At 44.2% G+C, this 576,716-nt stretch overlaps 3 protein-coding genes and 1 non-coding gene across 9 annotated transcripts; 2 read left to right on the top strand and 2 right to left on the bottom strand.

The window, feature by feature from the left end:
• Positions 1–36,817: 36,817 nt before the first annotated feature.
• Positions 36,818–65,708, bottom strand: LOC144504129 (neurexophilin-2-like). The gene is made up of 2 exons (XM_078229304.1): positions 65,556–65,708; positions 36,818–37,567 (listed from the first exon to the last, which is right to left on the bottom strand). Exons 1-2 carry the CDS (start codon positions 65,706–65,708, stop codon positions 36,818–36,820), a joined length of 903 nt encoding a protein of 300 aa, XP_078085430.1.
• Positions 65,709–190,110: 124,402 nt separating this feature from the next.
• Positions 190,111–304,559, top strand: LOC144503551 (general transcription factor II-I repeat domain-containing protein 2-like). 6 transcript variants are annotated; one of them, XR_013499506.1, is made up of 5 exons: positions 190,111–194,340; positions 233,108–233,160; positions 237,496–237,616; positions 256,933–257,022; positions 303,519–304,559. XR_013499506.1 is itself a non-coding variant. In XM_078228020.1 (2 exons), the coding sequence occupies exon 2, from the start codon at positions 202,581–202,583 to the stop codon at positions 203,592–203,594; it is 1,014 nt and encodes a 337-aa protein (XP_078084146.1). In that variant the 5' UTR covers positions 194,812–195,292; positions 198,380–202,580; the 3' UTR covers positions 203,595–203,616. The 6 variants fall into 6 exon arrangements, 1 of the variants encoding a protein (XP_078084146.1); XR_013499507.1 differs by lacking the exon at positions 237,496–237,616; XR_013499508.1 differs by lacking the exons at positions 233,108–233,160; positions 237,496–237,616 and having other exon boundaries at positions 256,930–257,022.
• On the bottom strand, positions 275,234–545,079 carry LOC144503550 (von Willebrand factor D and EGF domain-containing protein). The gene is made up of 31 exons (XM_078228019.1): positions 544,980–545,079; positions 486,101–486,285; positions 482,226–482,460; positions 472,411–472,476; positions 466,059–466,291; positions 456,656–456,745; positions 453,475–453,619; positions 443,954–444,171; positions 439,318–439,391; positions 414,432–414,705; positions 406,743–406,957; positions 403,189–404,123; positions 374,723–374,859; positions 367,727–367,888; positions 364,863–364,967; positions 361,053–361,167; positions 360,163–360,413; positions 354,840–355,059; positions 332,192–332,329; positions 311,482–311,646; positions 302,271–302,819; positions 300,729–300,824; positions 300,483–300,578; positions 292,116–292,211; positions 289,661–289,756; positions 289,348–289,443; positions 286,326–286,421; positions 283,324–283,419; positions 282,260–282,355; positions 279,169–279,266; positions 275,234–275,440 (listed from the first exon to the last, which is right to left on the bottom strand). The coding sequence occupies exons 1-31, from the start codon at positions 545,077–545,079 to the stop codon at positions 275,420–275,422; spliced, it is 5,499 nt and encodes a 1,832-aa protein (XP_078084145.1). The 3' UTR covers positions 275,234–275,419.
• LOC144504202 (U2 spliceosomal RNA) lies at positions 541,861–542,059 on the top strand. Its single transcript, XR_013499604.1, has one exon. It is a non-coding gene; the product is annotated as a U2 spliceosomal RNA (small nuclear RNA).
• Positions 545,080–576,716: the final 31,637 nt, after the last annotated feature.

Here is a 576,716-nt window from a genome sequence, read left to right as displayed (position 1 = left end):
CACTTTTCCACATTGTATTCCATCTGCCACTTCTTTACCCACTCTCCTAACCTGTCCAAGTCCTTCTGCAGCCCCCCTGCTTCCTCAACACTACCTGTCCCTCTACATATCTTTGTATCATATGCAAACTTAGCAACAGTGCCTTAAGTTCCTTCTTCCAAATTGTTAATGTATATTGTGAAAAGTTGTGGTCCCAGACCAACCCCTGAGCATACCACTAGTCACCAGCTGCCATCCTGAAAAAGACCCTTTATCCCTACTCTCTGCCTTCTGCCAGTCAGCTAATCCTCTACCCATGCCAGGATCTTACCCTTAACACTATGGGCTCTTAACTTATTTAACAGTCTCCTCTGCAACACTTTGGGCCCGATTTTACCATTTGGAGTCCAAGGGCCGGATCCAGGCGTAATGCAGATCTGAGCCCGGAATCCTCTTTGCAGCGTGCCCATACGCTTTTTGCCGGCTCCAGTCCGATCCGTGCAGTGGGCGGGCTTAGCGCTGCTGGAATGATCGGAGCTCTGAACTGCGCATGCGCAGTTCGAAAAAAAATCTGAAGCAGCGCGCCCGGGCGCGAAAGAAAAAAAACAGCAGAGAGAGCAGAGAGGGGGGAGGATGTGGGGGGAGGATGGACTTGGGAGAATCTCGCAAACTGAAAATAATGTAGCATCTTTTTTGTGCTGCCTAATTATCTACGGGAAAGGTAATTAAACTACAGCGTCCTAGTGAGCAATTAGTGACCTGTATAACACATTTGTGATCTGTAACTGGATTGTTGATGTCCCTGTCGCCATGAGCCAGGTGCTCAAATGTTCAGAGTCCTGTGGTGAACTTGGAAGAATTGTCCCCGTGGTGGAACTTGGTTGGAAATAAGATTCAAGGAGATTACTAAATCTGGGAAAGAAGTTTGTATTGGCAACTCTTCTCTCACATTCCATGGCAGATGTGCCCCTATTTATGAATGTGATTTACATGGGAAACACTGGGTGCAGCTAATCTGCCTTTGGAGCAGCCTTGGATCCTTTCTTTCATCTTGTTTTCATCTGAACATTGTACAGAATTAGAGGAATTCCCTTTGGAAGATAATGTCAAAATTATAATCGCAGGAACTAAAAACCTGACAGTCAAAAATATGGGAAAATATTTCAAAATATGGATGGGGGGATATATATTTTGAAATATTTTCCCAAATTTTTGACTGTCAGGTTTTTAGTTCCTGCGATTATAATTTTGACATTATCTTCCAAAGGGAATTCCTCTAATTCTGTACAATGTTCAGATGAAAACAAGATGAAAGAAAGGATCCAAGGCTGCTCCAGAGGCAGATTAGCTGCACCCAATGTTGCCCATGCAAATCACATTCATAAGTAGGGGCACATCTGCCATGGAATGTGAGAGAAGAGTTGCCAATACAAACTTCTTTTCACTATGGTTGATTTCCCAGATTTAGTAATCTCCTTGAATCTTATTTCCAACCAAGTTCCACCACGGGGACAATTCTTCCAAATTCACCACATGACTCTGAACATTTGAGCACCTGGCTCATGGCTACAGGGACATCAACAATCCAGTTACAGATCACAAATGTATTATACAGGTCACTAATTGCTCACTAGGACACTGTAGTTAAATTTACTTTCCCATAGATAATTAGGCAGCACAAAGAAGATGCTACATTATTTTCAGTTTGCAAGATTCTCCCAAGTCCATCCTCCCCCCCATCCTCCCCCCCCCGCCAACTAGAGATCCATCTGAGCCTGCCCCTCTCCTCCGGTGGACGCCAACAGAAGGCCAGGAAGGTGCTGCAGGCTCTCGAAGGACTGCAGGTCAAAAGGATGGTGGAGGGAGACCAGCGATCGAGGTATGTTGGGGGTGTGCTTTGCTGAGGGGGCCCTGCCTCCCAGGGGAGTCTGATCCCGGTGGGGGAGGCTGTCTGCCAGGGGGGGGGGCCTGCCTCCCAGGGGGGTCTGATCCAGAGGGGGGGGGGTCTGCCGGTGTGGTTAGTTGGGGGGGGGGGGTCGTCTGCGAAGGATGGTCAAGGAGGATGGGCTTCGGAGGTTCCCCTGCAGAATAGAAATCCGCTTCGGATTTTTATTCTGCAGGTCGCTTACAGCGCGGATCCGGAACAGACTAGAAGACGGTAAAATGGGATTTGGCGGTAGAGTTGGGCGCGCGGTTCATTAAGTCGATTTAAATGCATGCTAATGCATTTAAATCGTTGGGCCGCCCGATTCAGGTGCGGACCGGACCCGCGCCCGAATCGGGTGTTGGTAAAGCCGCGATCTGCTCGGATTCGGGTGCAGATCGCGTTAAAGGCCCGACGCCCGACTTTACCGCGATTACGCGCCCGAAATGGTAAAATCGGGCCCTTTGTCAAAAGCCTTCTGGAAATCTAAATAAATCACGTCCACTGTTTCTCCTTTATCTAACTTCCTTGTTACCTCCTGAGAGAACTCTAACAGATTTGTCAGACATGACCTCCCTTTGATGAAGCCGTGCTGACTCAGTCGTATTTTATCATGCGCTTCCAAGTACTCTGCAATCTCGTCTTTAATAATGGATTCTAAAATCTTGCCAATGACCGAAGTCAGGCTAACTGGCCTTTTATTTCCTGTCTGCTGCCTCCTTCCTTAAACACCGGTGTTACATTCCAGTCCTCTGGGACCCTCCCTGCCTCCAGTGATTCCTGAAAGATCACCACCAATGCCTCCACAACTTCCTCTGCTATCTCTTTTAGAACCCTGGGGTGTAGTCCATCCGATTCAGGTGATTTATCCACCTTCAGACCTTTCAGTTTCTCCAGAACCTTCTCCTTAGTGATGGCCACTACACTCACCTGTGCCCCCTGATTCTCTTAGAGCTCTGGTATCCCACTGGTGTCTTCCACTGTGAAGACTGACGCAAAGTAACTCTTCAGTTCCTCTGCCATTTCCTTGTTTCCTATTATTACTTCTCCAACCTCATTTTCCAGTGGTCCAATGTCTATTTTTGCCTCTTTCTTACCTTTTATATATTGAAAAAAACTCTTCCTATCTTCTTTTATATTACTAGCTAGCTTACACTCATATTTCATCTTCTCCCCCCTTATTGCTTTTTTAGTCGTCCTCTGCTCGCTTTTAAAGCTTCCTAATCTTCTGGCTTCCCACTAATCCTCGCCACTATGTTTTTCTTTTGCTTTTATGCTGTCCTTGACTTCCGTCGTCAGCCATGGATGCCTCGTCCTCCCCTGAGCATGTTTCCTCCTCCTTGGGATGAATTTCTGTTGTGTCTCCCGAATAACTCTCAAAAGCTCCTGCCATTGCTGTTTCACTGTCTTCCCTGCGAGGCTCCCTTTCCAATCAACTCTGGCCAGCCCCTCCCCCCTTTAATCTTTGTAGTTATCTTTATTTAATTGTAATACCGTTACATCTGATTCCAGCTTCTCCCTCTCAAACTGCAGGGTAAATTCTATCATATTGTGGTCACGGCTCCCTAAGGGTTCCTTCACCTTAAATTCACAAATCAAGTCTGCCACATCACCAAATCCAGAATTGCCTGTTCCCTAGCCAGCTCTGTCACAAGCTGCTCCAAAAAACCATCTCTCAGACATTCCACAAATTCACAGTCAATAAACATGAAATCACAGGCAATTTGTCTCTTTGTCAGAGGAATTTGAGTCAGAGTGCACAAATGTTCTCTACTATATAACTGCTAGATGCCTTCATTTGGAGAATGTTCTGAAAAGAATGTGAGAACTGAAGGCAAAGATTGATTTGTTTTCGCAAATGAAATGTAAAGATGAGGGACGAAATGTTACCACCGTTCACGGTGGCGAGATTTTCCCAACCCCCTGCAGTGAACAGAGATTCAGCTGGGCACCAAATTCTCCAACCTTGCTGCGGGAGTGTGGTGTGAACGACAGTTAAGATCCTCCCATGGATTTTCCTCAGTTGAATGATGTGAACTGGCTGGCTGGTTTCATGCTTGCCATTGATGTCCTGAAACACATAAATGAACTAAATTCTAAACTACAAGGAAAGGAACTTTTGCTCACGACATGAACTCGAGGCTTTCATGACAAATTTGCTCTTTTTCTCCTGTCAAATTGAAGGCATGAAGTTCACAGGCTTTACGTTGCAACAGATTGCAACATCTGATCGAAACCTGGAAAGATATGTGTCACTGCTGCTTGCTTCGCATGCTGAATTTTCCCAACACTTTGAGGATTTTAGGGTGATGGAAGATGACATGATCTCCTCCCCTTTCACATGCAATGTAGACAACGCTCCAAGTGACCTCCAACTTGAGCTTATTGACTTGCCGTCTGACTTACGGTTTGTGGAGTGCTTCAAGTCAGCACCATTTCCGATGTTTTACACATTTCTCAGTGAACAGCACTTCCCGAAGATCAGAGTCCATACCCAAAATATGCTTGTACTGTTTGGGTCAACTTATGTAGAAACATAGAAACATGGAAGATAGGAGTAGGAGGAGGCCATTTGGCCCTTCGAGCCTGCTCCGCCATTCATAGAAATGAAACCCTACAGTACAGAAAGAGGCCATTCGGCCCATCAAGTCTGCACCGACCACAATTCCACCCAGGCCCTACCCCCTTATCCCTACATATTTACCTGCTAATCCCTCTAACCTACACATCTCAGGACACTAAGGGTAATTTTAGCATGGCCAATCAACCTAACCCGCACATCTTTGGACTGTGGGAGGAAACCGGAGCACCCGGAGGAAACCCACGCAGACACAAGGAGAATATGCAAACTCCACACAGACAGTGACCCAAGTCGGGAATCGAACCCAGGTCCCTGGAGCTGTGAAGCAGCAGTGCTAACCACTGTGCCACCGTGCCACCCAAAATGGCATCATGGCTGATTATCCAACTCAATAGCCTAATCCTGCTTTTTCCCCATAACCTTTGATCCCATTCGCCCCAAGTGCTATATCCAGCCGCCTCTTGAGTACATCCAATGTTTTGGCATCAACTACTTCCTGTGGTAATGAATTCCACAGGCTCACCACTCTTTGTGTGAAGAAATGTCTCCTCACCTCCACCCTAAATGGTCTACCCTGAATCTCACATGTGCGAACAGAGATTTTCTATTATGGAATTCAATAAAATCAAGGAACAGATTCACCATCAGTGATGACCACATTGTAGCAGTTCTCCTCAGTGCCACAACAGAGAAGACATCTAACTTCACCTCCCTTGTTGATGCTCACGCGAGACTTTCCTCTTCACATTGAGTAGAGAAATATTTTTTTAGATGGTGAGATAATTTTAAAGGTTAAGCTTTATTTATTGTTGTCACAAGTGGGCTTACATTAACGCTGCAATGAAGTTACTGTAAAAATCCCCTAGTCGCCACACTGTGGCGCCTGTTCAGGTACACTGAGAGAGAATTTAGCATAGTCAATGCACCTAACCAGCATGTCTTTCGGACTGTGGGAGGAAACCAGAGCACATGGAGGAAACCCACGCAGACTTGGGGAGAACATGCAGACTACACAGACAGTGGCCCGAGCTGGGAATCGAACCCAGGTCCCTGGTGCTGTGAGGCAGCAGTGCTAACCACTGTGCCATCCCAATATGGGCCCGCAACCACATACCAAAATTTTTATGTGGATCCCCGTGAAAAGTATTGCCCACCCCTGCTTTGAATACAAAACATGAATTGCAACAACAAAGCGTGCACTGTATTGAGGGTTTTGTGCCCTTCTGAAATTATATTGCCCTCATTTATAATTAACATCAAAAAACGGGACTGAGGAAATAATTGGTATTATTCTGATTATGCTAAATGTTACTACAATTAACAGGTACCATTGACCTTACTACGAGACCAATCACAGCACTGAATTTTGGATACATGAAAATCCAGCATTTACTCAATAAAAAATGATGGTTTTAGCGTATCATTTCAAAGACATTTCAGTCAATTATTATCCGAGCCTCTACATGCAAATCCTGGATCCGTTAACAGAAAAGAAACAATTTTGCATGTAAACTTATCCACTTACATAAATATCAAGTGATTTCATTAACCTGTCAAAGTCAAGTTGGGAATACAATTTTCACTGTAACCAATGCTGATCATGATATTCCTGACCTCAATTCCAAAGCTGGGTTTGTTAAAAATCCATGGTATAAAATATCCATGACACAAAATGATTACTGGATTCTCAATTATTAAATCGTCATGGCTGGTGGGTCAATTCATTGTGTTCAGCTTTTAAATGTGTTGCATTGCCTCTCTGAAATTACACAATAGCACCTAGAGTTTCCACTCAATTACATTGGTTTCTTTGGGGCAATTCCCTCAATGTTGGCATAACTGATGCGAAAGATTGCGGAATTTTAAAATGCTTCTTTTTTGGTGATAAACCTCTTTTCAGCTATGTTAAGCAAACTTTACCACTCTTTAATATATTATGGAATTAAAATTTAACTTTTAAAAAGTCAAATGATTTAAAATGGTACCTGACTGCGCTGGTTCAATATACAAATGAGTTTGAGTAGAAACTTGGTGGGGAGAAAAGCAGTTTTCAAACCAGTGTTTACACCAGAATCTCCAATTGCATCCAAAATATGGTAGCACAGTGGTTAGCACTGCTGTCTCACAGCGCCAGGAACCTGGGTTTGATTCCCGGCTTGGGTCACTGTCAGCGTGAGTCTCCATGTTTTCCCTGTGTCTGCGTGGGTTTCCTCCGGGTGCTCTGGTTTCCTCCATAGTCCACAGACATGTTGGTTAGGTGCATTGACCATGCTAAATTCCCCCTCAGTGTACCCAAACAGGTGCCAAAGTGTGGTGATTAGGGGATTTTCACAGTAACTTCATTGCAGTGTTAATGTATGCCCACTTGTAGCACTTATAAATAATCTTAAAGAATGCACTTTTCACTTTGGAAATGAAGGATTCCACTGTACTAAAAATTTAAAAATGAAAAGCCCATTACTTGCTTACCAGGGACGATGACACTCCTCTCTTATCTGCTCCTTGCTCTCATTATTGTAAAAAATACTGACCTCCTTCCCCCAAGATTAAGAGGATTTTATTTCTCCTCTCACTCTCAGAGTTAGCTACACCAACACTATACTAACTCATACTGTTTCTTTTAAGTTCCACCATCATTCTGTACAAGCTACTTTATTTCATTTTACTAACATATTGGAGATTATGTTTGCCATACATGCTTAAATTGTAGAAAAAAAACTCAGCAAAAAGAAAAATAATTGACAAAGCCACTATTACAAACATCTATCGAACAATGGTTGCTTAGCAGTGATTTACAAGACAGGGATTCAAGTGACTGATTTTGGTGATGTCATGATTTGCGAGAGTAATTACTTTTCATTTTATAGACATCAGCAGAACAACAACATTGATTTGCAATATTATACTTGTTACCTCCTCTTTTTTAAAAAAAAACATCTTTTTAAAAAATGTTCTTCTTTGCTCATGCATTCTTAAAGGTTTGATTCGTAACTAGGGTCAGGATGCATGCTTTATGTGTGGGATTTGATGACATTTGCCGGCAGGCTATCTTACAGCAAGAAGGAACCACGATTGAATACAGAGTGATCTAACATTCACATATTAGGACTCCCAGTAGAGGGGGCCTTGTTAGCAAACAGGATCAACTAACACCATACAAACTGGAGATCAAACTGGTTCTTATAAAACTGCCAGGTACTGGAAAACAAAGTAAGAAGTCTCACAACACCAGCTTAAAGTCCAACAGGTTTATATGGTAGCATGAGCTTTTGGAGTGCTTCTCCTTCATCAGGTGAGTGAAGAGTTGGGTTCGCAAACTGATGCGCTATCAATAAGGCGAAAGACTACCGATGTGCCAATACAAGTGTAGGCTTTTATTCACAACAGAATCAGGAGCAGATCCCAACAAATAACCGACCTGGACTGAACAAGGGGGAGGAGACAGCCACCTTTATACTAGGTGCCGAGGGAAGGAACCAAACTGGAAGGGGATGTGTCCAGGTATGACAAGCACACACAACGGTGGTCCATATAGGACAAAGGCACAACTGAGGTCCACCACACAAACAGAGCATATATAGACACAAACTCAATTACAAGATAATGGTTAGAATGTGATCTTAACAGGTAATCAAGTCTTTACAGGTACAGAAAATGCGAGTGGAGAGAGGGTTAAGTACAGATTAAAGAGGTGTGAATTGTCTCAAGCCAGGACGGTTAGTGAGATTTTGCAAGCCCAGGTTACAGATATTATGACGTGAACCCAAGATCCCGGTTGAGGCCGTCCTCATGTGTGCGGAACTGGGCTGTTAACCTGTTAAGACTCGCATTCCAACCATTATCTTGTAATTGAGTATGTGTCTATATATGCTCTGTTTGTGGACCCAACTCTTCACTCACCTGATGAAGGAACAATGCTCTGAAAGCTCATGCTGCCAAGTAAACCTGTTGGACTTTAACCTGGTGTTGTGAGACTTCTTACTGTGCCCACCCCAGCCCAACGCTGGCATCTCCACATCCTGGAAAACAAAGTTGAACTATCAAGAGAATATCTCTATTATTAATTTATTATTTATGTTTATAATGTACGTAACATTGTCTTCACTGATATGTATCACTAAACCAACATGTCTAAAATGATCTGCTTATAATTATATTGCTGCATGTGTTAATTGTGCGTGAATTGGCAGCTTTGTTTCCTACATTACAACAGTGAATATACTTCCAAAGGTACTTAATTGTCTATAGAGCATTTGAGATGTCCCGAAAGACACTATGGGCAGGATTTACCTTGGGGGCTTGAACATCACTGTCATGCATTACAGAGGGTCAGAAGCCCACATGATGTGGGAAACAGTCACTGTACGGTACCTGATAAAAAAAGCACAGTTTGTACCAGTATTCTTATTTCTCAGTTTTTACTGGTGTTCCAGTTTAAGGTATACAAGACCAATTCAGACCAGTTCCAGTTTTACTGGTGTTCCATTTTAAAGTATGCAAGACCAGTTTGGGCCAGAATTCTTATTTCCCACCTTTTAATTGTTTTGTTGCTTCTGGGTAGAGATTTTTGGCCCCACTCCGGAGACATGCCATTCAAAAGCCCATTGACTTCGATGGGACAGGAAAATTCTGCGGGGTGTAAAATTCTTCCCTATGTGGTTCCACCTCTTCCCCACACCTCCCCCCTCCCCCATTATTGGCCAAAGGCTGAATTAGCATCCAATTAAAAATAGGGCTGGCTTTTGAAATTGAAGGGCAAAGCAGAGAGGTATTCCATTTTGAGAGGAATGGCAGGCATTAATGGGAGGTAAGTTAGGGAGATAACGCATTAAAGTAGAGACACTCTCTGAGCTTTTAAAATTTATTCGAAAAGAATGTATTTTGCAGCCAGGCCACTGCTATGAGGGAACTTCTCTACAGGGTGGCTTCTGACTACTGCAGCACCCAGGCAGCCAGGCAGGGAAGGCCTCTAGATTTGCCTGAAGTAGTAGCCCCTGTTGGTCTGCTGCTGGAAGGTCGCCTGTAGGTAGTTAAAATTATCCTCATACTTAGAAGGATCTGGAGACCAACTGGACAGTTCCAGTCGACTTCTTTTAATTGCCCTTAATCGGCCCTTCAGGAGTTGTTTCAGCGACTTGTGTGTGTGGACTTTGTCTTGAAAATAATGGCCCAGACCTTTCAGTCGCCTGATCTTCGGAGACCAGACATATGACTGGAGATGTGCGTAGGGTGGCATGGTGGTACCGTGGCTAACACTGCTGCCTCACAGAGTCAGGGACCCGGGTTCGATTCCAGGTTTGGGGTCACTGTCTGTGTGGAGTCTACACATTCTCCCTGTGTCTGCGTGGGTTTCCTCCGGGTGCTCCGGTTTTCTCCCACAGTCTGAAAGATGTGGTTAGGTGCATTAGCCATACTAAATTCTCCTTCAGTGTACCCAAACAGGTGCCAGAGTGTGGCGAGTAGGGGGTTTTCACAGTAACTTCATTGCAGTGTTAATGTAAGCCTACTTGTGATATTAATAAATAAACTGAAACTTATAGAAGTCCTGCGCACTCACCTCATTGGGAATTGCCCGAGAAGTTTGAACTTCCGATGGCTAGGATATATATCTTTGTGGCCCATTGGCATTGGCTGAAAGTTCTATAACTGTTAGACAAAATTGATGTATGTAATAGATGCTAGTCAAGGTTCAATATTATTTGGAGTGTTAGCAAAGTTCATATACGTTGTATTCCTTTAACTGTAACTTAACTAACTTGAACAATATGAGTAGGGAACTTCAACTAACTAATGAGCTACCACTATTTACCTCAAACCATGAGATAGGCTTTGGATGCCTATTAGATAAAAATGGAGTTCACCAATCTGGTGAAACTTATCGGATTGACTTTCTGATATTGCTTAATTTAAACTTTCAATCAACTCACTTGGTTGTCTCTGATCTGAGTCCCAGCCAGATTCATTTTTCATTTTATGTTTATTTTCTTCTGAGCCTGATGGTGCATTCTGCTATCCAAAAGCTAGGAGAACATGCAAAGATGTGTGTCAATTCTGTGATGATTACAGTTTACAAAGCTTTCTGTTCAGCCCTGTGAGCAATGCCACATTAATAATTATGGTGCATACAAGGTCGCATTCTGATTCATATGGAGTGTATTAAGGGAATGGTGTTCTTATTTATAATTTGTTCATCGGAATAATAAGAATTGCAAAGTTAAATGTCAGATGTCATAGGTTTGTTAAACATCCGACAATTAAACCGCAGACTTAGACATAGCTTTGCAAGTTTTAGCCAGGGAATTCAAGCATTTTACAGTGATGAATTTTAATAAGTAGATGATACCTTGATCAAACCCACATTTTCTATTTTTTCCTTATCCCCTCAACATGACAATTTGGAGGTTTACCTCGTAAAATTCCATAATTTTAATGAGTTTGCCTGTTCGTCAATGTCTTAACAAGTTATTTTTTATCATAAACTACTGTAACTCCTCAACTTTCTCAAGAAAGTGCTTATCTTCAAGCGTTTTCCTTGAGTGAGTAAAGGAATCTTCTCCACAGAGATCTCTTCTCGAGGGCAAAGTAGAGGGCAGTAGAAAGTGGGGTTGACTGAAGCAGAGTTGAATGATGGGGTGAATGTCACAGAATGGTTGCAGATGAGCTACAGTGGATGTGTGAGGATGGTGCAAGACGGATCAGTGTGACATGCCATGACAGCAGATCCCCTGGTAGGAGTAGCTACAAACAGCACAGTATTGCCAAAGCTGACCATTGCTTTAAGATCAGATTTAATTCAAAGGTTCATTTGTTCCTATACCTAAATTGAGTTGTACTTACTCAACAGGCAAAAACTAACGGTTACTATTATCATAGTACAAAGAGAAATCAGTAGAAAATGTAACACTGTCAGAATTCAAGGAACTCGGATTAACTATTTCCTACCAACAAATGCTTGCTTACGGGATTGACCCATACCAGATATGTGTCTGATGAAGCCTGATGAATTTAAAAGTGTTTTCAGAACCTTCAATAAAGCAATATAAATGAACTGCTCAACAGAGTTGAAATTTTAGATTGAGCAAAAATGTGAGTAGGTTCATAACCAAATAAATTAAATTACTAACTGTAACTTAACTAACTTAAATTACTAGTTTTGCTCGCTTGTTTAGTCGCATCAACTTTTTTGTTCTCATTAATCCCCAAGGCAAAGCATTATCTATTCTCACTGAGATAGGACCAGAGTTTTAAAGAATAATATGAGTAGGGAATTTCAACTAACTAATGAGCTACCACTATTTACATCAAACCATGATAGGCTTTGGCATAAAGTGAAAACAGAAGAAGTCAATTTGGGGGAGATTTCACAGCAAGCGTTTTCTTGTGGGAAATGACTGGAATCTGTTAGCTTCCTGCCTGACTGTGACAGTACGAGTTCATATCATGGATATTTCCTAGGCGGAAAGTGGCAACGTCCAGAAAATCGAGTGGTCCCGTTCTTGGCCTCTGCCAGGATTCAGGTAAGCCAGATGAAGAGGCTTGGGGAGAAGTGGGGGGGGGGGGTATGTGGTGAAGGGGACTCACAGGTGAGGCTGGGGTAGATGGCCTGGGCTGGGGTGAAAGAGGATTAAACCATCCTTGTGGGGCACTTATACTCGTCCAAGTGAAAGTTTCAAGAAAAATGTCACACTTCAGCTTTCTGTGTTAGTCATGTTGTAAAGAAAACTCCTGTACCTTTTTCTTTCTACAATGGTGCCACGAGTTCTTTTACATCTACCTGAATAGGCAATTAGATCTTACTTTGATGTCTCATCCAGAAGACAGCATCTCTGACACTTGTGTAATTGCTGAACTGTCAGGGATGTAGGGTGCCGACTACTCAGCACTTCCTGAAGTGTCATCCTGGATTAGATACAGATTCTTTTACAGCGGGGAATGAAGTTTGACCTTTATTCTTCTCACCAAAGATTATGTTAGAATTATAGACTTCAATGTCACTGCCAATTGCAGAGATTTGTGTTGAGTCTGTCTTCTTAAAAGAGGGAATAGAACATCCATTACTCCACTATGTTATGTTGCATTGCAAATTGGGTTGGGAAAGATATAGAATGTTACAGACACCTGATCCTGTGGGAATTGGTGCTGCATCTCCTGATCAGAAGATTATCTCCATGCTCACATTTCAGAATTCAGAAACTCAGACTTGGGTGAGTTGCAGTTTGTTGTTCAAATTGTGGGCAGCATAGAGAAGCTTCAGAGACAGTTGTCACTTGCTGTTTCTGATCCAAACTTTTGCTTTGCAAACTCCAGCATTTGGACCAACATCTCATATAAAACACTGTGAGGATTTCCCAATATAGCACATGACACATGCCTCGTAGCTCATGACACATGCCCCATAGCACATGACACATGCCCTTTGGCACGTGACACATGCCCCATAGCACATGACACAGGCTTATAAATGCTAGTTATTTCCTTTTTACATTTTAGTTTTGTCACATTGTCATTTCAAATATTTCAACACTAATTTCACAGCTGGGAAGTCTTGTGGTGCAATGGGTAATGTACTGCCTCTGAGTCAAAAGCTCCAGGTTTGAGTTCCACCCCAGGATTTGATAGTTACGGAAAGTGTGTTCATAACACAGCCGTCAACAGGTTGAATACCAACATACAAAATCCTTCCAACATGCCAATGGCCAGTGATTAGAATAGGAGAGATTCCTGGTCAGCCATGTTTAAGGCAGAGCAGTAACCCTCAAGCTTTAAGCCTCTGGCAACAGACTAGTGACCTGTTCCGGATAAACGTCGCTTTGGAAACAGATAAAAGTCTGCCTCGTGCATACTAGGTGCAGGACGAGAAACAAAAAAACTTCCCACAGCTAAACCTCATTCCCATTTTCATCTGCTTAAAAGACTCCTTAAGTCTTTGTAATTTTTTTTTCTATCGAATAGAAAATAGAACATGTTTGGTGTAATTCAAGATTACATTTATGTGTAAAAGTTGAAATGGTATTACTCTGGGTCTTGCAGTTTGATATCATCTGAATTCTTCAGCCTGTCATTCAGTAACTCCTGAATTTATAGCAATGTAAATGCCTGAAGTCCCTGGGTTACCAACTTGCTTACTTGATTGCCATTTTGTATTTGAATCCATTCCTAATGCCCTTCTAACGTTCTAAACGTAACTGGCTTTCAAGCGCTGATTACCGTACTGATTCATTATAAAGGTAGTAATTACATTATCCTTTTTGTTAACAGAATGTTGATTGTGATTGTTGATTTTTAGAAATATATAGATATCTTCATGGGTAATTTCTAAAACAAAATAAATACATTTTAAAATGGCTGAAGCCGTGTCTCACTATGACCCTAACAAAAAGAACTAACAAGGTTGTGTTGCAGGAAGTTGCACAACATCATCTCTGAAGAGACCCAATGATGCCCTGTAGGCTGCAAAGGGGCCCCTTGCCATGTGGGCAAATCACCAGATAAATTCTGGCAGCCCTCCCTCGCATTCTGGAGAGGAAAACCCTCCTATTTGGATATGTTGTTGTCTGAGAAAAACCCTTCTCCTATGGCGGTAGCCATCTATGTGCCAACTTCCCCCACACTCACCAAACCTCTCCCACTCCTAGCTGGGGCCCTCACACCCCATTTACCTGGCTGGGAGGGAGCCATATTTTCATTGCATCCTCTTCCAGATGCACTCCCATTAATGGCCACAGTAAAATGATGGCTGCCCCATCAGCATCCAATTCATTGGCTGCTGCCACCAAGTTGCCACAAAAACAAAATTCAGGCCATGGTTTCAGATCACCCCTTATACCGTATGCTCTACATCAGACTAATGTGAGGGAGTATTTCACCCTAACACACAACCTGCAGAACACATAAGGCATTGGATTAATTGGACCTGAGTGTCCTTGTATACCAGTCAATGAAAGTAAGCATGCAAGTGCAGCAGGCAGTGAAAAAGGCAAATTGTATGTGGGTTTTCATAGCAAGAGGATTTGAGTGCAGGAACAGGGATGTCTTGCTGCAATTATACAGAACCCTTGTGAGATGACACCTGGAATATTGTGTGCAGTTTTGGTCTCCTTATCTGAGGAAGGATGTTCTTGCTGTGGCGGGAGTGCAGCGAAGATTTACCAGACTGAGTTCTGGGATGGCGGGACTGACTTATGAGGAGAGATTGAATCAGTTAGGATTATATTCACTGGAGTTTACAAGAATGACGGAGGGAATTCATAGAAACCTATAAAATTCTAACAAGGCTAGACAGGGCAAATGCAGGAATGATGTTGCCAAATGGGAGTCCAGAATGAGGGGTCATAGTCTGAGGATACAAGGTAGACCATTTAGAACTGAGATGAGGAGAACTTTCTTCACCCAGAGAGCGATGAGCCTGTGGAATTCTCCACCACAGAAAGCGGTTGAGGCCAAAATAATGTACGTTTTCAATAAGATATAGCTCTTGGGCTGAAAAGATCAAAGAGTATGGGGAAAAGCTGGAACAGGTTACTGAATTGAATGGTCAACTATGATCATAATGAATGGCAGAGCAGATTTGAAGGGCTGAATGGCCTACTTCTGCTCTGATTTTCTATGTTTCTGTCTGCAAAAGTTTAAGCTCTCTTTACCAACAACTTCTACAATAAAGAAAGGAAGGCAATGAGTCTGATTTTAATTAACTGTTAACAAATGATTGTGTAAAATTAGAATTTGATGACAAGCATGCCTCTGTGCAGTAGGTGGAAATTATATTTAATTAAAATGGTTTGCTGTTAAATGGACTCATCTGTATTAAATTAACAGAAACTTGTAAGCAGGAATTACTAATTGATTTTTTTCTTACCTATGCAAAGGCGTGACGAGAATAATGTCTGAGGCAAACACATTCAAGGTTTCTAGTGTAAAGTTCTCTGTTGATACAGGTAATCCACAGTATGCTGAAACAGCCAATTCGCTGAACACAATGCAGCCAGGGATCACTTTAGTTTATGTTTTTTTGCTAATCTGTTCCAATTACTCCAGCTGGACAAGTAAGGCATGCTGCCTATACAAAAAATTGAGAGAAATGAGGCAGATATATGGATTGGAGTTGAACAAACAAGTTGGCATCGGATGAAATCCAAACAATTGCATTGCTAAAAACCTCGAAGCTACATTTTTATTGGTAAGACTTATCCGTAAAATTAAGCACAAATCAATTGTTTCCATATCATTGACCATTCTTAAAATTACACTGCCTTCCCCCCAAATTATTTCCTGAATATTTTGATGATAAATAATTGATGTTAACTGAAGGACAATAATTACTGAAATGAACGTCATACAATGTTGATCAACTTATTGCAAGTTGCATTGTAAGATCTCCTCTTCCTGTCCTGAAGGTGACAGCTCATGTTGAGATCCAGAAGCGCTGGCAATCCTTGGGTATCTTGGGAAAAACTGTGTGAATCCAGGCAGTGACTGCCAGGGGCTATGTTACCATGCGGGACATCGTAGCCAAGCACAATGCTGTCCATAAGCAAGCCTTTTGTAACAAGGTTCACTGAACAGCAACCCTCTTCCTAGCTCAGAATACTGTGGACAATTATAGTAGTCCCACTGCTGCCTTGCCTTAGCTGCTAACTTTGCCCAAAGTAGGAATTGTCTCTATGGCCCAACAAACGCACAAAGCAATACTTTTACCAGTTGAGCTATGGGGAAAGCGTTAATTTCTGGTGATGTAACAAAATTACTGCTCTACTGGTGCAGGGTCAACAGTTAACAACAGAACTGAAAGCTTGTACCAAGCAGTTTTATGCAATATTAGAATATAGCAGATGGTGTTCACTGATATAGTGATTCAGTATATTACTTTTCAGTGTATTAACTTTGATTTGATTTGATTTGATTTATTATTGTCACATGTATTAATATACAGTGAAAAGTATACAGGCAAAGCATACCGTTCATTGAGAAGGAAAGGTCGCAGCTGTTCCTGCAGGTGAATGTAGAAGATCCCATGGCAGTATTTTGAGGAACAGAAGGTCAGAAATGGGGATGTATGATGATGATTACAGAATGTAGTGTAACAGTCATAGCAAGGGTGTAGAGAAGGATCAACTTAATGCAAGGTAAGTCCATTCAAAAGTCTGACTTCAGCAGGGAAGAAACTGTTTTTGAGTCAGTTGGTATGTGACCTCAGAATTTTGTATCTTTTTCCCGACGGAAGTGGGTGGAAGAGAGAATGTCCTGGGTGCGTGGGGTCCTTAATTATGCTGGCTGCTTTTCCGAGGCAGCAGGAAGTGTAGGCAGAGTCAATGGGTGGGAGGCTGGTTTGCGTGATGGATTTGGCTACATTCACACCTTTTTGTAGTTTCTTGCGGTCTTGGGCAGAGCAGGAGCCATACCAAGCTGTGATACAACCAGAAAGAATGCTTTCTATGGTGCATCTGTAAAAGTTGGTAAGAGTTGTGGCTGACATGCCAAATTTCCTTAGTCTTCTGAGAAAGTAGAGGCGTTGGTGGGATTTCTTAACTATAGTGTCGGCATGGGGGGGGGGGGGGGGGAACCAGGACAGGTTGTTAGTGATCTGGACACCTAAAAACTTGAAGCTCTTGACCATTTCTACTTCGTCCCCATTGATGTAGACAGGGGCATGTTCTCCTTTATATTTCTGATGATAGGTAGAATGAAATGAAATACTTGACTTTCAGAACTGCTCCAAATAAAAATAATAATAACTAGATGTTATGCAATTTGCTGCAGTCAAATTAGCACAAGATGGAAAGAAAATAATTTTTGTCACTTGACTTGCAATAAGCAACGTATTAGCTTTATAAACAAATCTACTTATCTTTTAATGTTTACCAGATCTCTCAGGCATTCTTGTATGTTCAGAATTGACCTCTTGCATTAAAATTCTGTGAACATATTTTGCTGAAGCCTAGTTTTTCAATATGACCAATCTTTGCTCCAAAATATTTAATTCAGTTTCTCAGAACTATTCAAAGTTTGTAACTGGTGCTTATTGATGTTTCTGATCTCAGTCATGGGCTTGGGGACTTGATTATTGCAGCAAGATATGGTTAATGTCATACTATCATAAATGCATCCAAATCTATCTAGATAGTAAAAATCCCTTAACCCTTAGACTGCTGCCAGGTCAGGGGAAATGATTGCATCCTTATGCTGGATCACTGATTACATTTACAGCTAAATTAAACATGAGCATTCCAGTAATAAACTCACTGATATATCAGGAAGGAGAGGACAGGCTTGGGGGAAGAGGTGCAGGGTCTTTGTCCTTGTCCAGGGAAACACTTCTGAAGGTCAGTGGGAATTATTTAAGAATTTATTGTTAAGGTGTTCACACAATAAACAGAACTCACAAAGATACAATTGACCCAACCTTTGCGGTCCACGATGTTAACAATTGTCCACAGACCTTTTGTCAGCTCTTCAGTAGCACGGTGGTACAGTGGTTAGCACTGCTGCCTCACAGCGCCAAGCACCAGGGTTCAATTCCAGCCTCGGGTGACTGTGTGGAGTTTGCACGTTCTCCCTGTGTCTGCATGGGTTTCCTCCGGATGCTCCAGTTTCCTCCCACAGTCCAAAGATGTGCGGGTTAGGTGGATTGGCCATGCTAAGTTGCCCCTTAGTATCCTGAGATGCGTAGGTTAGGGGGATTAGTGAGGTAAATATGTGAAACAGATCTGGGTGGGATGCTCTGGCAGAGAATTGGTGCAGGCTTGATAGGCCAAATGGCCTTCTTCTGCACTGTCGGGATTCTATAATTAAGCGAAGACTTGTCGTCATCAGGCAGCTGTGCATAACTCTCTAAAGGGCACCTGTGACATTTGTGAGCAGGACAAGCAACAATATAGTTCTTCTCTGGCCATGTGATTTCTTAGTTAAAATGGTGTCACAGTACTGAAGTATTTGCAACGTTTTAGTGGAAGGTAGGCCCCACCTGTCTCGGGCAGGAGGACCTCCTTTTATATATTTTTTATTCAGTTGTGGGACATGGGCACTGCTGACTGGCCAGCATTTATTGCCCATCCCTAGTTGCCCTTGAGAAGGTGGTGGTGAGCTGCCGTCTTGAACTGCTGCCATCACGTGCTGTGAGTTGACCCACAATGCCGTTAGGGAGGGAATTCCAGGATTTTGACTTTGCCACTGTGAAGGAGCGGTGAAGGATGGCTTACATTAACATTGCAATGAAGTTACTGTGAAAATTCCCCAGTCGCCACACTCCGGCACCTGTTTGGCTACACTGAGGGAGAATTTAGCATGGCCAATACACCTAACCAGCATGTCCTTTAACTGTGGGAGGAAACTGGAGCACCCATGCACATTTAAACATACAATGGTTGTCAGATTTATAACTAGTCTTCAACCTTGCACCAAAAGTAGATTCATGTGGCAAGGAGATAGAAAACTTCCCAATTAAACTCCCCTTGCATTGTGAAGTAACAATAAGAGGCTGAACAAAAACTATTCCAATTAAACTTCAGCGGCTTATGTAAAGCAATCTGTATAAACGTCACAATGCTTGGAAAGTTATACACATACAATTGTAAATTATTTTATTTTATATAAGACCATAAGACATAGGAGCGGAAGTAAGGCCATTCGGCCCATCGAGTCCACTCCACCATTCAATCATGGTTGATTTCAACTCCATTTACCCGCTCTCTCCCCATAGATATATACACATTTGCAAATCTAATAGCATTTCAACCGTTGCCCCTCACTCCCCCCCCACCCCCACCCCCCCCCAACCCCCCCCCCCCCCCCCCCCCCCCCCCCCACCCCCACCCCCACCACCCACCACCCCCCACCCCCCACCCCCACCCCCTCCCTTTACCCTCTCTGGACATTCCTTACCTGCCCAATGCTTTCTTTAAGCCAGTGTTCTCATTAATGGGTTGTAATCGGTCTGGAGGGGAGAGGAAGTGTTTTTTCCAGTGCAAAGCATGGCTAAATTCCCTGATGCCTTCAGTGTGAGAGCCTAAATCACAGCAGCAATTACCAGAGACAGGCCAGAGCCACATTTAATTACTGTCAGGATGGGGAGTGAAGTGAGCCTATTGTGGATCTTGACTGATGAGCCTGGTCAGCACTTTATCATTGTTACACCCCGAGGCTTCATTAATGGATGAACGATGACAAACCGAGAGTCGGAATTCAGAGATTATACCACCAGCAATTCTCTTCTCAATCCTACACAGGTTATAGCCACAAACATTTTCATATATACGCCTCATCTACTTCCTTCAGTTTTGTGCAGTTCATGAGTCCTATTTTAAAATTGAGGATGGTAAGTGTGTATGTAAATTTTCCTATAATAAACATTTTCGATTGCTCAGGTCATTTTTTTTTCATCTTTCTGGATTTTTCATCACTGCTGTGCTTTTTACCTGAAGAATTGCCCTGAGTAATGAAGGATTTTTAACCAAGCACATCACTGTTAAATGATCATGGATGGCCAACAGCTCCATACTGAGGGCTCAAGGTCAATAGAAGGACATGCATCCTTCATCCAGGAAAGTCACAGAGCAGCATGGTTGATAACAGAACTCTAATATGGTCAGTCTTAAAGGAAATGATAACAGTATAGAAAGGTTCCATGCCACAGACAGAAACCATAAGTGAATTATGGGCCTAGATTTCACAGCCAGCGGTGAAATTATGGTACCGCATGCTGATCTTGAGGAAACCAGCTCACAAAGATCTAGTAATCTCTATGGCTTGGAGGGGATCTTTTGATTTGATTCACATGTATTAATATACAGTGAAAAGTATTGTTTCTTGTGCGCTATACAGAAAAAGCATACTGTTCATAGAGAAGGAAAGGAGAGAGTGCAGAATGTAGTGTTACAGTCATAGCTAGGGTGTACAGTGATGCGCGATATAACTCACGAGGCTAGAGATGCTCGAGGAAATAAAGGCTTTTATTGACTACTACAATAGAGCTACCATATATAATACACGATCCCAGACTGAAGGGTCCCAGACAGAGCAGTGACCTTTATACCTCTCCCAGGAGGCGGAGCCCGACTGGGATGTACCATAATAACTATATTACAGGTAGAACAGCCCAACCCTAACCCCAACAGTAACATGTAGAACAACCCAACCCTAACTCCAACAGCAACATATATACAGACTCATAGTACTGGCCAGACCCTGGTGGGAACCAACGATGGTTCACCACATACAGAAAGATCAACTTAGTGCGAGGTAGGTCTATTTAAAAGTCTGATGGCAGCAGGGAAGAAGCTGTTCTTAGTTGGTTGGTATTTGACCTCAGATTTTTGCATCATTTTCCTGACGGGAGAATGTCTGGAGTGCATGGGGTTCTTAATTATGCTGGCTGCTTTGCCAAGGCAGCAGGAAATGTAGACAGAGTCAATGGATGGGAGGCTGGTTTGCGTGATGGATTGGGCTACATTCACGACCTTTTGTAGTTCCTTGCGGTCTTGGGCAGAGCAGGAGCCATACCAAGCTGTGATACAACCAGAAAGAATGATTTCTATGGTGCATCTGTAAAAGTTGGTGAGAGTCATAGCTGACATGCCAAATTTCCTCTGTCTCCTGAGAAAGTAGAGGCATTGGTGATCTCTGGTGCCAGGCAACAGTGATGTCAGCCAGCAGGCTAAATAGCAAATCATTTTGAAGAATTGCGACAGCAAGCCAACAAGTAAAATTTTTATAAAAGCAAATTACTGCAGATGCTGGAATCTGAAACCAAAAGAGAAAATGCTGGAAAATCTCAGCAGGTCTGGCAGCATCTGTAAGGAGAGAAAAGAGCTGACATTTCGAGTCCAGAGACCCTTTGTCAAAGCTAAAGGCATAGGAAGTGGGAGATATTTATACTGCAGGGTGAGGGAATGAAAGATGAGTCATAGCCACAGGAACCAGGGTAAAGGGCTGCTAATGGCAGTCCATAGAGAGAATAAAAGGTGTGAATGGCCAAACGGCAGAGAAGCTAAAATCAGAGGGTAGCTGTGACAGATGAAGTTGTTGGGGGAAGGGAATGGGTAGGAGAGAGGTAAAATTAGAAAAAGGGGAAAGGGAAAGCTACGGGGGAAGAAAAGCTCAGGAAAGGGGGGATCAAGTAGGGGAAAGGAGTGGGTGGGAAGAAAAATGAAGAAAAACAATAAAGATATAAAAGGTAGAGAACAGTAAAAATGAAATAAAATGAAAACAAAGGGGTCGGGGTGGGGTGGAGCTAATCATCTGAAGTTGTTGAATTTGATGTTGAGACCGGAAGGCTGCAAAGTGCCTAGCTGGAAGATGAGATGCTGTTCCTCCAGTTTGCGTTGAGCTTCACTGGAACATTGCAGCAGGCCAAGGACAGACATGTGAGCATGGGAGCAGGATTGTGTGTTAAAATGGCAAACAACGGGAAGGTCAGGGCCCTGATTGCGCACAGACTGAGAGTGTTCAGCAAAGCGATCACCCAGTCTACGTTTGGTCTCCCCGATATAGAGGAGGCCACATTGGGAGCAGCGAATGCAATGCACCAAATTGAAAGAGGTGCAAGTGAAACACTGCTTAACCTGGAATGAATGTTTTGGACCTTGGATGGCAAACATGGAAGAGGTAAAGGGGCAGGTGGTACAACATCTGCGATTGCATGGGAAGGTGCCATGAGTGACGGGAGGGGTGTTGGGTATTGTGGAGGAGTGGACTAGGTGATCCCGGAGGGAACGGTCTCTGCGGAATGCTGACAGAGGGAGTGAAGGGAAGATGTGTTTGGTGGTGGCATCACGCTGGAGTTGATGAAAATAGTGGAAGATTATTCTTTGCATGCAAAGCCTGATGGGCTGAAGTAAAATTTTAAAATAATTTTGCGGAGAGTGGAATAGAAATTAGGATTTATACATGGGATTAAGATAATTACTGAAACATGAGCCTTAAAATGCATTATTTTTAAATGTGCATGTTGTTTTATAATTATGGCAAAATCTGATATTCTGCAAATATAATATTAAAATTTCAAGGTCAGAGAGGTTGTGCAAGAGTAATTATGTAATTATTCCAGCATTATGAACTTAGTTACACTCAACTTTTTAAAGAGTTTTCACGGCAATACTGGAAGTGTAATACTGGAAGGCAAATGGGATGTTGGCCAATATCGCAAAGGGGATAGAATATAAAAGCAGAGATGTCTTGCTGCATCTGTACAGGGCATTGGTGAGGCCGCAGCTGGAATACTGTGTGCAGTATTGGTCCCCTTATTTGCGGAAGGATATATTGGCCTTGGAGGGAGTGCAGAGAAGGTTCACCAGGTTGATACCAGAGATGAGGGGTGTTGATTATGAGGAGAGACTGAGCAGATTGGGTTTGTATTCGTTGGAATTTAGAAGGCTGAGGGGGGATCTTATAGAGACCTATAAGATAATGAAGGGGCTGGATAGGGTAGAGATGGAGAGATTCTTTCCACTTAGAAAGGAAACTAGAACTAGAGGGCACAGCCTCAAAATAAAGGGGGGTCGGTTTAGGACAGAGTTGAGGAGGAACTTCTTCTCTCAGAGGGTGGTGAATCTCTGGAATTCTCTGCCCACTGAAGTGGTGGAGGCTACCTCGTTGAATATGTTTAAATCACGGATAGATGGATTCCTGATCGGTAAGGGAATTAGGGGTTATCGGGATCAGGCGGTTAATTGGAACTGATCCACTTCAGATCAGCCATGATCTTATTGAATGGCGGGGCAGGCTCGAGGGGCTAGATGGCCTACTCCTACTCCTATTTCTTATGTTCTAAGTGTAAAAGTGAAAGTTCACAACTGAATGATTTCAGAAGATTTCTGTCTGTGGGAACATTAACAGAGCACCCTGTGGAGGAACAGCAATTCTTTGTGCATTTCCACTTTTAAATTCAGAGTTGTAATGATGGTGAACACTGACAGTTTTGTTGTCATTACAACTACAAAATGCGGGTCTTAATCTTCAAATTAGTCTTTCTCTTACAATGCAGGTGGCCAAATCCTGTGGCTTATTTTTAAATGGATTGTTTTCCTCAGAATTCCTATGGTGGACTGACATCTCTAATAGTATAGCACTGGATTCTTCAAAGAAGTGAGCTTGATGAGTCAACTTTGACTGAGTTTCCCATTTCTCCGTTATTAGCTATGATTGATTAGCATCGACGGGCCTGCTTATTAGAATCTCTGAATGCACACTGGACAGAAGAGTGTGAATGATTGAGGAGGAGTTGTTTCTATCTCAGAGCAGAATATCTCTGTCCTGCAAGTGAATCAGGAGCATGTTTTCAGACAGCCTTTTAGGTCATGCTTCACTAATGACTAGCCCTAAGGATGCAGCAGCTATTTGTTGATCATGGCTACTGTGCTTGACATTCAAGATCCTTCATCATGTATTACAGACTACCTACATATTGACTAAGTGTAAGTCTTTGAGGTTGACATAAGCCATTGGATTGATTGCAGATACCTTTCTCCCAATGTATGAGTAAGTAATACCCAATGTTACTGGGAAAGAAATAATGATATTGAAATATCACTACCATTCAAACTGCTGCTCAGAGCTTGTATGGAAATGATCAAGCCTGTGCTGCCTCTGGAACAGGAAATATTTATTTCTGAAAGCATGTTTATGTCAAATTGTGGCTTCTGCTACTAAATTTAAACTAGGCAGTTGGGACAAACCAGGCGAAGAGTTGATTGGTGCGTTTAAAATTATCACAGGTTTGGAGAGCAAGAGTGGATGTGGAGAGAATATTCTCTCTTTTGGGGAGGAGTATAACAAAAGTTAAAGTTTATTTACTATTGTCACAAATCGGCTTATATTATTAACACTGCACTGACGTTACTGTGAAAATCCCCTGGTCGCCACACTCCAACGCCTGTTCAGGTACACTGAGGGAGAATTTATCATGGCCAATGCACCTAACCAGCAGGTCTTTTGGACTGTCGGAGGAAACTGGAGTACCCGGAGAAACCTACACAGACACGGGGAGAACGTGCAGACTCCGCACAGACAGTGACCGGGAATCGAACCCGGGTCCCTGATGCTCTGAGGCAGCAGTGCTAACCACTGTGCCACCATGCTGCCCACGAAAAGGCCATCAATATAAGATAGTCACCAAGAAATAAAGAGGGGATTCCAAAGAAACTGCTTTAGCTAAAGTGTGGTGAGAACGTGGAACCCGCAACCACCAGCAGTGGTTGAAGTAAATCGTACAGATACATTTAAAGGGTAGCTGGTCAAGCAGATGAGGGAGGAGGGAACGTAGGGTTACAATGATAGATTTAGATGAGGAAAAATGGGAGGAGGCTTGAGTGGAGGCTAAACAACAGTATGGACGTGTTCCCAGGTGTTGCCAGGTTATGGGAAATATTGACACGTTGATAACACTTGGATACTCACCCACCTACTTTCAAATACTGAAAGCAGGGTTATAGAATTCAACGTGTATGTAATTACTCCACAACAGGTAGATTTTTTTCAGTTAATGGAACTACATTTGCCTTGTTATTTAGGTAAACTAAACAAAGACTATTATTATGCAATTTCATTTTGGCAGAAGATTGACGCCATTGATTTGATTTCTAGAATGATGTCTGTGGGAGCGGGTGGAATACATCTGGAGAACCTGGAGGAAATCCACTCTGACGGTCACCCGAGGCCAGAATCAAACCCAGGTCCCTGGTACTGTGAGGCAGCAGGGCTGACCACTGTGCCACCGTGTTGCCCTGGCAGGTGTTATAAGCTGCATTGCTGTTTACCGAATTCTGCATCAAAGGACAGATTGTGCTCAATGTAGACATGAGGTAGCAGAATTTACTAATCTCTTGAAGTGGGCTGTTATTTAGCATGTTCACGTTTAACACAGATCCAAAGCCCTGTCGCATGGTGGTGTTTTTTTTATGTCTGTAGTCAAGAAGAACGACTTACATACACGGGAGAGACACGGATTAGAAATATGAATTCAAGAAGGAACAATGATATCTAACATCGAGGATTTTGGGTCCAACTCTTATTGCTACCGAAAAAGTCCACTGCAATTGTTCATTTTTGCAGCACTGCCTGGAAAACATTATCAGTGATTGCAAATATCTTGTCAGCCTTTTGCAAGCCTTTTTCTTGATGCTTGGTCTTCTTGAGAGCACCATGTCAAATGAAATGGAATGTTTAAAGGCAATTAATTTTTTTCTAAATAGATCAAAGGAGCAGAAAATGAAGTGTGGAATTATGTTTTGAGGCTGAATGGATACATATAATAAAATGCAATCTGGTGGTAGTAAATGCAGAGTGAACAGTGCATGTGGTGGTAAATGACTTTCTGTATGTGCAGTGGGAGCTTTATCCACCCTTCAATGTTTTAATAAAAATCTTTTTTTTTCTTTAATGGGTCATTTGACATCATATTTTCATAGAGCACAACACATTAAACTGGCCATGTGTTAATAGAAACATAAATAAATCGATATTGAGGTTGATACGATGATGTTTTTTTCATCTCTGTTGGACTGTGAATGTGCGTTTCCATTATGCCTGGTCAGTGTTGGAATGTTGAAGTCCCGTTCGTTTTGCCTGGGTTTAAGATTGTGAATAAAAATCAAAATATTGCAAATGCTGGAAATGTGAAGCAAGAAGAGAAAACAACGTAATCTTTCATCAGGTCGGGCAACCTCTGTAGAGAGAACAGACAAAATATTGTGGGTAAGGATCATTTGATCTAATGGGGTGGTTCAGGTGTGTTGGGTGGGAAGAGGGGGTGATGGGGGGGTGGTGGTGACATGTGTTAGTCTGCATGCTGTATTATAAGGAAATAGAAATGAGCACGGAGTTACTCAGCTTTTAGTGGCATGGGGCGTCTGTGGGGCTCATGACATGGGCCAAGGGGAAGGGTGTGATGAGACAGAAGGAGGCCGGACTAAGGGGCTGGCAGTATAGATCCCGAAAGAGAGGGTAGTCTGGTGAGCAGCCTGGAGTGGGGTGAGGAAAGGGTGCGGGGCAAGCATTTAGAAATCATGGACTGGCTACCCAGGAGGCTTCTGTTTAAAGGCATGACAACAATGAGACCTTGGGATGATATAGCCTGAGTGAGAACGGTGTCTTTTAGTCTCGCCTATCTCCGATTCCAAGAGTAATTGTGCCCTCTAACAATTCATGATGGTCAATTAGTTTGACGAGCATGAGTCTCAGGAATAAGCCTTAACAATGTCAGCTGCCCACATCCTCAAAGTCAAGGGTATGGGGGAAGGATTATCAGTTGGGTGCAGGGGATCGAGAGGAAATGTGGGAGCATAATTGTCAGACCCCAGCACCTGCCATAGTGGATCCTTTAGCCCTCAACGTTTCCATAGGCATCCAGTTGACCCTGCACATGAGAAACGGCCTGTCAGAACTCTCATGATGTCAATTTTAAGAGAGGGGTCAACCAGATGGGAGGCTACAGGTGACATGAAGGGGCGAGGCTTGACCAGGGCCAGTCACACAATGAGCTTGGAATGACTCCAGACATGTGAATGAACTCAGGTGGCTGCTACCAGGCTGGGGAAGACAAAGGGTCTTGGGAGGAGGGCCTGAAGGTGATCATTGGGACACTAAGCTGACTGTCTCTCTCTCCCTCTTTCTCTATCTCCCATCCCTCGCAGATTACAGAGATATCTCAGGATAGAGCTGGCAATTTTGCTTATAACCACGCTGAAGGAGTACTGGCTCCTGCAGCTACGAGAGGTTTGTACCCAGGGAGAACACAGCACCACAAGCCAGATGGCCACAGGGCAGGCTGAACAGGGGGCTTGAAGGTGGAGAAGGAGACCGAGAGTTTACAGGACCCAGGTGTCCACAACTTGACCCACAGAAGACTTTGCCTCGTCAGGGAGACAATGTAGCAACTATGCGACATTCTTTCCAACTTGGTGCAATGTGGAGGAGGAGGGCACTCACTCACTGTGGCCCTGAAGATCACAGCAGCCCTCAACGTCTATGCCATGGGATCATTCCAGGGCTCAATGGGTGACCTGTTGGCATCTCACAGTCATCCGCCCACAAATGAATCCATGAGGTGACAGGTGCCCTCTATGCTAGAGCATCGGATTATATTAATTTTGACCTGGACCAGGCCCATCAGGATGAGACGGCTGTGGGATTCATCTCCATTGCTTGTCTGCCACAGGTGCAGGGGGCCATCAATGGCACTCATGTGGCTCCAAGTGCCCTGTGACATCAGGGAGTCCCCTATATTAATAGGAAGAAGTTCCACTTCCTTAATGTACAATTGATGTGCCACCACCAGATGAGGTTCATGCACATGTGTGCACATTTTCCAGGGAACGTGCATAATAGCTTCAGCCTTGGGGAGTCTAAAATCCTTGGGCTATCCGAGGGTCACCGCAGGCTGCAAGGATGGCTCATTGGGTACAAGGGATACCCGCGGAGCTCTTGGTTGAATACGTCAGCACAGGGGCCTGGGACTGAAGCAGCGGCCCATTACAATGATCGTCACAGTGCCACCCAGTCTGTATCTGAGCGGTGCTTTGGGCTGCTTAAGAGGTGCTTGTGCTGCCTTGACAGGTCTGGTGGGGCCCTGCAGTATAGTTGCCAGAGGGTCCCCCGCATCGTGGTGGTCTGCTGTGCCCCACATAACTTAGCGTCACAATGGGGTGACATCCTCAATGATGAAGGTCAGGAGGGACTGGATGTCTGCTCTGATGGGGAGGAAGTTAAGGAGGGAGTGAAGGGAGTTGAGCTGGAGGATGGAGGCCGGACGGGGGTGACTCTTGGGCAGAAGGACCACCAATGCCCCCATTGCTTCCCGTTTTGCACTCTAGGAACATCATGTTGTCCAACAGCTCTACAACGCCCAGCTCCCCCAAGATCTTTGTGACCCCCTCTGTGACCAAGCGAGGAGATCCGCGTAAAAAACATTCCCTCAGGGTGCTGAGCCTGGGCCTGCTTAGCTTGTCAATGCTGAGAGTGATGACGACTTGCAATAAGAAAAGCTCTGATGCTCTTCATCTTTTGCTTACATCAGACTCCTTTCAGTCTGCTGCCAGCACACTGACTCCCCCTTCATGTGTGAGTAAAGGTCGGGCCTATATCAATTTGTCTCATAGCACGACAGGGGGATTAGGGGCAAGGGTCTAGAATTCACTGAATAATGCCAGAATCCTTCCAATGGCAGGTTAATGGTGGGTCAGTCTATCTGCTGGCTGGTGGTGTGAACACCATTTGCATTCGTTTACATCTCATGAATGGTCATTGAGACAGCTGCCCACCGGCATCCCATCACGTCTTTCAACGACAGTCATCAGTTCCCAGATACTCTGAAGTGAGTGCCACAGAGGCTTTCCGCCGTAGAGATGCACTGCTCCTAATGTGCTGTTCACCACACTGCCGGGGCAGACCAGTTCCTGCCCTCCACCTCCACGCCAAGCTGGACTTCATGGATAGTACTGGACACACCCTCCTGTGTCACCACGTCAGATCAGTACAATGCCAGGGGTTGGGGAGTACAGAGGTTTTCTTCCCCTTGGTGCCCCACACATCAGTGTCTATCTGGACAGCACTGTGCTGCAGGACTCATGCAGCCACCTCAACAAAGGTCCGAAGTTTGACCAGGAATGTAGCGTGAGATGGGATTGGGGGTGGTGGCCTGACTAAGACAAGGTTGGGCAATGTGGAAGTAGGGCTATGAAAAGAGTTTTTTAAAAAAATTCATTCTTGGGGCATGGACGTCACTGGCTGACTTATTGCCCATCCCTAGTTGCCCTTGGAGGGCAGTTGAGAGTCAACCACATTGTTATGACTCTGGAGTCACATGTAGGCCAGACTGGGTAAGGACGGCAGATTTCCTTCCCTAAAGGAGATTAGTGAACGAGATGGCTTTTTCCGACAATCGACAATGGTTCCATGATCCTCATCGTGGCTTCCGATCAGTCAGCACGTAAATATTTTAACAGTAATCTGAGTCTCATTGTGTTTGCTGGCAGAAAATGTCTTCCCAGGTGCTACAGTCCTATTCTGAACTACTTCTCAAATTCCTCTCATTTTCCTGAACTCTGACCTTTGGGAATTGAACTGGGTTATAAGAAAGGGTTAACAATGTAAATTGTAATTACACCTTTTGCTCCAGATTAAAACCTCAAATTCAATTAAAAAGCTTCCAATGGTATACGTCTATTTTTAATTATTACGTCTTTATTTTTCAGAGCTTTTTTTTATCTTCCTTCAGGGTGGATAATTTAAATTTCACGCTCATTAATGCAACGAATTTCATGCTGGATGACAATACATCTTCTGTTTTGCAGCTAGCATTCGTGATAATAAAATTCGAGGGCTAGCTTTTTTTTTGTTCTAATATTCCTCAGAACCGTCTTCTGATCCCTTTGCCCTTTATTCTCCTAAGCCTGGGTCTTTTCCACTTGAGGTTTGAAATGAAATGTCAATAGAACAGGTAGCTCGAGCCCCGTGGTGCGATGTTAACTCAGCAGACTTGATAATCCCGAAGCTGCAGATTTGACTTCCAGGAATGCCTGCCACTTAAATGATCCCATGTCAGAGCTGATACATTTCTTCAGTCTTATTACCAGTGTGCTTTAATTTGAGGATAACGAAACATTACCAGATCACGTGTATGAAACAGCGAATTGCTCATTGCCAGAAACTATTTGGTAGCCAGTGTCACATTTGATGATTTTTGGCCATTTTTCCACAGAAAGGCATTGGAGTGGAGGAGGGAGAGGGAGAAAACATCTTTAAAGGTGTTTTAAAGCACAGCACATTATTGAATGTTTAAATAAAAACTCTTGATGAAGCTCCTCATCAACTCTTGTGAGACTCCCCCCCCCCCCTCCCCTTTCCACCTCTCAACTGAGCAAAGGCAGATGTGTTTTAAAAGTGTTTTAACCCCTTGAATGCTGGACTCTCAAGAACAGACAAAAGACACACATTCTTGTAAGATTTTTAAAAAGGAGACATGTTTATTTCTTAACACCAGAATGTATTCAGACACACACTAGCACACACACATACAACAGAACATACAACCACACACATGCACACATGTGCACACGCACACACACTCACTCGCTCTTACTTTTCTCAAGATGCATTCTTGAAATGTTGCAGGCCTGTGATTTTCTGTTGGTTCACTGAAGAAAAGGGAGTTGGAAATTTCTGATATCAGATTTTCAGTAGTTTACTGCTTGCAGTATCAGATTTCTGGCTTCACTCCAGTCGAGGTGCAGTCGAATCCCTATAGCGAGAATCTGTTCTGTTCTTCAAATGGTTAGTTAAGGACTAGCCTTAATTCTCTGGCTGCTGATAGATCTCAGGCAGGGTTCTTTCATTGTTGGTCGAGATTTGTCCCCTCACTCTCCCTGTCTATCTTTGGCTTCACTCAAAGTGTGTCATTATAAATGGTTTTTTTAATCAAAACCTGGTTTCTATCATGGGACCATAGTCTCTGTTTCTCCATTGCCCACACAAATGGGATCAAACAACATGGCCATTGATACACAGTAGTCTTGAGTTTTATCCATTTGCATCTCCTTGCGATAGAATGGATTTATTCTTATTCCCATTCTCTTGAATTCCACTTCAAAGCTAAGATGTCTGCAAGCCCATTGTGAACTAGTTTCTGCACTTACTTGGACAATTGCAGCCATTAATTCATAGGAAAGACCAGTTGCATTTTAATGTCTTCTCAATGAAATATCCCGAAAGATCATTTGCATTGCAATGTCCTGTTGAGACAAATAGGCTAGCTTCCAGCCTTATATAGTTTCATCTGTATTGGCAGAAAAGGAAGAGGATCACCTGACCTCTCAAATCTATTTTGTTTTAAAGCAGGGTGCCCATTCTCCATTTTCTTTTCCAAGTAGTGTTTATTTTTCCATAAATCCATGAGTATAACTGCATGAATATGACACTACAAATAATAATCAATTAATTAGCCATCAGAAAACACCTTGACCGGTATCCTCTGGCCAATTACACTGGCAGGATCTTCTGGTTCCGCCAATGACGAACCCCTGGCTCGTGTTCCCTACCTGCAGGGCGTGCAAACCCCATTGACAGCAGCAGGACTCGAAGATCCCGCTGCCGGCCAGTGACGGGCCACCTCCGCCACTGCGAAACACGTCGTGGGGGTACGGAGAATTCGGCTCCTCCTACCTAGTGTGTTGGAAAATGTTTGGCTTCTTTCTGGCTCTGCACATAAACAAAATGAAAAGGGGGCAAATTTAAACCGAGCCTACTTGTCGTGAAACTGATGGGATTGGGTATACTGCTGATCCATCCCAATTTTATCTTCCATTGAAATTATTATTGTGGAGGTTCCTAGGATTAAAGATTATCCCAGCACTCAAAAAGAATAATGTGGATGTAAAATCTAGCATCAGGCGAAAGATAAACAAGGAATTCTAGGGAAGACCCTTTCCCAATCTATTCCAAAAGACTGGTGCCAAACAGCTTTGGTATTTCAAAGGATATTCTGCATGTTTTAATTGGGAGAGAATTAGCCATCAAATGGAAATAACCATCAAAAGCAAAGTGGGCGGGATTTTATGGCCTCGCTCGGTCAAGACCAAAAATTCCTGCCCGAGGCCAACAGAGATTTCCGTTGTCGGACCCTCGCCTATGCCAATTTTGTGGCGGGCAATGTGGTAGAGTTCCAGCCAGTGTTCGTAAATGTTAGTTTGTAGCAGATAGATTTTGTAGTGAACAACACCCACAGTGTTGTTGTATATATGCTAAAGTAATGAAGGCGCAAAATGTGTTTACATGATGAGGACCATTTTGTTTTATGTGGAGATCACTGATATCGATTAAATGAATATGGTTATCAAAAGTATGGCCCAGCCGAGTGTTGATAGACCATGTTTGGCTATATGGAACTTGCAGAACCCTTTAAAATGTTTGTGGGTTTTTTCTGGTTTATATAGGGGTTACACATCTGCCCCACAGAGCCTGTCGACATCAATGTTCTATCAAGCATTGAGAATGGTGACAATCATGGGAATTTGTGGGAAAATAAACAGCTAAAATTATTACTGAAATTCACTGGCATATCGTAATAAGGACAATCTGCATTTATGACACACATCTAAAAGTCCCAAGACATTTCATGGAGGCGTAATTAAACAAAAACTGAAATAGAAACAAAGAATAGCAGGATGTGTGACTAAAACCTGGTCACAGAAGTACCTTTTAAGGAAAGCTATAGAGGAGGAGAAAGAGGTGGATGGGCAAAAGAGTTCATGAAGGAAATTCTAGAGATTAGGGCATGCATAGGTGAGCGATTTTGAAGAGTGAGGCAGCCCCTTTGTAATTTCGAACCTCTGTAAAACACAAATGGATGGCTCAGAGCTTGCCAGTATTATATTTTGGCACTCTGGTTATGAGCAGCCCTAGGCCAATAATGCGATTCTCATAGCTGCTAATGGCCATAATGCCCTCCAAATGGTGAAATTGCCAGAGAAATGTACATGCATCTTGTTCTTTCATGATTAACGATGATAGTCAATATTTCTAACATCACAATGAGAATATGTATTCAAGAGGGACATCTTTATGAAACCCTATAATTTGGCCATGTAGCAATCAAAGAACAAAGAAAATTACAGCACAGGATCAGGCCCTTCAGCCCTCCAAGCCTGCACCGACCATGCTGCCCGACTGAACTAAAACCCCCTCCCCTTCCGGGGACCATATCCCTCTATTCCCATCCTATTCATGTATTTGTCAAGACACCCCTTAAAAGTCACTACTGTATCCACTTCCACTACCTCCCCCAGCAACGAGTTCCAGGCACCCACTACTCTCTGTGTAAAAAATCTGCCTCGTACATCTCCTTTAAACTAGGCAGATTTTTTACCAAAAATCTAATTGAAATCAAATGATTTTGAAGATGTTTTATAACACATTTTCAATGCAGTATGGGACTACTAATTGCAGCATTCTTAAAAACTAAAAGCATTTAAATTATTTCATTTTGTCCCAAAGTTGCATATTAAAGGTGCGTCCTATGTCTTTATTTTTCAGCAGTCATGCATTCCTTAAATAATAAATAATACTGTAATATTTTCCAAAATCTTTCCAAAATCAATTAGGAACATTGGAACACAGGAGAAAGAGTTGGCAATTCAGCCCCTCGGGCTTGCTTTGCTATTCAGCTACATCATGGATGAACTTCTACCTCAACACCATTTTCCCTCACTATCTTCATATCCCTTGATATCTTTAATATTTCTACATTTATTAATCTCTGTATTGGACATACTAAATGACTAAGCCTCCATAGCCCTCTAGGGTAGAGAATTCCAAAGATTCACAACCCTCTGAGTGAAGACGGCAGCACGGTGGCACATTGGTTAACACTGCTGCCTCACAATGCCAGAGACCCGGGTTCGATTCCCATCTTGGGTCACTGTCTGTGTGGAGTTTGCATGTTCTACCCATGTCTGCGTGGGTTTCCTCCGGGTGCTCTGGATTCCTCCCACAGTCTGAAAGACTAGCTGGTTAGGTGCATTGACTCGAACAGGCGCCGGAGTGTGGCGACTAGGGGAGTTTCACAGCAACTTCATTGCAGTGTTAATGTAAGCCTTACTTGTGACTAATAAATAAAGAAATTCTTTGTCATTTCAGTTCAAAATGGTCTACCCCTTATTTTAGACTGGGTCCTGTGGGACAAAGACAAGGGAAACATCCTTCTTGCAACTGTGCTGTTGAACCGTGTGAGAATTTGTACGTTTCAATGGGATCAGCTCCCATTCTTCTAAACTCTGGAGCATATAGACACAGTCTCCTCAATTTCTTCCCATAGGACAATCCTACCATCCCAGGTGAGCAACTGGTCATGTTCTGCAGGACCATGCTGTATGTAATCACAGTAACACTGTATCAGCAGATTTTAAATGCGAGAGGTTAATTTTTTGGGAAATATGTATAATTCTAAATATTAAAGACAATGGGTGGGATTACACAGCCTCGCTTGTCCCGAAACCGTGAAATCCCAACCGAGGCCAACGGACCTTTCCATGATCCGCCCCTCGCCCGCTCTGTTTCCCGTGGCGGGTGGGACGGTAAAATTCTAGCCAATAAAGTCATTTTTGCCTCCTAGCAATGCCAATTCACATCATAATTCCTAACTCTCTCGTGGCTTGCTGCAGATTATTTTTTCTTCCTTGCCATAATCCCTGCTTCCACATTCCCACTTCTTTTCTCTTTAATTGTGTTCAGTCTCCCATAAAAGTTTTCACATCGGTTTTCCCTGCAGACCGAGGAAAGGAAGTACACAAGTTCAGCAGAGTGAGGAATGGAGGCCAATATACACAGCGGATAAAGTTGAGAAAAGCCTGTTTTCTTCAGAAAGTCCCTAAAGCATAAACCGGGTGTGTGCTTTAGATTTGATGTCATCCAAAAATGTCAAGACTTGGCTATAGCTTTCTTTTATTATGTTGTTTTTTTGTAATGGTGACTGGATGATGTTGGGCCCACAGTGTCATGAGTAAAATGCTCAAGTTTATGTCTTTCCCTATAACGTAGTGTGAGTGATATTCAAGATCACAGCCTAAATGGTGACACATACCTGAAAATATTTTCCTCATCCACATTCCAGCGAAAGAGCTTTGTCGACTGGGAATGCATTTCACAAACTCAGGCACAAGCTACTTGTAATAAATCCTCCGGATTAGTGTGGCTCTTACATTCAGGCACTGAAGAGAAATCCTGGGCCACAGCCTCTGGCGATGAACGAATTGTGACCGAGGGTTGATGGCACAAAACACTAGTTGGAGATGAAAATAAGATCTAAAGCATTTCGCATCTTCCATCCAAAGGAGTTGTGTGTGTGTGGTGGAGAGGGGCGGGGGGAGCGGGGTGGTGGGGGGGGGGGGGGTTGGGGTGGCATTGTGTGTCTGCACAATACTTACCCAGAAGCTGGAAATGGTCTTCATTTTTCTGTTTCTGGGTTATTATTGATGTAGTCTAGTTGGAACCACGTGAAGCTTGGGACTTAAATCGCATTTTCGGATGGTTTTCAGTTCAGGGTAATCGTAACCCATGGGGAAGTTTGGAACCCGCGGGCCATGCAAACCTTATCCGGGAACTTTCAGTGCGGAAGGTGGGTGGGTGGGTCTCCAGCACATCTTTAAGGTACCCCCTCCACCCCGCAGATATGACGCCCTGAAGCTTGAAGTTATGATCCAATATCTAAGGAATTAAGGGGAGATTAATCAAAGTAGAGTTCCTCAGGTATGAAACTATGGGGGGAGTTTTCCCCTGTAACTGTTGTGGTATAATTACCCCCCAATGTTCCCAGAGTCTGAACCATACGACCAATGGGAGAATGAAGTGGATAACCGGACAATATTTAACTTGGGGATCCTGGAGCAGTTGAAGTGTTTACATTCCTGGATTGTCATTAGGTGTCTCATATAGACAAGAGGGTGAATTTTCCCATCCTGCCTGCCACGGGAATCGTAGCAGGTAAGGGGGGGCGGGCCATGGAAAGGCCCATTGACCTCAGGTGGGATTTTCCAGTTTTGGGGCGAGTGTGGCCGGAAACTCCTGCCCTTATGTTTAAAGTTTATAAAAATATGTTTGCCTTGACTTCGTCCATTGTTGCTGTTGTGGACCCCATTTCATTTTAAAATGCTCATTAAATACTAAGACATGTTGAAGTGAAACTATGTGACATTTTATTGAAGGATTGCACAACAAATGGAGAACAGAGTATTTACTAAAATTGCTTTCCTTGTGTCCTCTAATTTATTCCCAATTTTGATATTTCATTGACACAGACAGCCTTTTATAAAGAAACAATTTTACAGGACTACATTTACAAAACACACTATATTGTACATTAAAATATGTTCAGTCATTTTTTTTTACAATACTATATTATGTTTTGGCTAGTTGATGAAACTACCTTGCACTTCCCTTTATTTCCCCCAGAGGGGGGAGGCGGGGGGAACTATAAAGACTGCATTCTTCAATTAATGTGCAAATTTGACATTTAGAAAATTGTTCATTCTTGTATTGGGAGCTGCGGTTGAAATATAAATATGCAGTTTAGCCTTAGGCTGAAGTTTCAAAGACAAAGTTTATTATTTTTATAACTGCATATTATTTTAATTTTGTTCTTGCTATGAGGACTGTATATAACAATCTCTTCATTTTTACAAATGCTCATCATGCATTTACACCATCAGATGCTCCCTTTGGGGTAACAGCTGTACCAAACCAGATGTGCCTGTCTTAAATAGTTACTATCATTATTATTCCATGACATTGACTATGTATAAATAAGTTACATACAGAATGGCAGTCTTCACATAACATAAGCCATGGGTATCCTGTTAACCAGATGAATAATAAGGGGTTTCACTATGATAGTTGTAATCGGGACAAACTTTCTGCACAAGTTTATAATCTACACTGTAGAAAGCTATATATATGCATATAACCTTGAATGGTTTGGAACATAACCAGGAAACATGACTTTGGGTCTGCTCCTGATAGCATATCTTTGAAGGATCATAATTACATAGTGCAGTCTTCTTTGCTCTGTCGGTTTTCTCGTACTCGATTCGACAGTTGAATGTTTTGGACTCCTTGGTCTCCAGCGTCGACTGCTGGGAGAAGTCAAACTCCACAACCTTGGATGGTGGAACCAGACTGACGGACACATTCCCAAGACCAGTTGAGTTGTGTCTGAAATAGACGCTGAAAGTTCCATTCCCATGGTCAACTATCTTCCCAGTAATAAGAAGATTCAACTTGACAGTTTTGATGTTGGAATGGAAGTCACCCCAGCCAAACATTTTCTTGAATTTTCCCGTTTTGACAATAGGTCTGCGTTTGGTCCGTGAGTGAGATTCCTGAATGTCTGTTAGGTTGTTTAGCCATGCCCATAAGTCATCTGAAGCTTTTATGCGTGAAAAATCAGTGGTGTCCTGTTTCGACTTTGGAATCTCCTTCACAAACAGCCGCAATGGATTTACCCTTTGTGCACCAGCCAAATTATCCGCAAATGTTTGTCCTGCTGCCTTGTCCCTTAATTCCAGTAGTTCCAATGTTCTTCCTAGATGATTCTCATGGGAGGCGATCTGTAATTAAAAAACAAAGCATCAATGCAAAGAGCAAATCACAAATTAACTCTCCCAATCTGACCTTCAGGTGCTGTTTTTGTATTTTGTAGTCAATACATCAGCTCTTGACAAGTATCACCTGATTATTGTGGGTTCCTGTAACATTTGGAAGAAACTGACATCCTATTAATGCAATGGGAGAAACTGTGTGGGTGAGGGATGTCGCACAGGTCTCCTACAAACTGCTGTGTATTCTTTTTAATAGCCTGTCCTGTAAGAAAAAAATGAACGATTTAATTTTGTGTGAGAGCTGGGAATTGATGATTCACCAATTCATTACGTAAATGTGATATTTTCAAAGCCCACAAAAGAGATAACTAATTTGATTGAAAATAAAAATGATTCCAGAGAACAAGCAATGGTTATTTAATGGACGCTGCAATTCTGAAAAGCTAACAACTTTCTTTCCTGGTTTTGGTGTCATAAGAGGCATGCATAATTGTTTTCACAATGACACCCGGGAAAATAGAAATTGTCTCCATATACGAACGAGATAATCACTTTTCTTTCTTTTACAAACATTCACTTCATAAATATAGTGCCCCATGAATAGTGTTGTCCTAAGATGTGTGTACAAAGCCATTGATTGAAGCTTTATGATTGATAATAAAGCAGCCGTGAGTGGGTGTAGGTGGGTATCGCATCACTCATGAATAAAACAAAACTAATTCACCACCCACGTGGTGTTCGCAGGTTAAGGACATTTCCACAACCAAAATAGAGGATGAGAACAAATAAATCATCTGGGTATGGAATATTTCAGCGTTGCAATGCTGTCATAACCATCAGGATTGTATCCATATACCACCAGCACTTACCCTGCTGCAGCTCGTCCTTGGAGCTCCTCATCTGGATGGGCCAGATGAGCATATTTTTGGTGTTGGCCTGCCACTGTAAACTCTGCTGTCCTCTTGTCCCTCAAAGAGAGCTGCCCAGGCTATTCCCAACTCAGCCTACAAAGTCCAATTTTCCTTTAATAAAATAAGGCCTGGGCTGCTTACCTGGCCTGAACACAACTGATGCATCTATATGCCCTTGTGCAGGGCCTGACACCTTAACGTGACAGTTGGTTTCTGCTATTATGCCAGGTCCCCTTCCAGCTAAGGTATCAGCAACTCACAGCTAAAAGAATGTCAGGCTCTGGCTAGTAGTTGTAAGAGATGGTCAGATGTTCCACTCATAGTCATAGAGGTTTACAGCATGGAAACAGGCCCTTCAGCCCAACTTGTCCATGCCACCCTTTTTGTGAAACCCCTAAGCTAGTCCCAATTGCCCGCATTTGGCCCATATTCCTCTATACACATCTTATCCACAGTGCCAGATTTAGGCATAAGCTAAACAAGTTACAGCTTAGGGCCTCACAAAATTTCAGAAGGTTTACAATGAAGAGAACATTTAAGAGCGGATACCAGAAAAGAAAAAGAAAGCACCAGCTTGAAGAGCAACTCAAAAAATTACCAAAATCTATGAGAGAGATCAAGCCAGCCAAATGATAAATATGTAATCAGTAAATGCATTCATTTGAAAATAATTTGTATTTTTCACTTTAAATACCTTGCTATTAAATATTTAAAAGGCATAATTATGTTTTCAATTTTTTTGTGGCGACCCAAGGTCCTGTTTCTTTGTGAGACCTTTTGGTGTAACTTTTTAACAAGGGGCCTCCAAGCTTTATATAGCTTCGGGCCTCACCAAGTCTAAATCCGGCACTGCTTATCCATGCAACTGTCTAAATGCTTTTTAAAAGACAAAACCTCTGGCAGCTTGTTCCAGACACTCACCACCCTCTGTGTGAAAAAAATTGTCCCTCTGGACCCTTTTGTATCTCTCCCCTCTCACCTTAAACCTGTGCCCTATTGTTTTAGACTCCCCTACCTTTGGGAAAAGATATTGACTATCGAGCTGATCCATGCCCCTCATTATTTTATAGACCTCTATAACATTACCCCTCAGTCTTCTACGCTCCAGAGAAAAAGGCTCTATAAAAGACAAAGAGAAAATTCCCAGAAATGAAGGAGACTCAGCCGATTCTTGCATCCACCATTTCTAGGAAATTGTGGCAATCTCCCATTGGACTTAAGGCAGGAGACTATTGGAAACTCTACCCTGCAGAATTTGAGCCTTGGCAATGCTACATCAAATGATTAATGAAGTAAATTTTTAAAAAAAGAAAGGGCGGAATGGACAAGTTGGGCCGAAGGGCCTGTTTCCATGCTATAAACCTCTATGACTCTATGACCTCTATGACTCTAAATTGGTACCCACAAATAGTAAGTAAAAGAACAAAGCTATCAGCTAAATGGCTGGATGCAAGTAAATGTTTCCAACTGTAAAACACTGGAGGAAAGATCCTGTAAAAAAGGGATTCTATACAGTGCTGGGAAAAACTACACAACTGAGAAATGAATAAATGAACTATAATGTTCAGCTTTCAATTTTCAGTACAAACAGCATGGCACTGGCCCTTGGGCAGAGGGGCGGTGGGGGGAGGCATGTGGGGAGATAAATCAGGCCAAAAGGGTGAACCATGTTGGGAAGACTCCCCAAAGCTGCCCGGCCGCTGAGGAACAGCTAGGCATGGTGTAGGCTGAGGTGCCTGCTCCACAAAGGTGGGCAACCGATTTGCAAATGAAGCACCCTGCACGTCCTAAAAATGTACAGGTTAGGTGGATTGGCCATGTTAAATTGTCCCTTATTGCCAAGTGTGCAGGTTAGATGGGTTGGCTATGATTAATGTGTGGGCTTATGGGGTTAGCTCTTTCAGAGGATCGGTGCAGACTCGATGGGCCAAATGGCCTCTTCTGCACTGTAGGGATTCTATGATTCTATAAAGTGCGGTAACAATACATTCTTTATAAAATGTATTCAAGGGGCCATTAAGTGAGGTTGTTTGAATTTTGTCAATGGGAGAGTTTGGGTTGGTTGAGGGGGGAGGTGTGGTTGAGGGGGGAGGGGAGGGGCAATGCTGCTGACTTCCTGAAGGCAGCCTCCATGTGCCAGCCTGAGGAGCCCTCGGAGTCAGATGCTCTATGGGCCACAGAAGGGGATACTGGCACATCCTTTAAAAGTATCTGGATGGGCACTTTGCACATCATAACAGTCAGGGCTATGGGCCTAGCAATGGCAGATGGGATTAGGTGGGAGTTCAGGTGTTTCTAATGTGACAGTGTGGGCTCGACGGGCTGAAGGGCCTCTTCTGCGCTGTATGATACTATGGCAGGAAAGCTAGTGACTGCAGTCCCAGAACCCCCCTGGAGGACTGTTCTCCTCCAGTCCTTGGGGCCATCGCTAACCTTACAGTTAACTTACCTCTCTGGATCTTGAGGTCTTCTACCTGGCTCAGCAGCACCCATCTCTGCTGGTGGTGCTGCTGAGGTTTTTCAGAGTTGCCGGCCCTCTAGCTGAGTTCAGAGCATCAGGAATCAGCTGCCAAATGAACGCATGGTGGCCTGGAAATAGCCAGTCAGGAGGGTGCCTCTTGGAAAAATTACCGAGCAAATCTCACTGCCAGTAAATGAGGGCTTGGTTCCCCGTCTGATCCTGACATCGGGGTCCTGACACCAGTGGGAAAATTCAGCCTGTATTTATGAGGGTAAAATATCAGGAGGCAATTATCGCTAGATAATCGCTAGAATATTAATCCAGAAACTCAGCTAATGTTCTGGGGACCCGGGTTCCAATCCCCCCACGGAAGGATGTGAAATTTGAATTCAATAAAAAATATCTGGAATTAAGAATCTAATGATGACCATGAAACCGTTGTCAATTGTTTGGAAAGCCCTCCTGGTTCACTAACGTCCTTTAGGGAGGGAAATCTGCCGTACTTACCTGGTCTGGCCTACATTTGATTTGATTTGATTTATTATTGTCACATGTATTAATATGCAGTGAAAAGTATTGTTTCTTGCGTGCTATACGGAAAAGGCATACCATACATAGAAAAGGAAAGGAGAAGATGCAGAATGTAATGTTACAGTCATAGCTCGGGTGTAGAGAAAGATAAGAGATTGTAATAGTGCATTATTAGAGATTTTAAAAGAGTTAAAATGCAGTTTTAGAAGCATAGAACGAGAGTAAAAGATAGAATTATAGGATATTCTGGGCACAACTTGCAGGAAGTCACCACGCTCTGGCGCCATCTTGAATCTAATCAAACCATGTGACTCCAGAGCCACAGCAATGTGGTTGACTCTGAAATGGCCTCGCAAGCCACTCAGTTCAAGGGCAACTAGAGATGGGCAATCCGTGCTGGCCAGCCAGCAACGCTCACGCCCACAAATGAATTTTAAAAAGCACTAAGATAAAAGCAAAATACTGCAGATGCTGGAATCTGAAACAGAAACAGAAAATGCTGGAAAATCTCAGCAGGTCTGACAGCATCTGTGGGGAGAGAATATGTGGGGAGAGAGCTCTGACGAACGGTCATCTAGACTTGAAACATTGTCTCTATTCTCTCCCCACAGATGCTATCAGACTTGCTGAGATTTTCCAGCATTTTCTGTGTTTGTTGTGGAAAGCAAAGCACTCTCTGGGAGGGAAGAGTGGAGGAGGAACAAATCCTAATTTCCTCGTCTATCTTCTAGGTAGGGAATCTAAATTTGCGGCAGTTCGCCCAATCATACACGAAGCAATATCAGATAATTGAAAAGCCAATGGTGCAGAAGAAATTAGAGGAAAGGTTCAAGCAACCCATTTGGTGCAAAAGATTTCACAGTGCAGTTGAGTAAGGCTTACACAAGCTGATGCAAAGCAGCATAGGATTGGTTGTTAAAAATCCAGAGCAAATAGCTTTCCAATAAGTTTCAGTGATCCAAGGTTATTGCAGCAAAGACTTTCCTCCTCTTTGTACACAAGCAAATAAATATAGCCTCATCAAAAGAAAGAGGAAATCAAGGAGGAACAAAGAGAAACTTCGAAGGCGATGGTGTACATAAAAACAAAACCAGGTGACGTGAATAAATATAAGCAACAAAGATTAATGTCTTCAAGTGAACATCACGGTGCGTTGTACTGAGAGGCTGCAACTCTCCCAGAATAATATACAGCATACGGAATAAGACTGTGAAGCCATTAAGCGCCACAGATTGCTTTTATAAAATGTCAAAGGCAATCATTAAAATGTCGGGAGCGGGCTGAGTGTTATTCAGTTACACTGCAGCAGTGTGTCTATAGTGCTGAAGCAGTGCAGAATAGGGATAAGTGGCAAAAGAGGGTGTCTTCCTTTCGATGGTCTGACTTTGAATTCAGCTCACGCTGATGGGATGAAAGTCTCTCTCTCTCTGCTGATTGTAACCGCTCCATGTGAAATGGGTTTCAGCAATCTTTAATCAGTTCCTAGTAGGAATGAGCTTACAACACAAAAGTACTCAGAATTTTGCATCATGCCACAGTCTCAGCTTGACTCAGTTGGTCGCACGTTCACCTCTGAGTCACCTCTGGGTTCAGACCCTGCGCTACAGTTTGACCACGGTGCCCAGGCTGACATTACAATGCAACCGCAATGCTGGAAATGTCCATTTTCAGATGAGATGTTGAACTGTGGTCCCAGGTGGTTGTAAACTATCTCAGGGCACTGTAACCCCGATTGAATACATGTTGTGATTTTTCCATTTCATTTATATCCTTCTTATAATGGAATGTTAAAAATTGTATGCAAGGTCTTCCATAGGTTCAGCATTGCTTTGCAATCTTATGCTTCTAAGAAAACCAAAGCTCCTGTTTACATTTTTAATGTTTGCATCTGCTTGTATTGCCATCTTAGTGACCTGTGTATCTACACATTAATATCTCTCTACTCTGCCATTCTGTTTAAAATCTCGCCATTTAAGGTTTACTTGCTTTCCCTATTTTACTTCTAAAATTACTGCACCTTTCTCCATCCTGAACAGCATCTGGCACACACCTGTCCAGCGAGCTTATTTATGTCCTCTGGTTGCCTCCTTAGATTTTTCTGAGGTTTTTGATGGTACTCGGTGCAATCTGCTATTCCTCCCAATTTTGTGTTATCAGCAAATTTTAATATCCTCACTTGGTCCTGGTTGCCAGATAATTTATGTACATAACTAGTAGTGCGTCAGGACCGATCCCTGTGGAATACCATGCATCATTATTTTTTTACTGGCAGCCATGGCTTTCTGACCTCCAACCTTTTCTCTACGCATTTGGCCAAGGTCTTCTTAACTGCTTGTACCATTATCTTTGCAATCGGATCCCCAGCATGGTCACATATCAAATGTTTGATTCTCCCTCACTACTGCCCGCCCAAATCTATGCAAGTCACATCCATTGAATTTCTATCCTCTGCTGCTTTTTACAAAATATTCTACAAAATTAGTCAAGTATGATCTTCCCTTCAGAAGTCCAAGCCGCCTGGCCTCGATTAACTCCTGTCATCTAAAGCTGTATTATTATAAACTATAACAGCTGCAATAAGGCTAACTGTCACATTATTTCCTGGCATAATCCCTGTATCTTTTTTTCGCAAAGAAAGGTGTCAAATTTATAACTATCCTTCAATCCTCTGGAACCATTTTCCTTTCCACAGAATTTTGAGAGACTGTTATTGGAACATTTATTTTTCCTCCTCTAGCTACTCTCAGGGACTTAGGGTGTAAACTACATCAGAGTCTGCTGGTTTATCTATGAGGTTTGAGTAACTTTTCAGCACCTTCTGGTCCCACTGAAATTCACTGAGCCAGAAACGTTGCAGTCAACACTAAGTATGCTTGAGAGTCTGCACACTGAATGGTCACTACAAAACTGTGAGAGGCCCGCGTAAGTTGGGCGGCATGGCGGCACGGTGGTTAGCCCTACTGCCTCATAGCAACAATTCCAGCTTTGGGGGACCATCTGTGAGGAGTTTGCATGTTCTCCACATGTCTGCATGGGTTTCTTCCGGGTACTCCGGTATTCTTTTTAAAAATTCATTCGTGGGACATGGGTATCGCTGGCTGGCCAGCATTTAGTGCCCATCCCGAGGGCAGTTGCTATGGCTCTGGAGTCTTATATAGGCCAGACCAGGTAAGGACAGCAGGTTTCCTCCCCTAAAGGACATTAGTGAACCAGATGGGTTTTCCCGACAATTGACAATGGTTTCGTGGTCATCAGTAGATCGTTAATTCCAGATATATTTTTTATTGACTTGAAATTCCACCCTCCGCCATGGCGGGATTCGAACTCAGGTTCCCAGAACATTAGCTGAGTTTTCTGGATTAATAGTCTAGCGATATTACCACTAGGCCATTGCCTCCCACAGTCACCCACAGTTCACCTATAGTCCAAAGATGTGCAGGTTAGGTTGATTGGCTAAGCTAAATTGCCCCTCAGCATCCAAAGATGTGCAGGTTAGGGGGATTAATGGGGTAAATATGTGGGGTTATGGGGATAGGGCCTGGGAAGGATGTTCTGTCATTGGTGCAGACTCGATGGGCCAAATGGCTTCGTTCTGCACTGTAGTGTTTCTATGATTCCATAAAGTTCAAGTTCGCTTGCACTACTTAACAACAGCTTGCAGCTTTTAAGGGGTAGGTGGCATTTCGGCTGGTGTAGGTGCTGCAAGTCATTGTACACTGAGTTTGACCTGGGAAAGATGCAAAACTGGCAGAGAGTGGGCTTGAAGATTCTCTGACACTGGTCGGGGAGGTGCAGAGGAGAGGTGTAATCCAACTGCACAGGGTCAGGAGGCCCTCCATACAAACTCTCAGAAGGCAGTTGGATAAAATAGCTGTGGCGGTTAATTTCAGAAGTCTGTCTTTGAGTTCTGGGATGAGGTACCACAAGAAATTTAATTACCCCGTGCAAGTGGTCAAGGTCAGTGAATTCATCTCCGGATGCCAGATCCTATCAACTGCACCACCCTCAGCCTCACACACTGCTCAGTGCATCATGCCCACATTGCTCACCTAACAACAGTGTATTAATCAAATCAATAGCTTCCCCAAACCTCAGGCACTTAACAATGCTACAAGCCTCAAAGCCACATCCCACAGCTTGTCCAATTGGCCAGCTATTCAACCACATCACAAAAACATATTGTCCCACCCTTATTGTGGAGTATTTCCCTGCAGGACATGATGGAGCATCACCTGAAGCAGCGGGAGCGAACCAAATGTGGACTGCCAGGGTTGCATGTGCTTACGCCCTGGAGGAACCAACTCATGTCATAACTGAAGTGGCTATTACTGAGGTTGTTGACAGTGATGGGGGCTGAGAGCATCAAGGGTGATATTATGCTCCTAGCTTATCCTATCTTTCACACCAGACTTGCCCCTTATCACACACTCTTTTGATTAACAAGCTGCATATGGTGTAAGCGTGCTCCTCTTGCTTTCCCACACCGCCCATACCACAACCTGTGCCCTTGTGCTTGTCCCCTCTCAGATATCCAAGGACTGCCTCCTGGCCAGTGGGTAGTGGAAAGGCAGAATGGCAGTGGTGATGAAGAAATGCCACCACTTGATCTCACAGTTGAATCCACCAGCTTAAATATCGATATTGTGGGCGGGATCTTGAGCCTGCACTCTTCGTCTGTGAGATCGTCAGAGGAGGCTTAAGATTCAGCAAAAGCCAGAAATGGCAAATCTCACTGGAGAGATTGTGATCTCCAATTTTCCTTGCCCCTCGCTAACAACATAATCAGGTTCATGAACATGCATGTTGCCACCTCAACTCGGACTTCCTGAATGGACTGTAACACACCACCATGAATAAATGTGAGCAGCCCTCAAGTTTCCACCTGAACGGACAAATGGTGCATTGACTTAAAAGCCCAGATTTTTGCTCCCGGGTTTGGGTACACAGAGACACGGGAATTTCTGGCTCAACCAGGGAGCAGCCTAGAATGGGAGTTGGGATGGGCAACCCCGGAAGTAGAGAGGGGTGGGATTTGGGCCTGGTGCAGATTGGGTAACTCAAGCACAGATAAAAAATGGGCATTCAGAAAGGTCCATTTGCTAGGTTGCTGTCATTGAGCTGTAAAAGGTTTTGGGATGTTCGCAGGTTTTGAAAGGTGAAAACATAAATATGAGTTTTTCTTTTCTCCTCTCAATTCTGAAGTGTCAGCATGTAGATAATTTCTGGAGTGGGACCTGAACCCACAAAGCTGCTGATTTAGATGTGAGAGTCCTAGCAGCTAATTATTTGTGATGCTTCATAAAACATTATCATCATTATTAAAATATTATCAAGCGAAAAAATAAAATTGCTTATAAATGTAGAATAGTTTGGATGAAAGACAAAAGAAATGAGATAATTGTGTCTTTTCACTAATGATAAGTGCCCTCCACTCCACTACACTAATGGAAAGTCAGCAAGATTTTTAGGATGACTTAGAATATCATTGGTTTAAATCAACGTGTTTGTCCTCTTAAACAGGAAGAAGGATTATTATCTGAATGGTGGTGGTTTAGGAAAATGGGAAGTGCAACATGACCTGGGTGTCATCGCTGAAGGATGGCATGCAGGTACTCCTGGATGTCACTCCTGGAGGAGGCAGTGAGGAAAGCTAATGGCATGCTGGCCTTCCTAGCAAGAGGATTTGAGTATAGGAGTAGGGATAGCTTGCTGCACTTATACAGGGCCTTGGTGAGGCCACACCTTGAGTATTGTGTGCAGTTTTGGTCTCCAAGTCTGAGGAAGGACACTCACGCTATTGAGGGAGTCCAGCAAAAGTTCTCCAGACTGGTTCCCAGAATGGCAGGACTGACATATGAAGAGAGGCTGGATCGACTGGGCTTGTACTCACTGTAATTTAGAAGAATGAGAGGGGATCGCATAGGGACAAATAAAATCCTGATGCGACTGGACAGGCTAGATATGGGAAGAATATTCCCGACTTTGAGGAAATCCAGAACTAGGGGTCACAATCTAAGAATAAGGGGATAAGCCATTCAGGATTGAGATGAGGAAGAACTTCTTCACTCAGAGAGTTGTGAATCTGTGGAATTCTCTATGACAGAAAACTGTCGGGGCCAGTTCGTTAGATATGTTCAAGTGGGAGCTGGATGTGGCCCTTGCAGTTAAAGGGATGCAGGGGTATGGAGAGAAAGTGGGAGTGAGATACTGAAAGTGCATGATCATCCATGATCATATTGAATGGTGGTGCAGATTTGAAGGGCCGAGTGGCCTGCTCCTGCACCTATTTTCTATGTTTCTATTCAGCAGAAAAGATTCTAGAATGTTTATTATACCTCAACAGATTAAATGGAAATTCTACACACAATTCAAGGCTATCAATCACTTTGGTGCTTTGGCAGTTGCCTTGGCTAAAGCTCACACAATTTAGTGGGATAGTGCCACAATATATTTGTCAAAACTGAAGCAAATTTAAATCTTGTCAAGTATTATCTATTGCAGCAACAGACATGGTTGTTAGATGGACTAATAATACTTCCATTGACTTTGTTGTTTCGGGTTATTCAGCAGTTTCTCCTTTGCAGCACAACCCATTTAATTAAAATCAGAGAACAACACTGTCAGTAAAAAAAGGGAATATTGGGACTTGCATTTCTTACTGTCTTTACCAGATAAAGATCTTCTCCAGTTAATCACACTCAATAATTCATCAAGATTAGTTGAGCTTGAACTTTGTTGGCAATTAGATGCTGGTTCTTTCCTATGGCTCATAGATTGAAGGATTTTATCATAGATATCGAAGTTGTGCAGAATATAGCCTGGGTAAGATGCTCTTCCGAGAGTCGGTGCAAATTCGATGGGCTGAATGGCTTCCTTCTACAGTGTAGGGATTCTAAGGGTTTGTAAGGGGAGACGATGACCAAATGGTATTATTGCTAGGCTATTAATCCAGCAACTCAGCTAATGTTCTGGGGACCCGGGTTCGAATCCAGCCATGGCGGATGGTAGAATTTGAATTCAATATAAAAAACATTTAGAGAACATTTAGAACACTTAATCATATTTCATGAATAGGGTTTATTCACTGTCCAGATAAGATGAATACATGCCCAGACATGGAGCCATGTGTTAATCTGGTTTGGCAGTGACCTATAAGGAATCTCATGGGAACATTCATCTGAACTTTGGGCTAGCATCTGAGGTTACTAGGCAACAAGGGAAGTGGGGTCAGCCAAGACAGGAGTTAGCTTCCGGATTCTATGGACTAATAAAATGCTATTATGCCAGAGGGTAAGATGCGATTGGCTAAGGAATATGACAGGTATTATTGTTGATTTATGTATATTAAAGATGGTTGATTTAAAGCTAATGAAAGGTGGGAGTAATTAATAAGAAAAATAAAAAATTGATCTGTTTTGAATTGTATATGTCAGATTTCATTGGAGAGGTCGAGTTGCTCTATCTCAGGGCTGCTCTGACCCTTTGATGATTTCTCCTAACAGCTGCTGGTTAAATAATGCCTTTAAACTGAGACACTGGCTTGTGAGTCTTGTATTGTCTGAAGTTTCGGCAGCACCGGCCACATCGGAAACCCCACCAACAGGGTGGAATTTTCCCATCCTGCCCACCATGGGAATTGCAGTGGACGGGACAGAACCATGCAAAGGTCCGTTGACCTCAGGCGGGATTTTCCGGTCCTGGGACAAGCTCAGCCGGAAAGTCCTGTCCTATGGTTCTATGGGTCAACTTATGTAGTTAATCTTTACAGTGTATATTTTCAATGTTAAATGGAATGCTCCATTGCACCTATTCCTTCTTCAAATCAATTTGTACAAAACACACATTTTTACTTAGACTAATGTTGTTTGTACTGCTTTGCATTATAACCATGAAGTGGGTGAAATGAATAATGGGGTTGAATTTTTGCTTGTTAATGTTGGCACAAAGTGGGTGGAATCGACTAAACATGTAAACATGTTTTTCACAATCTTTTACATGTTTCAAGATTCAATTCACCAGGATCATAACATAACACTGGGTTGTGCTCCCAGTAAAAATTATGAAAGTCCCATCCGCTGCATTTGTTAGGGAAGGGTCTTCAACTTGAGGTCATACCCTTTGCAGCATAGGCAGCAGTAGACAAGGTTTAAAATATTTCATTCACAAAGAAACTGATTAGTGTACACTTGTAACTGGTTCAGTATGTTTTGGCATGTGGGGTGGCATGGTGGCACAGTGGTTAGCACTGCTGCCTCACAGCGCCAAGGACCCGGGTTCGATTCCTGGCTTGGGTCACTGTCTGTATGGAGTTTGCATGCTCTCCCCGTGTCTGCGTGGGTTTCCTCCGGTGCTCCGGTTTCCTCCTACAATCTGAAAGACGTGATGGTTTGGTGCATTGACCCGAACGGGTGCTGGTATGGTGGTGACTCGGGGAATTTCACAGGAACTTCGCTGCAGTGTTAACGTAAGCCTTACTTGCGACGAATGAATAAACTTTTTTTGAAATCTTTTTCCGTGATTTGAAATCAGGTTGTGCACAAGCAGGGAGTTGGATGCATTGGTTAAAAATGTTTATTTTTGTGAATAAATCCATTTTCAGTTGTGTCAGTAAAACTCCTTGTGGTCACCATTGTTAAATACATCAAGGAATACTTTGCAATGGGAAGAGAATAATGAACAATTGCTTTCTATTGCACTGCCTGACTGTACTGTTTCATGATAGATTGTACAATTGTGATCATGCAAATATATTTTAGTGGAATCTTGAAATCCTAAGCAGCACAATTTTGAGCCCATCCTGGGCACAAATTTCCAACAGCATCCTGATGCACCATTGATTACGCAAAGACTCGTTGTTGCGAAATAACAGGCTTTTATTTACGAAAGAATTGGAGCACACCCGAACCGATAGCTAATCCGGACTGAGGCTAAAAGGGGCGGAGAGCAGTCGCCTTTATACCCAGAGAAGGGCGGAGTCCCGGATTGAGGCAGCAGGGGCGTGCCCAGGCATATCACACAAACAGACAATACTACAGTGGTTCACCACACATCCAAAACGGAATCTCTACCCCATGTGTGCATACAGCATCATCTGGTGATTGACTCGATAGCGTAACTTTGCATGAATATTGCATGAGTCATAAAATAATGTCAGGCTAATCTCAAAGTCAGCACTTAATCTTTGAATAACAATCAGTTTAATTTGATTTTTGGTCTATCATGAAAGAGTACAAGTCATAGATTTTATCATAATTTTGGGACGTGATCTGGACAACTAATACCTAAACGCATTTAGCATTTATAATAAACTTTATATATTGATAGTTATGGAATTTAATGTTTTTGAAATAAATCTCTTCACCTTGTATTCACGTGATATTCTTTTTAAATTGTATTTATTAGTGTCACAAGTAGGCTTACATTAACACTACGATGAAGTTAGTGTGAAAATCCCCTCGTCGCCAGACTCCGGTGCCTGTTTGGGTACACTGAGGGAGAATTTAGCATGGCCAATGCACCTAACCTGCACGTCTTTCAGACTGTGGGAGGGAACCAGAGCACCCGGAGGAAACCCACACAGACAACGTGCAAACTCCATACAGTGACCAAAGCCGGGAATCGAACCCAGGTCCCTAGGGCTGTGAGGCAGCAGTGCTAACTACTGTGCCACCGTGCCGCCCCTATTGAAAGCTTCTTAAATGGTTAGTAAAAATTTCTGAAACAAAGGAAAGGAGACCAGAAAAGGTGTAACAAAGATGAACAAATATTAAGCCCACTACACACAATGGGCTGCAAGATTAGCAGAAAGATACATTGAGTATCATAGAATCATAGAAACCCTACAGTGCAGAAGGAGGCCATTCGGCCCATCGAGTCTGCACCGACCACAATCCCACCCAGGCCCTATCCCCACATATTTTACCCGCTAATCCCTCTAACCTACGCATCCCAGGACTCTAAGGGGCAATTTTTTAACCTGGCCAATCAACCTAACCCGCACATCTTTGGACTGTGGGAGGAAACCGGAGCACCCGGAGGAAACCCACGCCGACACGAGGAGAATGTGCAAACTCCACACAGACAGTGACCCGAGCCGGGAATCGAACCCGGGACCCTGGAGCTGTGAAGCAGCAGTGCTAACCACTGTGCTACCGTGCCGCCGCTTTAGTACTTCTAAAGGAATAAGGGCGGCACGGTAGCACAGTGGTTAGCACTGCTGCTTCACAGCTCCAGGAACCTGGGTTCGATTCCTGGCTTGGGTCACTGTCTGTGTGGAGTTTGCACATTCTCCTCATGTCTGTGTGGGTTTCCTCCGGGTGCTCCGGTTTCTTCCCACAGTCCAAAGATGTGCAGGTTAGGTTGATTGGCCATGCCAAAAAATTGTCCCTTAGTGTCCTGGGAAGCGTAGATTAGAGGGATTAGTGGGTAAATATGTAGGGATATGGGGGTAGGGCCTAGGTGGAATTGTGGTCGGTGCAGACTCGATGGGCCGAATGGCCTCTTTCTGTACTGTAGGGTTTCTATGATTTCTATGAATTTACAAGGTTTATTTGAATCTCAAGTATACGTGGAGAACACACACAGTGTGTCACCTGATGCTAAGATCAACGACAAATAGATTGAACAAATTTTTCGTGCTCAAGATGTTCCTTCCCATTCAATTTGAAGTATGTCTGGAATATGTCACTTGCATCCATTTCTTTGAAATCCACATAAATGTTATTAAGATTAATGCACATTGCACAAATGTGATGCACTGTGCTCACTGTCACACATTCTTTGTAATGGCTAAAGAAGCAAAAAGAAAATAATAAACAATGAACAGGGCTGAATGTTTCTTAACAATTTTCTTTCTGAGTATTTCCAGTCATCAACACAGTTCATAGGGCAGCACAACTCCTATACTCCCTCTAATGGCAAAAATAGAAAATTGCTGTAAGTCACTAATCTGATTTAACTCCAACCACTTGTTTCTCTCTGAGTTTAAGCAGTATTGAATGTATTAGCAAATGACAACCTTGAATGCAAAGGTGTGGCATTGCTTTAAATCAACGGCAGTCACTCAAACAATGACGAGACAGAGTACAGGAATGAGATAGAGAATCTGGTGAACTGGTGCGGCAACAATAATCTTCCCTCAATGTCAACAAAACGAAGGAAATTGTCATCAACTTCAGGAAACGTAAAGGAGAACATGCCCCTGTCCACATCAATGGGGATGAAGCAGAAAGGGTCGAGAGCTTCAGGTTTTTAGGTGTCCAGATCACCAACAACCCTGTCCTGGTCCCCCCATGCTGACAATATAGTTAAGAAAGCCCACCAACGCCTCTACTTTCTCAGAAGACTAAGGAAATTTGGCATGTCAGCTACAACTCCCTCCAACTTTTACAGATGCACCATAGAAAACATTCTTTCTGGTTGTTGACAGCTTGGTATGGCTCCTGCTCTGCTCAAGACCGCAAGGAACTGCAAAAGGTCGTGAATGTAGCCCAATCCATCACGCAAACCAGCCTCCCATCCATTGACTCTGTCTACACTTCCCACTGCCATGGCAAAGCAGCCAGCATAATTAAGAGCTTCACGCACCCTGGACATTCTCTCTTCCACCTTCTTCCGTCAGAAAAAAGATACAAAAGTCTGAGGTCAACAACTTCTTCCCTGCTGCTGTCAGACATTTGAATGGACTTACCTTGCATTAAGTTGATCTTTCTCTGCACCCTAGCTATGACTGTAACACTACATTCTGCACTCTCATTTCCTTCTCTATGAACGGTGGGCTTTGTCTGAATAGCATGCAAGAAAGTGAGGTGCCTTTGTTTAAAAAGGGCTGCAGGGAAAAGCCTGGGAACTACAGGCCAGTGAGCCTCACATCTGTGGTGGCTAAGTTGTTGGAAGGTATTTTGAGAGATAGGATCTACTGGCATTTAGAGACGCAAGGGCTGATTAGGGACAGTCAGCATGGCTTTGTGAGTGGAAAATCATGTCTCACAAATTTGATTGAGTTTTTTGAAGGGGTAACTAAGAAGGTAGATGAGGGCAGTGCAGTTGATGTTGTCTACATGGATTTTAGCAACGCCTTTGACAAGGTACTGCATGGTACCACAAAAGGGGGCCCAGGCTGGCACTGCCCAGGAGGCAACCCCCCCATTACCCTAACGTCCTAGGGGGGTCTCAATGGCTTCCCTTCCCTCCAACGGGGTCGGGCCACCAGTTCCCTGTTCGTGGAGAGCAGTAATAGACCCGCCTGGAGAGATGCTAGTGGGCACAGTCACGGGCCTGCTAATCAGATGCTATTCCTCATTGAAATACTGAAATCAGCTCCATGCTGATTTCCAACGCGGAGCTGTTGACTCCAAAAATCAGAGACGTGAGGCAGCCGTGGCGCCCTGCGGCCAGCCCGCGAAATGACCTCCGCTGATGTCTCCTGGCTCATTGCGCTGCTCGAGCAGCACGGCGGGCTGGGAGAATCGCCCCCATTGTCTGCATAAAAACGTCAAAAAATGTGATGGTGTAAATCTTTCTCGAATTTAAATATCATGAATTATACAATCGCTTTAAATTTGAGACGAAGGATCCAGGCTTTGATTTGCTGGGTATCAGTAAATAAAAGTTGGCTCAGAGCAGGAAACAAAGAATAATCTAATGGCCAGTGGGTGTTTTTGTGATTGGAAGGCTGTTTCTAGTGATGTTCTGCAGGGCTCACTTTTTGTGGTATATAGCAGTGATTTCAATTTGAATATATGGGGCATCATTTGGAAGTTTGCAGACGAAATATGATGAGTAAGAAGTCTCACAACTTCTTACTGTGCCTACCCCAGTCCAACGCCGGCATCTCCACATCATAAATATGATGAAGAAGAAAGCTGTACACCACAGGAAGATACCGCTGAGAGCGACTTGTGGGTAAAACAGTCGCGGACAGAGTTCAGTCTGGAGAAGTGTGGGGTGAAGAAGTTAAGAAGGTAAAACAATATTCAAGGATAATGAGAAATGTGGAGAAACATAGGGGTCTTAGGGGTGTATTTCCACAGATTTCCTGAAGGTAGCTTGACAGGTAGTTAAGATGGTGGACAAGGTACACAGGATACTTGTCTTCAATAGCTGAGGCATAGAATAAGGAAATGCTGCAACTATGGAAAACACGAGTTAAGCCACAGCTTGAAGGAGCTTAGCAGCTAATTCAGGTCATGGAATGATGGACAGGAAACAAATGTCAGAACTACTGGGTGAAAGGGCAGGTGGACAGAGATGTTCGGCCAGAATCTTGCTCTCGGGATGGTCTCAGCTCTGCCAAAAGCAGAAGCAGAATAATTGAGTAATGGACAAAAACCAAGTTCCAGGAACGAAAGAACAGTTAGTTCTAGAACCCAAGGAATGAAGAGAGCTTCAGGAGGTTTGAAGTTAAAGGAACAAAGAGGAAGTGGAACTGGAACAGGATACTGTTTCTTGAAGTTAAAGCCAGAACTGAAAAGTGAAGACCTGGTGAAGTTGGCTAATGAGAATCTCAAGATAGTTGAAGTAATCCTACAGGTTAGTGATATCTTTCTTCAGCCTGTGAAGCAATAGATGAAGCAATTGTTAAGCAGTTGGTGGCTGGAGAGAGGTTTTGTGCATGGAAGCTTGACTGCAGGTGGCAATTCAAGACAAAGGAATGCTGAAAGGACAGTTGGAAATCCTGGAGTTGGATCCTTGCTGAAAACAGCTGAGAGAAAGCATTGTTTGTAAGGAGATTCTAAGGTGTGCCTTTTCAGAGTGGTGTTTGTAAACACTCATGGGGCAGCTGGAGTCCAGTGGGATCAGTTGGCTCACAGTGTAATAATCATCTGGGAGGAGTTGAAGAGAAATTCACAAAAGTTCAATTGGGTGGCATCTACCACTTGTTTTCAGAGTGGGGTGTTGTCTGACCATAGGTAGCCTGTTGAGTTATAGGGACTGTGCATTTACTGAGAACATTATAACATAAGATATACCTTGTAACCTGTGTTATCCTTAAACTCTGAGTGCATTTGTAGAGATAAGTGAGAGTGAGTGAATATTGTATTGTAGTCAAATTTTCACACTTTTTTTGCTGTTAAAAGCTAATTGGCAGTCCAATGACTCCATTCCCCCATGCTTTCCAAAATAAAAGTTAAAGCTGTGGTCTTTTGAGCTAGAGTTCCATTCTCGGAAATTTCCATCCAGTGGTAACATCAACTAGAATCGTAACATGTGCAAATCTCAATTGTTTGTTTTGCCAGTGCAAATACAAGTTGTTGCTTGTCCTTTTTGAACACTGTCTGCAAAATTGGACAGGGCCTGAATATAGGTGCAGGGTTCACAATATAGGATTATGCTGTGGTCTTGCTCCAATGCAGGTAGCATGCAAACTTTGTGCTGCCTTCCAAGTTAAATGGAAGGCGTGGTGGCACAATGGTTAACACTGCTGCCTCATAATGCGAGGGATCCGAGTTCTATTCCGGGCTTGGGTCACTGTCTGGAGTTTGTACATTCTCCCAATGTCTGTGTGAGTTTCCTCCGGGTGCTCCAGTTTCCTCCGACAGTCCAAAGATATGCAGGTTAGGTTGATTGGACATGCTAAATTGCCCCTTAGCATCAGGGGGACTAGCAGGGTAAATATGTGGGGGCACGGGGATAGGGCTTGGTTGAGATTGTTGTCAGCGCAGACTTGATGGCCAAATGGCCTCCTTCTGCACTGTAGGGATTCTATGATTCTATAAAACGATGACAGTGTGCCAGACAGCACTAAGCATGCTGTTGACTGGCTGCATGCATGACCAGAAGGTGAAAAATTATCATACCTGCATGGATAAAAGGCCACCTGTGCTGCATAAAGCCAGCCTGTGCCTCTTAAAGGCATCCATCTTAAAGGTCATTCATCTGCAGGGAGCTAGGAGGACCCCCAGTCAAACTTTGTAAAGGTAGTGGGACCAGATAGCCTGGGTGTTCAATGCTAGGAGTCCTGCCCCAAAGACATGGATGCAGTAGCCAAAAAAAATCACTGTCCTCGTTTGAGTGGTCAGATCAAACGCCAAATCCCACTAATGGCACCACCAGCCTTATATATAGCTCAATGACCACACCCCCATCATTCACCCACCAACAAGCAGGTCTCACACTTCACATTCATTGCTTCATTTCACCCTCACACACTTAGAACTGCTGCGCAAATCACATGTACATTGCACAGCTTGTACACACTGCCAACTATTCAACATGACAGGCCCACCTCTCCCTTGCAGAATAAGATGGCATATAACGGGCCGGAATCTAACCGGGACAGGTATGGCTGCATGTTTTTACTCTAATAGAGGAAACGGTGGTCACCTTCAGTGGTGCGTCCATGACTGAGGCAGTGGCCAGCAGCAGGACTGAATCCAACAAGAATGATGATATTCTCATACCTAATCCCACATCCCACTTCTCCCTCATCCCATCATTTCTTCTGATTTCCAAGCTGTGGAAGGTCTAAGCATGCACCTTTTGCTTTCCCTCTTCCGTTCACTATAACTCTATTCATGTGCCCTTCCCCCTTCACCCAGCAGCTGCAACCTGGCGAGGTAGTGGTGGAAGAGCAGGAAGGAAGCTATGAAGAGGAAGAATACCATCACTTTCTTTCACACTCGCAGTCACTAGCTTAGATAATGATACAATGGGCGGCGGGATTTTCCCGTCCCACCCGCCATGGGAATCGTAGCAGGCGGGATATGGACCATGCAAAGATCTGTTGGCCTTGAGCAGCATTTTCTGGTCTTGAGTGGAATGCAGCTGGAAATTCCCATCCTTTGGGCCCGATGTTACCAAAGATTTGCACCCGTTTTCGGGAACATTGGGTGCAGTTAACGTTGGGAGCAGCTAATCTGCCTTTGGAGCAGCCTTGGATCCTTTCTTTCATCTTGTTTACATCTGAACATTGCACAGAATTAGAGGAATTTCCTTTGGAAGATAATGTCAAAATTATAATCGCAGGAACTAAAAACCTGACAGTCAAGAATTTGGGAAAATATTTCAAAATATGGATGGGGGGATATATATTTTGAAATATTTTCCCAAATTTTTGACTGTCAGGTTTTTAGTTCCTGCGATTATAATTTTGACATTATCTTCCAAAGGGAATTCCTCTAATTCTGTGCAATGTTCAGGTGAAAACAAGATGAAAGAAAGGATCCAAGGCTGCTCCAGAGGCAGAGTAGCTGCACCCAACGTTGCCCATGCAAATCACATTCATAAGTAGGGGCACATCTGCCATGGAATGAGAGAGAAGAGTTGCCAATACAAACTTCTTTTCACTATGGTTGATTTCCCAGATTTAGTAATCTCCTTGAATCTTATTTCCAACCAAGTTCCACCACGGGGACAATTCTTCCAAGTTCACCACATGACTCTGAACATTTGAGCACCTGGCTCATGGCTACAGGGACATCAACAACCCAGTTACAGATCACAAATGTATTATACAGGTCACTAATTGCTCACTAGGACACTGTAGTTTAATTACCTTTCCCATAGATAATTAGGCAGCACAAAGAAGACGCTACATTATTTTCAGTTTGCAAGATTCTCCCAAGTCCATCCTCCTCCTCATCCTCCCCCCCCCCCCCCCTCTCTGCTCTCTCTGCTGTTTTTTCCTTTCACGCCTGGGCACGCTGCTTCAGATTTTTTTTCGAACTGCGCTTGCGCAGTTCAGAGCTCCGATCGCTTTGGTAGCGCTAAGCCCCGCCCACTGCGCAGATCGGACTGGAGCCGGCAAAAAGCGTATGGGCGCGCTGTAAAGACGATTCCGGCCTCGGATCTGCATTACGCCCGGATCCGGCCCTTAGACTCCAAATGGTAAAATCGGGTGTGTGCATTAGAGGATAGTTTAGATTTGGGATCTGCACGGGTGAGACACTGGGCACCTGTGGCCTGGAGCTAGGGAAAGGGGCAAGGGTACCATATGTACCAGCTCACTGGCGGATGAGGTCGCTCAAATGTTCTGCCGCACTGGATTCAGATGAGGACTTTTACTGGGATGGCCTACAGAAGAAGGCTGATGGATATACACAATGAAATATTGAATGCACTGACAGGTCTGGCAATAGACCTTTGGTCAATGTCAAGGAGACTGGCATTAATTTTGCAAAGGGTTTTGTACAGAGATTGGAGTCCACCCTCTCACCTTGTAGGTGGTGGCTGATGTGGGATTATAGGTTGACTGTTATGGCAATGAGATAGTGATGTGTATGATTATGCAACAGTAATATCAGCAGTCACGTGCTAGAGATTGAGAAGCAAAGATGGAATAGCCTGCACAGGAGAGAGATGTACTTACCTAGAAGCTTAGAATGTATCATCATGTAAATAAAGGAGTTTTTGAAGAAACATTTTGGAGAAACAGATCCAAGTCACTCATAAGTTGCGGGAAATTTACTCAAACCAGAACAGGCCATAGGTTACTTGAAGAGAGATCCAAATAGAATTCAAACTGGAAAGCAACTGACAAACCAGCTAACTCCATTATCACATTTTTGGACCAATCCGTAATGCCGCATCAGATAGCCAAACTCTTAACTTCCATTGTGGCACAAGGAGAAATGACTGAATGTCTAGGTGCTATAGTGGAAGCTCAGACTGAAGTCATGCATGTCAACTTGCCTACAAAAGCTTAGACTGCTTTCATGGAGGCTTGGATAGTTGCCATCATGTGCTGTTCAGACTAGTGTTCAACAAGACTTACAGGGTCTCACAGCAGTCCAGAAATTGTCCTCCAATTAGTTAACAGGGTTGCTGAGGAACCACCCTATGGGAGGTTAGCAGTGGTTCAATGGAACATATTGGGTGGGATTTTCCGGCCGTGCTCGCCCCAAAACTGGAAAATCCTGCTTGAGGTCAATGGACCTTTGCAGCTACTATTCCCATGACGGACAGGACAGGAAAATCCCCCCCATTGTCCTTCCTCAGGATGACAGGATTTGTACAGTATTTACAGTAAATGTAACCCCACTATTCCATAAAGGAGGAGGAGGGAGAATGGCGATCTACTGACCTGTTGGTTTGATGTCCATCATAGGGAAAGTGGTAGAATCTATTATTAAAGGATGCGATAACTGGACATCGGAAAACCAAATAAAATTGTTCAAAGTCAATATGGAGTTATGAAAGGAAAATCATGTTTGCCAAACTTGTAGGAGTTTTTCGACGATGTTAGTTGTAGCATAGACCAGGAAGAAGGAGCAAATGTGGTGTATTTGGATTGTCTGTAGGCTTTTGATAAGGTCCTACGTAGGAGTTTGGTAAATAAAATTAGAATGCACAGGATTGGGGGTAACTATGCTAACATGGATTGAGAATTGGTTAACAGACAGAAAGCATAGTAATAAATGTATCATTGTTAGAATACTTAAGTCACTTGTGGTTAAGGATAAGAGTAGTCCTCGGGTGAAAGTATTAAACTGCAGGAAGGCTAATTATGACAGTATTAACCAGGAACTGGGGAATATAGATTGGGGGTGGCTGTTTGAGGGCAAATCCATACCTGTCATGTGGGAATCTTTTAAAGGTTAGTTGATTGGAGTTCAGGACTAGGATGTTCTTGTGAAAATGAAGGATAAGGATGGCAAGATTCGGAAACCTTAGATGACAAGAGAAATTGTGAGCTTCGTCAAAAAGAAAAAGAAGGCAGATATAAGGTTTAGGAAATGAAGACAGACAAGCCCTCGAAGAATATAAAGAAAGCATGTTAGAACTTAAACAAGGAGTTAGGACCGCTAAAAGGGGCCATGAAATTCATCAATGATCCTCAGACAGCACCTTCCAAACCCACAACCACTTCCATCTAGGAGATGAGCAGCAGATAAATGGGAACACCACCAACTGCAAGTTCCCCCGCAAGTCACTGGCCTGACTTGGAAATATATCACCGTTCCTTCACAATTGCTGGGTTAAAATCCTGGAATTCCCTCCCTAACTACATTGTGGGTCAACCCACAGCACATGGACTGCAGCAATTCAAGAAGTCAGCTCACCACCACCTTTTCAAGGGCAGCTAGGGATGGGCAATAAATGCTGGCCAGCCGGCAATGCCCATGTCCCACAAATGATTTTAAAAAAACTGCCACAGAGTGAAGGCATTGGCCTGCATGTCCGCTGAATATGTCCAGCTGGGTGTTGAGGGAGTAGAGTTACTTCTGGTTGTGATGCTTGTGAAGAGTTGATATGTGGCACCTGCAAAGTGATGTGCATGCAGTCAATGGCACGAGAAAGCCCGCTAGCCTTTCAATGTTGCACATTCATTCCACCCACTTCTCTCCAGCAAGGAAGAATGAAATGTATTCAGATTTCTTGAAGTACGAGTCAAAGTGCAACAATGGACAGTGAACCGGAAGATGCTGCAAACATCCGTAGCTCCAGCCTGGAAGAAACAAGATGCATCAAAGTCCATGCCCAATGTCCCCTTCACAGGCACTGGCAAACCTCTGCTTGTGCTCTTCTGAGGATGTAGCTGTAGCTGCAAGTAGGTGGCAGATTCCAGTGAGGTCGTCCCGAGTGAAGCAGAGACATTTCACACAAAGGGCTCTTTTTTCCGGCCACATTTGGTGACAGGCTGGGAAGTAGGAAGTCTGGAAAACTGGCAGGGGGAGGTGTTGGTAGGAGAACCCAGCATTTTCCTGCTGCCATGGCCTGTTGCCAGCAGTGGGAAAATTTGTGGCTCAGTTACCAAAGACGGATAATTGAGCCAATTATGTAGCCAATCAAGAGCCACTTCCTACCTCTGCTGGCATTTTGCCATGCCGGGGGGACCCACTGGCTGATGAGCAGACCATGGGGACCACCCAGTAGGTTCTGGGTGGGAGCAGGTTCTGGGTGGGGAGCTCTCCATATTGAGCACTTCACAGCTCATGGAGATGCTCCACCAGAGAGCAACAGCCGCCACCGTGGTAACAGAGCAGCCAATGCTCCACTACACCTTTACTTGGGGTGGCGGCACTTGGAGGGGTGGTGGGGGGGAGGGTGATGTGTGGGGGGTGGCTATCATCCTTAGTTGGATGTCAATGCCAATAACAGCCTCTTAATTGACTGCCGCTTGGCAAAATGCTGCCCCGGTCTTTCTGCCGGTTGAAGTGCAGTTGGTTCCTACTTTTGGCCCCGGTGATGGATCTTGACCATCATTCATAAAATGCAGTGCACAGTTTCTCACTGAGATTGAGTGGTAGATTTGCTCCATGAATACTCTGGGTGGGATTTTCTGGCTGCGCTCGCCTCAAAGCTGGAAAATCCCGCCCGAGGTCAACGGATCTTTGCATGGTCCGTGTCCCGCTGTGACTCCTGAGGGGGCGGGGGGGGGGGGGGGGGGGGGGGGGGGCGGTGGAGGGGGAACAGGAAAATCCTGCCCCCTGGGTGGATATGTCTTCCTGTTGTGAGCTCTCTTTACCCCTCTTTCTCCTCTCTCTTCACTAGCTTGACTTGTTCTGTGTTGCCTGGATTTATTCACCTCATGCTGTAGTGCGAGGAGCTGCTACCGACTGAACTCAAACTTGGGAGGAAACTATGTAGAAACTTTAAGATTCGCACAAAGCTCTTCATTCTTGCCACGTCACTCCCTGGAGACTTCCGCAACTCTAGAAACCAGCAAACACTTCTATAATTGCAACAAGAAACCAATTCACAACTAACTTGAGCATGGTTGATGATGACTTTAAACAGTGTTGTTGGGGGAGGATCCTTCCTGCTGGTAAGGAGATGATTAACTATGCAAGATTTGGGGAGCAGATCACTGGACTCCAAAATGCCAGTGCTGGTGCCATACACACTGATGAACATGACAATCTGCCTACTGGGTCTGCTTCGGTGGACACTTCCTGCATACATGCTAAACCCTTCACCAAAATGGCATCTGGCCTGGCTTGCATCTGATGTATGTGTGATTCATGGAGGCCATTTTGGAGACAAAAAGGCTGCCATAGTGCAGAAGAGCTAGGAGATTAAGAAGCCGCATTATGCCTCCTGTGGATCTCAGATGCAGTCCAATATCAGAAATTGTGTAGTTTATATTGGTGACTCGCCACATAAACACAGTGGCTACAAGAGCAGGTCAGAGGCTGAAAATACCGCGGCAAGTAACTCACCTCCTGACTCCCCAAAGCCTATCCACCATCATACAAGGCACAAGTCAGGAGTGTGATGGAATACTCCTCACTTGCCTGGATGAATGCAGCTCAAGAAGCTTGACACCATCCTGGCACCACATCCACTCTCTCCACCACCAGCGTTCTTTAGCAGCAGTGTGTACTATCTCCAAGATGCACTGCAGCAATTCACCAAAGACCCTTATACAACACCTTCCAAACCACAACCACTTCCATCCAGAAGAACAGGGGCAACAGATAAATGGGAACATCACCACCTGCAAATTCCCCTCCAAGCCACTCACCATCCTGACTTGGAAATTAATCGCCGTTCCTTCGCTGTTGCTGGGTCAAAATCCTGGAATTCCCTCCCTAATGGCATTGTGTGTCAACCCACAACAAGTGGACTGCAGTGTTTCAAGAAAGCGGTTCGAGGACAACTAGGGATGGGCAATAAATCCTGGCCAGCCAGTGACGCCCATGTCCACGACTGAATTTAAAAAAATTGCACATTCTGTGACCAGCGTTTGAGGAGAAAAATTGATCTAGAGGCCCTTTAGACAACATTTGCTTTATACTGAAGTTAAATTTTAGCATGTGTTTCAAATGCATCAAACCCTTCACCCCCTCTGACCCACAACCAGAGGTACAAACAAAAGGCAGACAGCAACTATGACAGGACTCGGGCTCATATTTCCTTCCACAGTGCCCATGGAATAGACACACAGGGAACGTTAAGCAGAGGGAAATTGGTCCCATCATAAATATCTTGTGTTAATTGGATGCTGAGACTGCAGGCTAATCCATTTAATCAAAGCACAGAAGCTATTTACTATGCCTGTCTATATGCAAATTTCTATGTCTTGTGTGCACCTGATTGCCTCAAATTTAATATTCATAAAACATCAACAAATTGCAATTGAAAATCAGGAAGTGACCAGTCAGCAATAGCAAGGGGGAAATAAGATCACTAATCGGGAAGCAAAAAAAATTACAAATAGAAAAATTGAGCATTCTGTACCAGCTCTTAATATAACATGTTAACAATCCAAGAAAAAAACGCTTTACATATTTGCATGAAACACATCCTGGGTTCTCCACTAAGTTAAGGCTTTTGACCTGAAAATAAGGTTAGGGTTAGGGTTAGGGTCAGAAGCTACAGAAGGATATAGATAGGCTGGAAATTTGGGCAAAGAAATGGCAGATGGAGTTCAATCCTGATAAATGCGAAGTGATGCATTTTGGTAGAAATAATGTAGGGAGGAGCTATATGATAAATGGCAGAACCATAAAGGGTGTAGATACGCAGAGGGACCTGGGTGTGCAAGTCCACAGATCCTTGAAAGTGACGTCACAGGTGGAGAAGGTGGTGAAGAAGGCATATGGCATGCTTGCCTTTATAGGACGGGGCATAGAGTATAAAAGTTGGGGTCTGATGTTGCAGATGTATAGAACGTTGGTTTGGCCGCATCTGGAATACTGCGTCCAGTTCTGGTCGCCACACTACCAGAAGGACGTGGAGGCTTTGGAGAGAGTACAGAGGAGGTTTACCAGGATGTTACCTGGTATGGAGGGGCTTAGTTATGAGGAGAGATTGGGTAAACTGGGGTTGTTCTCCCTGGAAAGACGGAGGATGAGGGGAGACTTAATAGAGGTATATAAAATTATGAAAGGCATAGATAGGGTGAACGGTGGGAAGCTTTTCCCCAGGTCGGTGGTGACGTTCACGAGGGGTCATAGGTTCAAGGTGAAGGGGGGGAGGTTTAACACAGATATCAGACGGACATATTTTACGCAGAGGGTGGTGGGGGCCTGGAATGCGCTTCCAGGCAAGGTGGTGGAGGCGGACACACTGGGAACATTTAAGACTTATCTAGACAGCCATATGAACAGAGTGGGAATGGAGGGATACAAAAGAATGGTCTAGTTTGGACCAGGGAGTGGCGCGGGCTTGGAGGGCCGAAGGGCCTGTTCCTGTGCTGTATTGTTCTTTGTTCTTTGTTTGTAGCTTAATAAAATCATAAATGATTGCAAAGGGTGGCACAGTGGTTAGCACTGCTGCCTCACAGCGCCAGTGATCCGGGTTCAATTCCATCCTTGGGTCACTGTCTGTGTGGAGTTTGCACGTTTTCCCTGTGTCTGCACGGGCTTCTTCCGGGTGCTCCGGTTTCTTCCTACAGTCCAAAGATGTACGGGTTAGGCTGATTGGCCATGCTAAATTGTCTCTCAGTGTCAGGGGGATTAGCAGGGTAAACATGTGGGGTTACGCAGATAGGGCTTGGGTGGGATTGTTGTCGGCGCAGGCTCGATGGGCCAAATGGCCTCTTTCTGCACTGTAGGGATTCTAGGATCCTATAAAATGTTTGTAGCACTCTAGGCAGTACTGCTTTTAGAACTTCAAGTGGCAAACAACATTGTTATATTGGTGAACTCTTTGTGGAGCCCTCGAGTTTGTGAAGATCCCCAACACTATAGGCCAAGAGGATTCAAGGAGCAAACCAGAAGCAGCTTGAGTGCACCGGTCCATATAAATTTGTAGAACTTCTAATGATTTGGCTTGCCATCCGCAGAGCATGTCAGGAGTTTCTATGCACCATCTGTCGTGTGTAAAATTTGATATTTGACATCAGCCCACTCATCAATTTTCTCTGAAGTAGTTTTGAAAGCAAAGCAGTGTACGCTATAAGCTATCTTATGTCCCATAAGCATGGTTGACAAGTACAATAAGAGAATCAAACAATACAGCTGAAGGGAAAACTGATGGATGAGGAAAAGAGACTGAATAGGTTCGTATAAAATAGTGGCAAAATACTGCAGGTGCGAGAAATCTGAAACAGGAACAGGAAGTGCTGGAAAAACGCAGCAGGGCTGGCAGTATCTGTGGAGAGAGCAGCAGAGTTAACGCTTAGAGGCCAATATGATTCTTCTTCGGAAATGAGAAATAGAAATGGAAGAATAAATCAATTTTGTTCCTAATTTCACCCCTCCTTTACCGTCCCAAGGTCCGTGTCCGACATTTCCCTTCTCTTCCTTAGCTTCTCTGTTGCCATTTCTGGTGATAGACTGTTTATTCGTTGCATGCCCAGCGACACACACAGCAACCTCAACTCCACCTCTTCCTTGCTCTGCTTTTGTAAGAACTCCATTTCATCCTCCCGGTTTCTCTCTGTCACATCTGTTCTGATGATGCTCTCATTCACAGCGCTGCTTCCGACATGTCTTCCTTTTTCCTCTGCTGAGGATTTCTCCCTACTGTGGTTGACACTGCCCTCATCCGTGCCTAACCCATTTTCTGCACTCCTGCCCCATCCCTTTCCCCTTCCTCTTGGAACCACACTAGTGTTCCCCTTGCCCTCACTTCCCACTTCACCAACCTCTGTACTCTAAGGATTATCCTTCACTCTGTCCATCAGCTCCTGTATGATGTCACCATTAAACGCATCTTCCCTTCCCCTCCCAGGTCAGCATTCTGAAAGGGCTATTACCTCCACGACAGCCTGGTCCACGTCTCAATCACCCCCAACACCCCATTCACTTCCCATGCAATCTCCGGAAGTATAATAGCTGCCTCTTTACCTCCTCCCTCCTCACCCCAAGCATTCCTTCCTTCAGGTGAAGCGATGATTTACTTAGACTTCTTTCAAATCAGTCTGCTGTATTTACTCCACACAATGAGGTCCCCTCTACATTGGAGAGACAAAATACAGACTGGGTGCCCACTTTGTGGAAACACCTTGGCTCAGTCCACAAGTATGACTCTGCCACTACAGGTGCTTACCATTTCAACTCACAATCTTGCTCTCATGCTCACATTTCTGTCCTTGGCCTGCTGCAAGGTTACTGTAAAGCCCAACACAAACTGGCAGCAGAACATTATTCCATCTTCCATTAGGCACTTGACAAATTTCTGGATTCAACGGTGAGTTCAACAACTTCGGACCATGAACTCTGTCCTCCATTTTGATTTTTCTCCCTGAAGTGCCAGTCTATCTTCTTCTCAGGTTATTGCTCTCAGCCAATGCTGAGCTTTAATGTGCTATCAACACCTACTCTGGACCAATGCTTTGTCTTTAGTACTATCATTAACACTTCCTCTGCCTTGTGTTACATAACATCTTTGTCATTTAATCTCATCCCACCGGCTAACCTCAACTGATCTCTTCTGATCTCTTCTGCTCCACCAGCCCCTTCTCCCCTATTCAATGGCATAAAACCCATCACATTCCTGACTCTCTTCAGTCCTTAAGAAGAGCCATATTGGATTCCAAATATTGGGCAAAATCTTCTGGCTCTTCACACCGGCGGGATCTTCTGGCCCCACCGACGGCGCACCCCCGCCACGGGTTTCCTGGCATCTTGGGGTGGAATCAATGGCAAATCCCATTGATAGCGGCGGGACCAGAAGATCCCACCACCAGCCAAAGGCGTGCTGTCTCTCGCTCCTGGAAAACACGCCACCGGGAGGCCAGAGAATCTTGCCCATTAACTCTGCTTCTCTCTCCACAGATGCTGCCAGACTTGCCGAGGTTTTCCCAGCACTTAATGTTTTGACGTTGTGACCACTAGCAATAGCAAACTGCAGAGGTACTACACTATTATTCAAACTTTGAAGCAGGTTCTGCACAAAAGTTCTCAACTGACATTTATTTGAGCTACACTGATTACTGTTGCAGAGATGGATGATCAAGAAAGGCGGAAGCAAATGAGCTTTGTGCTTCAAATTTTATGTATTTTTAATGTATTTTTTGACCTTCATTATAAAAAGCCACATCCTGATCAGCTGGTCGGTTAACAGCTTCTATGCAAAGTATTTATACAAAATTGTGAATGAATAAATAAATATGTGGTAAGCATTTTTAAAATTACACTTCAGTAATAAAATTAATATGCGGTTTCTTTAAAGACAGGCAAAAACCATAGAATCCCTACAGCGCGGAAGGAGGCCATTCAGCCCATCAAGTCTGCACTGACTCTCCGAAAGAGCATCTTACCCAGGTCCACCCCCCACCCTATCCCCGTAACCCCCTGCATTTAACATTGCTAATTCACCTTACCTACAGTGGGAGGAAACTGGAGCATACGGAGGAAACCCACGCAGACATGGGGAAAACATGCAAATTCCACACAGTCACCTGAGGCCGGAATTGGACACAGGGTCCCTGGTGCTGTAAGGTAGCAGTGCTAACCACTGTGCCACCTTCTGAGTGAAGATGTTCCACAAAGTGGTCACTCAGTCTGCGTTTCGTCCCCATGATGGTGAGGAGCAGCATTGGGAGCAGCGAATTCAGTAGACCAAATTGAAGGTTAAATGCTGCTTCACCTGAAAGGAATGTTTGGGGCCTTGGACTGTGAGGAGGGAGGAGGTAAAGGCATAGATGTCGCATCTTCTGTGATTGAACGGGAAGGTGCCGTGGGAAGGGGATGAGGAGTTGGGAGCAATAGAAGAGTGGAAGAGGATCTTGTACTCATGATTTCTTTGTAAAATATCTCCTGAGCTCCCACATACCCCTGAGCTCCTATCTTGTTCCACCTGCTCCACCCCCTGTTAAGCAGTATAAAATTAATCACATTTCTCCCTTTTTTTCAGCTCTGAAGAAGAATCATACAGATTCAAAATGTTAATGTTTCTCTCTCCACAGGTGCTGCTAGACCTGCTGAGATTTTCCAGCACTTTCTGTTTTTATGTCAGATTTCCAGCATCCTCTGTATTTTGCTTTTATCACACGTGTGAAGTGCCTGTTTTACGTGCTCCAATTAACAATGGGCCTATTTTTAAACACCCGTAAGGAATGAATTTTCATGAGTTTCATTTCCGATTACAGGGGCTGTGATGTGTTTAGACAAGGAAGTAGAAATTTCTTTCTTTGGGAAAGATAATGGACAAACCCATTAACCTACTGTTCGACCTTGCTCCATTCCTATCACTGATACCTCCGTGTCTCCTCACATACCTCAAAGTTTTCCTCCTGCCTGTTGGGCTTCTATCCTGTCTCCTCATTTTCGGATGTGGCTGTCAGTCACCTCCCTGCTTAATGTGTGCTCAAAATCCTCCTGTTCAGCGTTACTCCACATTCTGTATTTGTTGCATTTATGGGACGAATTAAAAGCATGAAACATCACTGGGAGGGAGGCAAATCTAACCGAGTTTGATTCCCACTGAGACTGATATATTCTCACTGAATGCAATGGAATAATTTCTAAAGCATAAAGCAAGGTTAAGGTGGCCAAAGCAGGTAATGTGTTTTATCCTTGAGATTGGAGGAATGCAGAAGCACATTTTGCAAAAGAGTGGAGAAAGAGAGATGTGCAAGCGTATTAAGTGGAAGGAAGTAAGGATTCAGATTTGATTTAGTATTGTCACGTGTATTGGGATACAGTGAAAAGTGTTGTTTCCTGCACGCTATACAGACAAAGCATATCGTTCATAGATTACATAGGAGAGAAGGAAAGGAGAGGGTGCAGAATGTAGTGTTACAGTCATAGCTAGGCTGTAGAGAAAGATCAACTTAAAAGTCTGATGGCAGCAGGGAAGAAACAGTTCTTGAGTTGGTTGCTATGTGATCTCAGACTTTTATATCTTTTCCCAGCGGAAGAAGGTGGAAGAGAGTATGTCCTAAGTGCGTGCAGTCCTTGATTATGCTGTCTGCTTTTCCGAGACAGCAGGAGGTCTAGACAGAGTCAACGGATGGGAGGCTGGTTTGAGTGATGGACTGGGCTAAGTTTACAACCCTTGGTAGTTTCTTGTGGTCTTGGTCAGAGCAGGAGACATCCCAAGCTGTGATACATCTGGAAAGGATCCTTTCTGTGGTGCATCTGTAAAAATTGGTGAGAGTCGTAGTGGACATGCCAAATTTCCTTAGCCTCTTGAGAAAGTAGAGGTGTTGGTGGGCTTTCCTAATTATAGCATCAGCATGGAGGGACCAGGACAGGTTGTTGGTGCCAAGTCATGAGAGTTGATAGGAAGCCAGAGCACTATACAGCAGAGATGGTACTTGAAACCAAACCAGTAGTGGAGTTGAGATAGACTGGAAGCAGAGATTTGGTGAAATGGTTGAGTCAGACTCAGGGGACTCACCCGCTGCATTGTGAATTAGAAGAACTCCCATTGGGTATGCCCAGTGGACACAAAAATAACAATTTTTCATAGGTTCATAGCTCCTTGAAAGTGGAGTCACAGATGGACAGAGTGGTGAAGAAAGCATTCAACATGCTTGGTTTCATTGGTCAGAACATTGAACACAGGAGTTGGAATGTCTTGTTGAAGTTGTACAAGACATTGGTAAGGCCACACTTGGAATACTGTGTACAGTTCTGGTCATCCTATTATAGAAAGGCTATTATTAAACTAGAAAGAGTGCAGAAAAGATTTACTAGGATGCTGCCGGGACTTGATGGTTTGAGTTATGAGAGGCTGGATAGACTGGGACTTTTTTCTCTGGAGTGTAGGAGGCTGAGGGGTGATCTTATCGAGGTCTATAAAATAATGAGGGGCATAGATCAGCTAGATAATCAATATCTTTTCCCAAAGGCAGGGGAGTCTAAAACTAGAGGGCATAGGTTTAAGGTGAGAGAGGAGCGATACAAAAGTGTCCAGAGGGGAAATTTTTTCACACAGAGGGTGGTGAGTGTCTGGAACAAGCTGCCAGGGGTAGCTTTCGTCTTTTAAAAAGCATTTAGAAAGTTATATGGGTAAGATGGCTAAAGAGGGATATAGGCCAAATGCAGGCAATTGGGATTAGCTTAGGGGTTTTTAAAAAAGGGCAGCACGGCCAAGTTGGGCCAAAGGGCCTGTTTCCATGCTGTAAACCTCTATGACTCTATGACTCTAATTTCACACGCATCCCTTAATACCAAATCCTAGTTATATTTAACGTTGCATAACTCAATGTATGTAACATGATTAACCAAGGTTTGTGCCCAGTAATCAGTAAATAATGCAGCAGCATGAGAACATAAGAAATAGGAGCAGGAGACCATACTGACCAGCGAACCTTTGCTACCATTCAACATGATCATAGCTGATCTTGGGCTTTGACTCCATTTTCCCATCCACTCTCTTTTATTCCGTGAGAGATCAATCTGTGTATCCCAGCCGTAAATATATTCAATGATGTTTAAGGTTTATTTATTAGTGTTACAAATAGGCTTACATTAACACTGCAATAAAGTTACGGTGAAAATCCCCTGGTTGCCACACTCTGGCGCCTGTTGGGGTACACTGAGGGAGAATTTAGCATGGCCAATGCACTTAAGCAGCACGTCTTTTGGACTGAAGGAGCAATAATAGTCTCACAACACCATGTTAAAGTCCAACAGGTTTATTTGGTAGCACGAGCTTTCGGAGCATTGCCCCTTCATCAGGTGAGTGAAGAGTTCGGTTCAAGGGCATATATGGACACAAACTCAATTACAAGATAATGGTTGGAATGCGAGTCTTAACAGGTAATCAAGTCTTTACAGATGCAGACAATGTGAGTGGAGAGAGGGTTAAGCACAGGTTAAAGAGATGTGTATTGTCTCCAGCCAGGACAGTTAGTGAGATTTTGCAAGCCCAGGCAAGTCGTAGGGGTTACAGATAGTGTGACATGAACCCAAGATCTTGGTTGAGGCCGTCCCCATGTGTGCGGAACTTGGCTATCAGTTTCTGCTCAGCGATTCTGCGTTGTCGTGTGTCATGAAGGCGGCCTTGGAGAACACTTACCCGGTTATATGCCGCCCCAGTGGATGTAGCATCCACAACATTCTATGTAAAGAATTCCAATAATTCACCACTCTTTGAATGAAGACATTTCTCCTCATCTCAGCCTTAAATGATTTGCCCCTCTTTCTGCGATTGTAATCCCACAATTGGTAGAAACAATCTCTCAGTGTCCAGCAATATCTTGTTTTTATAAATAAAGCTCTTGGGGCTAAAGGAATCAAGACGTATGGGGGCGGGGGGAGGTGGGGGGGGGGGGGGGGGGGAGGGAGGCAAGGTGGGATCAGAATTTGATGATCAGCCATGATCAAAATGAATGGTGGAGCAGGCTTGAAGGGTCAAATGGCCTACTCCTGCCTTTATTTTCTATGTTTCCATTTTACCCTATTCAGCCCCTTTGGGGGTTTTTGGTTTCAACGAGATTTCCTCTCATTCTTCTAAACTCCAATGAATACAAGCCCAATTTGCTGAGTTTCTCTTCATGGGAAACTCCCTCATCCATTAGTGAACTTTCGCTGTACTGCCTTCAATGCAAATATATCCTTTCTTTAAAGTGGAGGTTAAAACTACACACTGTTCCAGATGTGGTCTCACCAAGAGCCTGTCCAACCACAGCTAAACTTTTTTATCCTTGCACTCCAGTCCCCTTGCAATAAAAGCCAACCTGCCATTTGCCTTCCTGATTGCTTGCTGCAGCTGCATGCTAACTTTCTGCATTCCTTGTATAAGCATTACCCAAGTCTCTTTGAAAATTAACATTTACAAGTTTTGCACTTTTAAAAAATATTCTGTTTTCTTTATTCTTCAGATCAAAGTGAATAAGTTTACACTTCCCTACATTATACTCCACCTGCCATCTCAATATCCGCTCGCTTAATCTGCCCATATCTCTTTGCAGCCTCTCTGGCTGGAATTCCCCAGCATTCACACATCGTGCCAATGTAGTTTTCTGCTCGCCTTCTTGGTGTTACATTTGCCAATCTAGTAAGGGACTACCTGAATCTAAGGAATTTTGGAAAATCATGGCTAATGTATCCACAAGCTCCGCAGCTATCTCTTTTCGGTCCCATAGGTGGAGGCCATGACATCCCAAGGATTTGTCTTATTTTAATCCTCTACGTATTGCAAGTACTTTATCTCTGCTGATATTGATTTCCTGAATTTTCTCACTCTCTTCAGCCTAGGTTATCGTCTATTTCCGATACAGACCATTCAGTCTAGAAATGTTTATAAGCCAGCCTATTGTGAAAAAACTGAATGAGTATATTCACCCATTTAACAAATTGTTGAGCACCTTGTTTACAGAGAAAGCGAATGTTTCTCAAATAAAGGCAACTACATTTTTTTATAAAGCAACAGTGATAACACTTCGAAAGCACTTAACTGTAAAGTGCTCAAGGGACATCCTGCAGTTGTGAATACCGACTAGGTAACCCTAAGTCTTGTTTCACACCCTCCCTCATTTTACATCTGGGGGCACTCCTTTTCTTGGTCTGTGAGAACTGCACTTTATTATTTCTTTGATAAGCTTAAACAATTATTGATTACCATCAGTAGAAATTCTGTTTCTCTCTCTCCACAGATGCTGCCTTGCCTGCTGAGTGTTTCCAGCATTTTCTGTTTTTATTTAAGATATCCAGAGCTCCATTTTCAATCGATGGTGTGTGTGAGGTTAAGTGCAGGCAATGTTTAAAAATAGCTCTCTTGGAAGGCATGTCAGCCTCCTGGTGTCCCCGTGATGTACTGAATTTTTTTAAGGGAGTGCAGTGTAGAGAGAGCTGGCAACCCGCATGCCTCCAATAAAGGTGTTAATGGGCTGGAGGGGAACAGAATCAAATTTTCAGAAGTAACAATGGGAAAAGCAAATTTTATGGGCATGGTGGCACAATGGTTAGCACTGCTGTCTCACAGCACCTGGGACCAGGTTCAACTCCAGCCTCAGGTGACTGTCTGTATGGAGTTTGCACATTCTCCCCGTGTCTGCGTGGCTTTCCTCCGGGTGCTCCAGTTTCCTCCCACAGTCCAAAGATGTGCCGGTTTCGGGGAGTTCGGAAGTGAGCCACAGTATTTGTATGGCTTGTCAGTTCAGTTTCTAGTCAATGGTCACCCCCAGGATGTTGGTAGTAGCGGATTCAGTGATGGTAAGCCATTAAATACCAGTGGGCAATGGTTAGATTCTCTCTTGTTGGAGACTGTCATTGTCTGGCACTTGTGTGACGTAGAACGTACAGGGTAAATGGTAGGACTCTGAAGAGTGCAGTTGAACAGAGGGATCTGGGAATACAGGTACAGAATTCCCTAAAAGTGATGTCACAGGTGGATAGGGTCGTAAAGAGTGCCTTTGGTACATTGGCCTTTATAAATCGGAGTACAGTTTTGGTCACCTAGTTACAGGAAGGATGTAAATAAGGTTGAAAGAGTGCAGAGAAGGTTCACAAGGATGTTGCCGGGACTTGAGAAGCTGAGTTACAGAGAGAGATTGAATAGGTTGGGACTTTATTCCCTGGAGCGTAGAAGATTGAGGGGAGATTTGATAGAGGTGTATAAGATTTTGATGGGTATAGTTAGAGTGAATGCAAACAGGCTTTTTCTGCTGAGGCTAGGGGAGAAAAAAGCCAGAGGGCATGGGTTAAGGGTGAAAGGAGAAAAGTTTAAAGGGAATATTAGGGGGGGCTTCTTCACGCAGAGAGTGGTGGGAGTGTGGAATGAGCTGCTGGATAAAGTGGTAAATGCGGGGTCACTTTTAACATTTAAGAAAAACTTGGATGGGTTCATGGATGAGAGGGGTGTGGAGGGATATGGTCTAAATGCAGGTCAGTGGTTCGGCACAGACAAGAAGGGCCAAAAGGCCTGTTTCTGAGCTGTAATTTTCTATGGTTTCTATGAATGTTACTTACCAACAGGTTCTAAGTCCTTTAGATGTGGGTAAGCAGGATATAGAATCATAGAAACCCTATAGTACAGAAAGAGGCCATTTGGCCCATCGAGTCTGCACCGACCACAATCCCACCCAGGCCCTACCCCCATATCCCTATATATTTACCTACTAATCCCTCTAACCTACACATCTCAGGACACTAAGGGCAATTTTTAGCATGACCAATCAACCTAAGCCGCACATCTTTGGACTGTGGGAGGAAACCGGAGCACCCGGAGGAAACCCACACAGACACGAGGAGAATGTGCAAACTCTACACAGACAGTGACCCAAGCCGGGAATCGAACCCAGGTCCCTGGAGCTGTGAAGCAGCAGTGCTAACCACTGTGCTATCGTGCCGCCCTTTGTTTCCTTTGTAGACAGAATGCTCACTTCATATCAGGTAAATAAAAACCTGCCTGTGATTGCTCAATAGTTTGGTTTGGAAACTTGTAAGCATGAAATGAATTTCTGCTCATGTCCAAGACCAAATGCATAAACAAATTAATGAAAGATTAGTGCTTTAATTTCCACCACAAATATGCAGTGCTATCAGTAAAGGAGTTATTTAATTCCAGTGTATCATAAATTAATTGGCACATTGGGATTATTTCACAATAAATTAATCTTCAACATAATAAGTGCAAATAAATGCTTTCCTGCTTGTGGAAATATAAATGAATGGTACATTTGGGAGACACAGTGGCACAGTGGCTAGCACTGCTGCCTTTCAGCGCCAGGGACCCGTGCTTGATTCCGGCCTTGGGTCATTGCCTGTGCGGAGTCTACATATTCTCCCTGTGTCTGCGTGGGTTTCCTCCAGGTGCTCCGATTTCCTCCTACAGTCCAAAGATGTGGGGGTTAGATTGATTTGCCAATGCTAAATTGCCCCTTCATGTCAGGGGGATTATTAGGGTAAATATGTAGGGTTACGGGGATAGGGCTTGGGTGGGGTTGTTGTCGGTGCAGGCTCGATGGGCCAAATGGCCTCTTTCGGAACTGTATAGATTCTATGAACTAAATAAAAATGGTAGCGAAGAATGGACATTGCTACTTTATACCAAAAATGCCTGTCAAAAATCACTTTTTCATCCTCAAATTATTGTAGCCTAAGAAATATTATTAAGTATCCTGACATAGCTAGCTGTAGTTCCCAATAGAGAATTGTTGTCAGTTTTCCATTAATTATCCTTTGTATTATAGGTCTATATTAATTGTGCTGCAGTAGAAGCTGGTTTACTGCACAAAACATAATTTCTTATGTCAACTTATTCGCATGCCAAGGATGATGTATTCCAGATAAGATATGCTGAGGAATGCAAGATGAATTACACCTTACAATGGGAGTTATATATTTATGTGTCATCATAGCAAGTATTGATTAACACATAACAGCAATCTCTGTAAGGTGATTTTATACATTACTTTATGTTTATGGGTAAAAACTATCAAATACAGTAGAAAATGTGTTACAAAATATATAAACTGTAATTGAGTTTCTAATGATTTCTCCTATCCATCAGCTTGTCTCTCAGCTGGTCTTTTTTAACTTTCTGCATAAACTGCTAAACAGTAGAACTGTGATTTTAAGCTTGTTAATGTTGGTCCATTCATTTTCCATTCTTGACCTTTAATTTTTATGAACTTTGGGACATTTTGACAATCCGTAGTTTACCTTCATTGGCTGTGGGTGAAGTTTCTACCATGATAGTGAACCACACTAGTGATGGAAGCAATCTATCAAAGTGTAATGAGTCTTCGCAGCAGAAGTTCCTTCACCAAAATCCCTTTATTTGCAAACTTGAACAGCAGTACACAGAGTGTTAGTAGTTAGCAGTCTATCTCCAAGAGTGCCAGAGGAACTGACACTCCCAGTTAAGTGCAAGGTGAAGACTCCCTGATTGGCCCATCGATTGCATCCTTAGAGTTCATACTCCAATAGGCCAACCTCAATGGCCTGATTGAAGTCAATACACAAGGCCACAAATTAATGTAGTAAATTGCTACAGCAATTTTTTTTTTAACCTAACTCAGGACGGATTTTAAGTCTCCCATTTACAAATTCTTTCCTAACTGTCAACACTTAAATGATATCTTACCTGCTCTTGCAAGCTTGTATTAAATAATCATTACGGTGGAAGCCTATTTTAACTGTAGTTTTAAGGCATACTGAATTGATGGAGTTATCATTTTCTAGAATAAGCTTTAATCTGAGGTTTCAGCTGCCTGTAGAAGTATAGAGAATTATTCTGGTGCCTTGACCAACATTCATCCCTTTGCAAGCACCACTGGAATTATTAACTTGTTATTCAACATCACAGAATCACAGAATTGTTACAGTACAGAAGGAGGCCATTCAGCCCATCATGTCTGCACCAGCTATCACTATTGGTGTGACAATACTGTTCATAAATTGGCTGCTCTGTTTGCTATGAAAACTGTTTAAAAGTAATTTAATTGGTGTAATATACTTTAGGACATTTCAAGGACGTTAAATATGCTAGATAGCTGCAACTTCCTCTTTAATTTTGTTTATTTATTAGTGTCACAAGTAGGCTTACATTAACACTGCAATGAAGTTACTGTGAAAATCCCCTAGTCGCCACACTCCGGCGCTTGTTGGGTACACTGAGGGAGAATTTAGCATGGTCAATGCACCTAACCAGCATGTCTTTCAGACTGGAAAGAAACCGGAGCACCCAGAGGAAACCCACACAGACACGGGAAGAACGTGCAGACTCCACACAGACAGTGACCCAAGCCGGGAATTGAACCTGGGTCTCATGCACTGCGATGCAGCTGTGCTAACCACTGTGCCACCGTGCAACCTGTATTACCTTTTGAGGATTGGTTTGGTAACTTGCACCGAAGACTGGCTGGAATTCTCCAGCCATCCATGCCTCGTAGCCACTGCCAACGAGAATGGAGAACTTGGCGCTCAGCCAAATCACCACTCACTGCAGTAGGACCAGAGAATTCCAGCTGTGGGCAAGGTTGGAAAATCGAACCCATTATTTCATTGGTGGCTTCACCAATGCATTGTAGATACTCAATATTACTTTCTGGTACTTGAATGCTCCACCTATTTGATATCTAATCATTGTGGTCCTAATGTGCGGTCCAAATGCTTTCAAGACATTTTCAGTGGCGGATCAATTGTTATGTCAAATTTTTCTAACCAAAATCATAGCTTCTTTCTCAATTGTTTAAAATATAATTTTAGCTATGAAGTGATTGGGCTTTTCTGATTACCATTTGTACATAAGCTTAATATCAACTGTCAATATCTTGATAATAAGTAAATAATTTTAACCCAATCCAATGTTACCAATCTCCCTCCAATCTTACCAATCCTTATCCAACAATAGTAAAGGGAGAAAGACTTGCATTTATACAAAACCTTTCCATGACCTTAAGGTGTTCCAAATGGCTTTACAATCAAACAAGTACTTTTGAAGTATAGTCATTTTTGTACTTCGGAAATCCATAATCAATTTGTTTCAGCAAGTCTCCACAAACAGTAATTAAATAAATGATCGACCTATTTGGTGTTGGTTGAGGACTAAATTTTGACCAGGACAATACATCCACTGGAGAGGACAGAGTATTTAATCATATTATTTAGTAATTAGCTTGGTAAGTTGTGTGAATAGGGCAACCAATAAGTAATGTTCAACATTGTAACATGTATGTATATATCTATATATGCATAAATGTGTGTGTATATATATGTATGTGTGTGTGTCTTTAAACCAGAGTTTCTTTTTTGGCATCTTGTATCCCCAAGGAGTAATGGTACTTACTCTAGTACCATCTGCAAGATGGTTTTAGGGGGAATGGGATGAGAGTCAAGTAGGCTTAATGGCAAGTTTCTCCATGTAGAACCAGACAGGCTTTGATTTGATTTGATTGACTTGATTTATTATTGTCACATGTATTAACACACAGTGAAAAAAATATTGTTTCTTACAGACAAAACATATCATTCATAGAGAAGGAAACGAGAGAGTGCAGAATGTAGTGTTACAGTCATAGCTAGGGTGCAGAGAAAGATCAACTTAATGCAAGGTAAGTCCATTCAAAAGTCTGATGGCAGCAGGGAGGAAGCTGTTCTTGAGTCAGTTGGTAGGCGACCTCAGACTTTTGTATCTTTTTCCCAAAGGAAGAAGGTGGAAGAGAGAATATCCGGGGTGCGGGGGGTCCTTAATTATGCTGGCTGTTTTGCCGAGGCATTGGGAAGTGTAGACAGAGTCAATGGATGGGAGACTGGTTCACGTGATGGATTGGGCTACATTCACGACCTTTTGTAGTTCCTTGCGGTCTTGGGCAGAGCAGGAGCCATACCAAGCTGAAGGACAACCTTTTTTTGTACCTGTCCTTTTTCATGTTCGTAAATCTTGAATTCTTTGGAGATATTTTTCAGTTCAGATTTTTTTTTAGCACAGCTTATCTGGAGGAGGTTCAGAGAAGTAGATAAGTCAATTCTTTTGTTTTGCTGTAACAAAAGTATCTATAAACACTGGAGATCCAGAGCTCCAACCAAGTTATGAAGCATTGAGGGAGATTTTCATTTGCCTTCACACTGAAAATGGAGCAAATGAAAAAGCTTTTGAGAAACCATCTGCGCATTGGCTGCTTGACTATGGAAATGGGGGTTCAAACCTCTGACGAGTGCCATTGGATGGGGGCATATAAACTGTACACCTCGCATTCCGAATGAAGATTTCTCCCATTGCCTTTATATTTTGCTCTTTTTCCAGTGCTGGTGGTGGATCAGTTTATTGTTTCAAGAGTATTTTATTTATGTCAATTTGAATGGATTTTGTCACAGAATTTTGGAAATTCCAAGTGATTTCTCTCCCATGTCGAAATGTTAAAAGTACCCTGTCTGGCACTAATACATGTGTGACATTGTCACAATCTAGACAAGAGGAAAAGACAACCTTGACGTGATGTGTAACATCTGTAACAGTGCTAAAACCAGCTTGCACTGCATACCCACTAATGTGTTGCTTGACAAAAGCTGTATTTTCTGTCATCCTACTATTTACAGGTTTGCTCTTGGGATTCGAAGAATCTATAGCTATATTAGAATCCACCACAAAAGACCAGCATAAGCTGACATAGCATTTTCAGTGTTGATGAATTGTTTGCGTTTAATTCCCAGTCAAGCCAAACACATCTGTATGAAAAAAAGCACACTAATTCTATCCTCTGACAAATGATTTGTTCTTAACCACAAAACCTGCAGGAATTTATTTCAGTTCGAGTTGAATGAATGGACTGGCGAGGGGCGGCACGGTGGCACAGTGGTTAGCACTGCTGCCTCACAACGCCCGGGACCCGGGTTCGATTCCCAGCTTGGGTCACTGTCTGTGCGGAGTCTGCATGTTCTCCCTGTGTCTGCGTGGGTTTCCTCCCACAGTCCAAAAAACATGCTGGTTAGGTGCATTGGTCATGCTAAATTCTCCCTCAGTGTACCCGAACATGTGCTGGAGTGTTGCCACTAGGGGATTTTCACAGTAACTTCATTGCAGTGTTAATGTAAGCCTACATGTGACACTAATAAATGAACTTTAAACTTAGTGCTTTTGGAACCCAAATTGCAAAAATAACCCAAATCAAATGTGCCATCAAAGCTGGCAGCAACATATATGCAATCACAAATGACATTTTCAAGGGATTGACATGTGTCTGTCACACTTCAGCTATCACATTTCAAGGCAGGAAAACAAGTAGTTTCCTGCTGATCTTATTAATCTCACCCAGAAGTACCAAAGATTTACAAGCGCCTGCTGATATACAGAACATTAATCCTGGTCTCTGGAAGGCATCCTTTTAGATGACTTTCCTTCAGATCCCAGTGAGGATCTGAGCAATGGCTTTAAAGGGACAGGCTACGTTCCACCACAGATACATCTCATAGCAAAGCATGATAACTAGACTACCTGTGAACAATGATATGAAATAAGCTAGTATATCATCAAAGATATCTCATGCAAAGGCAATGCAGTGAGGACACTACATAGTAGCTAAGCAAAACCATTAGATCCAAGGAACTAGAAGGCAACCATCATGGCAAAAACACCAAATCAAACAATAGCCAAACAAATTAAGTCAAATCATATTTTTTCAGGCACTTTCTAGGTGAGAAAATGTAATTCAAATTTTAGTTATCATTGTTGCTTTTAACTTATTTATATGTATTGTAGAAGGCACACCAATGTAGAAAACAAATTGTAATCATTCAAATGTCATCTTCTTGTAACTTGATGAGTTTATAAATCATTCATTAGGCCTTGGTATTGTCTAATTCAGCAGACTTAACACAGCTAGTAAAGTGTGCTGGCCAAAGAGCAAGAAGGACTATATATTATATTGTATATATATATATATATATATACATTAACCTGGTTACTGTATAAAATTGTTATTTTTGTTTTAAAAATGGACAAAGCTTTTTTCTGACTAGCCATGACACAAAGCTGTGTAATTTATAATGTACGGGGCAGCACAGTGCCACAGTGGTTAGCACTGCTGCCTCACAGTGCTAGGGACCTGGGTTGGGTCATTGTCCGTGTGGAGTTTGCACATTCTCCCCATGTCTGCGTGATTTTCCTCCGGGTGCTCCGGCTTCTCCCACAGTCCAAAGATGTGCTGGTTAGGTGGATTGGCCATGCTAAATTGCCCCTTAGTGTCAGGGGGACTAGCTAGGGCAAATACATGGGGCTATGGGGATAGGGCCTGGGTGGGATTGTAGTCGGCGCTGACCCGATGGGCTGAATAGCCTCCTTCTGCACTGTATGATTCTATGTACAGAAAACCAGCAGGAACCTCACTACCTTTCAAAAAGGTGCTAATGACTTTTGAACAATCAAACTCCAGACAAGTACACCGACTCCTCCTCTATCAAACACTTCAAGCTTCCAGACCTGGGAAAATACATCCTTTGTACAACACTGCAGCTGGGATTTTTCACTCGCATTGTTGTCGGGCGATGAGAGTGGAAAATATCACAAGAAGGCTAAAGTCATGATTCACATTGACGTATAAGCAGTAAGCAATCATCCCCTCCCCCCCTTCTCCCATCAGTGGCAGGTTGCGTTTCCCACTGTTCAATGTTGTTTTGTGCATTCCTGCCTGGCCTTCAAAACCCAGTCCCTCACCTCCCACCTTGACTCCCTCCCTAGGGAACAGCTCTCAAGGGAGGGTCATCCTTTGACTGAGGGATAGAGGTTCGACCCTCAGCTTGTTTGAGTCACCTGGAGCTTGTTATCGCTATGGGACGGCCTTCTTTTAAAGTTAGTCACCTTGGAATCAACTTTCCTTCTGGGGAAGATGAATATACCCCCTCTTCTCCCACCCCACATTCCGTAAAATCCAGCCTGAAATGTACAGGGTGAATTTACACTGATTAGCATGGGCGGCACAGTAGCACAGTGGTTCGCACTGCTGCTTCACAGCGCCAGCGTCCCGGGTTCGATTCCTGGCTTGGGTCACTGTCTGTGTGTAGTTTGCATGTTCTCCCCGTGTCTGTGTGGTTTTCCTCCCACATTCTGAAAGACATGCTGGTTAGGTGCATTGACCCAAACAGGCGCCGGAGTGTGGCGACTAAGGGAATTTCACAGTAACTTCATTGCAGTGTTAATGTAAGCCTTACTTGTGACTAATAAATAAACTTTATCTTTAGCATGAAGTTCAGCGTAATTTAAAAAAACTGTTCATTCTTCTAGTTCACAAGCTTTTTCCATAATTAATCCACAAAGATTATATTATCAGATGAGAATGGATCCCAAACTAAACGTGTTCCCTAACTTGTTCTAATCGGGGATAGCGTTCATAAATTATGCCATTTTTCATTTTTTGGTCAAATATTATGTGACTGCAGACAAATTGTTCTCACGTTGAAACATTATTGTGCATTAAATTTTGGGCCTCGAGTGATTCCTGTAAAGAATTAACCTCCTGAGAACATCATTGCTAACAGCAGCTAACTGGGATCCTATCGGCAAGCTTGAAACCAAGCTGCTGAATAATAGATTCCTCTAAATGATTACTGCTGTGCTTCAGTTTGCAGTTATCACCATCTTGCATCTCTGGATGAATGCTACCGTCAGGACTGTATACATGTGAATGAAGATCATGGGAAAGAAGCACACATCTATCCTGCTGCTCAATTCTGCAAACATTCAAACGCAGTGCAGAAAAGACTTAGAAAACAATGAACCAGCAAGTATCCATTTATCAAGCACACCAGTGGTTTAGTTTAGCATTAAATGAAAATGGATTGTTAAAGCCTGGACAAGCACACACTTTTTGAATTCATTATTGCCAGTATAGTTATGTGTGCTGTTTCTCAATAAATGATTTCCTCTTAGTTCCAGCTTTTACCCTTGATTACCTTGACTGTGCACCGTATTCTGATACAAGGCAATGGGATTTTTCATGGCTTAATCAGGTGGTGGACTTACACAGGAAGGGTTTCATAATGATCCTCAATATCATAGAAATCATAGAAATCATAGAAACCCTACAGTGCAGAAGGAGGCCATTCGGCCCATCGAGTCTGCACCGACCACAATCCCACCCCACATATTTACCCGCTAATCCCTCTAACCTACGCGTCCCAGGACTCTAAGGGGCAATTTTTAACCTGGCCAATCAACCTAACCCGCACATCTTTGGACTGTGGGAGGAAACCGGAGCACCCGGAGGAAACCCACGCAGACACGAGAAGAATGTGCAAACTCCACACACTCCACTCCAATAAATGAAAACATGAGATCCACGGACGTTTCGAAGAATTTGTCCATGTTTTCTCGCACCATAAGAGTATCTTGATTCCCCTTCCAGCTTTTAACAGGTAAACATCAGACATTTCAAAATGGTAATTAAATTAGCTAATAGAAACTTAAATTATGCTTTGATTGCAGTAATAACCATCATAATAAGTGAACCATGTATTACAAGATTGATTCTTACAGATTGGTGGACCAATAATACAGCAGACTGGTGCATTAATCTCTTGCTCCACACAGTGGCAAGGGTTCAGATTTCATGTTCCAGCGACATGGTTCCTATTCTCAGCAAGGCCTTCAGGGTGAAGCAGCAGGCAAAGATGAAGCGAAAAGGAGCGAATTAGCTACCTTGCACAGATCTTAGTAGCAAATGCAAAAGCGGATTTGGCAGAAACACTTTTAGCAGTTTAGGCTGGTTATCCTCTTAGTGGGAATGTGGATTCACCCTAAGAAGGCATAAGGTGCAAAGAGGGTGACTAGGATTGATAAAAACGTAATTGCAGTATCTACTGGGGATGCTAGCAAAGTGGAAACTAGGTTAGTGATCTCGATGTCTTGACTAAAGCTCCCAAAACATGAATTCAATCTCATCATGGCAGCTGGGGAATTGGAATTTAATTAATTTATATATTTGAATAAAATTCTCGTCTCATTAGTATTGATCATGAAACTATTGGATTGCCATGAAAAACCCACTTAGTTCAATAATATCCTTCAGGGGAAGACATATGCTACTCAATGACTCCAGAGCCGCAACGATGTGGTTGATGCTTAACTGCCCTCAGAAGTGGCTAAGAATAAAATTGAGTGGACCACCCAGCATTGATCATTCTATATCCAGTGCCTTCAGCTGCTTTTCAATATCACATGGACAAAGTGAATGATGTGAGTATTGCTGAGAAGGACAACATTTGTTATCCATCTTGAATTTCCCTTGAACAGGTGGGTGGTTAGTCACCAACTGAATGGTTTACTTGGCCATTTCAGTTAAGAGTGAACCACAGTGCTGTGAATCAAGGATCACATGTAGACCAGATATTTCCTCCCATTAAGGGCATTATTGATCCAGGTGGGTTTTTATTACAGTTTAGTCGTCTCATGAGCAAATTAACGAGACAAGCATCTTATTCCAGATTTGGTAGCTAATTAAATTTATCTTGCTGCTGTAGTGGGATTTAAACTTATGTTGTTGGAGCATTAGCCCAGTAACATTACCACTATGCTACTGCACCTCCACCCCAACCTTGGCCAGTAGTGGTGCTAGTGAGCCACTCCACATGATGGGAATTGAAGCCCCACCCCACTTAGAGTACATTCTGTGCCCTTGCCACCCTCGGTGCTTCTTTCAGGTGCTGCTCAACAGGGAAGGGGGCTACTGAGTAAAGAATGAAAAGCTGAAGGAGGGAAAGAGCATATTGACAGTATTCAAGGAGGTTTGATTTGGTTTATTATTGTCACATGTATTAACATACAGTGAAAAGTATTGTTTCTTGCGCACTATACAGAAAAAACCTACCGTTCATAGAGAAGGAAATGAGAGTGCAGAATGTAGTGTTACAGTCATAGCTAAGGTGTAGAAAAAGATCAACTTAGTGCAAGGTAAGTCCATTCAAAAGTCTGATGACATCAGGGAAGAAGCTGTTCTTGAGTCGGTTGGTACGTGACCTCAGACTTTTGTATCTTTTTCCTGATGGAAAAAGGTGGAAGAGAGAATGTCGGGGGTACATGGGGTCCTTAATTATGCTGGCTGCTTTGCCGAGGAAGTGGTAAGTGTAGACAGAGTTAATGGATGGGAGGCTGGTTTGCGTGATGGATTGGGCTACATTCATGACCTTTTGTAGTTCCTTGCGGTCTTGGGCAGAGCAGGAGGCATACCAAGCTGTGATACAACCAGAAAGAATGCTTTCTATGGTGCATCTGTAAAAGTTGGTGAGAGTCGTAGCTGACATGCCAAATTTCCTTAGTCTCCTGAGAAAGTAGAGGCATTGGTGGGCTTTCTTAACTATCGTGTCGGCATGGGAGGACCAGGACAGGTTATTGGTGATCTGGACACCTAAAAACCTGAAGCTCTCGACTCTTTCTACTTCATCCCCGTTGATGTAGACAGGAGCATGTTCTCCTTCCTGAAGTCGATGACAATCTCCTTTGTTTTGTTGACATTGAGGGAGAGATTATTGTTGTCGCACCAGTTCACCAGATTCTCTATCTCATTCCTGTACTCTGCCTCATCATTGTTTGAGATCCGACCCATTACGGTGGTGTCATCAGCAAACTTGAAAATTGAATTGGAGGGGAATTTGGCCACACAGTCATAGGTGTATAAGGAGTATATTAGGGGGCTGAGAACACAGCCTTATGGGGCACCCGTATTGAGGATGATCGTGGAGGAGATGTTGTTTCCTATCCCTACTAATTGTGGTCTGTGAGTTAGGAAGCTCAGGATCCAGTCGTAGAGGGAGGTGCCGAGGCCCAGGCCACAGTGTTTGGAGATGAGTTTCATGGGAATAATAGTGTTGAAGGCTGAGCTATAGTCAATAAATAGGAGTCTGACATAGGTGCCCTTGTTATCAAGGTGTTCCAGGGTTGAGTCAGGGCCAGGGAAATGGCGTCTGCTGTGGATCTGTTGTGGCGGTAGGCAAACTGTAGTGGATCGAGGTAGTCCGGGAGCTGGAATTGATTCGTGCCATGACTGGCCTTTTAAAGCACTTCATAATGATGGATGTCAGAGCCACCGGCCAATAGTCATTAAGGCACGCTGCTTGGTAGAGATGTAGTACAGGAATCTGCTCAGTATTTAGTCTTTGTCTGAATAGTTGACTGCTGCTTCAGAGCTAGCAGCACCCTTAGCTATTACAGCTACAAAACTGGCATTTACCTGACAATGTGGAAAATTGCCCAGGTATATCCTGTCCACCAAAAGCAGGACAGACCCAATCCAGCCAATTACCCACCCCATCAGTCTACACTCAATCATCAGCAAAATGATGGAGGTTATCATTGACGCTGGTATCAAGCAGCACTTACTCAGCAACAACCTGCTCACTGATGCCCAGTTTGGGTTCTGCTTGAGCCAGTCAGCTCCAGGCCTCATGACGGCCTCAGTCGAAAATTGGTCAAACAGCTGAATTCGAGAGGTGAAGTGAGAGAGACTGCGCTTGATGTCCAGGCAGCATTCGACTGAGTGCAGCACCGAGCAGCGCATCAAAATTGAATATGATGTGCATCGGAGGGCAAGCTCTCCACCAGTTGGAGTCACAGTTATCACAATAGAAAGGTGGCTGTGGTTGTTGGAGGCCAATAAAAAACAAATAAAAAATAAAAATGCGGCATTTTTTTTAGATAAAATGATTCACAAAATATGTGGACAACTCCAGTCACAGTTTCCGATATATTTTTTTGACTCAGAGTGAAGCTAATGGTCAACAACTGATAAGAAGTGACAATCTGATCAACCAGAAGTGGCAAGTGTTTGGATTAAATGTGTGAATCACAGGACCGTTACTGCACAGAAAGAGGTCATTCAGTCCATTGTGTCTGCACCGGTTCTTCGAATGTGTATTTTACCTTCTCCCGTAACCCAACAAGATTTTAAAAAATCATCTAATTCTCTCTTGATTTCCTCGACTGAATCTGCCTCCATGACACATCTAGACAGTGAATTCCCGACCCTAACCTGTGTGGAAAAAGTTTTGCTCATATTGCTGTGCACCCTGCATCAGGGTCGGTATGGGGAGAGAGGGGGAATGATCAGGGGGCAGGCTATGTGGGGGGAAGGGGGGAGTCAGGCGGCCAATCACGTGGGCGGGGTTGGGTGGCCGATCGGCGGGGGGGGGGGGGGCGGTGGGGGGGGTCGGGTGGCCGGTCGTTGGGGGGGGGGAGGGAGGGGGTATCAGTACAAATGGGTGGGTGGAGTGTTGCGATAGCCCGTGGGCCTCTGTGGTTGCTGGGTGGGTTGCTATGTTTGTGAGGCTGGGTGGAGGCCATTGAGGTAAGCTGAGAGCAGCAGAGGCTGAGTGACAGGTCTCTGCTGCGAGAGATCTGCACATGCACAATGACGCCCTCTGCTGCTCTCTGTCAACGTTCCGGCGATTTAAGCCCCACCCTCTCTCCCCGAGGCGGGAAACTGTTCTTGCTGTTTTTTCATGCACTGAGTGGATAAGATAGCAGATTTGAACTCACCCAAAAAACAGATCTGAAACTCTCCTGTTTTCCCGCCCGTCCTGGACTTAGAATGTTTTGGTAAGGTCGGCCCCGACGTGTTTCTCGATTCTCTCTCCAGATCTTACAACACTGTCACAAAAAAACCAGCTAGGTGTGTTCCACTCCATTATGTGGGGGGGGGGGGGCCTCAACACGTTGACAAAGCCCGGCTGCACTGAAATCGGAATGCCATGTTTAAAGGGCGCCCCAATCAAAGCAAAAAGTAACCTCGCACCCCCCACCTCCCACCTTCCCGCACCAATGCCACCACTGGGCTCTCTGGGGCTCTCCCCACCCTCCCGTGATCAGAAGTGGCATTTACCGCGCCCCCCCCCGCCCCCGCCGCTCCCCCACATCCCCCTGATTGGAGCCGGCATTTCTCCTCCCCCACTGCACCCCCTCCCCAACAATCAACTTTATGCCCCCAGGGGGATCCCCACAAAAAGTTCATGTGAACCTGTTGTAAACCACACTGTAAATGAGGCTCACGTTCACCAGGAGGGAACGGCGGAAACCGGAAACGATCTCGCCGGCAAGATCCACGAGTCTCCGCCACCGGTGCTGTGGACAGCGAACACGGGTGCAAGGTCCCGCCCTATTTATTTCTGAAGTTCTACTTTGCGTACCTCACATTCTACAATGCTTCCATGTTTTGTATTGTTTCACATTGTGAAATTGTTCACTGTACACCAAGGCGCACATTAGTGTATATCAGGAAAAACAAGGGTCCCAATACTAATCCCTGGGAACTCCACTACAAACCTTCCTCCAGCCAGAGAGACGTCCATTAACCATTATTCTGTTTCCTGTCACTCGGCCAATTTTGTATCCATGTTGCTACGGTCCCTTTTATTCCATGAGCTATAACTTTTCTCTGAATATTAGTCCTATCTTGAACATAAAAGCCACTCAACTTGGAGGTCACATGATGACAGCAGTAAGATGGAAACAAGGTTTTTTATATAATTTAATTGCAGCAGCCTGGTTCAGCAGCAATCCTGCTTTTGTGGTTGTGATTTTAAACTCTACTCCGACGTTAAGCAGACAGGCCGCAATTTTACCAGCTTGCCCAACAGGCGGAGTGAGCCGGTAAAACCACGTGAGAAAAATTAGGTTCACCCCCGATTTCTCACCTCTCGTGACCTTACCGGCATCAGATATCCGGCGAGGTCAGCCTCTCGCCCATTTCCGACGAGAGGCTGAATAATTTATGTAGATATATTTAAAGCAGAATTTCCATGGATTTAATGAGCCAGGACGATTGCATCCCGGCTCACTTGCCTTTGTGGCCTTGCCAGGAGAGGTTCTTACCATCAAAGAAAACACCTGGTCCCCACAAACAGGGACCAGTCGTGATGGCCTCACCGATAGCACTAGAGACAATTGAGACCCCCTCAGGGAGATTGAGGGCAAGGGTAGGGTTGCCCTTGGGCAGTGCCAGCCTGGCAATGCCAGCCTGGTAGCCTGGCACTGCCCATTGGGCACCTTGGCATTGCCAACTGGGGGGGGGGAAGTTGGCTGTGATTGGGTAACAGCAATCTAAAGGCACTCAGCTGACTCTTTGCACAAGCAGTGCTGGACACCATGCATCCAATGCAAGGTCTTTAATTACTTGTGCATGAGGAGAACTCTCCAAGGCCAAATCGGATTGAGTGGAGCAGTTCTGAGGTTACAGAGAAACAGCTCAGCGGTTTCAGTCAATTACAGCAAATCAGGAACAAGAGATTTTTCACATCTTTCATTGACATACATATTTGCCAAATTAAATCCTGGCCTTTTGCCCTTCCTCTTTCGATATAAAATTGACTCCTGCTAATCCTTCATTTGCATAGCATATCCTCATATCTTGCCTTTGGTATTTGTTATGGAAAAAAATCTGGTCTTGTTCATCCTCTGGTGAAGGCCGAAAAAGGAAAATGTTATGGGTACCTGTAAGAAATAGCAGAGACTGACTCCTTTTGAAGATCAGCAAGCTGATAAACATTTTCCACTACTGTACAGAGAAAGCATGAATTTTTTGATTTGAACACTTCTGCACAATTTAACTTGCAAACTATGAAACTTCAATCTGAACTTTTTAACTTCCACATGATCAGTCTGGGTGCTGGGCGGGGGGGCTATATTTTCAGGTGCTGTGGGGCTCATGATTGGCCGCTGGTCCCTGTGAATGCGGGTGGTGAGGTGCTGTGTTGAGGTCAGCTGCAGTAGAGGCCTGACAGGTCACTCTCTCTCTCTCTGTCAGGCCTCTGCTGTTGCAACTGTGCATGTACAGCCACAGCAATTTGCAGATGCGCAATAGCTCCCTCTGCTGCCTGATCAGGCTGGCTGCCGAATTAAACCCCGCCCACTGCCTCCAGTAACTAGAAACAGTCTAACCCATTTTTTCAAGCACTATGTGCATAAGATTGGGAGTAAAACTCACCCAAAAAACAGATCTGCAACTCTCCCATTTTTACACCAGCTGGACACTTAGAATTTTTCTCATAAAATTCCGCCCATTATGTCTATTCCATAAATTTTGATTCCCACATCACAGCTTACTGGGGTATTTTGAAACTCAGTACTAAGTTTAAGGCTAGAATTCTCTGACCATTCACGCCAGCGGGATTCTCTGGTCCCATCAACAGCGTACCCCCATCCCCGGGTTTCCCATGGCATGGAGTGACGTCAATGGAAATTCTTCTGCATCCAGGTCTTACTAGGAAGACTCGGTGAATATCTGGCCCACACTCTCAGCTTTTATTTACTCTTGGGATATAAGTGTCACTGGTAAGGCCAGCATTTATTATCCAACCCTAACTGCTCTTGAGCAGGTGATATTGAGCTGTCTTCTTGAACCGTTGCAATTTATGTGTGATAAGGACATCCACAGTTCTGTTCAGGAGGGAGCTCCAGGATTTTAACCCAATGATAGTGAAAGAATAGCAACACAGCTCCAAGTCAGATTAGTGTGAGTCTTGCGGGGAAGCTTGAAGGTGTTGGTGCTCCAATGCATCTGTTGCCCTTGTTCTTCTAGATGTTAGAGGTTGCACAATGGGAAGTTGCTGTTGAAACAACCTTGCCGAGTAGCTTAGTGCATCTTGTATATCGTACACGTTGCTGTCACTGTGTGCAGGAGGAAATGAATGCTAAGATGGTGGAATGCCAATTAAGTGAGTTAGTTTGTCCTGGCACTGCACCTATTTAAGCAAATAAGTATTCCATAACATTCCAGACTTGTGCATTGAAGATGGTGGACAGGCTTTGGGGAGTCAGGAGATAAGTTATTTGCTGCAGAATTCCCATCCTCTTGACTTGCACGTGTAACCATGGTATTTGTATGGCTGGTTCAGTTCAGCTTCTAGTCAATGGCGTCCCAAGGATGCTGATGGTAGGTGGTTTGGCAATGGCAATGCTGTTTAATGTCAAGGGCTGATGGTCAGTTTATATTTTGTAGGATATGGTCATTGCTCAGCACATAACTGGCGTGAATGGTTTTGCCATTTATCAGCTTGAGCCTGAATGTTGTTCAGGTCTTGCTGCATGCAAGTGTGAATTGCTTCAGTATCTGAAGGGTTGTGTATGGTACTTTAACTTTAACATTGTGCAATCACCAGTGAACATTCCTATTTCTGACCTTATATTATAGAGAAGATCATCGACAAGGCAGCTGAAGATGGTTAGGCCTCGAACATTACCTGAGGAGTGCCTGTGGTGATGTCCTGAGGCTGAGATGATTGGTCCCAGCAACCACAACCATCTTCCTTTGTGTAAATGGAGAAGTTTCCCTCTGATTCCCATTGACTCCAATTTTGCTCGGTCCCTTGAGGCCACATTTGGCCAATTGCTGCCTTGATGCTATAATCAGGACTGGAGCCGAGTGGCCCTGGCAGAACCCAGACTGAGCACTGACAAGAGGTTGTTGCTGAGTAAGTATTGCTTGATAGCATTTTTAATGACACCTTCCATCTCCTTACTGATGGTTAAGTGTAGAATGATTGAGTGGTAATATGCTGTATGGAATTTGCTCTGCTTTTCATGAACAGGACATAGCAGGACAATTTTCCACATTTCCACATTGTTGATTAGGTGACAGTGTTGTAGCTGTACAGCAGCTTGGCTAAGTGCATGGCTTCTGGAGCACATTTCAGATCTACAGCGTGGGTTAACCTTCCAATGGACATCTGTATTATTGGATGCATCAAACTTTAGAGGAGATGTTAAACTATAAAATACAGTGATTGGATCTGGTGTATAGAGAGGGCAGTACCTTGCAGCCTCAGTTTTAAATGCAGACCGGGATCATTTCTGGCTCCTTACACTGGTAATTTCTGAGGTCTTTCCACTTTCGCCATCTTCACAGAGGAGGCTAATCAACAGCCTCTTTGGGAGCTCAGTCCAATTAAAAATGATGGGTGGGAAATGCAGACAGGAGGGAATGCAGTGCATGCGAGCCTTTGGGTGCCTGACAGCCCCTTCAGAAGAGGAGGGCAAAGCCAATGTAATGGGGAGACTGCAAGATCACCTCAATACTGATTTATTAGAAAATATTTTGCCTCCTTTAATTCAATTGCAAAGTAAGTGCACATAAAACATTATTTTATTGCTATAATCAATTGAGGTCAGTTTGAAATACAAACCTGGATTTTCATGTTGTTGAGATGAATTCGGAGGCCTTTAAAAATCGCCAATTTTGGGATTCCCATCCCCATTCCCATTTCCCACCCCATTCCAATTTCCAGCAATTTTTGCTGCTGTGGGATAAAGGTGCAAGTAGTGACCCCACACTCCGCACTCCCGCCAATGCCAGTTCCATTGCGGTGTTGGGCATTTCAAACCGTCTCACAACTTTGATTGAGTTGGGCCCATTTCATTGCTCGATGTCATTCGTACAAACCTGGGAAGTACCGTAGGAAACCTTAGTCCTGAGTTAGGAACTGTACAACACAGCCATTCAACATTTGATTAAATAAACATTGCTCCTGTTATCTTCTCATAAACCTATCAATCAATCACAGACAGTAAAAGTTTAATTGAGGAGATCCTCCACCCACTTCGCACCCTTTTATCTTGCATAAATAAACACACGGGCATTGAAAACCATCTTCAAAGAAAGGTCAGGTTATTAAAAACGAATAAAAATGTCAATGGAGCCAAGCTAGCACTACCCTGCAGGCAGTGTAATCTGGAAACTGTACCCAAAAAAACAGTTTGAAAAGGCAGTCAGGCATCATTTTTTTCATTCAGGTGGCCCGATTATGAATGCTTGGCTGAGATCCAAGAATGGGTAATAGACTTTGCCCTATAGGCAACATTGACACAGATTAGCAGATGATAAAAGCTTTTTTTGGCATTGATATTGTGAATGGTGTGTTTGCCACTTTAATGAGGTAGTAAGGTGAGCAGTTTCTTGTTCCCAAAGGAGATTTCCAAGGCATGTTTGCTTCAGGTTTCAGCAGCATTTTAAAGACTCGTTGATTTTGGGCATCGAGGATACTGGAAGACGAGGCATGAATGATGCATGGCAGAGGGTAGAAAGGGGCAGGGCAAGTGGTATGGAAGAGGTGGGAACTGGTCGGGTTGCGGGGTGAGTCTGTCTCCAGCCCATGCCTACCTCCCCAACAAAAAAATAGGACAGACAAGATGGGATTAGGGCATGAGGAAAACTCCCGATCTTGATACCTGTCAGCTTGATGGAAATCTGTCTCATCACGTTTTCTTTCAGTGAGATAAATGTAAGAAAATGATAAGGAACATGTGGGTATTAGAAAATATATTGCTAAGCAGAAGAGACAATGATTACAGTTCTTTTGTAGAAGTTCACCTTTAATTATAAAGACTCATCATTGAAAATTTCTGCACAATTCCAAATTTGAGTTGCATTAAGTGAAGTTTTGGACTTTGCTGACAGGATTTAACCACTAAAAAAACCCCCAATGAAACCATAAAATAGAAAATTGATAAAGACATATGAATCCAAATTAACGGATGGCTCTTAGACAAGCAGAAATTAAGAATTACACATAATAAATAGAAGGATGAATGAGTTTATTGAGGGGAGGTTGTTCCTACTGAATTTATTAGACGTTTTCAGGATGTGGATAAGTGGTGAATAAAGGCACTCTGATTTTTATTGTATATTAGAAGGTGTTAGACAAAGGGCTTCAGAAAAAGACTTGTTAGAAGTATTTGAAAGCTGAAGGAATCATGAGTCAAGAGGTAAATTGGATTAAAAATGGGTTTGACAATCCAAAGTATAGAATTGTCATGAATAGCAGCAATTCAAATTGAGTAATGATGACCACTGAAATCCTACTGTGATCAAGTTATGGCAATCAGAATATCCAGATGCATAGAATATAAATCAAAGCATAATACTGAAGCTCTTCATAGCATTTATGACACCACTTGGACTATCGCATCTAGTTCTGATAACCACATCTATAAAGAAAACTGCAAGAACCATTGGAAAGAAGACAGCGACTGACAATCTAATTACAGGAGAGCATAGATTGATTACACACTGCGCTGTGACTGAGGTTCTAATTAGAAATAAATGACTTAAGGAAGGATATGATTTATATGTTTAACATTGCGAGGAAATGTAATGAAGCAAAAGCTTGATACCTCATTGTGTGAAGCTTGGGCAAATAGCAAGCCAATGGGCTAAACAAATTTCTTCTCCCTTTGAGTTGCTCGAATAGAATTAAGTCCTAAATGGAACAGCACAGACAAACTCTGTGATTTTGTTTCCCAGGAAAGTAATGCACAAGTTCCGGGTTTGAGAGAAAGTGGAAAGAATTGATGTCATTGTAAATTATTGTAATTAACATTGGGAACACGTATTCCACACATTGGGAGGGATTTTCCAGCCACGCTCACCTCAAAACCTGCCCGAGGTCAATGAACCATGTCATGGTCTGCCACCCCCCTCCCCCCCCGCCCTCCCCCCGCCCGCTACGATTCCCGTGGCAGGCAGGTTGGGAAAATTCCCCCCTCTATGCTTCAGTGAGAATAATCTGTGTCATATGGACATACGGGCTGGAATTCCTCAGCCGTTAATGCAAGTGGGATTCTCTGGTCCTGCTGCAGTGAACTGAGATTTCGCTGTGTGCCAAATTCTCCCCCCTCACTTGCAACAGTGGCGGGATGTGAACGGCTGGAAAATTCCAGTGATGAAATAGGAGCAGAAGGAGGCCACTGAAGCCTGTTCTACCAGTCAATAAGATCATGGCTGACCTGATTGTGACCTTAACTCTACACTCACCCCCTCACTTATCAAGAATCGATCTGCTGCTGGCTTAAAAATATTCAGGTTCTACTTCTACCACCTTTTGAGGAAGAGAGTTCCAAAGACTCGTGACCCTCCGAAGGAAAATAATTTTCCTCATCTCTGTCTTAAATTGGCGACCCCTAATTCTAGGTTCTCTCACCACAGGAAACATTCTCTCCTCATCCACCCTTGTTAAGACTCTTATGGCTATTATATGTTTCACCTTTGTGGTTTTTCTGCTTTTTTTTCTGTTCAAAGATGTGGTGAAATTGCAGCTCAAAATTTGTATTTCCTGAACTGCTCAGGGCCAACACTGTAATCTGTATCATACAGTTTGCTATAGGTTCTCTTGGAATTACTGATTTCTTTCATTTCCGTCATCCAAATAAGTCCTATGGGCGAGCAAATAAATATCAATTTCCATCATCCTAGTGTCCAAACGTCATTGCAAGAATATTCCAATAGATTATCCTCTGATTAAAAAGAGCTAAATCTGATACTTATCTAGCTTTCAGAAAAGAAACTCAGCTGACCAACTTATTCTGGCAATCCACTGGCTAAGACATGCCCTGTCTGGCAGAGTGGGTTTGCAGCCAAGCTACATTAACCTGAGTCCCAGCAGTGCACATTCATAGCAATAGACCTTCAGTTAGACTTAATTATACTGATGTGCTTTATCATGATCAATGTGGTCCATTTGGAATAAGGGGTAATGTAGCAACATAGCAAACACTATTTTTAAAGATGTATTCTTTCTTGGGATGTGGGCGTCACTGGCAAGGCCAGCATTTGATGTCCATTCCTTTTTGCCCCTGAACTGAGTGGCTTGCTAGACCATTTCATAGGCCAGTTAAGAGCCAACCACATTGCTGGGGTCTGGGGGGCATGTTGGCCAGACCAGGGCTGGAACTCTCATCCTCGCATGCCCTACCACTGCTGCCAGCGAGAATGGTGAATCTCCATTCACTGCAGCCAAATCTCCATTCACTGCAGCGGGACCGGAGAATCCTAGCAGCGGGTGAGGTTGGAGAATCAGGCCCCAGGGCTCCATCTAACTTATTGCATTTCTCAGGTCTATTGCTCATTAAAGCATCTGAGTGAAAGGGATTTTGTTTCTTTTAAATTTATATCTGTGTATTTTTAATCCGAGTAAGAAAAGCATGCTTAATCATCCACCATTCATGCCAAAAACCTTGAGATGTGATTTATATTCCACATGTGGTACTGACCACAAGTCTGTTACTGTGATATATGAATTAGTGCTATGAGTACAAAACAGATCAAACCCCATTCTGTTTATACCATATGTAAAAAGTCAGTTATATGAAAGAAAATATAATTTAATTATTACATGAATTTTCATTTATATTACTGTCAGCCTGAGATAGCATAAGTGCTAATTAATCTATTTTGTAATGCGTGGTTGCAGATAAATGTTCCAAATTTTCACTTATTTTCTTTTGAACTGAAATATTTTGATCTAAAATAAAACAAATATTCTGAGGAAAACACGTTTCAGTAAATGCGTGATGTGTTAGTTTTTGAAATCACATTTTGGAAATATGTGAAATATGAAACATTATCACACGGGGATGACATTTCCGTAGATGTCGGGATGCGATCTCCTGAAGGAAGTTTGATTTTAACCCAAAAGCAGAACACTAATTCATGCTCCTCATTGTCACACACTGCATCTGCTTTTATTTTGAACCCTAACTACCTGTGCCTTACTTCACCCGTGCCCACTCTGTGCCTCTAAAACTTCTTCATCTTGCAAGCCCACCCACTGCATCTCAGTGTGCTCCCAGGGCACACATCAGAAGGGGAGGCAGCTTGCTGCCTTTCATGCCCTTTGCTTAAGATGCCCTTGGTGGGCATTCTCTGGAGAGCCTGCACCTGGAGGGACCTGGCAACCTTTGGGTAGCCCTGGGTCCACGATGTAATGGAGGAGCAGGAGGACTGAGCTCCAGAAACCTCAATAGTATCTGGTGCTGCCCGTCTTGGGGGCCCACCATTGTCTGCACCATGGTGTTGAAGCCCTCAGCTGTAGTCCTCTGTGCCTGCACCATGGTCACAAAGCTCTCAGCCATGATCCTCAGAGATTGAACCATGTCTTGGAGTTCACCAGTCATAGCTCTGACATCTTGCCCCAGGTTTTCCAATGCGGTCAACACCCTTGTAGTGGCCTGGGTGCCAAGCAATGCAGGCAGCATATCCTGCGGCTGAAGGCCATGGGACTCTTCCAATCAGTCTTGCAGTTGCAGCAATGTCATTGACAACCCCCTTGGTATTCCCAACTCTACCTCTGCATCTTTAGCAGCTGAGGGAGGAGTGTGTCCTGAGGCACGGCACCTGGCTTGGGCACAGCTGAGTCCGGGGTTCCAACAAACCTCTGACCGCCAGATCCCTGGAATAATCCTCCCTCCACCTGATGTGCATCAGAAGCAGTGTGGTGCACGCCAGAAAGTGACCCAGACGTCTTTCTGCAAAATTCACCCACTGAGGGGATAGTCTCTGCGATGGTGGATGGTGTTGGTGATAGATGTAATACATTTTCGGTGTCCTCTTCAGAGATCCCCTCTGAGGTGCTGTCGAGGGTTGAAGGAGGAGCCTCTGTTGGTGGCTGGCTTGGGTTCATTGGTTGATGTTCCTGCGAGGCAAGGAACATGGTTTTAGTAAATGGCAAGGTCAAGGATTTGAGCATTTAAAGACTCACTGGAGACCGGTCATCTGGATGAAGATGCAATGGCTCATCACTTCTTTGTCGTAGGCCAACCTCACTGTTGATGGAGGCCTGCTTCTCGTCATCTCCTATGAGCTCCATTGCCCTTCCTTTAAATGAGGTCAGAATCCTCGAGTCGGGTATACCATCACCAGTTTCCCCACCTGTCGTGTGCTATCTTCTCCTGCAGGTACACAAAAGGCGATATTGTGTACCTGGTGGGTCAGAGGTCAAGGACAACTGGCATGTGTGAGCACTGTGCCTAAGGAGTTCTGGTGAGGAGCGCCAGGGGGGTTCGAAGAATGATGCTGGGAGGTCGGATACTGGGAAGCTGAGAGGTGGCAGCATGTGGGTTCAAGATGACATTCCAAGGGTGTCAGAAGGGTTAAATGCCAAGGGGAGACTTACCCTTGCAGATCATAGGAGGTCATTAATCTTTTTACGACATTGAACCCCTGTCCTCCTGTTGGCGTTGACCATTGCTGCCACTGCCCTCAAGGCGGGATTGGCCACATTGCTGGGGGGGGGGTCTCCTGCCAACCCATGGTTGCCCATCTCTTCACCACTGCATCCAAAAGTTTTTTTAGGGCCCCCCTCCAAAATTCTTGGAGCTGGCATTTGAGTAGCTATCCTTCTGGCTTGAATGAGAGTGATTGCTCTGGAGCTGCGTGTATGCAGTGTCTCCTTGTTTGAAGTGCTCAGTTGACCTATACGGCATGGAAATCAGATGCTTTGCATTTCAGACGTGCTGTTTTACATGTGACAAAAAAAAAATTTTCAAAGCGCCTAAAGATCATGTTCTGGATCGCTGGCAGGATTCACGTGGGTTTTCTCACTGAAAATGACACTTTTTTAAGGAAAATTCCACTCTATCTGTTTGATGTTTCACCTTTCACCATCTCTTTGTTAAACAGTTTTGTTTTTTTCTTGAGTAAATTTACAGTTCTATGTTAAATTGCACCATTACACAATGAGAAACAAGGTCAAAAGTGCACATGCAGCAAATGGTTTATGTTTTGGTGACCATTTTCTTAACCTAAGCATATATTTCGGAAAATAATTAAAATATTACTGTTCAACTTTAAGTTTGGGCATTAAATTTCAAATCAACTTACTGTTACAACTAAAACTATTTTCTAAAAATTTCTAAGCTTTCTTAGGTTTTCTATGCTTTAACTAATCTTATATAATTTGAAAATATTTTTTAATCCAAGCATGTAACAGGCATTCCTGTTTTTAACTCATTGGCAGTTTCGCATTGGTCTCTTCAGTGGAGTTCATGTGGACTTAACTTGATATAAGCCAAGCTGAAATCTTCCATCCTCATTCGTGGCTGGGATTCTCCGGTGCCGCTGAGAATGAATGGAGTTTTGGCTGGAATGCCAAATTCTTTGTTCTCGCTCACAACGGGATCCTGCCATGGACACGACCGGAGAACCCTCCCCCATAAGTCAGATAAAAGAAAGAATATTGAAAAATTAGGGTTAATATTCAGCTGCAGGAATTTATTCCTGTTGCTGTATGAATTTCCTGTTTTTTAAAATGAAAGGCTTTTTGAGCTGCATATTTATTCGATTACTGACTAGAGCGTTCCTGCAGCTTGTTCCTTTCAATTAATGGAACGTTTCTGTGCCACAGATAATATAACAAGAATCATTGCCCGTTGCTCCAACATTGTAGAGCAAATGATTCCTTGAATTAATAATTCAACATGCCTTGCTTCATTAGGCTGCGATTTGCATCTTCAAGCTTTGCACAATTTTCAACTCTGAAGTTCCAAATTAACAGAATCAAATGTGTTTACCGTGTATTTTTTTAAAAATCAGCTTAAAGCAATCATGAGAGAAATTTACTTTGACTTCCAGATGTACAATTGTAAACTACTGACAAATCTTGTCCATTGATGGTTGCTAAGCCTTCACTGACTACCATTGTCGGCTTGCAATATGGGTGGAAGGATTTTATTTTTATTCCTGTGGCCATGTTCCTGTGCACAAAATATGATCCAGCGAAACAGGTGACTGTCAACATTGTTCAGATATTTGCTAATATCATTTGCAGCCCTTTCTAACTGCATTAGTGGAATACCTGACAATAACTGAGATATTTATTGTCCACAACGCATTGTAATTGGAAGATGCATGGCAGTCTTGTGGCTTGTGTCACCATCATGAATTCTCCGTGACAGAGTGTATTAGTACACTGGAGTCAAAAGTGCATGTTACATATCCGTTATTTATTTATAATATGTATATTAAACTATTGAAAATTAGTTATTTGGCAGGGCCTGATGCATGTATATTAAAACAATTTAAAACCTGACAAAATACAAAATATTAATTGTGTCAAAACATTGTAAGCATTGTAAGCCAACTTCAAATGTGTTGAATTCATGGATGAAGTAGTTGGCTGCCATGTTATTTTTGGCAGCCTGAACTTGAAAGTAGGTATGTTTGGTTCTTCAATACACTGCAGACCACTGATTGGCATCTCTTATTATTATGTTCTGTCTACTGTCATTTTTTTTCCCCAAGTCCCAATTCTTCTAGTAATAGATCCTCATTCATTTTTGATCTGACATGTCAACTTTTTATTGTCAATTCTGACTTACTGTCACTTGTTATAAGAGTGAAGCTTCAGGCACGCAGACACAACTCGTCATTTTCTATCATTTCAAATAAAAGGGCACTCAAATGGGAGCTTCCCTTTCCCCGATCCATTAATTCTGGTTATTACTTTGAGTTTATTGATGGATTTTAGATTTGCGGAGATAGGAAGAAAAAACAGTTCAAAATGAAACACAGCAGCGAATGGATTACACAATTAAAATCATGCAATCAACTCTTCATTAAATACTTACATTTTCTTTGCTGGTTGACAAATGTTATAAAGTATACTGAAAATGCTATATATAACTTGCATGTTTTATGCCTTACAAATACTAGTATCACATATATATTTTTATTTTTTTCTAAACCACATTATACACAATAGTTGAAATAGATGTGTCCACATTTAACGTATAATCTGATTTTTTAAATCAGTGAATATCTGCACATCCTTTCCTCTAGTTTTCAGGTATATTGGGCAAAATAGTTCACGCCTCTCTCAATATGGGTAATACAATTGAAGTCCTTAAACAACAAGCATTTACTGCAAAATAGTTGATCTTGAATGTAACTCTATGACAAATGAACTCAAATTATCTGGAGCTTTGCAGCAATGGGCAGATATCATGAAATCAGCCTTCCCACTATTAGCCCCCAAGTTTCAGTGCACCCAATTTCCCAGCCAGCAATTATCAGGATGTAAATGAAGTCATATTACCAATAGGCACAAGCCTTATTTCCATTCGATGTTTACTTAATTAACATTCTCTACTGGTAATCCCACCTGAAGCAGAGGGGCTGGGTACTGTGTGCTGCTAGCCTATTTCAGATAGCTCCATCAGGAATCCTGAGCCTGGCCTCCTCTGGTTCTTGATCAATAAGGGGATCAAGGGTTACGGGGAGAAGCCAAGAGATTGGGGATGAGAATCATATCAGCCATGATTGAATGGCGGAGCAGACTCGATGGGCCAAATGGCCTAATTCTGCTCCTCTACCTTATGGTCTTACGATCCCCAATCAGGCATCTCTATGAACAAAATAAAAATTTAAGAAGAGAATTTTCACATGTTCTGATCGTTGTTGCTGTATCTAACCCTATTTCTATTGAACTCTGCTACTTTTTTTTGCTGTAAGTAACCACCCTCTTTATGTTGTGATAGATCAAATTGAGATGGCACAGTGCACTGTCACAGAACTGAAGGTATTGTGACTGCTGTCTTAGACACCCTGCACCATGGGGAGGATTGATATCTTTGCAATGCTGTGTATTCACTCCGCCTGTTTCTCTCTTAGCAACAGAGAATGGGATGCATTCAGTTCTCTTGGAATACAAGCCTCGGTGACCTCCCTTTATGCATCAGTGGCAACAAACTGGGAAATGTTGCAAATCCTGCTCGCTCCAGCCCGGAAGGAATCCAACACATCAGAGTTCATGGCCACAGTCAATTTCACAGCCACTGGCAATATTGTCCTCACCCTGCTCAACAGCTGTGGCTGTTGCAGGTGATGATTTAAGTCAAAATGCAGACATCTGATAGTGTTCTTTGCTGATGTTGTGGCAGGAGAATTGTTCCCTGAAACCCTTGGGTGGATATGGCCGTCTCCTCTTGCGTATTATGGCAGCTTGTCCTCCTCTGTGCTGCCTCTGCTCATTCGTCCAGTCATGCTGTAGGCTCAGGTGGATGGAAACCATGGCACTCATGTCTGGGAGCAGATGTTTTGTACGGAACCCCTGAAGTCAGGACAAAGGCCTTCAATACCTGTCCATTCCATTCTCCATAGACTTTGCCGACTTTAAATAATGGTACACACCCCCAAACACTTTTATGAAACTTAGCAGCAGCCACTGAAAATCTATTAGCAGCAAAACTGAAAGCAGTAAATGTTCTCTTTAAGTAGCATTGACAGATGGGTGCTACCTTCTGCTGAATGCATGTTCAGCTGTGCAAGGTTAACAAAGGATGTAAGCTGGAGCGCTAAACTCCAAAATGGCAGAGCTAGCGTCAGCCAATTGGTTAGACAATCTGCCCATGCTCACATGTCACCTTAAAATGGCGTGTGGCACAGACTGCACCAGAAACGTACGTGCATAGCGTGGGTGCCATTTTGGAACAAGAATGAAAAACGGGCGCTACACAACTGAATCCTGAAGCAAATATAATCAGGAGGGAAAGAAAATATAAAGTAGAAGGCAGCGCAGTGAACATTGTTTGAAGAGGGAATACATGCTGTAGTGAGCCATAGTCAAATTTAAAGAAAACTAATGATCTCAGTACCTTTGTGGTGTGAATTTCAAACCTTCAAATTGTGGAAAGGAAATTGAAAAGGTAAACTGCAGTCAGATTAGAGACATAAACAGGAATAATAAAATTATTATCCTGGGTGATTTTGATTACCCATTGATTGGGACAGACAGTGAGTAAATGAAGCATAGGAAATTGAATAACTAAAATGTCTATGTTAATAGGCCTTCAGAGGCAAAGGCATTTCTAGATGTGGTACTGAGTAGTGAAATATATCAGATAGATGTGCCAAATGTGAAAGCAATTAGTGAGCAAAGTGAGGGATTATATATCCCCCCGTATGATGTTTTAAGATGCATCTAGAAAACAAAAGGAAAAACTCTAGCCACCATTGACCTATTGATCAGTGCCCTGGAGAGGAGTCAGGCACATGCGAGAGATGTCTGGCTCTATTCTCTCTCCACAGATGCTGTCAGACCTGCTGAGATTTTCCAGCGTTTTCCGTTTTTGTTTCAGATTGCAGCATCTGCTGTAATTTGCTTTCATATGAGAGAGGTAAGGCCATAAGACATAGGAGCAGAATTAGGCCATTTGGCCCACCATGTCTGCTGTGCCATTCAATCATGGCTGATATGATTCTCATCCACATTCTCCTGCCTTCTCCCCGTAACTCTTGATCCTTTTATTGATCAAGAACCTATCTATCTCTGTCTTAAAGACACTCAATGACCTGGCCTCCACAGCTCTCTGTGACAATGAGTTCCACGGATTCACCACCCTCTAGCTGAAGAAATTCCTGCTCATCTCAGTTTTAAAGGAGCGTCCCTTCACTCTGAGGTTGTGCACTCCAGTTCTAGTCTCTCCCACTAGTGGAAACTTCCTCTCCATGTCCACTCTATCTAGGTCTCTCAGTTTCTGTAAGTTTCAATTAGATCCCCCCATCCTTGTAAATTCCAATGAGTATGGACCCAGACTCCTCAATTGCTCCTCATATGACATATGTCTGTTTGTTGCTTCATTTCATTGATACTTAGCATGGTTAAGCAGTTAACCATGAGTGTCAAGAGCAACAAGATGACTGGGTCATTATGCAGCTGTCCTTCCATATAGAGTTGAAAGACTATGTCCATAAAAAATCTTTGGAAAGTTTGGCAGCAATGTTATTGCCTGGAGCCAGGTATGTGAACATTTGATCAGTTAACTGCATATCCAGGGAAACTACATCCGATTGGGGATGGCGCCTCACCAATGCCAATCTTATGAGTTGTGTTGCTTATGAAGCTGCTTCCTGGAAGGAATATCCGGTATCTGTGATGTGCCCAGTGGGCTAGAATAGATATTTTCTAATGGCCTACTGGTGTTATTCTCCTCTGGGGTATTAAATTGAATTAAGGTGACTCCAAGATGAGATGGGAACTGAGACTGTAGCCAACTCAGTGCCCCAGATTTTCAATGCAGGTTTGAAAATGCGACACTTGGCTGAATTCCGCATCCCAACCCCACATCCCAGGTGCGTCATTCTACCTTTAAAATTAAATGGTTTAATTGGCCAGGAGGTGAGCTCGGCACCCAGTTGGTGGTGTCCATACTGCAATACTAGGGCACTGTACAAGCCAGATTATGGAGCAAAGCTTTAAAAATTCCAATGGTGAATTTACAGGCCCCATAATGAGTTCCTCAATAAGCTCCATGGGCCATTTGTTGGCAGCCACCATGTTACTCGTTCCCTCCTCCAAGCTAGCCCTTTGAAAATACAAAACTGTCCCAAGGCATTGGGATTCCAAGATGACGGGCCACCTCTTTGCACCCGACAATCTTGCTGGTTGTTCGAATACGGCCATGAGATGCTTTAAGTTCACTTGAGAGGACAGATCAGGCCTCAGATTAATGTCCCTCTTGTGCAATCGTGCAATGATTGCAATGGTCTCTCTGCGCTGCACTGGAATGTTAGCCTACCATCTTAGCCATGCAGACACTGGAACATGCAATGTTTAGGTAATGAGGGCAGGTTACTTTTATTCATTCACGATGTGTGGACTTCGTTGGCCATCTCAGCATTCATTGCCCATCCCTGAGAAAGTGGTGGTGAGTTGCCTTCTTAAATCATGATGTGGAGATGCTGGCGTTGGACTGGGGTAAGCACAGTAAGAAGTCTCACAACACCAGGTTAAAGTCCAACAGGTTTATTTGGCAGCACAAGCTTTCGGAGTGTCACTCCTTCTTCAGGTGAGTGAGGAGTTGTGTTCACAAACAGGGCATATATAGACACAAACTCAATTTACAAGATAGTGGTTGGAATGCGAGTCTTTACACGTAATCAAGTCTTAAAGGTGCAGACAATGTGAGTGGAGAGAGGGTTAAGCACAGGTTAATTGTCTCCGGCCAGGACAGTTAGTGAGATTTTACAAGCCTAGGCAAGTCATGAGGGTGACAGATAGTGTGACATGAACCCAAGATCCCGGCCCCTGGAGCTCAACCGGGATCTTGGGTTCATGTCACACTATCTGTGACCCCCACCACTTGCCTGCTCGACTTTGAAAGCTCGTGCTACCAAATAAACCTGTTGGACTTTAACCTGGTGTTGTGAGACTTCTTACCATGTCAGGATAGTAAATGGCTTGAAGTGGGACCTCCAGATGGTGGTGTTCCCATATATCTTCAGCTCTTGTCCTTCCAGATGGACATTATGTGTTTGGAAGGTGCTGCCTAAGGATCCTTGGCGAGTTCCTGCCATGCATCTTGTCGATGGTACACACTGTTGCCACTGTGCGTCAATGGTGGATGGAGTGAATGTTTCTGGATGGGATGCCAATTTAATTTTCCACATTTCCGGGCAGATGCCAATGTTGTAGCTGTATTAGAACAGCTTGGCTGGGGACGCAGCAAGTTCTGGAGCACAAGTGTTCAGTACTCTTGCCAGAATATTGTGTGTGAGTGTGTGTGTGTGCGTGTCTTTTCAGTGGTTCAATTTAAAGATTCTTGAACATAGTAATAGGTTTCTGCACGTATCAAACAATCTAGCATGATTCATTTTGTTTGGTGATTTTAAGTCTTTCCTGCAAATATCCTCTCTTGCTGGCGTGGTGAAATGAATACCTTACAATATTGCAGTTTTATCGTGCAGGTGAGAGGAACCTCACATCATATAACTAATAGTACAATGCATGATTATATAAACAGATGTACTTTTCTGTTTGCTGTTGTTACTGAGGTCTCTTTGCTTGAAGAATCAAAGCTATTTGTTAATGACTGTGTAACGCCTGCATAGTTTTATGGCAACCTATGCTAACAACTGTTTCGAATGTGATAAATCATAACTGTATGGAAGTGTAAACAACTATCGAATGTACTTTCACAACTGGTAGGGTTAGCGTTTGATTATTACTGCTAGCTATGTTTACGGAATTTATTAAACCATCATGACTCTATAATTTATGGTTCACAAGCTTGCTTATAAATAAACTGAAAATGGGAATTAATATCAGCCTGTTGGCTTGCGACCACATTTTTATTCACGTTTTAAAAACGTTCATTTAGAGTCAGTTAAAATAACCAGTCGGAAATGGGAGACTGGTTCACCTGCCAGCCATGCAATTTTCCTGGGGTCTGACTGATGAAGTTCACACATTATTTTTCACCTCTGGAAACTGGATTCAGACCCATCCCATTCTGACCGAGTAAAAGTCTCTTTTGTTTATTTGACTGAGTGAGAAGGTTTTGGGCAGCGCTAACTCCGTTGCTAATGAACACGTACCCACCACACAAAACAAGCCATCATTTGACAAGCTTAATCAGAGATCACATCGGGGGGAAGGGGGGTGGTGGGGGGTTGTGGTGGAAAATGAGTAAGTCTGGGTAAGATTGAGGGCTTTTGAGTGCACAGGAATTCTCTTTATATTTTTTGTTTTTGGGACCTGGGAGTGCCTTCCCGACCACAGCCTTTCACCTGAAGCATTGATATGGGAGTATGATCAAATTTTCTGACCCATCAACAGCAGTCAAAAGTTGTAGGTGATATTGTGAAGAGCTTGCTACTTTCCCTCATCCCATCAACTAGTTGCAACAAGCGACGCATGCGGCACAGGGGGGGGGTTAGCACTGCTATCTCACAGCGACAGAGACCCGGGTGCCTGTGTGGTGTTTGCACATTCTCCCTGCGTCTGCATGGGTTTCCTCCAGGTGCTCCGGTTTCCTCCCACAGTCCAAAGATGTGCAGGTTAGGTTGATTGGCCATGCTAAATTGCCCCTTACAGTCAGGGGAATGAACAGGGTAAACAGGTGGAATTACAGGGATAGGGCCTCAGTGGGATTTGATGAAGGATTTGATGCTGAAGGTTTGATGGGCCGAATGGCCTCCTTCTGCACATAGGGGATTCTATCATTCTATGATCTTTATAATTCAGGACCATTCAACTAGCAGCATGAAGCACAGCAATGACAATTTATATCATCAGGCACCTCGATAAAGAAAGTCTGAATTATCATATCTTCTAGAAGTATTGATGCTCAATGCAAGAGGAAAACATCTGAATTATTATGCTTCTGTGCTTTTTAAAAGGGGCAACACGGTGGCACAGTGGTTAACATTGCTGCCTCACAGCGCCAGGGACCCAGGTTTGATTCACGGCTTGGGTCACTGTCTGTGCAGAGTCTGCACGTTCTCACCGTGTCTGCGTGGGTTTCCTCCGGGTGCTCCGGTTTCCCCCCACAGTCCGAAAGTTGTGCTGGTTAGGTGCATTGGCCGTGTTAAATTCTCCCTCAGTGTACCCGGACAGGCGCCAGAGTGTGACAACTAGGGGATTTTCACAGTAACTTCATTGCAGTGTTAATGTAAGCCCACTTGTGACATGAATAAAATTCCTATTGATAAGAATATTATTTGGCAGATATTCTTGTAAGTTTCACATAAATTTCCTCACAGTATTCACGAGGATTGTTTTTCAGATTTTTGTTCACCGGGTTTTCTTGCATGCATTAATAATAATTAGATAACTTAAACATTGTAACATTTTGGGAAAGGGCTAAGAAACATAAAAAAGCTTTCTTTGTCTTCATTTCCTAAAATATTTGTTGAAATAAAATCTACCTCCAGCTCCTTTCAATTATGAAGATACAGGGTGGGATTTTACGGCCTTGCTCATTCTGAAATTGTAAAATCCTGTCTGAAGTTAACCCCGAGGTAACTTCATTGCAGTGTGAACATAAGCCTACTTGTGATGAATAAATAAACTTTAACTTTATTGTCTGCCTCTCGCCCGCTCCGATTCCCATGGCAGGCGGGATGGTAGAACTCCAGCGACAATGCATTTGTTGATTTATAAAAATACTTATCAGAATTTGCAGATCTAGTCTGACTGCAGCCTTGTGTCCTTAGTGATATCCATATGCTTGAGAGGCAGATATGAGGATAACACCATGTGGACTAAATTGGATAGTCACTGAAAATAGGCATAGTGATCGTGATTAATTTGTGCCTGTTCAAAGTAATGAAGGCAACATGCCAACTGCAGCCTGCCTGTTCATTTGAATGATTGCTGGGTGCCACCAGCGCTAACTGTGCTGTTTATTGGCATCATGCGTCAGCAGGGCATCCAAAATCATAACTTGCTAGAAGCAGCTAAAGCTAGCCTGTACTGTTTAAAACTAGCCCAGAATTCATGAACCAGGGGTGCTTGCTGGCAGTCATGACCTGGGGAACAATGCAGAATGGCACAACATGTGACAAAGAAAGATCCAAAGCTTTTCTGAATCTGTTCCCAGAGTTGGGGGAGGGGAGGGGGGGGGAGGGGGGGGGGGGGGGGGAGATGGGGGTGGTGGATGGTGGGTGGTGGGGAGAGAGAGAGAGACAGAGAGAGATATCCTTCACTTACAGGGATTGGTCCAGGAGACCCTGCAGCTACACTCAACAGGAAGTGGGAGCGAGGTGGTCAATGCCAGAAATTAAGTCCTCAGGACCTGACTGCGGTTTCCTAAAGAAGGACAACGATCTCATACAATTAGTCAACATCAGGGAACACATCTTGAAATGTCATTTCCTACCAACTGCACTGCTGGCCTAAGGCACTGCTCAAAGCACTGCACACCCATCACTCACCTACAACAATCTCTGTCAATCAGGATTCAGACGTTACTATCATATGCTTTCTTTTATCCTCACATACTTATCATACCACATATCATGGCTCACATATACTATTCACCCTTTCAACACATTATCCTCAATGATTATATGACACTCACTGATACATTTTGCTCTCTCTTGCATGGTAAAGTGATGCATAACTGGAGGCAGCAGGTTTAAACCAGAGAGGGGCAGGAAAAGTAAAAGTCTATTTATTAGTCACAATTAGGTTTACATTAATTCTGCAATGAAGTTACTGTGAAAATCCCCTTCCCCCATCCTTTCCAACACAGAAGTGGTGCCTGGCTCAAACTGCCGCCACATGGCTGTGGATCATAGAACATAGAACATAGAACAGTACAGCACAGAACAGGCCCTTCGGCCCACGATGTTGTGCCGAGCTTTATCTGAATCACAGTGAACAAAGCAGGAGTTCAGGATGTCACAGCAGTCCAGCAATCGGTCCTCCAACAGGTTACTAGGATTACCGAGACACCATCACAACAAGTAGCAGTGGCTCTATGGAGCACAAAGCTGCAGTCTTCCCTCAGAATGAAAACATCTGACCTCCCACCACTGTGTCATTCTGCCACGCTTGCTGTTGCCTGTCAGCCAGTCAGCCCAGGCCACTGCTGATTCTGCCAAAATGGGACATGTCTGCTTCAGCTGGTCCTCCAAGGCCACTTGCAGTCTCCTCCATTGAAAGTCAACACCCTTCCTCTCGCCATGCTGCAGCCACAATGCAGCACTTCATCAGAGCACTGGTGTTATGTATGTAGCTACAGTATATGTCCCTTTTAGAGAGTGAGTGAGTCAGGTGAACCTGGGTACAGGCTCCACCCAGGGTGGAGCTTGGTGCGGGGGGTCAGTCTTGGACTGACTGCGCTATCGTTAAGATGTTCAAAAAACCATTCCTTATTTGAATTCCCCGACATACCTTGTGGTCTTTTTATAGTCCATAATTAGACCCAAACATAATAACTGGGAAAGGTAAAAACACAGGGTAAGAGAGGCACTGTGGGAATGTATAATGGTGACTAACTGAATTCAATGTGGAATGATTTTGTAAATTTGCTATGGAATGTTCATTTTGTGGAAATTATTATTTTAGCATGTTGTGATGGTGTCAGATATGGGACTGTGGATGAATGGGGAATTGAGTTTGGGTTACTGGTATCGCACTCTGATGTGTTCTACAAGGACAGCCTGGGCAGAAAGGAGTGGCCTTTTCCTTCCCTCCTCCACCTTATGTTTATGCTCCTTAAATGCTCGCCGTATAGCTAGTGGCAAGGGCTAAGTCTAATGATGGTGAGGTTATGTAGTATGTCACTGCAGATCTTCACACCCACTCTGCTGAGTATTGAAAGACACTTCCAGAGCTGTGGATGTGTTATTTTGGCATGCCAATGGTCTGTTCTATCACAGTTCATTTGGCAAAATAGTTTTCATTGTGTGCATGCTGCACATGTATGCGCGTTTGCACACTGGAGTCAACAGTCTTTGGTTCGTGGATAGTCCTTGTCATCCTGTTGCCATTCTTTCTGCTTTGTTATGGTGGCTCTAACACAATTGGTACATGGTCCAGCATTGAATGAAAGCAACATGGCTGTTGGCAGGAGCACTGACCTGCATGGTTCACTTCCTATGGTCAAACAGGAGCGGGGTGTTGAGGGGTTTGAATTCCTTTCATTCCCAGTCTCGGGCAGAGTTCTCATTCAGCATTTGCAAATCAATGTTCATGTGGTCACTGATGCACCCTGCACCATGAGAAGCCTGCAATCCAGGGCAAGCCACATACTTGTACCTCCTGCTTTCCACTGACAGGACAGAATGAAAGGTAGTACGCGCTCTGGAACTGCAGAGACTCAGTGACTAATGCAATAGTGGATGGGCAAACTGGGCGATATTGCAAATATCTCCAGTTCAAACCTTAAAGGAGCCAGATGTAAGACAGTGCATTGCCGTGAGGCACTGCATAGCAACCGTTAAAGTGTTCTGTTTTCAGATTACAGTTGTGGCTGCAGTAAGTGGCGTGGTTCAGTTAGGATGTCCTTATTGAAGCAGAGAGGTATCTCACCTTTTCCTTGCTGAGGGTCTGGTGGAAACAAACAAAATTTAGTGTATTTATCATGACAAGAATATTATTTTTGGAACAATGGAGCTTATCTGTATGTTGAAGTTATGTTAACTCCCCTCACATAAAATAACATACTGATTGAGTGCTTTGAAGAATGAAAGGACTAGGATTGGAGTAAAGACTATTGGCATGGATGCAGCTTCTTAATTTTGGAGTATGGAAGAGGTGTAAAAAGGTCAAGGGTTTAGTCAAGCAGTATGCTGGCCGAAGGAAATGAATACCAGAATGAAAGGGGGGAACAAGTAGTTATCTAGATTCAGAGGAGTAATGAGTAAGCTGTGACATATGGCTGAGGAAGATTGTACAAGCAATCTGGAGTGAGACCATGATAAGATATGAAAACCAGAATGATGATGCTAAATTTGAAATGCCTGGGGAGTGAGTGGAGCTTGGCAAGGACGGAGCTGATGAGTGTGTGACGCTTTGTGTAGCAAGGAGATGTGTCTTTCATTCCTGGATAATCTAAAGTTTGTACAAAGAGTTGGGGTGACAGCAGGTGATACTGCAGAGGTAAAAAAAACATAGCACTCCAAGCCCTAACCCAAACATGGACTAACAACTGGCTTCAGTCTCTTCACTGATGTGGTGTGATCTGCTGGATTTTTCTGGCTTCTTCCTTTTTCAGATTTCCAGCAGTTTGCTTTCTGGAAAATCGCGGTTTTGTCGACTGTGCAGATGTGAAGTTGGAAGAACAGAATCGAACCACATTTCGAGGTTGCATATCATGTGATTTCAGCCTGAGTGGGTAGTTGGGGCAGTTGATGCGGTCAGTGCCAGTGCTGAGCTGAAGGAAATGTTGAACTTATCCTGAAATTGATATGATAAAAAGAGTCGAATACAAGAACAAATGTCTTAAAATCGATAATGGTGATGGAAAGGTCATGTTTGATTGGACTGAGTGCCAAACTAGTCAGTTAACAATAGTATTGTTTATATGGAAACAACTTGATATTAATATTCTTAATACCATGTATAGAATTGATACTAAAATGAAAAGTACCACAGATTCTATAGCCACCGTGAGTTACTTTTGGCAACTGTCAGATGGACTATTCAAATTATTAATAATCTAATGATGCAAATATAGGTGTTACAAATGTTCCTGTTAAATATAAGTGATTGCTTCTAATTGTCAACCATTCAATGATTTTATTACTGCTGGGAATTATATATTGACAGAAAATTATTAACAATTGCTTTCCAAATACAGAAATCCCTCTGCAACATACTTGGCTGGGGTATTTGCAATATAATTGCAGCATTCGCTCACTATTCCTTTAATAAAGTTTTGGACATCATCCACCCACAATTAATTTCATTTGATTGCATTTACCTTTTCTCTGGGCCGATCACACTTTAATAAATCAAACAAGCTTTCGATAATTTCTGACAAAAAAAGTAAAATCAGCCAATTACAACAAGCCAGATGCTGCTAACCAAGGCAGCATTAACTTCAGGGCAAAAATTATTCATGTTCAGGATAACCAAATGTTTCCAACAAAACAAAAATCAAATCGGTATAAATTTTAGGTCAAGGTAACTTGATACATTATAAAGGGAACTTATTTTCATAAATTGGATTAGCCCAACAAATTAAACCTGCCTGTGAAATGAAGAACTGGGGACCTTATTTTTATTAGATTATTTTTTTTTGTTACCTAGGATTGTATAGGATACAACGGGGAGGCGATTGCCGAGTGGTGTTATCGCTAAACTATTAATCCAGAAACTCAGCTAATGTTTCTGGGGACCTGGGTTCGAATCCCGCCACGGCAGCAGGTGGAATTTGAATTCAATAAAAAATAATCTGGAATTAAGAATCCACTGACGACCATGAAACCATTGTCGATTGTTAGAAAAACCCAGCTGGTTCACTGATGTCCTTTAGGGAAGGAAATCTCCTGTTCTTACCTGCTCTGGCCTACATGTGACTCCAGAGCCACAACAATGTGGTTGACTTTCAAATGCCTTTTGAAATGGCTTAGCAAACCACTCAGTTCAAGGGCAACTAGGAATGGACAATAAATGCTGGCCAGTCAGTGATGCCCATGTCCCACGAATGAATAAAAAAAATGACAAAGAAACAGGGCATTCAACCAATCAGACCTGCCTAGTGTTTATGCTCCGCTTGAGCCTCCTCCCATCTTTTCTCATCTAAATCTACCATCATAACTATCTTCTCCCTCAAATGTCTGTTTAGCTTTCCCATCTCTGTGCCACTTGTTTCAACCACTCCTTGTGGTAGTGAGTTCCACATTCTCGTCACTTTTTAGGCAAAGAAATTCCTTCTGAATTCCCTCTGGATCCTTGGTGACTATCTTATAGAGATGGCCTCTAGGTATGGCAAGTGGAAAAGTTCTTTATGCATTCACTCTTTCAAAACCTTCCATAATTTTAAAGACCTATTATGTCATCTCTCAGCTTTCTTTTTTCCACCCTGTAATCTATTGGTGTTTCTTTTAAGTAACCAAAGAGACTAAATCCACCAATTGAGGGGTAAATTAAAAGATAGCTCCTTAAAGGGACACTGCATCAACTTAAGCAGAATCGCAAAGGAAATGTAAAAAACATCAAAACAAATGTATTGTGTGTGTGCATGTGTTAAAAAACACTGCATATTTTATTATTTTTCTCAGAGCAGTTTAAGTAGAACAAAGCTAATCTCTTTCTTTGTTAGACTCAAGAAAACCTGTCCGATTGGGTTCTTTGATGATCATAGTGCACAAACAGTCAAGCACTCACTGAATTGGTGCGTATATCCTTTTCAAACAAAAAAACCCCATTGTGGTTAAATGAGAGGAGGGCACAGAGGGGAGCCATTTGACCCCCACTCAATTGGTTTCAACACACTGGAAAATTAAGTAGCAGCCCTCGCAATGGCAATTTTCAGAGAATAATGATGCCAGCCTTTGCCAGTTTTACCATCACTCAGAAAAGCTAGGTAACGCCATTTAAAAAAACACAAACTTAATACAATTTTATTCAAAATAAAATAATTTTTCTATGATTCATTTCACAGCAGTTACATTAAACTCATGGCATAGTCATAGAATGTCTATGACCATGACTAAACCTACTGATCCAAGATGCCATGATTTTGCTGTAGGCATAGCCCCATAATAGCTGCACCCTAAATGTTCCTGACAGAGATCACAGATAGAATACAGCAGTCACAAACAATTGCTGAAGGATTTATGTGAAATTCACTCCCTGTTCCTGTGTCGATAGTCAATTCTTCTGTGGTTTACAGATGAATTCAGTAATTTACACAATCCCGATTTCTGAATGTGATGGCACAGCTGGGGCCTATTTTCACTGCATGTAACTACAGTACTGTGCATGATGATGAGTGATTTAGCATAGGAATAACTTGGCTATTCTCACTCCTGTACATAGCATTATGTTAGGCTTATTGGACAGGTTTATATGAAGCAACTGAGCATTAACCCAACTTTGCATCTATTTGATAAGCGTAAGGGAGGGCAGCTGCAGAAATTGCTTTAGTTCGGCAAGTTGATGCCAAATCAGACAGAGTAGGCCTGTTTGAAGTAGATGTTATTTGCTCGTGGAACAAAGATGAGACCTTGTGACTCAATGGCAGCGTCCCTACCTCTGGACCAGTAGCTTTGGGTTCAGGTCCAACGCCAGGACTTGCTGGTCATGGAAGGAGCGTTTATAATGTGGTTTAACAGGTTGACAATCAGCTCTGACATCCTTCCACCTAGTTCCCAAAGGGGGAAAAAGTGTGTGCATGATACACTCAAAATAAAATGGAACTAAGGCTCCTCTTTCTCATAGGGGAGGCATTGGAACAGTGGTATTGTCGCTGGACTAGTAATCCAGAGACCCAGGGTAATGCTCTGGGGACCTGGGTTGAAATCCCACCACAGCAGATGGTGAAATCTGAATTCGATAAGAAAATCTGGAATTAAAAGTCTAATAATGACCATGAAACCATTGTCGATCGTCAGAAAAACCCATCTGGTTCATTAACGCCATTATGGAAGGAAATCTGCCATCCTTACCTAGTCTGGCCTACATGTGACTACAGAACCACAGAAATGTGGTTGACTCTCAACTGCCCTCCAAGGACAACTAGGGATGGGCAATAAATGCTGGCCAGCCAGCGACACCCATGTCCCATGAATGAATTTTTAAAAATGTGGAGGTAATTGTGAATTTGAGTGATAACAAATCAGCAACCCATTTTGCATCCCCGTATTTGAATAAAAGGAAGATTTGCATTCACCTAGTGCATTTCATGACCACTAGACATCAGCTTTATAGGCAAGGAATGACTTTTTGAGATGTTGCTTTTGAAGTGTTCCACTTCAAGCAAAGAGACGCCAATTGAGATAGAAAACATTGTAAAATTGGTACAATTTACAAAGGCCCACTTTAATTTCCCAGAGTCTCAGTTGAAGCTTCTGATTTGGAAAAGGAAATCTTTCACAACCTTCAGACAGCGCTAGGTCCAAAGCCAAGTCTTGTGTTAATGCACTGCACCACCTCAACTACATCAATGGGCCCGATTTTACCATTTTGATTCTAAGTACTGAATCTGGGCGTGATTCAGATCCGACTTGTAAACCTGTTCTCAGGCGTGCCCATACGCACTCAGCCTGAAAAAAGAGTCGTGAATCTGGATCGGGCTGTGGGTGGGGCTTATCGTGCCCGAAACGATCGGAGCCTTCAACTGCACATGTGCAGTAAAACAACATTTCAAAAACGCTCCTCTGGCTCATCGCTCCCGGGCAGCAAAAAGCAGCCCAGGAGCCCCACCCCCACAACATAACTGTCCCCCTTATCCACCACCTCCCCCGCTACCCAGGCCGATCGCGACCCCCTGGCCCACTTCCCCCTCCCCAGTGATCGCCCACAGAGTGGCAGCGGACCCCCCGCCCCTGCCCCCCCGCACCAGAGAACCATCTGGCCCGTCTCCTCCACCCCCCCCACCAGAGAACCATCTGGCCTCCCCCCCGCACCCCCTCCCCCCCCCCCCCCCCCCCCCCCGCCACCACCAGAGAACAATCTGGCCTCCCTCCTCCTCTCCCCCCCACCCCACCAGAGAATGATCTGACCCACTCCCTCCCCCCCCTCCCACCCCCACCACCGATCCGAGTTAGAGAGCCACTGGAAGCTCTGAACCCACCTCTTCAGAAGCTGGAGCACCCAAAACAGACCTTTGCCGAGCATCTGTTTCGCGCCGAATCTGGTTGAGCGAACGCGATGGTAAAGGGGGAAATGCAGGTAAGTTTGGGCATCCAGCTCATTAAGTCAATTTAAATGCATGCTATCGTGCTATTCGTCTCACACCCGACTTAACCAAGTTTTTGTGCCTGAAAACGGGCACAACGCAATGGTAAAATTGGGTCCAATGTGTCTTTTGGAAAGGGAAGAAACAAAAATGGATTTTTGTTGTTTTTGAATATTCTTGTTTCAGGGCTTCATTGGAGAAATGACAGAGCTTGCCCATGTAAAACAGAAACAATGGGGGGAGTTTTCCCGTCCCGCCCACCAAGGGAATTGTAGAAGGCGGGGGGGGGGGGGGGGGGGGGGGGGGGGGGAAACATGCAAATATCCGTTGACCTCGGGTGGGATTTTCCTGGTTTTGGGGGTGAGTGCGGCTGGAAAATCCCACCCAATGGGTCAAATGGCCTCCTTCTATGTTGTACTATTCTATGATTCTATGAATGGAAGGAGCAAACACACCATTGTAGGGTCACTGATCAGCCTGGATTAAGGAATGTGACAATTAATGAATCCCTGCTGAGGATAATCTCGTCTCTCACATGAGCATTGTCTTTCCAACCAGTCATCACGATTATTCCAGCAGTCGGAATATTTAAAAGCGCAGTGGAAATAGGAATAAGCAAAAGGATTTTTGGAAGTTAATCAGACTTCCATCTGATCCTTAAAGTTCCCTCCCTTCAAATATTCCCGTACAAATGTGTTTTGTGCTGCTGGAAAGAGAAGGGAGAAAGCGCATGCAGTAACATGGTGAATTTGTTGATTATCCTTGCCTGTCTGAGCATTTCCTTTAGTTTATTTTAGTTCATCAGATGCCGCTTTTCTCGTTTTGAAAACTAACCATTCAAATTCAAAAGAAAATGGTCAATCAGGTGCAAGATGATTCAAATCATGAAGTGGGGATGCATTTGAAAATTGTGTGTTAAGATTATCCTGCAAGCTCATTACCAGGGCAACCAAGACAATCAACATTGTGACATTTGTTCAGGGTAGTTTTGGGAGATGGATTTTCAGGTACAAATTCACCTTAGACAGAGTCCATGGATAATGACGCTTTGCTTGCTTGCTGCACACCCAGTCTGACATTTGAAACCAGTGCAACTGAAAATCAGGTAAGATATGTAACAGGAGGTCTATACATAATCATCCATCTTGTACCACCATCAATTATTAAATTCTGCCCCATTGTCTTTGCCTATCTGTTAATCACTACATTTTAAAGAGGCAGACAATATAACAAGTTTGAGTTTATTTTTAATGTCACAAGTAGACTTACATTAACACCACAATGAAGTTACTGTGAAAAATCCCTGGTCGCCACACTCTGGTGCCTGTTCGGGTACATTGCGGGTGAATTTAGCATGGCCAATGCACCTAACCAGCGCATCTTTCAGACTTGTGGGAGCATCCGGAGGAAACCCGCACAGAGACACGGAGAATGTGCAGACTCTGCACAATAAGTGACCCAAGCCAGGAATCGAACCTGGGTCCCCGGCGCTGTGGAGCAGCAATGCTAACCACTGTTCCACAGTGAGCCCGATTTTAACTTCCTCAAAATCCATTCACATACAGAGTTAAATAGCAGGCCTGGGATTTTTCCTCAGCTTGTCCTACCGAGTCATTAAACTGTTTCTACTTCATACAAAAGTATTGCAGCCCACAGAATAAGCAGAATGAGACATTATTGATTACAGAGTCATGAAGGAGTCATTGACGTTTTAAACAATCTCTGATTTATATAAATTAGTTATAGTGAACACATTTTATGGATTGTTGGAATGGCCAATGCCAAAAATATGAATGGGACGATACTCTGTCCAATCACATTGATGAATACCTGGCACAAGGCAAATCAACGGATGGTATAAGTGATTAACTGTGGCCAAAATACTGCATGAAACCAAAGTGGGTTCAAATGTCCCTGGATTGGCTATTCTCCTCACCCCCTGTTGAAGTGCAAGTTGTCCGTGTAGTGCTGATTCTGGCTGCAAAAACAACAAGCTCTCATGAATCTACCCCCTAGATACAAAACAAATTTGATTGTTTTCACTGAGAGAGAGGCGGACTTTTCATTTATAAAATACAAGAATAAAATGTTAACTTGAGGGGTTTTGTTTTGTTTGAAAAGCTGTTACTTTATTCATGCCCCCCCACCGCCCCTCCCCCCCCCCTTCCCTCTATAGACCATAAGACATAGGAACAGAATTAGGCCACTCGGCGCATCGAGTCTGCTCCACCATTCAATCATGGCTGATATTTTTGTCATCTCCATTCTCCGGCCTTTTCCTCATAACCCCTGATCCCCTTATTAATCAAGAACCTATCTGTCTCTGTCTTAAAGACACTCAATGACCTGACCTCCACAGCCTTCTGCGGCAAAGAGTTCCACAGGTTCACCACTCTCTGGCTGAAGAAATTCCTCCTCATCTCTGTTTTAAAGGATCGTCCCTTTAGCCTGAGGTTGTGCCCTCTGGTTCTAGTTTTTCCTACTAGTGGAAACATCCTCTCCACGTCCACTCTATCCAGGCCTCTAAAATAACTTGAGCAGAGACTCTCTGACCTGGGCTGACGCCAACTCCATGGTCAAAGAAACTACTTGCAGATATAAAAAATTCCTATCTGGGCTCAAAGAGAGAATAATGTAAGTTGAGAGAGCAGATTATTGAAATGATTCACACTGATGCTGGTGGACAAATATTCGATTCATATGTCCAACAAAGCCACATGGTGCAGAAGCTTATGGAGAAATTCTGCTATGAGTAGGAGTAATTCTGAAATGTCAACAATAAGGTGAGGGAGGAGGGACTGAAGGTAATTAAACTCAAAGCAATAGAAGAATACAAATCTATTAAATGGCCACACACACATCTCAGAAATGCAAGCTGCAGTAAAAGTGAATCCGTGAGCTGGAGAGAGGCAATGAAAATGTCCAGGTTAAAATCAGCTACAAAGTAGGTCCGACATGCTATCTAATGTGTGAGATGGGAAAGTAGGTGTATAAGTAGGTGCAGGAGATGGAGGGTAATGATGCTGAAAGCAGAGGATTAGCAACAACAATTTAAAAGCACATAATGCAATTAAATGCAGAAAAAACACCTCGAGGAGCTTCACTGAGGCACAATCAGCCAAAAGTGGATGCCAAGCCAAAGAGGAGGGGTTATTGGGGATGGACAGAAGCTTGATGGGTATTAAGGATGACCCTTAAGGGAGAAGAGGGAGATGGAACGGTTTAGGAAGGGAGCGTGGGGGTTGAACAGCCGAAGGCACAGCTATTAACAATGGGATGAAGAGGGGGGTGCACGTGGAGAACAAAGAGTTTTGTTGGAGGCTGTTTGGCTGGCGGAGGTTAATGGATAGGGAGGGGAAAGGGCACGAAGTGATTAGGGCATGATGCTGAACACTTTGAATTGGAGATATTGGAGAACCGAGTAGGCCATCAAGTGCAGAGTTTGGTGCAGGAAAGGACATGAACAGCAGAACTTTGCATGAGCTGATGTTTACAGATGGTGAAGGATTTGAGGCTGGCTCAGAAAACACTGGCGTAATCAAGTCTCAAGTTGACAAAGGTATAGAAGAGAATCATTGCGACGCAGAGGAAATGGGGTTCAACACTCATCCTGAGAAACTGAAAAAGAAATTGCAACACAGAGATCCACATTCCTGATACATACAGAATGAGACTTGGCAGAGAGCCCAGAAATCCATGATTCTTGTTGAAACAGCCGTGCCCCAGAGGAAACATTGCTTGATTGATAGTTCAGGCTCTCTGATCCCTGTGGTCAACTTCGCAATGTGTATTTACACAAGTTTAAGTGGTTTCAAGGGTTTGTGGTTTCTGTTGTTGACACTTTAAGGGGGCTGGGTTATTGACACTTTTATTGTCTTGGAGTAAAATTACTTTTTTTAACACTGTGGAAAGTAATGAATTAATTACTTTTTTGAAGCTTTTTTTTAACACATCCTACTGACACTATCGGATTCATTGGTTCTGTGCAGTGTATAGCTAGTAACTGGTCAGGGTGCGTCATAGTGCATAGGGGGTATGATGGCCATGGTGAGGCGGGGGGGGAGGGAATTGAGGGGGGATGGAATGCTATAACTTAGCATAAGGAGTATGTGAAGGGGGGGGGGGGGAGGAAATCAGCCTGACATGGAAAAAAGAGGGGCCATGGGCTAGGGGTGATGGTGACTGGAATGCCATAATTTGTCATAAGGAGTATGAGGGGCATGGGGGCCAGGTGGAAGAGTATAGCTTGGCATTGGGAGCATGAGGGGGCCTATGGAGGGTAAAGAATCAGGCAGCCTGCCTATCCTTAAGCCTACTGAGATCCTTAAGTTGCTAATTAGAGGCCATTTAAGGACCTAATTCAGCCTCCAGCACTAAAATGCATGCAGCTGGGAAGGCAAAAGGAAGGTGACTAGCTCGGCATATTTCACAGTATGGCCTAAAGCTTGCACGAAAAGGGTGTGCCTCCTTCCAAGCTGAAATCTCTTCCTTTGTGCCTCCCCTCCAGCCTCAGGATCCAGACCCCACAACTCTCTTCCTCCCTCACTGGGTCTCCAATCCCTGTGGGACCAAAATGCATGGCTTTACCTACAGTGTGGAGACATGTTCAGTGCTTCTTGGAGTTCCTATAAGTCCCAACAGTGACCACTACAGACTGCAGACCTGCCGGCTTATCAGATTGGCTGGCACCTCTTCAGGGTGGGACTTCCTGTCCCTGAGGGGCCGAAGTCGCACTCTCAGATTATTAAAGCTGCCCCAAGCATATTATCACTGCAGTGCAGCCAGATTTAAAATGGACAGCATGCCAACTGCCATTTTGACTGGGGTGGGTGTGTGTGTGAGGAATATGTTCCCCAATAGAATTCACTCTGTTGCGTTAATTGAACCCCACATGAAATAACGCAACTGCTCATTGTGCCAACTACAGAGGAACTATCTTCAGAATATTGTGACCACTCCATTTATTTTATCTCCTCATAAATAATTTTACAAATGATCAAAAACTGGAAAGGAATGAAAAGCATTGAGACAGTTACATGGGTAAGATTGGTCTAGAGGGATATGGGCCAAGCGCGGACAACTGGGACTGGCTTAATGGTGAAAACTGGGTGGCATGGACAAGTTGGGCCAAAGGGCCTGTTTCCATGCTGTAAGACTATGGGTGGAATTTTACCAGCACGTCCGCCCAAGGTTCGTACGATCCCGCCTGAGGCAACGGAGAATGCCATTCTCCGAGCCTGGCCCACCCCTGGAATCAGGGCGGGCGTGCCGGTAAAACTCTGGCCTATGACTCTAAGTGGCAACAGTAATTCAGATCAATCAGTGAAAAGAAATGTTTGAACTGGTATGGTGCCTTTCATAATCTTGAGGCGTCTCAAAGCACTTTCCAATCAAGTACTTTTGGAGCATTATAATGTAATGGTAAAGAGTGGGTGAACGACTAGGGAAGAGAGGAGCGGGGGAAGAGCAGAGGGAGAATAGGAAAGAAGAGAAGGTTGGAGGACGTGATCATGGTCATGTTGGAACTTGGAAATATGTTGGGAATAAACATATGCAGCAGTCAATGTGAAACAGGTAAAGGAATAGGTTGCTGCTGTAAGCTTTGCTTTACTAGAAACTGCTTAAGATTTTGTCTCGCTGGAAACAAATCGATGACAACAAGCTCAGAAAGGGGTCATGGTCAGATGAGGCTTCTGCAAGAGTGAGAGAGAACTGCGTCAATACTTAAAACAAATAACCCTACTACAAAACTGTGTTGGGCTTCTTATTTAACCTTGGTTAATTAGGATATGTGCTGAAATACGTCATGTGGAAGTAGAATTGAAGTTGCTTTAGTGAATAACATCATGGTTCAATAATCTGACACAAAATCTAAACAGCTGAACAGAATGTCCATTATTAACGGCTTGTTAAAGGCCTCATGACTAGTCCTAGATAGAAATGGCTGAAAGTGGAACCGATGCAAATAATGAAACTTCTGCAAGTTAGCCTTGAAGGCTGAAGGTGGAATGATCCTGGGGAGGATCCTACTGAGCAGGGAAAAATATCTTGGGAGGAGATAAGGAAAGATTGAGAATAGGACAGAAGGTATGTGTGAAGGCTCACCAAGTGAATGGCAGGTGGATAACATTAAAGGTGGGCTTTCACCCCATGGTTTAGGCAAAGAACTCAACATTGTTTTGGATATTTGAAATAAAGTAAATCTCTATGGGCAAAAGGACCTTGGGTGGTATCTTGAGCCCACGTTCATTGTCCGCGAGGTTGCCATTCGGGGTTCAAGATTTGGAAGTCGCAGTCCTCGCCATCGAGAACGAAATTTTGGATATTCTCCGCTCCTCGCTGCTGACATCATCAGATTTACATGGATTGCTAATTATTTTATTATTAACACTCTCCAGTTATTGACTCCCCGCCATATCGTCAAACCGTGCTGACATGAAGTCACATCAGCACGGTTTTCAGATGTGGACCTGTCGTGGAGTCTTTCCGGGGGCATAAAGATAAGTGTAGCGCCGGGAGGAAGGGGACATGGTCAGGCAGTGGCCTAGCACTGCCCCTTGGCACAGGTTGGCACTGCCATGCCAGCATAATTAAGGACCCCACGCACCCCGGATATTCTCTCTTCCATCTTCTTCCTTCGGGAAAAAGGTACAGAAGTCTGAGGTCATGTACCAGCCGACTCAAGAACAGCTTCTTCCCTGCTGCTGTCAGACTTTTGAATGGACTTACCTTGCATTAAGTTGATCTTTCTCTACACCCTAGCTATGACTGTAACACTGCATCCTGCACTCTCTCGTTTCCTCCTCTATGAACGGTATGCTTTGTCTGTATAGCGCGCAAGAAACAATGCTTTTCACTGTATGGTAATACATGTGACAATAATAAATCAAATCAAAATGCCATCCAGGTATTGCCGACCTGTGCCAGGGGTTGGCCCCCATGGAAACTTCATGGGAGGGGGTGAGGACAGATTCATTCCGATTTGGTTGTGGGCTGAGGAGCAGGGGCTGCCAGTGATGGGGGTGCTTGATGGGTGTGCTGGCTATGACTGTGTGGAGCGGGGGGGGGGGGGGGGGGGGAGGGGGCGAAAGAGAGGGGCTGATGTTTGGGGCGGGGGTAGAGAAGTGCCGATTCTGATGAGAGGTGGGGATGGGAGCCCCTGAGACCTCTGTAGTAAGCTGTGGGGGAGTGAAGGGGTTTACTCATCCCTTAAAGAAAGAAACCCCAATCTCTCTGCAGATGGGTTTTGTCGTTGTGCTGGAGCCAGGAACCCCCCCCCCCCCACCCCTCCCCCTCCCCGCACCATATGACAGTGTGAAACGTGCCCCTTTGATTTCTTTTGGCAGATCTGGAGAGAAACACGCCTGTTTTTTCACTGGAAAGAACACTCTGCCATTTTTTGGTAGGATTTCCCTCTTTGTCAATAATTCATCCTGGTCCATCCCTGAAAAAAAGGGTATAGAGAATAAGAGACTTTGGGAGACTTCAACGCGGTTTATGCTGGGGAGAAACTCCTAAGGATAGCTCCATGCTAACATTATTGGGTGGTGTGGAGATGTGAAATACTGAGAAGAAAAGAAAAAGAAGAAAGAAAGAGCTAACCTTACAAATCAGCTGCGAACACCCCTTTCCCCCCCAACCATCTCGCGATCTGGACTGGTACTCACTATCACAGTTTTTGCTGTATAGTAATATTCTACATCCCACCACATTGGTTATAATCGATCAGGTAATGATAACATCAACATAGTGGAAACATTAAAACATCAAGAGTAGGAAAGCAGATTGCGGAAAAAGGATGGGAGGTGGAGGAAGACGTGACAGGGGAATAGGGAAGGGGAAAGCAAGGAGGGTTGGTTAGGGAGAGAGGAGAGGCTGGGTAGAGGAAGACGGGGTGGGAGGAGGGGAAGAGTGTGTAATGGAGGGTGTGATGGTGATAAAGGAGAATGGAGAGAGAGACAGGAGAACGAGGGTGCGGAAATTGGAAGTGCGGGGGACAAGGGTAGGGGAGAGGAAGATGAATAGAGGGAATGGGAAGAGGGGAGGGAGAAGAAGAGAACAGATACTCCGCAGATGTTGGAAAACGTCAAGGAAGTTGGTAGCTTTAAGGTTAATAAGAATTTAATCCGATAAAAATTAATGAGGGGAAAATATATGCAAACTTGTTCTGATCAGAGTGGCCTTATTAATGGTATAACCTGTATATGTCTTTCCACATTAACAAAGCACTTTAGGTTATATTAGAAAAAAATGCTCTAATTAGTGGTGAACAGGGTGCTATTTACTTAATTGCAATGCCTGCCAATCAAGCTTTGTTTCAGGCTCTTTTAAGAAATAACATCTGGATGAAATTTTGCCTGGTATTAATAATAGTGAAATCCTCTTCCTAACAATTAAGAAAGGGAATGAACAGTCTGCCTCAAGACGCCTGATCTGTTTTATCCTTGTTAATAATATTTAATGAAATGGCAAATATCAGCAGTTCAATGTCGGCCAGTTACAAAGGAGGCTGCTTTAGTCTGTGTGAATATTAAGAGGCATTTTTGATTGGGTTTAAAATTCTGATTGTGCAGCCTAAATTTTAAGCATGAAAATTGTGTTTGTAATTTTTGCCACAGGGCCTCACTGCAAACCAATTTACACAGTACCTAAAGTGGGCTGTGAAGGATGAACAGATTATGTGATGTATTTTACAACATCATGGTGCCGCAAGTCAGTCACGTCCGCACGTGCCTGCTCACTTGGATGCAAAGACCGTGTGAAATTGGTGCAGGCAGCTCACTGTACCGAAACAGGTGTGCAGACAACCCTACCTTACGGCCGTGTACCTATTTGAGACGGTATCAAGCACTTCTGATGGCACTTAAAGGCTGTCTCTAGCTCTTAAAGTGGAGATACACTTTGGCTGTGGGCAGCAGGTAACTTTTCCAAAGTAGGAAAATAGCCAAGGAACTATTGATTGGTCTCCCAGGTCCAACTGATGCCACCATGGAGATCTTCTCCCTGGTGGTGGGCAGGGTGGGGGGAGATCCCCTTCACCCCTTTACCCCACCAGGAGGCTGTAAGTCGACCCCAAGCAACATCCGCATCGCCGATTAGAAATGGTGATACGAGAGGTCAAAGCAGGGAGTTCTCCTCACTGTACATGGCTACAATGCCATAAAAAGTTTGATCATCTCAGCAGAGTTGTCAAGGTAAGAATTCTACTGCCCGCCTCAAATACCCTCTCATTACAGCGGCACCGCTTCAGCCTCACAACACTCCTCCACCCAGCCTTCCCTCACCCTCCTTGAATCATTGGTTGTACCACGCTTCACTAAATGTTCTTCTTTACATATTCTCCTCTCAGCAACCTTGAAACCCTCACTTCCCCACGTCACACCTCGCATACAATCTATGTGCTACTAGACTTGTACCGATATATTCTCAAAACAGTTCAGAAAGCAAACATCAACACTCTCCTTTCTTGCAAAAAAAAGGATGGAAGTAGTATGAGGTGGCCGATGCTGACTGGAGAAGCCAGAGGCCTCCAACAAACCCTTTTAAATAAAATTGTTCTTGCGATGTAAGTGTCACTGGCAAGGTCAGCAATTATTCCCCATCCCTATTTGCACTCAAGAAGGTGATGGTGAGCTGCCTGCTTCAACTGTTGCAGCCCATCTAGTGTCGGCACAGCAATGAGGTCAGGATGATGAGTGACTTTGAGGGGAACATGCAGATGGTAGTGTTCCCATGTGTCCATTGACCTTGTCCTCCTAGGTGGTAGATGTTGCAGATTTGGATCATGCTCTGGAGGAGAATTGGCATGCTGCTGCATTCTATCTTGTAGTTGGTACACACACTGCTACCACTACACTGGTGGTGGAGAGGTGAGTGTTGAAGATGATGGATAGGGTGCCAATCAAGCAGGTTGCTTTGTCTTGGATTCTGTGAAGCTTTGTGAGTGTTGTTGGAGCTGCACCCATCCAGGTAAGTGGAGAACAAGCCAACACACTCTTGATTTGCACCTTGTAGACAATGGACAGACTTTGGGAAGTTAGTGGGAGTTGGGGGCGGCGGGGGGGGGGGGGGGGGTCATACGAGATATTAGAGTTCGGGGACAAGTCCTAGTCATGGAAAGTGGCTGCACTGGAGAATACATTGGGTATCGTTTCTTCATATCTTGTCCCCTTTTTAAATTACATATTAGGTAGACTGAAGCCATTGGGTAGGATTTTCTGACCCTTCCTGCTGATGGGATATTCTGATCCCACTGAAGGTGACCCACCTGCAGTGGTTCCCAGGCAGTGGTGTGGGCAAGCCGTGCAAATTATCGTAGACATCAGTGGGACCGGAATATCCCGCCGACAGCCAATGGAGAGCCACCTCCGCCATTGGAAAATGCGCCCATTTGTTCCCTACTAAAACTCCATTACCGAGCCACCAACCAGGCCTACCCCTGACAACTCTGAGGTTGGACCAAACTATTTGCAACCTTGGTGCCATACTTGACCCAGAGCTGAGGTTCTGACCACACATCCACACCATCTCCAAGACCACCTATTTCCATCACCACCTTAACATTGCTCAGCTGCATCCCTGCCTTAGCTTACCTGCTGCTGAAACCCTTATCCATGCCTTTGTTACCTCTAGACACGATGAACGGGATCTTACAGCCTCGGTCGGGTGAGGTTGTAAAATCCTGCCTAAGGCCAACGGAGATTTCCGTTCTGGGAACCTTGCCTGCCCAGATTCCGGGGCGGGCGAGGTGGTAAGTTTTGGCTGACTATTCCACTTCTGTGTGGTTTCCCATATTCTACCCTCTGTAAACTGGAGGTCATCTAAAGCTCTGTGTCCTTATTCGCACCAAATACTTTTCACCCAGTGCTCCTGTGCTTGTTGACCTGCACTCGTCTCAGTTACGCAACATCTCAATTTCAAAATTTACATCCCTTTTTGGCAGCCAATCCACTCTCCCTTCACACTAAAAGCTAACTTCTGTCCCTCACTTTGAGCCCAGGTCCTAAAATTGTCAAGGTATTTGTACGAGTGGAGGTAGATGATGGGAGCCTTCCTTAAGTGTTACTTGATTTGACTCTATCGAGCACCAGTTTAGAGACTGGAAGTTGGGAGAGAAATTATGGGCCCTGGTGCTTTTCTTCATTTAGGCCCTTTGACCCTCCCTCCCTCTAACCTTTTCTTGAACTTTTCCCCTCACATCCCTTGTGTGCCCAGAATTGGGAACCATTGTCACAGTGGGATGAACTGTTTTATACAGGTTTAGGAAGACTGCTTGAATTTGGTACTATGTGCCTCTATTTAAAAAGCCCATTAAAAAAAACTGAGATTTCGGTATGATACACTTTACAACCATGGCAAATTGGTCATTCATGTTATGCAACCAACTCCACTTCTTTGAACCTGGTCCTCTGCACTGTCCAGACAGCAACATCGAAAGACTTGAACCTCACAATCACCGCAAACATCAACAATTGAGAATATTTGGAACTAACAATTACACATTCTATTGGCACAAGACTCTTAGCCTCACTTAAGTTTAAAAAAGGCAAATTCTTTCAGTAAGTCAGCATCAACCAGTTCACCTGCAAGAATGTGCTATTTCCATCCACATATCGGCTTTGTTAACCAAAAGATTACACTTTGCATTGAGTGATAAATATTTTCTCATTTTAAATTGGAACTATCCACACTCACAAATGCATGGCTCAAATTACAGGAGCTCAAATTACTGCAGATGCTGGAATTCTGAAATATAAACAGAAAATGCTGGACATACTCAGCAGATCAGGCAGCCTCTGTGGGGAGAGAAACAGAGTCAATGCAGCAGACCCATGTTCTGCGCTAGTTCTGATGAAGGATCACTAACATCGGTTTCTCCCTCCATAGATGCCATCAGATGTGTTGAGAATTTACAGAAATTTCTGTTTCTACTGCAGCAAAAATAACTCCTAATGCCAGCCCTCCAAAAAAAAAATCAAACTTCTTGTGAACCTCTCATTCCCCTTCAGCAAGAAACCCAGCGGCAGCAGCCTGAGATCTGCCTTGACGTAATATTAAACATGAATTTCAAAAAAGAAAATAAGGTATGAAAACATAAATAACTTGCTGACAGGAAAACAATGGCCGGAACTCTTCGGTCTTGCACTCCCCGCTGCTTGCAAGAATGGGGAATTTGGCGATCAGCCAAATCTCTGTTCACTGCAGCAGGACTGGAGAATCCCAGCTGCAGGTGAGATCAGAGAATTCGGGCCAATGTCAAAGCAATAAATTGATAATTTTTAAAAAATTGTAAATAATAAAATGATCATTAAAATGTGCCTAGCAGCCGAGACAATTAATAAAAGCAATTTTAGTTTATTGTCGGGGAGGGATGGAGACAGAGGTGAGAAACTAGGCACTTTATCTTATCTTGTGCTCCAGCAGCATCCTACCAGGCCTGAAGTGAAGAAAGTGCCAATGAAACAGAACAGTCCTCACAGAAGTCTTAGCAGGAAGTAAGAAAGGAGGGACTCGGGGTTCTGTCCATCCTCATGGGCCAATGATTGCAGTTGTTCAGAAGAGTATTGATGGAGGCTTCCAGTGAGTTTCACTACTCCTGGACTCTGTTCTTGTGGAGAGCAGGAACAAGGCTGAGGTGCAGTCCCATGAGATAGGCAGCTCCATGGGAGAAGCATTTGCTGTTCTATCTCAAGATGAGGAGGTGCGTGTGTGGCTGCTACCCCGTCCATCAGTGCGCTTATCCATGCCACCCAGCCAGCTGATCCAGACTGTCCTGGCCCAGACCACCATGTTGCAGTTTGCAGCTAAATTCTCAAAGCTCAGAGCTGTCAAGATCTCCCATCAGGGTCACATGTATTGTTCTCAATGGAAGCTCAGCAGCTTTCAATCCTTCATGCTGTAGTTGTAGCTACTGAGGAAATGGGTTATATGAATTCTTTGTTTGGAAATCAAGTGCAGAAGACTGACCTGGGGGTAGGGAGAGAAAGACAGGGGGCCCATAACTTCCAGTGAGTGCCAATTGAGTCAGATTGCCACTCCATTTGCAGTTACTTACCTTGAAATCCTGCTACTCCTATCTTGATGTGGAGATGCCGGCGTTGGACTGGGGTAAACACAGTAAGAAGTTTAACAACACCAGGTTAAAGTCCAACAGGTTTATTTGGTAGCAAAAGCCACTCAAGCTTTCGGAGCTCACCTGAAGAAGGGGCTTGCAGCTCCGAAAGCTTGTGTGGCTTTTGCTACCAAATAAACCTGTTGGACTTTAACCTGGTGTTGTTAAACTTCTTACTCCTATCTTGCCCAACCTTTTGACAGTCCGGGTGAGATCTGTGACCTGCAGTGGGCTCCCAGGGTCTACAGTTGAGGGCAGGACATTTGCAGGTAAATAAGCTATGCCCCCTTTTAATGGCATTAGCCTCGTGGGGGTTCAGGAGGTGGGGGAGTCCTGTGGGGATTTGGGTTGGGTCAGCGATATATTTACTCAGAAGCTGGAAGTGGAAGCGTTCTCCAGTGCAACTTCTTTGGGGTAACTTCTAGTTACATTGTCCTGGAACTTGGACATTACAGCCTGGGGATTCATAATCATAGAATCATAGAATCATAGAATCCCTACAGTGCAGAAGGAGGCCATTCGGCCCATCGAGTCTGCACCGACCACAATCCCACCCAGGCCCTACCCCCACATATTTTACCCGCTAATCCCTCTAACCTACGCATCTCAGGACTCTAAGGGGCAATTTTTAACCTGGCCAATCAACCTAACCTGCACATCTTTGGACTGTGGGAGGAAACCGGAGCACCCGGAGGAAACCCACGCAGACACGAGGAGAATGTGCAAACTCCACACAGACAGTGACCCGAGCCGGGAATCGAACCCGGAACCCTGGAGCTGTGAAGCTGCAGTGCTAACCACTGTGCTACCGTGCCGCCCATGACTTTTAATCATTTAAGTCTGGTGAGTTATTGAAGGAAAGGCCTCAATTTGAACTCCAAATAACTAGGTTTTCTGATGACAACCTGTTTAGCAATAGGACAACATTTCTCCTTAGCATTGTTAGCTAGAGTGGAGGTAAGGGGCAAAATCAATCAGGGATTCTTGCTTCTGATTATTATCTGCTGATGCTAGGTAGAAATTGTGGGAATCACATGAAGGCAGAATTGAATTAGGTTGTGAATAGGCTGCCCCAATTGTTTAATAACCCATAACTCATTATTTAGCATCACAAAAATAGCAATAGCCAATTTTTGTATTTCCAACTTCCCATTCCAAGTATTCTCAGACCACAAAGAATGTCCCTTTCCAATATTCCCAGTCACAGCCTAACCTTACCCCAGCCACCCCTCTGCTTCTCCCACACCCACCACCTTCACCACTCCCACATCTACCACCTTCACCACGTGTAACAACAATGCTTTACAAGAATACATGGATATAATTACATAATTTGAGCCCAAAAGTACTGCTGACATTCCAATAAGATGAAATGAAAATGCCATTTCACTGATGAATCACTGGTTCTGACAATATATTGTGGGATCCAAAGCATAATCTGTGAGTTATGTATGTGCAGATACATAAATACAAAATAATTTCAGATTAATAGACTGATTTTACTCAGCACTGCTCACTCTCTGTGACAGCCTTGGCACTCCGCGCAGTTGCCAGCTGTTTGCGCACCTCATGACCACAACATCAGTGTCATTTACATAAATCACAATTATTGAGGGAGAATCCGTGATTGATTGCTGAAAAATTCTTTCTCCAACATGGATTTGTAAATGCATGGCACACAATTGTTAATCCTTCAATATGAATATCATTCTGCATTGACACGCTGCCTAGCTTGACAGTGCTGGAAATCTGTGCTTTGTCTCAAAGCTGGCACCAAAATGAAGCAGAATAGGATCAAGCTGGTGCATAAAATTAAATGAATAGTGGTGCATTATAGTCTATAATAATGGATGGTTATATTAAGCTGAATTTTGTCAATTTATGATTTTTTGTCATTAAGGTCTGTCAACTGACATGAATGCGTTTATGGTTTACTCTTAAACATCTGCCCTTCTTGCTAGAGGAAGTAGAGAATGGAAACAGAAAATAACACCCCAATAAATGGATATCTAAACTAACTAATTAGTAGTCTCTGGAATCATAACCATGACAACAGCGGAAAAAGTTAGCTTTTTGCTATTTCACATCTCCTTTGATGTCACTAGGTGTCACATTACCTTAAACTGTGGAGAACTTATCATCGCTTTTATGTCTATTTAATAGTCTATTTGAGCACATTAATTATTGAATTTGTTTCTGTATAAGCAGAACTAATTACAAGCCTTGCATTCGTGCAATATTACACTGGGCTGGTTGCTTTCAGCAGGATCATTCCTATACATATCTTCCGGTGGTGATCTTGTCTCAAGACCTTGTAATGCTGTCTTGGACTGATGGCTGCTGCTTAAATAAGAAAAGAAAGCGCTGGCTTTGTGCTTTGGAGTAGGGGCAGACGTCTGTTTGAATCCCCCTACAGGGAAGAAAGAAATTTAGGAAGTGTGAATGCAGTGTGAGTGGCTACTGGTGCTTTCTGGTGGATGGGCATGAATAATGTTGACAGCAACTGTTTTGATGATGCCACCCTATGTCGGATTGATGAAGCATAGTAGAATGTCCTAATGAAAGTGGGGGGGGGGGGGGGGGGGGGGATGATTTGTCCAAATATCCCTGCAATGAGAAAAAGGATTACTGTCTTATATTAGATCTTCACTATTCGCTGTGATGATGTCAGTATAAATATTGGAAACCGAGCCTGAATACAAGACACAAAATATTGTGAAAATAATGAAAGTATGGTTCTGACATTTACTCCTCTTTTAACTATTGCTCAAGTACTTTCCTTGTTTATCTCCAATCATAAGCACAGGATTCTGATGCAGCTTATTTCTGAAAGGTTTCCAGGCTACATTCACAAGCCCTGTGTTTTCCTAGAATGATAATGAGACAAAATATACAGCAGGTGTACACGGAACAGAATCAAATATTGGATGACTCTCACAGATCCTCAATGAAAAATTGTGGCATGAGCTGGAACCATCTTGCTGCCAAGAATGAAAAGAGCACAATAAATGAAATTTAAAGCAGGAATTTTACAATTCCAGCAATTAGTAAAGGTAGTGTTACATTTAGCGCATAGATAATGTACTTCCACCAATAACAGTAAGCAGACAAATGATAACAGCAAGTTACAAACAGAGCACCCATCCCCCCTAAAAAAAACATATTGGCAGTTTTAGTTTCAGCTAATATTTATTTCATGGCTGCAGTAATTATATGTCATGGTGGTTTATTAAACTGAGAGGGAGGTTGTGAGTTAGGCCGTTATGTACTACAATGGTGTGATAGAAGACATCTATTCATACGTTCCTTAACAAAATTACATTTTTAAACACATACCATGAAATCAGCACTGAAGTCTGTGTAACATTAATTAAATATATTAATGAGAGGCTCCTAAATTATTGTTGGGGAGGGTGCAGCAAGATTATCAAGGGCGCTCAAAGAATCATGGGTTTGTCCCTCAAATTCAGAGAGGAGACAAAACATCATTCACCAATGTGCTCATGCTATGCCAATGCCCTTAGCTTACCTGCACCATACAACTGAAATGGGAAGTTGAAGATATTGACCCAGGGGAAGGAACAAGTAGAGGAGACAAAGGAAGAATAAGAAACATTACAGTCTATTGTTCTTTTGGATGGGTTAGGAGGGAGGCATGCATGGATTATGAATCTCTGAAGGAGCCTACAGCTAAAAAAAGGAACCCATAATATAGATAAATAAAAAGTGTGAAATGAAACCTGGCAAGATGCACTGAAACTTTGGGATTGAACAACAACAATTCACAACCTGAAGGATTGGGACTCCATGGTTTTAATAGTTGATATTCCAGATAAGAGAATTGGATAGACTGTCATTGATAATGATCACGTCATTGAATTTGCTGACATTAATTACTAGACATGTCTTTTTGTGGTAATTTTAATGGACAATTAATTTACAAATGTAGCAGTTTTATGAAAACCTTGGAGAATGTGAGGTGCCTTTTTTCTGAAGGAGAAATTAGTGGCAGTTTGCACAGGGTTGGAGGTCCAGATTTGAATTCGGGTGTTGCCACGTATCCATCTCCGAATTATAGAATTAAGTCTATTGAGCCGTTCATTGTCTGCTGGAAAACATCAGTGCTTCGATAATGCCTGCAGTTATTAATGTAATAATTGGACACCAATTTCAGTGGATTAAGAGATAACCCAGAAATTGAGAAACACCACAAATTTCTGCTTCACTAGAAACATTTCATCTTTAACCTTCTTGTGGTTTTCATACATCTGCCCCTTAAAATGGCTGCAGAGAGCTAAGTTGAACTATTTATAGTGTAAACATTTTTGAACAACAGAATAATTATTAATGACAGCCAATCAAGCATCCTTGACCAGAAAGTGAACTATTAAGAGCATGGAGGCTCACTTCTTCAGTTTCAAACTGTGAAATGGTGTTGGGGATTTTAAAAATGTCAAATGCAAAATTTCTATTTTGATTTACTTTTCCTTTGTCTCTAACTGCTAATCCAATTTTCTTTCTTTCCCTTTATCTCTCTTCCTGTACCTGATTTAATATTCAATTCATCCACTCTAATTCATCCTCCTTTTACCGAGCTTCCTCTGTTTAATTCTCATTCCTTAAGTCTTATTGTTTAAGGAGATATATTGTTTGTCACATCATCCGCCAAGGTTCCCATGTTACCCTTGTTCCACCATTGTCCAACAACTTAAAAGCACAGCAAGGTTGTAAGCTAAAGGGTACAAGTTAAAGCCAAATAACCGACGAAGCCATGAGGTGCCCAGTTCCTGAGAATTTCAGTACATTGTTATCCTGTAAGCATTTCAATTTGTGATTACTGATTGGTGATAACTTAATGAAGAAGTGGTTATAGTTGCTGTGCAAATTATCAATGAGCCAAGTTGCAAATCTACTTTTGTCAATGCAGTCTATTGTTGTGACTCTGAATTATTGATTATAATTAATGATGTCTAGGTTGATTTCTAAATGAAATGTTATAAACACAAAACCAAGTTTCAGCTTTCAACATCTTACTTATTAGTGTCACAAGTAGGCTTAAATTAACACTGCAATGAAGTTATTGTGAAAATCCTCTAGTTGCCACCTGTTCGTGTACACTGAGGAATAATTTAACATGGCCAATGCAACTAACTAGCACTTCTTTCGGACCGTGGGAGGAAACCGGAGCACCCGAAGGAAACCCACGCAGACACAGAGAGAACGTGCAGATTCCACACAGGCAGTGACCCCAAGCCAGGAATTGAACCCGGGTCCCTGGCACTGTGAGGCAGCAGTGCTAACCACTGTGCTACTGTGCCGTCTGCAGTATATAGGATAGTGGATTTCCTTAATGTGGCTGTGTGGCTGCTTGCTGTTTATACCCTGTTGATATCATTGTAAAGATCAGAAAACTGTTCTGAGTGAGATTAGTGATCATAAAGAGCGAGGCTGATCAGAAACTAATTTAAACATTTGGATCAGTATTCGGTTAGACATATCAAAATAGATTGCATGTTTAAAGCAAAATGATTGTGAATCATTGCAGATAAGAGAGACTCAATGGGTAAGCCTTGATCTTTAGCGATAAGAAAATGTGCTGCTTTTTATGTCTCTTTCTGCAGCTTGTCATCTCAAAAGATATTGTTGCAGCCATCTTTGGATGGCCTGATATTGATATTTTGGGTATTGGCAAAATATTCATGAGTACCTCTCACCTCTCATGTATCGTGTTGTTTACTAATACAATTTGCATCCTCAAGGACCTCCGTATTAGCCAATTGATTGTGCAATTAACTATAAATTAGCCCAAATCTTCTGGTATCTGGGTTGTCTTAGATAGGATGTAAGTTGGGAGATGCACAATTCCACACAAAAGTCCTGATGCACACACATGCATGGAAATTGCCCAGTAAATTGAAACTTCTAATGGGCTGATTTCCACTGCTCTGGACCTCCTGTGAAAGCCTTTGACACTGAGCACAGTATTAGGGACTTGGGTCAGATTCCTTGGAATTACCTGCACCCAGGAAGTGTTACGTTGGTTAATAACTTATCTAATCCAGTGATAAACCAGCATATTTCATCTGAGCACCGAGACCAACACCCACCTCCGCCCGTCAGCAATCTGAGCAGGCTTGATTACCTTGCCCTACAACTGCTCATCTGCCCCTGCCCCCAACGCCACAATGACCTCCCCTCACCACCCGATTACCACCTCCCCTCCAGCCATCTGACCACCCACCCATCCATTCACTAATTCACTAAAAACATAGCTGAATATGGCAGCTCCTGCTGCAAAATGGGGACATGTCCTCTCCTTGTCCATCTTTTCTTGCAACTGACAGCCTTCCCTGTGGAAGTCTGTGCTGAACCATTGACGTTTCAGGCAGGTTGGGAGGTCTCGGTGGAATATTGCAAAAGGGTCGGATCACAGAAATCATCAATGGGTGCAGCATCAATACTGAATGGAAGACCTGGGCCACATTTTAATGTTATTTAATGATAAAAAACTTTTGAAATTATACTTTATGGGGGAGGATAGTGCATGGTTGCTGCTTTAGCCTAAGTCACTGATGTCTATGCATTATTTATCAAAATTACTCGCTTAATTGTACATTATAGGGTTAGATGAAGAGGGGTGGGAAGAGACTCTTCGGAACAGAAACAGTGGTGAAGGCTACTTAGGAGAAATGGCCTGTTTCTGTGCTAGACATTCTATTCAATTATAATTCTTGTGCTTGTTAATAAGTGGAATGTAATCAAATTACTATTCTGTTTGTTAAAATCTGAAACAAGAACTTCCTCAATTATTTTCAAATCCAGTGTTGATCACTGGTGAATTAGGTGTTCTTAATGTATGGAAGCATTAAAATTGACCTTTGTACCCAGGATTAGAAAAGACACAGAAAGAAAATGTATTCAGTGTTCCAGCGCTTGATTATCAGTAACTGCTTTGAATGGAAAGTGGGCATTTGTGGATATCAGTGATATGATTAATCTCGGCTATCGTGTGACTGGGGGTCTAAAGGCCTGGTGACATTTACACTCTGAGTTTGCACATTAACAATTGTCACTTGCTATGGGAGCCTGCCAGTGACTACGGAACTGTACCTAGCATGGGGTAGCATGCTTAGAATTGTGGGCAAACTGTGAGCAAAAGGGGAGATTTCCAACTCAAACATGCAGAGAGTCAAAAAGAATTGAGAAGTGTATTAAGGAAAGGTCATTATTACTTTGAAGCTGGAAAAAAGCCAGTAAATCTACACACCATGGCAGTGACATCTTGTGCTAAATGAGGCAAGGATGTTGTTGGGACAGTTTTTAATCGTAATTACATCATCATATCATGCACGGACAAACACATTTGAAATTCAGAAAAAATTGTAATCATTCTTTTGTGGCTCCTTTCAATGTAGAGATAAAAATTGCGTTTTGGTGAAAATTACTTCTCAAAGATATTTACGATCAGGTACGTGTAGGTTTCAGCCAGAAAGCATTAGTTCTATGTAGCCATTGACAAGAGGAATCCAGACTACTGCAGTCATTCCACCATAGACTAGTTGAGAGTTTAGCCACAAAGTCAAATTCATGGAGGGTTTAATGCTTGTCTAAACTACAATGAATTGTCAATTTATCGGTGCTGTTGCAGGAATCAGTCGTAAATCGTGTTTTTTTTTGTCATTTCCAGGTCAGTCATAGTCCCTTATGGTTTAATGATTCAAAATCCAGTTCCTTCAACCTTGATTCTTGAATGCAACAAAAAAAAATGTTTTTGGCACATCTTTGTTCAGGCAATTAGTGTCTGCAATTTTGAAGCCAACATATTGCAAAGGCTATTGTTTTTATTATATATAGGTGGATATATATGTACACAGGCTACTGTAATGCCAATCTTCTACACTTGTAAATGCCAATGATCTTATACATATATCTAATATAGATATATTAAACATTGTAGGAAAGCACAACCTGTGTTAGGACAGTAAATACCAAAGTAAACTCGACTGAAGAACAAAGAAATTGCAGAGACGCCCAATAAGAAATCTCTATTTTACCAGAAGACTTCATCTGTAATTATTGTCACATTGAAGGTGTAGCTATTAAAGTTTGATTTTAATAGAGAATTGACCTGATTTAAAATGAATTCTAATCATTTTGAATTTTAAAAGTTTACGAATTAAATCAGTGTTTAAAGAGGGGGCTCACTAGACTACATAACATTAGACGAAAAATGTTATAGAAATTAAAGTCATAGTACGGTACTGAAGGAGGCCATTCAGCCCTTTCAGTCTGCGGTCAAGGGTCACTAAACCAAATAGTACCCTGCCTATGGAATATACAATTTAGCAAAAAAATATAAATGTAGCATATCGTCTACCCTCAGTTTTGTGACTTAAGGAAAAAGAGTAATCAGAACGCTTGAATATTTTAAATGTTTGGTGGATTAGCTGAGAAACAGGATACAGTATGATAATAGTCCTAGCGTGGAGAGACAACTTTACAAACATGAAGATACATCGCTTCTATTCACGAAAGATTTATTTCAACATAAAACAGGCAATTCTTAAAATATTTTATGTAGTATAAATCAATTGAAAATCCTATTCTAGAAAGAAATATATCTTATATGCATGTCTAACAACGCAGCTGTTTAAATCCATTTACAATAAATTGGCATTGCAATATTTTGCCTTCACCTACAGAAGATCATAAAAAGCAGCCACACTACATATTAAACAATAAAACTCACCAAGGCACAAATCAACATGGATAAGCAGGCTGGCTAAATTCAGTCACAGCTGCCATCACTTTGCGTCCACAATTATATGAGATCAAAGAAGATAATTTGCGTTGTGATTTTATTCTGAAAACTCTTCATTCCTGATATAATTCCTTTGCTTATTAATGGTTAAATTATTTATGATGAAAGACAGCAGCGATCATACAAATGCCCTAAATATTTTTCAGGAAGGTTTACTCAAATGACACACTTTCCGAACAACTGTAAAATAACTACAGGATATTTTCACAAATTGGAAAAAAGATTCTGCAGCATCTTTCTCAACACCTGATGAAAATGGAGTGAAATTGTTTACAGCACTCTGGAAATGGTTGCTAACATTTTTGCCAGTGTTAAGTGATTACTGCTGACAATATTTTGAATAGCCCAATTACAAAAACATTTTGTGATCATTTGAAATGTTTTAAGAGATAGCCTCATTTAATTCATGATGTGTTCAATGCATTGAACTATATATATATATAAACATGCTGTTGGAAGCAAAAGGTAAGTGATAGTTTCAAAATAAGGCTGCTTCACAAATGGTCATTGCTCCTGAATGAAATGATTATAGACTTAGCTCAAAGGCAGTCTTAAAGGAAGATTCTGATTGGTTGATAACTATAACAAAAATGCTCGATTTCACTCAGCTTTACTGTCTCTCATTGTTCTGCATCAGAGCTGCTGTGAAGTCAACAAATAGCCAGCAATGCAAATTGCATGCAAATTTCCATAAGACGTAAAATGCCACACATCCATAATGAACTATTTCAGAGACGTGCAATTATCTAGATTTTGGTGCACCAGGGTCCATTTTCACTGTTGGCTTTTCTCATCTGAAAACAGTCCCCAGGGTGTTACAACCTATGAATATCAAGCCACCTTTTTCACTTCATTGTTGTTGGAATTATTATCGAAGTACTATTGCAGATACATTTCAGAATCTAGTCCTTGAAACACATTTTCCACGATACCCAAGACCAGAGGCAAAATGTTACAAATTTGCCATTGGAATATATTGAAATCAATGCAGCATTCCACAATCTTCCATGCGAATGAATGCCTTGTTACAGTGTTTGTTCAGGACTGTTGGTCACATCTTTAATTTACTCTGCTGGACAAATCAGTGCATTAATATTTTAATCACTGCACCTTATTGTGGGCCTGTAATTTTTCAAAATGCAAGGAAATTGAAACAAACATTTTTGTGTTATATTTCATTCTAAAACCATTTCTCACAAATGACCCTAAAATTCAGCAGTTGAGCCCTCAGATCTGCAATTATTCACCAAACAGTTTGGATGTGGCCTCTCGTTTGACGTTCAACATTAACCTAAAATATGTTAAACTGTATTTATTTTATTGATCAATTGCTATTATTTTGCACTGTAACATTCTAATACTCACGCATATTGAGCACTGCGTGTAATTACTGAGCAGCCCATTTACGAGGTGTTTAGATTAATTGGTTCTGTTTTTCAAACATTAATCTTGCAAAAATAGTCATTACCTCATGTCAAATTTTAAGATTAAAAGATGATTGGCTGAAGGATCTCCATGTCCAATAAATCCACAACCCTATGTCGCATAATCTAAATATAATGCTAAAAAGAGTCATATCCGCATTTGAGCACAGGTTGGAGAATATTAAGAGATGGCTCAGAATAGCTTGAGGTTGGCAAACACAGCCTGAAATGTACACCCAAGGCACAATGTGGATCAAAAATTGAGGGTTAATTATTCAAGCAAATTTACAAAGATAGAGTTTATCAATATTTTTTCTTCTTATTCTTTGCCGTTATTATTGGAGAGAGATAGTTTGCTTCCCCTGATAACTCAATGAACTGTGTGATGTAAAAACCATACAGATCACAAAGGCCTTCGAATCACTCCCTGCTTTGTGCTGAGTTGGCTAACCAGAGCTGGGATGGTACTAATAAGCAAAATTGCCCCATTCCTCCTTATAATGAGAGAGTGGGGACAAAACAAGGAAAAACTGAAAGTAAAATAGTATGTGATCCTGATCACCATCTAAGCACCCAGTGCCCAGAAATCCATCTTTAGTGTATAGCATTGGGTTCAGCCATCATGTTTCTTATGTTCAAATTGCTCACCCACACCTAATTTGCTCAGATCAAATCGCCACTTTGATCAGGTACCGGAGGTTACTACTTTCTATACAACCACACCCCCCACTATGGGCTGCAGAAAGGGAGACATCACAGTAAATAAAAACTTTGTAAAAAGGGGAATGTACCAGGAACCTATTAGTTATGGAGAAAATATGGCCACCATCACCACATCTAATTGTGTTGTTCAATGAATGGTCACCATGTAGTCTCGATGTATCTGGAGGCTTCCCAAAGAGGAAACTATTTCAGGAACATGAAGTGACTGAATAGATGACACTGCCTACCTCAGCTTGACTCGGACTCCGTGGTGTTATACAGCAACTCCATAATTGCATTTGTTATTTGTAATTGCATAGCATAAGCTATGTATTTTTAAGGTATGAAGCTAAAGTTCAAACCATCCTGTCTCAGTCAGATTCTCCAATAAGGAATGCCCAAAGCATCGTTTCTTAGACCTAGCCAAACTTCCTCTCCAGTGTAAAGGATCTTATTAGGCAGACACGTAGTGCTTGTTCTTCTGGAAGAAGAAGCTTTTCCGATCCCAGTGCAGTAAGTTTACCTTGTGGCAGACACTGCATCGTTCGCATGGTGAACTCTGGTGATTGCGGGGTGGACATTTCAACTTGTTGTTGTTAATGAATCCTGGAATAGCGAGAGGATTGTGCGTTCTGGATATGAGCATATTCACCGCTGACTGTCTCCTTCTCTGGAGAACGGGGGTGACATGTCACGGCGACTGTCTCTTTTAATGGCTTGAGTCGGAAGGGAGAATTTCTATTGCACTTTGGGGCTTGGATAAATGATGCAAACAAAAAAGATAAACGATTAAGCAGAGAAGACAACCCTGCATCCAGCAACGCCCATTAGGAAAGGTTGGATAAAACAGAGAACTTCAAAGTGTTAAGCTGCATTCATGATGCACACTTCCCAAGAATTCCCATCTCTGGGAAGAGGACTGGCTGGAAAGAGCTCTGCTACCTTGGGGCTGATGAGTTATGCTGGAACTTTTGCACTTGTGCCACTCAAAGGCGTTCTTGTATCAAGACAATCAGTAGCAGTATACCTGCCGTTTTAGGTCGCCTCTCTACAGTGTCTGGCCTTGGAATTGAAGTGATGGATGTCTGCATTCTGGGACGAGGTAGCTTCAATCCGCAGGCAATTTATTTCTCATATGGACATTATCCAAAAAAAGGCAATATTTGAAATCAGCCCTCCCCCCCCCCCCAACCTTCCCCAGTCTATAATGCCACCGTATCTGTAAAAGTCTCCTCGCAATTTAAAGCAATTTGATTTGAAACTTTAGTGTGGTAAAGGGATGGAACAAAAGGCTGGCTTATTGAATGGAAGGGGCAGAGAGTGGAGCATTGAATCTCTTATCTCGCGGCTGCAGCTTTGTAATTCATTGCGATGATAAAGCACCCAAGCAGAAAACATTACAACACTGACACAATCCAAAAACGGATTAGATTCTGACATAAGCTCACTCAAAAACTAATCAATCAACTCCTTGCTGTAACATCAGAACCAGTGCTTAAGTGGAGTGCTTAATCTCCGCGAGTTGTATTACCAGAGACTGTGCGCCCCTTTGGAACAGAAATAAAACACGCTCTTTGCCGATTGAATACTCCGGGAGCCTCCGGAGGTTGGGCTGAGACAGTCAAGAGGAAGTTCGGGGGGGGTGGGGGGAGAAAAATGTCCAATTAATCATCCCCTTTAGGCAAATGGGAATGAATGCCCACAATATTGCGAGACCATCTCAACAGCCAAACTTTCAGTCGACCCTCATGCAAGTCACCGCAGTGGGTTGTGAGTTAAGACAATGTGTTTAAAATACTTCCCGTTTATAAGCCAAGTATTAGGCACAGTTGATGCCCTTGCCCTTCACTGCAATCTTTGAGCTCACCTCTTCTGACATGAACTGGAAAGGATGTATCCAAATGAAGCCCAGCTAGGTCCCAGCCAGTGCGGCAGAGACTTTACTGAAATATCTACACCAACGCCCCTGAACAACACTTTAAAGTATTGATCAGTGTTGTCCCCAGCCCTTGGTTTGGTCAGTTCCACCCCCTCTCCCCCCCTCCACCCCCAACACACACACATATATATTTATATAAATAAAGTTCTCAATTAAAGCAAAGGAGTAAGTAGCACTCACCGTCTGAAGAAGGCATTGCAGCAGAATGAGAAAGAGCGGATGAACTGGGTACCTCATCCTGGCTTGCTGTCAGTGAAATGATGCCTGTGGCTCGGCTCTCGCATATATCCAGTGTTGGGGATGGACTGGGGCAGAGGGGAGGGCGAGCACTGTGCCGGGGGTCCTGTACAACGAAGCGGCCAAGGAGAGAGAACGGAGGGGGGGAAGGGGGGGGGGGGAGGTATTTAAGAGAAAAGAAATAATCAGATAGGCAATTCCTCGATTTCTCTGATGCTACGGCTCGAATTCAAACCTCGAGTCATTAATGGTAACGGGAAATTGTTTAAGATGCGGGTTTAAATCGCGTGTCTTACCGTCACTCCCAATCTGTCAAATGCTCTTTCTCTTTAAGTGTGATTGAAGATTTGAAAATGCCACTGGGGGGTGGGGGGTGGGGGTTCAATCTGTCTTCACCTCTCTCTCCAAGATGGAACAAGTTAGTTAACACATTCTAGGCATCCCACACAGTTTGTTGATTTTTTTTTGCACTAGAGAGTTTGGTATTGTTTTTTTTTCCTTTGAATTTTGTTTGGCTATTCCCTGGCCCCGGACTCAGGTACTGCCGGTGAGTTTGATCATCCGCCCTGACTCCCTGTAGCCCCAGAGATGTTGCTGATTCCCCAGTTGTGCTTCAGTGGGTTTGACACACGCCACGTGGTCAGCTGAAATCGCTCTCTCTTTCTCTGTCACACACACACAATGAAATTGCCTCTCCACCACTGCACCAGTCAAAATCTCAAACTCTCTATTTCCACCGGCACCTTGGCTGGACTCTGATAATTTATCACCCCTGCAACTATCTACCAAAGACTCTGTACCCTCTATTATATGTACACTATAGATATGTATGTATGTGAGTCAAATCCCAGCTCGGTGGAGCGCTGCACCCCAAGGCTTGCAGTAAATCCTCAATCTCTCCCCTTTAAACACAAAATCCCTCCCCAGGCTGCTCTGGTGAAACTCTCAATAGGTGACAGAGAGAGGGGGATTACTATTGATAAAATCACCCAAGTTAACACCCTTTAACCCCGAGTGGACTGACGGCTTCTCGGATATTTCCCACATTCTAGGGGAAGATAAGACGAGGCAACTCCACACAAAATACTCAAGTATGTCTTGATGTGACTGACGATGGATTCCTGATATTTGAACTGAGGAGGGAAGCAGGCTACACAACACCCCAACCTCCGCTCCCGAGGTTTACCACTTCACCTGAGCACACTTGTTTGTTTATATTTGCTAAAACCTAACAGCTCCTGTCTGCCTCTGGGTCCTATCGATACACAATGGGCGGTGGGCGGGTGCAGATTAACATTGTGCAGTTAAAAATACACCCTCACTCAAAAAGAGATCAATTCATTAGATGAATGTTTTTTTCTCTCTCTCTGTTTGCAGACACCCGGGACCGAGAAACCGATTGGACAAACTTGAATATTTATCCTTTTCAACCGGGAGACCACTTTGTATCTGTTATAAAGTTTATACAACAGTTCGGAAAATGAATGTGCGAGTCGCCCATACAGGATTGATTCCAAAATTCTGAGTGGGACAGTGTGAGCAGCAGTCTGGAGAGGATCTGATACGCTGCTGGAACCTCCTGGAACTCTCCCCGGGGTCAGGACTACACTCAACTGCACACACAACCGGGAAGAACTTTCTGCAGTATTAACAGAACATGCTGGGGCGGGGGGGGGGGGGGGGGACGACTCAGCAGGTCTGGCAGCATCTGTAAGGAGAGAAAGCAGAACTAACGAAAGAGCCACACGGACTGTGAACTCTGTTTCTCTCTCTCCCCCACAGATCCTGCTGAGATTTTCCAAGCGCCCTCTGTTTTTGTTCCTGGTTCCGGCACCCGCAGTATTTTGCTTTCATTTCAGAACTTTTTCGCAGTTTGCATTTTGCACCCTTTAGATTGGCTTATCAAAGATATCCGTTCACTGTGATCAGCTGCCTCAGTTGGTTTAAAACGGCGGAACGCCCCCTCGAAATAAAAAAAGACACAAAAATATAATCGACTGCATTTTAGGGAAAAGGATTTGGGAATGTTTAATCTGAATTGTGTAAGGATAGCAAGCGTCCTTAATCTAAAGGCACTCCATTAGCGCATTCTAGCGGTCAGTGTGTGAGGTACACTGTACTGAGTTTGATGACATGCCCTGTTCAATTCAGGATTTTTTATTACATGCTGTTTTCTGTTGATTCTGCACTATCTTTTGTTTTATGCTTCTCATGCCTCGATAAATAAATCACATCCAGCAGGGGAACTGTCGGACTTAACTTAATTCCAGTAAATCCAATAAGGAGGAGCAGATAGCGCAGTTATCAGTAGTTATCCAAGGGGAGAGGAGCAAACGCCATGTCCCACAGCCATGTCCACTTAGCATCCTGGACAGAATGGGATTAATTAAATAAATGATCGGTGTGACTTCTATTTTATCCCAATGTGCTGAAGATCATTATACCAAGCAGGATGCTTTCATAATGCCCAGTAAGTAGATCATGCGAACTGTCTCTTTCCTATGTGAACTTCAATGGTCATCATCTTGAAAACCTCCTTCAGAAAGATGGAGGATCGCAATCATGGCAGCTTGGGCATGAATAGATTGTGTTCCAACAGTGATATGGAACTGACGTGAGATTTACTTCCTTGACTCCATCTAAAAATAATGTACTTTTGCAAAATCACAATTCTGTGACTTTCTGCTGCATATGATGGCATTTTCATGTGACCTTTGTTTTCCTGCAGCTCCTGCAACATCTGTAGCATTCACTTTTTGTATATATCAATAAGAAAGCATTGATATCCCTTCTATACCCATGATTGAAGAGGAATTGGCACACGCTGACTGCAGTTGTGGTTGCAGCACAGTGGCACAGCGGTTAGCACTGCTACCATACAGCGTCAGAGGACCTGGGTTTGATTCCCAGGCTTGGGTCATTGTCTGTGTGGAGTCTGCATGTTCTCCCCATGTCTGCATGGGTTTCCTCCGAATGCTCTGGTTTCCTACCACAGTCTGAAAGATGTGCTGGTTAGATGCATTGGCCATGCAAAATTCTCCCTCAGAGTACCAGAATAGGTGCCAGTGTGTGGCAACTAGGAGATTTTCACAGTAACTTCATTGCAGTGTTAATGTAAGTGTATGTGAGACACTAATAAATAAACTTTTAAACTTTTTGTTTAGAGAAATTCTTTTCTGCATTGTTGCACCTTGTGTACTGTGTCGAGCCATTGTCGCATGGTCACTGAAGTTACTGCTTTGTGAGTAATGACTTCAGGCCAATGCCACTTTTACTTACCGCATGCATGGTCTCAGGAGTGTGCATCTGAACTTGAGTGGATTTTGATAGCTGCAGGAGAGCCAGAAACAGTAGGGAATAGTTAAGATGTTAGTCTGCAACTTTGTGCAGAACATTGACTGCTGGGCAAGTCAGTATGGCTTTGAATATCTCAGTGCTAACTCCTAAAGAGATGAAGGGAGATTTGAGAATGAATTGGAAATTCTTCTGGTCTCAATGGCAGAACTATGAAATTGCCACCACATTGTTAAACAAGGAACCTGAACTAATAGTAGTAGTAACTCTGTTATCAATGCTGGGGAAAGAGTGCTGCAAGCTATATTTCACCCCAAACTGCACTGAGAAGCAGAAAAAAAGTTTAGGTTTTTATTTATTGTCACTGCAATGAAGCTACTGTGAAAATCCACTCATTGCCACACTCCAGTGCCTGTTCGGGTACACTGAGGGAGAATTTAGCATGGCCAATGCACCTAACCAGCATGTCTTTCAGATTGTGGGAGGAAACCGGAGCACCCGGAGGAAACCCATGCAGACAATGGGAGAACGTGCAAACTCCACACAGACAGTGACTCGAGCAGGAGTTGAACCCAGGTCCCTAGCGCTGTGAGGCAGCAGTGCTGACCACTGTGCCACCGTGCCGTCAGTCTTGTTAAAATTTTGAAGCATTGAAGACCTACTTTGATCTCCTTACTAATATTATTTATGAATGCTATGTATTCAACACCAGAGCTCAGGAAGAGGGGGTGAATATTGAACTGTATGGGACTGCACTGAGACATCTAGCTGAATCCTATGGGTTTGAGCACCTGAAGGATGATCTGATCCAAGATATTTGGAATGAGAGATCCAGCCGGCAGAGCAGGCCTGCTGAGAGAAGAGAAACCTACTCTGAAGAAAGTTGATGTGCAGAAGCTCTCAAAGTGGTCAATCGTCAGCTGAAGATTATTGATGGGAGAACTGGTGAGGCTTTGTACTATGCAGAGAAGCAGCTCAGGCCTTCCAAACACAAGCCAATAGAGAAAAGGGAGAACTATTTACAGAAAGGCCAGCAGGAAGGTGAAAGCCAGAGTACTGGATGTGTGTATTGTGGAGGACATCATACAAAAGAAAAGGAAGTGTGTCCATTGTGGGGAAAGCAGTGTTCAGACAAGAAGGAGCTAGAACACTTTGCATACAAGTGTTTTTCTGGAACGAAGAAAATAAATCCTGTGAAGATGGCTGCTGGAGAAATATCGGCCGATAATTCTGAAAAATCACTCTACATCCTAGAACAGCTTGGCATCATCAAGTCCAAGTAAAAATAATTTGTGACTATTAGAATGATGACTGCAAAAGGACAGCAGTGGTGCTACATGCAACATCTTGAGCCTTGCAGACCTATATGAATTTGTTCAAGGTGGTGACCTGAAAATGAAGCTGTCAAATGAGGCTATATGATGGAGCAATACTCACCCCAAGATGGAAGACTAAGCTGAGAGGCAATGCAATGGGAATAAAGAAGATCTACAGTTCCAGAAAGTGGACGCTAAAAAAAAAAATCCCTGCATCTCAGCTGAAATAAGTCAGAAGTTTGGACTCGTAGACCTCCATGTACCAGGAGAGATTTGCAGTGAATCCAACTCAGCATCCTACAAGGGAAAATTCGAGATGCCCTCAAGCCTAGCCCAAAGGATAGAGGAAGATAAAGGAATTTGGGGAGATAGGAGTAGTCAAGAAAGTGACAACTCCTACAGACTGTATTAGCAACAGAGTAGCAGTGAAATAACCTGGAAAGCTAAGATTGTGCATTGATCCAAAGGACATCAACAAAGATTTGAAGACATTTTACTACCCCATTGCCAACCAGTGAAGAAATCTTGCCACAACTGCCAAGGCAAAGAACTTTGCCACTGTAGATGAAAAAGATGGATGATGGCAAGTGAAGTTGGATGATAGTTTTCCGACGATGTCTTGAGTGATATTTAGGAGGCACAGATGGATCCACATGTCATTTGGTATTTCTACTGCTCCAGAAGACTATTAATGCAAACAGCATGAGATAGTCAATGATATTCCAGGGGCGGGAGTGAGTAGATGATCTGCTAGTTGAGATACAATGGATGCACCATCACAAACCATGATCAGAATCTAGCAAGACTACTAGAGAGAGATCATCTGAAACTGAACAAGAGAAAACTGCAACTGAAGATGTGCTGATAGCAAAAGAACTTTGCCCTTATACTGATAAGGTGCGAGCTGTATCCAAGATGTTTCACCAACATATATGAAGACAGTGCGATGATTTGTTGGACCTGTGAACTACCTAACAAAGTTCTTGCACGGTTTGTCATCTGAGTGTGAACTTCTGCACAAACTCACTGAAAAGAATGATCAGTGGTTTTGGGACACGGAACAAGAAGCAGCTTTCATTTGCATCAAACAGTTAGTGATGACAGCACGGTGCTGAGATACTGTGGTGTCAACAACAAATCTGCAGTGTGATGCCAGTGAAACAGGACTTGGAGAAACCCTCATGCAGTGAGGACAACCGTTTGCATCCAAAGTGTTAGCACAACTGGATGGTGTAATATCCAGATTGGTGGCATTCCTGACATTGCGATAAGTGACAATGCCTCTCAGTTCATGAGTGAAGAACTTAGGCACTTCATTAATGATTGGGAAATTCAGAACTACACATTACCCTCCATACAAACGTCAGAAAAATTATGGATTTTGAACATCACTATCAAGTCTCATCTCAACCTTCTATAAGAAGAATAACCTCAGCTTCTCCAATCTATCCACATAACTAAAGTATTCCCTGGAACAATGTTTGTCAATCTATTCTGCACCCTCTTGAATGCCTTCACATGCCTGAAGTATGGTGCCCAGAACTGGATACAATTCTCCAGCTGAGGTTAAACATTGTTTTATAAAGGTTTGTCATAGCTTCCTTGCTTTTGTAGTCTATGCCCCTATTTATAAAACATAGGATCCCCATGTCTTTTCTCAATCTGCCCTGTGACCTTCAATGATTTGTGCACTTATACCCCGAGGTCTTTCTGTTCTTGCTTCCCCTTTAGAATGGCACCCTTTATTTTATTATTGCCTCTCGTTCTTCCTACCAAAATATATCACGTCTCTGAATGAAATTTCATTGACCTCATGTCTGCCCTTTCCACCAGCCTATCTAAGTCTTCTTGAAGTCTATCTCTATCCTCTTCACAACTCACAATACTTTCAAGTTTTGTGTCATCTGCAAATTCTGAAACAGTGTCCTGTACACTAAAGTCTAGGTCATAAACATGCGTTAAAAAGCATTGGTATTATTATACCGACCCCTCGGGAACCCTACTCTATATCTTATTTGAGTCTGAAAGTAGTTTTGTGCAACTGCTTTCTGTTTTCTCTCATTCAGCTGATTTCATATCCATGTGTTAATGCAACTGAATGATGTAATGTCACATTGAATCATTACATCATTATATCATCACATTATCCTTATCAACCCTCTCTGTTCTCTCATCAAAAAACATTAATCAAGTCAGATAATCACAATTTGCCTTTAAAAAATCTGTGCTGGCTTTCTTTAATAAACTCACACTTGTCCAAGTGACTGCTGATTTTTGTCCCAGATTCATAGAATCCATAGAATCCTACAGTGTAGAAGGAGACCATTCGGCCCATCGAGTCTACACCAACCACAATCCTATCCAGGCCCTATCCCCATGCATTTACCCTAGCTAGTCCCCCTGACTCAGGGGCAATTTAGCATGGCCATTCCACCTAATCCACACATCTTTGGACTGTGGGAGGAAACTGGAGCACCCAGGGGAAACCCACACAGACAAGGGGAGAATGTGCAACCCACACAGACAGTCACCCAAGCCGGTAATCAAACCCAGGCCCCTGGCGCTGTGAGGCAGCCACCGTGCAGCCCTAAATTGTTAACTTGTTAAAAACTTTTCCACCATCCAAATTAAACTGAGTGTTCTGAAATTACTGAATTTATACTTATGCCCTTGTTCCAAAATAGACATGGGTGCACAATGTTAAGTGATGCCAAGTCACCTATATCAAAAAGTAACACAAGATTTTAAGCCGGTAGAGGTTGAACCACCCAAGTCCAAGATTGTAGCTTATGGTATTTCAAGTCTGCCCAATAGAGGTCACCGACATATCCTGGCCTAATGTAGTGACTGTAGATTTAAGCTAGACAGTAACTTTTGCTAGCAAGACTACCTCTGTTGGTAGAAATATCTACATGGACAAGTGACATTAAATACACTGAAAATGATGAAGTGAACAAAACATCCTATTATACAAAACAGTATACAAAATCAACAAAAACAAGCACTAATTTAATACTTTTGAATTTAATACTAATGTTTAATCCTAAAACACCTTTGTGTATTTAATGACATGCAAGGACAATTTAAGGAAGTGAACTGAATTAGGTTCATCAAGGCAGTGTTTCAGATCCAACATTACCTGCATTGAGTTTCAGTGGCTTTAACAGAACAAAACTCTGGCTGGCCTGCTCTTGTAACATTGGTAACTTAAGGGATCAGTTTGATCTTAGTTGTGCCTAAGATGAATGGCATACTATGAATATGCTGAGATCCCAAAGACTTAAGGCTATCATGTGGGAGTATTAGCTTTTATCAACTATTCAAGATGAAGCAGTTACCTAATCTTGCTGCAGTTGATGACCCAACTTAGAAACAACTGCGTGTTATCATTTGGCATAGCTGGCTGCTCTGGGAAGAAGCAAGAGATACCTGATAGTCTTTCCCCATTATTTGACTTATTGAGATAATCTAACAGTCCAAGAGAAATTGAGATTCAAGGGACAACAACTCATGGTACCAATATATCTAGGAAAAGGAATTAATATCAGTAGCTCATTCAATGTACATCAGCATAAAAGGTTGTACCTTAGAGCCCACTACAGCATCAATACATTGCAGAGTGTGCCATATGTTTGACTCATTGCAGGTTTCTAAGCAAAGAACCATTAGTACAGTAAGAAACCGTAGCTAAGTCTGGTTGAAGACTGGAACTCATCTTTGTGAAGTACTATACTTTTGGATAATTATTATAGTAATTTTAATTAAGTTTCTAACCTCACTTCAGTTACCACAGACAGTTTTCTGATTGAACACCAAGATTTGAAACACCAGACATCCTCGTAACAGAGAGATGTCCACAATGCATATCTTTGGAACGTGCAGTGTTTGTCAAAACTTGGGATTTAAACATGCCCTTACTATCCGCAGCCTAATGGCAAAACAGGGAACCTGAGGAGATCATCAAATGGCTCTTCACAAAATGCGCAGAGTCACTTCAGTTTGTAGCTCTCTTAGATTGGTGCAACACATGAAGTGAGAGTGCAGGCAAGACATTCAATTATGGGACATAAGTGAAAGATATTATTTCCTGAAATTCCTAAAACCTCAATACATAACTGGGGAAGACACATGTGCATTCACTGGCATGAAGAAACAGCAGCAATATTACTACAATGGATATGTCAAATCGCTTCAAGCAGTACACCCTTGTGATACAGTGCTGGTGAAACTCACTATTCTGAATACTTGGATTGCTGGTATTTGCAGAAACGTAGTGGGTTTGAGAAGTTACATTGTGCAATCACACTGTATGAATGGCTGTCAATTGATTTATGTTGATAAGCTGCCTCTAAGCAATACTCTTGAGGTTGAGGACCTTTCTGAAATGCAGGTGCCTCTTTAGGTGGGCACGGTGACACAGTGGTTAGCATTGCTGCCTCACAGCGCCAGGGATCTGGGTTCCATTCCAGCCTCGGGTGACTGTGTGAAGTTTGCATGTTCTCCCCGTGCCTGTGTGGGTTTCTCCGATTTCCTCCCACAGTCCAAAGATGTGCGCGCTAGGTTGATTGGCCATGCTAAATTGCCCCTTAGTGTCAGGGGGACTAGCAGAGTAAATACATGTGTTATTGGTATAGTGTCTGGTGGGATTGTTGTCAGGGTCGGCTCGATGGGCCGAATGGCCTCCTTCTGCACTGCAGGGATTCTATGATACCTCTTACCTGGCCACGGTCTCCAAAATGATGCCAGAATCTCCTGGTAGTTAAGCACCAATTAGTGATCATTGTTCTGGAAGACAGCACCAGCCTGCATCTGAACTGAAGAACTCTTTAGAGCCTGTTTGTATTTGTATGTTTGTTTCAGCTGAATTTCAGAGTTCCATTATGCATGTTTTAGTTTTAAGCCCCTTTTTTCTTTGAAGGGAAAGATGTGACACAGTTGACGCACATTGTGTGGCATCTACATGTTCATCATGATGATGCGTATGTGATTCCATTTATGTTTATGCTGGTCGGAGTTGGAACTCCTGTAACACCTATGGGTTCATTGTTACTTTATATACTTTAATGTTCATCTACTATTTATAGAGGTAGTAACAAGAGTTTACCAACTGCTGAAATAAAATTATTGCATTAGCTCCTTTTAGCGGCTGAACTCCCACTTAAAATAATTCATATCTTTTTTGTCGTTAACTTACAGAGTTGAAATTTCAGTGCCGTAAATCTCTGTTGTTACTTTTAGAAGTTGCAGGTATGTAAGTAGATCTGATAAGGGTTATATCAAATAAAAAGCTATGTGTAATAGCAAGTTTACCTCATGCATTCGCTGTCTACAGGCATTACATAATTTAGTTAAGTGACCTGTTTTAATGTAACTGTCATGTACATTATTATCACTGGGATATGCCTCAGGTTCCTTGTGTAACAAAATCTGTTTTTAACATTGTTTAATATTTTGCACTGGCATCCAGTTAAGAGGATGTCTTTCTCACCAATTTCTCCTGCTGCCCATCAGCCCTCAGGCTCTGTTTGGAGGCACTCCTCTCAAATAAAAACAGAAAGTGCTGGAAAAGAACTCAGGTGGCACGGTGGCACAGTGGTTAGCACTGCTGCTTCACAGCTCCAGGGTCCCGGGTTCGATTCCCGGCTCGGGTCACTGTCTGTGTGGAGTTTGCACATTCTCCTCATGTCTGCGTGGATTTCCTCTGAGTGCTCCGGTTTCCTCCCACAGTCCAAAGATGTGTGGGTTAGGTGGATTGGCCAGGTTAAAAAAAATTGCCCCTTAGAGGCCTGGGATGCGTAGGTTAGAGGGATTAACGGGTAAAATATGTGGGGGTAGGGCCTGGGTGGGATTGTGGTCGGTGCAGACTCGATGGGCCGAATGCCCTCCTTCTGCACTGTAGGGTTTCTATGATTTCTATGAGGTCTGACAGCATCTATGGAGAGAGAAGCAGTTAATATTTCAAGTCCAATATGACTCTTCTTCAGAGCTTTGTTACTCATCTCAAATCCTGCTTCAACTCACTTCCTCAGCCATAACAAATCTCTTTCCTCCTTGCCTCCCTCAATTGGAATTTGTTACGCACATTCATGGCTCCTTCTTTGAACTGGTAGCAAATGCTTTTGAGGCCTCTGGCATCTCTATTTTTCATTGGGATCTTTCTGATCACTTATCTGCTTTTTACTGCAAAGTAGTTCCTTTCTTGCTCCCACCCCATCAGTTTCACTTACCACCTCTGGCCTCCATGGGAGCGATCTTTTGAAAACAATTCTAGGTCCAGGACGAGCGTGAAAATGGGAGAGTTTCTAATCTGTTTTTTGGGCGAGTTCAAATCTGCGATCTTATCCACTTGTGAGTCCCTCCCCACCACTGACCGGCTAGCCCCAGTAGGACCCTCCCCCTCTGGCCTCTCTCCCTTCACACTGCCCATGCCAGATGGGCAGTGCCAGGCTGTCTGGTGGGCAGTGCCAGTGTGACAGACTGGCAATGCCAGGCTGGAACTGCCCAAGGGGCAGCCCCTACCCTCAACCTCCCCGAGGTCCTCAATGCCCTCAGCCTCTACCGGCGAGGCGATCACGACTGGTTCCCTTTGTTGCAGTCGCAATCTTCTGCATCTTTGGTCTTCCAGCCAAGATGAAATTGATGCCTCAAGTGATCTTCTCAATGTCTGTGCTTTTATCTTTGATGCCCATATACCAACTGGATCTCAAATAAGGTCCCAGTTTAAATACACCTCCTGGTACAAAAGGAAGCTCTGAGCTTCAAATTCATGAAGGAATCAGATAAATATCTCAATGCCTTACAGGCAATTGTTGCCCTGGAACTGCCTGGCTTACTGAGCCTTTTAAAGTCATATTGTAGGCAACACTGGGTGAGGCTGGCAGATTTCAATAATAGTTTGATGGTCACAATGGTGACTGTCAATTCCAGATTTATTCTTTGGATTAAAATTGCACCAGTTGTCATGGTGGGATTTGAACCTGTGTTGCCAGAGCACTAGCCTGACTCTCTGGATTACTAGTCCAGTGACATTACCACCACAACATCATCTGGATTTTGCTGATACGGATTAACTAAAAAAATGCCAGTTTAATGCCAGCTCCATAAAACCTGTGTGCTTTCAACCTCAACTCCATCTATCTCCCTGATTGCCAGCTCTGGTTAATCATAGTTAATGATAGTTAATCTGGTTAATGATGATACGTAGAAAACCTTTCTCGGGCAGTGAGTGATCAGGATCTGGAATGCACTGATGAGTGCACCACCATTCCTCCTTTTGCCGAATCACCAGAAATTGTTGTCCTCTGATGGTAATGCTGTGATTGTACCACTTGAACTGTTACAAGGGTTTGGACTCAAAAAGAATGCTAGTAAAAGTTTTGGGATTGCAAAATCCTCAAACTAATTTTATAGCTGACATAGCTGATAGCTGGTGAATCATATAATACCTATCAGTGAAAAACCGTAAAAATGATTTTTTTCAATGATGTCTTCACTTTATAAATACCCACAGAAGCTGAATCCTCCCAATCCAGCTCATGTTTTACCTTTTAAACTAGAGGACAAATGGCCTCTTCCATCCAGCTCCTTGATTTTAAACAATCAGATCGAGTTGTCTGGAAGCTGAATTTTCCACGAAGTCCCCAACCTTGCCCGACAATCTCCTTTTCTTAACCCACAGAAAGACTGGCACTTCACCTCCAGCTCTCTGCTTTAACTCAACCCTAGTCCCTCTTCGCACCTGGAATGCTGATCGCACACCCAGGTAATTTCTGACATGCTGGCTAACATCCGGCTGTACAGCAAAGAATGAAAGAAAGATACACCTTTCTTATACTCCTCTGTATATGTGTTTAAAACTTGTGGTGGTCAGGGATTGGTTACTCCTTGCACAGTCAACTCTGTGAGTGGACAAAAGTGATGTCATCCTTCATGGACAGAGTGGCTGGAAACTGTTTCAAGATGTCCTCTTTATATAAGAACATATGAATTAAGAGCAGGAGGAGGCTACATGAGCCTGCTACACCATTCAATAAGATCATGATTGTGGCCTCAATTCCATTGTCTTGCCTATCCCCTATACCCTTTGATGTGCTTGTTAGTCAAGAATGTATCTACTCCTGCCTTTAAAATACACAATGACCTTGTCTCCACTAGTCTTTGGAGAAAGAAGTTTCACAGACTTGAGATCTTCTGAGAAAAAAAAATGAACGTGCAAATCAGGAGTAACAGTAGTCCATTCGGCCCCTCGAACCAGTCAATAAGAGCATGGTTGATGTGCTTGTAGATCTTCAAACCCACATTCCTGCCTACCTCTGATATCCTTTCACCCTTTTGTTAATAAAGAATCTATATAGCTCTGCTTTAAAAATATTCAAAGGGGAGGAGATGTCCTAGTGGTATTATCACTATTAATCCAGAAATTCAGCTAATGTTCTGGGGACCTGGGTTTGAATCCCACCGAGGCAGATGGTGGAATTTGAATTCAATAAAAAAAATCTGGAATTGAGAATCTACTGATGACCATGAAACCATTGTCGATTGTCAGAAAAACCCATCTAGTTCACTAATGTCCTTTAGGGAAGGAAATCTGCTGTCCTTACCTGGTCTGGCCTACATGTGACTCCAGAGCCACAGCAATGTGGTTGATTCTCAACTGCCATTGGGCAACTAAGAATGGGCAACAAATGCTGGCCAGCGGAGACACACATATCCCACGAAATAATTTTTAAAAGTTCAAAGATTCTGCTTCCGCTGTCTTTTGAGGAAGAGAGTTCCAGAGACTCATGACTCTCTGAGAGAAAACATTTCTCCTCATACCTGTCTTAAATGAACAACCTCATTTTTAAAAATGGTGACCCCTAGTTCTAGATTCAGCAACAAGAGGAAACATCCGCTCCACATCCAGCATGTCAATAACCGTCAGGATTTTAAAGGTATTGATCAAGTTGCCTCCTATTCTTCTAAACTCTGGTGGATACAAACCTAACCTCTCCAGCCTTTCCTCATAAGACAACCACTCATTCCTAGTATTAGCCCAATAAGCTTTCTCTAAACTGCTTCGAACACATTTACCTATTTCCTGAAATAAGGTGACCAATATTGAACACAATACTCATGATATGGTGTCACCAATGCTCTGTACAACTAAAGCATAACCTCCTTACTTTTGTAATTAACTCCCCTCACGATAAACAATAACTTTTCTAATTACTTGTTGTGGCTGTATACCAGCCTTTTGTGATTCATGCACTGGGACACGCAGATCCCTCTGCACCTTACGACTCTTCAATCTCTCACCATTTAGATAATGTGCTATTTTTTTATTCTTCTACCAAAATGATTTCACATTTTCCCACGTTATACTCCATTTGCCAAATTTTTGCCCACTCATGACCTCTTGTAGCCTCTTTATTTCCTCTTCACAATTTACCTGTCTTTGTATCATCAGCAAATTTAGCAACCAGACTGTTAGGGTACCAGATCAGAAACTCCAAGGTGTATTATGAAGTCAGACTAGATCCCAACTATTTTCTATTTTGGCATTGGTGTAAGGATAAGCTGTTTCACTCCCGCCACAATTCTACTGACACACTGGGAAGCTTTTATCAAAACCAAGTTTATTTAACAACAGAGATTAATTATAACAAATGAATTAGCTTAACCTTCAACAATTGAATAATGCTTAAACGTGACAAAATACAATTCTTAACTGTTAATCTATCACTATGAGTTCCAATCAAGCAATATTTCTCTTTAAAATTAAAGTAAAGTAAAGTAAAGTTTATTACTCACAAGTAAGGCTTACATTAACACTGCAATGTGAAATTCTCCTAATCGCCACACTCTAGCGACTGTTCGGGTCAATGCACCTAACCAGCATGTCTTTCAGACTGTGGGAGGAAAGCGAAGCACCCGGAGGAAACCCACACAGACACGGGGAGAGCATGCAAACTCCACTCAGACAGTGACCCAAGCCAGTAGCAAAACACCGGTATACTGTAGCTGGTGAACATACGAAAGAGGAGGACTTTGGCGGCAAGGGAATAGATAGATTTATTGAACAGGAGTCTAAAATATGATCACACAAGGAGCGACAAGGAAATCCTATTAAATATGTTGAAGTATCTGTACAGCAGTGCACACATTATCCATGATTTTTTAAAAATGTAGCTGGAGGCAATCATACGTGAGGAGGAACCAGACATAGAAAGGGTTCCTGAGACTTGGCTACAAAAAATTAGTATTGTGAATTATACATTATAGGCTGTCACATATTTAGGAAACATGGAGAAGGAAGCAGGGGTTGTGGACTAACTGCACTTATTTGGTGTAATATAATGACAGTAGACAAAAGGGACACAGCAATCAGCAAGAAAAAAATAGAATCCGTATTGTTAGAGGTAAAAGAGAAAGTATCAATAGGTGTAGTCTGCAGACCACCAAATAGTTGAAGGCAGGTGGAGGAAGATGTATGCAGACAAATTAGGGAATTGAGTAAAGCAGAGTAATAATCATGGGGGATTTCAACTACTTGATATTAATTGGACATAAGAGATGGGTAAAGAGGTAAGGGAGTGGAGTAACCACAATGTATCTCGGAGTCCTTTCTAACTTAATATATAAAAGACCCAACAAGCTGAGATTGCTTATTGGATCTCGGAATGGGGAATGAATGAGAGCAGATAAGGGAAAGTATAAGTAGAGGAACATCGTGGCAACAGTGATCGTAATACAAAAATGATGGATGGGATTCTTTGGCCTCCCCACAATATGTTTCTCATGGCAGGAAGCAATACACTGTTGGCCAGTGGCAGGATCCTCTGGTGCCGCTGCTATCAATGGGATTTCCCATTGATTCTCCACCACACAGCCAGTGGGATCAGAAGATTGTGAACAACTGGAAAGTTCCGGCCGATGATGCATGCTGTAAATCAGGTAAATAGTTTGGAGAAAAAAATGGATTTTGGAAGGCTGGAAATAGAACTTGGGAAAATAAATGGCAAACAACAATGTAGAACAACATTGGGAACATTGACAGAATGTTCAACAGAGTGCAGGAAATGTATATTCTGCTAAAATGAAAAAAAAACCCAACTAAATATTAGTGAGACTCCATGGATGAAAGATGACAGAAGGGAAAAACTAAGCATTATGAAAGAGTACTTTAAACACATGAACAGCTAAGGAGTACATTAGATTAGGAGAAAAGGTTGTCGTGGAAAATAAAAGCTCATGTTATGACATGGATAGAAGATTGGCTGGCTAACAGGATGCAGAGAGTAGGTATAAATGGATCCTTTTCAGGTTGGCAAGATGTAACGAGTGGTGTGCCACAGGGATCAGTGCTGGGGCCTCTACATTTTACAATTTATATAAATGATTTGGATGAAGGGATGGAAGGTATGGTTGCTAAATTTGCTGATGACACAAAAAAAGGTAGGAACGCAAGTTATGAAGAGGACAGAAGATATGTAGAGGCAAAGTGAATGGATAAAGATCTGGCAAATTGACTGTAATGTGGGAAGATGTGAAATTGTTCGTTTATTTTTAAAAGCATATTATCTAAACAGTGAGATTGCAGAGTTCTGGGGTGCAGAGGGATCTGGGTGTCCTGGTGCATGCTCACAAAAGATTGGTATGCAGGTACAGCAAGTAATTAGGAGAGCTAATAGAATATTATCATGTTTTGTGAGGGTAACTGAATACCAAAGTAGGGAGGTAATGCTTCAGTTATACAGGGCATGAGTGAGACCACATCTGTAGTATTGGATACAGTATTGGTCACCTTATTTAAAGAAGGACTTAAATAAGTTGGAAGCAATTCACGGAGGATTTAGCAGACTAATACCTGGAATGGGTGAGTTGTCTTATGAGACAGGATTGGACAGGCTAGGCTTGCATCCGCTGGAGTTGAGAAGAGTAAGAGATGACTTGTTTGAAATATATAAGATCCTGAGCAGTCTTCATAAGGTGAATACGGAGACGATGTTCTTCCTAATGGGAGAATCTAGAACTAGGGGGTCACTGTTTAAAAATAAGGGGTGGCCCATTTAGATGAGGAGAACTTATTTTCTCAGAGGGTTGTGAGTCTTGAGAACTTCCTTTCTCAAAAGGCGGTTGAAGCAGATGCTTTGAATATTTTTAAAGCAGAGGCAGGTGGAATCTTAATAAGCAAGCAGGTGAAAGGTTATTAGGGGTTGGAATAAGAATTTGATCTTATGGAATGGTGAAGCAGTTTCAAGCAACTGAGTGATCCACTCCTTCTAATTCGTATGTTCATATAAACTGCTTGGGTTTCCACTTTAGTTTCAGCATGAAACAGCTAGTTTCATGCATTGCTCTTTTACCAGCAATAGTCAAGATCTGTGCTACCAAGCAACGAAATACTAAATCACTGTTTTGCTTAGATATTTACCAGAGAGATATTGCCAGAGGACTGGTGGATAGCTAATGCCATTCTGATATTTTGGAAGGAGGAACAGGGAACTATAGACCAGTCAGCTTAGGTTCACTGAAAGGAAAAATAATGGAAAGCTGATTAAAAGAGAGAACAGAACCTCGAGAAATTGCAAAAACAACATAAGGAATCGTCAGCCATTGGCTCCCAGCCAGAAACCAGAGTGGGAGCAAAGGGTATATTATTCAGCAGATGGGAAGTGTTGTTCCACAAGCATCAGTGCTGGTTGGGACCATTGCTGTTAGCAATTTATGTTAACAATTTGGACTTGAGAATCAAAAGTACAATTTCTGTATTTGCAGATGGCACTAAATTGGGGAGGAACATTCTGTCCGCCTCTCCTTATTATTCAGCCTTTGGATACTAATGACATCAAGGGACATGGGGATAGTGCAGAAAAATTACATAAGAGCTGGCTGATCAGCCATGATCTGTTTGAGCGGCAGAGCAGGTTCGATGAGCCGAATGGCCTTCTCCTGCTCCTCTTTGATATGTTCAAATGTTCCTCATCCATGAGGATGTTAGTTTTGTTGGCTATCCCAGCATCTAATTGTCCATCCATAATTGCACCATGAAAGGAGCTGGTGAGCTGTCTTGTTGAACCGCTGCAGTCCATGAAATGTAGGTATACCCAGAGTGCTATTAAGGAGGCAATTCCAGGATTTTGACCCAGCAACTGCGAAGGAACAGCAATATATTTCCAAGTCAGGATGGTATGTGACTTGAGGGGGAACGTGCAGGTGATGGTGTCCCATACATCTGCTGCCCTTGTCCTTCTAACCTCTGGGGTGGCGGCGGCGGGGGGGTGGGGGGGGGGGGGGAGAGAATAAAATTCTGCTCCTCATTTCAAATCTATCTTGGGATAAAAGTTTTCCTTTTGCTGAATTTTAGAGGTGATATCTCTATTGTTGGATTGGAATTTCAGCATTGTGTGTTCCAGGTCAAGAAGTGATGGTATACTAATTTATCTTTGTGACTGCTGCTGTGTAAATTGCAGCTAGCTTAGTAATGTATCTGTATATTAATGCAGAGTTGGAGAAGCTTCCTTTGCTACTTTTCAAGTTTGATTTGATGACAGATTAGTGGTGGAACAAGGTACTGGTAGAACGAGTCTTGAAGGCTGTTTTAAAGATCATATGGGATTTTTGGTTTTCTAAAAAAAGAACAAAAGCAAGGACAGAATGGTCAACCTTTATAAAACAGTTATTATGCCCTAGCTGGAGTATTGTGCGTTGAGTTCTGGACATTACACATTGCGAAGAATATTAAGGCCTTAAGGAAGGTTCAAAAAAGATGTACTAGAATGGTACCAGGGTTGAGGAACTTCAGCGACATGGAGAATTTGGGACTGTTCTCCCCAGAGCAGAGAGGATTGAGGGGATATTTGATAGAGGCGTTCTCAATTATGATGGGTTGATAACCCGAAGACATCGGGCCCGATTTTACCAAACGCGAAATCGCGGTAAAGTTGGGCGTCGGGCCTATACCGCGATCTGCACCTGATTCCGAGCAGATCGCGGCTTTACTGACACCCGATTCGGACGCAGGTCCGGCCCGCACCCAAATCGGGTGTGCATGCATTTGCATGCATTTAAATCGACTTAATGAATCGCGCGCCCAACCCTACCGCCAAATCCCACTTCACCCTCTTCTGGCCCATTCCGTATCCGCGCTGTAAGCGACCTGCAAAATAAAAGTCTGAAGTCGTCGCTGCAGCTTCCGAAGAGCGGGGTCAGAGCCTCCAATGGCTCTCTGACCCAGGTCATCCTCTGGTTGGGGGAGGGGGGTGGGAGGGGGAGGAGGGGGTGGGAGGAGGGGGGGAGGTGGGACCCAGATCATCCTCTGTTTGGGGGGGGGGTGGTGGGAGGAGGGGGTGGGAGGAGTGGGGGGAGGTGGGACCCAGATCATCCTCTGGTTGGGGGGGGGGGTTCCGCTGCCAGTCTGCGGCCGATCGGTGGGGAGGGAGGGGGCAGGGGGGTCTGCCGCTACTCTGCGAGCGATCCCTCCTCCCCACCGGAGGAACGAATCCCTCCTGCCGGAGTGGAAGTGCGGCCATGCCATCCCACAAAACCTTCAGGATGAAGCGATTCCTCGCTAAGAAGATGAAGCAGAACCAGCCGATTCTACAGTGGATCCGCATGAAAACTGGCTACAAGATCAGTACAAGTCCAAGAGGAAACACTGGAGAAGGACAAAGCTGGGTCTGTAAAGGGATACACCATCACTGGTACACTACCAGCCACAGCCATCTCTCCCGCTCTCTTGCCCCTGCAGGGAAGAGTAATCTGTGGCTGGTAGTGTACCAGTGATGGCGCCCCCCCCCCTCCTCCCACCCCCCCCCCCCCCCCCCCCCCCCCGTCACCCCCCAGAGGATGATCGTCAGAGAGCCGCTCTCTCCGCTTCCTGCTTTTTTTTCCTTTCGCGCCTGGGCGCGCTCTGTCAGATTTTTTTCAAACTGCGCATGCGCAGTTCAGAGCTCCGATCGGTCTGCCAGTGCTAAGCCCCGCCCACAGCGCGGATCGGGCCGGAGCCGGCAAAACGTGTATTGGCGCGCTGGAAAGAGGATTCCAGGCTCAGATCTATTTGACGCCCAGATTCGGCACTTAGGCTCAAAATGGTAAAATCAGGCCCATCGATTTAGGCAAAAGAACTGGAGGTGACATAGGAAAAAAAATGCAAGATGGAATTTGATAAATACTGGAAAGAGAAAAACTTGCACAACCACATGGAAAAAACAGGAATGTGGGACTAATCGAATAGCCCTTCCAAAAAGCAGGCATAATCACAATGGGCCAAATAGGCATTCTCTGCTTCATTGATTCTATGACTAATCCTGTACCTGTCTGGATCTATATAACAGATGGGCAGAATAATTAGACGGTCCTTTGTTATATTCATTTATTCACCAAGGCACAAAAATGTCAAACTTGTCCCACTATCTCCAACACAATGGATATTAATTTGCTCACCTTCTGCCCAGTTCTTAATAGCCAGGAGTGTGAAAGACATGCCTATCCATTGTTTCGGCACCCAATCGGCCCAATTTCACTCAGCGTGGTTGGAGTGATGGCCGGTATGGAAGCTTGAAGAAAGCATGTTGTTAAATTAGGATTGCTCTTGCAAAATTGTAAAGAGAATGATTTGTTGTGGGTCATGTGTCACGTACTTTACTTCATCTCTGCACCATCCTGTATAAACTTCAGAGTGCCGGGAGGATGATATTGGGTAGAAGACACTGAAAAAGTGTTTAATTCTCTTCTCTGACATCTTTCACTTGGAGCGCCAAATGTTTACAAAATATTCTTTGAAAGAAAAATATGCCAATGCCAGCATTCAATCATCCCATTAATGGTGACTTCAAATTAATGCAAGTACATTACATCTGCAGTGCTGCATGCTAGATATTAATCTTTGGTTGCTGTCAGTGTGGATACGTGCCCAGCCAAGGCAAAATTGGAGAATGAAGTTAACTTGGAATGTGTTGCAAAGTCCTAGTGAAATATACCAGTTCTGATGAAAGATTAAAACTCCATGATGAAGCACAGTGACTTAGAAAATAGAAATTCAAACCTTGCATTTATATAGTGCCTTTCAGTCCAAAGAACTTCACAACCAATTAAGTATTTTGAAGTGTAGCCATTGAACCCCCACAGTGCTGATGGAGGCCATTCAGCCCATTGAATCTATGCCAATTCCCTGACAGGGTATCTTACCCAGGCCCACCAACCTGCCCTATTCCATGGCTAAAACATCTAATCTACGCATTTTGGGAAAGTCGCTGTTGTAATGTAGGAAATATGGCAGTCAACTTGCACACAGGTTCCCACAAACAGTGGTGTGAAAATGACCAGATAATAATTTTTTTATGGTCTTAATTGAGGGTCAGATATTGCCCCGAACACCAAACATAACACTCCAGCTCTGCTTTGAAAGTGCCAGAGGACTTTGTACATCTACTCGAGGGACCATTCTGGACCTCAGTTTAATGCCTCCACCCTCAGTATTGCACTTGGGTGTCAGGTTCATGTTTTGCGCTCAAGCCCTGAAGTGGGACTTCCCACTCACGATAAGTGTGCTATCAACTGATTCACAGCTGACATTGCAGACCTAATTCATTCTTATTCCACCCGTAACGTACAGCCCAATTAGCTTTTGGTATACATTTGCAAGATTTTGCTTTCCAATTTGGAGAAGACTTCTCTTTCCAAGTCTTTGAATGAGATGTCAAAATGAGGCCCTGTCTTCTCTCTCAGGTGGATGTAAAAGATCCATTACTTCCATTTTGATTTTGTCCCCATTCAGTTTTGGATAGACCCAAAATCTCTGTGAATTGCCTTGCATCGATAATATATCAAGTTTTAGTTCTTCTATCTCCATGGACATTGTGGCAGGATTTTACGGCTCATCCCAAAACTGTAAAATTCCGCCCAATGTGCCCGCTCTGATTCCCCTGGCAAGCAGAGCAGTAAAATTCTGCGCCCATGTCTTCCTGGGCATCTTCATCGTCTTTGGTTATTCTACAGACCTTTTATGTAGACCTGGGTGCTTTCTTGTGTTTATCCATCTTCAAGGTTTGAGTATTCTGTCTGGTCCACCACACCTTGGTTATGTGACCTTTCTTCCCACAATTAGGGCATTTGTTTTCTCGACGCCAACACTCTTGTGGAGAATGCCCCACCTGGGCAAACCTATGGCATGGTTGCGTGTTGAGAGATCTTCTTTTCTCAGTATTCATCTTATGATATTTAGCTGCCAGCTCTGATTTGGGAAACTTCTTCAGCAGCCAATTCCATGGACACTGCAATCTCAGTAGCAAGTTTTAGAGTTAAAGGGCTTTTGGTGAGCAATCATCTTTGAATTGCTTCATTTCAACATCCACAAACAAGTCTTCCTCGCAGAGTATAAAATTTATTTTTAGTCACAAGTAGGCTTACATTAACATTGCAATGAAGTTACTGTGAAAATCCCCTAATCACCACACCTGTTCGGGTACACTGAGGGAGAATTTAGCATGGTCAATGAACCTAACCAGCACATCTTTCGGACTGTGGGAGGAAACCTACGCAGGCACGGGGAGAAAGTGCAAACTCCACACAGACTGTGACCCAAGTCAGGAACCTAACCCGGGTCCCTGGCGCTGTGAGGCAGCAGTGCTAACCAGTGTGCCACTGTACCACCCTTTGTCTTTGAATGTCTTTGGCCATCTTTGAGGGTCAAGTCAAACTCACAACTCTTTGCCAATTTCCCTCGTATGGCTACAAATTGTGGAATACTTTCACCCTCTTCTTGGCTTCATTGATAAAATCTGAATCACTCTGCTATGATTAACTGTTTGAGCAAGAAGTGGTCTTCAAGAGTCTTAGTCAATTCCTCATACGTTTTCGTACCAGGTTTGACAGGATGGACAAGACATTGTAATAGACTGAAGGTTTTCCGTCCTGTTACACTCAGGAAAGTTGCTACTTTAATTTCATCTGGTATCCTGTTTGCAAGAAGATAATATCCAAACCTCTCTTCACAGGTATCCATGATTCCGCATTCTCACTGAATGGTTCCATGGCACCTCTGTGACTTCCTCGCCATCGCAGCTACCAGTTCTTAAATTGCAGTCCTTCTTTAACTTTTCCTCCCTTCTCTTTGATTTTCTCTTCCAATTTAATTTGTATTATTTCTTTGTTGTTGCTTTAAAGTAAAATCTCTTGATTGGGCTGTAGCTTGAAGAAAATGTTTTTTTCCTCCCTTTGTTTTGCAAACATCAATCTGTTTTGAAGCCAGGAGGTTTCAGCTTTAATTTTGCTTAAGCTGGGTTACTATTGCGTTATTCGGTTTCTTTTTTGAGCAGTTGCTTTCCAAATGCAGGTCACTGTTTCCCTCTCTCACTGGGTTCGAGGGCCCGAGGCTACAGCCTACTATGTGTGAAGGTGATCAGCTGGAAAAGGCTCCTCCAGCTTCAGGAAGTAAACTTGTTTTTTCACAGCCTGCTCCCTTATTTTCTTACTCCGCTCAATTTGTAGGAGATTTTGAGCTCACCAATTGTTTTAATCAACCAGTATTACTGTCGATGTGCTGGTTGAAATTTATTTTTCTTTTCCCACCTCTGACTTTCCGAGCACTCCCGGGATCACCGTCACAAAACACTAAGGAACAGTCCAGGGCGCTTTTTAAGTTTATTTATCAGTGTCGCAAGTAGGCTCACATTAACGCTTCAATGGATTTACTGTGGAAGTCCCCCAGTTGCCACACTCCGGCGCCTGTTCGGGTACACTGAGGAGGAATTTAGCTTTAGCATGTCCAATGCACCTAACCAGCACGTCTTTCAGAAGGAAACCGGTGCACCCGGAGGAAACCCACACAGACACGGGGAGAACGTGCAGACTCCGCACAGACAGTGACCCAAGCCGGGAATCGAATCCGGGTCCCCGACGCTGTGAGGCAGCAGTGCTAACCACTGTGCCACCGTGCCGCCCCCAATTATCAATTTTAAAGTTAATATAGACCCTTAGCAAAGTTTAAAAACCTGTATCCAATGGTTAGGCTTATCGCACTTCAATCGATAATAGAGTGGTCGCCTGAAAATCAATCCTTGACTCGAGGTCCAGGTCTGAATTGTTTCTTCTGACTATTTGTTTGGGAAAACCATCTTCGTCACCAATTTTGTCTTCTACTGTTGCATTCTAAATTGCTCAGCTCACTTTAACAGCAAAGATAAAATAATGAAAAGGTTGTCACACGGCGGGTTACTTGGCCAGTTTGTGGAGCTTTATTAGTTAGGTGTTGCTTGGAGTCCAGGATGATAGAGAAGCAAAATCTCCCAAATGATAATGTCACCATGCAATCATGTGACATACAACACAGAGATGCCTTTGTTTCCAATACATAACACCATACAAACCTTACCTTCTCAGTCTGGCAGCTGCAAGAGAAATGTCGTGAACAAAGGAGACCGATAGTTATCCATCATCGATCTCACCAAGGTGTTCAATCACGTGAGCAGAGCCAGGCTATTTAAGCTGCTGGAGAAAATTGAGAGGCCGCTGAAGCTGCTTAATGTTGTCTCCTCTTGTCATGACCGCACGATCGATAAAGTCAGCGATAGTGGGGCAACATCGGAACCCTTTGAGATCCGCAATGGGGTCAAACAAAGTTGCGGTCTGGCACCGACACTTTGGCATTTTGGCATATCCTTTTCTTTGTTGCTGTCCACAGATTATCCACATCTATTGCATACCAGACCTGAGAGAAAGCTGCTCAGCCTTACTGGTCTGAGATCCAACACAAAGGTAGACCAAGTCCTCATTGGAGAGTTGCTCCACATTGATGATGCTGCACTAGCATTTCATACTGAGGGACACTTCCATGAGCAAAATGGATGGAGTCTCTCATGCCCGTAATGAATTTGATTTGAACATCAGCATCAGGAAGACAAATGTCATTGTCCAGGATGTTCCCAAACCCCCATCTACCAGCTTTGACAATGCGAGGCAGTAGGTATTGATAAATTCACATATCTAAATGCCACAATCACCAGCAATCTGTCACTTGGCACTGAAATCAAAAAAGCTGCAGCTGTTTTGTCCAGGCTGTGTCAGAGGGTGCGGAACCTGACTGAGAACACCAAACTGTTTTTAAAATTTATTTGTGTGACATGGGCGTGCTGGCTGGCCAACATTTATTGCCCATCCCGAGTTGCCCAAGAGCAAATAAGAGTCAACCACATTGTTGTGGCTCTGGAGTCACATGTAGGCCAGACCCAGGTAAGGATGGGAGATTTCTTTCCCTACATGACATTTGTGAACCAGATGGCTTTTTCTGACAGTCGACATTGGTTTCATGGTCATCAGTAGATTCTTAATTCCAGATTGTTTTTTTATTGAGTTCAAATTCCACCATCTGCTGTAGTGGGATTCGTACTTGGGTCCCCAGAATATTAGCTACGTTTCTGGATTAATAGTCTAGCAATAATACCACTAGGCCACTACCTCCCCTGTGAGGCTATCAAGTCTGAATCTTCAGCACATTCTTCTACAGTGGTGAGACCTGGGCAACGTATGCTAGTAGGAGAAAAGGCTGAACAGTTTTTACCTTCACTGTCTCAGACGTATCTTTGGTATCACTTAACAGGCTAAGTTCATCAACACAGAGGTTTTGGAACATGCTAATTCCATCAGCATACATTTATTGCTAAACCAAAGTTGTCTATGCTGGCTTAACATGTTCATTGGATGAATGACGCCCCCTACCCAAAGACCTTTATATCGTAAATTGGACACTCACCAGACCCAATGCCACGTGAGATTGGCGAATCCTTAGAATTTGTCGTATCACATCAAAATGAGAGTTCTACCAAATACATTCAGGTGCTTTTGAAAAGAAAGATAATTTAGACCTTATCACAGAAAGTTAATACAAGGCACGCTACACCTTGTAAGGAAATTCAGTATTGGCAGTATCCATGGAGACGGATGAAAGATTGGTCAGAGTACATTATAGATACACTTCCTTTCAGATAACAAGTAATTCATGCCACATCAACATGGCACTGAAATTGAGTAACAGTATGACTAGAATATTCTATTATATATCTATTACTCTTAGGAGAAACTGGTAGGTAAAAAAAGCTTCTTAATGGGGAATTGTGGAAGCATTTTTAAAATAAAGCGCTTTTCTTTTCTACTTTTGGGTTCCCAGATACTTTAAAGCATCTTCCACCTATTAAATATACTCTGTTATCATTGGGTCAGCAGTGCGATTTTGAAATATTTCTCAGTAAAGAAAACTTCTGTCTTTGTTTTCAATGAAAAAAGGCTGCAGAAAACCCTGGTCTAGAAAATGGATTGTGAAATGCCTATTTAACATGCTTCAGCAAGCACCTTGATCTTCAGTACGACAGATGGCATGTTTGTGCTCATTCCACAGTAAAAAGGTTCGACTGACAAAAGCTCCTCCATAGGTGCACGGGCGCATATCTGAAACAGCCATTGGGCCTATTATATATGTAAACAGGAAACCCAATGGCCAGAATTTTACCATCCCGCCCACCACAGGAATCAGAGCGGGCAAGGGGTGGAACATGGGAAGGTCCGTTGACCTCAGGCGGGATTTTATGGTTCCGGGACGAGCGAGGCCATAAAATCCCGCCCATAGTCTATTTGATGCATCATGTGCAAAATTGGATTGGCACAACTGCTGCTTTTTTCACGGAATCTGGGTATCACTGGCAAGGCCAACATTTATTGTCCATCCTTTATTGCCCTTGAGAAGGTGGTGGAGCGCCACCTTTCTGAACTGCTGCAGTCTGTGTGAAGTCAGTACACCCAAAGTGCTGGTCGGGAGGAAGCTCCAAGTTTTTGACCCAGTGACAATGAAGGAAAAGCAGTGTAGCTCCAAGTCCAGATGGTGTGTGACACGGAGGGGAACTTTTAGCTGGTGGTGTTCATATACATCTGCTGCCTTGTCCTGCTCAATGATACATTACAAGGTGCTGTTGAAGGATCCTTGGTGAGTTGCTGCAGTGCATCTTGTCGATAGTACATACTGCTGCCACTGTGTATTGGCAGCGGAGAGAGTGAATGTAGAAGGTAGTGAGTGAGTGCCAATCAAGGGGATTGCTTTGTCCTAGATGGTGTCAAGCTTCTTGAGTATTGTTGGAGCTGCACTCATCCAGGCAAATGGAAAGTATTCTAGTACACTCCTGACTTATGCCTTGTAGATGGTTAAAAGTCTTTGGGGTGGTGGGGGAGGGGGGTGGGGGAGGGGGGTGGTGAGGTGGTGTATATCTCACCATAGAATGCCTGACCTGATTTTCTTTGCTGCAGTATTTATATGGCTGCTCCAGTTCAATTTCTGGTCAATGGTAACTGCCAAGATGTTGATAGTAAGGGATTTGAGAAAGTAAGGCCATTGAATGTCAAGGGGCGATGATTAGATTCAAATTTGTTGGAGATGGTCATTGCCTGCCTTGTGTGGCATGATTGTAACTTCCCACTTCTCCGCCCAAGTCTGAATGTTGTCCATCTCTTGCTGCAAATGAACACAGACTGCTTTAGTATCTAATGAATTGCGAATGGTATTGAACTGCATGCAATAATCAATGAACATCCCCATTCTGACTTTAATATGAAAGGAATGTGACTGATGAAGCAGCTGAAGATGGTTGGGCCTAAGACACTGCCCTAAGCAACTCATGCAGTGATGTCATGGGACTAAGATAGCCTCCAAAAAACCACAACCATCTTCCTTCGTGCTAGGTATTACTCGAACCAGTGGAGAGTTGTCCCCCGATTCCCACTGACTTCAGTTTTGTTTGGGCTCCCTAATGTTACACTTGTTCAAATGCTGCCTTGATGGCAAGGGCAGTCACTTACCTTTTCAGTCCTACAGTCAGACTATCCATGTCTGAACCAAATCTGTAATGAGGCCAGGGATTGAGTGGCCCTGGCCAAACCCAAATTGAACTTCAGTGAGCAGGTTATTGCTGAGCCAATGTCACTTGATAAGCATTGTTTATTAAACCTTCCATCCCATTGCTGTTTTGCCCTGGATGGTGTCTGGCTTCTTAAGAGTTTTTTGAGCTGCACTCATCCAAGCCAGTGGAGAGTATTCCATTGTGTGCTGTGCATGTCTCTGGTCAGTTTCCTCAGTTGTTTTCCAGCCAAACCCATTCTCCTCAAGGATAGATTAAAACGTATTTACTTATGTCATCATGGAACCAGGAGAAGCAGAAATGCTGCTTTCAAATCACAACTAGATCCATGGAATGTGGCTTCACCCACCTCACAATTGCTTCCCCACCCCACTTCCACAACTCTCCTTTCAACTCAGCAAGAGTCTGAACTGATCAATGTTGGTTCTTCCTGAGGATATCCTAATGTGCCCATGACTGACATCTCAATGGGCATGGGTGCCATTGGCTGGCCAGCATTTATTGCCCATCCCTAGTTGGCCCGAGGGAAGTTGAGAGTCAACCACATTGCTGTGGCTCTGGAGTCACATGTAGGCCAGACCGCGTAAGGACGGCAGATTAAAGGACATTAGTGAACCAGATGGGTTTTTCCGACAATTGACAATGGTTTCATGATCATCAGCAGATTAAAGGACATTAGCGAACCAGATGGGTTTTTCCGACAATTGACAATTGTTTCATGGTCATCAGTAGATTCTGAATTCCAGATTTTATTTTTTGACTGAATCCAAATTCCACCATCTGCCACAGCAGGATTCGAACCTGAATCCCATGAACATTAGCTGAGTTAAACAAGTTAGGCCTTTGGACTGGTTTCCCTTGATCCTACCCCTTTATGCAGATGTGTTGTGTACTGCACTTGGATTGAACCCCCCATTCAACCATGATTTGATTTTGACAAATTTATGAATAAAGTATGTCATCAGAGGTAGTGTGCCAACAAATTAAAAGTACAGAAATCTGGTGAGAGGTAGACAAAATCTGAATACCTGCAGGTTGCTGGAAACCTTAATGTTTCAGCGCTGAGTATGAAACCCCAAAAGCTAGGAAATTAATCTTCACTTTGGTTGGCACCCACAAGAGACAGTTTTTTTAAGTGGAGGTGATCTTTTACTTGTCGTGCCGTCAGATGTGCAGGAACCAAGCTAATATGACTAATAACAATCATGCAAAGTAAATTGAAAATTGCAGGCCATTTGAAGAAGACCAATTAATTTGCCTCTCCAGAATTTTCCAAAATACTGGAGATGTCAGTCAGAATTCAATCGGAATAGCTATTGTCTAATCTAGAATATATTGATGATAACTGTAATAAGTCTCTGAGGCAGAAGTCCCTTCACCAAAATCTCTTTATTTACAAGTCTGACAACAGCATACAGAGTGCTCTCGGTTAGCAGTCTACACTAGGAGTCCCAGAGGAACTGACACACCTGGTTAAGTGCAAAGCAAGAGGCTCCCTGACTGGCACATCATTCTGGCCTTTAATCAGGGAGTTCATATTCTAACAGGCCATTCTCAATTGCCTGATTAATGTCATTACAATAAGCTTGTAGAACAGCTGGGATTACTGTTTCAGTGTTGGAATCAAGAGATCTGTGGACAATGCAGAGGGAGCTTTACTCTTCATCCATATGCTACACCTGAGTTAGCAGTGTTTGACTCTGATGATGAATCACTAAATTATGAAAAGATTCCATCATCCTTTGTTAATGTGCCTTATTCTAACATGAGAACATAACTTTTTTAAAAAGAGCTGATAGCTTCAAAGAAAGCTTAAGAGGTATGCTGATCATAATGTTTCTAAACTGGTGGAGAGGTAAATCGATTGAATTACTCAACCTGGCTTTGTTGAAGTTAGACTTCAGGACAATATTAACACGAAGTTTTTGAGTGTATGATGAACTCATTATTGTGCTTGTTTTAATGCTGGTGTAATGCCAGGTACATCGGCTGTACATGTCCACAACTGGCAGATCATGTCAAACAGCACAGTCCCTTCAACTGTTCGCAAAAGGCAGAATACTGACAACACTCAACTAATCTGTGCTTGCAAAACTTGGAACACAGTATCTAAAATTAGATGTGATTTCGCGATTGGGCAGCATTTGCTGAATAATCCCAAGTGAGCTAAGAATTACACAAATTAACTAAATTAACTAACTTAAAATGATCAATTCCATTCACAATGTAGTTCACAATGTAGGTTTGCTAGAAGCTATGTACATTCATATTCAGGGACCTGTTCTCTGCAGGCAAAAGAAACATGTACAGACATTGCACCTTTTTTGAATAAACAAAAGCATGGGTTACAACAGCTCCTTGGTACATTCGCCATGGCAACAGTCTTGACCAATCAGAATTGACTTGCCAATGGATCAGCACTCTTTTTTCTCATGCAGTATAAATTATCTTTGAAATTTGACACTGGAGTCCTGATGAGTACAGGTTGAAAAGCTTCTACAGCATGTCTCCTTTTTCAGCAATACTTAAGCTCTGTATTCCCTTATAAAATTAAACTGACGCAAAATGATAATCTAAGTTCTACCGATTTATGATATTGTGATTTAAAAAAGAAAAAATACAAAAAAACTAGTGTGACAGCTTTTTATTAATTGCTTATTATTTTTTACCATTCATTATGTTTTAGAGGTCATAGTTTTAGGATAAGGGGTAGCAAATTTAAAACAGAGCTGAGGAGGAATTACTTCTCCCAAAGGGTTGTGAATCTCTGGAATTCGCTACCCCAAAGTGCGGTGGATGCTGGGACTGTGAGTAAATTTAAGGAGGAGTTCGACACATTTTTAATTGGTAATGGGTTGAAGCGTTATGGGGAGAAGGCAAAAAAATGGGAATGGTGGAGCAGACGAGATGGGCTGAATGGCCTAATTCTGATTCTATATCTTATGCTTTACACATGCAAGAACATGGAAAGAGACAAAAAATCCCATCTTGCCTCAGAAAATATCATTTTGAAATGTATACAAAGAACAAAGAACAAAGAACAGTACAGCATAGGAACAGGCCCTTTGGCCCTCCAAACCTGTGCTGATCATGTTTACCTATCTAAACCAACCGCTTATATCCCTCTATTCCCTGTTTGTTCATATGCCTATCAAGATGTCTTAAATGTGGCGAATGTATCTGCCTCATCCGCCTCCCTGCATTCCAGGCCCCCACCACCCTCTGTGTAAAAAACATCCCCCGTATATCTCCACTGAAACTTTCCCCCCTTATCTTGAACTTTTGCCCCTTGTAATTGTCATTTCTGCCCTGGGAAAAAGCTTCCAACTGTTCACCCTATCTACACCTCTCATAATTTTATAAACTTCTATCAGGTCGCCCCCTCAGCCTCCGTTTTTCCAGGGAGAACAATCCCAGTTTATTCAATCTCTCCTCATAGTTAATACCCTCCATACCAGGCAACATTCTGGTAAACCTTTTCTGCACTGTCTCCAAAACCTCCACGTCCTTCTGGTAGTGTGGTGACTAGAATTGGACATAGTTTTCAAAATGTGGCCGAACCAACGTTTTATACAACGATAACGTAATTTGCCAATATTTATACTCGATACCCTGTCCGATGAAGGCAAACATGCCATATGCTTTCTTCACCACCTTTTCCACCTGTGCTGCCACTTTTAAGGATCTGTGGACCTGTACTCCCAGATCCCTCTGTGTGTCTATGCTCCTGATTGTTCTGCCATTTATTTTATAGCTCCCACCTGAATTGGATCTACCAAAATGTATCACCTCGCATTTGTCCGGATTAAATTCCACCTGCTATTTTTCCACCCAATTTTCCGGCCTATCTATATCCTGCTGTATTCTCTGATAATCTTCATCACTATCCGCAACTCCAGCAATCTGTATTCTGTTTTTTCTGACAATCATAGAAATCATAGAAACCCTACAGTACAGAAAGAGGCCATTTGGTCCATCGAGTCTGCACCGACCACAATCCCACCCAGGCCCTACCCCCATATCCCTACATATTTACCCACTAATCCCTCTAACCTACACATCTCAGGACACTAAGGGCAATTTTAGCATGGCCAATCAACCTAACCCGCACATCTTTGGACTGTGGGAGGAAACCGGAGCACCTGGAGGAAACCCATGCAGACACGAGGAGAATGTGCAAACTCCACACAGACAGTGACCCAAGCCGGGAATCGAACCCAGGTCCCTGGAGCTGTGAAGCAGCAGTGCTAACCACTGTGCTACCGTGTCGCCCATCACGCTTCAACACGATCTGTAACTCCGCCAATCTTTGGGCCCGATTTTACCAACAATTTGCACCCGTTTTCGGGTGCGAAATCGTGGTAAAGTCGGGTGTGAGGCCTTTATCGCGATCTGCACCCGCATCCGCGCAGATTGCCACTTTACCGAAACCCGGGAATGGCGGCGATCCGCTTTGCGCCCAAAATTGAATTAATGAACTGCCCACCCAACTTTATCAGCATTTCCCCCTTTACCGCCACATTTGCCGATCCGAAACCACGCCGTTATGGACCTGCTGAATAAAAGTCTGAGTCAGGTGCTCCAGCCTCTGAAGGGCGCGTTCAGTGTTTCTAACGGCTCTCTGTCTCAGATCAGTGGTGGGCGGGGGGGGGGGGGGGGGGGAGAGGGTGGTGGGTCAGAACATTCTCTGGTTGGAGGGGGGAGAAGGAGAGGTCAGATCGTTGTCTGGTGGTGGAGGGGAGGGCCGATGGTTGTCTGGTGGTGGGGGGGAGGGCCAATCGTTGTCTATTGGTGGGGGGAGGGCTGATCATTGTCTGGTGGTGGGGGGGAGGGCTGATCGTTGTCTGGTGATGGGGGGGAGGGCCGATCATTGTCTGGTGGTGGGAGGGAGGAGGCGGGTCAGATGTTCCTCTGGAGGGGAGGGGGAGTGAGGCCAGACCATTCTCTTTGGGGGGGGGGGGAGTGAGGCAAGTTTGTTGTCGGTGCGGGGGGGGGGGGGTGGTGGGGGGAGTGAGGCCAGATCGTCATCTGGGGGGGAGGGAGGCGGGTAAGATGTATCTCGGGGAGGGGGCAGATGGATCTCTGACGGGGGGGCAGGGATGACGATCGGTCTGGGTAGTGGGGGGGGGGTGGATAAGGGACACAGTGATGTGTGTGTGTCCCTTATCCACCACCCCCACTACCCAGACCAATCACCACCCCTGCCCCCCTCCCCCCCACCGATCACCCGCACAGTGGCAGCGGACCCCCCTGCCCCTGCCCCCCCACCAGAGATTCATCTGCCCCCCCCCACCAGAGATCCATCTGCCCCCACCACCAGAGATCCATCTGCCCCCCCTCCCCTCTACCAGAGATCAATCTGCCCCCGCCCCCTCTCCCCCCCTCCAAGATACACCCCTCGCTCCTGCTTTTCGCTCCCGGGCTGCTTTCTCCGTTTTTTGCGGCTCGGGAGCGATCTGACACGGGCGTGCCTTTTCCAATTTTTTTCCAACTGCGCATGCGCAGTTCAGAGCTCCAATCGTTTCGGCTGCGCTAAGCCTCGCCCACAGTGCAAATGTGCCTGGAGATGGCTGAGAGCGTATGGGGGCGCCTTAAAGCGGATTTCTAAGTCGGACCTGTACTACGCCCAGATTCGGCACTTAGAATGAAAATGGTAAAATCGGGCCCTTCGTGTCATCTGCAAATTTGTTAATAGTTTATAGCTATAGTTTAATTCTATTTAGTTTAATTCCTGGAGTAGTAGCAATTCCTATAAGGTTCTTCCAAGATTTAATCACCATGTACCTTGAAACCATTAATAAAACTGTAAAAAGAAATTCTCACTGTGACACAATACCTTGGAGAACTGATATGTGGTTCAAAACTTTGACTGTGTTGCTGTATCACCAATGCTCTTGCGAGAAGTTGGCCAGAGCAGGCTGGTCATATCCCCAGAGGAAATTGCAGCAAAAGCCACTATCAGCCTTTCTCACAAGCTGCCTTACAACCAGCTTTGTCATAATATCTCAGTGAGACTACCTGCCCAGTCCCCTGATCTGCGGTGAATGGGTTTCCTTGGACACAAAAATTGAGATAATTCATGCAATTCGAGTGGGGATAAAGGAAAACCAGCATAGCCGAACTACAATTTCAATTTAACCACTTCTGACTGCATTTTATATTAATAGTCCCTTCATATTGTGGCATGCTCGGTATTTGTATCATAATGAGAAGGTACGAGATCAAGATGCAGAACTTGGCTTTTTTCTTTTTTATTGAAAGCTTATCTTCTGCCTTGACAATCCTTTTTGTTTATGATGTCACAGCCAGTCTGCAAGTAAGATCCTGGATTGCAGATTCCGTACCCAGAATTGCCCTTTACGGTTTAAAACCAACTAACTAGTGCCCTCAAGTGGATGGAAAGTGCAGAAGCCAATGGATGAATTGTTTTTGCTAGTTTGGATCTCTTGCGGATATAGTTGAGCTTCTTGCTCTTTTTCATGACAGTGCAGTTATTGACATCTACGATTTTCCCAGAAAATAACTAAATGCCCAACGGGCGGGAAAACAGGAGTTTTTCTCACCCATTTTTTGGGTGAGCTTAGTTTAATGAATTGTTGGCACTCTGTGCAGCACAGAAGCCATCAGGGGATTTATGCCGGTAAGAGGGGGGTGGGGGCCGAATCCCGCCAGAGAGGCCGGCATTGAACTGCTGAGGGGGCCAGTGTGCATGCGCCGATCTCCCACTATACTGGGAGATCGGTTGATATGCACCTCACACCACCACCCCCAGCCCGATTGCCAGCCTCCCAATGCAGGCCAACCCTCCCACATGGCCAGCACTGACGCCTCCCGGACGCTGGTCGCGATTTCTGTTTTTTCGTCACCCGCTGACATTTTCCAGCCCACTGTGCTGCTCGAGCAGCACAGCCACACCTGGAAAATCATGCCTGGGATTTTATATTATTTTTGGATGCAACATTACAGTCTTGTCTGCCTTTCGAGGTGAAGGTAAACAATCCCATGGCCACTATTCAAAGATTCAGAAGGTTTCCTGGTATCCTGATCAACATTTTTCCTTCAGCCACTACCACCAAACAAAGTGATGTCCCATTAACATCTGCCCCATGCCTGATCCACTTTGAAGCAGGCTACCCACTTTCCCTCAATTAATACTTTGATTTGATTTGATTTGATTTATTATTGTCACATGTATTAACATGCAGTGAAAAGTATTGTTTCTTGTGCGCTATGCAGTCAAAGCATACTGTTCATAGAGAAGGAAACAACTGTTTGGTGTTACAGTCATAGCTAGGATGTAGAGAAAGATCAACTTAATGCAAGGTAAGTCCATTCAAAAGTCTGACAGCAGCAGGGAAGAAGCTGTTCTTGAGTCGGTTGGTATGTGACCTCAGACTTTTGTATCTTTTCCCTGAAGGAAGAAGGTGGAAGAGAGAATGTCCGGGGTGTGTGGGGTCCTTAATTAAGCTGGCTGCTTTGCTGAGGCAGCGGGAAGTGTTGACAGAATCAATGGATGGGAGGCTGGTTTGTGTGTTGGATTGGGCTACATTCATGACCTTTTGTAGTTCCTTGCGGTCTTGGGCAGAGCAAGAGCCATACCAAACTGTGATACAACCAGAAAGAATGCTTTCTATGGCCATCTGCAAAAGTTCGTGAGAGTCGTAGCTGGCATGCCAAATTTCCTTAGTCTTCTGAAAAAGTAGGCTAGGAAGAATCAAAGTTAGACCTTTTACAAGGGAAAACATAATTGAATGAAAACAACATAGAAGTGAGCATTAGTCCTTGAATGAGCATTATTCCTTGAAGGCAATAGTGATTTTACACAATCAGAATAGTTTTTAAACAGGGACAATTTATTAATTTTAATTTAAAGACTACATTACTCATTAGTGATCGCTTTCTAATGTTTGAGAATTAAAGAGCAAATTCTCTGCAACTGGTTTAATCATGAAGCATTTTGAAAATGCATCAATTTATTCAATGTGTAGGTTCCAGTTGCAACAGTGCTGAGAATTATTTGCATTAAAAAATGTGATATATCATAGAGCTTTTGAAAACCTACCACCATCTCTACACTCATTCATGATTGAATGCACTTCTTAGAATGACTCTGGCTGAATCTTACAGTCCCCCACTGGCAGGGGAGGGAATGTGAAATTAAAGGAATGGAATTCCCTCCTGGTTCTTGTTTGCCCCAACAACATAGCGACTTTACACTGGGTGGGCAAGGCCTCAGCTGGAAAGCCCACCCTTTCCTCCATTGAGTTCTCTCCATATCTGCATGGGTTTCCTCCGGGTGCTCCGGTTTCCTCCCACAGTCCAAAGATGTGCGGGTTAGGTTGATTGGCTATGCAAAATTAATGCTAGTGTCAGGGGAATTAACAGGCTAAATACGTGGGGCAACGGGGATATGGCCTGGGTGGGATTGTGGTCAGTGCAGACTCGATGGGCCAAATGGCCTCCTTCTGCACTGTAGGGATTCTATGATTCTATGATTCTATTCTATGAGTGACCAATTAATGGACACTTAAGGGCCATTTCCTGCCCAGTCTCAATTCTTAGGCTGGCGGGAACATTGATCCTTCTTGGGGGAAGGCTGGGAAGAATCAAAGTTAGATCTTTAGTGGGAAGGGAGTGAATGCGGGCGCCTCAACCAGACGCTTCCTTCTGACTTGGGGTTCCCTCCTCCTAAGGCCCGGTGAACTCCAGATGTCCCTTCCCCCCTGACCTCTTCCCCAAGATCCCGAAAGCCCCCGTCACAACTCCCCAGGCCTTTCATACACTCCCCGCCCTGGGACCCCTTACACTTAATGTGTCCTCCAGCTCTGGCACTTGGGCTCAGGCAGGTTGGTGCAGTTCCTCTTCTGTCCACTGCAGCACTCTCGCTGCAAGGACTGGAGAGTTGCTGGCCAATTCGAATGGCTCATCGGTGCATAAATTAATCATGGGGCAGTTGGAGAAGATGAGGATCCTCGATTAACAAAGGGGTGAAAGGTTGACGAGGGTAGGCAGGAATGTGATCAGCCATGATCTTATTGAATGACGGAGCAGATGCGAGGGGCCGAGTGGCCTACTTCTGCTCTTAATTTGCATGTTCATATGTGTTACACGCCGACTCTTTGAATGGCAGGAGACGAATCCCCACCAAATTCAGGCCTCTGGTTTGATTCTCCACTTATGGTTGTCCTTGATTGTCCTTGAGGATGGCACGGTGGCCCAGTGGTTAGCAGTGCTGCCTCACAGTGCCAGGGACCCAGGTTCAATTCTGGCCTTGGGCAACTGTATGGAGTTTGCACGTTCTCCCCATGTCTGCATGGGTTTCCTCTGGGTGCTTCAGTTTCCTCCCACAGACCAATGATGTGCAGGTTAGGTGGATTGGCCATGCTAAATTGCCTCTTAGTGTCCCAAGATGTGTAGGTTAGATGGATTATCCATGATAAATGTGTGGGGTTACAGAGTTAGGGGGGGGGAAAGGGCTTGGGTAAGATTCTATGTCAGAGAGTCGGTGCAGATTCGATGGGCCAAATGGCCTCATTTTGCACTGTAGGAATTCTATGATTCTATGATTGCTATTCCGTAATCCTGCTGGAAGTGAGCGTGCGTGGTTATCAAAAAAATTTGGCTTTATCTGTGCTGCCTTTACAGCCAGCCAGGCAAAGTTTCAGAGGGGTGTTGAACTGGATGCTCACATAGGTCACTGCATAAGGGCAGAAAATTGGCACGAAGTTTGCAAAAGGAAAAATACAGTAACTGCTCCAATTGTTGGGCAATGGAAAAAAAGAATCTTTGCTCCACAATGGCACCGTGAGCAGAGAGAATAGTTTAGATGTAGACGCATTCACGTATTCAGTGGTCAGTTGAGCCTCCAATTAGGCGTCATTATACAGATAAAAAGTGTTCAAAATTGTTGGACTGTCAAAAATTGGACATTCTGCTGCAAGATGCTGCCAATGCATTTAGTTAATTTATCATTCCATTGTGCTTTTAAAGCATCCAAGAACTGCACATCATTTTTACATCAATGATTTCTCCCATGTGAATCTCAAACTGGATGGGGAAGCCTGAACAAAATCCTAATTTAGAATGCTTGATCTAACAGTGATTCATGTTGCCATCCATGGTCAGGAGTATTATAAAACTGAAACCTGAAGAAATCTCCCTCGATAGCGACAGCCTAGAGACAGCTCAAATTGGAAGCAGTTATCACTTGATGTAGGTTTCACTCAGTTTCTATTGATTCAGCCAAAACTAACAAAACTGCCCTTTCCGGGGATGTTTATGCTGGAATGTCAATCAAGAATGGGAGTGAAGCTCTGCTCTTCGATTTGAGAGCAATATCTTCGCAATTGATGCGCATTTTCAACAACAGTCAACATTTTCAGGTGACATTTTTGCCTTTGTATTAAAATGATCAGCGTCTCCGTATTCAGCCCAGCGAAGAAAACTGAGGAAAGATCAGCCCTTGAGTCAACATGACATAGAAACATAGAAAACTACAGCACAAAACAGGCCCTTCGGCCCCACAAGTTGTACCGAACATATCCCTACCATTTAGGCCTACTTATAACCCTCCATCCTATTAAGTCCCATGTACTCATCCAGGAGTCTCTTAAAAGACCCGATTGAGTTTGCCTCCACCACCACTGACGGCAGCCGATTCCACTCGCCCACCACCCTCTGTGTGAAAAACTTCCCCCTAACATTTCCCCTGTACCTACACCCCAGCACCTTAAACCTGTGTCCTCTCATAGCAGCCATTTCCACCCTGGGAAAAAGCCTCTGAGAGTCCACCCGATCTATGCCTCTCAACATCTTATATACCTCTATTAGATCTCCTCTCATCCTACGTCGCTCCAAGGAGAAAAGACCGAGCTCCCTCAGCCTATCCTCATAAGGCATGCCATTCAATCCAGGCAACATCCTTGTAAATCGCCTCTGCACCCTTTCAATCTTTTCCACATCCTTCCTGTAATGAGGCAACCAGAACTGAGCACAGTACTCCAAGTGAGGTCTGACGAGGGTCTTATATAGCTGCATCATTATCCCCGGACTCCTAAAGTCAATCCCTCGATTGATAAAGGCCAGCACACCATACACCTTCTTAACCACCTCCTCCACTTGCGGGGCCGATTTTAGAGTCCTATGGACCCGGAACCCAAGGTCCTTCTGATCCTCTACAGTACTAAGAGTCTTTCCCTTTCCCTTTGACCTGCCAAAATGGATCACTACGCATTTATCTGTGTTGAAGTCCAAGTGCCACTTCTCCGCCCAGTCTTGCATCCTATCTATGTCCCTCTGTAACTTCTGACATCCCTCCAGACTATCCACAATCCCACCAACCTTCGTGTCGTCGGCAAACTTACCAACCCATCCCTCCACTTCCTCATCCAGGTCATTTATGAAAATGATAAACAGCAAGGGTCCCAGAACAGATCCCTGGGGCACACCACTGGTGACTGACCTCCATTTAGAAAAAGACCCATCTATACCCACTCTCTGCCTCCTTTGGGCAAGCCAGTTCTGGATCCACAGGGCAGCAGCCCCTTGGATCCCATGCCCTCTCACTTTTTCTAGAAGCCTTGCATGGGGGATCTTATCGAATGCCTTGCTAAAATCCATATAAACCACATCTACCACTTTCCCTTCGTCAGTGTGTTTAGTCACATTTTCGAACAACTCCACCATCTGGTGTACTGTGCTGTGTGTGGAAAAACCTTGGGCCGCGATTCTCCCATCAGCGGGCCAGGGGACTCTCGAGGCCGATCCGCGGGGTTCACGCGAATATTCGCACCCTGCTTGCATCTCCCAGCGCTGGATTTCCGGTGGTGTCTGCTCCGTGCCGGAAATCAGTGGGGAGGCACAAAAACCACTCACATGGTCATTTTAATATAATTTAAATATGACTAGCAGGACCAGGACTGAAGTCTCCGGGCCCGCTAGCATCACCCACCACGCCAGTGTATTTCACTCCAGCTGGGTTTACAATATAGAGTCATAGAGGTTGACAGCATGGAAACAGGCCCTTCGGCCCAACTTGTCCATGCTGCCCTTTTTTTCAACCCCTAAGCTAGTCCCAATTGCCTGCATTTGGCCCATATCCCTCTATACCCATTGTACTCATGTAACTATCTAAACGCTTTTTAAAAGACAAAATTGTACCCGCCTCTACCACTACCTCTGGCAGCTTGTTCCAGGCACCCACCACCCTCTGCGTGAAAAAATTGCCCCTCGAGACCCTTTTGTATCTCTCTCCTCTCACCTTAAACTTATGCCTTCTAGTTTTAGATTCCCCGACCTTTGGGAAAATATATTGACTATCTAGCTGATCTATGCCCCTCATTATTTTATAGACCTCTATAAGATCATCCCTCAGCTTCTACGCTCCTGAGAAAAAAGTCCCAGTCCCAGTTATAGGGAGAGGCAGGAAAGTCCTGCCTCTCCTTATAACTCAATCCATCAAGTCCCGGGAGCATCCTAGTAAATCTTTTCTGCACTCTTTCTAGTTTAATAATATCCTTTCTATAATAGGGTGACCAGAACTGTACACAGTATTCCAAGTGTGGCCTTACCAATGTCTTGTACAACTTCAACAAGACGTCCCAACTTCTGTATTCAATGTTCTGACCAATGAAACCAAGCATGCTGAATGCCTTCTTCACCACTCTGCCCACCTGTGACTCCACTTTCAAGGAGCTATGAACCTGTACTGCTAGATCTCTTTGTTCTATAACTTTCCCCAACGCCCAACCATTAACTGAGTAAGTCCTGCCCTGGTTCAATGTACCAAATGCATCACCTCACATTTATCTAAATTAAACTCCATCTGCCATTCGTCAGCCCACTGGCCCAATTGATCAAGATCCCATTGCAATCCGAGATAACTTTCTTCACAGTCCACTATGCCACCAATCTTGGTGTCATCTGCAAACTTTTACTAACCATGCCTCCTATATTCTCATCCAAATCATTAATATAAATGACAAATAACAGTGGACCCAGCACCGATCCCTGGTCACAGGTCTCCAGTTTGAAAGACAACCCTCTACAACCACCCTCTGGCTTCTGTCATCAAGCCAATTTTGTATCCATTTAGCTGCCCCACCCTGGATCCCGTGAGATGTAACCTTATGCAACAACCTACCATGCGGTACCTTGTCAAAGGTCTTGCTAAAGTCCATGTAGACAACATCAACTGCACTGCCCTCATCTACCTTCTTGGTTACCCCTTCAAAACACTCAATCAAATTTTTGAGACATGATTTTCCACTCACAAAGCCATGCTGACTGTCCCTAATCAGTCCTTGCGTCTCTAAATGCCTGTACATCCTGTCTCTCAAATTACCTTGCAACACCTTACCCACCCCAGATTTGAAGCTCACTGGCCTGTAGTTCCCAGGCTTTCCCTGCAGCCCTTTTTAAACAAAGGCACAACATTTGCCACCCTCCAGTCTTCAGGCACCTCACCTGTGATTATTGATGATTCAAATATCTCTGCTAGGGGACCGGCAATTTCCTCCCTAGCCTCCCACAATGTCCTGGGATATACTTAATCAGGTCCTGGGGATCTATCTACCTTGATGCGCTTTAAGACTTCCAGAAACTCCTTCTCTGTAATATGTACACTCCTCAAGACATCACTTTCCCCAAGTTCCCTAACATCTATGCTTTTCTCAACAGTAAATACTGATGAGAAATATTCATTTAGGATCTCACCCATCTCTTGTATAGATGACATAGATGACCTTGTTGATCCTTAAAAGGCCCTACTCTCTCCCTAGTTACTCTTTTGGCTTTTATGTATTTGTATTTGTAGAAGCTCTTTGTCTTATCTGCCAAAACAATCTCATGTCCCCTTTTTGCCCTCCTAATTTCTCTCTTAACTCTACTCCTACACCCCCTATACTCTTCAAGGGATTCACTTGATCCCAGCTGCAGTAGCTCCCCACTTTCGCAGCCCGACCCCGCTGAAGTGAAAGGGAGGGCAATCAGGGCCGCTCTGGGGGTCGGGCAGTGGGGGGGGTGGTGGGGAGCTCTGGGCATTGGCACCCTGGCAATGCCAGCCTGTGCCCCCTGGCACTGCCCAAGGGGCAAATTGTCAATGCCCAGGGGACAGTTTGGCACTGCCCATTGGGCATGGGGCAGTACCAAAGGGGCAGGGCTTATGGGGGCCAGGGCCTAGTGGATGGGGCCTGATGGGGCAGGTCTTAGGGGGTGATCTTGGGGATGGAGTTCCCATTGCCACCCTGCATAGTGATCAGTGGGGTGATCAGGGTGGCCAACCATCGGGGTGGGTTGGTGGGGTCAGCCTGCTGAGGGTGGGGGGGTCGGCACTGTGGGGTGAAGGGGGTCGGGATGGGGGGGGGGGGTTTACTGTCATGGGGGGGGGGGGGGTGATCAGAGGGGGGGGGGGGTGAAGATCGTAGTGGGCCGGGAGGTGGGGTTGGGGCTGGGACCAGCAATCGGGCCATGGGGCGGGCGGAAAGCCAGTATTGCGGGGGTCGCGGGGCTGGGCATCAATCAAGCTGGCCAGCAATCAGGAGGCCATCAGTGCGGGGCTATTGCGCATGCGCTGAGCTCAGCACTGACAATTCAGCGCATGCGCAGTAGCCCGCTCCGGGCGCTGATTTCAGCCTCTTCAGGAAGATAGGCTCTGCCCCCTGAATTTTAATAATATTCACGCTGTGGCTTCTGCAGTGCACAGAGTGTGGGAGATTCTTCTCTGACCACCCACTGAAAAAAACAACGTGAATTCATCCAGTTTTCACACAAATTCAACACTTAGAATTTTTGGGGGATTTGTGCGAAAATTGAAACTTGACAGAGTGGAAGTGGAAAGGATGTTTCTTCTTTTGGGAGAATTTAGAACTGGGGCCACTGTTTAAAAATAAGGGGCCACCCATTTGAGACAGATGAGGGGAAAAGAAAATATTACAGAGGGCTTTGAGACTTTGACATTCTCTTCCCCAAAAGGTGGTTAAGGCAGTGACTTTAAGTATCTTTAAGATTTTAAGATAGATTATTGATGAGGAAAAGGGTGTAAAGTGGATAGGCGGGAATGTGAAATTGATTAGATCAGCCATGGTCTTATTGAATGACGAAATAGGCTCAAAGAGCCAAGTGGCCTCCTCCTGCCCCTAATACATATGTTCATACATGCACTCATTTGGAATAACAAAGCCTCTATTAATTGGAGTTAAATCATAGGCTGTCATCACTGACATTGATGTGCAAACTATCATCGTCATTCACAATAAACCCTCTTTACTTGTCCAGAATAGAATAAATTTATAGAAAATCAGATATTTCGATAAATATGTGCAGGTTAGTTCATGTAAGTTTCAAAGTACTTAGAGTTGCATTTAATTAAACTCATAATATGACTATGTGTCATAGAAAACAATGTAAATCAAATAAGTGTAGTGCATGTGGCCTTGGAAATTGTGCAATGAGATATTCTAGGGCTTGAACACAGAAATCTAGGCTGATAGTCCAGCGCAGTACTGGGGGAGTGCAGTACTCACAGGTGGACATAAAAGATCCCATGGCACTATTTCGAAGTAAGAAGTCTAACAACACCAGGTTAAAGTCCAACAGGTTTATTTGGTAGCAAATGCCACTAGCTTTCGGAGCGCTGCTCCTTCGTCAGGTGGAGTGGGAGATGTGCCTATTTCGAAGAGCAGGGGAGCAGTCCCTAACCCGCTGGCCAATATTTATCCCTCCATCAATATCAGAAAAATACAGTACTTGGGCATTAGCACATCATTGTTTGTGGAAGCTTGCTGAGTCTAAATTGTCTGCCAGATTTCCTACATCACAACATAGTGTAATCTAAAAAAGTGCCTCACAGATAGAATTCTCTGGCCGTTCATACCCTACCGTCGCTGCCAGAGAGGATGGAGAATTTGGTGCTCAGCCAAATCTCCGTTCACTGCAGCGGGATGGGAGAATCCTGCTGGTGTGAACGGCTGGAGAATCCTGCCCTATGACTGTAAAGTGTTCAGGAACATCCTGAGGTCAAGAAAGGGGCTACTTAATGCAGACTTTTCTTCTTTATCAATTTGAAATGCATTAAAAGTTTGGTCTAATTTTAGCGGCATTTGTGTATTGCTGCACATTTTTCTCTTGTCAATTTTCATGTATACATACAGTGTTTAAGAGTGACAGAGCAATGCAAAGTTAAAATACTTTGACCCACCATTATGTGATTGAGTAAATTGCTGATTAATTAATCCCGTGACATTAATGATGCCATGGGCTTGATCTTAAAAACTAAACTGCCTATGTCCTGTTTCAAAGTACAGCATGTTACTTGACACTGTGGCACAGTGGTTAGCACTGCTGCCTCACAGCGCCAGGGACCTGAGTTCAATTCCAGCCTCGGGTCAGTGTCTGTGTGGAGTTTGCATATTCTCCCCGTGTCTGCGTGGGTTTCCTCCGGGTGCTCCGGTTTCCTCCCACAGTCCAAAGATGTGTGGGTTATGTTGATTGGCCATGCTAAATTGACCCTAGTGTCAGGGGATTAGCAGAGTAAATATTTTTTTTTAGAACAATACAGCACAGGAACAGGCCCTTCGGCCCTCCAAGCCCGCGCCGCTCCCCGGTCCAGGATTGAATCCTGAATCCAGGATCCCCGCCCAATTTTCCAGCCTATCTACATACTAATATCCTATCCACCGAGCTGTCCCTCACAGCTACGATGCTTTGTTCATCACAACCTATTAACTCACCCCTACCCCCCCATTCCAGACCATGTGATCTCCAGGGAGAGCCATGTGATCTCCAGGGAGAGTCATGTGATCTCCAGGGAGAGATGTTATGGGAATAGGGCCTGAGTGGGATTGTGGTCGGTGCAGACTTGATGGGCCGAATGGTCTCCTTGTGCACTGCAGGGATTCTATGATTCTATCAAGCCCACCAAACTTGTCAAGAATTGCACACATCATTTAGTGCTTTGAATGTATTGGTCTTAAATAAATAAAATCACATTTTTAGTATTTTAATTATTGATCATGCTGTTAAGCACCTCGTATATTTCATTTTGGGAGAATCCAAGCTGAGCTGCATTTGATATGAAGTTAGACTTGGGCAGTTCCATTCGAATGAGAAAGAAATGTGTTCTGTTCATTCCTGTCAGATTCACAGCAGTGTGATATGTCAAAATTACTCCCTTCAACTTTAAGATCCTCCACTGTATAATTGATGCACAACATTAGCAATTCATCGCAATCCAATCTCCCTTAAAACGTTTTTATTTTTGAACATTTTAAAAGAATGTTTATCCAAGTTTACCTATCCATCTTAGAAATTCTATTTAATCAGCTCTCGTGTCAGGTGAACCTATCAACAATGTGACCTGGATTTTAACCTGGCGATGAGTTCCATTAAGGCTGGACGTTTTTAAGTTTGGGAAACCCGGAAAGGTGGATTTCCCAAAACTCCCTTGCAGAATTTAACAGCGTGCATTTAAGTTCAGTTCCTGTCCATAGGCAGCCTGACAGGCAGGCCGGTGGGCTACCAGGTTGAAGACTATGAAAGCAGGTAAGTGTCTCGGGGCATAAACAGAAATGCTGGAAAATCTCAGCAGGTCTGACAGCACCTATGGGGAGAGAATAGACCCCAAGTCTAGATGACCCTTTGTCTGTGTATTGGGAGAGACTTGTGGGGGGAGGGGGGAGGAGGGGACAGAGATGGTGCTCAAATCAAGGGTGGTCCAGATTCGATTGTGGGAGGGTTTAGATTACAGGAGGGTTCCAGATCTCGGTGGAAGGGCGTGAGAGGGGAGAATCAATGGTGATCTGGGAGTCCTGATTGAGATCCAACAATGTTCAGTGTTGCAGTAGGAGAGCAGTTGGTAGTCAGAGTAGGTTGCCTCGTGATGGGGAAACAGACAGATGGTTGGGCAGCAGTGGAACGTTGTCCAGTTTCCGTTGGTTGGGATGGTGAAGTGTTGGATGTTGGGGGGTCAGATACAGTCAGATCATTGGGTGGGGGTTAGTTTCTGTTGTGATTTACATGTACCTTTAAGAGTTGCATTATAAACTGCTGTCCATCACTGTCCACCACATGAGAGGATGTGATGTAGAATCTTGTGTACTCTATAGGCAGAACAGAGGAGCAACCCTACAGATCAGATGTGTTCACGTAGCCTCCCAGTTACCATTGTATGTATGTTGTATTATCAAATAAAGAACCCACATTATTGTTTTACCAATCCTTGTATGATTGATATGTTTGTGATAAATAGAAGATGCAACATGTTCAGAGCTTCCAATAAATTGGTTCAGGGTTAGAGAAAGCACTCCTTACCCCTCCTAGTCTGCAAGTAGTGCAGTAGAGAGATTTGCCTCATGGATTCAACCTACTTGATTCTTTAAAGTTGCCAAGTATTCAGGGGAAATAAACCCATTGTGATTAAAAATAGAATGGCGATTAAAACGGAGCCTTGTGGCCTCATTTTAATATTTATATAACCAACCACCTTTCCCAAGCAGGTTGGTCACCCAATCTTCATCCTGCCTCTGCTAAAACTGGACGTGGGTGAGTTTGAGGCAGGTTTGGTTCCTTTTTCAGATTTCTTGAATTACTTCAACACATCTGTTTTTGCAAGTAAAAGTTCAGTTCCCTGTATCGACATTAAGCAAACTGTGAATTTGTGATTAAATTTGGCACCTCAATCATAGAATTCCTACAATGCAGAAGGAAGCCATTCAGCCCATTGAGTCTACACCAACTCTCTGACAGAGTGTCTTACCCAGGCCTTCTCCCCCCACCGTATCCCTGCAACCTCACACATTTACCATGGCTAGTCCATCTATCTTAGAAATCTTGGGACACCAAGAAGCAATTTTAGCATGGCCAATCCACCTGACCTGCACATCTTTGGAGTGTGGGAGGAAACCGGAGCACCTGGAGGAAACCCACGCAGACATGGGGAGAATGCACAGACTCCACACAGTCACCCGAGGCCGGGATTGAACCTGGATCCTTGCCGCTGTGAAGCAGCAGTGCTAACCACTGTGCCACCATGCCGCCATCAGATGATAAGTCACAATGCATATACTATAATAGTTATGCCTAACAATGTCAGCTGATCAGAATGTAATGTGATCCAGGCTTTTAAGGTAACTTGACAGCATGCATCTCTAAAGAGATCCTCATTCACTCTGACTATTGCATCTTAGAATAATGGACTGCTGGATATGGAGAATTGCCATGTAACATTGTAATAATATAAAATTCCACCCCTGTTTGTTTTTCTTAGCATTACCAGTGAAAGCTTTGAATATATTTAAGTGAGCAAAGCCATTAGCTTTGGGCTAATACATCTGAGTTTACCAACACTAACCTCTAACCAAGTGGTTGAAAAGCAGGAGATGCATGTGGCCCTCATTTTAATGCAATATTCCTTTAAAATATTTTTATCTGCAATCTTTTTAAAAGGATTTTTATCCGTGCTTGATTTTATTAATCTCTAAGGGTCTATTTAGTTAGTTTTTCTGTGAGTTGTACTTATTTACACGATGTGTGGCTTCTAAACAAGAATCTGACATTAGTCAATATTCATCCCCCTAACAAGAAACTACTCGTGATGACTTATAAAATCCTATGTAATAAATGTGGTGTGCAAATTATGAAGTGCATCGTGAACATTTTAATCTGTTGATGGTAGGGCGATGGCAGAACTGTTGTTCCTGTCAATCAACAGGTTTAAAATACACTCGATCAAGCATTTCCCTGTTATTAAGATGCATTAAATAATCAAGCACATTTGTGAACCAATGTTACGGCTCTACAAGTAAAGCAATAATTAAAACTGTTTAATACTGTAGACTGCGTCTGCAGACAAACAACCTGTCACTCTACAAAATGCACCCTAAATTATATCTTGGCTGATTTCAGGAAGATAGCAATCACTGGCATGAATACTAAGAGTTTTTCTTTGAGGTATGTACTTTGGGGTTCTGTGAGAGAGAGCAAAAACAGAATGTTCAGTAAAAATGTCATAATTAGGACAACCATTGTATGGAAGGCGGCACAGTGGCACAGTGGTTAGCACTGCTGCCTCACAGCTCCAGGGACCCAGGTTCAATTCTGGTCTTGAGTGACTGTCTGCGTGCTGTTTGTACATTCTCCCCGTGTCTTTGTGTGTTTCCTCTGGGTGATCGTGGAAACGCAGGAAACCGTCCTCCACAGTCCAAAGGATGTGCAGGTTAGGTGAATTGGCCATGTTAAATTGCCCCTTTGTGTTCCGGTTGCATAGGATAGATGGATTAGCCATGGGAAATATGTGGTGTTATGGGGATAGATCGGGGAGAAGGCCTGGGGAAGATACTCTGTCAGAGGGTCAGTGCAGACCCGATGGGCCAAATGGCCTCTTCTGCACTGTAGGGATTGTATGATTCTATGAGGTAATCTTGTTAAACACATTAATAATTATTACTTCATTGGCATAATATAAACTGTGGCATATTATAGACTAGGGCTTAATCAGGGAGCGTTGATTTAAAGTAGTTAGCAGAGGTTTGGTGAGAACTCATTACCTGAATGGATAGTAAAGGCAAAAATCCTCATCACATTTAAAAAACACTTGGATATGCACTTGAAGTTCTATGACCAATAGGGCAACACAATAAAAGCTGGATTAGGCTGGATATCTCTTGTTGATTTGACCCTCCTTCCATCCTGTAAAGTTTATGGGTGGGATTTTCTGGCCTCTCTCATCCCGAAACCATAAAATCCCACCCAAGGTCAACGGACCTTTCCACATTCTGCTCCTCGCCCGCTCTGTTTCCTGTGGCGGGCGAGGTGATAAAATTCTGGCCTCTCTGTTTCTATGTAACAGATGAAGATAATTAAAATGTAAGTCAGTCTGAATAAAAGTATTTTATTTGCATAATTGTTAAATAAGTAACATTTAAGAAAATAACCTTATCTTTAGAGGAAGACTGCATGCTAATTTTTTTTCATACAAATGCACATATAAATTTTACCAGACGTTTTAAAACACATTTACCTGAGATATATAATATTCCCAATATAAAACCATGTGACAAATAAATCATGGTGACTTGTGCATAAAAGTAAAACTTGTTCCATCTATACATAATAAAGTTAGAACTTGTTTTAATCTGTACATCCAATCTGGGCTAATTTTATCCAGGTCATGATACTGGATCGAATCATTATGGGGCTAAAAGCAAAATATGTGGGAAATCTGAAATGGAAGCAGGAAATGCTGGAAATATTCAGCAGGTCAAACAGCATCTGTGAAGAAAGAAACAGTTGATTTTTCATATTGGTTACCTTTCGTCAGAGCTGGAAAACGCTAGCTTAGTAATAGGTTTTAAGCAAGGGAAAGACGCCGGAGTAAAGGGCAAAGGGCGAGGTCTGTGACAGGGTGGAAGGTGGGAGAGATTAAATGACAAAAGGTTTGATGGTGCAAGTCCAAAGAAATGGTAGTGGGATGGGTAAAGAAATAAATGGTGTAAATGGGCATAACAGAATCAGGACCAATGGCTACCCCCAAAAGATAAGGGCAGAGCTTATGAACTGCAACTAACAGTGCTGAGACCAAAAAAAGACAATAAAGTCCTTAACCAAATGATGCGGTGAGGTTATTTATACCTTATGTTAAGCATCATTGTGACAGCATATCAGGCTGAAGACAGAGTGGTCAGAGCAGGAATAGAGTATTAAATGACAGGTGAGCAGAGGCTAGGGGGGTCACACTTAAAAACTGAATGGAGGTGTTGTGAAATCTGTGCTTGGTTTTCCCAGTATAGAGGAGATTACGTTGTGAACAGTGAGTACAATACATCGAAAGAAGTACAAGTGAGTCACTGGAAGAAATATTTGGGACCTTGGACGTTGGGAACGGAAGAGGCAAAGAGGCTTCTATGCTTGCCTAAAAATGTACCATACGAAATGGAGGGTGAGTGGGTGGTGGCTGTTGCAGGTGACTGAAGAATGTACCAGGTGTCACAAAGGGAACGGTTCCTGCAGGAGGCAGAAGGTGGATGGGAGCGAAAGATGTGTTTGGTGGTGACATCATGCTGGAGGTGGAGGAAATGATGGAGGATGATCCGTTAAATGCAGACTCTGACAGGATGAAAGTAGTGGAACAGGTGACCCTGTTTCCGAGTCTCTGTGAGGGAAAGGAAGGGGTAAGAGTAGATGGGTGGCACAGTGGCACAATGGTTGGCATTGCTGCCTCACAGCGCCAGGGACCCAGGTTCAATTCCCGGCTTGGGTCACTGTCTGTGTGGAGTTTGCACGTTCTCCCCGTGTCTGCGTGGGTTTCCTCCCACATTCTGAAAGACGTGCTGGTTAGGTGCATTGACCTGAACAGGCGCTGGAGTGTGGCGACGAGGGGAATTTCACAGTAACTTCATTGCAGTGTTAATGTAAGCCTTACTTGTGACTAATAAATTAACTTTTGAACAGACAAATTCACTGGCCCAAGAGGCGATCCATCGATTGAAGAGATATGAAAACTTCTCTAAAACAAGGTAGCATCACCAGATGTTGGAGAAACTGAGAGGTTGAGATACAGTCCATATGGAAAGGAGAGTGGATGTTGGACTATCCCGACAAATGGAGAGAGGTAAATTGAGGAAGGGAAAAGAACAATGCAAGAGTCAGAAGTAACCATGTGGAGAAGAGGAAAGGGTGAAAACTGGAAGCAAATTGGATAAACTTTTCCCAGTTCGGTTTGAGAGCAGGAAATGGCACCAAACACTGGGCTGGAAGAAATGACGGGGGAGATAACCTATGTTAGGCTGGAACAAAAAATGTTCCACGTATCCCATGAGAAAGGAAATATGGCTAAGGCCCATATGAATTCTCTAATGTGACGAGTTCAGTCAAGTGTTGGAGAATGGGGAGTAGCTGGGCCTCTGTTAAGGAAGAAATGGAGAACTTTCAGTTCATCCTGTGAAAAGGAGACAGTTAGGACCAGGAAGGTGAAAACTGATAAAATGACATCGTGGATCAGAAGTGTCACAAGCCAAAAGGGAACAAATAATCGAGTCCAGACAGGAAGATACCAGTTCCACGAATGAAATGATAGGATGGGTTTATCAGTGCAGTCCGATTTGTGTGAAGGAGGTAGAGGTTGGCCAGGTTGGGGAATATAAGGTTGCAGGATGTAGAGGGAAGATGTCCAGAGGTGATAAGGTCAGTGACAGCTATGGAAATAATGATGGTGTTCAGTGGTGACGCCAGGGTCCAGAGGAGGCAGGGGGAAGTATCAGGGAGTTGCCATTCACCTTCTGCAAGGTAGAGGTTGGTTCACCAAACAGAAATAGTGCTACCCTTTTCAACAGGTTCAGTGATGATAATGGGGTTGGACCTGAGAGGAAGAAGTGCTTCAAGCTCAGAGCAAAGCAAGTTAGAGTGAGTGAGTGATGCCCTGTGCTGCTCCATGCATAGACAGTTCATTGTAGAAGGTTAATTCATCTTTTCTTATTTGTGTGTTGCTCTCAGCAACAAACAGCACGACACTGAAGGGAGGTGAGCTGATGCATCTTGTACTCCCATCACTCACTTTAGTGTTGAAGAACATTTTGATAAATTGGTTGATTCCAAAATGTATGTCGAACCAAGTTGCCAACAGGACAGCTGGAATGCTGTACCACAAAACAGTTAACTTGAAAAATGATTCCTATCTTCAAGGGATGAAAGTCTGATTGCAAAACTACAGATCATGGTTCTTCGAAGAAGCGCGTTACAAAATTAATTACATTTCAGGTGGAATGCTACTATGTACAATCCCTGTTCTTCCATCATTCTCACCAACATGGTGGATACAGCAGTCAGCTGTTGGAATCAGCTGGGGTTTTGTTTTTTGCACCATTCTGTATTGCTGTCCAAGTGAGCAGTTGAACACTTTGAGTGCAGTGTAGAAAATAGGCAAACCTAGCTTTGCCTCCCCTTCCCCCTCCCCCTATCAGTCCCCAACCAATTTAATAGCAGCATTTAATCAAAATAAAACCATCAAGTAGTTACATTGCAATTTACAATACACACAGTTGGAAGAAAGCTGTTATTTTAATCATTAATTTCCTGAAGTACCTTTTTTATAAATCATTCGCGGGACATGGGCGTCTCTGGCTGGCCAGCATTTATTGCCCACCCCTAGTAGCCCGAGGGCAGTTAAGAGCCAACCATATTGTCGTAGCTCTGGAGTCACATGTAGGCTAGACTGGGTAAGGACGGTAGATTTCCTTCCCTAAAGGACATTAGTGAACCAGATGGGTTTTTCTGACAATCGACACTTGTTTCATGGTCATCGGTAGATTCTTAATTCCAGATCTTTTTAAAATTGAATTTCACCATCTGCCGTGGTGGGATTGGAACCTGGGTCCCCAGAACATTAGCTAAATTTCAGGATTAATAGTCTAGCGATAATACCACTGGGCCATTGAAACCCCACCTCAAACCAGTTTATTCCAACGTAGTACACAATATTTCAGTGTCATTTTATGTCGGAAAGGAAACTACAGTCGCCTTTAAGAGGTATAAATTTAGGAACACTGTTACAATTTAGGCTAGTAGCAAACAATCTTCCTTTAAAATACATTCAGATTTATTTTAATCTCTAATCTAGTGAGGTCAGCAACACGTTTGTTGTGGACAGATATTTCCCCTGTTATTTTAGCACTGAAGGACATGGCCTGGTATTGGCTGCTGGGACCTGGTGCTGATGTGTTGTGAAGACCACGCTGACAGGAGATACTATATGTGTTTGCTCAAGTTACATCATGTGACATTGGTCTGAGCGCCACAACTGTGCCTTAGGTTGAAGATGCTGAGGTTTAACATTTCTGTCCCTAAAAATAACTGCAATGCCAGGTGCAGCTTTGCTCACAGTGTTAGGTTTCATTGACAGAACACCCTGATTTGAAAATTCACATTGTAAACAGAAAGTGTAAATAGACATCCTCTTATGGACAAATCTAGAACAGTAAAGTTCTATATTTCAATAAATAATGCATCCTGTAAACATATCAGTGCAGCAAATTGCCTTTGCGCTTATTCACAGTCAGTGCAGTAGGAGTTGTGCATCTCATCCAGTCGGATGTCCTCGTAAACGTCAAACAGTAAGGTGCTTTTCCCCTTCTCTAAGCTGAAAATATATATGTATGGAACAATTATGCAAAGCAAGTTCCACTAAATACATTCTTAAACTTAATTTCTTTAAGAAATTTCTGCTAGCAGAAAATTCCGTCAATTCTTCAACTTTGGTGAAAACCTCGATTTGTTTTAAAGATTGCAAATAGCAAAAAAGTGTGGCAATAACTTCAATTTTCTAAACATCTTTGCAGTGCTAATATTACTTGAAAGTGACTCCAAAGACAAAGCTCAAAGTTTCAAAATAAGCTAATAACATGTTCAGAAATCTCACCGTTTTCCTCTGATTACTAAGACAGAAGGTGCATATAGGTCTGGGTGCTGCGGTATTTACATCGCTATTGCTGCCTTGCATGACAGCTCGATATTTTAGACAGGGCTGCCCGTCCAGACAGTCCTCTCCCAGGAGAAGGACATTTGCCAGATGGGAAATGTAACTGGAGGCCAAGCGCAGAGTCTCTATCTTCGATAGTTTGCGGTCTGCTGGTTCGGTGGGAATGAGAGTCCTCAGAGCTGTGAACGCCGTGTTTACGCTGTGGGTTCTGTCCCGTTCTCTTGCATTTGCTGCTTGCCGTTGTTTGTTAATACCGGTTGAATGGATCTTCCTCTTCTTTTGCCCAGTGCTGTCATTCTGACTGCTCTCACTCCCGCTTTCAACTTCCTCGATATCAGAAGCGACAGGCTTTGCTTGGCAGGACTGGATATTGGCTGTAGACTTCATTCTGCCTCTACGATGGGAAGGAGCTGGACGTTGTGCACCACAGGGTAGAAAGAGCTAACATTTCTAATGCTAGAAGTACCCAGTATTTCCAAAGAGAAAAGCTGACAAACATCAATGTTCACTTTATCCCCTGGCAGTTCAGCTGGCCATTTTCTGAATGATTGCTACAAATAGGCAGACTCATGTGGCTTCTGTATAAGGTAAGACGGGTGGAGCTATTAATCTTTAGAACATGACGTGCCTACAATTAAAGCTGTAGCAATGTTTTAATTTAATTTCGAGTTTACACAAATATTTATTTCACAAATAGTGTTATTCTGATATGTCACAAAGTACAAATACTTAAACTGCGAAGACGACATTGTTTTCGAAATACTGAACCTTCTATTTACTCTCCATTCTTGTCATTTCTCCACTATCCGGTGGCACAGTGATCAGCATTACTTCCTCACGGTGCCAGGGACCTGGGTTCGATTCCCGGCTTGGGTCACTGTCTGTCTGTGCGGAGTCTGCATGTTCTCCCCATATCTGCATGAGTTTCCTCCGGGTGCTCCGGTTTCCTCCCACAGTCTGAAAGACGTGCTGGTTAGGTGCGTTGGCCATGCTAAATTCTCCCTCAGTGTGCCCAAACAGGTGCAGGAGTGTGGCCACTCGGGGATTTTCACAGTAACTTCATTGCAGTGTTAATGTAAGCCTACTTGTGACACTAATAAATAAACTTAAACTTCATTTTCATTAACATATACCATGGGTGGAATTTTACGGCCTAGCTTGTCCTGAAATGGTAAAATCCTGTCCAAGGTCAATAGAGATTCCCATTGTCTTACCCTCACCCTCTCCAATTCCTGTGGCAGGCGGAGCAGTAAAGTTTCAGCTCGTGTAATGTAGTACCATGAGAAAAGATTGTCTTCGTGTGTTCCAAGCAGAAAAATGCTAAGGCCCAGAACTTCCATTGCCCGGGGGTGGTGGGGTTCATGCCCAGGAGATACCCCATAAGAAGTGCTGGGGCATGCCCCTTCCCCCATCATCTGGAAATCCCCACCACAAGGACTGCTTGGGAATTACCTGGGAAGTTCATTCTTCCGATAGGCAACTACTCTGCACTGGGAATCATCTCATACTCTGGTCTAAACCAGAGACTTCTGATGGATCTCTGAACAGAATATTTATTTATTCATCACAAGTAGGCTTACATTTACACTGCAGTGAAGTTACTGTGAAAATCCCCTAGTTGCCACACTCCAGTGCCTATTCGGGTACACTGAGGGAGAATTTAGCATGGCCAATCCACCTAACCAGCACGTCTTTCAGCCTGTGGGAGGAAACCGGAGCACCCGGTGGAAACCCACGCAGACAGGGGGAGAACATGCAAACTCCACACAGACAGTGACCCAAACTGGGAATTGAACCCAGGTCCCTGGAGCTGTGAGGTAGCAGTGCTAACTACTGTGCTACCGAGTTACCTGGGAACGGTTAGAAGGATTAAACCACTTCTACCCCTGGGTAACTATGGTAGTGACCTGCTCCCAGAGCCCCTGACTACCCCTTCAACCTCCTTCCCCGACTATGTCCTCGCGCTTCCCACCCACACCCCCCCTTCCCCTGCCCCCCCCCCCCCCCCCCCCCCCCCCACCCACTCGCCTAACCTCGCAACTCTCTGACACCTGCTCCTACTGGAGGATCTCTCAACTAACCAATCGGCTGCTCTTCTGACTTCTTGACTATCCACCACCTTCCCAATGACCTACCCCCAACTGCCCTTCACTCATTGGCAACCCTCCCAACCCTCTGATTAACCCTCCACCCCCATGGTACGCTCTTAAATCCCCAAAAACCCGCTCACCCACACAACTCCCCTCACACCTCCCAACTACCCTCCTGACTCCCTGACATCCCCCTGACCCGACAACTACTGGCACCCTCTCCACACCCCGGCTGCCCTTCACAACAACTCCAGGATTATCCTCCAACCAATGCCCCTGTCCCAACTTCCCTTCCAACCCCCCAACAAACTCCAACTCCCCTGACTACTCCTCCCACCCCCAACTACACCCTGGACCTCCTTGACTGCTCTGCTGACTCCCTCAACTTCCCCTCACCTCCTGATTACCTCTCACTTCCTCAACTATACCCCATTCCTCTGACTTTATCCCAGCATCAACTACCACTTTTTAGCCCTACCCCCGCCCTTAACTTGCCTCCTGACCCCCAACTACCCCCAACACGCTGACTACCCTTACACCACTCCAACTACACCACTGACTAACCTCCCCACCCATCGAATATCCCCCACCCCCCAACTACCACCCCAACATTGTGGCTGACTACCAAACCCTCCTAATTCATTCTACCCTCCCGACCATTCCTACGCCCTCCCTGACCACCCAACCTTCCCCTCCCAAGAAGCACCCTAATCCCTCACCCAATTACCTTAGACAATTAGCCTTTGTCTGGCTTTTAAAAAGTGGTTGGGACCATTGGACTAGCTGCTTTATGGTGATTAGTGCCATAAAAATGGGGCGCAGCTTCACTTCCCTCAGTGTTACTCCCCTGCACTGGAAAACCACAGGAACCTGGAGCTCGGCACATTTCTCACCAGGCCCAAGACAGAAGATTGTGTGTAAGATGTGGGCTCCTGACCAGGGTAAGTAAAAAAGAGAAGAGTGGCAATTCTACCTCTTCAAGGCAGTCTGCCCCTTTTAAAGGGGAAAACCATTGAATGTAAGGAGGCTGCTGCTTTCTGTTACTGCTGGAATTGGAGACCAGTCAAATGGAAGGCCAGGCAGAAAGCAGGCTCCATGGGTGATGGATGTGACACTGAAGGCCTTATACATGGAGGCTGATGGGAGGAGAGGCACTATGTTTGTAGGGGAGGGGACAGGAGGCACTCAAGGACACCCTCCGAAAGAAGTGGGAACGAGTAGCCAGGAATGTCAATGCAAGGTATAAAAGCAAAAGATTTTGGAAGTATTCAGCAGATTTGGCAGCTTCTGTGGAGGGAGAAACAGAGTTAACATGGATGTTATCATAGGACAACCCAATCATCTTGGGGACCAATTTAGTTATCCTCCCCTCTACAGCCTCCAATGCAAGTATAATATTGCTTACATTATAAAGGTGAAAACTGCACGTAACGTTCCAGGTGTGGTCTGCCAATGTCCTATATAAGTGCAGCAAGATGTCACTATTCTTGTATTCCAATCCCCTTGAAATAAAGGCTAATGTGCTAACTTCCTGTGTTTCTTTTATGTGCACACTCAAATCTCTCTGAACATCAACATTGACAGATAAAAACAAAACACTGCGGATGCTGGAATCTGAAACATAAACAGAAAATGCTGGAAAATCTCAGCAGATGGGACAGCATCTGTGGAGAGAGAATAGAGCTAATGTTTCAAGTTTGGATGACCCTTCGTCAGATCAACATTAACTGGTATCCTGCCTTTGAAAAAATATTCTGCTTTTCTATCCTTATAACCAATGTAAATAACCTCAGATTTCCCTACATTATGCTCCATCTACCATCTTGTTGCCCACTCACAGAACCTGTCTGTATCTTTGCAACCTTTCTGCGTTTTCACCTCGCTTTATGTCATCACCAAACTTTGATACATCAATCTCTGTCACTTTGTCTAAGTCATTAGTACAGGTTGTAAATAGCTGACATCCCAACACTGATTCTGTGCCACTCCATTGGTAACAGCCTGCCCACTTGATGGAGAAAATGTTCCTTGACTGCAACAGAGCTTTAGCATCTGACAGCATGAAAGCGTTCAGATTGATGGTGTGTTATTATCTTATGTCCCTTCTCAACTTCCATCTCATCCTCATGCTGCAATCTGGCCTTACGTGCAAACTGCAAATGGTGTAAGCATTTACACCTTACTTTACACCTCACCCCCACACCAACCTCCCGCTTATGATCTGATGCTTTCAGATACCCAAGAGCTTCTACCTGCACATCCACAACAGCCACAGGAGGAAGAGAGAGGACAACACCATGGCACTGATGAAGAAGATTGGTCACTTCATTAGAAAGTTGGAAACACCAGCTCAGATACTAACACTGCACATGCCTTAGAGGCTGCTGTAGAGTTGAGATCTGCATGTGGCGAATCACCGGGCATGAGTGGGCTATAGCTGGGCTGGGAGGAAGGATAGCACATGTGCTGGATCATCGAAGGGTGAAGTTCCAGATGAGGGAACCTAGATGAGGACTTCCATGGAGCGGCATATCTGGGAACGCTGATGAGGTTGGACTCAAGATGCCAGTTAGATGGTAGACCTGTCACTGTCAGGAATCATGGGGGTATACAGCTCCAACGCAGCAGAGGGTATGATCTTGAAACCTTTCCAACATGGAAGTGGTGACCAATTCCATTACTGCTCTAACAGACTCAACCACTCAGGTGTAAAGTAAGAGAACCATGGTTACACCATCTGCAGCTCGCACGTCAGGCCAGATTGCAGCATCTAATGCCCAACATCTCAGCTTTCACTCCAACACTGGTGGTAACCACCCCATGTCTCAGTGCTGTCTTGGAAACTTAGATCGACATCATGTGAACCATGCTTGCTTCCCAGTGGTGCCTTTCAAGGAGCATCAGAGAGACCACTTCCAAAGTCACGGAATGGTGAGAATTCATGCTTCATTTTAAAAAAATGTTATTCCAAATGACAGGAAATTGCAGCGTACAGGGCTCAAGTTGCCATCCCTTTCAAAATAAAATAAACCATGAAAAGTAAATGTAATATTTGATGTTGACACCTTCATTGGAAAGGTGTTTCTTTTCTTCGCACATTACCATCCCAGGACAGCAGAAAGATGCCTGACTGTCAAGATTGCCCATCGCATGTTTGTGCAAGCGAAGCCTGGACTGATATCCCAAACCAGAAACACAACGAGAAGGGAAATATTGAAGTCTTTCTTTGTTTTCACAGGGTGTAAGATACACAGCGTCTGAAACAGGCACGATGTTATAGATCAGTCTCAGCTATTTTCTAAAATCTTCTGACAATTATGGCCAGGCTGAAATGGCTCTTGGCCAAAGGTGCGACTGTGAGTGTAAGCCTGCACCCTATTTTGATGCACAAATGACACCAGTTAAAACATAAGGTGGAACGGTGGCACAGTGGTTAGCACTGCAGCCGCACAGCGCCAGGGACCCGGGTTCAATTCCGGCCTTGGGTCACTGTCGGTGTGGAATTTGCACGTTCTCCCCGTGTCTGCGTGGATTTTCTCCCACAGTCCAAAGGTGTGTGGATTAGATTGATTGGCCATGCAAAATTGACCCTAATGTTAGAGGATTAGCAGGGTAAATATGTGGGGTTATAGGAATAGGGCCTGGGTGGGATTGTGGTTGGTACAGACTCGATGGGCTGAATGGCCTCTTTCTGCGCTGTCGGGATTCTATAACTATTAATTCTGTTTAATTTGGAAGCACAATTTCACAAAGATGACTTCAGAGCAATCAATCTGTCAGAGCATTTTTGAGTGTTACATCCCACTCGAGGTTTAATTTATTTGTGACTAATAATAGATTTCGAACACCAGTTGTACCTTCCACCAACTATTGGGTGTGACCCTTATCACCAACTCTCGCCCAGTGACCCTCCAAATCCGATCACACCTTCTGCTCCTTTGATAGCCTCACTTTGTTGTACTCTTCTCCCTTCTCCTTTAAGATTCCTCATTCTCTCCTGTCCACCCAAAACCCATGCCAAGTTTATCCTCAATGCTTTCCTCTCTCAGTCTGACTTCCCACTCTTTGTAACTTCAATTTCGCTCTCATTTATCCTTGCATTTGCTTCTCTGGATTCACTCTCCTCACTTCACCTCTTTAACTCACCCACTTATGGGCTGCCTATTTCCATCATCCCAGTCACAGATGTGCCTCTGCCACATCTTACCCAGCCAGCCAAACTTCCCTCCTGTTACCCTTGTTGCCTCTGTTGCAGCTCTTCACAACACCACTAACTAAATATACTTGTATAAATTCCTTTAATTCTGTTAATATTTCAACAATATAAAATTTCATTTTGGGAAGAAGAGAGAAAAAGTCCCTACATGTAGAACTGTGACACTTGACTGGTTCTGAAACCCGATACAATTTAAACAGTATCAAGAATAATTGAAGATACGCCGCAGTGGGAACCCAGCAGCTCATGGGTGTCCTGTGCTGGCTCTGTGGTGGAGATATCCAATTAGTTCCAGTTCCTGTTCTTTTCCCACAACCTTGTAACTTTTTCTCTTCAAGTGTTTCAGATCACTACAGCCCAATGTGTAAAACAATATCTCCACATGTCTCAGATGAATTTTTTTGTCAATCACCTTAAACTTGAGCCTTCGGGGTTACCGATTCTTTGACCACGAGAAACAATTTCTCCTTATTAACTCTATCAAAATAGCTTATGAAGTTGAACACTTCTATTAAGTCTCCTCTGATCCCTTTCTGCTTAATGAAAATGAACAACTTCTTCAGTCTTTTTCAATAATTGAAGCCCTTCATCAAGGCACCATTCTAATAATTCCATATTGTGTCTTCTTTAAGATCTTGATGTCCTTCCTAAAGTGTGGTGTCCAAAGTTGAACATAATCAGTGCTTTACAGAACTGCCTTGCTTTTGCACTCTATACTCCTCTATTAAGAAGACCATGGACCCCAAATCTGTTAACTGCCTCTCAATTTGTCCTGTTACCTTCAAATATTTGTATACATACAACCTGAGAGCTCACTTTCTGCAGCCCCTTAAAAAAAATTGGACCATATTGCTTTTCCTTAATCTTTCTTCCAAAATGCATCAAAATGTTAAATTTAATTTGCAATGTGTCTGCCCACTACACCAGCCCATTTCCTCCAGAGTCCTCCTCATTGTTTGCAACATTTCTGAATTTTGTATCATCTGCAAACTTTGAAATGAAGGCCTGTGTATCCAAGTCCAAGTCATTAAGATATATCAAAGTAAGTATTTAGATTTTGGTTAGAATGTAAACGCATTCAGAAAACAGCTTGAAATGCACTGGAGCCAATCTGCTCCAAAGCAAGGTGTTACTTGCTATACTCTGGGTATCACACATTTCAGGTACCACATTTGGATATATCAGAGGTCTCCAAACTACGGCCCGTGGGCCACATCCGGCCCGCAGCGGGCTAACATCTGGCCCACAGCCAGTGGGGCGGGACAGGATTCCCGCTGCCAAAAACACTCCCGCGTCCGGAACCCTGCTGCTGACTCAGGATCCGGACGCAGGGACGGAAGCCACAGGCCGGACATTTGCTGCCGCTCTGCGTGGTGTCTGATGGACCCATGGGAATCCCTGCTCTCTTTACCGGCCTATTGTCCAATCAGCGCTGCCGTCCTGTGACTGATAGTTCATTAAACGATCAGCAATTGAGACATCTGTTATCCAATTGCCACTCTGTATTGACTGAGTGACAGCTGCTTTATCCAATCCGTAAACTCCATCTGTCTGAAATGAGCGAGAACAATGACAATGATGGCGGCAATTCAGACCAATTCAGTTATGGAAGGAAAAAAGAAAAGAAAAGTGGACAGTGAGTGCCGCCTGTTTAATGAGGAATGGGGTGTAAAGTACTTCTTTGTACAAGCAGGTGATAAAGCCTTATGTGTCATATGCAATGAAAATGTTGCAGTTTTGAAGGAGTACAATGTACGTCGGCACTATGAGATCAAACATGAACCAAGCTATTCCCAATTCACAGGAACACAGCGTTCGGAAAAATTTGAATCAATGCAACGCAGGTTGCTTTCCCAACAAGTTTTTTTTACACAGAAGATAACTGAAAATGAAGCTTTAACCAGGGCCAGTTACAAACTAGCTTATGGGTTGGCTAAAAGAGGAAAGCCACTCACCGATGGAGATCTCATCAAAGAGTGTATAATGGAAGCAGTGGAAGAGTTATGCCCAGAAAAAGCAAATCTGTTCAAAATCATCAGCCTTGCGCCAAATACTGTTGCTCATAGAATTGAGGGTATAGGAAGCAATATATTTCATCAAATTGCAGACAAAGAAAAAAATTTTCAGTTGTATTCTCTCGCACTTGATGAATCAACTGATGTGTGTGACACATCACAACTCCTAGTATTCATCCGTGGCGTCGACAGTGAATTTAATGTGACTCAAGAATTAGCATCAGTGCATAGCATGCACAGCACAGTAACTGGAGAAGACATCTTCAAAGAATTGCAAAAAACTGTGTTAGAATATAACCTGGAGTGGAATAAACTGCAATGCGTGACAATTGATTGGAGGAAAGAGCGGCACGGTAGCACAGTGGTTAGCACTGCTGCTTCACAGCTCCAGGGTCCCGGGTTCGATTCCCGGCTCGGGTCACTGTCTGTGTGGAGTTTGCACATTCTCCTCGTGTCTGTGTGGGTTTCCTCTGGGTGCTCCGGTTTCCTCCCACAGTCCAAAGATGTGCGGGTTAGGTTGATTGGCCAGGTTAAAAAAAATTGCCCCTTAGAGTCCTGGGATGTGTAGGTTAGAGGGATTAGCGGGTAAATATGTGGGGGTAGGGCCTGGGTGGGATTGTGGTCGGTGCAGACTCGATGGGCCGAATGGCCTCCTTCTGCACTGTAGGGTTTCTATGATTTCTATGATTATACTTGTCTTTCAGCATGTCATCTGATTGGAGATCAATAATTTCCATTTGAAACTGACTTGGGAGTATTTCAACATAAAGAAGGAAATCTGATCCAATTTTATAAATCTTTGCAGCCTGAGCAGTTTCCAAATTTGAAGCGATTTGCTTGTGGATTTGTATCAGTTTTTGGTACAATGTACCTGTGTGAACAAACATTTTCAAAAATGAAGGATGTCAAGTCCAAATATCGAGCAAATTTATCTGATGAGCATTTGAAGTCCATTCTAATAATTGGCTCCTCAAGCTTGAAACCCTCAGTTCAGCAATATTTTGAAATTAAAAAAGCAGTTCCATCATTCCCATTAATCTTGTGCAAAACTTCATGATTTGTTGGTTATGATTGAAAACTCCAATTGCCAGAATTGTGTAGAAAGGTGCAGACTGAATTTATTTTTGTTCAACCTTTATTAATGGTTCAAGTTTATTTTGAATTTCTTTGCTTTATTTTACTGAAGTTCTTTCTTGGGGCGTGTTTATTTTTCTTATTGTGTGCCACAAAATTGGGCAAATTCTCATTTCAAGCAAACATTCGTAAAACTTCAGTAAATAAAATTAATTTAAAAATGAATAGCCTGCTTTTCTCATCTGCAGTTAAGTAATTGATTATTTTGTCAGAGCATTTGCTAATGTTTGACATTTTTACTCATTATATGTCATTTCTCAGTGTAAGCATGGCATTGTTTCTTCGTAATTGTCACATTTCTATTTTGTTCTGAATCATATCATGCTGATTACAAAGATGGTCCAAATAAAACTTATTCATTCATTTAAATTTTATTCATTCATTTATAGAACTAATTTTTTTTCTTTGGCCCCCGAAAATGTGTAAAATATACGATGTGGCCCTCGTACTGAAACGTTTGGAGACCCCTGGGATATATCAAAAGGAAGTCACACCCAAACTTGGGGATTACTCGAATTATCGATGTAATCGGTGGATGAGAAATTGGTCTCATTGGTGCCACAATTTGAGGTACCGCAAATGCCTGCAGAGCTCCAAAATAATGTTGAACGGGGAGAGTTAGGCCACACATGGGACTGAATTTTACAGAGTGGGGTGTGGTGGGGGGGCTACTGCTTGCAACCCCAGAAGTAAAGTTGGTATCAAATCGACTGACTTTAAACAAGTCTAATTAATAGCCACGTAAGGGCTTCATTCCACCTTTGCTGCTGTAATGCGTGCAGCAAGGGAAGGCAAAAGCAAGGCGGGCAGTCCAACAGCTTTCACTGCATGGGCTGCTGGGCAGACAGAAAGGGGCTGCTGGGCAGGTAGGAAGGGGTTGCTGGGCAGACAGGAAGGGCATTTGAGGGCATTTCCTGTTGCCATCAGAGTATCCCTCCCAAGATCATACCTTCCCCTCCCTTATATCTCCCCCTGCCTCTAAACATTGCTGTCCCCATGACCCTCCTTACCCTTCCTCACTGGGCAAGCATGTCCAAAACCCCCCGTGAAGTCCTTCATCCATGACACTTCATGGACTGCTTGTAGTTCCAGAGATGGCCACTACTCAATACTGGTGCTGCTGGAACATTCCAATTGGCTGGCACCTCGCTCAGGAAGAAATTTGCCCAAGATGGGGGGAGACAGTCCCACTCTAAATCAATTAAGGCTGTTCGAGCATGCTATGGTGGTGGGACAGCCAGGTTTCTGGTCGCTATGGTACTGTAAGAAGTCTCACAACACCAGGTTAAGGTCCAACAGGTTTATGTGGTAGTACAAGCCACAAGCTTTCGAAGCCTCAAGCTCCTTCTTCAGGTGAGTGAGGACTTGTGTTCACAAACAGGGCATATAAAGACACAAACTCAATTTACAAGATAATGGTTGGAATGTGAGTCTTTACAGGTAGACAGAAGGCAGAGAGTTGGGATAAAAGGTTCTTTCTCAGAATGGCAACCGGTGACAAGTGGTGTCCCGCAGGGTTCAGTGTTGGGGCCACAGCTGTTCTCTTTATATATTAACGATCTAGATGACGGGACTGGGAGCATTCTGGCCAAGTTTGCCGATGATACAAAGATAGGTGGAGGGGCAGGTAGTATTGAGGAGGTGGGGAGGCTGCAGAAAGATTTAGACAGTTTAGGAGAGTGGTCCAAGAAGTGGCTGATGAAATTCAACGTGGGCAAGTGCGAGGTCTTGCACTTTGGAAAAAAGAATAGAGGCATGGACTATTTTCTAAACGGTGACAAAATTCATAATGCTAAAGTGCAAAGGGACTTGGGAGTCCTAGTCCAGGATTCTCTAAAGGTAAACTTGCAGGTTGAGTCCGTAATTAAGAAAGCAAATGTAATGTTGTCATTTATCTCAAGAGGCTTGGAATACAAAAGCAGGGATGTACTTCTGAGGCTTTATAAAGCACTGGTTAGGCCCCATTTGGAGTACTGTGAGCAATTTTGGGCCCCACACCTCAGGAAGGACATACTGGCACTGGAGCGGGTCCAGCGGAGATTCACACGGATGATCCCAGGAATAGTAGGCCTGACATACGATGAACGTCTGAGGATCGTGGGATTATATTCATTGGAGTTTAGGAGGTTGAGGGGAGATCTAATAGAAACTTACAAGATAATGAACGGCTTAGATAGGATGGACGTAGGGAAGTTGTTTCCATTAGCAGGGGAGACTAGGACGCGGGGGCACAGCCTTAGAATAAAAGGGAGTCACTTTAGAACAGAGATGAGGAGAAATTTCTTCAGCCAGAGAGTGGTGGGTCTGTGGAATTCATTGCCACAGAGGGCTGTGGAGGCCGAGACGTTGAGCGTCTTCAAGACAGAAATTGATAAATTCTTGATTTCTCGAGGAATTAAGGGCTATGGGGAGAGAGCGGGTAAATGGAGTTGAAATCAACCATGATTGAATGGTGGAGTGGACTCGATGGGCCGAATGGCCTTACGTCCGCTCCTATGTCTTATGGTCTTATGGTCTTATGGTAATCAAGTCTTAAAGGTACAGACAATGTGAGTGGAGAGAGGGTTAAGCACAGGTTAAAGAGATGTGTATTGTCTCCAGCCAGGACAGTTAGTGAGATTTTGCAAGCCCAGGCAAGTCGTGGGGGTTACAGATAGTGTGACATGAACCCAAGATCCCGGTTGAGTCCATCCTCATGTGTGCGGAACTTGGCTATCAGTTTCTGCTCAGCGATTCTGCGTTGTGTGCTTACCCCAGTCCAACGCCGGCATCTCCACATCATGGTATGGTACTGACAGACATTTTGGTCAGGGAGGGGGGCAATCGTTGCCCTGCATAAAATTCACCCAATAGTCTAAAAATGTTCAGAGAGAACTTGGCGATACTTATACAAGGAACACAGATATTGTTGCAGGAGTTACAGGTGGCAAGTAGGGAGGCATTCTGAAGAGAAGCTGACAGGGTAGAGTGAGAGGCTGTTTCCCCCAGATGGGGAATCCAGAACACCATGGTACAGTATCGGACAAGGAATTGATCACTTATGACTGAGATGAGGAGAAATGTCTTTGGAATTGGCTACTCCAGGGGGTTGTGGGTGCTCCATCATTGACTTTTCTTAAGGCTAAATGAGATGGATATGTCTTTGGTCTTTCAGGGAATAGTAAGGTAAGGGGATCAAGTCAGAAAATGCATTTGAGGGAGAAGATCTGACACAATTGCACTGAATGACGGAGCAGGCTCAAGGGGCCATATCGCCTACACCTGCTTCTATTTCTTATGTTATTAAACATTGGAGCTGGACCTTTCAAGGCAAATTACAGAACATGTTTACCCACAAAGGGTGATAGAAGCTGGAAATCTCTTCCACTACCAGCAACTGATGTGAGTTTAATTGTTAATTTTAAAAATGAGATTGATAGATATTTATTAACCAAAGCCATCAAGGGAGAGGGGGCGAGGGAGGGCATCTGGAGTTAGGTCACAGATCAGTCACGATCTCACCACATGGTAGAACAGGCTGAAAGGGGCTAAATGGCCTTCTCCAGTTCCTATGTTCATTCAACTTGTGATGAATGTGTCAGTGTTAGCCTTTCAGCTGGAGCTGTCTATGCTCTAACCTGGTATACTTTAGAACATAGAAAAAATACAGCACAAACAGGCCCTTCGGCCCACAAGTTGCACCGGTTATGTCCCTACCTACCTAGGCTTATATATAGGCTTACCTATAACCCTCAATCCTATTAAGTCCTATGTACTCATCCAGAAGTCTCTTAAAAGGCCCTATCGAGTTTGCCTCCACCACCACTGACGGCAGCCGATTCCACTCACCCACCACCCTCTGAGTGAAAAACTTACCCCGACATCTCCTCTGTACCTACTCCCCAGCACCTTAAACTTGTGTCCTCTCGTAGCAGCCATTTCAGCCCTGGGAAAAAGCCTCCGGGAATCCACCCGATCTATACCTCTCAACATCTTGTACACCTCTATCAGGTCACCTCTCATCCTTCGTCTCTCCAAGGAGAAAAGACCGAGCTCCCTCAACCTATCCTCATAAGGCATGCCAACCAATCCAGGCAACATCCTTGTAAATTGCCTCTGCACCCTTTCAATCATTTCCACATCCCTCCTGTAATGAGGCAACCAGAACTGAGCACAGTACTCCAAGTGGGGTCTGACGAGGGTCTTATAAAGCTGCATCATTATCTCCCGACTCCTAAACTCAATCCCTCGATTGATGAAGGCCAGCACACCATACGCCTTCTTAACCACCTCCTCTACCTGCGAGGCCGATTTAAGAGTCCTATGGACCCGGACCCCAAGGTCCTTCTGATCCTCTACACTGCTAAGAGTCTTGCCCTTGATATTATGCTCCTTCATCCCATTTGACTTGCCAAAATGGACCACTACACATTTATCCAGGTTGAAGTCCATCTGCCACTTCTCCGCCCAGTCTTGCATCCTATCTATGTCACGCTGCAGCTTCTGACATCCCTCCAACCTATCCACAACACCACCAACCTTCGTGTCGTCGGCAGACTTACCAACCCATCCCTCCACTTCCTCATCCAGGTCATTTATGGAAATGACGAACAGCAAGGGTCCCAGAACAGATCCCTGGGGCACTCCACTGGTGACCGACCTCCATTCAGAAAAAGACCCATCTACAACCACTCTCTGCCTTCTGCAGGCAAGCCAGTTCTGGATCCACAAGGCAACAACCCCTTGGATCCCATGCCCTCTCACTTTCTCGAGAAGTCTTGCATGGGGGACCTTATCGAACGCCTTGCTGAAGTCCATGTAAACCACATCTACCGCTTTTCCTTCGTCAATGTGTTTAGTCACATTTTCAAAGAACTACACCAGGCTCGTAAGGCACGATTTGCCTTTGACAAAGCCGTGCTGACTACTTTTGAGCATACTAAACTTCTCTAAATGTTCATAAATCCTGTCCCTCAGGATCTTCTCCATCAACTTACCAACCACTGAGGTTAGACTCAGGTAATTTCCTGGGCTATCCCTATTCCCTTTCTTGAATGTTCTTTCTTTAATGTTCTTTTTTTCAATTAATTATCCAGTTCCCTTTAAAGGATGTTAGGATTCATTGCTCCCGTTTAAATAGCCCAAAAGTGAATTTTGGACTACGACATATCAAGATTGAATTTAAAAATCCGTTCAGACTGCACAGGCCTTAATATCAAGAATTTATTTAGTAACTGGTTTTCAACGTGGGATTTTACAAGAAGAGAAAAATCTAAAGATCTGGGGATGAAATCTGAATTCCAAATATTCTATAAATAAGCAAAACATCCATATTAGGTTCAGCAAATAAATCTGCCACCCTCTTTGGCAATTGTTAAAAAATGATACAAATTACAAAACATTAATAATGAGCTGATTACAGAAATAAGATTAAAAATTCTGACCCTTCCAGCGCTGTCTGCACAAGTGTGTAGGAACATAAAAATAGGCAACTATTTTATTAATCAAAGGATTTCTGTCACCATCGCTTCTTACACAATGTGTTGTGGACACTGTGGTGATTTGGCAGGTGTGACAGTCATCCAGTCATCTACCTATGTTTAGCCTCGGCATTGAATGAGAGCAGTGAATTCGACCATTAGGACCTTCACAGCCATGCCTGATCCTATCAGAATTTAATGATGGTATTTGGGGACTTCCAGGAAGGGTTCCTACACAGCTACCATGAATAGGACAGCTACAAGATATTCCTTCTCTTGGTCTGGGAATATCTGGGAATATCTGGGTGGTGGATGAGTGGAATCGGCTGCCGTCAGTAGTGGTGGAGGCAAACTCTCGATAGGGTCTTTTAAGAGACTTCTGGATGAGTACATGGGACTTAATAGGATTGAGGGTTATAGGTAAGCCTATATAAGCCTAGGTAGGTAGGGACATGACCGGCGCAACTTGTGGGCTGAAGGGCCTGTTTGTGCTGTATTTTTTCTATGTTCTATGTTCTATGTTTTATGATGGTGAATTTCAGCAGCTCTCCAATTGAAATGAAACTAATGCAACACAAATCACTCATCAAACCTGGGGCCTTTCTGGGTGGTGTAGCTTTGAGTAATTCTGCATGTTCCCATTACATCATCACTTTTAAAATCTAAAGTTGGAATGAGAATTTCTCCCAAGTAAATCTGTGGGGTGACTCCTTCTACCGTGCATACTCTTCAAAGTTAGACCCGCAATCTTCTTTTTAATGCAAAAGCAATTCAACAAAATTAAAAAAACAAAAACAAAATATTTGGACTTTTAAGGGAAGGTTGGAGAACACTGCTTACATGCTTATGAGTGAGCAGTGCAGGTGTATTTATTAATCCTACTTGCCTGTAGTTGCTTGCTTGCTTCCAATATGCCATGTTTAGCCCATGTTAAAAATATCTGTCTACATTTATAACACGTATAGTGGATATAAGGTTACTTCAGTGGTAGACATTGTGAAGTGACAGCATTGCCAAGGTTTCCAATGCAAGTCACAAAGTTTATGTGAAGTCCAGGGCAGATGCTTTATCTTGAGAACTGGTAAGTGGATAAACTTTAATTCTCAAGAATTTAAAACAGAAGCACGCACACATATCAAAAAAATATTCTGCCCTGCAAATATTCACAGAACTAATTACAATAGGCATGAATCCCTCTTGGCGAATGCATGCAAATTCTATTTGCATCTGTTGCAACAGTAATTATAAGCATAGCAATCAAACTTGAGTTTCCCTGTCCAAATAGTGGCATCACTGGAGAAAGGAGAAATGTTGATTGAGAACAGAATGGGAAGGATTAAAGAGGCTTTTTGATCTCTGAATTTCCCACACCCATTGTTGAAATACCAATGAGACTCCATTTTTTCCACTATCAAAAAGTAAAAGGTGGTCACACCCATCCATGTTTGTTTAGGAAGATAGGAGCAGGAGTCAGCCATTCAGCCCCTTGAGTCCGCTCTGCCATGCAATAAGATCATGGCTAATCTGTAGCCTCACTCCACATACCTGCCCGGGGCCTATATCCCTTGATCCCCCAATTCAATAAAAAATAGTCTATCTCAGACTTAAACCTAACAATTGCACCAGCATCCACCACCATTTGAGGAAGGGAGTTCCAAACCTCCACCACTCTCTGCATGGAGAAGTATTTTCTAATATCTCTCCTGAGCGATTTGGCCCTAATGTTTAGATTATGGCCCCTGGTTCTAGAGCCTTCAACGAGTGGAAACAGTTTATCCTTATCCACCCTGTCCTTCCCAGTAAATATTTTGTAGACTTCTATCAGATCATGCTGTTTCCTATGGTCACAATATTATGATTGCGAATATCTCACAGATATTTTTCCCAATGTTTTACTTTCATTATATTTCAAATATTAAAGCTTTACCACAGGAACCACGCCGTGGCTGACAATTTTACCAGTTGCCAATCATAGGATCCTTACAGCGCAGAAGGAGGCCATTCGGCCCATAGAGCCTGCACTGACAACAATCCCACCCAGGTCCTACACCCTACGCCCAAATGCTTACCCTGATAATTCCTCTGACACTAAGGGGCAATTGAGCATGGCCAATCAACGTGACCCACACATTTGTGGACTGTGGAAAGAAATCAGAGCACCCAGAGGAAACCCACGTAAACAGAGGGAGAACGTGCAAACTCCACACAGGCAGTCACCTGAGGCCGGAATTGAGCTGGATTCCTGGCACATGGGGCATCAGTGCTAACCACTGTGCTACCATGCCACCCGCACGGCAATGTTTTGGGATTCCTCATAGTTGGCCCATTTAATGTATATGTGCTGGTATATTTCTTATCTATATCAGTTACAGCACTGGGAGATTGCTATCAAAGGAGTGGTGAAAGTAAGGAATAAGAAACCATGTAGAATTGTCTGAGCTGCAATAAAAATAACTTAAGCAGATCCATAGAAAAAAAACTTAGTCTGATGGTGGCAAAACGTATGGGCAATATTTTTATTTTCCTCGAGAACCATAGAACCATAGAAAATTACAGCTCAGAAACAGGCCTTTTGGCCCTTCTTGTCTGTGCCGAACCATTTTTTGCCGAGTCCCACTGACCTGCACTTGGACCATATCCCTCCACACCCCTCTCATCCATGAACCCATCCAAGTTTTTCTTAAATGTTAAAAGTGTTTACCACTTTATCCGACAGCTCATTCCACACTCCCACCACTCTCTGCGTGAAGAAGCCCCCCCTAATATTCCCTTTAAACTTTTCTCCTTTCACCCTTAACCCATGCCCTCTGGCTTTTTTCTCCCCTAGCCTCAGTGGAAAAAGCCTGCTTGTATTCACTCTATCTATACCCATCAAAATCTTATACACCTCTATCAAATCTCCCTTCATTCTTCTACGCTCCAAGGAATAAAGTCCCAACCTATTCAATCTCTCTCTGTAACTCAGTTTCTCAAGTCCCGGCAACATCCTTGTGAACCTTCTCTGCACTCTTTCAACCTTATTTACATCCTTCCTGTAACTAGGTGACCAAAACTGTACACAATACTCCAAATTCGGCCTCACCAATGCCTTATATAACCTTATCATAACACTCCAACTTTTATACTCGATACTCTGATTTATAAAGGCCAATGTACCAAAGGCATTCTTTATGACCCTATCCACCTGTGACATCACTTTTATAGAAACCCTACAGTACAGAAAGAGGCCATTCGGCCCATCGGGTCTGCACCGACCACAATCCCACCCAGGCCCTACACCCATATCCCTACATATTTTACCCGCTAATCCCTCTAATCTACCCATCCCAGGACACTAAGGGGCAATTTTAGCATGGCCAATCAACCTAACCTGCACATCTTTGGACTGTGGGAGGAAACCGGAGCACCCGGAGGAAACCCACGCAGACACGAGGAGAATGTGCAAACTCCACACAGACAGTGACCCAAGCCAGGAATTGAACCCAGGTCCCTGGAGCTGTGAAGCAGCAGTGCTAACCACTGTGCTACTGTGCCACCCAGGCACGGTAGCACAGTGGTTAGCACTAGGGAACTTTAGGGAATTCTGTACCTGTATTCCCAGATCCCTCTGTTCAACTGTACTCTTCAGAGTCCTACCATTTATCCTGTACGTTCTACTTTGGTTTGTTCTTCCAAAGTGCAATATCTCACACTTGTCTGCGTTAAATTCCATTTGCCATTTTTCAGCCCATTTTTCTAGTTGGTCCAAATCCCTCTGCAAGCTTTGAAAACCTTCCTCACTGTCCACTACACCTCCAATCTTTGTATCATCAGCAAATTTGCTGATCCAATTTACCACATTATCATCCAGATCATTGATATAGATGACAAACAACAATGGACCCAACACCGATCCCTGCGGCACACCACTAGTCACAAGCCTCCACTCAGGGAAGCAATCCTCTACAACCACTCTCTGGCTTCTTCCATTGAGCCAGTATTTAATCCAATTTACTACCTCCCCATGTATACCCAGCGACTGAACCTTCCTAACTAACCTCCCATGAGGGACCTTGTCAAAGGCCTTACTGAAATCCAGGTAGACAACATCCACCGCCTTCCCTTCATCCACTTTCCTGGTAACCTCCTCAAAAAACTCTAATAGATTGGTCAAACATGACCTACCACGCACAAAGCCATGTTGACTCTCCCTAATAAGTCCCTGTCTACCCAAATATTTGTAGATCCTATCCCTTATCACACCTTCCAATAACTTGTCCATCACTGACGTCAAACTTACTGGCCTATAATTTCCTGGATTTCTTTTGGAATCTTTTTTAAACAACGGAACAACATGAGCCACCCTCCAATCATCCGGCACCTCCCCCGTGAATACTGACATTTTAAATATGTCTGCCAGGGCCCCTGCAAGTTCAACACTAGTTTCCCTCAATGTCCGTGGAAATACTCTGTCCGGTCCTGGGGATTTATCCACTCTGATTTGCCTCAAGACAGCAAGCCCCTCCTCCCCTTTATTGTTTACAAATAAATATTTTGCAGGTATTTGCATTTTCTGTCACTACCTGTGTTTGTGAAATTGTTTTAAAATTACTGATGAATCTCCCCTCCTTTGCAAGTTATTGGAACTGTTCTTTTCTCCTCTTTATTCTAATCCTTTTTGCTATTTTCTCTACGAACCTGTTTTTGATTGATTTGATTTATTATTGTCACATGTATTAACATACAGTGAAAAGTATTGTTTCTTGCGTGCTATACAAACAAAACATACTGTTCATAGAGAAGGAAATGAGCGAGTGCAGAATGTAGTGTTACAGTCATAGTTAGGGTGTACAGAAACATCAACTTAATGCAAGGTAGGTCCATTCAAAAGTCTGACAGCAGCAGGGAAGAAGCAGTTCTTGAGTCGATTGGTACGTGACCTCAGACTTTTGTATCTTTTCCCCGAAGGAAGAAGGTGGAAGAGAGAATGTCCGGGGTGTGTGGAGTCCTTAATTATGCTGGCTGCTTTGCTGAGGCAGCGGGAAGTGTAGACAGAGTCAATGGATGGGAGGCTGTTTTGCGTGATGGATTGGGCTACATTCACGACCTTTTGCAGTTCCTTGCGGTCTTGGGCAGGGTAGGAGCCATACCAAGCTGTGATACAACCAGAAAGAATGCTTTCTATGGTGCATCTATAAAGGTTTGTGAGAGTCGTAGCTGACATGCCAAATTTCCTTAGTCTTCTGAGAAAGTAGAGGTGTTGGTGGGCTTTCTTAACTATTGTGTCGGGATGGGGGGACCAGGACAGGTTGTTGGTGATCTGGACACCTAAAAAATTGCAGCTTTCGACCCTTTCTACTTCATCCCCATTGATGCAGACAGGGGCATTTTCTCCTTTACGCTTCCTGAAGTCGATGACAATCTCCTTCGTTTTGTTGACATTGAGGGAGAGATTATTGTTGCCGCACCAGTTCACCAGATTCTCTATCTCATTCCTGTACTCTGTCTCATCTTGTTTGAGATCCGACCCACTACGGTGGTGTCGTCAGCAAACTTGAAAATCGAATTGGAGGGGAATTTGGCCAGACAGTCATAGGTGTATAAGGAGTATAGTAGGGGGCGGAGAACACAGCCTTGTGGGGCACTGGTGTTGAGGATGATTGTGGAGGAGCTGACAGTATTGTTCATGTTGACACTTCCCTGCCTCTCCCTCCCACTCTCCTCTTCCCATCCATATTAATGCAACTCACTTTCTTTACCCCCCACACCCCCTTCCCTCACCTGCCCCACCATTCCACCTCCACAGTTCATTCAGACCCTCTTTCTTCCCTGAATACTGAGGGAATGCTGCACTGTCAGAGGTCCTGGCTTTTGGATAAGACATTGAATCAATGCACGAGCTGCTTTCTCAGGTGGGTGTAAGTGATCCTATGGTACCATTTCGAAGTAGCACAGGGGACTAATTCCCTATGTTCTGGTCAATATTTATCCCTCACCAACATCATAAAATCAGATGATCTGGACATTATTACATTGCCTTTTGTGGATACTAGTTGAGTGCAAGCTGGCTGCCGTATTTCCTTCATTAAAACATTGACAACACTTCAAAAGTACTTGAATGGGAGTAAAACACTTTGAGTATCCTGTGGCCATGAAAGGCTCTATATAAACGCAAATCTTCCATCCTTTTTTATCAACTGCAAGATGTTTGCTATGCTGCCTGTTCCAGCCTGCAAGGACCTAGTCACATAGAAATTAAGAGCCATGGCTACTGACAATGTTGTCATCACCCTGTTCTGAGTGTAGGCTGGTTCATAATGGATAACAGAACTCTGAGGCAATCTCCTTGGTGAAATATAGCCACCAAAGCAAAGTTTTTGGTTTCGGTGAAGGAAGCCTTCTCCTCCTCCTCTTTCTTCTGTGTGTAGCTTGTCTTCTTTGTTGCCTCTGCGCTGCTCATACTGCAGCCCATGGGGTCTGCTACTAGAACGCCCATGAAAGAGGGCAAGTAAGATGCTCTGATTCACAGAAGTTACAAACAATGCCTTCTCCAAGTGTACTATCCCTCCCTGCAGATTTTACCAACAGTTACCCACTCCTCCAAACACCCAACTAAAACAGAGTTAGTTGAGATTAATCAGCAACAAACCTGCAAGTAGTTGATGACTGCTTTAAATAGTGCTGCCAGGGAGCAGTTCTTTGTGCTGCTGAACATATATATAGCTGTGCGTGTTTAAGGAGGCTGTTAACTAAAGCAACAACATTGAAAGCCTGGCATCAAAGAAAGTCGCAATCTGCCGATTCTCCATATTTCTGGTTCATGCATGTGACATCTACACAAATGCCCTCACTGAGAAGGAATTTGATGCCAACCATGCAGAAGTGATAGAATCTGCAAGGATACCATTTTACTATTGAACAGGCACCACCAGTCCTCAATGATCCAATTTTGTGGCCAATGTGTGAAAATAGAAGAAGTGTGGTAAATGAGGTTGGTGAACTGGAGACACAATTGCCAAATATGATTATGTGGTAATAACAGTTACATGAGTAAGATGGGTATAGAGGGACATGGGTCACACGTGGGCAATTGGGACTAGCTTAGTGGTAAAAAAAGGGCGGCACGGACAAGTTGGGCTGAAGGGCTTGTTTCTATGCTGCAAACTTCTATGATTCTAACAGAGACCTAACTAGAAAAAGGGTCAGCCTAATCATGGAGAAGAATTCCATTCACAGAACTTTTATTGGTGAATTTTGCTTCCATATCAAGTTATAAAGAAGGTTAGCAATTGGGAAGCTCTGCACAACAGAACCAATGTTAGTTTATGACATTACGGAGGTACTAAAGAGATTTGTGTCTCCCTTTATTTTGTTACTCTTATTCTGTTTATCCATTTCAATAAACAGGATCAATATTTTTTCTTTCAACTCTGATTTCAAGTTGAGAAATTTCTCGTGGTTATCATTCAAGCAACAGATCTTGTTGGGCTCAATCTTTGCCCGTAATTAGTTTGACTGTCTGGACCCAGGCACCTCTTCTGCTTAGCTCCCTCTTTGTTACATGGACAGTTGGCTGTCATTCACTTCTGAATCTATGCTGAGGGTAAACAAATTTAATTCATTCCTGCCAGTTCCCTGGCTGGCAATATTTTCAAAGCTTGCTCTCTGTCTGACTCACGCCAGCTTTTTTAATGCAGGAATCACTTTCTTTTCCATTTCTTTCCCATTGTCCCAAAATAAATAGATAAATGGAAAGGCATTTAGGGGTTCAACTGCACAGCTTAAGAAGCTCAGCCAGTGTGAACAGTGGCAAAGTGGTTAGCACTGCTGTCTCACAACACCAGGGACCCGGCTTCAATTCCAGCCTTGGATGACTATGTGGACAAAGAACAAAGAGAATTACAGCGCAGGAACAGGCCCTTCGGCTCTCCAAGCCTGTACCGACCATGCTGCCCAACTGAACGAAAACCCCCCCTACCCTTCTGGGGACCATATCCCTCTATTCCCATCCTATTCATGTATTTGTCAAGATGCTCCTTAAAAGTCACTATCGTATCTGCTTCCACTACCTCCCCCGGCAACGCGTTCCAGGCACCCACCATCTTCTGGGTAAAACACCTGCTTCATACATCTCCTTTAAATCTTGCCCCTCGCACCTTAAACCTATGCCCCCTAGTAATTGACTCTTCAACCCCGGGAAAAAGCTTCTGACTATCCACTCTGTCCATGCCTCTCATAATCTTGTAGACTTCTGTCAGGTCACCCCTCAACCTCCGTCGTTCCAGTGAGAACAAGCCAAATTTCTCCAACCTCTCCTCATAGCTAATGCCCTCCATACCAGGCAACATCCTGGTAAATCTTTTCTGTACCCTCTCCAAAGCCTCCACATCCTTCTGGTAGCGTGACGGACCAGAATTGAACACTATATTCCAAGTGCAGCCTAATTAAGGTCCTATAAAGCTGCAACATGACTTGCCAATTTTTAAACTCAATGGCCCGACCGATGAAGGCAAGCATGGCAAATGGCTTCTTGACTACCTTCTCCACCTACATTGCCACTTTCAGTGACGTGTGTACCTGTACACCCAGATCCCTCTGCCTATCAATACTCTTAAGGGTTCTGCCATTTACTGTTTATTTCCTATCTGTATTAGACCTTCCAAAATGCATTACCTCACATTTGTCTGGATTAAACTCCCTCTGCCATCTCTCCGCCCAAGTCTCCAACCAATCTATATCCTGCCGTATCCTCTGATGGTCCTTATCGCTTTCCGCAAATCCACCAACCTTTGTGTCATCCGCAAACTTACTAATCAAACCAGTTACATTTTCCTCCAAATCATTTATATATATTACAAACGGCAAAGATCCAGCACTGATCCCTGAGGAACATCACTTGTCACAGCCTTCCATTCAGAAATGCACTCTTCCGCTGCTACCCTCTGTCTCCTATGACCAAGCCAGTTCTGTATTCACCTTGCCAGCTCACCTCTGATCCCATGTGCCTTCACCTTCTGTATCAGTCTGCCATGAGAGACCTTGTTGAATGCCTTACTGAAGTCCATGGAGACGACATCCACTGCTCGACCCTCATCAATCATCTTTGTCACTTCCTCGAAAAACTCGATCAAGTTTGTTAGACACGACCTCCCCTTCACAAAACCGCGATCTCCCTGTATCTGCGGGGGTTTCCTCCGGGTGCTCCAGTTTCCTCCCACAGTCCAAAGATGTGCAGTCTAGGTAGATTGGCCTTGCTAAATTGTCCCTTAGTGTCCCAAGATGTGTAGGTTAGGTGGACTGGTCATGGAAAGTGTGTGGGCTTACGGGGATAGGACGGGAGAGAGGGCCTGTATAAGATACTCTGTCAGAGAGTCGGTGCAGATTGAATGGGCGGAATGGCCTTTTCTGTACTGTAGGGAGTCTATGATTCTAAATAACCTTCTATGGCAAGGCAGGATCACACATTCATTATGAGATCGAAGTGCACTGCTTGCTAAATGGGGATATTTTGATTTATTTTGTAATCTTGTCTTGACAAGGACTGTCCAAACATTGCAGAGAGAAAAAATGAAGCGAAGAACCATTCTGAACCATTCTATCCTTTTCCATGCATTGTGAAAGTAACATGCAGTAGTACTCTGACATTAAATTCTACTTAAATATTATCAATTTTGTTTGTTAATCATGGAATAATCCAGGGCTGCAGAAATAGGCACAATGATTTCAGAAGTAGAGATAAGATTTGAAGCTTTGGTTATATTATTTGGGTCAGTTAGTTTTACAAATGCCCTCTGAGTAACCTCAGCAGATTAGAAGTAGTTTCAATTACCTGTTATTGTCGAATAGCGTAATAGGCATAAAAGGCACAAGTCAAGTCAACATTTCAACATTAGAAACATCCTTTAGACCCAAGATCCTAATGGAGTCCTGCCCTTTGTCAGTCTTTTCGTACTGTATCTGTGAGACTCAGTTTTAGGGTAAAGGTCAAGCAGGAATAAGAGAGTAGAGAAAATGTTCATGGCACATTGTGCTGTGTTTATTTGAATTTGCAGATAGCTCGCAAACGTTGTCAACCCAGAAATTTTAGGCAAGCCCTAGTTTCTTTTAATTAAACATTGAGAAGACTGAAACCATCTTTTAGCCTCAACATTGATTCCATGCTCCTCCACACCCACAGACTGAATCAGATTCTTTGCCACCCTGACATCCTATTTGACTCTAAACTCCTATTAAGCATCCAACCTCAAATTCTTTCGATCACAGATGATCTTTCGTTCATAGAACATGAGTGTGACTGGCTAGTCCAGCGTTTGTTGCCCATCCCTAATTTAAGAGCATAAGAGCTAGGAGCAGGAGTAGGCCATTTGGCCTCTAGAGTCAGTTCCGCCATTCAATAAGATCATGGCTGGTCTTTTCATGGACTCAGCCCCATTTACCCGCCCGCTCACCATAACCCTTAATTCCTTTACTGTTCAAAAATCTATCTATCTTTGCCTTCAAACCATTCAATGAGGTAGCCTCAGCTACTTCATTGGGCAGTGAATTCCACAGATTTACAACCCTTTGGGTGAAGAAGGTCTTCCTCAATACAGTCCTAAATCTGCTCCCCCTTATTTTGAGGCCATGCCCCCTAGTTCTAGTTTCACCCGTCAGTGGAAACAACTTCCTTGTTCCTATCTTATCTATTCCCTTCATAATTTTATATGTTTCTATAAGATGCCCTCTCAAGGCTCTCTCCAGTACTTCAACAGATTGTGCATACCGATCCCTGGTAACCTGCTGCATCTCCCATGATCCGAACATCATGCCAGCAGGGATAAGGGCGGCAGCTCAAAAGGAGGAGGAAATGAAAAAGGAGGAGGAGAAGGGAGAGAGATAGCAGCAGGCACATGTATGTTCTGGCTGATAGTCCGTGATTACCTGATTTCATTCTGGTTCCAGCAAACACAACCCCAAGTCCCCATTGCGCAACAATCCCACACCTTACCTTTCCTTTGCGACAGACCATTACAAAGACTGCAGAAGGCTTTTATGGGTGCCCTAGAGTCCGACTTCTGACTGCGTCAGCTCAGCATGTGGCAACAGTGTGGGCTGGCTGATTGACGGGGCAGGGCAAGGGCAATGGCAGAGTGACAGTGGTGGGAATGGAACAATCATTTTGAGAGCGGTCAACAGGTTCATGCTCTGTGGAACCACTGACATTTCCTCAGGGCAGAGCCTCAATCATCCAAATACAGCCATGATGGCCACAGTCTGAGCCTACATGACAACAAGCTAAGATTTCATGAGCTCAGTCTAAGCTCTCACTGCGGCACTCAGACATTGGGTGGTTTCTGCTTGTGTGACAATGGAAAATGAGACATCAGAGACTGTATCATGTTTGGGTGTTTTCATGGAGTTGGCCACCACTTCCAGGCTAGAAAGGATGGGCTCCAAGTTCTGCGCAAAGCCCTGCGTCAAGCTGGACTCTTCTGTGTCCATCGATGGCAGTGATAAGCACTTTGGCAGGCCTGTCAATGCACCAGGCATTTCTGTGTGCATGCTTATCAGTCTTTTCTCCACTGATATCCTCACCAGTATCCTCAGCAGTGGAACTGCTGTGTGAGCTTACACTCCAGAGACCTGGCACCTGTGGTGTCCTTTTCCCTTGTCCTGACTACAGGCCACACATATCCAATCTTTCACCTTTTGCAACTCCCACCTCTGTTACCCTTGAGGGTTATCGGTATCTGAACTGGTGGCTGCAATTGTCAGATAGAGTGGTGGTGGTGCTCCAATCATCAGTCCCCAGCTTCTCCTGGACTTCATAATCCCACACAGTTGTCTAGCCAGGTGGCAATTCCTAGGTTTCTGAAAGGAGAAATGCACAAGGGTGTTGTAAGGGATGGGGTCAGTGAGTCTGCTGTTCGGGGTGTCCTGGGGCTGTCATGTTTGATTAGCTGGCAGTGTGTGCAATCTATGACATGTGGGTGTGAAACCTATGGCAATGTTAAGTGTATGAGGGAGAGGTGAGGAAATGATGTAATATCTGATTCATTCTTGATAGAGAATGTGAGTAGGTGAGTGAAGTATATGTGGTCGATTAAGCAGTGTATAAATATATAAGTTTAATTGAAGGATTGGGCATTTGAAAATAAATCTGCTAATCTTGGCAATTCATGTGAGATCATTAAATGTCTTGTGACACTGCATCCAGGTTGTCAGGATGACACTTTACTCCATTTTTTTCTGATTCCATTCCCTTCTCAGCACTTGGCTGTGTTCTATTCCAGAAAGCCGGTTGGTGAAGTACAAAACTGGAGCCAATCTTTACACAGTTTATTTTGTATCTGTTTATGTGAGGTTCAGGTTTAATCATCTGTGAGTAAACGCTTATAATATACAACTCATACTCTCTCCTCTTGTCCACTTCCTGCACCAGTGTGGTGAACCATAGATGGTTACCACTATGGGTACTGAACCATAGATGGTCAGCACTATGGGCATTTGTATATATGTTACTGTTGTCACTGTTGGGGTTAGGGTTGGGCTGTTCTACCTGTTGATATTGTTCTGTGGTACACTCCAGTTGGCTCCGCCTACCTGGAGGAGTATAAAGGTCACTGCACTGCCTGGTGACCCTTTAGTCTGGGATTGTATTCTATATAGTATGCTCCATTCTTGTTATTAATAAAAGCCTTTATTTCCCGGGTACAATCTAGCCTCCTGAGTGATTTAATCGCGCACCAACCAGGACATTGAGCATTACATCAGAAAATCTGGGAGCTTACTGCCTGCCATGTTGCATCACTTCCACACTCCCGAGAGGTCAGACACTTTCCTGCAATGAATTGCAGTACCTGCACTAACCTGAAAACACCTTCCCTTTCAGAGATTCAGATCGGGCGTGATCTTACTGGCCGATCACGCCACGCTTCTGCTGCAGCAAGGTTGGGGAATTTGGCACCCAGCCAAATTTCCGTACCTTGCAGTGGGATGGGAAAATCCTGCTGGCTTGAATGGCCATAACACCCCTGCTGTTAACTTCAAGTAGAGTAAGAAGTCTCACAACACCAGGTTAAAGTCCAACAGGTTTATTTGGCAGCACTAGCTTTCGGAGCCCCAAGCCTCTTCTTCAGGTGAGTAAGGACTCGTGTTCACAAACAGGGCATATGAAGACAGAAACTCAATTTACAATATAATGGGTGGAGTGCGAGTCTTTACAGGTAATCAAGTGTTAAAGGTACAGACAATGTGAGTGGACAGAGGGTTAAGCACAGGTTAAAGAGATGTGTATTGTCTCCAGCCAGGACAGTTAGTGAGATTTTGCAAGCCCAGGCACAGTCTTTATAGTCTTTGCGTGCCACAGCGAAAAACCGCACCGACCTCCTCAGAAGACAAACACGGGACACGACAGACAGAGTACCCTTCGTTGTCCAGTCCTTTCCTGGAGCGGAGAAACTACGACATCTTCTCCGAAGCCTTCAACATGTCATCGATGAAGACGAACATCTTGCCAAGGCCATCCCCACACCCCCACTTCTTGCCTTCAAACAACCACACAACCTCAAACAGACCATTGTCCGCAGCAAACTACCCAGCCTTCAGGAGAACAGTGACCACAACATCACACAACCCTGCCACAGCAACCTCTGCAAGACCTGCTGGATCATCGACATGGATGCCATCATCTCACGTGAGAACACCATCCACCAGATACACGGTACATACTCATGCAACTCGGCCAATGTTGTCTACCTGATACGCTGCAGGAAAGGATGTCCCGAGGCATGGTACATTGGGGAGACCATGCAGATGCTACGACAACGAATGAATGAACACCGCTCGACAATCACCAGGCAGGAGTATTCCCTTCCAATCGGGGAACACTTCAGCAGTCACGGGCATTCAGCCTCTGATCTTTGGGTAAGCGTTCTCGACACACAACAACGTAGAATCGCTGATCAGAGACTGATAGCCAAGTTCCGCACACATGAGGATGACCTCAACCGGGATATTGGGTTCATGTCACACTATCTGTAACCCCCACGACTTGCCTGGGCTTGCAAAATCTCACTAACTGTCCTGGCTGGAGACAATACACATCTCTTTAACCTGTGCTTAACCCTCTCTCCACTCACATTGTCTGTACCTTTAAGACTTGATTACCTGTAAAGACTCGCATTCCACCCATTATCTTGTAAATTGAGAGTTTGTGTCTTTATATGCCCTGTTTGTGAACACGAGTCCTCACTCACCCAAAGAAGGGGTTTGGGGCTCCGAAAGCTAGTGCTGCCAAATAAACCTGTTGGACTTTAACCTGGTGTTGTGAGACTTCTTACTGTGCTTACCCCAGTCCAACGCCAGCATCTCCACATCATCAACTTCAAGTAGTGCAGGCTACTTTTAAGTGGTGCTAGCCCCTCATGACCCAAGTCTTGCCTGCTGAGGCATGCAGCCACCCAGCAGCACATTTAGTGCGGGACTACACTCTGGAATCTTTTAACAAACAGCACCATGTTCATACGTTGCCTGCATTATTTTAAATGGACTAAGGGAAATCGCACATCACCATGTTCGTACCCATTTTTCAGAGCGGTCAATTTTTTAGCTCCTTCTATTTTTATTTCATTTCTATAACTTCACACTGACTGAAATAGAAAACAAGAAAGAAAATATATTATATGTGACTGTCTCAGGAGCAGGAATCTTCAGTATATTCTTTTATATAAAAAGTGTGAAGCCAGGAGTGGATATTTAATCTTTTCTTCACTGGCTGCACGTGTAACGTTAAATAGCCCGTCCTTCATTGTTTGAGCTACTGTCATGCTGCAGAAATTCATTGTGGGCAGTAGCATTAGCCGAGTGGATTGAATCGACTGTATAGAACATAGATCATAGAAACCCTACAGTGTAGAAGGAGGCCATTCGGCCCATCCAGTCTGCACCGACCACAATCCCACCGAGGCCCTACCCCCACATATTTACCCGCTAATCCCTCTAACCTACGCATCTCAGGATTCTAAGGGGCAATTTTTAACCTGGCCAATCAACCTGACCCGCACATCTTTGGACTGTGGGAGGAAACCGGAGCACCCGGAGGAAACCCATGCAGACATGAGGAGAATGTGCAAACTCCACACAGACAGTGACCCGAGCCGGGAATCGAACCCGGGACCCTGGAGCTGTGAAGCAGCAGTGCTAACCACTGCGCTATCGTGCCGCCCTGGTCGTGCCGCCCTGACCGTATCTGGTCGCCCTCGACAGAAAACCAGTTCCACTGACTTCAGCAGAACTGAATATCAACTGGGGCCTATAACAGGCAGCAGATGACTACCACCCACTTAGGGCTATTGTCCAAGATGAACTTCTGCCCCCTTGTCATTTAAAACAAAAGGCCTGAATTTGGACTCCCTTTCTTGTAGTAATCAATATTGCAATTGGGCCACTGGCCATCATCATCAGGTAAATTAGGCACACAATGCATGGAGGTTGCTGGCCTCTTTTTGAGTAATGCGCCTGCGTTCAAACATACAACTGCTTTAAATTATCGGAGTCACGCCTTCCCAATCTCCCTTTCCGAGATGGTAGTTTCCTGAACAGGTACCTCTGCTTTTCAGATAGCGCCGTTCCCAGATAATGGAAAACCATTTAATTTCACTGCAAGCATAGAGAAAGGCTTCTTTGATTGCCCCCTGGTGCCTGCAATTACTTTTAAGTACTGTATTGTAGGCAGTCCACTCGCATAATAACCCCTTGTTATCTGTTAGAAAGAAGCCTGGATTCCCACAAAAACCTTTCAGCTTTCGATATATCCTTCAGGCCACACAATAGGAAACCACAGCTGGCGAACTAAAAGACTGTTTGAGCACCTCACATACTTTTAACAGTGTGACATGTTACATCAGCCATTGTGTTAACACTATATTTTACCTAGGCCATGGTTGTGCAATCCTAATGGGGAACCGTTTTAATGTTGAATGGAACGGTTGCTCAGACCCACTGATAGAACATTCTTTCCTCACACCACATGATGGCAGTAAAGGCAGGCGGTTTAAAAGTCCAGTGACTGATTAATTCCCATGGATTGTTGAACACGAAAATCATGGTTTCCAACAACAAAAAAAACAATTTTCACATCCTATTTTTCCTCTCAGCTTTAAAAGTACATTTTGCTTCGTAAAGATGATCCTGATTATTATCTCCCTTGGATTAGTATTTCCAAACTTCCAGACCAATTCTGTTCACCAAAGCGCCAAAGATATTTACGAGGGGAACACAGATAAATTAAATCATATCATGTTATGTAATATTCTATTACTGCTGCAAATATCCATTTATGCATTTGTTCTTCCAGGAACTAGGTAGATTTCTGAAAGCTTTTCTGTAAGGTAGCATGTTTCAAACCTGAAGAAATGCTGTAAACATGCATTCAATTGTGAATTGACGTTCCAGATGTAACTCTTCGAATAATTCAAATATTTTAAATCTAATCTGGAGCGAATCATTCCTGGTTTGGCATAAATGAAGAATTCCCCCCCCCCCCCACCCCGCTAATTTCTAATCCCTGAGTTTCTGCATAATTAATTCAGCTATCTGTCTTCCTTATTTAATGAGCAGCATTCACACTGTGCTGGGTCTCGCTTTGTCATGTAGCAGTTGTAATCAGATTTCACCACAGCGCAGCCTTTTTAAAAAATCTATCCTCGATTGGATTACTGTTTAGACACAGAAAATGATATTTTAGAGGGAACGAAACTCAAGCAGAGGATGATATTCTTTTGATTGCCTTATCTGTCACTCCATCATGTTATTGTTTATCCCGATGTAACATCTTATTTTCTATCTCCTGGGATCGTCCCTTTTCTCAACCGCAAACCATCAGGACCTTGCTCATTCCCTTCTCTTCACAACATTTGTGGAGATACCCTCGACTGCTTTGATCCCACTTCCTGCAATTTCCTTTCTCAAGTGTTTTACCTCTGCCCACCTCTCTTCTTTCACAACTTTCCTTCAGAACTACCTTCCTGACTGATCTTTTGATCACCTCTGCTGATCACGATTGGTTTGGTGTATTTTCTTCGTGTCTCCAGGAAGTGCTCTGCAGTGTTTTTCTATGGTTATGGTTATGATTTGATGTAAATGAAGATAATCTCTTGTGTTCTAATCGCCCCATGACTTCCCAATCCCCAACCCTTTCATTTCCTCTTTGGGTAACTAAAAATAAAAAAAGGAGCGTTTAATCAGATGTGAAAGCTAATTCTAAAGCAGGCTCAGGACTTGGATGTTTAAGGGGCTCTACCTAGATGCCAGGTTTCATACAAAACCCTACAGTGCAGAAGGAGGCCATTCAGCCCATTAAGTCTGCACCGACCACAATCCCATCCAGGCGCTATTCCCATAACCCCACACATTTACCTTGCTAATCTCCCTGACACTATTGTCAATTTAACATGGCCAATCAACCTAACCTGCATATCTTTGGACTGTGGGAGGAAAGCGGAGCACCCGGAGGAAATCCACTTAGACCCAGGGAGAACGTGCAAACTCCACACAGACAGTGACCCAAGCCGAGAATTGAATGTGGATCCCTGGCGCTGTGAGGCAGCAGTGCTAACCACTGTGCCACCATGCCAAGATACACCCCAGACACTGTTTTCAGGCCTGGACAGAAGTGAACCGATGTGCACACAGCAAAATCCCACAAACAGCAATGTGATCATGACAAGATAATCTGTTTTAGTGATGTTGGTTGAGGGATGAATATCGGCCAGGACATCAGGGATAACTCCCTGCTCTTCTCAAGGTCAAGGACGTCTCTGAGCGATTGCAGGACATTCTTAAGGGAGAGGGTGAGCAGCCAGAGGTCATTGTAAATATTGATACCAACGACTTGCGTAGGAAAAGGGATGACGTCCTGAAGTGTGAATTTAGAGAGTTAGGCAGAAGACTAAAGTGCAGGACCTCGAAGATAGTAATTTCTGGACTACTACGGTGCCACGTGCTAGTGAGAGCAGGAATAGGAGGATTAGGCAGATGAATGCGTGGCTTGAGAGCTGATGCAGGGGGCAGGGATTTCGATTTTTGGATCATTGGGATCTCTTCTGGGGAAGGGGTGACCTGTTCAAGAGGGATGATTTACACCTGAACTGGAAGGGGAGATTTGCGAGAGCCACTCAGGGGGGTTTAAACTAGTTTGGCAGGGGGGTGGGATCCAAAGCAGTAGGGAGACAGAAGAGAAGGTTGAGGACAGCACAGAAGTTAAAGGGAGCACATTAAGTAGTAAAGGCAGTGTCAGTAATCCTAGTACCAGACAGATCAGGCAAAAGCAAGACAGAGAGCAAGGGAAGTTCAGATTAAACTGCATTTATTTCAATGCAAGAGGCCTGATGGGCAGGGCAGATGAACTCAGGGCATGGATGGGTACGTGGGACTGGGATATTATAGCAATTACTGAAACATGGCGAAGGGAGGGACAGGACTGGCAGCTCAATGTTCCAGGGTACAAATGCTATAGGAAAGATAGAACAGGAGGTAGGATAGGAGCGGGAGTTGCACTTTTGATTAGGGAAAACATCACGGCAATACTGAGAGAGGATAGATCCAAGGGTTTGGCCATTGAGTCTATATGGGTAGAACTGAGAAATAAGAAGGGGGAAATAACTTTGATAGGGTTGTACAATAGGCCTCCAAATAGTCAGCGGGAAACTGAGCAGCAAATATGTAAGGATAGCTTCAAGAAAAATAGGGTGGTAATAGTAGAGGATTTTAACTTTCCCAACATTGACTGGGACAGCCATAGTATTAGAGGGTTGGATGGAGAGAAATTTGTTGAGTGTATCCAGGAGGAATTTCTCATTCAGTATGTGGATGGCCCGACTAGAGAGGGGGCAAAACTTGACCTCCTCTTGGGGAATAAGGAAGGGCAGGTGACAGAAGTGTTAGTGAGAGATCACTTTGGGACCATTGGCCATAATTCCATTAGCTTTGAGATAGCTATGGAGAATGCTAGGTCTGGCCCAAAAGTTAAAATTCTAAATTGGGGCAAGGTCAATTTTGATGGTATCAGGCAGGGACAGTCAAAAATTAATTGGGGGAGTCTGTGGGAAAGCAAAGGGATGTCTGATAAGTAGGAGACTTTCAAAAGTATGTTAACCAGGGTTCAGAGTAAGCATATTCCTCTTAGAGTGAAGGGCAAGGCTGGTAGAAGTAGGGAACCCTGGATGACTTGGGGATATTGAGGCCCTGGTCAAGAAGAAAAAGGAGGCACATGACATGCATAGGCAGCCTACTTGAAGAGTATAGTGTGTGTAGGAGTAGAGTTAAGAGAGAAATCAGGAGGGCAAAAAGGGGACATGAGGGTGTTTTGGAAGATAAGGCAAAGTAGAATCCAAAGAACTTCTACAAATACATAAAGGCCAAAAGAATAACTAGGGAGAGAGTAGGGCCTCTTAAGGATCAACAACATCATCTATGTGCGGATCCACAAGAGATGGGTGAGATCCTAAATGAATATTTCTCATGAGTATTTACTGTTGAGAAAAGCATGGATGTTAGGGAACTTGGGGACATAAATAGTGATGCTTTAAGGAGTGTACATGTTACAGAGAAGGAGATGCTGGAAGTCTTAAAGTGCATCAAGGTAAATAAATCCCCAGGACCTGATGAAATGTATCCCAGGACATTGTGGGAGGCTAGGGAGGAAATTGCGGGTCCCCGAGCAGAGATATTTGAATCATCGGTAGTCACAGGTGAGGTGTCTGAAGATCGGTAGGTGGCAAATGTTGTGCCTTTGTTTAAAAAGGGCTGCAGGGAAAAGCCTGGGAACTACAGGCCGGTGAGCCTCACATCTGTGGTTGATACTTTGTTGGAAGGTACTTTGAGAGACAGGATCTACAGGCATTTAGAGGTGCAAGGATTGATTAGGGACAGTCAGCATGGCTTTGTGAGCGGAAAATCATCTCTCACAAATTTGATTGAGTTTTTTGAAGGGATAACCAAGAAGGTAGATGAGGGCAGTGCAGCTGAAGTTGTCTACATGGACTTTAGCAAGGCCTTTGACAAGGTCCCGCGTGGTAGGTTGTTGCATAAGGTTAAATCTCACGGGATCCAGGGTGAGGTAGCTAAATGGATACAAAATTGGCTTGATGACAGAAGCCAGAGGATGGTTGTCGAGGGTTATTTTTCAAACTGGAGGCCTGTGACCAGCGGTGTGCCTCACGGATCGGTGCTGGATCCACTGTTATTTGTCATTTATATTAATGATTTGGATGAGAATATAGGAGGCATGGTTAGTAAGTTTGCAGATGACACCAAGATTGGTGGCATAGTGGACAGTGAAGAAGGTTATCTCCGTCACAATATGATCTTGATCAATTGGGCCAGTGGGCTGGCAAATGGCAGACGGAGTTTAATTTAGATAAATGTGAGGTGATGCATTTTGGTAAATTGAACCAGGGCAGGACTTACTCAGTTAATGGTAGGGCATTGGGGAGAGTTACAGAACAAAGGGATCTGGGGGTACATGTTCATAGCTCCTTGAAAGTGGAGTCACAGATGGACAGAGTGATGAAAAAGGCATTCAGCGTGCTTGGTTTAATTGGTCAGAACATTGAATACAAGAGTTGGGACGTCTTGTTGAAGTTGTACAAGACATTGGTAAGGCCACACTTGGAATACTGTGTGCAGTTCTGGTCACCCTATTATAGAAACGATATTACTAAACTAGAAAGAGTGCAGAAGAGATTTACTAGGATGCTACCGGGACTTGATGGTTTGAGTTCTAAGGAGAGGCTGAATAGACTGGGACTTTTTTCTCTGGAGCGTAGGAGGCTGAGGGGTGATCTTATAGTGGTCTATAAAATGATGAGGGTCATAGCTCAGCTAGAAAGTCAATATATTTTCCCAAAGGTAGGGGAGTCTAAAACTAGAGGGCATAGGTTTAAGGTGAGAGAGGAGAGATACAAAGTGCCCAGAGGGGCAATTTTTTCACACAGAGGGTGGTGAGTGTCTGGAACAAGCTGCCAGAGGTAGTAGTAGAGGCGGGTACAATTTTGTCTTTTAAAAAGCGTTTAGACAGTTACATGGGTAAGATGGGTATAGAGGGATATGGGCCAAATGCGGGAATTGGTACTAGCTTAGGGGTTTTAAAAAAAAGGGCAGCATGGACAAGTTGGGCCGAAGGGCCTGTTTCCATGCTGTAAACCTCTATGACTCTATGACTCTTCTTCAGAATAGAGCCTTGGTTTAATGTTTCTTCTGAAATATGTCACCTCTGACAGTACAGTCCTCCCTCATGACTGTACTCAAGTGTCAGCATCTTGTTATAAATGCCTAATTCATGATTCAAATTAATGTTTCAGGGGTCATTTTTAGTTTGAGGATGATTAAAGTTGAAGTGTAGAAAATAGATTAAATGCAACTAAAGCAGCTTGAATACACTTAAAAAGTTGAGGCCATGTAGACATAAGGGGATAACAGATAGAAAGGTAAGACAGCAGGTGGGATTACTTAACTGGAAAATTGGAGACAAAGAGGTCTACACTGATTGCAAAGACATGCAGCCCATAGAGTCATTTTAGTTTGGGAGATATAGCTACAATTAATTTAGAAGCATTCAGTAAATGCTGGAAGGCTACCTTGCCGTGGACATGGGTGGAGCTTAACAAAGTTCTACAGTTTCAATTTATCTCCATGTTTGCTAGGGCTGTGAGTGCTCCGCAGCAGAGGAAAGGCAATACTGAAATGTGTGCTGCTATCAGTAGGATCCAGGCAGAAAAAGTGTTGCTGTTTGCTGGCTCTGTGTAGTTGGGAATCAGGAGAAGTCCAGTGAGTTGTTTGATAGATTTGTGCAGTTAGGGCTCAGGAGAAATTCTAGAGAGTGAGAAGGCAGCAGAAGGTCACTGGCCCCATGCTGGAAAATGTTAGGTCTTAGAAAAAACCATGGAAGCCATTTATAGCTTAGTGTAGCTGGGGAGATTAGAGATTGGCAAAATCAAGGAGTAGTGCCAGCACTGTAAAACTAACCAGCTGTTCAAGAGCTGAAATTATACCAGTAAGTAGATAGATAGGGTGAATGCTGGGAAGCTTTTTCCCAGGTCGGTGGTGACGTTCACAAGGGGTCATAGGTTCAAGGTGAGGGGGGGGAGGTTTAACACGGATATCAGAAGGACGTATTTTATGCAGAGGGTGGTGGGGGCCTGGAATGCGCTGCCGGACAAGGAGTGCAGACTCAGAATTTCATGATAAGTGTCTTGGGAGATGAGATTGAAACCCTGTACAGGGAATTTAGAGGCTTAATCTTCAAATGTCAAAGACTTTGGAGGCCCCATGAGGAAGACAGAGTTATAATGAGATTGGTTGACTCACAGTGTTTACTGATATCTGGGGGGAGCTGGGAGGGAGATTTCTGAGAAATCCGTGGGATCTGTCTTGGTTGCATTTGCCATGTATTGTAGAGTGTGTTCAACCATAAATTGCCTGTTATTTCACAGGTACCTCACATTAAACCTGCATGTTGGAGACAGATATTGTAAATTGTTTTATTTTTCTGATCTTGCGTAGTAAACTTTACTTTTGTTTTGTTCAAAACCTGTGGAATCCTGTGGCTTTATTATTTTAGCAAGTGTTTTGAATCTCAAACTTGGTCAACTTTAAGCAAAAAGTTATTAGCCCTTAACCAATCATACCATAAATTTGGGGAATCTGATGTAGAATCATCACATGGAAAGACGGAGGATGAGGGGTGACCTAATAGAGGTGTATAAAATTATGAAAGGCATAGATAGGGTGAATGCTGAGAAGCTTTTTCCCAGGTCAGCGGTGACGTTCACGAGGGGTCATAGGTTCAAGGTGAGGGGGGGGAGGTTTAACACGGATATCAGAAGGACGTATTTTACGCAGAGGGTGGTGAGGGCCTGGAATGCGCTGCCGGACAAGGTGGTGGAGGCGGACACACTGGGAACGTTTAAGACTTATCTAGATAGCCACATGAACGGAGTGGGAATGGAGGGATACAAAAGAATGGTCTAGTTTGGACCAGGGATTGGCGCGGGCTTGGAGGGCCGAAGGGCCTGTTCCTGTGCTGTATTGTTCTTTATTATATTTTTAATGAAAGGGAAGGATGGGATCAAATGAAGAAATCTCAAGGTAAAAGTTCACGAGTGTTCTGTATTCTCATTTTCTCTACTTGGCTTCCACTATTTTTTCAGTGTTCGACCTTCTTTGTAATTTCAGTGCTTTGCTGCAATGCATGTAATAATGATCCTGTTTCCTGATAATTGCCCTAATCTCCTCCATCAGCCTCTCCCATTTGGAAAGCATTGATGTCAGGTTTCCTGCACTCTTCATTCACTTGGGACAAGCTTTTTATAAATGTCTTGATGATTGTTTCACATAATTGATCTGTATATCTGTAGAAAATAATTGGTTTTTTCTGTTTCATCTATTTTTTTTGTTTTTCTTGTTGTACTTAATTTTCTTGTTCCTCATTCTGAAGATTTCAATCTCTTTTTCTGATGCTTTTTTTTAGAAAATGGCATAGTGGAACGAAATCTGTATTGGTTTCGTGGAGAGTCATGTGAGGTAAGAGTGAGGAGTCGGCTTACTCAGGGTTCCTCACTGGCTGCCAATGAAAGAAAATTTAATAGTTCAATGAAAAATATTTTCCTGTGGAGCCAGGAGGGACAGGAAAGCAGTAATGACAATAATAGAAGGAGCAATGGCCCTCCCTTCCCTTTCAGCCTTCCCTAATTACCCCCGCCTTGGACTTAGCTGAGGCCCTTTGCTGGGAGTCAAGCTGTCTGACATTGCTTCCTTGGCTTGTGTTAGTTGCCTATGGAAGCATGATCACCTGTACCAGTAGCTCATGTCAAGTATGCTGATCAGTCATGCTCAAACAAAGAGGCTCAAGATTCTTATCATTGAATCTTGAGCCTCTTTGTTTGAGCATCAACTTATTCTGCAGCACCATGTCTGAACTCAAAAATGGACCCGAAATCAATGGCTGGAATTATCAGGCCGTTTACACCCCGGTTCCATTGTTGGCGAGGATGGAGAATTTGGCACTCAGACAAATCTCTGTTCACTGCAGCAGGACCAGAGAATCCCACTGGCGAGAACGGCGAGAGAATCCTGCCCACTATATTTTCCAGTAAGTCTGAAGGGCTATCATGTTCCCTTCATGCAACTCATATCAATATGAGTTGGCCACTCAGACTGCCAATGTCACCCATCTCCACGGCAAGGTAGCCTTCCAGCGTTTACTGAATGTTTCTAAATTAATTGTAGCTATATATCATATCTTTTCATAAAACATTTGTTCTTTTTTTAAAACAATCCTTTATCTTCCTGTTCTCAATGTCAGTTCCTGTTATAATTTTGATTCCTTTCTTTTGAGGCCTGTAGGTAGAGAGGAACAACTTAAGGCGCATCAACTTAGGTCAACTAGCAGATTTTTTGCTGCTGTCTCAAAGATTGTTGCTTGAGCCTGATAGTGATGGTTAGGTGTAAAACCTAGGTTATCACTCTAGTGTGGCATGGTGGCAGAGTGATTAGCACAGCTGCCTCACAGCACCAAGGACCTGGGTTCGATTCCTGGGTTGGGTGACTGTCTGTGTGGTGTCTGCACGTTCTCCCCGTGTCTGCATGGATTTTCTCTGGGCACTCCGGTTTCCTCCCACAGACTGAAAAACGTACTGGTTAGGTGCATTGGCCATTCTAAATCCCCCTCAGTGTACCTGAACAGGAGACAGAGGGGGGAATTTTACCATTTTGAACCTAAGTGCCGAATCTGGGCGTCAAATAGATCCGCGCCTGGAATCCTCTTTCCAGCGCGCCCATATGCGTTTTGCCGGCTCCGGCCCGATCCGCGCTGTGTGCGGGGCTTAGCACTGGCGGACCGATCGGAGCTCTGAACTGCGCATGCGCAGTTCAAAAAAAATCTGACAGAGCGCCCGGACGCAGAAAAAAAAGCAGAAAGCAGAGAGAGCGATTCTCTGACATTCATCCTCTGGTCGGGGGGGAGGGGGGAGTGTGGGGGGGGGGAGGGGCTGTGACCAATCATCCCCTGGGGGGGGAAGAGAGGGAGTGTGATGTATCATCCCCTGGGGGGGCGGGGGGAGGGGGTGTGACGTATCCTTCTCTGGTCAGGTGGGTTCCGCTGCCTGCCTGTGGCCGATCCCTCCTGGCACTATCACTACCAGCCAGAGATTACTCTTCCCTGCAGATGTGAGAGAGCGAGAGAGATGGCTGTGGCTGGTAGTGTAACAGTCGGTAAAGGTGCGATCTGCTCGGATTCGGGTGCAGATCGCGTTAAAGGCCCGACGCCCAACTTTACCGCGATTCCGTGCCCGAAAACGGGTGCAAAGTTTTGGTAAAATCAGGCCCAGATTGTGGCGACTAGGGGGTTTTCATAGTAACTTCATTGCAGTATTAATGTAAGCCTACTTGTGACATGAATAACTAAAACTTAAACTTAGTACAGCACTGTAATGAGTGACAGTTGCATTATTGGAAACAGCTATCTTTGAATTCTAAATAGAGAGTCTATTGATTGGTAGTTTTTCTGACGGCAATGCTGCTGAAGGCCTATTCAACATTCCTCCCTCAGCCAGTTCCACTGAACAATATGCTAACTGCACATTCAAATCATTAATCTTTATTCAGGTCTGAATTTTCACACTGATGGAGAGGTTCATTATCTGGTTGAAAACGCTGGCAGGATCCCAAATCCAGGAGTCCTGCTCCTGAACCCAGCTCTTACCGTTTTTGCATGGGGCAGGGAGGGGGAAATGGGGGAAGGTTCTAAATTACACATCTGTGGTTCCTGGAGGCATCTGCCCACATAAGTCAGCTGTGTCAGCAAGGTAGGTGTCTGAAACACCAAGAATGCAGATTAGACCTGAACCGAGTGGATTCATTTGAGTTGCCAGGGTATCCTTTTGGGGAAGTAAGGTATCCATTTGGATGTGGTCTGAGGATATATTTGAGAGAGGTAAGGCACACTTTGGCACAGGCAGGGTGCCCTTTAAAATTTAAAAGTACACATGGTCATGTATAAGCTGTGCACCAACTCATTGGAACTGTCCATCTGTCAAAAAACTGTGATCGCTCTTTGGAACTGTCAAAGCTCATTAGAATTGTCAAAACCATCAAGCAATTTAACTTTGCTGGGCTTTATTTTATTTGTGGTTTGGTGTTTAAAAACATCAGTTCTTGGCATGACAATTTGTTGACATAAGCCTGAGAGCTGTCATTATAGGACTTGCGCTAGATGACTGATTTTACAACCTAACATTATCACAGTGGGGTCCCTGATAAGAGAGCAGTTTGATTAATAACTTCAAGTGGTTATAGAATAAAAAAGGTTGGTTTTTATAAGATGTTAGTTGAAGGAATAATTTATATATTCTATCATGGGTCCTAAGGATTGTACAGTAAGGAGTCTAACAACACCAGGTTAAGGTCCAACAGGTTTATTTGGTAGCAAACGCCACTCTGCTACAAATAAACCTGTTGGACTTTAACCTGGTGTTGTTAGACTCCTTACTGTGTTTACCCCAGTCCAACGCCAGTATCTCCACATCCTAAGGATTGCCCATGGTAGATACTAGGTGAATTGGCTTGAGGAGAAAATAGGAAAAAAGCTGGTGGGTGAGGGGCATCATTCGGCATGAGTTGGCACCAAGTTGGCAAAGGGCCATGGAGATGAGTAGGAGCACTGGTAGCACAGGAGATATGAGGGGCAATGGGGGTGGATAGAGTGGTATTGGGTGGCATTGATAATCTGAGGAGTGACTGGAGTTGGGTAGAGGGGTATAGGATTTTATTGGGGTCTGAGGGGCCTTGTAGGTGGGTTGAGGAGCATAGGGTGACATTGACAGTCTGAGGGGCCAATAAAGTTTTAAAGTAAAGTCACAAGTAGGCTTACATTAACACTACAATGATGTTACTGTGAAAATCCCCTAGTCGCCATACTCTGGCGCCTGTTCAGGTACACTGAGGGAGAATTTAGCATGGCCAAATCATGTAACCAGCACGTCTTTGGACTGTGGGAAGAAACCGGAGCACCCGAAGGAAACACACGTAGGCACGGGGAGAACGTGCAAACTCCACACAAAGGGTGACCCAAGCTGGGAATCGAACCCAGGTCCCTGGCACTGTGAGGCAGTAGTGCTAACCACCGTGCCGCCCCCCTGGGTGTGGGTAGACGGCATTCGGCTGTTATTGGTGGTATGAGGGGTGTGTGATTGAACATAGGGCAGCATAGGGGTGTGTGGGGCAATGGGAGTGGGAGCAACAGGTGGCATGGGTTGGCATACATGGAGCATGGGGAATGTTCATTTTTAAAATAACTGCAACAATGTGCTGGAGCACTGAGGTAGGCCTTCTGCCTCGTCTTCCTCTGCACTTAGCACCTCCGCACTCAATCCAGGGACATCGACCCAACGTCTAATACAGCCCAACACCCCAGAATGAAAATCCAACCTTTCAGGCCTCTTTCTCCTGGGTTGGATAGGCAGAGCCAGGAACTGTCCCGTCCCTGCATTTCCGAGCTGGGAGGGAAAATCAGTGCCTCAATGTTCGCCTGTGCAATAGCCACTGCCACATTTATAACTACCTTACTTGTGTGGTAAGATGTTCTGCAAACGTGGACTATCTTTCATGCCCAATCTGCATGACGTCTAAACAAATGACAAATGAAGTTGGTTGGCCCACATTACACACAATTGGTAGGGAATGTGATTAAAGTGACATCTTGTTTCTCCGCTTCCTGTTCACAGCCCTTTACTTGCCTAATAAACCTCTTCAGGGTGATTTACGCTGATTGTTGTCAGTGAAAGAAGCAGGATGTTTACTGCATTATTTCATGACCTGGCACAGCAAAGACTTGTTGCATTAATGCTTTGTCCTGTACAGCTGTCTTGTGTCAGTTTTGTGTTCTGCTGAACAGAAGTGAAGTGCTGAGCAGTTCATCTCTTCATGGTCTTCCTAACCTTAAATGATGTGGAAAGAATTATCATCAGCAGCAAGAGAAGTGGTCAGTCTATTAACTTGAAAAGCTTATTACTTGACAATTACGTGCTTCCTTAATTCTGACCTAATCCTATTCCTTACTCTGCCTGCTGTAGACAAGATAACAGTTTATGCTGCAGCTTAGTAAAGGATCCAAAATAGCTCACACATTAAAACACAGCAGAAATAAAAGTGGTCTGTTTAACTTTGAAGTGAAGATCAAAGTGCAATGTGCACTGATATTGTGGAGGACGCATTCATAGGACGCATATAAAATGGCTTTCCAGCTCAGTATGTCGAGGAACTAACTGAAGGGCAGGTTATTTATGCTCGAGCGGGAATTTTCCCGTCCTGCCTGCCACAGGAATTGTTGACCTCGGGTGAGATTTTCTGGTTTTGCGGTGAGCACAGCCGGAAAATCCCACCAGTATGTGTCATAACAAAGGGTTAATTAATAACCTTGTTCTACAGGGTCCTCTAGAGAAGAATGACCATAATATAGTAGAATTTTATATTGAGTGTGCGAGTGACTTAACTAAGTCTGGACCTAGGATCTAACAAGCGGAACTGCTTCGGTATGAAGTTAGATTGGGAAACTTCATTAAAACACATCACACTAGACAATCAGTGATGTGGAGAAGCCGGTGGGCACAGTAAGAAGTCTCACAACGCCAGGTTAAAGTCCAACAGGTTTATTTGGAATCACAAACTTTCGGAGCACTGCTCCTTCATCAGGTGAGTGGAGAGGTAGGTTTCACAAACAAGGCATATATAGACAAAGACACAATTGCAAGATAATGGTTGGAATGTGAGTCTTTTCAGCTAATCAAGTCTTTACAGGTACAGACAGTACGAATGGAGAGAGGGATAATCACAGCTGTCACAAGCCAGGACAGTTAGTAGGATTTTGCAAGCCCAGGCCAAATGGTGGGGGTTACATGTAGTGTGACATGAACCCAAGATCCCGGATGAGGCCGTCCTCATGTGTGCGGAATTTTATCAATTTTCTATTTCCAAAATTTGGTGTAGTGTGATCATGAGCATATTGACTGGAAAAATCCCAGGTTTGATCTCTGATTTCTGCTAAGTTAACTGATCTCAATGGGATGAGCGTAGAGATTGTTGCCAAAACCTTGGGTGGAATTCCCCCATCGGGGACTCAGTCGCAGTGGGGGCAGGCAGGGGGAGTGTTTCCTGTTGAGGAGCGTGGCCCTGACCTCAAAAATTATGCATCTGGGAGTTTAAAGCAGTATTCTGTGTCAGGGTGGCCTGGATTACATGCATCCCACTGACATTTCATGGTGCCATGTTTAAAGGCGTCCAAAACCAATGTCTCATAGTTGAAAAGAAGATGGACCCTGGAAAAGGAAGATGATCCTCCAGGATTGTAATGATTGCGAAACGTTGTACTTAGTCTCACATCCAAAAGAAGACTTTGTGGGATATGTTCAACATCTGAGGGCAGGTGAAGTGTAACCCACCATGAATAAACACCTTTGACAGGGCTGTGGGGGTGGGGAGGGGGAGGATAAAGAAAAAATAAAAACACACTTACACACCACTAGGATGTGAACCGATAGCTCGGACTTGTTCAAGTGTTATTAATATCAAGCCTCAAAATGAAACTGGAATTTCTGATTTTACGTTCGATGAAATATAAGTTTGAGTCATTAATTCTGCTGTAAATGAGATAGGAAAACTCAATTAAGCTTATCATATGAAATGTTTCCACCATGTAACCTTTTACTGTTATTCATAATGCCATTGTATCAACTGCAGGACCCACTGTTACTAAATAACATGGTTGACAAATGTTGCTTGCATATTCAAGAATCGGTGAATGTCACTCTAATTATATGAAAATTTGTTAGACTGTGAAACAGGGTTTAAATGAGGAATAGCTTCCTTTTATTTCACATCCTTTAGTTTTGAATGTAAAGCACACTATGGGAGGTTTCAGGTGAACCGTGAGTTAAAGATGAGCAGTTTCTCGACTCAGATAAGACAAATTTCTCAACTGAAATACGACATCAGTGTTAATATTTCACTTCCAAGTTTTTTTTTTCCCATACAAGTGCCACTGCGTTGTTGTACAAACTGTATAGTTGAACAAAATGTGTGTGAGCACTTTCCAATTCAGCTGTGAAGTGAGCCAGAATTGATCTATGAGCATGAAGACGAGTTTGATGCCGGACTCCTGATGCAGCATATGTCTTTGCAACGTTTCCAGAAACATGTTTTTGAGCAGTGATGCATTACCATTACAGATATGGCAGCTGTCCGTGTTATCCTCACGATGTGAGAACCCACGCAGTCCACAGCTAGTTTCACTCTTGATTAGGTTCTGACAAGTTCAGTCAAGGATGCCAACGTTCACTTAATGATTTGGCTATACTTTGAATTTTAAGCATCTGTTATTCTATGTCAGACAATCTTTCAGATGCTGTAATATTCTAAAAATTGTGAGAGAATATTATTCGCTTTCTGTTAAAATTACAGTACTAGCCCTTTGAACTATTTCAACGTATCCTGTTACCATTATCAGTGTTGAAGAGGTTTTGAACTAATGTCTTCAAGTAGCAGATGCAACTTCAGAAGTATCCAAACAGTCACGAGGTAGTACAGAACTTGAATACTATTGATTAATGCTGAAGCTTTTCATTTTGTTCTCATCAGGACAGATGCAAGAATTCCAAATTTCAAATGATCATGATAATTTATAGTACAGGAGAAAAGGGTGCTGATTGGCCAAAGTGTTTCCATAGAAAAGGCAAAAGGAAAATATAGGCTTGTCAAGCTCTTGCGTAATTCAAAAAAGTCACAAGGCATTCACGTATTTCTTTTGCTGGCGGAGAACAGGTCACTTTGTATGAATGTATGTCACTTCTGGCAAGCATAAATGAGCAATGTTACAAGTTTGATCGATTATGTTAAATTGCTGTAAGTGTAGGTATTAGCTCATTCAAGATGGCTGATGTAGATGGGCATTCCGATTGCACTGGAAAAGCAAAGTATCTCAAAAATTTGAAGAACAGGTGAGGGAAATTGTTTCACACTGCTACTACATGGTGGTGATGCAAGTGTTATTTTCCACTCAGAAGACGTTTCCATCAGTCCAAAAAGATGATCTTCTCTGAATAAAATTCTATGAATGTTAGTGGCAGTGCATTGCCAGATACATAGGCAATATGTCCCTGATATTGGCTCATTCAACCAAATGTATGCTCCCTAATTGTTCATAACTAATCAACACTCGTTTCTCCTGTGGTATAAATTGTTGTAATTGTTTGTAATTTGGGATTCTTGTATTTACTCTGATGATTGCAAAATGGAAACCTTAGACAATAAACCTCTCTTCTGAGCAATATTCAGCTTCAGAAGTGCTTTTTGATTACATGAATTGCACAATTCCTGCTGACATTTTGATCCCTATTTGGTGCATGTTATAAGTACAAGAATTTATGTGGTAATATTTGGTATCTCAAACATAAAGTGAAAAATATAAAATGAGAGCTATTGAATTTCCACAGGGTTATCCCAATTGTTTGCTGTAACTTTTGGAAAAAATCAATGGAACCTTAGGGTAAGGAACCCATTTTTTAGTGTTTTACAAATTTTATTGTGAAAATGTTGAATTTTCTCATTCATATATTTTTGAAAATAACTTTTAGTTTAGGAATTGAATTTAAAATTTAGTTAAGTGGAAACACTTGGTTAAGAAAAAAGTAAACGGACCGAGGGTGATTGCAGTTCCAAGGGTAACCTATGTTTATTTGATGTGGAGTTGCCGGCATTGGACTGCGATAGGCACAGTACGTAGTCTCACAACACCAGGTTAAAGTCCAACAGATTTATTTGATAGCACAAGCTTTCGGAGCGCCGCTCCTTCATCAGGTGAGTGCAGGATTTGTTTCACAAACAGGGCATTTCTATAGACACAAACTCAATTACAAGATAATGGTTGGAATGCAAGTGTTTATTTAACACAGTCAGAGTTGGAATTGAGAAAAATATCAATAACCAATGACCCATCTCCGAGCTCTTGGTAGGGACAGGATGTCTCTACAGTTACTTCAATATGAGATTTATTCGCTTAGGGCAGAATTTTACGACATTCTTGCAGCAGGGCTGGGGCTGGAGTCGGAAAATACAGTGAACCGTTCAAAAGTTCATTGACTTGGGTGAAAATAGAAAATCCCGCTGGCCATAAAATTCCAACATAGTTCCCAGATGAGAGAAGTTAAATGCTCCTTTCCAAACAAAAGGATTTCTTGGAATAAAGAACAAAGAGCAGTCCAGCACAGGGGCAAGCCCTTCTGCCCTTCAAAGCTGCACCGATCACGTTGGCCTATCCAAAGCAACCATTTGTATCTCTCTATTCCTCGTCTGTTCATGTGACTATCCAGACAAGTCTTAAATGTCGCTAACGTATCTGCCTCAGCCACCTCACTTGGCAGTGCATTCCAAGCCCCCACCACCCTCTGTGTAAAACATTTCCCCCGTGATGCACTATCGATCAAGCAAAGACTAGTTTGTATGCAAGAACAAATAGGCTTTTATTCGTAAAAGACTTGGAGCACACCCATGCTGATGAACTGGTCCAGAGACTGAGGCAGGGGACCAGTCACCTTTATACCTGGACCGGGGGGGAGGAGTCTCAGGCAGGGCCGGCAGGGGCATGCCCAGGCATGTCACACACACACAGGCACTAAGCTTAACAGTGGTTTACCACACCCCGCACATCTCCACTCAACCTTTCCCCCCTTATCTTGAACTTGTGCCCCCTTGTAATTGTCATTTCTGCCCTGGGAAAAAGCTTCCAACTGTTCACCCTATCCATACTCCTCAGAATTTTATGAACTTCTATCAAGTTGCCCCTCAGCCTCCGTCTTTCCAGGGAGAACAATCCCAGTTTGTTCAATCTCTCCTCATAGCCAATACCCTTCATTCCAGGCAACATCCTGGTAAATCTTTTCTGTACTCTCTCCAAAGCCTCCATGTCCTTCTGTTGAACTAAAGGTCTGGGGAGAGAGTGGTTAACTACATCAGCAATATAAATGATTCATGTGGGTCACAGATCAATGGATTGTTTGCAAGGCTACTGATAATTAGTTTACATTATTATGTAAACTATCATCCAAAGGTTTGCCACGTTGTCATGAAGTGGGCTGTGTGGTGGGGAGGGGGGTGGGGGGGATAATTGTAAAGTTCCTTTGTTTTAACAAAAGCAAAATATTGAAAATGCTGGAAATTTGATTGGAAAACAGTAAGTGCTGGAAAAGCCTAGCAGGTCTGGGAGCACCTATGAAGAAAAAAACAGAGCTAACATTTTGAGTTGAGTGACTCTTCACTGGCCTTCATTTTAATTGATGTGTGCTTGTGGTTGCTCAGAAAAACAGTAGTCAGCTGGCAGCATGGGCTTGCAGACGGCAGATGTAGTCACTCGTGATCTGTATTGTAGCTGCGGGACCAAAAGCTGGACCGTGGTTGTGGGAGGAGACTGGGAGAAAGCAGACTGTGCCTTTCTAAAACCAGGATGAAGAATATAGAGACCTTGGGGAACCAGGGATGTTCCTAATTGTTAAACCATTAAGCCCGAATGGAGTGAGGCCCACGTTCAACTTGAGAAATCCACGGTGGTCAGGTTTTGAAGGAAAGTTGGAGGGCCTCTTAGTCTAAAGCTAGTGGAAGGATTCCCATGATATCCCAAAGCTTGAGAAGTAGCTGGAGCACTGAGGAAAAATCAAAGTGAATTTCAGAGAACCGTGGCACACTGGGTTTAGTCTCAGAAAAAGAAGTGAATGAACTCTCAAAATTTCTCTATTAGCATCCTCCATTGCTCCATTAACCTACAGTCAGTTCTTCTGTTCATTACTCTTTGAAACACAACTTCTTGATATGAGAGCTAAATTGACCTAGGCAGGAACTCTACCACCTCGCCCGCCATGGAATTGGTGCGGGCGAGGGTCCGACAACAGAAATCTCCGTTGGCCACGGGCGGGAATTTCCAGTCTCGTCCAAGCGAGGCCGTAAAATCCCATCGCTAGTCTTTCCTTTCCAGTTTAGTAATTTTCCAGATTACATCCACTTTTACATATCTCAATAAAATCACTGTTGAGGCTGGAAGGCACATTTCCAGTCTTCCCTTATAGCACATAGTTCTCTGACTAGGAATCAACCTTGTGACTCTTTTGTATGCTTTGGTGCTTAATTAAAAAAAAGGTAAAGTCACCATAGCTTGCTATCTCCTTTGAGGTGGAGAGCTGACTGATGGTAATTTTAACCCAAGGATCACCACACCTCAGGGAAGATGAATAACCTCAGCCAGTACGGGAATTGAACCCATGCCACTGATGTATTCTCTATACTGTGAGCCAACCATCCAGCCAACTGAGCTCACCATCTCCCAGAGCTTGATTATCCCCATTGCGTCTCAGTAAACAGAACTTGCACAGTGATCAAAGTATATTGGCCTATTGCACCAGTGCCAAGGGTTAAATTGGGCCAACAAACTGCAACACCATTCTTCTATTCAATAAACTTACATAATACCGTTTCTTACCTCAAGTTATTCATGACTCACAGTTACTCCTTGGGTTCCAGAATATTTCTATGCAGCTGCTTACTTCACCCTTCCCCATATTGTAATGCTGCTGAATCATAGATATTCCAATATCTCCTGACACCTGGAGCTGGCAAGTCTCCAGTACAGCCCTGGAATCTCTCAGAATGACAGATTAATCTCTTGGAAGCTGCTGTAATCAAGCCAGTCAAATAATTATAAAGACATTAACAGTATGCTTTTTAAAAATAATCTTCTTTGAACACTTTTGTTTATTATTTCAAAAAATATCAGAGATAAAATTGGCGCTGTATCGAGGGGCAGCTGGAGGTGAAAGGTCCAGTAATACAGCAAACTAGAGTTGGCAATCCTACTGACATCAGTCATGAAGCCTAATAAACTGATCTAAGTGTTTCTCACTAAGTGGGTAAATACTATTTACAATTTAGAACTGGAAAGATTTATTGCGTCTGTACTGCAACCTTCAGTGACTTTAACATTCTGTACAGCCCTCATTAGTGCAGCTGGCTTCCAAAGTGTTGATCTTCTGCAGTTGGCTGCAGGTCAAATATAAACTTTGTAGGACCCCATGAGGGTCTTTTTGGCTGTGCTCCAGCGAGTTTGCACTTGTTGACCGTATGAGGCCCAATTGCTTCAGGGACGGATTGCATTAACCTGAGTCTTGCATACAGTTAAAAACAGCTAAATCAAGAAACCAGGTTAAAGTCCAACAGGTTTATTTGGTAGCATGAGCGTTGGGAGCAGTGCCCCTTCACTCACCTGATGAAGGGGTAACGCTCCGAAAGCTCGTGCTACCAAATAAACCTGTTGGACTTTAACCTGGTGTTGTGAGACTACTTACTGTGCCTACCACAGTCCAACGCCGGCACCTCCACATCATCAAGAAACGTAAGCTTCTTTGAGGCAAGTGAGGCACTAACTCATCCAGGGTTGTGCTTACATACACTTGAGCTGTCTTGGCACTGGATTAGGGTTGCCAGCCATCCCAGATTGCTTGCGAGCCTACCGAACTGGGTCATGGATCTATCAGGGGCAAACGTTAGCAGCCTGAGAGATCATCACTATTTGAATTGCCTGTCACAGCAGTGCCCTACCATCCTCCGGCTCCATTATTTCATCTGCTGTTACCAGAGCGAGGCCTCTATCTTAATGGGGTCATGTTGATCTCCACCACGGGTTTCCCAGCGGTGAGGGGTGCATCAATGGTGGGACCATAAGATCTGTCCACCAACAAGTGAGACATTACCTCCCACCTCTGCAAAATATGCCGCAGGGGAGGGGAGGAAAATCCCACCCAGAAAGTCAAGCAGAAGACAAAATTACAGAGCTACTAGGGCAGGCTTGGCAAAGGTATGGCGCACTGGCCGGATGCAGCCCACAAAGCCCCTCTATGTGACCACTGGAGACACTTTTCAAAATTTCCTGTCAATTTCAATGAAAGTTTCTGCTTGCAGCTAATCCTCCAATCAGAGGTTCTCTCTCTCCCATGTTTGCTGCTGATAGGTTGACTAGTGAGCCTATCAGCAACAAATGGGGGAGAGAACCTGTCTTTGATTGGAGGAGCAGCAAACACCAATATTGCTGAGGGCTCAAGGGAGGAAAAGGTATGGTGGGGCTAGAGCCTGGGAACAAAACAATGGTGAGGCTGGGGCACGGGGAGCCGAGTATATTGGGTGTTAGGAGTGTGCAGTTTTGGTAGCCTGGGGAAAGCGCGATTGCACTGAACCTGGGAGAAGCAGAAAATAGAAGCAGGAGTAGGCCATTTAGCCCTTCGAGCTTGTTCCACCATTCATTATGATCTTGGCTGATCATCCAACTCAATAACCTGTCCCCACTTTTCCCCCATATCCTTTGATCCCTTTTGCCTCAACAGCTATGTCGAATTCCTTCTTGTAAACATACAGGGGGCAATTCTCCCATCCCGCTGCGTTGCTTTTGTAGTGCAGCGGGCCAGAAGACTCTAGTGGAGGTCGTTTAGTGGGCTTCCAGCTGGGCGCCACGGCCTCTGCGAGTCTCCCAGCGCCAGATTTCCAGTGTTATCAGCTCCAACATGGAGCTGTGTAAATTATGCGGATAACAATTTCCCGACCATTTAAACCCAATTAGCGGGCCCGGGAGTGAAATCTCCAGGTCTGCTAGCCTCCCCACCCCTTAGCCTGGAGTTTTTCACTGCGGTGAGGATTACTATAGCTCCCCACTTGCTGGCAATCCGGCCCCGCTGAAGTGAAGGGGGGCAATCGAGGCCTCCCAGAGGCTTGGGTGCCGTGGGGGTGCCCCCTAGGCATGGGCTCCTGGCAGTGCCAGCCTGGGGCCCTGGCACTGCCCAAGGGGCAAAGTGCTAATGCCCATGGGGCACCTTGGCACTGCCCACCGAGTATTGGGCAATGTCAAGAGGGTGGGCCCTAATGGGGGCAGAACCTGATGGGGGTGGAGCCTGATGGAGGTGTTCGGTGGGGATAGGGGGTTCCGTTGCCACTCTGCATTTGGGCTGAGTGACAGAGGGAGGGAGGCCAGTGATCGGGCTGGCCATTGGGGCGGAGGGGTGGTCGGCCTGCCAGTGGGGGGGAGGGGATGTATCGCGACTACAAGGGGAGGGTCGGTGCTGCTGATTGGTGGGGGATCGGGTGATCAGGGCTGCGGGGTTGGGGGGTAGGAGTTTGAGGCAGGTGGGGGAGGGTGTTGAGACGTGGCTGGGCCCATACATGGTCAGTGGGGCAACGATCAGGCCAATGGGGGGGTCGCACGGCCGGCAATATGGGGGTCACGGGGCTGGCTATCGATCGACCTGGCAGGCGATCGGGACGCCAGCAGTGTGCGCTATTGCTCATTTGCCGATCTCGGCGCTGACAGATCGGCGCATGCACAGTGGCTCCCTCAGCGCTATGCTGCCGGCCTCTCCAGTGGGGATAGGCTCATTGATTTCTGCCCTGATTTACGCTAGTGCACTCAGCAGTGCAGAGTGTGGGAGATTCATTTTGAAAGTCGCGCTGAAAAAACAATGCACTTTACTCCAGTTTTTACGCGAATTCAACACTTGGAATTTTTTGGGGAGAATTGTCCCCACAATGCTCTGGCCTCAACTGCTTTCTATGGTTGAGAATTCCACAGGCTTACCACTCTGGGTGAAGAAATTTCTCCTCATCTCAGTCCTAAGTGGTTTATCCGGTATTCTTAGACTATGACTGCTGATCTGGACCGCCCCCCCCCCCCCCCCCCCCCCCCCCCCCTGCCAATAGGAAGGTCTGCAAGATCTGTAAGACATAACAGGCTATAAGATGAAGGCATGTAAAATCGCCAGCTCCAACGCACCCCTCCTGATGAGCTCAATGCACTCTACGGCCGTTTTGAGCAAGAGGTCAGCGAGAGCATGCCCTCCACCTGGATGCCCTGGATGAACCTATATTTGGGGTCACCATTGCAGATGTCAGAGCAGCTTTCTCGAAGGTCAACCCACGGAAAGTGACTGGCCCGGATGGGGTACCGGAATGTGCACTCAGATCCTGTGCGGATCAGCTGGTGGAAATATTCACAGACATCTTCAACCACTCCTTACAACAATCTGAGGTACCTATCTGCTTCAAGAAGATGACCATCATCCCGGTACCTAAGAAAAACCAAGCAGCGTGTCTTAATGACTATCGGCTGGTGGCTCTGGCATCTATCATTATGAAGTGTTTCAAAAGGTTTGTCATGGCACGAATCAATTCCAGCCTCCTGGACTACCTGGATCCACTACAGTTTGCCTACCGCCGCAACAGGTCCACAGCAGACGCCATTTCCCTGGCCCTGCACTCAACCCTGGAACACTTAGATAACAAGGACACTTATGGCAGATTCCTATTTACTGACTACAGCTCAACCTTCAACACTATTAATCCCACGAAACTCATCTCCAAACAACATGGCCTGGGTCTCGGCACCTCCCTCTGCGACTGGATCCTGAACCTCCTAACTCACACACCACAATCAGTAAGGATAAGCAACAACATCTCCTCCAGGATAATCCTCAACACCGGTGCCCCACAAGGCTGTGTTCTCAGCCCCCTACTATACTCCTTATACATCTATGACTGTGCGGCCAAATTCCCCTCCAATTCGATTTTCAAGTTTGTTAATGACACCACCGTAGTGGGTCAGATCTCAAACAATGATGAGACAGAGTACGGGAATGAGACAGAGAATCTGGTGAACTGGTGCAGCAACAATAATCTCTCCCTCAATGTCAACAAAATGAAGGAGATTGTCATCAACTTCAGGAAGCGTAAAGGAGAAAATGCCCCTGTCTACATCAATGGGGATGAAGTAGAAAGGGTCGAGAGCTTCAAGCTTTTAGGTGCCCAGTTCACCAACAACCTGTCCTAGTCCCCCCATGCTGACACGATAGTTAAGAAAGCCCACCAATGCCTCTACTTTCTCAGAAGATTAAGGAAATTTGGCATGTCAGCTACGACTCTCACCAACTTTTACAGATGCACCTTAGAAAGCATTCTTTCTGGTTGTATCATAGCTTGGTATGGCTCCTGCTCTGCCCAAGACCGCAAGGAACTACAAAAGGTCATGAAAGTAGCCCAATGCATCACGCAAACCAGCCTCCCATCCGTTGACTCTGTCTACACTTCCCACTGCCTCGGCAAAGCAGCCAGCATAATCAAGGACCCCACACACCCCGGACATTCTCTCTTCCACCTTCTTCTTTCGGGAAAAGATATAAAAGTCTAAGGTCACGTATCAACCGACTCAAGAACAGCTTCTTCCCAGCTGCTGTCAGACTTTTGAATGGACTTACCTTGCATTAAGTTGATCTTTCTCTGCACCCTAGCTATGACTGTAACATTACATTCTGCACTCTCTCATTTCCTTCTCTATGAACGGTATGTTTTGTCTGAATAGCACGCAAGAAACAATACTTTTCACTGTATGTTAATACATGTGACAATAATAAATCAAATCAAATCAAAATTAGGAACATCCTTCCTGCATCTTCCCTGTCTAGTCCTGTTAGAATTTTACAAGATCCCCCTTAGAAATCATAGAAATCATAGAAACCCTACAGTGCAGAAGGAGGCCATTCGGCCCATCGAGTCTGCACCGACCACAATCCCACCCAGGCCCTACCCCCACATATTTACCTGCTAATCCCACTAACCTACGCATCTCAGGACTCTAAGGGGCAATTTTTTTTTAACCTGGCCAATCAACCTAACCCGCACATCTTTGGAGGTTTCTTCTAAACTCCAGTGAATATAATCCTAACTAATTCAATCCCTCCTCACACACCATCCCAGGAAACAGTTTGGTAAACTTTTGCTCTCCATGGCAAGAATATCCTTCCTCAGATATGAAGACTAAAACTGCACACAATATTACAGGCGTGGTCTCACCAAGGCCCTGTATAAATGTGGCAATACATCTCTGCTCCTGCACTCGAATCCTCTTGCTATGAAGGCCAACATAGCATTAGCCTTCTTCACCTTCCTATGGTTGCTCATCACCAACGGATCTCGCACAACTAGATTGCCAATTATTCTTTCTCATTACACAAAACCCCATCTCGGATGGCCTGTTGCTAATTGGTTCCTTAACGTGTTGTTCCAGAAAACCATCCCGTATCCACTCCAGGAATTCCTCCTAGTGGTATTGTTACTAGTTTGATTTGCCCAATCTATATGCAGATTGAAGTCTCTGTAGTATTTGAGTGATTGGCAACCACCAGGTTCAAACAGCAACAAACCATTTTTTAGAGCAACTATATCTAAGTACAGAGTGCTAGGATGTGCTACCGACTTCTACAGCTCCAGGATCGATTCTGCTTGGGAAAGCCTGTGCTCAGCCCTGGGATTTTCTCTTGGGTCATCTGACATTCTCAAACCTCATGCCTTAAAGAGGTTCGCTACTACAGTACCACATTCCTTCATCTCACGTGTCTCCAATTTCCTGTTTAATACCTACCCCAACATCACTACAGTTTGGGGGTCTATATACAACCCCCACTAACATTTTACACCCATTAGTATTTCTCACTCTACCCATAGATTCCACATCATCAGAGCTAATATCCTTCCTCACTATTGTATTAATGTCTTCTTTAACCAGCAAAGCAACTCCACTGCCTTTTCCTTTTTGTCTGTCCTTCCTAAATACTGAACACCCTTCGATGTTCGATTCCCATCCCTGTTCACCCGGCAATCATGATTCCGTAATCCCGACCATATCATACCTGTTTATATCTATTTGCACAATTACTTCATCCACTTTATTGTGAATGCTCCACTCGTTAAGGCACAAAACCTTAAGGCTTGCCTTTTTAACATTCCTTGTCCGATTCCCATTATTTTTCACTGTGTGTGGGGTGAGTGTGAGAGGCCGAGGGCAGGATTTTCTGGCTACACTCGCCCCAAAACCATAAAATCTCGCCCAAGGTCAACGGACCTTTGCATGGTTCACCCCACCCTTCCCCCCGCCCACTACAATTCCTGTGGCGGGTGGGACGGGAAAATGCCCTCCGGAGTGAGTGTGTGGAAGTGAGTGCGAGAGAGTGAGTGAGTGTGTGGAAGTGAGCGTGAGACTGAGTGAGTGAGTGGAAGTGAGTGCAAGAGAATGAGTAGGGGTGAGTGGGAGAGTCTGAGTGAGTGAATGGGGCTGAGTGCGTGAGACTGAGTGAATTGGGGGGTGAGTGTGAGAGACTGAACGTGAGTGGGGGTGAGTGTGAGAGATTGAGTGAGTGACTGGGGATGAGTGCGAGAGACTGAGTGAGTGAGTGGGGGTAAGTCCAAGAGATGTGAGTGGGGGTGAGTGCGAGAGACTGAGTGAGTGAGTGGGGGTGAGTGCGAGAGACTGAGTGAGTGAGTGGGGATGAGTGCGAGAGACTGAGTGAGTGAGTGGGGGTAAGTCCAAGAGATGTGAGTGGGGGTGAGTGTGAGAGACTGAGTGAGTGAATGGGGGTGAGTGCGTGAGACTGAGCTAGTGGGAGTGTGTGACAGAATATTAGAATGCTCCAGCACCTTTTCGAAAAAAACAAATCCACTGTTTATAACTGACTTGATCGCCTTATTCTACCCAACTATATGATCACCTTCAGCCCCATGTCCCACTTGGCCACATGGTCTGTTTCCTGCCCAGCCTCAATTTTCTTTTCTTTTCTGTTTCACTGCCAATGGTACAGAAATTAGCAATCCTCATTCTTTGCTTCCAGATAATATCCATTAATAAGCTTCATTTCTTTGCTATTTCTCTCTCTGCATTAAAAACCCATATCAAAACATATTTCTTTTGTTATGCTTTTGTTCACCACCCCTAATTCTTTCACACGACTGTTTAGTGTCTACTTCTTCCTGGCATCTCCTTTCTGAGGTTCCTTAGAGTGTTTTAGAAATCCAGCTTGTTGTTTTATTGCTGAGGAAGGTGCTTTCCCCTCTGAGCTTTGAGTTCTCAATCTTTCAGTTTGGACCTTGGGCCAAGACATCCTCGCAACTACAAAAGCTAAATATTGTGGATGCTGGAAATCTGGAAGTGTTAGGTATTTCTATTCCTTTTTATTGGCTTGCTGAGCTCTGCTGTATCAATGTATTCATGTATTCACCGGAAGTGATGTCGTAAGTCCCTAGCACAGAATACAGGCAGAGAAGAAGCAGCCAGGTAAGAGGACACACACCTGTAAATAAAGCTCCATTCTTTTAAACCCTCTGTGCTCACTTGCATTATTCTCCACGAAACAACATAAAAGAAAGAACAGCAGAACATGCTGGAAATAGACAGCAGGTCTGACAGCATCTGTAGAGAGAAAAACAAGAGTTAACATGTCAGGTCTGTGACCTTCCCTTAATTTTACCTTGACAAATGCGCATCCTCCACATTCAATGGATGCTGATGGCCCACTAGTCAATGGAGATGTGTGACTTTATTTGTGCTTTCCTCTGCACAGAATTGGTCGTTCTTCAGTTGCTGAAGCGAACATTCAACCAAGCTGTTAGTTAAACCCAGAAATGTTTTCTGCTGTGTGAATCTTGCCACGTGCACTCGCACCCCCAAAGTTCACTGTGGTCCTGAACTATCCTTGCTGAGGAATGAAAAATAGTCCCTGGTTTTTCTTGTTTTCACAATCACACTCCACATGCTTGTTCTCAGCACATCTGGATTACCAAACAAACTATGTCATGGGGTCAACAGTTTCATTTCCTGCTTGTTAATCTGCCCATCTGGGGGGGCGGGGAGGGGGACAGTACATTTTCATAAGGCTGGGTATCACGCTGCTGTTGCTCAGTGACTCCTTGAATTTGCACCATTAATAGGTCCAGGCGACAGAGGGGGACAGTCCAACCCGACTGTCTGGCCCTCTACCGCGGCTACATTCGCGGCCGGGTGTCCCTGGGGAAGGAGCATGCGGTGTCCGAGGACACTGTTGAGGCCTTCCATGCCCATTGGGCACCGCAGGGGCTGGGTTCTATTATCGACCCCTTCAAACACATTTTATTTTGATGCTTTGATTTTCCTTTCTACTTTGTCTTTTGTTTCGGGTGGTCCCCTTATATTTTGGGGGCTGCCCATTTTAATTTGTCCCTCAGTTAATTTGATTTAGTTTAATTGGTTAGTCAAAAAGATTGACTCCTTGAATTTGCTTGTGGTTGCAAATTCTTTGCCTTTTATGCAATATCTGGAAAGACATCTTTGTGGCGATTGCTGCTTACATAAATGTCATCGCTGTCCTTACCTGATATGCACATATCTAAGATTGTGTCTTAATGAATGAAAGTTTTGGTTAAAAATGTTCTCTGCAAAGACCGTTGAATATAAATATTATAATGATTAAATTCCAACATGATCAGGCCATTAGGATATGTGACTGCTTGCGTATCAATCAGGTGATGGATGCGGGTATTTGGTATCAGTGAGTATTAGGGCTGTATGTTTTGCACGTGATGCTTAGTTTGTGAATCTGGGAAGTCATAATTATGCCATGCCATCAGTGGCTCCTAAAACTAATTTAAAATATCAAGGAATCCAATGATGAAATTCACTCTCCCGGAACACACGTAAAAAACACAACTCTAATTATAACTCTGCATAATGTGGTGAGTGAAAGTAAGCCAAAGCAAATATTAAGTGAACAATTATATTTAAGAGCACAGCAAAGTAGGGAATCAGTGATGGCCATTTAGCCCATTCCTTGCAACAGACAATATACACCTTGTGCCATTCGGGATTTTCTTCAACTGATGAAGTGAGTAAATCTTTGCTGGTTACATCATTTTCCCAAGGTTATCATTGGTACATTGCTGAAGTTGTGGCAGACAAGAGGGAGGTTCCGCACGGAAAGTCAGCCCCTTACTTTCCTATGGGGGGTTTAAATGTCACAGGCATGACCCATCAAATAGATGAAACATTAGCATTTCTTCTTGGTGCCTGAACAAAAAAGTGAGGAAAGCAACGTGTCAACACCACCTGTAATTAAATCGTTACTGATTCCCTGAACACAATTCAGCAAAATGTAGAGTAATGGCAAGGTACAAGGTTTGTGACAAGAGGGTTTATCTCCAGGTGTAACAGGTCATGAATTAAACCTCGTTCACAGAAGAGATGCAAATACAGGTAAGTAAAAGTGTGACGTTTAATTAATCAGCTGAATGAAATGTAAATAGGAGTGAAAGCCCCCATTGATTTAAAAGAAATTGCCTGAATTCTTGAAACTAAAGGCTGCTTTAAATGGATGTGAATCCCATTGTCTACTTTTCTCATGTTCTGCCTGGGTAATTTGATACTGTGTCCCAGGTGAATTGCTTTGGGACGAGTGTTGTGTAAATCACAATGTGATTGGATTTGGTTCCAAGTGGTGAAGATGTCTTCATCCATCGTTCCTTCTGGTTCTGATAAATGTGGCAAAGATCCAGAGTGGTAGAATTGTTTTTCCTATATCTCAATTTGTTACAACACTGATGTGGTGATGTCTTCAAGCCGTGCCCATATCCTTAATTACGGTTGAAGTCAAATAGTATGGCAGACGTAATGTTAAACACATTCCGTGATGTTACAGACCATGGTGGGACATCAGTTGTTCATATCTTGATTTAGAAAGTTATTTTGTAGCTGTTTCCCCATGAGATGAAAGCTGAACACTTTGTTTGTTCCCTTTACTACCATATAACGAGCATAATGACTTCTACTGAAACATCTTGTGAACCACAAGGGATGATGGATTTATGTGAAGAGGATTAAATATTCAGTGGAAGATAAGCGATAAATGAACAAACAGATAAAGCAGGAGATATGGTAGACAAGGGGCTGGATTAGTGGTATTAATAGAAAAAACAGTTGCTGTCTTTATTATGATATGTTTTGTGCTTAGTATTAGGTTCATTCCTGTTTAAAGCACATAAATACTCCTTATGAAATCAAATGCCAGCTGTATAGGAAATGAGATGTTCTCACTTTGATCTCTCCTACCAACTATCCCACGTTCACCCGGAGGCCTAGTCAGCAATGTTTGCTTCACATATCGATTTTTCAGTGATTTCGCTTTTAATTTCCACACAGGATATGGTCAAGTGAAAGAGTTTTGACCGCAAAATTTGACTACAGTTCTCTGCTGATTTTGGTGTTTTGAGGACACAGAGATTCAAGAGTCATTTTTGGCAGGCCTATGATTTCTTGAATTGATTTGACGATTTAAAGTTGAAATGGGGACATTGTAAAGCAAAGGGTTCAAAGCAGGTTCTGAGGTTCCTTTTGGTCAACTACCTAGGAGGTTGGTTCTCAGGTGAACTTTGAAACTGGAACAGGTTAAATATTTTGGCTGCCTGAAGATTTGCAGCTAGTTTCAGAGTCTGGTTCTCTGGCTGATGACTGGTTTTGAACTATCAATCAGATCCTCGGGTCATAAAAGTGCAGTCCCTGAACCCACCTTCGGTCCTGTGACCGCCCTGTGGCCTACCCAGTCACAGTTGGATGGAGTGGCCATCCTGATACAATGGGAAGATGATGCTGCCTATTGAGTTTCAATCGTCCATTTTACCCATCATGAAACAAGCAGTCTGGAAACCCCATAGACTTTTGGTTTTGGCCCATCCTTAAACAATGGCGGCATGGTAGCACAGTGGTTAGCACTGCTGCTTCACAGCTCCAGGGACCTGGGTTCGATTCCCGGCTTGGGTCACTGTCTGTGTGGAGTTTGCACATTCTCCTCGTGTCTGCATGGGTTTCCTCCAGGTGCTCCGGTTTCCTCCCACAGTCCAAACATGTGTGGGTTAGGTTGATTGGCCATGCTAAAATTGCCGTGAGTGTCCTGCGATGCGAAGGTTAGAGGGATTAGTGGGTAAATATGTAGGGATATGGAGGTAGGGCCTGGGTGGGATTGTGGTCGGTGCAGACTCGATGGGCCGAATGGCCTCTTTCTATGCTGTAGGGTTTCTAAGATTCCAATGTGATGTGTGAGTTCTGCAATGACTGTGAAGTATCCTCAACTATGTCCATATTTAATATTGTATTCACTGGAGACTTGGTACTATTTGCAGTCCAAATGCCAATAGTCACAGGGTTATGATGGTTGCGACAACCATCATAACAACTTAGGTGTGTCCAATTTTTAAAAGCATTGATTGAAAGTTAATGATATGGTATGCCTTCACTGATCATGACAATTTGAAGAAGTTCAGTGCAGTTTAAAGAGTTCTGAACAAATGTGTGCTTTCACTCTCATCCATCTTGGGTTGCAATATGACAGAAATAGAGTAGAGGCAGCCGAGAGGAGACGCTGTGCATTGAGTGAAGAGGAGAAATACTTTCAACACTCAGCCATTCCCACTTAGGGGCTCCAGAAAACACTTTTCCTACATCATGATGTGGAGATGCCGGCATTGGACTGGGGTGGGCAAAGTAAGAAGTCTCACAACACCAGTAAAGTCCAACAGGTTTATTTGGTAGCACGAGCTTTCGGTGCGCTGCTCTTTCAGACACTACGACAACGGATGAATGAACACCAGGACACAGAGTTGTCCACAATCACCAGGCAGGGGTGTTCCCTTCCTGTCGGGAACACTTCAGCAGTCAAGGGCTTTCAGCCTCTGATCTTCGAGTAAGTGTTCTCCAAGGCGGCCTTCACGACACACGACCAAGCAGAATCGCTGAGCAAAAACTGATAGTCAAGTTCCGCACACATGAGGACGGCCTCAACCGGGATCTTGGGTTCATGTCACACTACCTGTAACCATTTGGCCTGGACTTGCGAAAGCTTACTAGCTGTCCTGGCTTGAGACAATTCACACCTCTTTAACCTGTGCTTAACCCTCTCTCCACTCGCATTGTCTGCACCTGTAAAGACTTGATTACCTGTTAAAACTCACATTCCAACCATTATCTTGTAAATTGAGTTTGTGTCTATATATACCCTGTTTGTGAACCCAACTCTCCATTCACCTGATGAAGGAGCAGTGCTCCGAAAGCTCGTGCTACCAAATAAACCTGTTGGACTTTAACCTGGTGTTCTGAGACTTCTTACTTTTCCGACATGAGCATTGAGCAGTGTCTGAGGAGGTTACGTTTCACCAAGGAGGCGGTGGCTGAACTATGCCACATCCTTCAAACAAACCTGCAGCCACATAGTCTAGTGAGAGTACAATTACCCCCAATCCTGACACCTCAGAATCCTTCCCGACTAGAACTGGGAGCATCAAGAACATTTTGCACTCAGCGTGCATCACTGTTTTAGGAAGGTAACTTGAGGTGTTGGATGCAAGCGGAATGGAATTCATTATTTTCTCTCTCAGCAGAAAGAAGTACGAGGAGCAGATCTGTGGCTTTTCCAGGGCAGAGGATTCCCATAAGACGCAAGAGCAGAGTTAGGCCATTTGGCCTATCGAGTATGTACTGCCATTCAATGCGATTATGACTGATCTAACATGATAATCCTCAACTCCATTTCCCCATCTTATCCCCATAACCCTTGATCCCTTATTGATTTAAAATGTCTGTCTCAGCCTTGAACATACTTAACGACCCAGCCTCTGCAGCCCTCTGCGGTAAAGAATTCTAAAGATTCACTGCCCTCTGAGAGAAGAAATTCCTCCTCATCTCTGTCTTAATTGGGCCACAGTAAGACGTTTAACAACACCAGGTTAAAGTCCAACAGGTTTATTTGGTAGCAAAAGCCACACAAGCTTTTGTGTGGCTTTTGCTGCCTAGTAAACCTGTTGGACTTTAACCTGGTGTTGTTAAACTTCTTACTGTGTTTACCCAGTCCAACGCCGGCATCTCCACATCTTAATTGGGCCACACCTTACTCTGAAATTATGCCCTCTGGTCCTAGCTTATCCCAAAATAGGAAACAAGTCAACATCTACCCTGTCAAGCCCCCTGAGACTCCTATGTGTCTCAATAAGGTTACCTCCTATTCTTCTAAAGTCCATTGAGTACAGGCCCAACTTACTCAACCTCTCCTCATAAGAAAACTCCTCCATACCTGGAATCAACCGAGTGAACCATCTCTGGACTTCCTCTGATGCCAGTATATTTTTCCTTAGATAAGGGAAGCAATGGTGCAAGCCGGCATCAACTGAACGCAGGTAGCTCTGTGGGGAAGGCATATCTCAATGAGGATATGTACGAGAGCATCAAAGGGCTTCACTCACTGAACTTGCCATTGTTGGCTATGCACAGGCCATCATGCTGTTGAATGCCTGCTATTTGCCTACGAGAACCGTTACAACCAGGAGCAGATCACCAGCATCCTCAAACATTGGTCTTGTTGCCTGGACGTCTTAGGAGGAAGTCCTCACAATTAACTAGGGGATGCCTCGTGATTTGTGGTGGTCTGCTGCGTTCTACAAAATTCGGCAATTGTGGCAGCAAAGCACTTGCCTCCAAGCCCTGGGTGAGTTGCTCAGGACGATGAGGAGGAGGAAGGAAGGAAGCATCTAGGAACTCATTACTATGGCTGAGTAGTCCATAAGCATCTCATCCTGAAAATTTCCCAGACCACTCTTGCACTACACTTGCCCATCCTCTTGGTCAGATTTCTGAAATAGCAAAACAGGTGAAATAATACAAGAACTATTTGCAGCCAAAGATACTGAAAAACACTTCCAAAAATAAATACCATGTTGTACCTGTACAAGTATTCACCCTTGTCCACCCTTGTCCATTTTCTTAGTGCCTTTCCTACATGTGCTTTTGTCTTGGTCTTCCTATGCCTAATGTTACAAAGTTGAACTATTTGCAAATTTCAGCCAGATGTACCAACTAGATCATCCATCTCTGCCTTCTCTGTAAGTACAGTAAGAGTTTTAACAACACCAGGTTAAAGTCCAACAGGTTTATTTGGTAGCAAATGCCATTAGCTTTCGGAACGCTGCTCCTTTGTCAGCTGGAGTGGAAATCTGCTCTCAAACAGGGCACAGAGACACAAAATCAAGTTACAGAATACTGATTAGAATGCGAATCTCTACAGCCAACCAGGTCTTAAAGATACAGACAATGTGAGTGGAGGGAGCATTAAGCATAGGTTAAAGAGATGTGTATTGTCTCCAGACAGGACAGCCAGTGAGATTCTGCAAGTCCAGGGGGCAAGCTGTGGAGGTTACTGATAGTGTGACATAAACCCAACATCCCGGTTTAGGCCGTCCTTGTGTGTGCGGAACTTGGCTGTCAGTTTCTGCTCAGTGACTCTGCGCTGTCGTGTGTCGTGAAGGCCGCCTTGGAGAACGCTTACCCGAAGATCAGAGGCTGAATGCCCGTGACTGCTGAAGTGTTCCCCAACAAGAAGAGAACAGTCTTGCCTGGTGATTGTCGAGCGGTGTTCATTCATGCGTTGTCGTAACGTCTGCATGGTTTCCCCAATGTGCCATGCCTCGGGACATCCTTTCCTGCAGCATAGACAACGTTGGCCGAGTTGCAAGAGTAGGTACCGTGTACCTACTTTAAGACCTGGTTGGCTGTAGAGATTCGCATTCTAATCAGTATTCTGTAACTTGATTTTGTGTCTCTGTGCCCTGTTTGAGAGCAGATTTCCACTCCATCTGACGAAGGAGCAGCGCTCCGAAAGCTAATGGCATTTGCTACCAAATAAACCTGTTGGACTTTAACCTGGTGTTGTTAAAACTCTTACTGTATTTACCCCAGTCCAACGCCGGCATCTCCACATCATTCTCTGTAAGTACGCAGCATCACCGACGCCAATCTTAGTCAATGTGATTCACTCCACATGATATCAATAAACAGCTGGAGGCACCGGATACAGCAAAGGCTATGGGCCCTAACAACAGCCCAGAAGTAATACTGAACACTTGCGCACCAGAACTAGTTGATCCCCTGGCCAAGTGGTTCCAGCGCAGCTACAATACTTGCATCTACCAGAAAATGTGAAAGATTGCCCAAGCATGTCCAGTCCACAAAAAGCAAGGTGAATCCAATCTGAGCAATGACTGCCCCATCAGTCTACATATGATTGTCAGTTGGAAGATGCATCAATAGTGTTAGCAGTACCAGACTCCAGCATAGACTGCCCTGGCAAGTGGTCACCCCTCGATGGCTCAATCACTTCATCTGAGAAGGTATCCCGTGGTATTTGCCAGGCTGCACAATGGTGACTATAGTAAGGCGCAGTTCCAGCTCCCCAACTGCCTATGACTGCTGCCAATCTCTTTCCCAGCTGCACAGAGCAATCAACTGCTCCCCGGCTTTTCCTGTCACCTTTCATCCCGGCTCCCAACTAACTAAAACGAAGAAGATTGTCATCAACTTCAGGAAGCATAGAGGAGAACATGCCCCTGTCTACATCAACGGGGACGAAGTGGAAAGGGTTGAGAGCTTCAAGTTTTTAGGTGTCCAGATCACTAACAACCTGTCCTGGTCCCCCCATGCCGACATTATAGTTAAGAAAGCCCACCAACGCCTCTACTTTCTCAGAAGACTAAGGAAACTTGACATATCAGCTACGACTCTCACTAACGTTTACAGATGCACCATAGAAAGGATTCTTTCTGGCTGTATCACAGCTTGGAATGGCTCCTGCTCTGCCCAAGACCGCAAGAAACTACAAAAGGTTGTGAATGTAGACCAATCCATCACGCAAACCAGCCTCCCATCCATTGACTCTCTACACTTTCCGCTGCCTCGGCAAAGCAGCCAGCATAATTAAGGACCCCACGCACCCCGGACATTCTCTCTTCCACCTTCTCCCGTCAGGAAAAAGATAAAACAGTCTGAGGTCACATACCAACCGACTCAAGAACAGCTTCTTCCCTGCTGCTGTCAGAATTTTGAATGGACCTACCCTGCATTAAGTTGATCTTTCTCTCCACCCTAGCAATGACTGTAACACTACATTCTCCACTCTCCACTCTCTCGTTTGGAATACTGCATCCAGTTCTGGTCACCACACTACCAGAAGGACGTGGAGGCTTTGGAGAGAGTACAGAGGGGGTTTACCAGGATGTTGCCTGGTATGGAGGGGCTTAGTTATGAGGAGAGATTGGGTAAACTGGGGTTGTTCTCCCTGGAAAGACGGAGGATGAGGGGAAACTTAATAGAGGTGTATAAAATTATGAAAGGCATAGATAGGGTGAACGGTAGGAAGCTTTTCCCCAGGTCGGTGGTGACGTTCACGAGGGGTCATAGGTTCAAGGTGAAGGGGGGGAGGTTTAACACAGATATCAGAAGGACATATTTTACACAGAGGGTGGTGGGGGCCTGGAATGCGCTGCCGGGCAAGGTGGTGGAGGCGGACACACTGGGAACGTTTAAGACTTATCTAGATAGCCACATGAACGGAGTGGGAATGGAGGGATACAAAAGAATGGTCTAGTTTGGACCAGGGAGCGGCACGGGCTTGGAGGGCCGAAGGGCCTGTTCCTGTGCTGTATTGTTCTTTGTTCTTGTTCTTTGTTTCCTTCTCTATGAATGGTATGCTTTGTCTGTATAGCGTGCAAGAAACAATACTTTTCACTGTATGCTAATACATGTAACAATAATAAATCAAATCAACGAACTGTCACGTGGGCTGACTTTCACGCCACCCCAGGTCCCCGAGGATGTTGGTTCATGCCACACCACCAGGCAGGCACATTGCATAATCCCTGCAGCTGCTGAGACCCCAGGCATCCACATGTTCAACATAATGCCTCCCCAGAGTGGGAGCATTCACCTGTTCAACTTACTGTAAAGAGGGGTGGGGGCGGAGGGAGGGGGGTTTTGATTGCATGTGGAAAATCCGAAAGCAAGTGCAGCATGCATGAATTTCCAACCCAATCACCTCATTATCATTCCCTCGCAATTGCACCTATCATTGAACATGTGAAATAACGGGAGATCGATGACATTCAGCTGCCTCCAGCCTGCAATTGCTGCTCCCTGCCTGACAAAGCTGCCACTCTTTTAACTGCTGGAGCTAAGTTGCCTTTTGGCATCTGGACGTTCAAGACTAAAATATACCGGTGTGTAATCCATCAATCCAAAGATCCAGCTTTAATTTAGCTAACTTGACATTGTGCAGGTCATGGGTGAGCTTGATAGAGTGAGACAGCTATGTCTGAGCAGGCCAACTTCTAAAACATTAGGAACCAGTGGGAGTAGTCAGTGCTCAAGAGACGGGAACAAGGATCTGATGCAACTTGAATATTAAATCAAACAATGGAACAGTAAGCATACAGGAATTTTCATCAATTGCAATTTAAATTCAGTCTCCATTCTTCCATTTCCACCCTGTTGTAGGTTTCCAATCAATTTTGCCACAGCTAATGAGGCTAATGGACTGAATTTTGCAGTCTGCTATGAAGTGATGGTTCACGTCACTGAACTCAAATAAACCTGTTCGCAAAAATCTTTCAATTCCTGTGGCATGCATTTCTCCCTTTCCCGACATTCGTTTGAATCTGATGCCATGTCAAGGAAATGCGCAAACATCCACCAAGAGTGTAATCATCAAAGAGTACAATTAACAGCCAATCACATTGATATAGCAGTCTCCCAAACAGTAAACCACGAAGATTGTCCTTCATTTTTTAAAATCACTTTACAGAGAGTGATATGAAGATTGTGAGACATACACAGGCAACTGAAATAGAAGCTGAATTATCAGTCACATAGAATTACAAACAATTACATAGAACATACAGCACAGGAACAGACCACTCGGCCCATCTGGTCCAAGCCAGTGTTTATGTTCCACATGAGCTTCCTCTTTATCTGATCTTATCAGCGTAACCTTTCATTCCTTTCTCCATCTAGCTTCCCCTTAAATGTATCTATGCTAATTGCCTCAATTGCTTCTTTGGTAGCAAGTTCAAAAATGTGCGGGTTAGGTTGAATGGCCATGATAAATTGCCCCTTAGTGCCAGGGGGGCGAGCAGGGTAAAATACGTGGGGTTATGGGGATAGGGCCTGGGTGGGATTGTGGTCGATGCAGACTCGGTGGGCTGAATAGCCTCCTTCTGCACTGTAGGATTCTATGATTCCACTTCTTAACTGCTCCCAGTGCAAAGAAGTTTATCTTCAATTCCCTATTGGATTTATTAGTGACTATTTTATACTTACAACCCCTAATTCTGGTTTGCCGCACAAGTGGAAACATCTTCTGTCCATCAACCCCATTAAAATCATTTCCGAATCTGAAAGATTTGTATTCCAGAGAAAAGACTCCCAGCCTGTTCAATCTTTCCTGTAGGTATATTCTATTGGATAGTTGTGTTGTTAGCTACTTGAAAAGCATCAAAGGTCACTGTTGTAGCTTTACTATAAATGCAAGCTTGTCTTTCCATTACACCGAGCAAACTCACAATTATATAACCTTCCAGATTTATTGACAGTTTTATTAATTTTGACCAAAAATGAACATTAAAAATTGTTTTAAAATTGTCTGGATTTTTTTATTATTATGGAAAAATTTGTTATTCCACAAATATAAAAGTAGTTTTTCACAACAACCTAAGATGTTTAGTGGTAATTATGAACTTAGTATGCCCTTCATTCAACAAACTGAAACCTACAGAAAAGTTTATTCAGCAAGGTAAATAATGCAAAAGGGTATGTTATCAGTTCAGTCTGCAGGGACATCAACAAGGCAAGGCGAAATATGCGGTAGAATTTTACAGTCCCAATCCAGCGGGGTTTGCAGGCCAGGGTGGGAGTGGGGCTGGGGGGAGGGTGGGTGGGGCGGGTAGACCTTCCTGCAGCTCTCTTGCTGCCTCTGATGCCCACATTTTTACATTGTGCAAGTGAAGCCAAGGGCAGCCTACCTGTCCATGCCCCAGTTTAGATTCTTAAGTGGCCAATTATTGGCCACTTATGGACTGCTGTCTGCCAGAAGAATTCAGGAGTGAGGATGATGCCCCAACAGGCCATCCTCCTCAGGCCTTAGGCAAGAAATGGGGGTCTATTCTCACACAAGTATTTCCTCTCCCCATGCCCTCTCCATGAAGACACCCATCCCCTTCTCCCTACTGTCATGAAAACATATCAGGAAAATCTAAAAAAATGAAATATTATCTGCTGGTAATGTTTTGGTTATATATTTAAAACTGTGGGAATATGTGAGTAAGATATTTAAAGCAGGGACAGAGTGACAATGCGAATGTAACCAGTGCATTTGATATGTTGATGAGCCTAGCAACACTGAAAGCAGATGTTTACCTTGGACAACTTGGTAATAATGGGTATAGAACATGACTACATATAAGTGGGTTATTAAGGATTCAAAGGAAGGTTTGCGTAGTGTGAAAGAAAGGTATAATTGAGAAGGTGAATGAAGGGAGTTTACTTTTCTTTTAAACTCTAAAAGCTAAAATAGAAAGACTGGGGTAATTAAGTCTGGGAGAGTGCAGTTCTCAAGAAGATGGGTCAGATAAGGGAGAGATCAAAGGGTAAAGACATATTTAAAGTGATACTGAAAACTATGCAGGGGACTGTTATTAAACAGCAAGAATAGCTGTTTAATTTCCAGTGTGTGATGATAGCCAGCTTGAAAAGCAAACTGCTGGTTGGTGTACCCCAGAGATGTAAAAGCCCTGTGTGGTAACAGTTACTGGATATTTATAGATCTTAAAATCTATAAGGTGTGGAACAGATTGGGGAGAGTTAGCTCTGAAGGTAGTTAATTTAAGATCATTTGGTACTATTTAAAGTACTGATACTGTGTAAAGCCATTGTCTTAGGTAAGTCTACTTCTAGTTGATGCGCGTTATCGCACACGAGGCTTGAGATGCTCAGGAAATAAAGGCTTTTATTTGCTGTTACAACGAAGCTACTAAGTATATACACGATCCCAGACTGAGGGGTCCCAGACAGAGCAGTGACCTTTATACCTCTCCCAGGAGGCGGAGCCCGACTGGGATGTAGCATAATAACTATAATACAAGGTGTAACAGCCCAACCCTAACCCCAACAGCAACAAGTAGAACAACCCATCCCTAACCCCAACAGCAACCTATATACATACTTGTAGTACTGGCCAGACCCTGGCTCAGTACTATCTAGTGGGAACCAACGATGGTTCACCACACTAGTATATTTGTTTTCACCTTCTATTTCTTAATAAACATTTACTTTATTAAAATCACGGGCAGGATTTTATGGCCCACGCTCGTCCCAAAACTGTAAAATCCCACCCAAGGTCAACGGAACTTTCCATGGTCCGCCCCCCGCCCACTCCGATTCCCGTGGTGGGTGGGACAGTAAAATTCCAGCCTGTGTGTCGGGGACATAATTTTCCAGATTTCAAAACTCTCCTCATACTATACAAATTGCAAGCACAGTTGAGGGGTTATTGCTTCAAGTTTCCCTTCTACGATTTGAACAATTTGGCATCTACCATCAGCCGTGCCCTTAACACTATTCCCCAGGGCCCCACTTCATCTTCTTGCCATGAGAACGCTGACAGCTTCACCATCAGTTCTACCGCACAATCCAGGTCAATGCGACCTTCATCTCGCAGTCTAACTGACTTGTGCAGTTTTACTATTACCAGTTGTTGAATTTCATTTTTAGATGCTGTTGAGGAACTGTTTATGAATGTTTATGATCAAATTAATATGACATACTGGCACCTATTCACTTATCTTTGAATATTCAAACCGTAGCATTATAAATAAGTTCATATTTAATACAGCTGGAACACAGCAAACTGCCATAACTCATCTTGGTTTGATTGAATATGCTCTTGTTGGTCAGACAAAGGCTACTTGTCCAAATCTGACGTACATAAACATGACTGATGTTCTGCTGCAGTACTAGAGTCTTAGAGTCATAGAGGTTTACAGCATGGAAACAGGCCCTTCTGCCCAACTTGCCCATGCCGCTTTTTTTTAAACCCCTAAGCTGATCCCAATTGCCCGCATTTGGCCCATATCCCTCTATACCCATCCCACCCATGTAACTGTCTAAATGCTTTTTAAAAGACAAAATTGTACCCGCCTCTACTACTACTTCTGGCAGCTTGTTCCAGACACTCACCACCCTCTGTGTGAAAAAATTGCCCCTCTGGACACTTTTGTATCTCTCCCCTCTCATCTTAAACCTAAGCCCTCTAGTTTTAGATTCCCCTACCTTTGGGAAAAGATATTGACTATCTCGCTGATCTATGCCCCTCATTATTTTATAGATCTCTATAAGATCACCCCTCAGCCTTCTACACTCCAGAGAAAAAAGTCCCAGTCTACCCAGCCTCTCCTTCTAACTCAAACCATCAAGTCCCGGTAGTATCCTAATAAATCTTTTCTGCACTCTTTCTAGTTTAATAAGATCCTTTCTGTAATAGGGTGACCAGAACTGTACACAGTACTCCAAGTGTGGCCTTACCAACTTCAACAAGACGTCCCAACTCCTGTATTCAATGTTCTGACCAATGAAACCAAGCATACTGAGCGAGTATTGCATTGTTGCGGCTGCCATCCATTGTCATGTTAAAACCAACATCAGTAAAGAAAATTGAGGAGTTCTCCTGTTATCTGGCTAACCCCACCAACTCTAATTGTCAAGCCATTCAATGATGGATGTTGCTATATGTGAAAGAGCTGCCTTGTTTCCTTATATATTAGTGACTACATAAGATGTACCCAAAGCACTTTGAAATGCTTCTGAGAGATAGACTTCCCTTGAGTTGGAATGACCCAGGGGCATTTTAACAATTGCAGTCGGGCCCCGTTTCCAGGATTCTTGACCCCATCCCCAGGATTTCCAAGTTTTAGGAGTGACTTTTAAGAGTGGGGGCTGGTTTGGGTCAACGATCCACACCCAACACTCCTGATCTGGTGGGCTCCATTGCGGAGACAGGCATGATCTACTCCTCCCCAATTTTCATGGAGTAGGGCCAACTCTTAAAAGATTCATGGCTCACAGCTCCTCAGAGGTCTGGTGAATCAGAGTCTACATGAGGTAAACTTTGAATTGAAAGCTAAGATCCAGAATTCCTCCTGATACTCCCCCCCCCCCCCCCCCCCAGTCTATGCCCCCCTACCCTCCCTCCATGACCTCTCATAGGGGACATTGGAAGTAGGTGGGGGAATATCCTGGTCTGTGGGGAGGGGCATGGTATGGGATAGAAATGGCATAGGGAGTTGTGTGTGTGGGATGGGGGTAGGGGCAGGGGTGGTGGTGGAGGGGGATGGGTGAGGGCTAGAACTCCCTACCTTTTCATTGTAACTGGGATAAAGTTCCACAGCATTGTGACAGGCCTTTTTAAGTAGCTCACCTCTGCAGTCAACAGCCCCTATGGCTGCCTCTAACCTCTGTCCCAGATCAGCTGACCTGACTCCAAGGACAATCCTGTTCTTTGTGGCATTTTCTCCTGAGTGGCAGGTGGGCTGAGGTGGACAATTTCCCAACTGCCCACTATCTCTGTGATGAAAATTCAAGATGTGGAGATGCCGGCGTTGGACTGAGGTAAACACAGTAAGAAGTCTAACAGCACCAGGTTAAAGTCCAACAGGTTAAACCTGTTGGACTTTAACCTGGTGTTGTTAGACTTCTTACTATGAAAATTCAAGCCATCATTTATTTCTGATGATAGTGGTCTTGGTGCAGTTGTGAAATATGCCAGGTAGCCAGGGATTTGAAAGCTTGTCGTTTGCCTGAAAATGTTGTGCAGTCCATTGCAAACAGTAAAGATTGGATGAAATATTAATCTCGGGCAGGGAGATATTAAAATGCTTTGATTGCAGTTGTTTTCACTTTGAGCCCTTTGGTGCGAGTGCCGTGAAACGTTGTAGGTTAGTACTTCAAAGTGAGACAACAAAGAACAAAGAAAATTACAGCACAGGAACAGGCTCTTCAGCCCTCCAAGCCTGCACCGACCATGTTTCCCAACTGAACTAAAACCCCCTACCCTTCCGGGGACCATATCGCTCCATTCTCGTCCTAATCATGTATTTGTCAAGACGCACCTTAAAAGTCACCATCGTATCTGCTTCCACTACCTTCCCCAGCAGCGAGTTCCAGGCACCCATCACCCTCTGTGTATAAACTTGCCTTGTACATCTCATTTAAACCTTGCCCCTCACGCCTTAAACCTATGCCCCCTAGTAATTGACTCTTCCACCCTGGGAAAAAGCTTCTGACTATCCACTCTGTTCATGCTCCTCATTATCTTGTAGACTTCCAAAGCTGGTTGGCTACTGAGGTGACTCCCACAAACATAAGCCTGAATACTGCCAGTGAAACCCATCACAAACTCACAAAATAAATCAAATGAAGCTCAGGTATTTATGTCAAATAAAAACTTCAAACTATCAATTTCTTTTATAAATGTTTCACTCCAAGTCAGTAGCTGGAACTTTGTGAACATGCATGGATCTTGCTCCAGTGATGTTGGCTGGACAGTATCATCATAAATGACTCACGTTTAATATTAGTACTGTACAGTTATAATGCAAAGGTGTCATTAAACTTTTACAGCTGAAGTATTCAAATTATTTTGTTCTTTTAGCTAAACATATCACGAAATTTTATTACTTTAACATGTGTGAAAAAATTGTTAAAAATAGTCTGGAGCCTTGTACCGTTATTAACAAAAAGAAAGCAAATAGATTTGGCCGTCTCTCTGTTCCGAGAGAGGGAGAGGTTTTGCCAAAAATGTTCTTTCTTGTAATACTTCCTAACAGTAGTTGTCTTATATGCTTCTAGTGAGTAGATAAACCATTGTACAAATAATGTTGACAACTTCTAGGTTAAAATAGGAAACTGCTGGTGAAGATTATGAAAAAGAGAAATCTTGCATCTGTATTGTCATAGCCTCAAAATGTCCCAACATGCTTTCCAGTCAATTAAATACTTTTGAAGAATGATTGTAGTGAAAGAAACATGAATCAACTTGTGCACAGCAAGCTCACACGGACAGCAATGTGATAATGACCAAGAATCTGTTTTAATGATGTCCGCTGAGGGATGAATATTGGCAGGAGAAGGGGTTAACTCCCTTCTCTTTGAAATAGTTCAATGGGAAATTTTATGTCCACTTGGGAGAGCGAATGGTGCCTTGGTTTAATGTCTCATCCAAATTGCGCCAACTCTGACAGTGTAATACCCCCCACCTCTAACTACACCGGAGTGTCAGCCTAAACTGTTGTGCTCAGTGCTGCTGGAGGGGGATGTACCCATTGAGTCACAGTTGACACTTCCATGCAAGAAATCAATAATGCATTTTAATAACTAAAACTGGAAACTGTGGTTCTTATTATAATTATACACTTTGTCATCTTTACGGCCTTGGAGGTAATATTTCATCTTTTCATGTGAAAACTTGTTCAAATTTGCTTTACTGAGCTCTTAAGGCTCATGTGTATCTCGAACACATGATTTTTCAGCATTTTTAATGCAGCCCATAGCCATCATTTAATGAAAGCATTAGGTCAGAAAATAGTCTATGTTCTGTTGCCCACAGATATCATTGATTTAAGGCCATTGTCTGCTGATGTGAATTATTGGGTAATAGTCAAAACCATTTTCTCACACATGATAGCTCTTCAACATTTGAATCCAAAGGTGAAGTGTAATACAGTAATGTGATGTTATCCTGAGGGCTGAGCAAGCTAACCTCAGTTTGTTTTCACGTCCGCTTGGATTGTGCTCAGCCCATTCATCACTAACTCCAATGCAAACCACTAAAATTGCAACGTCAGTAATATGGAAAGTCTAAACTCAGCTCTTTGTATTGGATGTGTTAGGTTTTCTTGTTGATCAGAGTATTTTGTCAGAGTTCATTAAGCATCAGCGAGGACTCAGCACTATCTTGAACCAGCTTCAAAGTAAATAAGATCCATTTTCCGGCCTGGCACGGCGATTAATCCTGGTTCTTCTCCACAGTAAATGAAGATATGCAGACCATCCAAAAGTAGCTGGTAATTTGTTTAAATTATAACCACTGTGCAACTTGTGAACCACCAGTATAGAAATATAGAGGGATATGGACCAAGTAAGGACAGAAGGTTTTTCTTTTAGTTTATTGAGGGCATCATGATCGGCACGGGCTTGGAAGGCCAAAGGGCCTGTTCCTGTGCTGTACCTTTCTTTGTTCATTGTTCTAAATACAGGACTGCATTTTATAAGCCCCTTCAAGACAGGCTGGCACAAGGGAAGCCTGGCAAAATGCAAAGGCAAAAGCCAAATACTGTGAATGCTGGAAATCTGAAATAAAAACAAAATAAAACCCAGGAAATTCTCAGTAGCTCAGGCAGAATCTGTGGAAAGAGAGTAAATGGCCAGAACTTTACCGCCCCGTCCGTCATGAGAATCGGAGTGGACGAGGGATGGACAAGGGGAAGGTCTGTTGACCTCAGGAAGGATTTTACAGTTTCGGGATGAGCGAAGCCTCAAACTCCTGCCCAAAGTTTCAGGTCGATGACTTTTCATCAGAACAATGCTGAACCTGATATCTTCCTGCTGTCATGCCATTTTGTCAGCGGTGGGAAAGTTGGCAGATTGGCCGCCCATTGTCTGATCTGTTCTGGGGCTGTCAATCAGAGCAGATCAAAATGGCCGGCTTTACCTGCTGCTCATACAGGGTTCCAAAGAGAATCTCCCGAGTAAAGCTGATATCTCCTGGCAGTCAGTGGACTTCAAAGGGATATTCTCACACCTGGGGCTTGTAAGAGAGAAAGGGCAATCCCTTCCGCAGAATGGTGTGCTCCTGTGATTTTGAAGGCCTCCAGGTGTCTAAGAGGCACAGATAATAAAGTGACCAGGCCACCTCAAAGGTTTCAATTACACAAACAAGAATGAAAATTCTGACCTGAAAGTTTCTTGAGATCACCATGCTGAGAGTGATCTCCACCTTTCCTAGGGTTAGAAGGAGCAGTCTAACCACGAGAACATAAGAACATAAGAAATAGGAGCAGGAGTAGGCCATTTAGCCCCTCGAGCCTGCCCCGCCATTCAATAAGATCATGGCTGATCTGAAGTGAATCAGTTCCACTTACCCGCCTGCTCCCCATAACCCTTAATTCCCCTACCGATCAGAAATCCATCTATCCGTGACTTAAACATATTCAACGAGGTAGCCTCCACCACTTCAGTGGGCAGAGAATTCCAGAGATTCACCACCCTCTGAGAGAAGAAGTTCCTCCTCAACTCTGTCCTAAACTGACCCCCCTTTATTTTGAGGCTGTGCCCTCTCGTTCCAAGAACCCCCATCCCGGGGGAGAGTCCCGAGGTCAACCCCTTCCCCCAGCTCAAACCCACTCAGCCCCCCCTAGGTCCCTTGAGGGACCCCCCCTCTGCAGTATAACAGTGGCAGAGGGGCACATGAACAAAGCATTTACCTCCTTAACCCCCTCGGAGTTCAACGCACCAAGTCAGGGTGTCAGAGCCAGGGACAATGCAGGTTTGGCATTGCGAAGGGGTGAGGCCTGAAGGGCAGCCTGATGGGACCCTATCTCGTAGTGTCTCTCTTGTGGGAAAGGCGGGAGTTGAATCATCTTCATGCCAGCGTGGTTGAGGATAGCCCGTTCTTTTAGTGGTGTGGGGGATCTTGCCCCGCCGTGCTAAGGTATTGGGAATGTACCCCTTGTCAAAGGGGGGAGGGGGGGGGCATGTCCGTGGTGGGGCGGGGGCCCATCTCTGAGCACTGAGATCAGAGCATCCTTTAAAAACGGCACCCCGATCTCCATGAAGCCGTGCTAGCTGATGGTTTTACACTATGCATATTTTTAAGCACCAAAGGTGGCTGAACCCCATCCGGCAGGCACTGCTATTGTCAGCAGGAAACACGCCCACTGGCCGGAGCACTTAAGAGTGCAAACTGGAGAATAGCGCCTGTTATCACAATTAAGTTTGAATTATATTTGTCTTGTTCTTTCAGTGTATTTGCTGTGGAATGGTCAGGAACTGAAGCCTGCAGCCATACTAAGCCCATAAACATCCCCCCTGCCTTCTGTAGAACAATGTTTGGCAACTCCAATGATAAGCTTGGTGTATTCAGCATTTCTTTATTGTCATTCAGGTTCATTTATTTTCTTCCCCAAACTGTGATAGTGTACTAAAGAGTCGATATCAGCATCACTTGTTTGTGGTGGATATGGATTTGCTGCAATCATATAACAAGTTCCTGACTGGATAGGATATCCAAAATTATATCGAGGTATGTTATTAGTTAGCTGGGTTGATGATGGTTAAAAGGTTATCAACCAAGATTTCCTGGAACAATGTCTATTTGCCTCAGTCAAGAATCACGTAAGTGAGTCACGTAAGTAATACTTGGAAGGCCAAAAATGAATTAAAAAACACTTGATAATTTTTCAAAGCATTTTATTGATTTATATGAAGATTAGACAACTGTCTTGGCACCAGGTCTATATACATTCAGAGCTTTCAATAATGAAGTAGAAGAAATATTACAAATATGATTTTACTTGAACAATATCATAAGGATACACACAAAATTTTGTTTCTATATACAAAAGTAAATTGTACAAAGAAATTTCTTAAAACTAATATTTTCATTCAACCATTAATAAGTTAGTTATAGTTACAAAAAGTGGGAATTATGGAGACATATCCATCTATTGCTTTAGATCTCACTGATTGCTGTTGAAAGCTGATGGAGAAACTGTCAAATTTAGGAAGCTGCCCTAATCTTCTGAATTAGTCCACTCAGCACTTTAAGTTGATACTATAGGATTTTCCGGCCACGCCTGCCTCAAGACCGGAAAATCCAGTCCGAGGTAAACGAATGCATGGTCCGTGTCCCATCTGCTCTGATTCCCGTGGCTGGTGGAATGAGAAAATTCATTTTGTGTGTGTGAAACAGTCACCCAGCATTGATTTTCTGCCAAATTGACCAATTAGTGGTGAGAAGGTAGCCTCACCATCCAATTTAAGGATAGTAAGCTGGCTCTTTTTTTGAATTCATTCATGGGACATGGGTGTTGCTGGTTGGCCAGCATTTATTGCCCATCCCTAGTTGCCCAAGGGCAGTTGAAAGTCCATCACATTGCTGTGCCTCTGGAGTCACATGTAGGCCTGACTAAGTAAGAACGGCAGATTTCCTTCCCTAAAGGACATTAGTGAACCAGGTGGATTTTCCAACAATCGACAATGGTTTCATGGTCATCAGTAGATTCTTAATTTCAGATAATTTTTACTGAATTCAAAATCCACCCCCTGCCATGGGGGGATTTGAATCCAGGTCCCCAGAACATTGCTGAGTTTCTGGATTAATAGTTGGGCGATAATACCACTAGGCTATCGCCTCCCCATAAAGCCAGAAGGCCAATACGAAAGCTTCCAGCTCAGAAAGACCAGTAATTCAGGTGAGAATGAGAGAACAAGAAAGAGGGCATCTTGAGGTGCCCTCTCTGCAACTTTTTAAAAAATTAAATTAAAAAATATTTTCAGTCGCTTGGCCATGATGGTGAAGGGAGGATACCTATAACTGTGGTCAGATAGATGAGGAAGGTCTCAAAGAATGGTTGCCTGGAGTGACTCCAGGAAGCCCCTATACCCGATGCCTCGGGGGGCCCACTGCCCAACTGGAAAATTGGCATCAGCCTGACAATAGGCCTTAAAAGGCCTGCAACTCCCCTTAATTGGCTAGCTGCTGCTGGCAAGTGGGTAGCTCTACAGACCACCACTTTCTCCAGGGCAATTAGGGATGGGCAATATATGCTGGGCTAGCCAGTAAAGCCCACATCCCTTGAATGAACAAAAATGCCCCTCATCCTGCCCCAATGGGTGGGAATTTCCGGTCTCGCTCATCCCGAAACTGTAAAATCCCACCTGAGGTCAACAGGCCTTTCCATGATCTGCCCCTCGCCTGCTCCGATTCCTGTGGCGAGCAGGACGGTAAAATTCTGGCATATGTGTGGGTGAGGACTCAGCCATTAGCTGCACGTAAAGCTTGTTTCCAGTTCTCCTAATATAATGAATATCATGTATAAAGTTTAAAAAATAATAACCAGTAGTACGAACTAGTCAGGGAACTCCCAGTTTGGCAGTGTTGTCATTATGCGTAGTAATAGGAAAATAAAACCACAATTAACCCACTGCATTTTAATGGAGTGCCAGTATGATATCTTTAATTCATTGCCCTGCAATTTGTGTTACCAGTGACAGAATTGTATGCACCTGAACTTTACCGTTGCGTTAAATAACAAAAAAAATGCCCTTTTCAGACAAACATTTGGAAAGATAAATACATATATTTTCACTTCTGTGCATTTATAAGTGTAAGTAGATTTAGTATCAGAATGCCATGCAAGCAGTATTGTGTTGTAGTGAATTCTAGCAGCCTAAACAAAATGCGGAGTGTAACTGCACCAAACTGCCATGTTGAAATCTAAGAGACAACACAGCAGCAATGCTGAAAGTGTATTGAGGAAAGACTCTTCCTGGAGCTCTCAAATTGGATCCGCTGCTGTTTACGTATCATTGCACTCTACCCTGTATATGCACAACCCCTACTTTCTTCAGGCACTAGTTTGGAGCAAAGAATCATGTAATCTTACAGCTTTGGCCTACAGTGTCTCTGCCAACTCTTTGACAAAGAAACAAAACTGGTCATGCTCCTCGCTCTTCCTGTTCATTTTATGTCAGATGTGGAATAATTTATGGCTACGAAGTGGTTTTGACCTTTTGGAAAGGCTGATTGTCACTGAAGTTCTGTCCCCTGCCTGACCGTCTGTGTAAGGCATGAACAAATTTGTAAATATAACCCACAAAATGACATTTGATCATTTTAAAATACACTACCGTATTTACATTTGTTATAAATGGATGATGTAACTTGACACAAATACTGAACCTTACTGATGACTCAAAAGGATTTTAAGGCTCCGATTAGGACTCCTTTGCCTACACTTTCCGAAATTTGCATTCTTCAAAATGTCAAGTGTAGGCACTGATGACGAGGACTCAATTTTCCAAAGTACATGTTGTCGACATTCTGCTGAGGGATGTCAGTAATAGGGGGTGGAACACTTCTTACTGTTGGCAGCTGGTCTGAGCACCATTGGAACAAGGATGGCATGTCAGATGCAGCAGCGCAGCCTATTCTTTGCTCCAACAACGTGCCTAACTTCCACTACTCTCACCACACCAGACTGACCGTTTGATTTCTCCCACCTTTGTGGGAGCACCTTTGTGCTCTTTCTAGATGTGATTGTCAATTGGCGCTGAATAGGGTGGCTTTTGGCTATGGACGATCAATCCATTAAATTTTAAGGGTGCAAAGCATACAGGGAGAATGACAAATCTACCGCAATGTTAGTTGCATTTTATTGGAATAAAAATCAGTATGCGCGTCAAAAGCATTAGCACCGCTACAATAAAAGCAATGGACAGAGAGGTGCCGTGATACATAAATATAATGCAAGTCAGTGGTCATGTGCTGTGAGATACAGCTTGCAGATACTGCAGTGTAGAGTTGGACTGTCTCAGCTGAGAACTGAAGCCCCATGAGAAAACAATGAACTATGTTTATGAGGTAGTGAGACTACAGGGGAATACTGGCAACAGAAATGTAGAATGGACAGTACAATCTTTGATCCTGTAACATGACTTGGAAATTCCATTTAATTGATATATATATAGATACATATATATATAAATTATACAATAACTTACAACACCTTTACTTCCTGCAATTATTATTTTTAAATAGGTGGTGATTTTCTTTTTTGCGGAACAGTTCCAGTCCACTTCTCTGAGATGTATTGATATGAAAATGCAGACAGAGTGATATTTTCTTCACACCATTTCACAGTGAATTTTTGTGAATGAGTGATCCACCGCTGTAGCCTATCACAGGTCGTAATATGCAGCTCTGACACTTCAAGCTTATTATCCTCGCCCAACGGGAAGCTACAATATAGAAAAGTGTAACAGGAATCTTAAGTATTATGCAAACACAGACGGTAACATGAATGATGATTGATATGTTAACACAGACTAAGCCATCGGGAAAGTATTGGGATAGCTGAATGATGTTATAAAGGGGCCAGATGTTACTTTTAATTAACTGGAAGGTGCTTCTGGCACCAGTACAGGGGCTGACTGTAAAATCAGGTGGAGCTCCAGATGAGTCGATTTTAAACCTGTTAATCGGGCACAGCTGGCTGCAAAATGTGCTCTCAGATATTTCTTCACTGGGATGGAGTGGAGCTAGGAGCAATCCCCTTGAGTGGCCGCACGCATCCTAAAGACTGGATCATGACACCTACTCGGTCACTGTGATCCACAAGGAATGATGTACGCTGAGGGCGGGATTTTTGACCTCTCCTATTGGCGGGATCTTCCGGTCCCTTCGCGGCAGCTTCCCTGCCAAAGAGGTGGGCGAGCCACACAAAAGTTCACAGACTGCGGCGAGACTGGAAGATCCCCCACCAACAGCCAATGGCCTGCTGTGGGAAAATCCGCAGCCGGGGGGGGGGGGGGGGGGAGGGGGGCGGGGAGGGGCGGCAGCGGGGTGGGGGGCGAATCCGGTCTAAAGTTCTACTTTATAACATAATTCAATGTTGTTGAAATGTTTATTTTATTCCTGATTAACTTGGTGTGGATGGGCTGATTGGCACAGGTCAGTATCTAACTAATGAGCCAATGGGAATAGTGGAGGAAAGTCTCTTAACACACTTCACCTTGTGCTGTTAATACATTGCTCGGTTTGGGCCAGGGGCTGGGTTTTGGGGTTACTGAGTAGATGTGCAGGTTATTGGCATAAACCAACCTCCTGATACTCAATTTTTAAAAATTATTTCTTAGGAAGTGAGCTTCACTGCCATGGCCACCACTTGATGCCCATTACACCTTTGAGAAGAGGGTGATGAGCCACCTTATTACCAAATGTACTAAGTACATAGCTTATAAAATCTGCTGCAAGAGCAAAACTAGTTATCCCATGCAAGGTATTCTGGGTAAAGGTTCACTGAACACTAGTTCGGAGGCTAATAAATGTTGCAGGCTTGCTCGTCACATTTACTTGGAATGCTGATATAAACGGAAATCTGATTGCATGTCATCGAGTCATAGAGGTTTACAGCATGGAAACAGGCCCTTTGGCCCAACTTGTCCATGCCGCCCTTTTTTAAAAAAAACCCCTAAGCTAATCCCAATTGTTCGCATTTGGCCCATATCCCTCTATACCCATCGTACCCATGTAACTATGTAAATGCTTTTGAAAAGATAAAATTGTACCCGCCTCTACTACTACCTCTGGCAGCTTGTTCCAGACACTCACCACCCTCTGTGTGAAAAAATTGCCCCTCTGGACACTTTTGTATCTCTCCCCTCTCACCTTAAACCTATGCCCTCTAGTTTTAGACTCCCCTACCTTTGAGAAAAGATATTGGCTATCTACCTTGTCTATGCCCCTCATTATTTTATAGACCTCTATAAGGTCACCCCTCAGCCTCCTACGCTCCAGAGAGAAAAGTCCCAGTCTATTCAGCCTCTCCTTATAACTCAATCCATCAAGTCCTGGTAGCATCCTAGTAAATCTTTTCTGATAGTTGGTCACTATCTTTATGCAGCAACATTACACAAATTGTGATTTCAGTTGGTTTGGCATCACTTTAGCTGCTGTTCCCATAGGATGATGTAGCACAGAATGATTCAACACATTCATGCCAGTGCTGGCTCTTTGGTAGAACTATTGGAACAATTTGGGGTGGCACAATGGTTAGCACTGCTGCCTCATAGCGCCACGGACCTGGGTTTGATTCCTGGCTTGGGTCACTGTGCGGAGTTTGCACATTTTCCCCGTGTCTGCATGGGTTTTCCCTGGGTGCTCTGGTTTCCTCCCATAGTCCAAAGATGTACAGGTTAGGTTGGCTGGCCATGTTAAATTGCCCGTTAAGTGTCAGGGGAATTAACAGGGTAAATATTTGGGGTTATGGGGATAGGGTGGGAGTGTTGTTGGTGTAGGCTCGGTGGGCCGAATGGCCTCATTCCACTCTCCTGTTCTTTCCTCCAATCCTGCAAATTTATGCCCTTCAAAATTCCTTTCTTCAAATTATTATTAAATCCGCCTCCATTATTCATTCCGATAGTACACTCCAGATTATAACAACTCGCTGTTTTCATTTTTCCCCCCTCGTGTCACCCGTCAATTGCTTTAAAATATAGATGAACTTCCAATGCAGTCTCAAAGCATACACTCCCGAAAGGTCCACGTGAAAATTGCTCAAATCTTAGTCATTAACACAGAAAAAGGAAGTAATTTCCCAAGGAAATGAATGAATCAAAATACCAACCCACTTGTAACGCTTCACTGCTGGTAATAAATATTTGCAGCGCTGCTGTGATTTTCTTAATTGTGCATTTAGTAATGATTAACTGCAATTTTCAGTAAAAGGATGAAAGTGGATTTCTTAATCATGGTGACAAAATTTTGCATGTAGAATCATAGAAATAGAAACCCTACAGTGCAGAAGGAGGCCATTCGGCCCAACGAGTCTGCACCGACCACAATCCCACCCAGCCCTACCCCCACATATTTACCCGCTAATCCCTCTAACCTACGCATTTTAGGATTCTAAGGGGCAATTTTTAACCTGGCCAATCAACCTAACCCGCACATCTTTGGACTGTGGGAGGAAACCGGAGCACCCAGAGGAAACCCACGCAGACATGAGGAGAATGTGCAAACTCCACACAGACAGTGACCCAAGCCGGGAATCGAACCCGGGACCCTGGAGCTGTGAAACAGCAGTGCTAACCACTGTGCCATCGTGCCGCCGTGTAACAAAAACAATGGCTATATTTTTATTGCTTCATAAAAAATTTAAGCAGCACCAAGTTTTAAATTGTATTTAAACTCCCAACAAGGTAGTAACTTTGCCTATCGGTTTAGTCAGAGTTGCTTTGACAAGCTTTCTGTTCTGGCAGCCATTAATGGTAAATTCTCTGCAAAGGATACTTAGGGTGGCACAGTGGCTAGCTGTTGCCTCACAGCGCCAGGGACCCGGGTTCGATTCCCGGCATGGATCACTGTGCAGAGTTTGCACGTTTCCCCCATGTCTGCGTGGGTTTCCTCTGGGTGCTCTGGTTACCTCCCACAGTCTGAAAGACATGCTGGTTAGGTTCATTGGCAATGCTAAATTCTCCCTCAGTGTACCCGAACAAGCGCCAGAGTGTGGCGACGAGGGGATTTTCACAGTAACTTCATTGCAGTGTTAATGTAAGCCTATTTATGACACTAATAAATAAACTTAAACTTAATCATCTGGAGCATGATTCTTTTTTCAACAGATTAACATTAAAACAATCAAAATATTTTCCAACTCTCTATTCAAGTCAGTGAACCATTTTGGGATCTGTTTCTGGGTTACTCTCAGTCCTTCTGTATTACATCCAACTGGCTGCTCTTCATTGGTGAGCGTAATCAGTGAAAAGAGTGTTGCACAGACATGGACAAAAGAGACACCCAAGTAACATACAAAGTGAGGTGGAATAAATGGGACCACTAAAAATTGCTGTAAATCACAGTGCTGTTTGTGAAACCCCAAACATTTAACAGATTGATGCAATGGAGATTCCATTTAAAACTCAGTTAAACCGAAAACAATCTTTCATTAGTTAACCTCCAGCTTTACCTTTCTGGCACAGGCTAATCCCATGTATCCTCTCCTGCAGGCGCACACATTCGGCCTGATGCACTTGCTTCCATACAAACATTTCTGCTCACAGATCGCTGGAAATGTAATCAGAGACAAATATGAAGCCAAACTTCCACCTGTGAGATGGTTACTTACATAATTAGATCAGAAGACTTCTTTCAATTCATTCGTGGGACATGGGCGTCGCTGGCTAGCCAGCATTTATTGCCCATCTCTAGACATGGAATAACATATTCTACTAACATACAACACACCTCTGTAATTAGTGCAGCACTCACAAAAGAGAACATGGCAAATAATCTATCTCATGCCTGGGGCACTTTAACTGACTGTAATGTTTCTGTCATGGCTTGGTTGAGTGGCAAAAACTCAGTCTGCAAGTACAACAGGTGATCAAGAAGGCAAATGGGATGTTGGCATTTATCGCGAGGGGGATAGAATATAAAAGCAGAGAAGTCTTGTTGCAACTGTACAAGGCATTGGTGAGGCCGCAGCTGGAGTACTGTGTGCAGTTTTGGTCCCCTTACTTGCGAAAGGATATATTGGCCTTGGAGGGAGTGCAGAGAAGGTTCACCGGGTTGATACCGGAGATGAGGGGTGTAGATTGTGAGGAGAGATTGAGCAGATTAGGTTTGTACTCGGAGTTTAGAAGGCTGAGGGGTGATCTTATAGAGGCATATAAGATAATGAAGGGGCTGGATAGGGTAGAAGTGGAGAGATTCTTTCCATTTAGAAAGGAAACCAGAACTAGAGGGCACAGCCTCAAAATAAAGGGGGGTCAGTTTAGGACAGAGTTGAGGAGGAACTTCTTCTCTCAGAGGGTGGTGAATCTCTGGAATTCTCTGCCCACTGAAGTGGTGGAGGCTACCTCGTTGAATATGTTTAAGTCACGGATAGATGGATTTCTGATCGATAAGGGAATTAAGGGTTATGGGGAGCAGGCGGGTAAGTGGAACTGATTCACTTCAGATCAGCCATGATCTTATTGAATGGCGGGGCAGGCTTGAGGGGCTAGATGGCCTACTCCTGCTCCTATTTCTTATGTTCTTATGCTCTTATGGTTGAGGTCAACTGACAAACTGTTTTTTTAAGTATAAGCTTTTATATATTTGATTGTTAATTTTATGGAGCAATTGGGGCATGTGGCTTCATCATCTCAGGCACAGAATTAATTGGACATCCATGTTGCTGCTCCATTGTCACCCTGCTTATATCAGATGCAGTTCTGCAAGCCTAGAGTGAAGTGGCTTTTGCTTCCCTAACAGGATCTGTGCTTCCATTTAAAATTAAAATTCCTGGCACTTTTCCTCCTATTTATTTTTGCTAGTACTGACCAAAGAAACCCAGGAATAAAACATGAAGCGGGGTGGAGGGGTGGTCCCATCCCGTCCCCGATGGGAATCATAGTGGGGTTGGGGGGGGGGGGGCGGGGGGAAGGGGGGAGGACCATGGGCCATTCAAAGGTCCATTGACCTCGGGCAGGATTTTCTGGCTTTCAGGCGAACACGGCTGGAAAGTCCTGCCTAAAATGTTCTTTATAACAAGTTGTATGTGTGCAGCAGTGCAGCGGCATTTTAGTGAGGTGAGGTTTGGGTATCATTCTGCAAGGCTGTGTTGTTCTCCAACTGTTTTCAAAATAGTTCAAGACTTGGGCTGGAGAGAAGTGAATCAAGTCCTGTGCCAGTATTTGATTGCGCACCTCTTTCACCTCCCCATCCCCTACTCGGGTAAAAGAGGCAATATAATGCAGAGAGGGTGGCACGGTGGCACAGTGGTTAGCACTGCTGCCTCACAGCGCCAGGGACTCAATTCCCGGCTTAGCTCACTGTTTGTGTGGAGTCTGCACGTCCTCCCTTTGTCTGTGTGGGTTTCCTCCGGGTGCTCCGGTTTCCTCCCACAATCTGAAAGACATGCTGGTTAGGAGTATTAGCCATGCTAAATTCTCCTTCAGTGTACCCGAACAGACGCCAGAGTGTGGCGACTAGGGGATTTTCACAGTAATTTCAGTGTAGTGTTAATGCAAGTCTACTTTGACTAATAAATAAATAACAAATAAATAATATTTGTGACTTTGTTACATCGGTAAAGTTCACAATTGTTGCATGTTTTAATAAGTCCCTTAAAAATAATGGAACACTTAGACAATAATGGAAGCTCACTGTGAGAGCAGCTCAATGATTTTCATGTTGAAAGCTATGTCAAATAAGCAGAATATGTCAGAAGAAATTTATTGGAAGTCCCAAAGAAGTATTTTTAGAAAATACTGCAGCTCCAGATCTGGAGGAACAATTGATTTACAAAAATATTTACAGCATAAGGCCAGGCCATTTGCCCAACAGATCTGCTGTTGTTTATATACCACACATACCTTCTTCCTCTTTAAATTGGATAAATATTTCAAATGCAGAAAGAATCATTACAACCAGTATAATTAGTTTCGAAATACTTGGGCAAAGTGCCTGTTCAGCCAAGATGGACTGAATGACCTCCGTCTGTGCTGCAACCTTAGAATCATAGAATCCCTACAGTGCAGAAAGAGGCTATTCGGCCTATCAACTCTGCACTGACCCTGTGAAAGAGCATCGCACCCAGGCCCTCCCCTCCGCCCTATTCCCTGTAACCCCGCGCATTTACCATGGCTAATCCACCTAACCTACGCATCTTTGGACACTAAGAGGCAATTATCATGGCCAATCCACCTAATCTACACACCTTTGAGCACTAAGAGGCAATTATCATGGCCAATCCACCTAATCTACTCATCTTTGGACACGAAGAGGCAATTTAGCATGGCCAATCCTCCTAACCTGCCCGTCTTTGGACTTCTATGATTTTATAAGTTAGACAGACTCTGGTCCACAAACACGACACAGAGACAGAAGGGGTTAGGCAACCTCTTATTCATAGTAACTGCAGGGTTTATAAAGTTCAGGTAGCTAACTTTCCACATTGAGGTTAATTTTTTTCACATCACAATGAGGTTGAAAATTGACATGTTAAGGTCAAATACATAAAAACAAGGTGACACTAGAATTACATTGACTGTTGTCTAACTTCAGTTACTTACGGTTTTGACACAGCATTCCTCCCCAGCCAGGTTTACAGTGACAGGTACTTGGTCCCACACATTCTCCATCATTCTGGCATTTTTGCAAACAAATTGCTGGGTGAACAAAAAATGATTGAAAATTTATTCATTAAAAGGAGTAACTCTGGAGATGAACCCGGTGAATATGGTGAAATCAAACCTTGAAGCTAAAAAGTTGTTATTGAGAATCTCTACCTTTTTCAATGGCGTTGAGAAAATTGATGGCTGACTTGAGAAAGGTCTTCAAGGTAATGATAAGTTATGTATAGGATCATTGAATCCCTACAGTGCAGCAGAGACCATTTGGCCCATCGATTCTGCACCGACTTTCTGACAGAGTATCTTACCCAGGCCCTCTCCCCCATCCTACCCCTGTAGTCTCACACAGTTCCCATGGCTAATCCACCTAACCTACACATCTTGGGACACTAAGGGACAATTTAGCATGGACAATCCACCTAATCTGCAAATCGTTGGACTGTGGGAGGAAACCGGAGCACCCGGAGGAAATCCACACAGACACAGGGAGAACGTGCAAACTCCACACAAATAGTCACCCAAGGCTGGGATCGAACCCGGGTCCCTGGAGCTGTTAGGCAGCAGTGCTAACCACTGCGCCACTGTGCCACTACACCGTACCCCTAGGGCTGCACTATATCCACTTGTTGGCGAGAATATACTGACAGCTGAAAATTTCAAGAAAGTCACTAAAAGAATTTGAGAGAACATTAAAGGAAGTTTGTTTGCACATTTTAAGATACGGAATTCGCTGCTGCAAAACAGTTATGAAAGCAAGATTTTAAGTAGTGAATTTGAAAAAGAAGTATTCTAAATGAAATGCAGAGTGAGCAAATTAGTTGGATTATACTAGTTGGCTCACTGAACAGAAATAAATTGGTGCAAGTTGGATGGACCTCTCTGTAGTTGCCAAATTATTAGATTTTATCAGTTTCTACAAATACAATTGCAGTATTTGAAAATCAGAATCAAATTAATCAACTTCCATGTTATTTACACTCCTACCCATTCCAGGGTGCACTTACGTTGATTACATCGCTGCCCCTTCCACCCTGATGGACAGTCACATATATCCGGGCTCGCACATTTGCCTCCATTCATGCACACTGGCTCACAGACACCTGCACAGAGGAGAATGTGGACAAATACTTCAAATTACAAAAGAGCATCTGCCTCCCAGCGCAATCCTTGGTGCTGCTAGTCCTTCCAGATCGCTCACATTTCCCCGTGATTGGATACTCAGTTGTCTATCCCGTATTGGGTAACAAACTTTTTTTAAAAACCCAGCAAACACAAGGCTGATCAACGGAACATCAAAAAGAAACTTTATTAAGTGATTCCTTTGGAGTGACGCTTCAGGCTTCATTTAATCTTTGTTCCGAAATAGGTAGGAGTTTCATAATAATTTTTAAAAGAAGCTGCAATATCATAACATCCCTTGCATTATTTCCAGGTCTGAAAAGAGTATATTACTTGGTTGCAATGATGCCCATATAATGAATGTCTCAAATTGCTAGGTTCAGACCTAGTTATGAAAAATTTAAGTACCTCGTAAAAATGCTCTGTAGTTTTAAGGTCATTTCTGCATTTTTCTTCTGATTCAAACCCTGATTTTATGAGCCGGAATGATAATTGATCTGCTGCTGCTTTTGTACTTTCTGTTCAATACTGACAATTCCTCCAGCTAATTTCCATCTGAAGATTGAGCTGTCTATACCTTGATTTGGCAGATGATGAATGGCTATTCTTAAGGGCAAACTATGACGGCAGACCTGATGGTCCAAGTGCAATATAACTCTTCGGTTGGATGGTCCTTCACAAATATTTCAATCAAAGTGCATTTGCCGACAGACAGACCAGAGTCTGATTGGTCATATCCACCAAGTGGCCACTGATCTATTCAAAGGAAATTATGTACCGATCATGGCAACTTGTCTTGACATGCTCCGGTCGATAAGCAAAGTCAGGTGTAGAGCTGTTTCATCCTCTTTCCTTGCACTGGAATTGTGATCTCAATAAGGCTCTTGCAACTTTCATGTAAAACCACAACTTAAAACACCAACAATAAAGTCTTATGCAGCACAGATTTTGTTTCTATTCATTCATGGGACATGGGCCATTGCTGGCTGGCCAGCATTTATTGCTCATCCCTAGGTTACCCTTGTTCAGAGGGCAGTTGAGCGTCAACCACATTGCTGTGGCTCTGGAGTCACATGTAGGCCAGACCAGGTAAGGACGGCAGATTTCCTTCCCTAAAGGACATTAGTGAACCAGATGGGCTTTTCCGACAATCGACAATGGTTTCATGGTCATCAGTAGAGTCTTAATTCCAGATATATTTTTTAATTGAAATCAAATTCCACCAGCTGCTGTGGCGGGATTTGAACTCAGGTCCCCAGAACATTAGCTGAGTTTCTAGATTAAGAATCTAGCGATAATACACCTCCCCGTAACCAGATGTGACCAAATGAGAGCACTGCTGATTTGCCATTACTTTTTGTGTTGTTTAAGGTTAATGCAGAAGTCCAAAGAGATTTCCGCCAGAAAGGAATCAATAATACTCAAATGCAGAGTGTTCTGGTTAGTCTTAAGGCTGAAAAAGCCAATCTAGTTCATGGTTCATGTTTAAGAATATTAATTTTAGTTTTTTGAATTAAAGTTTTAACTGTAGAAAACAGGGAGGGCATCTAGTTAGGAAACTGATAAGCAACCCTGAAATAAATGCAATTCAAACAAACCGGGAATTTATTACATTTGAAAGATTGGGCCAAGTTGACTAAAAAGGTTAACAGCTAGAAATGTACAATCATAAAATGGCAATTTGAAACTGTGCCAGTGGGCTATTGGAAACAAAGGATATTTTTCTGATGTTTTAATTTGCTACGCAGTTGTCACAGGGAGGCCCATGCTTGAGACATGGAAGGCAAGAGTCATGGGGTCAATAAAGTATTTGGAGGGTTGCATAGTGCAACGTTAATGTATCGACCTCCATGAAATCTTGTACCTTGGTGAATAGCTGGAACACTAAGTTTAAGTTTATTTATCAGTGTTACAAGTAGGCTTACATTAACGCTGCAAGGAAGTTACTTTGAAAAATCCCCTAAAGAGGATTCGCTAAAGAGAAATCGGAGGGAATTCCAGCAAATGGTGACACAGCTTTTGAGTTGGTCCCAGGAAAAGTTTAATGAACCTTAAAGATTTGGGAAATAGAAAGTAAAACGGAGTTTATAGCATAAGCCTTTATAAGCTATAGTGTTAAGAGTGCTTACTTTGTTTTAATTATTTCTGACACATAATATTTAATTTTGTTAAAAGGAAATGTGAAATCCTGTGGCATAGTTCTGTCAATTAATTACTGGATGCTGGGATTTCTCCTTTATATGTTAACCGTCCCGAACAGGATTGTAACAATCACCAGAAAGGGAGATAGTCAACACAGGAGGAGAAAATGATCCTAACCCCAAAGGCAGTGGTTCCCAAACTTTTTTCACTGGGCCGCACTTTCAGAATAAAAATTTGCTCGCGCCACACTGAATTTTTTATTGATAAGAAATACATTAAAAAACAAAAAAAAAACAACTCCCAGCAGTGCTTGATTCATAACATAGGACACAACTACTTTATAATATGGTCATGGGACATCCAGAAAGTATAAAACAATCACTTTGGAAAAATATCTAATCCATGCTTAAATGTTTCTTTGATTGTCCTTGAATCTTCCCGCCACACTTGCCATCCTCTCTCGCCGCGCCAGTGTGGCGCGCCGCACCCTTTGGGAACCACTGCCCTAAGGGAAAGGTGCTACATTAGGTAGTAAGGAAGGAATTTTAAAAATGCTTAATGTCTTTTGATACAAAAGCGATTACTTCAATTGTAATAAACAATTACGAGCAGCTCATATTTTAGTATTAGATTCACTGATGCTTTTCGATCTCTGAGATCAGAGTTTTCATCTTTTCTATGGTAAAAAAAAGCTGATTGAGTCTGGCTGTGAAAACTTGGAGCATAACAGGGGATTAGAACTCACTCTTCTGACATCTTCTTCCTGTATAGCCATCAAGACAGGAGCACACATTGTTTCTCATACAGTGACCGCCATTCTTACAGGGGGGATTGCAAACAGCTGCAAAGGAAGAGATTGGATTTTAATGTTATCAATAGGTACTTCCATTTCAATCATCTCCTTTGCTATAAAAATGCATTTCAGTCAAAGCAATATGGTTATTACTTCCACACATTTCTATTTCTCTAATGGATGGATGGATTTATTCTGCAATGCCGAATTGGACTTGCATTGTTCAAGCATGGTTTCATCATTCCTGTTGCAACTCAGGCCTTGATCTCACCAGCTCGTCCTGCCGGTTGATCGGTGTGTCAAGCAGGTAAGGTCAGGCGAGAGGCGAAAAATCAGGATTTCGCCCAGTATTTCACTCTCGCAATCTTACCAGCACAGATTTGCCAGTGAAATCAGTTTTGTGCCATTTCTGAATGGCATTCATGACATGCCAGTGGGACCGGAGGCCATTAAGCCCCATGGGCAATGCCAGCCTGGCAGACCCCACATGGTACCCTGGCACTGCCCACCTAGCACCCTGGTACTGCCTAATTAGGGAGTGGGGCCTGAGGGCGCAGCGCAGCTCCGTAGGGATAGGGAGGGAAAGAGGGAACTCTGCAGAGGGGTGGGGTTAAACAGTGGGAGCGGCGATCGGGGAGGGTTGGGATTGATCGGTGGGGGCGGCAGTCAGGGGGGTGGGGGGATGATGTCTGAGGCAGCGGTCGGGGTTGGGGGGATGATGTCCAGGGCAGCGATTGGGTGGTTCGGGGTGGGTTGGGGGAATCTCTGGGTAGCGATTCGGGGGTTGGGGGAACTTTGCAGCAGCAGTGATCAGCGGGGAGGGAAAACGGGTAATGTCCGGTGGAGGGGGTGGTGGGGGAGACTGTCACAGGGAGCAATCAGCAGCGGGTCTCGATGTCCGTGGGGCGCGAGTGACAGGAGATTGGGGTGCCCGCGCAATGGCGCCCCCTAGAGCTCAGAAGCCGGCTTCACAAGCGAAATGAGGCACCATGTCCTCCTCTATTGGTGAGAATCGCATCCTGGCACGTTTTTTAGACTAAGTGCCATAAGATTGCTTTTTTAAACTCGCCCAAAAAAACAAATCTGAAACTCTACCATTTTCTCACTCGTTCAGCACTTCATTTTTTTTCATATAATTCCGCCCTCAGAGTTGGTTTGCTTGGTGTGCTTGTTATCTTATTTTGAGATTTTCAAGGTTTGCTCTGCTAAGTAAGGGGGCTAATTTTGAAGGGTGATTTTCCTGGGTGCTTCTGAATCAGAAATAGTTCTTATAAACAGCCTCACCCTACTTCTGAAAAGGTGGAAGTAAAGTTATTCAATGAAATGTCAGCGTTTTTAATTCCCACTAGCACCGCAATATTTGCAAATGCTGCACAATAATGTTTTCTGAAAACTTGCTGATAATGAAATATAACGCTGAATAGGAAGCGGTGAAACAGGGAAGATAAGATTTTTTTATTTCTTAACAGAAACAATTTACTCGTGCTTTTCACAAGAAATGAAATGGGTCTGTAATTTGTACCTTATCGCACTGGTTTTCTTGGCTCACTGCCTCCGATATCAGCATTAGCAGGTGCTCAGAATGTGCGACTTTTAAATTGCATTCAGTGTATCTCAATTTTTTACAACCTTTTGTGCTAGTTTTAGAGACATCACTTTGGGAGCAGTCCCAATCCTCAAAGATGACTAAATCTCCATTGGGGGTTCCCACTAATTGGACTTATTTGTGTTTAAGTTTATTTATTAGTAGGCTTACATTAACATTGCAATGAAGTTGCTGTGAAAGTCCCTGAGTAACTTGTGGGACCTTCGGGGAGACTCCAAAAAATAAACTCAATCTTTTCAATGCATGGTCACTAATAATAATATTTTGAAAGTTTATAACACTTTATTTTTACAAAATAACTTATTACTCTACCCTAACCCAACTCGAAAATAGTTCTGTATTGTAATTTTCAGTCATTTCGAAGTGAGTTACTCACAGGTGGTGGATTGACACTGTGGGTGGGATTTTCACCTCAAGACCAGAAAATCACGCCCGAAGCTAACAGACCTTTGTATGGTCTGCCCCCGCCCACTATGATTCCTGTGGCTGGCGGGATGGGAAAATTCCACCCTGTGATTTTAAATGCTTATTTTTTTGTGATGTACCCATATCCATCTGTATTAACAGATTTTACCAAGTTACCAGTATATCAAGGGTTTCTTGAAATAAATGTTTTAAAACGCTGACTGCACTCGTTAGTGGCAGATTTTGCTGATATGCAAATTAATTTTGAGCGGTAACTCAGTGGGGGTTGGGGGAGGGGGGTGATGGCGATGGGACAAAGCACTTTTAAAAATGGACATAACTTGCACCTGAATCGTAGTTGTGTTGCACTTAGAAACTATCGCAGGGCATTTTAAAAACACATGTCAATTATTACAGCAAAATTCCCTTGCTCAGGAGTCTGAGCTAAACAAGACCTTGGGTCAAAAGTTTGATTTGATTTGATTTGATTTATTATTGTCACATGTATTAACATACAGTGAAAAGTATTGTTTCTTGCGCGCTATACAGACAAAGCATACCGTTCATAGAGAAAGAAACAAGAGAGTGCAGAATGCAGTGTAACAGTCATAGCTAGGTTGTAGAGAAAGATCAACTTAATGCAAGGTAAGTCCATAAGATATTGCATTAAAGCATTGTTGGAGAGTTTAAAAGAGTTAAAATAAAGTTTTAGAAGCATTGAACGAGAATAAAAGATAGAATTAGAAGGTATGCTGGGCACAGCTTGCAAGAAGTCGCCTCGTTCCGGCGCCATCAAAAGTCTAAGAATGGAATGTTTTTATTCCAACTTTAATGTTGAAAAGGAAGGTACACCAGACTACTTTTGTGCATCTCTTGGCGGTTAGATCATTTGCAGAAACCCCGTGGTTGCAGAACAGTGCATGGCGCTGAATAATATTTAAAACCCATTGGGAGAGAACTTACCATTCTGACAGTGAACCCCGTAGAAACCACGAGGACAGATACATACGTTGTGTCGTACACAGATTCCACCATTAAGACACACAGGGCTGCAAACAGCTGCACAAAATGAGGAATTAACCAGTATATTAGTGAAGGGATGCACGAGAATGTACATCGCACATTTTAAAAAGGAGAACATAATGCAAAGTTGAATCTCACAAGTGCTCTGTTTGGAGAGATATGTAAAAGTTTCAGAGGACAGCACTAATTTATGTTTACGTGAGCATAGAAATACACAGGTCCAGATTGACATTCAAATTTCCAATCTATTTACCTGTTTCACAAGAGGGTCCTGACCACCCAGCTTTACATTTGCAAACATCAGGAGATGTGCACTTGCCACCATTCTGACAGTGCCTATTGCAAACCACTGTGAATATAAAAAAAACCTCAGTTTCAATTGCATTCAACATGTCCATGGCAGGAGGAAATGAAGCACTTCACAATTTCACCAGAATAAACCTTTTCATCATCTCAAGGTGACAGAAAGAAAATATCTATCATTGTGTAGTTTTAATAGTAAGAAGTCTTACAACACTAGGTTAAAGTCCAACAGGTTTACTTGAAATTGTGAGCTTTTGGAGCGCCGCTCCTTCATCAGGTGAGTGAATCACTCAGCTGATGAAGGAGCAGCGTTCCGAAAGCTCATGATTCCAAATAAACCTGTTAGACTTTAACCTGGTGTTGTAAGACTTCTTACTGTGCCCACCCCAATCCAACACTGGCATCTCCACATATAGTTTTAATCGGTAAGAATAGAGAAATACATTTTGGAAGGAGAAAAAGCCATGAAGCCTATTCAATCGATTCCTTTTACATTCCATAGATGACTGTCTCAATTTTATCCACCCCCAGAAAATCTCTGAATACATTTTTCCCCATGTGAATCAAACAGATCAAACAATATTTCTATCAGCTGCAATCTTAGAATCATACAACGCAGAAGAGGCCCCTCAAGTCTGTACTGATGTGTGAGAAACACCTGACCTCCCACCTAATCCCATTTACCAGCACCTGGCCCATTGCCTTGAATGTTATGATGTGCCAAGAGCTCATTCAGGTTCTGTTTAAAGGATGTGAGGCAACCCGCCTCTACCACCCTCCCAGGCAGCGCACTCCAGACTGTCACCACCCTCTGGGTAATAAAGATTTTTTTCATATTCCCCCCTAAACCTCCTGCCCCTCACCTTGAACAGATGGGATTTTCCGGCCCAAGACACCGGCGACTAGGGAAAAATGGGAGAGTTGATCAGCTTTCCAAATTTTCCTGTCCCACCCGTGATGGTGGGACTGGAAAATCAAAGAACAAAGAACAGTACAGCACAGGAAACAGGCCCTTCGGCCCTCCAAGCCTGTGCCGCTTCTTGGTCCAACTAGACCAATTGTTTGTATCCCTCCATTCCCAGGCTGCTCATGTGACTATCCAGGTAAGTCTTAAACGCTGTCAGCGTGCCTGCCTCCTCCACCCTACTTGGCAGCGCATTCCAGGCCCCCACCACCCTCTGTGTAAAAAACATCCCTCTGATATCTGAGTTATACTTCGCCCCTCTCACCTTGAGCCCGTGACCCCTCGTGATCGTCACCTCCGACCTGAGAAAAAGCTTCCCACTGTTCACCCTATCTGTCCCCTTCATAATCTTGTACACCTCTATTAGATCTCCCCTCATTCTCCGTCTTTCCAGGGAGAACAACCCCAGTTTACCCAATCTCTCCTCATAGCTAAGACCCTCCATACCAGGCAACATCCTGGTAAACCTTCTCTGCACTCTCTCTAACACCTCCACGTCCTTCTGGTAGTGCGGCGACCAGAACTGGACGCAGTACTCCAAATGTGGCCTAACCAGCGTTCCATACAGCTGCATCATCAGACTCCAGCTTTTATATTCTATACCCCGTCCTATAAAGGCAAGCATACAGGATTTGTGGACTTGCACACCTAGGTCCCTCTGTGTTTCTATACTCCTGATGACTCTGCCATTTATTGTATAACTCCTCCCTACATTATTTCTTCCAAAATGCATCACTTCGCATTTATGGGTGGAAAATCCCACCCATAATTTCATGCTGATGTTAAAGAAGTAGGATAATATACTTGGGCGGAGGTGTAGTATAAAGGGTTCACAGATGGGATATGCTAGTGTATGACATAGATGATTAGTTACCACTGACGTTTGTCAGTCATGTTTGAGGCTCTTGACAGAGGTTGGAATCATGCCTAAGAGTTACGTGCCTACTCTGTAACCTGTTTCAAAGTAGTACTAATGAACAAGTGTCACATAGATCCCAGAGTATGTCTGCAATCTAAGACTCAAGTCCCATGCCTAGAGTCCAAGGCAGAAGGACCCAATCTCAAAAAAAGATCGTAGCTCAGAACAGTCCATTCCACATCATATAAAAGCGAAATATTGCAGATGCTGGAATCTGAAACAGAAAATGCTGGAAAATCTCAGCAGGTCTGACCGATCTGTGGAGAGAGAATCAAGCCAACGTTTCGAGTCAGGATGACCCTTCGTCAGAGTCTATTCCAAATATCTAGTCTGTAAATGAGTTAAGAGGATTTTCTGATCTTGCTACTGGTTTAAAATTATATTGGAATAATGACGAATATTATTCCATGTCAGCGTCACAATTTGAGTACAACATTCCTTAATAAAGCCTATCTTACATAAAATTCCCTTGCATAATGTTTTTGTTGTTCAGAATAATATCAAAGCAGGTCATTCACTTACTCGTTTCACATCTTGGTCCCACAAACCCGTAATGGCAAGAGCAGGTATTTCTGGTTATACAGGATCCACCATGTTCACATGGAGGAATACAGAGAACTGCATTTAGAAGTAAAGATCATTAGTACAATACAACATTAGTATGAACACTGACTTGTCTTACATTGTCACATATTTCATCAGTCTCATTAACTTCATCAGTGAAATAAACTAAAGCTTATAAGGTTTAAAGTTTACTTATTAGTTACAAGTAAGGCTTACATTAACACTGCAATGAAGTTACTGTGAAATTCCCCTGGTCGCCACACTCTGGCGCCTGTTCGGGTCAATGCACCTAACCAGCACATCTTGCAGACTGTGGGAGGAAACCCAGGCAGACACGAGGAGAACGTGCAAACTCCACACAGACAATGATCCAAGCCAAAAACTAGAACAGATGTTGGATCTTTGAAGATATTTTTGATACCAGTTGAAATATCTATTTTCAGTCATTATTAAGGGAATCAATTGGAGGAAAACAGGGAAACATACATAGAAACATAGAAGATAGGAGGAGGCCATTCGGCCCTTCGAGCCTGCTCTGCCATTCATCACAATCATGGCTGATCGTCCAACTCAACAGCCTAATCCTGCTTTGCTGCCTAGCCTAATCCTGCTAGCGACAAAAGATTTTTTCACTAATAATCTCAATGGATTTTGTTATTTTCAGCTGAAGGGAGTACAATATCTCCCTCCACCACTGGGGGAACACACAAGCAGCAGAGTGTACCATTGACAAGATCCACTGCTGCAACTTGCCAAATTTCCTTCAACTGGATCTTTGAAACCCGCAAGCTCTACCTCCTGGAAGGACAAGGGCAGCAGGTGCAATGGGAACATCGTTACCTCCAGGTTCTCTTCAAAGTTACTTAGCACCCTGGCTTGGAACTATCTCACTGTTCTTTCACTATTGCTCAGTCAAAATCCTGGAACTTCCTCCAGAATAGCACATTGGGTATGTCTAGCCCATATGGATAGCAGCAGTTCAAGAAGCAGCCGCCACCATCTGAAGGGAAACTAGGGATGGTAGATGCTGGCCTTGTCCCAAGGAAATAAACAAAGAGAGGTTAGTGGGGCTCAGTTCTGTGATTTACCATTGCACTCCCACACCATTTAAAACCCCAGGCTGCACTATCCACATTGTTTAAATTTTATTTATTTGTGTCACAAGTAGGCTTACATTAACACTGCAATGAAGTTACTGTGAAAATCCCCTAGTCGCCACAATCGGGTACCTGTTTGGGAGAATTTAGCAAGGTCAATGCACCTAATCAGCATGTCTTTCAGATTGTGGGAGGAAACCGGAGCACCTGGAGGAAAACTACACAGACACAGGGACAACGTGCAGACTGCGCACCGACAGTGACCCAAGCTGGGGACTGGACCCGGGTCCCTGTCGCCGTGAGGCAGCAGTGCTAACTATTGGATGGTTACAGCCAGTTCTTGGCTGGATCATTTGAAACCAGAGAACCCTATGGCTGCAGGTAGATTGTAAGCTGTCAAGATTCATCCAATGTGAATTTGACAGACAGAATATACACATTCAATATCTCAGAAACAACTCCATTCAGGTGGGTGGGATTTCACAGCCTCGCTCGAGCGAGACCAGAAATTTCTGCCCGAGGTCAATGGAGATCAATGTTGTCGGACCATCGCCCGCTCCAATTCCGTGGCGGGCAAGGTGGAGTTCTGGTGAATGTTCCCATATGCAACAAATAATTTCAGAAAAAGTTGAATTTGACGAGTCCTTATTCAATCAATTACTGCAGGTGGAAATGCACAATTTGTTGAGGATCTGTTCATCACTCTTGATTGTAAAAACAATTGCTTGTTTATTTTTGTGGCAAGGATGCATCTAAAGCATCCGACTGAAGGCAACCATGGCCACGATTCTCCCATCGCGACTTGCAACTTTTCTGCTGGGTCGGGATGGGAGTTGCGTGCCTCCGGCCTTGAACAGGGATTTGTGCATGCGCCGGGAACGCATGCAGATCTCCCAGAGCCGGTGAACAGTCACCGGTCAGACCATGCTGGAAACCGGCAGGAAGGCAGGTAAGTCATTCAAATTTTTTAAAAATATGTTTAAAAATATGTAGATTAGTTAATTATCGGGACAATCTCCCACCCCGCCAGGAGTACTTCATTCGGCGGGGTTCAGACTAGTTCCCCACGCTCGGGGAACTAGTGAGAGACCCTGCTGGAATGAAGGGGGGGGGGCAATCGGGGCACCCCAGAGGGTCGGGCAGCGGGGGGGTGGTGGTGTCCGCTGGACATGGGCACCCTGGCAGTGCCAGCCTGTGCCCCTGGCACTGCCCAAGGAACAAAGTGCCCATGTCCAGGGGGCACCTTGGCACTGTCCACCAGGCATGGGACAGTGCCAAGGGGGTGGGGCCTATTATGGACAAGGCCTAGGGGTGATCGGTGGGGGGGGGGTCCTGCTGCCACTCTGCATTGGGATGGAGGGAGGGCAGCGATTGGGGTGGGTGGGGGGGGGGGGGGGGCGGGTGGGGTGGTCTGCTGGGGGCTAAGGGGGAGCCTGCCTTTGGGGGGGGTCTGACCTGGGGGGGCGCTCTGCCAGGGTGAGGGGGCTGGGGGGATCGCCACTACTAGGGGGAGGGGGGGGAAGCTGTGCATTGGGGCACTCCGGGACGGTGGGGGGTGGGGGGGGGAGTCAGGGCTGGCCCGGGAATTGCTGTGGGGGCCGTGATCGGGCCGTGGGGGGGGGTCTGAAGGGGCAGCACTGCGGGGGTCCCGGGCTGCCCAGTGATCGGGCTGGCCAGCAAACGGGGAGACTGACAGATCGGGACCACTGCGCATGCGCAGATTTCCAGAACTCTCAAACTCCAGCGTGAATAGGCCCCCCCCACCACTGGGTTTTTAATGAGATTCACGACTGGGATCTCTGCAGTGCACAGAGTGCGGAGATTCAGGTGAGAAGCTGAACTGACAAAACAGTCGGGATTTAGAACAGTTCTCCCACTAATTCAGCACTTTTGGGAGAATCGTGGCCTTTGACCGATGACTGCAATGATATATCTACATTTCCAAATGGTGAAAGGAGAATGAATTCAGAATAACCAATAGAAAATAATGAGAATAATAATAAGTGAGTCACTGCAGAATTGTAAAGTTTTTATTTTATTTAAAGTTCATTTATTTATTAGTCACAAGTAGGCTTACATTCACACTGCAATGAAGTTTGCAAGTTTGCAATTGCAGAGCTGGGCTGAAAAATGGCAAATGGAGTTTAACCCTGACAAATGCGAGGTGATTCATTTTGGTAGGACAAATTTAAATGTGGATCACAGGGTCAAAGGTAGGGTTCTGAAGACTGTGGAGGAACAGAGAGATCTTGGGGTTCATATCCATAGATCTCTGAAGGTTGCCACTCAAGTGGATAGAGCCGTGAAGAAGGCCTATAGTGTGTTGGCATTCATTAACAGGGGGTTTGAGTTTAAGAGCCGTGGGGTTATGCTGCAACTGTACAGGACCTTGGTGAGACCACATTTGGAATATTGTGTGCAGTTCTGGTCACCTCACTACAAGAAGGGTGTGGAGACACTGGAAAGAGTGCAAAGGAGATTTACCAGGATGCTGCCTGGTTTGGAGGGTCGGTCTTATGAGGAAAGGTTGAGGGAACTTGGGCTTTTCTCTTTGGAGCGGAGGAGGTTGAGAGGAGACTTAATAGAGGTTTATAAGATGATGAGGGGGATAGATAGAGTGAACGTTCAAAGACTATTTCCTTGGGTGAATGGAGCGGTAACTAGGGGGCATAACTATAGGGTTCATGGTGGGAGACATAGGAAGGATGTCCGAGGTAGGTTTTTTACTCAGAGTGGTTGGGGTGTGGAATGGACTGCCTGTAGTGATAGTGGAGTCAGAAACTTTAGGAACATTTAAGAAGCTATTGGATAGGCACATGGAGTACTTCGGGATGATAGGGAGGAAATAGCTTGATCTGGGTTTCAGACAAAGCTCGGCACAACAACGTGGGCCGAAGGGCCTGTTCTGTGCTGTACTGTCCTATGTTCTATGTTTAAAAGACAACAGAATACACAGAAAGTCAAAAAGGTAAAAAAAAATCACTACTGTATCTGATTCAGTTGCCCTGCATCAATAGCCAAGCTTCTCTGCGCTCGTAAGCTTACTGGCTTTGTCTATGTCAGCAACACAGTGATGTGTGTAAGATTACTGTGTTGGTGAATGAGTTGTACCAAGGCCAGTAAGGCTGTCAATGGCAATATAATGAACACAATACAAAGTAAAAACCCTCCTTGCTTTCATTATTTCCATCTGTTCATGTTTTTCTTCTTGTGCCAATTTGTATTTGAATTAATGCACATTTTGGACTGAACATGCAGTCAATTAAATTCTACAACTTTCGAAACTGTGGGTTCTTAATATCAACGAAAGGAATTGCTATTCTCTTATTGTCAATGACCTGATAGTGAAAATATAAAACCTACCCAAAACACCTATTAGCCAACTGAGCCATAGAAAGAACCAAGACGGTCGCTGGATTCCTGCGGTTAAGACATGTTTTGGAATAAAACTTAATCCCCAGTTTTTGCATTCTTTGTCAAGGGGATAACAACTTGTAATTCTTCAGACAGAGCTGCAACAGCAGACATAACACTTCCAAAGTTCACATTTCTAACTCATAAGGACAGTTATGAATCTTGGGACTGGATTTTTCAGATGATGGGATTTGTTCTGTTCCGCCACTGAATATGTTGGCGGAGAACACACCACCGTTTAGCACGGCCGCCCTGCGGCCAATTAACGTTCTTTCATTTACATCTTGGAAAGATTCCTGCTTCCAAAAGCCACCTGTCATCTGACTGACTGCAGCGCCACTGGGAGTGGTGGTCACTACTGGGACTACACCAAGCCCCATGGAACAATGTTCCCAGGATGGAGGTGATCTCTCAACCGAGCCAGGAGAGGAGGCCACTAAATGGAGGTTGGGGTTGGAGGGAGCCAGGTTGCAAAGGTCTGGGATGGAGACGAGGGGGACACCTGATGGATGGGGTGGGAGTTGGGGGCAGATATTGGGGAAGAGGCCTGATCACAGAAGGCGTTTCCTACCCAAGGCCTGAGCAGGCTAATCTGCTGGACTTCCCCCGAGCAACTCCCCCCCCCTCCCACCCCCCAAACCGGTAGCCTAGAAATTGTGGCGGGAAACAGCCCTTTTTGACCACTTAAAGGCCTCAATTGGGACAAGGGCAGGTGAACCATCGTAGGCCTTGCCTGCCTCCCATATATTCACTGCCAGGTCAGGAGTGGGTGGTTAGGTGGCGAGAAGGAATGAAGGAAATTTGCAGGCCTCCCCTCCTGTGAGTCCACATGCGGTTGACTGTAAAATTCTGCCCTGGGAAAGGAGACCATGGAATGTGTCAGTGATGGAGAATTAACGGCACACATGACATTCTTTCTCTGTTCCTGCTCTTATTGTATCCTACAATAAATGGTCTGGAAAACATATCATAAAGTCCTCAGATTATCTCATCTACTGGAAGTGATGAGGATTCCAATTATCATGAAGTTATTTATTCCTCCACTACCAGAGCCAGAAACCGCACTTCACAACACACACCATCAAATATTCCATTCCTCCTAGCTCACCAGTATTTATCAGTGGTCAGGGAGTAAGCTAGACTGATGTGCACTGAATGATGTTGAGTACAAGTAAGTTAAAATGGTGACAGATGTGGAGGAAGGTATTGCTGATAGGAAAATCAGGAATGGAGTCGGGATCTGAAACCAATGGGTTCTCCTTGTATGAACTTACGAACATATGAATGAGGAGCATGAGTAGCCTACTCGGCCCCTTGAGCCTGCTCCAGCAAGGGTCAGCTCAGGCCTAGTGTGCGCACACACGTGCATGCGCACATACACACACGTGCACATGCATGTACACACACACATGCACATATGGGTGCACATACACACGTGTACACATACATGCATTTACACATGCATGTGCACGTATGCACACACATGTACATACACACACACACACAAGGGAGGAGAAGGTGGATGGCTGGACTTTGGAGGGCAGGTGAGGTGAAATGTTTTCTCGTGTTAGTTACAAAGAAATGGCCTTTCCACTCCTGCTGCCTGCACATGCCAACTATTACAAAACTATAGAAATGTCATGACACTGAAACTTGCCGCTTATTCTAATCCCATCTTCAAGCACCTGGTCTGTAGCATTGTCAGTTATAACACATCAGATGTAGATCGAATTCTGGTAGTTCCCCTCTCAGCCAAGGGAAACAGGTCTTTCCTGTCTATTTTATCTAGGCCCTTCATAACCTTGTACACCTCAATTAAGTCACTCCTTAGCCTCCTCTGTTTTAAGGAAAACAACCCCAGCTTATCCAATTTTTCCTCATAGGTGCAATTTTCGAGCCCTGGCAACATTCTTGTAGATCTCCTCTGCACTCTCTCCAGGGCAATTATGTCGTTCTTGTAATGTGGTGACTGGGTGCACAAAATTCTAGCTTTGGCCTATCCAGCGTTTTTTACAGTTCCATCATTACATCCAAATTTTTGTATTCAATACCCTCGTCCAATAAAAGGAAATGTTCCACCTTATTCACCTGTGCTGCCACCTTCAGGGACCTGTCAACATGTACGCCACAGTCTCGCACTTCTTCTATCCCTCTCAATATCTTCCCATTTACTCTGTATTTCATTGTCTTGTTTGCCCTCCCTAAATGCATTTGCGCACACATCTCCAAATTGAATTTCTTCTGCTACTTCTCTGCCCACTCAACTAAACCATTGATATCATTCTGGAGTCAACAGCTATCATCTTCACTGTCAACAACATGGCCAATTTTATTGTCAACTGCAAGTTTCCCAATCATGCTCCTTGAGGCTCCGAAAGCTAGTGCTGCCAAATAAACCTGTTGGACTTTAACCTGATGTTGTGAGACTTCTTATTTTGCTTTCCTGACCAGTCTGTCTTTGTCAAATGCCTTAGTGAAATCCTTGTAGCTGACATTATCTTTATGGCACGGGCAGCATATTACCACGTTCAATAGGCTCCGAGGAGGCATCTGCCCACCTAGAGTATTATGGGGGTCAGTTCAGGGGTAGGCGGGCTAGCCAGCCGACATGCCCCCCTGACAAAAACAGGTCTGCTGCGGGGAGGAGGGAGAAGTGTAGAATTCCACCTCATGGCCTGTACAAAAGTCACTGTTTTTGGAAGGTTGGATGCTGCTTTCATGAATGGGAGCATTGTGTGTTCTTGTGTGTTAAGTAGAAAGGAAAGCATTCGGTGGAATATTAGTGAAGGGAAATTGAGACTTTTAATGCAGTTGTCAGATTTGGAGGGTATGAGATACTCTACATAAGAATTGCCCAAATATGTGTGGTAATCAGTTAGTCCTCTGCATCTTCTTGAGTTTGCTGCAGTATCTCAGACTGACCATCTCCCCCACTCCACCCCCAATCCACGGCATCCTCCGCCACGTTATTGTTACATATAACAATCCTAGCCAGGCTATTATAGGATATCCTAGACCAACCTGGATAGCTGAACCATGCCTTCAATGTGCAATAGTGTGCTTAATCAATGGTAAGTGCATGGGTCTTGTTAGAATGCTTGGTCACAGCTGAAGAATAAAATCTAGATCACCCAGCAGCTAACCTTTTATGATCAAAATATGGTGGGGTATGTTGGATTGCTTCTTCCTATTCTTGCAAAGCAAAGTTACAATGGGAACTCATGGTTCTCTGTTAGAAAGAGGAACATAGACTGGGTTGTGGTGGGTGGGTAGCTAGTGGGTGTTCGCGACGACAAACGTGCATGAAATCTCAGTCGGTGGCTGGAGGTAGCAGAAACAATTAAAGTAATGCTTTGAATTACTGTTTCTGCGAATCCTACCAATCTTTGTATTGGTCATAGAATCCAAATCATAGAATCCCTACAGTGCAGAAGGAGGCCATTCGGCCCATCGAGTCTGCACCGACCACAATCCCACCCAGGCCCTACCCCCACATATTTACCCGCTAATCCCTCTAACCTACACATCCCAGGACTCTAAGGGGCAATTTTTAACCTGGCCAATCAACCTAACCCGCACATCTTTGGACTGTGGGAGGAAACCGGAGCACCCGGAGGAAACCCACGCAGACACGAGGAGAATGTGCAAACTCCACACAGACAGGCACCCAAGGCCGGAATTGAACCCGGGTCCCTGGTGCTGTGAGGCAGCAGTGCTAACCACTGCGCCACTCTACCATGGAGCACAAGTAGCCAGGCACACAACATATATCACTTCTGTAGGTGGAGAGGAGATGAAACAAATTGGTTCCTACCATCTTCACAGGTCAGGCCATTGTATCCGCGGGGACACTCACACACATCTGGTTTGATGCATTTCCCTCTGTTTTTGCAGTCAGGCCGGCAGATCGCTAATAAAGACAAGTCAACACAAGATTAGTGTTTGCAGCAATAAAATATTCCGCTGTCATTCAGTGGCAGACAGTAACATTGCAAACTGACATATTTCAAATTAAGGACACTTCTTACAGGTCCTTTTTGAAGCAAAGTAGAGTTCGTACCTATGTGGCAGTTGTACCCAGTGTAGCCAGGCTTGCAACGACAGGTGTTGGGAGCCGCACATTCCATATTCTTACCACAAGGGTACCTGCATATGGCTAACAAATATCACAGTTGTTAGTTGGGCCCACCATTTTTTTAAACCATCAAGCATGGTTGTTATTCCTGTAACATCAGTCTGAATAGTCACTGATAGCAGGTGGCATGATGAAGGAAAGCAACCAGCTCTGACTCAGCAGGATTTCCTGCAGAGAAAATGTAAGCACAACCCTGAAAATTCACCAAAGATCCTTAGACAGCACCTTCCAGACCCACACCCACTTCCATCTCGAAGGACACGGGCAGCAGATACATGGGAAAACCACCACCTGCAAGTTCCCCTCCAAGCCACCCACCGTCCTGACTTGGAAATATATCGGCGTTCCTTCACAGTCGCTGGGTCAAAATCCTGGAATTCCCTCCCTAACGGCATTGTGGGTCAACCCACAGCACGTGGACTGCAGTGATTCAAGAAGGCAGCTCACCATCACCTTCTCAAGAGCAACTGGGAATGGGCAAGAAATGCTGGACAGCCAGCGACGCCCATGTCCTATGAATAAAAAAAGGGATAAGGGGGAATAGGGTAAAGTTGCATACAGTAAGTTTTGATCTGCCAGAGATCATACTGGACAGAGATTTCAGGTATAGATGGGAAGTGGCCATGACATAATCCATTCTATATTAATTATAAACTATTTTTAAAAAATTCTTAAAATATTTTTTAAATAAATGAGGCACCATATGCACCAGTGGTTAACAGTGCTGCCTCACAGCACCAGGGATCCGGGTTGGGTCACTGTCTGTGCAGAGTTTGCACGTTCTCCCCCTGGGTTTCCTCTGCTTTCCTCCCACAGTCTGAAAGACATGCTGGTTAAGTGCATTGGCCATGCTCAATTCTCCCTCAGTGTACCCGAACAGGTGCCGGAGTGTGGTGACTAGGGGATTTTCACAGTAACCTAATCGCTTATTTGTGACACTAATAAATAAACTTAACAAAAAATTCATGACTTTATACCTTGGTAGCGTGCAGATACAAGCAGCAATTTCCAAGTCATATCACACAACAGTGTACAAGCTGCTGGGCCGGTGAGTAGAAAGGGACATTGGAAAAAGGAAGAATTAGGATGGTGAAGCATACTTAATGATAAAGGCATTATGGAGGCGTTTGTATAATTGCGAGGGGAGTGAGAAGCTGAGCTGCGGAGAGAGGAAGGAAATTCCAAAGGGTGGGGGAATGGTGGCCAAGGGAGAAATTATCTGTGGTGGAGCTGTGTAAACAGGGAAGAACCGATCTGCCAGTATTAAAGAAGCAGAATCTTCATGTAGAGGCAAACAGCTGACAATCTCTGGGGTAAGGTCGTATATGGTCATAGGAGGTGGTCGCTATTTCTGAACTTTCGAAACCACTTCTGCGGATATGTGGATTTTACACAATGGAAAGCATGGTTGCGATCGATATGAACCCCCTCCCGTAGATCGCAGTGAATTGCAATCAGTTCATTTACCTTTGCATGTAACACCATCACCAACGTATCCAAAAGGACATCGTCCACATTTAAAACTTCCAAACTGGGTGGGCTCACAGGGCACTCCATTAAAGCAAGGCATGTCAGCACAGGTGATCTGTTTCTCCGCAGGAACCAACTCATTACTGATGTGGCTGATGGACATGGCTTGGGACGCTGTCACGGCTCGCAGGGCAGAGACAGCAGGTCTCCAAAACATGGTTGTCTTCTGGAGAACTTTGGGTTGAACAGCAATCTGAGATATGGTTCCAGAGCTTAGGGCTGCAGTACCTGTAATAGCAGTGGCAATGTCCTGTGGTGAAGTGCTAATGGAAGACGATAAACCCAAAGTCGTGTGTGGCTTATCTGTCTTGGGAGCTGGAAGGAGTTTTGCTTTAGTGACCGCTTTATCCATTGTCACTCTGCTAGCTACAGGAGCGTGGCGAGGAGTGGTTTTCTGGCCCATTGGCTGCAGCCTGACTGGGTCGTTGCTTGGTCTCAAAGTGGGAAACCAGTGTTGACGAAATCTTGATGCAACCTGTGGGGAAACTAGAGGAACAGGGACAAAAACGTTGATGAATATATTGCACCTTCCAAATCACCCCATTTAATGTTATGCCCTTTGAGAATGTAAGGAATGAATTTATCTTTGCTGTTCAGCATTTTTAATATTAAGCATTGAAAATGTTGGTGACTATCAGCACCATGCTGGCAATTGTAGATACTGGCAGGACCATTTGTGAAAAGCCAATAAATTGAGGTTTACTACATTATATGGTCAGGATAAACCTACTTTAACCCTAGGGTGTCCAACCAATGACCAGTGGACAAAGTCTTGTTTATGAGAGCTCTGACAAAGACTTGAAACATTGGTTCATAGAATCCCTATAGTGCAGAAGGAGACCATTTGGTCCATCGGGTCTGCACCGACCACAATCCCACCCAGACCCTATTCCCATAACCCCTCATATTTACCCTGCCAATCCCCCTGACACTTGGGTTAATTTAGCATGGCCAATCAACCTAACCCGCACATCATTTGTACTGTGGGAGGAAACCGGAGCACCCGGAGGAAACTCACGCAGAATGTTCAGACTCCACACAGACTGTGACCCGAGGCCGGAACTGAACCCGGGTCCCTGGTGCTGTGAGGCAGCAATGCTAACAACTGTGCCGCCATTATTCTCTCTCCACAGATGCAGTCAGGCCTGCTGAGGCTCTCCAACATTTTTTTTGTTTTTGTTTCAGATTCCAGCATCTGCAGTATTTGCTTTTGTCTCACTTACAAGCCCTAGTTTATCAGCTCTGAAGATGTCTGGATGCTCTTCCTGCTTTGAAGCTGATGGCACAGATAGGTGTGCGCTCAACACTGCTCCTGCTTTTGGAAAAAAATCAGAAGCCATCTGTGATTTGGTTCTGACACAAAATTAATTATCCACCATAACACTAACAGCGAGAAGATGGTGTGATGGTAATATCACTGGCTGAGCAATCCAGCGGCCCAGGCTAAAGCTCTATCGACACTGGATCAAATCTCACCAGAGCCGCTGGTGAAATCAAAATTCAGTGAATCAAATCTGGAACTGAAAACTGGTCAGGTGTCCTGCTCTGTTGTCTTTTGCCTTTTAAGTGTGATGGGCTGGGGAATGGAGACAGCCATATATCCAGAATGTATCCTCAGCAATACATTCGCTTTTCCATCGCTGTAAACTACATAATCCTGTCTACTATTTTCAAAGTACCTTCTGTACCAGTAGCATATTTCAATTTCCAGTCCATGTAATACAGATATTTCACAGTAATATTCTTGCCTTACCTTGGTCCTATTTTCTAGCAGAGCTGTGGGAATGAACTGACTGTGTTCACCTGGGACAATGCGTTGGTTCATTTGCTGTCTCTTTACATATGTTTGGCTGTCCTCTTCCACCACTTTCTCAAGTTTTTGAACAGTCGAGTTTTACCAGCACAAAGGCGCAGTCTGGTTGGTAAAACTACTTGAAGTTCAGCCAATTTGCTCAAAAACTGAACACTCCCCACCTGCATCAAACCTTAACATTTGATGCTGGTTAAGTGGCTTTAAATGATTATTGTTAGCACACTGTGGCTGGCTGCTGGTTAGTAATTATCACAGCTCATGAGATTACCTTCTTAGTCATACCTCCCTGCAATTTCACCAGTGTATTACTTAATAAACAGATTTTGTTCATTTTTCCTCAGAAGCGGAATGTTTAATCCCCAATTAGAACATTAAAAAACGATTGTTGAGCTGCATCATCAGCTATGCTACATATTTTTGTCAAAGATTGTTAATTTGTATTAAGTTATTTGCACAATCCCTTCCCTGCGACTGTGCGTGTTAAAACCATCCAGTCTAAAGACAGTGGGATGGTAGCAGTAAATGAGGAAAGTGAGGGTTATCACCCTGGCAGTGAGGACTACTGCCCTGGCAGTAAGAGTTATCATCCTGGCAGTGAGGGTTATCCCCCTGGCAATGAGGGCTACTGACCTGACCAAATCTAACTCCTCTTCCACCTGGTTACATTTTCTGTGCTTGTTTGTAAATGACACTGAGGGAGAGTGAGGTCTGAGCTTTCCTGGCACCCACCCAATTTACCATTGCAATCTCAGAGACATCATGTAATGGCAGGAGAGTGACTGCTTGAGGTTTCACTTCTGTTGCGACTATTCTCTTTGCATTGTTTGGACCACCCTGGAAATCTTTCTGGGACCCTGGTGACTGTGACCCAGGGAAATGGGTCAAAACTGGGGTAGATCCATCCAGCCCCAGATTTCAGTAGGAGCTGCAACTGGTGGCATTGCATTTCAGAAATTTAAGCATGGACTACCTCGGATGGTTTGAACTTTCCACAAAACACGGCTGAACAATCATTGTAAGACGTCTCACAACACCAGGTTAAAGTCCAACAGGTTTATTTGGTAGCAAAAGCCACTAGCTTTCGGAGCACTGCCCCTTCATCAGGTGAGTGGGAGTTTATTCACAAACAAGGCATATATAGACACAAACTCAATTTACAAGATAATAGTTGGAATGTGAGTCTTTACAGGTAATCAAGTCTTAAAGGTACAGACAATGTGAGTGGAGAGTGGGTTAAGCACAGGTTAAAGAGATGTGTATTGTCTCCAGCCAGGACAGTTAGTGAGATTTTGCAAGCCCAGGCAAGTCGTGGGGGTTCAGATAGTGTGATACGAACCCAAGATCCCGGTTGAGGCCATCCTCATGTGTGCGGAACTTGGCTATCAGTCTCTGCTCAGCGACTCTGCGTTGTCGTGTGTCGTGAAGGCCGCCTTGGAGAACGCTTACCCGAAGATCAGAGGCTGAATGCCCGTGACCGCTGAAGTGTTCCCCGACAGGAAGAGAACACTCCTGCCGGCGATTGTCGAGTGGTGTTCATTCATCCATTGTCGTAGCATCTGCATGGTCTCTCCAATGTACCATGCCTTGGGACATGCCTCAGCTTCTGATCTTCGGGTAAGCGTTCTCCAAGGCGGCCTTCACGACACACGACAACGCAGAGTCGCTGAGCAGAAACTGATAGCCAAGTTCCGTTCACATGAGGACGGCCTCAACCGGGATCTTGGGTCCATGTCACACTATCTGTAACCCCCACGACTTGCCTGGGCTTGCAAAATCTCACTAACTGTCCTGGCTGGAGACAATACACATCTCTTTAACCTGTGCTTAACCTTCTCTTCACTCACATTGTCTGTACCTTTGAGACTTGATTACCTGTAAAGACTCGCATTCCAACCATTATCTTGTAAATTGAGTTTGTGTCTATACATGTCCTGTTTGGGAACAGAACTCCCACTCACCTGATGAAGGGGCAGTGCTCCGAAAGCTAGTGGCTTGTGCTACCAAATAAACCTGTTGGACTTTAACCTGGTGTTGTGAGACTTCTTACTGTGCTTACCCCAGGCACAACGCCGGCATCTCCACATCATGAACAATCATTGGCAGGGCTTGCTGAAATTGATGTCAATGAATTACTATTTCCTGAAAGTAGTGGGTTGTTCCAGTGGATTTCCTTCAAAACATTTTTCTAGTATTGCTTCATTAGTAACTGCTTGAAAATTTGAAGCTTTTTTACTCGTAAAAACACGCCTGGATAAATAATTGCTGAATTGAAATCCAAGTTGGCCATCTTCACCGTCATTCTGACAAGAGGCAAATATTGTGACGGGTGAATCTTGAGGTCAGCGAACATGGAACTTGCTGATGAGCAACGAGATGGAAGAGTTAGCAGATGACATCAATACACCACAGTCCAGTGCAGGAGAGAATGAGCCAGTCCAGCGTGGGACAGAATGAGCCAGTCCCGTGTGGGACAGAAAGAGCCAGTCCAGTGTGGGACAGAATGAGCCAGTCCAGCGTGGGACAGAATGAGCCAGTCCAGAGTAGGACAGAATGAGCCAGTCCAGTGCGGGACAGAATGAGCTAGTGCAGAGTAGGACAGAATGAGCCAGTCCAGTGCGGGACAGAATGAGCCAGTGCAGAGCAGGACAGAATGAGCCAGTCCAGTGCGGGACAGAATGAGCCAGTGCAGAGCAGGACAGAATGAGCCAGTCCAGTGCAGGACAGAATGAGCCTGTCCAGTGAAGGAGAGAATGAGCCAGTGCAGTGCAGGACAGAATGAGCCAGTCCAGTGTGGGACAGAATGAGCCAGTCCAGAGTAGGACAGAATGAGCCAGTCCAGCGTGGGACAGAATGAGCCAGTCCAGTGCAGGACAGAATGAGCCAGTCCAGTGCAGGACAGAATGAGCCAGTCCAGTGCAGGACAGAATGAGCCAGTGCAGTGCAGGACAGAATGAGCCAGTCCAGCGTGGGACAGAATGAGCCAGTCCAGTGCAGGACAGAATGAGCCTGTCCAGTGCAGGACAGAATGAGCCTGTCCAGTGCAGGACAGAATGAGCCAGTGCAGTGCAGGAGTGCCTCGGTGTTCCTGGCCTGCCCTGGGTGAGTTGCAAACCTGCTCGCCTTTTACAAAAACAGTAAAATGTCGCAGTCTGTGCCTCTCCTTCCTTGCCTAGTCGCCTCTCTTCATTCCTCGCCCGTGCGCCTCAAGTTAACTGTCCGTACGGTTCGGACCAGTGTTTTCCTGCTCTTTCAGACTTACCAATCGGAGTCTGACTTCTTCAAATCATAGAGTCCCTGCAGTGCAGAAGGAAGCCATTCGGCCATTTCACTCTGCATTGCCTTCTGATAGGTTCAAAATGAACCTATCAGTAAAGGCAGAGTAATCCGGCTTTGATTGGATGTCCATTGCACAGGCCGGTGCGAGAGGCCCCCCCATTGGTCTAGGCCCTGTACCTAAGCATGGCTTGTTTCATTGTATCTTTGCCTCTGGTGATCGGACAACAATATGTTATAGATAGGAGTAGTTGGGCTGTTTGAACTTGAGGAATGTTATTTCCCTTTTAGCGAAAACTGAAAATATCGATTTTTATTGTTGACTAATGATCCACTGACAAAACTGCATCAGTACGTGACTGCTTTCTCAGCAAGCAATATCATTTTTTTGTCCAAACAGTAATTTCATCCACAATTCCAAAGTACGCTGATACAGTCTGACGCAACCCAATTTCGGGCAGTTTAGTGTCGTGGCTCCCTATTTTACTTTTGGATCAGTGAAAGCAAAATACAAGAATCTAAATCATCGTGCCACAATGGATTTTACAAGTGACAACAAAAAAGAATGTGTGTCATCCGGAAATAAAAACATATCATGTCACCACAGTAGGTGGATTAAAAACACAGATGGGAAACATCTGCAAACAATCTATAATGGATACAGTGAGTTCCAAGTCAATACAGACTTATAACTGTGCCACTTTGATTCAAACTGGGTTGTAGTACAGCTGCTGTTACTCAAAGGCCTATCTACATTGTGGCTTTCTAAATCTAGGTGTCTCAGGCCATAAAAAAATGCGATGCAACTATTTAAAGTGCATTTGTATTTCATTTATGTTTTACAATTGAGCGGTTGGTGAGCCTTCAGGGGTACTGAGCAGTAATGACTGTGACATTGGTTGATGATTCTGTTCTACCCAAACAACAGTATTTTTTTAAACTTAGTCTTATAATGTAAGCTTCACTGACAAAACAGGCATTTATTGTCCATTCCTAGTTGCCCTTGAGGAGGTGCTGGGTGGTAGGTCACCTTTTTCAACACTGCATCCATTTTTCTCAAAAAAAGCAATGATTTTGATTTTCAGAGTAAAGAGCATATGAAATAGACTCATATCGATTAACAGTGAATAATGACTGCTAAACCATTGAAAAAAAAGAAGGGTATTGATTCATGAATCCGCAGGGATTGGAAGGATATAGATTTGGGCATAGGTGAATGAAGTATGGGCCTGAAGTTTCCATGTAGCGGGGCAATACTGCATGTAATACGGCTGCCACAGAAATGCAGAGCACAGTGTCTCCCTCGGGAGCTCCAGTGCAGCACAATAGAGTCAGGGTAAGACAGGACATGACCACCTTTCAAGGCTTTAGATGCCGTATTCTGTCTGGTAAGCTGAAAGGTCCATGCATGTTAGTGAATGGATGAGTGGATGAATGGGTGACTGAAGAGTTGATGGATGAGTGGTTTGTAGGTGAGGGGGTACGTGGTGAGGTAGGTAGGCAGTGAGGTGGATGAGGTCTGGTGGTTGAGGTATGTGAGGGATAGGTGGGTAGGTAGGTGAGGTGGGTAGATGGTGGATTGGGTAAGGGGTCGGTGGGTAAAGTGGTGGAGTGGGTATGTGGTGAGGTAGTTGAGGGGTACATGGGTTGGTGGGTGAGATGTGCAAGTGGTTAGCTGTATCAGGTTGGTAGTCAGGTCAGGGGTAGTCGGGTAGTAGTGAGGTCGGTTGGGGTGTCGGAGCAGGGGGGGGGGGGGGTAGTCAGCTGTTAGCCTAGTCAGTTCGAGGATAGTTGGCTATTTTGGGAGTTGCAGTCAAGTAGTCAGGGATTGTCGGCTGATCAGGGGTGTATTTGGCTTGGAGGATGGGTGTAGTTAGGTAGGGCTGGGGCAGTTAGTCAGATGGTAGTCGGGTTGGGGTTGGTATGGTGGAGGTCAGCTGGTTGATCGGCCATGCTAAATTGTCCCTTCGAGTCAGGGGGACTAGCAGGGTAAATACATGGGGGTTACAGGGATAGGACCAGGATGGAATTGTTGTCGGTGCAGGTTCGATGGGCTGAATGTCTGCGCTATAGGGATTCTCTGATTCTATGGCCAGGGTAAATAGGTGATCGGGGGAAGTTGGGTCGGCTGGGGGGACGGGATAGGCAGAGGTTAGCTGGGCAGTCAGGGGTTTAGTTGAGTCAGCAAGGAGGTGATTGTTGTAATATGCCTTTAAGAGATAGTGGCATGACATCACTAGAGGAGAAATATACCATGTGATCCAGTTTTAGTTCCACTTTTATTCTGAGCAGAGCATGCACACAATAACTTTGATGCCTTCAAGCTTTATACTACTGTATAAGTGTTCTCATGCTCCGAGTCTTAATAAGTGATCCCATACGTACTTACCCAATCTCTTTTGAGTGATTGGTGCATTATGTATTGTATAGTAAATAAGTTTATGGTATTGCTACGATCCTACAAGCTCCAAGCTCAGAGTGAAAGCTGGCTTGATAGATCCTAACTTTGTTTTTTTTTAAACCGTGGAGGAAAGTTACTAAAAGCAGTAATATGGTGGGCACACCTGCCCTGAGACCAGATATTAAAGGTCAATGGACCTTTAAATGGTTTGCCAAATTTTCTGTCCCACCTGTGGCTATTCACATGGCAGGCAGGACCGGAAAATGTACTCCAGTATCAAGGACACTTGGTGCTGGATTTTACAGCTGCGCCTGCCCCAAGGCTGGAAATTACCACCCAAGGTCAACGGACCTTTGCATAGTCCACCATCGCCCGCTACGATTCCCATGGCTGACGGGATGGGAAAATTCCACCGTTAGTCTCAGGCTTTCAAGAGAGTGCAGAAAAAATTTATAAGATTGGATGCAGGAATGAGACCTTAGAGAAAGGAGATTAGATGGAGATGTTCAAAATCATGAGGGGTCTGGTCAGAGCGGACAGAGAGAAACTGTTACCGCTGGTCTAAGGTTTGAGAAACAGAAGATGTTGATTCAAGGTGAATAGTGGAAGAACCAATGGCGACATGAGAAAAACACTGCTTGGCATTACCAGGGAGACAGGTTCAATTGAAGCTTTCAAATGGGAATTCAAGACACCCGAAGAGAAAAGAAAACTGTATGGTTTGACAATACTGTGCCTTTTAGAAATGTATTTGAGTCATGTTTCTGTGCATTTCTTTTAGCAGGCAATTCTATGTATCAGTGCAGTTTTCTCTACATCCAGCAGCCCTGTTGTTACTGCAGCATCATAATTAGTCTCAATGGCAGGGATGTTTGTTTTAATCTGGGCCAATGCAGGGTAGTTATTTCAGTGTTTGTCCCTGGGATGTTTTCACAGTGGGGCTTGATTAGATCATGTGACTGGGCGAGGCTAGGCTCACAAAGAGAAACCCAATTCAGTTGTTGTGTGGGAGCTGTGAAGTGCAGAAATAGCTCTGTTGCTCTGGAGACTGGGACTTGCAGAAGTTCTGCTGTTTGAGGTTAGCTGTACCTCGGGAAACCACTTATGGGTGTCAGAAGGCAGGTGTCTTTCTGTATCTGTCCAGTGGGGTTAAAAAGCTGGAAATCTAGCATCCATGGCAGCACATCTGCTTTTTGGTGCTAATTGGTTCTGAAGTAGGATTTATGTCCATGGGAGATACTGCTACATTGGAAGAATAGAGATAGCTTGCTGTTAAGAATTATATTTTGTCATGTCTAAGATAAAAGTTATGCTAATTTTTTTTGGTATATGTTAACTGTGTTAAAAGTAAAAGTTTTTTTGATAAAAGCTTCCTAGTGGGTCAACTGAATCATGCCTGGAGTGAAACACCTTATGCTCACTCTAATGCCAAAATGAAAAAGTTAGGATCCAGGCTAACTTCATACTATACCTTGGAGTTTCTGATCTGGTCCCTAACACATAGTTATGGAGCAAGGACAGGAGAGTGGGACTAGCTGAGTTGGTCTTGGAAAAAGCTGGCATGAACATGACAGGCCAAAAGCCCGTCTTCTGCATGCTAATAGATCTATGCGTTCAACTCTCATGTACTCACGGGTTTACAGTGCTAAAATCCAACTCACCATGCCGAGGGATCTTCATACATGTTCGCCCAGTGCCAAAGAATCCGCCAGGACAGCGACCACAAGCAAAACCAACATAAGGTGGCTTCCGATCCAAACACTGAACTCCCGGGAAGCACGGTTTATTGGCACAAGTAATTGTGTTCTGTGGGACCGTGATGAAGCCTAAATAAAAAGCAGAAGGCTAGTTTAGAATCAGAACAATTTATTTTATGGAACGTTGCCAAGTTGTAAAACTGGATTAAGCCTTTTTTAAAGAACTGTTTATATCCATTATTAAAGCAGAAATGCTGGAAGGTGAAATGGAGTGATTAATTGCAAGTTGCATCAGTCTCTCTGCTTATGTACGCTCCACATGCCCCTGTCTACACCAACGGGGATGAAGTAGAAAGGGTCGAGAGCTTCAAGTTTTTAGCTGTCCAGATTATCAACAACCTGTCCTGGTTCCCCCCATGCCAAAACTATAGCAAAGGAAGCCCACCAACGCCTCTACTTTCTCAGAAGACTCAGGAAATTTGGCATGTCAGCTACGACTCTCACCAACTTTTACAGATGCACCATAGAAAGCAATCTTTCTGGTTGTATCACAGCTTGGTATGGCTCCTGCTCTGCCCAAGACTGCAAGGAACTACAAAAGGTCGTGAATGTAGCCCAATCCATCACGCAAACCAGCCTCCCATCCATTGACTCTGTCTACACTTCTCGTTGCCTCGGCAGAGCAGCCAATTTATGTTGCTCCAGCACAAAAAGACACCACAAAGACCAGGGTGAAGATTCCTCCACCGTCACACAAGGGTGGCACGGCAGCACAGTGGTTAGCACTGCTGCCTCACAGCGCCAGGGACCCTGGTTCGCTTCCCAGCTTGGGTCACTGTCTGTGCGGAGTCTGCACATTCTCCCTGTTTCTGCATGGGATTTCCTCCAGGTTCTCTGGTTTCCTCACACTTTTTGAAAGATGTGCTGGTTAGGTGCACTGTCCATGTTAAATTCTCCCTCTGTGTACCCGAACATACGCCGGAGTGTGGCAACGAGGGGATTTTCAAAGTAATTTCATTGCAGTGTTAATGTCAGCTTACTTGTGACACTAATAAATAAACTGAAACTTAAAGATAAGGACCCCACCCACCCCAGACATTCTCTCTTCCACCTTCTTCCTTCGGGAAAAAAATAGAAAAGTCTGAGGTCACATACCAACCGACTCAAGGACAGCTTCTTCCCTGCTGCTGTCAGACTTTTGAATGGACTTACCTTGCATTATGATCTTTCTCTACACTCTAGCTATGACTGTAGCACTCCATTCTGCACTCTCTTGTTTCCTTCTCTATGAACGGTATGCTTTTGTCTGTATAGCGCGCAAGAAACAATACTTTTCACTGTATGTTAATACATGTGACAATAATAAACCAAATCAAACATGGGATTGTGCAGCATGGCGATTATGCACTTTGATCTTCTTCACCCTCAAGCACTGGAGCTGGGCTGCGTTTTGACATCTCACAACTCATTTGAGCCTGTTGATACCGCCGGATGATCTTTAAGTTTCAGTTTATTTATTAGTGTCACAAGTAAGCTGACATTAGCACTGCAATGAAATTACTCTGAAAATCCCCTCATCGCCACACTCCAGCGACTGTTCGGGTACACAGAGGGAGAATTTAACATGGACAATGCACCTAACCAGCACATCTTTCAGACTGTGGGAGGAAACCGGAGAACCTGGAGGAAACCCCATGCAGACACGGGGAGAATGTGCAGACCCCGCACAGACAGTGACCCAAGCCGGGAAGCGAACCCGGGTCCCTGGCGCTGTGAGGCAGCAGTGCTAACCACTGTGCTGCCGTGCCACCCTTGTGTGACGGTGGAGGAATCTTCACCCTGGACTTTGTGGTGTCTTTTTGTGCTGGAGCAACATAAATTGAGATGCTGGAGATTCCAACTGCAGAACCTTCTTAAAAAGCCTGCAAGGTGATTTCCAACTCTTACTCAGGGCTGGCTGCCCTTTAAGATCCAGCATAGCCACCAGGTGACACGGGCTTCCCGATTTCAGAGCTGCCCTTCTCCCACCGCCCCCGCCATGTGATGCGCCGCTTCCATTCATGAGCTTGCCACCATGTAATTGGTTTAAACCAACCGACATGGACCTAGTCCTGGCGACTTCTGGGTCCATCGGTGGGTGTGGGTGGTCTCAATCCAAGCCTGCTTCAGCCTAACTGCTGGTGAAAATTTAACCCACGCCTTTGGCAAGGCGGTTATGTGTACATTGAAGTTTCAAGTCCTCGTAACCCGTACCTCGTGAATCAGGTACAAGAAATCCACCGTATTTAGAAATAACCCAATTGACATTGTTGTTATCCATTGATGTGGCGAGAGGTTTCAATCCAGCCCACTGTCTGCCTGCTTTAGCCTAACTGCTGCTGAAAATCTCATTCATGCCATTGGCAATTTGAGATTTGATTATTCCAATACTCTCTAGCTGTTATTTCATTACCCTCAGGGCATTCTCTGGCATTTTCAGGAGAAAATAATTAATAAGAACATAGGGGAGGCAGAGAAGCAAGTTCAAATATGAACATTTTTGTCAGAAAAATATTCAACAGAAATTCATTGACTGAGTCTTAATATAGATCATCTTCAAAGCAGAAAAACCCTTTAATCTTATGGATGTTGTGTGCCTATTCACAACACAGTTGCCAAGGGATACAACCAGATCCTTTGAACATAGCTCTTTTTCACAGATGTCAAACAAACAGAATGATGTGCTGCAATTAACACATAACACAGCGGCTCAAACACATTTAGATCTGAGCACATTGAGTCTACTTCTTCAACATATATGCTACCATAGAGCATAAAACCAGCAAGCTTTTGAATCATCTTGGGGAAACGTAAAGTGATGAAGGAAGCAAAGAACTGAACCTAATGAGAGTAAATTCCAGAGGTATGAATTCTGTTGAAATCTTTTCCCATTTGTCACCTTTATGTCGTTGGTGAAAAAACAGACTAATTACAAAGCTTTCACCCAGCAACTTTTCATCCATTGATGTATCCTTTCTTATGCTTTCCTGTTGCTATGAATCTTTCAGCATGTAGTACATCATTGACTCATAGAATCCCTACAGTGCAGAAGGAGGCCATTCAGCCCATTAAATCTGTACCAACTCTCCGACAGGACATATCCCACACAGTAGAGAGAATAGAACCAAGGTTTCGGGGTGAATTTTCCCATTCCCCCACCACGGGAATAGAGTGGGCGGGGGGGGGGGGGAGGGGGGGGCGGGGATGGGGGTGGTCACACCATGGAAAGGTCCGTTGACCTCGGGTGGGATTTTTTGGTTTTGGGGCCGGGGCCGGAAAATCCCGCCCATCAAGTCTGGATGACCCTCAAGGGGCTTTAAACGTTGGCTCTATTCTCTCTCCACAGATGCTGTCAGACCTGCTGAGATTTTCCAGCATTTTCTGTTTCTGTTTTAGATTCCAGCATCCGCAGCATTTTGCTTTTATCACAATTCACTTAGTTGCAAAGCTTTGTATCATCAGCAAACATTGAAATGGTGCTCTCTACATCTGAGTCCAGGTCACTCACATATAACACTACCTCATAATTCTCTCCAGTCAATAAAAAACCTGCTCTGCCTCCTATTCCATTTTGCATTCCTAAGTTACTGCCAGTCCTTTAATACCTCACACTTCTTTTTCCCAAATAAATCCATTCTGTGTAACTTCATCAAGTGCTTTTGAAAGTTCATATATACTCCTAATGCACCACCTGCATCAACCCTATCTGTTACTTTATCAAAAAAACTGATTCAGAGATGAAGTAATCCGAAGGAAGTGGTTGTGAAAAAACTGAAGTTTTACAAGCTACATGTCTCCAAAACACATGGCTCAGAATACTTAGCTGGAAATTAAGTTTGTCATGAGCTCTCAAAACACATTCGCTTGCAATGGGATAAGGTTTCCCTTTTCACACTGTGTTAGGCAAGTCATGCGCCTCCCTCTCCTCAAGTAAGAATGATGATGCGGCTTTAAAAAATAATGTTTGCAAAATGTTTTTACATCAGTGCTTCCTGGCGCCAAAGTTGAATAACCAATAAAAACCAAGATTCTGTCTGGTTTGATTCATTATTGCATTTATCTGGTAACAGTAGTTGTGAGCAAATGCTGATTAAGCTGCTTCATATTAACAGACTATCATTAACAATTTACCGTTATGCATGTGGAAGAGGAATTGCTTCTTAACTACATGCTTTCAATTTAAACAACAGCGATCAGAAAACAAGTGTGGCTTTTCAAAGGTGCGCACAATAAATATGCCATGCTAATTAATGCAGTATTGTCTCGTTCCACCCAAATAATACACGGTTCTTAATTTGATTAATATCAGATTATTCATCTATGAGTGGAAACAATTTCATAGATCTGTTGGAATCAAAAAGTCAAACTATAAATACAAATAGGTCATATCAGATTAATAATGGTGCTAACCAAATATATGAGACAATGGAAATTATAACTTTATAGGAGCTGGATTGGTAAATTATACTGCATGGGCTGAGCAACGAATATCCTTGAAGGCTTTCTAACTTGGTGCTTAGGTACCATAATTGGCTACCAATAGCGAGGTAAAATCAGAATGACCTGTATCAGGTGGATTCAGTGTAAAGCCATGGGATTAATGTCTTTAGAGATTTGTATCTCTCTATTTCTGCGGTGCCTCCTATTACCCACAACCATTAGATTACACTAAAGTTGTTCAAGGTCTTTGATAAGTTGCCCCTTGATAGACTAATGAATAAGGTCAGAGAATGTGGAGTCAAGGGACAAGTGGCAGAATGGATTGCTAACTGGCTTCAAGACAGAAAACAGAGAGAAAGATCGTCTGGCCTTTCCCATCGGCAGGATCTTCCGGTCCCGCTGAAGGCAACTCCCTGCGAATGGGTTCCCTGGTGGTGGGACAGACAAGCCATGCAAAGCATTGTAGACACCTGAAAGATCTTGCTGCAGGCCAATGACAAGCCGCCTGCTGTCACGCCACAGAAAACATGCCGCAAGGTGGCTGAAAAATCCCACCCAGAGAGTGGGAATGAAAGGTATTTTCTCAGAATGGCAGAATGTGGGAAGTTGTGTTCCACATGGATCAATGCTGGCACCACTGCTATTCACAACTTTCATTAACAATCTGTACGTTGGAATCAGAAACAGAGGCTGTAATTCTCCATCCCGCAGCCAGCGAGAAAGGAGAATTTGATGCTCAGCAATTAAATCCAACAGAATACAGAAGTAGTCCTTCTGCCCAGCCTGCCTCTGCACCCAGCAGCCTTTGCCCTGGATAGCCTCTGCACTCATTCTCGGGGCAGTGGGCCCAGGTTCTAATCCAGTCTGCCATTCCGGACTGGAAATCAGAACTGCGGGCCACCATTTTGAAAGATCAGCTCCACAGAGCCGGTCACTGGGATGGGCAAGTAATCCCAATGAATGAATGAAAAAGAATTCTCCCATCTTTGCACTCCTGATCCAAGAATTTTGTTTGATATGAAATCTGTATCAACTTTGAAGCATTTTGAGACATTTTACTATGGTTGTGACAACATTTAAATAGAAATATTAATGTGGGCTGTTTCATTTACCTACTTCATGTTCAAAAGCCTCAGCTTAATCAATCAGTAATTTGATTAACTAAAGCATTTTAAGTATGAGACATAGAACATTTTGCAATTCTATACTGAAATTAATTGACAGATTAGTGCAACTTTTGCACTCAATGCTTCTTCCTATTTCCAGTTACTCAGAAATGGATTGAGCAGCCCCTCAGTGGCACAGTGGTTAGCACTGCTGCCTCACAGACCTGGGTTCGATTCCCAGCTTGGGTCACTGTCCGGAGTCTGCATGTTTTTCCCTGTGTCTGTGTGGGTTTCCTCTGGGTGCTCCGGTTTCCTCCCACAATCCGAAAGACATGCTGGTTAGGTGCATTGGCCATGCTAAATTCTTCCTCAGTGTCCCCGAGCAGGTGCCGGAATGTGGCAAAGAGGGGATTTTCACAGTAACTTCATTGCAGTGTTAATGTAAACCTACTTGTGACACAAATAAATAAACTTACAAAGAAAACAATGTGAGATCCGACAACTCTCATAATAGTTATTAAAAAATAAATATTTCAATACCTTTCCAGCATTTTAAAAAATATTATTCTTCTAGCATTACTTTATTAAACGTGTTTAGTTAATTGTCATTGAAATGTTATTCCTTGCAGTTAATTTATTCAAATTTTTCATCGTATTTTATCAAGGGGACTAAAATAAAGTGCGATCAAGTGTTATTCATTGTTGAAATCCCAATGAGCGTCAGTTAACACCTACTTTGGAAATGTCTCAAATTCTACTGCATGAATGAAGTACAGGCTAGTTATGACGGATATTGTGAAAGTCTAAGCAATGGTTTTTGTGCCTTGTTTTGCATTTTTGGATACCTGAAAATTAAAAAGGGGGATATATAGATATTAGCCTAATAAACACGGGATAGGCTTTCAAATACCTTTAAAAGACTGACAACATTGATGGGAATCAGATCGGTCGAGCAGTTAACAAATGGGGAAGCACAGAATCCAAAAGCTAAGAAGATATGCTAAACCTATACGAAATGTTTAGCCTCAGCTGGAGTACTATGTTTATTTCTTCCCACTTTAATAAGGGTGGGAAGACTTGGGCAAGGCTACAGAAGACGTTTACAAGAATGGTTTCGGGGATGGGTCATGTCAATAGGATGGAGAAACAGGAGTCCTTTTCCCTAAAGCAGAAAAACTGAGTTCAGATTTGGTAGAGACATTTAAATTAAAGAAAAGTTTAGATGGACTAAATAAAGAGAAACTGTTTCCAGAGGCTGAACAGTCAATAACCAGAGGCACAGATTTAAGGTGATTGGCAAAAGAACTAGAATTGAAACTGAGGAAAAAATGATTTGTGCAGTGGTTGGTTAGGATGTGGAATGCACTGTCTGATGCACTGTCTACATCTACAAATCTAAATGTAGATTTAAAAGTAGCCTTCAAAAGTGAACTGAATCAATCCTTAGAGGTATGGGGAAAAAGTGGGGGTGTGGAACTAATTGACTTGCTCTTCAAAAGAGCAAAGACAGACAGAGGTATTGACAGGGTGGATGTGGAGCAGATGTTTCCTCTTGTTGGAGAATCTAGAATTAGGAGTCACTGGTTAAAAATAAGGGGTTGAGATGAGGAGAATTTTCTTTCTTTTTGAGGGTTCTGAGTCTCTAGAATTCTCTTCCTCAAAAAGCAGCAGAAGCAGAACCTTTGAATATGTTTAGGGCAGGGCTAGATAGATTCTTGATTAACAAAGGGGTGAAAGGTTATCGGGGTTGGTAGGAATGTGGGATTGAGCTTACAATGAGATCACCCATGATCTTATTGAATGGTGGAGCAGGCTCAAGGGGTCAAGTGGCTTACTCATGCTCCTAATTCATACGTTTGTACGCCTAATGGATCAAATGGCCTCCTTCTGTGCTGTCCTATCCTTTGATTCTATGATTTTACTCTCCAGGTATTGATGAGACTTAAGACTAATGCACATATTGTGTAGCAACTTCAGGTGAAGGCTATATCTTTGGTTAAATGCAAATGCACAAAAGTCATTGCGCACATAGCGTCCCACATTTAGCTACACATGAACGGCATCTCGCCTTCTGCTTCTTCATTGAAATGCATTGAATCTTCTGAACTTACTGTATTAGCTCTGTAGGTACAAACTGAAATTGCCACAGAAAGTGTAAGTCCCTAATTAACCATGTGAGAAGTGTTAATTACTACCAATCTAACTTGTAGCATTAAAAATGAACAATTACAAGTGTGGAGCCACATTCCTTCAGATATCAATTGCTGAACATTATAAAAATATGTTTTCTCTAAATTTTCCTTGTTTCTATTTCCATATTTCTATTCCTCCTTTTATGTGCCTATTTGACATTGAATTCACCCATTCTGATTTGCATTCCCTTCTCAATCCTTCCTTTATTTATTTTTCAAACCTTCAATTTGATTGATTAGGAATGTACACTGGAGTTAAGAAGATGCTAGCTTCATTCACTCAAGTCATGGATGTCCTGTTGCCCACAATTTGCTGTTATTTGACCATACTTTCAATAAGTTACCATGCAAATTATTAAAAAAACTGAACTCAAAGGTCAAGTCTAACTAATGGGAGATATTTGATGTCCTGCTGCAACAGGAAATGTAGGCCAACATATTGCAAACTGTCGTAAATGATTGAATAACCTGCTGTAGAGCCCATCTCTATGTCCCATTTCTTCCCGAAGTTAAACGTAGGCCGCGATCTTTCCTGCCGACTAATGGGCGGGGTGAGCAGATAAGATTGCGAGAGAGCGAGAAATCAGGTTCATGCCCGATTTCTTGCCTCTTGCGATCTTACCGGCACTGGATATCCAGCAAGATCAGCCTCGCGGGCAAGGGGGTGGATGGGATCGGCTGCGGAGGCCAACCAGCAGTAGCTGGGGAGACTGTCACTGAACATGAACAATGGTGCCCTCTGCTGCTATCTGTCGGCTTTCAGTGCGCTTAGGCCCCATCCCCTCCCCCTGCTGGCAGAAAACAGATTTGGCTTCATTTTTTTGACAGTGAGGTAAGATTCCATTGTTAACTTGCCCCAAAAAATAGTGTGAATTTCTCCCTTCTTCATGCTGGTTTGGCACTTAGAATGTTTTTGGCAAGATCCCTTAATCGTTACAAATGAGCGTAAGTGGCAAAATGTAAGCAATAAACATGATAATTAGGAGATTATGATTGGAAATGGGTTTTTATAGGTAATAATCACTGCAGCTGGAAGGTTATTTAAATACAGAACCAATCTCTTCAATATTAGTATCATAAAACAATAATCAGAGGTTCAGCCACTTGCATTTGAAGAATCCTGAAAGCAATCTTTGCACAGTGGCCTATGATATCAAAGATTAAACATCTCTGCTGTTTTCTTCACAACTTTTCTCACTTTTCTGATTAATATATCAAAAATATTCAGCACTTATGATACTGAATGCTCTAACGGATGCTCTGTTTAAACAAAAATCAACAGCCATTTTGGATCTAGAAGATATATTGCAGCTGGAATGTTACATAGGGAGCTGCATCTTGGGAATCCAGGCTGCAACTCCATTGCTGAAATTCAGTGGACTGAACGGCAGTGATTAATGATAAAGTGCAACAGCAGAGATAGTTGCAGCTGTTTCTAATGCATTAGGACAAAGCAATAATACTCGCAAGTAGAGACAGATGATTTAAGAAGATAACATAGTGCCCGAAGAATTGTCATTACCATCCACTCATTCATCCTTTAACTCTTTCTATGGTACAGATTCTTCAGTAAATTGCTTATTTTCATGCCTTTGATGAATTAGACAGAATGGTGTTCTGCATTTTTGATGCAAGTTAAAGTGGAGTTTGATTGGAATATGACAGAATATTTAAGTGCCGAGATGCTTCTATAGCAAGCGAAGGTTTACCAGGCTGATTCCCGGGATGGCAGGTCTATCATATGAGAGACTAAGACGGTTAGGATTATATTCACTGGAGTTCAGGAGAGTGAGAGGGGATCGCATAGAAACTTATAAAATTCTAACAGGGTTAGACAGGGTAGATTCAGAAAGAATGTTCCCAATGGTGGGGGAGTCCAGAACTAGGGGTCATAGTTTGAGGATAAGGGGTAAATCTTTTAGAACCTTTAGAGGTGAGGAGAAATTTCTTCACCCAGAGGATGGTGAATGTGTGGAATTCACTACCACAGAATGTAGTTGAGGTCAAAACATTGTCTGATTTTAAGAAGAAATTAGATATAGCTCTTGGGGCTTAAGGGGTCAAGGAATATGGGGGGAAGGGGGGGAAATCAGGATATTGAATTCGATGATCAGCCATGATCAAGATGGATGGCGGAGCAGGCTCGAAGGGCTGAATGGCCTACTCCTGCTTCTAGTTTCTATGTTTCAACCACAGATCTAACCTAGGTGAGTCTGATATAATCAACCTACCTATGAATGAGACAACCCTGTTAAGACTCGTCATCCCCATTCCTTTAATGGAACAATGGGAGGCAGTGGCACAGTGGTATTTTCGCTGTGCTAGTAATCCAGAGACCCAGGGTAATGCCCTGGGGACCCAGGTTCAAATCCTACCACGGCAGATGGTGAAATTTGAATTCAATAAAAATCTGGAATTAAAAGTCTAATGATGACGGTGAAACGATTGTCATAATGTCCTTTAGGGAAGGAAAACTGCTGTCCTTACTGTTGTGAAGTTGAATAAAGATGTAACGAATGTTTGTAAAGATGTAAAGGAATTGTAAAATTGCTAGAGGGAAAAACATTGTGTGGTCCCTTTAAAAGTTGTGTTTGTGTTCAATGCTTGAATGTTTAAAATACAGGCTATACAGATTGCAACAATTGTAACTAGGACCAAGCATCAGAGTTGCCTTGGTAACAGGCTTTGCAGGCAGTTGCATATTGATAGCGTATCGGTTTAAAGAAGACACTCAGCGGTCAGGAGCCTATCAAATTTGAATTTGCTGTTGTTGACACCATCAGACCATCATGGTATAGGAAAATGCATATGAATCATAGAATCCCTACAGTGCAGAACGAGGCCATTCGGCCCATCAAGTCTGCACCAACCACAATCCCACCCAGCCCCTATCCCCGTAGCCCCACGTATTTACCCTGCTAGTCCCCCTGACACTAAGGGGCAATTTGGCATGGCCAATCAACCTAACCCGCACATCTTTGGACTGTGGGAGGAAACTGCAGCACCCGGAGGAAACCCACCCAGACACATGGAGAATGTGCAAACTCCACATAGACAGTGACCCAAGCCGGGAATCAAACCCGGATCCCTATCACTGTGAGGCAGCAGTGCTAACCACTGTGTCGTCCTTGTCATCAGGATAGGAACTCAACTGCCTGCCTTCAGTTCAGTGAGCTAGTGAGTTCAATTCAGTTCATTGAAGTTGACCTGTAAAGCTGCCACCTCTCAAGAGAAGACTGTTTGCCAGCTAAAGAAATATCTCAAGAGAAATCTCCATCTATCTACCAGAAGGGTACCAAATCAGAAAGAGTTTACCGACATCAACAAAGAACTCCAAAGGTTTTTCCAAAGCCACAAAACCTGTTTATATGTTTTCTTGTGAGTGACTAACTTAGTGTTCATTTTTTTTGGTAATGACTGATCCTTGTATTTACTTGAACAATGTTCCATTCGAACCTTACTTTAATTGATATGTTCCTTGTTTAGTTAAAGTTTCCGATTGGTTAAACAAATGACTTGTTAATTATTTACTTAAAGTGAGTGTCAGGTCTTTCTGTTAATGAACCTCTAAATGTTAATGATGAACAGTTAATACCTTTCCAAACAAATTTAACAGATTACGAAGCAAAGTAAAGGAGATTAACCTCTGCGTCGTAACAATGCCTGGTCTGGCCAACATGTCACTCCTGACCCACAGCAACGTAGTTAACTCTTAAATGCCTCTGTGAAATGGCCGAGCAATTCGAAGGCAATTAGGGATGAGCAATAAATGCAGGCCCAGCCAGCGGTGCCCACATCCCATGAAAAATTAATCATTTGGAATAATTTATTGGAATATCAGAAATGCGATTCAAATGCAATGGTCTCATTTTGAAACGATGACTTTAAAGTTAAAGTTTATTTATTAGTCACAAGTAAGGCTTACATTAACACTGCAATGAAGTTACTGTGAAATTCCACTACTCGCCACACTCTGGCACCTGTTCGGGTCAATGCACCTAACCAGCACATCTTTCAGAATGTGGGAGAAAACCGGAGCTCCCGGAGAAAACCCACGCTGAGACAGGGAGAATGTGCAAACTCCACACAGACAGTGAGCTAAGCCAGGAATCAAACCTGGATCCCTGGCGCTGTGCGCCAGCAGTGCTAACCACTGCTACCACGCCTCCTGACTGCAGAGGGAATAGTTAACAGTTTTAATAGCTTTAATTCACGATTACATGATTACATACATTTAAAAGGTCGGGGCTGGGGGGTGGGGGCGCTGTTCGGGGGAGTGTGCCTGAAACAAAGCAGCCGACATTATTCTACCAGAGCCAGGACGACCACTGCTGATTCTTGAGGTCCCACAAAAATAATTTTAACACATCTTTTTGGGCCTTTTCTGCTGTATCACCAGATTTTACTGATTTGATTTTTGTGGCATCCTCCCATTAGCATTCCAATTTATTTATTTATTCATTCACGGGACATGGGCTTCGCTGGTTAGGCCAGCACTTGTTGCCCGTCCCTAATTGCCCTTGCGCAGGTGGTGGCGAGCTGCCTTTTTGAACCACTGCTGTCCATGTGGTATAGCTCCTGGGGTCCTGTGCATGTCACTGCAACCTCATTTGCATAAACTGACGATCCCTTCTGATCTAGGTGGGTATCTCAGCCGCTCAGCAGGTGGCCCATGGAGAATGGCAGTGGAGCAAGAAATGGGCATAAAGTCCACTTGCCTCCATTTTAACTCTGCTACTAGTTTGTTTCTACCATGTTCAGGGAATCAAAGTCCATTAAGTAATTAATTTCTCAACATTCTCTTTTGTTTAAAGATATGTCTATATTAGTATTGGGTCTTAAATTATTAAATGGTCTTTGTATCTTTCTATTCGTATTTCTCAGCTGACATGTTTGCATTCTCTTTAACACGTCTTAATTTTTTGGCTTTTTTAAAACATTATTATTAGCTACAGCATTTATTTGCTTCTTTTGGATGAAGATAGACTTTAAAATCTCCTTTACAACATATGCTGCCAACTCTCACTCTAGTTTATTCATAAGTTATGACCGCTTGATTGGAGTAGCAGAGGGCTGCTGCTTCTGCCTCATTGAGAGCTAATGCTTTTTGAAGAGGGTTGGGAACAGGAGGTATAAAAAGGGTCTGGTCTTGCACCACTGGTTTAATATTGTGTTCTTTTAGCTTTAGGCTAGATGGCCAATCCAACTCAGGCTGATGGGATTATCGTTCCTCTCTATTGGGATTGGGTGCGCATTGTCTTCCCTTTCTCACTGAGATCTGACTTCAAATCTAACTACAGACTGATAGGTCCTCCCTCCGCGAGACAATAATGCGTGAAATTAGTTGAACTAGTCCGTCAATTAGTTCCTTGTGGGCATGAGTCCATAGCACGAATGACCGCTCTTTCCTATAAAGGTTATAAGGATAAGGATATCCAGCAGGAAAATTGCATCTGGTTAAACTATACCTGACCGAGGAGTGTTTGATGTTGACACTGGTCAAGTTCCATATTGGACCTTTTTAATTAGGTCACTGCAATAAGAATAAATCATTTTTGTTAAGGACCACACTGTTCAATTTTACTGTTGTGCTGAGACTTGTAAAAAAGGCTGCACCATTTAACAACACCATCAGATTACGGTTTGCCATGTCGTTGCTTGGTTTTGATGATTTGTTTGCTTATTTAGACTATTTTCAGCTGTGTGTTTCCCCTGAGCTTTTCCTATCTCCTTATCTTCAGAGAAAAAAAAAGATTAAAAGAGTTGAAGCAAAATTGGAAATCCTGTTTATCAGAGTCACACTGTTATACAGTCTGGTCACCTCGCATTAAAACGATGAACCTAGACTTCCCCAGAGTTCAAGAATGAACAATGAGTTGCCCTTATAAGAATGCATTTTACCCCAAACTGGACAACCCTTATCGACTGCAGGGACGTCATGCAGAGCAGCGCCATTGTTGAAATATTTATGTAGGTCCAGGACAGCCCGGCCAAAAACAAATTAAACACATCCTGGCTTGTTTTCAGAGCTGTCTTCAGCAGTTAAGACTCTTTATGAACCACTGATATGATCATGCCCAGTACAAATTGGTAGAGAGCATGCCTGCAGCCTCTTCCCACTTAGAATCATAGAATCCCTACAGTTCAGAAGGAGGCCACTTGGCCCATCGAGCCCGCACTGACAACAATCCCGCCCAGCCCCATAACCCCAAGTATTTACCCTGCTAATCCCCCTAACCTACACATCCTGGCACACTACGGAGCAATTTGGCATGGGCAATCAACCTCACCCACACATCTTTGGACCGTGGGAGGAAACTGGAGCACCCGAAGGAAAACCCATGCACACAGGGAGAATGTGCAAACTCCAGACAGACAGTCACCCAAGGCAAGAGCTGAACCCGGGTCCCTGGCGCTGTAAGGCAGCAGTGCTAACCACTGCGCCGCCCCTTGTACCATAAAATTGATACCAGAGCTCTTTATTCATGTACTCGGTCCCTGATTTGTGTATTAAAAGTAGCTTTCTAACTGAAACAGGCGGGTGCTCCAGCCACCAATCTCAGGACCCTATCCTGCAGGATGGCAGAAGTTGAGATGGAAGAAGAAACAAAGCAGTAGTTGGCCTATTACCAATTCTGGGTCACTGAAGTCTGTTTGCCCTGGGGAGAGTGGGTTACAATTGGCCTTATTGTTCTAATACAGCCATTAATAAAGTTAAATACCTGACCATTCTTTTCTGCAAGAAAAAGTGGTTTTGCAAAATGTTTTTTTCCCAAATTCTTAGAAACACACACTAGGGCCAGAATTTTACCACCCCACCCACCACGGGAACCGTAGCAGGCGAGGGGTGGACAATAGGAAGGTCAGTTGAACTCAGGTGGGATTTTACAGTTTCAGGACGAGCCCTAGGAATAGACATCGAATCCCGACAGTGCAGAAGGTGGTCATTCGGCCCATCAAGTCTTCACTGACTCTCCCAACAGGCCACCTTACCCAGGCCCTATCCCCATAACTCCACATATTTACCCTGCTAATTCACTCATCCTTAGGACACTAAGGGGCAATTTATCATGGTCAATCAACTTAACCTGCACTTAAACTGGAGCACCCGGAGGGAACCCATGCAGAATGTGTAAACTCCACACAGTCACCCAAGGGTGGAATTGAACCCAGGTCCCTGGCGCTCTGAGGCAGCAGTACATGAACGGAGTGGGAATGGAGGGATACAAAAGAATGATCTAGTTTGGACCAGGGAGCGGCGCTGGCTTGGAGGGCCGAAGGGCCTGTTCCTGTGCTGTATTGTTCTTTGTACTAACCACTGTGCCACCCAATAACCCACTCTCCCCAGGGCAAACAGACTTCAATGACTTAAGTGTACCACACGACAAAGAAGAAATTGTCTTTGTTGTCTTTCTTCCTCTAAAACAATGAGCAGACTTTTCTGAAACTGCCTGTGGCGGGTTTAGTGACGGACAGGCACATTGAATCTGGCAGAAGCCAAAAAGTCAAAACCCGCTGGTATAAAATCACGATGCTTTTCTCCCACTGGTGGGTTAATGGTGGGTCAATCTTCCCGCTGGCTGGTGACACAAATTCCATTTGCATCTCATGATTGCTCAATAAATCAGCTGTCTGCTGAAATCCTCTCAGGCTTTCCAATCTTGGGAATCCAATCAGTGGGAAATCACATTGACGTCAAACTGAATTGATAAACGCTGGCTTGCATAAGACACCTTCCAATTTGCCAGAGACGTCCAGGTGAGAGCAGCTTGCAAAGCCTCCCTAACATAGTGCTGCATTGTTTCTGATGCACTGTGCACCATTCCGCCAGGGCAGACAGGGTCCTGACCTTCATCTCCATGTCAAGCTGATCTTCATGGACGGCACCGTGCTCCTGGACCCATGGATCCTCCTGTGTCGCCAAGCTGGATCAGTACTGCACTTGGAGCTGGGGAGTACAGGGCTCTCTGTCCATCTGGACAGCACTGTGCTGTGGGACTCATGCAACCACCACATAAAAATTCCAAAGTTCAACTCAGGTTGGGTTGCGAGGTGAGACCAAATGTGGGGGGTAGACAGACAAAGATAGGGCGGGGGGGTGGACAATGTGCAGGAGGGAGGTGGAGGAAGGGTGAGGACTCATGGTGGCAGGCAGAGGGACAAGGAAGTGGATGAAGAGGACAATGAAAGACTGAGGGAAGACCAAGGGGAGGGAGACCAAGGGAAGGGGTCAAAGGGCTAGCACATGTATTACTGGAAGGGGATGCATGCACATGGCAGATCATGGGATGGATGCATTTCAATGTATCACATTAGGGATGGTTCACATGGACATTGAACAAGTGCGGACTGCAGTGCTTTGTGAACGTCCCTGTTGTCTGTAGTCACATGTTCTCATCCCTCACAGGGCTTCAGATGTGGAATGGAATGCTGCTAACCTCTATAGTGCCAGGGTTTAGCAGCCTAACCTCTCTCACGGCTCTCCCATTAACACCTTTATACTCAGCACCCTTTTACCCATTCTGGGTTTCAATATCTCTTTTCAGAGAGGAGCCAAAAGTGAGAATGGATCCAGTGGTCCAGGGAGCTTTACTGTGAATCCTCATTCGAGGCAGGAGGGGTAGGAAGGAAAGGCATCTGTGTGCACAGTTCCAGCAGGGGGCACTGCATGTGGGACAAGGCCAGAGAGAGTGTGAGCATCAGCAGGAGGATGAGGGGCAGAGACTCAGACTGCGGAGATGACTGGCAACACTCGGTGTCTATGGTCCACCAGTCTCCATTCTGGAGATGAATGAGAGGCAGTGCGGGGCAAGGCTGCGATTGTCCAGAGAGCTGGTCCACCACGAGCTTGTGGCGGTGTGAGCAGTGTTTTAACTTTGCTCGGCTGGAAGCTAGGACTTCTAATTCACAAATGTTGTTTGAATGCCTTTGCCAACACTACAGCCCAATTTGTGATCTGCGTCTCCAGATTTTTTTCAAGTTATATATTTTTTTCAGAAAATCGAGCTGAACAGATTTTACATCACATGGGATGACATGCAAATTATGATGTATTGCCTCTTCCACCTCCGCCTCTAATTGATTTTCCTAATGATCCACTATCAAAAGAGAACAGAATTGTCTCTATCATAGTCTCTCTATATTAGAGATTTATTCCCAACCTACAAATTTTAAAAATTTATTTTAACCTACTCTCCCAAATATGATCATCACTCACCTGATGAAGGAGCAGCGCTTCGAAAGCTCGTAATTCCAAATAAACCTGTTGGACTTTAACCTGGTGTTGAGAGACTTTTTACTGTGTTCGTTAAGGCATTTAATTATTACAAGAAGCAATTAAAATCTGTTTCTGCATTCAACAAGTAGTGGACCTATTTCCCAAGTTCTGTGGAACACACCAGGATCACAAAGACACAGCAGTGAAGCGCTTATTCAGTGAAACTGGAAGGCTGGGAAGGTTTTGATCAGTAAAACTGGCCATGGTCAGGTGAGAGGCTGCTGTTCACACAGGAAGTGCTTTTAGTGCTTCACAGGAGACTGCCAACTGTCTGGCGCTTCACCTTCCGTCTCCTTTTGCTGAACTTTGCTGCAGCATGGAAGCAGTTTATACAGCTCCACCTTACACCTCTGACTAAAAGCCAGAGGAACAGCTCCAGCAATAACAATAGCACCAGCAGCAGAAACAACACCAGCATCAGCTCCAGCAGCACTAGCTTTTTTTCCGGTCGCACAGGACAGACCGGATGGACAAAGAAGAGGTGAGACCCTCACCACAGGGTCTACAGGCAGAAAATCTACCCCTCCGACATATCAGAGCACCATTGCCTCAAGAGCAAATGCTGACATGTGTAAACTCCTGGCTTAAGAGCTCCTTCCCAATCTACCATGTGGGGACACATTGCAAGTGGCCATTAAGGCGCTCATTAATGAAGGTGCACCCTATCCCCCCTTCCTCCCCCTCCCCCTGCAACACCCCATTCCCCTGGTCTCCCTCCAACTATTTAATATTTCTTCTGTAATACAAAGACCAAACCTGAGCTTAATGCTCCAGATGAAAGCTCATCAAAGCTAGATACAACTTGAAAATCAACTCCTTTCATTCAGAGGTCACATCTTTAGCCATACATCCCAAAAATTGCCTTTCTTTATTGCTGTAAACCGGAATCAATGGTTTTAATGACCAAGGCATCAAACCCTTTATGTTTCTTTATGATACTATTGCATCACGTTAGCAAATAGTACTAATAAACAAAAAAAAGTATTGCATGTAAACCTAGACCTTGGAATGTGCCAGCTTGCAACACTCAGCAAATAGTATTAATAGACAGAAAAGAAGACTTTACCTTTCACCAACCTGGTAGTGACATGATACAATGGTAGTTGCTGATTAATGATAGCATTCAATTATTCAACAGCCTCAAATCATTTACATAATCTCATGCCTTTATACTAAAGTGCTAGACTCCAGCTGCCCATGTCTGCTCACTGACCTAACAGGCAGAATTTCCCCGTCCTGCCCACTACGGAAAAATCGTAGCGAGTGGGCAGGGGTGCGGAGCATGGAAAGGTCCATTTACCTCGGGCGGGGTTTTCTGGTCTTAGGACAAATCCTGCCCAACATGTCCAGTTCTTTTTGGTTTATCGCAAACTGGTTAGCATCATCAGCCAATGCAAGGAATTTGGTGTCATCCGTATAATTAAGACATGAATAGTTCTAAGTAATTTGTAAAAATGTTAAGTCACAGCAACAGTGACGTTAACTCTATGCTTTTCCACTGACAACTGCCCACACACCATAATCTTTCTCTGCCTACTTTTCAGACAGTCATCAATTCAATCTAACAATGTGTCATCTGTTCCATGAATACATAACTTGTAAATTAGTTTGTTATAGGGTAGTATCAAAAGCCTAAAATTCATGTAGCTGACATTCATTGCTATCTAGAAATTCTGCCATTAGCTCAAAAAACTCCATTATGTTGGTGGAACACATTCTATCCTTTCTCAACCCACATACACTCTGTTTAATCATCCTCTGTTTTGCCAGATGATCCCTTACACATCATGGGCAAAGCCTTAACAATTTTCCTACAATAAAAGTAATGCCCATCAGTCTTTGATACTTCAAACCTTGCCTGTTTTACAGGAACCGTATTATCTTTCCCCTTGTGGGGCAATCTACAACAAGAGGTCACAGGTATAGGTTGAGAGGCGGTAGATTTAAATCTGAGATGAGAAGGAACTACTTCCCGCAGAGGGTGGTGAATTTGTGGAACTCGCTGCCCCATGGCGTGGTGGAGTCTGAATCATTAAATGGGTTCAAGGAAGAGATATATATATATATTTATTTTTAAAAATGAGTGAAAGGGATTTGGGGAGCAGGTAGGTTGGTGGATTTGAGACCAGGAAGAGATCAGCAATGATCTGATTGGAAGGCAGAGCAGGTTCGAAGGGCTAAATTGCCTACTTCCGCTCCTAATTCCTATGTTCCTATTTTCTACTTTCCAACCCATTTGAATGTTACCAGTGCTGGTGTGCTTTGAAAGACATCAATGAGTAGCTGCAATTTGCTCAGTCACGTTTACCTTGGATAGAAATCATTAGACCCTGGAGGTTTATTGTCCACCTTACGTTCTCTTTACCTCTTGAATCTGCCTCTTTGTTCTGTCTCAGAGTAATCGGCTGGCCATTTAAAACTGAGATGAGGAGGAATTTCTTCACTCAGAATCTGTGGAATTCTCTAACCCAGAGAGCTAAGGAGGCTGTGACTGAGCATGCTCAAGACAGGAATCAGTACGTTTTTGGGTACTAATGGCATCAATGTATATGGGAACAATGGGGGAAAGTGATGCTGAGGCAGCTGATCATCCATGATTTAAAGAATTGTGAAACAGACTTGATGGGCTGAGTGGCCTACTCCTGTTCCTATGTTCCAATAATAAAGTTTATTTATTAGTGTCACAAGTAGGCTTGCATTAACACTGTAATGAAGTTATTGTGAAAAATCTCCTAGTCGCCACACTCCAGCGTGCCTGTTCAGGTACACTGAGGGAGAATTTAGCATGGCCAATGCATCTAATCAGTACGTCTTTCAGACTGTGGGAGGAAACCAGAGCATCCGGAGGAAACCCACACAGACACGGGGAGAACATGCAGATTCCGCACAGTGACCCAAGCTGGGAATCGAACCCGGTTCCCTGGCGCTGTGAGGCAGCAGTGCTAACCACCGTTAGTTTGATAATAGTTTTAAAATAAGGGGTCAACCGTTTGGAACTGAGGTGAGGAGAAACTTCTTTACCCAGAGAGTGGTGAATGTATGGAATTCACTTTCATTACCACAGAAAGTAGTTGAGGCCAAAACGTTGTGTGATTTCAAGAAGAAATTAGATATAGCTCTTGGGGCTAAAGGGGTCAAGGGTTATGGGGGGAAAGAGGGATCAGGATATTGAATTTGATGATTAGCCGTGATCATAATGAATGGTGGAGCAGGCTCGAAGGGCCGAATGACCTACTCCTGCTTCTGGTTTCTATATTTATACAATGCTGAGTCTCCAGTCCCTGATATCCATTCACTTACCGCGGGAAGCAGTCATTCACTATTTACCCTCTCCCAATCTTTTATCGAAAATATCTCATTTTGTGGGAAGAGTTTAATTTCTCGCTATTCACGGAACATCTGCACAGAGCAGCCTTTCAAAGTTCTGTGCAGATGCTGTGCAGATGTTTTACGTTTTACAGGCTGAACAAGCAACGGCAGCCAATCTGAATTACAGTTTCAGCTATCACATTTACATCGTGAACTTGATTACAGGAACCGAAAGAACTTGGATGGCACCTTGCCTATAAAAATGTCAGCTCTTTGTGAACTTCCATTAATCAATACAACATGATACTCACGTTTGCAGGAACGGCCGTCACCCTGCATTTTGCCTGGGCAACTTCCACATTCGTAGGATCCAAAGTTATTGAAACAAGAGACTCCAGGAAAACATGGTGTTTTTTTGCATTCATTAACATCTTCTTGACATGCGAGTCCTGCAACCCAACACAGAACAGATGACAAACTGAGTGTTTGAAAAAAATAACATATGAAAACAGGACTCCCACCAGGAAAATTCACCAATTATCATTTTTACCTTGACACAATTTATTCAGTTATTCTGGCTTGAATAATTAATAGAATTTGTTGGAAATACATGCTGTGGGATTTTCCGGCTGCGCTCGCCCCAAAACAAGAAAATCCTGCCTGAGGTCAACGGACTTTTGCATGGTCTGCCCCCCCACCCCCCCCGCCCCCCTGCCGTCCATACGATTCCCGTGGCAGGCGGGACAGGAAAATCTCCCCTGGTATGTTTATCAGGATTTGTAAAAAGAAAAGATAGGTCGCTTTATGTCTTTTTCAAACTTATTCGTTAATCGTACTAACGTGAAACCACTGGTCAGAGGGGTATATTTAGTGGAAAAAAAGCAAAATACTGTGAATGCTGTAAATCTGAAATAAAAACAAAAAATGCTGTAAACACCCCAATGTGGCATGCAGAATCTGTCATTATACGTGGTGATTTCTTCATTAATTTTCTCTTCTCTCACACTTGGCCCCAAGTAGCGCCTTATCATTAGCGATTATAACCCTCATCTCAATTCCATTACGCCTCTCCAATGATTGCCCCAGCTCCACAACCCTATCCACTGCTTTGTCCCAGCCTCTTCAACTCTGGTGTCTAGGGCTTCCCTTCCTTTTCGCTCTTTCTGTTTCAATCTCACCGCCCACGTCTTCAGCAAACGTTACTCTTTGCAACTTGTTTTTTTATACTTCTCTGATCTTTCTGTTGCCTTTAAAAGCCATCATAAAAGATTTAACTGTGTTTTCAATCATCTCTCCAACCTCTCCTCTACTACTTGTCATCTACTCCTCCATTGTGATCATCTTGGAATGTCTTCATTGTTGGAGATGGTATCTAAATTGAAGTTGTGATTGTTGTGACACAGGAGCTATTGAGTGTTCCCTACAATTCCCCAGCATTCTGACTCCCCATTCATGGCAATAATCAAAATGGGAGCTTCTCCAGAACGGACTTACAAATTCTCATTTCAAGGGCAGTAGTTTTCTTTGTGAACATAGCTTTTCTGAAATGACAGCTAACAAAGTGTTTCAATTCAAACATGTGCCAGAATTTTACATTGCTCGGGCAGGCATGCACCTCACCCGGTGGTGTGTAAAATTACGTAAGAAGACATCGGGCATGCCTCCTGAATGCATGGTGGCCTCGCACAATGTTTTGGTCGGCAGTCATATGCGAGTCAGAAGCATGTCCACCGACAATCAGGAAGCCAATTTAAGTGAATTAAACAGCAATTGACTGGGATTTTACGTTGCCCGTCTACTTTTACGGTTGGCGGGCATGCCCATTGGCCAGGCGGCCTTTACGTTTTAGGTGCCACCTCGATCCAGGGCAGAATGAAATTCGGGGCTCAAATAAGGTTAACAAATGCGTCTGGGGACAGAAGTCTGTGCATGTTTGTGCTGCCTCAATATGTGGCACAAGTTTTCCATTGATATTTATTGCATACAGTTCCCTCAGATAACTCCAGAGTGGTTGTCCCCCTGAAAGAACTCATTGGAAGTTCCAGCCCGCACATTTCCTTTTCTTGATGCCCACCCTTACTGGCAGAGTTCAGTTTTTGACAGAGCGCTTTTGACGCTGGATAGCCAACTAACACCTCTCCAGTGTTTATATTTTTAGGTTTATTTATTAGTTTCACAACTAGGCTTACATTAACACTGCAATGAAGTTACTGTGAAAATCCCCTAGTCGCCACACTCCAGCGCCTGTTCGGGTACACTGAGGGAGAATTGAGCATGACCAATGCACCCTAACCAGCACGTCTTTTGGACTGTGGGAGGAAACTGGAGCACCCGGAGGAAACCCACGCAGACACGGGGAGAATGTGCAGATTCCGCACAGAGAGTAACTCAAGCCGGGAATTGAACCAGGGACCCTGGTGCTGTGAGGCAGCAATGCTCACTACTGTGCCACCGTGCTGCCCCACTGTGGGACAGTAGTTAGCACTGCTAACCATGGTGACAGTGTAATATTGCATTAACAATGCGAGCTCGGGCAGGAGTGCGTTTCACATCACCTCCCGCCTGCGTCGACTTTGGGCATCCCCCAATCGTAAAATTAAGGTCATAATGAAACTTGACATTTAGAATGACCAATTTTGAAGGAAACATTTAAACAAGCAAAATTTATAATAGCAGATCTGCAGCATATAAAGCCCCATATTAATCAGGTAGAGGGGAGAGAGACACAGGACCTGATTTTACCAAACCTTCGCGCCCGTTTTCAGGCGCAAAATCACGGTAAAGTTGGGCGTCGGGCCTATACCGCGATCTGCACCCGATTCCGAGCAGATCGCAGCTTTACTGACACCCAATCCGGGCGGCTCGACGATTTAAATGCATTTGCATGCATTTAAATCGACTTAATGAACCACGCGCCCAACTCTACTGCCAATCCCACTTTACCGTCTTCTGGTCCGATGCGGATCCGCACTCTAATCGACCTGCCGAATAAAAATCCGAAGTCGCCACTGCAGCCTCCAAAGAACAGGGTCAGAGACTGCAACGGCTCTCTGACCCAGCTCCTCCTCGGGGGAGGGAGGGGGGGGGGGGGGGGAGGAGGAGAGGGGGTATGATGTATCATCCTCTGGGGGGTGGGAGGGGAGGGGGTGTGACCGATCATCCCCTGGGGGGAGGGGTGGGGGGCGGGTTGGGAGGAGAGGGGGCGTGACCGATCATCCCCTGGGGGGGTGGGAGCAGAGGGGGCAGGGAGTTCCACTGCCACTCTGCGGCCGATCGGTGGGGAGGGAGGGGGCAGGGGGTTCCGCTGCCAATCTGCGGCCGATCCCTCCTCCCCACCAGAGGAACGAATCACTCCTCTCCGGAGTGGCTGCATACTTCAAACACCACGACTGTCATTATTCACCTCAGCGGAACCCCCTGCCCCCTCCCTCCCCACCGATTGGCCGCAGAGTGGCAGCACCTCCTCCCCCCCAAGAGGATGACACGTCACATCCCCTCTCCTCCCAAACCACCCCCCTCCCAGAGGATGATATGTCACAACCCCCCCCCTCCCACCACCCCCCCGCCAGAGGATGCTACGTCAGACACATCCCCCCCCCCCCCCACAGATGGTCTGTGCCAGAGAGCCGCTCTCTCTGCTTTTTTCTTTCGTGCCGCTTCAGACTTTTTTCAATCTGCGCATGCGCAGTTCAGAGCTCCAATCGTTCCGGCAGTGCTAAACCCCGCCCACAGCGCGAATCGGACTGGAGCCAGCAAAACGCGTATGGGCGCGCTGGAAAGAGGATTCCAGGCTCTGATCCGTATTACGCCCAGATCCCGCCCTTAGGCTCCGATTGGTAAAATCGGGCCCACACTGTTGGAACATATTGCTCTATACTTCTGTTCTGCTCATATTTTTCTCTGGTACAATTTAGGCCACAGCTTCTGTGTAATATTCTCTGACAGACATGGCAAAGAACAGTGAACTCCCACTTTGATTCTGTCAGCAGAGATCAGTCAAGTTGGACCAGTTTCTCTTGAACTAAATCCCTGGTCTTGAACTAAATCCCTGGTGTGGCTCCATAACTGAGAAGTGTAGGCAATCACACCTGAAGGATCTATGGGCCACACTTTACCCCTCTTTCTACCCAAAATAATTGATGACAATCGATGATAATAGTTATTGCAACGACGTGCTGAGGGACGCACTCAAGTTTGGGGCAGCCACCGCAAAGGCGTAATGGGGAAAGGCCAGCATTTAAAGCCTTTCAACCAAGGCAGACCGAGGAGCCAGTAACTGTAATAAAAACTCTCGACTGCGTAACTGTGTGCAACCCTGTAAAAGCAGCACATAGTGAAATGTGATGAATGTATACAGTTTAACGAAGAACTCAGAACTGCATTGTAATGTATGTAATGTCTTGGAACTGAGCACTGTAAAATATTGAAGTTAAGGAAACTGCAACTATGACTGTTTTTCACTTTTTGTAATGATTGGAAATGTTTTTTCTGGAATGTATATTTCAGATTATTTATGAATAAAGTATATTTTTGAAATAAAACAATAGTTATTGCAATGGTTTGCTCTATTTAAGTGTGGTCAGTTTAAGCGATGGGACTATATTTTTTCTTTTATAGATTTTTGATCATGCATCATCCTCATTCCCTACACTTGTGGTAAATTCCCATTCCCACCTTGAGCTAAGGAAAGGGTAGGTTTTACCATAAATGTACGGCGATCGGGCAGCTTCCCAGAGTAAAATGTCAACTAATGTGTGTGAACATTCTGGGGCTCAGATTTGGAAAGTGCCATAAATGGCTGCCACAAAATCTAGCACTTAACTTAAATGATGCTGAAATCTCACATTGATTTTACAGTTGCCATTCTGTGAAGCTTTGTAAATGTTACCAGTCAATAGGCATTTCCTGGCTAGTGAGTAAATTGGGATTCATGTCTTCCGCAATGGTTATTATACATGGTGTGCAGATTTGCCGTGGAGTATTAATGCCTATTGCGCTGATGGAAAGCACACATTCGAGAATCTGTGATGCATTGGCAGGCTTCCGCATGCACTGTCCACAATGACAGTGCAGAAGTCCAGCTGAAGCATGAGCAGATTCACGTCATGGAGCGAAAGTGTCTTTCTCCATGTTTGGACAACTCTGTGAAACATCAGTCTTCGCAATCAAGTGAATCCACAACATGCAGACTCTGTACGTCACCTTTAACAGGATGGCAGAAATGTTAGACTGGGTTTTATGGTGTGGGGTGAGTGGTGGGTGTGGTCTATCATTCACCCCTCATGATCAAAGGCTGCCCCAGGTATAATGCACTGAGGGTGGCCTTAACAAGCTCAGTATGGGTCTTACGCACCTCACAGAAGGAATCCCCTCCCTCGAGAGCTTCCAGCCAACTGGAAGTTCTTTGTAGTTCAACAAAGTTATGCACCAACAAGGATAGGTGTTTGACAAAATGTTATATTGTTAACTTTCTATTGTTAGCTCGGAACACATTAAATTGATTACTTTGCACCGTTTTCTGGCATTGCTTGCTTGCTGGGAGGTCACCTTTTCAGTTGCTTGCAGATGAATGGGAAGACATGAATTGATGAGAATCCATCGGGAGGAGTGGGTGGGGGAATGGGGGTTCCTGTGCAGATGCGCAATGAACAAACAATTGATTAGAGAACCGTGTTGTGTCACTGGAGTTGGGAACTGATGGAGAGGGGAAAGTGGTTGTAAGATGTGACTGTTACATTGGTGTGGTGGTAATGATAGTGGTAATGTCTAACTGAACCTTACAGCTACATTGAAATCCCTGAGCAGCAATATGAGTGGCTGGCTTGGCAGAGATATCCTTATCTTCATTGGAATCCTTTGCAGATTGTGTGTGCCTAACACATTGTTCCTCCTGCAGCTCCTACTTTCACTGTTGTGCAGTGGACAGCACACTCGGATCATTTTGGAGACTCTGGCTAGGCAGAATTGAAGGGCACCTCGGGATCTGTCTGGGCCCAAGTTACCTCATCATAATTAACTGAAACACCCTGTGGCCATATGGCCATTGTTATCAGAATCATAGAATCCCTATAGTGCAGAAGGAGGCTATTCGGCCTATTGAGCCTGCGCTGACAACAATCCCACCCAGGCCCTACCCCTGTAACCCCACGTATTTACCCTGCTAATCCCCCTAACACTAAGGGGCAATTTAGCATGGCCAATACACCTACCCTCACATCTTTGGAGTGTGGGAGGAAACCAGAGTATCCGGAGGAAACACACGCACACACGGGGAGAATGTGCAAACTCCACACAGTCACCCGAGGCCGGAATTGAACCCGGGTCCCTGGCGCTGTGAGGCAGCTGTGATAACAACTGTGCCACCGTGCCGCCCTATTCTTGAGCTTAATTGGTCAGCTCCTTCACAGGTGTCATCAGCTAAGTTTGAACAGAGTATCCTTTGTTCCCTAGCAACCACTCCTCCAAAAAGATCAGGGAGCTTGGACTTTTGCAGAATAAAAGCATCATGGCAGTTCCCTAGAAATCCGGCGCACACATGCGTAAGCAATCTGTTGTTACTTTGATGAGCATCAGCGCGGACAAAGTTAACTACTGACCATAGCAAATAAACCAGTCACTGGCCTTACGAATTTGTGCACAGCTTTCTGGGAAATACTGGATATATCTCACAGCCCGGAAGAATGCAGAGGCAAAATAAAGTTGAGGCAGAAGTCACTTTCACAAGAACAGGTAATGTGTAGCCATCAGGTCCAGCAAGGTTTTCTTCTAGGAGGTCTTGGGTCTTGACAATCAAAGCAACCAGAAACAGTGCTCTTACAAGAGGTCAAAGTAGCCGAGGCTCTGTCTGTACATCCTGCTCATCAAAGTGAACAGGCCTTTGGGTTTGCCTCTCTGACTGGCTTCCCACAGGTACAACTTGTCATTAACCACACACACAGGTGGGCAATCCCATCCACCAAGAATGTTGATAAACCACATGGAAATCAATGTTTGGATGGCGTACAGTATCAAGAGATGGCTTAAGCACGTGTGCACCAGATTTCTCGGAAACTGCTATGATAGGAACATAAGAACTAGGAGCAGGAGTAGGCCATCTGGCCCCTCGAGCCTGCTCCACCATTCAATAAGATCAATGTTGATCTTTTTGTGGACTCAGCTCCACTTACCCGCCCGCTCACCATAACCCTTAAATCCTTTACTGTTCAAAAATTGATCTATCTTTGCCTTAAAAACATTCAATGAGGTAACCTCAACTGCTTTCACTGGGCAGGGAATTCCACAGATTCACAACCCTTTGTGTGAAGAAGTTCCTCCTCAACTCAGTCCTAAATCTGCTTCCCCTTATTTTGAGGCTATGCCCCCTAGTTCTAGTTTCACCCGCCAGTGGAAACAACTTCCCAGCTTCTATTTTATCTATTCCCTTCATAATCTTATATGTTTCTATAAGATCTCCCCTCATTCTTCGGAATTCCAATGAATATAGCCCCAGTCTACTCAGTCTCTCCTCATAAGCCAACCCTCTCAACTCCGGAATCAACCTAGGTAATGTACTCTGTACTCCCTCTAGTGCCAGTTTATCCTTTCTCAAGTAAGGAGACTAAAACTGTACGCAGTACTCCAGGTGTGGCCTCACCAGCACCTTATACAGCTGCAACATAATCTTGCTGTTTTTAAACTCCATCCCTCGAGCAATGAAGGACAAAATTTATATCCACTATATATTTCATTCTGAAAAAGTCCAAGCCCCCTGATCTTTTTGGAGGAGTGGTTGCTAGGGAACAAATGATACTCTGTTTAAACTTAGCTGATGACACCCGTGAGGGAGCTGACCAATGAAGCCCAAGAATTTTACATGGGCAATGCCTACTGTAACTCATTGCTGACCCCTGTAGGTCTCTCAACAACTGGCTGCCTGAAGTTGTCAGCCTCATTGCCCCTCAGACTCACACATTTAGTATCTCAACAAAACCTTTCCTAGTGGGAGCGAAGAGATCAGGTGAGGGAACTGAGCATTTATTGATGTTCATATTCGTGCCTTTAATCTGCCTCATGAATCGCTCCACAATTGTCTCATCTACCACTCAAAGGCAATCTTCAAGAACTCCAGGGAACCTGGGACTGTGATGTTACTGGTCAAAAATCTGACTAAAAGTTCCTAATTTAACTACTGCAAGCAGCAATCTTCCTCTCTGGATGAGTTTCCACATATGCATCAAAACAAGTCTGAGTTCACTCACAAGTTGGCACACTGCGCTGCTATTTTGGCTGACGGTAACAATTCTCCTAAATCTCGACCCAAACTCTCTTTAACTATTAACATTCCCGTCAATTATTTTGTGAGTTGATTCTGGAGGAGGTGAAACGTCTGGGACAGGATTGTATATGGGAATATGTATGCTGTGTAACTTGAGTCAGTTTGATGCTGGTTGCACATTAACAAATACGGGTTTGAGAGGGTGCTAAAAATGTAATGCTAGTGGATAATGAGGAGAAATTAAGTTAATTATTGGAGAATGGGTCCAATTATGTTTTGCAATTTTTAAATGCTAGGAGGCACACTTAAGAGTTTTCATTCAGCAATTATATTTAAATTTTGCATGGCTGAAAATTACTTTGCTGCTTTACTGAAATAAGGTCCTACAAGTTCAGTGGAGCTGGCATCAGTTCCAAGTTTCAGTATAAATGAAGTCAAATTTTCCACTTTAAAATTAAAGTTTAAAATCCATACACATTGTCCATAAGGTTTTCCTTTTATATACAGCCAGCAACATGGAAGATTGATGGGCCAAATGATATATTCCTGTTCTTACTATTAAATTTGTGTGTGTGTAAATTATTTCACCTGCCCAAATCCATTGCAAATTTGAGACCTCTGCTGTAAGATTTTAAATCACTTGATATATCTCCTGTGCACTGAACTACTTTGTTTAAAGACCTTGACTTCTGAGAGTAAAAGATGCGTTATTTATTTGCTGAATAATGATGATATATGATGCCATTCCAACATTCCTCTTATGTACCTGGCTAACGCACAGTGCAAGAAACTTTCTTTGGAACATGTATAATCCACATTTTGAAGCAAGCAGCAGACTAATTGATTCATACCTGTTCTGGAAACAAAAACACAATTATAATTTCCGTCGGGAGAAAGATACAAAAATCTGAGGTCACGTACCAACCGACCCTGCTGCCATCAGACTTTTGAATGGTCCTACCTCATATTAAGTTGATATTTTTCTACACCCTAGCTATGACTGTAACGCTACATTTGGCACCCTCTCCTTTCCTTCTCTATCAACGGTGTGCTTTGTCTGTACAACGTGCAAGAAAAAATACTTTTCACTATATCCCAATACATGTGACAATAATGAATCAAATCGAATCAAATCAAATACTTTTTCAGCAGAATTCCCAAGGTTGAAGGGAAGGGTGAACAAAAGTATGAAAGATTTTGAAAAGATAGAGAGGGATCTATGCACCTCCCACCGCCACCTCCCCTTCCCCCACTGGTTGGGGAATCAATGACAAGGAGGAATAACCTCAATAACATGAGAAAATGCCAAGGCAATTGCTATTGTTGACACATAGAACTAACAGAACATGGAATGCTTTAACTACTATTGAACAGCCACTGAGGCAGCAAGTATAACATCGGTTAAGATTGAATCCAATAAATGTTTGTAAAGGAAGAATATGGAAGGGCACGGGGAAAGTAAACAGAGATAATTGAAAGGATTAACTTGAATAACTTCAAAATTGAAAAGATGACAACCAGGCAGGTATTGTGAGCTGAATGACCTCCTCCTCAAATGTACATACCATTAGTTCTACAATACACAAGCACAGTGGCACAGTATTCAAGTTACTTTGATGAATTATTCTTCTCGAGACCACAAGTGTCAGAGGATTGAATTGTAATGAAAAATTAGTAGAACCAAGGATGCTTCAGCTTTTAAAGCAGCAGATCTGAGGAATCTTATAGAAGTGTATGTGTAACCAAGTAGAATAGGAAAGGTTAATCTAGTGCAATTTTTAAAGTTAAACTATGAGACAAGTTTGTGGATACAAACGAGCAAAAGGCAACTTCAGTATTGATATTGGGAGATTACCACTTGAAGGATGATTAATACCTGAGAAGGGATAATGGATATAAATATACCAGATAGAAACACACCGGAATTGGTCAAGAAGCAGTTAGATATGTTTCAATGCAAGGATGAGCAAGAGGGTCAAATGTCTTTTTTTAGGTCGTGAATGTAGCCCAGTCCATCACTCAAACTAGCCTCCCATCCATTGACTCTGTCTACACTTCCCGCTGCCTCGGCAAAGCAGCCAGCATAATTAAGGACCCCACTCACCTCGGACATACTCTCTTCCACCTTCTTCCATCAGGAAAAAGATACAAAAGTCTGAGGTCACGTACCAACCGACTCAAGAATTGCTTCTTCCCTGCTGCCATCAGACTTTGAATGGACCTACTTCGTACTAATTTGATCTTTCTCTCCACCCGAGCTATGACTGTAACACTACATTCTGCACTCTCTCCTTTCGTTCTCTATGAATGGTATACTTTGTCTATATAGCACGCAAGAAACAATACTTTTCACTGTATACTAATATGTGACAATAATAAATCAAATCAAATCAAATCAAATTGTTTCATGGGAGTGGGAGTCATTTACTGGGTCAACATTTATTGCCCATCCATAATTGTCCTTGAACTGAATCACTTGTGCAACCATTTCAGAGGGCTTTTCTTTTAAAAGAGTCAATCACAATTTCTGTGGACCTGGGGGTCACGTGTAGGTCAGGCTGGGTAAGGATGGCAGATTTCCTTCCCTGAAAGACACTAATGAACCAGATGGGTTTTGACGACAATCAACAACGGTTTCATGCTCATTGTTAGACTTTTAATTCCAGATTTTTATTGAATTTCACCATCTGCTGTAGTGTGATTTGAACTGGGGTCCACTGAGCATTACTCTGGGTCCCTGGATTGCTAGTCCACTATGCCACCGACTCCCTAATCTGTACTTATTTTTCTAAGTGCCTTTTCCTCCTGTTATGGAAACAACCTTAAGCAAAGAAAATACACTACAGTTTATGGATCTAACCACATAAGTGGAAAAAAAAGCCCAGAACTCTGGCAGAAAATGATAAGTAGAACTCAGCCACACCAGGCAATTGAGAACAGGCTGAGCAGCTGTTAGCAGTTTAGAAGGATCTGAATGAATTCTCAGCTGTTATCAGGTCTCTATTTGTCTCAGACTCCTGCCCCGGATTATTTCACTTTTAATAAAAGCAAATTTCAATCCAATTCAGGGATTTGCAAATAGTTCAATTCTATCAACAAAGAGCTCTGTCCTATTTTGGCTGCAGCTACTGTTAATGTTCATGTTAAAGGATTGTAAGTATAGGTTCACTGAGTTATTTTATCTATGTCCAAGAGCATAGATCATTTTGGGGATGATTGTCTGCCTAATGGGCCTTTTCTAATATTAATACTGTTATTCAATACCTTCAATTAGAGCCCTCATAGGGACACTGACAAGCAGCAGCTTGGCTTACCACATGTGGTAAATGAAAGCATCCAATCAATACAGTCGTTTAATCTCCATTAACACACCAAGTTGGGCAGCAAAGTCAAAGCACTGATTGGAGAATTCCAACCAATGTGTCTTCCAGAAGCTGAAGAAGTACAATCCTCCCATTTCCAGGAGGGAATAAGAGACAATTGAAAATATTTGACGTAACGTCCAAAACAGTTGTAATGGTGGCCTGAATTTTCTCTCCCCAGTCGGGTGCACAGAGTCAAGAAATGTCCCGATTCCCCAAACCCCAGCTTGGGAAAAACCTTCCCAGGAGGGGCAGGTGCTAACCGGAGTCAGGCCCACCACCCCTAGAAACAGTGCGGAGGCAATCACAGAGGGTGTTGAGTGCTGAGGGGGGCTGCTTCAAAAGCCTGCTGCAGTGTTCTGGAACTTCAGCTTAATTGAGATAAGAACAGTCCTCTAGCCCTCACCCCTCACAACCCTCAACTCCCCACACAATCCTCATACCCCATCCACACAACCTCATATCTCCTATTCACCCCCAAATGGCTCCTCGTACCCTCCATGCCAACCTATGCCTCTCTACCCACTGCCATCTCCTTCATACCATTGAAACCAACCTTTGCCTATTAACTCACCCCCCTGGCTCTCTATACCCTCCATGCCAACCTATGATCCTGTAAGGACCCCCATTAGTTCCCAGTCATCCCCACTGCCCTTTATAGCTCCTATGTCAATTTAGTACCAACTCATACCAACCACTTCCCCCACCCTCCATTCTTTATCCTTACACCCTCCATGCCAACACACTGGTATGCAGCATAGGCTAACCTCATGAGCCACGCTGAGATGAAAAAAAAATAAAGTTCTAAGTATCTATTACAGACTCCATGATATTAAAAACACTCTCAATGATAAGACATCTATTTAATACATTAAATACCTTTGAGTACTCAATACATTCTAAAAACAAACATTTGTATTCTTAGCCCCTCAAAGGGAACTAATCCCTTCATAACCACTTAGAGCTGTCATTCAACTGTGAATGCACAGCCCACCACTGTGATCTGGATAGGATGTGGAAGTAACCATCAAGAAATAATAATGATAACCTTCAGGCCTATGTTAGCAAACTGGCATGATAGTTCGACAGTTCCACAGTCCTTATCCAGCTTTTACGCACATCCATGTCCACTCTTGATAATCCCAAAAGGATACCTTAAACTCTCCAGGAGAGTACCTGACCTGTTTCAAAAGGCTACCTGACCTCCCCAAAGAACTCTGTTAGGTTTAGAACTTTTCCTCAAATTTGTAAAGCTCATAAGCATTGCATCAGAACCTTGGGTGGTGAAAATGTCGTCTGAGTGAAGGTAACTTTACTTTTAAATCTGTGAACCATAGCCCTGTGAAAGATGTCCCGCTCCTGTTCACTCCCCTTAGAGAAAATGGTGGGTACAGGGTATGGGCTTGGAACTTGTTCTATTTTGGCTAAGGTGCAGGACACTTCCTACTCCATGAAGATTTGGGCCAATGTCAAGAATACAAGTATGGAAAATTCTATGTTCAATCTAGAATTCAGAAAGCGCACAGTTACAATTACCAAACATCGGCACAGAGCCAGACAAAGGTAGAAGGTCAACTGCTCCAATTGGTAATAGTGACAGAAGCTGATAAGCTATTCACAATTGTGTCCATAAACATCTCTAATGTCTTCTGACATAAACCAATTTGAAGTATAGCTGTAAAATGTGTTGATATGTGATTGTTTTATGTACATTTCTGCCTTCAGTTATTTAAACATTAGCATTAATGTTTGACTGAGATAACATTTCTGTGCTATACTATTGGTTTTATCCTTGCTCCACCTAAAAACCAATTGCAGCAAGAGGACTGCTCTGTTGTACACCCCACAGGAAGTCACATCCAACTACCCACTGCAATTATAACAGATGCGTAGAGGAGGCAATGGCCCAGTTGTATTATTGCTAGTCTATTAATCCTGAAACTCAGCTGATGTTCTGGGGACCCGGGTTCGAATCCCGCCATGGCAGATGGTGGAATTTGAATTCAGTAAAAACTCCGGAATTAAGAATCAACTGATGACCATGAAACCATTGTCGATTGTTGGAAAAACCCATCTGGTTCATTAATGTCCTTTAGGGAAGGAAATCTGCCGTCCTTATCTGGTTTGGCCTACATGAGATTCCAGAGCCACAGCAATGTGGTTGACTCTCAACTGCCCTCAGACAACAAGGGATGGGCAATAGATGTTGGCCAGCCAGCGATGCTCATGTCCCACAAATGAATTAAAAAAAACACAGCGGCCGGGATCCCCCAAAAAGATTCTAAGTTCCCAACGTGCGGGAAAATGGGAGTAAATCCAGCTGGGATTTTTCGCATAATTTCCAGAATGAATCTCCAACAATCTGTACATCACCGAGTGCCATAGCATGATTCACTCTGGAAATCTGGGGACGGGGCCTATTCCTACCTGAGAGGCTGGGAGCATAGTGCTGAGCAGGCCACTGTACATGCGCCGATTTGTCACAGCGGAGATTGGTGCATGCGCACTGGCCCTCCCCCCATTGCCAGCCTCCAGATAGCTGGCCAGCCCCGCAAACCCCCCCCCATCCATGGGCTTCCGAACCCCCATCCCCTGATTGCTGACCTCCCGGACCTCCCTCGGCCAGCCACTATGTCTTCCCCGCCCTTTCCCATCCCTGGCCAGCCCCAGTCTCTCTGACCCCTCCCGGGGAATCCTGAACTCCCTCCCCCAGACAGTCCCAACTCCCCCCTCTGATGACCAGTCCTGACTCTCCCTGCAGTCCCGGCCCCTTCCCATCCGGATGGCCAGCCCCCCCATCGCCCTCATTTCCTCCCTCTCTCAGTCATCCCAAGTGCAGAATGGCAGCTTGTTTCCCCCCCGCCCCATTGATCGCCCCTCAATAGTCCCCACCCAAGTAGTCCCCACCCCCTCTTCCCCTCCCCCCTCACACACCCCCACCTGTCATTGCCCGATGCCCGGGATGCAACTTGTCCATGCCGTCCAGTTTTTACCATTAAGCTAGTCCCAATTGCCCGCATTTGGCCCATATCCCTCGATACCCATCTTATCAAATTAACTAGTTAAATGCTTTTTAAAGCACAAAATTGTACCCACCTCTACTACTACCTCTGGTAGCTCGTTTGAAACACTCACCACCCTCTGTGTGAAAAAATTGGGCCCTTTTGTATCTCTCCCCTGTCACCTTAAACCTATGCCCTCTAGTTTTAGACTCCCCTACCTTTGGGAAAAGATATTGACTATCTAGCTGATCTATGCCCCTCATTATTTTATCGACCTCTATAAGATCACCCCTCAGCCTCCTACACTCCAGGGGAAAAAAATCCCAGTCTATCCAGCCTCCCCTTATAACTCAAACCATCAAGTCCCGGTAGCATCCGAGTAAATCTTTTCTGCACTCTTTCTAGTTTAATAATATTCTTTCTAATATATACTGCAAACAAAAGATGAGACTTTAAATACCTGTTGGGTTCAAAAAAAGAACTTTAAAGCGACAACGCCCTACCATGGCTGGTATATAAGTTGATTGAGATCGATCTGCTCATATTCTTTCTGTGCAGAACAAATACAATGACCATGAATGCCTCTGCCTCCCTGTCTTCAATCAGATATTGGGTCAAGTCAATTCAAAGATCTCAATCGTCCTATCATCTCCTTGTTCCTATTGGTTTGGAGAAGGTGTAAATGAAATAACAGGATTATTACTAACAATGAACACAATGGGGCTAGTAGTCATGATCTGAAATTGTTGAACTTAATGTTGAGTCTGTATGGCTGTCGGCTGTAAAGTGCCTGAGCTGCTGTGAGAACACAGCAAAGGACAACAAGATCCATCTGTTGTTGCTTTCCCTATCCTGTTACTGACCCCTATTGCCTTGCAGCATGATCGCTTTGGTCCTTCAGTTACTTCATCCTATCACAGACCCTCACTTCTTACTCTCCCTGAGCCCCTTACCAATTTCCCTTGCACTTACTTTAAACCTGTGACATCGCCAACTTCTTCTAGTTCTGATGCAAAGTCACCAACCTGAAACATTGGGCTGCATTCTATGCTGGGTGTGATTTCAGTGAGGGGGGAGGGAGTGTGGGGCCATGGAAAACATGGCAGTTCCATACCTCTGAGCTTATCCCTATAATGCAGGGGAGTAGGCAGGTGCTGAAATCAGCAGCCCATCCACCCACCATATAATCAAAGTGTTAATTGAGCTTGTTAACAAGCCAACTGACCATGATAATACGCTGCCCACAACATAAAATGGTTGGCTTGGGCAGTCGGGCGGGATTGGCAGGCCGCTATTTTAAGAAACCTTTCCCAAAGTTGGGAAGGAAGAGGGAGCTCTATCTTTGGGGGCGCACTTTGCAGATTGGGGGAAGTCCTTGGAAGTTGGAATCCTCCTTTCTATCTCCCCGCCTGTTCCATTAAATAAACCACAACCACCAACCCTGCACCCCTCCCTAAACTGCCCATCCCCTCCCAGCCCAAGACCCTGGACTTAACTGTCTCAGGAATCCATGAGCCACCTTCCTGTCCCTGGCAGTATCCACTGATAGCAGGACTTCCTCCCCAGTGGGGTTCCATGCTGACTTTCAATTTGTGATCTGTCCGTGGCCCCACGACCACCTAATATTTTGCCCGTTGATTCTGTTTCTCTCTCCATGATGCTTGCAGGTTATTTCTGTTTTTGTTTCAAATTTCCAGCATCTGCATTATTTTCCATTCAGAGAATCCATAGAATGACCAGTGCAGAAGGAGGCCATTTGGCCCATTGAGTCTGCACTGACCACAATCCCACCCCGGCCCCATTCCTGTAACTCCACTTATTTATCCTGCTAGGCTTAGATGGAGAGAAATTTGTTGAGTGTATTCAGGAGGAATTTCCCATTCAGTATGTGGATGGCCCGACTAGAGAGGCAGAAAAACTTGACCTCCTCTTGGGAAATAAGGAAGGGCAGGTGACAGAAGTATTAGTGAGGGATCACTTTGGGACCAGTGGCCATAATTCCATTAGTTTTAAGATAGCTATGGAGAATGGTAGGTCTGAACTAAAAGTTAAAATTCTAAATTGGGGCAAGGCCAATTTTGATGGTATCATAGAACATAGAAAGCCACAGCACAAACAGGCCCTTCGGCCCACAAGTTGCGCCGATCACATCCCCACCTCTAGGCCTATCTATAGCCCTCAATCCCATTAAATCCCATGTACTCATCCAGAAGTCTCTTAAAAGACCCCAACGAGTTTGCCTCCACCACCACCGACGTCAGCCGATTCCACTCACCCACCACCCTCTGAGTGAAAAACTTACCCCTGACATCTCCTCTGTACCTACCCCCCAGCACCTTAAACCTGTGTCCTCTCGTAGCAACCATTTCAGCCCTTGGAAATAGCCTCTGAGAGTCTACCCTATCCAGACCTCTCAACATCTTGTAAACCTCTATCAGGTCACCTCTCATCCTTCGTCTCTCCAGGGAGAAGAGACCAAGCTCCCTCAACCTATCCTCATAAGGCATGCCCCCCAATCCAGGCAACATCCTTGTAAATCTCCTCTGCACCCTTTCAATGGCTTCAACATCTTTCCTGTAATGAGGTGACCAGAACTGCGCGCAGTACTCCAAGTGGGGTCTAACCAGGGTCCTATAAAGCTGCAGCATTATCTCCCGACTCCTAAACTCAATCCCTCGATTAATGAAGGCCAGTACGCCGTACGCCTTCTTGACCGCATCCTCCACCTGCGAGGCCGATTTAAGAGTCCTATGGACCCGGACCCCAAGGTCCTTCTGATCCTCTACACTGCTAAGAATGGTACCCTTCATATTATACTGCTGCTTCATCCCATTGGATCTTCCAAAATGGATCACCACACACTTATCCGGGTTGAAGTCCATCTGCCACTTCTCCGCCCAGTCTTGCATTCTATCTATGTCTCGCTGCAACTTCTGACATCCCTCCAAACTATCCACAACACCACCTACCTTGGTGTCGTCAGCAAACTTACCAACCCATCCCTCCACTTCCTCATCCAGGTCATTTATGAAAATGACAAACAGCAGGGGTTCCAGAACAGATCCCTGGGGCACTCCACTGGTCACTGACCTCCATGCAGAGAAAGACCCCTCCACAGCCACTGTATCAGGCAGGAACTTTCAACAGTTAATTGGGGGAGTCTGTGGGAGGGCAAAGGGATGTCTGGGAAGTGGGAGGCTTTCAAAAGTGTTTCGAAAGTAAAGAGCAAGGCTGGTAGAAGTCGGGAACCCTGGATGACTCAGGATATTGAGGCCCTGGTCAAGAAGAGGAAGGAGGCACATGACATGCATAGGCAGCTGGGATCAAGTGAATCCCTTGAAGAGTATAGGGGGTGTAGGAGTAGGGTTAAGAGATAAATCAGGAGGGCAAAAAGGGGACATGAGATTGTTCTGGCAGATAAGGTAAAGGAGAATCCAAAGAGCTTCTACAAATACATAAAGGGCAAAAGAGTAATTAGGGAGAGAGTAGGACCTCTTAAGAATCAACAAGGTCATCTTTGTGCGGATCCACAAGAGATGGGTGAGATCCTAAATGAATATTTCTCATCAGTGTTCACTGTTGAGAAAAGCATGGATGTTAGGGAACTTGGGGAAAGTTGAGGAGTGTACTTATAACAGAGAAGGAGATACTGGAAGTCTTAAAGTGCATCAAGGTAGATAAATGTCTGGGACCTGATGAAATGTATCCCAGGACACTGTGGAGGGCTAGGGAGGAAATTGCGAGTCCCCTAGCAGAGATACTTGAATCATTGATAGTCACAGGTGAGGTGCTTGTAGATTGGAGGGTGGCAAATGTTGTGCCTTTGTTTAAGAAGGACTGCAGGAAAAAACCTGGGAACTACAGGCTGGTGAGCCTCACATCTGTAGTAGGTGAATTGTTAGAAGGTATTTGAGAGACAGGATCTACAGGCATTTAGAGACGCAAGGACTGATTAAGGACAGTCAGCATGACTTTATGAGAGGAAATTCATATCTCACAAATTTGATTGAGTTTTTTGAAGGGTAACAAGGTAGATGAGGGCAGTGCGTTGATGTTGTCTACATGGACTTTAACAAGGCCTTTGACAAGGTACCACATGGTAGGCTGTTGCATAAGGTTAAATCTCACGAGATCCAGGGTGAGGTAGCTAAATGGATACAATATTGTGGTTGTAGCAGGCTGGTTTTCACACTGGATGCCTGCGACCAGTGGTGTGCCTCAGGGACTGTCCACTGTTACTTATCATTTATATTAATGATTTGGATGACAATTTAGGAGGATAGTAAGTTTGAAGATGACACCAAGATTGGTGGCATAGTGGACAGTGAAAAAGGTTATCTAGGATTGCAACGGGATCTTGAGCAATTGGGCCAGTGGGCTGACGAATGGCAGATGGAGTTTAATTTAGATAAATGTGAGGTGATGCATTTTGGTAGATCGAACCAGGGCGGGACTTACTCAGTTAATGGTAGGGCATTGAGGTGAGTTATAGAACAAAGACATCTCGGGGTACATGTTCATAGCTCCTTGAAAGTGGAGTCACAGGTGGACAGAGTGATGAAAGAGGCATTTGGCATGCTTGGTTTCATTGGTCAGAACATTGAATACTGGAGTTGGGACGTCTTGTTGAAGTTGTACAAGACATTGGTAAGGCCACACTTGGAATACTGTGTACAGTTCTGGTCACCCTATTATAGAAAGGATATTATTAAACTAGAAAGAGTGCAGAAACGATTTACTAGGATGCTACCGGGACTTGATGGTTTGAGTTATGAGGAGAGGCTGGATAGACTGGGACTTTTTTCTCTGGAGCGTAGGAGGCTTAGGGGTGAACTTATAAAGGTCTATAAAATAATGAGGGGCATAGATCAGCTGGATAGTCAATACATTTTTCCAAAGGTAGGGGAGTCTAAAGCTAGAGGGCATAGGTTTAAGGTGAGAGATACAAAAGTGTCCAGAGGGGCAATTTTTTCACACAGAGGGTGGTGAGAGTCTGGAACAAGCTGCCAGAGATAGTAGTAGATGCAGGTACAATTTTGTCTTTTAAGAACTGTTTAGGCAGTTACATGGGTAAGATGGGTATCGAGGGATATGGGCCAAACGTGGGCAATTGGGACGAGCTTAGGGGTTAAAATAAGGGGTGGCATCGACAAGTTGGCCGAAAGGGCCTGTTTCCATGCTGTAAACCTCTATGACTCTAGCCCCCCCTGACACTAAGGGAAATTTACTATGGCCAATCAACCTAACCCACACATCTTTGTGACTGTGGGAGGAAACTGGAGCACCCGGAGGAAACCCACGCAGACACAGGGAGAATGAGCAAACTCCACACAGACAGTGATCCGAGGCCAGAACTGAACCTGGGTGTCTGGTGCTGTGAGGCAGCAATGCTAACCACTGTGCCAGCCTATGCAAAGTTTCTCTTCATCTTGATTAGGCCAAGAAAATAACACCTTGGACATTGTGTGAGGCCATCTCACTTTGATAGGCAGGAGCTGTGACTACTTAATCTGACAGAATGCCATTAAATTATCCTAATTCTCAGTGAATGTAGTTTCTGCCATTTGTCAAACTGTTGTAACAAATTTAACATACTACGTACAGTGTAACAGTGACCACAAAATTCAATTAAAAATCAATACAGGAAAGCAGAAATTGAAATGGTGTATGCGACTTCCATTAGAACCTACTTAGACAGATTGCTTGGAAAGAAAAGTGCTGCATGTAATTATGTTTCTGCATTGTTAAACCTAAAACATCCAGCTGGGTTAAGGACTATTAAAAGCTGAATTAAACCATGTAAACAGTGGGAAGAAGTGTAACTGCTGTCAGAAAACATTTAGTCTGGAAAGCTTTTGCAGAAAACCCCCAGAAAGAAACGTGATTTGACGTTTGGGCTGGATTTTTTATCCCTGAGGCAGGTAGCGGGAGTCGGGGAAATTCTTGGCTCCTCCTGTCCTCTTCAGGAGAAAGTGCCAGGAAAGGTCGGAGTTTCATTCTGGGTGAGGGGGTGCAGATTATAGATGGGTGTGCTGATCTTGGAAAATGTTTTCTGTTTTCTGTTTAAAAGGCCTGCCTTAGTGCTGTGGAGCTCCATCCCATTTATAATGAGAAAAGGGCCTCTAGCCCTCACCCCTTACACCCTCTCATCTGCCACACAGACACTGCCTATGCCCCATCTCTGCCACCTCATTCCCCATCCACATGTCAAGGTATGCCCCCTACCCACCCCCATGGCCACAATATTCCAGCCTTGGGTCACTGTCTGTGTGGAGTTTGCATATCCTCCCTGTGTCTGCGGGGGTTTCCTCCGGGTGCTCCAGTTTCCTCCCACACTCCAAAGATGTGCAGGTTAGGTTGAATGGCCAAGCTAAATTGTCCCAAGGTGTGTAGCTTAGGGGGATTAGTGGGGTAAATATGTCGGGTTACAGGGTTAGAGTCTGGGTAATATGCTCTATTGGAGAGTCAGTGCAGACTTGATGGGCCGAATGGCTTCCTTCTGTACTGTAGGGATTCTACTCTATTCTAATTGGAAAGTTAACAATGAATAGACTTTTTTGAAAGCTTTTTTGACACATCCTATTGTCACAACATCCAAAGACACCTCACAGGAGGCTCCAGAAAAGGGAGACCAAGCTAATGCAGGGAGCGGTCACTAAAGGAAGAACAAACGACAAAGAGAATGATCAACAAATGTTTAACATCATGCTTTTCCGATAGACAAGGTCTGTGATGGTGAGCAATGGTGACTGCTTTACTGAGCTATTAATCTGATAATGTTTGGTCTTGCTTCAGTGAAAATAACAATTCAGTAAAACTCTATTTCATGAACCATTACTTTAACGAAGGTAGATACGACAGTATATCACGGCAAAACAGATTGAACTGTAGACATCAACTTCCCCTCACTAAGACCTGTCAGTCTTTGATTTTATTTTCCCTCTCCTGACTCCATTTGCAAACAAATTAAATTTGTTGAAGGCCTGAAAGACTTCCCACTTTGCTACTGGCTTTGTATTTTGGTGCTAGGACAATAAAGGAGTTGGTATAAATAGATGGTACACATTATTCATAGAAAATCACAAGTAAAGCCTGATCCAAATCTGACTAAACCTTTAAAATTGCTTCTTTTTTAATTCTTTCATGGGGTGTGGGATTGGCGGCACTTGTTGCCCACCCCTAGTTACCCATGAGAAGATGGTCGTAAGCCACATCCTTGAACCGTTGCAGTCCATCTAGTGTGGGTACTCCCACAGTGATGGTAGGGAGTGACTTCCAGGATTCTGATTCAGTTTGAGTTAAAGAACAGCAACAGTGTTCCAAATTTGGTTGGCGTGGAACATGCAGATGGTGGTATTACCACATGATGCACAACTTTCCGCAGATGACCACCTAGTTAAACCAGAGTCTTGTCAATTCTCTCACGTAAAAGAAACCATGGCACTATTTCGAAGGAAAGCAGGGGTGTTACCCATGATCTCCTGGCACATAATTATCCCTCAACGAACATCATCACGTTGCTAGATGAGGGAGTTGTCTGTGGAATTGACTGCTGCATTTCCTACATTGTAACTGGAACTACACTTTAGTATTTCATGGGCTGTAAGGTGTTTTAGCATGTTCTGTACTCATGAAAGGTGCTGATTCCTAGGATGGCAGGTCTGCCATATGAGAAGAGACTAAGTCGGTTAGGATTATATTCACTGGAGTTGAGAAGAGTGAGAGGGGATCTCATAGAAACTGATAAAATTCTAACAAGGTTAGACAGGATAGATTCAGAAAGAATGTTCCCGATGGTGGGGGAGTGCAGACTAGGGATCATAGTTTGAGGATAAGGGGTAAACCTTTTAGAACTGAGGTAGGGAGAAATTTCTTCACCCAAAGAGTGTTGAATGTGTGGAATTCACTACCACAGAAAGTAGTTGAGGCCAAAACGTTGTCTGACTCCAAGAAGAAATTAGATGTTGGGGCAAAAGGGATTAAAGGATACGTGGGGTGTGGAGGTGGAATCAGGATATTGAACTTGATGATCAGCCATGAACATAATGAATGGCTGAGCAGGCTCATTGGGACGAATGGCCTATTCCTGCTTCTAGTTTCTATGTTTCTAAATGCAAATGTCTCTTTTTTCAAAAGTATGTCATCTAACTATAGTGCAACTCCAGTGTTGTAATCATGGAATTCTGCAAGATCATGTAACATGAAACGGTTAACAAAATAATAAACAGATCTCTTTTGGATTTCTATCAATTTTACAAATGATTCAACATGCTCACATCCCTTCGATTTTAATCTAACTTTTGTTATGATATAAACTACAGGTGGTAAGATGGCTTCCTACCTGTGAGACCAGCTGGACAGTTGCACAAATAGCTGTTGAGACCATCCACGCAGGTGCCAACACCACATGGATTTGATTTGCACTCATCTATGTTTTCCTGGCAAAGCTCCCCTTCAAAACCAACAGGACACACACAGAGGTATTCACCACTTCCTGGGGGGAAATTGATATTTGTAACACATGTTCCACCATTAATGCAGCCACATGGCTTCACTGCAACCTATAAAGGAAAATGAGGAACACTTGAGACAGCTTAGGCAGCAGTGCAGTAACACTCCTTCACAATTGTAAACAGGTGTCTTTTTAAATAAAACACATATACACAGTAGATTTTGTTTTTTTTTTCACTGCCCCTGTGAGTTTGCAGTTTGATTTGTGTCATTCTTCCCCCATGCCCTCCCCTCAGTGGTCAGGTTTACTGGAATCATGGCGGTAAGTGTGCCAGTGGCCATTTCACATTTCATAAGTTACCCAAGCGAAATACAACTTAAGTGGTTCGTTGAAAAAAAAATCAAAAGGCAGCAGATATACCTGCAGCAACAATAATTAAAGCTCTCTTTCCTGTTTTACAATTAATTTGTTTCTTTGATGATAATCCTTTCCCTGGAGGGAGGCAGTATCCAGGCTAAGCATTCTAATGCTGCTCATTTCTCAGCCAGCTGGTGGTCTACTTTCCACACAGCAGGGTGCACGTTACCATTACTTCACAGGAGGAGAGATACAACAATTAACGGCTCACACAAGACCCTAATAAAATGCTAGGAATAGATTAGTGAAAAAAAAACCTTTAGCTGTTGGAATTTTACCCTTCTAACAGCAAGCGGAGCTATGTTCGATGTGAAGCAGCTCCCCAGATATGTGTCCCATTTATTTTCCAGACAATAGACCTATTTTGCTAAAGGCAACCTCAAGACCCATCAAATATCCAGTGATATAATCCCCTCCCCTCCCTCACTACCTCAGATGCAGATTTATCATCCCTTCTAAACCCACCTGATCTTCATTTGAAGGGAAGTGATGCTGGAAGCTTGGCTTGAGTACTTAAATCACAGTGAAGAAGAGTTTTCACTTTGGGCTCAGTTGGCAAAATGGGTGCATTTAGCTTTCTAATTTCTGCTCAGACTCATTTTAAATTGCAGAACTCAAAATCTAGCACCGAGGCAATGCAATTGGCCAGTGTTTTAATTTAAGAAGAAAATAGGCCCTATAAATATTTGTTGGTGTATTTAAGAGCGGCAACTCAATGCCATTTGCTTCATACGGCTGAAAAAAGGATTATCACAAAATAGAAGCATTTTAAATCAGTATTGATCTGCCACCTGTGAATAATCAGATTATTAATTACTGAAAATGGCTTACAAATATAGAGAATTGTTTGGTAGTTTTATTAAGGTAGTCAGTTTCCTAATGAACGAAAAGGACTGCATTCAAAAGCACTTTAAAACGTTCCTATTAATGTCCTTACACTTAAAAGAAGAATCTCATTAAGGGCCCACGAATGAGTGCAATTGACACAAATTCATAATGGTGATGAATTCAACCGGAGGGGGCGTGACAGTTTCCGTGACCAGGGTCTACTTCTAACATCTTGGACGGGGTTTTCCGGCTGTGCTCACCCCAAGACCGAAAATTCCACCCGAGGTCAACGGAGTAATACATGCCGCAATCAAGGAGCATGTCAAACTAATGAACATAGAACATAGAACAGTACAGCACAGAACAGGCCCTTCGGCCCACGATGTTGTGCCGAGCTTTATCTGAAACCAAGCTCAAGCTATCCCACTCCCTATCATCCTGGTGTGCTCCATGTGCCTATCCAATAACCGCTTAAATGTTCCTAAAGTGTCTGACTCCACTATCACTGCAGGCAGTCCATTCCACACCCCAACCACTCTCTGAGTAAAGAACCTACCTCGGACATCCTTCCTATATCTCCCACCATGAACCCTATAGTTATGCCCCCTTGTAATAGCTCCATCCACCCGAGGAAATAGTCTTTGAACGTTCACTTTGTCTATCCCCTTCATCATTTTATAAACCTCTATTAAGTCTCCCCTCAACCTCCTCCGCTCCAGAGAGAACAGCCCTAGCTCCCTCAATCATTCCTCATAAGACCTACCCTCCAAACCAGGCAGCATCCTGGTAAATCTCCTTTGCACTCTTTCCAGCGCTTCCACATCCTTCTTATAGTGAGGTGACCAGAATTGCACACAATATTCCAAATGTGGTCTCACCAAGGTCCTGTGCAGTTGCAGCATAACCCACTGCTCTTAAACTCCAACCCCCTGTTAATAAAAGCTAACACTTTTAAATGACCTTATCCAGGAGAACATGGCAAAAAAAAAATGCCCCATGCCTAATTTTAAAGAGTTTAAGAAGTTAACTCCTGAGTGAAACAAAAAGATGGACTGTATGACTGTGGGATATAGGCCGAATGCAGGCAAATGGGACCAGCTCAGTTTAGGAAACTTGGTCGGCATGGACGAGTTGGGCCGAAGGGCCTTTCTCCATGCTGTATATCTCTATCTATCTCTACCTTTATATTCGATTGTTTTTAAAACTGGGCTCACTATACAGTCCTTGTATCAAAACCTGACAATAACAGTTAACTATCCATGGTCTGCCCCTCGCCTGCTACAATTCCCGTGGCAGGTGGGATGGTAAAATTCTGGCCCATGTTTTTAAATGAGCGCAAAAATTGCAGAATTTTTATGTTGTGCTGAATGTAATTCGCTTTTAAAATTCCGCAGCCTTTTGCACCGCTTACAGAGACTACAGTCAAATTATCCCAAAAAAGACCAAAACGAAACGCCAACACAGTTTATTGTTCAGCTTTAAAAGAGGCATGAAGACACTCCACAGACAGTCATACAGTCCATCTTTCCGTTTCACTCAGGAGTTAACTTCTTAACTCTTTAAAATTAGCCATGGGGCATTTTTTTGGCCATGTTCTCCTGGATAAGGTCATTCATTAGCTTGACATGCACCTTGATTGCAGCATGTATTACTCATTGTTGAAATAAGCATTGCCTGCATAATAGCTCCACGGTTCAAGGAGCCAAACTGAGTGAGGTCACCAAAATATCTACCTCACCAAAATGCATTTTAATTGGACAATAGAATGACATTTTCTGTTGCAGACATTGTAATGACAGGTTTAAGAGCCTTGTTTGAAGTAAAACCTTTGTGACGCTATCTTCAGCAACCTTATCAATTTTAACCAAGCTTCGACAAACAGGAGACCAATGGAAGTGAATGGGACAATGGCTTATCCAACATTACTCTCTTTTCACTTCAGTGAAGGGTAAAATTGAGCAGTGGTGTAAACCCAGCGTTGCTGATCTCCTCAGTTTCCCATTGGGTGGATTAATTGAAATCATCCATATCTGATTTGATCTGCTTTTATGGGTTAGCCTGAATAACTCCATGCTAAATCTCAGGGTGCAAAAAAGATTTACAAGGATGTTACCGGGACTGGAAGGTTTGAATTATAAGGAGAGGCTGGATAGGCTGGGACTTTTTTCCCTGGAGTGTAGGAGGATGAGAGGTGACCTTATAAAGATTTATAAAACCATGAGGGGCAGAGATAAGAAGAATAGTCAATGTCTTTTCCCCAGGATAGGAGACTCCAAAATTAGAGGGCATAGGTTTAAGGAGAGAGGGGAAAGATTTAAAAGGGACCTGAGGGGCAACATTCTCACACAGAGGGTGATGCTTATATGGAATGAGCTGCCAGAGGAGGTTGTGGAGGCAGATACAATTACAACATTTAAAAGACATATGGACAGGTACATGAGGCAAATGCAGGCAAATGGGACTAGGTCAGTTTAGAATACCTGGTCAGCATGGACGAGTTGGGCCGAAGGGCCTGTGTATCTCTATGACTCTATCTCTACCTTTATATTCTATTGTTTTTAAAACTGTACTCATTATGCAGTACTCGTATCAAAACCTGACAATAACATTTAACTATTTATTTTGCTTCATATTTGTATCTAAATATGACTTCAATAGGAATATGTCTTGTAACCACAATTATACGGTTTCAAAGAAAATATTACCATTCTCCTTGTACATTTTTACATTTTTTCAACAGTGATGGCAAGACAGAGAGGGGCATTTTCACTGTGCTGTCACATTTACTGATGTATATAATTGATCCTGGTAATGATTAAATATGCTCCTTTGACACATGCACCATAGAAAGCATTCTTTCTGGTTGTATCACAGCTTGGGATGGCTCCTGCTCTGCCCAAGGCCACAAGCAACTACAAAAGGTCGTGAACGTAGCCCAATCCATCACGCAAAACAGCCTCCCATCCATTGACTCTGTCTACACTTCCTGCTGCCTCAGCAAAGCAGCCAGCATAATTAAGGACCCCACGCACCCCAGACATTCTCTCTTCCACCTTTTCCCATCGGGGAAAAGATACAAAAGTCTGAGGTCACATACCAACCAACTCAAGAATAGATACTTCCCTGCTGCTGTCAGACTTTTGAATGGACTTCCCTTCCATTAAGTTGATCTTTCTCTACACCCTAGCTATGACTGTAACACTACATTCTGCACTCTCTCGTTACCTTCTCTATTAACGGTCTGCTTTGTCTGTATAGCACGCAAGAAACAATACTTTTCACTGTATGTTAATACATGTGACAATAATAAATCAAATCAAATCCTCTCTTGTTTGGAGCTTTATCTTCAAGAGGCTATTTGCTACTATAGTGGCTGTTACACAAGATGCAATTATAGACGATTTTTTAAATTCTTGGGCAGGATTCTACGGCCTCACTTGTCCCAAAACTATAAAATCCCGCCCAATGCCAACAGATCTTTCCGTGCTCTGCCCCTTGCCTGCTCTGATTCCTATGGCAGGTGGGACGGTAAAATCCGGTCCTTGTTTTAAAGGGCCATTACATTTTTTGAATGGAAAGATTTAAGTTTAAAGTTTATTTATTAGTGTCACAAGTAGGTTTACATTAACACTGCAATGAAGTTGCTGTGAAAATCCCCTAGTCGCCACACTCCAGCGCCTGTTCGGGTATACTGAGGGAGAATTGAGCACGGCCAAGGCACCTAACCAGCACGTCTTTCAGATTGTGGGAGGAAACCGGAGCACCCAGAGGAAACCCATGCAGACATGGGGAGAACATGCAGTCTCCACACAGACAGTGACCCAAGCCGGGAATTGAACCTGGGTCCCTGATGCTGTAAGGTAGCAGTGCTAACCACTGTGCCACAGTGCGAATGTTCAAAAGTGGTTGAGATTATTAATAAAACTACATGAGCATTCTTCAACAAAGTGGATCTTTCTGTACTCACTTGAACAGAATATGTGTTTTGTGCATTGCACTCATCTGACACTGTGAAGCTAAAGTTGCCAGACTCTTGAGAATTCACTTTCCAGATCAGAAGTCCCGCAGGTGATAAGCTGCCATTCTGTGGTCCGGATTCCAGCAAGAATAATACAGCTGACCCTTCTGGATCCACAGCAGTGAACTGGTAAACAAAATTTTCACCAAAGAATGTTTGGAGCTTAGCTGTGGTCACCTGGTAAAATGGTGGCTGATTGTCTTAAATAAATGCAAAAAAAGAAGGCAATTAAGATTCATAGAATCATAGAACCATAGAATCCCTACAGAGCAGAAGGAGGCCATTCAGACATCGAGCCACTGATAACCATCCCACCTACCCCTATCTCCGTAACTCCACGTATTTACCCTGCAATCCCTGACACTAAGGGGCAATTTAGCACGGCCAATCAACCTAACCTGCAAATCTTTGGACTGTGGAAGGAAACCAGAGCACCCGGAGAAAACCCACACAGACAGGAGGAGAACGTGGAAATTCCACATAGACAGTTACCCAAGACCGGAATTGAACCTGCATTCCTGGCGCTGTGAGGCAACAGTGCTAACCACTGTGCTGCCCTGTTAGTCCAAATAAAACAATAGCAACCCCACCCCATCCCCAGATACCCAAACCACCATCTTCTCTCCACAAAATACAGAAGGGCTGAAATTTTCCAGCTGTTCCCGGTTACAGAGGGTGCGAACAATGGGCAAACCCATTGACAGTGGTGGGACTGGAAGATCCCTCCACCGGCCAATGGCGAACTCCCTCCGCCGCTGCAAAACATGCCCCAGTGGGGGTTGGAAAATCCCGCCCAAGTTCTCCTTAATCAAATTGAAAAGCTATACATTTAAACTTACCTTCATTTATGGACCAAGTGAACTTGGAAATGTCAGGCCTACAGTGTAAACAAAGACTTGTTGGATTTGTGTCTCCTTCACCATAGCATAGGCCATCTATATTACAGGTTTTTTCCTGTGGATGAGAGTGATATTTATAATTTGGGACAAGGATCAATGAACACAATCACTGCAACAAAAGCAGAAAACAATGGAAATGCCCAGCAGGTCTGACAGCATTTGAGGAGAGATAGAATTAGCGTTCAGGTCAATGATCCATCGCCGGAACTGTGTGGTAAAAGATCACAAACCTGAAATGTTGGACGGAATTTTCCCATGCTGCCAGCCACGATAATCATAGCGGGCGGGGGCGGACCACACAAAGGTCCGTTGACCTCAGGCAGGATTTTCTGGTCTTGGGGCAAGCGCGGCTGGAAAATCTCACCCATTAACTTTTTTTCTCTTTCCACAGTTGGTGCCAAGGCTGCTGTACATTTCCAACATTTTCTTTTCAGAGCTTCAGCATCTACAGTATTTTGCTTTCACAATTACTGCAACATTTGGGCGGCACGGTAGCACAGTGGTTAGCACTGCTGCTTCACAGCTCCAGGGTCCTGGGTTCGATTCCCGGCTCGGGTCACTGTCTGTGTGGAGTTTGCACATTCTCCTTGTGTTTGCGTGGGTTTCCTCCGGGTGCTCCGGTTTCCTCCCACAGTCCAAAGATGTGCGGGTTAGGTTGATTGGCCAGGTTAAAATTGCCCCTGAGATGCGTAGGTTAGAGGGATTAGCGGGTAAATATGTGGGGATAGGGCCTGGGTGGGATTGTGGTCGGTGCAGACTCGATGGGCCGAATGGCCTCCTTCTGCACTGTAGGGTTTCTATGATTTCTATGATTTGATTATCGTTATATTAAGCAACAAATGTGCTTAAAAACACTCATTAAACCAATCTAACCATATGGAATTTAATAACAAAAAGCTTATTTATTATTGTCACAAATAGGCTTACATTAATACTGCAATGAAGTTACTGTGAAAATCTCCTAGTCGCCACACTCTGGCACCTGTTCGGGTACACTGAGGGAGAATTGAGCATGGCCAATGCACCTAACCAGCACGTCTTTCAGACTGTGGGAGAAAACTGGAGCACGGGGAAGAAACTCACCCAGATACATGCAGACTCCGCACAGACAGTGATCCAAGCCAGGAATCGAACCTGGGTCCCTGGCGCCGTGAGGCAGCAGTGCTAACCACTGTGCCACAGAGCCCTTTGTGGAAATTTTATCTTTGTAGATATGACTTTACTTGTAAATTTAACATTTTTCCCAAATTACAGCAGTGACTATTCAGAAGCATTTCATTGGTTGGATGTCTTAGATGTCCTGGGTTGTGAAAGATGCTATGTAAATGTAAATCTTCCTTTAATTTCACCCTGTAACCGAATCTCTGTGTTCCTACTTTTATCTGTTTATCACAGATTTGCAGCTGTTCTACAGTGCTTCGGCCAGAATTTTCCCATCTGCCTGCCATGGGAATCGTAACGGGCGGGACACGGGCCAAGCAAAGGTCCGTTGATCTCGGGTCGGGTTTTCCAGTCTTGGGTTGAACCCGGCTGGAAAATACTGCCCTTCGTGTCCAGTTACTATTCCTGCACTTTCCTTTTTGACTTTCAGGCAGCACCTGATTTAATATTTTCCTTATCTACATTATCAGCCTCATGTACAGTCCTCCTTGCTGTGCACAAAACCGATTAATTAAAGAACGAGATGCCGTCTCAATTAATGGTTGCACACTGCTTGGTTACTCCTTCTGTGACACTTCAAGGTGACCGAGTGAATTATGCTTCAATGCTCTTGCAGGCCAACATCCCACATGCAGAACGTAGCTTCGGTGTATTAAATCAGCACGCTGCAATTCGGGCTAACTCTGCTGCACCCACATTTAATAAACAAATGTCAGGATAAAGATTAAGACATAAACATGGTAAACACCCTGGGGGCAACTCCATAATTAGGCCAGAGTGAAGGAGGGGGATGGTTTGGGATGGGCAGTGCTCATTCCAGAAAGAGATAAGGTACCCTGAATGGAGTTACAGCCAGTGGCAAGAAGAGGCAGAGATTAAATTGTGAGGTATAATGACCTGTATTAGGCTTTATAATGTTAACTACATTTTTGACTGGATGCAATAAAAGCAAGGCAAAACACAGTGCTCTTTGTCGAATTCAAAACTCCATCATTTTGTGCAACGGAATAGAACAGGGAAGTTGGTATTTTGTTATCAAGGCTATGGAATGATGCACCTGCACCTTGTGAAATTATGAATTTTACCAGATTTTTAATAAATGAGACATCAAAGTGAAGCGATGTCTCAACATTTCTGCATGATATCGTTTTTCTTCTGTGTTACATAACCAGGAATTATATTGTATTTCAAACCCAAATTCAGCAAGTAGCTCAACCAAATTCAGGGGGGAGTTTTGCCATTCTGCCTGCCATGGGAATTGTAGTGGGCAAGGGGTGGACCATGGAAAGGTCCGTTGACGTCGGGTGGAATTTTCCGGCTGCGCTTGCCCGAGACTGGAAAATCCCACCCATGATAGAACATAGAACATAGAACATTACAGCGCAGAACAGGCCCTTCGGCCCACGATGTTGCACCGACCAGTTAAAAAAAAAAACTGTGACCCTCCAACCTAAACCAATTTCTTTTCGTCCATGAACCTATCTACGGATCTCTTAAACGCCCCCAAACTAGGCGCATTTACTACTGATGCTGGCAGGGCATTCCAATCCCTCACCACCCTCTGGGTAAAGAACCTACCCCTGACATCGGTTCTATAACTACCCCCCCTCAATTTAAAGCCATGCCCCCTCGTGCTGGATTTCTCCATCAGAGGAAAAAGGCTATCACTATCCACCCTATCTAAACCTCTAATCATCTTATATGTTTCAATAAGATCCCCTCTTAGCCGCCGCCTTTCCAGCGAAAACAATCCCAAATCCCTCAGCCTCTCCTCATAGGATCTCCCCTCCATACCAGGCAACATCCTGGTAAACCTCCTCTGCACCCTCTCCAAAGCCTCCACATCCTTCCTGTAATGTGGGGACCAGAACTGCACACAGTACTCCAAGTGCGGCCGCACCAGAGTTGTGTACAGTTGCAACATAACGCTACGACTCCTAACTTCAATCCCCCTACCAATAAACGCCAAGACACCATATGCCTTCTTAACAACCTTATCTACTTGATTCCCAACTTTCAGGGATCTATGCACACATACACCTAGATCCCTCTGCTCCTCCACACTATTCAAAGTCCTCCCGTTAGCCCTATACTCAACACATCTGTTATTCCTACCAAAGTGAATTACCTCACACTTCTCCGCATTAAACTCCATCCGCCACCTCTCGGCCCAACTTTGCAACCTGTCTAAGTCTTCCTGCAAACTACGACACCCTTCCTCACTGTCTACCACACCACCGACTTTGGTGTTTGATGTTAGAAGCAGACCCCTAGTCACGGAACCAGTCACATTCCCAGGCTAAATTCACCACCATTGTGAATTTGTGTCAATTGCATTCATTTGTGGGCCTTTAATGAGGTTAAGTGTTGTACATTCCTACAGCAAGACAACTTTTCCGGTTCTAACAGAGAAACAAATCTTGCGTGTGCTTTTCTCAACAGTGTGCTTTGGAAATCCTTGCTGAAGTAACTGGTCTTCCCAGGTGTCATCCTCTTAGCTGACTAAAACTGACTGTTCCACTGAAACTACAACAGTACACTGAGAAGCCACATTTTCTGTTGTATCAATATCCAGAAATCTGAAATTACCTTCAACTTACAAAGTCCATGAGGCGTGCTATCACAAATCTGGCAAACACCATCATAGAGTGTCAGCACTTTCGAGTCACTGAACAAGGATCCATCATTCGTAATCTGCCACAAAGAAAAATTACAACATTTTCAGCCGTGTAATTTTATAAAAATCATGTGATATTTGGGAAGGTGAAAACTGACCTGAACTCCGTGCAAAGCAGCAGGAAATTCATGAAACATATTTTTAATCATTGAGTTTACAAGACAAATACCAGTGATTGCCTCCACAGTTGCTTCTCTCACCAAGGTTCTTGTGCAGAGCTCATACAAAAACCTAGAAGCAGCTGCTGTTGTTGGATGCGCCATCAAATTTAGTATATAATTTAACCCAAAGTTATTTTTTTTGCAATTACAGTGTTCAGTCTTTTCCCCATTTGTATCCCAGCTGTTGCTCATTCTTCTGGTTTCTAATGGGTTCATTTTTAGGCCCCCTCTAGTACTATGAGCCACAACCATTGAAGCTTACATTGACTTTGAGCAATTTAGAAGGGCTGCAGTAAATGTAAAGAATTAAGGCAAAAAGTATCGGGGCAGGACGTTAGAAATCTGAAGAAAGAGGTGGGCTTCCGAGAGGACAGGCTAAATCTCCAGCACCATATTAATGGTTGCAGTTGAAACAGGGAAGGCTTCGATATATCTTTCTGGACCTCCCAATAACTCATTGGATTGGTTTATCGCATAGTACAATGGTAAGGATTTTCAGCCTTAAAAATCAGAAGAATCCCCTGATCCCTAACCTGCTTTGAATGATTTGATTCCTCGCACTAGTGACATGATATTGATATGCTCACATTCATTAACTCTGCTGTAGGAATGGAACAAATCTACCAATGCAATTCAATGTTAATAAGTCTGAAGAAAAACATAGAACTTACTAGTTGAAAATAGGACCACAGGCCATCAAGTTTGCCATAAACTATCCTAGTAGCTGCATGATAGAATAATGGAATTGTTAACTAATCATAACCATCCGTCTCTATCTCTAGTCTACAACAGGTCCAGATATGACAGAAGAAAATTGTGAGTGATAGCAAGCGTTGGGAACCACATATCCAAAGCTGCCTGTTTCTCCTGAGGATGCTACTTCCCACATTTCATGTCATAAATTGTTAAACTTCTTTCAGCCAGTTGTGGAAGCGGGAGACCAGGGAGTCAGCCTTTACTCATGGTTTAGATTTAATCAAAGTGAAACAATACAAAAGAATAACTCCGAACTCTACAACCTGCCACTGGTGTCAATAAGTGTCTCTTTATAATCTTCGGAAGTGCTGATTTTAAAATGTAAACAAATAAAGAAATGAACATCTCCCTTTACAAAGGGCCACTACAGATTTTCTGTAACCTAACAAAAGCGCAAAAGAAACATATGTAAATTAAAAATTGTTGCCGGGGGTGATGATGTGATGATGCACTCCAGCCCTTCTGGTGCCCATTGGTCTCGAGCGTGCCGGTGAATACCACATCCTCCCTCTCTGGGGAGACCCGGGTCAAAGGACCTCCTCAACTGCCTGCTGCCTGGATCTGTTTCTAGCCACCTTGACCAGTCAATTAAAACTAATCAACTAAACATCAAATGATCAATGCCTCAAAGTGGCACTGTAACAAAAACAAAATTCTTAAAAGAAACTTGACAAATTTAAATTGAAATAAAATTTTGCAGGGAGATAATGCGCTCCAGTTCTTGTGGCATGGACACTCTAAGTGCACTGGTGGGTACGGCATGGCTCCCTCTCCAGGGACACCCCGATGGGGACATAACCACAGAAGAGCAGCAGGAAGTGTTCCTTACAATCTTTTGGGGGTACCAATAAAGTAACAAATGATGTAATGATCAAATTAACAAAATGATAGTCCTTAAAAAGGGACACTGTAAAAAAGAACTTTAAAGGAACCTTTACAAATTTGAAATTAAACTCCATTTTGAGAGCTGATGTTGCACTACAGCCTGTGCAGTGCCCATTGGTTGCGGAGGGCATCAAATGCACCAGTGAGTACCGCATGGCTCCCCCTTGATGGACACTCACGCACTGACGGAAAAGAGGCAAGAAGTGTCCCTTTATATGTACACGAGTAATTATCCATTTAATGCCCCTCACTTATTTACACAATCTTAATTTGTACAAAAATGACTCGTACCGTGTTTAAAAAACTGAAATAAACCTATTTCTATCATTTGAATAAATAAACCATTACAAATTGCTTCTACTCCTTCCCCAGCACGGAGAGTGAGAGCTAGAGGGCTGTTTTTTTGTTTACTGTTGTACAACCCCAGAGCACCATGGTGGTCTTTCAACAACACGGGAGCGATCTTACCAGACGTTCACGCCACACTCCCGCTGCAGCGAGGACAGAGAATTTGGCGGCCAGCCAAATCTCCGTTCACTGCGGCGGGATGGGAAAATCCTGCCAGTGTGAGCGATGGTTAAGATTCTGACCCAAGTCTCTGCACTCAGCATAGCCTGTGGCTGCCTCTGCATTGTCTCCAGGGGCAGGGGGACCCAATTCCAGATAGCACCAGCACCCTCCACCATCAGAACAAAAATCCTTTGCGTCGGGGCAGTTTCTCCCCAGTTAGGGGGAGAGCGAAAATTTGGGCCACACCCTCTGACTGAATGAGTTAACGGGTCAACCTTACACTTCATCAGGGGGTTAGCGAGGCAGAAACTCGAACTCGAGGGGAAAAAAATGAGCAGAAGTTTGTTATTCAATCCCCTTGTTAACCACAAATAATTCAACAATTTCAATCAATTCATATTGTCAAATTCTATTTTAATTTTCAGTTTTAGAGTGTTTTAGTTCTGAGAGATTTCAAGTCTTACCTTGATTTGCCACCTGGCAATGGGTTTATCTGAAAACATGAAGTCCACAGTCTCCGTTGCCATACTCGTTAGCACAGGAATTTGGCAATCAACAGCTTTGGTACTAAGGAACGTGGCCTTGATTATCTGGGTAACTCCTGGAATCCATTCATTATTCACATACTGCTCTCGAGATTAACGGGAAATACAAGGAGAATGATCATGTCTGTGCAAGCTCCTTCAGTCGCACAAAAACTATCAATAATTTAACATTTTAGTCCTCAGCATTAACAAGGGCGGCACGGTGGCACAATGGTTAGCACTGCTGCCTCACAGCGCCAGGGACCCGGGCTCGATTCCTGGCTTGGGTAACTGTCTGTGTGGAGTTTGCACATTCTCCATGTGTCGGCGTGGGTTTCCTCTGGGTGCTCCGGCTTCCTCCCACATCCAAAGATGTTTGGGTTAGGTGGATTGGCCATGCTAAATTGCCCTTTCGTGTCGGGGGACGAGCTAGGGTAAATGCATGGAGTTATGGGGATAGGGCCCAGGTGGGACTGTGGACTGTACTGTAGGGATTCTATGAAGTCCTCGCAATCCGAAGCGATGCTTGATTTTCAGTCACCAAAAACCGCATTAGCTAGGTGGGGATGACCTCAAGCTGTGATCAGTGGACTTGAGACCCTGTTAATGCCAATGCATCAAGTCACTGTCATTTTTAACTGCATCCTCATTCTGAACAGCCAAAGCCCCAGGGCTGTTTCCTGTTTGCATATGCAAATCAGGGTCCTGTGATTATTTACAGGACACCTATTGTCAGGCAGGGCAGAACCGGTGGGAGCAGTCACCAGACAATGACCAACCAGTTTTACCAGGGCGGAAGCAAAAAGTTTAATAATTTTTGTGGAGTTGAGTGACCAGCAGCACTTATCCAAATCCGGAACACCATACGGATGCCCATTTGGATCAGGAGCTTGGCAGGTCTATTTAAATTAGATTTGGGCTTCAAAATTGTTCTCGCTTTTATGCTGCCAGAACAAGTGGGCAGCTGCTCCTCATACACTTCATCTGTTCGGATATCACACTGTCCGAAAGTTACGCACTAAACACATTCAACACAAGTTATGTTTTCACCCTCATGACTTGCATCTGTTTTTTTTTAAATTGAGAGCTATCTCTATTTATTCATCTCTAGGATCTGCTTATTACGATCTTTTATTAATGCCCCTTCCCAACATTTTACTCTGTGCATTAGTTATAAATAATTGATGAATGGATCAACAGACAAATACATGTTAAATGAGGAAACCAGCTGGGTACTTCTTCAACACTATAAATTTGAGTCAGCAAAGAGATAAACAACAAGTTTGTGTTTGTAACACCTTGTACACTCTCGGGATGTCCCACAGCTAATAAAGCATTTTGGAAATGTAGTGACTGTGATATGGGAGGGGTTGGTGCACAGCAAGCTCCCACAAACAGCACCAGAATAATGACCAAATGGTTTGTTTTTGAATATTGGTTCAAGGGTAAATGTTGGCCAGGCTGCTTCAACTAGTATCACGGGGTTTTTCACATCCACCCAAGCAGGTGAATGGGCCTCCATGCACTGTTCAAAATATATGCTTGCAATAATTCAAAGTAACAATAAGGCCCAAATTTTATATTTGCCCTGAATGCAAGGAAAATTGCCACTTATTGAACAATCACAGCAGTGCTTTCCTGGTCTGAACTGGTGGTGAGTGAGGCTCCTCCATTCATTTATTCATTTATTTATTAGTGTCACAAGTAGTCTTACATTAACACCGCAATGAAGTTACTGTGAAAATCCCCTAGTCGCCACACTCCGGCGCCTGTTCGGGTACACTGAGGGAGAACTTAGAATGGCAAATGCACCTAACCAGCACGTCTTTCGGACTGTGGGAGGAAACCGGAGCACCCAGAGGAAACCCATGCAGACACAGGGATAATGTGCAGACTCCGCACAGACAGTGACCCAAGCTGGGCATCGAATCCAAGTCCCTGGCGCTGTGAGGCAGCAGTGCTAACCACTGTGACATTGTGCCAACCACTGTGCCACCATGCCAACCACTGTGCCACCATGCCGCAGGTGCAACAAGTTACCATGTGGGCTGTTATGGCAGAGCTATTTTCACAGGCATTTGTTGCAATCAGATATTTTGAACTGAGGTATTTTTTAAAACATTAAGGATTGAGGACCAGTAAACTTGACCTGGTTTGTGATACAAATAAGGTCCTAAGTTCACAACAAATGAACCCTAGTTCAATGAAGAGTGCAAGAGAGCATGCCAGGACCTGTACCAAGCCTACCTAGAAATGAGATGCTAATCTGGTGAACCTTTAACATACCAAACAGTGAAAGCAGCATGCCATAGACAGAGTTAAGTGATTCTACAACCAATGGATCAAATCTAAGCTCTGCAGTGCTGTGCCACATCCAGTCGTGAATGATAGTGCACTATTAAGCAACTCACTGAAGAAGAAGCCTCTACCAATATCCCCATCCTCAATGATGGGGGATCCCAGTACAACAGTGCATAAGATGAGGCTGAAGCATTTACAACCATCTTCAGCCATAAGTGTTGAGTGGATGATCCATCTTAGCCTCCTCCTGATATCCCCAGCATCGAGATGAAAATCTTCAGCCAATTTGATTCACTCCACATGATATCAAGAAACAGCTGAAGGCACTGGACACCACACCGGCAATGGGTCTGACAACATTCTGGCAATAGTACTGAAGACTTGTGCTCCAGAACTAATCATGACCCTGAGCAAGCTGTTCCAGTATGGCTACCACACAGGCAACTAATCAACAATGTGAAAATCTGCCAAGGATACATAGGGTGGGATTTTACAGTCTTGCTCGTCCCAAAAACTGTAAAATCCCGCCCAAGGTCAACAGACCGTTCCAGGTTCTACCCTTTGCACGCTCCGATTCCTGTGGCGGGCAGGGCGGTAAAATTCTGGCCATACTGTCCACAAGATACAGGACAAATTGAATCTGGCTAATTATGAACACATCAGTTTACTATTGATTATGGAATGGGTTGTCCACAGTGCTACCATGTGGCACCTACTCAGCAATAACTTGCTCCCTGATGCTCAGTCTGGGTTCCACCAGGGCCACCTGGCTCATGACCCCATTACAGCCTTAGTCTATGGACGAAACAACTGAATTCCAGAGATGAGATGAGAGTGAGTGCACTTGACATCAAAGTAGCATTGACTGAGTGTGGCATCAATCCCTGGCAGAATTCAAGTGAATGGAAATCGGGCAGAAAATCTTCCACTGTTTGGAGTCATACTAACACAAGGGAAGATAGTTGAGATTATTGGAAGCTAATCAGTTCAGTTCCAGGACATCGCTGCATGAATTTCTCAGGGTAATGTCCTCGGAACGACCATCTTGAGCTGCTTCATTAATGACCTCTCCCCAATCATAAGGTCAGAAGTGGGGATGTTCGCTGATGATTGTACAATGCTCAGCGTCATTTGCAACTCCTCAGATACTGAAGCAGTCTGTGTCCAAATGCAGCAAGACCTGGACAATATTCAAATTTGGGCTTATAAATGGCAAGTAACATTTACACACACAATTTATGCTGGGCAATGGCCATTTTCAAGAAGAGAGAACGTAACTATCTACTCTTGACATTCAATGACATCACCATTGCTGGATTCCCCCAATCAACATCCTAAGGGTTATCACTGACCAGACATTAATCTCTTAACTCTCTAAAGCCTGCAGTAATTCAAGAAGAGCATTCACCGCCAACTTCTCAAGGACAATAAGGGATAGGCAACAAATGTGGGCCTTGCCAACAACACCCACATCCCCGAAAGATAAAAAAAAGCTGTTGTGCATTTAATTTTCTCCACTCTTATTCTCTTCCCCTTAACATCAATTGCTCTCCAATCTATCACCCTGGTCTTTGTAATCCTTATATTCATTTCAATTATTATCTTAAAGAATATTATATTATGGTCACTATTTCTGAGATGTTTCCCTACTTTTACATCTCTTGTCTGCTCTACCCTTTCACTCATTTGTAGATCCAGTAATGACCCCTGTCTGTTGGGCTTCTCACACACAACTTTGGAAGAAAGCCATTTGCTTATCCCCTTAACCTACTACTTCCATCCAATTAACTTCAGGGTAGTTGAAACCCCTCATGATTATTATGAAGTCATGTAGACCAGTAGAGACCTGCCCCCGGAATTGGGGCGGGCGTGCCGGTAAAATTCCGGCCATTGTCTGTGCAGAGTCTGCACATTCTCTCTGTGTCTATGTGGGTTTCCTCTGGGTGCTCTGGTTTCCTTCCACATTCCAAAAGACATGCTGGTTAGGTGCATTAGCCATGCTAAATTCTCCCTCAGTGTACCCGAAAAGCGCCGGAGTATGGCGACTAGGGGACTTTCACAGTAACTTCGTTGCAGTGTTAATGTAAGCCTACTTATGACAATAATAAATAAATGAATGAAGGAGCCTCACTCACTACCAGTTCACATCAGGAAAGCACTGCTGTGATAAACTGCAAACTAAAACTAGGGTACAGCGGTGAATGGACGTGGTCTTTGCTGGGTTTTGGTTTCATTCTGCCTGTGTACGAGCTGTGCGGCGAAACCTACTCAGCAACTTCTATGCCCTTGAACAAGAGCCTTGTTATCTATTGTCCCATAAATCCTTGCAGAAAGAAAGTCAATAGTTTATTTTCTTAAATAGAAATTTTGCCTGAAGGCGCTACCCCAATGGAAGTTAATTTTAAAATGTGCTCATCACCCCACAACTGGTCACAAACTCTCCGGTTTATGAGGAAGACAGATGTTTCTGTTATTGCCCAATCGTGTTTACAGCTTTAGTTGTTCTGTGGATAAGAGATTCTAAAGGGACACACGGGACAGGATTTTTTTGGATGGTGGGGTCTCCTGCCCCGCCATATAAAGAGTCAACAAGGAACATATCCCACTGATCACGGAGATGGTGGTATCACTAAGCCAGCAATTCAGGGGCCCAGATTAATGCGCTGAGGTCACAGGTTCAAATGTTACCATGACAGCTGGTGGAATTTAAATTCAATTAATAAAAATCTGGAATTAAAAGCTAGTCTCAGTTATGATGACCACAAAACTACCATTGATTGTTTTTAAGAACCCATCAGGTTCATTAAAGCCCTTTAGGGATGGAAAGTTGTTGTCTTTATCTGGTCAGCACAGCATGTGACTCCAGACCCATAGGGCCCGATTTTACCATTTTGATTCTAAGTGCTGAATCTGGGTGCAATTCAGATCCGACTTGGAAACCTGCTCTCAGACGCCCCCATACGCACTCAGCCTGGAAAAAAATCACGAGTCTGAATCGCGCTGTGGGCGGGGCTTATCGCGTCTGAAACGATCGGAACCTTGAACTGTGCTTGCGCAGTGAGAAAAAAAAATTTGAAAAATGCGTCCCTGTCACATCGCTCCCGGGCTGCAAGAAGCAGCTCGATTGCTGGCCTGTCCCACGACCCCCGCATCGCCGGCTCTCCCACCCCCCCATGGCCCGATCGCTGGCCGCCCGAACATGCCCGGGCCAGCTGCAACCCTCTAGCTCCGCAACCCCGATCTCCCGATCTCACCCACCAACCAGCAGCCTGACCCCCCTCCCCAACAGGCAGACCCGCTCCACCCTCATGGCCAGCCTCTCCCTCCCTCTGTCAATCACCAGACTGCAGAGTGGAAGCGGGACCTCCCCCACCTCAACCAATCGCCCACATGAGACCCCCCATCAGGTCCTGTCCCCCCATCAGGCCCCGGCCCATTAGGCCCCACCCTCTTGGCCCTGCCCGATGCCCAGTGGGTAATGCCAAGGTCCCCCTAGACAGTGCCATTTTTCCCCTTGGGCAGTACCAGAGGGCTCAGGCTGGCACTGCCATGGTGGCAATGCCCATGGGGCATCCCCCGGTGCCCAGCCTTCTGGGGGGCCTCGAATGCCCCCCCTTCATTCCAGCGGGGTTGGGCCACCAGCTCCCTGAAAAAGGGGGGCTATAGTAAGCTCCGCTGGAGTGAAACACTCCTGGCGGAGGGGGCGACACTAGCGGGCCCAGAGACTTCAGTCCTGGGTCCTCCAATACAATTTAAATAGCATTTAAATGAGGATTTGCATACATTATCTAGCTCCGCACTGATTTCTAGCACGGAGCTGATGATGCCAGAAATCTGACTGCCGGAGACACTCCACGGGGAGTGAAGTGGCCTCCGGTCGAGTCTCCCGGCCTTCTGCGCTACAAAAGCAGTGCAGCAGGATGGGAAAATCGCCTCCTGTATTCTTTATAAGTCCCACAGCCATTTTACACGCCATGGGATGGAAACTGGACCCGCCTTCTTAAATCGGGCACATGTCCTGCCACAATCTGATTGATGTGGAGATGCCGGTGTTGAACTGGGGTAAGCACAGTAAGTTGGCCAGCAGCTTTGTAGCCTCAGCAGTGCTAGTGGCAACAGTGGCCGAGACTGGGCCTAGAAACAATCCCTCAACTTTCCCATCTCTCCCACCACGGGAATCGTGGCGGGCGGGACGCGGACCATGCAAAGGTCTGTTGACCTCGGGCGGGATTTTCCGGTTTCGGGGCGAGCGCAACCAGAACATCCCGCCCCCAGAGTTCCTGATCAGGTGGGTGCAGAACTTCTCACAGTAGTTGAGATGAGGCCAGGGGGAGATGGGGTGGGGGTCTTAATGGAGAAGCCAAGGGGGAGGGAGCACTTGATGTGGAAAGGGGGCTCTTGAGAGAGGTGATAACGCTTCTTACCCTAGGCCCAAGCAGGGCGTCCCCTCCCTTGTCCCTGCCAGCTTCAAAATCATCCTTCCCACATCCTTCCCACTGAATAATTGTGAACATGGTGGAGGTTTTGGGGGCGGTCAGTGAGGTGGTCACCAGGGGAATTTATGGCACCCACAACTGCAAACCGGATGGCAGGGAACCGTCAAATTATTCCCATATCGCTGAATATATCCCTTACCTTTATAGCAGTAACTTCACACTGGAGATCAGGAGAGTCCCTGAAACCCAGGCCAAATACTCTGATACTGTTGCACTCGTAGATTCGGATATCACACAGGCCACCATTCTCTAGATCAGTAATCTCAGGAGGCTGATCTGAAAAAGGGAAGAATAATCACAAGCATCTGCATTGCAGGGAACGCTGAGTAGAGATGTGGAAAAAGAAACATTCTGACAGCGCAAACATTTTGCGCATTAGTGCTTCAAATAGCTTAATTTCAATTAATTGAACTGAGCTCCATCCTTCACAACATGACGAGAAGTGCATAACTTATTTTTAATAATCTCAATTTTAAACTTAACTTCTCAAACTGATTACAGCTCAAAACTACACGGTGGCACAGTGGTTCGCACTGCTGCCTCACAGCACCAGGGACCCAGGTTCGATTCCCCGGCTTGGGTCACTGTCTGTGCAGAGTCTGCAGGTTCTCTCCCCGTGTCTGCGTGGATTTCCTCCGGGTGCTCCAATTTCCTCCCACAGTCCAAAAGACATGCTGGTTAGGTGCATTGGCGATGCTAAATTCTCCCTCAGTGTACCCGAACAGGCGCCGGAGTGTGGGGACCAGGGGATTTTCACAGTAACTTCATCGCAGTGTTAATGTAAGCATATTTCTGACAATAATAAATAAACTTTGAAAACTTTAAACATTAAAACATGTGCCATACAGCGGAGAAACAAAGCTGGTGGTTATGGTAATAGACACTCCAATGAGGGCTTGATCCAAATTGTAAACCACGAAATCCAGGACACAAAACCCAAGTGTAACATGTCGCTATGGACATAACGAACGACGGGTGTACTCGCTCTACTAACAGGAAAGCTATCTGTCATGACAATGCTGGAACAATGCTTGCACGCTGACAAAGACAAGTCTGTATAATCTTAACTGGGCAGAAAAGGTCCTGTTAACCAGCCGCAGATCATTAGTCAATCGAACTGCAGCCTTGCCACCATTTCCTGTGTGAATGGTCTTGTTCATCAAATCCATGGGTCACACTGACGGGTAATATTCCAATTCCTGGTGCCATACCAGACTCAAACGTGAATGAAGCACGGAATAACAAACAACGTGAGGAAAATGGATAGCAATGGGTCACCTCAAGTTGTAACACTAATGCACAGCTTCAGGTGATTGCGAGGATCCATTTAAAACACAAGTTTAATGATGGGTGGGGGGCGCCCGTCACTGCTTCGGATGGAGGCTTTGCAGCCATTAACACTCTGTGGAGCAAAAGCACTGAACAGAACATAATCTCATCATGAGGTGGAAAGACTGATGAAAGGTGTGATTTCTCTCCACACCTTTGGGGCAATAAGTATCACAGCAACAATGAAACCACTGTCTGTTTGCATTCTGACATGTTTAACATTGGTAAGTCTGGACTTTTTTCTGCCTTTTGCATCTGAGGTCACTCTCAAAAATGTGCCCTAACTCTCGGTATTTTCAACATTGTTTTCACTGGTTTTACTGACCAGATGAATGCTCTGTCATGTTTTCACTCACGTTGGCAAAGTGTACATCTGTTTGACTTACCATGGGGCAGAAACTCATAGAAGATCATAGATCATAGAATCCTTGCAGTGCAGAAGGAGGCCATTTGGCCCATCGAGTCTGCACCGGCCACAATCCCACCCAGGGCCCTATCCCCATAACACCAAGCATTTACCTTACCTGGTCCCCCTGGCACTAAGGGGCAATTTAGCATGGCCAATCCACCTAACCTACACATCTTTGGCCTGTGGGAGGAAACCAGAGCACCTGGAGGAAACCCACGCAGACACGGGGAGGACGTGCAACCTCCACACAGACAAGCTGGGAATCAAACCAAGGTCCCTGGTGCTGTGAGGCAGCAGTACTAAGCACCGTGCCACCGTGCCACTCCTAATCACTGTGCCACCGTGCTGCCCTCGGACATCTCGGACAGTATCACAGCATGTGCAGTTTGTAGTGGCCGACTGTTATACACCTAGCCCAATGTAAGGTTCCATTGACTTCCACAGAAATGGACGTGGAACAGCAATTATAAAAGCTGGTCACTGTTGGTTGAACTGCTGTCAAGACTAACTCCCAGCCCCAAAACTTATAGTACACATCTTCTGCGTGCTTTAGCAAAAATGACCTGCAAGTGAATGTTAACTTATACAAATATATGTTCATTAAAAGCTACTTGTTCTAATCAATGCGCAATATTCCAGGCTCAGACAGCCTGCTTTGGAAGAAGGCGCCCGCAAGGATGAGATCTTCACTGTCAGGGTAGTGGATGGGCGTGGGCAGCAGTCAGGCCAGCTGACCATGGAAGAAGTTCAGAGGTAGTCATAGAGGCTGCCAGTTGCCAAGGTGGGCTGCTTAAAGGCTCAACTCGGTGCTGTGGGATTTTGCTGCAGTTATAATGAAAACAGAAAGGCACTCTAGCTCTCACTCACCCCATACATGGCCCTCATGCACCACCCCCACCCCCATGGCCCTTCATGCCACCCATGCCAAGATATGCCCCCCCAATTTCTTCTGGTCCCTCATGACCTCCATGCCTAGCTATGCCAATTCAATGCCCATTCACCCAACTATACACTGCAGAGAAGCAATTAACTCCATAGTGAAGTAGGCTGTGTAAAAAAAGCTTTTAAAAAGTCATTCATTCATAAGTTCCCACTTTAAAAAAATCATTTTTACTATAGCCCAATGAAAGTGTCAATCATTTAGGCCCATTAAAGTGTCAATAAAAAAATTGCAAGCACTTGAAATCTCTTCATCTTGTCTAAATAAACATTGTGAAATTGACAGTATGTATCAAAGAACCAGAATTCTCAATTAAGCATTATTTTCCCTGGGGCTCAGATATTCCAATGGAGTCATCACAACTCAGTATAAAACCAGGCCATAAAGTGAGAGCTTGAAATAAATGCTTTCTAAGAATGTAATTCATTATTTGCTCCCACAAAATTTCAGATATCTTTTTGATTTGCATAAGAATTAGAAACCTCCGTTAGTGTTGGGGGATTAATGATTAATCTAGTACCACCAGGAGTTCAGAACAGCACTAGAATCAACTACATAAAGGTCTAGTAAATGGTGTCTGTATTCTACAAAATTGCCTGCAAAATAGAAAGTATTGAATTGCTGTCTCACAGTAATTGTTTGCAGTCCAGAGTCTGTATTATGTTTTCCAAATGGAAGAGAGGTCTTCTGGTGAAAGCATTAATTTGCAGGAATGTCATACAGACAGTATCTGCTCAACTAATATTCTATAAATAATTAATAAACAAGCTGCAAATGGTACACATTATTATGCTGAAGCACGAGGTTCACAGAAAATACACAGTGTACAGTGGTTCCAAATGTATTTAAAAAGTCAAATTAGCAAGTATAGAACAACATAAAAATGTAAGGACAACTTACATAATAAAATGTGACAGTATGTTGTCCAAATATTGTAAAATGTTAAAATACAAATAACCATTCAAACAGGTCACTATTCAAAATTTAGGATTTTGGGCTCAAAATGCAAATACGTTAATTTAGGACGTGATTGGCTTTTTAAAATGTCTGCCTTGAGCTTCTGCTGAATGTGTAGGCACTTTTGCAAATTCAACACAGTCATGGGGCATGATCTTAACTGCTGTTCATGCCAGGCTCCTGCTGCAGCGAGGTCGGAGAATTTGGCAGCCAGCCAAATCTCTATTTGCTGTGGCGGGTTGGGGAAATAAAGTAAAAGTAAAAAGTTTATTTATTAGTCACAAGTGGGCTTACATTAAAACTGCCATGAAGGTACTGTGAAAATCCCCCAGTCACCACACTCCGGAGCCTGTTTGGGCACACTGAAGGAGAATTTAGCCAATGCACCGAACCAGCATGTCTTTTGGACTGTAGGAGGTAACCGGAGCACCCAGATGAAACCCACGTAGACACAGGGAGAACGTGCCCATTCACCCAACTATACACTGTATAGAAGCTCAACTCCACACAGGCAATGACCCAAGCCGGGAATCGAACCCCGGTCCCTGCCGCTATGAGGTAGCAGTGCTAACCACTGTGCAAAACCTGCCGGCGTGAACGGTGGTAGGATTCCGGCAGTGGAGTATTTCTCAATAATTTACACATCAAACATAATTCTACAAAATGTTAAAAATGCCAGTCATTGTGACTAATACTTTGACCAGTGTGACTGTTGACAACTTTTCGGAAACATTACAGAGTAACTCATCTGCCTGTTGTTTACCGCCATGAATGTTTGCAGTTTTTAATGAACATGGTAGACGCCGCTGTTTCTCAAATGACCTTCCTCACGTATAATTATCTCGTCTGATTTTGTAAATTTGCTTTCATGTTTTTTTCTCTCTAATAGCGTGATTAAAGTCACTGCGAAGGCTGCTTTATGTTACAACAAACATATCCCTCGTGAGGCACATTATCCAAATCTCATGGCATGAACAAAATGCTGTCCTATTAAAGACACTGATGAAACTCTCTTTAGTATTTGCATACTTCAACTCACACCTACCTGTCACTAACATACAAGAAATAAACAGATAAACCTGCCCTCAAACATCAACTAGCCTTTTCGTGATAAGGCAGGCAAGTCCCAAATTACTAGAAAGGAGACAAATAATGAATGCATTCTATTGGGATATTCTCCCAGAAGGAGACCTTTGGCCTTTGAAAAGTAAAATGTCAACATTTACAATGTTATTGAATGCTAATTTAAAACAAATTTCATTTATGGGATACAATTCTTTGGAAAACTGAAAGGCAAAACACAAGGAGGGGGTAGATTCTAAAATTTCCAAGTGTCACAATGGTGAGAATAATGGAGTGGTTAGCGCTGGTCTCTCAGACACGCTCCGCATCACAATCCTCCCTCACTCGGTCACTCTTTTAGGGAGTTGGAGGTTTTGCACCAGTAATGGGGGGACAGGGTCTAAAGATGCCGGTGAGCCTGGCTTCTGAGTACTCGGGCGCCATTTCACAAGGGTGCCCCAATCTCAGAGTGGATTGCCCTCCCTCATCCCAAGGACATCGGGACCCCCTCCCCCCTCATCAACACATGCACCCGCACCCCCACCCTGATACGTGCCGCCAGCATTGGGGCCTTCCCGATGGTCCCCCTGCCCAACGCTGACATGCACCCATATCATGACCCCCCGATATGCCACCACATTAGGACCCCCGACAAGCCCCCACCCCTGTCAAGACCTCTGACGTCCCCGTCCCCCCATCAAGATTGCCTTTTTGATCCACCACTGCAGGATACCCTTCTGCATAGCTCCCCTGTCACGGCCCTGACTCAGACCCCACCTTCTCAGCACTGCCCCTGGCACACTGGCGGTGGACAACTGGCCCCACTGGGCTGTTCAGTGGCCACTACCCATGGGCACCACCGATGTGCTAGATGGGCACTGCCCGATGGACATCATCCAGCCCTGTCCCGACCCACCCTGGAGTTTCAGTGGCCTCCGAACCTCCCGGCTTGATGACTGCACCAGGTGGAGACCAGTATTGATTCTCACCATTATCGTGCCGCGCCAGAAGGCTGTCTTTGAGCAACTGAACTAAACACTCTCAGTGGATAATTTTGATACTGCCAGTGTGATGCGCGACAATCAAGCACGAGGTACAAGGCTTCTGCTATTGAAGGCTTTTATTAGCAAACAATGGAACTAACTAACACGAGTACACCAATTCAGACTGGAGGGGTCCCGCCTGAGCAGAGGGTCTTATACCTCTCCCCAGGAGGCGGGGCCCGACCGGGATGTGCCATAACAACATCTACCACAGGTAAACACCCTAACCCAACAACATTATACAACCCCCACAGTGGCAACACCCTAACCCAACAGTAACATAGGAATAACCCCACAGTGGTAACCAACGATGGTTCACCACATTCACCCCTCCTTTAAAAACAAAGGCCGGCGGGGTGCGAAAACAGGTCACATATATACAAAATTCACAAGTCCAGACGGTCTGGAGGACCGCACCGTCGCTGTGATCTCCTCAACACCGGTTGCGACACCGGAGCAGGTGCTTGCGGTGGCGTTCTCTCCAAAACAGCGTCCGGCTGTCCCCTCGAGGACTCCCGGGCCGGTTGACCCTGGTGAGGCGATGGTGCAGGGGATCCTGGAACCTTCTGTGGTGGCGCCGATCTCCGAGTCTCAGGCAAGCTGTACATGGGAGTATAACTGTTATGCACTGGTCCCGGTGCTGACCGCGCCACATCTGGGGAAGAAATAAGTGATAGGGGATTCATGACAGGGGGTATGGGAGCGACAGGAGTTGCTACGTCCCCTGCGGGCACCAGGTCTCGAATCGAGACTGTGTCCTCTCGCCCGTCAGGATATGCCACATAGGCATACTGAGGGTTGGCGTGGAGGAGTTGGACCGGTTCGACCAAGGGGTCGGACTTGCGGGCCCTCACATGTCGCCGCAGAAGGACGGGTCCTGGGTACGTCAACCAGGCTGGTAAGGAGATCCCCGAGGATGACTTCCGAGGGAATGAGAACATCCTCTCGTGGGGAGTAGCATTGGTTGCCGTACACAGGAGGGAGCGAATGGAATGAAGCGCATTTGGAAGGACCTCCTGCCAACGGGAGACTGGAAGGCCCCTGGATTTCAGCGCCAGTAGGACAGCCTTCCAGACTGTAGCATTCTCCCTCTCCACCTGTCCGTTACCCCTAGGGTTGTAGCTTGTGGTTCTACTAGAGGCAATCCCGTATGAGAGCAGGAATTGCCTCAAGTCGTTACTCATGAACGACGAGCCCCTGTCGCTATGTATGTAGCAGGGGTACCCGAACAGGGTAAAAAGATCACTGAATGCCTTAATCACTGTGGCAGTCGACGTGTCCGCACAGGGGACAACAAACGGGAACCGGGAGTATTCATCTATTATATTGAGAAAATAGACATTCCGGTCCGTTGAGGGAAGGGGGCCCTTAAAATCCACACTCAGCCTCTCGAAGGGGCGAGTGGCCTTGACCAATTGTGCCCGGTCCGGTCGATAAAAGTGCGGTTTGCATTCCGCGCAAATCCGACAGCTTCTTGTTACTGACCTGACATCCTCCACCGAGTAGGGCAGGTTGCGGGCTTTTACGAAGTGGTAGAGTCGGGTGACTCCAGGATGGCACAGGTCATTGTGGAGGGCCTTCAAGCGGTCCTCCTGCATGATGGCGCATGTTCCGCGCGAGAGGGCATCCGAGGGCTCATTGAGCTTCCCTGGACGATACATAATATCGTAATTATAGGCGGAGAGCTCAATTCTCCACCGCAAGATCTTATCATTCTTGATCTTGCCCCTCTGCGTGTTACTGAACATAAACGCCACGGATCGTTGATCCGTGATCAGTGTGAACCGCTTCCCCACCAGGTAATGGCGCCAGTGTCTGACGGCCTCCACAATGGCCTGAGCCTCCTTCTCCACCGCTGAGTGCCGAATTTCGGGGCCTTGAAGGGTGCGGGAAAAAAACGCGACGGGCCTGCCTGCCTGGTTCAGTGTGGCGACCAGGGCGAAATCCGATGCATCACTTTCCACCTGAAAAGGGATGGATTCATCCACCGCGTGCATCGTGGCTTTCGCAATGTCGCTTTTCAAAGCCTTGAAGGCCAATTGGGCCTCCGGCGTGAGTGGGAAGGTCGTGGATTTGATGAGCGGACGGGCTTTGTCCGCGTAGTTGGGGACCCACTGCGCATAATACGAAAAGAAGCCGAGGCATCTCCTCAGTGCTTTTGTGCTAGCGGGCAAGGGAAGTTCAGTAAGGGGGCGCATACGGTCTGGATCAGGGCCGATGACCCCGTTTTCCACCACGTATCCAAGGATAGCTAACCTGCGCGTACGGAATACGCACTTCTCCCTGTTATAGGTCAGATTCAGGCGAGATGCAGTGCGCAGAAAGTTTTGGAGATTCGTGTCATGGTCCTGCTGGTCATGGCCGCAGATGGTGACGTTATCCAGGTACGGGAAGGTAGCCCGCAACCCGTTCTGGTCCACCATTCGGTCCATAGCACGCTGGAAGACCGAGACCCCATTGGTGACACCAAATGGAACCCTAAGAAACTGGTATAGACGACCATCCGCCTCAAAAGCCGTGTATTGTCGGTCCTCTGGGCGGATGGGGATTTGATGGTAGGCGGACTTAAGGTCTATGGTAGAGAACACCTGGTACTGCGCAATCTGATTGACCATATCAGATATGCGCGGGAGAGGATAAGCATCCAGCTGCGTATAACGGTTAATGGTCTGACTGTAGTCGATGACCATCCGAGGTTTGTTCCCGCTTTTAACCACCACGACCTGCGCTCTCCACGGACTAGCACTGGCCTGTATGATCCCTTCTTTGAGGAGCCGCTGAACCTCAGATCTGATAAAGATCCGGTCTTCAGCGCTGTAACGCCTACTCTTAGTAGCGATGGGCTTGCAGCCTGGTACCAGATTCTTAAATAAAGAAGGTGTGGTGATCTTTAGTGTGGAGAGATTGCATGCGGGGCACTTTGGGCAATTTGGAGGCTGCGGCTGATTCCCTACTGCCAGTGAAGGGAGTGGCCCACCGTACTGTAGGATCACACTCTTCATGTGGACCATAAAGTTTAGTCCGAGGAGAATTGGCGCACAAAGGTGCGGTAACACAAGGAGCCTGTATCGCTCGTACATTGTGCCCTGCACCTCTAGGGTTACCATACAACGTCCTTGGATTGGTACAGACCGGGACCGTGATGCCATGGAAATTGTCTGTTTGGCAGGTAGAACCCGGAGTCCACACCTTTTTGCAGTGTCAGGGTGAATAAAACTCTCGGTGCTCCCACTGTCAAACAGACAATACACAGTACGACCATTTACCTTGATGTTCATCATGGAACTGTCAAGCCTGTGATGCTTTGTCTGGTCCAGAGAGATCGACGCCACCATTGGCCCCTGGGCGTCACTGCATGCAGCCGAGGTTGATACTGATGACCCCTGCTGGTCGCTCCTAGTCGTCGTCGACCATGATGGCCGCCCCCATGAATCGCACGTGGGTGAGGGCGCCAAGCGTAGCGACTCCTGGTGGTCTTCCTCCTCCTCCGTCAGCCACAATGGCGTCGTCCTGGGTTCGCATGTGGTCGGACCTCGTGGGTACTGCGACGCCGAAGGAGATTGTCTCCGCTCTGGAGGGTCACAGGCTGCACTGCCGTTCTTGGGCTTCGACCTGCAAACTTTAGCATAGTGCCCCTTTTTACCACACTGGCTGCAGATCGCCGTTTTTGCAGGACACTGTTGCCGTGGATGCTTGGCTCCGCCGCAAAAATAGCATCGCTGGCCGCCTGGAGCTGCCGCCGTCGTCGGATCGATATGGGAGCGCGAGCCCGTGGGGCGAGGAGGGATTTGTGCTTGCTCCTGCCACGTTGTCTCCACGTGGTCTTCGGGGTACAGAGCCAAGCTTTTCGACGCTGCCTCCAACATCTCAGCCATCTCCATCGCTTGGGTCAAGTTGAGGTTCCCTTTCTCTAATAGCTTAAGCCGGATGTACGAGGACCCTACCCCTGCTACGAACGCATCTCGGGCGAGGTCGTACATATATTGCTCTGCCGACACATCCTTGCAGTCGCAGCCCCTGGCAAGCTGCAAGAGCTCATTGGCGTAGTCCTCCATGGTTTCGCCCGACTGCCGACATCGTGTAGCGAGGAGGTAACGAGCGTGGATCTCGTTGGGTGGTCTCGTGTATCGTTTCTTCAAGAGCTCGATGGCCCTCGGGTAAGTGGTGGCCGCACGAATCGCAAGATAGACCGTGTCGCTTACCCTCGCGTGGAGGACCTGGAGTTTGTCGTCGTCCGTAGTAACAGCTGCAGAGGCTGCCAGGTAGTCCTCGAAACACTTCCACCAGTGGTCGAAGGTGTTCGCGGCACCGACCGCACGTGGGTCCAGCGTCAGACGCTCTGGTTTTAGTATTTGTTCCATACTCCCTTTACTGTCGAGAGTTTTATGTTTGCTAATAAAATTGATGCGCAACAATCAAGCACGAGGTACAAGGCTTCTGCTATTGAAGGCTTTTATTAGCAAACAATGGAACTAACTAGCGAACAATGGAACTAACTAACACGAGTACACCAATTCAGACTGGAGGGGTCCCGCCTGAGCAGAGGGTCTTATACCTCTCCCCAGGAGGCGGGGCCCGACCGGGATGTGCCATAACAACATCTACCACAGGTAAACACCCTAACCCAACAACATTATACAACCCCCACAGTGGCAACACCCTAACCCAACAGTAACATAGGAATAACCCCACAGTGGTAACCAACGATGGTTCACCACACAGTGCACACGCAATTTTGTGCCCTGGGATTTGAATGGTCTACAGACTCACAAACTGTTTGGTGCCAGGTGCGAAATGGAGTTTTAGAATGCTCTTCTCCAGGACTGGTGCAATCTACTAATGGTACAGCGGGGTCAGAGAATCCCCTCAATCATGATATCCTAGGGGGCGAAGAATGCACCAAATGAAATCCAGAAAATCCACAATACTGAAGTGCTCAATTCATCATGATAAAGCGAAACTAAGATCATCAATAAATTGTTGAATTAATCAATTGTTTGATTAATCAATTAATCCTTCATTTTGTTGACATTGAGGGAGAGATTATTATCGCTGTACCAGTTCACCAGATTCTCTGTCTCATTCCTGTGCTCTGTCTCGTCATTGACATCCGACCTACTACGGTGGTGTCATCAACAAACTTGAAAATCGAGTTGGTTGGGAATTTGGTCACACAGTCATAGGTGTATAAGGAGTTCAGTAGGGGGCTGAGAACACAGCCTTGTGGGGCACCGGTGTTGAGGATGATCGTGGAGAAAGTGTTGTTGCCTATCCTTACTGATTGCGGTCTGTGGGTTAGGAAGATCAGGATCCAGTCTCAGAGCGAGGAGCCGAGCTCCAGGCCACGGAGTTTGGAACGAGAGCAGAGTGGAGACAACTGGCAGGTATTCAGATAGTGATGAGGTCAGGGTCAGAGGCAGCCGGGCTTGCAATCATGCGTTGCAGCCTATTGGGCTTGTTCGCATCACCTACCAGACACTGAGACATTTTTAAAGAACCTGAATGGGGTCAGAATGGCAGCCCATCTGCAAGTGGGATTTACAATCACGCCGACTTTGCACATTAGGTTGAAACATGACTAGTGCATCAAAGCGATCTCATGACAGGAATGGGGGGAAGTGCCATGAATAATCCTGGGAGGTACCCCACAGCTTCATCTGTCATGATCGCCAGGCCACAGCTGTGGGAGCTGGTCATCCGGTAGAGGAGTTCCTCCCCCCGCCCCACCCCCCCAAACTTAAATGGTAAAAAATTTCAGCCTGCTGCTGTGCAGAGGGACCTGGGTGTCCTTGTGCATGAATTCATAAAGTTGGTTTGCAGGTGCAGCAAGTAATTGAGAAGACAAATGGAATTTTGTCCTTCATTGCTTGAGGGATGGAGTTTAAAAACAGGGAAGCTATGTTGCAGCTGTATAAGGTACTGGTGAGGCCACATCTGGAGTACTTTTTTCTCCCTGCATGATTTTGTAAAGGTAATTTTTCGTTACTTCATGTTAATGTACTTATTAATTCAATTAGCTAATGTCTGTCCCTTGCTAGAATTGGGTTCATGTGGACGTTAAGGGAAGATTGAATTAGGGCTCTGACTCGAAACGTTGGCACTATTCTCTCTCACAGATGCTGTCAGACCTGCTAAGATTTCCCAGCATTTTCTGGTTTTGTTTCAGATTCCAGCATCTGCAGCATTTTGCTTTTATATCATGGAATGAGGTTTAGCTGTGCTGATCCTCCTTTGAAAGAAGAGTCGACCGAATGTACTGTCTAGACTCAGATGAAGAATGGCTAGAAGGATGAGGAATTGGAGGATAAGCAGTTCCTATCAAATGATCCCCAATAAGGATTTAAAACTTTCATGGTGAAGGAAGAAAACTGGCAGAAAAAGGGGCAAAAAAAACACTGGAGTTTTGTTTTGGAACAGGAACTTTTGATTCTGATTCAATCATAATTCTGAACAGAACTCTCTGTTCCACGTCAATTCGTAATGTGGAGATGCCGGCATTGGACTGGGGTAAACACACTAAGAAGTCTCACAACACCAGGTTAAAGTCCAACAGGTTTATTTGGTAGCAAAAGCGACTAGCTTTCGGAGCGCTGCTCCTTCATCAGGTGAGTGGGATTTCAGTTCACAAACAGGGCATATAAAGACACAAACTCAATTTACAAAATAATGGTTGGAATGCGAGTCTTTACAGGTAATCAAGTCTTAAAGGTACAGACAATGTGAGTGGAGAGAGGGTTAAGCACAGGTTAAAGAGATGTGTATTGTCTCCAGCCAGGACATTTAGTGAGATTTTGCAAGCCCAGGCAAGTCGTGGGGGTTACAGATAGTGTGGCATGAACCCAAGATCCTGGTTGAGGCCGTCCTCATGTGTGCAGAACTTGGCTATCAGTCTCTGCTCAGCGACTCTGCGCTGTCGTACAGATGGTGTGACATGTCAATTCAACAGAGGGTGCGTGTTGGCAAGAATTAGGTCATCTTCTCAAAGCATTCACCTGCATGGGAGGCACGGTGGTGCAGTGGTTCGCACTGCTGCTTCACGGTGCCAAGGACTTGGGCTCAATTCCAGCTTTGGGCACTGTCTGTGTGGAGTTTATACATTCTCCCCGTGTCTGTGTGGGTTTCCTCAATTAGGTGCATTGGCCGTGCTAAATTGCCCCTTAGTATCCCAAGATGTATAGATTTGATTAGCCATGGTAAATATATGTGGTTATGGGGTTGGGTTAGGGTAGGGGAGTCGTCATTTGGTCAAGGACTCAGTGTGTAGTTGGGCCAGATTTAGTCATGTCTGATGGTCAGTGAAGGGTAGTCGGGTCTGGAAGGGAGGTAGTAGGGTCTAGTTGAGTGGATAGTCTGGCGGTAGTCGGCTTGGATGGGTAGTTAGAGGGAGGTAGTTAGATCTGGTCATCGGGATAGTCGTATGGTCAAGTGGGATAGATGACGGTGGGTGTTGGGATCAGGAATGGAGTGAAGAGCAACATGGTGACACAGTGGTTTGCACTGCTGCCTCACAGCGCCAGGGACCCGGGTTCAATTCCGGCCTCGGGTCACTGTCTGTGTGGAGTGAGCATGTTCTCCCGTGCCTGTGTGGGTTTTATCAGGGTGATCCGGTTTCCTCCCTCAGACCAAAAATGTGTAGGTTAGATAGATGGGCCATGTTAAATTGCTCCTTAGTTTCCAAAAATGTGTAAGATAGGGGGTTTAGCGGGGTGAATGCATGGGGTTACAGGGATAGTGCAGATGGGAGGGTCTGGGTGGGATGCTCTTTTGGAGACTTGGCACAGACTCGATGGGCCGGATGGCCTCTTTCTGCATTGTAGGGATTCTATGATTTTATTCTATGGTTCTTATCCAGGTGTTAGACCAGGATCTATCTAACATCTCCTGGGAAGCTCTCCAGGAAAGTCACATGGATCTAACCCAGACTCTTGCTCAGAGTCAGAGATGTTCACACATGCTACTGAGGAGCAGGGAAACTGCCCATCGGAAGATTAAACTTCCCAGGAAATTTCCATGTAGGACAGGGTTTTTGCAGGGTCCTGATGTGCATCTTCAATCATACCTCTGGTTTCGGCTGGAAGATTTGGGCCAAATTGTCCATTTGGACAGACAACCAGTAATGACATATTTTGTCCATTTAGCCTTGACTACTCCCCACAGAGTGAATTTTAGAGATCAAGTGAGTGAAATGTTATAGATCTGCTGTTCATGGTGCAGTGCACCATATGAGATTATGAATTGAAAGCATTGTCCAAGCAATGTAATACACAACATGAAGTATATTGATTCAAATTTAATATCCCTGACATGTTAGTACCAACACCTAACTAGTCCGACTGACAACACCAATCATGTAAAATATCACTTTCCATTTTCAGAATATATGTTGGAAAGAGTTGTTGAGAAAAGCACTGGTAGATATAGATTAATACTCCTACAATTGGAAATTAATTGTCCCATCCCCAATTTATGACCGGCATTACTTTTCCTCCAGGGTGAAAGTGGTGATGTTTTATGCTTTTTTTTCACTAATGTTGCGGAACAAAGCCATCCAGTCCTTTATCACATCATTATTGCATTCAAAAGTGGGCAACTAATCTCAGTTTACTTCTGATGTTCAGAGGCTGCTTCTTGTTTCATGTGCATTTTATGGGACATATTTTACAATGAATCAATCATTGGTCACATTTCACCTGTTAATGGCACCACGCTTTCGAATTTAATCCACCCCTGCAAAAAATATTTTTTTCTAAGTGCTTTCTGCTGAATTGAATTGCTGAATAAATAATAACAATAAGGAGAATGATAATCAAGCATGGCAGGAGTGTGTAAGCAGATTAAGGCCAGAGTTTGAAAAAAAATAGTTAAAAGACAGAATGAAAAGCTCTGTATCTAAATGCCCACAGCATTTGTAACAAAACAGATGAATTGTCAGCTGAGATAGAAATAAATAGCGACGTGGCTATAAGGTGACCAAGGTTGAGACTTGAATATTCAAGGGTACTTGACATTCAGTAAGGACAAGAAATGAGGAAAAGGTGGAGTTAAGTAAGGATGGCATTATGTGCAATAGTGATAGATGACCCTAGTTCCAAAGATCAAAATGTAGAATCAGTCTGGGTAGAGATAAAAAATAGCAAACAAAGGTAAGAAGTCACGTTTAGGAGTAATTTATAAGTTCTCTAAAGATAACTACACTGTAGAACAGGGTGTACAGGAAGATGTAATTAGGGTTTGTGAGAAAAGTATGGCGATACTCATGGGTGATTTCGACCTAAACATCAGATTGGCAACGGTCGCCAGGAAAATTAGTTCAGTGATTTTGGGACAACCTCTTGAGGAGCAGGGTTTTCTGGAGCCAACCAGAGAGCAGCCTATTCCAGACCTAGTAGTGTGAAACGAGGCAGGATAAATTAATGGCCGCATAGTAAAGGAGCCTCCTGGTGGCAGTGATCACAGCATGATTGGATTTTGTATGCAGGTTGAGGGTGAGAAGAGTGAGCTGAAAATTAGTGCTTGAAACTTAATTTTAAAAACAATAAAACAAAATGATTCACCTTCCAATGGATGAATGTTCAGCAAAACATAAAACGGTTTGCAGTCTATGTTGATGTTGCCTTATGTGGCATTAGGCCAAGACTCAATTTAGCACAGCGGGGGAAGAGGAGGGAGGTTGTTTGTACTGGCACAAAAAATATTGAAACGAGAAGCAAACTCAGCATCTTACTGACATGCCCACATGTCTGTCCTTGGCCTGCTGCAATGCTCCAATGAAGCCCAATGTGCATTGCAGGAGCAGCACCTCATCTTCTGATTGGGTTCAACAACTTTAGACTGTGACCATTCTCCTCCAGCTTGATCTTTTTAAAATCCCAAACATATTTTCTCCCAATGCAAGAACCCCCACCCTCCACCCCCCAACCCCCACTGGGCCATCTGTCACTTGTTACGCTTTGCTTTCACTGAGTACTGACCTTTATTCTCTCATTAACACATTCTGATATCTTAACTTAATGCAACTATTTCTCCTGCCATTAACGCTTCCTCTGTTTTGTGACATACACTCCTGTGTTATAATCTATCCCAGCTCTCACCTATCGCTGACCTTCCATCCTGTTCTAGTTGCTCCAACCCCTCTTACGCAGTATATAATCCAACACATTTCTCCCTCTCGTTAGCTCTGAAGATGTCATGTGGATTCCAAACGTTAACTCTATTCTCTCTCCACACAGATGCTGCCAGACCTGCTGAGTCTTTCCAACATTTTCTGTTTTTGTTCCACAAATCAGCTGCAGAGAAGAATCTAGAAAATATTCAAGTGTCGTAACTACAGAACTAGTGAAGAACAAGAAACCTTCTCTCTCCCAAAACCTGCTTAATCTACTGAGTCTACCTGAAAAGGCAAACGCTGACTACCTCAACTACAGAAGCCATCACAGCTGCTAAATGCAATTCCTTCAACTTCAACCCTTAACTCCAGACAACCAACATATCAACTGCAAGCCAGAGGCCTGCATTGTAATCATAAAGAACTGAACTGAATTTTATCTTTATAAATAGTTTTTATATTTATCTGCATTTATCCTCTGTGTGTAATCACTTTATTACTTTCACTTGAGCAACTTACAGTAGTTCTGCAATAAATGAACCTTTATCTTTTTGAAGACTAAAGTTTTGCTGCTAGCTATGTTTCAGTTGAATCACTCACAAATTCCAAAAGGGGTTACACAAATTCTCAGCTCACGGATCACTTTGAGGAATGCCTCTTAAGTGGCTGTGACACTCTCAATGCCAGGTACGCAGCACTTGGCAAGAAGCTCGGTGCTGGGGATTTTGGCCTGCCAACTGATGCTGCAGACTGATTTCAAACAGTGAAGAAAGAATATTTTTAGTTGCTTTGTATGATGCCAATAGGTTGTTGCAGTCTCGCACCCATCAAGAGGTTATGCAAGAACCACTGCGTGGATCTTAGTTCTAAGACAAACTTCATGGTCATTCTGAAGCCTCCTTTCCAAACACTGAACTTGCTTTTCCAAGATGATGATTGATTGTGTCATCCAGCGTCTTGGGAAAACCTCTCTGCTGAACAGAGGGGTGTGTTGTTGACAGTGACCAAGGATCTTGGTGTCTGTTATGAGGAGTAGGTTGACCCAAGATTTCTGTCTTCTTCAGACCTACTGTTAGGACAAGAAATCCTGAGGCTCGGGCAAAGCAATTAACACCAGCTGACTCTTCTCGAGAGATGTGCTATGAGAGCGCAGTCATCTGCGAACAGTGATTCACTCAGTAGCTGCTCAGTAACCTTTGCACAATTCTTGAGCCTTTGCAAGTTGTAGAGTTTGCTGTCAGTCCTGAATTGAATGTGTAGTCCTGTACCAAAATTTCATGAGTGTATACAGGAAAGTAGCCAAGGAGTATACGACAAACCGAGCAGGAGCCAATACACAGCCTTGCTTGGTACCATTGGAGAAAGGCATCTGGTGACACTTTGCATCACGCTGGTTTTCATGAAACAAGCAAATGTTATTGATCAACTTTTAAAGGCAGCTATATTTATAAAGAACCTTCCAAAGCTCTTCCCAGTTAATTGTGTCAAAAGCCTCAATGAGTGCAACTCCAACAATCCTCAAGAATATCGACACCATCCAGGACAAAGAAGCCTACTTGATCGGCATCCTTTTCACAAACATTTGCTCTGTTCACCACCCATGCACAATAGTGTGTACCATCTACAAGATGCACTGTGGAAACTCAACAAGGCTCCTTAGACTGTGCCTTCCAAACCCATGACTGTTAGCCTCTAGGACAAGGTCAGAAAACACATGGGAACGCCACCATTTGGAGGTTTCCCTCCAAGTCACTCAATCCTGACTTGGAAATATATTGCCATTCCTTCAGTGTCGCTGGGTCAAAATCCTGGAATTCCCTCCTTAATAGCACTATGGGTGTACTTACAACACAGGGACTGCAGCGATTCATGAAGCTCACCATCACCTTCTCAAGGGGAATTAGGGATATGCAATAATGGTTGGCCCAGCCAAAGATGCCCACATTCCATAAATTATTTTAAGAAAAGGTCTTGGTCAGGTCAACATCATACAGAGGTCCTTTTCTGTTTGTGGGACTTACTTTGAATTTGACCTACTGCAATGATCATGTTGACTGTTCCCTGTCCTGCACGGAAACCTCGCTATGTCAATGGAATGAGTGATAATCCAATTAAGAATAACCCTTGCAAGAATTTGTCCAGCTTTGAAAGAAGTGATATTCCATAATGATTGTCACAGATGGACTATTTGTAAAGATGTGATATGGAGGCATGCTTGTAATCTTAAGGCTTGGTGCCCTGGTTTTAAATTAGGTAGAAAAGACTGGTGAGTTTCCTAGCTATGCGAGTCCCTCCAGACTTGAATACTTCAGGTGGGATGCCATCGGCTTCTGGTGACTTGCCCATGAGAAGCTGCTTTATGGCCTCTGTGACTTCCATTTGAGAAGAATTGAGAGGAAGCACTTTGAGTGTGGTGCTGTGGAAGTGACTCAATAGTATCATTGACACTGTTGATTCAGGAGACTGCTGAAATGCTCTGTTCAACAAGAGAGAATATAATGCCCATTGTTAGGAGTTTTTGCCATCTGCTGGGAGGATGGGTGCCACATCGTTAGTTTTGGAGCCATAGACTGATCACAAACTTTCAAGTCGAACCTTCACGTCCTTTTTTATCAGCAACTGCTTTAAACTCATCAGCCTTGTTTTCCCACCATTAGTTCTTCATCTCTCTTAGTTTTTCCTGCAGCATGTGTTTTGCATAATGGGATCTGATGTTCCGTGCTCATGATTTCTTGTTAGATGTAGAAGATCTGTGAGCATTGTGTGCTTCACCTAGAAGCTTGCCTATGCCTTGGTCAATGTTGTCAAGAAAGAAGTCTCACAACACCAGGTTAAAGTCCAACAGGTTTATTTGGTAGCACAAGCTTTCGGAGTCTCACTCCTTCTTCAGGTGAGTGAGGAGTTGTGTTCAAAAACAAGGCATATATAGACACAAACTCAATTTACAAGATAATGGTTGGAATGCGAGTCTTTACAGGTAATCAAGTCTTAAACGTACAGACAACGTGAGTGGACAGAGGGTTAAGCACAGGTTAAAGAGGTGTGTATTGTCTCCAGCCAGGACAGTTAGTGAGATTTTGCAAGCCCAGGCAAGCCGTGGGGGTTACAGATAGTGTGACATGAACTCAAGATCCCGGTTGAGGCCGTCCTCATATGTGCGGAACTTGGCTATCAGTTTCTGCCAAGTTCCGCACACGAGGACGGCCTCAACCGGGATCTTGGGTTCATGTCACACTATCTGTAATCCCCATGACTTGCCTGGGCTTGCAAAATCTCACTAACTGTCCTGGCTGGAGACAATACACACCTCTTTAGCCTGTGCTTAACTCTCTCTTCACTCACATTGTCTGTACCTTTAAGACTTGATTACCTGTAAAGACTTGCATTCCAACCATTACCTTGTAAATTGAGTTTGTGTCTATGTATACCCTGTTTGTGAACACAACTCCTCACTCACCTGAAGAAGGAGTGAGACTCCGAAAGTTTGTGCTACCAAATAAACCTGTTGGATTTTAACCTGGTGTTGTGAGATTTCTTACTGTGCTTACCCCAGTTCAACGCCGGCATCTCCACATCATTGTTGTCAAGCCAGTTTTGGTGAATCAGTTTAATGAATCCTAGGATGTCAGATCCTGTGCTGTGAGTAATATATTTATCTCTTTCCAAGAATTTTTGATGGTCTTCAATTCTCCACGATATCAGCAATTCCTGTGGCTAGTTTGTATTCTGGTCCTTGTCTCTTGACCATGTCTTTAAGAACAGTTACATCGAGCTTCCTTTGGGACTTGACTCTGTGCTGAAACATCTTGGATTTTATCTTCAAAGTCACAATACCCCTGACAAGCTGATGTTCAGGTCAACACATTGCACATCTAAGGGCACGGGTAGTGTGCACATTCTTGAAGACTCTCTGCCGTACAATAACGTCATCCAACATGTGCACTGCTTGGATCTGAGGTGCATCCATGTTGTTTTCAGTTTGTCTACTTGCTGGAGGACTGTGCTTGTAATGGTTAGATCAAACTCATGGCATTAGGAGAGAAGGAGCTGGTTACTAGAGTTTGCTCCTCTTATACCGTGGTGTCCTAGTACTTATCTCCATGTTTGACAGTCTGGGTCCACTCTAGCATTGAACTCACCAAGGATAATGAGTTTGTCCTGGTGAGACACACCTCTAATTATCTTGCTGAGGTCGTCAGAACATGCTTCTTTGACCTTATCTGTGTGTCATTGTCAGAGCATAGGCACTAATGAGTGTTGCATGCTGCTTACTGGTGAGACTTAAATGAAGAACCATGAGTCAATCACTGATCCCTGTGGCTGGTATCAAACTTGAAACTTAAATAGCGGCAATTACAAGAGTATGAAGACAGAGCTGGCTTAAGTTAACAAGGAAATTAGGTTAATTGGTAAGACAGTAGAGATGCAATAGCAGACATATAAGGAGATATGTCATAACACTCTGCAAAGATATACTCCAGTAAGAAATAAAGACACTAGGGAAGTATGTACCAACCGTGGCTAGCTAAGAAAGTTGAAGATGCTATCAAATTGGAAGAAAGAGCACACAGTTCTGTGAAGATGAGTGGTAAATCAATAGATTGGACAAATGGGGGTGACGGTAGCATCGTGGCAATGTCACCTAGAGGCTCAGGCTACTGCTTTGATGTCATGGGTTCAATCCTGCCAAGTCAGCTGGTGGAATTTAAATTCAATTAATAAATCTGAAATATAAAACAATGATGGTAACCATGCCACCTATCATTGATTGTTGTAAGACCCATCTGGTTCACTAATGGCCTTCAGGGAAGGAAATCCGTTGTCCTTAACTGGCCTCGCCTACAGGTGACTCCATATCCACAACGATGCGGTTGACTCTTAACTGCCTCTTAAAATGGCCCAGCAAGCCACTCAGTTCAAAGATAACAAATGCTGTCCATATTAGTGATGGCCACATCCTATGATAGAATAATAAAGAAGAAAGAAGTAATTTATAAACCAACGAGGAATGGCTCAAAAAAAACGAAGAGAATTAAAAATATGAAAGAAAACTCATCAGAAATATAGGGCAAAATTTTCCAGCTGTTCACTCCAGTGGGATTTTCTGGTCATAGAATGATAGAATCCCTATAGTGCAGAAGGAGGCCATTTGGCCCATCCAGCCTGCACCAGCAACAATCCCACCCAGGCCCTATCTCCATAACACCACATTTGTTTTTCTCTGCTAATCCCCCTGACATTAAGGGGTAATTTAGCATGGCCAATCAACTTAACATGTACATCTTTAGACTGTGGGAGCAAATCACAGTATCCGGAAGAAACCCACACAGACACAGAGAGAACGTGCAAACTTCATACAGTCACCTGAGGCTGGAATGAAACCCAGGTCCGTGGAGCTGTGAAGCAGCAGTGCTAACCACTGGGCCAGCATACCCCTGCAGTGAACGGAGATTTGGCTGAGCGCCAAATTCTCCATTCTCGCTTGCTGTGGCAGCGGGGCATCAACGGCTGGAAAATTCCAGCCATCAAATCAGATAGTAAGCGTTTCCACAAATATTTAACAAGGAAAAGGGTATCTTCTAGTGGGCCCTCTAAAGACTGAGCCTGGGGAATTAATAAAAGGAAATGAGGAAATGGCAGAGTGTTAAGTGGTTAGTGTGTGTCTGTCTTCACTGTGGAAAACACAAATAATCTGCCTGAAATACTTGTAAATCAAGAGGTGAGCGGGAGTTTAAAAGACTGAGAGATGATCTTACTGAAAGTACATATAGAATTCTGAGGGGAATTGACAGGGTGGATGTGAGGAGAATGTTTCCTGTTATGAGACTAGAACTAGGGGCACTGATAAAAATTGAAGCATCTCCCACAACATATAAGTGAGAAGAAAATTTTTCTCTCAGAGGGCTGTTAGTTAATGGAATTCTCTTCCCCAGTTAGTGGTGGTTGGCTCATTGAATATTTTTAAGGTTGAGATAGATGGGTTCTTGACTGATAAGGGAGTCAAAGGATATAAGGGGTAGAGAGGAAAGCAGAGTTGAGGCCACAATGAGAATCATAGAATCCTACAGTGCAAAAGGTGGCCATTCCGCCCATCGAGTCTGCACTGACCATCCAGGCCCTATCCCCATTACCCCATGCATTTACCCTAGATATCCCCCTGACACTAATGGGCAATTTAGCACGGCCAATCCACCTAACCTGCACATCTTTGGACTGTGGGAGGAAACCAGAGCACCCGGAGGAAATCCACACTGACACGGGGAGAATGTACAAACTCCACATGGACAGTGACCCAAGGTGGGAATCAAACCCGATCCCTGGTGCTGTGAGGCAGCAGTGCTAACCACTGTGCCACCGTGCTGTCATGAGATCAGCTCTGATCTTATTATATGGTGGGGCAGGCTCGAGGGGCTAAATGGCCTACTCCCTTTCTTAATTCATATGTTCTTACATATATATATGATCTAACTAGCTCAGTGGGAATTTGATGGAATGAGATAGACCATCCACTTTATACCTTGCCCAATCTTATTTTTCGTTAATTTCACAGTGCGCTGATCTTGGTCTAAACAGAACATGCACCAAATTTTGATCGGCTGCACTCATTATTTGGATGCCGAACCCTCAGGACACTGAACTGGTCGCTCCAAATGCCATGTTGGTGAGGGCATTAGCGCCCACACAGTATATGACTGTCAGAAAGAAGCAGAGCAGAGATGGTCAATGTGACACCGATAGTGATATTTTGGGGCTCAGTACTCCACCAAATGCCCTTTCTTACCTTTGTACAGCTGAAGGAACACCTCAGCAGTAGTGCTTCAAGGGATTGTCGAGCTAAGTGATTTATTCTGCCTGGTACAATAATTCTACAAATATATCATACTTCCTTTAGCTGTTTCAAGTTGCAAAAGTCATCAGGGAAAAAGGATGTCAGGGGTTGTTGCTGACTATAAAGATTCTTCACGAACCAGTTATCCCCAGACATAGGTTCACCAGCAGCCATTTGTCTTGGAATACAGCATGATGTGGAGAATGAAGATAGGTGATGTAGAGCAGGACAAGCTGCTGGAAGAGGGGAGAGAAGAAGAGAGAGAAGGGCTGAAGGCCATATCCAACAAGGGTGCTCAGCCTGAACTTCAGCCATGTACAACATGTGCAACATCCACGTTTCAGCAAAGATGTCCTCACTGAAATCTGCCACTTGCTGCAGCCACGATTGTAACCACAGAGCAAAGCAAGGGCAGCATTGCTAATCATTGTGAAGGTGACCATGGAGGTGAACCTTTTTGCATCCGACTTCTTTTTGAGAATTGAGTTGGAGATATTCGCAACATGTCACAGCTTACCACCAGCTGTTGTGTGTTCACTGGGACTCTCTGCGAGAGCTAATTACATTCCATTCTCTCTTGCCAGAGACAAACAGATGGAGCGAGCATGAGGCTTTGCCGGGACTGATATCTTCCACATGGTGCAAAGTGCCGTCGACTGCACACACAGCTCTTCACTGCTTGCGAACTCCGTTCTATACCAGAAGCAAAAGGGATTCCGTTCCCTTAAAGTCCAGCTGGTGTGTGACTGCAGGTGGAGAGTCATGCAGGTTGATGCCCAGTATCTTGGCAGCAGCCATGATATTTTCATTCTCAGTCAGTCATTTGAGTCACCGTAGCAAAGCAAAGGGTAGTTACCAGGCAATAGGGCTAACCTCTAAATTACAGAGTGTGTCCTTTTCTGAGCTGGTGACCAGGATCTTCTGCCCTCCTCCATGGTGCAATTGGTGGCACAAGAGCATTTAATTAGGCAGGATGGTGACAGCCATGGGGGGACAATGGCCTAGTGGTATTATCGCCAGACTATTAATCCAGAAGCTCAGCTCATGTTCTGAGGACCCAGGTTCAAATCCCACCACTGCAGAATTGAATAAAAAATATCTGGAATTAAGGATCTCCTGATGACTATGAAACCACTGTAAATTGTCAGAAAAACCCATCTGGTTCACCAATGTCTTTTAGGGAAGGAAATCTGCTGTCCTTACCTAGTCTGGCCTAAATGTAACTCCAGAGCCACAGCAATGTGGTTGACTCTTAACTACCCTTGGAAAAAGGGCAACTGGGGATGGGCAATAAATGCTGGCCAGCGATGCCCATGTCCCATGAATGAATAATAAAAAACCCACCCTGCCCCATCGCCAACAGGGACCCTTAAATGGCCAATTAATGCTCACTTGATGGCCTCATCCCATCGCCGCTGGTATTAATCCAGAGATGGGCAGAGGGCTGGCCATGCAGGAAGTATGACAAGCAAACCCTTTATTCAATGTTTCCATTGGTCAGATTCAGTACCTGCCTGACTGCAAAGTTTAAGTTTATTTATTAGTCACAAGTAAGGCTTACTGCAATGAAGTTACTGCGAAATTCCCCTAGTCTCCAAAGTCCGGCAAATGTTCGGGTCAATGCACCTAACCAGCACGTCTTTCAGAATGTGGGAGGAAACCGGAGCACCCGGAGGAAACCCACGCAGACACGGGGAGAATGTGCAAACTCCACACAGACAGTGACCCAGCCGGGAATCGAACCTGGGTCCCGAGCGCTGTGGAGCAGCAGCGCTAACTATTGTGCTACCATGCCACCCCAAGCACCTGCGCCAGCCTCAAAGCACCCCTTCTTTAAGAAGTAGCTTGAAGCAATACTGGCTAATTTTAACACTGCTGAGGTCTCTACCCAAATCAACAGTGAAGCTGAAGTTGGCTGGATGCTGAGCTGGCAACTTCAAGTTGACGTGCCTCATTAATTACACTGAATGGGCACAGGTTAATTCTGCATTGCGACCCAAGCACCCGTTTCCAAGGCTATCCAATTTAGCTCCTAATTTTTCTTGGCAAACCACGTACGCAATTCTCACAATTTAAAATAGTTCCGATGAGTAAGTTACTAATGGACCATTCAGCATATTTGCTTATGATTCGTTTCAGAAATGAGGATTGTCTACAAATTGCCATATTACTTACAACGGCAAATTAAAGATGTGTGCTTTGAGAAGGTTTTATTAGCATTTAAGTCCTGCTGGTGGTATGATGGATTAGTTTATTATAAAATACTCTGCATCACAGTATCTCATTCTACAGTGGATGCCTTACACGCATGGAAATTTATCACCATGCTTTAAGCATCTCCAAGCTAAATTACTTTGAATCCATGTTGGTGAGAATTTGAACTGCTCAATATGAAGTGCACATACTCTCCCCACAACAGCATATCTCACTTTTCTAAGGGTGGAGCAATTCAGCAAAGCCACGGCAAGAAGGGAGTGTTTTTAGGTAGCCTGTAGAGAGTCTAACGTGCAAAAACATCCATTAAAGCTGATTGTGAGGAATTGGAGCTACGTGACAGGTTCTATTAATGAGCTGTTTGATCAATCATCAACAATTCACTATGTGTCGTTTATCTGGCCTACAAGAAGCAGCAGATGCTAGCTGAGATCATCATTTTTAATTTGTGATCAGTTGATTTTTTTAGCAGCCAAAGTTATTCACTAAGAAATCTCACAACACCAGGTTAAAGTCCAACAGGTTTATTTGGAATCATGAGCTTTCGGAGCACTGCTCCTTCATCAAGTGACCCGATCACTCACCTGATGAAGGAGCAGTGCTCTGAAAGCTCGTGATTCCAAATAAACCTGTTGGACTTTAACATGGTGTTGTGAGACTTCTTACTGTGCCCACCCCAGTCCAACGCCGGCATCTCCACATCAACGTTAGACAGGGATACGGGGCCAAGATGGATGGATGGAGTTCAGATGCTAATCAACCATGATCTCACTGAATGCTGGATCAGGTTTGAGGGGTTGAATGGTCTACTCCTGTTGCTATGGTGAACATCATTAAAAGACAGGAGTGAGGAACTCAGAAAAATTATAATAAACTGGGAAGTGGTGTTGACCAACATTGGCTGACAAATCCCTGGGTCCGGATGGACTTCATCCTAGAGTCTTGAAAGAAGTGGCTAAAGATAAAAATGGATGCATTAGTTTTAATCTTCCAAAATTGCCCGAGATGTGGGGAAGATTCCATTCGATTGGTAAGTAGCAAATATAACCCCTTTATTCAAATAGGGAGGGGGACAGAAAGAAGGAATCTACAGGCCAGTTAGTCAAAGGGAAATTGCGAGAAGATTATTTTGAAGAAGTGCAGGAGAGTTATCCTCAGTATCCTGGTCAATATCATTCCCTCAATTAACATCACAAAAAACAGATTGCCTGTAGGAATTACATGCACTTCATTTGCACATAATGCATTTAATATAGTTCACAGTTAGTTGATTTCTCTCGACATATACTCCAAATAACTGTATTTTATTGAAACTCTTTATTAACAGGGGCTTGCTATATATAGGATATCCACATATACCTTTGGATAACTTTACTCCAAAGATACTTGCCTGGAGTAACAGATGAGCACAGAGGATTAGGCATGTGGTACTCCAAATAAAACACAACTGTTCTGTCAAATCACATGACCTTACACAGCAAATTGCCTTTTTGCTTCAACATTTAACAGTTTTTGTTGAATCATGTGCAACAGTAAACAAGCTTCTCTACTTAAATATATTGAGCATGTATGAATTTTTACACATTTTATTTTACACATTTAATTCAATGACAACGTCCTTGTTTTGTAAGCCTCATGAGGGTGACAAGATGGCAACTGAGCTTTGGGATGTTTTTGCCCATTTAACTGCCAGCCTCATCATCTAATGCTGCAGAAGTGGTTGGGCAGTGACAGGTTGGCCCTGGATAGCAGGAAGCCCACAGGAAGCCTGTCATGCAAATCAGATAAACTCTGGTTGGGATGGAGATGCCATTGGAATGCTGGGTGAAAATGTCACCCTGCTGGAACATCATCACTGGGAGGAGAAAGAGGTTGACATCTCAACAAAATAACATTTAGCTGGCTTGCAAGTTACTAAAGGCTCGGATTTGAAAATTGGAACCACTCACCACACTCCTTTATTGCAGGATCCTATCTGCCTCCTGATCTTCACCACAGTTGCAAAAGCCAGCTGAAGACTCTTCTCTACAGGTGTTATTTTAGCTTCTTGCCTCAAATGCTCCCCTGCTTGGTGCTTTAGGATGATTTGTGAGGTGAAATATACAGTATAAACACACACAGTTGATTTGCCTCTATCCAACCTTTAGGTTCAGCCTCCGTCTCATTCTAAGGTTCCATTCACCCACGCAACTGCTGTGCCGCACCTAACCCAATGCCACTACTTAAATCCCCACCTGCCCTGTCTCTGATCTCTGGCCAGAACAGTTCAAACAAAAATTGAGTGAAAGTGCAAAAATGTACGGCATGTTTTCCCAAATGCATGTTACTGAGAGAGAATCAATTTGCAGCTTGTTGGGCTGGAGCCAAGGTTCTGACGCAATTGAACTTTGCATTAACATTTCTTAAAAGACATTTAACCAACACCAGCTGCCCGCCTTGGAAGAGTCACAAATAGCTATGTGAAGCTGAATGCATTAGAAATTCTCAACAGGAACTGCTGCCCAAGTATCAAATAATCTCAGGTAAAGTACAAATTTCTGAAAAGACAACATCTGTTCTATCCAGCAGAGAGCAAAGGTTTTACCTATGTGCAAGCACAGCTATTGCTTCCATGAGGGTCAGTCTACAATTCTTCATGTAAGAGATTACAGCTTCAACAAATATCAGTGTGAAACTGAAATCATCTAAAGCCAAGGCTAGATCTTGAGTATAAAACTGCTAGAGAAATATATAATGGGTGCGCAGATTTATGAAGATGATACTACACAAACATGTTACAGTTCTGAGAGGTGCCACAAAATATCCTTAGTACAAAATTGTACAATAGGATCCATTACATCTTGCAGAATAATTAAAATTCTAACTTGCTTGGCAGGATGTATCATATGTGAAATTTGTTCTTTCTTTGATTTAAGACTTTGTGAAGTGCTGTGGGGTCACTCCCTACCCTCCCCTTGATCAACACTGCTGTCCGATATCCGGTCTTTGATGAGACGCAATTTCCTCCAGTTAAACACCGAGGAGACAAAAGAGTTTCGTTTAGCTTTGATGCAATTTGGCCGGTTGAGTGCCAGATTTTTAACCAAACATTCAATTTTTTTTTTCACCAATTAACTTTTGAAACCAAAGCTTAGGTTATTCTGGCTATGCAGTGTTTATATTTGACTATCCAAACTGCAGATTAATCCAAACGGGTGAATCATAAGATGTGAGAGAGATAGAAGTTCAGTTATTTCCCTACATTGATCCAATTGAAAACAAATCTGCACACTGTGTGTAATAGTAGGAAGTAAGGAGAAGATAAAATCTGAGCCAGAATTCCAGCCTGATCTGAACTAGTGACATGCAACAGAATTAAGGAACAAGCTAATCTTGGTATTTATTCAAATGGCTAAATACATAATAGAAGCAGACTGAGGGTTTACATTTCCAGATTTAAAGATGACACTTGCGATTTTCAGCAGCCTAGATTTGGCTCTTGTAGTGCTGGTAGACTGGTTTATGAATCAGATCTATTTGATTTGTCTACAGCAGCATGACTTGCAAAGCATTATCACCGAACAATTGATTGTTCCAGTATAACAAGCAATTGAAAGAGCTGGTCTGTTTAAAGAAGAGTTTGGTTTTGTTAAACTTTAAAAAATCTTTAATGTTTGCACATTGAAGACCATTATTCTGTTCAAGAAGTTACCACAGTTAAAATATTTTTATGCTTACCATTAGAAATGCTGCAGTCATAGGAGCTGTATGCCGCAAAGCACTGGCAGCCCCACGCTGTACACTGACCATTCCCACTGCACAGATTAGGACATCGGAGAGCTGTAACAATCTCATCAACATGTGGACCAGCTGTTCCCGGGGACCATTTCACCCTATTTTCCAAAAGTTTGCTTTCGCATTCATTGTAAAGAAATGCCAGCATCCCTTCCTCCCAAGCAAGATCATCCTTCAGTTTCAAATCTGAAATGCATAGATCCACGGCCTCAGTGAGCCTTCTTCCAAGAAGATCGTGACACACTACGCCAATGGTAGAGTTTCTGATGGCTTGTTGGCAAACCTCAAGGGCCTTGGCTGACGTCAATCCACTTGGAGTTGGCCATGTTGGTTGCACATCAGGCCGGTTCCCAGATAAATGGTCTTCTGGGAAAAAGTAGGTGAAGCTTTCCAGATCCGTTTGACTCAGGCTCTGGAATGTGAATATTGGTAGGTATTCGTAATAACCCTGCCTTTTTCCTCTGCGCAATGTAACCTTTGGTTCAATAAAATCAACTGTGTCTGGCCATCTGGAATATCCCAGTGACTGATCAGCAGGAGTAAACAGTTGGCCTTGTGTTTGAACATATTTTCGCAAATGTGCATGCCCCTCTGCCTTGTCGGAAGGCTGGGTCATATCACGCTTCTTGAACATTGACAGTTCGGGATTGCTTATGTATTCTGCAGTAATATCCAAAAAAGGAATCAATGAAGTAAAATCCACATTGGCATAGTCCTGGCAACGAGATGTTTGATGAAAATGACCAGATCCAGTGGTCAGCTTGTTAAATGAATGGAGAGACATTGTATATTCCTTCTGACAATTGCAATAATTTCTTCTTTTCTCCCTCACAGAGGGCAGTGGAGTCCTGTCAAACAAACTTTCCCCTGGATGTATTCTAAAAAAAGCACACCAAGTAAGCTAAATAATAAATATTCTTTTCAAACCACCATTCTGATCCACATATAAAAGTTTACTTTGAGAATATGTATTCTAGTATTATGATGACTTTAGATTATTATTTTAGATCAAACTCTAACTTACTAGGAGTAGAAAGCTACTAACAACATTTTATGCCCAGTTGGAGTATCAGCAAGAACTGTTCAATAACACAGTAACCTCCTGCATCAGTAAATATAGGTGACTGATATTCGTATAACCATAAAGTCATACAAAAGGACACCGCATGCACTAAAACCATCTCAGCATTTCATTTCACACAACAGGATGTGAAGCAAAAGCACTAGCAATGTTATCTATCTCCAAACAGTACAACAGCACTGTGGCACAGCAGGGTGGCAAGGTGGCACAGTGGTTAGCCTCACAGCGCCAGGGGCCCGGATTCAATTCCAGCCTCAAATGACTGTCTATGTAGAGTTTGCACATTCTCCCCATGCCTGTGTGGGTTTCCTCCAGGTGCTCTGGTTTGCTTCCACAGTCCAAAGATGCGCAGGTTAGGGACATTGGTAATGCTAAATTGCCCCTTATTGTCAGGGGCATTACCAGAATAAATGAAAGGTTTAAAGTTTATTTATTAGTCACAAGTAAGGTTTACATTAACACTGCAATGAAGTTACCGTGAAATTCCCCGAGTCGCCACACTAAGGCGCCTGTTTGGGTCAATGCACCTAACCAGCAAGTCTTTCAGACTGTGGAAGGAAACGGAGCACCCGGAGGAAACCCATGCAGACACGGGGAGAACGTGCAGACTCCACACAAACAGTGATCCAAGCCAGGAATCGAACCCGGGTCCCTGGCTCTGTGAGGCAGCAGTGCTAACCACTGTGCCACCATGCTTCCCACGTGTGGGGTTATGGGGATAGAGCCTGGGTGGGATTGTTGTTGGTGCAGGCTCGATGGGCTGAATTACTTCCTTCCATACTGTAGGAATTCTATGATTTTAACAGGCTCTTTATTCTTCATAAATAATTGATATGTGTGCAGCAGAATTAGTCACTAACAACATTATACTGCTAGAACAATCTGTTTAACTCATTGTGAATCTGAACTGTGCAACTATCTGAATTGTAAATTCAATGGACATAAATTATTGGGTAAACAAGTGTTTATATTCCTTTTAGTATTTGTACATTAATGTGAACATTAATCCTAAAATAAGTAGCAATGTTCACCAATATATTTCATGATTATTATGGTGACTGATATTGGCCATATTATAAGTAATTTATAGTCTGTGAAATCATTTTTCTAACAAGTGTCATGCACATACAAAAGGTTGGAACTCAAAATATCTTTCATTCATTGCAAATTAATTTCTTACGTTTAGTTTCTTGCCAAGTTCAGGTTGATTTGACACTGTGTGGATGTGGAATAAGGTCTATCAGAGATAGCTCACCATGCAAAATGGTCCCAAGCTTGGTGAAAGTCCAAGAAAATGGTGAGAGACTGGAGATGTTGGTATTCAGAGTTGTCATTGTACATGTTTACAGAAAGTTAACTTGTAGGTACAATGAGCAATTAGTGAAGCAAATGATATGATAGCCTTAGTTATAAAGGGACAAAGAGAAAAGTGACAAAGTTTCACTGCAATCATATCAGGCTTTGGTGAGACCACACCTCAGGTACGCTGTAAAGTATTGGTCTCTTTACCTAAGGAACGGTATACTTGTCTTGGATTGACTGTAATGAAGCTTCATTAGACTGATTGCTGGGATGAGATAACTGTTCCATGAGGGCCCACTGGGCAGAACTTTACAGTGCTGTTGAAATGGGGGCGGGGCCATAAAATACAGCGAGCCATTCAAACCTCCATTACCTTCGGCGGGAATGGAAAATCCTGCTGGCTGGAGGGGCCATAAAATTCCACCCATTGAGCAGACTGGACTAGTATATCCTAGAGTTTGGAAGAATGAGAAGTGACCATATTGAAACTTGAAATTCTCTAAAAGGCTTGACAGGGTAAATCCTGGGAAGATATTTCCCCTGTCTGAGGAGTCTAAAGCTAAGGTCTCAATCTTGGAATAAGCTGTTGGCTATTTCGGGAGAGATGAGATGAAATGTTTTCACTTAGAGGGTTGTGAACCTTTGGAATTTTCTAACCAAATGAGCCGTGCTTGCTCAGTTGATGAGCAGATTCAAGAAGAACTTGGTGGATTGTTGGATAATCGGGGATTGAGAGATATGGGAACAATATGGGAAGGTGGGGTTGAGGTAGAAGATCAGCCATGATTATACTGAAAGGCAGTGCAGGCTTTAGGCTGAATGGCTTACCCTTGCTCCGACTTCTTAAGCTTTTAAGTTCTTATTAATAAAATGTAAAACTATTAAATAAGGGTTAGTGTTTAAGTGAAACATTCCAATATGAAGCATATATCTGGGACAGGTGCCTTTTAACCTCAACATTCTTCTTATTTAATGGTTAGAGGTGATGTATTTCCAGCAGTGATTAGTTGAAGCAAATGTGATCCAGCACTTTATACTACATAAAGCTTCATTTTCAACTGGCATTGCGTCTTGTTTGTTAAACCAAAAATTTCTGTTTTGGTCCAACACATACCTCCATTCCTCGATGAAACTGTTGGGGTCGTTATTCCAACGTGCAGCCGCCATTGGATTTCCATCGGCACTGTGGAAGTCATTATTACTCTTGCGGTCAAAGATCCCACAAAGACCTCTCGTGTTGTTGAAATCAATGCTGGGCGCCCGTACTGTAATACTCATTCCCCAGTCACTTACATCTGCACGGACAAATGCCCCTGAAGGGAACATGATCTATGGAAATAGATACCAGAAAAGCCAACAGCTGTAACAAAATGTCATTTGCCACTTTAAGTATGCTGGATTACTAGTTATAAGTTACTGTTCAAAACGACAAAGAAAAGTCTCGTTCTTTGTAAGTTGGAAAATTGGAATATGTTGCAGTACCTAGTTTAATTATAACAAATAATCAAATTGGAAATGTATCTGCTGACATCACTTTTTGGTCAAAGATGATTATAGAGTTGACCTGAATTTTGCATATGCCAATAAAAGTACTGCTTTCTTCCTCCATTATCTCTAATCACTTGAATCAAGAGTCATGAAATATTAGAATGGCACAACTAGTTCTGGTCGGAGCAGAGTGTAATTTATTCTGGTGTGTGTATTGTGGACTGTTAGAGTAGTATATGACTAACAGTAAGCTATCAAACCACCTGAAAAATACCCATGAGTGCCTGATACATTTACAAGATATATCTGCTTTAAATACTTGTTAAGGTAGTTTTACTGTTAAAGCTTTATCATATAAAAAACACGACCTATTCCAATAAACTAATATTCCTCAAATCGCCAAACACCAGGTAATGCTATGCTAAACTTTGGAAAATGTTTAAAAGATTTGGTCAAGTTTAAATTTCACTAATAGATATTTGGAACTTTATTTCATCACAGCATGGCTCCTGAGGTCTGCCCATGGTGGATACTGGATGAGTTGGCATGGAGAGTACATGGGCAAATGATGGTGCATGGGGAGGCCCTAGATTGGCATGAGTTGTAGTAATTCAGTATAGGGACAAAAAGGGGCTTTGGGAGTGAGTGGGGCACCATGCGTTGTCTTTAAGGTTCACTGCATAAGGATCTCTGATGTAACACAATTCTTGGTATAGCAGACAGGTTTTACAGCTCCACACTTGAGAACTATTGCAACGCATTGTGCTTTATCAACTGCTTTGTACATAAGACTAACATTGTACATATGACGAAGATTTGCCATAGCTACATCTTCTTGATGGTTGTGTCAATGCAGTGGCTTCGCACCAACACGGAGTTACGGTGTAAATGCAGCCTGAATCTGGGGTTATTAGGTGGGGTCTTCACAGGATCATGGAAGTTCCAGGGACCTTTAAAAATGGTGAACAGAACCCAGATCTGGAAGTCCCAAAGACTATCCAGCTGATGGAGAGGCAATGGCCTAGTGGTATTATCGCTTGACTATTAATCCAGAACTAGGCAAATGTTCTGGGGACCCAGGTTCGAATCCCACCATGGCAGATGGTGGAATTTGAATTCAATAAAAATGATCTGGAATTAAGAATCTACTGATGACTATGAAATCATTGTCGATTGTCGGAAAAACCCATCTGGATCACTAATGTCCTTTAGGGAAGGAAATCTGCCGTCCTTACCTAGTCTGGCCTCCATGTGACTCCAGTGCCACAGCATTGTGGCTGACTCTCAACTGCCTCTGAACAAGGGCCACTAGGGATGGGCAATAAATGCTGGTCAGCCAGCAACGTGCACATCCCACGAATGAATTAAAAATAAATCCCATTTTTGCCAGTAGGGAAGGAAGGTGGGCATGAAACAAACAGGCATGAATTGTATTTGCCACAACTTTATGGTGGATGTGCAACTGCTTACAATGGATAGATAAAGTACGTAGAACTGTCAAGCTGACAAGGTATTTAGATCCCCATCCTTTAAAACTTGAAAAAAAATCTGCCCGCCTATGTTTGTGAGAGTAGTTCTCGCAGTTTCAGTAGATATTTGTTGACATAATGAAAATGGCTATCATTATAGCATTATTACTGCTTGACTTTTTTTGTATTAATTCTTGGGATGTGAGTGTCGCTGGCTGACCAGCATTTATTGCCCATCCCTAGTTGCCCTTGAGCAGGTGGCACTGAGCTGCCTTCTTAAACCACTGCAGTATTTGTGGTGTAGGTGCATCCACCGTGCTGTGAAGGCCATTTCTATATTCTAAATGGCAATGAAACAGCCCAAGTGCCACCACTTTATTTATTGTATTATAAGCCAGAATTTATTGAAAAAACACAGAACAGGGCAAAAAAGGCCAAAGATAAGAAAACATATCAATAACCAGCAAATTCTTACTAGCCGCCAACAGTAGTTCAAAGTATCATGGCTCATGTTCACCGTAAGGCAACATAAAATGCTGATAAGCATTAAGATATTTTTTTCCATCAATTTGTGAAGATTTAATCTGTTTCACGGTGGCAGCGCCATAAGTCAGTGGTTCTCAAACTAAGGTCTGTGGACACTCTCCAGAGGGTCTGCAAAACAACGCAGAGACCAGCAAAATGTTGGTGGGGTTGTGGGGTGAAGCACTATTGCAGTTTCCTCATTATAGCTGTCATATGCGAAGTGAGTTACAAGATTGCAACATCTGGGGAGAAAGCTCAGATTGGGAGAGCTAGACTGAGCAACAGAATTTCAGCTATGTTCTCAGGACTGACAGAGCTTCTGGATGCAAGCACAACAGCAGTTGTGTGTGTGTGGAAAAAATGAACATTGCTCAATCTATAACACTGGCAGAGTTCCCAAGTGTTTACTTTGGAAATGTAAACTGATGCGTACAATTGGATGTGTGATCCATTTTGAACATTCGCTCAGCATTTCACAGAATCCCCACACTGCAGAAGGAGGCCATTTGGCCCATCGAGTCTGAACCAACTCTCTGACAGAATATCTTACCCAGGCCCTTTCCCCATGACTCCACAGGTCTACCATGGCTAATCCATCTAACCTACATAAATTAGGACACGAAGCGGCAATTTTACTCTCGTCAATCCACCTAACCTGCACATCTTTGGACTGTGGGAGGAAACCGGAGCACCCAGAAGAAACCCATGCAGATACGGGGAGAATGGGCAGACTCCACACAGTCACCAAGGCCGGAATTGAACCCCAGGTCCCTGGTGCTCTGAGGTGGAAATGGCAGAGCTAACCACTGTTCCATCATGCCGCCCATTTTGTTGCCTAAGTGGAAAACCAGAAGAGAAGCTGGTGGAACTCATTGTTCCACTCACTGGGGCAAGCAGAGAGAGAGTGATTTGTGGCAGGAGTGCTGGTGAGAGATTTATTTATTTATTTAGTCAGTTAGTGTGTTTTTTTTGCCTTTATTTTCGTAGTAGTATTTTTCTTAATTTTAACCGGAAGTGGGCTGGTAGGGAGTCTGGCAAGGGTTTTTTTGAGCGCGCGAAGTATAAAAGGTAGGCTGCAGTATACAGCGGGCAGCGTCGGGAGCGGGCAGCGGAGTGAGCAGGGAGCAGAGTGTGAGCTATAAGGGCTTTGGCTCACAGGGCTTCGGGGGACAGGGCGAGCAGGGGTGAGTTTTTGCATTCTTATTTTCTTTTCTCTGTGTACCTTGGTATAAAGGGGCAAATATGAGTGTGAAGCCAGTGTGTTGTTCCCAGTGTAGGATGTGGGAGGTCCTGGAGGCACCTGGCCTCCCGGACATCCACATCTGTGAGGGGTGTGTCGAGCTGCGGTTCCTGAGGGGCCGTGTTAATGAGCTGGAACTGCAGCTCGAGGATCTTAGGCTGTTAAGGGAGAATGAGGAGGTGATAGACAAGAGCTATCATCAGGTGGTCACACCAGGGCCACGGGTGGAGGCCAAGTGGGTGACGGCCAGGAAGGGTAAAGCTCGGCTGATGGAGAGCACCCCGGTGGATGTGCCCCGACACAACAAGTACTCCTGCCTGAGTACTGCTGGGGGGGGGAACAGCCCGCCTGGGGGAAGCAGCAGTAGCCGTGTCTCCGGAGTGGAGTCCGGTCCTGTAACTCAAAGGGCTAAGGAAAAGAGGAGGAAGGCAGTGTTAATCGGGGACTCGACAGTAAGGGGGTCGGACAGGCGTTTTTGCGGAGGCAGGCGGGAGTCTCGGATGGTGGTCTGCCTCCCTGGGGCCGGGATACAGGATGTCGCTGGTCGACTCCCAGAAATCCTGAGTGGGGAGGGAGAGGAGCCAGAGGTAGCGGTACATATTGGTACCGCTGATGTGGGAAGGAAGGGGGAAGGGGTCATGAAAAGAAAGTATAGAGAATTAGGGAGACAGTTGAGAAGGAGGAAAGCAAAGGTAGTAATCTCAGGATTGCTGCCTGTGCCACGGGAGGGTAAGGGCAGGAATGGAGTGAGGTGGAGAATGAATGTGTGGCTGAGGGACTGGTGCAGGGGGCAGGGATTCAGGTTCCTGGACCATTGGGACCTCTTTAGGGGCAGGTGTGACCTGTACACAAAAAACGGGTGGCACTTGAATCCCAGGGGGACCAATATCCTGACAGGAAGGTTGTCTAAGGCTACTGGGGAGAGTTTAAACTAGATTGGTTGGGGGGAGGGGATCAAGACGAGGTGACTGGGAGCGAGGAAGTTAGCTCGCAAACAGAGAAGGGTTATAGACAGTGCAAGAGGGAGGATGGACGAGGGATAGAGAAGGGGAGAGCTCAGACCAAAGGATTGAGATGTGTTTACTTTAATGCCAGGAGTATAGTGAATAAAGGGGATGAGCTCAGAGCGTGGATCGATGCCTGGAAGTGTGATGTGGTGGCCATTACGGAGACTTGGATGTCTCAGGGACAGGACTGGATACTACAGGTGCCGTTTGTCATTTTCATAAATGACCTGGATGAGGAAGTGGAGGGATGGATTGGTAAGTTTGCCGACGACACGAAGGTTGGTGGGGTTGTGGATAGTCTGGAGGGATGTCAGAAGTTACAGAGGGACATAGATAGGATGCATGACTGGGCGGACAAGTGGCAGATCGACTTCAACCCAGATAAAAGTGTAATGGTCCATTTTGGCAGGTCAAATGGGATGAAGGAGTACAATATAAAGGGAAAGACTCTTAGTACTGTGGAGGATCAGAAGGACCTTGGGGTCTGGGTCCATAGGACCCTGGGTGGTTGTACTGCTGGTTTGCGGTGGACAGAAAGGATCGAGCATGTGGACATAAAGAAAGAGGATGTGTTGGAACTATTGAATGGCATCAAGGTTGGTAAGTCGCCGGGACCGGATGGGATGTACCCCAGGTTACTGTGGGAGGCGAGGGAGGAGATTGCGGAGCCTTTGGCGATGATCTTTGCATCGTCGATGGAGACGGGAGAGGTTCCGGAGGATTGGAGGATTGCAGATGTGGTCCCTATATTCAAGAAAGGGAACAGGGACAGCCCGGGAAATTACCGACCGGTGAGTCTAACCTCAGTGGTTGGTAAGTTGATGGAGAGGATCCTGAGAGACAGGATTTATGATCATCTAGAGAAGTTTAGTATGATCAAAAGTAGTCAGCACGGCTTTGTCAAGGGCAGGTCGTGCCTTACGAGCCTGGTTGAGTTCTTTGAAAATGTGACCAAACACATTGACGAAGGAAGAGCGGTGGATGTGGTCTATATGGACTTCAGCAAGGCGTTCGATAAGGTCCCCCATGCAAGACTTCTTGAGAAAGTGAGAGGGCATGGGATCCAAGGGGCTGTTGCCTTGTGGATCCAGAACTGGCTTGCCTGCAGAAGGCAGAGAGTGGCTGTGGAGGGGTCTTTCTCTGCATGGAGGTCAGTGACCAGTGGAGTGCCCCAGGGATCTGTTCTGGGACCCTTGCTGTTTGTCATTTTCATAAATGACCTGGATGAGGAAGTGGAGGGATGGGTTGGTAAGTTTGCTGACGACACCAAGGTAGGTGGTGTTGTGGATAGTTTGGAGGGATGTCAGAAGTTGCAGCGAGACATAGATAGAATGCAAGACTGGGCGGAGAAGTGGCAGATGGACTTCAACCCGGATAAGTGTGTAGTGATCCATTTTGGCAGATCCAATGGGATGAAGCAGCAGTATAATATGAAGGGTACCATTCTTAGCAGTGTAGAGGATCAGAAGGACCTTAGGGTCCGGGTCCATAGGACTCTTAAATCGGCCTCGCAGGTGGAGGATGCGGTCAAGAAGGCGTATGGCGTACTAGCCTTCATTAATCGAGGGATTGAGTTTAGGAGTCGGGAGATAATGCTGCAGCTTTATAGGACCCTGGTTAGACCCCACTTGGAGTACTGCGCACAGTTCTGGTCACCTCATTACAGGAAAGATGTTGAAGCCATTGAAAGGGTGCAGAGGAGATTTACAAGGATGTTGCCTGGATTGAGTGGCATGCCTTGTGAGGATAGGCTGAGGGAGCTCGGTCTTTTCTCCTTGGAGAGACGAAGGATGAGAGGTGACCTGATAGAGGTTTACAAGATGTTGAGAGGTCTGGATAGGGTAGACTCTCAGAGGCTATTTCCAAGGGCTGAAATGGTTGCTACGAGAGGACACAGGTTTAAGGTGCTGGGGGGTAGGTACAGAGGAGATGTCAGGGGTAAGTTTTTCACTCAGAGGGTGGTGGGTGAGTGGAATCGGCTGCCGTCAGTGGTGGTGGAGGCAAACTCAATAGGGTCTTTTAAGAGACTCCTGGATGAGTACATGGGACTTAATAGGATGGAGGGTTATAGGTAGGCCTAAATGGTAGGGATATGTTCGGCACAACTTGTGGGGCCGAAGGGCCTGTTTTGTGCTGTAGTTTTCTATGTTTCTAACTCTGTTGTGCTCACTGGCTGCACATCAGGAATGAATAACTCCCCAGTTTTGGTCATCTGTTTTGTATGTTGGTTATGACTAGCAAAGGAATGATTGTGGAAATATAAGAATGTCTGAACAGTAACTGGACTACTGGATGAACATAACTAAATACAGGTGTCCAAGACCACCAGGTGTTACTCAGTCAAATGCACTCATGAGCATTCGCCATCTTGACTCCTGGCCACGTGCCTCTTACATCATCATGTGGGCAGCACTGTTTCTCCAGGCTCACACATTAACCCCTTCAAGCCTGAACACCCTAATACCACAGAGTATTAGGGTGTTCTGCAGAGTACCCAGAAATGGGGAAAGAAGTGATAAAACTGTTACAACCGTTCCTAAAAATGTCTATCTGTAAAACATCATTTTCTATTCTGACATCGAAAACAAAGTCCAGGTCCCTCTGGAAATGAAGAATGATATGTGAGTGTCATTCTCAAACAGTATATGTAGGACAGACAGACTCTGCGATGAGAAACAGGCACACCCATCTCACAGTCTTTGCAAAAACACTGTTAAAACACTCCGCCTGCATAACCTTCATATTATGGTTATTAGAGAGTATTGATAACTTAGATGGTGGGGATCAACAGTTACTAATTCATGTGAAAGGGGTCATTCAACATAAAAGATCTGGTTTAAATGGTGAAAATTCGAACATGTTTGTAGTGTTTTAACCCAATATATGATTAGTGTTGCAACCAATTACTGTATGTATTATGAGATATTGTCTTTTGTCGTGACATACCTGATTGGAAAAATTATTGCTGCTTCAATGTTATGAGCTAGATTGTAACTTTACTTGTACCTGATCAATAAGAACAAAAATATTTTAAGATGAACAATTGAGTAATGATTAAAAAATAAAATACGCACAGTGATCTTCTTTCCCTGGTGTGTGTCCATTATTTTGACATGATGTGGTTCTGATCCACTGCTTTTGACTGACAGGTGAGGTCTGGTCTCTTGAAAGTGCCCATTGCACATGTCAAACGCAATGATGTCATCGCCCTCCCTGGCAACCACTCCACAGTTACACGACACGGCATAGTGGCGACTGCCACAGTCCCACTGACGCACATGGACTTCAAATTCTCGCAAAAGGCTTTTGTACAGCACGAAAGTCCCAATTCTATGGTTGTCATAGCGCCTGCAATACAATGGCACATTCATTAGCCCACTGGAACCCATCCAGAATTAATAAAACAACAAGATATTACAATGATGACACTGGCAAGATTGTTATGATTCTGGACTGTGTCTTTAATATAAGGTAAGATGATGGGGTCATGTGATCCCTTCTGACAACAAGCCTGGGTAGTTTGACTATCAGAGATTAATGGGGGCCCAGATTGTTTTACCTGGAAGAAAATGCAAGGTATTTACAGTTGGAGACAGTAGCAGCAAGCTGTTTGCCAACAGTGGATAGATTAAGGGGGCTGAATTTTCACTTCCAATTCAGGAGTGCAGAGTCTGGACTTGGGGGAGAGAACCATAGAACCATAGAATCCCAACAGTGCAGAAACAGGCCATTCAGCCCATTCCCTGCCCAATCACCGTAACCTCATGCATTTACCATGGCTAATCCACCTCATCAAGACATCTTTGCACACTAAGGGGCAATTTAGCATAGTCAATCCACCGAACCTGCACATCTTTGGATTTCTGGAATAAGGCCTCCTTCACCATTTTGGCTAAGACAGAGCCCTGCTGTCTCTGCAAGAATTCTAGTCCGAGTCTCCAATGCCCCACAAAAGAAACATAGAAACATTGAAGATAGGAGGAGGCCATTCAGCCCTTCGTGCCTGCTCCGCCATTCATCACGATCATGGCTGATCATCCAACTCAATAGCCTAATCCTGCTTTTTCCCATAATCTTTGATCCCATTCGCCCCAAGTGCTTTATCTAGCCACTTCTTGAATACATTCAATGTTTTGGCATCAACTACTTCCTGTGGTTATGAATTCCACAGGCTCACCATTCTTTGGGTGAAGAAATATCTTCTCACCTCCGTCCTAAATGGTCTACCATGAATCATCAAACTGTGATCCCTGGTTCTGGACTCACCCACCATTGAGAACATCCTCCCTGCATCTACCATGTCCAGTCTTGTTAGAATTTTATAAGTCTCTATGAGATCCCCCTCATTCATCTGATCTCTAGCGAAAACAATCCTAACCTAGTCAATCTCTCCTCATACGTCAGTCCCGCCATCCCCGGAATCAGCCTGGTAAGCCTTCGCTGCACTCCCTCGAGAGCAAGGACATCCTTCCTCAGAAAAGGAGACCAAAACTGCACACAATGCTCTAGGTGTGGCCTCACCAAGCCCTGTATAATTGCAACAACACATCCCTGCTCCTGTACTCGAAACCTCTCGCAATAAAGGCCAATATACCATTTGCCTTCTTTACCACCTGCTGCACCTGCATGTTTACCTTCAGTGACTGGTGCATAAGAACACCCAGGTCCCACTGCACACTCCCCACTCCCAATTTGCAGCCATTCAGGTAGTAATCTGGGTTCATGTTTTTGCTTCCAAAGTGAATAACCTCACATTTATCCAAATTATACTGCATCTGCCATTGATTTGCCCAGAAGAACTCAGAATGTTGAGTTGTAAACAGTTATGCTTTCAACTGTTCACTTTACTTCCAAGATAAAGCAAGTTGGGATCGCAAGGATAGCTAATCTACCTAGAAAAAAGGCCCATGAAATTCACGTTGCCGTGGAGATAGGCCTTGGGTACTTCCCACTATTCTTCTTTCATTTTACCTATTCACAGAGTTAGCTAGTTTATTATGGATAGTCCCTGTTTCATCCCGATTTTAATCAGTGGGACACCCATGGGATCAGGCAGATTGCACAGTTCACTCGTTGCGTGCAATTACTTGTTGGCTGTAATGGAGTATAAAATTGGGCTGGGTGTAAAATTGAACGTTTCACAATGTAAAAGGCTGGGCATGGGAACAGTTGATCAGACACTAATTAACTCCTATTTATTCAACAGGATTTGCGAAATATAAATGATGGGGTAAAGGAACATTTTGTTTTGTGGTTAGTTATTAGTCAAGTTTCTATTAGAAGCCTTCTGTAAGATAAGCAGCCCATATTTACTGGTTGTAATGATAGTGTTGAGACCTTCTATTATTAGGTTCTACATATCTACTGTTACACAAGCTTGTGTTTCAATTGAAAACTTAGCAGTAGGTAGGATGTAAAAATCAGTGTTCCACCTGGCCCCCGAGGTTCTCATGTCACGGGCATTCAGCCTCTGAGCTCCGGGTAAGCGTTCTCCAAGGCGGCCTTCACAACACACGACAATGCAGAGTTGCTGAGCAGAGACTGATAGCCAGGTTCCGCACACATGAGGACGGCCTCAACCGGGATATTGGGTTCATGTCACACCATCTGTAACCCCCACAACCTGCCTGGATGTGCAAAATCTCACTGGCTGTCCTGTCTGGATACAATACACATCTCTTTAATCTGTGCTTAATGCTCCCTCCACTCACATTGTCTGTACCTTTAAGACTTGATTAGCTGTAAAGACTCACATTCCAATCATTATTCATGTAAATTGAGTTTGTGTCTTTGTGCCCTGTTTGTGGTCAGAACTCCCACCCACCTGACGAAGGGACAGCCTGTTCCAAAAGCTAGTGGCTTCTGCTACCAAATAAACCTGTTGGACTTTAACCTTGTGTTGTTAGACTTCTTACCCCGAGGTTCTCAGCAGACTAGTTGGGTTAAAATAGTCCCTATCATTGCTGTCCCTTTCCTCTCCTTTTCACTGGCACCTATTTTCCTCTCCCCTCAGTGCGACTCCTGAGTTTAGCTGATAGAATAGAATAGAATAGAATAGAATAGAATAGAAACCCTACAGTGCAGAAGGAGGCCATTCGGCCCATCGAGTCTGCACCGACCACAATCCCACCCAGGCCCTACCCTCACATATTTTACCCACTAATCCCTCTAACCTACGCATCCCAGGACTCTAAGGGGCAATTTTTTTAACCTGGCCAATTAACCTAACCCACACATCTTTGGACTGTGGGAGGAAACCGGAGCACCCGGAGGAAACCCACGCAGACACAAGGAGAATGTGCAAACTCCACACAGACAGTGACCCGAGCCGGGAATCGAACCCGGGACCCTGGAGCTGTGAAGCAGCAGTGCTAACCACTGTGCTACCGTGCCGCCCGATCTTACTGGTCACTGCACTGCGTATACAGGAACTGTTTTTTCTTGACAATTCCCATCTGCAGCATACGGCAGCTGGAATCATTTCTATTAGAGACTGGGGCACAGTGGAGAAAGAATGGTTTATGTTGTCCTTCAGACTGATCCCCCAGAATGCTGATGGATGGCATTCCTAGCTCCCTTGTTCGCCCCCAAAGAGCATGAATAAATCCCAGACAATAACTTTACAACCCCCCTCATTCAGTTTCCTAGGCATTTATGCCTAGCTTTGAGCATCTCCATTTGCTTCTTCCTTGCAGTATTACCTCCCAGGTGAATGCACCAGCACATCCATGTCTGACAATCACAATGTAGCCTTTGGCAGACATGGCACTGATCTATTTACCTTCAAAACAGAAGTAAACAGGAACAAAGCACAACACTGAATCTCCAGTCATTTTCCCTCCCCAAAAATTCTCCCTGGTTCCAGTAAGGTCCAGTTTTTGATTGAACATGCTATACTTCAACACTTTTCTGTCTCTACTGTCCATCTTAATGGGAAACATAGAAACTAGAAGCAGGGATAGGCCATTTGGCCCTTCGATCCATTATGATCATGGCTGATCATCAAATTCAATATCCTGATTACCCCCTTCCCCCACATCCCTTGATCCCTTTAGGTCCACGAGCTGTATCTAATTTATTCTTGAAATCATACAATGTTTTGGCCTCAACTACTTTCTGTGGTAGTGAATTCCACACATTTACTGCTCCCCGGGTGAAGAGATTTCTCCTCATCTCAGTTCTAAATGGTTTACCCCTTATCCTCAAACGATGACTCCTAGTTCTGGACTTTTCTTAGTGTAACACTATTGCTCTTTCATTCATTAGGTTTTTTTTCCAGTATCACTCATCTCCATTGTCAGTTTTATAATGGCCTTATGCAACCTGTCTATATATATTCAGCTATAGAGAGGTTAAAAGCCTCCTGTGCAATGCATATACCCACTCATACACATGCATAAACCTATATCCACTCACGTGTACTTATCACCTTTTTCTTCACCATCAGCTAAATAAATACCAATGAAAACCTTCACTACTTTCAAAAGGTTTTACACTTCCAACTCCATCCTGAGAATTTGATTAAGTACCTTAATGCAAGATTTCACAGATGGAAATTATTCATGGGGAACCCCTCCAATGACTAGAGTGGATGCAGGCAGTTTAAAACAAGGGGACAAAATCCAAATATGTCAAAAGAAGTTCAAAGAATGAGCCTGCTCCCAATTCTTAGCTATATGTAGCAAGTCAGCAGGCTAAAGATTCAGTGCAAACTGATTACAGAAAAATAAGCTAAGAAACAAAGTCAAATTACTTCTTGTTAAGTTTTTAATTTAAACACAAACTCATGCAACTTTGGTGTACCTGGAACCTACTAATAGAGGGTTTCAACACTAGCATTACAATCAGTAAATACGGGCTGTTTATCTTGCAGAAGCTTCTAATAGAAACTTGACTCACTGCAGAACAAAATGTCCCTTTATCCCATCATTCGTACTGTGCCGATCCTGTGGAATGTATGGGAGTTAATTAGTGTCTGACCAACTGTTTCCATTAACAGGATGCCCATTACCAGGCTTTTATGTTGCGAAATATCAAAAACAGCAAGTCCTCCAGGGGAGTTTTGAACCTCGGCTGAAATTTTTGAACAGCTGTGACAAATTACAGCATTATCGCAACACAAATCTAAACAGCTTTGCTGTTTTGAAACAATCCAAGCCAATTACTAATATCAGCCCTCTGCCACTCTGGCACAGGAAGAACGAGGAGGGAGCAGCTTCTTTCATTTTTGGGAGGACGAAGCCACCAGCCATTTTGGATTTAGAGGTTTAGGTTGGTCAACATCCAAGTTGAACATAGGATTTTTTTCAATGTTTCCTTCCTTATTGCTCATACAGTTCAGGAATCTCTAAAACCCTACAGGGCATAAGAACATAAGAAACAAGAGTAGAAGTAGAAGCTTCAACTCCTCAAGCCTGTTCTGCCATTGAATCTTCAACTTCAATTTCCTCATTATCTCCATTTCCCTATATACCCTTAATATTCAAATACCTTTGGTTTGCATATGTTCAACACTTCAACATCCACAGCCTTCTGGGGTTGGGAACTGCAAAAACTCACAACCCTCTGAGAGAATACATTTGTCCTCACCACGATCCAAGATGGCCAACTCCTTAATTTGAGACTACAACCTCCCAAACTTGGTCATCCGAAGCTCAGTTGCTAGCACTCTCACCTCTAGGTCAGAGTTCAAATCCTACTCCAGGGTTTTAACCCGTTCATCAAGACTAGCACTCCAGTGCGGTACTGAGGGAGTACTGCGCTATTCGAGGCACTGACTTCAAATAAGCTGTTAAATTCAACCACCTTCTGCTGGGGCCAGCTGGATGTAAAAAATCCCACGGCACTATTTTGGAGAATAGCAGAGGAGATATCTCCAGTGCCCTGACCAATATTTATCCCTTAATCGGCGTGTGAGAAACAGATTATCTGGTCATTATCATACTGCTGTTTGTGGAGCTTGCTGTGCACAAATTGGTTTGCACTTTTCCTACATTACAGCAGTGAATATCCTTCAAGAAGTATTTAGTTGGCTGTAAAATGCTTCAAAATGTCCAGTGGTCATGAAAGGCACTATATAAATGCAAACTTTCTTTTAGTTCTAGACTCCTGAACCAGGGGATAGGTTCTTCAGCATCTACTGATACATCTTTTTACTTCATTTCCCAATCTAGCACAGCTATCTTGCCCCTCATTCCTAGGTAGTTTGCTTTAATCAGACTTACGAACTTAATTTTGCACTTAACTAAATCACTCTCGAACTCAATATAAAATTTATATTATGGGTGGGATTTTTCTCCCATTCCACAGTGTGTTTCGCAGCGGTAGGAAGCAGGGCACACTCGCTGGCTGCGGGATGTTATGGCCCCGTCATTGTCAATGGAGTTTCCCATTGAACACACCCCTCACCACCGGGAAACCTGCAACAGGGGTGCGTCATCGGTGGGCCCGTAAGATCCCGCCGGTATGGACTAGAGCAAAATTTTGGCGCATGTTTACTATTCCCAGAGTCCTCTTTAATATAAGGTTATTAATTAGGTTATTCATGAATGCTCATCTTCTCAACCTTGCCCCTCGCCTGAGGTGTGGTGATCCTCAGATTAAATCACCATTACTCAGCCCTCCCCCTCAAAGGGGAGAGCAGCCTCTGGTCATCTGGGGCTATGGCAGCTTTACCTTTCACTTTATTAATTGGCCCTGTTTCATTGCACAATACTAGATCTAAAATACCTTGATCCCTACTTGATTCCCTAGCATACTGATCTAGAAAACTATTTTGTGTACATTCGATGAACTGGTCCTCTACACTATTACTGCAAATTTGGTTTGCCCAGTCACTATGAAAATGAAAGTTCCCCCTTATTATTGTACTATTATTACATGCACCTTTAATTTCCTAATTTATACTCTACCTTTCACTACAACTATTGCTAGATGGCCAATAAACTACTCCCAGCAGTTTTCTCTTCTGTCTTTCCATCCTGAGTTCCAACAAACACCGTCTTGACTTTCTAAGCATTCTCTCCACTGCCTTTCTCCCTTCCTTTATTATCAGGTAATCCAACCTCCTTTTCCATATTCTCTGTCTCTTCAAAAAGTTAAATATCCTTGAATATTTAATTACTAACCTTGTCACTCTGCAGCCAAGTCTCCGTAACAGTTATTCGATCAAACCTGTTCACTTCCATCACTGTTATTAATTCATCAATTTTGCTGTGAATGCTTTATGCATTCAGACAGAATGCCGTTAGATTTATCTTTTTTCTATTATTCGCTGATGTTACGTCAAAGCTGAAGGCAACATATTTGTGGAAAAAATAGATTGCATAATAGGATTTGTGCATTCAGTATCATCCAATTTTTTTGCTCTGATATCCCAGCGCTCACAACAGTGCGTTTTGTGTCAAATAATGATTTTTAACTTGAAATGGACATTTAAAAAGAGGAACTAAAAGTGGCTTGAGCTTGCAGTCAGAGATGGCTATCAAATTTGCATCACAGAACTTTCCACATCCCTATCTATTGAGATCGGATCACTTTGCAAAGACCCATTAAGGACGATGACCAGTGGGAAATGACTAAACGCATATCCCGTGTTCATTAGTAAGGTATTTGGGCGGCACGGTTAGCACTGCTGCCTCACAGCGCCAGGGATTCAGGTTCAATTCCGGCCTCGGGTCACTGTCTGTGTGGAGTTTGCACATTCTCCCCGTGTCTACATGGGTTTCCTCCGGGTGCCCCAGTTTCCTCCTACAGTCGAAAGATGTATGCGTTAGGTTGATTGGCCGTGGTAAATTGGCCCTACTGTCAGGGAGATTAGCAGGGTAAATATGTGGGGTTGCGGGAATGGGGTCTGGCTGGGATTGTGGTCGGTGCAGACCCGATGGCCTGAATGGCCTCCTTCTGCACTGTAGGGATTCTATGAATGCTGGAGATGAATCGTTAAACTTAATCGCTTGGAATCTGAGCTGAGAGGGGGTTTCCAAACATTAAGGGCAGGATTTTCTGATGGCGCTCCCCCAAGACCGAAAAATCCTGCCTGAGGTCAATGGCAGGATTTTGCATGGTCCTGTCCTGCCCGCTACAATTCCCTTGGCGGGTAGGACAGGAAAATTCTGCTCTAAATCTTCAAACTAAAACGGGAATACTTTAAACCCAATCACTTAAAAAATGGAACCCTGGCTGAGAGAGGAATGTCCCAGATGTGAATTGATTAAGTTTCAATGAGGAATAAATACATTAATAATTATCCTGTTTGAATCATTGGGTAAATACAGTAAGAGTTTTAACAACGCCAGGTTAAAGTCCAACAGGTTTATTTGGTAGCAAATGCCATTAGCTTTCGGAGCGCTGCTCCTTTGTCAGATGGAGTGGAAATCTGCTCTCAAACAGGGCACAGAGACACAAAATCAAGTTACAGAATACTGATTAGAACCTGGTGTTGTTAAAACTCTTACAGAATACTGATTAGAAGTAACTTGATTTTGTGTCTCTGTGCCCTGTTTGAGAGCAGATTTCCACTCCATCTGACGAAGGGGCAGCGCTCCGAAAGCTAATGGCATTTGCTACCAAATAAACCTGTTGGACTTTAACCTGGCGTTGTTAAAACTCTTACTGTGTTTACCCCAGTCCAACGCCGGCATCTCCACATCATGAATCATTGGGTGACAGTCATGTGACAAGCCCACCCTTTGCGTGTTTAAGCTTCTGCTTTCTCTGCAGTAAGAGGACAAGGAGCGGCGAAGCTGATGGGAGAAGATACAAGTAGGGTCCCTCTTTGCTCCCCAACCCACCTTACAAGCTTTTGAAGCCAGGTTGCTGACTGCAACAACCCAGGGATGCCCGACAGAGACTTCTTGAAAGAAGTCAACCACACACCACTGTCTCCAGAAGCACAGCCAAATCAGCTGGCTATATTTTTCTATGAGCCTGATGGCACAGTGGTTAGCACTGCTGTCTCACAGCTCCAGGGACCCGGGTTCAATTCCGGCCTTGGGTGACTGTGTGGAGTTTGCACTTTCTCCCTGTGTCTGTGTGGGTTTCCTCTGGGTGCTCCGATTCCCTCCCACAGTCTAAAGATGTGCAGGTTAGGTTGATTGGGCCATGCTAAATTGACCCTCAGTGTCAGGGGGAATTGGCAGGGAAAGTATGTGGGATTACGGGGATAGGGCTTGGGTGAGATTGTTGTCGGTGCAGGCTCGATGGGCCGAATGGCCTCCTTCACCAAATTCATCCCAAAATCTGCCAAGTCACCAGATAATGGACCATCCACCCCTTCTGTTCCTCTGGACTCTAGCTCAATCAGTCCATCCTTCCCACATTATTTCTGTGTGTAAACTTCTTGTGTGCGTGCGTGCGCAAGTTAAAGCATATTTTGTTATTAAACTTAGACTGGCTTAATGACAATCAAGCTTACCCCTTTCTTTGTTAAACTCAAGAATCCAGTTGGATTGGTTTTTTTCTGATCACAAACTGTGAACAGTTAAACATTTATTCTATTGGTGATTATATCTTTGTCACCAAAACCCTTCTGCTATCAAATAAGGAATGGGAAGAAGCGAGTCATTCAACCGCACCTCACCTCATCGTAAAACAGCCAAAATGTAACCTTGTAACTTGTACACTTGGTGCCAAAATGTTTTGCTGGAGCTCAGGAAATGTTTGTTTCACAGGATGATTTTTATGCAGCTCCATATTGTTGTATTCAAACCAACTCTGATCAACCTTTGACCTCGGTAAGTGTAAGTTATTAAAAAGACAGCTGCTCCAACTGCAGCCATTTGGGATAAGAGAAGATTGGCTACATTAGCTTGAAAGACAAACATGTGTCTTCCAGCAACAACAGGTCCCACGGGTACAGAGTTTCAGACTTGGTCATATTCCTGGCTTTCAACTGAAACCCACATAAATAATTTTCAACTCTAAATCCTCAGGCGTTTCTGTGGTGTGTTTGAACGGAAAAGAGTTGACTAACAGTGTGGGGATGGCCTGCAGCACCCATTGGTCCAACATGCTTCTCGTTTCTCATTCCTTTTTATGTTCAAACTACTCCACGTCACACCCACCTTACTTTTTAATCATTCGTGGGGCATGGGTGTCGCTGGCCAGCATTTATTGCTCGTCCCTGGTAGCCCTTGAGAAAGTGCACCAATATAAAACAGTGACTGGGGCCATGGGCTGACTTGGCAGAATGTGATAGGCTCAAGGCTTGGCACTGTTCTCTATTCATGCTGAGTTGTGACCATGCCCGTAACCTCCCCCCCCTCCATTCCCCCATCCCCCCACATCCCCCCCCCCCCCCCCCCGCCACACCCCGCTGCCCCCACTTGATGACTCTTCACAAGACAGGTTACAGCACTGGTGGGCAACCTTGATGATAGTCCTATTAATATATAAATGATTAAGCATTCAAAATAAAATGGATGAATTAATTATTTTTATTTTATTTGCTATGTATGGGTCCGACAACAGCTGTGGTGAGAGGACAGAGTTAACGTTTCAAGTCTGGATGACTATTCATCAGAACATTTTCGATAACTCGTTATGAAATATTTGGTGTGTATTAAATGTATTCAATCTTACTCATGGGGTCATGTTTGGGGAACAGGCCTGATTTCAAACTTCCCACTGGTCCACTCACTAGCCTAGGTTGCCCATCAGCTTTTGTTTAGGCTCTGGGATTGTTCAGCCGCATCAAAGTTGACAGACATTCCAAGGAGACACGTGTCCAACAGCTCAGAAAGGCACACAGAAATGTTCAAATCTGCTAAAAAAAATGACAAGGAAAAGCAGACTCAAATTGAAGGCTACAAGTGAGTTAACATGGCTCTAATTGTGCCCCTCCCAGCTCCTGTCGAAATGAAAGGTGCTATGTGGCAGCACTGGCAGTCTTTCCACATGCAATTGCAAAACCACAAGTTTGCAACAGATGTAATTAGCAAACAAGAGCTGATAAGAATCACCACACTTCTAACACTGCTGGGGAGGAACTGCTACAAATTGTATTCCATCCTGCATCTATCCAATAAACAATGCAGACAACATGAGATAGTCAGTGATTTTCCCAGAGTAGAAGCCATAGCGGATGACCTACCAGTCCATGGATGTGGATATACAATGGAAGAAGCCAAAGCTGACTATGATCCGAATTAAATACGACTCCCTGAGAGAACTTGCCAGAGGCTGAACAAGAAAAACTTGGAATTAAATTGCCCCTTCGTGTCCAAGGGTGTGCAGGTTAGGTAGATTAATCATGGTAAATACGCGGGGTTACAGGAATAGGGCATGGGGGTGGGCCTGGATAAGCTGCTCTTTTGGAGAGTCAGCGCAGCAAAAGGATCTCTTTCTGCACTGTAAGGATTCTATGAAGATGCCTAAAGTCAAACACATAGGTCATATATTGACAGCAAAAGGTCTTTCATCAGATCCTGATAAGCTGAGAGCTGTAGCAGTGATACTGCGAACAACAGATGTGAAAGCAATATAGTGATTTGTTCGATTCGTGAAATATTTAGCTAAGTATTTGCCTAATTTGTCAGAGTGTGAACCATTACACAAGCTCACTGTCAAGGATATGTAATGGTGCTAGGGAACAGAACAAGAAGCAATGTTCACTAAAATCAAACAGCTAGTGAAGACAACGCCAATGCTGTCAATGATAAGGTCACCTGCAGTGTGCTGCCAATGAGACTGCCCTCGAGCAATCATATTAACTTCTGAACGTGGTCAGCTATGGCTCATTCTGTTGTGTATTCACATTGCAGTGTGATGCCAATGAGACAGGTCTTGGAGCAACCCTAGTGCAGCAAAGACAACAACTAGTCACGTTTGTATACAGGGCATCGATACAAACTGAATGACACCATTCTCAGATCGAGAAAGAGTGCCCGGCTATTGCTTTTTCTTGTCAGCATTATCATCAATACCTGCTTGGAAGAGACAAAGTTACAATGGAGTCTAACCACAAACCACTTCAAAGCATTTTTCTCAAACAGCTTCAATTTGCTTCAAATCATCTGCAAATAATGTTAATTTGTTTACAGAGATATCATGTGAACGTGACAAGCAAGATAAACAGATGTACATCGCAGACATGCTGTTGAGAGCAGGACTTTACACGAAGAAAGGATGACGATTCTATGTAGAATGTGAAATCTTCCAGATTCAAGGTGCAGCTGCAGCTCGACAAGTTCGAGGAGTCATCAACCCAGCACAGACACTGAATCTGACGGACAAGAGCCTTGCTCAAATCAAGCAATCTACCCAACAAGGTGCAACTCTTCAAAATGGCAAGAAGCAGTGATAAAAACATGGCCTAAGGGCAGCAAAGACACACCAGTGGTCACAAGAGCAAAATGGACATCCCGAGATGAACTGATAGTCCCGTATGATACCTTGTACAAAGGAAATAAGAGTCGTCATTCTTAAGGAGATAAGTGGAGAGATGCAAAAGTGCATCCATGCAAGCCAACAAGGAATTGAATCAAGTGTTAGGAAGGCAAGAGAAATGTTCTGCTGACCAAATATGAGCAACTAAATTAAAGACCACATTCATGCTGGTACCAAATACCAAGCTAAACAAGTTAGAGAGCCGTTGATGACACATGACATCCCAGACAATCCAGGGATGAAGCTGGGAATAGACCTCTTCACTATACAGTCATAGAGGTTTACAGCATGGAAACAGGCCCTTCGGCCCAACTTGTCCATGCCGCCTTTTTTTTTAAAACTCCGAAGCTAATCCCAATTGCCCGCATTTGGCCCATATCCCTCTATACCCATTGTACCCATGTAACTATCTAAATGCTTTTTAAAAGATAAAATTGTACCTGCCTCTACTACTACCTCTGCCAGCTTGTTCCAGACACTCACCATGCTCTGTGTAAAAGAATTGCCAGTCTGGACACTTTTGTATCTCTCCCCTCTCACCTTAAACCTTTGCCCTCTAGTTTTAGACTCCCCTACCTTTGGGAAAAAATATTGACTATCTACCTTGTCTATGCCCCTCATTATTTTATAGACCTCTATAAGGTCACCCCTCAGCCTCCTACGCTCCAGAGAAAAAAGTCCCAGCCTCTCCTTATAACTCAATCCATCAAGTCCCGGGAGCATCCTAGTAAATCTTTTCTGCACTCTTTCTAGTTTAATAATATCCTTTCTATAATAGGGTGACCAGAATTGCACACAGTGTTCCAAGTGTGGCCTTACCAATGTCTTGTACAATTTCAACAAGACGTGCCAACTCCTGTATTCAATGTTCTGACCGATGAAACCAAGCATGCCGAATGTCTTCTTCACCACTCTGTCCACCTGTGACTCCACTTTCAAGGAGCTATGAACATGTACCCCTAGATCTCTTTGTTCTGTAACACTCCCCAATGCCCTACCATTAACTGAGTAAGTCCTGCCCTGGTTCAATCTACCAAAATGCATCACCTCACATTTGTCCAAATTAAATTCCATCTGCCATTCGTCAGCCCACTGGCCCAATTGATCAAGATCCCGTTGCAATTGGAGATAACTTTCTTCATTGTCCACTATGCCACCAATCTTGGTGTCATCTGCAAACTTACTAACCATGCCCCCTATATTCTCATCCAAATCATTAATATAAATGACAAATAACAGTGGGCCCAGCACTGATCCCTGAGGCACACCACTGGTCACAGGCCTCCAGTTTGAAAAACAACTCTCTACAACCACCTCTCTACAACTTCTGTCAAGAAGCCAATTTTGTATCCATTTAGATACCTCACCCTGGATCCCATGAAATTCAACTTTATGCAACAACCTACCATCCGGTACCTTGTCAAAGGCTGCGGTACCTTGTCAAAGGTACCTAGTCATAGAGGTTTACAGCATGGAAACAGGTCCTTCGGTCCAACTTGTCCATGCCACCCTTTTTTTTAACCCCTAAGCTAGTCCCAATTGCCTGCATTTGGCCCATATCTCTCTATACCAATCTTACCCATGTAAATGTCTAAACGCTTTTTAAAATACAAAATTGTACCTGCCGCTCTTACTACCTCTGGCAGCTTGTTCCAGACACTTACTACCCTCTGTGTGAAACAATTGCCCCTCTGGACCCTTTTGTATCTCTCCCCTCTCCCTTAAATCTATGCCCTCTCGTTTTAGATTCCCCTACCTTTGGGAAAAGATATTGCCCTATCTCACTGATCTATGCCCCTCATTATTTTATAGGCCTCTATAAGATCACCCTTAAGCCTCCTACACTCCAGACAAAAAAGTCTCAGTCTATCCAGCCTCTCCTTATAACTCAAACTGATTATCTTGCTGCTGTAGACAACCCTTCTGACCACTACAAGTTAGGCCAACAGACTTCAATGATGTCAGGATTAATAGTGGAACGCCTGAAAGCACATTTCAATCATTATATTATTCCAGACATTGCGATGAGTGGCAATGGCCCTCAGTTCATAAGAACATAAGAACATAAGAAATAGGAGCAGGAGTAGGCCATCTAGCCCCTCGAGCCTGCCCCGCCATTCAATAAGATCATGGCTGATCTGACGTGGATCAGTACCACTTACCCGCCTGATCCCCATAACCCTTAATTCCCTTACCGATCAGGAATCCATCCATCCGCGCTTTAAACATATTCAGCGAGGTAGCCTCCACCACCTCAGTGGGCAGAGAATTCCAGAGATTCACCACCCTCTGGGAGAAGAAGTTTCTCCTCAACTCTGTCTTAAACCGACCCCCCTTTATTTTGAGGCTGTGTCCTCTAGTTTTAACTTCCTTACTAAGTGGAAAGAATCTCTCCGCCTCCACCCTATCCAGCCCCCGCATTATCTTATAAGTCTCCATAAGATCCCCCCTCATCCTTCTAAACTCCAACGAGTACAAACCCAATCTCCTCAGCCTCTCCTCATAATCCAAACCCCTCATCTCCGGTATCAACCTGGTGAACCTTCTCTGCACTCCCTCCAATGCCAATATATCCTTCCTCATATAAGGGGACCAATACTGCACACAGTATTCCAGCTGCGGCCTCACCAATGCCCTGTACAGGTGCATCAAGACATCCCTGCTTTTATATTCTATCCCCTTCGCAATATAGGCCAACATCCCATTTGCCTTCTTGATCACCTGTTGTACCTGCAGACTGGGCTTTTGCGTCTCATGCACAAGGACCCCCAGGTCCCTTTGCACGGTAGCATGTTTTAATTTGTTTCCATTGAGATAGTAATCCCATTTGTTATTATTTCCTCCAAAGTGTATAACCTCGCATTTCTCAACGTTATACTCCATTTGCCATATCCTCGCCCACTCACTCAGCCTGTCCAAATCTCTCTGCAGATCTTCTCCGTCCTCCACACGATTCACTTTTCCACTTATCTTTGTGTCGTCTGCAAACTTCGTTACCCTACACTCCGTCCCCTCCTCCAGATCATCTATATAAATGGTAAATAGTTGCGGCCCGAGTACCGATCCCTGCGGCACGCCACTAGTTACCTTCCTCCAACCGGAAAAACACCCATTTATTCCGACTCTTTGCTTCCTGTCGGATAGCCAGTCCCCAATCCACTTTAACACACTACCCCCAACTCCGTGTGCCCTAATCTTCTTCAGTAGCCTTTTATGGGGCACCTTATCAAACGCCTTTTGGAAATCCAAAAACACCGCATCCACCGGTTCTCCTCCATCAACCGCCCTAGTCACATCTTCATAAAAATCCAACATGTTCGTCAAGCACGACTTTCCCCTCATGAATCCATGCTGCGTCTGATTGATCGAACCATTTCTATCCAGATGCCCTGCTATCTCCTCTTTAATAATGGATTCCAGCATTTTCCCTACTACAGACGTTAAGCTGACCGGCCTATAGTTACCCGCCTTTTGTCTCCTTCCTTTTTTAAACAGCGGCGTAACATTAGCCGTTTTCCAATCAACCGGCACTACCCCAGAATGCAACGAGTTTTGATAAATAATCACTAACGCATCCACTATTACCTCTGACATTTCTTTCAATACCCTGGGATGCATTCCATCCGGACCCGGGGACTTATCCACCTTCAGTCCCATTAGTCTACCCAGCACTGCCTCTCTGGTAACATTAATTGTATTAAGTATTTCTCCTGCTGCCAACCCTCTATCGTTAATATTTGGCAAACTATTTGTGTCCTCCACCGTGAAGACCGACACAAAAAACTTATTTAAAGACTCAGCCATATCCTCATTTCCCACTATTAACTCCCCCCTCTCGTCCTCCAAGGGTCCAACATTCACTCTAGCCACTCTATTCCTTTTTATATATTTATAAAAACTTTTACTATCATTTTTTATATTAATTGCTAGCCTAGCTTCATAGTCTATCCTTCCTTTCTTTATCGCTTTCTTAGTCTCTCTTTGTTGTTTCTTAAATTTTTCCCAATCACTTGTTTCTCCACTATTTTTGGCCACTCTGTACGCAGCTGTTTTTATTTTAATACTCTCCTTTATTTCCTTCGTTATCCACGGCTGGTTCTCCCTTTTCTTACAATCCTTGTTTTTTGCTGGAATATATTTTTGCTGAGAACTGAAAAGGATCTCCTTAAAAATCCTCCACTGTTCCTCAGCTATCCTACCTGCCAGCCTGCTCTCCCAGTCTACCTTAGCCAATTCATCCCTCGTCCTATCATATTTCCCTCTGTTCAAACAGAGGACACTGGTTTGAGACCAAACTTTCTCCTCTTCCATCTGAATCAGAAATTCGACCATATTGTGGTCACTAGACCCAAGAGGGTCCTTCACAATAAGATCCTTAATTCTACCTACCTCGTTACACAATACCAGATCCAAAATAGCTCGTTCCCTCGTCGGTTCCGTAACATGCTGTTCAAGGAAACTATCCCGACAGCATTCTAAGAACTCTTCCTCCATTCCACCCTTACCGACTTGAGTCTGCCAGTCAATGTGCATGTTGAAGTCCCCCATGATTATTGCCGTTCCGTTTTTACACGCATCCCTTAGCTGCTTGTTTATAGCCCTCCCTACCTCAACATTATTATTTGGGGGCCTATATACCACACCTACTAGTGTCTTTCTCCCTCTACTATTCCTCATCTCTACCCATAATGATTCCACGTTTTGTTCCTCAGAGCCTATGTCATCCCTCAGTACTACCCTGATATTATCTCTTATTAATAGCGCGACCCCACCACCTTTTCCTTCCTGTCTATTCTTCCTAAACGCCTGATACCCCTGGATATTCATCTCCCAGTCCTGGTCACCTTTCAGCCACGTTTCTGTAATGGCCACTAGATCGTACCCACTCGTGCTGATTTGCACCATCAACTCATTTACCTTGTTCCGAATGCTTCGTGCATTCAGGCAAAGTGTCCTTATTCCAGCTTTTATCTGGACCCGCTTTGATGAGTCGCGAACACCCTCTCCCTCTACTCCCTTATCTAAATTACCGCCTTCATTCACTTGCACCCTCTCCTCTACCATTAATTTTGTAATTCCCCTTACCCCTGCATCCTCCACCCCATCAATTAGTTCCTTGATCCTAGTCAACTCTTCTAGCTCCCCTCCCCCCAACCTATCTAGTTTAAATTCTCCCCAGTAACCTTAGCCAACCTACCGGCCAGGATATTGGTCCCCGTGTGATTCAAGTTCCACCCGTTTTTTGTATACAGATCACCCCTGCCCCTAAAGAGGTCCCAATGGTCCAGGAACCTGAATCCCTGCCCCCTGCACCAGTCCCTCAGCCACACATTCATCTTCCACCTCACTCCATTCCTGCCCTCACCTTCCCGTGGCACAGGCAGTAATCCTGAGATTACTACCTTTGCTTTCCTCTTTCTCAGCTGTCTCCCTAATTCCCTGTACTCCCTTTTCATGACCCCTTCTCCCTTCCTACCCTGATATTATCTCTTATTAATAGCGCGACCCCACCACCTTTTCCTTTTCATGAATGAAGAATTTAGCCGCTTCACAATGGATGGGAAATTCAACAGAACACACCACCTCCACACTCTCCACAATCAAATGGAAAAGCTGAGGCAGCAGTGAAAATCGCCAAAGGAATCATCTCGAAATCGAGCAAATCTCACATAGATATGTACAAGGCAAGACTCGAGTGGAGAAAAACATCAACTGAAGGCATGGCAAATAGTCCTGTCCAAAGATTAATGTCAGGTCGTACAAAAACTGAACTTCCAATAGTAAAACAGCTACTGAACCCATAAGTATTAACATGCATGAGTGAAAAAAAATCAAGGTAAAAGGGTAGCAAGTCAAATTCCATTTTGACAAGACTGCCAAACCAGTGTCAGAGCTGAGCATTGGAGAACCAGTCAGCGTATAAACTTTAAATGCTTTCAAAAGGAATCAGCCCACGTGGTGAATTGGGGCATGTATGGAGAAGTTGTCACCTCGATCACAAGCACTGGAAATGATGACCACATATACTGACCTAACTGCAGGCATATATGAACAGTTAGCGAAGCCGTTCCTTCATAGCAGTTGGCTGCTCAGGGAGAAGGAATCTCACCAGCTGTACAGAATGTAAAACTATCTTCAATCCCAGAGGACCACAGGTCCCCAACAATAACAATGGAACAACAGCAGTTATCACGGCAACAAGTGTGGAGTGAACAACACTCTCTGGACAAGGAACATCACCCAGACAAACAGCCAATGGCGACATGCACATATTCCATTAAGAGATCTAAATGTTTTAAAGGCTAGGGGGGAATTCCCCTGTCCTGCCTGCCACGGGAATCGTAGCGGGGGGGGGGGGGGGGGGGGGGGGGGGGGGCGGACCATACAAACGTCCATTGATCTCGGGCTGGATTTTCCAGTTTTGGGGTGAGCACTGCCGGAAACTCCCACCCTATATATGCAAAGCAGGTTCAGAGACTGACTAGTAGAACAAACAATAGCTAATGCATGTGAATAGTGGGTGGTGAATGCTGGGTAAATTGGGTAACTCACATGATTGTGCATGCAAATTTGTCTTTTGTTCGTTAGGTAAAAGGGGATGTCCATGTGTTTTGTTTGTTATGAAAAGGGGGACGTTTGTTTTTTTGAAGTGCAACATATGGAGCAGTACAGTGGCACAGTGGTTAGCACTGCTGCCTCACAGCAACAGGGACTCAGGTTCAATTCCGTCCTCAGGTTACTGTCTGTCTGGAGTCTGCACATTCTCCCCGTATCTGTGTGGGTTTCCTCCAGGTGCTTTGATTTCCTCCCACAGTCCAAAATTCAAAGATGTGCGACTTAGGTTGATTGGCCATGGCAAATTGCCCTGTAGTGTCAGGGGGCTAGCAGGGTAAGGACGTGGAGTTACAGCAATAGAGCCTTGGTGGGATAGTTGTTGGTGCAGGCTCGATGGGCCAAATGGCCTCCTTTTGCATGATTACTACATGTCCGATCTGCTGTCGTCATGTGACCTCTACCATGAGGGAATCTCTCTGTAAGTTGCCATTTTACATCAGTCCAATAAAGACCTCACACTAGGAAAGACACTAAGGAGCACGACTTTGGACTTGGAACAGCACTTGCAAAGGCATTACAGTAGCAGAAGTTCTTAAAAATGACCTTAGCTGAAAGTTGGAGCATCTGGTCCTTTATTCATTGCTAGGGCTGTACTCCACTTGCAGCTGAATGCTGCTTCTTTCGGGAGTGACAAGAAAATTCATCCAATGGAGCTGCATGGCAGTTGGGTATCACATCAGGCAGTAGGCCTGTGATTATACGATAGCACCACTTCAGACAGCACAAAGGATGCTCATGCGAGCACTTTTCTCAACATGGGGCCCCATGCAGGCCACAAAAGAAGCAGCTGCAGTCACGGTGCACCCCAACAGAAGGGTGTTTAGTTTCTCTAACGCTGCGTCTAGCAGCAACACAGAGCAAGATTTCACACCCAAACTCAGAGGGAGGTTATAGCCTAGTGGTATTATCGCTAGACTATTAATGCAGAAACCCAGCTAATGTTCTGGGGACCCAGGTTCGAATCCCACCATGGCCGATGGTTGACACTAAATTCAATTAAAAAAGTCTGGAATTAAGAATCTACTGATGACCATGAAAAGATGGTCGAATGTTGGAAAAACCCAGCTGGTTCACGAATGTCCTTTGGGGAAGAAAATCTGCTGTCCTTACATGGTCTGGCCTACATGTGACCCCAGAGCCACGGCAATGTGGTTGACTCTCAACTGCCCTCGGGAAACTAGGAATGGGCAATAAACGCTGGCCAGCCAGCGACACCCATGTCCCACGAATGAATTTTAAAAAAGATTTTCGTTCAAAAAAATGGGAAGGAAATCTTGCCAGCAAAAGCATGGTCCAATCTGTTGAACTCGTTCAGCTTTGCTCAGATCCATACTTAACCAAACATTAGAAGTAAAATGTGGGGACAAATTAAGTGCAGCAGCCACAAAAACGATAGCCAGTTGTATATATTTTGTACATTAGAGTACGCTGGATAACTGAACAGAACTAAAAGTCTAACTTCCTTTTAAAAATTAATCTCTTAGTGCTTCGCAAACTAATTTAATCACAACATTCCTTTTTGAAAAACAACTATTTTTGGAACAGATGATTCCAGTTCATAAAAGGTGATATACAGGCCAGATAACATTGAGAATATGTGGAGTTTTTTTCCCCCAGCTGTCAGCTCACATAAATAAGATAACGACATGTAAGCTGTCAACTGCAAAGAATAAATAATTCTCCACTCACTCATCACATTGAAAGTCTACTGCTGTACCAGAGATAGTTAATGATGTCAGGCAACAATACTGCATTCCTGACACAAACTGTGTTTGAAATTAAGTCCTCCTTTTCACACTGCAAGGTGCCAGAATGACTAATAGCAGTACAGTTAAGTCTATAATCAGGAATGTCATTATAACCTTCAATACATAGTATAGCTTCTTCAGTAGTCCAGTTCACTATTTTTAAAGAATAGGCGGCTACTCACAGAACTAAAGCGAATGTAAAAAAAATCTACGGCCGGAATCCTGCCTGCCACTGGAATTCTAGCGGGGGGGGGGGGGGGGGTGTGGATTATGTAAAGGTCCAGTGAAGTTGGGCAGGAACCTCTGGTTTTCAGGCGAGCGCGGCTGGGTAATCCCGCCCATCATGTTTGGCTGGTGCAGTGTTTTGAAAACTATTTCCTCACTTGGACCTGGACATCAATCCACCTTAGGCCACTGAGATTAGTATCACCTCTCTCAACTGGCAATAAATTGAGCCTTTGTCCAGAGCGTACAATACAAATGGATCTGGAGGGGAGCCTTGAGTCCAGCAACTCTGTACCCCAGAGGCTTTCAAATCTAGCTTGGAACCAGCATTGGATTGTAGGCCCCCACCACAACTTCACCTCTCTATAGGGCCATGCCTCTTGGTGTACAATTGAAATCCAATTGAGTTTCTGACCCTATCTTCATCACAAAGCCTACCTGCTTCCACCACTGCAATCTTGTCCTTTCTTTCATCCTGCCTTAGCTCAGCTGCTACTCAAATCCTCATTCATACATTTACCTCCTGACTTGACTACTCCAATCCTCTCATTATCCTCCACCTTCTGTGAAGTTTCAACTCAATCAAAGCTCTGTCTTCCATGACTGACCAACTCTAGTTTGCCCTTGCACCCTGTATTCAGTGACCTCCATTGGCTCCTGGACCCTCAGATTTAAAATCATCATCCATGCCTTCAAAGTGCTTCATGACATTAGGTTTCTTCCACCATTTCATTATCTCGTCCTCCTTCCACAACCAAACTCCGTTCCTGTGACTCTAGTTTCAAGTACACTCTTCTCTCCTTTATCTCACAACTGATGGCTATGTTTTCAGCTGCCCATGTATCCCATGCTCCAGGATTGCCTCCCTGAATCCCTGCACATCTTCACCTGTCCCTCCTTCTTTAATATCTACTTTCAAACATTCATACAAGCTATTAGTCACTCCTTATATCTCCTTCTCCTGGCCACTGCCCTTTATTTTCCTTACACCTCGGCATGTTGCTGCTTAGATAAGATAAAAATATCAAACATAGTGCAGTATGGGTGTCTTTCTGAGTTGTAGTTCATGGCAAGGACTTTACCTATTGTGATAAATGTGACAACACACTGGATTCATTTTAATAAGAGTTCAGATATGATTTTGGTTCAAAAGATGAAAAATAAATCACTTTTTTAAAGATCTGAATATTCAAAGGGTTTCTTTTCTGTAACTGAGTGGTTTATCTTTTGAGGTCTGACGTAGGATCATCCACAATTGAAATGTTGGCCCTATTCTCTCTTCACAGATGCTGTCAGACCTGCTGAGGTTTTCTTGCATTTTCTGTTTTTGTTTCAGATTCCAGCATCTGTAGTAATTTGCTTTTATCTTTTGTGAGTATTTGTTTCTGCCCAGCTGGCAGCTGTACTTTTAGTATGTGTTCATCGATCTCTCCATAAATTCGAAATAAATATTTTAGTTGCTGCGGCCTGCACAATTTCTCCTGAGCTTTAACATGCACAACAACAGGCTCATGTTTATGCAGCTCCTTTAACATAGTAAAACATCCTCAGGCGTTCATAGGAGGGTTAACAAACATAATCTGGCAGGGAGCCGTGCAAGGCAATATTAAGACAGGTGTCCAAAAGGCTGGTCAAAGAGCTACAAAACATCTTACAGCAAGAGAGAGAGAGATAGATACGTGGAAAGGCTTACTGAGGGAATTGTAGAGGTAATAACCAAGGCTGCTAAAGACACAGATGCCAATGGTAGAGTGATGAAAATCAGATATGTGCAAGAGGCCCAAATTACTCAGCACAGAGATCTCAGAGGATTCTAAGTCTGAAGGAGGTTACAGGCATAGTGAGGGCCGGGTGAGGCTGTGTACGAATTTAAAAATAAGGACGAGCATTTTAAAACTGAGGCTTTACTCAACTGCGAGCCTATAGAAGTCAACAAGCAGAGGGGTGGCGGGCACTAGGCTTGGGGCACAATAGGATACAGGCTGCAGGGGTTTATGCAGGATGCAAGGTCAGGCAGCAGAAGCGAATCTAAGGGTATTGCATGTTTCATCCAATAAAAGATGACTGCAAGGGGTATAATCATTCATTTTGAGGGAAAATACATTTGCAACTACAGAATACTGAAGAGTACGGAATTCGGGTGGAGGACTCCACTTCAGGGGAATTGTCATACAATCACTGGGAGAACACATTCGCACAAGACCTCCAGACTTGCTGTCCGCCGTGACCTGAATTTTACACCACTCACCCCTCCACCACCACCCGGGAATGGGGAGGGCGGGGGTGGGGGCAGGCAGCATAAAATCAGATGGGCTGACTGGGGTGCCATATCTGTCGTTTATCTGCCTCCGCTGAGGTTTTACCAGGAAGCTGACGGTTTGCCTGATCTTAGACCAGTTGAGGCCCTTAACTAACCATTCCTCCTCCTGCCCCTCCCACTAGTATTTTGCCAGCAGCAGTGGGCCTTGACCTTGGAGGGTCCCCTGCAGCAGAAAAGGCTGTCCCACCCACTTAAACCTTCCTCCTGGCCCTGAGGAGGAGAGCACAGGACTATGGCATTGAGATAGAGGATCAGCCCTAATCATATTGGATGGCAGAGCGGGCTAGAGAGGCCTGATGGCTGACATCTGCTCCTATGTCCTATGTTTCTGTGATTGCACTCCATCCCCATCTGTTCCCTCCTCCCCAGGGCCTACCTCACTGTGCCCGGGTGGGGTTGCTCCAGTTTGAACATAGAACATAGAGCAGCACAGCACAGAACAGGCCCTTCGGCCCACGATGTTGTGCCGAGCTTTGTCTGAAACCCAGATCAAGCTATTTCCTCCCTATCATCCCGAAGTACTCCATGTGCCTATCCAATAGCTTCTTAAATGTTCCTAAAGCTTCTGACTCCACTATCCCTGCAGGCAGTCCATTCCACACTCCAACCACTCTCTGAGTAAAAAACCTACCTCGGACATCCTTCCTATATCTCCCACCATGAACCCTATAGTTATGCCGCCTAGTTACCCCTCCATTCACCCGAGGAAATAGTCTTTGAATGTTCACTCTATCTATCCCCCTCATCATCTTATAAACCTCTATCAAGTCTCCTCTCAACCTCCTCCGCTCCAAAGAGAAAAGCCCAAGTTCCCTCAACCTTTCCTCATAAGATCTACCCTCCAAACCAGGCAGCATCCTGGTAAATCTCCTTTGCACTCTTTCCAGTGTCTCCACACCCTTCTTGTAGTGAGGTGACCAGAACTGCACACAATATTCCAAATGTAGTCTCACCAAGGTCCTGTACAGCTGCAGCATAACCCCACGGCTCTTAAACTCAAACCCCCTGTTAATGAACGCCAACACACTATTGGCCTTCTTCACAGCTCTATCCACTTGAGTGGTAACCTTCAGAGATCTGTGGATATGAACCCCAAGATCTCTCTGTTCCTCCACATTCTTCAGAACCCTACCTTTGACCCTGTAATCCACATTTAAATTTGTCCTACCAAAATGAATCACCTCACATTTATCAGGGTTAAACTCCATTTGCCATTTTTCAGCCCAGCCCTGCATCCTATCTATCTCTCTTTGCAGCCTACAACAGCCCTCCACCTCTATGACTCTTGGTCGGAGAGACATACTGAGACCCAGCAGTGGGCACCGCTCCTGGGTGGCCATCAGCTCTTGAAGGTGGGACGCCCTCCCACGTGGGGTGGAAGCCCTCAGGCAGCGATTTGCCTCACAACTGTAAGATCCTGAGCCAACGGAGGTGGGCTCACCCCTGATTTCTCGGCCAGTGAGTGAGACAACTGCCTCTGAGTAAAATCCATCCACATGTGCCCAACCATCATTGCCAGGGAACACCTGAATTGGCAGTGCCCATTTCTGAAACTAGGCGTCAAAACGAAGAAAAAAGTCCCATTCCCAGCACTGGCACCCTTCACCTTGATGAGTACAGAAATCATCGCAAAAAATGAGAACACTGATATTGTTAAAAACTGACCTGCCATCAAAAGTAATGATATGGGGATCAGTGAAAGAATAACAATTCCCCGTTGGGATGTCTTGAACAATCACCTGTATGAAGAAAAATAAATGAGAGAAATTATTCAACAGGATATATATTAAGTCATTATTAATATTTCCGACGCATCTGAATTTACTGATGATACACATAACAGTACTGCCAACAACATCATATTACAACATCAAAGGAATCTGCAAATACATTTTGATCTAAGGTTTTAAGTTTATTTATTGGTGTCACAAGTAGGCTTACAATAGTACTGCAATGAAGTTACTGTGAAAATCCCCTAGTTGCCTGTTTGGGTACACTGAAGGAGAATTTTGCTTGGCCAGTGCACCTAACTAGCACGTCTTTTGGGCTGTGGGAAGAAACCGGAGCACCCAGAGGAAATCCACGCAGACACAGGGAGAACGTGCAGACTTCGCAGAGACAGTGACCCAAGCCGGGAATTGAACCCGGGTCCCTGGCGCTGTGAGGCAGCGGTGCTAACCACTATGCCATCTAATGTAAGTTAGTGGCTTTCTCATAACTTCAGTTCCTTCACCAGAAATGCAGTTTCAAATATTTTGATTGAAAGCATTCTGCTTCAAAGCATATCCTATCTTAAATTTTCACAAAGCTCACGCAATTGAGTACACAGATTCTACTTTTATTGGCATATTGTTCCACACAGATAAATACTGCGCAGCTGCTCAGGAAAGCAGTCACCAGGTAGCACTTAGGTAGAATACTTCAGTTGTTTCTTCACATTCTAAACAGCCAGCACAAAGCAGGATTCTCCATCTAACACAGCTGAAGATGAGGGTGCAAGATGTTCTGGCTTAAAATGTTTCACGCACCAGTTAAGCAGAGCTGGCGCTGTTAAACGTAACAGCAGCTGGTAACATTCAACAAAACGTATTCCCGCTCAGCAGCACTTTAAATATTTAGAGCTTTCATTTTAAACAGGAGCTTTATCCACTCTGAGGCATTAAACACTGCCTGTTTAGAATTACAGCACTCACTCAGGTGGCACCGCTTGATCTCAATAGGCAGATCTGTCAAACACACAGCCTGGTTTACTGCCCAATTTAAAGTTGGCAATGATGATATACAATTCATCAAGCATCATTATGTTTGCAATATTGTAATGTAAGCTTTTCTACATTGCTTCGCAAATTTTGCTTTGCAAACGTTTCTACAGAGTTGATATAAAGTACAATTTTTTTTTCCATACATCTACAATCCTGGTGCCATTGGAGGATGAAAGCCAAGACTAGAGGTGATCTAACCCCTGCTTGTGGGCACTTGGCGGACAATGGCCAGGTGACTTGTTTATTCCCCTGCTTATAGCTGGAGGGGCTCCTCTTTAAAAATGCAGGTCAGGGACTGAGGGCACGAGCTGGCCCTGTCCACCATTGTAACTGGTGGCCCGAGTGAGAAGCTGGGCTGGACCTAACAGGTGGGCCTACTGCTCACCTACTCCTCCGTCCTCCCAAAAGATCAATTAGAAATCAACCAACAAAGAAAAAGTCCGAAGGTCCTCCCTGCAGCAGGAACATGCAATGGACGGTAACTGTAATGACTTTAATAAGGCAATTGAGGTTGTTTGTTAGAATATGAAGTCCCTGATTAAGGGCCAAATTGGTGGGCCAATCAGGGAGCCTCTTGCTTTGTACTTAACCAAGAGTGCCAGTTCCTCTGGGACTCCTCGTGGAGGCTGCTAACTGAGAGCACTTTGTATGCTGTTGTCAGACTTGTAAATAAAAGGATTTTGGTGAAGGGGCTTCTGCCTGCGAGGACTTATTACAGTAACTACAAGGGGTGGAATTATCCTTTTTTTGGCTCATGCAAGAAAAGCAGCTCATCGGCCACACAGTCAGCTTTGCTCGCCATATTGTTTAGAAAGGGTGCCCTAGTCTCTGGTAAAAAAGAAAAGAGGAACCCCCATACATGCACACAGGCAACCTGCAGCACTGCCCCCTTGGACTGCCTCCATTGCCAGGGTCAGTGCCAGGGTAGTGTCAGGGGATACCGCCAGGATACTGCCCAGGCATGCCCCACCCGGGGGCTGTACTGATTATGTGCCCCTGGCGGGTTCCCTTCGCCTGGTTACCATTTTTAAAAACCTGTTGTAAATCTCTTCGACATGAGGGAGATCCCAATGAGAAGATACAGCGGGGGAAGCCCACTAAAAAGATGGAAATGTATTTAATTGAGGTGCCTAATCTTTCTGGCTGGGAATGATGTGGAGATGCTGGCGTTGGACTGGGGTGGGCACAGTAAGAAGTCTCACAACACCAGGTTAAAGTCCAAACAGGTTTATTTGGAATCACGAGCTTTTGGAGCAGGTGACTCACCTGATGAGCGCTCCAAAAGCTCGTGATTCCAAATAAACCTGTTGGACTCTAATCTGGTGTTATGAGACTTCTTCCTGGGTGGGAACCTCATTATGTCAATGGCAGGGGTTGAGGACAATCGCATCCTGCAATTTTGCCAGCAAGATTCTCGGTGTTGGCCTCCTGTGGGATTTTCCACTCATGGTAAACACCTGCCAGGCCGTGTTCTGAAATCTCGCTGGCGGAAATCCTGTTTTTGGCCTCCTTCAAGATTTAGCAGCCATTACGGTTTACGTGGCCATGAATTCACAGCCTGCATTGATCAATAAGTGCTTAGGTTTCTGGATTGGGACTCAAAAACGCAACCATATGACTCAGGAACAAGACTGCTGCCTCTGAGCCAATGCTGATTAAAGCTCCCTACACTGTCACATCAACAATTCCAAAGGCATCCAAAGGAATCCAAACTAAAATTAATGTATGTCAAAGTACAACACAGAAACAAGGAGAACCAACACTGGGAACTTGAGACAATGATTTAAAGTAGAAAATCCTTATACAATAGCAGCGGCTGAAATGTGGTCGCATCTGTGTCAGAATTGGCAATTAAATATTTTGAGGCATTGAATTTTCATCATGGGCATGAGTGAAGAAAGGCAGTGGGAACAGCAGCATTAATTAATTAAACAATACTGTAACACCAGGGCATAAATATTTATAAACAGAAAATTGACCCAAACTTAATCCCTTTTGATCGAGTTAAAGAATAGCAAAGGGGTTGGTCACATTACTAGAAATAGATATAGACTGCCAAACAGTGGAAAAGACACTGAGCAAGAAACTTACATCCAAATTACAAAAGAGCTCAGGGATTGAATTACTATTATACAGTTTGCAATAAGGAAACTGATTGGATTGAGAAAGGACAGTGGACATGTCACGGTTCGGACATGGAAGGAAACATTGCCCTAACTCTTGAGAATGAAACAGAGTTGGTCAGCCATGCAAGAAGCAGCACTTGGGAAAATTGACCACAACATAATTAACATCAACGAAACAGGAAAGGAATAAGATAATAACAGGACCGTTTCAAGATTAAATGGAATGTAAAATCAGCCAATATCACCATGGATTAGCTGTATGAATTATTTAAACAAGAAACAGGAGAGAAGTCAATGGTAATTGTGCTTAATGAGGAAGGGGGTCTATCAAAGGGTGGCATTCCTGCGATGAATAGGACAATTAAATCAATCTGAGACTGATAAAAGCATATTGGGATAGAAATCTCTTTGCATAGTGTGGGTTCTATGCACACGTTGAATCCCCAGGACAGGCTGCATGGCATTCTTTATAGATATTGAAGAATGCCGCATGGTCCAACCCAAGCAGGGGCCCACAATGCTGCCTGCCTCCTTGGCGCAACATGATTTTTCCATGTGGTGTTTACAGTGCAGGATGAAAACTGGGAAAAATATAAAAAACATACAGGGTATATTACAAGAGGGGAGTTAAAGTACTTAAGTGTAAGTTTAATTATTAGAGTCACAGGTAGGATTACATTAACATTGCAATGGAGTTACTGTGAAAATCCCCTAATCGCCACATTCAGGCACCTGTTCGGGTACACTGAAGGAGAATTGAGCATGGCCAATGCACCTAAACAGCACGTCTTTCAGACTGTGGGAGGAAACAGGAGCACCCAGAGGAAATCCACGCAGACACGGGGAGAACGTGCAGACTCCACACAGACAGTGACCCAAGCTAGGAATCAAACCCGGGTCCCTGGCGCTGTGAGGCAGCAGTACTAACAACTTTACCACCGTGCAACCCCTTGGAGCGTGGACAAAATCAGAGGATCAGATTAAGCAGCTCATGTGGAGAAAAACATCAGCATTAACCTAATACGAAAACAGAAAATGCTGGAATCTCTCAGCAGGTCTGACAGCACCTGTGGAGAGAGAAGAGAGTTCCGGGTCTGGATGACTTTTCATCAGAGCTGAAGCATTAACCTAATGCTCTATTTCTGTGTGTAACATTCTCTGATTCTGTGCTACGGTAAGACCAAAGGGCCAAGGTTTAATACATCTCTGGAATTGCAAGTTATCTGAATTGCCAGTAAATTAAGCTTTTCAGTTCTTTTAGTGGGAAATACAGCAGCACTTGCACTTGTTCCAATTTAGCATATGATATACAACTTCATGTGTTAATTTCCGATGACAATGTTCATGACTTCTGAGACTGAAATAGAGAATGATCTGTTCAAGCTACTAAAAAGGGTTTTCTTTGAGACTGACCTTTACATCCTTCGGAGAGTAACCCCGCCACAGGAGATTGTTGGACTTAATAGGCTCAATCTTAATACTGCTGACACGATTTCCATCTCGGGCAAAATCTGTCACAGCCATCAGAGAGAGAGAGCTTCTTGCGCAGCTGCCAGTCATACAAGGTGTCTGTACTAAATCCACATGGCATGAGGAGAGGGCTACATTCAGGGTTGCGGATCCCAGATTGTCTGAAAACAGAACAACAAATGGAATTTTTGAAAGACGCCGAACGGACGCGAGCTTGATTTCACAGACAGAGAACGTAGGTGTTCAAGATGTGACAAATATTTAATCCAAGGAATTTCAACATTTGAAGCAGGAAGTGGCAAAGCTCATTCCGCAATTTTCTTTCTTATTTTTCCAAGATTTTCTCTTCCAAAACACCTGACATTCTAATTTAGTGAAGAAAGGGAGCTCTCTCTGGCGTAAATTTGTTTGTGGTAACTGCTCCTTCTCGTCATATACACACAGATGGTGGCTGAACATAACAACATATAAACAGCCAATAACAATAAGAGCTGATGTTCAGCGCTGATAAAAGAAAACAGGGAATTACTAATGCAGTAACTGTCCCTGAAGTCCAATACATTTTAAATTTCATAGATGCTGTGATGACAATGGGCGGTATTTTCCGTTACTGCCAAGGGCGGGAACCATGCCAGGTTGGGGTACACAGCTTGGCACAATGTCAAAAGTCAGTTTCTTGCCAGTGGGAAATGAGTTTGGAATGTTGTTTATCGGACTTCGATGGCAGGTTAAAGGTGGGTTAGGTTTCCCTCTGATTTCTGTCAGGAACTATACTGGCTCTCATTTGTACCTCACGAATGCTCATTAAAAGGTGAACTGGCCATTATTATGTTGCCCCTCCAAGTTAGGCATTCCACCAGCAGAAGGGTCTGTTTCCTGACCGTGCATACGCGGTGTGCACCTGGACACCTTCAGTTCAACAATGACTTTGAGATACGTAGACGCTTCTTTCGCCTACCCTTAAGAGTGAGGCTTCATGATTTCAGATGCTTGTATCACAAGCTTTTCCAAAGTTGGGCACGAGAGGCTATATCAACAGGGAGGGGGAAGGCGGAGGGAGAACGAGCGGGAGGTGGTGGAACAGAGTGGAGTAGTGAAAGACTGTCCTGGGGAAAGAGTTTTAAGAGACGATGGGCATGGTGTCTGGGGGCATAGTGAACAGACTATCCAGAGGCTCTGGGCATGGTGTCAGGGCATTTTGAACAGACTGTTCTGGGATTTTGTAGGTTATGTTAGATGGGACAGGTCTTGGTCCCGGTCTTGGGCGGCAGAATGCCCCTCTGGGCAGTGACGGAAGTATGCAGCATGTTGTGCAAGACATGGTCAGTCACCTAAGGGATTGGTTCCTGGGGTTTAGAGGCATGGCTCCATGAGGCAGATGGCACAATCACAGTCAGGGGAGTCATCTGCAGTCTGTATCCTGGTTATTGAAAAGCCATGGTGGAGTATCCGATGGTCTCACGGGGGGACAGTGCCGGAAATTCAGGGTGCAAGTGGCCTCCAGAAGGATGGCAGTTGGGTTGACAAAGGGCATGGAGACATCAACATTAAAGGGTTTGCGGGGGAGGACAGGATTATCAAATGGATAATGATGGGGTCAAAGGTACTAGGGGAGGCTGGATAATGACAGGAAGAATGGGAATAAGACAGTAGCGACTATGGAGAAGGATGGGAAGAATAAGTTGTTGGGTGATGGGTGGAGGTAGGAAGTTGGCCGCACTCACAAATGTAATCAGCACTATGTTTGCCTTCAAAGATCAATGATGATGTGGCAAGGGTCGTGCACTGCTATTTTGGACCAATTGAAGGGGCATCTTATAAATGTCTTGCTGAAACCATGGACAACATGGTTCAGTTGAGTGCTGGACTCACGGCTCTCCTGCAGAATGAATGGCCTTGGCTCCTTTTCTAATGGTAAGCACTCATGCAGCAATCCCTTGTTTAATAGTCTTAACTCGCACCTGATCCTTACAATGTGTTATGACCAGCCCGAGGTGAGGTTCCCTAAAAGTTGCTAATCCAGGAAAGACCTTTTGATTTGTTCCTGTCCGGCTGGGAAATCCCCAAAATCGTGCAGGTGGGGAGGGGTTCAATTTCTTTATTCAACCCACCCTCTGCTGGTCGCCACAAAGGTTTAATCTTACAAGGTTCCCTTTCCCTTCTATCCTTTCTAGACCCAATAGTTATGGTTAAAAAGGAGAAATTTAGCCAGGCTTTTTTGAGTTAAGATACACTAAGTTTATTAACTACTATGAAGTTAAGGAGAAATGGTAAAACACATGTATTTACATTCATATGGATTTGAAGTAAGAATTGAGTCCAACAGCAAATGTAAATGATAAGTAAGACAGAACAGTCCTTGTGAGCAGTAGATGATGCTGTATTGCGGCCAATACAGGTTGATTCCAGTAGTTGATTTTTCAGTTCAGGCACTCTGTAGTTCAGTCGAGAGATTTCACTTCTTTTTCCAGCTGCGACCCTTCTACTGGCTGATTGACATTCACAGTTAGAGAGAGAGAGAGTTTTAGATAATCCTGCAAATGCTGGCTATTTTATAGGGGCTCTGCCTCAGTTACTGCATCACCTTCAGACACACACAAAGACACATGCAGGCACACGCACACGCACACACACACACACACCCTGACAGAAAGACAGACAGACACTGGGCAACTCTCTCAGTTAGCTTTTAACCCCTATCTTTGTGTATTTGAACTAGAGTCCACTAGTTGATCCAAGTAATTGTTCCCAGGGCCTTTGGATGAGATAGTCATTACGTTCCTTTGTCTTTACCAGAGGTGGTAATCAGCTTTTGGATTAATTTAGAATGACCTTGTCTACAGCCACAGAGAGGAGTACCACTTCCTGAGAGAACCCCCTGGAGCCATTCCTGTTAGTGGCTGGGATCTGTGTCCATTTGTGAAATATAAAAATTAGGTCTTTTTTAAAGTCCAATATTTCTGTATATAATTCCAGGGATTGTTCCCCATCATCATAACAAGAGGCATTTCAGAATGGATGCAGTTTCCAATAATCGATGGCCATGTCTGCTACGCAGAGGCAGCTTGGGCCCTACAAACCTCCTTCTTCCTAGAGTGCTGGGCATGGCACTCAAGTCACCATACTTGCAGTTGGGACAGAAGTGCAAAGACTGCTTATCCATAATTATTATACAGGCCATTGGAGGACAACCAACGCAAGACTGGCTGTGCTGCCCAGGCCTTGGGACTTTTGCACATAATGAACAAACTCATTGTGAATGTGCATTCATATCTGAGGGGAAAGATCAGTCACCTATCTGTCCACCAGGGTGATAGCATCCTGTAAGGGATGGCCTTGGTGTATATGATGTGCAGATCAAGGGAAAGCCAAGGGCTGGAGAATGCATAACTGCCTTGTAAATGGAGGCAGACCATCCATCAGAACTACCATTGATTGCTCAATTGTATCAGCTCACAGGAACAAGGAAGAGTGGAGAATGTAGGCTGCAGACAACACCGCCTTCTTGATAGTTTTGACGCAAATGAGGAGAGCCCATCACCGATCGGCACAGCTCAGGACAGACTGGCACTCTCAGGGTCAGGAGCCAGTGGGATCCCAGTAAGATCCAGATGTTGACAAGGAGGGACCAAATCCACAAAGACGTTTGGCGCAACCAGCAGTCTACAGAGGACTGTAGATGGAGATGAATAAAAGGGAGTGCCACAGACGCCTTCACTTGTCTCGGAATGTGGTAGCTCATGCTTGCCACATTCTCAGTGAGGATCCCTTACCTCACGGACCAGGAGGGCATCCATACTGGTTTCTCTTAAGGTCACCACTGCACTCAATGTTTTGCCAGCGGATTCTTCCAGCGTTCTACGGAATTCTACGGAATTCTCCAGAATTTCACAATCGATGACACATAAATGCACGAGGGAGGTGATGGACACCCTTTTCAATAAAGCTCATCATTGCGTGCAGTTCCGCATGGATGATGGAAGCCAGGATGCCAGAGCTGTGGGATGCACTGCGATCAGAGGCTTACTGTAAGTGTAGGGCGCTATCGACTGCACACATGTGGCCCTGAGAACTCCCTGGCAACAGCCTGTGAGATTTATTAATCAAAAGAGATTTACCTCTCTAAACACCCAGATAATCTGTGACCACAGGAAGCAGATCATGCATGTTCATGCTAGGTGCCCAGTGAGCTCCCACCACCCTTTTATGTTGAGTCACTTGCAGGTACCACAGATCATTGAGAGCCTTTGCTGCATAAAAGGTTGGTTCCTCAGTGATAAGGGGTTCCCCCCCCACCCCCCCACCCCCCCCACACCCCCCCCACCACCCCCCCCACCCCCCCCACCCCCACCCCCACCCCCCCCACCCCCCCCACCCCCCCCCCCCCCCCCACCCCCACCCCACCCCACCCCCCACCCCCCCCGCCAAAGACGTGGCTAATTAAGCCCTTTCGCAGTCCAAAGAGTGCATCTTGGAAGAAATACAATGCTGCACATTCAGCAGCAAATCCCTTAATGGAGAAGACTGGCTTCTTAAAGATACATTTCAGATGTTTGTACTGATTTGTACGGCTCTCCAGTACACACCACAGTCTGTCTCCCGCATTATCACTAATTTCTGTGCTCTGTACAACCTAGCACTGCAAAGGGACAGATGAAGGCACTACATGCCTCTGCATAGGAGGAGGAAGTTGAAGGGGTTGAATTTGAAGTGAGTGAAAACATGAAGGTGCAACTGCACACACACACACAGCAGGGAAGACATGCTCTTGACAACCTCATAGCTACAAGATTCCAAGAGGAATAAAGTGAAGTCAAGTTGATACAAGTACAGTTCTCCTCAAGCTTCAACGCAGGGGAGTCACTGAGAGTTTCCTTGTCACCTTCACCATCTGATGAAATATCATCAATCTCAAAATAATCATGGAAGAAGCATATGTCATCTTCAACCCTAATGACGGAGCCATCCTTGGAAGGTGCAGTCTCCTAGGGAGCATGTGGCAGCCGTATAATGGGATAAGCACTCCACTCACACTCATCCTGAAGTAACAACACATAGTGCAGTCCTTTCAACAATGATGTGAAAATGTTAGTGGCCATGACAGCTCTCAAGAGGCAGAAATGGTCTTGCATATATAGATGTACTCATGCCAGTATGGCAGCAGCTTATCAAGGCGGCTCTAAGAAAAAGGTCTGTTGGTGCTTCGTGTTTGACCATCTAAAGATGGAACTATATCCGGACGGCACAATCTCTCCAAATCTCAGCTCTCACACATGAATAATGCAGAGATCGCATCTTGATAATAAGCTGCAGGATGCCATCGAACATCAGGATGCAGTAATCTCTCACACGACAGCACAGACATAAACCTGCGAGTAATGTTCACATTGTACACAGAGAATGGTTCAGCATTGCATGATTATCGACAAATATTCATTACTCTGCACTCATCAAAATCCTGCCAAGTTTACGTCTTGCATTGCCTTGGCATCTGGGAGGGGCGTGGCCTCATCAGCTTTGACACAGCAGTCAACGGCAACTTAATTCCTTCACAGATACTGATAAGCACTCAGGAAAAGTGCTGGAGCATCACTTCTGTACCATTACAGTCCTCAAAAGTATCCATCACGTAAAGCTCAATCCTTGCTCTGAATCCTAAGACATTATTTGCACAGTATTGTGAAGATATTCCTATTGACTGGGAGTTCACAGAGGGATTCCGTCAAGCAAGACGAGTGGGGGGATTTTCCACCCCCGTTTCTGGCAGGCAGGAATGGCAGAGAATTGAGTGTGAGACCCACTGGCGGGATTTCCCCACATGACTGTCCCAGGCTCCACCAGTGATTTAATGGAGTTCCCACCATGCAGAGAAATATAATACAAATATACAAAATTATAATACATTTTAATATATTTAGCAGGCCTCCTCGCAGCAACCTCCCCCCAGGTAGGAAAGTCTCCCTCACCTGGTGGCATGACATCATGTCGGCACGGTTTACAACGGGTTTTTAAAAACATGGAATGGGCAAAAAGAACCAGGCCATGGCAAAGTGAGTACAGAAGGGAGGGTCATACCTGGCAGTACACAGCTCCAGCACTAGCCCTGGCACTGCCCCCCTCGAGCACTGCCCCCGGCACTGTCAGCTTGGGCAAGTGTCGGAGGTTTCATGCCCATGTGGGTGGGAGGCAAATGGGATCCGTGTCCGTGTGGGAGAGGGGGGTGAGTGGGGGAGGCCCAGGGTGGAGGGAGCAAGGTTCCTTTTATCTATTTTTATCGTTCTGACAATGGGTCGCCCTTGAGGTTGCTGGCAGGGTGGTCTCTTCTCCAGCCCATTCCGCTAGTATGACATTGTGGGGCCCGCCTCCTTGATTTTCTTTTGCCTAAGTGCTTAACACAACAGTAGGAAAAGCCGGCAGTGCAGTCGACGGGCTACATTCTGCTTTTCCTGCCTCAGTTGTCACTTGGACAAAGAAACTCAAAAATTCCACCTTCGACAGCCACTCGGGAGTAAAGTAACATCCTCATCAGGATGGGCGCACACCTCTAAATCAAACACTCTAGCAGACGGTTCAAATGTCATCAAGTGGAACCAACTTCCATCACTCAGCATCATGCACGGGGAGAATGAGAACGAATAAAGGAGTAATGTTCAGCCTTAAAGGCGAAGACTTGAATGGCTGTGGTGCTTGACGATGAATCACAAACACGCCTTGCCGGGGCCCTAAAATCTTGCCCATAAGTATTTTGCTGGTGTTTTAGGAGGTGCTGGCGTAGTGGCATTGTCGATGGACCAGTAATCCCAGGGTAATGCCCTGGGGACCCGAGCTCGATCAGATGATGAAAATTGAATTCAATAAAAAAATCTGGGACTACAAGTCTAATGATCACCATGAAACCATTGCCAATTGTTGTAAAAACCCATCTGGTTCACTAATGCCCTTCAGGGAAGGAAATCTGCCATCCTTACCCGGCCTGGCCTATATGTGCTTCCAGACCCACCGCAATGTGGTTGACTCTTACAATGCCCTCAGGGATGGGCAATAAATGCTGTCCAGCAAGCGACGCCCAGATCCCATGAACAAAATTTTTAAAAAGGATGCTGCGAAAGGTTCTCTATGAATGCAGATTCCTTTTCTTCTGCCTTTAAATTTTGTTGGCATCCAGGTGTCGGGAGAGCAGCGACAGAACACTGCAAGCAATTTGTCGCAGTCATTAGAAACCCAGCTTTTTAATGGTTTCATTCTTGGAGCGAGGATAAGCTTGAGTGCTCCTCCAGATCCCAAAAGGGGAGTTTAGATCTGCCCGCAGTCCCTCTCCCCTTCGCTAAGTACTCCTCAGCCCCGCCCCACCGTGTTTACTTTGGGCTCAACAGGTGTTCCCCGAGGCACTCGACTTTTCCACTGCTTCCCGGCTGTTTTGTTTGGGAGGTGGGCCAGCAGCATTAACTGCCAAGGCATTTTATGCTTGGATGGTTGTTGGCCCAACCAGACTTGTGTACACTGCAGTTTAACCTTTGTTTTGCAGCCGAAGTAATCAAGCACTGAGCAACTCAATTGCAGCCATAACAGAACAACTGCTCAAAATCATTGCGCGCAAAGTGCTCAGTCTTTCAAAACACAAAAGCTTGATAGGTCGCTTATTATATTTGTCATATAGCGCTCTGGATGCTGAAAGTAGAAATTAAGATCAGTCCCAACTCTGACGAAAGTTTTAAATGTAATTTCCGTGATTGGATCTGGATTTCTACACAGTGGCAGCGAATTAGGTATGGCTTGATACAGTCGGATTCCATGCTTGGTTTAGATGCTTACTCAGCTGGAGTTGGCAATCACAATGCAGTGTTACTAATGTATTTTGGATTCTGCATTGTGTTTAGAGGAACGGGGCTGCTAAAGTTAGATGTCAACAGATGTGATTGCAAAACATTAAGCCGAAGAATTTATTTTTAATTTTGACTTTGAAAGAAGAATGAGTTTGTTGCGGTGGGTATCAATATGGCCCAGGAATAGGGATTACTGGAGTTTGCTGTTTCTGGCTGCGATGTAGAGAGTGCCTACTGCCAATCTGTCCCTTTAAGTAAATGATATTTTCTGTTTTTAAGGCGATAATGCTTGTGCTCATTTGCTGGCACAAATTAAATGGTGCTGTCCACCAGATGATCACAGCTGTCAATGTTTCTTGCCTGCAAATGAGAACTGATGTGCCCGCTCTCTCTCGAGAAATACCACTGCAAGCTTAGCTTTCAGACCGCAAACTTTAATGGCTTCCCGATGTGTGTGGCACAAGTCAAAATGTGGAAACAAGCATTATCATTTTATCATGAAAAATCCTAAGTTTCCGATAAACTAGTCCCAATACTGTGTCTACCTAAGAGATTCGCAAAAAAAACCTTTGTATTCACGTAACACTTTGAAGGCCTGGTTCTGTTTCATCTAAGTGTTTTTTAATGGACTCTTGTGTCAATGTTATAATTCAGAAAAGGGCAAACTGCTCACTGTCATTAGTAGCTCTGCACATAAACCATGGCCGGAGGGAGAAAAGGAACAACAAAGAACATTGTGCCAGATTAAAGGAACTGCTCCTGAGTGGACTGTTTCAGTAAAACAATGAATGGGGGATGGGGAGAGATTACTCACCCACTGTCTTGTTCAAACAAAGCTACAGTACCCAAGGTCCTTAAAGGACAGAGCCTGGAAATTACCCTCTGCAATCATCATTTGTGAATGCTTCATATGCTCATATGAAATTCCCACTGTCCATTATTTTAACAAATTGCTCAGCCTGTTTATTTCAAGCCAGCAGATCACAGAGATTTCCTTCGGACGTGTTGAGCATTTGCATGCCATAATTCCTAAACCAGGGCAGACAGCGTTTCACTTACTTCGCTGTTATCAGCGAACTAGAGGATGCATGCTGTGAAGTACTACATTATTTTTATGCCACCTTTAGAAACATTCATCCTAAAGTAGTGGCTGAGCTTCTGTTTTGGATTAAAATAAATGAGTTTTCACATGTACAAGTGTTTTCACATTGTCCACAGAGAAAGCAAAGGAGCTTTAAAAATCTTAAATGCTGATGTCCAGACATAAATACATTTGATGCAAATGCTTAAAATGCATACCTCATTCAAATGCATACCTCAATCAAAATCTGTTTTAAAAGCTGGTGGTTTCGCTTTTCCTTTTCAGATAGCTTATTTTAGCTAATGATCAAAGAGAATGGATAACTATTTCAATCACGTAGGGTAAAGCTAAGTGACAGCAAAGAGAATAAACAGATAACACTTACTATAAAATAACTTATTTATGATTGTAAAATGAGGGGCACACAGCCTCCAGTTATTTTTCTTTGTAGATCTATTTTAAATTAGAAGCCATGTTTCATTAGTTGCTTAACCACTGTGTGCAGCACTTGATACACAAATGTACCATTTGCGGGATTCATTCACAAGCTTAAGTCTTACCTGTGTCATTGGTAGTGAGTTTTAATGTTATTTTACAATTATTTAGACTCTGACCATCTTCCAGACAAGAGATAGGGATGGTGCTTTGGATCGACAAAGAATGCTCCTTGCCATCTTCTGCGATCTGCAAAGACGCTGGTTCAAACTGTTTGAAAGAAATTGATTTCAAAAGGCAATCTTTGGCAATGTGAGAAAAAAATTCAACTTAAGACATTTTAAATACCGCAGTTATAAATATCCCCAGATACTGGCTTCCTGGACTAATTACTAATTCCCAGCTAATTACTTCAGAGACTATTTCCAAAAAAATGCGTTTTGGAAGTTATTCATTTTCATTCCAAGAGCGCAATTGTGAGATCAAATTTATCAGCACCAACAGACTGAATTCATGTGGCTTCTTTAATGCAATAGTACGTCCAAGGCACTTCACAAGGACATTATCACAGAAAATTTAATCTAAGTCAAAGCCACAAAAGGGTAGATGACAATAGGGTAGATGACTAAGCTTGGTTAAAACATAAGTTTTAAAGAGCATCTTGAAGGAGTAAAGAGGGGTAGAGAGGTTTAGGGGACGAATTTCAGAATTTAGGGCTTAGGCAGCAGAAAGGTTGGCTGCCAATGGTGGAGCTAGTATAATAGGAGCTGTGCAAGAGGCAGTGGCATAGTGGTATTGTTGCTGGACTAGTAATCCAGAGGCACAGGGTAATGGAAAGGGTTCGAATCCCACCACAGCAAATGGTGAAATGTGAATTCAGTAAAAATTTGGAATTAAAAGTCTAACGATGATCATGAAATCATTGTTGGTTATCATGAAAACCCATCTGGTTCACTAATTTCCTTTGGAGAAAGAAATCTGTCATCCTTACCTGGTCTGGCCTACATGTGACTCCAGAGCCACATCAATATGGTTGATTCTTAAATGCCCTCAGGATGGGCAATAAATGCTGGCCCAGCCAGCGATGCCCACATCTCGTGAACACATTTTAAAAATGAATTAGAAGGACACAGAGGTCTCAGAAGCTTGTGGGCCTGGAGGAGATTACACTTGATAGGAAGAGACGAGACCATGGAGGAATTTGAAAACAAGGTTGAGAACTTTAAAATTAATTCTCTGTGTCTAGACATCCTCTGTGTAAATATTAATATTAAGGGATTAATTAGTCCCTTCATTCCTTGTGATAATCCTGAGTTTTTTTACCAACTCACCAACCTCCAACCAGAGGTTCTGATTTCTTTATCAGAACCTCTTATAATTTTGAAGTTCCTTCATTCTTAACCTTAGATGGTTTAAAAAATCCAATTGCTCTAGTTTCTGCTCATAGCGAAAATCTCTCATTACGATATAATCTGAACAAATCTCCTCTTTTCCCTCTCAATGAACTTGACATCTCTGCTAAAACGAAGTGTCCAAGAGTATAATATTCAAACTGCAGATTAATTGGTCTCATATTAATTGCCCCTATTTAAAAAACAGAGTCTCCTGTTTTTTAAGTGAGAAGATTGAAGGATAGAATGAGAAAATGTGAGGTGGGGGTTGATATCTGAAATGAGTTGGACTCCTTGAGCCTGACGGCCTTTACTTGTTCCTAAAAACCTTAGTATTTCACTGGATAATTTTGTAAGTGATCATTACAGTTAATTTTGAGCCTCGAGGAAGCTATTGATAAGTTAGAGAATAGATGGCTTTTGCCAACACTTAAGACCTCAATTCCTAGGTCTGTGTGAGATATCCATGAGAAAATTTCACCTGCTTCCTCAATCTCCCCAGCTCCCTAAATATGTTGTACCCTTATTATGTAGTAGTTTCAACAGGCCCTCATAGGAACTGGAGAATTATCACAGAATAATTCCTCTGTATCCATCCTTAATTTAAATTTGGCAAGTAGCACCTTTAATTATTTCATTATGGCTTCAGTGTGAAAAGATGGTCAGATTCCTTAGCAGTATAAAGATCATTGCTAAAAAAAAGAGACATGTCGAAGCTTTTTGTCTTGCACTCATCAGGTTTTGCACCCTGCTTGGTCAACCAATTGATCTGAGGAATGAGTAAGCAAATGGCTGTCACTTATTTTGTTTAGCTCAAACAGGCGCAATGTGCATACCTGTTCTTTCTGTCCACAAAGAGCAGTGCCCTGTGTATTAATATATATAGTTTCTAGTACATGCAAATGTGCCACACTGCAAGCCCAACTGACAACCTTAAAGTGATCCTCAGCATAATTTTTAGCACAAAATCACATCTAATGTTTTGAAAACATGGGTTGGTTGGGTCTCGTCTGTACCTTGGTCCTTTCCAGCGTAAAATGAATAATGTGGTATATGAATTTCACTGCCAGTGTGATACTGGATATGTGAACTGTACATCCCAAAGACTGGTGCATTAATGGGCAAGGTACATTCTGTACTCAACCAACCCAACCAAAACTTAAATACAGTGCCCAAAATTAGATGTGATTCTACGAATGGACAACATTTGCTAAATAATTCTCGGTGAGCTAAGAATTATGCTGACAACCAATTTAAGATTGTTAGTTGGGTTCGCAGTATTGTGCGGGGTCAAGCTGGCTCGTTTAAATTTCAAACAATGCTTGGTAGTTCATAGAATCGTTGAATCCCTACAGTGCAGAAGGAGGCCATTTGGCCCATTGAGTCTGCACCGACCACGATCCCACCCAGGCCCTATCCCCATAACCCCATGCATTTACTCTAGCTAATCCCCCTGACACTAGGGTCAATTTAGCATGGCCAATCCACCTAACCTGCACATCTTTGGACTGTGGAAGGAAACCGGAGCACCCGGAGGAAACCCACGCTGACACGGGGAGAACAAGAAAACTCCACACAGACAGTGACCCGAGGCCGGAATTGAACCCGGATCCCTGGCGCTGTGAGGCAGCAGTGCTAACCACTGTGCCATCAGGCCGCCCACAAAAAAGACAGTTAACTGTAAGTCACCATCAACTGGTGCAATCTCCATAGCAGCGCATCTACCAATCACCGTCCACTTACCAAACAAGCAGCACTCTCTTCTCATACAAGATAAATTGTTGTTTTCCTCTTACATTGTTATTCTTCAGATGTGTTCTGATGAGGGCAAGATGAAAAGCTTCAAAGTCTCTTTTTTCGCCCATAAAGCTTTGAACTATCAAACGACAATAAATACGTAGATGATTTAATTCACCTTAATTCCAGCAAAGAATGGTTCACTATCCTTGGACAAACTGCGTACGTCTGGAGAATCCCGTAAGAAGGTTGATACGCTGCAGCAAACCTGGGGGAAAAAAAACAAAAACAATAAACCCTGACCTGAAACAGAAAATGCTGGAAAAGCTCATCAGGTCTGACAGCTTCTGTGGAGAGAGAATAGAGCCAATGTCTCGAGTCTGGATGCTCCATTGTTTCAGTTTCCAGCATCCGCAGCGCTTTGCCTAAACCCTGACCTAAATTAATCTTCTGAGAAAATAGTTTAAATTGATACTATTTAGGATGATACCATGGTGATCCTTCGAGCTTAGAAAACCAGTCATGCCAATATCCATATACCTAGAAAAATTAAAATCACTGATCCCCATTGGGAATGCCAGGTGGCAAAACCCCCTCTTTTTGCAACCAGGACTGTTTCCAAAGATCCTTATTCATGTTCTCAGCAAATGCAGCTTCTATTGGCAAGCTGGCATGAACCAAAACATGATCTTGCCTGCAAAACATCCAAGCTAACAGGTCAGAATGTTCACAATGGGCGGGATTTCCTGCATTGCGCTCTGTTCTATGTCCGATCAGGATTATCTTTCCCACTGAAAAATACCAACTTAGATGGAGCTCTTGAAGGAGTCAGAAGGCCACAGTTGTCCTGCAATGAGACAGATGGGGAAACGTGCAGGCAGAAGTCGTGCCAGGATATATGGTGAGGAGGTCTGGCATGTGTGGAGGGTGAGTGGGAGTGGGGATGTGAGGAGCAGAGGAGCTACTGCGGGGGATCATGGTGAGTGGGGTGTGCATGGCATGACAAGTGTTGGGGACCTGTGAGATGGCTGGGAGTGAGAGACCCTGGCGGAACAAAGAAAATCATTCATCTCCTTTCGGCACTGTAGCCCCATCCCCTTATGGAGTGAGCTGGCTCTCACTATCATGGCTACAGCCTCCCAGCAGGGACTGGTGACCTTGCTTGTTGCACGTCTGCGCGATCGCAGGTACAGGCTGTCAACACCATCCAGGTGTTTGGTGAGGGCTCCCACTGTGAAAAGTGGTGCTGTCTTTCTGATAACCATCCTCCCAACTAGAACTGGACAAGTACTGGGCAAGATTAGGTTTTACCAGGAGGAGTGAATCTGAGACAGACTGCCGTGGGTGTGGTGTGAAACTCGTGAAAATGCGGTGTGAAACTCATGAAAATATTGTTTTCTCTGAAAGTGGCAGAATACACAGCAGTTTTTCTCACGAATGGCACCGTCAGGATTCTTTCCGATTCTCTCACCGCAAGTGACACTTAGGAAAAATATCAGAAAATTCCACCCAACATGTCCTCTTCAAGTAGACGGTCAACTATCGACAAATCTTTTATGAGAGACAGAGAAATGAAATAACTCCTCAGTGTCCCTTCACCAGATCCTCTTTATTTACAAACTCAGTTCCACTCCTAAGAGTGCTTCAGGTACAAAGTCAGAATCCAGAGTGCCAGTGGACCTGACACTCCTCATTATATACACCGGCGAGACTCCCTGATTGGGCAGGCAATCATTACCTCAATCAGGGAGCTCGTACTCCAAGAGGTCCACCTCAAGAGCCTCTTTGAGGTCATTACAATAAATTGAACCAAAATGTGATATTAGATTAAAGAGAAGGGTAAGACTGAGGTGTAAAACTTTCAATGCAAGCCAACATTCCTTCACTGGATCCAATAACAGAGTCAGAAAAGTTAAAGCAGCTTATGATGTCATGAATACTTTCTGGTTCTGCAAGCATTTGTGCAATTGGCTAACATAACCTCACTGGAAGGTGCATGAAAAATTGAGTGCTTGCACACACCTCTGTGACCTTGTCATTCATTCATCTGAGTGCCCCGTTCCTTTCATTTTATTCATAAAAAATAAACAAAGCATGTGCAGTGCCAGGAAGCTCACATCAACTGACAGCTACATCAGATTAGAACTGAAATGATAGTGGGATATTCACATTCATCATTCCTGAATCAGCCATACCGCTTCTATCAGCTTTCCGATGATAATTGGTCAGCTTAACCTTCTGTCTGAAAGTTAAGATCAGGTCTGACTCAGAGTAAACACATGCCATAAATCTCCCCTGAACAATGCATAATGCGTTTCTCACTGCTTGACTTAAAATAGCCATTTTTACAAGGAGTTAATGCGGGATAAAATTCCATTTTCTCTGAAAATGGGTGTAGGGAACGGTTGGAGGATTACCCTGCACCCCAGGTGCTTCTGATGTAGGAAGCATGCATCAGTTAGCCGCTACCAGCAAATTAACAAGATTGCAACACGCAATCGCACTAGTGGGCTGCTGTATGCCTGAGTAAGGAGCGCAAAATTGCAAGAAACTGGCAACGTTTCAAATCTTGCCCGCACCTCTAAAAGGGGAGATGCATTGTGGCTGCAATAGTTCGTGGGTATGTTTGTGGAACGCATTCTGATGTTGAGAAAGGATGTAATAATGGCACAACATGTGAGGCAGTGGTCTCCAAGATTTTCTAATGCAGAAATGGAAGCCTTGGTTAAGGAAGTTCAGAGATGATTTATTCACAAGGGTCCAGAAGGCCTTCCATAGAAAACTTTCAGAAAGCTGTGAGACCAGACACCAGATCAGTGCCAGGAATCAAGCCCTAAGTAGCCGAATGCAATGCCGCAAGAAGATAAATGACCTCACAGTGTTCAAGGTCAGCGGATGCATCTTCAAATGCCATTTGCTATCAACTGCATTACTAGCCGTAGACAGTGCTTAATTCACTACACCTCCATCTTGCACCTATCAGCAACTGCTAACAATCACAGCTTATGCCCAACATGCATAGCTCCACCTCACCTCCACATGCTTAGCCTGTGAGTTTTGCGTGTCCTTACCCCCATGGAAGAGACAGCACTCACCATCACTGGAGTGCCATAACCAAAATCATGGCCAAAATCCTGACTGAAACTATTCAAAATATAGCCATTTTTCCACCTAATTCTTCTTCTCATGTACTGTTTCCCCCTTATTCCACAATCTCTTTTTATTTCGAAGATCCAGGTGATGTATGAATGCACCTCTTGCTTCCCAAGCTCTCCTCACCACAACCCTTGTGCCTCGCTCCTTTTCACTACCCACTACAGCATAATACAGGACCCCACGTACCCTGGACATTCTCTCTTCCACCTTCTTCCTTCGGGAAAAAGATACAAAAGTCTGAGGTCACGTACCAACCGACTCAAGAATAGCTTCCTCCCTGCTGCTGTCAGACTTTTGAATGGACTTACCTTGCATTAAGTTGATCTTTCTCTACACCCTAGCTATGACTGTAACACTACATTCTGCACACTCTCGTTTCCTTCTCTATGAACGGTATGCTTTGCCTGTATAGCATGCAAGAAACAATACTTTTCACTGTATGTTAATACATGTGACAATAATAAATCAAATCAAATCAAATCAAAAATCAGAATTTAACCAACAAAGCTATTTTTGGACAATCTTATAGTATAAATCGAATAACCGCTTATGGGTATAGAAAGCTCCACCTGTGAAGATCCGACCAACATAACTGATAACCTTGATAATCACCTTTAATTCTAAGGTAAAATGGAATTCTACATTTAATGAGTCAAGGGTCCCGTAATCATGGTAGCAGAGATATTATTTTAGCAACTACTAACACATCAACTAATGAAAATTTCATTTCCTGGGTGCAGTACGACAAACTGTATTAATTGAATCTTTGGAGAGATTTTTCTTTTAAATGTTAGCAGTCAGTTGCATTCCTTCCCTATATTGTAGAGCGGCATGGTAGCACAGTGGTTAGCACTGCTGCATCACAGCCTCAGGGATCCGGATTCAATTCCGGCTTTGGGTGACGTGTAGAGTTTGCACATTCTTTTTGTATCTGCCTGGGTTTCCTCCGGGTGCTCCGGTTTCCTCCCACAGCCCAAAGATGTGCAGGTTAGGTGGACTGGCCATGCTAATTTTCCCCTTAGTGTCCCAAGTTGTGTAGTTTAGGGGGAATAGCGGGGTAGAAACGTGGGTTGACGGGGATTGGGCCTGGGTAAGAAGCTCTGTCAGAGAGTCAGTGCAGACTCGATGGGCCGAATGGCCTCTTTCTGCACTGTAGGATTCTATGACTGTGTCAGTGTGGCAAAAGACAACTTCTATGGCAACAATCCATGTTGAAGTAAAAAATTCCCGAAATAGGGAATAAAATTGAGAAAGGCTGAATCATAATAATGTCAGAACAACAAAACGCAAGGCTGCAAATAAAAATCATGGATATACTTTTCGAGATCCTTAATGGTTTTAAATGCTCAAATAGCCATGATGAGGGACGCAGTTTCTGTTAGACATAACTGTAAAATTATGTTTTTTTTTCCTTGTTGTACAACTCCCACAGAAATTAACTGTCATTCAAATTTATCTATGCCGCTGTGATTTTGGTGCTGCTTCCCTGAATTAAGCCCCACAGTGTTCAGTATTTTGTAAAAGAGTTCAGCAGATGCAAAAGAACAAATGCATATGTTACAAGCCTGAAGCGATTTGCAGATGCAACTGTGTGTAAAGTTACACTGGGCCCATTCAAAACTGACTTTTGCACAGACATTTACAGAAGTCTTTTTGATTTAACTATTCAGACGATGAATATAATTCACACAGTGTCTGTAAAAACAAATTCTATGGTATTCAATTAACTAGGGTGGAGAAAAAATTATTTCCAACTTTAACTGGATATAAAGAAGATTGTGGGGGCGATTCTCCCATCCCACTGTGCTGCGCTAATTTTTTAGTGCAGTGGGCCGGGAGATTATCACGTTGGCCGATTCACAGGGTTCGCGCAAGCGTTCCCGCCCCGATAGCGTTTCCCAACCCAAGTTTTTTGGCGCCAATGGAACCATGCTGAAAATCAGTGTAACGGACGTTTGCATGTATTTACATGCCTTACCATCTGATTAGTGGGTCCAAGACAACAATCTCCGTTCTCATTAGCATCTCCCGCCTCTCCGGCGTGATGTCAATCTGACGCGACTTACAGAGGCAGGGCCTGATGATTTGCTGCTCGCTGTGGGGAGCTTCTTGGAGGTCTTCAGATGCTGTGCCCTGGTCCTGTAGGGTGGGTAAGGCCCTTAACGGATTGCTGGCCAGACTGCTGTCTGCAGCCACTGTAATATTCCTCTGGGGTGGGGAGAATCGGAAGGTCGTGGGATGTCCGGAGTTTCCTGAATAGAAGGCCCTGGCATGGGCTCTAGCCCTGCCTACTCCTGCTGGGTGCCCATAGACCCCGGGGACACTCCATGGAATGCCAGGGTAGCCGGACTGAGCTCCAGAAGCTCCGGCGTCACCTGGCTCTGCCAGTTCTGGAGGCCCAGATGCGTCTGCCCCGTGGTATGTGATCCCTTAGCCCTGGCCCTCTGAGACTGGTGTGGACTGGGCCAAGCTTTGGAGCCCCTCCACTCCAGCATTCTGTGAGTGAGCCAGGCTCTGGAGCCCCTCAGCATTAGCCCTCTGAGACTTAGCTAAGTTGTCGAGGCCACAGCCATGGCCACCAGTGTCTCCTGAATGCCAGTGAGAGCCCTGGCCATGGCCACCAGTTGTCTTCAACATGACCCTGACAACCATGGCCACAGACCGATGTGCCTCCCAGATGCCAGCAACACCCTCAGCCGTAGCCCGCTGTGTCTCTAGGATGGCCTGGGCCCTGTCATCCATTAGGCCAAATCCCTGACCCAGACTTTCCACTGTGGATGCCACCCTTGCAGTGTTGGCCTGGTTCCCACGCTGTGCTGGCACCACCTCCTGCAACAGCACTCTGTTTGACTTCTCTAAACAGCCTAGCAGTCGCAGCACGGTTGCTGGCAACCCATTCACAACTCCCCGGGTTTGCTGATGCATCTCCACCAGCTTTGGGATGAACGAAACCCGAGGTCCGGCATCTGGCTTGGGGTCAGCTGATTCCTCCCCTCTGGCAGACTTCCGTGTGCCCGAGCCCTCGGATGTGCCCGCCTCCACCCAAGGTGCATCAGTGGCTGTGATGTGCACACCAGGTCGTGACCTAGAAGCCTCAGCACTAACATGACCACCGTCTCTGTGTTGGTGGGTTGTGTGGTTGATGACTGTGCCAAATTACTCGCGCTGCCCTCAGAGGATTCTCCAGGGCCTCCCTCCAAGAAGTTGTCCGACGTGTCCTGGGCAGTTTCTTCATGAGGAGTAGTGGGGGTGCCGACACCCGAAGGGCCTGGTGTATCAGGATCCAGGACTATAACAAAGTACACACATTAGGGGAAAGGAAGGAAAGCAGCCTGCGCAGCATAGCACTTCCTTCAAAGAAGACTAAGGAAGAGGGTTAAACTGATGCTCACTTGCATACCAGATGCCGACCTGGCTGTTGGTTATCATTCTAGGCGTGGAGTCACCCCCCTGCCAGCTCCAGGCACGCTGCTCGCAGACAGGTGCTGCAGCTCAGGCACACCACCACCAGTCTGTGCCCTCTCTCACCAGTTGTGTGCCTTTTTTGTCCTGTGGGGACATAAGGGGGATTGGAAGCATGGATATATTGAAGTGCATGGGGTGCAATGTGTGCCTGAGTTTTGGAGCTTGGGTTGGCCATTTTGAGGAAAAGGGCCACCACTGGGGAGTGCTGATTGCGGGGGAAGGGATTGGATGCAGTTCTTGAGGGGCGGGGAGGGCTGTTGTTAGATGCCCTTCAGGTAGGTGTCTGGGGATGGTTTGACATTGTTAGTCCAGCACATGTGCAGGTTTCAGGATGGGATGCACACTCGCCCTTGCTGTCCGAAGAAGGTGGTTCCGTTTCTTCTGACACTGTCCAATGGACTGAGATGTCACAGCCCTGGCATTAACTGCAGCTGCCACCTCCCTCCACAATGCCTTCGCAGTGCTACCCCTTGGCGACGGCCCTGAGTGGGGAACAGCAGCTGGCGCCTCCCCTCTCCGGGGGGCGGGCTGTGTGTAAGGGATGGGGAGGCCAGCAATGTCCGGGTCACTGGGGGATGGGGAGGCCAGGACACCAGCGATGTCCGGGTCAGCTGGAAATGGGGAGGCCAGCGATGTCCGTCCGGGTCACTGGGGGATGGGGAGGCCAATGATGTCAGGGTCATTGGGGAATGGGAGGCCAGCGGTGTCCGGGTCAGTGGGTGATTTGGAGGCCAGCGATGTCCGGGTCATTGGGGAATGGGAGGCCAGCGATGTCCATGGGGGAGGAGGGGGTGAGAGGCCAGCAATGTCTGTAGGGGGTTGAGGCCAGTGCTGGGGGGTCTTTTTAGCGATCTCCCAGAGATGTGCGCATGCGCGGGGTCCCGCTCATTGTGCCAATTTCAGCCTCTTCAATGGGAATAGGCCCTGTCCCCTGGTTTTTAATGATAATTGCACCAGTGGCCTCTGCAGTGCACAGAGTGTGGGAGATTCATGTTGGAAAACACACTGAAAAAACCATGTGACTTTCCCCCATTTTCACACAAATTTGACACTTAGATTTTTTTCGGGAGAATTCCAGCCCGTATCACTGATGACAAAGCTTTCGCAAAATGGCACGTTTCTGATTCCCAACACTTGTTTAAGCAAAAGGTCCTTTACGGACTTTGTACTTGCAAAGTATTCATTAACTACAGGACCACAGGAATGGTAACTGCTTATCACCAAACTAAAAGCATCCATTATATCAATTATTAAAGGTGTGCAGGGAATTCAAGTAACATAATTAAGCCTGCCAGTTCCCAGGATGTGAATTGTTACAGTTTTAAAATGATAGTATAAATTCACCAATCCCACTCTTAAGAGAGTGCAGGTTGAAAGCAAACACCAAGGCTCCAAGCCGCACTTTAATTAGATGCGATTCGAAACTCTAATCACAAATAGACTTTTTAAAGCTCTCCAAAAATGTACCTAACAGCCCAAAGTCAGTTTAGACCTTCTCCTCAAATATGTAATGCCCAGGAGTCATGATTCAGACACCAGGGTGACCAAAATGGCATCTAACTGGAGGCAGCTGCATTTTTCAATGATCCGCCCACCCCCAAATCTCTGGCAAAAATGGTGAGTGCCAGTTTCGGTGATGGGTCTTCTGGAATCGGGGCTCTGACACCATTCTGGCACTGAACCCTTCCATCATTATGAAAATTCAGGCCCAGATCTCCTATTCAGATGTTCTTGCTTCTATTAAAGATTTGCTTGCAGGATTAGGAGGTAACATCCAGTTCCACAGTGACTATGAAGATAATTCAACAAGCCAGATTCAGAAAACAGAGGACACAACAGGACCCAGTTTGCCCAGCAAGATGTGAGACAAACTCCTCAAAATTATTGTCGCAGTCTTTCACTAAAAGCAATGCAATGTTGTGTACATCTGTATTCAAATTATGACAAATCTCTGCCCCACTGCACTTCCAATGTCAGAGAATAGAATCCTACAGTGTAGAAGGAGGCTATTCAGCCCATCGAGTCTGCACCGACCACAATCCCACCCAGGGCCCCACCCCCACAACCCCGTGCATTTACCTACCCTAGCTAGTGCCCCTGACACTAAGGGGCAATTTTAGCATGGCCAATCAACCTAACCCGTACATCTTTTGACTGTAGGAGGAAACCGGAGCATCCAGAGGAAACCCACGCAGACACGAGGAGAATGTGTAAACTCCACACAGACAGTGACCCAAGCCGGAAATTGAAACCGGGTCTCTGGTGCTGTGAGGCAGCAGTGCTAACCACTGTGCCACTGTGCCATCCATGTAATCATATGTCATGTGCTATATTCAGAGCTATCCTTGAGTTGTTTTTTTGGGGGCTTTTTCTAATTTTCCATTCGTACGCAGCCAAATGATAAAGATAAAAATAAGTCAGATGCTGGAAATCCAATATAAAATCAGAAAATGCTGGAATTACACAGCGGGTCTCATCTAAAAAACAGACAGGATTAAAGTTCTGAGTGTATGTGGCTCTGAACTAAATGCCAAAGTTCCTTCAGAGCCAATTAGCAATCTTGGGCGTAACATTAAGATAAGGTGCTGAGGGTGGAAGGGAAATGCTGAAGATTTTCGTGCAACTCCTGACAGCTAACTAACTTTAAATGGGTATTTGCAAACCACCAGGAGTGGGCGGCAATCTTGCCCGCTTGGTGGCACAATGATGCATGGGTTGAGACGACATCCTTTCTGCTGCAGATAAACCACTCTCCTGTTCCGAGAATTTGTAATAGTTTGGTGCATAAATGTGTATCTGACTGTCGTTCGTTACACTCTTGGAATAACCTGACTTCTTGGCTATGACATTTTAATCATGAAGCCACACAGAGAAACCTCAGCAAGAATTTAAAGCGATGCTTTGCGCTTTAACACAGTGGAACGCCAGACTTCTGTTTCAAAGGATCTGTAAATCATTACCGTATCTCCCAGTTTTAAAGTCATCCCATCCATCTCCACAAATGAGAACAGCTGCAGGGTCGTGTCCCTCTTTATCTCTTCCTTCACGCGGTGTGGGGAGAGCCGGGACCACACCACCACATATCCCATGGTGCTGTTTATCACAGGGCTCACGTAAGTGCACTTCAGATGGATGCTGGTGCCCACCAACTCTGGGGTAATCCGTGGTTTGTCGGGCAGATCGGGAAGTCTAGCTGAAAAGAAAAGGACAAGCACAGATATTTCAAATGTGGTCGGAAGACGAGCAAATTGGTTTGACGTATCGTCGGAATTCTACTCCCTCGCCCGCCACAGAATTTGAGCGGGCGAGGGGCGGACAACGGAAATGTCCGCTGACCTCAGGCAGGAATTTCTGGTCTCGCTCAAGCGAGGACGCAAAATCCCACCCATTTACTTAGAAAATTAGCCCCACACAAATGGCCAGCTTTTAAAGACATTAAAGACATTGGCCGGAATGCTCCGGCCATTCACGCCAGCCGGATTCTCCAGTCCCGCTGGCAGCCCACCCACACCCATGGGTTTCCCACCAGCATGGGGTGACTTCAATGGGAATTCCTATTAACAGCGGCAGGACTAGAGAATCCCACCACTAGCAAAGAACGTGCCACCTCCCGCTGGCAGGAAACATGCGGCTGGGAAGCCAGAGAATCTTGCCCATTGTGATCAGAGTGGTTTAAAGAGCGAGTATCAGTATGATAAGGGAACACGCTAATACGTTTGCAAACTGTCACAACCTGCTCCAACTTGGATCTTCCCCCATCTCTCCCCCCCGTGCTGCAGTAAGGAAGGCTATTTCTCCTCTCACTGCCCCGTCATATGCTAATGATGTCAATAGGCAGCATCTATCAGCTTGCCTCTCCTATCAATGACCCCAAGGGGCTGCCATGATAGGGTTCACAGCAGAAGGCTCACTAATGCCTTTAGTGATCAATTCTCCCTCCCCATGGGTTCCTGATGCCTAAATCTGGCTTAATTTGTGAACCTTCAGGGATCTATACTCAGGCTGTCCGACCAGCTGCCTACATCCACCCCACTCTCTCCCCCCTCAAACCAGCCCCCTGCCATTACCCTGCTTCCCTGCCATTGATTATCAGCAGTGGCATTTTGACACATTTTGGTGATATAGATATGTAAATCAACCTTGGATGAGTAATAAGTCCCAATAAAGGAAGATTGATTGATGTCAACCTATCTCCAGTGAGAGGAGGAAAATCTAGCCCATTGTGTCCCAGCAATTCCCCCTCAACAACCATCTGTCCTTCCCTACTCCTCCTTTTCACTCCTCCAGGCCTCGTACCGACTAGCGCCGCCCCCTCCCCACAAATCTCATCTGTCTACTCATTATTCTCCCTAAACTATTCACTATCCCCTCTGTAATCCTTACATGCCCTATTCAAAACAACATTATAGATGCAATTCACTCTTGGTGTCGGCACCAGCAGGAAAACTGGATTGCTTCCTAATGATGTTAGCAGCACCTGTAAGGTGGGATTCACGCACCTGATTAATGCAAATTTATGAATTGCGGAAAACCCACTGGCCAGCCCGATGCAGACTTGATGGGCTGAAGGGCCTCTCCTGCACTGTATGATTGAATGAGTCTAATATTAAGGCTCTCAGAAACCAATGTACATTGGAATTAGGTTGGGACGGTATGCCAGAGTTACTGCAGCAAAGCAAATGTAGTTTGCTTAAAATATTTTTGGTCACTCTTTGAAAATAAATCATCTTAATTTGTTCCAATGGATTTAAAAGAAATAAAGAACTTTTGCCCTTTTCAACCTGTTTGCATCTGTTGACGTAATGATCCCATGCGCTTGAAAGATCTCTCGACCGCTGGGCTCGCCTGATTCCGTTCTTCTCCATCCATTCATAGCCAGAAAATCATCGAGTTTCCTATCCTGCTCCCACAACATTATTTCTCATCTTCCCCATGTATCTATCCTTGCTCCCCTCCTGTTTTCATCTCCATGTTGACCTCAACTGAAAACAGAAGGACGGCACGGTGGCACAGTGGTTAGGATTGCTGCCTCACAGCTCCAGGGACCTGGCTCAATTCCAGCTTTGGGTCACTGTCTGTGTGGAGTTTGCACATTCTCCCCATGTCTGCATGGGTTTTCTCTGGTTGCTCTGGTTTCCTCCCACAGCCCAAAGACATGTACGTTAGGTGGAGTGGCCATGGGAACTGTGTGGGGCTATAGGGTTAGGGCAGGGGAGCAGGTCTGCTTAAGATACTCACTGGAATTCTACCACCCCGCCTGCCACAGGAATTGGAGTGTGCAAGGGGCGGACAATGGGAAGGTCTGTTGACCTCAGGCGGGATTTTCCAATCTCGGGTTGAGCCAGAACGTAAATTCCCGCCCACAGTGTCAGAGAGTCGGTGCTACTCGGTGGGCCAATTGGCCTCTTCTGCACTGTAGGGATTCTATGAACAGTGTCAAATAAACAATGTCAATTTCCACATGTACACAGGCCACATCCAGCTCTATCTCATCACCACCTCTGTCAACCCTTTCACTCTCTCTCTAAATTGTCAGACTGCTTATCTGACATCCAGTACTGGATTAGGAGACACTGACTGAAACTAAACATTTGAGGGAGAGAATCCATTGCGATATATTTTCTGGTCCCATCCACTGAGGGAATCGTTGTGAGCAGGATGGACAATTTGATTAACTGGTTAAAGGTTCGTTGACCTTGGGTGGGAATTTCCAGTCTCAGGAAGGGCGAGATCGGAGAATCACATCCATTGTCTCTGGTCCCTGCCACAAACTCCATTCACTAACCACTAACATCAGTCCTCTCCCTACAACTAAACAAGACTTTTGTAACCTTCGTGCCTCATTTGTTCCAAAGAGCTTCTTCCCCATTTCTGTGGTTGCCTATTTCCACTTCTAACATCGCCCAACTCCATCCTTGTCTAATTCACTAGCTGCTGAAACCCTCAGCCATGCTGACATTACCTTTATACTTGGCTATTTCAACACACACTTGGCTAGTCTCCCTCATTCTTCCCATCTGTAAACCTGAGGTCATCATAAGCTCTGTTGCATCGTGTCCCATTCACCTATTGCCCCCAACAACCTTCTCCCCCAAATCAATTCTCCACCTGTGCCCACTGATCTACCTTGATTTCCAGTTAAGCAAGATCTCGATTTTAAAATTCTTATCCTCTTTTTAAAATCCGTCTCTGGTCTCACCCAACCCTATCACTGTAATCCTCTTCAGCCGGTTAATTTTCTTTAATGCCTTTGCTCCTCCAATTCCATCCCCTTCAGCATCCCCAATTGTAATCACTCCACCTTTGGCCACTGCATCTTCAGCTGCTATGGCCCGAGGTGCTGGATTTCTCTCCCTAACTCTCATCACCTCTTACCCCTTTCCTCCTTTAAAATTCTACTTAAAACCCACCTCTTTGACCAAGCATTTGGCCATCAGCCCTGACAGCTCCTCATGGTATCAAATTCTCCTGTGAAGTGCTGTGGGACATTTTACTATGGCCAGAGTTTTCTGTTGCCGCCATGGCGGGACCAGCTGTGTGTGTGTCGGGGGGGGCGGGGGGGGGGGGGGGGGGGGGGGGGGGGGGGGGGAGCGTGGGGGGAGGTGGGGGGCGCAGTGTCCCGTCAAAAGTCCACTAGCTTTTGGTGGGACTAGACAATCCTGGTGGTGGGTGGGTCCAAGAGTATCCCACCCTATGTTAAACATCCTGCATAAATTCATGTTATTGTTTTTTTGTAGGTCAGAGACAGCACAAAGCTTCTCCCTGCCATTTCCCCAGGCTTCAGAAAGCAACCACGGATTAGGTTAGCTCTACACATTTACTGGATGATTCCCCAGCCCATTACTTCACTGCGATTCCCCTCAACAAGAATAACAAGTCGTAGTAATGGAAAAGAATTCAATATTTTTCACGGCAATTTCACGCACCAATTTAGCAAATAATTTTATTTGTTTGTGACAAACTGAGGCTCTCGATAGTAAAAACACTTTCATGACAGTGCATTTCCACCACTAAATTTATTATCATTGGCCTGTCTGACATTATTAAAGTGATGAACACAATTCCATCTCATCCCATATAATGGTGCCTGTTTTATTTCCAACCTGTTCAAAGCATCCTGCAAGCACTGCAACACATTGCAATAAAAGACCATATGGTTTCTTCCCTAAACGGGTTTGGTTCTTCCGTTAACTTAATTTCCATTTATTGAATAGTAAAGTTCATTCCGAATTGCAACACTAATATAACCCTAAACTAAACTAGCCTTTTACAACTGTAGCTGCCTAAAGACAAATGCCCTGTTCAAAAATCTCCAACCTTTAATTTCCAAACAAGTACAATGCCCCAGGCACAGAAAATGGAAGGGACAAGCGCATGAAGCACCTGGATTGTATGTATGCACTGTGCACTGTGATCCAACCTCCTACTCACAGGACTAACATCGTACACCTCCATATTTACACCTCCATATTCTGGGGCGGCGCAGTGGCACAGTGGTTAGCACTGCTGCCTCACAGCGCAAGGGACCCGTGTTCAATTCCCGGCTTGTGTTACTGCCTGTGTGGGGTTTGCACGTTCTCTACATGGGTTTCCTCCGGGTGCTCTGGTTTCCTCCCACAGTCCGAAAGACGTGCTGGTTAGGTGCATTGGCCGTGCCAAATTCTCCCTCAGTGCACCCGAACAGGCGCCAGGGGATTTTCACAGTAACTTCATTGCAATGTTAATGTCAGCCTACTTGTGACACTAATAAATAAACTTTAAACATATTCACTGCTGGTAATATAATGCTACCAAGAGAAGAAATATGGGAGCCAATTTTATAAGGTCACCATGCCTCGGTAATCCAACTCTAGACAGCGTTGGTGAATGAGCCAAATTTCAGGCTGAGCTAACAAAATAAGAATGCAAAGTGGTTCTCATATGCTGAATTGTTGGCAAAAATGTTTGTTTTCCTCATAAAAGCACTTCCAGTTTTCTTTAATTTGAATTTGCTTACTTTTGAATAAAACATTTCATTTTACTGCAAGTATTTATCGACATGGATTATTGTTGCCAAGTCTAATGTTCATTTTCTAACTCAGCAAAGCACAAGCGAAAAATGGCTGAATTCTCCCATCTGAGACTAGGTCCCGTGGTGAGGGCAAAGACGGGGAGTGTTCCTTGCTGTGGAGGGTGATGGAAAACCACGCAATATCTTCCGGCCCCAGCCTAATTACTTATACATTTGATGGCTTAACGCCACATTCTCTGACGGGGTGGGTTTGATGATGCACATCTCGCCATCATATCTGGGTGTCATGTTTAAAAGGCGCCCAACATCACTGACCCACCATTGAAGGAAGATGATGGAACTCTTGAAAAAGATGATGGAACTCCAGGAACACTCGAGGCTGGGAGATGGACCTCTTCAATGACACTGAAGCTGAAAGACCGCTAAATATATACGCGCCACATCAACTGCTATGGTGTTTCAGAGTCCAGGCTCACTGGCGGCCTCCATCCTGAACTCTGGAGGAGACTCCAGGCATTCTTCAGGTAAGTCCTGATTTTTACACGCTTTGTTGTTCCAGACGTATTCTGGATCAGTGTGTTTTCCCGCTGGCCTCATGGAGAATCAAGTGTGGAGGGGAAAGATCTGGTCACGCCTCCATTTACGTCCCATTAGAGGGATGCAAATCCATTCATTCGAGCCACCAGCGAGTTTCCCGATCTGTCATGGTGGGCACCAATGCAAGATCCCACAGCCCTCATCTATCCAACTTTTGGGCCTCCTGACGAATTCAACCGACCCCCACCCCCAGCCAACGGAGACGTAGGAGAATTCCACCCTGTGTCCTGATGAAAGGTCACAGACCTGAAACAGTAGGTAGAATTTTATCGTTTTTGCACCAAGTGCTGGCTCAGGAAAGAAAACTGGCGTGCACCTGAAAATGCAGCATGACCCAATCTCTGATTAGAAAAAATAACTACCCTTCCCCTGGCCGATATACATGGAGACCCCCCCTGCCCCCCACATGGGCAACATTACTCAGCCCACCTCCCAACCACTCCCCCATAGACACACGGAACCACCCCTCTCACCATGTGCACAGCAACCCGTTCCCCTTCCCCACGGATAAGGGGAACCCCCTCTCCTCCCATGAAGATCCCAAAGGGCTCCCCCCTCAGCACTGCCCCTTGGCACTGCCCACATCATCCTCCCCTTGGGGCGCCCCTGGTGTGGTCTCTTCACCTGGTTCACGTTTCTCCAGACCCGTTATAAACATTGCAGACATGATGTGATACTGAAAAATCTTCAAAAGCCATCATTACCTTGACAGGTTCCATCTATTTTCACTCCCCCTGGAGCACAGGACAGTGACTTTGCCTCTGTAATCGCTGTTTATAATGGGGGAGAAAAGTGGAACATTTAGTATGAACAGTATTAAACATGGATAATAATAGCATTCTGACTTATTTTATTTTCAGACAACAGAAGCTGTTTGAAGAATCAAACCACCCATTTGGTTCGCATTTTGTCTTCATTCATCACCATGCACAGTTAATTCAAAGATCATTCTAACTATATGTTATAACTGGAAGTGAAAGGAATTCCGTCAAAGATGCAGGGCCTCAGCTGTAGCTGGATTTGGGTCTGTCAAAGGATTCTGCAATCTTCTCAGTCCCTTCTTTTGAAAAAGTGGAAAGCCTCCATCGTTGCTACCTGCATCAGAAAGGAATTAGGACTCCCTATCCAAAAGTACATTGATATCCTAGAGGATTGGGATTGATCGTACCAAATGGTTGGCATTCAGTTCTGATTTGTATGTGTAGTTTACCATCTAATAAGCCATGACATGTTGGATGTTGAAAATTGAGATGCCCTGTTCTCTGCAAATAAAGGTCAAACTGTTTAATACATCCGGAACACATTCTTAATGAAATATATTGGGTGAGATTCTTTGGCCTCCCAGCCGCGTGTTTCCCGCTGGCGGGATATGGTGGTTTGTTTGCTAGTGGCGGGATTCTCTGGTCCCACTGCTGCCAATGGGAATTCCCATTGATGTCACCCCACGCCGGCAGGAAACCCACGGGATGTGCTGCTAGTGGGTTGGAGAATCCTGCCAGTGTGAATGGCGGAGAATTTTGGCCATGCATTTTCTTTTAGCATGAAACCTATCTTCTATCAGGTATATGACCTGGGATGGTTCCAAACTGAACACCTCTGGTTTGATGAGCAGCCTGTCCCTTCAGCCTGAACTTTAAGGTTGTGTATTGAAAGGCCCTCATGGTGCTTCAGTCCGCACTGAATTATACAAGTTGACATCACAGAAGGAAGCCATTTAACCCACTGAGTCTCTGCAGCTCTTTGTTGGTAAAATCCAAAACTATTCCTGCTCTTCCCCCTTACTTTTCCTCTGCCCCAAATGTTTATGTAATCTTGCCAGAAGAGTATGCAGTGGTCTTTACCTCAATTATACCATGACATTTTCATAAGTTGCTGAATAAATAACTTTCTCCTCACTCTCCTGGTGAACTTTCTAAATTGTTGTTCCCCTGTCACTGACTGTCCAACTAGCATTTCCCCGTTCACTATATCAAACTGCTCATTTTTTTAAATTGCCGATGAATTTTCCTCTTATCCTTTCCTACCCCTGTTGGAATAGCAATACTACCTCAAGTTTCTTCTCATAATCATCGATTTCACCTCTGATAGGATCCTGGTCAGTTTTAGTGAACAGTGACATCCAATAGAGTTTGCCGATCTCACTACTTTGGGTTTGCTTTGACTTACTTTGTGTTGTCCTGACAGGAGTGTCATTGAGAGGATCTATAATTGGTAAAAAGGAGACTACATGTTTGTCATAGCACTTCGCCATTAGTAAGTGAGGATTTGATAGACTAGTCCCCTGAATATTAAAGCTTTTGCAGGATGACTAACCACAGGATAAGGCTTCACAGAATGGTGCAGATAGGCAGACATTTCTCTCTCCTCTCATCTCAAAGATTAACTCCTCTTGTCACTTGGAATTTGAATATATAGGAACAAGGAGCAGGCCACTTAGACCCATTCCACCAGTCAATGAGATCATGGGTAATCTGAGACATATTCCATATTCCCACCATTGCCCTATATCCCTTAATACAGAAATCTATCAATCTAAGATTTAAAATTAACAATTGAACTGGTATCAACTGCAATTTGCAGAACAGAGTTCCAAACATTTGTCACCATGTATGTGGAGAAGTGTTTCCTAACGTCACTCCTCAAGAGGTCTGGTTCTCATTTTTAGACTATGGCCCTGTTACGATACCCATGGGCGATCATCAAAAGATCTCCCCGTGGGCCTCGCAGAATACAAGCTCCCCTATGAGGTGAGTGGTGATTTCCCTATAGGGAAGAAGCACTGGGGGCTTTAAAGCCAGCTGGTTCCACTCAGGTCTGCAGTCGGTAGACCTGGGGCTGATCTGCACTCTGTAGCCGCTGAACAGCAGTCTGAACACACTTGCTGGAATTTTACCACCTCACCCGCCTGAGGCTCATAAGATCCCGCCCGAGGCCAACAGAGAATGCCATTCTGCGAGCCTTGCCCACCCCGATTTCGGGGCAGGGGTGCTGGCAAAATTCCGGCAATTGTAAATCGAGGGTGATTGGTGACAGAAGACCGGCCTCGGTAAGATTATTAGAGACCCCTAATCCCAGACTCTCCAACCTGAGAAAATAGTTCCTCTCAATCTATTGTATTTGCTTCCCTTAGTACTTTGAAAACTTTGATTCTATCACCCTTTAATCTTCTAAATTTCAGGGAATACAATCTTAGTTTATTTCTCTCCTCATAAGCTTGGATGTCAGCTATCATTCTCACAAATCTAGTCACCAATATATCCTTCCTGAAGGCTGGTGCCCAGAACTGCTAGCAACTCACAACATGAACCAAGTCATTTACTGCTTCACACTTTCCCATGTAAATGACGACCATCTGAAAGACCACCATTTTAGGATGTAAAACATCCAAAAGCAAGTGTGCAATGTTTCCATCATCTAGGTGGCACTAACTCTATTTACATAATATTGTGATCCAGGAAGTGCCCATATTTGCCAACTACTTAAAATAGCCAGAAGTGCACTCGTTCAGAGACACTACAAATAATTTACTTCACTGGCCCTCAGCTTGTAACATGAGGATTGAAGGCATTGGTTAGGTTAACCATGACCTCCCAGAGGTGAATCTCACATGAGGATTGAAGGCATTGGTTAGGTTAACCATGACCTCCCAGAGGTGAATCTCACATGAGGATTGAAGGCAAGTCTTCCCAGAGATGAATCTCAGATGAGGACTGAAGGCAGTGGTTAGGTTAGCCATGTCCTCCCAGAGGTGAAGTTCTCTTTTCAGGTCCTCATCCCAGAGTCATAATTCAAAGTCATCAGAATTACCACAGGGAAAAAAAAAGTAGCTTAAATAAATTTAAAATATAACACTCAAAATCATCATGTGAGATACGAACTATTAGAGTGTCTGTGTGAAATTATTTTGGCCCTTACTTTAATGATAGCTAATTTATTTTGCCAATATATCCTCGGACAAATGCATCCAGCATTTATATAATAATAATCTCAAAGTAACACTTCCAGGCCGTATAGGTTGTACTGGTTAAGTTAATTTATAATAGTCAAGAGAATTTAAACAGATTGTAATTTGAACAGACTGTGCTCGTGGGCATGAACTTGCTGTGATGATATGGTTTATATTATAGTTCACAGCTTGAAATATATTTTACAGCTAATACTAGCTAACTTCTCACTAAATCTTACAAGCCGAGAAATTTGGCTCCTTACAATTGGTGGAGTTGGCGCTACGGATGTCGGAAGCCATTGAGTGTTTCCAGATGCATTCAATGCAGTTCCCCCATGCTGGGAAGACATTCGCTTGAGTGCTGTATGAAGAGGGCAAGCTCTGAGTAATGCCCTATGCCAACTTGGAGCCAGATACCTCTAGACTCTTAGACAGTAGTAGAAGGTTGCCTGGCAGGCCTGACAATGCCTCAAGCATCTCAGTGTGCATCCTCATCACTTTTCTCCTTTATGATGCCCCATTGATGTCCTCAACTGAGCCCCCACAGCAGAATTTGTGGGTGACCTTGCCTTCTAGTGAACTGCACACCAGATACTCTTAATTCCTCGTACCCTTAATCCCTGTGCTAGCCGCTGCCCACTTGCGCTTGTTGACTGACCATGTACAGATCCTGACATTATACTGGGATCATAGACACTTACAGTGCCCACATCTGAGCTGGTGGTTGCAAAGATCAGAACAAGTGACTCATCATCACTCTTCACCAGTTCTGTGCTGTTGTTTTCTTGCTTCCTCCCAGATGAGCTATGGCTGGGCAGATGGAGGCTTGGATGTCTGAAAACAGAAGGTTGGAAAGGGGGTAGTTGGGGTGAGCAAGGGGAGAAAAGCAAGGGCTCTATGGTCACCCCATCAGCAGCTTGCTCATCAAATCAGATAGCAGGCCAAGGGGGAGCTGGGCTTTGAGAAAAGGCATTAGATAAAATAACCCTTCGGGCTCCATGCTCTCAGCGATGCCAGAGGACACAGGTTGTGTTGCATTCAGACCCACAATGCAGAGAACTATCCCCTCTGCAGGGCACAAGGGATGCAGCCGTCCTTACTCCCACCAGTTCTTTGTTGTTCCTATTTGTTATAGGAGACATTGTTCTGCTGGAGGGAGAGAAGAATGTCAATGATTGTGTTCCACTGTGTTTGGGTAATGTGCCTGAATAGCTGGAGGTATCTAGGTGCAATTGGGATCTATGTGAAGGCGAAGCGGAGTATTCAGATATTAGACATGAATCCTGAGTGCAAGGGACTGCTGATGGTTGAGTGATGGGTGTGATCCAAGGTGTGGTGCATTGGGCTGAATGTGAAGATGTGGTGGGTAAGGAGTCCTTTGAAGATGTCTTCAATCACTTTGACCATCCACATGAGATCATTAAATTTCTTATGGCACTGTTGCAAACCCCCAGGGCCAGATTTCTTGCATTGACCTCCCTGGCCACCTGCTCCCATTTCCTTCTTCCAATGATCCTTCCGAGCCTCCTGACCCTGCAGGGATACATGACCTCTTTAATCCTGTACACCTCCGTGACAAAGACCACAGCATTATATTCTTGAAACTAGTGGATCTTTCTACTCCCTTTGTGCAGCCCTCATGTGAAGCCATGTTCAGTACAGACAGCTTTCCATTGAGTCCAGCTTCCTTTAAGAGCAGACTGCCTTACAGAGCAGCAGCCTGACTGCCCAACCTGAGATCAGTGTCAACTGTTCGGTCTCTGGCTAAATGCTTAGGCAGCGAGCAACATGGAATCCGTTTGTATCAATGATATTGCGGGATCAGCACTAGGACTGTGTACTTCCGACTTCAACAGAAATGGGCTTGGATAAGTCACAAACTCCAAATCCCAAGACCCGAAAATAGTCCACAACTAATTTTTAGCCCAATGATAGGCACAGTCTGCAGAAATTTTTATCTGCTATTCGTGAAAGCAGAAATAATGACACTGATGTCAATAACAGCAGAAAACGAACTGAACAGAGATCACTTTACAAAGCAAAAGAAAAGGTGAGTGTCTTGTGACGTTATAACATTTTATAAAAATAAATCCTTGTGATGATTTTTATTGTCAGCCACATAAAATCCAAATCATTATCTGTGATATGGAGGAGTAAGAATTATTTTCAAAAGGTTCCCAAAATATCCCAAAATAAGCATTCCATGAACATGCAGGAGAAAATGCCTTCAAATTGGAGTTGTGATTAAACCTAGTGCTGAGGAAGGGAAAGGCTACTGCTGTTTAAACTATGAAGACTTATACAAACAGGACATTCCACATCATTGATAAAAAAACAAGCTACCGAAACCAGAGGGCGAGAGACAGAGCAGTAAAGGGGCCGTAAAGATATCCTGCCTCATCTGGGTCAGTGCAGACACTTTGCGAGCAAAGACTTAAGAAGTTACATAGTAAACAAGTAACCCAGCCTTTATACCTCATTGATTTATTGGTCTTTAGGATATAAAATCGTAGAACAGTTACAATGGAGGAGGCCATTCAGTCCATCGTATTCATGCTGCCTCTCTGCAAGGGCAGCTCAGCTGGTTCTGCTCCTCGGCCCTTTCCTCACAGCCCAACATTTTTATTTTTGCATTTGCTTATCCAGTTCGCTTTAAGATTCACAATTGAATCTAATTCCACCACATTCCAGATCCTAAATACTCGCTGCGTAAAAAGTTTTTACTCATGTCACAATTGCTTCTTTCACTATTTGCCTTAAATCAGTGTCCTCTGACTCCTGGTCCTTCCTCTATCTACTCTGTCCAGATCTTCATGATCTTAAACACCTCTGTCAAATTTCCCCTGAACCATTTTTCTAAGCAGAACAACACTGATTTCTCCAAAATCTATCCATTTAACTAAAGTTTCTCATCCTTGGAACCATTCCTTATGTAGGGGCCTGAAAAAAAGGATAAATGAAAGAAAAATGAAAAGAGTGTGTTTTCTTGAAATATGGGTAAATTTAATGAAAAAGACATTTACCATTGTTCTTTGTTTTCTTGTGAGTTTCAATATCCTGTTTACTGGGCCAAATACCCTGAACAGATACTGTTTGTTTGAGTCATGTAAGCTAAGCCAATCCGTTTTCTAGAGAGCTGCACTTTAAGCCAATCAGATTACTTAGGGGAGGGAAAAAAGAAAAATGGCGGGAGGCAGAGGAAGCTGCAGTGGGGAGACACAGGTGGGGAAGAGGAGCTGTTTCCATGCGGTAAAAACCCAATTTTAATGTCGAGGCAAATAATATTTGTAGACTAACATACTTCACAGTGTGGGCACAAATATTACTGTGCAGTTAAAGCTCGTGTTTGTCGCAGTTTAGTAATTCGTTTTTTCCAGTTTGAAGTGAAAGGCAGCAAGGTTTAGTCCTGTTTGTTATTTTCATTACTGTTGAGAAAAAGTGTAAAGCGCATCGTCTTGTACTCTCAAGCGTGGACGTTTCTGCTCGAAACTGCCGGTGAGGGACAGTCAGCTATAAACGCCGGGCGTAGTTTTCACTGAGAAGACGGAGAGAATGAGGATTAGCTGAAGCTAACTTGCTAAGTAGCACTGCCGAGGAGGACTGGCTTCAGCGCGCTGGACCTGCGTCACTACACGGACAGCTTGCTGCATTTTCTTTTCCTGCTGCATCATCTTCCCGCTCGCAGACCCTTCTGGATTGTGTGTGTCGTGGTTGCGTGAGTAACTGGAGACTGTACTATCAGACACTGAACGGTATCAGCAGTGTGTTGTTGAGGGCGTGTTTTCTTCATATGTGCACCAACGTATGGGCCCCAACATTTATAAATCCAAGCGCTTGGCAATATTTTGAACATTTCTCCGGGTTGAAACTGTTTAATTGAAAAATCTTTAGTTTGGGACTCTTTACCTGTTTTATGAGACGCAACAATGCAAGAAAATAAATTTATTTTTGTTATTCCTTTTGCATGGTTGCCCTGAACCTTTTCTTATTATAAGGTTTACATACTTACCAGTTTAGGAGGCACCGCGCTATTATTAATAGGTTATTACTCTAGATTGCAACTGCATACACTAATCCTTTTCATTCACGCCTGTACTGACATTTATTGGTAAATAGGAAATTTAGCCGAGCTCAACACCAACCGCTAAGAACTCAGGATCCTGTTAATTGAACATTTACATAGTAGCCCCTTATAACATCAAGCACATCCCAGGTACAGCTTTACTTAACTCAGCTGGTCAGAGCATATAGTTGTCAGCAGGGGGTTACACTTAGAATCCCTACAGTACAGAAGGAAATCATTCAGTCCATCGAGTCTGTACCAACCACAATCCCACCCACGCCCTATTCCTGTAACCCCACACATTTCCCCTCCTAATACTACGGGCAATTTAGCATGGCCAATCATCTGTACATCTTTGGACTGTGGGAGGAAACAGGAGCACCCAGAGGAAACCCACGCAGTGACCCAAGCCAGGAATTGAACCCAGGTCCCTGGGACTGTGAGGCAGCAGTGCTAACCACTGTACCACCGTGCCGCCTCGGAATTTTTTTCCCACAGCCTTATACCCTCCTTATCGTGTGTTGCTCTGAATTGGACACAATCCAGTTTAGGCCAAACTAGAGTTTTATAAACGTTCTCCATAACTTTCTTGCTGTTGTACTCTATGCCCCTTTAAAAATCCAGGATCCCGTATGTCTTTTTAACTGCTTTCCTCAACCTGCTCTGCCAGCTGTATTAATTCGTACACATATACCCAGATCTCTCGATTCCTGCATCTCTCTTACTGTATCCTTGGTTCTCTAGCGCCTCTCCTTGTTTTCCTACCAAAATGAATCACTTCACGCTTCTCTGCATTACATTTCATCTGCCACCTGTCTGCCCACTGGACCAGCCTGTCAATGTCCTCTTGAAGTCTATCACTATCCTCTTCACAGTTCGCAAAGATTCCATGTTTTGTCTCAGCTGCAAATTTTGAAATCGTGCCTAGCACACCCAAATCTAGGTCATTAATATAGATCAAGAAAGCAAGGAACTAGTACTGATCCCTGGTGGACCTTACTGTATACTTTATTCCAATCTGGGAAACCAGCCGCTTATCACAGCTCTCAGTTTCTTGTCGCTCTGTGAACTTTGTACCTATGCTGTTACCCTCCCTTCTAATCCATGAGCTTCAACGTTGCTAGCAAGCTTATTATGGGGCACTTCATCAAATGCTTTTTGGAACTCCATGTACTTCACACAAACCACATTACCCTCATCAACCCTCTTGGTTACATCATCGAAAAAACAGAATCAAGTTGGATAAACACAATTTGCTTTTAACACAGCTGAGTTGGCTTTTCATAATTGACCCATGCTTATCCAAATGGCTATTCATTTTGCCCCGGATTTTACTGCTAAAATCTTTTTCACCATCAAGGTTAAATCAGTTGGCCTGTGGTCGCTGAATGAACTCAGCCTTAAACCCAATAGGAAGTCAAGGCTGCATGAGGTAACCAAGATTCATTCTTTCTGATACACGCACATTCATTCGGGGAATTCAGTTGGCTTCTTTGTAAATTAAGTTTTTTTTATTCATTTTTAGGATGCAGGCATCACTGGCAAGGTCAGCATTTGTTGCTCTTCCCTAATTGCCCTTGAACTGAAGCGTTTGCTGAGCGATTTCAGGGGACAGTTAAGAGTCCACTTTGCTGTGGACATGGAGTCATATGTAGGTCAGACCAGGTAAGGATGGCAGATTTCCTCTCCTAAAGGGCAGTGGTGAACTAGATGGGTTTTTACAATAATCGATGATAGTTTCATGGTCACTATTACTGTAATTAGCTTTGTGTTCCATATTTTTAGTCAGTGGATTTATTATGTGACTTCATCTTTGGCGACTGGTAAGAGAGTTGGCATGCAGCGTCTGCAAAGACATGTGTGTGCAGTCCATGGCACCCTGCACCATAGGAAGGTCCCCAATTCTAAGGAAACCACGCATTTGATCTGTCTGCTACTCCCTGTAAAGAGAGGGTGAAATATAGTTGCCTCTCATTGAGTACTCTCCCTTATGCAACAGCCGATGGCAAGCTGCAAAATGTTGCCTGTATCTTCAGCTCCAGTTTGGAAGGAGTCAAACATATACCAGTTTAATGCCACCATCAGCCTCATAGCTACTGGCAATGCGGCCCATGCCCTGCTCTGAGGCTGTGATTGCAAAAGATGGCTGATTTCAATTAGGACCTGGTCCGGCATCTTGTTTCTCACTGCCAGGCAGTACTTCCAGAGCGATGCCCAGCTATGCCCCCCCACCCCCCCTTCCTCCCCACCCCCCCTTCCCCCCCTCTCCCCCTCCTCTTGTACGACTGAGCGCGCGGCCAATAGCCATGTTTTACAATTTAAAAATCTTTGTTTCATTTAAAGAACATTAGTTAATTTTATGTGAGATTTTATGGCTGTGTCCACTCAGCTGATTGTATATTATATACATCATTGATACCAATTTACAATGAGCTCTGTAAGAGTGCATGCATTAAAGGCTTCACAGGATATTTCAATAGGTGCAAAAATTTGATAATTTATCTGCTAACCTTCGACTGCACAGTAGCCCATGCATCCCTGAGTCGGTTGTAGGTAATAAACAAAGAAGGCTCCACAGTTCCTAAGAGAGACAGGGATCCGAAATAAACAGCAGTCCTTTGTGCTGCCCATGAAGAATTGCCATGTAGCGCAGGCTGTAAGTTTCTTTACTTCACCAGGACGAGGCAGCGAGTTGGAGTCTTTAAGAGAGAGCCAAACTGGAGCTTGTGTGCCACACTTATTCATCTGAGAAGATATGAAATATTACAAGGAAGATTTAAATTATAACTATAAAGGAACATGTTTTGCAAAATACATTCTAAATAGCTGTGATGCATTCAATTCATTTACAATATGTGAACAATTTGTTGTTCAATGTATTGATTCCAAGTACAGTAAGAAGTCTCCCAACACCAGGTTAAAGTCCAACAGGTTTATTTGGTAGCAAATACCATAAGCTTTCGGAGCAGAGCTCCTTCACATCATTGATTCCAAGTAACAGATTTGCCAAGTTCAAAATTATAGCTCTTAATAGTAAAAGGCTTATGTTCAATTCATTTCATATGTTGGGAGTTTGATTAAATAGAAGACAAATATAAATGAATCATTGTCAATATATTATTCCATGAACTATGGTTTCTCCAGCATTATAACTGGTAACACATTTTTCAAGGTAATGTAGAGTTTAACCATGCCACAGTATATTTGGAATCCTTGGAGACAAAGGTGGAGTTCAGACCTTGACCCAAGCTACCTACTCTCAGGAATGAGGTAGATTCTAATTTCCTTTTTTTTACTTAAAGTTGGAAAGTAACTTTCCCCCACAACTCCTGATGGCAATGGAAACAAGAAAAGGACATGGGAACATCATCCCCTAGTTGCTTGACTGTATTTACTGAATTGGAATGAGTGGAACTAATCTGGTCCAGATATTGGGCAAGACTATAATTTCTATCCTACTTAGCTCTTCCAAGTTCTGTAATGATTTAGGGTTTCAAAGTGACCTCACTTCCTAAAGAGAAAAATATTTCACTTTCATTTTTGTCAGATTGCCTAATTTATTTGAATAAGATCATTCTCCAAGGCTGAAAAAAGATCATTCCCTTCCTTGACATCCTATTTTACCCCAAGCGTAGCTTCTGGCCGCTATTCTTGCCATCACCAAGATTGCCTACTTCCATTTCAGTAATATTGCTCATCTCAGACCTCAATTCAGTTCAGCTTTTTTTAATTCATTTGTGGGGCATGGGCGTCACTAGCTGGCCAGCATTTGTTGCCCATCCCTAGTTGCCCGAAGACAGTTGATAGTCAACCACATTGCTGTGGCTCTGGAGTCAAATGTGGACCTGACCAGGCAAGGACAGCAGATTTCCTTCCCTAAAGGACATTAGTGAACCAGATGGGCTTTTCCGACAATCGACAATGGTTTCATGGTCATCAGTAGGTTCTTAATTCCAATTTTTTAAAAATTGAATTCAATTTCTACCATCTGCCGTGGTGGGATTGAAACCGGGTCCCCAGAACATTAGCTGAGTTTCTGGATTAATAATCTAGCGATAATACCATTGGGCCATTGCCTCCCCATTGGGCTATTGCTGAAACCTTCATCTTTGCCTCTGTTAACACTAGATCTGTTTATTCCAATACTCTCAGGCCTCTCTCATCTTTTGCCATGCATAAGTTTGAACTCATTCAAAACCCTGATGTCCATATCCCCACACACCACGTCCTATCCACATATCACCAATGTGTTCAATTGCTTAGGTTGCTTTCTGGTCCAACAACACCTCAGTTTAAAAAATTGTGTTCTTGCGTTCAAATGCCTCCACAGCCTCACACCCCCTATCTTTGTAACCGATAATTCTTCAAGATCTCTGAGCTCCTCCAGTTCTGGCCTCGTCTACATTACTGATTTTCATCACTCCACCCATGGTGACCGTGCCTTCAAACACCAACACCCGATGCTCTGGAATCCTCTCCCTAAGCCACTCTGTATCTCCAGCTCCATCTCCCCTTTTCAACCTGCTTCGAGTTAGAGACTTCTTACATCAAGTAATGCATGAGACAGATAAAGGATGTGCTTATGTATTTTTCCATAGCTAGTTTTTTTCCTAAAACAGGTCGCTAGCCTGTCGCCACAGCCTATAGCTTGGGGCGTGTTGTTTTACATGAAGCATGGCTGGCTCACATGTTCTTAGTTGATGATCAACCCGTTTGGCCATATATGAATACATATTCCATGGCCATCAAATCCTGGGCTGGGATTTTCCAACCATTCAGGCTGGTGGGATCTTCTAGTCCTGCCAACAGCACACCCCCACCGTGGGTTTCCCAATGGTGAGAGGTGCATTCAACGAGAAACCCCATTGACAATGGCGGGACCAGAAAATCCCACCACCGGCCAATGGCAGGCTGCTTCTGTTGTCACGAACACATGGCGGGTTGCATGGAAAATTGTGTCCCTCGAGTTGGACGTGAACTCATGCATCTGGCTAAGAGGCAGACCACCTCCTGGAACACAAGACCTCCCCTCCTCTTTTAATAACCTCCTTAAGGACCTCCTTCAGCCCTCGTGTCTCCTTAAAAATCATAGAATCCCTACAGTGCAGAAAGAGCCCATTCAGCCCATCCAACTTGCACCGACAACATTCCCACCCATGCCCTTTCCCCGTAACCTTGTGTATTTATCCTGCTAATCTCTCTGACACTAAGAGGCAATTTAGCATGGCCAATCAACCTAACCCACACATCTTTGGGCTGTGGGAGGAAACCGGAGCACCCGGAGGAAATCCACGCAGACACAGGGAGAACATGCAAACCCCACACAGACAGTTACCCGGAGTTGAACCCTGATCCCTGGCGCTGTGAGGCAGAGTGTTAACCACTGTGCCACCATGCTGCCCTCCTTACGTGGCTTTGTTTCAAATATTATTTGATTATGCTTCTGTGACGTTCATTGGGAAATTTTGCAATGCTAAAGGACCTAAATAAATGCAAGTTCACCTTGCAGTTGTTGTAAGCTGGGGATTACTTAATTATATTGAAAACCTCACCAATAAAACCTTTCAAACTGAACAAATAAAACTTAAATCTAGTGAACAACATGTGAGGGGCAAAGAAAGCTTGTTTTGAGAATAAGAAATAAATTGAAAATATGAATCGCTACAGAGAACACTTCGAAAAATTGTCTTTGGAACACAAAAGATACACTTACGTATATAACTGACTGACCACTCCACCTCTTTCCCCTCAGAGGAGAAAGACAGTTGAAAGAGAATTGAAAACAGACCAGATAACAAAATCAAGAAACATGGATTTAGCCTGAGCCAAGAGAGCAAGCACATTTTCACTTTTGTCACATGGTTGTGAAGGTTGAATGAAGAGAAAATAAAAAATCAGACAGGAGAGTCAGATGTCCACAACAATGCCTATCCAAGCTAAATGAATGAATGGGAGATCAGGCATGTCCGCTTTTATAAAAGCAAATTACTGCGGATGCTGGAATCTGAAACCAAAAGAGAAAACGCTGGAAAATCTCAGCAGGTCTGGCAGCATCTGTAAGGAGAGAAAAGAGCTGACGTTTCGAATCCAGATGACTCTTCATCAAAGCTGACAAAGGGTCATCTGCACTCAAAACATCAGCTCTTTTCTCCCCTTACAGATGCTGCCAGGTCCGCTTATATGCTGGCAGTACTCCCCATCTGATTTTTCTCTCTACCCCATGCTTTACACTTATAAAAGCTCAAAATGACTAAATACAAAGTATTGAACATAAAGCAAACAGTTAGGAATATGAACTGCAAAGATTTATCCAATGTTGCATTTTAATATGTTCTGATCTTTTAGCTGTACTATGTTTGGAAAGAGCATTACACATACTACTAACTTCTATACATTTGGTTGGCATTTCTGCTGGCTTATCTCTGATCATGAAGCGGTACCATCCTGGTGTCAGGGAATGATCACAGATGAGGTCCTGGATTGCAAACTGCTGTAGCTCAATAGAATCAAAGTGAATGCTGCGGTAAGAGCTCCGAAGAACGTGATGCCCTCCTGGGGAGCATTCTGGGGCTGAAAGGGAAAAAAAGGTTCAATGTAGTGAAGAGCATAAGTTTGTTCATGCCAAACTTACAACCTTAGCATAGAAAATAAAAATGACAAATCTCATTTACTAAATATAGTCATGTCACATATCAGGCATTTCCAAAACAGCATAACTAGTACCATTGCAGTAAATACAATTAACATTGAAGAGAATGCTCCTTGCAAAGGAATGTCATAGTTGACCATCTTGCCCAAGTTGCTCAGATAGTAACAAAGGTGATTTATAAAATTCCCTCATTCCTTTGTTTTCACTTAATGACTACAGTTCTCCCAGCTCAAGTGCTGCTTTGAGATGAAAGGTGACCAGCTCCCAAGAGTGCGGCTCCGGATTTGCTACGAAAGAGATGCATGAGGATTTCATTCCTGCAATTAGATGGTTTGTTCTCCAAGTGTGACACAGCTCATATTAAAAACTCAACATGTAGTGAACTGTAATAATCAACTTTGCACCCATACCAACCAAACAGAAATTCATCAGTGGTTTAGACATCGCCACAATTTATATAGTGGGTGCCACAGGGAGGGCCTGAAGGGGAAGGAAGATACCTTTCAAAAGTTTGTAAGAAAATGCAGATGAAACTGTCAGAAGCCACAATGCTGCTTTCAGTTATTACCACCAAAGTTCGTAAAACTGGCATAGGCAGTACAACTGCTAATTCTGTCACCAGTAGGTCACCACCATATTAACTTTTTCATGACAGTAAGTTTGATATCTTGGTAACACAGTTGAAGAGTTTACTAGCTCAATCAATTGATTAAATAATTCATCTTTAGTGTTGTATCCGATGCTCCAACTTACATTTTTAACCACACCCAGTTCAGGGCTGGCATGGTGGCACAGTGGTTAGCACTGCTACCTCAGGTCTCTGTGCACTGTTGGAGAACAGATATCCACTCCATCTGACGAAGGGGCAGCGCTCCGAAAGCTTATGGTATTTGCTACCAAATAAACCTGTTGGACTTTAACCTGGTGTTGTGAGACTTCTTACTGTGCTTACCCCAGTCCAACGCCGGCATCTCCACATCATGACCTCAGAGCGCCAGGGATCCGGGTTCGATTCCTGGCTTGGGGTCAGTGTCTGTGCAGAGTCTGTGCGTCCTCCCCGTGTCTGCGTGGGTTTCTTCCGGGTGCTCCGGTTTCCTCCCACAGTCCGAAAGATGTGCCAGTTAGGTGCATTGGCCATGCAAAATTCTCCCTCAGTGTAACCGAAAAGGTGCCAGAGTGTGGCGACTAGGGGATTTTCACAGTAACTTCAATGCACTGTTGATGTAAGCCTACTTGTGACACTAATAAAAGAACTTTACAAAAGCTCATGTTCTGTTGCTGCCCAAATATTAAGCTGATTATTTAGGCTCTCATTATTGCCACTCATCATGAGGCAATAGATGAGGTAGTTTTGTTTTTAAACTCTGCCATCAAGATATTCCTCTTTCTTGATCTCCTCATTCAGCTTTATACTTTCAATGGTCAGGTGTTTGATCAATCTGCTCCCAACCTCCATCCATAGCACTTTGAAGTAGACATTACATTAAAGGTACATCTTCATACTGTGCTAAATTTGGCATGTATTTCACATACTCCTTTTTTGCTGTCATTCTTCTGTAACATAAAGTTACATCTGAAACTTCTCACTTCTATTGCTAGCTATGCAACAGGTGCCTTTAAATATACCTTAATCATCACAAGCATCACTTTGAGTGAAATTTGCTTTGCCCTGACTTTCTGTGGGAACGGTCACAGGAGATTATCATTATTATTATTTTACTTATTAGTCACAAGTAAGGCTTATATTAACATTGCAATGAAGTTACTGTGAAATCCCCCTAGTCGTCATAGTCCGGCGCCTGTTTGGGTCAATGCACCTAACCAGCACTTCTTTCAGAATGTGGGAGAAAACCTGAGCACCCGGAGGAAACGCACAGGGAGAACATGCAAACGCCACACAGATCGTGACCCAAGCCGGGAATCGAACCCGAGTCTCTGGCACTATGAGGCAGCAGTGCTAACCACTGTGCTACCGTGCTGCTCTTTTCCAGTAAAGACACGCAATTGGTGCCATATTCTGTTGAAATGATTTTGGGAAATATGTTAATATTTTAAATATGTACAAATGAGTTAACTGTTTGTATTCTAAATGCATGTCGTCATTCTTACACATGAATCTGAGCTCAACCTAGTGAAGCGTTATCGATTCACCGATGTGCTGATAAAAAACTTCAGCTGCCCTCCATCATAGAGAAAGCAACCAATAAATAACATGAGGAAGAGGCATTGTACCCTAATTGGTCAATTAGCTTCCATGTTCCCAAGTTATCAGAGAGTATATCTGTAACAAGAAAGCATTCCACTTTTAAAGGGAAATCACGCAAACATTGGAGTGTCACTAATACAGTGACCTATAGAAAGTAAGTGGATATTGAAGGGTGCAGCTCCCAGGTCCAATGTCAGGTCGTCCTTGAGGACTGGAGAGGAAATTCACAGACAATTTCTTATTCTGAATTGGCCTAAAGCTTTTTGTTGACTTTCTTTTGGCTTCTTCTAGGTGATTACCTCGCTGAAGGAACATTGGTGGGGTTGGAGCCTGAATGGGGACCAAGGTCTGGCCATAAGGGACAAGCTCAGTGGACCAGTTGGTCTTTTCTTGACTTCTTTCATAGAGTCCCTACAGTGCAGAAGGAGGCCATTCAGCCCATCAAGTCTGCACCAACTCTCTGACAGAATTTTCTACCCAGGCCCACTCCCTCATCCCTCGGCCTATCCCTGTAACCCAACACATTTATCATGGCTAATCTATATAACCCATATATCTTGAGACACTAAGGGGCAATTTACCATTACCAATCCACCCAACCCGCACATCTTTGGACTGTGGAAGGAAACCGGAGCACCCGGAGGAAACTCACACAGGCATGGAGAAAACATGCAAGCTCCACACAGTCACCCAAGGCTGGAATTGAACCTGGGTCGCTGGCACCATGAGGCAGCAGTACTAACCACTGTGCCACTATGCTGCCCTATTCTGGGGCACTTCTGCCCACTTCTGTTTTCATATATTCAGAAAAAAAAGGAGGATCTAAACTTATGTAATTGTGAAAATAATAATTGTGTAATCTTCTGCACATCTTCCTGTGTTTTTTTTCAATCTTCTGAAAGATGGTACAGATGAGTACTAAGGTCAGAGGAGGTCAATGTAACCTCAAAAATACTAGTATGCTACAGCATACATTTAAAGTTTATTTATTAGTCACAAGTAGGCTTACATTAACACTGCAGTGAAGTTTCTGTGAAAATCCCCGAGGTGCCACACCCCAGTGCCTGCTCAGATACACTGAGGGAGAATTTAACATGGCCAAATGTGGAGGCAGACACGCTGGCATTGTTTAAGACTTACCTGGATAGTCACATGAGCAGTCTGGGAATGGAGGGATACAAGCGAATGGTCTAGTTGGACCAATGAGCGGCACAGGCTTGGAGGGCCGAAGGGCCTGTTTCCTGTGCTGTGCTGTTCTTTGGTCTTTGTTCTTTGTTCAATTCACCTAACCAGTGCATCTTCTGGACTGTGGGAGGAAACCGGAGCACCTGGAGGAAACCCATGCAGACACAGGGAGAACGCACAGACTCTGTGCACAGACAGTGATCCAAGCCAGGAATTGAACCCTGGTTCCTGGCGCTGTGAAGCAGCAATGCTAACCACTGCGCCACCATGCCGCCCGAATTGAACAGTCAATTTTAGGCTCTGAACTTTCACCGTAACATTTCCCATATAGTACAAAACACCAACAGCTGCTAGCTATCTTATTTGTAATCCATAAACTTAATATTCTTTCTATTTCTGGAATAGCCAAGGCTGAAATCTGACTAATAGTCACAGTAATTTACAGCCAGCTTTGCTTTATCCCTTGCAACTGTCTTTTACTATATGCCTCAGTTCTCTTTCCAGCCTCCCTTGACAGGAAGTTTGTCATTTTGACTCTCGACTCTTTCATTAATTGTAACTTTGCCAGTAGAGCATGCCAATTACCCAGCTTCCGCCTTCCCATGTGCGAGTTCCCTACCAGAAAACTCCATATTGTTTACCAATGTATCATACTTTGTATGCAAGAACAGAGTTTCTCCCATCATCTCATGTGTGAATACCTGCTGGAAGACTGAAATGAGATAACAAATTATCTCTTGTCCCAGATGGTTATGGATAACAGTTTCAATGGTTGGTTCATTAACTCTCCGGGTGAACTCATCAATGTACCAATCTTCTCTTTGTCTCAATGGCATCAGTCAGTCTTCCTCTCTCAAGGTGACAGCAAAGAAATTGCATCTTTGAGGATTAACCCTCAAAAACATGAACCTGAGTTCCAGTTATAATTTAGACCAAAAATTATTGCCAGTTAGTAACTAATAATCCCCAGTTGTGACAGCGTAACAATTCGAGATGGAGCCAGATGAAGGAAACACGGCATTTTTTTTAAAAATCGTTCATGGGATGTGATTGTCATTGGAAAGACTAGCAAACATTGTCCATTCCTATTTGCCTTTGTTACATCCTGGGAGGATATTTCCTTTCATGGTCACCTTTTTGAAAGGCAGGGTTCGCGGAGCCAGGAATTCCCAGGACCCTGGAGCGAAAACTTGGGCCTCTGAATTAACAGGGTAACTGGATAGTTTTCGTCCTAGACCCTGTACAGCTGAGTCTATCCATGAATATCCCACAACATGAATCTGAACTGAAAGCCAACATGATATTTTTTCAAAGACTTTTTTTTTTATTCGTTCAGCATTTATTGACCATACATGTAGGCACATTGCTATGGGTCTGGAGTCACATGTAGGCTAGACCAGGTAAGGACTTTAGTGAACCAGATTACTTTTGATGACAATCAACCATGGTCATCATGAGACTTTTAGGCCAGAATTTTACTGCCCTGTCCGCCACAGGAATCGGAGCGGGTGAGGGGCATACAACGGGAAGGTCCATTGACCTCAGGCAGGATTTTACGGTTTCCGGACGAGCCAGGCCGCAAAATCCCACCTTATATTCCAGATTTTATATTAAATTCGAATTTCACCATCTGCCATAGTGGGGGGATTTGAAACTGGATCCCCAGACCATTCATTATCCTGGGTCTCTGGATTACTTGTTCAGCGACAATACCATTATACCACTGCCTCCACGATAACTATATTGCAGACAAGCTTTGGCTGTGTCTGCTGCCAACTGTTGAATCAAACCTGTAACATTTCATTGATTTGAGTGCTTGCAAAGGAAAGACCAATAAATTACACTCTTCTTTCTCACTGGAATTTAACACCTGGATTTTGGGGATTCGTAAATCAAAGAGTTTGGAACTGTTTCAATGAGAAATGAATTTCATCTAACTCAGAGTTCCTTAAACAGTTTAAGATTTATTGATGAGTAGCTGGCAGTGAACAAACATTTTACCTCGAAAAAAATACACTTGATTACATGCATTAGAGACTTTTTATTATTTCAAACTGCTTCTTCTGTAAACATATTAAACAAAGTACTTCACACATTTTTATGAATAAATCACAGCAGAGACAAAATAATCCCTCCATCTGGTGTCTTAAAACTCTGCTACAATTTTAATGGGTCGAACCATCTGTTGGCAACAGCAGCACATGCTCAGATATTCAAACTTGTGTTTTGAGATATGCTGGAATTTCAACCCAATATTGGCGCAATATTTACCAGGAAAGTTTCAATTTCCAGTGGGTACTATTCCTCTTCCTGCGACACTTTGGGAATATCTCCAACACTAAACTTGATGCACTATACTTCCTCAGGCATTTAACCAGTACTTCCTCCGCTGTTAATCTCAGGTGCAGAACAATAGGAACTGAATAGGAAAAGCCTAAAAAACATCCCCTGACACACCAACAAGGCTCAGCACCCTCTGCAAACCATACGTCAATCTTGCATCCTCAACAATTCTCACCCAAGATAATGGTCTCCCCTATCCATACCCCCTAAGCTGCTCAATCCCCCCCATAGCCCTGACAATGCACCCACTCCCGCACCCACCACATTGCTCAATACTCTTGACAATGCTCATCCGCTTCTGCACCCCTGACAATGATTACCAGCCCCCGCCATACCCTCAACATTGCTCACCCATCCTATTCAGCTGATGTTGGAAGAGTGAGTGGTGTTGAGGACGAATGGGGGAGAGAAAGGGAGTGATGAACAGTGTCAGGGGTTTGGTCCGGGGAGGGTTGTATTGAGCATAGTCAGGGGGTGCGGAAAGGTGAATATTGTCAGGCATGACAGAGGGAAGTGAGCAGCATCAGGAGTGACAATGAATTTATAATTCTGCAACTCAATGAACTGAAAAATCAGACCTTCAGGAGTTTGTCTTCGATTCATACCAAGAAAAGTAGTGGATTTGCTTCCGTCACTCTTCTTGCGGACAGAGAGATGGCTGATTCCCCCCTCCTTTTTCCACCTCACGATTGGTCATGGATAGATGTGGTTTTTTTTTAAGGAAGAGCGCTGTGACTCTCAAGACCATTGAAAAAGGCTGGTTTTCTCAAAGGTTTATAAAAATGAATAAATGTTTATGGCTCATTGTACTTGCAAGACACACACAACACACATACACACTCACACACATACAAGTACACACACATGCATACACACACAAATGTGCACATGCGTACAACACATTTTTAGTTTTTTATTCATTGGTGGGACATGGGCATCACTGTCTGACCAGCATTTATTACCCATCCCTATTTGCCCTTGAAAATGGGTGGCTTGCCCAGCCAGTTCAGAGGGCAGTTGAGAGTCAACCACATTGCTGTGGTTTTGGAGTCACATGTAGGCCAGACCAGAAAAAGATGGCAGATTTTTTTTTCCCTAAAGGACATGAGTGAACAAGATGGGTTTTTCTGACAATCGACAATGGCTTCATAAAGAACAAAGAAAATTATAGCACAGGAACAGGCCCTTTGGCCCTCCAAGCCTGCATCGACCATGCTGCCCGACTTAACTAAAACCCCCTACCCTTCCGGGGACCATATCCCTCTATACCCATCCTATTCATGTATTTGTCAAGACGCCCCTTAAAAGTCACTACTGTATCCGCTTCCACTACCTCCCCCGGCAATGTGTTCCAGGCACCCACCACCCTCTGTGTAAAAATTCTGCCTCGTACATCTCCTTTAAACCTTGCCCCTCGCACCTTAAGCCTGTGCCCCCTAGTAATTGACTCTTCCACCCTGGGAAAAAGCTTCTGACTATCCACTCTGTCTATGCCTTTCATAATCTTGTAGACTTTTATCAGGTCGCCCCTCAACCTCCATCATTCCAGTGAGAACAAACCAAGTTTCTGCAACCTCTCCTCGGAGTTGATGCCCTCCATACCAGGCAACATCCTGGTAAATCTTTTCTGTACCTTCTCCAAAGCCTCCACATCCTTCTGGTAGTGTGGCGACCAGAATTGAACACTATATTCCAAGTGCGGCCTCACTAAGGTTCTGTAAAGCTGCAACATGACTTGCCAATTTTTAAACTCAATGCCTCAGTCGATGAAGGCAAGCATGCCGTATGCCTTCTTGGCTGCCTTCTCCACCTGCATTGCCACTTTCAGTGACCTGTGTCCCTGTACACCCAGATCCCTTTGCCTATCAATACTCTTAAGGGTTCTGCCATTTACTGTATATTTCCTATCTGTATTAGTCCTTCCAAAATGCATTACCTCACATTTGTCCAGATTAAACTCCATCTGCCACCTCTCCGCCCAAGTCTCCAACTGATCTATATCCTGCTGCATCCTCTGATGGTCCTCATCGCTATTTGCAAATCCACCAACCTTTGTGTCGTCCGCAAACTTACTAATCACTCCAGTTACATATTCCTCCAAATCACTTAAATATATTACAAACAGCAAAGGTCCCAGCACTGATCCTTGAGGAACGCCACTTGTCACAGCTCTCCATTCAGAAACGCACTCTTCTACTGCTACCCTCTGTCTTCTTTGACCGAAGTTCCATCCCACCATCAGACTCACCATGGACTACTCTCTGGAATCGGTTGCATTCTTGGACACACGCATCTCCATTAAGGACGGTCACCTCAGCACCTCACTATACCGCAAGCCCACGGATAACCTCACGATGCTCCACTTCTCCAGTTTCCACCCTAAACACGTTAAAGAAGACATTCCCTACGGACAAGCCCTCCGTATACACAGGATCTGCTCGGATGAGGGGGATCGCAACAGACACCTCCAGACGCTGAAAGATGCCTTCATAAGAGCAGGATATGGCGCTCAACTCATCAATCGACAGTTCCGATGCGCCACAGCGAAAAACCGCACCGACCTCCTCAGAAGACAAACACGGGACACGGTGGACAGAGTACCCTTCGTCGTCCAGTACTTCCCCGGAGCGGAGAAGCTACGGCATCTCCTCCGGAGCCTTCAACATGTCATTGATGAAGACGAACATCTCGCCAAGGCCATCCCCACACCCCCACTTCTTGCCTTCAAACAACCGCACAACCTCAAACAGACCATTGTCCGCAGCAAACTACCCAGCCTTCAGGAGAACAGTGACCATGACACCACACAACTCTGCCACAGCAACCTCTGCAAGACATGCCAGATCTTCGACACGGATGCCATCATCTCACGTGAGAACACCATTCACCAGGTACACGGTACATACACTTGCAACTCGGACAACGTTGTCTACCTGATACGCTGCAGCAAAGGATGTCCTGAGGCATGGTACATTGGTGAGACCATTCAGACGCTATGACAACGGATGAATGAACATTGCACGACAATCACCAGGCAAGAGTGTTCTCTTCTTGTTGGGGAACACTTCAGCGATCACAGGCATTCGGCCTCTGATCTTCAGGTAAGCGTTCTCCAAAGCGGCCTTCACGACACACGACAACGCAGAGTTGCTGAGCAGAGACTGATAGCCAAGTTCCGCACATATGAGGACGGCCTCAACCGGGATCTTGGGTTCATGTCACACTGTCTGTAACCCCCACGACTTGCCTGGGCTTGCAAAATCTCACTAACTGTCCTGGCCGGAGACAATACACATCTCTTTAACCTGTGCTTAACCTTCTCTCCACTCACATTGTCTGTACCTTTAAGGCTTGATTACCTGTAAAGACTCGCATTCCAACCATTATTTTGTAAATTAAGTCTGTGCCTTTATATGCCCTGTTTGTGAACTGAAATCCCATTCACCTGATGAAGGAGCAGCGCTCCGAAAGCTAGTGGCTTGTGCTACCAAATAAACCTGTTGGACTTTAACCTGGTGCTGTTAAACTTCTTTCTTTGACTGAGCCAATTTTGTATCCACCTTGCCAGCTCACCTCTCATCCCATGTGACTCCACCTTCTGCACCAGTCTGCCATGAGGGACCGTGTCAAAGGCCTTACTGAAGTCCATGTAGACAACATCCAATGCCCTACCCTCATCAATCATCTTTGTCACTTTCTCGAAAAACTCGATCAAGTTAATGAAACACGACCTCCCCTTCACAAAACCATGTTGCCTCGCACTAATATGTCCAGTTATTTCCAAGTGAGAATAAATCCTGTCTCGAAGAATCCTCTCCAATAATTTCCCTTCATCAGTAGATTCTTAATTCCAAATATTTTTTATTGAGAGATGGTTACAAAAGAAGTCCCATGTTTTCAGATTTTTTTAAAGTCCAGACCTTAGCTATTATATTTGAGTTTTCAAAGATAGAAATTTGAAATGTTGCAGGTCTGATGATTCCCCTATGGTTTATTGTAGAAATTGAGCTTGGAGGTTTCTGGCCATGAATTTCCAGAGGCTTACTACTTGCAGCCGCAGGTTTCTGGCTTTGCTCCACCCAAGGTGCAAGCAAGCTCTTTCAGTGAAGGTCTAGCTTTGTTCTTCAAAATGTGGGCTTGGCCCACATCTCTGTCTGTTAGTGGATTCTAGGCAGGATGCTTCCTTTGCTGGGGAGGATCTCTTCTCTCTGAGTCTCGTCTCCCAGACTGACTGATTAACACTCACGATGTGTGTCAATAAATGTCCCCGTCATATGATGGTTTCTGTCAGCTGAACATGTTCCTTTACTCAGGCAAAGGTTTACTGATGACGTAAGCATTGACACACAATAGGATTTGATTTTCAGCCATTTGCATTTCATTGTAATGGAATGGGATCTCCTCACACCCATTCTGTGGAATTTCATTCTGCAGCCAAGAGGTCTGCAGATCCATTGTGCACTCGCTTCTACAGGTATCTGGACAGTGGCAGCTATTGTATCTCTAGAAAAATCTTGCATTTTAATGTCTTCTCAATGGAATGTCCCAAAAGGTAATTTGATTTTTAATGTCCTGTCCAGACAAACAGGCTAACTTCCAACCTTGTGTAGTTTTGTGTATATTGGCAGACAAGGAGAGGTCACCTGACTTCTCAACTTCATTTTGTTTCAGCACAGATTGTCGATTCGATGTTTTGTTTTTAAGATAAAGTTTCCATTATCCACAACTATAAGCTTGTGGAGGGGGGCGGGGGGGGGGGGGGGGGGGGCGGTAATACACTTTACCACTCAGCCTCCCCGAGGTGCTCCTCAATGGATCCAAACTGGAGCTGGGATCTGAATGTTCCAATATCAAAAGTAAAGGGACAGTTTCAAATGTGGTCATTGGCAAGTGATCCTATTCCATCACGAATGAGAAAATCTGGGTGAATAATTATATTCACAAGTCTGTTTCATACTGCGGCACTCTCTCATCTTAAAGGTTACCACAATCCTTTGTGAATATAGACCAGAACCCAATGTTAGTACAGGAATTGCCTTTGTCGCCTTTTGCTGTTTTATTAATAAATTAGCATTCAGTCATAAACTTTAGTATGTTACATAGAAATTACAACGGAGAACAAAGCTATCTTGCCCAATCAGTCCATGCTGTTATTTATACTCTAGATAAACAGTCAACATAATGCTATCAGCCTGCCTCATTCCATATTCCCAGCCCTACCTTTCTTTCAGATCCATATCTACCCAGCTTTTAAAAGTTGACATGGGAGGAAATTTCAACAAAACTCACTGCTTCTAGAAAGGAAACCCATGGGATGGAGTGGAATGTTGGTTTTGCACTTCACCTAACTCTGCGCTGACTCCAATGAATAGTACAGGGGATGTGAAACCAGTATTCACCCAACCTCATCAGTTTCCCAGTGGGCAGGTTGAGTTAAAATTACCCCCATGGTCTCTTCTTCACTTATTAATTCGGGTAGCGCATTCCTTCTTTTTTATTCATTCATGGGACATGGGTGTCGCTGGCTGGCCAGCATTTATTGCCCATCCCTAGTAGCCCGAAGGCAGTTGAGAGTCAACCACATTGCTGTGGCTCTGAAGTCATGTGTAGGCTAAACCAGGTAAGGACAGCAGATTTCCTTTCCTAAGGGACATTTGTGAACCTGATGGGTTTTTCCGACAACTGGCAATGGTTCCATGGGCATCAGTAAATTCTTAATTCCAGATATTTTTTATTGAATTCAAATTCCACCATCTGCCTTGGCGCGATTCAAATCCATGTCCCAAGAGCATTAGCTGAGTTTCGGAATTAATAATCTAGCGATAATACCACAAGGCCACTGCCTGCCTCATAGCCCTCAGTGTTAAACATTTCTCGCACACTCTGTCCTAAATCTCTTTCATTTAATCTGATGTCTATGTCCCCTCACTCAACTGCTCATCCACTGGAGACAGTCCATTTCTATCTACCCTGTACCATCAGTTCGTAATTTTAAGAAGTTCAGTCAAATTGTTCAAACATCTTCGAGCAGAGCGGCATGGTGGCACAGTGGTTAGCACTGCTGCCTCACAGTGCCAGGGATCCGGGTTCAATTCCGGGCTTGGGTACCTGTCTGTGTGGAGTTCACATATTCTCCCCATGTCTGCGTGGGTTTCCTCCGGGTGCTCCGCTTTCCTCCCACAGTCCAAAGACACAAAGGTAGGTGGATTGGCCGTGTTAAATTGCCCCTTCTTGTCAGCGGGACTAGCTAGGGTAAATGCATGGAGTGGGATTGTGGTCGGTGCAGACTTGATGGGCCGAATAGCCTCCTTCTGCACTGTAGGATTCTATGATTCTCTTCGATTGAAAACAGTCCTCGTTTATCAATGCTTTCCCAGCATCTGTGTTTCCTCATACAAGGCCGCTTTGTAGTGAATTTGCACTGTCCATCCTTCACTCTCGAATCATGGAATCATTGAGAATCATAGCATCCCTACAGTGCAGAAAGAGGCCATTCAGCCCATCGTCTCTGCATTGACTCTCTGAAAGAGCATCTTACCCTGGTCCACCTCAGCCTGTCTCCCACCCCTGTAAGTTGTAATCCCCCTAATTTATACCTCTTTGGACACTAAGGGGCAATTTAGCATGGCCAATTCACCTAACCTGCACATCTTTGGACTCTACAGCCGGAATTCTTCCATCCCGCCCGCCACGGGAATTGTAGCGGGCAGGGAGCGGACCATGTCAAGGTTCATTGACCTCGGGTGGGATTCTCTGGTTTTGAGCTGAGCGTGGCCGGAGAATTCTGCCTACATCCTTTCCGCTGTGAGAATTCAAACTCCAAATGTGATCTTACTCGGGTTTTAAACAATTTAAGTAGTACATCTCGACTTTTATCTTCTGTATCTCTTGAACTAAAATGCAATATTGTATAAACTTGCTTTTATCCACTTCATATGCTGTTTTTACTTACAACCTGAACCCACACGTCCCCAAATTTGGATAAGCATGCCATAATCACTCAGAATATCCAATCTCGTAACATAGATTCACTGAACGCCAGTTGTAGTCTTTCCAATGAGACTTTAAACGAAGGCCACTGCTGGCCCATCAGGTGGGCAGTGTTACTTTGAAGGAAGAATGTTAGCCAAGCACTGGGAAAGTACCCAGCTCCTCTTCATTCTTTCTTCAAAGTAACACATAACTCGGATACAGCTGCGATAACCTTAATTTGTTCAAGTTTGCTGTTGTGATTGCCGACATCATGGCAAGAAGCGTGCCAACAACTCACTGTCTATGAAGCATGGCCAAAAACCATGAAAGGAACTACATAAGTGCAAATGATTTCTGTATGAAGAAGTGCATTTTTTTGTGGAACCTCAGTGTGATGGTTACTCACAGAAACTGTAATCTTTTACTAAAGAGACAAGCTCGTGCATATATACATTTTGTTCCTTTACACCACATTCAAAACAGAGAATGCCAGCTGTCCAGATGGCGATCGAGATGTTTGGGGGATAAGAGGTTTATATGGAGCATTGCTCTAAAAGGGAAGAGAATCAAAGAGAAAGTAGGGACACAAGGTTTGCTGTCAAGGTTTTCTGCATCTTTATGAAGAGGCGGCATGGTGGCACAGTGGTTAGCACTGCTGCCTCACAGCGCTGGGGACCCGGCCTCCCACAGTCCAAAGATGTGCTGGATAGGTGCATTGGCCATGCTAAATTGTCCCTCAGTGTACTGGAACTGACGCCGGAGTGTGGCGACTAGGGGGTTTTCACAGTAACGTCATTGCAGTGTTCATGTAAGCCTACTTGCGACTAAGAAATAAACTTCACTTTACTTGAAGGATTTTAGGTTCTTTATTTGCTGAGCCTGTTATTGTTACAGTGAGTGAGTGAGTGCCTCTTAACACAGCGTCTCAGAGAATTCTTTTGGGTGACACTTGATAATGCAAACCTTTCCTGTGGTGAAATATTTGGTGCAATATGATTGTTGGAAATGAAACATAAATTAAGAGTTAGAGAAAACATTAGGATAAATACCTTGTGTAGTATACAATATAAACCATACACTGTAGATGTAACGTACATCAACAGTTGTAGCTAAGGAAGCAATGCAATTTAAAAGGAGATAAACGCAAAGTATAACCAAAGTACAGAAACCACGAGAAACAAGAAAGATCCTGGATAAATGGATAATTGGGGTTTCTGACAATCTTCTGCTTTTGTTTCAGAAGCTGAGTGGAAGAACATCGAAGGATATTCCCTTGGATATGTATTAATCAGCACCACCTAACAAATACCAGCAAACATACATGGATTATAAATTTACTTCTTGGAAGGTGCACTGCCCTCTTTGCTCTGTGATTTGCATCAAATACATCCCAAAGTAATGGGTGAGAGTCTCCTATTTCTTATGACTGCAACAGTGAAATGAGGTTATAAAGAGAGATTGGATAGGCTTGGGTTATTTTCTCTGGAGTAGAGGAGACTGAGGGGCGACCTGATTGAGGTGTTCAAGATTATGAGGGGCATGGGCAGAGTGGATAGGGAGCAGCTGTTCCCCTTAGGTGAAGGGTCAGTTACGAGGGGCCACAAGTTAAAAGTGAGGAGTGGGAGATTTAGGGGTATTAGAGGAAGAACCTTTTACCCAGAGCGTGGTGACAGTCAGGAATGCACTGCCTGGAAGGATGGTAGAGGCGGGATGCCTTATATCTTTTAAAAAGTACCTGGGTTAGTACTTGGCATGCCATAACATTCAAGGCTATGGGCCAAATGCTGGCAAGTGGGATTAGGTGGGCAGGTCAGGGCTTTTCATGCATCGGTGCAGACTCGATGGGCCGAAGGGCCTCTTCTGCACTGGAGCATTCTGTGATTCTGTGAGATTGAGCAGTTTTTGAACCCACTTTGTACTGAGAGTTGGGACGGGGATTCTGAATTTTGCCGCATCTCACCTCACTTACCACACCTTTCCACATCTCCCAGTCAGCCTATCATGCACTTCCATCAGAACAGCACGATGTACAAGTATTGCAAGACATCAGTCATACAAATATATTCAGGTTCTTCAAATTGCATTCTCCATTATGATAGGAGATAAATGCAACATGATAAAGCTAAAGAATCTTAAGATCTAATAGTATTTTCACCTATTGAGCCTCTAACTAGATTTGTGGAATAAATTCCCAACAATATTAATTCATCTTTGCAAATGAACTCTCTTAAAAAAAAGTTAGATACAGATCTCATGCGCAAGTAACTGAAGATTAAATACATGCGCATATCATGAAACTCTCTGTAGAACAAGATAGCCCCTGTGCTCTGGCAGCCGTGCAACTGTTATGTGTGGAATGTAACCAGACAAGATACTTTATACAGTTATACGCATATCCTGGAATTGCCAGATTGTGTTTGGAGTTTCACACCATTTATGATTTTTCTCAGATTTGTGACTTCATTTCATCAGGTGAGAAAATATCAGATTCTATTAAGCACCCTGTCTTTGGAAGGAGCTAATTTGATTAACTCCTTTTGCATTCATGCATTTCTAATAACTGAACTACGCAAAAGAAAAACTTGCACTTTTCCTGACCACCAGATGTCTTAAAGCGTATTATGGCCAATACTTTTTTGACTGTCATCTCTGTTGTAATGTAGGAAATGCAACAGCTAATTTACGCACAGTGAACTCCGACTAACAGCAATGTAATAATGACTGAATAACCTGTGTCCGTGATGTGGATTGAAGGATAAATATTGGCCAAGTCCCCAAAAGGTGCAATAATTCTAATCAGGGCAGACTCTCAAAATAGCTTCCAAAAGAAATGCAGCAAGATTTTGCCAAGAGTTATGATCAGAAGGGGACATTGTGCTGTAAAAATTCTCTCAAGAGCCTTACAGTTCTTGTAGTTCTTTTCTCTGTCCCTTCACTTAGAAAAATAGGAAGAGAAGAAAGTAGGTGCCATGCGAAGTCTAACAATTACAGCAACAACCACCATTTTCCAAGGTACTTCGGAGGTGCAAATGCATCTGGAGAAGTAGAAACACTGACCTTTTAAAGGTTGGAGGGGGGGAAGGGTGGGGGGAGATTGCAGGTTGGTGATTGACAATCCCATTTTACATAAACCACTTACCCATTCACAAATTAATGACAAACTCAAAATCTCTTACAGTGCAATTTTAAAGACAGATTTTGGAATAGAAAGCTAATCGGCACAGCTCCAAAATGGAGTCTCTTCAGAGACTGAAGGTATCCCGTAGATTGTGAAAATGTGAAAGCTGCTGAACGCCAGGACATCTGGCTGGAGTTAGGATAACAAACTCCAACTACACCCTATCTGGTTATTTCATTAACCGATGACAAACGAATGAAGTGCCTCAAAACATCGACTTCACTGAATAATCTGACTGCACTCAATGCAGAAGTGAGCTTAAGGTTAGCTGCAAATAGGTGTTCAGGTGAGCTTGTAATCGCGACATGTATCCAATTAAACATCCTAAGAGGATGATACATAAAGCTGGGAGTTGGTAGAGCTTTTAAGAAATTAGAGGAGGGAATTTACAATTGGAAGTAATCATAACACAAAGAGGCTGAACAAGTATTCTTCCATCAAATGGAAAACCAAGGATTGTTGATGCCTGTGACAGACTCAGCAAAAAAGTAATTTAGCTTCTGTGTCTCTCTCAATTTGAAAACTGTCAAAGAATGTTAAATAAGTTTGGACATTTTTGATATCTTAAATGATTAGGGTTATCACATTTGGCTTTGCCAAGAGAGATCAGAAAATCTTGTGAGAATGAGGGACAGTAAAATCAGAACCACTGAAGAGTAAAAAAGATGCTTACGACAGAGATGCAAGTGTTCACCAGGGATTTACTTCCCATTATAACTCAGGGGACTTAACACAACCAGGAGGGGCAACAATCGTCAAAAGAACAACAACAGATCTCTGCACCGGGACAATGAGAATGGTGAAATCTCCTTATGGTATGTGATTAAAGCAAATTAGGAACAGAAAACACAAATGTGTGGGACAATTAATTACAAATAAACGCCTGCAGCAAGTAACTCACCTCCTGACTGCACAAAGCTGCCCAACATCTGCAAGGCACAAATCAAACATGTGATGGAATACCCTCCACTTGACTGGATAAGTGCAGCTCCAACAACACTCAAAAGCAATGCCTTTCCAGAACAAAGAAGCCCGTTCGCTCGGCACCCAATCCACTAGCTTAAATATTCACTCCCTCCGCTACCATGCAACATGGCTGCAGTGTGTGCCATCAACATGATGCACTTTGACAACCATATGTTCAGCCTCTGCACGCCACATTTCTATAATTCCCTACATCTCACCACCTCGTACTCCTTTAAGGCCCTCTTAAACCCACCTTACTGACCAAATTGTTAGTCACTTTTCCCAATGTCTCCTTCTTTGTCTTGGCATGCATTTTTGCCCAATTATGCCTCACCTTGGGAGGTTATAGGTGCTATATAAATGTGAGATGTTATTGCTACTGTTACCCTCAGTAAACCTTTTTTGTTACGAGTGACACAAGAAAAACAATCTCTTTTTTAAAATGTCCCGATGATTTTCCTCCGGAATCTCACAGAGGTGTGTCCCAAAGACTGATCTTCAATTCTAAGAACTCCAGGTCAAATCTGGAGGGTTGGCAACTCTTAAAGTTTTTTAAAAAGTTTATTTATTACTGTCACAAGCGGGCTTACATTAACATTGCAATGAAGTTACTGTGAAAAGCCTCCAGTCACCGCACTCTGGCGCTTGTTTGGGTACACTGAGGGAGAATTTAGCATGGCCAATGTACCTAACCAGCATGTCTTTCAGACTGTGTGAGAGACCCGGAGCATGCGGGGAAGAACGTGCAGACTCCACACAGACAGTGACCCAAGCCAGGAATCGAATCTGGGTCCCTGGCGCTGTGAGGCAGCAGTGCTAACCACAGTTAGGAGCCGGAGGGTGGCGACTCCGGGATTTTCACAGTAACTTCATGACAGTGTTAATGTAAGGCTTCTTGTGACACTAATAAAAGAACTTTAAGAGTTGCCAACCCTTCACCGTGCTGCTCTATGCAAAATCATGAACTGGGTGTTCTTTAATATACCACAAAAATACAAATAGCATACAGTTAGTGGGGGAAATAAAAAAATGTCTGCTTGATAAACTTCCAAAAATATGTGCACAATGTGTCAATTAGGTTCACAGTGATTGATAGAAAATGATTTTACTACTTCTGCATTCCAAACCGGAATTATTTTACAACACCCAACATCCTAGAGTGAAAAACTCCCAACAGGGACCTAATCAGCTAAAATTTCCAAAAGCATGTATAAAATTTATCTAAAAATGACTGACAATTTGAAGATCTATTTTTCGCCAGCTGCAGTTCAGGCAACAGGGAAAACAGTATCTCCTGTTTTGTAATCTCTGGTGTATAATTTGTTCCAAAGCAATGTCATATCGAGTAGAGTTAAAATGAAATATTGGGCACCATGAAGGCAAAAAAAAACACACATACAGAACTTGCATGTACACTAACCAACCTCAGAATTGCAATGTTAAGCTCATTAATGCTGTTACTACCTTTCTCTCTGTTCTTCAGTGATAACATCAGACAACACGCCACATTATTTTCAGCTTTTCCTGCTCCCGACAGCAAGCAAAAAGGTAATGAGAATTTTTTTTTCAGGCAGTTATGATCTGGAATGTACTGCCTAAGGTGGTGGAGCCAGATTCAACAGCACCCTCCCAAAGGTTGTATAAGTTGAAAGGAAGGATTTGCAGGACTGTTGGGAAAAAGCAGGAGAGCAGAGCTAATAAACATCCAAAGAGCCAGCATGGACATAATGGATTGAATGGCCTCCTACTGTGCAGGACGGTTCTGTATGTGTTAATCAGACTTCCAAATTATCATTAACGTGGCGTGTTACAACTGCGGTCAGTTCTGAGTTCTGAGTAGCAAAGTTGTGAAAGTAACTCAGTCCAACGGGATCTTTATCAATTGGGCCAGTGGGCTGACGAATGGCAGATGGAGTTTAATTTAGACAAATGTGAGGTGGTGCATTTTGGTAGATTGAACCAAGGCAGGACTTACTCAGTTAATGGTAGGGCATTGGGGAGTGTTACAGAACAAAGAGATCTAGGGGTACATGTTCATAGTTCATTGAAATTGGAGTCACAGGTGGACAGAGTGGTGAAGAAGGCATTCGGCATGCTTGGTTTCATCGGTCAGAACATTGAATACACGAGTTGGAATGTCTTGTTGAAGTTGTACAAGACATTGATAAGGCCACACTTGGAATACTGTGTGCAATTCTGGTCACCCTATTCTAGAAAGGATATTATTAAGCTAGAAAGAGTGCAGAAAAGATTTACTAGGATGCTACCAGCACTTGGTGGATTGAGTTATAAAGAGAGGTTGGATAGACTGGGACTTTTTTCTCTGGAGCGTAGGAGGCTGAGAGGTGATCTTATAGAGGTCCATGAAATAATGAGGGGCATAGATCAGATACGTAGTCATTATCTTTTCCCAAAGGTAGGGGAGTCTAAAACTAGAGGGCATAGGTTTAAGGTGAGAGGGGAGCGATACAAAAGTGTCCAGAGGGGCAATTCTTTCACAGAGGGTGGTGAGTGTCTGGAACAAGCTGCCAGAGGTAGTAGTAGAGGCGGGTCCAATTTTGTCTTTTCAAAAGCATTTAGATAGTTACATGGGTACGATGGGTATAGAGGGATATGGGCCAAATGCGGGCAATTGGGATTAGTTTAGGCGTTTTTAAAGAAAAAGGGCGGCATGGACAAGTTGGGCCGAAGGGCCTGTTTCCATGCTGTAAACCTCTATGACTCTATGACTCATCACTCAAACCAGTCTCCCATCCATTGATTCTGTCTACACTTCCCGCTGCCTCGGAAAAGCAGCCAGCATAATCAAGGATTCCATGCACCCAGGAAATACTCTCTTCCACCTTCTTCCGTTGGGAAAAAGATACAGAAGTCTGAGATCACATACCAACCAACTCAAGAAGAGCTTCTTCCCTGCTGCCATCAGACTTTCGAATGGACCTACCGTATATTAAGCTGATCTTTCCCTACAAGCTAGCTCTGACTGTAACATTACATTCTACACTCTCTCCTTCCCTTCTCTATGAGCAGTATGCTTTGTCTGTATAGCATGCAAAAAACAATACTTTTCACTGTATGCTAATGCATGTGACAATAATAAATCAAATCAAATCAAATCAAAAGTGCCTTTCACTGACTATAGACTGACTTAACAAATTATTTTTGCATCCATATCTGAAGACATCAGTGCCCCTTTAACAAAAACAAAAACCTTTCGGCACGGTAGCACAGTGGTTAGCACTGCTGTTTCACAGCTCCAGGGTCCTGGGTTCGATTCCCTGCTCGGGTCACTGTCTGTGTGGAGTTTGCACATTCTCCCCGTGTCTGCGTGGGTTTCCTCCGGGTGCTCCGGTTTCCTCCCACAGTCCAAAGATGTGCGGGTTAGGTTGATTGGCCAGGTAAAAAAAATTGCCCCTTAGAGTCCTGAGATGTGTAGGTTAGAGGGATTAGTGGGTAAATATGTGGGGTAGGGCCTGGGTGGGATTGTGGTCGGTGCAGACTCGATGGGCCGAATGGCCTCCTTCTGCACTGTAGGGTTTCTATGATTCTATGAAGAGTCAGCAATGTTGCGGTATTATCACAGTATGCTTGTATTGCCCAATAAAATGTTTATTTTTCATTCACCGGCTTCAATTGACTTCCCCTTGGCCAGAAACAATTCCAGAAACCAATTACAATTTCCCAACTGTGGAATATGACCAACAGTCCCAATGAAAGTAGATTCCAGACTATACCCTCAAAGCAATACCGCTTGAAGCACTTCTGAAGGGGCAGGGAGAAAAATTAAAGTGAAACAGATTGCTGACAAGCGACTCCCAGTGAAAGGTACAAGCTTAGGTCCTGGTTGGACTCAGCTGAGGTGATTCAATGTTCAAGTATGCCCATTCCTGAGCTAAGTGCACAATCCAGACTGACTATTCAGCGCAGCAATGAACGAGTGTTGTACTGTCAGAGCTGTTCGTCAAAATCTCACTACTGTTCACGGATCTTATGGTCCCATCGACAGTGCACGCTTGCCGAGTTTCCCGGCAGCAAGGGGTACATTTAACGGGAAATACCATTGTCAATGGCGGGACCATAAGATCCTATTGCCAGCTGGCGGTACACACACCGCGGAGAGGGGGAAAAATCCCGCCTGTTGTCCTTTGGATCAGACGTTAAAATTTATTTGGGAATTTAAAAGAGCCCCTGGCACTATTTGAAAAAAATGCAGTGTGTTCTCCTAGTGACCTGGATAATATTCATCCATCATCCAACCCAACCAAACAACGTTAATTTTTCTTTGAATCTCATTAATGTTTGTGTCTCATGGTGAATCGTAGAATATATTCTACAGCGCAGAAGAGGTAATTCGGCTCGTCGAGTCTGCACCGACTCACTGACCCCACCCTATCCCCACATTTACCCTGGCCAATCTCCCTAACCTACACATCTTAGGACATCTAAGGGGCAATTTAGCATGATCAATCCACCTAACCTGCACATTGTTAGAGTGTGGGAGGAAACCAGAGGAAACACACGCAGATGCGGGGAGAATGTTCAAACTCCACACATCCAGTCACCCAAGGTCGGAATTGAACCTGGGTCGCTGGAGCTGTGAGGCAGCAGTGCCAACCACTGTGCCACCGTGCAGCCCATTTCCATGGCTGTCACAATTGTCTCCAAAGGGGGGGAAATTTCTGGTATCCATATGAGTGGGAAACGTGGCTGAATTTTGCAGGATATGACACTTTGATTTTTGGCAGTGGGTTGAAATGCAGAACTAAAGGGGAGGGGATCTCCAGCCCTTCTTCGGTGACACAGGTAGAAAATCCAGAGAGATTCACATTCTCTTCGGAGAGAATAGCGTTTCCTGATTATCCATGCCCCTCACCGGTGACATCACGATGTTCATGCCCACAAGGGGCGAAAACTTCATTTAAATGGATTTTCATGAAGTTAAATATCATTAACAACGAGTTTCGCCAAACAAGAAACAGTCAAGATGATCCCTCCAGGGGCGCAGAACTCAGAATAGCCCCCAAGGGGGAGAGGGACATGCCCAGGCAGCACCCTCTGGAACTATCCCCTCGCACAGGTTGGCACTGCCAGGTTGGCACAGTGTTAACTTGTACCATGGGACAGTGCCGGACTGGCCTTAGTGGGAGCCCCTCGGTGGCGGGGGGGGGGGGGACTTCATTTATGTGTGGTGGGGAGGAGAACGGCCATTGAGTGGGGGGGAAATGTCAGTAATACTTGTCAGGGGAGGGAAGGGAATGCCAGCAAGGATTGTCAGGGGTGGGGGTAGGAAATGCTGGTGATTATTCCTGGGGCAGTGGGGTGGAAAGGCCCGATACCTCTGTGGAGGGGGCATGTGTCATTTTCGTTCTGATCAGGGCCTCAGGGTGGAATTCTCCCATCCCGCCTGCTACGGGAATCGTAGTGGGCAGCGAAGGACCATGCAAAGATCCGTTGACCTCCGGCAGGAATTTCTGGCCTTGGAGCGAGCACAGTCGGAAAATCCTGCCCACGATCTCTGTGGAGCCGGTCTTGCCAGCTCTATGAGGCTCCAGCCTGCCAGAAGGGCTTCATAAACCCCACCCACTCATTTTTTTAAATCTAAGAGGTCAAGATCTGGAGAGAAAGCTCTCTGTGTAGCTGGAGAGCTTCACGCTGGTTTTCAGTCTGAGCTTTAAATATTTCACCCAAAGTCAGCAGCTTGCGGGAGGCAAGTCAAAAATCATACCAGTGCGTGGTGGGTTTGTGCTTGTGATATATTTGCACGCCACAAATACTCATTACCCTGAAACAGTTTTCGATAAAGTCCTACCCTTGGAATAAAGTCTGTGGCACATGAGAATCCTCTGGGACCCAGTTCACATTTGTCTTGAAGGTGACATGCACTTTGTGAAGCTGTGTCTCAGGTCAGTGGTTTTCCATGTTGAACTCTGTGGCATAAGGTTGGGCAGCAGGAGACTGGTAGCTTGCATGGAGGCTCAGGACAGGCAAGTGTGAATCAGAGTGGGGGTTTGAAAGGATGGGGTTGGGGTATCTGAAGGAATGGAAGAGGGATCTGAGGGAGGACAGAGGGTGGGGTTGGGGGCAGGGAGGAAGTGAAGTGAGAAAAACTTTGGCTGGGATTTTACAGCCTCGCTCAGGCGAGACTGGAAATTCCTGCCTGAGTTCAACGGGGATTTCCATTGTCGGACCCTTGCCCACTCTGATTCTTTGTGGGTGAGGTGATAGGGAGCTCCGGCCCTGGTGTCTTGGTTGTGATGGGTACAGTCAGTCAACGTAAGATAATGAGGGGCTTAAAGAGCAGGATCACTAGTGTCCACATGAATGCCCAGCTCAGAGTGTTGGCAGTGCACAGGGCTTTGAGTTCAACTCGCTACATTTTAAATATTCCCTGCTGACAGAAATCTCTCATAATGTCCTTTACAATGCAGAGAAGGGAGGACCATTTGAGCCTGCAAGTTCATCCCTGTGCCTCAGAGTGGTCATTGCAATACTGGACAATAACATGGAAGATATTCAATGAACAGTGAACAACAAAATATAACACTGTTTCTTTCACAAACAAGGAAATGTTCCTAACTCTCCTGTAACTATCAATACATGCCAACTGCAAGGCGTGCCTGTGCATTTAAGTTTCTGACTAAGCTCAACAAATAACACTGATGCAAAAATGAATAAGGTGAAACCAATGTCATGTGGACTATTTACAAGTGAAATTTAAATTTGGAAAAATACCTTTGTGCTCTCAGCAAGTCTTACGTTTACGGCAGAGGGGCTGGGCTGGAAGATTTTGGCCCTGATGCAGAACCTCCTTGTTTGAAACACAGAAACAGACTAAGAGCAGGAGTAGGCCACTCAGCCCTTCGAGCCTGCTCCAACATTCAATAGGATCATGGCTGATCCTCTATCTCAATGCCACATTCCTGCTTTCTCCCCGTATCACTTGATGCCATTAAAATCTTTTTAAAAATCTATCTCTTTTTGAATACATTCAGTGACTTGGTCCCAACAGTCTTCTGTGGTAGAGAGTTCCACAGCTTCACTATCCTTTGAGTGAAGACATTTTTCCTCATCTGAATCCTAAATGTTCTACCCCGTATCCTGAAACATGTCGCCTGGTTCTAGATTCCCCCTGATGTGGGGATGCCAGCGTTGGACTGGGGTAAGCACAGTAAGAAGTCTCACAACACCGGGTTAAAGTCCAACACGTTCCCCAATGAGAGAAAACATCCTCCTTGCATCTAGTGTGTGCAAACTTGCTAAAATTTTATACGTTTCAATCAGATCTCCTCTCATCCTTATAAACTTTAGTGAATGCAGCCCCTGTCGAACAAATCTCCTCATTAGACAGTTCTGCCAACTCCAATATCAGCCTAGTGAACCTTCACTGCATTCCCTCTATGGCATGGATATCTTTTCCTAGGTCGGGAGACTAAACCCGCACAAAATGCTCCAGGTATGGTCTCACCAAGGCCCTATAAAACTGCAGTAAGACATCCCTACTTCTGAACTCAAATTCTCTTGCATAGAAGGCCAACATACCATTTGTCTTCCTAATTGCTTGCTGCACCTACCTCTCCACTTTCATTGACTGGTATACAAGGATACCCAGATCTCTTTCTGCATCGACATTTCCCAATGTATAATCATTTAAATAACATTCTTCCTATCTGCTTTTCATATCGAAGTGTATCACTTCACATTTATCCACGTTACACTGCATCTGCCATGTGTTTGCCACTCACTCAACTTGTCTAAATTACCTTGAAGCTTCCTTGCGTCCTTCTCACAAGTCCACACAGTTTTGTGTCATCAGCAAACTTGGTTCCCCAATCCAGGTCATTTATATATATCGTGAACAGCTGGGGCCCAAGCACTGATCCCTGTGGGACCTGACTCATCACTGACTGCCATTTATTCTTACTCTCTGTTTCCTGTCTGTCAACCAATTCTTGATCCATGCTAATACATTACCCACTATCCCATCTGCTTTAACTTTGCCCATTAACCTCTTATGAGGGACCTTATGAAAAGTCTTCTGAAAATCCGAATACACCACATCCACTGACTCTCCCTTATCTAATAGACTAGTTACATCCTCAGAAACTCCAGTAGATTTGTTGAGCATGATTTCATAAACTCAGGCTGGCTTTGTGCAATTCCGTTAATACTTTCCAAATATTCTGTTATAATAGACTCTAACATCTTCCCCACTAGTGATGCAGGATAACAAAGAGGAGACATATGACATTTCCAGAAAAAGCAGCAAGGCTGAGGATTGGAAGCATTAAAGAATTCAGCAAAAGAGGACAAAAAATGTGATCAAGAGTGGGGGCGCGGTGGCGGGGGGGGGGGGGTGAAAATAGTGGGACAGTGGCACAGTGTGAGCACTGTTGCCTCACTGTGCCAGGGACCCGTGTTCGATTCCAGCCTTGGGTGACTGTGTGGAGTTTGCACATTTTCCCCGAGTCTGCGTGGGTTTCTTCTGGGTGTTCTGGCTTCCTCCCACCGTCCAAAGATGTGCAGGTTAGGTGTATTGGCCATACTAAATTGCCCCCTTAGTGTCCTAAGATGTGTAGGTTAAGGGGATTAGTGGGGTAAATATGTGGGGTTATGGGGATAGGTCCTGGGTAAGATGCTCTATCGGAGACTGGGTGCAGAATTGATGGGCCAAATGGCCTCCTTCTGCAGTGTAGGGATTCAATGAAATGTGAGAGTAAAATTGCAATTCTATAAATAAGAGAAGAGAAAAGATGAGTAAAGAAGTCAGAAAGTTTCTCCCTTTTTCTTCTCCCTTTTTAAGTAGCGGGAACCAATCCAGAAGATGTCCACCAATGCATCCAATATTTCCAGAGCCACTTCCTTTAGTACTTTGGAATGTACAATATCAGCCCCCTTGCGAGTTCTCATAATTTCCCCAGCACCATTTTCTTACTAACACTGATTTCCTTCAGTTCCACCTTCTCACTGGAACCTTGGTTCCCTAACATTTCTGAAAGGTTATTTGTGCCCTCTTTTGTGAAGACAAAACCAAAGTACACGTTCAATTTTTCTGCCATTTCTTTGTTTCCCATAATCATTTCCCCAGCTTCTGCCTGTAAGGGAACAAGTGGTCTGCAAGACAGGAAGTGAAAACATTTATTCCCTTTGAAGAAACCACAGATGTAAATCAGGCTTGTAACCTTTATAAACATTGCGGTTAGGAACAATGTGGGTGCTTGCGATGCATTCAAGTGGAAAGGGAAAGGAAAATAAACACAGCTGACTGGAGACTGAGGAGAAATCCATTAAGTTGTGAACGAAAGCCTATTTCAAAGCATTGCACTATGAAATTAAAAGAGACCAAAGATTTTCAATGAAGCAGAGAGGGTTTCAAAGGTTTCAGTTTTGTAGGAAGGGTAAGAGACTTCAAATAAGAGCTGTGTGAATACACTGGGGCAAAGTTAACAGCTGTTCAGAGGGGAACAACCTACTCTTGCCCCCTGCAGTGAAGTTCACATACCCTCTCTGTCGGAGGACTTCAAAGCGGCCTGCTCACACCTACAGCTTCTGACAGAAAGGGAAATCTCTGCTGCAGAATGGAGTAGTGTGGTGATTTAAAAGCCTATCAGGTGACCTGGGAGCATGGAAATTAATGTGACCTGGCCACTTCAAGTAGTTACAGCTGACAGGCAGGAATGCAGATGTTGATCACAGAGCTGCCTGAAATCACCATGGTGTGGAGATGCTGGTGTTGGACTTGGGTAGGCACAGTAAGAAGTCTCACAACACCAGGTTAAAGTCCAACAGGTTTTTTTGGTAGCACAAGCCACAAGCTTTCGGAGCACAGCCTTTTCATCAGGTGAGTGGGAGTTGGGTTCACAAACAGGGCATATATAGACACAAACTCAATTTACAAGATAATGGTTGGAATGTGAGTCTTTACAGGTAATCAAGTCTTAAAGGTACAAACAATGTGACAATGTAAAGACTCGCATTCCAAACATTATCTTGTAAATTGAGTTTGTGTCTACATATGCCCTGTTTGTGTCTATATATGCCCTGTTTGTGAACACAACTCCCACTTACCTGATGACGGGGCAGTGCTCCGAAAGCTTGTGGCTTGTGCTACCAAATAAACTTGTTGGACTTTAACCTGGTGTTGTGAGAGTTCTTACTGAAATCACCATGCCGGGGTGATCTTCAGGTTTGCCAGGGCTAGCAGGGGCAGTCAAGCCACAAGATCTCCCATTTTGGGGGAGAATGGCAAAGTCAACCACATGCCCCAGCCTAAGCCCACCCAGCCTCCAGGACATTTGGGAGACCTTTCCTCTGCAGCCTGGCAGTGGCAGAGGGGGCACATGGGCAGTGGACATACCTCCTTGATCCCCCTTGCGGCCCAAGGCACCAGACTAAAATGTAGCCATTGTCAAGGCACATGGCCTGAAGGGGGCTGAGTGGGGTGTCTGTGGAGGGATGGGGGCCTGATGGGGGGTCGGGGCAGGTCACTCTCATGCCTGTGTGGTGTAGTGGGGGGAGGGTGACCATTATTTGAATAATGGAGGGGGGGGGGGAGGATTGAAATTGTTGGGGCTCCCCTGAACCCTCGGGGTCCAGCATGCCAGGTCCACACTGCTCATTACCAGCACAAAAGCCAACCTGATGCACTTCCCGCAGGACAGGCAGGTGAATTTTGGGGGGACCGGTGTATGGGCCTTCAAAACTGCTAATTTTTACAACTAGTGGGTTTGCATAATAATTGGCTTGCCACCCGCTATAGGTGGGAACCCAATTGGGGCCGTCGTATTGGGTAAATCCCGATAGCCCTCACGCCTGTCGGAAATCCCAATTGTTGGCCGACACCCCATCCAGCAGGGCATCGGGATTCCCGCCGGCCTTCTGATGAGGCTGGTGAATTCCAGCCCAGTGGTCTACCAGCGTTTGTGGAATTGCGGCATTAGTATCTTTAGGAGCTGCGAGAGTGTTTTGTCTTAATTTATTAATTTACAGTATTTGGGCATCATTGGCTAGGCCAGTATTTATTGCCTATCCCGAGTTGCCCTTGAGTGTAACTCCACAGGGATTGGCACCTTTTTTTGGGTCGAAAATTTAGTGAATAACATAATTCAAAAGCCTATTACTTATAACATGGAAGGATATGCTGATCCACACATGCCTTTCATTAACATTCAACTTACACTTCTGCTGTATTCAAAACCCTAAGGTACCCCTCACAGCAAATCTCCTCCACTTACATCACCTTAATCAAATTATACCAAATTGAAAAGCTGAATGATTGTAACCCTGCTTTGGGGAATTGTAAATCTGTTAATCTCGGACATGTGAAATGTAAAGTGGCAGCCCATTTTGTCTTTGTATTTTGATTGAGCTTTCGTCCTATTTTTCTCTTCATTTTCTGATCTCTTAAGGGACATAACACCAAACATTGGAGAGAGAACATGATCAGCTCACAGGCCTCCTTCACTGCTGCTCTGAAATTCTGAAGGTAGGTACATGAACACAGTCCCAGTTCCCGTGAGATTGAGAACTCAAAATGATGCAGGGTTCAAACTCTATTGTCAAGTATGGAAGCATTGAATATTAATTTGCAAAATGCTGGGATAAAACTCTGAATTTAAGGAATTAAAAATGCCAAGTATACTTAACATTAAAAGATAATGGGTGTAGCAGGGTTACATATGAACCAGGGGCAGGAGTAGGCCACTTAGCCCATCGAGCCTGTTCCTCCATTCAATAAGATCAGAGCTGATCTGACTATAACCTCCTGCCTACCCCCAATAACTTTTGAATTGCCATCAGGCTCTAAGACGTAGGAAAAGAATAAGGCCATTTGGCCCATTGAGGGTGGCATGGTGACACAGTATTAGCTGCGGATGGGCAGCAGGCTCTGTTGGAAACTGAAGGGACTGGTCCGCAACCAGTTAAATACAAGGCTTATGGGAATAAGCCGGGAAAGTGGAGTTGAGGGTTATCATATCAGATCAGTCATGATCTCATTGAAGGGCAGAGCAGACTCATAGTATCATAGCACCAGGAACCCAAGTTCAATTCTGGCCTCGGATGATGGTATGAGTTTGCACATTCTCCCCATGTCTGTGGGTTTCCTGTGGGTGCTCTAGTTTCCTCCAGATGTGCGGGTTAGGCTGACTGGCCATGCTAAATTGCCTCTTAGTGTCAGGGGGATTAGCAGGGCAGATATGTAGGGTTACAGGGATAGAGCCTGGATGGCATAGCTGTTGGTGCAGGCTCAATGGGCCAAATGTCTTCTTTCTGCACTATGAAGATGCTGTGATATTATGAGTCTGCTCTGCCCTTCAATGAGATCATGACTGATCTGATAGGATAATCCTCAACTCCACTTTCCCTGCTTATTCCCAAAAGCCTTGTACTTAACTGGTTGCGGACCAGTCCCTTCAGTTTCCAGCAGAGCCTGCCGCCCATCCACCAGCTATGATGTTTCAGGCACAAGGCATGGCTGAATTATTTAAATAACATGATGGCACAGTGGTTAGCACTGCTGCCTCACAGTGCCAGGGACCCGGGTTCAATTCCCGGCTCGGGTCACTGTCTGTGTGGAGTCTGCATGTTCTCCCTGTGTCTGCTTGGGTTTCCTCTGGGTGCTCCAGTTTCATCCCACAGTCCAAAGATGTGCAGATTAGACGGATTGGCCATGCTAAATTCTCCTTCACTGTACCCGAATGGGTGCATGTGACAACTCAGGGATTTTCACAGTAACTTCATTGCAGTATTAATGTAAGCCTACCTGCAACTAGTAAATAAGATTTATTTTACTTTAAGAATCCATTGGAGTTTCTCTCCCTCTCCCGACAGCACCCAAGTTAAAATTATGAGCTAAAATTGACTCAAATAAATATCATTTATCAAAAGGAATCCTGAATTTATTTTTTAATGGGCAGATTTTAAGTGTAAAATCACCAGGAATTCACAATCGGCACCAAATCAACTGCACTCGCCGCTCACCCCAAGGAAATCTGCCCACAAAGATCTAGAGATTGTTCTCGAATAGGTTTAGCCAACATGCAATAGCAGTGATGTCATCAAGCATGTAAGCAACCAATCAAACTGAAGTATTCCCACAGACAATAAACCAAAAATAAGAATGTACTGATGCCATTCACTTTTAAATTAAATTTTGCATGTATAAATAATTGAGACATGCACATGGGCCTTAAGTAATGCTGAAATATCGTAAACAAGCTTCATAAAATAATGTAAAATGTGATTTCTTTTTTAACCATACAGGGAAATTTGACATTCCAAAAATATAAAATTAGTTTTCCAGGGTGGGAGCTATTTTTCCGCAATAATTAACAATTTAGGAGATCATTTGAAATCTGGTTACCCCTCATACACAAGGTATAACTTTTACAAGGGTTTTTACAGCATGACTAATAGCATGAAAAGGTTAAGTGCTTGCCAGTTCAGGGATTTCAACTTGATTGCAGTCTGGGAGGAGACGATGGCCTAGTGGTATTATCGCTAGACTATTAATCCAAAAACTCAGCTAATGTTCTGGGGACATGGGTTCGAATCCCACCACTGCTGATGGTGGAAGTTGAATTCAATAAAAAATAAATTCTGGAATTAAGAGTCTACTGATGACCATGAAACCATTGCCAATTGTCAGAAAAACCCTAACGCCCTTTAGGGAAGGAAATCTGCTGTCCTTACCCTGGCGTACTTGTGACTCCAGAGCCACAGCAATGTGGTTGACTCTCGACTGCCCTCTGAAATGGCCTAGCAAGCCATTCAGTTCAAGGGCACTAAATGCTGGCCAGCCAGCAACATCCATGCCCCATGCATCAGTAAAGAATGAAAAAGCAGCACATTTTATTGGAAACATAAAATCACTGATAACAACTTCTGGATTTCCATGCTCAACTACACATCTGTGGACTCCAGAAGTTGTTGTTAGTTTCAGGTCATTGTCAGGACGGGGTTAGCTCAAACAGGACTGAGTTTCCTCTTGCTATATGTCCATAAACTGAAGGAGTTTTGAATTAGTTTTTTGTAAAGAATAAGCAGAGGCGTGGCTTCCCCACCCCTTGGAACCCAACAGCAGTGCCAGAGGCAAATATTGACAGCTTCGCCATCACTCCAAACTCAACATTTAGGCTATGGTATAAACTCTGTGAACTAATAAATATCCAGTTATGAGAGTCAAGATTGCAATTTAACTTTTGGGAACATGTTGCCAAGAATTTGTGTCAAACTTGCTCTGGTGGTTTTACAATGTTCTTAGGCACATTTTGTTCTTTCATGAGATGTGAGCATCGCTGGTTAGGGCAGCATTTCTTTCCCATCCCTAATTGCCCTTGAGAAGGTGAAGGTGAACCACCTTCTTGAACCACTGCAGGTCACATGGTACACTCACAGTGCTGGTCGGAAGGGAATTTCCAGATTTTGGCCCAGCACTAGAGAAGGAATTACAATTTTGATTTGATTTGATTTATTATTGTCACATCTATTAGCAGACAGTGAAAAGTATTGTTTCTTGCATATTATACAGACAAAGCATGCCCTTCATGGAGAAGGAAAGGAGAGGGTGCAGAATATAGAGGGCACAACCTCAGGCTAAAGGGACGATCCTTTAAAACAGAGATGAGGAGGAATTTCTTCAGCCAGAGAGTGGTGAATCTGTGGAACTCTTTGCCACAGAAGGTTGTGGAGGCCGGGTCATTGAGTGTCTTTGAGACAGAGATGGATAGGTACTTGATTAATAAGGGGATCCGGGGTTATGGGGAAAAGGCAGGAGAATGGGGATGAGAAAAATATCAGCCATGATTGAATGGTGGAGCAGACTCGATGGGCCGAGTGGCCAATTTCTGCTCCTTTGTCGTATGATCTGATGGTGTTACAGTTATAGCTAAGGTGTAGAGAAAATTCAACTTAATATAAGGTAGGCCCATTCAAAAGTTTGATGGCAGCAGGGCAGAATCTGTTCTTGAGTCGGTTGATACACGACCTCAGACTTTTGCATCTTTTTTCCAATGGAAGAAGGTGGAAGAGAGTATGTCGGGGGTGGGTAAGGTCCTCTATTATGCTGGCTGATGTTCCGAAGCAGCAGGAAGTATAGATGGGGTCAATGGATGGGAGGCTGATTTGCATAGTGGACTAGGCTACGTTCACAATCTTTTGTAGTTTCTTGCAGTCTTAGTCAGAGCAGGAGCCATACCAAGCTGTGATACAACCAGAAAGCATGGTCTATGGCTTGGAGGGGAATTTGCAGATAGTGCCATTCCCATGCATCTGCTGCACTTGTCCTTCTAGGTGGTGAAGCTTGAAGTTTTGGAAAGTATTGTTGCAGGGGTTTTTGGCAGTTGCTGCTGTGCACATTATTTATGCTACATACTGGTGCCACTGTTCATTGGTGGCGGGGGCAGTGAAGGTTGAAAATGGTGGATTAGGTGCCAGTCAAGCAAGCTGCTTTGTGCTGGACGGGCGTTGAGCTTCTAGAGTGTTGTTGGAGCTGTACTCATTCAGGCAAATGGAGAATATTCAATCACTACTCCTGACTTGTGTCTTGTTGATGATGGCCAGACTTTGGATAGTCATGAGGTGAGATATTCACTGCAGAGTCTCCTGCCTCTGACCTGCTCTTGTGTCCTCAGAATTTACATGGCTGGTCCAGTTAGGTTTCTGGTTCATGGTAACCACCAAGATGTTTATTAGCTTAGAGCAAAATGAGTGCAGCCCACGGAGCCTTTTAACAAAAAATACATCTTTGAATCAGAATTCTAAATGCTGTTTAAAAGATAAACGGATTTCAAGAATACTGTACTTATATCAATCACTCATTGAGATAAAGCCTGTCCACCATCAAAAAGGCATTAGGCAGAAATGTACTGGAATACTCTCCATTTGCCTGGATGAGTGCAGCTCCAACAACACTCAACTAGCTTGACACTATCCAGGATAAAGCAATCCGCTTGATTGGAACCCCATCCACCACCTTCAACATTCACTCCCTCCAGCACCACTGACGTGCAGTGACAGCAGTGTGTACCATCTACAAGATGCACTGCAGCAACTCACCAAGGCTCCTTCGACAGCACCTTCCAAATCTGTGGCCTCTATCACCTAGAAGGACAAAGGCAGCAGATGTACATGGACACCATTCTCTGCAGGTTCCCCTCCGAGCCACACACCATCCTGACTTGAAAATATATCACCATTATTTCACTGTTGCTGAGTTAAAATCTTGCAACTCCCTTCACAGCAGCACTGTGGGTGTACCGAGGCCACATGGACTGCAGCTTACCACCAACTTCTCAAGGATAATTAGGGACGGGCAATAAATGCTGACCTAGCCAGGAATGCCCATGTCCCACGAAATAATCAAAAAATGTAACTGTAATCTCCTGACAGCATCAAGAAATACTGCCATGATAATATATAGTGATGTGAAACTTAAAAACAAAATCAGTTCAGGGGCAAATGCAGGTAGTTAAACTCCAATTAATTTGTGGTCGCAAGTGCCATTGATGGCATTTAAAGAACAAAGAGCAAAGAACAATACAGCACAGGAATAGGCCCTTCGGCCCTCCAAGCCCGCGCCGCTCCCTGGTCCAAACTAGACCATTCTTTTGTATCCCTCCATTCCCACTCCGTTCATGTGGCTATCGAGATAAGTCTTAAACGTTCCCAGTGTGCCCGCCTCCACCACCTTGCCCGGCAGCGCATTCCAGGCCCCCACCACCCTCTGTGTAAAATATGTCCTTATGATATACGTGTTAAACCTCCCCCCCCCCCCCTCACCTTGAACCTATGACCCCTCGTGAACGTCACCACCGACCTGGGAAAAAGCTTCCCACCGTTCACCCTATCTATGCCTTTCATAATTTTATACACCTCTATTAGGTCTCCCCTCATCCTCCGTCTTTCCAGTGAGAACAACCCCAGTTTACCCAATCTCTCCTCATAACTAAGCCCCTCCATACCAGGCAATATCCTGGTAAACCTCCTCTGCACTCTCTCTAAAGCCTCCACGTCCTTCTGGTAGTGTGGTGACCAGAACTGGACGCAGTATTTACTGAGTAGTAGCCAACGGATTCAGCCCAACACAAAGGTACTGAGTTAATTTGAACATCTACTGGAGCAGTAGCAGTAGCAACAACCCACCTCAAAGAGTGGAGCATCATCATAAACTATTGTTCTTGTATGCTATCATTCTTGTACGCAGAATATCTGATATGACAAATGCCAATTTTAAAATAAGCATCCAGGTTAGCTAGGTGACAGAATGTCTCCTGAAAGTCATGGAAAGCACACAGTAATACCTAAAAGGAAATATAATTTAGCAGTCAGCATTTTAATGGCTTCCATTTCCAATTAGCATTTAGATTCTTATGAACCCTAGAGTTAATTGATGAAAATTTATCTGCCCCTTCTCTCTCGCCCCGCAACATAATAACTGGTATGATTGAGAATACTCTGCCGGAGTGTTCAATAGAACAGGAGAATTAGAAGACAAAAGGCCAAGTCAATCAGGCTGTATGTGCAATGTCCTAGTGCCCATCCACTGAAACACAGGCTCCCATTTTCACTCAGAAGAGCACAGATCTCCTTATTAGCTGGTGATTAATGTTGGTGCAGGGGGCAGCAGGAACCGGTGGCATGACTATACATACCTGACCAGTCACAAGGTTGGATGGTTTCTCAAAAGCATATCAGTCACAGCATTTCACGCTTTCAGCATGAAAGAAGGCATGACAAGTTGATCAATGCACTGTGGTTCTCAAATGTACTCCAAATGATTTTGTTACATGTACTGCTATTTTACAGATGTTAGAACATGAGTACAAACTGCAATCATGAATTAACTCACAAGATTTAGGTCATCTAATCTCCAATCACAAATTAATCTTGACGTATATAAAAGGTACCTACACATGAATCTACGTATCATAAATTGAAGAGTACAGGGTTACATTTGTACAACAGTGCAATGTCAGTCCCAGATAGTTTCACATTGCAGAAGTTGGACAATTAAAGAGAAAATGCACCCTGACTAGAGAGAAGTGAAATTCACTAAAGGACATTCAACTTTGCTTTGTAAATCAAACAATGCAGAGAGTGTCCCAAATGGATAATTGCTTGGAAACAGATATTACTTGTAAAGAACAGTACAGATGTACAGCAATTAAGATACTGTGCAATACACATCATTAGTGTTATGTAATACCAATTGCACATCCTCACAGTGAAAGGCAAGTGGAATCCCACCTGTTTAAAGTGATTAATTAACTCTCGTGATATTAGCCTAATCGAAGTTTTGATGCATTGCAGTAGTCTCTTACTGTTAACATGAGCCAGGGACCTGGGTTCGATTCCCGACTTGGGTCACTGTCTGTGCGGAGTCTGCACGTTCCCCGTGTCTGCTTGGGTTTCCTCCAGGTGTTCTGGTTTCCTCCCACAGTCCGAAAGACGTGCTGGTTAGGTGCATTGGCCTTGCTAAATTCTCCTTCAGTGTACCCGAACAGGCGCCGGAGTGTGGCGACTAGGGGATTTTCACAGTAACTTCATTGCAGTGTTAATGTGAGCCTACTTGTGACTAATAAATAAAATTTTGGGGAGAATTCTCCCGTTCTGCCCCCCTCTCCCCCCACAGGATAGCGGGCGGGGTAGGAGGTCAGGCCACGCAAAGATCCATTGACCTCGGGTAGAGTTCTCGGGTTTTGGGGTGAGCGCAGCCGGAGATTCCCACCCTTTCATTTTAAATAAGTAAGATCACATCACAAAGACATTTTAACATGACAAAAAATTCTGCAGGCTATCATACTTTGAAAAATGCAACATGATCTTTTGGAAATCTGTGTACTTGATAAAAAAAAAGAATGTCTAATACAGATTTTGTAATGTTCTCACATTTTCATTAAGTTATTGGCTTCCTAATATTTCTTTGCATCATCTCTACAAATCACTTTTGTCCTTGATCTTCACTGTTATAGTTTTGGAAGGATTAAATAACACATCCTTTTAATAAAAAGGAAAACAATTATGTTCCCATAAGACTTTGAAAATCATTTAAATGATTCACAAATCAATGATCTGCGACTTTCCGCTTTCTCAGTTCCATATTAAATGTTCATTTGATTTTTATCAACTTGTGGTCAACAGTATTTGCATAATGGCTTAACACTCACTGAAAGTAGTTTATGTTTGTTCAACAGAATTAGTTTTATTTGAAGTGGTTAATGGTTTAAAATTCCATTGAGTTGTGATTGAATTCTCTGCCCAACTCAACAGTGCAGAAGAAGGTACATCATTAAATTACTAGATTTACATTTGTGATGTAATTTTAACAAGCTGTAATCCAATTTAAATTGGTTTTTGACTATTTCAAAACAAACTCAGTATTCTTCTGGGATTGTTGGTACAAATTAAGACAGGTCCCTTGTACAGCTAATTTTTCAAAAGGGAGTTAATGATTACTTTTGACTTTCATTTCATAATCGTTATATAAAACCACAAACTAACAATCCTGATTATGTGCCTTCAATCCTGCTGTTATGTTGACAAATGCAACACATTGTTCCACAAAAAAACTGAAATGAACGGCCAACTAATTAGGTTTCGGTGTCGCTGGTTGAGAAAAGGCATATAAAACAGAAGAACATAAAAAAGTACAAGAATGTGTTTCATATCCACCTGGAACACTAGACCATGCATTGTCTGGATTTAATGTCTCAACTGAAAGCCAACACCTCCAACAATACAGCACCCCCTCAGTACATCACTTCTTTATTACTCTAATCATGGAATGCAGGCATCACTGGCACACCAGTACCCATTCCTGTTAAAGTCACAGGCCAGAATTTTACCGTCCCGCCCACCATAGGAATTGGAGCAGGCGAGGGGTGGACCATGAAAAGGTCCGTTGATCTAGGGTGGCATTTTCCAGTTTCGGAGCGAGCGAGGCCAGAAAAGCCCGCCCATTGAGCCATACAGCACAGAAACAGGTCCACCATATCTAATGCCCTTACAAAGGTGGTGGTGAACTGCCTTCGTGAACTGTTACAGCCCACGTGGTGCAGGTACACCACAGTGCTGTTGGGGAAGGAATTCGAGGATTTTGATCCAGTGATGGTCAAGGTGATGTGTTACTTGGAAGGGAACTTGGAAGTTTCTGTTGTTCCCATGCACATGATGCGCTTTTTCTTCTTGCGGGTGGAGGCTATAGGTTTGAAAGATGCTATGGGAAGGAGCCTTGGGGAGATGCTGCAGTCCATTTTGTAGATAGTACACACTGTAATCACAATGGAGATGTGAATATTTAAGGTGGCGGATGGAGTGTCAATCATGTAGGTTGCTTTGTCCAGGATGTTGTTGTGCTTCTCAGCTGAACTGCATTCCTCCAAATAAGTGGAGAGTGTTAAATCCCACTCCTAACTTGTGCCTTGTAGATGCTGCACAGGTTTTGAGAAGTCAGAAGGTGAATTACTCAGGAGGTGAGAATACCCAACTTCTGACCTGTTCTTGCAGCCCCAGTATTTATTTGGCTGGTCCAGTCAAATATCTGGTAAAGTTTTAAAGTTTTTTAAAGTTTATTTATTAGTGTCACAAGTAGACTTACATTAACACTGCAATGAAGTTACTGTAAAAATCCCCTAGTTGCCTCACTTCGGTCCTGTTCGGGTACACTGAGGGAGAACTTAGCATGGCCTATCACCTAACCAACACGTTTTTTGGACTGTGGGAGGAAACTGGAGCACCCTGGCAGCAGTGTTAACCACTGTGCCATCATGCAGCCCCCAGGTGTTGATGGTGGAAGATTCAGCTATGATAATGGCACTGAAAGTCATTACCCAGTGTGGTGTCAATTTTACTTGCCACACCAGCCCAACCCTGAACACTGGACAAGTCTTGTTGCATGTGGATATGGACTCCTTCAGTAGTTGGGAAGCTGCAAATGGAACTGAAGAACTGTGCAATTATTGGTGCCTCACAGCGTCAAGGACCCGGGTTCAATTCTGGCCTTGGGTCACTGTGTGGGAGTTTGCACATTCTCTCTTTGTCTGCGTGGGTTTCCTCCGGGTGCTCCGGTTTTCTCCCACATCCCAAAGATGCGCAGATTAGGTTGATCGACCAAGTTAAATTGCTCCTCAGTGTCGGGGGACTAGCAGGGTATAAAAGTAGGCTTAAGAGGATAGGACCTGGGTGGAATTGTTTTTGGTGCATGCTCGATGGGCTGAATGGCCTCTTCTGCTCTGTAGGGATTCTATGATCTATGACTTGACCAGATCGATGTGGAAAGGATGTTACCCCTCGTGGGAGAATCTAGAACTTGGGGTCAATGTTTCAAAATAAGGGGTCACCCATTTAGGACAGGGATGAGGAAAATAGTTTAACTCAGAAGTTTGTGAGACTTAGAATTCTCTTCCTCAAAAGGTGTTTGAGGCAGAGTCATTGATTATTTTAAAGCAGAGGTAGATGGATAAACAAGGAGAGTGAAAGGTTATTGGGGGTGGGCAGGAATGTGAAGTTGAGGTTAAAATCAATTCTGCCGTGATCTTATTGAATGGCGGAGCTGGTTCAAGAGGCTGAGTGAGCTACTCCTGCTCCTAATTCGTATGTTTGTATAGCGATGCTTCAATTTGACCATAGGTGCTGCTAGTTTGGGACAAATAGTCTTCAGTATGACTGCCTGAATATTGTCAGGGCCCATAACCGCATCCAGTGCCTTGAGCCATTTTTGATACTGTGTGCAATTAATCAAATTTGTTAAAGTCTGGTATCTGTGATCCTGGGAACCTCAGGAGGAGACCAAGATGAATCATCTGCTCAGCACTTCAGGCTGATGATGATTCCAAGCGCATAGCTTTCTCTTTTGCATTGATTTGCCTGGATTTCACTATCATTTAGAACCATAGAACCATAGAACCCCTACAGTACAGAAAGAGGCCATTCGGCCCATCGAGTGTGCACCGATAACAATCCCACCCAAGCCCTATCCCCATATCCCTACATATTTTACCTGCTAATCCCTCTAACCCTCATATTTACCCGCTAATCTGCGCATCCCAGGACACTAAGGGGCAATTTAGCTTGGCCAATCAACCTAACCCGCACATCTTTGGACTGTGGGAGGAAACCGGAGCACCCAGAGGAAACCCACGCAGACACGGGGAGAATGTGCAAACTCCGCACAGACAGTGACCCGAGCCGTGAATCGAACCCAGGTCCCTGGAGCTGTGAAGCAGCAGTGCTAACCACTGTGCTACCGTGCCGCACAGGGATGGGGATCTTCTTGTTCCTCCTTCTCTTAGTTACTTGATAGCCCATTAACTGGATGCAGCATAATTTCACAGCTTTGATCTGATCCATTGATTGTAGGGTCGCTTAGCGGTCTGAAGAATGCTGCTTCCACTGTTTAGCATGTATGCAATCTTAGGTTGTAGCTTCACAATTCTGGCACTGCATTTTAAGTGTGTCTAGTTTTTTATTTATTAGTGTCACAAGTAGGCTTACATTCACACTGCAATGAAGTTACTGTAAAAATCCCCGAGTTGCCACACTCTGGCACCTGTTCGGGTACACTGAGGGAGAATTTAGCATGGCCAATGGACCTAACCAGCACATCTTTCAGACTGTGGGAGGAAACCGGAGCACCCGGAGGAAACCCACACAGACACGGGTAGAACATGCAAATTCCGCACAGACAGTGACCCAAGCGGGACATCGAACCCGAGTCCCTGGTGCTGTGAGGCAGCAGTGCTAACCACTGTGCCACCGTGCCTAGTGGTTAGCACTATATCTAGTGCTTGTCCTCGCATGCTCTCCTACATTTCACTGAACCAGGGTTGATCCTTTGGCCTGTTGGTAATGGTAGTGTCAGGGATATGCTGGGCCATGAGATTACAGGTTGTGGTGGAATACAATTCTGTTGCTAGCCCACAGTGCCCAATGGCTGCCCAGTTTTGCGGCACGAATTCTGTTCTGAATCTATTCCATTTAGCATGGCAGAACACAACATGCTGGACGGTCTCCTCACTGTGAAGATGGGACTTTGTCTCCATATGCACTATGTGGTCATCACCATTACCAATATTGTCAGTTGCATCTGCAACAGGTAAATTGATGTGGATAAAGCCACGTAGGTTTTTCTCTTGTATTAGTTCTCTCTCACCCGCTATGGTCCCAATCTGGCAACTATGTCCTTCAGAACTCAGCTAGCTTAATTAGTCCTGGTAACAGTGATGCACTATCAATAAGGAAACGAAGACTCCAGTGAGTGAGGGCTTTTATTCACAGAGAACAGGAGCACACCCTTGTAGCTGACCTGGTCTAGACTGAGGCAAGGAGGAGGGACCATCACCTTTATACCCCACTCTGGGTGGAAAGGGAGGAGTCTCAGGTGGAAAGGGAGGAGTCTCGGGCCAGGTGCAGCATGGGTGTGTCCAGGCATATACATGTAGTAACAGTGGTTCACCACATTCACCCCTCCTTTAAAAAGAGTCCAGCGGGGTAGGTGGAACCATATGTACAGGGGTATGAGGGTATATATACACATAAGAGTCACAAGCTGAAGTAAGGCGTCATCCCTTCACAGGTTCAACCTGTCGGGCGGCTTGACCAGTCGTTGTGACCGCCGCAGTACCAGTTGGGGTGTTGCTTCTGATGGCAGGGTGGAGCCGCTCGAATCGGCCGTCGTCCCTTCTGGTGGGGTCCTGCGTGGTGACTCCGGGGGCTCAGGCGAGCTGCGTACAAGGGGCAAAGATGTAAGCGGACCTGGTGCTACCTTAACAGAGGGGTTTAGGGATGTGGGGTGGGGGGTCATAGTGGGCTCCGGGGCACCCGCAGGCGCCAGGTCCCGGATAGAGACCGTGTCCTCCCGCCCATCGTGGTATGCCACATAGGCATATTGGGGGTTGGCGTGGAGGAGCTGGACTTTTTCAACTAGGGGGTCCGGAGCAGAACGGGGCCTGGGTACGCCAGCCACGACGGTAGTGCGATTCCCGAGGAGGACTTCCTCGGGAAAGCAAACATCCGCTCATGGGGGGGTGGCGTTGGTGGCCGTACACAGGAGGGACCGAATTGAATGTAGTGCATCGGGGAGGACTTCTTGCCAGCGGGTGACTGGAAGGCCTTTAGACCATAGCGCTAGTAAAACGGCCTTCCAGACTGTCGCGTTCTCCCTCTCTACCTGCCCGTTACCCCTGGGGTTGTAGCTTGTAGTCCTACTCGAGGCTATGCCCTTGGAGAGCAGGTACTGACGCAGCTCATCGCTCATGAATGAGGATCCCCGATCGCTGTGGTTGTAGTTAGGGTAACCAAACAGGGTGAAGAGGCCGTGTAGGGCTTTGACGACCGTAGTTGAGGTCATGTCCGAGCAGGGGATGGCAAAGGGGAATCGGGAATACTCATCTATCACGTTGAGGAAATAGATGTTGCGGTCAGAAGAAAGAAGGACCCTTTGAAATCCACGCTGAGGCGTTCAAAGGGGTGGGTGACTTTAATGAGGTGTGCCCGGTCCGGCCGATAGAAGTGCGGCTTACATTCTGCGCATACCGGACAGTGTCTGGTTATAGACCGGATGTCCTCAACAGAATAGGGCAGATTATGGGCCTTAATAAAATGGTAGAGCCTGGTGACCCCCGGGTGACAGAGGTCATTGTGGACAGTCTGTAGTTGGTTCACCTGCGCGCCAACACATGTTCCGCGAGACAGGGCATGCGGGGGCTCATTGAGCTTCCCGGGCCAGTATAAGATATCGTAATTGTAGGTGGAGAGTTCAATCCTCCACCTCAGTATCTTATCATTCTTAATCTTGCCCCTCTGCGCGTTGTTGAACATGAAAGCCACTGAACGTTGGTCCGTGAGCAAGGTGAACCGTCGGCCAGCTAGGTAGTGGCGCCAGTGTCGCACTGCTTCGACGATGGCCTGAGCCTCCTTCTCGACCGAGGAGTGTCGGATTTCCGAGCACTGAAGGGTTCGTGAGAAGAAGGCTATGGGTCTGCCCGCCTGGTTGAGGATGGCGGCCAGGGCGAAGTCAGACACATCACTCTCCACCTGTAAGGGGATTGACTCGTCCACAGCGTGCATCGTGGCCTTTGCGATATCCGCTTTGATGCGGTTGAAGGCCGAGCGGGCCTTTCTCGACAGGGGAAAAAGGGTGGATTTGATAAGCGGACGGGCTTTATCTACGGAATTAGGGACCCACTGGACGTAGTATGAGAAACAGCCCAGGCATCTCCCCAGTACTTTAAGAGTGGTGGGGAGGGGAAGTTCTATGAGGGGGCGCATGCGGTTGGGATCGGGGCCGATGATCCCGTTTTCCACCAATATCCCAGGATGGCGAAGTGGTGAGTGCGGAAAACACACTTCTCCTTATTATAGGTCAGATTCAGGAGAGGGGCCGTACAGAGGAATTTATTAAGGTTGGCGTCGTGGTCCTGCTGATCATGGCCGCAGATGGTGACGTTATCCAGGTACGGGAAGGTGGCCCGCAGCCCGTTCTGGTCCACCATTCGGTCCATTTCGCGCTGGAAGACCGAGACCCCATTGGTGACGCTGAAGGGAACCCTAAGGAAGTGGTAGAGGCGGCCATCCATCTCGAAAGCCGTATATTTGCGGTCCTCTGGGCGGATGGGGAGCTGGTGGTAGGCCGATTTGAGGTCGATCGTGGAGAATACACGGTATTGCGCAATCCGATTGACCATGTCGGATATGCGCGGAAGGGGATATGCATCCAGCTGCGTGTACCGGTTGATGGTCTGACTATAATCGATGACCATCCGGTGTTTCTCCCAGTTTTGACCACTACCACCTGCGCTCTCCAGGGGCTGGTGCTTGCCTCAATGATCCCTTCCTTCAGGAGCCGCTGGACCTCGGACCGAATGAAGGTCCTATCCCCGCATTGTACCGTCTGCTCTTCGTGGCAATGGGCTTACACTCGGGGGTGAGGTGTTCGAATAGCGGTGGAGGGGTGATTTGGGGGGTTGAAAGGCCGCAGATGGTGCGCGGTGGGTAATCTAGGAACTGTGGGTTGCAGACGGAGATCGGGGAAAGAGGTCCGTTGTACTGTAGAGTGACACTCTTAAGATGGGTCATGAAATCGAGCCCGAAGAGTACGGGAGCGCAGAGGTGTGGGAGCACCAGGAGCTTAAAATTTGCGTAATCGGTCCCCCGAACCGTAAGGGTCACCACACAGTACCTGAGGACATCCACGGAGCGGGACTTTGAGGCCAAGGAAATGGTTTGTTTGACTGGCCATACCGAAAGGGCGTAGCGGCGCACAGTATCGGGGTGGATGAAGCTCTCCGTACTCCCGCTGTCAAACAAACAATTTCCCGCGTATGTCCATCATGGACCTGGCGAGCTGATGTGGACGAGACTGGTCCAGCTGGATCGCTGCCACTGTGGATCCCGGAGAATCATCGGCCGGTGTCCAAAATGGCGGCCCCCTTGTCTCGCATGCGGCTGACAGTGTCCAAGATGGCGGCCCCCTTGACTCCCACGCGGCCGATGGCGTCAAAAATGGCAGCTCCCCGGGCTCACACGCGGCTGATGGCGTTCGGGTTTTCTGTTCCCTTGGGTCGCACGCTGCGCTATTTGGTTTCGAGGCCGACTTCGCCCTGCAGACTTTTGCGTAGTGGCCTTTCTTTCCACACCCTGAGCAGAACACCTCCCTTGCCGGGCAGCGTTGTTGGGGGTGCTTCGCTAGGCCGCAAAAATAACACTTTGGGACTGCCACAGCCACAGCAGTCGAGTCGTTGGCGGGGTGCTGTGTGGCATAAGTCTGAGGCCCTCCTAGGTACTGGGATCATAGTGGCCGTGAGGCCCACGATGTCGCGTGATCGGGCGCGTACGCCTCGAGGTTACGGGATGCCACTTCTAGGGATTCCGCAAGTGTCACAGTTTTTGGAAGATCTAGCCCACCTTGTTCTAGCAGGCGCTGCCGAATATAGTTGGATGCGATGCCCGTAACATAGGCATCGCGGATTAAGTCCTCTCTATACTGCGCAGCGGATACAGCCTTGCAGTTACAGGCCCTGCCGAGCGCACGTAGTTTGCGGCAAAACTGTGCGTTTGATTCTCCCGGCCGCTGTTTACGGGTAGCTAGCAGATGCCTGGCGTAGACTTAGTTTGTCTGTTGGCTGTAATGGCTCTTTAGGAGCGCTAGCGCATCTGCGTACGTTTCTGCGTCACAGATGGTGGCAAAAACTGCGTCGCTTACCCGGGCGTTGAGCACAAGCAGCTTGTCTGCATCGGACCAGACGGCCGTGGAGGCTCCGAGGAAGGCTTCGAAGCACTTCAGCCAGTGATTAAAGCTGTTGGCGGCCCCCAGCGCTTGCGGATCCAAGTTTAGGGTATCAGGCTTTAAAAGTTGCTCCATTCCGTTTTTCTTTCGTGAATAAAATTGATGCACTATCAATTACGACACGAAGACTCCAGTGAGAGAGGGAAACTAATAGGCTTTTATTCACAGAGAACAGGAGCACACCCTTGTAGCTGACCTGGTCTAGACTGAGGCGAGGAGGAGGGACCATCACCTTTATATCCCACTCTGGGTGGAAAGGGAGGAGTCTCGGGCCAGGTGCAGCATGGGTGTGTCCAGGCATATACATGTAGTAACAGTGCTTCACCACAAACAGGCACTGAAGCCTCGCACCCAGCATGCATTGTATCAGCGCACATTGAGCACACAAGTCTGTAGAAACCCATGAACATAATCTTTCCAGAAAGTACAAACTGAAACAGGTTGACACTGTCTAAATATATTTTTATCATATTCTAGAGCTTTTCAGTGACTCTCTTGTAATGAAGCATTTGAACAATGATTTCTAGTTTTACTCAGTATGTTGCAGGGACGAGAAACCCTTTTGGCGGAATTCTGACTTTTCGATTACGGACTTCCGCCCCTTGAATATTTTTCTGACCTCTGCTTCCATTGTCCTTTACTTCACTTTGCATATACAGGTATTCCTTGTTTAAAGCACATTCTGATCATGTGTGCTCATTTTAACATAGTTACTGAGCATGCTCAACATATTTTAAAACAAATTGCTGCTTCGCTGTCTCCCTCCCTAATCCTCCCATTCACCTCTTCCTTCTCAGCCCTCCAGCTCACCGTTCCCTGTTAACCACTTCTCCCTTTCCTGATTCTCCCGCTCGTCACTTCCCTCCCCAAATTCCAGGTCACTGCTTTCCTCTCCCAGCCTTCTATATCATTGCTTTCCTCTCCCCACCCTCTCACTCACTGTTTCCTGCCAGCCACCCAGCTCCCTCCCTCCCACTCTCAACAACTGTATCAACAGAAGCAGACATCTTTCTTTTCCTCCAAATGACCTTCTTATGAATACCTGGCTGAGCACCAAGAATGAATAGTCCAATTATTGTAGCAGGCAATATTCATACAGCTTTAAGGGGAGTGCAAGCTTTGCTTGATTGACATCTTCATTAATTTGTAGTATCCTGAACTTTCTTTGATGCGTGTGCATGTTTATTTATATAATATGAAGTAGTCTAAAGTGGATAAAAGCTTTCTAAAATAGATAGTATGAATGCCTGTAGTTGATTGACACTTTTAAAATGTTGCAAGCTGAGAGGTTTTGTGCAAAGCAGCTACATGTGCCATCTATTCCCAGTGTATGGAAGAGCAAGGAAGAGACATAGGGTTAATAAAAGGGTTATTAAAGAGGCATGGGAGATATGAGAGAGCATGGAGGGGTAGCAGGGAGTTTTTTTGGGGGTGAGGGCTTCTTGATCTAAAAGTCATAATTAGAACTGGGCTGATTTCAGAGTAAACGGAGATGAGCCTTCTCGCCTGTTTGCCTTGCCACGTGCCAATCCCCGTTGCCACATTGTGCCTCCCTCCAAAGATGGGGGCAGGACATCTTCATTGCCTGCTTTCCCGATGAAAAAATAGGGCAAATATGTGCCAGAGTTGGGAACTTTCTTGACTTCCCAATACTAGTCCCTTGATGAAAATCAAGCCCTTTAATTAGTAAGAATTCTTAAGTTAGTAAGAGTTAGCAAGTTAGTAAGAGTTAAGAAGAAGGTTTTGGGGCCAGTTTCATTCAAGGCAGCCAATAGGTTTAAAATGTGAAAATGACAGGGACATAACCCACTCTTTATTACATGTTTTCTTATAAGGAATTGATTTTGTTTAGCACATTTTGATTTAAACATGCCATCTTTTAGAAATGCATTAGGAATGCTAAACTAAAGATAGCCAGATACCAGAGATAACTACAAGAAACACGAGATAACAGACATAATCAGCAAGGTCATGTTCTGTTATTATGGTCTTCATTCTGTATTGCGTGCACCAACTACATTGAATGCTGAAACGTTGAGGTCACTGTGGTTTGATATAAATACGGTGAGCTACAGGCTTGATGAATACAAGACAAACAAAGGGAAATCTAATGCTTTACTCACTTGCAGTCTAATAACTCCACCCATTTGAAGCAACTTTGAAGCATTCGCATTTCACACAGATTGTAAGACATGCTGTAAGACTTCCCTGCGCCCCATGCTGCAGTGACGTTGCTGCTTTGCACTTCAAGGTGTGCACATTTCCATGTCACAAAACACTTTCAGACCTTTCTGTCTCCACCCAGTCTCGTCTTTGATGTGCAGTATCACCATTGTTATCATCACAAAAAGCAGATTTTCACCAAACGTTTTCCTCATATATCCTGAAAGCTTCACTTATTCAAGATCATTCAAACTGGCTACCATTTTGAACAGTACTGATTTCTCAATTGCGTTTGGCCAGTTCCAATGATCAAGGCTACACTTGTGGGAAATACAATGATGGTTGGGAAGAGAGAATATAGAGCCAAGGAAAAACCAATCGAAAGCTTAAAGGTAGAAACAGTACAAATAAGATTATTACAATTGGATTGTTGCTTCATGCAATCTCATCAATTTATAGTTTTTAGCCCAAATATTAAAAACTCTAAATTATTGAGCAAAGATTAGCTTATCAAGATTTTCCTTTACAGAGACATGGAACAATCATGAAAAATAGAATAATTGGGTCCATCATAGAACAGAATCCCTACATTGCAGAATGAGGCCATTGAACCCATTGAGTCTGCACCAAATCTCCAAAAAAGCATCCCACCCAGGCCCTCCTCCCCATCCCCATGCATTTACCATGGCCAATCCACCTAACCTACACATCTTTGGAGTGTGGGAGGAAACCGGAGTACCTGGAGGAAACCCATGCAGACAGGGAGAACACGCAAACTCCATCCAGTCACCCAAGGTCGGAATTGGATCCAGGTCCCTGGCACTGTGAGGGACCTGGATTCCCTCACAGTAGTTAGCATGGCTAGCCATGAGGGTAGTTAGCCATGAGGGAAGCATGGCTAGCTACTGTGCCACTGTGTCACCCAGTTGACTTTTGAAAGAGCTTTCAAATTCGTCCCACCACCCTACTTCTTCACTCCAGCCCTGCAACCTGTTCCCCTTCAAGCACTTATCAAATTCTCTTTTGATAATTAATACTGAACCTTCTTCTACTACCCTCTCAAGCAGTGCATTACAGATCATAACAAAAATTCTCTTGCCACTTCTGGTTCTTTTTCCAATAACCTTAAATTTGTATCCTCCAGTTCTCAAATCTACAGTCATGGAAAACAATTTTTCCTTACTTGCTTACTTAATCAAAACCCTACATGATTTTGAGCACCTCTATCAAACATCCCCTTAACCTTCTCTGCTCTAAGAAGAACAACTTCAGTTTCTCTGGTCTCTCCAACACAAATGTTTCAGCCTTGGTTCCATACCAATAGCTATGGAAACCAGGGAATTATAAACCAGTTAGCCCAACATCTGTTGCTGCAAAATTACTAGTCTGAGGGTCTGAACACCTTGAACACTTTCAGATTACAGAAAGTCAGCATGGATTGATAAAGAGTCAATTATCCCAGTAAACCTGATTTTACCTGATTGAAAAGGTGACTAGAGTCATGAACAGAGCAATGCCTTTGGGTGCCACTTACACAGACTTCCAGAATGACATTTAATAATGTTCCTCAAAATAAATGTTTAGCTGAAGATGATGCTCATGGAGCTGAAGGTAAATTATTGACCTGATTCGGACACTGGTCGAGTGGCATGAGTTAGAGAGTACTTGAGGATCCAGATACATAGATTATTATAATGGCAAGTACAGATACAGAAGCTAATCAAAAAAGCTAATGGAATGCTGCCCATATCGAGAGGAATACTGTATTGAGGGGTAGTTGGTAGAAGTTATGCTACAGCTACACAAAGCTGTTAGACCACAGCTGAAATGCTGTGAACAGTTCAAGGCACCACACCATAGAAAGCATATACTGGCTTTGAACGGAGTAGATTTATCAAAATGATACATGGAATCCAAGGGTTAAATTATGAGGACAGATTACACAAACTATGTAGCCTTAAATTGAGGAAGTTAAGTGGTGACTTCATCAAAGTTTTAAAGCTATTTCTGTTTTATTTTTATTCTAATCAAAAAACCCAACTCAAATTAAATCCAATCGCGGTCCCCATCTGAGGGACAAGCAAGATCCAAGCTGATGGGATGAGGCATTGCACCCCATCCCGGGCTTGATCTGTCGCTTCTTTTTGTCAAAAATATACTTTATTCATAAATCTGTGAGTACATTACACCCATTGAGGGCAATTGGGACTAGCTTAGTGGTAAAAACTGGCGGCATAGACAAGTTGGGCCAAAGGGCCTGTTTCCATGTTGTAAATCTTTATAACTGTCTATGAAATTCCAAAATGGCCATCACATAAAAAGCAATAATATTCAGGTTCTTTACATACATCAAGTAACATTCTGAGCTGCTTCAATACAGTAAAGGAAACGTTTCAGACATTTTACAATGGTCTTACAAATGTTGCAAAGTTATTTTCAAGGTTGCCTGCATTCCGAGGTGCTTCAGTACAACTGAGATACAAGCAATATTCACTGTGAACATTTATCTTAGCCAAAAGGCTGAGATGGTTTTGAAAAATTGCATCAGGTAAAACTTCGGTTTAACCTCATTGGCTACCCTGATCCTTTACTCTACCCTAGCTTGGGCAAACCACTATCGCAGGCGTCAGCACACCCCCAATGCAATGGACTAGCCTCGTCCCCTGCCAGACCATGGTCTCACCCCTGCCAGGTAACAGTGTCGGCTGAGAAAAACTATTTAAGCTGCTTGGGAATTTTAGGATTATGGGACATAGATTAAAAATCAGACCTTTCAGGAGTGAAAATAGGAAACACTTGTACACACAAAGGGTGATAGAAGTTTTGGAACTCAATTCAGCAAGCAGCAACTGATCAGTTAATTGTTAATTTTAAACCTGAGATTGATGCATCTTTGTTAAGCAGGGGTATTAATGATATGGGGCAAAGCTGTGTATGTGGAGATAAGTCTCAGATCAGCCATGATCTCACTGAATAATGGGTGACCGGGGCTGTTCCTAAATCTCGTTTGCATCCTTTCCATAGTCTTGACATTCTTCCTATAGTGTGGTTCCCAGAATCAGCCATAATACTGCAGTTGAAGCTTAAGCAATATTTTATAAAGGGGTAACATAAATTAATTGCTTTTGTACACTGTACCTTTATTTAGAAAGTCAATCAATGTCTTTAGTATTCATCTCACTTTATCCTGCAACCTTCGATGACTCGTACACAGACATTCTCTGGTCACTCTGATCTTGCAGCCCCTTTTATAATTGTTCTACTTACTTTACATTGCTCTCATTCTTTCTAGAAAAATGAACCAGTTCACACTCTTCTGCATTAAGTTTCATCAGCCATGCCTGCCTACTTCACCAGTTTGTCTATGTCTTGCTGAAATCTATTACTATTTGCCTCACTGTTTACCACATTTATGAGTCATGGAGTCATAGAGGTTTACAGCATGGAAACAGGCGCTTCGGCCCAACTTGTACATGCCGCCTTTTTTTAACCCTTAAGCGAGTCCCAATTGCCCGCATTTGGCCCATATCCCTCTATACCCATCTTACCCATGTAACTGTCTAAACGCTTTTTAAAAGACAAAATTGTACCCGCTTCTACGACACTCACCACCCTCTGTGTGAAACAATTGCCCCTCTTTATCTTTTGTATCTCTCCCCTCTTACCTTAAATCTATGCCCTCTAGTTTTAGACTCCCCTATCTTTGGGAAAAGATATTAACTATCTAGCTGATCTATGCCCCTCATTATTTTATAGACCTCTATAAGATCGCCCCTCAGCCTCCTACGCTCCAGAGAAAAATGTCTCAGTCTATCTTGCCTCTCCTTATAACTCAAACCATCAAGTGCCGGTAGCATCCTAGTAAATCTTTTCTGCACTCTTTCTAGTTTAATAATTTCCTTTCTATAATAGGCTGACCAGAACTGTAAACAACATTCCAAGTGTGGCCTTACTAATGTCTTGTACAACTTCAACAAGACGTCCCAACTCCTGTGTTCAATGTTCTGACCAATGAGACCAAGCATGCTGAATGCCTTCTTCACCACTCTGTCCACCTGTGACTCTACTTTCAAGGAGCTATGAACCTGTATCCCCTATATCTCTTTGTTCTGTAACTCTCCCCAACGCCCTACCGTTAACTGAGTAAGTCCTGCCCTGGTTCAATCTACCAAAATGCATGACCTCGCATTTATCTAAATTAAACTCCAGTTTCATGACATCTGTAAACTTTGAAATAATCCCCTGTATACCCAAATTCAGATCATTAATATGCATCAGAGAGAGCGATAGTCCTAACACTGACCCCTGGAGGACACCATTGCACAATTCCCTCCAGTCTGTAAAACCAGCATTTACCACTTTGTTCTGCTTTTTTGTCCCTCCGCCAATTTCAGATCCACCACACTGCAGCGGCAGTTTGTTTACATAGGTTCCAATTAGACATGGATCAGTTTTGCAGGTTTTCTTTTATGAGGCAGCACAAGAAAGCGAGTAGCCAAAGAATGATTCAGAAAAAAACTCCTGGCCCAAGAGCACAAGATACTTTGGTGATCAAAGCCATAACTGAGGAACGAACTTCTCTCTTCACCTATTCTATTATTCCTGACTTGTGTCACACCTTAATGTGACAAAGCGGTATTTTCACTACCAGTCATGTCAAAACCAGAGACCATGGGAGCAATCAAGTAAGGTTTTCGAAAACCTGAGCATCTGCTATTCCAGGTTCAACGTGAATCTAATTTACTGGATTGGCTTACTAAATTTGATGCTAGTTTTGCAAGTAATTTGAATTCCAGTGTTTTTTCTGAAAATATTGTGTTTGTCAGCTCAGCCTTGTCCACCAAGATTCAATATTTGCATACTTTTAAAGAATCGTAGTACTTACGTTGGGACCGATATTGGAAACTTCTTCAAGCAATACTTGAATTTGTCAGAGAACATTGTAGTTTTGAATCTAGCTTAGATTTGTATCATGGTGAGAGAGAGGAAGACTTTCCTGTCTTTTTGGTGATTTATTCTTCCTTACTTAACCAAAGGAACTTATAATGTCAATATGTTCTTGAGATATGGGCATCATTGGTAATTATCTACCATCCCTAGTTCAACTGAGGATCTTGGGTTATTTGGGACTGGAGTCACATGCTATCATTCCCTGAAAGATGTCACTGAACCACTTTATTTTTCTCGACAGTCCAGCACCTTTCACGATCATTTTATCTGGTGCCAGCCCACAACACATTGGATTTAATTAATTCAGTTTCTCAATTTGCCAAGGTGACTCATCACTTTTCAAGATGGTGCTGGAGCGAGGCAACTTCTTGTGAGCTGTCCCCAGCATACCCTCTAATCCTATCTTTCACTCTTGTTCTATGCTTTTAAAACTGTAGTCTAACTCTTTTAAACTCTTATAATGTTCCAATTCAATCTCTTGCAGATTTGGCTATCATCCGGGCCCCAAAGACTTTTGACCCAGAGGAACCAAGTGGGACCCATGGCTGGCACTACAACCCTGGAGCCAGGGCCTTCACTCCACTGGTCCCCACCGGCCCCGACGACCAGCGCAGCAATATTGGAACTGGGGCCTTCAACACACCTGCCCCCACTGATCTCGATGGCAAGAGCAACAAGTCTGGAGCCAGGACCTTCATTCCACCAGCGCCTAACCCCTCTGACCAAGACCGCAAGAAACGACAAATGGTTGTGAACGTAGCCCAGTCCGCAAACCAGTCTCCCATCCATTGACTCTGTCTACATTTCCCGCTGCCTCACAAAAGCAGCCAGCATGATCAAGGATTCCACGCACCCCAGACATACTCTCTTCCACCTTCTTCCATCAGAAAAAAGATACAAAAGTCTGAGAACACATTCTAACCGACTCAAGAACAGGTTCTTCCCTGCTGTTATCGGACTTTTGAATGGACCTACCAAGTATTAAACTGATCTTTCTCTACACCATAGGTATGACTGTAACACTATATTCTGCACCCTCTCATTTTCTTCTCCCCAATGTACTCTATGAACAGTATGTTTTGCCTCTATAATGTGCAAGAAACAATACTTTTCACTGTATCCCAATACATGTGACAAGAATAAATCAAATTCATCTTTTTTTGTCAGTGCAACCATGTTTTACATTGAACCATTGTGTTACACCAGTAAACGTCTGCCTGGATGAGAAATAACAATGTACAGTATGAAATATGATCTGCTTTATAATTAAGAAGTCAGCTCTTTTGAGTAGTAGATTGGGTGGCCATATAGAGCATGAACTTCAGGTTGGAGACAACTTAGCTATGTCATGCAGTGAAGCCTAGTGCTTGATATTTCTTTCACGATACCAGTGAAACTTCACTTGGACATGGTCAGCTGTTCCAGGTTAAGTGCTTTGACATGCTCAAGGTGTCACTGTAATTAAGCATTATCTAATAGATCTATTGTGAATAAAATAGGAGATCTTGGTAAGATGTTTGAAGTGATTTGTGTGTCCTGTGTGATTCATCTGCAGTCAGACAAGAAACCTGTTCACAACTGTCTCTTCCACCAGTTCCTTCAACTCACCTGAATAATCATCTTTCAATGTGGTAAGCAGCACATTGTCATGACATTGCTTTGCACCGGTGGTATTACTAATTATCCATTTACCCATCTTATGTTAGCTTGGTAACCGTTCTCCATAACCTACCATGCAGAATATCCTTAATGTTAGATCAGGACTCAAAGTTCAAGGGCAAATTTCCACCTCTTCAGCTCACAGCTTCGCCTGTTGTAAATGCTCACCAGACATTTGTGTGCTGGCAGTCCAACTCTCTTCCCATTCATTTTGATAGGTGGAAAATCTAGTCTCTTCATTATGAACATTTTTCATTCATTATCACAATGTGTGCAAGACTGGTATTTATAAGCCATGCCCATTACACTTGAGAAAGCACCAGTGATCATAATGGACACAACTGAACAGCTCATTAAGACCACTGGAAAAGGAAGTTATTAGTCAAAGGTGTTGATGTGGGACTGGAGTCACTTTAGACCAGACTGTGTAAGGGGAGCGAGCAGATTTCCTTCCCAAAAGAATGTTAGTAAATTAATCGCAATAATCTGTCACCTTTGCTGGTATTTTACAGCTTTGTGATTTCCAGATATTTTAAAATGAATTCAATTTCACAAACTACCACAGTGACATTTCAACCTATGAGGATTTTTCTTTATCGTGATCAGAGGGCAGCACATGCTGCATGCTCCTACTGAGTACGCCAACAGAATAACACAAAGTTTAACTGCCGATCTCACTAGTGTATTATTATCGAGCTGTTTCTGCCATTCAAGACCCAAGAGACACCTCGCTGGTCACAGGGGAGGTGAGGAAATAAGGTCAGTGGGCTTGGACACAAGCCAAGGACCACAGGGTTTTGGGGAATCAAGCAGGAAGGGGCAATCCAATGATGAGCAGCTACCTGTAATGCTAATATGGAGAAATTTCCACTTTACAATGTCTTTGGAATGGCAACCCCTAGTGGTTCCTTTCGAAACTGTTGGTTTGACTGGTGTGCATATGCATGCACGCTGTGGTCACTTGCCATCTAATTTTTCAATTTTCATGGAATCATCGAATCCTGACAGTGCAAAAGGAGGCCATTCAGCCCATTGAGTCTGTACCAACAACAATCCCACCCAGGCCCTACACCCGTGATATCCCGTGTATTTGCCATAAGACCATAAGACATAGGAGCAGAATTAGGCCACCCAGCCCATCAAGTCTACTCCGCCACTCAATCATGGCTGATATTTTTCTCATCCTCATCCTCTTGCCTTTTCCCCATAACCCTTGACCCCCTTATTAATCAAGAATCTTTCTATTTCTGTCTTAAAGACACTCAATGACCTGACCTCCACAGCCTTCTGCGGCAAAGAGTTCCACAGATTCACCACTTTATGGCTGAAGAAATTCCTCCTCATCGCTGTTTTAAAGGATCGTCCCTTTAACCTGAGGTTGTGCCCTCTGGTTCTAGTTTTTCCTACCAGTGGAAATATCCTCTCCATGTCCACTCTATCCAGGTCTCGCAGTATCCTGTAAGTTTCAATAAGATCCTTCTTCATCCTGCTAAACTCCAACGAGTACAGACCCAGAGTCCTCAACCGTTCTTCATACGACAAGCTCTTTATTCCAGGGATCATTCTTGTGAACCTCCTCTCGACCCTTTCCAAGGCCAGCACATCTTTCCTTAGATATAGGACCCAAAACTGCTCACAATACTCCAAATGGGGTCTGACTAGAGCCTTTTACGGCCTCAGAAGTACATCCCTACTCTTGTATTCTAGCCCTCTCGCCATGCTCGTCCCACTTACACTAAGGGGCAATTTAGCATGGCCAATCAACCTAACCTGCACTTTTTTGGACTATGGGAGGAAATCAGAGCACCTGGAGGAAACCCACACCGACATGGGGAGAAATGCAAACTCCACACAGACAGTGACCTGAGGCTGAAGTAGAACCCAGGTCCCTGGCGCTATGAGGCAGCAGTGCTAACCACTGTGCCATCAAGCTGCCTAGAATTAAGACCCCATATACAGTTGCCTAATGTCAGCTTCAGATGTGCATCCAGGACACCTACAGAGGAGTTCGAATTTAAATAGCATTTCCAGTATGGTCTAAGTGTGTGCTCTCTGTCTATTATATTGGACCCTTAGGCAGCTACTGCCTGTAAAGTGGCTACAATGTAATCCAATTTCCAGACCACTTTCTCTGGATTTTTAGTCGAGGCCTAGGGATTACTTATCAAGTAACATAACCACTTCTCCACTGTACTCCTACTTCCTCATATGCGCTCCTGGTAGATGAGGCCTTGTGCTGGGGGCACAAACTGGAAATTATATCCCTGAACTTTCTTCCTAATTTTCCTTTATTTCAAATGAACGTGTACCATGCAATAGCTTTTCTTCCAGCCTAGATTGCAACCTCTCCTGCATCCAACAACCGCATATCAGATTCAAATCAGTACAGTATCCAGCTGGTCATGAAAGAGTTGCCCTCTTCATGTACTGGTTTGAGATATTGGCTTCATTCAGTGTATAGTGGGACTTCAAATGTTGGTGTACATCTATGGTTAGGGTGGGGGAAAGGGGGCTTGGACAGTAGATCCTTTTGCAATTGGTACATTTCCAGCAATTGTAGCAGATACCCAGATTCCATTCCCTTCTCTTAATATCTCACTTCTCGGCCTTTTGGCTAAGATCAAGTGTAGTTTTGGCATCCTGCACTTGGTTGAAGTCATGAGGTTACATTGAGGCTTCATTTGAAGCAATTTTTTAAAGTGGCATCTCGGCCTTTTGGCTGAGATGCAAATGAGATCAAGCCTTGAAGGAGGTGCAATGCCTGCTCCAATCAGCTTGGATCATGTAGATCAAACCCAAGACAGGAAGTGAGATGCCTGTCTTGTCAGCTTGGATCTGGAATGTCTCACTTGCTGACTTTGAGTTGGACTTTGCTTAGATTGAATTGGATGTAAACAAAAAAAACCTCACTTAATGGTGGGGACAGTAATGCAATTCAGGCCATCACGTTCTGTCTCGCTGATGATCAAAATATTTTCTTCTGCATCCCCAGCCACTTGGCAGCGACAAATCCTGATCCAATATCCCAACGCCATTATACCCCTGCGCCCACCCTTTCCTCTTGCATATTCCTGACCCGGCTGGAGTGAAGGGGGACAATCGGGGCCTCCCAGAGGGTCAGGTGATGGGGTGGTGCCCCCTGGGCACTGGCACCCTGGCAGTGCCAGCCTGAGCCCCCTGGCACTGCCAAAGGTGCAAAGAGGGGTAACTGTCAGTGGGGGGGCTATAGATTGGGGCAAGCCGGGAGGGGGGAGTTTCAGGGCTGACCCGGGAATGATAGGGGGGACCAGCGATCGGGCCGATGGGGGATTCAGAGAGCTGGCAATGCGGGGATCGCGGGGAGGCCAGCAGTGCGGGGCCACTGCACATGCGCTGATCTTGGTGCTGACAGTGGGGATAGGCCCCGCCCACAGCTTTATAAAGATATATACGCTAGTGACCTCTGCAGTGTACAGAGTCTGGGAGATTCTTCTCTGAACTCCCACTGAAAACATTAGCATGAATTTCCCCAGTTTTCACACGAATTCGACACTTAGAATTTTTTTAGAAAGAATTCAGGCCATAATCATAGAATGGTTACAGCACAGAAAGCCACTCCACCCATCGTATCCATGCCAAGTCTCCGCAGCAGCAACTCCCTCCACCTGTACCCCACAGCCCTGAAATTCCCTCTCTTCAGGCAATGGTCTAGTTTCTTTTAAAGTCACCACTGAACTGCCTCTCTGTCCCACTTTCAGGCTGGGCATTCCAGATCCTAACCACTTTGCTGTATAAAGGTGTTTTTCCTTTCTGTCATCTTTGATTCTTTTGCCATTCCCCTGAAATCAGTGTCCTCTGGTTTAGAACTCTTCCAACAATGGAAACAATTTCTTGCTGGCTGCTCTGTCCATGACCTTCCTGACCTTCTATCAAATGTCCCCTCAGCCTCCTCTTCTCTATTCTACACACATAACTGAAGTCCCACATCCCTGGAACCATTCTCATGAATGTTTCTGCACCCTACATAAAGCCTTCACACCCTTGCTGAAGTGTGGCGTCCAGAATTGGGCACAATAAATTGTTTCTATTTCAAGTATATGAAGTCTTGTGTCAACAGATAGTTGGTCAATATGAATATCTCTTCTCTGCTGTTTTGCAATTAAGCTAAACAAATGTATCATAAATTTTCATTGCCTTTCTTTTTATGACCATAAGTACACATGCTTTGGAAGATCCCAGTGTGTAAATCAACAAATGTGTCAAACATGGCTACAAATGACCATAAATCTCTATCTGACAATGGAACGAGCTACATTATCAGTCACTGGTTATGATCAACTTTTATGACTGGTGATATTTTCTATTGTTACTTGATGGTTGTAACATCTTCCATAGTTTAAAACAAGAGTACAATTCAAAAAAACACTTAGATTTTACTATCAGGGTGGCATGGTGTCACGGTGGTTCGCACTGCTGCCACACAGCGCCAGGGACCTGGGTTCGACTCCCAGCTTGGGTCACTGTCTGTGCAGAGTCTGCACATTCTCCCCGTGTCTGCATGGGTTTCCTCCGGGTACTCCGGTTTCCTCCCGCAGTCCGAAAGACATGCTGGTTAGGTGCATTGGCCATGCTAAATTCTCCCTCAGTGTACCCGAACAGGCATCTGAATATGGCGACCAGAGGATTTTCACAGTAACTTCATTGCACTGTTGATGTAAGCCCACTTGTGACACTAATCAATGAACTTTAAAGCAGAAAAATGAACCTATTTTCAAAACCACAATTTCTAGCGGACCAATTACTGTCATGTCCTGATTGAATATTAGAGAGGGTGAATGTATGTCAAGCCTTGAAGTTTGCTCAAAAGTTGGCTATGTAACATCATAAATTCATAAATGTAACATCAAACAGCCCTTTTCAATTGATTGTGCGATAGTTTTAGCTTGAGAGAGGGATAACCAATTGACTATACGTTTAAGACATTTTAAATCTATATATATATATATATCAGCCGAAGATGCTTGGAATGGATGGCTCTGACTTTATAATGCTGACAACACTGTCAATACCACACAATAAACTGGTGCCTGCAGTGACTAATGCCCGGTCCGCAACTTACACAAGCACGCTGACTTTGTTTTGGTTTGATTCAACCTAACGTTGCAATCTGGCGAAATGCATTGGATTTCATCTCAGGGCATTCCTTTAAAGAATTTACATGCATGTACATAGTCCGTCATCAAAAAGAAATCTGACAAGGTGCCCCTACCAAGAGCATTGTAAAACCAGCACCTTGATTGTAACCAGTGATCTTTATCTAACACCCCGCATCCTCCTCGCTGCAATTTTGAGTCTGTTCAACTTCCCCCCCGCCCCCCGACCTCAAACCCCTGTTTGTCTGCAAGTTGCGCCCGCGACCTCCCAAGATTTAGGAACAACAAAAGACAGCCATAAAACTGTCTCAAACCTTCTCAGAGGGAAAACTTAGAATTGACACACTCATGTATCTTTCCTGTCCGCTTAAAGTAAGACAGCAGAATGCAGCTGCCAATTCTTATAATGCAGAGTGATTAAGCATTTTCAGATCCAATAATTATCTTTTTTGGCAAACGCATTAATCGTCCCTCGCATTCCTACGCAAATATGTGTGCAAAAAAAGATATTTTTCTTTTTAAAAAAAAGCACCCAAGCCAAAGTTGAACATTCTCGCCTTCAAATAAAAACTTAATCTTACCAAACTGGGCAAGAGATAGGCACACGTTGAGTAGAACAAGCCCAAAGAGATGATAGTAACCAGATGATGCTGGAAGGAGAAGAGGGGACAGGAGACCCATGGTGAATTCAGCCTTTCATTTGAGCCGCAGCCTTCCCCCCCTCTGAACCGCTGAGAGTCCTTGTTCATTCCAAGCGGGGTCCCATCAGAAAAAGCTGCAGAAAGTCAGTGAGAGCGCAGTCAGCCGGCGCCTTGCAATCCCGGGCTGGTGTCAGATCGCAATAATCCTGCAGAGGGCTCACAACATTCCCACATTAGCATTTCCCGAGACAGGAAAAACGTGCTCGTGTGTCCAGCCCGTAGAGATCTTCAGGATGAGATATGGTTCAGAAGCTCAGCGAACCCATTCAAAAGGAGACACCCCGTTAATATTTTACCACTTTATGTTAGATGGGTAAATCTCATTCTGTTCATCATTTTTTAAAAACAGATTAAAGGTGGGGAAAGCACCCTAATCGAATATAGTATCGTTCACTCTCTTACTGGGAATTTTGTCTGTTGCCTAGTTCTACAGCGAGAACATTTTTTTTTTCCACAGTGATTTGCAAGTGATTTTAAAAGTCCTCAATTTTGAATGGTGCAATTTCATTAACTAATTTCATTACTGATAACAGATAAAATAAAAGCCTATCCCTTCCTTCTAATAATGATACTGAGTTCAGTGACAGGGCCCCTGCTAATCAAGTCAAATACTTTAATTGGATCTTCCAGCTTTTTGGCAGCAATCATCCATGCGAGTGGTTTTGATGAGCCCTGTACATGGTGGAGGCATTGAGGGATCAGGACTTAAGTTGTTAATGAGGCTTCGACCAAGATAAATGACACTAAGATGGATAATCCAGCTGTGATGTGGACAATATTTATATTAAATGGCCGAGTGACCACAGAGAGTGTGTTTTACTCACCGTGTCCGGTTCCGTACCAGAGTGGCTGACTCTTAATTGTCCTCTGGTGTGGCTTAGCAAGTGACCCATTTGTGTCATCTGCAACAGCTTTTAAGAAGAAGGCCCACAACACCTTCTCAAGATGGGAATAAATGCTGGTCTTAGTAACACCCACATCCTGAGAATGAGCAAAAACAAATTCATTTTAAAAATGTAGGCAGGAATTCTCCAGCCATTCACTGGGTTCTCCAGTCCCGCCGGTGGGTTTCCCACCGGCGTGGAGTGACATGAATGGGAATTCCCATTGGCAGCAATGGGACCCGAGAATCCCGCTGCTCGCAAACAACACGCCACCTCCCGCCAGCGGGAAACATGCAGCTGGGAGGCCGAAGAATCTGGCCCGTAGAATCATAGAAGCCCAGCAGTGCAGAATGAGGCCATTCGGCCCATCAAGTCTACACCAACTCTCCAACAGAGCATCCCACCCAGGACCTAACTTCGTAACCCCAAGTATTTACCCCACTAATCCCCCTGACCTGCACATCTTTGAACTGTGGGAGGAAATCAGAGCACCCGGAGGAAACCCATTCAGACACAGAGAGAATGTGCAAACTCCATATAGATGGTCACCCAAGGCCGGAATTGAACTCAGGTCCCTGGCGCTGTGAGGCAGCAGTGCTAACCGCTGTGCTGCCCCTATCTGGGTATCACAGAGGCACAAGCAGGCTTTAAAAGAAACAAAAGGTTGAATATTGAGGAAAATTCAGTAAGACAAAACGTGAACCGTATGGTAGAACAAGAATGTTTCTCCATAAAAGCAGAAGAAACGAATAACAACTCTAAAATCCATTGTGGACAAATAGAAGTGGTGGCACGGTGGTACAGTGGTGAGCACTGCTGCCTCACAGCGTCAAGGACCTGGGTTCGATTTCCAGCTTGGTTGACTGCATGGAGTTTGCACGTTCTCCCTGTGTCTGCGTGGGTTTCCTCCAGGTGCTCCGGTTTCCTCCCGCAGTCCAAAAGGCGTGCTGGTTAGATGCAGTGGCCATGCCAAATTCTCCCTCACAGGTGCCAGAGTGTGGCAACTGGGGATTTTCACAGTAACTTCATTGCAGTGTTAATGTAAGCCTACTTGTGACACTAATAAATAAACTTAAAAGGAGTTGGAAGTACAACCAGAAGTACAGCCAGACAAGACTGTAGACAGACAATGCACTCACACAGGTATTGCCCTGAAAGACTCCTTAAAGAATCAACAGGTGCCCCTGGAAGAAGATTAAAAAATAAGTTGAATATTATTTCTGAAAAAGCTGCATAGGAGCTAGCAGTGCTGAGAAAGCAATCCACTGAAGCACAGCATGAGTTGCCAAGAGATCAGCAAGAAAAAAGGGGTGGCACTGTGGCACAGTGTTTAGCACTGCTGCCTCACAGCGCTAGGGACCCGGTTTCGATTCCCGGCTTGGGTCACCGTCTGTGTGGAATTTGCACATTCTCCCTGTGTCTGTGTGGGTTTCCTCCAGGTGCTCCGGTTTCCTCCCACAGTCCAAAGATGTGTGGGTTAGGTGCATTGGCCATGCTAAATTGCCCCTTAGTGTCAGGGGGACTAGCGAGGGTAAATGCATGGGGTTACGGGGTTAGGGCCTGGGTGGAATTGTGGTCGGTGCAGACTCGATGGGCCAAATGGCCTCCTTGTGCACTGTAGGGATTCTATGGATTCTATGGAAAACAAATAGTTGAAAAAACAGCTAATTATCCTCCAAGATCAAATGCCAAAGAAAGATAGAACCCTACAGCAACAGAAAGAAATGAAGATTGCTTTGAACAGAAGAATGGAGGAACAGGAGAACAAAAAAAATGAGACTCTGTTTAATTACAAGAAAAGTCAAGGTGAAGAAGCAATTGAGCTTCATTAAAGAAAGGAAAACCTACTGAAGGATCTTTACAGGCTACAAGGAGCCCTCAGCTCACAGTTTGTTCCTCTGGAAAATTACAGAGAAGCAAAATTAGTTAAATGTCACTCTGAAAGAACTGAAGAACCAATTTTCAGAGAAGACTCAGTAATGTTCTATAATTAGGGTAGAAAACAAAAGGTACATAAAAGAGACTACAGAGCTGAAGAAAATGGTTGAACATTTGGGAAAAAAACTTGGAAGAACATTACCTTTCCAAATAGATTATAGAATCCCGACAGTGCAGAAAGAGATCACTCAGCCCATCAAGTCTGCACTGACCCTCTGACAGAGTACCTTACTCAGGCCCTCTCCCCCACCCTATCCCCGTAACGCCACGCATTTACTCGGCTAATCCTCCTGATCTACATATCTTGGGACACTAGGAGGCAATTTATCACGGCCAATCCACCTGACCTACGCATCTTTGGATTGTGGGAGGAAACCAGAGCTCCCAGAGGAAACCCATACAGGCACAGGTAGAATGTGCAAACTCTACACTGTCATCCAAAGCCGGAATTAAACCCGGGTCCCTGGCACTATGAGGCAGCAATGCTAACCACTGTGCCATCGTACATGTATGGAGATATGAAAATTAAAAACCTAGAATGGCAAGAGAAAGTTGAAATTCTCATAAAAGAATGTGAACTGTCTCAGAAACAATTGGCAGAAGTACAATTATAGAATGTGAGCCTGAAGGCACAGGAGAATTATCCTCTGTTGAGGAAAAAAATGATCAGTGTAGAGAACCAATTATCATGTATGAAAGATGAGTTTGATAATGAAATACGAGAACTGACGAGAACACTGGAGTGTCACTCATAGGAAGTGGAACTCTTGAAAGAGGATTTGAACCTCCTAAATGATGAACGGTCAAAACAAATTCAAAGTAGATCATCAATCAAAACTTCAAGCATCGGAAGTCTCTAGTAAGCATTGTGGAAAATGCCTGGAACAGGAGAAAATATTGCTGATACATCAGAACGGTTGGTTGAAAGCAGAATTAACAACCATGATTAAAGAGGAACCTGGGTTGTTTTGCTGGAAAGAGAGTGTAAGGTGGTCACACTTGGAGACAATGGCAGCAGCATCTGTGTCCACAATGATTAGACAACCAGCCTTCAAAGTGCCAGGAAGGTGTTGATAATGTTAAGTTATCAACAATTATGCTTCAATTTGTCAATTTACATCCAAGATAGATTAGGGTTGGGATCTTAAGAGTAGTTAATCAGCATTTCTACCTGGATACAAGGTCCAAGTGATTTGCGTTGCCATGGAATTGGACTTTGAGCGGGGGAGAGTAAGAATTGCCAGAAAAAACACCCTCACCGTGAAAGATAACTCTTGGTTTAAACATTACCAGGCTTGGAAAGGAAAAAACTGGAAGTAAACCCTCAGCACCTGGGAATCACTTTGGACTAATTTCAAGAAAATTGAATGTCTACTTATTGGACAGTGTAAAGTATATCTGTGAAGTGGATTTTTGGTTGTGCTAAAAGTAAAAAGGGAAAGTTCTGTTCTGTAGTTAAAATATAAATGTATATAACAATGGTATTCAGACTGTAGGGCTTTTAGTCTGTTTGTTGCAGTAAAAATCTTAAAACGTGAAGTCCTGTTGTGTTATTCTTTCAGCTATCATTGGAATTTCAAATTTTCTTTAAAAGTTAGTACGGAGATCAAAACACTATATGCAATGTGCTTATGTGCTGCTAACTCTCCCCTATGCAATACATTGACAATGGTACCTCCACCTGTAGTTTGGGACAGAGAAATTCTTTACGATTCACTTATGTAATTGTCAAAACCTTAAGATACGCAAAGGCCAATAACCTCAGCTGATCTCTTTTTTTTGTGTCTCACCTTCCATAATGCATAAGCTTAATGTGATTAGCTTGTGATAAGATCAAATTCACATTGTCTGATATTTTCTCAGCCCCTTGAAGTCTTGGCTGCCTTGGAACGCATTCCAACAATGTATATTACTCTATTCATTATAGTAGCTTTACTGAAAAATGTGCCATATGTTTTAATTCAGAGTATGAACATTAGAAAAAAGAAAAGTTTACCTGGATCAGCTCTTCTGGGTACCTGGTGTAGCTCCTGACTTGTCAATGCCACTCCACTGTCTATGAGGCTCAAGTCCGGAGTATAATTAAATATTCACCACCCACCCTGATGGGTGCAGCTGAAATGACATCCAAGTAGCTTGACACCTTCCCAGACAAAGTAGCCCTGCTTGCTTGGTACCCATGCCACTGAACTTAATGCCCATTCCTTCCCTTCATGACTGTGTCTGCAACATTTGCTACCTACAAGCTGCACTGCAGTGACCCACCAAGCTTACATTGATAGGACCTCCCAGCTCTAAGATCTGTGTCACTTGGGAAAAGAACAGCAATGATGTCTTTGCAATACTTCAGGGTTTCCCACCAAATCACACAATACACACTGTGCCACAGTGGTTAGCACTGCTGCCTCACAGCACCAGGGACCCGGGTTCAATTCTGGCCTCGGGTCACTGTCTGTGTGGAGTTTGAAAATTTCCCTGTGTCTGCGTGGATTTCCTCTGGGTGCTCCAGTTTCCTCCCACACTTCAAAGATGTGCGGGTTAGGTGGATTGTCCATGCCAAATTGCCCCTTAATGCCAGGGGAACTAGCAGGGTAAATATGTGGGGTTGCAGGGTTCGGGCCTGGGTGGGATTGTTGTCAGTGCAGGCTCAATGGGCCGAATGACCTCCTTCTGCACTGTAGGGATTCTATAATTCTATGATTCTTCTACCCTCACTTGGATATATGTCACCATTCCTTCACTGTTACTGAAACAAAGTCCTGACCATCCCCTGCTTAACGTACTTGCAAGTGCAGCTTCAGTGCAGTGACTGCATAAGTTCATGGATAAGGCCCACCACCACCTTCTCAAAGCAGTTCATTAGGAGCAATAAATTCCACATTGACACATGTTAAGAGATTGAAAACTGGTTAAATGATAAGAGAATTAAGTCTCAGAAAGAATCGGCAAGGTTGGGCATCCTTACATTGTGAAAATGTCAGGGAGATGAACAGATAGAAAGAGGGCAAGAGCAGGGAGAATTATGTCGCAATATTATGATTTTATGCAATGGTCAGGTTTTTGAAACTCTTGGCAAAAGAAATATGAGAGCTGACAGAACCAAGAAACATTAAAATTAACTGACAAGGCAAATAGGACAGAAATCTAACTTCCAAATTTGTAGCATGGTCATCAGTGAATGCCAGTGCATGGCATTATTTCTACACATTTCTATCCTTTGTGCTGCATTCTGAAGTACTGTTAAAATGGGATATTATATAATCATCTTTCTGCTTTGTCAAGGAGAATGAACCATACAGAGTGCCAGCAAACCGAAAGATCATTGCCTCCATGTTAAAGTGTATGAAATATCACACAGATCACACAGTACTCTTGTTATCAAGGAAAAGGAGCCTGCCTTATCTTTGTGCAAATGTCTCAGACAGCAAAGTTTAATTGTATAGTGAATTGTTATGTTTCTTAAATTGCACAGGGAAGTGAAACTCTTCAACTGAAATACATGCTCAGGCAATTTGCACAGATGTTTCCATGTGCTGCACCAAAAATGTACAGTTTGAGTAATCTTTCCATTTCCATCTAGCATAGGGCAGAGTAACTCCTACACTGAAATATTGTCCAATTGAAAAACACTAGACAGTGGAAATAGCACCCTATAGCACTTACTTTAACAGTGCAATGAAATCTCTAACACGGTGTGATTAGCAGGGTAAGTACATGGGGTGATGGAAATAGGGCCTGGTTGGGATTGTTGTCGGTGCAGGCTTGATGGGCCAAATGGCCTCCTTCTGCGCTGTAGAGATTCTATGGCCGGAATTCTACTACGCCGCCCACCACGGGAATCGGAGCGGGCGAGGGGCAGACAATGGAAAGGTCCATTGACCTCGAGTGGGATTTTATGGTTTGGGGAGACAAACGAGGCTGTAAAATCCTACCCTGTGTGTTCACACTTCTCATGGGAATCGTGCTGACCTCCATCCTCCCAAAGGGATTAACATACACATGCCTAATCCTTAAATTCTCCCTCAGTGTACCCGAACAGGCGCTGGAGTGTGGCGACTCAGAGATTTTCACAGTAACTTCATTGCAGTGTTAATGTAAGCCTACTTGTGACACTAATAATAAATAAACTTTAAAAGATGCGGACTCTCTTTAGGCTGTGCTAGGCCCTGTCGATATGAGTGCCCTTCCTGACGCATGCAGCCAATGAACAGCAAAAGGTGCACTGGTTGCTGGCAGAAGCAATGGAAATAAGTAAGCAGCATAAAGTTGGTGCCCTGTTTCCATTGCACTGAATGGGTTTACACTACATTGTGATCCATGAGCCTATTTTTTTAAGTTATCCAGTTAACTCCAAAGAACTTTATGGATCTCCAATATGTGAAACAAAAATGTGACACTATTTGAAAAATGTAGGGAGAGGAAGAATGGAACATGAAAGGGAAACTAAGGAAGGAAGGGAAAGCAATGATGGGAAATAAAGCTTTGGCTCTGAGTTTCTGCTTCACTGCGTTGGTTTTTTTGGATGCAATTCCTTCATTATCGAAGTACCTGGTGTAAAAGATCACAAAATGTTAACTGTGAATTGGGCTCGGTGCGACGCAGGTTTCCACAATCCTTTGCATAGGTTTTACGAATATTGTGCCCCCACCCACAAAACCGGCCACGCCGCCAGGGTGAATTAATCATCTTTGGGGGTTTCTGCTAATTGTACACAATTCATTTGAGAAGGCTCGAAAAATTAACTTGGATCTCTTGGGCACAAGGGCATAAAGAGGTAAGGTTTTGAATTGATTTTTCTTTTATTTATTGCTTGGGAACTTTCTACTGGCACCCTCATCTAACGAGAGAATTATCCGGTATATTTTTAATCTATTAATTGATGGTGTGATCACAAATGTTTGTTTTTTGTGATAAACCTGCTTTCGGCTAGTTTTTCACCTGGTTCACATTATACCAAGTTACCGCTCTGAAATAGATCAAGGAATACTTTTAAAAGAAAATGTTTTAAGATGCTACCTGATTGTGATGCTTCCTGGCAGATTTTGATTTTGGTGGAATGCAAATGAGTTGACTGGAAACCCATCTCAAGTCAGGCACAATTTCTGCTTGGCATCACCACTGTGCCCAAAGCAGAAACTCGAAACATACATAGAAACTAGAAGCAGGAACAGGCCATTCGAGCCTGCTCCGCCTTTCAGCTTGATCATGGCTGATCATTGAATTCAATATCCTGATCCCCCTTCCTCTCATATCGTTTGATCCCTTTAGCCCCAAGAGCTATATCTAATTTCTTCTTGAAATCAGGCCTCAGCTACATTCAGTGGTAGTGAATTCCACACATTCACCACACTCTGGGTGAAGAAATTTCTCCTCACCTCAGTTCTAAAAGGTTTACCCCTTATGCTCAAGCTAGGACCCCTAGTTCTGGACGCCCCCACCATTGGGAACATTTTGTTTGAATCTACCCTGTCTAACCTTGTTAGAATTTTCTGAGATCCCCTCTCAGTCTTCTAAACGCCAGTGAATATAATCCTAACTGACTTAGTCTCTGCCCTTAAAGGAGGAGAGCTGACTGCTGGTGATTTAACCTGAGGATCACACCTCAGGCAAGGTGGAGAAGGCATGCATTCATGAATAACCTCATCCAGGATTATACTAATTTCATCAGCATAGCCAATGACGCCTGCGCTGGTTTGACCACGTTCATTGGATGGATGATGGTCATATACACAAAGATGTTCAATGCAGTCAATTGGTGACTGGGTCACACCCTATACTTCCATACATCTGCTGCAAGGACAGCTGCAAGTAAGATATGAAGATGGCAGAAATCGACAATGACAACTGGGAGATAGTCACTGATGACCACGACCTCTGGAAGCGGATTCTTTGGAAGGGCATTGGAAGAGATGATCAGAAATGAAAAGCTCAGCTGGCTGAGAATAGGGTCCATAGAAAACAGAGGCCAGCAGATTGTGCACATTCTCAATCCTCTGTCTTCCTCGGCAGAAAATGATGCAGACACTGATGCAGAGACTCAGGGGTTCCTGAGCCACACACTACGTGATGCTTAACACTGAGTTCACCACCCCAGAACAAATCATCGTTTTGCAAGATGGAAGGCTGCTAAAAGATTGGATTGATATTTAATTCGAGTTCGTGCACTGTCAGTTTAGTTGGGTGGACAGCTGGTTCATGATGTGGTGTGAAACCAACAGTCCATGTTCAATTCCAGTGCTGGCTGAGGTTATTCATGAAGGCACCACCTTCTCAACCTTGCTTGAGGTGTGGTGATCCTCAGGTTAAATCACCACCAGTCAGCCTATGTCCATCTGGGACTATGGTGACTTTACCTTTTTATAGTTTTACTGTGCAACAGGACATTGACTCTTGGCTTAATTGATGTGTGCAAATATTTTTCTCTGTTTGGGTTGTAATTCACATTACAAGGTTCAGGACAGAGCTCATAGAAGCCATCTTCAGGGGAATGATTCTTTCAAAGAACATTTGACCAAACAAACATTATGCTTGCTGCACACTTGTGAGGTATTCTGATCCACTTGTCAATTAACCTCAGCTGCCAGAAGCTGCATCCTGCTAATCCATCATTTGTCCACACACTGTGAGGAATTTAGTTCATTTAGCTGGGGATTGAAAGGATAGAATGGACAGAGGATGTAAGCTTGCTGGTTGCAAACAAATTAAGTCAGCAAGGAGTAAATAGATTGTTTAATACATTACACAATTGCCTTTCAAATTCTAAATAACCAAAAGGAACAGACTAAAACTTTAACATTGGTGTCACGGGCGAGGGGAAAATGCCACCTGGAATTTGAAAGGCCATAGCAATTTTAAACTGTTGCATGACAATGGTTAGTTCACAACATATTTTCATAATAAATATATAAAATATATTCAATTAAAATGCATCAATATACATGAAGTTCAGAAACAAAGTTCCTGTTTTTTTATTATCATTATTAGCTTCAAAATATTGTGCAAAACGTTTGGATATTGAAATTTTAAAATGCCATTATTTTGTAAGTAATGAACTATGACTGGTGTTTGTCCAAAGCCATGCATTATCAGCTGGCCTTTGTTGGGGTGCATTTTGATTAATGTCTGACCGGTACCCAGGTGCAGTGACAACTTAACAGTTGCAAAAGCTCCACTGCCACAACAGCTCTGTTTTTTAGTCAAGCTAATAGCTGCAGAAAATGCCCATTCTCTCTCATTATGTTAAAAAATTCCACTCGACATTCAAAAACCCTCCAGCGGGTCCAGGGGACCACTGATGCTTTTTGAAATATGGTCACACACTGGGCTACAAGATATGCAGGAGCTGGATTGAGCATGAAGCAGTGCGGTGTGTGTGTGTGTGTGTGTGTGATACTTGCTTGCCTTTGGAATGCTCAGATATCAGGCTGCAACTTGACGCCAAAGATATCCTGTCAATTCCACGTTAATGCACAAACGAACTGGCTTTATGCGGAAGTGTCATTACATCGCACTTTAAATCCGGCCTCTTATCGGCAGTATGTAAAATCCTGTACAAATGTGCAATATACAACACCTATAAAACCAGATGATCACCTTTTTAAAACATTTTTGAAATACATAAATTTTTTGGAATTTTGTTTATGCTTGCCATTGGAAAATGGTTCCGCCAACTCTAAGAAATTCTTGATAAGCACAGGCCATATAAAATAAAACCAAAAGGGAAAATGCTGGAAAATCTCAGCAGGTCTGGCAGCATCTGTAAGGAGAAAAGAGCTGACGTTTCGAGTCCGGATGACCCTTTGTCAAAACTTTTATCCATATAAAATAAAACAAGAATAGATTCTGTCTCGTGTTTATGAAGGATGATCTTTAAAACGTATTTTACTTCTGTACTAATTTATTGGGTATTTCATCTAGCCTTTTACATCAAACATAAGAACATAAGAACATAAGAAATAGGAGCAGGAGTAGGCCATCTAGCCCCTCGAGCCTGCCCCGCCATTCAATAAGATCATGGCTGATCTGACGTGGATCAGTACCACTTACCCGCCTGATCCCCATAACCCTTAATTCCCTTACCGATCAGGAATCCATCCATCCGCGCTTTAAACATATTCAGCGAGGTAGCCTCCACCACCTCAGTGGGCAGAGAATTCCAGAGATTCACCACCCTCTGGGAGAAGAAGTTCCTCCTCAACTCTGTCTTAAACCGACCCCCCTTTATTTTGAGGCTGTGTCCTCTAGTTTTAACTTCCTTACTAAGTGGAAAGAATCTCTCCGCCTCCACCCTATCCAGCCCCCGCATTATCTTATAAGTCTCCATAAGATCCCCCCTCATCCTTCTAAACTCCAACGAGTACAAACCCAATCTCCTCAGCCTCTCCTCATAATCCAAACCCCTCATCTCCGGTATCAACCTGGTGAACCTTCTCTGCACTCCCTCCAATGCCAATATATCCTTCCTCATATAAGGGGACCAATACTGCACACAGTATTCCAGCTGCGGCCTCACCAATGCCCTGTACAGGTGCATCAAGACATCCCTGCTTTTATATTCTATCCCCTTCGCAATATAGGCCAACATCCCATTTGCCTTCTTGATCACCTGTTGTACCTGCAGACTGGGCTTTTGCGTCTCATGCACAAGGACCCCCAGGTCCCTTTGCACGGTAGCATGTTTTAATTTGTTTCCATTGAGATAGTAATCCCATTTGTTATTATTTCCTCCAAAGTGTATAACCTCGCATTTCTCAACGTTATACTCCATTTGCCATATCCTCGCCCACTCACTCAGCCTGTCCAAATCTCTCTGCAGATCTTCTCCGTCCTCCACACGATTCACTTTTCCACTTATCTTTGTGTCGTCTGCAAACTTCGTTACCCTACACTCCGTCCCCTCCTCCAGATCATCTATATAAATGGTAAATAGTTGCGGCCCGAGTACCGATCCCTGCGGCACGCCACTAGTTACCTTCCTCCAACCGGAAAAACACCCATTTATTCCGACTCTTTGCTTCCTGTCGGATAGCCAGTCCCCAATCCACTTTAACACACTACCCCCAACTCCGTGTGCCCTAATCTTCTTCAGTAGCCTTTTATGGGGCACCTTATCAAACGCCTTTTGGAAATCCAAAAACACCGCATCCACCGGTTCTCCTCCATCAACCGCCCTAGTCACATCTTCATAAAAATCCAACATGTTCGTCAAGCACGACTTTCCCCTCATGAATCCATGCTGCGTCTGATTGATCGAACCATTTCTATCCAGATGCCCTGCTATCTCCTCTTTAATAATGGATTCCAGCATTTTCCCTACTACAGACGTTAAGCTGACCGGCCTATAGTTACCCGCCTTTTGTCTCCTTCCTTTTTTAAACAGCGGCGTAACATTAGCCGTTTTCCAATCAACCGGCACTACCCCAGAATGCAACGAGTTTTGATAAATAATCACTAACGCATCCACTATTACCTCTGACATTTCTTTCAATACCCTGGGATGCATTCCATCCGGACCCGGGGACTTATCCACCTTCAGTCCCATTAGTCTACCCAGCACTGCCTCTCTGGTAACGTTAATTGTATTAAGTATTTCTCCTGCTGCCAACCCTCCCAACCATTTCCCTGCCAAACATGTAAGGAGGTCAGCGGTATTTCCTCAGATTGTGTTCTGACCTCATGACAGCTAAGATCAAAAAGTCGTTTAGACTTCTGTAATCTATATAAACTCGTGTAATGAGTGATATATTTCATGACTGACTAGACTGAACTACAAAGGGGATTTAATGCAATGCTGAAATCACCTTCAGGACATAGTAGGACAGTCTGACCACCCAAGACACGTGTCAGCTAGGATTTATTACCAGGGCTCTTGCCTGTTGTTGTTGCAGTTTACGCTGAAGTGCCATTAAATTTGTCTAAAGGACTGATCCAAAGAAGCAGAATCTGGATTTTTACTGATGGGTGGGTGTGGGAGAGGAAGGTGTAGGAACCCCCGAAATTTGGATAATCCACACATTGTCAATTTGAAATCTAGTACGGAGTTTAATGGTCAAAGCAGCCTGTCCCAATGGCTGATGGGATTAAGTTGCAATCAAACACTTATCATTCTGCCATCAGGCTTTTCAGCTCATCTGTTTTGTAAGCTGTTGTGTATAGTTTGATAAGTCTCAAGAAGAGGTTCCCAGTCTTGAATAGTTTAACATTAAGGGCGGAATTTTCCTGTCCCACCTGCCATAGGAATTGGAGTGGGAGGGACACAGTCCATGCAAAGGTAACCAGTAATGATGTACATGTATACAGTATAAGGTGTAAGCTACAAACTGTCTCCATGTTTGCCTTTACCCACATCTCTGTCCAGTACAAGACTGCCCTCTAGACTCGGGTTATGTGTTCCTTTATATCACAGTGTAAGTTGTACTATACTCAATCCCACAGTAACCCTTTCTATGCCTGGTGCTTATACTGCATCTTCTCTCACAACCCCTGCCACTGCCTTTATCCAATGTATTTACAATGTATTCCTGTTTTCTCAACTTATTTACATTAATCATTTGGTAGTACAAAACTTGAGTATTGAAAAAGGAGACATCACAAAGCTTTGCACCTTGCATACAGTGGGATACTTTGCAAGAATACCAGCATAAGGAGAAACTAACAGTTTATATTGTATGAGGGGAGAGTACTGATGCGTAGAGGTGTTGCCTTGAAAAGTTAATTCTTTCTCCTGTTCCAGGCATTTCCCTGGATATTTACTAAAGACTTCTGCTGATTGAAGTCCACCAGGTTTTAATTGATGATCTACTTTTGTTGAATTTGCTTTGACCAGTTCAACATTTAGATGGTTCAAGTCCTCTTTCAAGAGTTCTACTTCCTGTGAGTGACATTCCAGTGTTCTCGATTTTCTTATCAAATTCATCTTTTTTACATGATAATTGGTTCTCTATACTGCACAACTAGAGCATAATTCTTCTGCACTACCCTTCAACTTCACATTCTGTAATTGTACTTCTGCCAATTGTTTCCGAAACTCTTCATGTTCTTTTGTCATAGAATCCCTACAGTGCAGAAGGAGGCCATTCGGCCCATCGAGAACTTATATGTTCTCTTCCCTTTCCAGGTTCTTGATTTCCACTTCAGTTATAGAGTCATAGAGTCACAGAGGTTTACAGCGTGGAAACAGGCCCTTCGACCCAACTTGTCCATGCCACCCTTTTTTTTTAAAACCCCTAAGCTAATCTCAATTGCCTGCATTTGGCCCATATCCCTCTATACCCATCGTACCCATGTAACTATCTAAATGCTTTTTAAAAGACAAAATTGTACCCACCTCTACTACTACCTCTGGCAGCTTCTTCCAGACATTCACCACACTCTGTGTGAAAAAATTACCTCTCTGGACACTTTTGTATCTCTCCCCTCTCACCTTAAATCTATGCCCTCTAATTTTAGACTCCCCTACCTTTGGGAAAAGATATTGACTATCTAACTGATCTGTGCCACTCATTATTTTATAGACCTCTACAAGATCACCCCTCAGCCTCCTATGCTCCAGAGAAAAAAATTCTGTCTATGCAGCCTCTCCTTATAACTCAATCCATCAAGTCCCGGTAGCATCCTAGTAAATCTTTTCTGTACTCTTTCTAGTTTAATAATATCCTTTCTATAATAGGGTGACCAGAATTGCACACAGTATTCCAAGTGTGGCCTTACTAATGTACTGTATGACTCCGTGGTTCTCAGTAAGATTGTGGTGTTTTTCCTTCACATTCCTTGGTCTTTATCTACAATTAGATCTACAAGGTAGATCTTGAACTTCTGATCTTGCTTCTGTCTTTTCTTCAGCTACTTGCAGTTTGGAACACACAATTGCTTTGCCTTCAATCATAGTCAGATGACTCAGCACTGCCCCTTGCTATTGCAGTCCAGGTAATGTGTCGGGATTTTAAAAAAGGTTTATTTTTAAGACTTAGAACATAGAACATAGAACAGTACAGCACAGAACAGGCCCTTCGGCCCACGATGTTGTGCCGACCTTCATCTGAAACCAAGATCAAGCTATCCCACTCCCTACCATCCTGATGTGCTCCATGTGCCTATCCAATAACCGCTTAAATGTTCCTAAAGTGTCTGACTCCACTATCACTGCAGGCAGTCCATTCCACACCCCAACCACTCTCTGCGTGAAGAACCTACCTCTGATATCCTTCCTATATCTCCCACCATGAACCCTATAGTTATGCCCCCTTGTAATAGCTCCATCCACCCGAGGAAATAGTCTTTGAACGTTCACTCGATCTATCCCCTTCATCATTTTATAAACCTCTATTAAGTCTCCCCTCAATCTCCTCCGCTCCAGAGAGAACAGCCCCAGCTCCCTCAACCTTTCCTCATAAGACCGACACTCCAAACCAGGCAGCATCCTGGTAAATCTCCTCTGCACTCTTTCCAGCGCCTCCACATCCTTCTTATAGTGAGGTGACCAGAACTGCACGCAATATTCCAAATGCGGTCTCACCAAGGTCCTGTACAGTTGCAGCATAACCCCACGGCTCTTAAACTCCAACCCCCTGTTAATAAAAGCTAACACACTATATGCCTTCTTCACAGCTCTATCCACTTGAGTGGCAACCTTTAGAGATCTGTGGATATGGACCCCAAGATCTCTCTGTTCCTCCACAGTCTTCAGAACCCTACCTTTGACCCTGTAATCCACATTTAAATTTGTCCTACCAAAATGAATCACCTCACATTTATCAGGGTTAAACTCCATTTGCCATTTTTCAGCCCAGCTTTGCATCCTATCTATGTCTCTTTGCAGCCTACAACACCCCTCCACCTCATCCACTACTCCACCAATCTTGGTGTCATCAGCAAATTTACTGATCCACCCTTCAGCCCCCTCCTCTAAGTCATTAATAAAAATCACAAAGAGCAGAGGACCAAGCACCGATCCCTGCGGCACTCCGCTAGCAACCTGCCTCCAGTCCGAAAATTTTCCATCCACCACCACCCTCTGTCTTCGATCAGATAGCCAGTTACCTATCCAATCGGCCAACTTTCCCTCTATCCCACACCTCCTTACTTTCATCATAAGCCGACCATGGGGGACCTTATCAAACGCCTTACTAAAATCCATGTATATGACATCAACCACCCTACCTTCATCAACACACCTAGTTATCTCCTCAAAAAATTCTATCAAATTTGTGAGGCACGATTTGCCCTTCACAAATCCGTGCTGACTATCCCGGATTAATCCGCATCTTTCTAAATGGTCGTAAATCCCATCCCTAAGGACCTTTTCCATCAATTTACCAACCACCGAAGTCAGACTAACCGGTCTATAATTACCAGGGTCATTTCTATTCCCTTTCTTAAACAGAGGAACAACATTTGCCACTCTCCAGTCCTCTGGCACCATCCCTGTGGACAGTGAGGACCCAAAGATCAAAGCCAAAGGCTCTGCAATCTCATCCCTCGCCTCCCAAAGAATCCTAGGATACATTTCATCAGGCCCAGGGGACTTATCGACCTTCAGTTTATTCAAAACTGCCAATACATCCTCCCTCCGAACATCTATTTCCTCCAGCCTATTAGCCTGTAACACCTTCTCTTCCTGAAAAACATGACTTCCTGAATGTTCTCTGTTTCTCTGGTGCCATCATATGATTTGCTTGGGAATTGACTTTCGTCCTTTCATGGCTTTACTGGGGGTTTTCTTATCCCTCTTTTAAGCTCTCTGTGCTCTCTTTAACCTAGAAGGTTGTCAAAGGCTTTTAATATTTCATCAAAACTGTTGCATTAGGATTACTTCATCAGCATGTTCACCAAGCGAGAAGAACATTGCGTCAATCTGAACTTCTTCTAATTTCTGCTTAGACCCAATGTGCTCCGTTAATTTAAAACATTTTTTCCTCCAATTCTGCATTAGGTTTGGTCCTTGCATGAGTCCAAACTAGTCTGGGAAAGTTGATTTTTGATCAATGGTCATTAAATATCAAATGTGTGTACAGTTTTAAATGTTGTTCAGAAATCCAAGATGGCGCTGCCATTGGCTTTTTCAAGGCAAGGTTTCAGTTCTTGTCCATTATGGTGGGTTTCTGCTGTAATAACCTTCAGTGTTTTAAATTTTTAGCAGTGACTCCCTGGATCAACCTTTCTGAGTCTTCTCCATAGCTACTAAGTATTTTTGCATTGTGAAACAGGCTTTAGTCTGTGTCTTTTATCTGCCGATTAGTTGTTAATTAATTATTTATTTGCTTTTCTTTGTTCACAGCAAGCTTGGCCATATGTTCAAGAACCAACTCGGGCTGTTCATGACGGTAATTCTGTTTGCTGCTGAGTTAAAAACTTTTTGAAATTAGTTCTGGCCAAGACCTAAGTTTTTTAGGTCCACCCCTGCTAGATCTTCTGGCTCTGCACCCTCTAGGTACTGAACCTGGATCTACAAGGGATTCATTGGAGCCTTCTACTGCAGTGTGGCGTTTTATTTCCAATATTATTTGGAGCTTTTGTCTAGTTATCTCCTTCTACATCTTCACTTCTGGTCTTCTTCATCAGGTCACAATGCTGTTTCCAATCATCCAGGTTTTAAAATTCTCCTCCAGCTTCTGTAAAGATCTGGGTTATTCCGATGGCTGTCACCATGTTGTGAAACGCATCTTCCAATCAGATGGAGAACTGATCAACAAAGGACGCAGCACATGCTAGGTCCACAACAAGAGGAGAGTAGTGATTTGACTTGATTTGATTTATTATTCTCACATGTATTAGTATACAGTGAAAAGTATTGTTTCTTTCAAGCTATACTGACAAAGCATACCGTTCATAGAAAAGGAAAGGAGAGTGTGCAGAATGTAGTGTTACAGTCACAGCTAGGTTGTAGAGAAAGATTAACTTAATGCGAGGTAGGTCCATTCAAAAGTCTGATGGCAGTAGGGAAGAAGCTGTTCTTGAATCACTTGGTACGTGTCCTCAAGTTTTTCTATTTTTTTACTGATGGAAGAAGGTGGAAGAGAGTATGTCTGAGGTGTGCGGAGTCCTTAAATATGCTGGGTGCTTTTCCGAGGCAGCGGGAAGTGTAGGCAGAGTCAATGGATGGGAAGTTGGTTTGTGTGATGGACTGGGCTTCATTCATGACCCTTTGTAGTTTCTTGCAGTCTCGGGCAGAGCAGGAGCCATACCAAGCTGTGATACAACCAGAAAGAATGCTTTCTATGGTGCATTTGTAAAAGTCGATAAGAGTCGTAGCTGACATGCCTTCGGGCCTGATTTTACCATTTTGATTCTAAGTGCTGAATTTGGGCGCAATTCAGATCCGACTTGGAAATCTGCTTTCAGACGCCCCCATTAGCGCTTAGCCTGAAAAAAAAATTGTGGGTCTGAATTGCACTGTGGGTGAGGCTTAGCGCGCCTGAAACTATCGGAGCTCTGAACTGCACATGCGCAGTTAGAAAACAATTTGAAAAAACGTGCCCATGTCAGATCGCTCCCCGGCCGCAGAAAGCGGAGAAAGCGGCTCAGGAGCGAAAAGCGGGAGCGATGGCCCCAACAGACATCATCCCACCCCCACAACGTAACTGTCCCCCTATCCACCCACCCCCCACTACACAGACTGATCGTGACCCCCCCCCCCCCCCCCACTGACCACCTGCAGAGTGGCAGCGGACCCCCCGTCCCCCCACCAGAGATCCATCTGGCCTCCCCCCCCAACCACACCCCGCCTTCACCAATGAGCGATCGGTCCTCCCCCCCCCCCCGCCTGCCCCCACCAGAGATACGTCTTACCTGCCTCCCTCCTCCTCCCCCCCTCCAAACCAGTGAATGATCTGGCCTCCCTCCGCCCCCCCCCCCCACCCCCCACCAAACAGACAACGATCTGGCCTCAGTCCCCCCCCCCACCCCCCAAGGGAATGATCTGGCCTCCCCCCCACCCCAACACCGCCCCCCGCCAGTAAAGTGGCCATCTGCTTGGACGCGGGCGTGGATCACGTTAATGGCCTCACACCCGATTTTACCACGTTTTCGGGCGCAACGCAATGGTAAAATCGGGCCCTTAGTCTTCTGAGAAAGTAGAGGCATTGGTGGGCTTTCTTAACTATAGTGTCAGCATGGGGGGGACCAGGACAGGTTGTTTGTGATCTCAAGAAGATGGATTATCAATAAGGAAAGCAGAAAAGAGGAGATTGATTGGGGTGGTGAAGAAGCGGGCAATCAGGGAAAGGGTCAGGAATGGTCCATCAGGGTGAGGTTGATCTTTGAGTCCTGGGAGTGACAGGTCATCTGGGGGAAGGAATGAGAGCCCTGGGAAGGGATCAGCATGGAGGTCTGGAGATGGTGGGAATTTGTAGGCATGGAAAGGAGATTGAAGGCTTTGGGGGTGTGAAGTGAGTTGAGGCATAGGAAATCGACCTTTGGGATTGGGAGTCTTGTGGGAAGGTTTGGGAGTGTGGCCACCTGATTTTGCGAAGGTTGTCCAGGCAGGCACCCTGAATACAAGAGATAGGTACACACACACTTCCTGGGTCTGACAAGCCTTCACAATGTAACTCCAGGTTACCAGAGACTGAGGAAACTCACCCAATCACAGTTATGTTGAAAGTTTGGATAGCAATTAAGCCATTATCATTTGAAGTGCCAACTCATCCTCTTGGAACAGGTTTGATTCCACCAATATTCTGGCTTCAGTTAAAGCCAGGTGGTCAGTTTGTAGATGGGCTTTGGTCAAGATTCCATTGTTTTTAAGACTTTAGCCCCTCCCACTCTTTTTTTTGGTTAAAGTTAGGATGCTGTAGGCCCAATTTTGTTTTCTTCATGGGGGTGGACAACACTGGCAACACTAATTGCACTTGGGAAGGTGGTGGTGAACTGCCTTCTTGATTTTTCTTGTGCTATAGGTACATGCAAGGGAACACCACAATGATGTCTGGAAGGGAGGTCCAGGATTTTGATGCAGCAATAGTCAAGGAATGTCGATATACGTCCGAGTCAGGGTGGTGTGTAACTTTGAAAGGAACCTGCAGATGGTGGTGTTCCCATGCACCTGCTGCCCTTGTCCTTCTAGGTGGTGGGGGTCATTGGTTTGGAAGGTGACTTTTTGAAGGAGACTTGGTGAATGGCTGCAGCGCATCTTGTAGATGGTACACACTGCTCCCATTGTGCATTGGTTGTGGAGGTAGTGAATGTTTAAGAATGGAGTACCAATCACAATTGGGCTGCTTCGTCCTGGATGTTTTTGAGCTTTTTGAATGTCGAGTGGACCTGCAGTCACCCAGGCAAGTGGGGTGTATTCCATCAAACTCCTGACTTGTGCCTTGTAGATGGCGGACAGGCCTTTGAGAGCCAGGAGGTGAATTATTCACCACTGAATTCCCAGCCTCTGACCTGTTCTTGTAGCCACAGTTTTTATAAGGCTGGTGCAGTGCAGGTTCTGGTCAATGGTAAACACCAAGATGCTCTTCCCCAATATTAACAGCGCTAGAAGAGGAATAACATTGGGATATTTGTTCCACTGGCTCCATCTTGCCATGAGGCTTCCAGGTTTCTCCTGACCTCTATATTTGCTCAGCTATTCTGCAGGACATTAACTTCCAGTATTGCAGTGAGACAGTAATGACATTTTTTAGTTTATTCATTAGTGTCACAAGTAGGCTTACATTAACACTGCAATGAAGTTACTGCGAAAATCCTCGAGTCGCCACAGTCCGGCGCCTATTTGGAGACACTGAGGGAGAATTTAGCATGGCTAATGTACCTCTTTGGACTGTGGGAGGAAACCGGAGCACCCGGAGGAAACCCACGCAGACACGGGGAGAATGTGCAGTCTCCGCACAGACAGTGACCCAAGCCGGGAATTGAACCTGGATCCCTGACGCTGTGAGGCAGCAGTGCTAACCACTGTGCCACCGTGCCACCTTTTTGAAACAAAAAAACTGCACATTTTTTCTGTTTTAACTCCTGCAACATGTAAAATAAATGGCAGCAAAAATCATATAACCTGTTGACAGGAATGCTTCACTGAAAAATTTCCAGTTAAGTAAAGAGTTAATCTTGACTCTCCAGCTACCAACATGGAGAATGAATGCAGAGAAAGTCAAAACTTGGAAACAGTTGATAACAGTTGATAACACAAAATAGATAACTTATCTTCCAGCAGCCACTTTGAAAGAGGAACAAAAAAAAAAATACCTGAAATATCAGCCTGCTTCCGTACAGGGAAAGAAAGTTGATGAAGGTGAGCACCCAATGTTAACCAGTATTTTCTTTTTAAAGGTATTGGCTGATTAGTGCATTGCTAACCTTCCCTGATCTTGTCAAAGGTTGACCGTGTTTGCAGTTTTATTTTTCTTTTTGTAAAGTTTTTCTTCTATTCATGTTTCTTCAGCAGTGTGTATGAATGCTTGATTGACAATCGCTGAAAGTGATCTTGTACAGGAGACAAGTTGGTGCATTAAGATTGGGAGGTGAATGTATTATATTTTACATTGATGATTTCACATATACCTAACCAGCATGTCTTTCTAAGGAGAACCACAAGCCTGGGTCATTTTGATAGGCATAAAGCTAATATTTTGGAGTTTACTCAATTGGAACGAACTTGTAATACCGTTTGATGTACTAGTTTTGTTTTGTATCCGCTTAAACATGACATCATTTATTAGGAAGCAAATATAGTTAAATAAGAGCTTTAACATTTAAAAAGAAGATATAGTTTAAAGTTTATTTATTAGTGTCTTAGATTAACACTGCAATGAAGTTATTGTGAAAATCCCCCAGACACCCCACTCCGACACCTGTTCGGGTACACTGAGGGAGAATCTAGCATGGGGGTCAAAGCACCTAACCAGCATGTTCTTCGGACTGTGGGAAGAAACTGGATCACCCAGAGGAAACCCATAAAGGCATGGGGAGAACGTGCAGACTCATCACAGACCCAAGCTGGGAATCAAACTCTGGTCGCTAGTTCTGTGAGGCAGCAGCGCTAACCACTGTGCCACCATGCCATCTTTGAATGGACAAGGGCAGAACAGAGAATTGATCTGAGAGCAACGTGTATAACCAGAGTGCATGGTGAAAGGTTTAAATGGAAAATAATTTATAAAATAGATAGTTCAAATTATGTTCATAACAACGTTGGCTCAATAACCGCACTCTCATTTCTAAGTCAGAAGGTATTGTGTTCAATCCGCACTCCAAAGACTTAAGCACATAATACTGGCACTTCAATGCAATACTAAATGATTGCTGTATATTATGATGTTAAACTCTTGTTCTGCTTGCTCTTATGGGTGGATAAAAGTGACATTGCTTTATTTAAATAAGAACAGAGCCATTTTCCTGGCCAATATTTATCCCTCAAACACAATCGCTAAAAAAGATCTGCTTGTTTATCTCATTGATCTTTGTGATATCTTACTGTGCATAAATTGGGCAGTATTTAATGGAAGCACAGGTGGTCATTCCAGCTCTCTGCAGAGCCCCATGTCAGCCCTTCATGGAAGGCCCACTGTATGATGTGCCACTCAGGCGCTAAATAGGACATCAGAGGGCCTCCCTTGAGATCAAGGACCCCCAGGGGTAGATGCCCCACCCACCAATCTATCAGCCAATCAGGCCAGCCTATCTATTCTGCAACAGCTCCAGTGATGAAGCAGTGGCTGTTGTATGACATCCACCTACAGTCAAGTATCATTGCTGGATTCCAGGTCACAGGTCAGTGATGCTGGGAAGGATGGGGGTTGGGTTTGGGGGACTTGCGGTCAACAGCAAGGGCAGAGTGCGGCTCTTAGTGGGCCACTCCTTCTCAATGCCAGCTTCCTTGATCAGGCACTGAGTGCTTTTGAATAAGAGACCCGCCCATGAACCCACAATGATATACTCCCCGTATTGTGAGCAACCTGTTTGCCACTGAAATAATGATGTGGAGATGCCAGCGTTGGACTGGGGTAAACACAGTAAGACCATGCAGATGCTACGACAACGGATGAATGAACACCACTTGACAATCACCAGGCAAGAGTGTTCTCTTCCTGTTGGGGAACACTTCAGCGGTCACGGGCATTCGGCCTCTGATCTTCGGGTACGCGTTCTCCAAGGCGGCCTTCATGACACATGACAACACAGAGTCACTGAGCAGAGACTGATAGCCAAGTTCCGCACACATGAGGATGGCCTCAACCGGGATCTTGGGTTCATGTCACACTATCTGTAACCCCCACGACTTGCCTGGGCTTGCAAAATCTCACTAACTGTCCTGGCTGGAGACAATACACATCTTTTTAACCTGTGCTTAACCCTCCCTCCACTCACATTGTCTGTACCTTTAAGACTTGATTACCTGTAAAGACTCGCATTCCAACCATTGTTTTGTAAATTGAGTTTGTGTCTTTATATGCCCTGTTTGTGAACTGAAATCCCACTCACCTGATGAAGGAGCAGTGCTCTGAAAGCTAGTGGCTTGTGCTACCAAATAAACCTGTTGGACTTTAACCTGGTGTTGTGAGACTTCTTACTGAAATAATATCAGTGAAGGTGGGCTGAGCCATTTAACATGAGCATAAGTTGCCAACTTAATTACCTCAATTGGTGCTAGGACAGGAAGTCCATCCTTCGACATTCCCACCATGTATTCTATTGGAGTGGAGGCAGGAAGGTGGTGACATCTTCATCCGCCAACCCGCCCCACCTTATTAAATGCTCCCCATGGGATGGATTCAGCCTACTGATCCTGGGAACAGAGTCTAGATGGGCCATGGCAGGGAAATGGTGAGTACGGCTGGGTGAGGAAGTGGCCTGATCAGAAGTCACACCTTAGATCACTGGATCGTTATCCAAGTTGTGTTATAAGATTTTACATCCTCTCGTCTTCATCTTGCATACTACCTCACCCCATTCCTACCCCTCCCCCCCACCCCCAAGGCCCCTTACACCTTCCTCACACCCAAGCCAACTCACCCAGTGTCCACCATGGGCTGACCACAGAAGTTATGTGAAGATAAAATATAATAAGTAAATATTTATTTATGTTATATAAATATACAGCTCTCTCTATACAGACTTAATTGTTAGAAAAACTTCCATTAATGAAAGCCTATTCGAAGGTTTTTACCAATTCCAGATGCTTAATCCCATTTCAAGACAAACATCTATTCCTACTTCTCCTGTTATCAGGCACCCTGTGCCTAATTGAGGGACCCAGCATTGAGTAGGGGAGGGGCCACTGAAACCCACCTCCCTGTTCTTGCTTCCAATTTTCCTACCCCTCTCTCCTGTGATCCTTCTACCCCACAGTCCACCTCCCGTCCTCACTCTCCTTTGGCCTAGGGTCTCACAAATATTCCTGGGCGTTTGGTGAGCGCATTGCCACTCACTGCCACCTCTCCCATTGGTCCTGGCGGCATGAGGATCTGCTGACCTCTGATTGGCCAGTCGCTCTCTGTGGACGGGACTCCCTCCACCCAGGGAACTCAATCATTGGGGGTGGGGTAACAGTGGCCATGATTTTTATCGGGACTCATGCGTAGAGCAGATGGAGAATTCCCGCTGATTCTCCGACCAAGCTCTTATTGGTTCCCCAAAATCCAGCTGATAGCTTGCTGGGTAAATTCAAGTTAAACGTAAGTGGAGAAGATGTGCAATTCTTTTTTTTGATAGACAATATTTCTGGCTCCAACCACAAATAAATGCTGTAAATTTTTAAGACAAACAATGGTTCATAGAAAATTATGACAGATATGCACAGATGGACATTTGTTACTCTGCACAACGGGACTATGGAGCATTGAATTTACCTTCATGCTTCAAAGGGATTGTCACACATGTAGCAGAAGTAATGCAAATTGGGTTAGATTCCATTAGGCCTTAAATCACCGAAAGGCTTTGAAACAATTTATAGTTCATCCCTATTCTTTATATAGACAAAAGCAATAAATAGGAGTTTTGGACATATATGAGCTAATTTTCTTGGCAAAGCTAGCCTCCTTATACAGCTGTGGTAGTGAGTCCCATTTAGGGGTGAGGTTACGGGTGGTTATGTGACCCGATTGGCCAATGGGCCGAAGTGTGTGAATCCTGGGGCTGACCGCGGATTTTCATAGTCCGTCTGAGACTGGAGCCAAAGTAACTCGGTAACACGTTCCTAGCCCTCTGCACATAGTTAATTTGTTCCAATAAGTAGTTTGTTTAGTTACCAACCTTAGTGGTCACCAATCCATTGAGATATCACATTTGTCGCAGTTGTTTGTACTGCTGCCTCACAGCGTCAGGGACCCAGGTTCAATTCCAGCCTCGGGTGACTGTGTGGAGTTTGCACATTCTCCCCATGTCTGCGTGGGTTTCCTCTGGGTGCTCTGGTTTCCACCCACAGTCCAAAGATGCGTGGGTTAGGCTGACTGGCCATGCTAAATTGCCCCTTAGTGTAGGTTAGGTGGATTAGCAGGGTAAATACATGGGGTTACAGGGATAGGGATTGGGTGGGATTATTGTAGGTGCAGGTTCGATGGGCCAAATGGCTTTCTTCTGCACTGTAGTGATTCTATGATAGTAGAAGTTATGCAAATTGGGCCAGATTCCATCATGCCTCAAGGCACCTGAAGGCTTTGAAACAATTTATTGTTCATCCCTAATCCCTGTATAGAGAAAAGCAATAGGCAGGAGTATTGGATATATATACAATTTAATTTCCTTGGCACAGCTCGCCTGCTTATCCAACTTAAAATCAATACAGAACATTATACACATTTGTAATCTGTACAATGCACATAAAATGTGTACAAGGTGTTCTTCTTTCCACATTTCTGTTGCAGTTCTGGCCTATAGTGTGTCAAGGTGAGTTAACTTTACAAATGTAGAGAATAGTGAACAGAAAAGCATTGCTGATACAGGAGGTCATTGACATCTCTTACATAAATAAGATGCATAAAAAGCCATAGAATCAGAACAGCATGATTATCTTTAGAAAACACAAAGGACAAAGTAACTGGTATGTATTGTCCAAAATGCCTGGCCTTGGTGCTTTTAAAAATGAAGATGTTTGAGAGATTTAGAGGACCAATAAAAGCAAAGAGCAAAACACAAATCACAAAATATTATTTAGTTGTTTCAAACATTTTAGTTTTATGAAATTGTTCGACTGGAGTTTTATGGGCAAATTTTGCACCTTCTTTCATTAACCACTACAATTATTACAGCCTACTTTATTTATCCCGTTTTCCCCCCATCATATGACAGCATTATATGGGGCCTGAAAACTATTGAGATCTGCTCTGGCATGGTGGAGCAGTACTTCCACCTGCTGGTCTCCGGCACCCCTCACCTCGTCCAAATTCCTGGAGTCACAGATATTTGCATAAAATAGGTGAGTGCTAATGCACAGTTGGATGCCTGTGAAGTAAAGCAGGGCAAAGGTAAGGAGTCACACACTATACCCGCACGAACATATAAACATACACATTAGGAGAAGGAGTAGCTCATTGGATCTATTTGGCCTGATTTGATTTTGAAATATATTGCCGGTTCTTAATCGACGCTGGGTCATAATTGTGGAACTGCCTCCCTTACGCATAGTACAGTGGTTCTAAAAAGGGCTCACCATCACCTCCACAATGGCAATACATTTTGCCATCAATGCCTATTCAATGAATGAATAACAAAAATGGAATGTGGTGCAGAAGGTTGGGACGAGGATGCTGTTCCATTGGAACTTGACATCAGAGTTTTGAATTATATTAAGCTGATCTTTCTCCACACCCGAGCTATGACTGTATCATTATATTATGCACCCTCTCCTTTCCTTCTCTATGAACAGTATGTTTTGTCTATATAATTCACAAGAAACAATACTTTTCTCTGTATACCATATGTGGCAATAATAAGTCAAATCAAAGGTGCTTGTTATAACAAAACTGCCCCTTTTGAAAAATTGGATATCTCAAGGACAGATGATAGCTTCATGACCAGCTGTCATTGCCTTTCAAAATATAGCAGGGACCAACCCCACTTTGACCAGGGTGCGGTTCTGGCAAGTAATCTACACCAGCTCAAGTAAGTGTGCAATGCTGTGGGCACAGAGGCAGTACCGGTAGGAATTCTCTCTCTATGCACAAAAATGAATAATTTTATTGACAAGCAGCTTTCCGTGTTATGATCTTGCTGATGAAGAGGGATTCTCTTTCTGTGATCAGAGAGAGAAAATTAGGTGTTTGTACTTTTGGTGCCACTGGTTAATTTGGTTATGTTGAAAATGGCTTTTCTGCAATGACTTTGCAACATGACTGCTGCCACCTCCTCACAAACTTGGGTTGTAAACATAGCCAGGATGCAATTTGCCATTAACCTTTTTTTATTCATTTGTGGGACATGGGCATCACTGGCTGGCCAGCATTTATTGCCCACCCCTAGTTGCCCTTGAGAAGGTGGTGATGAGTTGCTTCTTGAATCGCTGCAGTCCATGTTCTGCAGGTTGACCCACAATGCCGTTATAGGAAGGGAATTCCAGGATTTGACCCATCGACTGCGAAGGAACGGCAATATATTTCCAAGTCAGGATGGCGAGTGGCTTGGAGGGAAACTTGCAGGTGGTGGCTTTCCCATTTATCTGCTGCCCTTGTCCTTCTAGATGGAAGTGGTCGTGGGCTTGGAAGGTGCTGTCTAAGGATCTTTGGTGAATTGCTGCAGTGCATCTTGTAGCTAGTACACACTGCTGCTACTGAGCATCAGTGGAGGAGGGATTGAACGTTTGTAGATGTGGCAGGACAGACCCAGCAGAGGTAGTGGCAGCACAGTGGTATACAGTTGGGAGGGAGTGGCCCTGGGAGTCCTTAATATTGGCTCCAGACCCCATGAAGTCTCATGGCTTCAGGTTAAACATGGGTAAGGAAACCTCTTACTGTTTACCACGTACCATCCTCCTTCGACTGATGAATCAGTATTCCTCCAAGTTGAACAACACTTGGAGGAAGCACTGAGGGTGGCAAGGGCACAAACGGTACTCTGAGTGGGGGATTTCAATGTCTAAGGATAGTCATGGTGGTGTCTGGGGTGTTATCTGTAAGGTATGATTCAGTGACAATGACTATGTCAGGCTGTTGCTTGACTAGTCTGTGAGACAGCTCTCCCAATTTTGGCACTAACCAGATGTTAGTCAGGAGGACAATGCAGGGTCGACAGGGCTGTTTGTTTTTCTGTTGTCTTTTCCGGTGCCTAGGTTGATGCCAGGTGGTCCGTCCAGTTTCATTTCTTTGTTGAGACTTTGTAGCGGTTGATACAACTGAGTTGCTTACTCGGCCAGTTCAGAGGACAGTTGATTGTCAACCACATCGCTGTGGCTCTGGAGTAACATGTTGGCCAGACCAGGTAAGGACGGCAGATTTCCTTCCCTAAAGGACATTCGTGAACCAGTCGACAATGGTTTCAAGGCCATCAGTAGGCTCTTAATTCCAGATATTTTTAATTGAATTCAATTCCACCGTCTGCCGTGGGGGGATTCGAACCCCAGACCATTATCTGGGTTTCTGGATTAATAGTCGAGTGATAATACCACGAGGCCAATACATCACACAGACCCAATAAACATGCTACTCATGACATCAATTCAGTGTGATCTGCTTGCCTCATCTTTTCATATCAATGCCTCAGGCTGTTTCCACGTATTATACCCAGATCACACATGTACAGCAAATTTGCATGCTTTGTGAAGTTGCAGCACCATCAGGACATCTGTTGAAGTATAAGGCATGAAAAGTTACTTCTTTTGGCAAAATATTAGGACAAATAATCCTTCACTTGGGCTGTAAAGCAGAAAATATGCATCAAAATTCAATAAACAACAGATGCGAAATGCTGCTGATTTTAAAAAAATCGATTATGTTTTATTACTTTCAAGTTTAGCAAAACAAATCCCTCCCAGCTGGAACAAATCCATTTTATATCTACAATGCCAGCTGCTAGAATTTGTCGATTACAGATGTACATACATTGTAGATTACAAAAATAATACAATTGATGGCTTTATCCACGCATCTAAGACATTTCAGTGCACACCCAACTTCTGTGATAGTAATCAGAGTACTAATGATCATATCATGGGCATGGCGGGATGAATGGACTTGGCTTTGCAACCGTTCTCTGTAATGATCAAAATTATGTTTTGGAAATCATAACCCATCTGATATGGAAGTCACAGAATCCCTACAGTGTCGAAGAAGCCATTTGGTCCATCGAGTCTGCACCGACTCTCTGACAGAGTATCCCACCCAGGCCCCTGCCCCCCACCCAGGCCCCTGCCCCCCACCCTGTCCCCATAACCCCACATATTTCCCATGGCTAATCCATTTAATTTACACATCTTGGGACACAAAGGGCCAATTTAGCATGACCAATCCACCTAACTGGATATAGTCATTGCAATGATTTATAATGTTCAGTTATCATACTCATTTAATAACAGTTCACTAATTTTGAGAGGCTTCAGTTGTTACACTGATAATCAGCATGGTCTCATATGAATGGATAATGAGATTTGCCTTTTGCTGTTAATTTGCCTTAATTGAATGCCTATAAAAGAGCCTACTAGTGACTCAATGGGACTAATATAATTCTATTGCAAAGCACTGGACCCATTGCTCCAAAGATGCTCACTGTGTTTCAGCTCACAATTGATCTAACTGTGCTCAAAATTGAAGATTCCTGTTTTGTTCTTAACACGTTGAAATAGTATCACATTGGTTTTTGCAATGAGAATCCTTTAAAAAAGAACAAAGAGCAAAGAAAAGTACTGTGGTGAACCATTGTTGGTTCCACCAGGTAGTGCTGAGCCAGGGTCTGGCCAGTACTATGAGTCTGTATATATGTTACTGTTGGGGTTAGGGTTGGGCTGTTCGACATGTTACTGTTGGGGTTAGGGTTGGGCTGTTCTACCTGTAATATAGTTATTATGGTACATCCCAGTCGGGCTCCGCCTCCTGGGAGAGGTATAAAGGTCACTGCTCTGTCTGGGACCCTTTAGTCTGGGATCGTGTATCATATATGGTAGCTCTATTGTAGTAGTCAATAAAAGCCTTTATTTCCTCGAGCATCTCTAGCCTCGTGAGTTATATCGCGCATCAAGTACAGCACAGGAACAGGCCCTTCGGCCCTCCAATCCTATGCCGATCATGATGCCCTAACGAAACTGAAAAAAACCTTCTGCCCTTACTGGGTCCATATCCCTCTGTTATCTCCCTATTCATGTACCCACCCAGATGCCTCTTAAATGTTGCTAATGTGCCTGCTTCCATTACCTCCTCTGGCAGTGCGTTCCAGTCATCCACCACTCTCTGCATGAAAAACTTCCACCGCACATCTCCCTTAAACTTTTCCCCTCTCACCTTGAACCTTTGCCCCCTTGTAATTGACATTTCCACCCTTGGAAAAAGCCTCTGATTATCCACCCTGTCTATGCCTCTCATAATTCTGTAGCCCTCTATCAGGTCTCTCCACAGCATCTGTCTTTCCAGTGAAAACAATCCTTGTTTATTCAACCTCTCCTCATAGCCAATACCCTTGAGACCAGGCAACATTCTGCTGAACCTTCTTTGCTCTCTCTCCAAAGCTTCCACGTTCTTCTGGTAGTGTGGTGACCAGAACTGCATGCAATACTCCAAATGTGGCCGAACCAAGGTTTTATATGGCCGCAACATGATTTCCCAATTCTTATATTCAATGCCCTGGCTGATGACGGCAAGTATGCCATATGCCTTCTTAATTGCCTTGGCCACATGTGTTGCCACATTTACGGAACTGTGGACCTGCACACCCAGACCTCTCTGTATGTTAATGTTCCTAAGGGTTCTGCCCTTTACAGTATAAGTCACATCTAAATTTGATCCTCCAAAATGCATCACCTCACATTTGGCCGTATTAAATACCATCTGCCATTTCTGTACCCAAGTCTCCAATCTATCTATATCCTGTTGTATACTCTGACAATCCCTGGCACTATCAGCAACTCCACCAACCTTCATGTCATTTGCAAACTTACAAATCAGACCACCTATATTTTCCTCCAGATCATTTGTAAACACTATAAACAACAAAGGTCCCAGCACTGATCCCTGTGGAACACCACTAGCTACAGATCTCCATTCTGAGAAACATCCTTCCACCACTATTCTCTGTCTTCTATAACCAAGCCAGTTCTGTATCCATCTAGCCAGCCCACCCTGAATCCCATGTGATTTTAGTTTTTGTATCAGTCTGCCATGTGGGACCTTGTCAAACGCCTTACTGAAGTCCATATAAACTACATTCACAGCTCTTGCCTTGTCAATTATCTTTGTCACCTCTTCAAAAAACTCAAGTTGATGAGACATGACCTTCACCATACAAAACCCACGCTGCCTGACATTAATAGTCCACTTTCATCCAAGTGTGCATATATCCTGTCCCTCAGTATCTTTTCCAAAAGCCTCCCCACCACTGACACCAGGCTCACCAGCCTATAATTTCCTGGATTATCCTCACTTCCTTTCTTAAACAAGGGAACAACATTGGCCATTCTCCAGTTCTCTGGAACCTCGCCTATGGTCAAAGAGGATGTGAAGATATCTGTTAAGGCCCCAGCTATTTCTCCCCTTGCCTCCCGCTGCAACCTGGGATAGATTCCATCCGGCCCCAGGGACTTGTCTACCTTAATGCAATTTAGGATACTCAACACTTCCTCCTTTGATATATTGACATTCTCTAGAGCGTTCACACACCTTTCCCTGACCTCAACATCCATCATGTCCTTCTCCTTGGTGAATACCAATACAAAGTAGTC

This window comes from Mustelus asterias, chromosome 14, assembly GCF_964213995.1.
Source record: "Mustelus asterias chromosome 14, sMusAst1.hap1.1, whole genome shotgun sequence".
Taxonomy (NCBI): domain Eukaryota; kingdom Metazoa; phylum Chordata; class Chondrichthyes; order Carcharhiniformes; family Triakidae; genus Mustelus; species Mustelus asterias.
This window is presented reverse-complemented; position numbering and strand designations above follow the sequence as displayed.

What these genes read in the sequence shown, in the direction of transcription:
- LOC144504129 (XM_078229304.1), bottom strand. Translation starts at nt 65,708, where the DNA reads ATGGAGTTCTTACAAAAGCAGAGCAAGGAAGAGGTGGAGTTGAGGTTG. An exon ending in CGGACACGGACCTTGGGACG is followed by an intron (nt 37,568 to 65,555) that starts GTAAAGGAGGGG and finishes TTTTAATTACAG; the next exon opens with ATCGCCTCCCATGAGAATCA.
- LOC144503550 (XM_078228019.1), bottom strand. Translation starts at nt 545,079, where the DNA reads ATGGGTCTCCTGTCCCCTCTTCTCCTTCCAGCATCATCTGGTTACTAT. An exon ending in CCTATCTCTTGCCCAGTTTG is followed by an intron (nt 486,286 to 544,979) that starts GTAAGATTAAGT and finishes TTTCCCTTTCAG; the next exon opens with CCCCAGAATGCTCCCCAGGA. An exon ending in CATTCTTTGCTGGAATTAAG is followed by an intron (nt 453,620 to 456,655) that starts GTGAATTAAATC and finishes TCTTTCAAACAG; the next exon opens with TTTGAACCAGCGTCTTTGCA.
- LOC144503551 (XM_078228020.1), top strand. Translation starts at nt 202,581, where the DNA reads ATGACAATGATGGCGGCAATTCAGACCAATTCAGTTATGGAAGGAAAA.